General features: G+C 42.8%; 2 protein-coding genes across 4 annotated transcripts; one reads left to right on the forward strand and one right to left on the reverse strand.

Annotated features, from left to right (window-relative positions):
- The first annotated feature begins 29,856 nt into the window (after positions 1-29,856).
- On the forward strand, positions 29,857-411,145 carry DNAH9 (dynein axonemal heavy chain 9). 2 transcript variants are annotated; one of them, XM_003912358.5, is made up of 69 exons: positions 29,857-30,330; positions 39,425-39,621; positions 41,737-41,895; positions 42,979-43,109; positions 47,356-47,567; positions 49,511-49,744; positions 60,006-60,173; positions 63,256-63,372; positions 67,623-67,773; positions 71,235-71,349; positions 75,733-75,801; positions 78,278-78,404; positions 81,967-82,222; positions 83,360-83,601; positions 95,044-95,179; positions 99,267-99,463; positions 99,573-99,997; positions 116,732-116,954; positions 117,699-117,865; positions 126,902-127,772; positions 131,186-131,316; positions 131,640-131,766; positions 137,428-137,580; positions 139,104-139,229; positions 142,161-142,400; positions 142,996-143,156; positions 158,400-158,556; positions 166,300-166,404; positions 177,161-177,318; positions 180,819-180,957; positions 183,471-183,758; positions 189,685-189,895; positions 195,951-196,078; positions 199,376-199,484; positions 201,600-201,747; positions 207,830-208,004; positions 213,110-213,283; positions 213,770-213,977; positions 227,316-227,481; positions 230,273-230,375; positions 230,928-231,167; positions 241,679-241,840; positions 245,215-245,411; positions 255,249-255,411; positions 257,627-257,750; positions 271,657-271,799; positions 272,175-272,336; positions 272,532-272,765; positions 283,940-284,200; positions 301,402-301,827; positions 310,810-310,929; positions 313,273-313,461; positions 316,341-316,576; positions 322,019-322,141; positions 323,156-323,360; positions 325,575-325,739; positions 329,406-329,546; positions 334,051-334,221; positions 336,586-336,708; positions 345,203-345,396; positions 348,165-348,313; positions 365,073-365,200; positions 371,404-371,631; positions 373,592-373,783; positions 375,476-375,667; positions 378,317-378,487; positions 383,355-383,537; positions 403,096-403,485; positions 410,664-411,145. In XM_003912358.5, exons 1-69 carry the CDS (start codon positions 29,914-29,916, stop codon positions 410,889-410,891), a joined length of 13,461 nt encoding a protein of 4,486 aa, XP_003912407.4. In that variant the 5' UTR covers positions 29,857-29,913; the 3' UTR covers positions 410,892-411,145. The 2 variants fall into 2 exon arrangements, with proteins under 2 accessions (XP_003912407.4, XP_021783868.2); XM_021928176.2 differs by lacking the exons at positions 29,857-30,330; positions 39,425-39,621; positions 41,737-41,895; ... (44 more) ...; positions 272,532-272,765; positions 283,940-284,200 and adding an exon at positions 300,358-300,878.
- A 2,428-nt stretch (positions 411,146-413,573) lies between these two features.
- Positions 413,574-429,262, reverse strand: ZNF18 (zinc finger protein 18). Of its 2 annotated transcripts, XM_031656984.1 has the most exons (6): positions 429,130-429,262; positions 427,655-427,844; positions 427,154-427,242; positions 420,991-421,075; positions 420,176-420,286; positions 413,574-414,882 (listed from the first exon to the last, which is right to left on the reverse strand). In XM_031656984.1, exons 2-6 carry the CDS (start codon positions 427,800-427,802, stop codon positions 414,095-414,097), a joined length of 1,221 nt encoding a protein of 406 aa, XP_031512844.1. In that variant the 5' UTR covers positions 427,803-427,844; positions 429,130-429,262; the 3' UTR covers positions 413,574-414,094. The 2 variants fall into 2 exon arrangements, with proteins under 2 accessions (XP_031512844.1, XP_031512845.1); XM_031656985.1 differs by lacking the exon at positions 420,176-420,286.
- Positions 429,263-464,200: the final 34,938 nt, after the last annotated feature.

Here is a 464,200-nt window from a genome sequence, read left to right on the forward strand (position 1 = left end):
AAGGATGATTTTTCACTCCCCCTCTGTTGTAGATCAGCAAGGACCTCTGTGGTACTTCCTCATCCTTACTCAAAAGCCCAGAAATAGGGGAGCAGCCTCTATCAGCAGTGTTACCAACACCATGGCAGAGAAAAAAGAGAACTCTAGGGGGGTCCCACGAGGACAATTAAATGGCAGCACAGAGTGGCACATACCACTTCTACTCACATTTTCTTGTATGAATCTGGCCACATGGACCTATCCCACCAAAGGGGAACCAAGCAGTGTGATTCTACCATATTGCAGGATAATGGAAAATATCCAGTGAGCAGCACCAGTGACTACCAGAGTCACCATGTTGAGTTTAGAGCAAAAGATTGGGAATTTATGTAGACAAAGGTCCCCTTCCCTATCACCATGGTAAAACCATCAAAGTGTTCTTTTTTAAGGCAGGTGAAACTTTTCTGCAGCTGGCTTATCATATATGAAGCCAGTGGTCTGGGAGCATGTACACTGAGCAACCTCTTTATGATAAGACATCTACGAAGTGTTGAGAAAGTATCCCATAAACAGATCATCTTATTCTTCAGTTCCAACCTCAGGGCTCCAGAGAGGACAGTGGATATGAAATGCTAACAGTAGATTCTGTGGAATTGCATCAAGATATTCTCCTACAACACGTAATGATTTTAAGTTGTGGTGGTTTCCACCCACCCCTCTTTCCTTTTGCCATAGTCTTTTCCTCACTACTCCATCTACTCTACCCTCAGGGAAAAGGTAGATAGATACCAGAGGAAGAAGTCTTTGTTCAACCTTGACTTTCAAAATAGACTTTTTTTCAAGGCCACAGGGCATAAATTGTTAAGTAATTGCAAGAGACTGATAGTAGAAAGAGAAAGTGTTTTCTCTGACAATGAAAGCTGACCTTTTAGTATCAATGAGCCAAGCTTGGAAAGCTTGAGTTTTTACAATAAGCCACAGAGTAGACAGCATATAGGATGTGGTGGAAAAGCATGTCTTGCTGCACAAGGCAAAGAGAAATATCCTCCTGCACTGGGGAAGAACCTCAGGTAGAATCAAAGAAGGGAGAAAGAAAGCAAGATATAGATATGTGAATCCCTGAGATGTCCTGACCCTGATCACCCACTATGGGGTGGGCTGGTAGGGAAAGAGGGAGTGGGGAAAGTGGACAACCGAATCCTCCAGATAGATTGGAGAATCTGAGGGTAGAACATATTTCTGCCTGGCTTCCTGCCTAGATCTTAGGGAGGTAAATTCCTAATGAATGTTCCATGCCATCAAGACAGTGATGGAAGCATGGAAACAGCCGTGAGACAGGACTACTGTCTGTCAGGACAGAGAGACAGTCCTTCACTCAACCCCAGACTTCCAGAGCTCCTAAGTGATACCCAGAAGACAAGTACCCTGGCTAGGAATTTAAAGGCTCTCTCCAAAGACTGCCTATCTCAGAGCTCACAACAGCAGAAGACCACTATTACAGAGAAATGAAGTCAAGTACAAATCTACACATTTGAGTTACAGCCACAAAGTGTAAAATAGGCACATCAATATCCTAAGACCCAAAGTCTTTCAAGAGTGGTTCTCAAATCTCTTTGTCTCAGGACTTCTTTACACCCTTAAAAGTTATTGAGGACCACAAAGAGCTTCAATTTGTGTGGGACTTCACAAAATACAATTATCATACTGAAAATTAAAATAGAGAACATTTAAAATTTATGTATTAATTTATTTTACATTAAGAATGATAAATCTATGATGTGCTAACATAAATAACATATGATTATGGAAAATAACTACATTTTCCAAAAAAGAGAATTAGTAAAAAGAGTGGAATTGTTGTACATTTTTTGCAAAGTTCTTTAATGTTGTGCTTACTGGAAGATAACCAGATTCTGATGTCTGCTTCTGCAGTTACTCTCCTGCAGTATAACATCTCGTACAGCCCCCAAAGGCAGCCTGGTGAACACAGGGGGAGGAAGGGAAGCTCCAACAGAGGAAAGAGAGAGAAGCCCATTTCCCTCCCCCCGCCCCCACCCCGTCACTGGTCAGCCCAAAGTAAAGCTGAGTTGAGGGCTGGAAAAAGCTTTAGTTTTACAGTCATTTGGAAGCCGTTAATATTACAGTGGTCTTGGACTACTTATTATTAGGCTGGGAAATTACCATAATGACTTTCTATTTTCTAACAATAACCTGAAAAGTAGGGAATGGGAAAAAGGAATGAAATTTCTTACTGGCGACACACTTGGGTTTACTTGCTTGGCATAATGGTTATATAAGCAAACACACCTGGCAAAGGACCTGTGCAAAATACCCCAGATTGAGGAAGACGGAATGTTGTGCTAAAGACTTGAAGGAGGGGCATACAATTATAGGATTAAGGAACTGTATGAGATCCTTGATAGACTACAAGAAGAGAAGAGAAGTCTTTTACGAACAAGGAACTGTCTTCACGAGAGAACAAGATAGGATAGAAAGGACACGAGATTCATGGACATCTGGGTCTTTGCCTTCCATCAGTCATCCTAGCCACCATCCTATGTCCCCCACTCCTCTTGATAACAGACTCCAACCTACTTTAGTCACCAGTGTAGGCACATGGCTCAAGCCAGACCAACTGCAGTCTTTTTCTTTAATTTCCAAACAGAAACTTAAATAGAGAAAATTTCTTCCTTCTCAGGGACTGGACCTTAATGATACAAATCTAGGGTTACCGTAGCCTTGTCCTACAACTATATGGAGAAAGAATGAAGGTGATGAAAGAGCGGAATAATTATAGCTAACTGTGTTCACTCAATGCTAACTGTGCACTCGACACTATCAAAGCACTTTGCAGGCATTATTAACCCATTGAATCCTCATACCATCTCTTACGAGGTTAGAACTACCATGTGTCCCATTGCTAAGGAATTTGCCCACATCCTAAGGACAAGGAGAAGCCATTGAGGGGCCATGGGATGTATAGGAGCAAGATGAAGGTTACCCTTCAGAGAATGACTAGAGCTCTCCTGTAGAACATGGATTTGATGAAGTTCATGTTGAAAGGCAGAGAGACCAGTGAGGAGCAGGGTGGTATCATGCTGAGAGATCCACCAAATCAGAGCTTTAGGCGTGGCCTTCAAATTTCAATTGCAGAGAGCAACATAGTGGTCATTTAAGGATTCTGAGTCATTTTCTGGTTATTTAAAAATTACACTAACTGGGCGCGATGGCTCACGCCTGTAATCCCAGCACCTTGGGAGGCTGAGGCGGGCGAATCACCTGAGGTCAGAAATTCAAGACCAGCCTGGCCAACAAGGTGAAACCCTGTCTCTACTAAAAATACAAAAATTAGCCAGGGGTGGGGGCGCACACCTGTAATCCCAGCTACTGGAGAGGCTGAGGCAGAAGAATTGCTTGAACCCAGCGGGTGGAGGTTGCAGTGAGACGAGATCATGCCACTGCACTCCAGCTCGAGCAAAAGAGTGAGATTCCATCTCAAAAAAAAAAAAAACAAATTATACTGAATGATCTGAATCATTGATTTTTAAAAATGTAGACTAATAAACTACTTAGCAGTAGCTTGCATTTATCACAAATCCCTCTTCCATTTATTTTCCATCTAGGACTGTGATTATTCTGGTGTATACTATGCTTAAAAGTCAGGATTGTGTGTGTGTAAAATGTGTAGCTAAAAGTATAAGTAAATATATCAATAAGTATGTTACACTAGGTGGTGGGACTCTATCTGATTTATAGTGATTTATTTATATTTCTTTATATTTTCTATCACTTTTAAGCATATATTATGCCTATGTTCAGGAAAAAAATCAGTATTTGTCAAGTTACCAATATCATAGGATCATTATATATAAATCTATAATAAATGCATATATGTATCAAATGTGTGTACATAGATCGTCCCTGACTTATGGTGGTTTGATTTATGACTCTTTGACTTTACAAGGGTATGAAAGTAATACATGTTCAGTAGAAAGTGTACTTTGAATTTTGACTCTTTCCCGGGCTAGCCTTACGTGGTACAATACTGTCTCATGATGCTGGGCAGCGGCCAGGAGCCACAGGTCCCAGTCAGGACCACCATCACAAGCGCAAACAACCAATTCAAAGGCAAACAACCAATTCTGTTCTCTACAGTGTACTGTTTTCAATAAATCACATAAGACATTCAACACTTTATTAGAAAATATGGCTTTGCGATAGGTAATTTTGCCCAACTGTAGGCTAATGTAAGTGTTCTGAGCATGTTTAAGGTAGGCTGGGCTAAGCTGTGATGCTCAGACGTTTAGGTGTATTCAGTGCATTTTCAACTTACAATATTTTCAACATATTTAATGAGCTTATCATGAGGAATACCCATCAAAAGTGGAGAGCATCTGTGCATGCATGCGTGCGTTCGTGTATATGTGTATGTGTAACTAAATGACTGGAAGAAAACTACCCAAATTGCTAACAGTGTTAGTGAATCTTGGTAATTTTTAAATTTCTTTTTACTTTAATGTAGTTCCCAGTTTTCCATAATAAGCATGCATTACTTTTTTAATGGAAAAAACAAAATTCATTCTTTTAACATTGAAAAGAAGTGAGGTTGGAGGGCTCACTTTGAACAAAGATGCCACACCTTTCTAAAAATGGAGCAGCAAATGTTTTGGCCATTCTCCAGCAGGGCCTTCTACATAAAGAAGCCACAATACTCATATGGAGGTTGGCTTAAGTTAGGAAAACTCAGGGGAACTGGGAGCAACTCTGCTGAGCATCCACCTTAAGGTGGATCTTTGCCCCCCTTTTCTTTGTTTTCCAGGGCAGGGCTTTTATCACTGGATAATTAGCTCTGCCTTTTATATGAAGTACTTCTAGCTGTGACTGGGGAATTGGCAGATTAGGGGTTGCAACAGGGCCAGGTGGGCTGGGTGAATGTCATGCCCTCTCTAGTCTGTCTAGACCCCATCACTCCCTACTGGATTCCTTACAAGTCAATTACTACTGCCTTTAAAAAGAATTCCTGGCTGGGTGCGGTGGCTCACACCTGTAATCCCAGCACTTTGAGAGGTCGAGGCAGGTGGATCACCTGAGGTCGGGAATTCGAGACCAGCCTGCCCAACAGGGTGAACCATGTTTCTGTGAAAAATACAAGATTAGCCGGGCATGATGGTGCACGCCTGTAATCCCAGCTACTGGGGAGGCTAAGGTAGGAGAATTGCTTGAACCCGGGCGGCGGAGGTTGCAGAGAGCCAAGATTACGCCACTGCACTCCAGCCTGGGCAACAAGAGCGAAACTTCATCTCAAAAAAAAAAAAAAAAAAAAAAGAATTTTTATGCTATATCTAATCTTAGCCTAATATCATATTTGTTAGAGCCTTTAGGAGGTAGTGAGTAACTACGTCAAATTAGAGAACATAAGTCCCATCTAGATAGAAAGAGCTGTATTTCTCAGCTGCAGCCAATCATTATAATACAGAACTGCCAGCCCAGAGTAGCCTCTATTTTATATTTTTAAAGGATTAAAAGACACTGATTTTTAAGTTATGTTAATACATTTGAAAAGAAAACACTTTCTGGGCCAATGAGTTCTGGCTAAATACAATAGCTTTGTGAGCCATGATTTGACTAGTCAACTAAAAAAAAAATACATGACCTCCAAGTCAAATAGTCAGTACTAGGATTCCTTGTTTTCCCATATCTGTAGCAGCTCTTACCCACTGATACTGAGTACTATGCATAGCACCTATAATTCTGAAAAATAGGTCTGGCAGCACACATAAATGAGTAACATCTTGACGCAAAAAGAATGGTCAGGACATTTCAAGAACACACAAGATCACAGACCAGAATTGTTAGAGATAAACATCCCCTTTGGATATTGAAAATTGTGGATGTAATCACACTTCCCGGTAGGTCATGAGATTTAGGTTTTTACAGTATAAAGTGCTGGCTACATAAAGGGTCATTATACAATACTGAACAGAGCATAATCTATATGAGCCTTTGATAGAGTTTTGAGCTGGCCTTGAGACATTTTGCTTACTTCCAGGATGCCCTTTTAACAGACCAGTAAAGCTTTGGAAGATTCTGAGCCGGACCAGTCTTTGTTTTCACTGTGTAGCTGTGAGACTCCTGGGAAGCTATGTCACCAAGAAAAAGTCATTGTAGCAGTAAATTGAAATCATGTCAAAATATAGCAGAAAGGGAAAGATGAAATACCAAATCCCAAACATCTAAATCTCTCCTCAAACTGCCACATCTAACTGCAATATCTTAGAGGGAGATATATGCAACCAGAAGAGAACAAAGTAAAGAAGCATTTATGATTATCTAGGGCAATGTAGAATTTTAGTGAACTAAATTTAATCAGAACACTCGGGCCTTAATAGATCTAGGCAATTCCATTTCAAGGCATGTTCCAGGTGAGCTTATGCTAACCATGGGGGACAAAGCTCTCAAAGGAAGAAAGGCCAAATAGAAAAAAAAAAAGAAAAGGCAAAAAGGTTGGCCTTTCTTCTAGAAAAGAATAGCTCCATCCCAGTCTCATTTATCCAATTCTAGCCAGCAAGCATGTTCAACAAGTATTTGTGTTGGGGTAGTGGGATTGGAGGGAAGATGGCAGAGTGCACTGTGGAGAGCCAAAGTGAAATTATCAGAGGTGTTTGAACCACAGTAACTCCATCTTGAGTAGGGGCTGGGGAAAATGAAGCTGAAACCTTCTGGGCTGCATTCCCAGGAGGTTAAGGCATTCTAAGTCACAGGATGAGACAGGAGGTCAACACGAGATACAGATCATAAACACCTCGCTGATAAAATAGGTTGCAGTAAAGAAGCCAGCCAAAACCCATTTAAACCAAGATGGCAACAAGAGTGACCTCCGGTCCTCGTTGCTACACTCCCACCAGTGCCATGGCAGTTTACAAATACCATGACAATGTCAGGAAGTTACCCTATATGGTCTAAAAATGGAAGGCATGAATAATCCACCCCTTGTTTAGCATAAAATGAAAAAATAACCATTAAAATGGACAACCAGCAGCCCTTGGGGCTGCTCTGCCAATGGGGTAGCCATTCTTTCAGTCCTTTACTTTCTTAATACACTTTTTTTCATTTTACTCTATGGACTTGCCTTGAATTTTTTCTTGCACAAAATCTAAGAAATGCTCCCTTGGGATCTGGATCAGGACCCCTTTCCAGTAACAAAATGGAGTTGGTTGGCCCTTCTTTCCCCGGAGAGTAATCCTTACCCTCTCTTCTCCTCTGGACAAGTGAAGGAAGAGTGTCTCTTGTGGTTCACTCAAAGTTCAATCTCTTTAAAAGTTCCAGCCCCCTAGGACTGGGACTGTGTCCAGGAACTTGTCCAATCCAGATCAGAGGTTCTCCTGTTTTCCATGGGGCACAAGAGGAAGAGAGACTATTTAGAGAGGAGCTGTGTGCTTCCCCTCTCTTGGAGGCCCCACATTCTCATATTTTCCTGTTAACTTATCAGCTCAACTCGAGCTTAGGGTCAACTACTGGGTGCTGCTGTGCTTTTGTTGGAAAATCAGTGAAGTCTAGAGAAATCCCACAGTTTTGGCAATACCTTCATGGACTGCCTTCTCAGCTGTGCAGATCTCCTCTGACCCCACGAGGATCAATAAAGAGAGCAACTCACCCCTCACTGCTACTGTGATTGTCTCTTTGATTTTGCTCTCAGAATCTGATGAAAAACGTAAACCTAAGACTGTGAAAATTAGGTTTGCCTCCAGGCCACATTAAGCCAAGCATCACTGTCTCTTCTGTTTCTCCACAGAAATTACAATCAGCTCCAACTCCAAATAAGCTCACCAGACAAGTGTGTACAATATGCACCGGAAAACAATCTGACAATCTAGCCCAGAGAGAGCAGCATCTTCCATTTTAAATGTACAAATTTGCTGCCATCCTATGAGGTTTCATTCACATGCTGGGCCTTGTCGCTCCCACTGAAAAAGACAAAATCTTCCTGTCTTTGTATTTGCCAGGGTGCTGGTCAACACATGTGGGTTGTCTGTGTCATCTATGACTTGTGAACATAAAACTCACTTGGAAGAAATCTCACAAAGGGCAGGAGGTAGCACCAGAGAGTGGTAAGGGCTTTGGCTCCAGAACCAGGCCATTTACTATCTAGAGACCATATATGTAAACTTTTCATGCTTCAGTCAACCCCATCTGTAAAAGGGGATTAGAACTGTCCTCAGTCATAGGGTTTTGTGAGGATGAAATAAGTTACTATGTGTAGAGCACATAGCATAAAGTAACTCAGTAAATCTTAGAAGAAATTATGACTTACTTCCCATATAATGGTTGTATATGGCGGGGAGTGGGGGCAGGGGGGGTGGCGGTAAGCTATATAAATTTCCTCCTGTCTCAAAGAGTGGCCATTCTAAACAATCCTACATTCTTGAAAAACCTAGACATTTGCAATGGTTATACCTCCTGTCAATCAGAAGAACTTTCTAGAGGCTCCCTCATATATTTAAAACATATATGCATATTAGTTACTTTAAGTGGGAGGGTACATCCAGTTCAAGTTAATCCATCTTGGATGGAAACCTGAAAGCAACACATTTCAAGTTTTAAATACATGAGGGAGCCTCTAGAAAGACCTAGAAAAAGTTTCATATATACATATATATGTGTGTGTGTGTGTGTGTGTATACACAAATATGAAACAATAGGCTTGAAGAAATTGAGTATGAGGCAACAAAGGACAATAATCCCTGCAGTACAAGAAACAGAAGAGATGACCCATATGATTGTCCCAGCTCATTGCCTAGAAAGAGTTTAAAAATGAAAAGACAACCCACAACCTTGGGAACAAAATATTTGTAAATCATATATCTGAGAGAGGACTTGTATTCAGAATATGTAAACAATTCTCAAAAGTAAATAAATTGGCTAGGCACAGTGGTGCATGCCAGTAACCCCAGCACTTTGGGAGGTGGAGGTGGGAGGATTGCTTGAGCCAGGAGTTCAAGCACTCCTTGTTCATGGCACTGCACTCCAGCCTGGCCAACAAAGTAAGACCCTATCTCAAAAAAATAAAAGAAAACAAAAAGGAAATAAACCAAACACCACAACAAAAACACCAAAAAAGGAGGCCAAATACTTGCAAAGACTCTGCAGAAGAAGATATATAGATGTCAAAAAACATGAAAATATGCTCAACATCATTTAGTTGTTCAGGAAATGCAAATTAAAAGCACAATGTTAGATACTACTCCAAACCATTAAAATGAACAAAATTTAAAAGACTAATCATACAAGAGTTGGCAAGGATGTAGAAGTAGAAGAACTCTCATTCACTGCTGGATGGAATGCAAATGGCATAACCGCTTTGGAATATCGTTTGACAGACTTTTTAAAAAAGTGAAACACACATCGATCATATAATCTGGCCAGTCTATTTCTTAGTATTTATGCAAGAGAAATGAAAGTATATGGCCATACAAAAACATGTAATGGGCAACAACTAGAAACAACCCAAATGTTCAACAGATTAATGTATAAATAAGTTATGGTAAATCCATACAATGGCCTAGTATGTAGCAAAAAAAAAAAAAAAAAGAAGAAGAAGAAGAAAGAAATGGACTTTTGATACATGCAGTAACATGTACACATCTCAAAATAATTAGGCTAAGTGACAGAAGCCAGTACTCAGTACATAGTCTGTGATCCCATTTACAGAAAATGTAAACAATCTAGAGAGACAGATAATAGGTTAGTGTTTCCCAGGGGGTTGGGAGATGGGCAAGGAGAGGAGAAAGGGAGAGATTCGCAAATGGAAACTTTGCTGGTGATGAACTTTTGACAGTGATGTTCATCATCTTGACCGTGTTGATAGTTTCACGGGTGTACAAATATGTCAAAAAATTATCAAATTGTATACATTAAACATGGGCTGTTGGTTCTACGTTAATGACACCTTAATAAAGCAGTTAAAAATACATTTGCCTTTTAATTCCTCTTTGGTGAGGTCTAAGGACATAAATACACTATATCCTGTGGAGCAAGAATTCCCATATATAATATATGAGTTACATATATTCCCTTATATATACATATATATATATATATGGGAACCTATGATGACAAACACATATATATATATACACACACATATGTTTGTCATCATAGGTCACAAAGGGGAATAGTGTAATAAATACACTATATCCTATGGAGCAAGAATTCCCATATATATAACAGGCACCTCTCCAAGCACATCTGCAACCCCTGATCATCCATGTGGAATTCCCATCTCCTGCAGTTCCAGCTGCCTTCCTCAGGCTTTCTCAGTCTTGTGCTGTATTTACATGACAGTGGCCAGGCAGGCCCTTCCTCCTGAGGCCTACGAATCTGCCTTACACCCATATTTCTTCCCAAAGGCAGACATTATAATGAAGTGTTTAAAAAGTAGACTTGGGAATCGGCCTGCCTGTGGCATCATTCACCAGCTGAATTATATTGAGCAGTAACTTAACCTCTGGGCTTTTCTTCATCTGTAAATTGGGTATACCAATAATATGCCTCTTATAAGGTCATTGAAGAGGAAATAGTTTTAATAAGTGCTAAGAACCGTGCCAAGCACAGAGTAAGAATTCAGTAAGTTCTGCCCACAGAGAAACTACAGAAATGATATGGCTGCTCATATTTTGAAATATAGGGCATGGAAATATTCTTATTCTTTTTCTGCTTATTTTCCCAGGAAAAAAAAAAAATCATCTCTATGTTGTCTTCAGAACTGTCTACAAAAGTGTTGATTGTTTCAACAAAGCCCATTGATCCCACCTACTTCCCCGAGGAGGGTTATTTCACCCCAGGGAAATCCAAGGCCTACCTACCCATTCCACCCACACACAACCCAGTGCTGCCCTTGGTATATCTCATCTGCCACCAGCTTTTGCCCAAAAAGTCAACACCATCTATCTTTGAGGCACATTCTCTCAGAGCATGGGGTTCAATGTTTCCACTCACACCTCTGTCAATGCTGCAACTCATATTGATATTCCGTCTACTGATATTCCTGGACTTCTTTCTCAAATCTCTACAGATTTCCCTCTACTTGCATTGTCATCACAGCTTACAGAGGGGAATCGAGGAGACAGAATTCCCCATATAATCTTATCTTCCTGTAGAAGTCCCATGATCCACCCTCTGCAAACTGAAGATCTAGAAAAGCTGATTGTGTTACCCGAAGGCCTGAGAGCTGCAGAGTCCATGACGTCAATTCCCGTCTGGATCTGAAGCCCTTAACACCAGGAGTGCTGAGGACAGGAAAAGGTGAATGTTCCAGCTCAAGCAGTCAGGCAGAGTTAATTCAACTTTCCTCCTCCTCCTTTTGGTTCTGTTCAGGCCCTCAGTTTATTGGATGGTTCTCACCCGCAGTGGGGAGGGTCATCTTTAAGGAATCAGTCCACCAATCTGAATGTTAATGTCTTCCACAAATACCCTCAAGCCATACCCGGAGTTAGTGTTTAATTGGCTATCTGGGAATTTCATGGCCCAGTTAAGCGGACGTACAAAACCAATCATAACACTTCCTATAAGTTTAGAAGAACACCTTATTTGGTTTCTTAGATTCAGGATTTCTCTGGAGGAAGGGGGTGAATCTGCCCTCTGAGGGAAATGACTTTCCTCTTCTATTTGGTTTTTCTGGTACCACCATCCTCCATAACCAAAGAACAACTAAGATATCCCTGGTCTTTCCAGTCCAGTGATTTTAATTGCAGGCACTATTTAATGGAATTTTTAGACCCTAACTTTTTATAATAGTTTCATTTGGTTTTCTCCATCTCAGATTAAGAAAGAATTGTATTCCCCATCTAGCAAGTGCCCCTGTTTTTCACTTATCTTTCCACTGATCAACTCCTCCCACTGGGGCTCTGAAAACCACAAACATGATTAGGAATTATCTAGTATCTATCCATGACACCTAATCAAGAAAGAAAGTGGTAGGGGACCCCCACTGGCATCTTCCAGCCAAACCACATAGATCACACAAGGATGATCCCTTTGCTTATCAGTGCCACTACTCTCCCAGGCCCCCTAACTCCCTGAGATTGTGTCTTACGTGACACACAATGGAGCCACCCCAAGAGCACATGGTGGGGAATGTGTGGGCAACTGCAGTCAAGGTCCTTCAATCCTACTGACACTGAAATAAGGCATTCAGAACAAAGTGGAAAACCTGGGGACGCTAATTCAAGATAGCTCATCCAGTCTGAGATCAAAGGTCTGAAAGTTCCAAGTGAGAAGCCAAATATGCAAGCAGACAATGGCTAGACCATATTTAAAAACAGAACTTGCAACCCATAGTCTCTGCAGCCACAAGCCCAGGAAACCAAATTACAACCCCTGCAGCAATAGGCCTCAAATAGTCAGGACTTGCTCAATGTTATATCTAATTGTGTAAGTCAATTTGACTGGGTTAAGAGATACCCAGGTAGCTGGTCAAACATTTTTTCTGGGTGTGTCTATGAGAGTGTTTCCAGGAGAGATGAGCATTTGAATCAGCAGACTAAGAAAGAAGATCTGTATTCACCAATGTGGGCTGGCATTGTCTAATCCACTGAGGTCCTGATGAGAACAGAAGAGCAGAGGCAAGTTCACGTTCTCTTCTTGAGCTGGGACATCCATCTCCTCCTGCCTTTGGACTGCAGAACTCCTGGTTTTCAGGCTTTCTGACTCTTAAACTTACACCAGAGGCTCCCTGGTCCTTTGTTACATCATGAACAGCAATGAGTTATTTCTCACCGTTCTAGGGACTGGGAAGTCCAAGACTGAGGTGCCAGGAGATTCAGTGTCTGGTGAGGAGCCATTTCCTGGTTCATAAAATAGTGAAATGGATCTTTGAAGACTCAGTTACAGCCTCAGCTAGGTGGTGATACCTTGCAGGGCTGGCTCAGGGTTCCCCAGAAGGCTGTATATACTCTGAATCAGTATCCAATGTATGGTACTATTTCTCCAATAGCCAGAATTCATGGGTCTAGGAATTAAGGAGCAGAAACTGGAGTGGCACCACTCACCATTACCACTAGTGACCCATTAATAAAAATTTTGCTTCCCATTCCTGTGACTTCATGCTGTGCTGGCCCAAAGGTCAGAGGAAGGAGTGGTGTAACTCTCAGTCCAATGTTGAAGACCTGAGAACTGGCAGGGCTACTGGTATAAGTTCCAGAGTCCAAAGGCCTGAGAACCAGGAGCTTTAATGTCCAAGGGCAAGAGAAGATGGAGGTCCCAGTGTTACAGGACCTTTGCGGGTGTTGCTTTTCTGGCTGGAAACCTGTGCCTGATGGCACCTTTGCCAAAGTTTTGCTCAGGCCCACTAGGCTCATTCTGTCCACTTGGCCTGGCAGGCTGCACTTGTTTCATGCTACAGGCCTGGATCCCATGCCTCCAAGGGAGACTACAAGTCAGGCATGGAGTAGTGAGGGGTGTGTGAGTGAGCGTGGGGTCTGCACCCTCAGACATGCCAGCTGCTGCTACAGGGTGGGCAACTCCAGATGCTGGCACAGGTGCCAGCTCTCTGCGAGGCTATGGCTGGACCAGGCATACTGCAAGCAGCTTCCCCTGGCTGGCACCAAGGAATGTGGTGGTATCTGGAATCTTGGAGATGCCAGGCACTGCAGGGCCCCAAAGAGGGAGTCACAGCTCCCTCTTTGAAACTCCTCAGGGAGTTTCAAGGTCTGGAGTCCCCAAGGGACCACAACTCTTCTCTCCTCCTTGTCCACAACGTAGAGAGAAAGGGGCATGTTTCAGCCCTGTTTGTGTTACAGCTCTTTTAGCCTCACCATTTGGTGGGTTCTGAGTTGTCCCGTGACCAGGAAGAATGGGTTACGCAGACAAGTGAAGGGTAAACAAGATGAAGCAGAGCTTTGTTGAGCAATACAACAGCTCAGTCTCTCAGCTCCTTTCTACAGCCAGGGTGTCCTGTTGGAGTGTTCAGCTCCTAGTAGAGAGGGTAGCTCCTATCTGTAAGCAGGTCACCCCAACAAGTGTTCAACTCCCAGCAGAGGGTAGCCCCTCTCTGTAGCTGGTCATCCCGATGAGTGTTCCACTCTTAGCAAAGAGGGTATCTCCTCTCTGCAGCTGGTCGTCCCCTCATCTGTTCTGCTCTGGCTGAGCCTGGGCTTGTATGGGCCTCAGAGGGAAGGAAGTGTGTGCCAATTAGTCCATGCGGTGATGGGCACGCCCGGAAAAGGCACTACAAATTCCCACTCCAGTCCACAGGACTGGGAGCCCAGCCCTCAGCCTTCAGGCCCTTCCTGGCCTGAAGGTGGGGCCTCACCAGGAATCCACCCCTTTCCACCCAAGAGCCTGTCTGCCTCCTGCTGCCGTCCATGGCGTCCAGGCTGCTCATGCCAAGGGGCACCTGCAGGTCAGTGCCAAGCTGTCCTCAGCACTCCCTCAGTCTCCCTTCTGTGCTTGTTGGCACCCAAAATCCTTCCCAGGCCCCCAAGAGTACAGAGAGGCCCAGGTCCACAGCTACGGCTGCATCCCAGTGGGTCAGGGCTGCTGCCTGCTCCCAGCTCCTGCCGGCTCCATGGAATGTGCAGCCCTGGAATCTGTCCCCTCGCACCTTGGGATGGGGGCTCCAGGTCCTTGCTGGGCCCACGCTGGTGTCCAGAGATGAGGCAACGTTGCCACAAGCTCCCCGCATGGCCCAAGTGCTCAGAGGCAGCCCAGGGCTCCCCCTCGCCTGGCTCATGGCCCTGCCCAGTGGGGCACCTCCGGGAAAAGATCACAGGCAGCAGGCCGCAGGCCCAGCTGTCTGGAGTGTCAGGTCTGGTGGTCACCCCAATGCAGGGCAAACCCTGGGGACATGACCCTGGGGAGCCCTGCACAGAGCCTCCTCCCAAGGTCCAGGAACCCGGTGCCCTAAAGTGGGGTGAGTGTGGTGGGTGCACCACTGGCCAGGTCCCTGAAGCAGGTACCACTCCCACTTCTCACCCTGGAACCCCAAAGCATGGCCCCCGCTCCGCACCCCAGGCCTGGCCCCCGCGCCCCATGTGCAAGCATGCGACTCTCCTGGGCCCAGGTCCACCTCAGAGCCCTTCTCTGCCCAACCATGCTGTTCTGCCACTGGCAGGTGACCCAGCCCAGCCCCATCATGGCAGACCCCAAAGCAGCAGGCTGGGGGGCAGGGGGACTGTCCGCCTCCTCCCCACACCCTCCCTGCAGCAGCAGCTGCTGGCAGCAGCCCCTCCAGATGGCCCATCACTGCCATCACCTTCTTGGCCCACCAGCTCAAGAAAAGAGAGAGAAAATCAGCTCGCTCTCTGCATTCTTGTTCTATCCAAGCCCTCAGTGGATTGAATGATGCCCAGATGCATTGATGAGGGCAACATTCATTACTCAGTATTCTGATTCAAATGCTAATCTGTCCCCAAAACACTCTCACAAACACACTCAGCAATAATGTTTTACCAGCAATACAGGTATCCCTTAACCCAATGATATTGACATATAAAATTAGCCATCACAGTCAATAACTGCAGCTTCCCTAATTTTTGCCCCCACTTCTAACTCAGGACCAGCCAGAGAAAGCCAAATATACTTTCAAACCAATCACATAAGATGTCGGACTTCTAATTAGCCCGTCTTTAGCTTCCCCATACCTGCTGATTCAGCAGCCTCCAATCAGGGGACACCTGAAGCTCTCCCTTTTCACCCCACTGTAAATCTTTCCCACTCTGCCTGCCTTTGAGGCACTGCCAAACACAAATGATTGTAGGTGACTCTTTGGTTACAGCAAGCTCTGAATATATAGTCTCTGTTTCCCATTTGGGCGTTCTTCATTCATTTCCACACAAGTCACTGAGATTTGAGGTCGTTTCTTTCATCAGATTGCATTATTTCCTTGGATAAATATAGGTCCCAGGCCCATTATGAGCTCAGAGGCTTGGAGGACATCCTTCATCCAAAGTAGAGGTCCATGAAGAATAAGTCAGAGAGCATTTCTCCCATGGAGACTGGTCCTCAAACTTTGGCATGCATCAGAATTTCTTCAAGGTCTTCTGAAAACACATTGGATGACACCCACTCCCAATTTTCCCTTTAGCAGAGCTGAGTTGGGGACTAAGCATTTGGGTTTCTAAAAAGTTCAAAGGTTGCTGATGCTGCCTGCCTGGGACCACACTTTGAGAACCGCTGGCTCAACCCCTGAGCAAAACAAAAACCAACCAAACAAAAATATCCTACCCCTGGGCTATTTAGTGCTGGGATCAGTTTCTCACTAAAGAACTGCTGTAAGTCACTGTACTCGTAAATCACAGCCTCTGTATCTGAAGGGATCCCAAAGGAACAAGAGAGAGTGGTGGCTCAGTCTTTTCTTAGAGGTGTCTAAGGTGACATCTCTAGAGGTCTAGAGGTATTTAGAGGTGATGTCTTTGTCAATTCTCCAGACTCACGTAAATAAAAATGTCTGAAGGAACAAAGGGAGAGAGAGAGAGGCAGGGACAGAGAACAGACAAAGATACATCATGTCAAAGAGAAAGGAGGACAGTAGAAAGAGAAACAGAGTTAGGCATAGAAAGAAGTAGAATTAAAAGAGGATGACTCAGATCCCCCATTACCTTGGCCCTGTAGAAGGAAGGGCTTCCTGGTAGAAGGGTAGCTGTCCACCCTGGCAATACATTGGAATCCCCTGAAGGTCTCCTAACACGTACCAAGGCTTGGCCCCTATCACCAGGCACTGCTTCAGTTGCTCTGGAATGGGGCCTTGCCTATTGGTACTTTAAAAATATCCCCAGATGATTTTAGTGTGTGGCTGCACTTGAGAACCAACAGAATATAGGGCAGCACACCCAAAGGGCATTCATCTGTTACCCTTGGAAAACTCCTCTCAGTGAGTGGGCTATGGTCTATTGCGTCCTGGAAATACTTGTGCCCACCCACCTGGCCAGCTCAGACGTGAACATAATTTTTCATGCTTTTGATAATGCGTCTACTAATTCATTTACTCATATACTTACAAATGAATATGTCATATATTTCACAAATTTATAATCCCAGTATCACCAGAAGAGTTGACTCCCTTGACCTATAAGATGTGTGACGTCCTCCCAAATCAAGGGGATTACATCTAAGAAGGAAAGTTCACATCAACCCCCTAAGAATTCCTGCAGTCGCAATAAGGCCAAGAAGGTGTGTTTTCTGCAGTGTTTCTTGTTCTGCCCACCCGTATCCTAGGGTGGGAAATGTACAGTTACACTCTATAGATTATTATAATTAAGTAGTGTGTGGAATTCATTTTAAAAATAGCTTCATCAACTCTTCATAGCATATTTCTGTAAGACAAGTACATGGGAAAAGCAAGCGAGGACTGTTATTGTTTAGCACATTTAATTAAGTAAGTATTTCCTTCATCCTTCTGGGAATTAAACGTTGAACAGTGAATAAACGCAGGGAAATCTGCCCATATTAATTTCTGGCTTACTGCCTTAATTCAAAAGCAGGGTGAAAATCAAGAGCTAAGTCTGTGATCTGGGGTCGTTATGTGCTAAGCAAAGCAACTGAAGGTTTACCCTTTACATCTCCGATATAAATTATTTCAGGAAATATCTTCTTTTATGTTCTCGCTCTCAACCACCTCCTTGATGGCCTCCTTCTCCTTTATAGATAAACATCATCTCTCCTCTTTCTTGAATAAATTTTCTTTACGTGTCACCTGCATCAGTTGTAATTTTAGTTTAACAGGGACAGAAACTTGTTAAACTGGCTGAATGGAGAGAGAATGTCTTGGTTTATGCAAATGAAAAGTCCAGTCTTGTGGGCCACATGTAGAGCTCAAAAATGTCAACAGGGGCCAGGCTCAGTGGCTCATGCCTGTAATCCCAGCACTTTGGGAGGCCGAGGTGAGCAGATCATGAGGTCAGGAGATTGAGACCATTCTGGCTAACATTGTCTCTACTAAAAATACAAAACATTAGCTGGGCATGGTGGCATGCACCTGTAGTTCCAGCTACTCAGGAGGCTGAGGCAGGAGAATCGTTTGAACCTGGGAAGCGGAGGTTTTCAGTGAGCCGAGATTGTGCCACTGCTCTCTAGCCTGGGCAACAGAGTAGGACTCCGTCTCAAAAAAAAAAAAAAAAAAATGTCATCAGGAATGCTTCCTCCTTCTCCATCTCTTGCCTCTACTTCCCTTGCCTTGGCTCCATTTTCAGATAGCCCTTCCCCTCATGGAGTCAAGGGGCCACACTGACTGTCCTACATCCTCCTAGGTTCAAGTCCAGTGGAAAAGAGAAAACACTCGTTTATTCCAACATTCAAACCAAAACCTGGGTCTGACTCTAATGTCCTGATAGGATCACATGGCCATCACCACATTGATGACTGTGACCAGGAGAAAGAATGATCCAAGTTTAGGCCAAGTCACATGCTTCAGCCATAGTCCTGGGGGTTGAATCCTACCAGAAGTATCTGGACTAGGATGGGGAAGAAGGCTGTCAAGAAGGTGGATATAGTATCCACAACAAAAAGTGGTGAGTAATTAGTAGAAGAAGAGTGTATGGATTTGTTACAGCAAAGCACATTCTGAGTTTTAGTTAATGAAACTGAGGCTGCTTTATATCCTTCCCATCTTGAGTCTTTCTCAACTGTGAGATTTGGTAGTTGTTAATCCAAACTAGAGGTTGGCAAACGTTTTCTGTAGAGTCAGATAATTAACTTTTTAGGCCTTGTGGGCCTATATTCTCTGCATAATTACAACTATTCAACTCTGTACTTTCGGTGTGAAAAAAGTCATAGATAATGTAAAAATGAATAGCCATGGCTGTGTTCCAGTAAAACTGTATTTTCAGTATTGGCTGGTGGGCTGAATTTGGTCCATGGGCTACAGTTTGCTAACCCCTGATTGTTAATCATGGGTCCTAAGTATGAGAAGGAGTCAAAATAATATTTTACCCCTCCTCTCCTCCAGCTTAACCATACCCCACATTCTCCATTCTCATCACCTTTCTACAATCAGAAACGGAAACTCCCATAAAACACCAGGACTCAACATTGATCAAATTATGGGAACTACATACCACAAGGCAGTAGACAGCCATATTAATATTGTATAAAGGTATATTTTCCACGGTCACAAAACTCAGATTTAAAAAAAAAGGATTGAGAGATGAAATAGACAAATGAACAATGTCTAAGCCATATATAAAAGGTAGAACTCAAGACTCACAATCTGCAGTAGCCAGTCCAGGAAGTCAGAAAAGAACCCCTGTACTTGTTAATCCAAATGGTCAGGATTTGATTAATAATTGATAGCTTCTGGAAGAGGTGGGGTTGTGGGGGTACAAGTAAAAAATATTATATTCAAAACTGATATCTTCTCTAATTTTTGTCCCCAAACTTAGGGACAACTGACGAAAGCCAAACAAGTTCCCCTAACCAATCACATAGGATATTCTGCTTCTATGGAAGCACCTCCAGCTTCCACAGGCCAAAGGCCTCCAATCAGGGCACACATGAAGCCTTCCCTTCTTTCTGCTACAAATCTTTCCCACTGCTCTGTTTGCCTTTGAATCTATATCAAAAGGTAAGTGATGGCAGCTGACTCTTTTGACACAGCCTTTGCTTGTTCTCATTTGGGAGGCCTTTGTTTGCATAGTATGTTGTTATTACCCTGCATCTAAACTAAAGTTGCTTCAAGATGATCTCTCTCAAGGGATGAATTCTGTCCCTACAAAATTCATACATTAAAACCCTAGTGAGACAGAGCAGGGACCTCTTCTTAGGGACTTCTCTTAGGGTTCCCCCAAAACATAGAAATAGAGGAAAATTGTGAGGAAAATTGTGAGCAATGGAAATTCCAGGCACCTAGCTAGCCTTAAAAAGCAAGAAGGTGGCCGGGCACAGTGACTCATGCCTGTAATCCCAGCACTTTGGGAGGCCAAGGCAGGCGGATCACAAGGTCAAGAGATCGAGACCACCCTGGCTAATACGGTGAAACCCCGTCTCTACTAAAAATACGAAAAAATTAGCCAGGCATGGTGGCACGTACTTGTAGTCTGAGCTACTCGGGAGGCTGAGGCAGGAGAATGACGTGAACATGGGAGGTGGCGCTTGCAGTGAGCTGAGATCATGCCATTGCACTCCAGCCTGGGTGACACAGCGAGACTCTGTCTCAAAAAAAAAAAAAAAAAAAAGCAAGAGGGTAACAGTAGTGTGAAACAACAGTCAAGGAAGTTAGAGCCACAAGATATTTGATTCTCTAGAGAAAGTAAAGATAACATCTTCATGCATGTTCCTGAGTTGTTTTTCAAAACCCAAATGCTCATCAGATGAAAAATGCTGTCCATCCATGGCACATAGACCTCAAATAAGAAGGAACTGAAGACTGAATTCTAACCACTGTTCTTTGTTCTAAATTTCTTCCTGAGGGCCCTAAAGAAAGTCATGCTCACAGGCAAAGCCTAAACATTCCTTTCTGCTGACCCCAAGTTTTTAGACAGTCTTACTTCCTTAACCAATTGCAAATAAAAGAACCTCTGAATTCACCTTGACCCATAAGGCCCCACTTCAAAATACCTGCCGCCTATTTGGACTAAGCCAATATATAGTCCCCATGCATTGATTTATGACTTTGTCTGTAACCTCTGCCTCCCCGACTTTAAAAACTCTTACGTGTAAGCCATCTACGAGTTTGGGTCTTAAGCATAAGCTGCCTGGTTCTGCTTGCTTGGCACTCTGCAATAAATGCCTCACTCTTCTCACATTGTAAATCTTGATGTCAGAGTTTGACTTTGCTGCTTCAGGCATGCAAATCTGAGTTCAGTTTGGTAGCACTAACTCCTAGTACATCAAATTATGATTATATTACAGAGACTGTTGTGGGAATCAGGAGACCAGAGAGACTAGATGGTTGGAACAGGAGGATTTTATTTAGGTGGCCACTGGCTCAGCAGATTAATATCCAAAGGCTGAGCCACGAACGAAGACAGGGCTTGACTTTTATCCATGCAGCCGACATGGGGTGGCTTGCCAGTGGCACGAAACTTGTGGGGTAGGGAAAGTGAGCTTACAGAAGCAGAACAAAGGCAGTTACTCAAACTGAGACAGGTTCCTAACTCAGGCTTACATGTGACTCTTGCTATGCAGGCCAGGTGGCTATTATCTAGGTTTGCTCAAGATGCCTGCACAGCCTTATCTCGTGTCCTTCGCTGGCACCCAGATGGCTGCAATCTAAGCTTGCTCAAACATGTCTCATGACCTCCATGGTGCTACAGAGATTTACAGACAGTAGGTTACAGAAAACAGGAAACCATAAACTCATAAAAACTTGCAGAGCAGGGTACAATAGCACAGAACAGGGAGGGATTCGAGGTGGAAGCTGCTCATACCAAAGGAAAGAGGAAAAATTTGTTTTTCCTCTCACATCTCCTGTTTCAAGACAGAGCCTTTAAAGAGGTGATTAAGTTAAAATGAAGCCTTTTGAGTGCACCCTAATCAAATCTGACTGTTGTCTTTATAAAAGGAAGAAATTTGGACACATAGAGAGACACCAGTGGTGCAGGGCACATAAGAAAAGCCATGTGAGGACACAGCAAGAAAGTAGTCAGCTGCAAACCAAGGAGACAAGCCTCAGAAGAAACTAAGTCCCATGATAACTCAATCATGAAACTTCTAGGCTCCAGAACGTGAGAATATAAATTTCTGTTGTCTAAGCCACCCATCTGTGATATTTTGTCGTGGCAGCCCTAGCAAAATAATATAATCTCCTATTCTAAATTGTCTGTTACCAATTCAGCACCACCATCCCTCCCTTCTAAGGCAAGGAACTACATTCAGGGTCTCCCTTAATACAAGGCTCCCTTCTTTCACTAGAGCTCGCCACAGAGTAGAATTCACATGAGATTTTAAAGGGGGAGATAAAAAAGATGCTGTTATTCATGGGTAGGACTACAATACTTCACAAATAAAAATACAGGATACCCAGTTAAACTTGAATTTCAGACTAGTATAAGGATGTCCCATTTTGCCATGCATTTTTATATGCAATATTTGGACATACACTAAATATTTATTCATTACTTATCTAAAATTCAAATTTAAGGGATATACTGGAATTTATCCTAGAGGATATGGTGGCCAGTCTCGGTGCCTTTGCAGACCACCTCCAAGAACTTCCCCTCTGTGCTTCTGGCAGGCTTATGCTTTTGAAGATCTGTCCAGGGTCTCAGGCTTTGTGGTTCTGACACATGGATGCTTTGGCTTCTCACACTTTTCCATGAACTTGGACTGTTCCACTCACTTCACTGTGGCAAAGCTGATGCTCAGTTATAGCCTTCCTGACCTTCACTTCCCAGTTCTTGACATAGTCGTGTAAGCTCTCATTTCTATATTAAGCCTCTTATTGGTATAACACTTGGAAGGGCTCTAACCCAACCCAGACGGATCCACCCCTTTATCCACAGTCTTGCCAATTCAAGGTAATTCAATCACTTCTGCTGTCTCTGTATTAGTCCGTTTTCACGCTGCTGATAAAGACACACCTGAGACTGGGTAATCTATAAAGAAAAAACACTTTAAGGGACTCACAGTTCCACGTGGCTGGGGAGGCCTCACAGTCATGGTGGAAGGCAAAAGGCACATCTTACATGGTGGCAGGCAAGAGAGAATGAGAACCAAGTGAAAGGGGTTTCCCCTTATAAAACCATCAGATCTTGTGAGACTTATTCACTATTGGGGAAAATGCCCCCATGATTCAATTATCTCCCACTGGGTCCCTCCCACAACACACGGGAATTATGAGAACTACAATTCATGATGAGGTTGGGGTGGGGACAAAGCCAAACCAATCAGTCTCCATAATCTATTTAGGATTCTTTCCTTTTACTCTCTCCTCTGGAAGATTGTGAGTACCTGGAGGGCTTATATATCTTCCACTAATCAGTGTAACCACCACAGGGGTTCTTCCTGCCTACTGCACAAATAAAGACCACAGCATTGCAGTAAAGAAAAGAGTTTAATAGACACAAGGCCAGCCACACTATATGGGAGATGGAATTAGTACTCAAATCATTCTCATCCAAAGCTGGTAGGTTAGGGGTTTTCAAAAGCAGTTTGGGGGAAGGGGTGGAGATGGCTAGGCTTACTGCTGATTGGTTGGGGCAGAGATGAAATCTTAGGGCCTTGGAACTGTCCTTTTGTGTATTCAGTCACTTCTGGGTGTGGACCACTGGAGGAGTAGGGTTGGCAGGTCCAGGTGGAGTCATAGATGTCAGACATGCAGCATACATGAAAAGGTATCTCAAAAGGCCAATCTGCTATGGCAGTGTTATCTGCAGGAATGGCTGGCAATCTATGTCTGCACCTTAGCAGAATCAGGCTCCTCTCTTCCTCTAGCCTGATGTTCTTTCATTAGCTTTACAAAAGCTGTTGAGTTTTGGGGAAGTCCTATTATAATTTAAAACATAGCCTAAATGTCTTCCAACGTTAGCTGGGCCTAAAAGCCCAAGGGAAAGGCAAGATGAGGGGTGGGTTAACTCACCTCACTGTTACAACTTTCTCACTGATATAATTTTTGCAAAGATGGTTTCATCAGGAGAGGGGCACTCAGTCTACATCTGTCTGTGTCGTTACTGTGATATAAACCATCTTGTATCGTCCTTGTAACCAGGCATCGTCACCCATTAAGGCCTCTAGGTAATACCTGTACCATGTTCTTCCCAGCCTGACCCCCAGCTAGCCCTCTAAGCATTTTGGGTTTTCTCCTCCTAATCATCCCACACATGTGGAAACTGTCAGCTCCTGTACCTGGACCATGGAGGGGAGCACTGAAACGCTGCCTCCTGGTCCCTGTTGTCAAATCCTGCCCTCTGCTACACTAACACCATGGGCCGGGCTGGATAAAGGCATCTCTGCTTGTACACTGTTTCCTACAGCTTACCAGGAAGCAAGGCTCAAGCGTTCCCTTCTCTTGGATACTCAGGATTTCTGTAGTAGCTGTCATCTTGTCTCCTTCCCTGGACTTACCTGAAAGGGTCAAGAATTCTGCAGCTATATAAATAGTGTCTTCTGCTCCTCTACTCTGCTTCCCTAGCCTCTCTCCCCAGTCCCAGAAAGAGTCCTTATCTCTTTTTGGTAAGGAAATCTGCTTATCATATTGCTATGCATTCTTATCCATCCATGGTTTAGCAAATACGCTCTAACACGTCAGTCTTTCAGATTATGCCTTATATATTCAAAGCCAAGCTCTTAGAATTACAACAAATAATACAATACAAATCTGTTCTCCCTGTAAACTCGCCTATTACAATATGAGAAAAGAAACAGCATAGCTTTCATAGCTATTGTCTCTGCTATGTGTTTAAAAACTATTCAGAATCAATGAGCTGTTTTAGGCTGTATTCGCACTCCCCTGAGGCATTAAATGTTGTTAACTCACTCGGTGAAGAGCCGCAGGACAGCATCAGAACATAGGAACGAAAAACCTCAATTAATATCTCAAATTGTATCCCCTACTTGGAATTGTTAGCACACTTTATCAGTTTACCTCTCCAGAAAATCAGACAAGAGTGCATATGGAATATAATTCATAATCCAAGATTCCATAGAACAATCTTTCCCGCTGTGAAGAAACAGTTCGTTATGAGAACTGAATGGACTTTTATAATTTCAGGCAAAGATCAATTACACGGGGCTTTAGTTTTATCCTAAAACATTTTTCTGAATCATAAAAATTAAAAGGGAGACATTAAAAATCCCCTGTATGATGATGTAGTTTCGACACGTTACCTACAAAAGAATAAAATGAAGCTGGCTTCAGACTTCTCTTCAACAGTAAATTCCTGGCTGGGCACAATGGCTCATGCCTGTAATCCCAGCACTTTGAGAGACTGAGGCAGTTGGATCATTTGAGCAAGGAGTTCAAGACCAGGCTGGCCAAAATGGTGAAAACCCGTCCCTACAAAAAAATACAAAAATAAGCCAGGCATGATGGTGTGTGCCTATAATCCCAGCTACTCGGGAGGCTGAGGCACAAGAAGAGAATCGCTTGAGTCCGGGAGGTGGAGGTTGCTTCCACACATTGAATCAGGTATCAACAGAGTTTAACAGAACCAATAAGTAACATAAAGACTGAACAGTGCCAATTGGATTTTATGAAAAAGAAGTCACCAGTAATAGACTTAATCAATTTTTAGGACATCTGATATGTAATTTTGTAAAACTAATGGGTTATTAGCATTTAAATGAATATCTATACATTGATTCTCAGTAACTGGAATGAATTTCCCCACAGCATTCAGAGTACATGAAACGGCACATTCGTTTATTTTATTTTATTCTGAGTTATATTATATATTCACATGACGCAAGAGTTACGAAGAAATTACTTAGGCAGATAGTAAGGGTATGGGAGTCCTCAGTAAGGCTTTTCTTTTTAATGAAAAGCGGCCCAAGTCATTTTCTAACAAACAGCAGCCTGTAAAGTTGAGCTACAGACATACACAAGCAAGCCAGCAGCTTGCAAGGGTGAATGCCGGCAGGAAATAGGGACTAGACATGTTCAAGATGGCGGCTCCATCTTCCCTTCTCTGCCAGCCACGTGTACAGTAAGGAACAGACAAGATGGCACCAATCAACTAAAAAGTCCATTTGCATAGTAAGATTAGGGTAGGGCAACCAGCCTTCTGCTTGCACTATGTAAACATCGCACCTGATCCAACCAATCTGTGAGCCCTATGTAAATCAGACACCACCTCCTCAAACCTGACTATAAAATCTGGGGCATTGGCCACCAGCTGGTCCTTTCTGCTTGGAGACCCCCCCTCTCTACAGAGAGAGCTGTTTTGCTTTCTCTTCTCTTCTGCCTACTAAACCTCTGCTCCTAACTCCTCCTGTGTGTCCATCTCCTAAATTTTCCTGGCGTATAATGACAAACCCCAGGGCATATACCCCAGACAACATAGCCGCTTCATAAGTACAATATATATGTACAGTTTAAGAGGAATGACAAAATGAAAACTCACAAACCAAATGAAGAAATAAAACATTATCAAGAACTTAAAAGGGCCCTGTGTTTCCTTTACTCATCCCATGCCTCTTTAGTCCCCCAAGGAGTGATCAAAATCTGAATTTTGTGACAATCATTCCTTTACTTTTCATTAGATTACTACATATGTGTGTTACTCTTACAACATATTGTCTAGTTTCAAACTTCTAACAAATGTAACACTAAATTAATCTGTAACTTTCCTATTTCTATTCAACATTATGCTTTTAGGATTTATCTATATTGATGCATATGACTATCATCTATTCGTTTTTACTGCTGTGGAGTATTATACGTCATGAGTAGTATATAACACAATTTACTCATCCATGCTACTATTGATGGACACTTGGTTTGCTTCCCATTATTTTGCAGTTGCTACAATTCAACCATTGATATTCTTATGCATGTCTCCTGGATTTAGTCATAGGCAGCATACACTGTCCTTCTAGTCACAGATCCCATAGATATCCCTATTTGTGTCTGATGTTCACATTAATAGTATCCAAGGTAGCTGCAAGGAGGTTATTCTAATAATTCATGCACATTATTTGAATTAGAACTTCATCATTATTTTGAAATATTTGATATGAAAAGGTTAGGTTAGATTCAGTATCTATTAGCAGCATAAAAGAATTTCAATGTAACATTTGTCAAGGAAGAAAAGAAAGAGCTGTTAGATTCTGTAAATATAATGTCAGCTGCTAATTTATGAATGGTTGTGAAAGGCTTTAACTTTTATATTACTTGCTTGTGGGAACAAATTTCTCATCACGAGCGACTATCCGGAATTTAAAGAGATCATGACCAAAAGTCTTGAACAGGAATTCTGCATAGTCATTTAAAACAAAAAACATGATTACTACAAATATTATACTCATGGGACTGAGTTCCAGTTTCCAGTTTTAAAAATGGAAATTATTTTAGCTGAACATCTTACGCAAATTTATTGCTTCCCTTACTTTTTGTGGTAGCCTGCCTCCAAGATGGTACCCAGTGATTCTTCTCTCCTGGTATTCACATCCTCATGTAATTCCCTCTCATATTGAATAGGGAAGACTTCTGTAATTAATAAGATAATTGCAGAAATGACGGTGTATGATTTCCAAGGCTAGTCATAAGAGACACCGTAGGCTTTTGCTTTGCTCTCTCTTAAATCACTTCTTCCGGGGGAAGACAGTCACAGCATTATAAAGACACTCAAATGCTCAATGGGGGCTCCACATGCTAAGAAGCTGAAGTCTACTGCCAAGAGCCAGCACCAACCCACTAGCCAAGTGAGTAAGCCATCTTGGAAGTGTCTCCTCTAGCCCCAGTCAAACCTTCAGATGATGTAGCCCCTGATGACATCTTGCCTGCAACATCATGAGAAACCTTGAGCAATAACTATGAGCTAAGCTGCTCCTAAATTCTTGACCCCCATAAATTGTGTGAGATAAATGTTTATTGCTATTTTAAGCTGATAAGTTTGGGGGTGATTTGTTATACAGTGATAGATAACTAATATATTTTGGGGATATTTTTGTCATAATTATACAATATTTTAAAATGTCAGTCGTTTTCAATAATCCCATATCAATGTCTCCCACCAATTACCTTCTGAAATGCAGATAAGGTATCTTTTTGGAGAGAAAATTAAAAACTGGGATTGCTAGTGTTCAGGAGCCTTCACCTTAGACAGAAATCTTTAAGTCATCTTCACAGGCTCCTTTGTTTCTATTTTTATGTATGTTGGGGCAAGGGGACATAGGAGATTAAGGGCATAATAGAGCTGCAGTGGGGTGGCAGAAATTTTATTTCAAGGGTTTACTGAAAGTTAATGGTTCTGAAGTCACTCTGTATATGAAACACGAGCATAGTTGACATATTTGAAGTCCCTAAGCACTAAAACAATAACGATGCCTTCCTATGTGCAAAGACAAACAAAAAACGGTATGTGTAAGAAGCCCCTGACATTACTACTATTTTTCCCTGATGCTTTTCCTTGAAATGGCAATTACCAAATTCATCCTAAAAATTGTTTTAGCTTCCCACTTTTTCCCTTTCCTCATAGTTGGTTGATTATTGTTTAATCCAGCAATGATAAAACACCCTTTACAAACATAAAGATTCATTTCTAACATGAACATTTTTTTATGACACCAACTCCTGTGCTCCAGTTATTATGAAATCAATCATTTTACCTCCCAACCACCGGTGTTTTCCTGAGGGGCTCTTGTTAGCCAAGCTGCCATTGACAAGTGCTTATTCTGTTAATATTCCTTTGAACCCCATTATAAACATTCCTTTTACCCAGAAACTCAGCAGTCCCTGGGAGGTGACTAAAGTGAGGATGGTAGGGCAGAGGGGAGCTCATTCAGTCCTGTTGACCTCATGCTGCCCAAGTTGTTTGCCCATTTTTTCAGCACCCATGTATTGTCAATTTACATGCATGCAAAGGGCCAAGCTGCTTATCTTGACCATGGAGAATGACTAGGCGGGTAACAAATGCTAATCTGAGGTCAGGCAAGGCACTTTATATTATCCCTTTTTGAAGCCAATATCCAGGTATAGGGCAGGATGGGGAGGCTCTGAGCATCCTGCATATTTACAAGTCCTTTGCTACATTTAGTAAGAACTGATTAGTGGTCATATCCATGAAAGTCAAAAACTCTAGCATGGTGGCTCATCCATGTAATCCCAGCACTTTGGGAGGCTGAGGCAGAAGGATGAATTGAGGCCAGGACTTCAAGACCAGTTTGGACAACATAGCGAGACCTCATCTCTACAAAAAAATTTTTTAAATTAGCTGGATGTGGTGGCACCTGTATTCCCAGCTCCTAGGGAAGCTGAGACCAGAGGATCACTTGAGCCCAGGGATTTGAGGCTGCAGTGAACTATGATCCGGCCACTGCACTCCAGCCTGGACAATAGTGTAAGACCCTGTCTCAAAAACAACAGAAACAAAAACAAGCCTCTCACAGTTTGGTTACAGTTTTGGCAGATTAAGCACATGCCTTAAAAAAACATGTTTATTCTATTTTAAGCTGATAAGTTTGGAGGTAATTTGTTATACAGTGATAGATAACTAATATATTTTGGGGATATTTTTGTCATAATTATGCAATATTTTAAAATGTCAGTCGTTGTCAATAATCCCATATCAATGCCTCCCACCAGTCACCTTCTAAAATGCAGATAAGGTATCTTTTTGGAGAGAAAATTAAAAACTGGGATTGCACGGGAAAAAACTTTTAAAAAATTGATACTAAAATTTTGAAGCTGAGCAGTTCAGTATAACTACAGTTACATGTGACTATTTAAGTGAAAATTAAGTAAAATTAAAAATTCAGTTCCTCAGTGAGACGAGCACATTTCACCTCCTTTATAGGCCATGCGTGGCTAGAACAGATGGAAAACATTTCCCTCATCGCAGAAAGTTCTATTGGACAGCACTGTTCTGAAGCATTTAATTTGCCATCATGGAAAAGAAATAAAACACTCACTAAATGTCCTTAAATCTGTTTTATGATTTGGCATTGTGTTTAAGTTTGGATTGCGCATTTAGGATAGAGGTGAGAGGACCATACTATTTTCAGTGTCCGGAGACCTCTAAAGACTCTAATTTGACCTTGGCCAGAACGATCCTTAACAACATTTATATGCTTGATCTCCTCTCCACGCAGCCCATCAGTAAGCCACTGCGCTCCACGGTCACACTTCAGCGCTCCCAATACACCAGGCACACACTAAGTACGAGTGTCGGCTGGTGTCCTAGCAACAGCGACGCGACCCCGCCCCTTCCCGCTGTACCCCTCCTACCTTATTAGCCTGGAAGGGGCGGGACCAGGGGCCAGTGCCCAATAGGAAGGGAGCAGAGGAGGGAATCCTGGCCGCGTCCTCGTCGCTAGGGAAACCGATGCAGCTGGAGGCCGCGCGCCATGCTGGGCGCGGAGGAGCGGGCCGCGCTCGCTGAGGAGAACGCTGACGGGGAACCCGGCGCCGACCGACGACTGCGACTCCTGGGGACCTACGTGGCCCTGAGCCTGCGGCCGCCTGCGGGCGCCTGGGAGCGTTGTGCGGGGACTGCCGAGGCGGAGCAGCTGCTCCAGGCCTTCCTGGACCGCGATGCTGCCGAGGGGCCGCGGCCGCTGCTGGTGGTGCGGCCCTGGCCCGGGGGCCTGGCGGTACGACCCGGGCTGGAGGTGAGACCTGAGTCGGGCCCGGCTGGCGCTAAGGGCCTTTTTTTCTTGCGCACCGGGCCCGAGCCTCCAGGGCCCGACAGCTTCCGCGGCGCAGTGGTCTTCGGGGACCTGCCCGCGGCACCTCTGGAGCACCTGGCCGCGCTGTTCTCTGAGGTGAGGCTGGGTTAGTGTCCCGGCGCGGCTAAAGCTGGGTGTGGGGGAGGGGAGGAGGAGCCTTAAGGGACGGAGGCGGGGCCAGAGGGGGAGGGGCGAAGCTGCAGGGGAGGTTCAAGGGGCGGAGTGATAGGCAGAGGGGCGAGGCTATGGAGGGAGCACAACCGGGAGGCAAGTTCTTGAAGTCAGGAAGAAAATGGGATGGGGCTAGGGACGGAGTTGGGGGGTTCCGGAGGGAGGGATCTGGGTGGAGGCCAGGCTAGAATGAGAATGGGAAGGGGCTTAGGCTTGGGTCAGTCTGGGTCTGGGTTCCAGCCAAAGTCAGGGGAAGTGCCTGGAGAGTGCCTAGGTCCTGACTACTTTCAAAATCAGCATCTCTTAATCTGTCCTGTAAATTGGAAAGGTCTGAGGAAGATGGGAAGTGGAGAACAAGGAGGCATTTCTGATGGATCAGTGGGGTGGAAGGAGGTGAATGGCTATAAACAGTGCCTACTTCTGGAGAGCAGTTAAATGGGGTGGCGGGGGGTAGTGATTTGCTTTTGATTTTCATCTCATTCATTCATTACCAACCGTTTAGCAAAGGTCAGCCCTGTGCCAGCATAAGAAGTTGGGCGCCCATTTGGAAATGCCCAGCAGGCCTTTGGAGGAGCCTGCCTGGAGCTCAGGGAGGAAGGTGGAGATGTGGGTCATGAGTGCTTTAGTGGCACCATAGCAGAAGCTTAGAGAATGTAGAAGATTTCAGGAGGGTGCTCTGGAGAGATTTCTGGGACCCTTAGACCTTTCTGGAATGGGAGTAAATTGCCCTGCAAGTCACGCCTGTGTGCTTCTGGAGACTTGATGCCCTGGACCCTGCAGGTTGTGAAATAAGGATGGGCGGAATACTGGCTGTATGATGTTTCAGGTGATAGGTGCTATAGGGAATATCAAAGAACTATTCCCACCCATGAAATGCTTACTCCAAGGAGCTGAAACATATGTAATAAATCATATATTCAAAATTTTTCAAACTTTTAAGACTGGGGTGAGGGTAAGGCTTACCTAAAAGTTGGCCCCACTGCTGGATCCAAGTGCTGGAGTCTCCCTGCTGTGTCAGGTGTAAGCCCTTTAGATGGTGTATCAGGAGGCTGTGGGGAGGTGAAAATTCCAGAGAAGGTGTTGGATAGGTAGAGGAGGACACAGAGGGCCCAGGGAAGCTAGATCTGTCAATAGATATGGAGGTATTTCAATATTTTAACAAACAGAGCCGTCTTGCCACTGTGCATTGTCTGAAAGCCATCCCGCTGAAGCCTGAACTTAGATCAACTTCTCTAATGAATGTTGATGATGGAAAGTACTTTTGGCTTCAGAGGAGAAAGACAGCCCATGCTGTCTCCTGAACAATTAGAAGAATTCAGATAAGTAGAGAGCAAGGTAACTAACTTTCAAGATACTGAGAGCAGACTGAACAAAGGTTCAGAGACAGGATTTAACCTAGTGTATGTGGGAGACAGAAGGCCCGTCTCAGAGTTGTGTCATGGCTAAGCAAAGTAGTCCAGCAAGCAAACATAATTTTGAAATAATGAAAATTCTCAGATGTCTAAGAATTTTCATTGGTGCATTGAAAGAGATTGGAGACAATGTTCATCAACAGGGGACTGGGTGACTGAATTATGGGCCATCTATACAGTGAAATACTTTGCAACTATTAAAAGGAATGACTGATATGGAATATTCCTTTTTTTGAGGCAGGGTCTTGCTATGTTGACCAGACTGGTTTCAAACTCCTAGACTCAAGTGATCCTCCTGCCTTGGCCTCCCAAAGTGCTGGGGTTACAGGTGTGCGCTACCATGTCCAACTGGAGTATTCCTTAGGGTAATTTTTTCCTTGTGGCAAAAAAGCACGTGACATAAAATTCACCCAACAATTTCCAAGTTAGAGTACAATATTGTCAACCACATATGCATTTTTGTGCAACAGATCCTCAGAACTGCCCCATCCAGCATCACTGAAACTCCACACACACCCAACAACCCACACACCGCTCCCCTGAGCTTGTGGCAAGCACCATTCTACTTTCTGTTCCTATGAACCTGAGTCATCATATCAGTGAAATCATGCAGTATTTGTTCCTTGTGACTAGCTTATGTCACTTAGAATAATGTCCTCGAGGTTCATCCATATTGTCGCTGCCTATCATATGCGGGATTTCTTTCTTTTTTAACAATATTCTATTGTATGTATATACCACATTTCTAAAAAATGTATCCATCATAGATACTTAGGTTGTTTCTGTCTCTTGGTTTTTGTGAATAATGCTGCAATTTAAGATAATTTTTTAAAGAAGTGCAGAATTGCATGGATTTTATGCTACTGTTTATGTTTAAAAAAGAAAGAAGGGGAAGAAGAGAGAAAGGAAGGAGGAAAGGGAGGGAAGGAGGAAGAGAAGACATTCTTTAACAGTAATCCACAAGAAGGAGAAACAGTAATTGAAGTACGGGGTAGGTGGAAGATTTACTTTCCACTGTGAACGCTTTTGTACTTTTAAAATTTTGCACTATTTTAAAACCTAAATAATTTATTTTTAAAATACCTCAAGTCCTTTCCTTGCATTTCTCAAAGCTCGTACCAGTAACTTTATTCCACTTTCTGTCCATCCATCTACTCTTATTCCATACCCTGAAGTTGATCCAGTGTCTCTTTCAAGGCTTGCTGGCCTCCCATCTGCTAAGCCCTCTCCTTCCGGCCCGGACCTCCTGTCCACCCCCTCTCCTCTCTCTCAGCACCTTGTAATCAGCTTAGTAGTCTCTGATTACCTGCTCCCCTTTTCCTTCCACCTCCCCAGGCAGCATCCTACCTGACTGAGAGACGTCTTCCTGCCTTGTGTGTAGGGGGTAGGATTGAGGGTGTTGGCTGAGAGAAAGCTATAATTTTCATATTATTTTTATTCCATTCTACTAGTACAAGGTAAAAAAGGAAAATGTGCCTAAGAAATGCTTGAAGGGAAGAATTAACAGAATTTAGTAACTTGTTCTCCTACTTCCTTACTTCCTCCTCCAACCACATCATTCACTACTGCCAACTTATTTCTCCTAGCTCTGAAACTTGGATTTTTTTTTTTTTTTTTTTTTGACTTTTTGCATTTTGGAGTGTGAGCATAAGATTTGGAATCTCACAGACCTAAGTCAAATTCTGGTTAAATTCAGCAGTGTGATGTGAGCAGATGTGCTCACTCTGCCAGGTCCAAAACTGTCTTGCAGGGTTGCTATGAAATTTAGACATCGTATATTAGAACACCTGGAATAGAGTGTCACATTGCAGGTGTTCCATAAAGGATGAGAATTCTTATCACTCTCCATCCCGTTTAAAATCCTCCTCACCCATCTGATGGATCCTTGTCACTTTGCTGTAACCCATCCTGGCTCCTCCTGGAGGACGCAGCTGCATTTCCCCCACAGCCTTTCTCCTTCTGAGCATGGAGCTGGAGCAGGTGGCCTCCTTGTTCCTCCTTGCCGCTATAGATCCACATCAAAAAGCCTCCAATTTCAATCTCCTGTCATCAAAGGACATGACTCACTCGCACTGCTGCATCCTGTAGAGATGGTGCTACCGTTGCGTGTGTATGATTTTGCCTCTCAACTCACTGTGACTCTCCCCAACATTACTTCTAATACGTGGTTATTTCCAAAGACATATGAGTGATCCAATCACTTGGCCTCTGGGTTCTCTCTATCTTTGTCCTCCAGTGATCTTGTCCTCCTCCTGATCATAAGCAGCACCTCCCATGGCCATTTCCAGACCTTGCATTCCCAACAACCACCAACCTCATTATCCAATTTTATGCACCTCCTTCTCTGACCATTACTCCCATCTTTCCAGCTCACTCCCTCTCATACCCTGACTACAACAGTCCTTTGATCCTGCTGGGAGCTCCAATCTCTTGGCCTTGGCTCCTTCCCATTGGCCCTGGCCCATGCCCACAGCCTCTTCTCTTACCCAATTTGAGTACCGTGCTCCTTCATGATCTTCATACCCTTGCATCAGCTCCTGATGTACTGGCCTCTACCTCACCGCGTCATACTCAATTGGTGCAACCACAATCCTGGTAAAACCCAGCTCTACATACTTCATACCTGCACCCATTAAATTAAAACAGACCAGAGAAAAAACCAATGGGCTCCTCTTTAAATGCACGACCTCGAACCCCTAAGTAGACCTTTTATGTTTCCCAGCAGACATTCTATATTTTTGTTTCTATTCCAACTATATTTTCTTGCTCTTTTAGATCACTATTTCCCAACCTGAGGAACAATTTGAAAAGAAAAATCTTTCTTCTCTCAAATGTCCAAAACCTCCTCTCAACCTCACTCTGAGATGCTCTTGCTTCTTTCTTGGTTTTTTAAGAAACGGAAATGAGAATACCATGTCCACGAACCCTTATGTCTATGTTGACTGCAGCATCTTTCCTTGTATCTTCTGCCATCCTGTCCATTGCTAGAGGTGAACTGTTTGTGCTGCCCTCTGATGCCAACCCTAAGGCTGAAACTGCTGCCTGTGCTCTGAATCCCACACATTCCTGAGGAGATCGTTCTAGCAATTTCTTCTTCTCTCCTGCATTCCTATTTTTTTCTCCTCTCTGCTAGATTATTCTCATCAAGCAAAATGCTCCTTTCATCCCACCAGCTGTCATCCCATGTTTATGACCCCCTTCATAGCAAAATTCCTGGAATGTGTGTCTCCTCTTGGTGTCTCATTATTTTCCTGTTTTATCTCATCCTCACTCATCAGACTTTGGTTTTCACACTTCACAGAAGAGGAATAAAATAACGTGTCAATGTTTCCGATGATCTCCACTTGACAAAATTGAATGACCCTGAATCAGTCCTCATTCGGCTTAACCTGAGAGCCGCGTTTCTCATAGCTCACGATCATCCTTTCTTCCTGGAAGCACTTTCTTCTTTGGGCTCCAGGACACTAGTCTTCTGGTTTCCTCCTATCACCATGGCTATCACCAGTGATGGTGCCTCCTCTTCTTCCCCACTTCTTCTTTTTTTCTTTTTTTGAGATGGAGTCTCACACTGTCACCCAGGCTGGAGTGCAGTGGTGTGATCTCTGCTCGCTGCCTCCTGGGTTCAAGCGATTCTCCTGCCTCAGCCTCCCGAGTAGCTAGGATTACAGGCACCCGTTACCAGGCCCAACTAATTTTTGTATTTTTAGTAGAGACAGGGTTTCACTCTGTTGGCCAGGCTGGTCTCAAACTCCTGACCTCATGATCCACCCATCTTGGCCTCACAAAGTGTTGGGATTACAGGCGTGAGCAACTGCGCCCGTCCTCTTCCCAGCTTCTTAACACCAGAAGGCCCTACAGCTCATTCCCTGGACGTCTTCTCTTCTGTCTCTATACACCCATTTTCTTGGGGGCTGTCATTCAATTTCAAAGTTCCATAAGCCATTTGTATCTTATACCTCCCAAATTTGTTATCTCCAGCCCTCTCTTCTCCTCTGAACTCTCAACTAGCATATCCAGCTGCCTACTCAACATCTCTGTCTTAAAGTCCAGTCGAGATACTACATTTTAACATGTGCAAACACAAGCTCCTGATCTTCTCTCAAGATCTTACTCCACCTTTACTCCTCCCCACATCAGTTGACAGCAACTCCATTCTCCCCATTGTTCAAGCCACAAATCTTAGAGTCATCCAGATCCTTTTTTTTTTCTCTCGCGACTCCTAAAGCAATTTGTTAAGACATCCTACTGACTACACCTTCAAAATTTGTATGAAATCAGGTCATTTCTTACCATCTCTACCACTACCCCCAGTGCCACGCCACTGTCTTCTGTATTATAGCACCAACTTGCTAGGTGGCCTCATTTTCCACCTTTGCCCCTTACAGCCTATTATCACAGCAGCTTGGTTGATCCTACTCAAAGCAATCTCAGCCTATGGCACTCCTTTGCTCAAAACTTTCAATGATGTCCATTTCTCTGAGAGTAAAAATCAAAATCTCACAGGCAAGGCTGCATGTGAATTGACTCCCTTTACTCACCCCTATTCGTCTTTGGGATCACTCTGTCCCCATTTCCCTTGCTTCCACACTGCTCCTTGATCACACCAAGCATGCTTCCATCTCGGGGACTTTGCACTGGCTGTTCCTTCTCCCTGCAATATACTTCCCCCAAGGATATGCAAAGCAGTACCCCTATCCTTCCAAGCCTTTGTTCAAATCTTATCTTCTCAGTGAGGCCAACCTCAACATTTATAATTGCAGCCCCTCCACCCCACACTCCTGATTTCCTTCACATGCTTTATCTTTATTCACAGAACTTACTGTTTCTTGACTGTCTCTCCCTTAGAATATAAGCTTCATGAGGTCAGAAATGTTTGACTGTTTTGTTCACGAGTGTATCCTCCTAGCACCTGGAAAAGTACCAGCACATAACAGATGCTCAGTAAATACTCATTGAATAAATGAATGAGTAGTTTTTTGGGTTGTTGTTGTTGTTGTTGTTTTGAGACAGAGTCTCACTCTGTTGCCCAGGCTGGAGTACAGTGGCGTGATTTCAGCTCACTGCAGCCTCAACCTCCCTGGCCTCAAGCAATCCTCTCACCTCAGCCTCCTTAGTAACTGAGACTACAGACATACACCACTACAACCAGGCAATTGTTCTATTTTTTGTAGAGATGAGGTCTTGCTATGTTGCCCAGGCTGGTTTCCGACTCCTGGGCTCAAACAATCTGCCCTCCTCAGCCTCTCAAAGTGCTGGGATACAGGCGTGAGCCACCGCGCCTGGCTATGAGTTGCTTTTCACTTCATAGAGAGTTCACATTCATTATTTTTCTGTCACTCAAAGCCCTTAAAAATCCCACCCACAACTATTCCTTTTTCTTCAGATAGTATACATTCAGTTATTTGATAAACATCTTGAGTGCTTTCGATATGCCAGATCCTAGAGAGAACTGTGACTATATAAAAATTAAATAAGATAGAGTCCCTGCCTTTGAGATCCTAGGAAAATTCCAGTTCATCCTGTTTCCCAGTTAGGACTTCTGCCGTAGGTCCAAATGGTTCTTTCTTAATACGAATGTGATGAAGCTTTATTTGTAAACTTTCCTTCCTTTTTGAGCTCCCTTTACTGATTGTCGTAAGTTCCCAGTTCAGTGAATGTTTCCAGACAGACCAGGCAAAGACCATCCTCTAGAATCTAACATGCTGGGTCCAGGTATTCTATTTCACAGCCACTGGGGCTTATTGATCATGAGTCATATGAGTTCATATTTCCTTTTGATTATTTATGTATTGGTAGCTTTCTCAACACATTATATGAGCATCTGTTTGTCTTTCTGGTATTCTCCTTCCATCAGTTGTGAAATTTTGACAGTCAAAGATTCCTGATGAGTTGTACTGACAACTTTCTCTTTTTTTTTTTCTTTTCTTTTCTTTTCTTTTTTTTTTTTTTGAGACAGAGTCTTGCTCTGTCTCCAGGCTGGAGTGCAATGCTGTGATCTCGGCTCGCTGCAACCTCTGCCTCCCGGGTTCAAGCTATTCCCCTGCCTTAGCCTCCTGAGTAGCTGGGACTACAGGCGCATGCCACCACACCCGACTAATTTTTTGTATTTTAGTGGAGACAAGGTTTCACCATGTTGGCCAGGATGGTCTCGATGTCCTGACCTCGTGATCCGCCCGCCTTGGTGTACTGACAACATTCTAAGTTACTGGTAATAGAAACTTAATTTAAACTATCTTGGAAAGTTCAAGAGCAGCTTGATTTAGGAGCTCAAACAAAGTTACCGGGACTTAGTCTTTCTCCATCTGTAAGCACTCTCTTCTCCATATTAACTTTATTCTAAGGCTGTATTGGTTGGGAAGGTGACCAACAAAAGCTCCACACTAGCAGAAAAGAGAAGGTATCTCTTCTGTGAAAAGTCACATAAGACACTTTGGCCTGACTCTCACTGGCTCAGATTTGGTTCCATTTGGTTCCTATGGATTTGGGGATGAATACTGGAAAAAGGAACTGTGTTGGGTGGCCAGAACCACCTAACGTTCACCCTGAAGATGGATTCAAGATCGTCAACTTTGCTTGCCTTTTCAAGCTGCCCCTCCTACCACCTGCAGACAGAAGGTCATATTTATCTGTATGTGTCCTACTTTTTTGCCTCTGGCCTTTGTGACTATTTTAATCACCTCCTATTTACCCCATTGATGAGGGAGGGATTCCTGCCCAAGAGTAATGGAGGTGGCTAACCATACAACACCCGACATAGGACAGACACCATTGACAGCAGTTTATCAGTCAATATACTCACAGCTCAGCCGAGGACACGGAGCCATGCAGAGCCACACCGGGATTGCTCTTGGGAACAGGCTGAACGACAAGGGGTGGTGGAAAGCACACTTTGTATTAATAGGATCAAGAGGGTGTAGTGGTCCCTGGATCTCATTGGGGGATGCAATTGGCTGGTTTAAATCCCTCCACCAGCTGGCAGGGAACTGAAGTCTGCTTTTCAGGGATAAGCAGTAACTGTGCCTGGTCCTCTGGATAAAGAGTTTTTTGTTTTTTCTTTTTAATTTTTTTCTGAGATGGAGTCTCACTCTGTCACCCAGGCTGGAGTGCAGTGGTGTGATCTCGACGCACTGCAACCACCGCCTCCTGGGTTGAAGCGATTCTCCTGCCCCAACCTCCTGAGTAGCTGTGATTACAGGTGCCCGCTACCATGCCTGGCTAATTTTTGTACTTTCAGTAGAAATGGGTTTTCGTCATGTTGGCCAGGCTGGTCTTGAACTTCCAACCTCAGGTGATCCACCCGCCTCAGCCTCCCAAAGTGCTAGGATTACAGGCATTAGCCACCGTGCCTAGCCGATAAAGAGTTTTTTGGCTAGAGGACTTTATCCCCAGGAGAATGGGAGGAAAATTTGTAAGCAGACTATTCAAGGGCCTCCCCAATTTATCAGATGTCAAGGTCATATATAATGTTCGACCCTACTATTAGGCCATCCAGCACAGTGACCTGCAAAAGGTTGTATATAGCTTTATAAGCCTTTTCCAGATGAGGCTTGCTTTAAGTTCTCAGAAGTGGAACGCCTGCCTTTCTTTCCTGTGCACCTCTGTTCCAGGTTGTTCTACCCGTCCTGGCCAATGAGAAGAATCGCCTCAACTGGCCCCACATGGTATGTGAGGATGTCAGGCGGCACGCCCACAGCCTCCAGTGTGACCTCTCGGTTATACTTGAGCAAGTGAAGGGAAGAACTTTGCTGCCTCTTCCAGCAGGCTCAGAAAAAATGGAGTTTGTGGATTCCAAAAGTGAATCAGTGTAAGTACTGCCAGTCTGGCCATATGGGCCTCTGAGATACGGGAGATGCTGGTTATCAGAATGTTTTCCTTACAACTTGTCTGTTCCTGACTCTGCACATCTCCTCGTTCTGCACACAAGCCTACTGCCTGCTCTGTTTGCCGACACCCTCAGACTGTGGACTGTGTGTTTACCCTGGTTACTCCCTGGCCCAGCCACCGCATGAAGTCTTCCAAGGCTATTACAGCAACATGGCCTTTTTTTCCGTTCAGAATCATTTCAGGGCTGAGCGCAACCACGCTAACTTTCGGCATTTTGCTTATCAAGATAGTGTCTCATCATTGGCAAAGACCCAGGTCCAGTCTGGGAGGCAGGCACACACAGAATCTTTCAGCAAAGCTGAAGCTTTCCAGCATTTACTCTTCCCAGTGTTTACTCAGTGCATAATGTCACAGAACTAACGCTGCTGACTCTTGTTACAGTTCCAGACCCTCCTCCCCCAGCAGCTGAAGACTTTACACGTCCTGAGGAATTTTTTTTTGTCTTTTTTCAAGTAGTAACAAATCTGGCTTTGTTGGGACCTGGCTTTGTTGGGAATTCATGCCTCCTGCCCCTGAGTGGGCGTTAAAACCCCAGCTTCGTCTCCTTTTAGAAGTTAAATCCACCATCAGCTTCTGTTTACCATGCTGACTTTCGAGTTCTCTTCGTTTCTATCTCTTGGGAATTCTCTTCCCTTTTCAAGCCGGGCTGCATATATAAATATTAATAGTATATTTTGTTATATTTTATTCAGCATCTCTATGTACTTGTGGCAACAGATAGCCTTCCTACATGAGCTCGGTCTACCACACTGTCAGGAGTTTCCCAATGTATTACTGTCAACATTGTGTACTCAGGATCCATTATTTGATCCAAAGAATAAGTAATGCATGCAACAGTAATGCATGCAATGCATTATAAAATACAACAATGTACTTTATAATGAGTTTTTTCTATCGGAAGTAATTTCCTACATATGCAATTTGAAGTAATTTCCCGGTTAACTGGAAAACTTATTGTGGTTTAATAAAGACATCCAATCTTCAAAATAAATAAATTCCAACTACCCCTTTTCTAGTCCCTTTATATTTTAACTTACTAACATTCAGTGTGTGTTTATAATCATTGCTGAATTTATCTCGGTTTGTTCAAGTTTGATAATTTCCCAAAAGGCTGGATCATTTTAGGGGAAGTGGGTGTCTTTTTCCTTTAATACCTTCCACAATCACTTGTGCCATATCATTTCTCAGCTAATATAAATTTAATTTAATTAAGTGGAAGTGGGTTTCTGACATAAAAATGTGAACTGTATGTCCTCTTTCTTTGTCATTGTGTCCTTGGTTCTTTGCACGTTATCATTTTCAGTTAAGACTGTGAAAATAATGACCAAAATGTATTTTTAAAAAGTTAACCACTTCCAAATATAGCTAAGTTACTTTCTTTAGAAGTTGTATAAGGGGGAAAGTTTGGGAATTCTATTCTTCACTGGAAAAATGACGACCAAGTGAAATCATGATGGTGGTATTCAGGTGGCTGATTGTCAGCCTTGTGAAGGAGGAAATAACCTATTTCCTCTTGCTGCAGAGGTCAGAACTAAGACCAAGATGAGGAAATCACAGGGAGGTACATATGGTTCAGTATAGAGACAAACGTTCTCTTTGGTAGAGCCAACCTACTGAGAAATGTGCTGCTTTGTGAAGTTGAGAGCTTGCTGTCACTGGTAGGATTCAAGCAAGCATTGGGTGGTCATCTGAATGTTTTCTGTCCAAGGTGTTCCTGCATTCGCAGGACAACGTACTGGCATTCAAAGTTCTTAAGCTGGTCTTCAGAATACTGATGAGCCCTGAATCTGTGTGAAAACATGTATATACACACACACAAGCTTTTTTTTTTTTTCTGGAGAGAGGGTCTGTACTTTTCATTGACTAGTCAACAGAGACTATTATCCATAAAAGTTAAGAATGCATGGGCTAGATGAAATTTCTCACCTTTTTTTTTTTTCACATTTGGGATTCTGTTTTGGGGTACACCCAGGGTTATTTTCACGTTTCAGGGTTTTTGTTGTTATTGTTGTTGTTGTTGTTTTGTCTTTCACAGCTTGGATTCTATAGATAAGTCGGTCATCTATGCCATTGAGTCTGCAGTGATCAAATGGAGCTACCAAGTCCAGGTGGTACTGAAGAGAGAATCTTCCCAGCCACTCTTACAAGGGGAGAATCCCACCCCTAAGGTGGAGTTGGAATTCTGGAAGAGCAGGTAGGCAGGAAGGCACATGCTGGAACTCTGGGGTGAAGATGTCTTACAGAGACTAAAGCTAGAGCTTGCCTGGGTTAAGCCACCATTGAGCCTGTTCTTCCCTGTAGGTATTTCACGTCATCACTGAGGGAGACAGCTCTGTGTCATTGGATCAACAGAGTTTTTTGATAGACTGGGAGATGCACACTTTCCCCCAGATTCAACAGTCATTTTCCCTTTCCTGGGCTAACATCAGTATGTCTTCTCACATTTTTTCAAAGGCTCTTTGGACTACATGTAAAATTAATCAACTCTCTTTAACATTTTTCTTCTAAGTTGTCTGCTCCCTTCTCCTTGAACAGTTGAGGCCACATGCACACACCTTTTGTAAAGTTCTGAAGACGGAGGGGTTTGGGGGAGTTGGCTGCAGTTGCCTTTCCTGTGCCCCGGCTCATCACTCATAGGGCTGGAAAGTTCATCATCCAGGATGTTTGTCCAGAAAGGCTTCATTATTGCTCCTGCTCTTGCTTATTCCGCCTCGTCCTCCCTATGTCTTCACTCCTATTTATTATTGTGCTGATAAATCCTTTACTCAAAAGGAGACAGACAGATGTTAGAGGCAGATGTGTCTGTCCTCACATGGAATGAAGATTATCGGTGTCACATGACCAGACATGCCTGTAGGGCTCCAGCCTTTTGTCTGTACCACCCTGCTGAGATGCTCCATGCTCTTGCCTGGCTTCTGATCATTCTGCTGACCTACTGCAAGGCCCTTCTCTTAGCACCCTTGCTCCAATAATGCCTCTCTCACCCTGACTCAACCTTACTGCCAGAGCTAATGACCTCCAGCTGCCAAGCTTTTTGAGCCACCAGATGGTCACAGCAGTGTTTCCTGGAGCTGCCCCTTTTAACCCATGTTCCCAGCTCAGGCTTTTGCCCTCACTGTGCTGGGAACAGATGTCCAGGCTGTTTGGGCTGGAGCACAGCCTCTGTAGAAGCACCCTGAGGCAGGGCTCCTCTCTTTCTGTGTGACGATGGGCCGTTACAGTGTGACTGGCATTTCCTGATGCTTACCTGGATTCACCCTTCTTCCTGATATTGCAGGTATGAAGATCTGCAATACATTTATAATCAACTGAGAACAATAAAGGTGAGGGGCATGGCCAAGCTCCTGGACAAGCTTCAGAGTAGCTACTTTCCAGCTTTCAAAGCCATGTACAGAGATGTTGTTGCAGGTGAGGACCAGCAAGTGTTTTCACAAATGTGTTTGACTCAAATTTACTGTTGAATGATGCATTCACCTCTCTCTGTCTGAATTCAGCAACTTCAAGTCCTTATAAACTTCCAACCCGACACAAACTAGCATGGTGACAAGAACACCACATCTAGATACAGGAGAGCAGCTAAACAGAGCTATGCTGTTTGCAGTTCCACTGCTGTAGGGCCTTGGGCAAATTCACCTAGCTCCTCTGAGCTTTAGTACGTGTGATGGTTATAGAGCATACACTTCTACCCACTTTTCGAGGTCCATCCATGTGAGATTATACAGGTGGAAGAACTTATTGACTGAACACGGCAGTGTTCCTGGAGCTGCCCCTTTGTGTCTTTCAAACACTGGGACCACAGGACATACAGTTCTGGGGTGGCCATTATGGAGCCTGTGTGATCAACTCCAGTGTGGTCATGGAAGTCCATCTGTCCTAATCAAGGACTACCCTTGCAAGACAGCCTGACCATGCCTTCCAGGACCTGGGATTATTGGCTGGAACCCCTCATTAACTAAGTGCTTGTACCTGCGTGGCACACTGGGAACTCCTGGGTCTGGTCAATGGTCTCTCTGGGCACTGTCTTCAGGGTCTGGAAACTACTAGAAGAAAGTTCTTCCATCAGACCTACCTACAGCTGCTGCTTTGCACTGTAAAAATGCGTGTTGTTATCTCTCACCTCTGGAATTCAGGTCCCTCCACCTTCGGCTCCTTGAGAAATCTGTATTCCATTTCTGGCTCCATTCTGCATTTTCTGTTCCTACCGTCAGATGGGACTGCAATTTTTCTGGCCATTTGAGCACCAGGCAAGATCCACTCTTATCAAAATTGCCAAGCCAGCAAAGTCTATGATTAGAAGTAGGTAAATTTTTTCAGGACTCTCTCTCCCTTCCTTTGGGGCACTGTGCATCTTCTCCCTTTTTCCTATGAAATCTCCTCTTTGCTCTTCAGTGTCACAGGTCAAAATGTGCTTTTAAAGGTCTTTGTCATTTCACATAGTCAATTTTTAGGCATTCACGTAGCTCCTTTATATGTGCTGTACATATGTACAATCTGTAGCACTGTATTGCTTAATATTTTTCTCTACATTGACTCCCAATTTAACCTAACTAGACAACATGAAAACTTTAAATCACTGCCATAAATGGAAAGCTGGTATCATTTGCCAAAACCAGGGCTATTACCATTTAACTTTTTTTTTTTTAGACAGAGTCTTGCTCTGTTGTCAAGCTGGAGTGCAGTGGTACGATCTCAGCTCACTGCAAACTCTGCCTCCCGGGTTCACGCCATTCTCCTGCCTCAGCCTCCTGTGTAGCTGGGACCACAGGCGCCCACCACCAGGCCCGGCTAATTTCTTGTATTTTTAGTAGAGACGGGGTTTCACCGTGTTAGCCAGGAAGGTCTTGATCTCCTGACCTCGTGATCCACCCGCTTTGGCCTCCCAAAGTGTTGGGTTTACAGGCGTGAGCCACTGCGCCCAGCCTGGTTGCCAAGTTTCTATGTCCATCTGTGCTGCTCTAACAGAATACTACAGCCTGGGTAATTTATAAAGAGCAGAAATTTATTTCTCACAGTTCTTGAGGCTCAGAAGTTCGAGATCAAGGCGCTGGCAGGTTAGGTGTCCGGTGAGGGCCTGGTCTCTGCTTCCAAGATGGCGCCTTGGTGCCACATCCTCCAGAGGAGAGGAACTCTGTGTCCTCACCTGACAGATGGTGGAAGGGCAAGCCAGCCCAACTCTATGTGAAGCCTCTTTGATAAGGGCCTTAATCCCATTCATGAGGGAGAAGCTCTCATGGCCTAATGGCCTCTTAAAGGTACCAACTCTTAACACCATCACATTGGCCATGAAATTTCAACACCTGAATTTTGGAGGGGTCCCATTCACACAGCAGCAATTAAGGATGTGTGTAGGTGGATATGTGTGCAAAGGAAGGCACACAAAGAAGGGCTGGCTGGAGCCAGTGCGCACTGGTTTGCTGTGGCTCATGAAGGGCTGCTGTATGCATTGTTTTAACCCTTGCACCCCCATTCTCCCAAGCAGCACTCAGCGAAGTCAAATCGGTAACCTAGAAATGGACATGGTAGGAATACTGGGAATATTTACACCATAGAAATTGGCATATGCTACAAATAAACATGTTTGTCCTCAAAGAGTCTGTTGTTAAAGACTTTACAGCCAACCACTGGAGATCACTATGCACTTTGCTATTTATATTTACATTCTTTAAAAAGATATGAGCCCAGCTGGGCACAGTGACTCATGCCTGCAATCCCAGCACTTTGGGAGGCTGAGGCAGGCAGATCACTTGAGGTCAGGAGTTCGAGACCAGCCTGGCCAACACGGTGAAACCCCGTCTCTACTAAAAATACAAAATTAGCTGGGCGTGGTGGTGCATGCCTGTAATCCCAGCTACTGGGGAGGCTGAAGCAGGAGAATAGACTAAACCCAGGAGGTGGAGCTTGCAGTGAGCCAAGATTGTGCCACTGCACTCCAGCCTGGGTGACAGAGTGAGACTCCATCTCAAAAAAAAAAAAAAAAAAAAAAGGTATGAGCCCAGCTCGCTCTCTCACTCTTCACACGCCTTGTTATCCAAGGATATTGCATCCTGGGTAGGATGGTCAACCCTTTTCTCAAGTATTGTGCTCTTAAAAATCAAGGCAGTGCTAATTGGTATAATTAAAAGAGACTGTGATTTTTGAAAAGATTTCAAAACAGGGTATCATAAAGAGAAAGCTCCTATAGCATGACAGTCTCAGCCTCTTTTCTCTCAGCACTTACAGAAGCAAGAGCAGGCGCTCATTAGAATGACTGTTGGATTCTGAAATCCCCCACCCTAATACAGCGGTTCTAATATTCACCATCAGCTCCTCCTCTTGAAAATCCCTGCCCTAATCAATTTACTGTGACATTTGACTTTGCAAAAATTTGATTCACATACTGCTTTCCACAGCCTCATTGGGGTTGTAAAGTACAAACATACACATCAACATATTTTTGTGTATGGTGAGCCTCCATGAAGCCGAGGGTTCAATGTAATAAACTGTGAGTCGTCTTCCTTTTCCTCAGCTGGATGGGATTGTTTGTTTCATGGGAGGGCCCTGGGAAAGTTATTTAGACCTTAATTTCTTCACTTATAAAGTACTAAAGTACCAAAACTGGCTTGCAGGGCTTTCTGTGAGATGGTAAATATCTCATAGACAGGAAGTGGAACAATTCCCGGCATATTGAAACTGCTTGCTAAATAGTGTATATTTCGAGTTCCCTTTAGGATGAATGCAGAGCTTCATCCACATACTATCACCTAAGACCACCTACTCTCATATGATACCACCTGATTATCTGCCCAGGACAGAACTAGCCTTTATAAACTCGCCCTTCCAGCTTAGTTTGTCCAGTGACCTTTTGCATTCCCTCTAAGTTGCTATGCAGATATTAGCTGCTGGATTTCCTAGTTTCCCCTGTCAATCACCACAAGACGACTGGTTAGATGCCCCTTTCTTTCCTTGGTTGTATTCAGAGGAGATGGTAAGAGATTTTCCTGGCTTTGAAAACCAGCAGAACCTTGCCATAACCCATTTATGTTATGTCTCTATGCTCTCTGACTTTTTATTATTATTAATAATAATAAGACTCTTTATTAGTGAATATTCATCAGAGCCACCACCATTTATCAAAACACCTGCATTGGTCCAAGCACTGTGCTAGTTGTTTATAAAGATTCCTGTTGAACTGCCTTCAGCCTTCACAAGGACTCTTTAAACTGATTACAGCTCGGCCTATTTTTGAGGCTCAGGGAGGTTAAAACGTGCCCAAAGTCATACCATTGCCAAGTGTCTAGGCCAGCATTTGAAGGAAAGTCTTTCTGATTCTAAAACTTGTATCGTCTCAAAGATAGCAGCAAAGTAATTGGCAAATATGTACTACCTACCAAGCACCAGATGGAGGCTGGGAGGGCCAGGGAGAAGTCCATTTAGAGGAATGTTACAAGAGAGAACTCTTCGGATCATTATCCTAGTTGTTCAGGGCTCTCCAGTTTCCATATTTCCTCATAAGAGCTAGGAAGTTTTCTGGAACCAGGCTTCTCTCTGCTTTCTCAGTTCAGGGAGAAATTGTACTCGTTGCTTTGCAGATCTTTTACTTCCCAGGGACTAGGGCTCCACCAGGTGGGTATTAGGCTCCAGATGGGAAGGGTTGACCATCTCCAATTCCTTCCAGCTTTAGCAGAGGCACAGGACATCCATGTGCACCTGATACCGCTCCAGCACCACCTGGAAACTCTAGAGAATGCAGAATTTCCGGAGGTGAAGCCCCGGCTGCGGCCCCTGCTCCACGTGGTCTGTCTGATTTGGGCCACCTGCAAGTGCTACCGCTCCCCGGGGAGGTTGACTGTGCTGCTCCAGGAGATTTGCAACCTTCTTATCCAGCAGGTGGGCTGCCCGGGGATGCCCAGCAACTGCTCCCTGGGGGGTGGTTGGCATCTAGTCACAGGAGAGAGACAAGTGTCCTTTTCTCTGGGCGGGGAAATAATTATGTTCCAAAGAGTTCTTACACTTGAATTACAGTATTTTACTCTCAGAAGCCAATAATTTACAAAGACATTTCAGTAATATTAGAACACTTGAGCCATCCTGTCTTCCCTTCCCCTCTGCCTAAGAGGAGATAAGTGGGGGTGGTGAATTTGAACCTCCTTAGTGAACTATGAAGAAGGACTGGTAATGGAGTCAGCAGCAAAGCCTAAGCAGTAAAGCGTGCAGCCTCTGATGTCAGGTGACGTCAGGTGATGCTGTAACAATCCCTGGCTTTGCCACTTGGCAGCCAGTATACCCCTTGTGTGCCAGGACAAGTCACTTCCTGTTCTGTGCCTCACTCCCCTCCTCTGTACAATGGTGAAAACAAAACACCTTATCTCTTTTTGGGTTGCTGGGTGATTTGTGGCTTCAATGTGACAATGCATTTGCCCTGCACATGGTAAGATCCTGGTACCCATAAGCTATTGAGAAGCAGCTTCTTAGATTATGCACTTCATGCTCCTTCTTCTTAGGGACCCTTGTAGCACCAACCAGGGCAGTGTAAACCTTGAGGAGTATAACTTCAAAAAGAACTAGAGAGCCAGGCGCGTTGGCTTATGCCTGTAATCCCAGCATTTTGGGAGGCCGAGGCGGGCAGATCATGAGTTCAAGAGATCGAGACCATCCTGGCCAACACGGTGAAACCCCATCTCTACTAAAAATACAAAAATTAGCTGGGTGTGGTGGCACGCACCTGTAGTCCCAGCTACTCGGGAGGCTGAAGCAGGAGAATCGCTTGAACCTGGGAGGCGGAGGTTGCATTGAGCCGAGATCGTGCCACTGCACTCCAGCTTATTGACAGAGCGAGACTCCATCTCAGAAAAAAGAAAAAAAAAAAAAGAACCAGAGAGCTTAAGGAGGTTTGGGTGATCTCTCCAAACCAGTTTCTTTTTCTTCTAAGGGGCTGTGTCTCTGAGAAAATAACGAACAAGCTTAATAAGTAACTAAGAATAACTAACGTCTGTGGGGTACATTGCAGGCTGCAAAATCCTGTTACCTTCATGATTTCCATCAATCATCAGATAAACCCTGCAAGATGGGCAGGGAAGGTCTTATTATTTATTATATTCTTTAAAGATGTGGGCTGCAGTTCAGGGAGGTTAACTGACTTGCCCAAAGACACCCAAACCAGGACCCCAGCCCAGGCTGTTTGACTGCTTCTAGGCTAGTGCCTTTCCATTACTCCATGTTTATCAGCCAGAACTCTTTTCGTTGAAAGTGTAAGAAAACCCAAACCAAAAGTAAGAGCAAAAGAAGAAAACATATTGGCTCATGTGCCTTGAAAGTCTAAGGTAAGCCTGGCTTCAGCCCTGACTTGCAATGTGGCCTTAGATGATGTCAGCCAGACACAGGGACCCACCCTGTAGTGGTGAAGGTGGCTGTCCCTATAGCTCCAGCTTTTCAGTTTTCCAGGTGTAAGCCTCTTCAAGACAGAAAAAGAATTATGGTCCAAATAATTCTTGCACTCGAATTACTTTACTATTGAAAGCCAATAAGTCACAAAAGAACACCTGGGAAAGGGCACCTGCTCCAGCCCCAGCCAGCCCAACAAAGTCTTATTGTGTTTCCTTGTCTCTGGCTACTTGCCCATTCCTGAGCCCATCACTGTAGCTTCAGTCACTAAGACTATTTGGCCAAAACCCAGGTCTCAGTCCACATGTGGAATGGAGAGCGAGGTCAGATGATTCCTCTCTTATCCCCATGAAAAATGTTACTTGGGCAATGATTCAGTTCAGAGTTGGTGTTGCAAAGTTACAGGATGTCTGCACCTGCTCATTGATACTAATCTGTTTGTATACCAGGCCTCTCATTATCTCAGCCCAGAAGACCTGCTGAGAAGTGAGATAGAAGAAAGTCAGAGAAAACTGCAAGTGGTCTCAGACACTTTGAGCTTCTTCAAGCAAGAGTTTCAGGACAGAAGGGAGAATCTCCACACTTACTTCAAAGAGAACCAGGAAGTCAAGGAATGGGATTTCCAGTCTTCTTTGGTCTTTGTGCAATTGGATGGCTTCCTGGGACGACTGCACGTGGTGGAGGTGAGTGTGCTCCTCACGTCAGACTCCCAGCCCCAGACAGAAAGAAGCGGTCCAGGGGTCCAAAAAGTGGAATAGGAAAATGCACAACACAACCAGATAGCCAACCCTCCATCAGCTGGAATAATCCGTAATAAAGGTTCAATTGGCCAGCACAGTGGCTTACGCCTGTAATCCCACCAGCACTTTGGGAGGCTGAGACAGGTGGATTGCTTGAGCTCAGGAGTTTAAAACCAGCCAGGCCAACATGGCAAAACGCCTTCTCTACAAAAAATACACACACACACACACACACACACACACAAATAGCAAGGTGTGTTTGGGAGGCCGAGGCGGGCAGATCACGAGGTCAGGAGACCGAGACCATCCTGGCTAACACGGTGAAACCCTGTCACTACTAAAAATACAAAAAATTAGCCGGGCATCGTGGCGGATGCCTGTAGTCCCAGCTACTAGGGAGGCTGAGGCAGGAGAATGGCCTGAACCCCAGAGGCGGAGCTTGCAGTGAGCCAAGATCACACCACTGCACTCCAGCCTGGGTGACAGAGTGAGACTCCGTCTCAAAAAAAATAGCCAGGTGTGGTGGTGTGCACCTGTAGTCCCAGCTACTTGGGAGCCTGAGGCAGAGAATTGCTTGAACTCGGAAGGCAGAGGTTTCAGTGAGCCAAGATTGCACCATTGCACTCCAGCCTGGGCAACAGAACGAGACTCTGTCTCAAAAAAAAAAAAAAAAAAAAGAGGAGGAAGAAGAAGGAGAGGGAGAAGGAGAAGAAGAAGAAATTGTTTTAATAAATAGTTGTTATTGGGATAGATCATCACATCACATAATAGTGGTTCTAGTAGAAGTTTAGGAAATCCTGATCATAGACTCGCTTAGGAAGAAGGCCCAAGGAATCAATGAACTAATTCAATTGGTTTGCAAATTGCCCATAGCTTTTGAACTTGGTTTCAAATAAACTCTGCCTAGAAAGACTGACACTGAGCAAATCTTGGTCAGGCTGACCATTCCCACAAAGCTGGCTGCTTTGAACTTCTCCTCCTCCACTCCCCAATCTCCAAGGCGGCTCCCCAAAGTCCAAAACGAATGAGTCCCTGTGCAAAAGAAACATGACTTTTGCTCAAAGTTATGTCTTTCCCTCCATTATTTAAAAATAAATATGAGTTTTAGTTGAAGTACTAGGGTGAGAAGACATGATTTTTCTTTGGATTGTTTCAATTCTCAAAACCTAATATGTTTAACAGGTCTCTCAACATTTTACAGCTATGTGTTTGCTGATTGGACTTGGAAGGGAGGGTAATGGGCCTCATAAAATGAAATACAGACTTAAACTAAAATGGATTTGAGAAATTCAGGATTGAGTTTAAGATTAAGACAAGAGGCCGGGCGTGGTGGTTCACCCCTGTAATCCCAGCACTTTGGGAGGCTGAGGCAGAGCGATCACTTGAGGTCAGGAGTTCGTGATCAGCCTGGCCAACATGATGAAACCCTGTCTCAACTGAAAATCCAAAAATTAGCTGGGCGTGGTGGCATGTACCTGTAATCCCAGCTACTCGGGAGGCTGAGACAGGAGAATTGTTTGAACTCAGGAGGCGGAGGTTGCAGTGAGCCGAGATCGTGCCATTGCACTCCAGCCTGGGTGACAGGGCAACATTCCATCTCAAAAGAAAAAAAAAAAAAAGACAAGAGCCAAAGGGACAGAGAAAGATCGAGAATCATATGTCCAGCTCTCTTGAGCAGGTTTGGAGGGAAGAGAGATATGCTGGGAAGAAGCTGTGATGAACAGAGCAAACCATGGGAGGACAAGGACAGGAGAACATAAGATTGGATCTGTTATCCGTTCAAAAAGAATTGGTTCAGCATAACCATGTGCCAGGCACGGAGCTAGGAACTGAGATACAAAGATGACTGAAATGTGGCTTTCCTGTAAGAGGCTGGTGGACCTGCAGCCACCATAGGAGAAGGAAGACAGACTAAAAGAGGAGATCCGGGAGGAAAGACACAGAATCAGGAAAGTGGGATATATTGAATGCCATCATAAAAGTGAGATTGGGCTGGGTGCAGTGGCTCATGCCTGTAATCCCAGCACTTTGGGAGGCCGAGGCAGGTGGATCACGAGGTCAGGAGTTCGAGACCAGCCTGACCAATATGGTGAAACTCTGTCTCTACTGAAAAAAAAAAAAAAAATTAGCCCGGCATGGTGATGCACACCTGTAGTCTCAGCTACTTGGGAGGCTGAGGCAGGAGAAGTGCTTGAACCCGGGAGGCAGAGGTTGCAGTGAGCCAAGATTGCACCACTGCACTCCAGCCTGGGAACAGAGCGAGACTCCAGTCTAAAAAAAAAAAAAAAAAAAAAAAGTGAGATTGATGTGTTACTGGGAGCAAGAAAGAGGGGTCTCAAAGCCCAGCAGGACTTTGACAAAAAGTGGGGAACACAAGAGAAAATCAGTTGTGAAACTGGAGTGGGAATTTGCCAGGGAAAACGAAGATGGGAAGGGCATAAAGATAGAGAAAATGTGTGAGAGAGAAAGCCAGAAGCTAGATCTTATGAAAGGTGCACCTTAAACCCTTCATCAGGATCACAGAGACTATAAATAATAGATTATCTAGCTTTATCCTAAATGCCTCTTTTTCCCTCAGCCGTTTCCATCACGATTGCTGTACAGCCCTTCACTCCTCCTGCACTCTGTATTCCTCTCACATCCACCACCAATTCCTTTGCTGCTGTTTAGTGAGAGGTGAGGGACACTCCAGCCCCAACCCATGCCTGGCCCGGGCTGACCACGAAGAACAAATTTCCATCACTGCCTTACAGCAGCCACGTGTGCAGGTGTTCCAGCCCTGCAGATGGCCCTGGGAATGGTAGCAGAGCATGGCTCTGAAGTGACTGCCTGGACAGGGCCCCCAGGCCCTGTGCACACATGCTAACGATTTGACTTTGCATATAGACAGGTATTCTAACACCAGGGCACCTAATCTGCAGGGTATATTCGGTAAATGTAAGCAGTGATGGCCACCAGCCTCCTGAGAGTCACCACCCTCACAATAAGTCCTTTCTCAGGCTGCTGCTGTTTTCTGATTCAAGGGCACAGGTGCATAAAAGGCAGTTGCCCCCATTTAATTAGAGGATGACGTGAATGTCACCAAGCTCCCTGCCTTACTGCTGCTGCTTCTCTTGCATGTCGTTCTGTCCTTGGCTCTGGTTAGCTTGGCTCCTGTGCCCAGCTACTCCTTTTCTTTTCTTTTCTTTTCTTTTTTTTGAGATGGAGTTTTGCTCTTGTTGCCCAGGCTGGAGTGCAATGGCACAATCTCGGCTCACCACAACCTCCACCTCCCGGGTTCAAGCAATTCTCCTGCCTCAGCCTCCTGAGTAGCTGTGATTACAGGCACGCACCTCCATGCCTGGCTAATTTTTGTATTTTTAGTAGAGACGGGGTTTCTCCATATTGGTCAGGCTGGTCTTGAACTCCCGACCTCAGGTGATCCGCCTGCCTCAGCCTCCCAAAGTGCTGGGATCACAGGCATGAGCCACCACGCCCAGTCAGCTTTTTTTTTTTTTTTTTTTTTTTTGTTTATGGTTCAGGCAGATACTTTCTTTAGTTTTTTCTTTTATTATTATTATTATACTTTAAGTTCTAGGGTACATGTGCATAACGTGCAGGTTTGTTACATATGTATACTTGTGCCATGTTGGTGTGCTGCACCCATCAACTCGTCAGCACCCATCAACTCGTCATTTACATCAGATATAACTCCCAATGCAATCCCTCTCCCCTCCCCCCTCCCCATAATAGGCCCTGGTGTGTGATGTTCCCCTTCCCAAGTCCAAGTGATCTCATTGTTCAGTTCCCACCTATGAGTGAGAACATGCAGTGTTTGGTTTTCTGTTCTTGCGATAGTTTGCTAAGAATGACGGTTTCCAGCTGCATCCATGTCCCTACAAAGGACACAAACTCATCCTTTTTATGGCTGCATAGTATTCCATGGTGTATATGTGCCACATTTTCTTAATCCAGTCTGTCACTGATGGACATTTGGGTTGATTCCAAGTCTTTGCTATTGTGAATAGTGCCGCAATGAACATACGTGTGCATATGTCTTTATAGCAGCATGATTTATAATCCTTTGGGTATATACCCAGTAATGGGATGGCTGGATCATATGGTACTTCTAGTTCTAGATCCTTGAGGAATTGCCATACTGTTTTCCATAATGGTTGAACTAGTTTACAATCCCACCAACAGTGTAAAAGTGTTCCTATTTCTCCACATCCTCTCCAGCACCTGTTGTTTCCTGACTCTTTAATGATTGCCATTCTAACTGGTGTGAGATGGTATCTCATTGTGGTTTTGATTTGCATTTCTCTGATGGGCAGTGATGACGAGCATTTTTTCATGTATCTGTTGGCTGTATGCATGTTTTCTTTTGAGAAATGTCTGTTCATATCTTTTCTTGACTGTGTTTCCCTCTCCTTCCCTTTCTCTAATTCTTCCTCCTCCTTTTACTTGGTCCCCCTTTCACTTTGTTCTCTTTCTCTATTTTCTCACTTCCTTGATCTCTTTTTTTTGCCCTGAATTTCCATGTTTTTTCATCTTCCTGCGGCTACTCCTTGCCCCCTTTCCTCATATTCCTCCCCTCTTTTATTTTTAATCTCCCAAATGCCTGCTTAGACGCATCACCCTTGCCCTTTGCCATCTTCCTCCTCCCCGAGCTCTTGCCTCCTGAGTCAGTGCAGTGGAACACAGAACTGTCAGCTGTCCTCTGGCATATTTCATGTAGCCCTTTAGTTAACATTCTGTGTATCTCTGTGATCGATGCCTGTTTGAAATGGGATTAATCTGATCCTCTCCAGTAAGGATTATCATGAACTTAGCCTTATTCATCTTCTGTTCTAATACAATCTATGGCCACTGAGATGATGGTAGCTACAATTAATAAATACATGAAACACCAATGTGTTTATCTCTCTGCATGCTCTCGTCAAGGGTTAGAGTGTGAAGAGCTGGTTTTTAATCCCTGCAATTCTCCCAGATTTCATTTCTCTGATGTGAGTTGCTTTTTTATTCTGTCACTCTTTTTGCACAAGAGAATTTTGTTGTACAGATCCACTCTTCCTCTCTGGGTGCCTGCTAAATGCCAGAGGTGGGGGTGGCTTGAAAGCAGGGGTACACATTGCCCAGTATTTTTTGGTGTCTGCAGTAAGCAGAGTAATTGCATTTTCAGGATACCACTATTCTCCTCTGCCTTCTTATCACAACCATGATACAGCTAATCTCTTGTGTATCTCTTGTAGAGGGAAGAACGAGGAATAAAAAACTAAAAAATTAACATGTTTCAAGAACCTATCCCATGCCAGAGCCTGTATCCTTGCAAATCATCTTAAGAACTGGGGCCTGGTGCAGTGGCTCACGCCTGTAATCCCAGCCCTTTGGGAGGCCAAGGGTGGGGGGGATCACCTGAGGTCAGGAGTTTGAGACAAGCCTGGTCAACATAGTGAAACGCCATCTCTACTAAAAATACAAAAATAGCCGGGCATGATGGCATACCCCTGTAATCCCAGACATCCAGGAGGCTGAGGCAGGAGAATCGCTGGAACCTGGGAGGCAGAGGATGTAGTGAACTGAGATCGTGCCACTGCACTCCAGCCTGGGTGACAGAGCAAGACTCTCTCAAAAAAAAAAAAAAAGAAAGAAAAGAAAAAGAAAAAAACGAAATGGCTATCAGAATCTTTTCTTTAACAAATGAGCATAACCAGGTTGACACATAAATGAACTCACCCATAGTTACACAGGTTGGAGAGGTGTAGCTGAGATTTATACCCAGGGGGACAGCTAGTTGCAAGTACTGTCTTTGCACCAAACTTTGATATCGTACAGGGAGTTGTAGAGGTCTGTTTCCCTCCTTCCATCCTTTTCTCTCTTCCTTCCTTCTTTCTTTCCTCCCACTGTCCTGGTTTGAGGATCTCAAACTGGTTTTATGGTTTTCTGCCCTTATACACTCTGTTCTACTTTTGTACACTCAATGTTTACCATACGATTTCTAGGTCTTTATATCAAAGTAAGTTACTCAGGTAAAATTGTAATTCCCATTTCATGAAAGGATCTTATCTGACTTTACGACTTACTAAGAAAATTCCAGAAGTCTGAAATCTTTGCAATTTGAATGCACCATCAAAATTCAAAGAGAAAAAGAGTTGTTGGGTTGCCTCTTGATTCCTTCTTTCATCCTGCCTTCCTGCTTGATGCATCAGTGCACACACACACACTCACTGAGTTCATTTTTGTGTCATAGAGTTGTAGATTCTGCAGAACCCCTGTTTGAGTTTCTGCCTGCAGCCTCTTCCCTCCAAACAATGCAGCTTGGAGAGAATTCTCATTTCCTTTATTATAAAACTGCTGTAAAGCTGTGATTCATTTGGAGACAAAATGATTTCCTGCTGAGGCTTTATGCGAAGTGATTAGCAGGTAGATAGGTAATAAGCTGACCTAATATCCACGCCGCGTTTCCTTTTGCTTTTTCTACCATCTCCAGCCACTCTGCAGCCTCCTTTCATTCTGAGCCTAATTGGGTGACTTCCCTTTTAGCCCTGCTTGAATATGTGGTCACATAGGAGACCATTAGCCACATAAGGTCGGTGGCAGTCGAAAGGTAAAGAAAACAGTCTTTTTCCAAATGACCTTTTGAGATTTTCATCTATGAACATCTGCTTTGTGCTCTCCCTTAATGAATTCCCAAGGTTCTTCTTTTAAGATGGGCAGCGCGGCCTCTCCTTTGAGCAGGGGGTTGCTGTCGGCAGGTCTTGCCATTACCCCTGATTTTGATTCTTCATCTCAGGGGCCAGAGCACATATTGAATCCTCCCCACATCCCCCCACCTGCCACCACCATTAAGTGCTGCACGGTTTTTCATAAGAATAGAACCTGATCAGTCCAGTAAGCAGCCTGGGACCCCAGTGCTCCTTGTTCTGTCTTGAAACAAACACCCAAATGTCCCCATATACACCATTACACATATAATATCCATTAACCCGGTCTAGTGACATCAGAGTGATCACAGTTAATTATAGTGGTTGCCTTTTATTGAAGTCCTACAGGGAACTCTCCATAAACTTGGTAACTCCACAGCAACTTAAGTGTTATCATTCCCATCTACAGGTTAGGAAAGTGAAGCTTAGAAAAGTTAGGTGTCTTGCTTTAAGCCACATAGCTAGTAAATGATGGAACCAGGGTTGTGTAAACTCTGGGTTTTTTGTTTTGTTTTGTTTTGTTTTGTTTTTTGCCCTAGATCCTAGGCTCTTTCCACAATGCCATATGTTGTGTCTCTGAAGTGGATATTTCAGCCTGTATGCAACATGATGAATTTCGTGTTTAGTACTGTGATGAATAAAAACAGATATTTAAAAACTATCATTTAAACCTCTTATTGATTTAAATTGCCTCTTATCTGTTTTGTGAGAACTTTGAAATAAACAATGAAAAGAGCTTCCATTTACGTAATTTAAGAATCGAAATATTTTGATTCTTAAATCAAAGATTTAAGGCTAATCAAAGATATAACCATGGTCAATGCCATAAATCTGGTGTCTATAGTTGTAAGACAGTTTCCCAGCTGCTTCAGAAACCTTTTCTACAACGCCTCCAACATCAAACTTACCAAAACTCGTTCAGTGATGGAGAGCTCACTCCCTCTCTTCATAGCCCATTCTACAGCATTAGATGATTGTGTTTTATTAAATGAAACCACAGGAAATGGGCATTTTTTAGGTTGAAATGATCCCATATCAGCAATGTAATAAGTTCAACCTGTACAGTGAGGTCACATCTGCTTCTTTGTCCCATTCACTCATTTGCCTTCATTCTGTCCTCAATGTAGCACCAGGGAGGGTTCCCCCTTGCACTGGACCGTGGTCCTGTGGACATTGAAATGTCCTTCTTTATAATTCTCTTCTCTTGTCTATTTTTTTTTCACCAACTGCTCTTCAGAGGTTAGGGTGCCTAGCTCCTCTATCACCTTGTTGCTTTTTTTTTTTTTGGAAGTATTATAGCCAAGTCAAAGAACAAAGAGCGTATATTACTTCACTCAACAAATATGCGTTCGGGGTCAGGGCCTCTTCCAGGCACTGGAAATGCCGAGGTACCTTTGGGGCATTTACAACTTACTGGACAGAAAATAAGCAAATAGTATAATATAATGCCAAATAATATAATTCCAGGGTGTGATAAGCACTCTGAATAAGCAGAAGAAGGGGATAGAGAGTTTGGGAAAAAGCTGGATGGGTGGATCTCTTTCCATGGAAGGGTGAGGAAAGGCCTAAGACCTTGAGTTGAGCACCAGATAAAAGTGTTGTCCACCGTGTGTGTTAAGTTACATAAAACAATGTAAGTATCCCTCTTTTTAAGTGACCAGACTTTCTCCAAAAGTAGGATGGTTCAATAAATATTTCACTAATACCTAGGAAAAACTGAAGATGAAACACCTTCCTGTCACCTCCCTAGACCGTGCTTTAAGTATTCTTGAGAAATAAAATAGTCTAACAAAATTATCGTCTGGGTTTCTGATGTAATCAAACATATCAAAATGCATCTCCCTTTTAAAATGGTTAGGAAGTATTTCCTAGAAATTGAAATTGACATCCACAGAATTATGAAGAATGAGTACCAAGGTTGCATTTCACAGCACAAGTATGACTCTCCCTATAAAACCAATTACAACTAAGCACTTTCCGAGAGACTTGAATTACTACTGAAGTCAATTTCATTTCCATAAAGTTCATTTCGGTTTTCTTCCCAGTATATCAAGTTGAACCTATTTTTAAAGAAAGACTGCCACTTTTCCCACCATTAGTGGCAAAAGTCCCTCCCTGGTTTTGGCATCTGTCTTCCCTGCCTTGGCTGGTGTCTTCCGTCTTCTCTCCCCTCCCACTTCAGCTGCTTGCCACCAGCCATGCCCAAACACAGCTGAACAAAAACAGGCTTGTTAGATGGCTGCCCAAATCTGCATGGGGACCCTTCTGGCCAAACGGGGAAAGTCAGCCATTGTCCCCACTTCCCAGTGCCTCTGTCACTGCTGCTGGAGTTGGTGTCCCAGCAGGAGAAAGGAGACAGGCAGCCTGTGCTAGCCTGATGGGTTACCCACAGCAGCAGCCATGGGCAGTGAGATTTCCTGCGGTGATACCAGGACCTGCTGGATTTTACAGCATCGGTGTCGTAGTGCACCCCTTAAACCTCCAGAGTAGAGGGTCCCTCCCACAGTCCACACCAAATGTTGGCCAAAATGACACAAAGGGAACTTTTGCCGTCCTCTTTCCTGCCTAAGGGGCATGCACATGGATTGGAAGTCATGACAAGAACCGTATCTTGTTTTGGAGGTTTTGTGATGTTTAGGTACTCACAAGAGATAAATTCAATCTGTCCTGCTAGACGTGTTCAAGAGGAAGCTCCCATCCTATCGGAGGTGAAGTAGCTTCCATGGACTCAGGAGGGGCTCCTCCCCAAGGCTTCTGGGTTGTACTGTCCACCTGTCATTGGACCTCAAGCACACCTGGGACACTGCCACATCAATAACAGCGGTGATACTGTGTGTGCAGACCTGGCCTAAATCCCAGGCTTGAGTTAACTGACTTAACACTCAGCATCATGCTACAAGGTGTTGTTATTATTCTGCAGCAGATGAAGAAGCGCAGCACAGAGCTGGTAAATAACTACTTGCCGCCACCCGGCTGGCAGCAGGGCATAACATCCCATGCACACCCAGCAAGGGCACCCTGCAGATGTCTTTGCTTGGCAGAGAAGTTGCAAAGAAGGCCAGTGTCACCCTCTGGGCATGTCTTCAGGACTATTTTGCGACTCTGCTTTCCTGTCAACATCCCCTAGGATTGCTGTCATTCTAGAACTGGATAACATGATCCATTTGAAATGAGCTATTTTAGAGAAATCAGCGATAAAGCTACCAGTTATACAAATAGTTTTATTATTATTTGTTAAAGACCGCAAAGACATAGAGAGGTGGAAGCGTACATTTCACTTATTTATGTATGTATATATTTATTTTGGTTCGCATGAATTTTATTTGACTGTACTTTCTCTTTGCTTTGTTATCGAGTTTAAACAAGAGTTATTTTTACCAATCCAATCTAATAACAAGGTTACGAAACTAATCAGGCTCCACAATTTCCTAAGCAACCACCGCCCCCAGGTTTCCAACTTTTCTCATCCACTGTTGTGATGATGATGGTGATTTTAACTCTTTTGTGAATTGTCCCCATAGGGTCTTCTGAAGACGGCCCTGGATTTCCACAAACTGGGAAAGGTGGAGTTCAGCGGCGTCAGAGGGAATGCCCTGAGTCAGCAGGTCCAGCAAATGCATGAGGAGTTTCACGAGATGTACAGGCTTTTCTCAGGGTCCTCCTCCGACTGCCTGTACCTCCAAAGCACGGTAGGGTTGGGAAGGGCTGAATCACCAGCTCTGCCTGTGTCCCAGATGCCTCTCACCTGTAGGGTCTAGGCATTTACTTGTATTTTCCCTGTGTATTTCCTTCGGCTCTGTGGTCCCAGTGGGTTTGCTAATTACCCTTTGTGTTAGGAGAAATTATTATTCCTTGTGCCAAGAGAAAGATTCTAATTATTCTTTGTGTTGGGAGAAAGATCAAGGAGGCCTCTTCCAACTGTTAACTGCTCCAGACTAATGACACCAGGGTTTCAGAGATGCTGAGGTGGGTATGACCTGACAGTGGAGGTTGTGGCCACCCTGTGGCTTCAGAAGTTTTAAGCTCAGTGAAAGAAGCCAGATCCAGAAAGACAAATGTTGCACGGTCTCACCTATACGAGGCGTCCAAAATAGTCAAAGCCATAGATGCAGAGTGGAATGGTGGCTGCCAGGGGCTGGGGAAGAGACAAATGGGAAGGTGGTGGTCAAAGAGTATAAAGCTTCAGTTATGCATGATAAATAATTGCTGGAGCTCTAACGTACAACATGGTGAAGACAGTTAACAACACTGTATTGTGGGCTGGGCGTGGTGACGCATGCCTGTAATCCCAGCACTGTGGGAGGAAAAGGCGGGCAGATCACGAGGTCAAGAGATTGAGACCATCCTGGCTAACATGGTGAAACCCCGTCTCTACTAAAAATACAAAAATTAGCCGGGCGTGATGGCAGCCGCCTGTAGTCCCAGCTACTCAGGAGGCCGAGGCAGGAGAATTGCTTGAACCTGGGAGGCGGAGGTTGCAGTGAGCCGAGATCGCGCCACTGCGCTCCAGCCTGGCGATAGAGGGAGACTCCGTCTCAAAAAAAAAAAAAAAATTGTATTGCTTTGCTCTCTCACTCATAAGTGGGAGTTGAACAATGAGAACACATGGACACAGGGAGGGAAGCAACATACACTGGGACCTGTCAGGGGTTGGGGGACAAAGGGAGGAAGAGCATTAGGACAAATGATGCATGCAGGGCTTAAAACCTAGATGAGGGGTTGATAGGTGCAGCAAACCACCATGGCATATGTATACCTATGTAACAAACCTGCACATTCTGCACATGTATCCCAAAACTAACAGTAAAATAATTTTAAAAAAAGAAAAACTGTTTTGCGTACTTGAAATTCACTAAAAGGGTAGATCCTAAGTGTTCTCACCACCCACACAAAAAGCAAATGGTAACTGTGTGACGTGATGAATATGTTAATTAGGTTGATAGTGGTGATCATTTCACAGTATATACAATTTTTATTTGTCAATTTAACTTAATAAAACTGAGTGGGAAAGAAGTTTTAAGCTTTGGGCAAAAATTGCTAAGGGAAGAACAGGCACACCTGGGCAGAATTTTTTTAGTGACTTGGGGAGGTGTAAGTGAAGCCACAGCCTGGGTTTTCTGATCTGAACCTGGTTCCCAGCAGAACACATAGGATAAGGAAAGGGCCAGTGAAGCATTTTCCAGGACAGGAACAAAGAGCCCGCATCTCACCTGTAGCCCCAAGAAAGCCTCAACCTGTGAGTCCACACCCATGGGAGAAAAAAAGAAGGAAAAGGGCCAGTATGAAAACAGAGAATGGAATTCCCAGAAAAAGGAATGGCAGAATTACTGGAGAAGGAGTTTTAAGAGTGTGTGCGGGAAAAGGAGAAAGAAATTAGGGCAGGAATCTGCCCCGAGCACCTTCAGACATCCAGGGGAATCTTATTTGGCCAGACCCAGGAAGGTACTGCCTTCTAAGAATTCTATGAGTCAAAAGTAGACCCAAAAAAGGTGGACCATAGACCATCGTGGCTAGCACAGTGAAACCCCATCTCTATTAAAAATACAAAAAATTGGCTGGGAGTGGTGGTGTGGGCCTGTAATCCAGCTACTTGGGAGGCTGAGGCAGGAGAATTGCTTGAACCCGGGAGGCAGAGGTTGCAGTGAGCCGAGATCGCGCCACTGCACTCCAGCCTGGGCGACAGAGCGAGACTCCGTCTCAAAAAAAAAAGAAAAAAAAGGTGGACCACAGAGCAGGCTATATACAATGTATTTGCTACCCTATGATACAATAAAACAAAGCGTAATCCCAGGGATTTTGCCCAGGGTAAAAACTAAAAACTAAAAAGAAACATACCACAATGTCATCATGTTTGGGAAGTAGGACTAGACTATTTCTTCATACCCTTTTTTTTTTTTCTCTCTCTCTCTCTCTCTCACACACACACACACACACACACACACACACACACACGCATTACTGTTACAAAGCAGTAATAACAAATAATTCCACAAATTAGAGATTGGCGTTAACAGTGTTTCTCCGAAAATTGCTACATCCTAAGAGAAATACATTAGGGTTGCCAGATAAACTACACTAATTTGGACATATTAAAAAAAAAAAAATCTTGTTTATCTGAAATTCCAATTTAACTGAGTGCCTTGTAGTTTTATTTGCTAAATTTGGCAATCTTAAGAACAAGGCTAGTTGCTGTCTTCACCAATTAAGAAGGATTTAGAAGAAATAGTTTGTATTAGTTTAATTAGCTTTCTTTCCTCCTAATGGCTAGATTAGTTTGCTGACAATGGAAAAATGGAATTCTGACTTGGGGAAGGGAAGAAAGTGGGTGGTAATGTTGAAATAGCCCCGTTGCTAGGGCTGTTGCTGCTATAATGGTTTTCAGGGTAACAAGAGCTGGTGTTATAAGAGCTGGTGTTATAAGAGCTGGTGTTATGAGTGAGAGAGAAGGGGCTTCAGGAAGCAGAACGGAGGAGCATGGAAAGGGTGGAAGAACACCAAACTCACATCTAATTCACTCCACCATTTTGCTGGGACCCTCTAGGTAAAAATGCTGCAACCACAGGGTAACTCTACATGGCTAAAAGTTAAGTCATGCCATGGTGAATTTCAGAAAATTAAAATAATTCTTTGGTATAACCAGTTCAAACACAAAAGTTAGCTGTGAGGAGCGTAGTGGGGTTGGCTTTCAGAAAATTATGTTTTACATATATATGTATATATATGTGTGTGTGTGTGTGTATATATATATGTATATATATGGTGTCTCTTCAGGATTTTGAAAATGACGTCGCTGAATTTAACCAGAAAGTAGAAGATCTCGACCGAAGACTGGGGACTATCTTTATTCAAGCTTTTGATGATGCACCTGGCTTGGAGCATGCCTTTAAGGTTTGTGTAAATGGGGCAAGAACTACTCTGTCCTGGATACTCCCCTAGCCCTCATGAGAGGATGATATGGATACCTTTCCAACTGTTCTGTTCCTGCAACTATTAATTATTCTTATTAATCTATTAGAGAAGGATGTGGGAATCCTTCTCAAGAAAGTGTGCAGAACTGGGATTCTCAGGCTGAGTACTTATGCTTTCCTGAAAATGTAACAATGTAAAAATACTTTTAAGAGGAATTTCGGCAGTGATCTCTTCAGGTGCCACACCATTATCAGTAGGGAAAGCGTGACCGTGCAGTACCATGGCTATTTAACCATGGTTGCTAGGTTGATTCAATCTAGAGCAAACCACCTCCCAGGTAATGAGTAATAGGTTTCAGGCATCGACCACTGGAAAAAGAAGATTTTTGCTCTTACCATACCAGGTAGTACAAAGTGTATGGAGGAGAAGTTTTAGGACAAGGCATAGATGATGAGTAGGTAAATGACTGCACAGCTGAAAGCGCTGCATCGTGAAACATGAAGACTCGGTGGAGCATGATATGTCTTCCACCAATCAACCAAGAGGCTTATTCTGGGCCGGGCGCGGTGGCTCACGCCTGTAATCCCAGCACTTTGGGAGGCAGAGGCGGGCGGATCACGAGGTCAGGAGATCGAGACCATCATGGCTGACAGGTGAAACCCTGTCTCTACTAAAAATACAAAAAAAAAAATTAGCCAGGCATGGTGGCGGACGTCTGTAGTCCTAGCTACTCGGGAGGCTGAGGCAGGAGAATGGCCTGAACCCGGGAGGTGGAGCTTGCAGTGAGCCGAGATCACGCTACTGCACTCCAGCCTGGGGGACAGTGAGGCTCTGTCTTGGGGAAAGAAAAAAAAAAAAAAACAAACTTATTCTATAAAATTTTAAGGGTTCCACTAGTTGGTGGAAGAAGTTACAAGAAGTCACAGTGTGGTTCAGTAGAGGAAAGAGATTTCTGTCAAAGCTGTTTAAGATTGAATGGACTTCTTCAGCTAGTAGTTCAGTTTCTGGGCACTGAAAATATTCCAACACAGGATCTGTGATGGGTGGGACAATTGTAGAAGAGGCTTCAACCCTGGATGGATGGATCTGTGCTATTCTAGAATATTTGGTAACCCAAATGCGGCACATTAGCCATTGAGTATATATGTACATGTAACCTTTAATAAATACCGTAATTCACATTGGAAGGCTTTTGAGATTCCCCTCTCCAAGCGTTTGATCCAATTCCAGTGAAAGGGCTTGTCTGTGTCCACAGAATGGTCATGCATGCCATTATCTGTCAGGGCTCATTGAAACTCTGCTGCTCAGGTCACTTGTGGGGCTGAAACTCCATCCGTGCACTAAGGATGCCCAGCCCTACCCATCATATAGGTCCCTCTCCACCAGAGATGTTCAGAAGTCTTCAAGGGATGCCTCACAAGCATTCTCAAGTCACTTTGAAGTCTTTGAAATCACGGCATCTGCTACATGTCTACAGACCCCCTTTCAATTTTATCTGCCAAGAACGGTGCTTGAAGGAGTCTTGCCATTGCTTTTCTTCTGATGGTCCCACCATGAAAACATCTCTGTGTGGGCCAAGGGCATGCCTCTTTGGGTTCAAAAATTCCAATCCTTGAAATTTGATGGTAGAGTAGGGTTCTGGGCAGAAGTAGAGGGAGACCTTCCCTCCACTGACGCAGCACTGCTTGTACCCAGAGTTTCAGAGGGCTCATAAAAGCAGATGATTTATCTTCTGACCTTGACTCCTCTTCTCAGCAGAGTTTCCAGCCCAGCCCATGGAAACTAGTAGGAAAACCATGACCCTCCGATCCCTTCTGCCTATTTTGTTTCTCTCTTTTTGGTGATCTCACCAACAAGAAACTAAAACCCTTCCTTTATCCCCAAGCAAAAGCAAAATCTCCAATGGACATAAGCTCATGCAGAGAAGAACTTTTTCAAGCCTGGGGAGCAGGGACCAGAGAGAGTACCTGACTCTGGATCCCCTGCTGCTGCTGTAAGATCATCCAACTACTAGGTGGCCCCTCAGTGGACATGAATCCATTAGTACATCCAGGCCAAGGACTGTGAATAGAGGGTGCAGGCTGGCCATGGTGGTCCCTCAGTGCGCATACCTGTACTTCCCCAACAGAAGATGGGAGCCACAGAACTGGGTGGAGTCCGGCTCTCTTATGCTTCCATTGAGGCAGAGCTACTTTTTACCATCTCCAGAGATCTGGGTGATTGTTTTGTGGAAGAAAGTGAGACCCTAGATCCTCCCCAATGGAAGGCTTTTTAGCACCTTTAGAGAGTCCTTAGAGTGCCTTGGAATCAATTAGGAAATCCAGTCAAGCTATCAGGTCTGGAAAACAGCTGGCCAAGGACCCCATATTTGGCCTTTCTCCATATGTGGTCATTCTGCATAACATGGCCTGGACACCTCGGACTTCTAGGAGCCATCTAAGATTATGAGCTGATGCCAACCAGCTCCTAGAGCTTGCACTCCCTCCAGGCTTTGGATGCCAGTGAAGCAAAAAATATGGCCCAACCTGCCATAAGGAGGTAGGATAAAGAGCATAGGGTCTTAGACAAATGCAGACTGTTCAGCTTCCAGTTTTAAGACATGTGGATGTAATTTTACATCGTGTTTCTCATGTTCTTTGACTTAAAGCAAGGGTTCCAATTTTTTTTTTTACAAAAGGTCAGAGAATAAATATTTTAGACTATGGGTACATGTGTTTTCTGTCACATCTTCTTTTTCATTTTATTATTTATTATTTTTATTTATTTATTTTTAAGAAAGTCTTGCTCTGTCGCCTCAGCTGGAGTGCAGTGGTGCGATCTCAACTCACTGCAACCTCTGCCTCTCGGGTTCAAGCGATTCTCATGCCTCAACCTCCCAAGTAGCTGGGGTTACAGGCAGATGCCACCATGCCTGGCTAATTTTTTTTTTTTTTTTTTTTGTATTTTTAGTAGAGACGGGGGTTTTGCCATGTTTGCCAGGCTGGTCTTGAACTCCTGGCCTCAAGTGATCTGCCTGCCTTGTTCTCCCAAAGTGCTGGGATTATAGGCATGAGCCACAGTGCCCAGCCCTCTTTTTAACTTTTTTTTGATTCTTTTTTTAAATGCAAAAACCATGCACTGACGCCACGGGCCAGACTTGGGCGGGTTTGGCTGCCTGCTGCTGTACTTTGTCACCCCCTGGCTTCAAGCACTAGGTGGAGATGAGAGGTTATCATGGAAGGCACACTTAGAAGCAGAGTATTGGTATATCCTAAATATAACTGAAGTCCCACATGGCCTCATCTCAGAAAAGCATCACAATAGAAGAAACACAGTCCAGGAGCCAGAAAGTAATTACAAGCATTTCACATCTTGATTTTGCTGCTCCAGGAAACACTGAGGGATTAGGGCAGTCTGAATGCACCGGAACACGTCTTCAGAGCAAGCTTAGCATCACCGCCATTCTCAGGGCACCTGCTCTCAGAAACTATTTCCTTGTTCCCATTCTCAAATTTTAGCCCTTCGAATTCTCCCCAACATCCAGCTTACTTAGCAACTTTTTCTGTTCCATCATCACCTTCTTTCTGTTCTAGGTCTTTTTTTTTTTTTTTTTTTTTTTTTTTTTTTTTTTTTTTTTGAGACAGCGTCTCGCTCTGTTGCCCAGGCTGGAGTGCAATGGCACGATCTTGGCATCTTGGCTCACTGCAACCTCTGCCTCCCAGATTCAGGCAATTCCCTGCCTCAGCCTCCTGAGTAGCTGGGATTACAGGCACCCGCCACCACGCCCAGCTAATTTTTGTATTTTTAGTAGAGACGGGGTTTCACCATCTTGGCCAGGCTGGTCTTGAACTCCTGACCTCGTGATTCACCCACCTTGGCCTTCCAAAGTCCTGGGATTACAGCCACTGCGCCCGGCCTGTTCTAGGTCTTAATTATGTAGCTCAACTTAACCTTTCTGGGATCTTTAGTTGTCCCTTTGTTTATTGGTTTATCCAGATTCTTGTGCCAAGTAGAGCTGGGGGTAGGTAACTCAGCAGACAGGAATTCTCTGTCAGAAGCAAAGGAGAGGAGAAAGACTATGAATATCATCCACATATGAATAATTACTGGTCCAGTTCCACAATAACACTGTTCACTCTTCTTACGTTTGTAGGCATATGAAGGAAAAACCAGAGCACTGGATATGTATGACCACGGAAAGGTTTAATCTGTGATTTATTTTTCCTCTTTTTCCTCCACCTTCCCTACAGCTGCTAGACATAGCAGGAAACCTCCTTGAAAGACCACTGGTAGCGAGGGATACATCTGATAAATACCTGGTCCTCATCCAAATGTTCAACAAAGATCTGGATGCAGTGAGGATGATCTACAGTCAGCATGTCCAGGAGGAAGCAGAACTTGGTAGGCTTGTTGAAGGGGATTTGGATGAGGACATTCTGTTACTGGGAAGAAGCAATGCATTCCTCTTGTATTTGTTAAATGTCCATGTATGGATCCATACATTCTCAAAAAAGAGCAAGCACAACCTTCTTGCTTGAAATTCCAGACCACCTTGGGTGACCGGGGAGCTCTCTGAACTGTGGCTTTCCCTGGTTCTGGGGCTGAGATTGGCAGGCTGACCCAGCGTGGCGCAGTCTTGACCACCTCTGTTCAACTGAGACCTTGGCATCATGTATAAGTTGATCCTTGATCAGTGTTGCTACACTGACTAATCTTCAACACACCTCCATTCCAAAATAAATGTTTACATGCCTGAGAAAAGTTTCTTATGCCTTCTAATGCCATAGCAACCATGCTTCTGGTGGGAGGAACCAGCAGGAGCCCTCCAAAGGGCAGTACCATGCCAAGGCGTGATGTCTCCATTTTTATTATGATGCTTAGAGTCAAAACAAATGCATTTCAGTTTTGCATACATTTATTGAATCCTTAGTACATGCCAAACATGCCTGTGGGTATTGTATACTGTGGCAGGTCAAGGTAAGGGATAAAATAATTAATATGAAAAGATGGTTCTTTATAGAATGTTGAGTATCACTCGACTTGAGCTATAAAGAATGGTAACAAGCTGGGAGCGATGGGGTGAACCTCTAGTCCTAGTGACTCAGGAGGCTGAGGTGGGAGGATCACTTGAGTTCAGGAGCACGAGGCTGCAGAAGCTATGAGCCTGCCACTGCACTCCAGCCTGGGTGACAGAGCCAGACCCTGTCTCTCAAAATAAAATAAGAAACAAATAAAATACATTCCTATAGTCAATCGCACAGTGCGCTGCATATAGTGGGTGCTCAATAAGTGGTTATTGGACTGAATGGCCTCTGGCATCTGAAAAATGATGCCATTTGGAAGAAATAAATTATTGACTTCTTATGATGAAAAGAAAAGAAAGAGCAAGAGACTAAAACCCTTCCTTCCTCCCCAAGCAAAGATGCATTGTGGATGGGAGATTCGAGGGCAGGCTTAACAAGACAAGATGCCTTGTGACTGGGAGGTTCGAGGGCAGGTTTATGTAAAAGGTAGTCTTGAGCTGAGCCCTAGAAGTTGGGAGATCAACAGTAAAGGAGAGGAGGCAAAGGCCTTCGGAGAAGACATGAGAGGATACGGAAGGTGATCAGCTGGGCCTGCCTGTAGCCAAACAAGGTGTGCGGAAGACACCCAGTCAGCCACGGCATTTGGGGTCAGCTTGGGAAGTGCTCAGAGTGCTGGGTTAAGGAACTTGGAATCATGATCGAGGGTATGAGAAATTATCAAAGGCTTTTAAGTAGCTGAGCAACAGGATCACTCTGCTTGCTAGTAGGTTTCATGGTGAGGTCATCAAGCATCGCCTCCACTTGGAAGTCATTCCAAGAAAATCCATTGACCAAGCTTTATGTGGGATCATCCCCATGACTTCTTATGGTCAGATACAGAGTTTGAAAACTCAAATGTCTTCAGAAGCTATAGTGGTAACAAATGACCACGACCTTAGTATCTTAAAACACCACCACCCATCTTTCAGCTAACAATTCTTTTTTTTTTTTAGATGGAGTCTGGCTCTATTGCCCAGGCTGGAGTGCAGTGGCACGCACGATCTCAGCTCATTGCAACGTCCACCTCCCCAGTTCAAGCGATTCTCCTGCCACAGCCTCCAGAGTAGCTGGGATTATAGGCACCTGCCACCACACCCGGCTAATTTTTTGTATTTTTAGTAGAGTCAGGGTTTCACCATGTTGGTCAGGCTGGTCTCGAGCTCCCGACCTCATGATCTGCCTGCTTCAGATCCCAAAGTGCTGGGATTACAGGCGTGAGCCACCATGCCCGGCCATCAGCTCACACTTCTGTAGGTCAGGAGTCCAGCATGGTGCATCTGGGTTCTCTACTCAGAGAGTATCCCAAAGCTGAAATCAAGGTGTCAGCCAGGCTGAGTTTGCATCTGGAGGCTCTGGAGGAAAAATCCACTGCCATCCTCCTTGCTGTTGGTAGAATCCAGTCCCTCATGACTATAGGAGTGAGGTCTCCATTTCCCGTTGGCTGTCAGTCAAGGGCCACTCTTAGCAACTAGAAGCCATCTGCATTCATTACCATATAGCCACCTCCATCTTCAAGCCAGCAACAGGACGTTAAATCCTCTCATGTATCAAATCTCTGCCTTCCTCTCCTGCCACCAGCCAGAGAAACCATTCTGCATTTAAGGCCTCACCTGATTAGGTCAGGCCTAGCCAGGGTCTTCTTCCTCCTGCCATATGACATACCATGACCACAGGAGTGAGGTCTCATCATAGCCACAGTTTCAACCCATGCTTAAAGGCTAGAGGATTATGCGAGGGTGAGGGTCATTGGGGGTCATCTTAGAGTTTTGCCTATCATGGAGGACAAGCCGGAAATGAAAATCATGGATCTGGACTGAGCATGGTGACACCAGGGAAGGGTGGTACGCGTGGTGAAATAAAGGAAGTGGCCACTTCTCTAGTCGCTAGTTAGAAATGCCAGCGGATTCTTGCTAATCTTGTCATTTTCCCCAAGAAGCTGGGAAGTGAGATTCTTTAAAAAGTGAAACCTCACATTTGTTAAATCTTGACAACTAAATATAAGCAGACAAACCCAATGCCTGGGCTAACATAAGCATATCTAATCTGTGTTGACTCGAGTCCAGGGCTTCATAATCCATATGGCCTGCCTCATTCATCATCTTACGGAATTCTTGCAGGAACCCTGGAAGTTAAGCAGGGAAGATATTATTCCCATTTTATGGATGTGAAAATTGAGACCCAGAGTGATTGAGTTGTCTGTTTAAGGGAGTGTTTTAACCCTGACTGTCCAATTAGAGTCATCCTGAGAGCTTTTAAAAAACACTCAGTGATGGCCGGGTGCAGCGGCTCACACCTGTAATCCCAGCACTTTTGGGGGGTCGAGGTGGGTAAATCACCTGACATCAGGAGTTGGAGACCAGCCTGATCAATATGGTGAAACCCCATCTCGACTACAAATACAAAAATTAGCCAGGTGTGGTGGTGGGCACCTGTAATCCCAGTGACTTGGGAGGCTGAGACAGGAGAATCACCTGAACCTGGGAGGCAGAGGTTGCAGTGAGCCAAGATTGCACCACTGCACTCCAGCCTGGGCAACAAGAGTGAGACTCCTTGAAACACTCATGGCTGGGCCCCTCCCAGAGCAATGATATCAGAATAGCTTAGGCAGAGGACCCAGGTCCCCTGAGGCTGAGAGTGTTCATCTCAGGGTCATTCTTTCTTCCTGTTTATGTGCTCCCAGGGTGACTTTAGTCTGGAGATAATGAGGCAAAAGTGGAGGACCTGGCTGGAGGCGTTTGCCGGGTGGAGAGGGCTGAGGTGCTCTAGACTCATTTCGGTCTCTCTGTGCCATGTCCCCAGGGTTCTCACCGGTGCACAAGAACATGCCCACCGTGGCCGGCGGCCTCCGCCGGGCACAGGAGCTGAGGCAGCGCATCCAGGGTCCTTTTAGCAACTTTGGACGCATCACACACCCGTGAGTATTGTGTTCCTAAAAGACAGGTTTGTCTTGGGCTGCTGTTCCTGCTCTGGAATCCGAGTGTTGTAGAAATGCAGCCCGCTTAACGAAGGCGAGAAAATCACCTTCCTTTCTTTCCATTTCCAGCAAGGGATTAGACAGCTATTGGCCAAGCAGTCATGATATTGATGCATTTGGACTTACGGGCAGGGCCCTTGGTGTGAAGTGAGGTGTAACTGGCTGACTCCTTTTGCTCCGGGGGATTCATTTCTGGAGCCAGGGATTTTAAGCTCTGTGGAGTTCTTCCACACGTCTCCCTTTGATACCATGTCTCCTTGCTGCTGAGACCACTGGAAAATAATGAAGTATGAGGTCTCTGTCCATATTGGGACAACCCTGGGAAACCTGTTAAAGATGCAGGTTCCAGGGCCTCACCTGTCACTGGCTGAATCTGAATCTGGCGTGGGCTGGGAATCTGCCCCTTCAGCAAGCTCCTCCTCTGATTCTGATGGTGACCAGGTTTGGAAACCATCAGCTTGCTTCATAGCTGAGGTTAGAAGCTGAGATAGAAGCATCTCAGCTGCTAATTGTGATATTGTGTTTAAGACGCTGCCTGAGGAAAGGCAGTCTTCCTCTGATCCCTCTTTCTAGAAGACTTAATCTTGCTGAGAGCACACAGGTTTTGGAAAACACAACAGAAGGAAAGGAATCAAACTCTGGCCGTTGGACTCACAGGCGTTTTGGAGTTAGGAAGAGCCTTAGAGACCCTCTGGTCTGGCCCAAGTGGGAAGACTCAACACTGGCAGAGGCCAGACGAAAGGATGGCCAGGGTGGGGTCTGCAGGGGGCCACCAACACCCCACTCCAGCATTGCCAAGCAGAAAAGCAGACCCAATGTGAGCAATCTCCTGACTGGTGGAGATAAGCTGGAGACTGGATTTTAGAGTTGGACATCCAATTTTCCAATGATCAAGGATTCCATTTTTTCTCAAACTGCGCAGATCTAACAAAGCATGCCTGTGAGGCCGGTCTGCCCTGCAGGTGACCCATCTGCAACATCTGCTTGGGTCTGGGTGAGATCTTTGTTTTCAGATGAAGAAATGGAGGAAATGAAGAGAGAAGTGAGGTGACTTGCCCAAGGTCCTAGAGACAGCCAAAGAAAGAACTGGAAGAAATGCCTGGTTCTCCAGGCTCCTAATCCAGAACGCTTCTTGGGGACCCCCAGCCCTGGAAGTTTGGTGGGGAGTAGCTCTGAGCCCTCATGCATCTCAATCAAGCAGCAGAAGGCAGAAGGGAGAAGATAGGTGAATGGGGTGGGGAGGGATGCCAGGGCTGCCCCTAGAACGTGGACTGCCGCAGCTGTCACAGGTCCGGTTCCCAGGAAGGAGACCTATGATGTGTGCAGGAATTTATAGAGAGCCTTTCAGGAATCGCACCCATGAGGGAGGGAGGGGGAACAGATTGGGCAGAGAGAGGTTGAGCTGCTGAGCTGTAAGAAAGTCGCAATGGGTGTCTCAGCCGGTCCTCCTCGGAGCTTGGGCCCTTCAGAGCTGTTCTGCCTCTGTACCCCCACATCAGCTGGTTGGATGTGGGCTTTCCTGGGGAGGGGCATGACCTGTGGGCCAGGCAGCTCTCTTTGGCCAAGCCTGTTCCCAAAGAGGAAGGCAGTGGTGCTTCCGCGGCAGCCAACACTCCTGGCTGGAGGGGACAGGGCGAGGCAGGGGTTGAAGCAGGGAGGTTTGGAGGGGTACGAGGGCTTGGTCCCAAGAGGGAATCTGGAAGGTACACAACAGAGACCTCTATAATTCCCGTGAAAACTCCCCCTTGTTTTAAAAATGAATTCAAATATTTATTACAGGCCAGGTGCAGTGGCTCACGCCTGGAATCCCAGCACTTTGGGAGGCCGAGGCGGGTGGATCACCTGAGGTCAGGAGTTTTCGACCATCCTGGCCAACGTGGTGAAACTCCATCTCTACTAAAAATACAAAAAATTAGCCAGGCATGGTGACAGATGCCTGTAATCCCAGCTACTCGGGAGGCTGAGGCAGGAGAATCGCTTGAATCCCGGAGGCAGAGGTTGCAGTGAGCCGAGATTGCACCATTGCACTCTGGCCTGAGAAACAAGAGTGAAACTCTGTCTCAAAAAAAAAAAAAAAAAAGAAAGAGTGTATTCTGCTCTATAATAGGTGTTGATTGGTTATTGAAAATGTTTTAGATTCCTCACCATGAAGTGACATGGAAACTGCAGGAATTTCACTGTTCTTATTCCTGTGACTTCCCACTCGGCCACACACCCATGGGAGAAGCCTCACTCTGCTCTGGCCTCATTCTTTTCTAGATACAAAACTGAGACCTGGGGTTGGGGCCTGTGGGGCTTGTGGAAATCACACAGCTTGGGAGGAGAAAGCACCCATTCGGGCTGAAGCACATTCCACCTCTCCTTGCTGCCTGGCAGATGCATCTGTCCTTTCATCACGGAAGTGAACTGAGTAATTGAGAGGGGAAAAATGCCAGCAAATTCATTGCTTTCTCTGCAGGCACTAGGGCTTCTGTGGAAAGCTCGAGGGATCTGGTGAAGAAATCCTATGTTGGGCCGGGAGCAGTGGCTCACGCCTGTAATCCCAGCACTTTGGGAGGCTGAGGCGGGCAGATCACGAGGTCAGGAGATCCAGACCGTCCTGGCTAACACGGTGAAACCCCGTCTCTACTAAAAATACACAAAAATTAGCCAGGCGTGGTGGGGGATGCCTGTAGTCCCAGCTATTCAGGAGGCTGAGGCAGCAGAATGGTGTGAACCCAGGAGGCGAAGCTTGCAGTGAGCCGAGATTGCACCACTGCACTCCAGCCTGGGCGACAGAGCGAGACCCTGTCTCAAAAAAAAAAGAAAGAAATCATATGTTGGTTTAAAGAGCAAATGGATTAGTAAGCTGCCTCTTTGCCAGCAGGACAAACAGAAACAAACCTCCGCATAGTTAGTGTGAAGGTTTTGAAGAATTAAAGATACTTCACCAATTTTTTCCAGGAGCTGGACTTTCATTAGTGTTGCAGCAAGTGTCAAAACCAGTGGGTAACGGTACCTCGAGCCACACTCTCGTCTGTGGTCCTTAGCATTCCTGCAGAAGCCTCCGTGTGTGTGTGTGTGTCTGTGTGCACTTGTGTTTACGCATGTTATATGTACATGCATGTGCACTGTCACATATGTGCATTACATGTGCACATGTTTCAGGGGTAAGAGCTGGGAGGGACCCTCATGTAAAAACGCAAAGAAGTGGTAGTGTTTCGGATCACGTGTTCTAGATGGATTTCAGAAAAGGAGAAACACATATATTTAAATATATAAAAATCATTTTAATATACATGTACCTACATAGATATTTTCCTGGCATATAGTGTTATAGACAATCATGTATCACTTACACAATGGGGTTATGTTCTGAGAAATATATCCTTAGGCAATTTCATCATTATGTGAATATCATAGAGTGTATTTTCACAAACCTATGTCTATGGTCTAGCGTATTGCTCCTAGGGTACAAATGAGCTATGGTCTAGCGTATCCTAGGAACAATACGTGCTATGATCAATATGCTGTATGGTCTAATGTATCACTCCCAGGCTACAAACCTGTGCAGCGTGTGACTGTCCTGAGTATTACAGGCAATTGTAGCACTATGGTAAGTGTTCGTGTATCTAAACATATCTGAACATAGAAAAAGTACAGCAAAAAATAAAGTATAAAAGATAAAAAATGGTACACTTATGTAGGACACTTACCATGAATGGAGCTCACAGGACTGGAAGTTGCTTTGGGTGAGTGAATGCGAAGGCCTAGGACATTACTGTACACTCTTATACGATTGGCGGCACAGTAGGTTTGTTTACACCAGCATCACCACCGGCATGGGAGTAATGCCTCGCACCATGTCAATAGGCAATAGGAATTTTTCAGCATCATTAAAGTCTTACGGGACCGCTGTCATACACACATATATATATTGACCAGAATGTCATTATGTGGTGCATGACTGTATATAACATTGATGGTCTTAAATACAGACAATTATGGCACCTAGAATTTTTTCATATCTCAATTTCCCTTTTATTCAGGTTTTTGAAGGACCTCACATACCTGGTGCGTGACTGGCCCAGCTAGGTGAGGGTGCTGGCGGAGCTGCGGGCAGGAAACTCTTGACACTTGCAGAGCTGCCTGCATTTCAGGAAGTGCAGATGCCCTCTAGTGGCCAGAGTAAGATGTTTGGGAAGAAGAAGGGCTCTTTCAGGGCTGTTTGGAAACCAGCCAAGGAGCTATTCACGCTCTTCCTTGGAGGCTGCAGTTTGTTCCTCGAATAATTATTTTAACTTCTTCTAATTCTGTGTCACTTTTTCTCTTTTGTACGAGTAGTTGCATGGAATCTGCAGAAGGAAAGCGAATGAAACAAAAATATGAAGATACGCTCTCACTGCTAGAAAAGTAAGCAACTTCTGGGATTGTGTGGGTCTGCAAATTGCACAACCTCCACGCTGCCTTCTGCAGCTCTGAGTAGTATCGCTCTCTGTTTTATGTTATAACCGCGATATTTGTGAGTACAGTATTTCCGGGTTGCACACACATAGGTCTCTGGGGAATTCAGCTCTATTCTGGAAATAAATACTTTTCCAGTGCAGTTTTGCTGGGCGTGTGAACTAGAGCTAGGAGTAGGGTGCTACTCACGGAACTCCAAGATGGGAGTCACGGAAAACTGCAACAGCTGCTTACTCAGCAGAAGCAACAGTGCATCCTGCACAAAGAGACAATAAGTTTTAAAAAGTACTTCCTGCATCGTTTTATGGAGAAAGCGTAAGAGTGAAAATTTTATATGACTTCAAAGTTGTTCCCGCTTTAAAGCTGAATAAGTCTTTCGGGGGCTCAGGGTCTAGAAACAGCCACTGTTTTGCCTTCTCCTTCTGCCATTTGTTCTTTCTCCCGGTTCAGGAGGGAAGAATGGTGGCTCTTGCGATTATGATGTGCCTATACTTAGCATTGTTCCAGACAGATTAATTAACAGCACCTCTACCTGCCAAGTAACACACATTCCACCCCTTTTACCTCCAAAATAACTTCAAGTCCATCCACTCCTCTGTCTCCACCAGCAGCATCTTCACAATAGACTAGAACTTCTCCAGGCCAAACTGCTGCAGTGGCTTCCTAACAGTCATTGCTGCCTCCAGATCTGTCCCCCTGAGTACCCACATTGTTACCAAATCCAATAATGTCACCACAGCCACCACCAGCTGGGAGGCCTTGCAGTGGTTCTCACAGCCTCCTTAACATGACATGAAGAGTCTTCCCTAAGGTGGTCCTTGCCTCCTCACCACCACCTCCAGCCTCTGCCATGCTCTGTAATCCTTGTTTCAAGCATACAGTTTCAAGGGTGCTGTTTCTCACCTCTACCGTTTGGCCATGCCAGGAATGCTCACTCTCCCTTTGCCACCCAACCTCTGGCTATCCTGAGACTCAGGCAAGCGTCCGTTCATCACTTCTCCTATGAAACTTTCCCTGACATTCTCCTTATCATCCCCAGCCCTCCGCCGCTGCCATTAGGTGTCTGATTTCCTGTACATTTCTTTCTTTCTTTCTCTCTCTCTCTTTCTTTCCCCTTCCTTCCTTTCCCTTCCTTCCTTCCTTCTTTCTTTTCCTTCCTCTTTCTCCCTCCCTCCCTCCCTCCCTCCCTCCCTCTCTCTCTCTCTTTCTTTCTTTCTTTTCTTTCGAGTTTCACTCTTGTTGCCCAGGCTGGAGTGCAATGGCATGATCTCTGCTCACTACAACCTGCCTCCCAAGTTCAAGTGATTCTCCTGCCTCAGCCTCCCAAGTAGCTGACATTACAGGCATGAGCCACCACACCCAGCTAATTTTTTTTTTTTTTTTTTTTTTTTTTGAGTAGAGACGGGGTTTCTCCATGTTGGTCAGGCTGGTCTCGAACTCCTGACCTTAGGTGATCCACCTGCCTCGGCCTCCCAAAGTGCTGGGATTACAGCTGTACATTTGTTTAGGATTGCACTTGCTACACTGTGTCAGGGTGATCTGCTCACCTGCAATCCCCACCATTAACTGCCTTCACTGTCAGGTACTCATCCATCATTTTTATCCCCCAAGCCCAGCACATGGTAGGTGTTGTCAGTGTGTAATTACTAAATGATGAACGTCCATGAGCTACATAAAGATTAGTGTGAGAGCAAATCTTCCCCAGTAACTTCTTCCAACATTTACTGAGACTAATCACAACTTCCTTATCCCCCCAAAAGATCTCATGGGGTCTTTCTTCTCTTTTGTGATTTAAGCGATGCTACCTTTAGAAATCTGTGGTTACGGCCGGGCATGGTGGCTCAAGCGTTTAATCCCAGCACTTTGGAAGGCCGAGGCAGGCAGATCACCTGAGGTCGGGAGTTCGAGACCAGCCTGAACAACATGGAGAAACCCCATTTCTATTAAAAATACAAAATTAGCCAGATGTGATGGCACATGCCTGTAATCCCAGCTACTCAGGGGGCTGAGGCAGGAGAATCGCTTGAACCTGGGAGGCGGAGGTTGCAGTGAGCCGAGATCACACCGTTGCACTCCAGCCTGGGTGGCAAGAGTGAAACTCTGTCTTGAAAAGAAAGAAAGAGAAAGAGAGAGGAAGGGAGGAAGGGAGGGAGGGAAGGAGGGAGGAAGGGAGAGAGGGAGAGAGAAAGAAAGAAAGGAAGAGAGAGAGAGAAAAAAAGAGAAAGAAAAAAAAGAAAGAAAGAAGAAAGGAAAGAAAGGAAGAAAGAAAGAAAGAAATTTGTGGTTACTCACAGAAGCTGACCCAGTCTGGCTGGGTCAATGACTAGTAGTATCTTCAATTCATGTTAAACACAGATTATGACCAGGCACTGGGGAGCTGGGAGGAGGGGGCTTATGAGGTGGCTGTTGTCTCTGACCCTCGCAGGTATGAGACAAGACTTTATGAGGACTGGTGCCGGACAGTATCAGAGAAGTCACAGTACAATCTTTCCCAACCACTTCTGAAACGTGACCCAGAGACGAAGGAGATCACTGTCAACTTTAACCCACAGGTTAGTCGGCTGACAGTAGCTCTCTTTTGGGTGCCTGAAGAGTTTCTTTGAATTCTGCTGATTTTGAAGGCATAAAGACTTTTTCTTTTGAGACGGAGTTTCACTCTTGTTGCCCAGGCTGGAGTGCAGTGGCACGATCTCAGCTCACTACAACCCCGCCTCCCGGGTTCGAGTGATTCTCCTGCCTCAGCCTCCCAGCATAAAGACTTTTTATAAGACCATGCAAAAGATGCTCAAAATACTTTGTACCCTGGATTTCTTTTCTGGGACGAATCCTGGAGTGTAGTGTTTTATTAAGTGGCCCATGTTCACATTTTTCACTAGGGTTGCTCAATATATTTGCTTTGATTTTGCACAACAGGAAACACTACAAAAGATCACCAATCATGTAGTAACAAACATAGCCCACTGGGCCTACCCTGAATATTTACCATGCCTGAAGGCCATTGACTAGATGCTGGAGGGCCAACCAAGGGCATATAAGACTTGGCTCCTGCCCTCAAGGAACCCACGGTCTAGTTGGGGGTCACAACCTTAACATTCAAAATTGTATCTTCACTAGATGGCATATGGTAAATCCCAGAGGAGTGGCTTTGGAAATAAGACTCTAGATTAGTGGTTCTCAACTGGTGGTGATTTTGTCCTCGTGGAAACATTTTTGTTTGTCAAACTAGGTGGAATTGCCAATGGCATTTAGTGGATAGATACCAGGGACACTGCTAAATATCCTGCAATACACAGGAAAGTGTACCATAACAGTCCAAAAATGTCGATAGTGCTGAGGTTGAGAAACTGTTTTAGATGATCAGAAGGGTAGAAGACCAGTGGGGACCACAGCAGCCACAGAAAGTTTAATGCTGAAGAAAAATGATAACTAAAGGTTAGTTTGTATCAAAAATAATATTACTCAGGTTGGAAAAAAACGGTATTGGTCACACTAAACTAAAAGAAGTCACCTACATCTGCCTTGATGGCATGTGCTCCAGAAATGCACTATAGATTGAGCTGAAAACCAAGCTGATGGCATATTGGCATCTTTCAAGAAAATTGCAGTTTAAGTGAAACATCGCTTCCTCCTCTGCAATCAAAGTCAACAAGGAATATAGAAAATTCATTTCTTCACTTTGGCAAGACATGAGTCTGTTTAACTTACTGAACCCCTTGAATCAATTTCATTGGCATTCACTGTGAGCAATATTGAATATTAAATGCCTAAAGAGATGAATATCTGGATTACCAAGTAGGCCCACAGTCTCCATGTTGTAATATAGTAATTAAGCCCTTGAGATAAATCCTTGGTATAAGATATATTACTATATCATAATTAAGTCCTTGGTATATAACCATACTTAGTCCTGCATTGAAGATGGACCAGCCTCTATATACTCCAAGGACAAGGACCTTATCTGCCTTAATGTGTAACACATAGGGCGCACTTTATAGATGTTTGCAGGCCATAGAAGGGAAAGGAGGGAAGCAAGAGGAAAAAGGTAGGGGAGGAATAAATATTAATACCTAAACTATAATGTGAGTTGATGGAGGACAGTTACAAGCTTAACAAGTCAAAGAAGCACACAGTCACCCCTTGACATACAACTTCAAGCAATGTGGCCAAAGCTGGGCTATTAAGAATGAACAGTGACACACTTCTCGGTCTAGAGGGACATGATCAGAAATTTGCCCTTCTGGGGACAAGATAAGAATCGTATAGGTTAATTTTTTCAAACTTATGTGAATCATTTAAATTATTTTAAATGTCTTATTGTTGGACATTTACATTATTTTACTGTTTCATCAGTCTGTATTTCTTGGATTCTAGGAAGCCTCTTTTTACATATTTATATCTCTGAAATTGGCATGTTTGTAGTTTAATAGACTGCATGTTTTTCTTTTTTCTTTTGTTGCATATAAAATAATAGTGAATCTTACAATGGATGACATCTTAAATTGGATAAAGCATGGTATAAATAATGCTACAACAAATATCCCTAGTTTTTATTGTATGCATTCTTGATTATTTCTTCAGGATAACAGTCCAGAAATGCAAATTCTGGGCTAAAGGGCATTCACATTTTGAGACTTTTCATGTATACTATCAACTTGTTCTTTAGAAAGATGGAACTCAGTCATTTTCCTGCCAACAAGATATTGTTCATTTCTTCAAATAGTTTCCAGACTGTTCAACGAAAAAAAAAAAAACCTCAATGTTGTTCCATTTGTGTTTATTTAATTACTAGTAAATTTGAATTTTTATCATGTGTTCATTACTCATGTATATTTATTCTTCTTTGAATTGCTTGTTCATGTCCTTTGCCCATTTGCTAGCAGAAGTGCACTCTCTTCCTGTGAATTTGTTAGGATACTCAGGAAATATGTGACAGATACTAAGAAATCTGATCCAAAAATTTTGCCAGTTTAAATGGCCAAATATGTTGGCCATTTTACGTTGATATTTTATGCCCAAAAATTTTTATGTTTTATTTTGTGGTTTTATGTTTGGAACGACTTTCCCTACTTCCCTATTATATTAATAGCCCCAGATATTTCCTTTTAGTTATTTTCCTTTCACTTTTTATAGTTAAATTTTTAGTATCTGTCTTGAGCTTACTTCTAAGAAAACTAGAAGACTGAGCCCATTTCCCCACAAAATGGTTAGCATTTGTCTGATTGCTGACTAGGGTTTGCCCACTCGCAATAAAGAATTGGCCCAGAGCACTGGAAGGAGCGGGTGTCTTTATATGAGGGGGAGATAGAGAGAACCTGGGGCCATCTGTTTCATCACCTGTACCTATGCCCGTCAGTCCTCATGGGTTCAGATAGGAACATCAATAAATAAGGAAGGATGAAGAAGAGGGTGCGTGGAAACCCTGTTGTTTCATTGGACTCTATCTACTTGGTTTCTCACTTCTTCAGTTGCTGCTAAATTTGGGACCCCACAGAAGTTCGGAGCAGCCTGGATGAGTTCCATTTCCTGAACCCCTAGCATGTTAAGACACAAGGAAATGCCAGCAGAGGGTTACGGAAGTTGTGGGGTATTCCAAATGATTACATTGAATAACTAAAGTTTCATTATGGGCACCTCCTCTCAATCCTGCCAGCGTCTCACTATGACTGTTTCATTGGAGAGAATGCCAGAAGTCTGAACTTGAGGCTTCTCATGAATGTTGGTAGCCCAGGCCAGATGATTCTCCTCCTTTAGACCACCACCACCCTTGATCGGGAACTGGCTGGGCCAGCATAAGCCCATCATTTCCGCAGCCACGTTGCCCAAAGCACAGAAGGCAGAGCCCTCCCCTGCTATCACTCTTGCCTCTGTTCTCAGGTTTTCCTCTTCTTTATGATCTACAGATTTAGGAGCCTTGTGTCTGTCGGAGACATCTTCCTTCTGCCTGATACTTGATTTTCCTTTTCTGAGACTAGATTTAAGAAACTGATAGGAGCAGAACTTAAGAAGAGACCCAGAAGATCTTTGGGCCTCCTGGGATTGTCCAGTCCTTGACCAATGCTGCAGATTATTCATTGTCACTGAACGACAGACACTTGTGTTGCTTCTTTTCTCCAGCTGCTTTCAGTGCTGAAAGAAATGAGCTATCTTGAAGCCAGAGAGATGACACACATCCCTGAGACAGCAGCAGCCATGTTCTCCTCCAGGGATTTCTATCGGCAGCTTGTGGCTAATTTGGAGTTGATGGCAAATTGGTACAATAAGGTTATGAAAACTCTGCTGGAGGTGGAATTTCCATTAGTGGAGGAAGAGCTGCAAAATATTGATCTCTGCCTCAGAGCAGCAGAGGAGACTTTGAACTGGAAAACAGAAGGTAACAGGGCACCATCTGAAGTCTGACAAAAACATGGAGATCCGAGGATCTAATAAAGTTCGTAGAACCTCCAATTATTCTCTGGCAATCTTATTTGGGTTTGAAACATAAGTCTGTCTTCTCCTTTGACACATATCCAAGCAGAGAAGGCAAAAAGAGTTGGTATTCCTTTTCTTTCTTCTCTATGGATATAGTTGGTAAATTTAGAAAACCTTGCTGCCGTGCACATTGGGAGGCTCAGAGGTTGCATAAGATCTCCTACAGTCTCCAGCATACATTGGGTGCTCCATGAGTGAGAGCTCTTACTATATTATCTTTGTTATTTAATTTTCTTAACTAGATTGTAAACATCTTAAAGCAGTATGCATTGACTTCTCTGGTATCTCTCAATTCAATATACTTTCATTGGCTGATTAATACGTGCAGGATACTGTGTGACAAACTAGAGAGATTTGAGGTGTATGGGACATGGTCTCTACCCTCAAAAAGCTCACATTTAGTGGGGACAACAGACAGATATACAACCTAAGTTATACGGAGCCACATGATGACTTTCATTAAAAGCCATCATAGAGTTAAAGTGTGACCAATCACAGGAGAGGGATTCACAGGACAGAATCACAGGAGGGAATCACAGGGGAGGGAGATTAATTCGAATTAGGGTCCTCAGAAGGGTTAAAGTTTGAAAAAAAAAAAAGATTACAGTTGATTCATGAAAGTCTTAGAATGCCATATTAAACAAGTTAGAACTTTAGTTCATGTGCAAGAGGAAAAGACATTTTCAAAATTTAACATGATGCAAGTGCTTAAAACATGAAAAGAAAGATTAACCCAAATAAGGTCATCAAGTCTCACTGGTATTTGGGTATAAAATTGTATTCCCTAGCAGCTGTGCCAACTTTTGTGTGCTTGGTAAGTAAGCATTACCCCTTTCTCTTCCTCCATAATCAGGATCATGGTAAAGGTTGTCTTTTTAATACAACTAGGAGGGAGAATATTCTGATGATAATGAAGTTACCTGTATAGAAAAGTCTTATAACACTCTCAAGTATTAAATCCCTACATTTCATAGCAACTAGCCCTTTAGCTTTGCCACTGCAGCCTATTTCAATTAATTCTATTTCTTTTGAGGAGCAGGCGTTTGCGATTATGTCACTCAAATCACCAGTAGTATTCATGATCTTGAACAAAGAATTCAGAAAACTAAAGACAATGTGGAAGAGATCCAAAACATCATGAAAACATGGGTGGCTCCAATATTTAAGAGAAAAGATGGAAAAAGAGAATCCCTTCTTTCTCTGGATGATCAGCATGATCGAATGGAAAAATATTACAATCTCATCAAGGAATCTGGCCTTAAGATCCACACCCTTGTTCAGGTAATAACCCAGCCACTCAGGCGCACGTACAGTAAGTTTAGGGAAAGCATCGAAAAGTGTGTTTGTGTGCAATAAGTGATTTGGAAAATGAGGACAATCAATAAATGCAGTGTCTTCTGAAGTCAAGGATAGAAGTTTAAGCTGATAGCAAAAGACTAAAGCTAATAGATAAGGCAAATGAAAAGTTGCATTTTGGTATCCATGTGTTGAAATGATTACTATCTTCACGATGACAACACTTAATTGTCACATGACTTCGGTCTCACACCTGCCCCTAAGGGAAGAGAAGAAGATGACAAGGGTAGAATCCTAAATTATCCACTGCACTAACCACCCCCATCCCAGCTTGCCCACACAACCTAGTGTGGTCCTCCAGCATCATCCTTATAACCCAGCTCCGTAGAACCTAAAGAAATGAAAGGCTACCACAGTGTCCCTAACTGTGTGTGATAAGAGGAAAAAATGCAGAGTGCTGCACTTCAGGCAGTAAAGCTCTGCCCTGCATTAGTGGTCATGGAAACTTGATGTCCCATCATCAAAGACCAAAGCTGCTTTGTGAACAATGGGAAAGGATTATAATATGGCCACCAGCTCCAGCCCTATGCAAGTAGCCACAGGGCAGTGTCTGACAAGTTGACTTCTGTGGAAAGTCACAAGTGAATCACAGTTGTTATCTGTGGATTATCTGTGGTTTGAAGCACAATAAAAGTGTTGAGCCTTAAGCACTAATGATTGCTAGAATTAAGAGAAGATAATTACCCCAATTTTGTCTTTGAGAGAGAAAGAGTCCCTCAATTTGATGGAATTTTTAACCCCTTCTGTCCCCACATCCAGTAAATCAGTAGCTGTTGTAGAACCCAGGCATCCACTTTTCATTCATCGTTCTTTCATCCGACTGTTCATTCATCCATTCATTCACCCATCCATCCATCAACTGTATTTCCATAGCTGTCCTGGGCACTATATCGAATACCAAGAAAATGTAAGATATAGTCCCCGCTTTGAAGTAGAAGAAAACCATCAGGCAAAAACAAAAACTACTTAAGATTTTAAAAGTTTAAAATCTGGCCGGGCGCGATGGCTCATGCCTGTAATCCCAGCACTTTGGGAGGCCTAGGCGGGCGGATCACGAGGTCAGGAGATGGAGACCATCCTGGCTAACATGGTGAAGCCCTGTCTTCACTAAAAATACAAAAAATTAGCCGGGTGCGGTGGCAGGCGCCTGTAGTCCCAGCTACTCGGGAGGCTGAGGCAGGAGAATGGCATGAACCCGGGAGGCAGAGGTTGCAGTGAGCCGAGATCGAGCGACTGCACTCCAGCCTGGGTGACGAACGAGACTCCATCTCAGGAAAAAAAAAAAAAAAAAACTTTAAAATCTATCTATCATCAATCTATCATTTATGTATCTGTCTATTATTGTGATTATGTCACTCAAATCACCAGTAGTATTCATGATCTTGAACAAAGAATTCAGATCTGTCTATCACCTATCTATGTGATGACAAATGCTCAAATCCATGCTCTTGAAAGTCAGAATGAGAAAAAATTTAGACAATTAAATTGCCAAATCAGTGAGACAAGCACAGTGACCTAGAAAAAAACCACATATTGTAACATTTTAATTATCCAGGGGTCAACCAGAAAATAACCAAAAATACTTACCGTAAAAGTCTCTAAAAGTTCAGACACTTTAATAATAATTCTTATTATAACACAATAATAGTAGTCAATATTTATCTAGTATCTACCATACACTACCGCACAGTGCCAGGCACTGTCCTGAGCACTGTCCATTTCATTTAATTCTCATGAAAATCAGATACCTTCATTATTATTGATGAGAAAGCAAAGGCACAAAGAGGTTAAATTAATTGTCTATAGCTGCCCAGCTAACAGGAGGCAGAACTGTCTGACTGTAGCTCTGCATGTATCCGATATATTACACAACCTCCAGGGTAGTCATAGACATCCCTGAGGTCAAATACAAAGCTTAGTAATTAGGCCTTAAATAATGTTTGCCTTTTGATAATTTAAATATTTTTAGACAAAAACCACTGAACACAAACTCCACGAACAGAAGAAATTTTTATCTTTTTCTGCTAATTGGTACATAGGCACCCATCACCCAAGCAGTGTACACTGCACCCAGTGTGTAGTCTTTCACCCTCACCCCCTCCCACCCTTTCCCCTGAGTCCCCACAGTCCATTGTATCATTCTTACACCTTTGCCTTCTCATAGTTTAGCTCCCGCTTTTGAGTGAGAACATACAATGTTTGGTTTTCCATTCCTGAGTTACTTCACTTAGAATAATGGTCTCCAATTCCATCCAGGTTGCTGCAAATGCCATTATTTCATTCCTTTTCATGGCTGAGTAGCATTCCATGGTGTGTGCATGTGTTGATTGATTGATTGATAGATAGATAGAGAGAGAGAGAGAGAGAGAGATAGATAGATAGATAGATAGATGATAAAAATTTAGAGAAAAGAAATACAATAATTTCTTCTGTTCGTGGAGCTTCTGTTCAGTGGTTTTTGTCTAAAAATATTTAAATTATCAAACCTTATTTAACATATATACACACACCATATACACACACATGCGCGCACACGTGCACGCACCGTGGAATGCTACTCAGTCATGAAAAGGAATGAAATAATAGCATTTGCAGCAACCTGGATGGAATTGGAGACTATTATTCTAAGTGAAGTAACTCAAGAATGGAAAACCAAACATTGTATGTTCTCACTCATAAGTGGGAGCTAAACTATGAGGAAGCAGAGGCATAAGAATGATTCAATGGACTTTGGGGACTCGGGGGAAAGGGTGGGAGGTGTGTGTGTGTGTGTATATATACACACACACATATATATGTGTATATATACATATACACACACACGCGTATATATCACAATTTATCCACTCGTTGATTGATGGGCATTTGGGCTGGTTCTATATTTTTGCAATTGCAAATTGTAATGCTATAAACATGCCTGTGCCATCTCTTTCATATAATGACTTCTTTTCCTTTGGGTAGATACCCAGTAGTGGGATTGCTGGGTCAAATGGTAGTTCTACTTTTAGTTCTTTCATGAATCTCCACACTGTTTTTCATAGTGTTGTGCTAGTTTACATTCCCATCAGCAGTGTAAAAGTGTTCCCTTTTCATCACATCCACACCAACATCTATTAGTTTTTTATTTGTTTGATTATGGCCATTCATGCAGGAGTAAGGTGGTGTTGCATTGTGGTTTTGATTTGCATTTCCCTGATCATTAGTGATGTTGAGGATTTTTTCATATATTTGTTGGCCATTTGTTTATCGTCTTTTGAGAATTGTCTATTCACATCTTTAGCCCACTTTTTGATGGGATTGTTTGTTCTTTTCTTGCTGATTTGCTATAACTTGATTTTTAAAACAGTGTACCCAGTAACTGTCTATGTCACTAATCCTTCTTCTATGATATCATGTGTAATGTTTAATTGTGTGGATGCACCAGGATTTGACTAACTCATCCCACTGTTGGATATTCGGGTACAGCTGGTTATTCATTTATTAAAGTTGTAGTATAATATATATGCAGTACAATGTACAGACAAAAAGTATACATAGAGCTCGGTGAGTTTTACAAATGTATACACTCAGGTAACTACCACAATACAGAACATTTGCCGTCACCCTAGAAAGTTCACCTGTCCCTCTTTCCAGTCAATACATCTCCATTCTCCTGCCAGCCTCAATCCCTGATCAGCTTTTTGTCAATATAGAGCAGATTTGTCTTTTCCTATAAATGGAATTATGTAGCATGTTCTCTTTTGTGTCTGCCCTTTTTAAATCTTAGCCTAGTGTTATTGAGATTTATCCATATTGTTGCATTTATTTCAAGTCTAATTCTTTTTATTGCTAGAATTCCATTGTACGAATATAACAGAATTTGTTCATCCAGTCCCCTAATGATGGTTTTTGAGTTATTTCTGGTTTCTGACTATTATAAATAAAGCTTGTGTGTACAGTCTGATATAAGTTATTCTATGGACATATGTTTTCATTTCTCTTGAGAACTGTAGGTTCATCAGTAGGCATATGTTTAATGTTTGTAAGTAATAGCCCAGCAGTTTTCAAAAGTGATTGTGTAATTTATACTCCCAGTGGCAATATAATAAAGTTCAGTTGCTCTACCACTTCACCAAATTGTGGGTTTGTGTTGTGGGTCTTTTAAATTTTCACTATTTTAGTCAGTGTGTGCTGGTATCTCACTGAAATTTTAATTTGTCTTTCTCTGAAGATTTATACTTTTGAATATTTTCTCATATGCTGATTGGCCAATTATATGAATTCTATAAAGTGTCTAAGTCTTTTTCTCATTTTAAATGGATTGTTTGTAGTTCTAGGAATCCTTTATAGCTTCTGGTTACACATCTTTTGACAGATATGTGTATTGTGAATATCTTCTCCAAATTGGTGGTTTACCTATTTTCTTATTGATATCTTTTGATGAGAAACAGTTTTAAATTTTCATGTGATTTAAATGCGATTTCCCTTTTTTCCTCTTGTGGTTAGTACTTTTGAGTCCTAAGGAAACTAACAATCCCAAAGATTGCAAAGATATTGTTTTGTTTTTTCTTTCAGAAGCTTTACAGTTTTCACATTTTTATTCAGGAGTATCACCTGTGTTGAATTAATTTTTTTTAGGAGGTTGTAGGAGTTGAACTCATTATTTTCCATATTAACATCTGATTGCTCCCATACCGTTAAAAATAACTTTCCCTTTTGAATTTTTTGGCATCTTTGTTGAAAATTGATTAATTGTATAAAATATTAATATAAAATATATATGTTAGAAAATACCAATGCCACTTGTTCTTGATTATTGATCAAGAGAAAATCGATTATTAATAAGTCTGAAATCAGGTACTACATGTCCTGCAAACTTAGTTTTTCCTTTTCAACATCATTTTGACTAGTATAAGTTTTTTACATATCCACATAAATTTTAGATTCAGCCTGCCAGTTTCTAGGGGGAAAAAAGCTAGATGTGATTTTGATTGAGATTACATTAAATCTGTAGATTAATTTGAGGAGAATAAAGACCTTAACAATATTGAATATAGCAATTCATGAACATGGCATGTCTCTTCACTTAGTTAAGTCTCTAATTTTTCTCTGCAATGCTTTGTAGTTTTTAGTGTTGAAGTCTCACATATTTCCCATTAAATCTAGCTCTAAGTTTTTTATGTTTGTGGTTCTACAATAAATGGAATTGTTTTATTAATTTTATTTTCCAATTACTATCAGGTAGTGTATAAAAGTGTCATTGAGTTTTACATTTTGATATTATATTCTGTGATCTTCCTAAGTTTATTAGATGTAGTAATTGCTTTGTAAATTTAGGATGATGATCTATATAAATAAGTCATTTGCAAATAGAGATATTACTTCTTTATTTCCAATTTTTTATGTCTTTTTTTTTCTCTGTAACCTTATTACTCTGGCTAGAACCTTCAGTATAACGTTGAAGTGGTCAGAGTAGAAATGCTCGCCTCATTTCCAATTATGTGGAGACACATTTGGTAATTCACCATTAAAATTTTAGCTGTAGGGTTTTGTGGATGTTCCTTATCAGACACAGGAAGACCCCTTTTATTCCTACTTGGCTAAAAGAGTTTCATCATGATTACACATTGAATTTTATCACATGATTTCTCTGCATCTCCTGAGGTGGTTATATAATTTTTGCTCTTTTTTTCTGTTAATGGGCGCATTGGATTTTTTTTTTTTTTAAGTGTTGAACCCAACTTTGCATTTCTGAAATAAATGCACTCGGTCATGTCATATTAATCTTTTTATGTATTATCAAATTAGATTTGATAATTTTAAAATATTTTTGTTCATGTGTTTAAGAATGACATTTATCTTCCACTTTTATTTTCTTTTGATGTTTTTGTTTTGGTGTTAAGATTATGCTAACCTTATAAAATGAGTTGGGAAGCATTTCCTCTTTTATTTTCTGAAAACGTTTGTGGAAGGTTGGTCTTAACCTTAAATGTGTGATAGAATTCACCAGGGAATACTTCTGGATGTGGATGTTTCTTTTGGGGAAAGTGTTTGATAATTATTTCTTTGGTAGATGAAAGACTGTTTAGATTTTTTGCCTAATACCTTTATTAGTTTTTGCAAGTTGTTTTTTCCAACAAATGTTTTCATTTTATCTAAGTTATAAAGCTTACCAGCAAAAAAAAATGGTTCATAATTATTTTTTATTATGATTATGTGTTGGCAGAAGAGCTGAGGCAGGGCTTGCTTGTCTGTAAAACAGTCTTGGAACATGTCTTGGTTCCAGGGTCTAAAACCCCTCGTAGCCTATGGAACACCAAGCTCTGTACCAAAGGGTGGAAGGCTGCCCTGCCACACTACAATCTAAGCCCGGGCATAAACCCCTTGTGGCTTGGAGAGAACCCAGGACTCAGGGCATAAAAACCCTTGTAGCCTCTGGAATGTGTCCAGACTCGCTGGCCCCTTGCTCCTTGCTCTCCCAAGATCATAAATTGATTGTATCTCAAGTTAGAAGAACCTGTTCTCCCTTATCTCAAGTAGTGGAGCATATGCTAAACCATCACAGCTACACTTAATGCACCGCTACCTTTCTATCCTCACGTCCTCACCTGTCCACCCTCACATCCGCATGTCCTCACCATCTGCTTCTTTGTTTGATTACCAACAAATAGTGTTGGCTTCTAGAGCTCGGGGCCTTTGCAGCCTCCAAACTGGCGTTGGCCCCCTGGACCCACCTTATGTACTCTTAACTTTTCTTGTCTCATTCCTTTGACTCCGCTGGATTTCGTAGCCCCCACGACCTGGTGTTGGGTCTGATCACCCCAACATTATGTGCCTGTGGGAGCTGTAGTGCTGCATCCTTTTTCATTCCTAATATTGGCAATTTGCGACTTGTTTTTCTTGGTCAGTTTTGCTAGAGTTTTTTTCTTTTTCTTTTATAAATCTTTTCAAAGAACCAGATTTTGACTTTGCCAGTTTTCTCTATTCATCTATTTTCTAGTTTATTAATTTCTGTTTTTTATTATTCCATTCAAGTTATTTTAGGGCTAGTTGCCTATCTGTTTTTAGCTCCTTGGGGCATAAACTTAGGGTCTTGATTTTAAGCCTTTCTTTCACATATGGGCATCTGATGATACTACCTCATTTGTATTATTATTCAGTTTTAAATGTGTCTTTCTTTTTTTTTTTGAGACAGAGTCTTGCTCTGTCCCCTAGGCTGGAGTGCAGTGGTGCTGTCTCAGCTCACTGCAAACTCTGCCTCCCAGGTTCAAGAGATTCTTGTGCCTCAGCCTCCCAAATAGCTGGGATTACAGGGATGCGCCACCACACCCAGCCAATTTTTGTATTTTTAGTAGAGATGAGGTTTTGCCCTGTTGGCCAGGCTGATCTTGAACTCCTGGCCTCAAATGATTCACCCACCTTGGCCTCCCAAAGTTCTGGGATTACAGATGTGAGCCACCATGCCCAGCTCTTGTTATAACTTCTTTTACTCAATGGTCACTTTGAAGTTTGTGTTTAATTTCCATATATTCAGAGCTTCTCTGGATATCTTTAAAAATTGGTATCTAATTTAATTCTATTGTGCTCAGAGAAGATACACTGTAAGCTTTCAATCTTTGGGAATTTGCTGAGACTTGTTTCATGACCCAGAATATGGTCAGTCTTACTGAGTGTTCCTTGAAGACTTGACAATAATGTTTATTCTTCTTTTGTTGGGGGTAGTGTTCTATAAATATGAATTAGTTCAAAGCAATTGATAGCATTGTTGTGAGCTTTTGCAGGCTATTTGTTCTATCAATTATTGAAGGTAGAGGGTTAAAATCTCCACTTACAATTTTGGATTTGTCTATTTCAATTTTAGTTCTGTCAAATTATTTTGTCATGTGTTTGAAGTTCTGTTAAGTTCTGTTATAATAACTATAAATTTCACATTTATAATTATTATAAATGTGTAACATTTTATCACATTTATAATTGTTACAACTTCCTGATTAATTGACCACTTTATCATTATGAAATTCCCTTTTTACTTCTAACAATACCCTCTTGTTTTGAAGTCTATTTTTGCTGACAGTAATATAGCCTTTCCTTTCTGAGTCATTATTCTTAAATTTTGCATTTTGCATCTTTCCCTACCATTTTACCTCCAATGTATTTGTTTCTTGGATTGAAATTTCTTGTCTTTATAGTTGGCATATAATACAAATTTACTTTTCTAAGTCTGACAACTCTGCCTATTAATTGGAATGCATAGACTGTTTACATTTACTGTAAGTGTTTGTATGGTTGAATTTACCTCTACTAAATTTTGCTTTTTGTTTTCTATTTGCTTCATTGCTTTTTCCTTCCTCTCCTCTTCCATGCTCACCTGCTTGTTGGGTAATGGTATATTTTTTAGTATGCTATTTTAATTTCTCAATTGGCATTTCAGCTTTACCTTGTTGCATTACAATTCTAGTTGTTGTTCTAGGTTTCAGTATGCATCTTCAGCTTATCACAATCTACTTAGACTTTTCCTACAGAAACATTGCAAAAGTGTGGTGTAATTTAACCTCTCACCTATTTTTTGTACTGTTGTTGTATGAGATATTTATATATATGCACACACACATAATATGTATTAATAGTAAAATATATGGTATCTATTAATATGCATATTGAGCCCCACAATGCAGTGTTATAGTTTTTACTTTTAAAATTTAAGAAAAAATATTTACAGTGTTTTATATTTACCCACATACTCATCATCTTCAGGCTTGTTATTCCCTTTTACAGATATAAATTACCATCTGGGATTATTTCTCTTCAGCCTGAAGAAATTTATTTAGTATTTCTTCAAGTTCAGGTCTGCTTATGACATATTCTCTCAGTCTTTGTTTATCTAAAAATGTCCTTATTTCATCTTTGTTTTTAAAGGACAGTTTCACTGGGTACACAATTGTGTTTATAGTTTTGCTTTCTTTTGGAAGTTATTTCATTATCTCCTACTCTCCAATGTTTCTTATAAGAAGCCAGTCATCATTTGAATCTTTGTTTCTCTATATGTAATGTGTTATTTATCTCAGGCTGATTTTACTAGATTCTTTTTTAATCTTTGATATTTTTTCAGCACAGCAATAATATTCCTAAGTTGGTTTTCATTGTGTTCTTCATGCTTGGAGTTTGTAAGTTTCTTGAAACTCTTTTTCACTAAATTTTGTGAAATTATGATGTTCTTATCTGCTAATTTCAATATCTATGTTATTTTCTGAGTCTATTTCCTTTCTCTTTTTTAATGGGACAGAAGTTTAATTTTCTCTCACATAAAATAGGTTTAATGAGTAGGCTTTCTAGGGTTAGTATGACAACTATGAAGTCAGAGACCTACCCAGATAATTTTCTGAATCTGATTTTAGTGACTGTTTACTCTCCTGGTTAAATGGCACATTTTTCTTCTTCTTTATATGTCTAGTAATTTTTTATTATGTGCTAGACATGTTAGAGGCCACTTAAATGCCACTTGAGAATCCGGATTTTTTTTCTTTAAAGAGTTTGATTTTTGTTTTGGCAGGCCACTAATTTACTGGTAGATCACTTTGATCCTGTTGAGGCTCACTTTTTAAGGGTCTAAAGAGGACTTACTCTGGGATCAAGCAGTTCTAACTTATGGTGTTTCCAGGGTCTCAACTGAATTCCTGGGTTATCTGCAAGGTTGCTTCATTATTTCTGATAAAACCCTAACATCTTCCAACACTATATGGCCTACATAATTTCCATTCAGCTTAGAGCTCCTCTGCAACTATTCTTACCAGGTCTTACAGAGCCTTGCTCTAAACATATGTAGCTGATCCCTCAGTCAGACTCAAGAGGACCCAGCCACTACAGCAGCACCAAACTCCAAATTCTGTCGTCTCTGCCTATCAGCAGGGATGCTGTAACTAAGCTCCACTAACCTATGCCATAGTTTGAAAAGGGCTTTTGGGTAGAAAGCCAGGTGGTGGTGCGGCTCACTTTGAGTAAGTCCCTTCTTTCAAAGATCACATTGTTCTTTCTGTTATCCTGTTACCTGTTCTGTCTGTTATCCAGTTACCCAAACAAATTAATTCTTTTATTATAATCAGTTCTATGTTTGTTTGAAGAAGAAGAGCAAGTACAATCTCACTCTCTTCTATTGTGGTTAAAATCAGAAACCTGAACTATTTCTTCCTACTTCATAGAATATTCCAACACGTTTGTTGCTTAGACTGCAATAGATTTGAGGCAGTAAACAAAGGTGAAAGATATAGACATTATATTGATAGCTTGACAGTCAGAAAAGATAGAACAATTATACAAAGCAGTCATAAACACTAGCCGTGATTTAACGTGGAAGCAAACAAGCATACGCATCTTAACACCTGATAGCAACTCTGTCTTGTCATGGTGTTGTGATTTGCATGATGATGGACTTTAAGTCATGAAGAACATCTTAAGTCTACTTAGGAAAGAAAGGTGTAGGTATTGCATCTTAGAAATGGTAGAGTTATGTTACCTAAAAGCAGGATCATGAGACTGTTTAAATCTGGGGGGATTTATAACATGGCAGTACATCCTGAAGGGATAAATATGAGTCATCTAGAAGAGTTGCTTCTGCAAGTTAGTTCCTGCTTTCTCTGAAGATATTAGATAACTGGAAAGTTACTGTAAAAAGTGTTAATACTGCAAATGACAAAGAGTAAATGGGATGTCTGTACTTGGCATTGCTGAGCATTTAGGCTTCCTTTCCTTGAAGCCCAAACCTTGTTACCATGGGATGTTTGGGTGCCAATAGGTCAAGAGTATATCATGTAAAAGAGCAGGCAGGGAGGAATGAGGGGGGAGAGAGAGAGCGAGAGAGAGAGAGAGCACAACATTTTTTATTTATTTGTATGCATTTTCTAAATCATTCAGTAGTATTGAATGCCACCTGCAAAACACTTCAGCTCATTTCTAAGAATTAACCAGAAAATGCTTTGCTTCTTTGAACCTGAAATTTTTATTAAACCTTGAATCTTAATACTGTCTACCCTTAGAATTCCTTCCTCTGCCTACCCTGACTTCTGCCCTGATGCAGCTTCCTCTACAGTATATCAACCAGCACTTAGGAAGCACACACACTGCATCCATCAGCATTGCTTCTGAGAAGCTGGGCCAACCCCATCCTCCTTCCTCAGGGACAGGTTGACCCCTATATTCCCGTCATGGACTAACTTTGCCTTCCTTTCAATCAATGGTAATACTCGTTAGGCAGAGTGGATTTGATACACATGTAACAGCAAATCCTCCACAAGAGAATTTTTTTCTCCATGTGTTGTTTTTATTTTGACTGTTGATTACCAGTTCTTTCATGCTATTAAACAAGGTTTACATCCTTTCTTCTTCCTTTTATAGGAAAACCTGGGTCTATTTTCCGCAGACCCAACCTCCAATAGCTGGAAGACATATGTTAACTCTATTGACAACATGTTGCTGAATGGATTCTTTCTTGCCATTGAGTGCTCCCTCAAGTATCTCCTGGAAAATACTGGTACTTACTGGCTTATGGATGTGGGTTATTATTGGAAAGATAATGACAGTAACATTTGTTGAATTATATTGAAGAGCAGCTGAGTGCTCTGTGACTTTTCCCAAAACGTTGTAGACTTTTTGTGAATGATGCACAGGAAAATAGAAAAGGTACCGAACTTCTAAATTGTTCAAAGACAAAGACTTCTGATGCTTAAAATTAGATAATAAACCAGGCTGTAAGATAGTGACGCACATAGCAAAAGCATAAAAGCGAATTCACTCGAAATCAAGCTTCAGTAAAGAGGAGTGACCAAGTTAAGAAGCAGGAAGCACTGTTAGTAATGAAGGCAGAAGGCTTCATCCAAGCTTGACTTATGGCAATGGGTGGGGGACATTCTGTGCCTTCAAGCTTCATGTGCTTTATCTCTGTAGCCTTTTGAGAACACAAGGAGATTGTGTCCACCAGGTTAAATGGAAGAAACAGAAGTTTTTCTGAGTAAAAGAGTCACACAAGAAGTAGGGGAGGAGGTAATTTTCAGAAGAAAAAGAAATGTGTAGAACAGAATGGGCATTCTTTGAAGCTTTTAAAAAATAGTTAAAGGCTTTGAATTTGTAGTGGATAAACTGGGATAAGGTACACAGAGTGAAAGATACAGAAAGGGCTAACCTTGACTAGTAAATGATGAGATCGACAGGGCAGAAGAGTTCAGGACTAAAAGTTGAATTAAACCTTCACATTCTGGCAGATTCTGAGTTGCTTAGCAAAGAGCCTATAGAAGGATTTGTCAAGATGGAAAGGCAGAGGTAAATATTTTGAAGCTAGAGGATGGAAGTCAGATGAGAGTTTTTAAAACTCAAGGATCGAAATGAAATACTGATGTAAAATAAATAGTCCAAGGCCAGTGTCCAGATATCCAGCCCATAAAAAAGACTACCTGTAGACACCTAGGTTGAGAATCCAGAGAGAAGCAAGGCCCAACGCTGAGTGTAGCCCCAGTGGCCATCCCCATGGTCTTGATAGGTAGAATGGGTGAGGTGTGAGGCATGGTCTTTGCTTGCAGGATACAGGGGTGCTCCAAACTAAGGAAATCAACAATAGGACTCAGGAAACCCAGCATAGTTAGCAACGTAGGAGATCATCTTCTGGAGCCTGGGAGCAACAAGCCAATGGGGCATGGAATACGGGCACCAAGTCTGCACAACTGGCTCCTATGGACCAGCACTGGTGGTCTTCTCCTTAGTGAACTGACCAAGTCTCCTCTAATGCTGGAGGTTCGGGGGCTTCATCACTAAGCTCTCCGTAGAGAATCTGGGAAGACACCCCAGCCATACTTGGGTGCAGGCAATGCATTGGAAATGGTGCCTAGATGACTCCATCCTTGACCAATGGCTCTCTGGTTCTCCTGATCTGGACTATCTCATGTGCCATGTGCCCACCTGTGGGAAGGACAGAGTGGGACCAGGGGATGGAGAAAAGAGATGGCAGTCTTTCTCCAAGATTATCAAAGTTTCCTTCCCTTTGTGGAAATAGGAGGACAGAGGAACACATTTTCTTCACAACATAGAGGCCCTTCAAATTCTCCTTTGAAAGGGCAGGAGCTGAATTTATCAGCTGCCTGATCTGAAGCACTATAGATAAAATTTAAAAGACACTGGTTATCTAAGGGGAAGTAAAGGAGCCTAAAGGGGCCTCTGAGAAGAAAATCATGGTGACCCCTTGCAGTGGCTCAGTTAAGTGGCTTTTTCATCCTAGGTCCACCTTACCATTTTGTCTACTTGTGTCAATAAATGAGGATAAGGCCCTGGAAAATGGTAGCGTCACAGGATGGAAGGAACCTATCCACCAAACTGGAACATTCACCTTGGACTGTTAACCTGCAGGAGAGTAGACTTCTTTGACCTTTGGAGTCCAGAGCAGAGCAGGGGTTTCTATGACATTGTTGAGGGCATTCCTAAGGTTTGGGTTGGTCTCCCTGTCATCTCTCAACCCAAACCCTGCATAGGTTATATGCTTCCCACTCAATGGAGAAATGTCCCTCCTCCTCTTACCTAGTAAAATGATTTACATGCACCAAGATTGTGGAACCAGGACAATCTGCTTTGGATGATAATTACATTGGTGTTACATCCAGTGTAGAGATTACAGTCCCATGTCAACATATGGGGCAAAAAATCTCATATAGTTAAAACATTCTTTCAAGTCTTTTGAATTCTGTAAACCATATGCAACCTTATCTATTAATTTATAAGTACATAATATGTATATTAATGCAGAATATGTCATGAGTACATATAGCAAATTATAGGTGATTTTATAAGCTATACTATTTTATAAACTTATAGTAGTTTTTATAAACTATACCATTTTATAAACTTACAGTAGTATAATTACTTTGTTATTGGTAAACTTATGTTCCCTTAAGTTAAATATTGGGAGTCTGCTGAGTCCAATCTTGTGTTCCCTTAAGTTAAATATTGGGACTCTCCCGAGTCCAGTAATGTGAATTTGTCATCCCTCCAGTTCTGAAGGCAAGCCCTATTCTTACATATTTTGAGTATACTGCAGTATTTTACTTAGGGTGAATGGCTAAGCTGTAGTAACAAAAACACCATCAACAATATGGTTTCAAGGACAGAGAAGTCTACCCCTGAAAGAAAGAGTCGAAGGTGAGTGTCCCAGTTTGGTGGGTAGGTTCCTTCTGTCCTGTGGCTCCACCATTCTTCAGGGCCTTGTCCTCATTTCTGTGGTTGAGCTGACTCACTGCCATGTCCAGGCTATAGTCTGGTAGAGGAGAAAGAGACTGAGTACAGAGAAGGGTCACCTGCAGTCTCAAGAGTCCCAGCCCACGAGTGGCACCATCATGTTGTCCTACATCCACTGGTGAGGAAATTTCATTGCCACACCTGTCTGCAAGCAGGGCTGGGAAATCTGGTCAAATCCCAGTTATTACTCTATTTCAAGGGAAGAAGACAACAATGGATTTCAGTGAACAGTCTCTGCCACCCACAGTATTCAGCCCATAACAGGCTCCTAAATTTAACTACAATTGAAAAGTCATATAAAAATAAGTGGTTATCGATAAAAATTTCAAGCATATATCTTGTACCTGGAACATCTTGCTCTGCGTTGTATTTTGATTTAAATTTAGCAAGGCAAGTTGACCTAGTAAGTAATCAGGGATTTGTTAATTATTCATACTGTTTTTAAAATTTTTATCACTACAGGACCACAGCAATAAATTAAGTTATTTCTTAGAAAAGGATAAGGAGCAAAATAGGCAGAATTGTAATTTCTCTTTGTGGTTCGTGTCTGTATATCATTGACAAGCCTGCCCCCGTTCACCTAGAGTGATCAGTGGAATGACATGGCTTGTGCCTAGGAAGAAATCAGCTGCTTCCAAGAAATGGGCTTTGAAAAATCAACCTCTTCTCGGCTGGGCACAGTGGCTCATGCCTGTAATCCCAGCACTTTGGGAGGCTGAGGTGGGTGAATCACGAAGTCAGGAGTTTGAGACCAGCCTGGCCAACATGGTGAAACCCCATTTCTACTAAAAATACAAAAATTAGCCAGGTGCAGTGGCACGTGCCTGTAGTCCCGGGTACTCAGGAGGCTGTGGCAGAAGAATCGCTTGAACCCGGGGGGTGGAGGTTGCAGTGAGCTGAGATTGTGCCACTGCACTCCAGCCTGGGTGACAGAGCCAGACTGCATCTCAAAAAAAAAAAAAAAAAAAAAAAAAATCAATCTCTTTTCAACCAGAGGCTGGACTGTCGCCCAAGAGGCATTTGAGAATGTGGAAGGGGAGAGGCTTGGGCTGATCTGTCACTAGGATGTGCTCCGTGAAGACAAGCAAAGTAAATATCCTGGAGTACCCAGGAGAGCCCTGCACCAGAATTGGCCTATTCAAATGTCAGTGGTTCCCCCATTGCACTGCAAGACTATCACCCTCACATTGTATGGGATGTAAACAAATTTTACATTTCCGTTTTCCTACAGTCTAGCAACTTATCTAAAGGAAAGCATTGGTCTGGATGCTTTTAAAACAGTCCTCTACTTTGTCCATTTTATCCATTCTTTGTTTTGTTTGCTTGTTTTCCGTGTTTTTCAGAGTGTAAGGCAGGACTTACCCCAATATTTGAAGCACAACTGAGTCTAGCCATCCCAGACCTAGTTTTCTATCCGTCTCTGGAGTCTGGCGTGAAGGGGGGTTTCTATGACATTGTCGAGGGTCTCATCACCAGCATTTTTAGGATATCATCTCTGGTGCCACGGCTTTCCCCACAAAACGGCTCTCCTCACTATCAGGTACTGGAGCTGCAGCCATCCTGCCCTCCAACTGTGTCCTCTCCAGCTGAATCTCAAACTTCCTGCCACGCACTGGTATAACCTGCCTACCATTGTCTCGCTTCCGCAGGTCGACCTGGACGGTATGCCAGATTTGGCAAACCTGCGGCACACGCTCATGGAGAGAGTCCAGAGAATGATGGGCCTCTGCTGTGGCTATCGGAGCACCTTCAGCCAGTATTCACACCTCTATGTGGAGGACCAGAAGGAGGTTCTGGGTCAGTTTCTGCTGTACGGGCACATCCTCACTCTGGAGGAAATTGAAGACCATGTGGAAGACGGTATCCCAGAGAACCCTCCCCTCCTTTCTCAGTTTAAAGTGCAAATCGACTCCTACGAAACGCTCTATGAAGAGGTGTGCAGGCTGGAGCCCATCAAGGTGTTTGACAGCTGGATGAAAATTGATATTCGACCCTTTAAGGCATCCCTGCTGAATATTATTAAGAGGTGGAGCCTCCTGTTCAAACAGCATCTTGTGGACCACGTCACTCAGAGGTACGACAGTTGTTTTCACTTTCTTCCAGCATGCTAGGCTGCGAGGAACACCGTGTTTTTAACCTTTTTTATATTTTTTCCCCTATGGATATGTTGGTTAAATTAAAAATTAAGACAGCTGGTTAGAGGTTCTAGACTTGCAGACATCATGGTAACTTAAGTCCTGCCCTTTTCTTTGTTCACCAGAGAAGCCCTCTTTGTTTTGTTTTCCGTTTGACATCCAGTGTGTGAAAGGCAAGTGGTTAAGTGGTAAGGAATATTAGAGACAATAATAGGAGGTCCAAGCTCCCTTCACCGCTCCATGCCATCTCTTTAAACTTGGGAAGCAGAGGGTATCTGATGGGCCTCTTTGTTTTACTTCTACCTCTTACTCCTTGTCTCAGATTATCCAGCTGGGCAATGTGGACATCACTAAAACCCTGTGCTCCTCACTGCCTGTCTGTGCCATTCTCACCATGCAACAGGCTGGATATGAAATTCTGTCTGTCCTACTGTGACCTAGACCACCCAGCCCAGCACTAGGCTCTCTAAGCCAGAGCATCATCCTCTGAATGAACAATCCATGTGGTCAACAGTCCCCTGGTCACTTTACCTTGAACTGGTCCCCAGAGACACACCACAATTAGAATCTTGACCCCCCATCTCAGAATCCCACTGGGGACCACCAGTCCCTCCGCACAGTGCTCACCCTTTGGAGTGCTGGACGACACTGCAGGGAGGTCAGCCTGACCCCTCCTCAGTTTAGTGCTGGTTTTACTTAATGCTGCCAAGGCCTTGCTCCATGATCTGGAGCCATAGACAGAAAGAAAATGGCAACATCAAGAATTTTATCTATCTACAAATAAACTTTAAGAGACTTTCCAAGGATAATGTTTGACTACCCTAGGAAACCCCAAGAACGCTCTGTGGGAATTTTTTTTTTTTTTTTTTTGAGACGGAGTTTTGCTCTCGTTGCCAAGGCTGGAGTGCAATGGTGTGATCTTGGCTCACCGCAACCTCTGCCTCCCGGGTTCAAGCGATTCTCCTACCTCAGCGTCCTGAGTAGCTGGGTTTACAGGCATGTGCCACCATGCCTGGCTAATTTTGTACTTTTAGTAGAGAAGAGGTTTCTCTGTTGATCAGGCTGCTATCGAACTCCTGACCTCGGGTGATGCGGCTGCCTTGGCCTCCAAAAGTGCTGGGATTACAGGTGTGAGCCACCATGCCCAGCAGGGGATGTTTTAAATAGGGCTTTCTGGGTATTATTCCACATTCATGAAAGCTTTTCTGCCCTGAGGAACTCAGAGGCAAGAAGAGGAAATGCTGGTGGGTGGTAGGACTGTGACAGATGCCCCAGGATGGAGCACTGTTGGAGGGGACAGCTGCTTTGTGGTCCCTCTCCATTGCTAGGTCTGGTAATCCAAGGATAACCAGCATGTTTCAAAATGCAGATTTTATCATTCAGGCACAGCAAGGCCATAGAGCAGCAGATGACTCCCATAAAAAGATAGATTATTACTCATAGTTCCCAGGAGGACAGTGTACAGCAGATAGATTATTACTCACAGTTCCCAGGAGAACGGTGTATGGCATGCCACACAGGGCCACACAGGGGAGCTCCAGGGTCCATCAGGAGGCAGAAGGGGGCAGAGAATACAGGCAGGAGCCTTTTTTGTGATTTCTGTGGAAAGGAATAGATGAGTCATGGCAAGCAGGCTCAGGATTGGTGAGTTTGAACATTTCAGCACCTCTGGGGCATAGAGACTATTCCAAATTGTCTGGGACCTGGCCTTGGGCTGATTAGGGCAGGGGGATAATGACCCAGATTGTGAAAGCCCCACAGAGGAGGTGGTTGGACTCTGGAATGGTTGGTTTGCATATGAAAGATGCGCTCACGGGCCAGCCACTGCTGTCTCAAGGAATTGCTCAGCCCTGCATGAGGAAGTCCCTCCAGAGTTTCTAAGACCCCAGATGTGAAAAGATCAAAAACACATGGTTGATACAGGACGTGGTAACAGCAGCTGCCACGGGCATCAACCAGTTAGGCTTCAAAGGATCTAATGGGGTTGGTTTAACAGGATAAGCACACAGTAGAGAAATTAGGAGGCTTGACTTTGTGTCCTTGAAACCCTGTTTCCTCACCTCTGAAAGAAGACAGCCCAACTGAATTATTCTAAGGTGCCTTCCGTCTTCCAGCTTTAACAGTTGGTGATTCTAAAAACTGGCTATTGTGCTACACTTTAGGAGAAGGTTTTATTGCATTCTGGAGGATTAGATAAAATAGAAATAATTAAAAATTATTATTGTCTCCTCTGTGCCATGTAATTATGTGATTTCCACCTTTCCTTAATAGGTCAGGATGAATCCCAACTTGCACTGCATTTTAGATACTTCATTCACTGCCAGAAGTCCAACCCCCTTTTGTTACATAAACTCTCATCTCGTTCAGCTCTTCCTGCCCTGATCTTACTCAACCCCTACCTGCACTTGCAAAGCTTTTCTATGCCCTTGCAGCAGACCTCAGGATCTTACAGCAGCAAATGTCCACTGTCCCCTTCATCTTGTCTCATCACCGTTTTGCTCCAACTGAAACCTGGCTCTCTTCTGAGGACACTGCTTCCCTTCCAGCCCTCCCAAGTGGAGGCTGACTTTTCTCCTATATCCCTCTTACCAATGGGCCTGCAGGTGGGTGAGGTGTGGTTGCTCTTCAGTGCTGCTTCCAGACCATTTCACCACCATCCTCCCTCAAAATCACCAGCTCCCCTGACGTGAATTCTCAGACAACACCAACTGCACTCTGCCTTGCTGCCATCACCCACCAAGCCATTAGTCCCTCTTCCTCACCAGTGTAGATCTTAGCGTCTGGCTCAAAGATTTCCCTTCCCACTTTCTGCTGATAGTCACCGGCCATGACCCATCCTCCACAGAATCTCCATCAGACTGGCTCTTATGTTGTTGATCTTCTCCCTCCGATGCCCTTCCCTCTGCCATACCTCTGCTACCCACATCTCTTCCGTATTCTCAGTGGGGCTCAGAGAATGATGGGGAAGTAATTGCTCTGCCTTCAGAAGCTCAGGTGGAAGCATTCCACTGCCTGACCTCCACCTGTTATCTTTCCGCCTCACTTACTTAGCAACACTGCCACACAGAATTCTTCAACCCATCAGGATTTCCAATTCATTGACTCCCCTGCTTTCTCAGAGTCTCTCATCCTTGGTCCCTATTCCCTCCCGTTCCCACCTTGTAAAACCCTGACTGTTTAAACTCAGTGCTCCACACCTGCTCCTGAGCAATTCATCCCTGACGAAGCAAAATCAAACCAGTCTAATGACTAGTCCTACATTTCATTTGTGAACATAAAATTCAGTAGGCCCTTCACATTTTCCTAAATACTTCCCAGTTCTCTCAGACTTCTGTTTCCTTCAAATATCTTCTCTACTTTTATGACTTGGCTTCTCATTTCACTGAGAAATTAGTATCAATCATGAGATAACTAATTCACGTTTTCACTGACAAATCTACCAACATGCCTGCATTTGAAGCTGGATGTTCAACCACCTCACCTGTGACTGTGGATAAGCTGTCCTTGCTTTTCTAAGTTCAAACTCTTTCCTCTCACCTTAGGACTTACCTTCTTAAATATTTCCTATCTCCAACATTATCAATTATTTCCGTTACATGTTCTTAATACCATGTAAGCATATTGTGATATTTGACACACTGGAAAAGAGAAAGGAGCGTGATCCCACAAGTCCTTCCAGCTACAACACATTTTTTTGTATGCACTCCTTTACAGCAAAATTTCTCAAAAGATGTGTTTTTATATATATATATATATATATATTTATTTTTTTTTTGGTTCTTCACCTCCCATTCTCTCTCTACAAAAAGTTTTATGATGAAATATAACATACATACAATTTAGAGAACAATATTAAAGAGAATATGTGAATTTGTGAATTTGCATCATCCAGCTAAGAAACAGAACATTGGCTATATTTTAAAGTTTAAATCCTTCTCCCTCCTTGTAAGATGTTGCTAGTGCCCTAAATGTGACATAATCCTTTCCATGCTTTTCTTCATTGCTTTGTGTGTGTGTGTGTGTGTGTGTGTGTATGGATATATACACATGTGTATGCATATGGATGTATACATATATGTATGCATACACACATACCTATATGGAGACTTGCATTAAAACTTTATAAAAATGAAATATTATTGTATGCCATATATTCTTCTGTGTTCTATTTCTTTCACTCAGCATTATGTTTGAGATTTATCCAGGTTGAGAGTATAGCAGTAGTTTATTTTCACTGTGTACAGTATTCCCTTAGATTAATGTACCACAATGTATCTGTCCATTCCATAGTTGATGAACATTTGGGTTGTTTCCAGTGGTTTTGCTCTCTTCTAAGGACACTGCTTCCCTTTTAACAATGTGGCTATAAGTACTCTTATACGTAATCATGGAGTGGGCAAGCATTCCTCTAGGGTGTATACTTAAGAGCAGAATTGCTAAGTCAAAGAGTATGCACATAATACCAAGCTCCCTCCAAGGTAGAGACAGCCATGGGTGAAAGCTCTTACAGCCTAGCATCCTTCCCACCTCTTAGTATTGATAAATTGTTTAATCCTGGCCACTCTGGTGGGAGTGTAATAGTATCTCACTGTGGTAAATATTTTGCAGTACTCTGAGTATAAAAAGGTCCTCATCTTTTTATGTTTTTGGTGAGTCATTATGTTTCCTTTTCTCTGCCTATTCATATCTGTTCCTCATTTTTCTACTGGATTTTGTTTTTTCCTTTTTGAAATTATGATTAGGAATTACTTACATATTCTATATCTAGTCCTTTGCTATTGTATGTCTTACAAATGGAGTCTACCATTTTGTGACCTGTCTTTTCACTCCACTTATGGTATATTCTGATAAACGAATTCTTAATTTGTGTGGCCAAATGTGTCCAACTTTTCCCTTATGTTGTTCTTCTTTTGTCTTGTTAAATAAATCCTTTTTTTGCCTGGATATCCTAATGATACCCTACTGTATTCTCTTCTAAACATGTTAAAATTTTTTCTTTCAGATTAAATAGTCCCTTATCTAGCACTCATGAATATGAAGAAATCCTAATTACTGTAGCTTAGTAACAAATCTCAATATCTGGCAGGGCAGGTCTCCACCTGGATCATTTTCATCAAGAATATTCTGACAGTTCTTGGTTCTTACTATTTCATATAAATTTTAATCATCAGTTTGTAGAAGAAAAAAATCTGTTGCGATTTTAATTATATTTGTAGTGACTATAGATCAATTTGAGTAGAACTGATGATATTGAGTATTCTTGTCCAAGAACATATTATCTCTTTACTTATTTACATCCTTTTTATGTCTTTCAGTGAAATTTTGTAATCATTATCTTTAAAATTTTACATATTTTTATTCAAATATATTCCTCAGTATTTTGTTTTTTAGTTCCTAGTATAAATGATATTTTAAAATCGTATTTTCTGTAGAAAAGGAATTGATTTTGTACATTGATTTTGTATCTAGCCACCCTGCTAAATTAATTTAATAATTTTGACAATTCATCTGTACATTCTTTGGTGTTTGCTATGTACATAGTCATCATCTACAAATTTATGATACTTGTATTTCTTCTTCCTTCTCGGTCTTTATGCTTTATATCTCTATCTCTCATCTTACCACTCTAGCTAGGACTTCCAGTAGAATGTTGAATGAAAGTGGGGATAACACACATCTTAGTGTTGTCTCCGATCTTAAAAGGAGTGCTTTTTTTTTTTTTTTATTATTATTATACTTTAAGTTGTAGGGTATATGTGCATAACGCAGGTTTGTTACATATGTATACTTGTGCCATGTTGGTCTGCTGCACCCATCAACTCTCGCTATTTTACATCAGGTATAACTCCCAATGCAATCCCTCCCCCTCCCCCTCCCCCATGATAGGCCCCCGTGTGATGTTCCCTTCCTGGAGTCCAAGTGATTCTCATTGAACCAGTTCCCACCTATGAGTGAGAGAACATGCGGTGTTTGGTTTTCTGTTCTTGTGATAGTTTGCTGAGAATGATGGTTTCCCATTGCATCCATGTCCCTACAAGCGACGAAACTCATCCTTTTTTATGGCTGCATAGTTCCATGGTGTATAAAAGCTACATTTTCTTAATCCAATCTGTCACTGATGGACATTTGGGTTGATTCCAAGTCTTGTTATTAGAATAGTGCTGCAATAAACATACGGTGCATGTGTCTTTATAGCATAATTCTATAATCCTTTTGGGTATATCCCCAGTAATGGGATGGTTGGGTCATATGGTACATCTAGTTCTAGATCCTTGAGGAATCGCCCATAATTGCTTTCCTCCATAATGGTTGAACTAGTTTACATTCCCACCAACAGTAAAAGTGTTCCTATTTCTCCACATCCCTTCCAGCAGCACCTGTTGTTTCCTTGACTTTTAATGATCGCCATTCTAACTGGTGTGAGATGGTATCTCATTGTGGTTTTGATTTGCATTTCTCTGATGCACAGTGATGATGAGCATTTTTCATATGTCTGTTGGCTGTATGAATGTCTCTTTGAGAAATGTCTGTTCATATCCTTTGGCCCACTTTTTGGATGGGGTTATGGTTTTTTTCTTTGTAAATTTGTTTGAGTTCTTTGTATGGTTCTTGGATATTAGCCCTTTGTCAGATGAGTAGATTGCAAAAAATTTTCTCCCATTCTGTAGGTTGCCTGTTCACCTGGATGGTAGTTTCTTTTGCTGTGCAGAAGCTCTTAGTTTAATTAGATCCCATTTGTCAATTTTTAGCTTTGCTGCCGCTATTGGTGTTTTAGTGACATGAAGTCTTGCCCATGCCTATGTCCTGAATGGTACTACCTAGGTTTTCCTCTAGGATTTTATGGTATTAGGTCTAACATTTAAGTTCTAATCCATCTTGAATTAATTTTCGTGATAAGGAGTAAGGAAAGGATCCAGTTTCAGCTTTCTACTTATGGCTAGCCAATTTTCCAGCACCATTTATTAAATAGGGAATCCTTTCCCCATTTCTTGTTTTTCTCTAGGTTTGTCAAAGATCGATGGCTGTAGATGTGTGGTATTATTTCTGAGGATTCCCCATTCTGTTCCATTGGTCTATATCTCTGTTTTGGGTACCAGTACCATGCTGTTTTTGGTTACTGTAGCTTGTAGTATAGTTTGAAGTCAGGTATTTGATGCTTCCAGCTTTGTTCTTTTGACTTAGGATTGTCTTGAGATGCGGGTTTCTTTTGGTTCCATATGAACTTTTAAAGCAGTTTTTCCAATTCCCAGAAGAAACCTACTGGTAGCTTGATGGGGATGGCCACTGAATCTATGGGACTACCTTGGGCAGTATGGCCATTTTCACGATATTGATTCTTCCTATCCATGAGCATGGTATGTTCTTCCATTTGTTTGTGTCCCTTTTATTTCACTGAGCAGTGGTTTGTAGTTCCTTGAAGAGGTCCACATCCCTTGTAAGTTGGATTCCTAGGTATTTTATTCTCTTTTGAAGCAATTAGAATGGAAGTTCATTCATGATTTGGCTCTGTGTTTGTCTGTTATTGGTGTATAAGAATGCGTTTCTTGTGATTTTTGCACATTAATTTTGTATCCTGAGATTTTGCTGAAGTTGCTTATCAGCTTAAGGGAGATTTTGGGCTGAGACAATGGGTTAAATATACAATCATGTCATCTGCAAACAGGGACAATTTGACTTCTTCTTTCCTAACTTCGAATTCTGATTTCTCTTTGCCTAATTGCCCTAGCCAGAACTTCCAACAACACTATGTTGAATAGGAGCAGGAGAGGCATCCCTGTCTTGTGCCAGCTTTTCAAAGGAATTTTTCCAGTTTTGCCCATTCAGTATGATTGGCTGTGGTTTGTCATAAATAGCTCTTATTATTTTGAGGTAATGCTCCATCAATACCTTCAAATTCTATTGAGCATTTTTAGCATGAAGGGTTGCTTGAATTTTGTCAAAAGCCTTTTCTTGCATCTATTGAGATAATCATGGTTCTGTCTTGGTTCTGTTTATATGCTGGATTATGTTTATTGATTTTATGTATCGTTGAACTGTAGCCTTGCATCCCAGGGATGAAGCCCACTTGATCATGGTGATAAGCTTTGATGTGTTGTTGAATCCGGGGTTTGCCAGTATTTTATTGAGGATTTTGCATCGCATGTTCATCAGGGATATTGGTCTAAAATTCTCTTTTTGTTGTGTCTCTGCCAGGGCTTTGGTATCAGGATGATGTTGGCCCCCTAAATGAGTTAGGAGGACTTCTTTCTATTGGATTGGAACAGTTTCAGAAGGAAATGGTACCAACTCCTCCTTATACCTCTGGTAGAATTCAGCTGTGAATCCATCTGGTCCTGGACTTTTTGGTTGGTGGCTATTAATTATTGCCTCAATTTCAGAGCCTACTATTGGTCTATATTCAGGGATTCAACTTCTTCCTGGTTTAGTCTTGAAGAGTGTAAGTGTCCAGGAAATTATCCATTTCTTCTAGGTTTTCCAGTTTATTTTAAGGTAGAGGTGTTTATAGTATTCTCTGATGGTAGTTTGTATTTCTGTGGGGTCGGTGGTGATATCCCTTTATCAAGCTTTTAATTATACATTTGATTCTCTTCTTTCTCTCTTTCTTCTTTATTAGTCTTGCTAGTGGTCTGTCAATTTTGTTGATCTTTTCAAAACCAACTCCTGGATTCATTGATTTTTGGAGGGTTTTTTGTGTCTCTCATTCCTTCAGTTCTGCCTGATCTTAGTTATTTCTTTTGCCTTCTGCTAGCTTTCAATGTGTTTGTTTTGTTTAGTTCTTTAATTGCTATGTTAGAGTGTCAATTTTGATCTTTCCTGCTTTCTCTTGTGGGCATTTAGTGCTATAAATTTCCTCTACACACTGCTTTAAATGTGTCCCAGAGATTCTGGTATGTTGTATCTTTGTTCTCATTGGTTTCAAAGTTGAATATCTTTATTTCTGCCTTCATTTCAAGTATACCCAGTAGCCGGTTCAGGAGCAGGTTGTTCAGTTTCCATGTAGTTGAGCCGGTTTTGATTTTCGAGTTTCTTAGTCCTGGAGTTCTAGTTTGATTGCACTGTGGTCTGAGAGACAGTTTGTTATAATTTCCCTGTTCTTATACATTTGCTGAGGAGTGCTTTCATCTAATTATATGGTCAATTTTGGAGTAAGTACGATGTGGTGCTGAGAAGAATGTATATTCTGTTGATTTGGGGTGAGTTCTATAGATGTTTATTAGGTCTAAGCTATGCAGAGATGAGTTCAATTCTGGATATCCTTTAACTTTCTGTCTTGTTGATCTGTCTAATGTTGACAGTGGAGTGTTGAAGTTCCCATGATTATTGTATGAGTCTAAGTCTCTTTTGTAAGTCTCTAAGGACTTGCTTTATGAATCTGGGTGCTCCTGTATTGGGTGCATATACACTAGCATAGTTAGCTCTTCCTGTTGAATTGATCCCTACTCATTATGTAATGGCCTCTTTGTCTCTTTTTGATCTTTGATGGTTTAAAGTCTGTTTTATCAGAGACTAGGATTGCAACCCCTGCTTTTGTTCCCTCCATTTGCTTGGTAAATCTTCCTCCATCCCTTTTATTTTGAGCCTATGTATGTTCTCGCGCAGGATGGGTCTCCTGAATACAGTAGACTGATGGGTCTTGACTTTTATCCAGTTTGCTAGTTCAGGTCTTTTTTCACTGGCATTTAGTCCATTTACATTTAAGGTTATGATTGTTATGTGTGAACTTGATCCTGCCATTATGATATTAACTGGTTATTTTGCTCGTTAGTTGATGCAGTTTCTTCCCTAGCCTCATGGTCTTTACATTTTGGCATGTTTTAAATGGCTGGTACCGGCTGTCTTTCCATGTTGAGTTTCCTTCCAGGGTCTCTTGTAAGGCAGGCTCCGTGGTGACAAAAATCTCTAAGCATTTGCTTATCTGTAAAGGATTTTATTTCTCCTTCACTTATGAAACTTAGTTTGGCTGGATATGAAATTCTGGGTTTAAAATTTTTCTTTAAGAATGTTGAATATTGGCCCCTCAATTCTCTTTCTGGTTGTAGAGTTTCTGCCGAGATCTGCCGTGAGTCTGATGGGCTTCCCTTTGTGGGTAACCTGACCTTTTCTCTGGCTGCCCTAAGATTTTTCCTTCATTTCAACTTTGTGAATCTGGCAATTATGTGTCTTGAGCGTTCTCTCGAGTGAGTATCTTTTGTGGCTCTCTGTATTTCCTGATTGAATGTTAGCCTGCCCTACTTAGGTTGGGGAAGTTCTCCTGATGATATCCTGAAGAGTGCTTTCCAACTTGTTCCATTTTCCCCTCACTTTCAGCACCCTAATCAGATCGAGATTTGGTCTTTACATAATCCCATACTCTTGCAGGCTTTGTTCATTTCTTTTTCTCTTTTTTTCTTTTGGTTTCTCTTCTCGCCTCATTTCATTCATTTGATCCTCAATCGCTGATACTCTTCCAGCTGACTTGTCGCTTACTGGAAGCTTGTACACGGTTTCACGATTTCTGGCGTCATGGTTTTCATCTCTTTCATTTCGCTTATGACCTTCTCTGCATTAATTAATTTAGCCATCAATTCTTCCACTTTTTCGCATTTTAGTTTTATGTTTGGCACGTAATTCTCCTTTTTTGTTTGAGAAATTTGATGGACTGAAGCCTTCTTCTCTCATCTCACAAAGTCATTCTCCTCATTCAGCTTTGATCCGCCATGCATGAGCTGCGCTTCAGCCAGGGGAGATGTGCTCTTATTTTTGAATTTCCAGCTGCCCTGCTTTTTCCCCATCTTTGTGGTTTTATCTGCCTCTTGGTCTTTGATGATGGTGATGTACTGATGGGGTTTATGCAGTGCCCCTTCCTGTTTGATAGTTTTCCTTCTAACAGTCATCAGGACCTCAGCTGTAGGTCTGTTGGAGATTGCTTGAGGTCCACTCCAGACCCTGTTTGCCTGGGTATCAGCAGCAGAGGCTGCAGAAGATAGAATATTTCGAACAGCTTAGTGTACCTGTCTGATTCTTTGCTTTGAAGCTTCCTCTCAGGGTGTACTCCACCTCGTGAGGTGGGGTGTCAGACTGCCCCCAGTGGGGATGTCTCCACAGTTTCCAGGGGTCAGGGACCCACTGAGCAGGCAGTCTGTCCTTCTCAGATCTCAACTCCTGTTGGGAGATCCACTGCCTCTTCAAAGCTGTCACAGAGTTGTTTCATGCCTTCGCAGAGGTTTCTGCTGCTTTGTTGTTGTTGTTGTTGTTGTTGTTGTTGTGTAGCTGTGCCCTGTCCCCAGAGGTGGGAGCCTACAGAGACAGGTAGGAGTTTCCTGAATGCCGTGAGCCCACCCAGTTAGCTGGAGAGCCTCCAGCAGCTTCTTTGTTTACCTACTTAAGCCTCAGCAATGGCGGGCGCCTCCCCCAGCCTGGCTGCTGCCTCACGGGTAGATCACAGACTGCTGTGCTAGCAATGAGGAGGCTCCTGGGCTGCGGGACCCTCCGGCCAGGTGTGGATATGATCTCCTGGTGTGCCTGTTTGCTTAAAGCCACATTGGGGTGGGAGCACCCGATTTTCCATAGGTGTTGTGCGTGTCTCAGTTCCCCCGGCTAGGGAAAAAGGGATTCCTTCCCCTTGGCGCCTCCCCCAGGTGAGGGCGATGCCTCAGCCTGTTTCTTGGTAGCCTCGGTCGGGCTGCAGCAGCTGACCAGCACCGATCGGGCCCCGCACTCCCCAGTGAGATGAACCCAGCCTCAGCTGAAAAATGCAGAAATCATCAATCGGTCTTCTGTGTCGCTCACGCTGGGAGTTGGAGACTGGAGCTGTTCCTATTCGGCCATCTTGCTCCCGACTTCAAAAGGAGTGCTTTTAACATTTCACTGCTGAGTATAATATTTGCTCTGAGCTTTCTGTGAATTTGCTTTATCTGATTTTAGAACTTCCCTTCTATTTCTAATTTGTTAGGAGTATTTAGCATAAATGGATGTAAAATTGTATCAAGTGTTTTATCTATGTCCATTAAGATAATTCCGATTTTTCCCTCAAGCTGCTAAGTGGTGAACATATTATTTGGCTTCTAATGTTAAAACAACCTAGCATCTGAGATATACCCAACATAAAGTATTATCTTTTTCAATATACTCTCTGGCTTATTGTGTTTGCAAATCTTTTGTTTAGCTTTACCGCACCTGTTTGTGATTGAATTTGGCCTTCAATTTTCTTTTTTTTTTTCCTGTCTGTATCTGATTTTTGGTTTTGTAATTTTGGTAGCTTCATAAAACAAGAAGTAATCCTTCTTACTTATTCTCCAGAAGAGTTGGTGTAATCTTGAAATTTTTTGATCTGTGAGAGTTTGATTTAAATTTCTTATTGAGTTTGATTTAAATTTCTTATTGGGATTGGGATTTTCTTTGTAAGAAGATTTTAGCCTATAATTTTTTTTTTGGCACGGAGTCTCGCGGCTGTGTCACCTTAGGTTGGAGGCAGTGGCGCCGATCTCGGCTCACTGCAAGCTCCGGGCCCCAGGTTCAGGCTATTCTCCTGCTCCCAGCCTCCGGAGGCTGGGACTACAGGCTCACCACCACGCCTCGGCTAGTTTTTGTGGCTTTAGTAGAGACGGGTTTCACCATGTTAGCCAGGATGGTCCCCGATCTCCTGACCTCGTGCGGATCCCACTCGGGCCTCGCCTCCCCAAAGTGCTGGGATTACAGGCTTGAGCCACCGCCAGCCTGCCTAGCCTATAATTTCTTTAATGATTATGAAGATATTAAAGTTTGCTATTCCTTAGTAAGTCACTTTTAGTAAGTCATATTTTCTAGGAATGTATCCATCTCATGTAAATCTTCAAATTATTGTTATAAAATGGATAAGATCCTCTCAACTGTTTAGTCTCTGCAAAGCCTATGGTATCTCCCTCTTTTCATTTCTATTCTTTTTTTTTTTTTTTTTTTTTGAGATGGAGTTTCACTCTTGTTGCCCAGGCTGGAGTGTAATGGCGCGATCTCGGCTCACCGCAACCTCCACCTCCCGGGTTCGAGTGATTGATTCTCCTGCCTTAGCCTCCCAAGTAGCTGGGATTACAGGCATGCACCACCAAGCCTGGCTAATTTTGTATTTTTTAGTAGAGACAGGGTTTCTCCATGTTGGTCAGGCTAGTCCGAACTCCCGACCTCAGGTGATTCACCCACCTTGGCCTCCCAAAGTGCTGGGATTACAGGCGTGAGCCACCATGCCAGGCCTTCTATTCACTTTTATTTGTGCTGTCTGGTTTCCTTTCTTAGTTTTGCCAGACACAAAAAAAACTATCTAATAAACTCATTGATCTTATTTATTGTAGTTTTATTTTTATTTCAATAGTTTGTTCTTTTATTTTATTATTTCCTTTATTACTTTGGATTTATTTTCTGTTCTTTGGCTAACATTTGCTTGTTAATTTTGAGTTGTTTGTCTGTTTGAATGCTAACATTGAAAGTTATAAATTCTCTTCTAAATACAGTTTTACCTCCATCTTGCATTTTAGTATGTAATCTCATTACAATTTAGTTCTAAATACTTTTAATATTCATTATAATGGGTTTCGATTTTTTAATTTTTCAAATGTGGGACTTTTCTAGTTATAGTTCTTTCTTCATTTCCAACATAATTGTGCTGTGGTTTAAAAATGATATCTCTAATAACAAGCTTCTGAAATTTGTTGATGTTGGCCGCCTTATAGCATATTCTGTTCTCATAAATTTCTGGGCATATTTGAAAATAATATATATTCTATAAGTACTGAGTGGAATGTTCTATGTATGCCTATTGGTTCAAGTTTGTTAATTATTCTGTTCAAATCTACTGTATCCTCACTGCCTTTTTCTAATCTACTTAATCTATCATTACTTACTAAGATAATTGTATTAAAAATCTTCCATTTCCATTTTGGTGGTGTATTGTCAATTTCTCCTTGTAATTCTGTAAATTTTTGCTTCATATATTTTAAGGTTATGTTATAGGCATACAGATTTTGACTTTTTATATCTTCTTGGAACATTGAGCCTTTTAACCAAACATTAAACATGTTCTTTATCACTAGCAATATTTCTTGTACTAAAGTATGTTTTGTCTTCTATTAATGTAGCTAAAACAGTTTTTCTTTGGTGATATTTGCTTGGTGCATCTCTTTTTATCCTTTGGCTTTCAACCTTGCTGTGCCCTTACATTAGAAGACATTTTTATAATCAGCATAGAACTGATTTTTTAAATCCACTTTAGCAATATGTATTTTTTAGCTGGAGGGTTTTGTTCATTAACATTAATTGTGGTACATTTTAATTTAAATCTGCCATTTTATTATGTTCTTGTAGTTTGCTATTTTTTTTCTTTTCAATTGACTTCCTTTTTTGTCTGCTTTGGGGTATAATTTACATGTTTTCTTTTATTTTCCTTATTCCATTTTTTCCTTTGCTACTTTGAATGTCATGCCATGTAGTTCTACTGTTCTAATGGTTATCACTGCTATTCTAATAAACATCCTTAAATAAATAAATTTATTACTATTTTTAGTCTCTTCACAATGATTAAAAGACTTTAGGATAGTTTGACGTCTCCTGTTCATCCATCAAATTATATTCTATCATTCCTAGTAATTTAGATTGTTCTCTATTATTTATTTAAGCCCCAGGAACTATACCTATATACCGAATGTTTATTTATTTGTTTATTATTATTATTATTTTTCGAGACTGAGTCTCGCTCTGTCACCCAGACTAGAGTGCGGTGGCATGATCTCCGCTCACTGCAACCTCTGCCTCCTGGATTCAAGCGATTCTTCTGCCTCAGCATCCCAAGTAACTGGGACTACAGGCACACGCCACCATGCCTGGCTAGTTTTTGTATTTTTAGTAGAGACAGGGTTTCATCATGTTGACCAGGCTGGTCTCAAACTCCTGACCTTGTGATCTCCCTGCCTCGGCCTCCTATTTAGATTAACCAACATACTTACCATTATTGCTCTATAGTCCAGACATCCGACTGAGGTATATTCCATTAGGAATTGCTTTAGTAAAGGTCTATTGATGAAGTGCTCTCATTCTTTCTTTGTCTGAAATGTATTTATTTTGCCTTTGTTCTTTAAAAATAGTTTTGTGGAGGAGAGAATTCAAGAATAACATAAATTCTCTTTGATTATTGAAATTATTATTCTATTGTGTCCTGGCTTCCATTTTTGTTGCCAAGTAGTCAGTTATCAGTCTAATTTTGTTTTTTTGTGTGTGTGCTGTTGTTGTTTTAAGAAACTTGTCGTTGCTCTGAAGCTAATTTTAAGATTTTTTTTTCTTTTGGTAATCTGTAGTTTCATAGTGAAGTATTTATATGAGGGTTCCTTTATATTTATTCTGCTTGGGATTTGTTGGGCTTTCTTGGTCTTACATTGAGTGTCTTTCAGCAATTCTAGAAACTATTTAGCCGGACTCTTCTCAAATGTTGCTTCTTGCTTGTTCTATTTTGTTTTTCTGGCACTTTTGTTATACTTACGTGTGATGCTTTCATTATCTCCTGTCTTTTTGAGATCTGAGTCTCTGCCTGCCGCCCAGGCTGGAGATGGTACGGATCCCGGCTCACTGCAAGCTCCGCCTCCCAGGTTCATGCTTATTCTTCCCTGCCCTTCAGCCCCTCCCCGAGTAGCTGGGACTACAGGCACCACCTCGCCTGGCTAGTTTTGTATTTTCAGAGACTGCCCACCGTGTCAGCCAGGATGGTCTCTGATCTCCTGATCTCGATCCGGCTCAGCTCCCCGGCTCCCAGTGCTGGGATTACAGGCTTGAGCCACATCACCGGGCCTCCATCTCCCTCCTGTCTTTAGCCACCCCAGAGCATTTTTCCTTTTTCTTCTAATCTCTGCAGTTTAGAAACTTCTCCATGTATATCCTATAGCAGTCGAATCCCCTTTCAGCTTTGTTGATATTTAAATTATAATTGTATTTTCCATTTTTAGATCTTCTACTCAGTTATTTTATAATTTTGCTTGCTTGCTTTATTCTTTGTTATTTTTCACATTTTAAGCCTTCTCTTTTATTTATTATTTAAGTTTTAGAATATGTTTATTAGAGTATAATCTTAAGACAGTTTTTGATTTGTCAACTTACAAATATTTGTTTCTTCCTGCCATATAGTAAAGTGATACAAAGGCCTACTGAAAATTATTAGCTTCTTTCTCCTGGAATTCTCCATCAACATATGATCATTTTTGCATTGCCAGCAAACACCTCTTAGAAGCTTTTTCTATGCTTCTTTTCACAAAGCAATGCTATCACAAGCCATAATTCTCATGTTAGCCACTTCATAAATTTTGCCACTTCTCTGAATCCAGCATTCAATACCAAGGTCTACACACTATCACAGATTTTGAGTGTGCTCAGAGAACCTCTGAAATGGACTCCATTCTTGATTCTATCCAAATCACACATTACATTTAGATGTCATGTCTCCTCCTGAGTCTCCTCCATTGCAGGACAGGCCTCAGTCTTTGCCATTCATAACCTTGACACCTTGTGCAAGGGGCCATATTCTTAACATCAGAGCATAGTCTATGCAGAGTGCTTAGCAAAGTATTGGGCATGTGGTAGGATTTTTATAATGATAGATATTTTTGTTGGGGAAATCAATACATCTTCCTTTCGAGGAGTAGAATGAGAATGGCTCCTCATGTTCTCTTTGTGTTGATTAGCTTGGCCAACCTTGAAGCGTTTATAAAGAATAGTGAGAGCGGCTTACTCAAGAAAGTTGAAAAAGGAGATTTCGAAGGCTTAGTTGAGATCATGGGACACCTTATGGCTATGAAAGAACGGCAGAGTAACACTGATGAGATGTTTGAGCCCTTAAAGCAGACTGTTGAATTGCTGAAGACCTATGAACAAGAATTGCCAGAAACAGTGTTTAAGCAGCTGGAGGTCAGTGCATTTATGTCTTCCTTATAAAAGAAATAGACAGAACATTTTAGGATTTCAGAATGGGGTAAAGTGGGGTACAGCAAATGAAAAACAGGGCTTGGAGCTGACTCAAGATCTATGTTTTGGAACTATAATGTGTAGCATGTTTGTAATGTCTAGAAAATTCTGAAAACTCAATACATATGGGAGAAGGCAATGCTGGAGATATATGGGAGAATTAAGATGGATAATTTTTTTCTGTAGAAATGAACCAGTGTTTTGGTTGAGAAAAAAAAAGCAGATCTGAAATTTGTTAAGATGGTCCAAGAGGAAATGTGGGACATAAAGGAAAATAACCAAGCAATCCTGAAGAATATAGAAAAGGGAAGGGGTTAATGTAGTTTCAGTAGAAATACAGTAGAAGCAATAGAAACCCAAGATTGTAGAAACTTCTTCCTTTAAGAAAAATCTAAAAGTCTCTTTAGCATTGCAAGTTTTCACAAATTTAGAGGGCTTAGAGGGCCAGAGGTTGAGAGTAAGAAGGTTAGTGTTGAGTGAACAGTAGGTAATAGTTGAGAGCAGCTGCGGAAGGAAGGCGAGGAAGAGTGGGTGGAGGGCAGATTGTAGGGAATGGGAAGATGACACCACCACATCATCGTACCATCTTGTAATACAGATGGAAGCATCTGGGCTCCGTCCAGCTCAGGACTATGGGAAAGGCAAGAGTGCCTTGGGAATCTGACCACACTGAGGTTTCCTTTGCAGGAGCTGCCTGAGAAATGGAACAACATAAAAAAGGTGGCCATTACTGTAAAGCAGCAGGTGGCCCCACTGCAGGCAAATGAAGTGACACTTCTCCGCCAGAGGTGCACAGCCTTCGATGCAGAACAGCAGCAATTCTGGGAGCGATTCCACAAAGAAGCCCCGTTCAGGTATGGGCCAAACACTGCTGCCTCTCTTTCTCTGAACGCTGCAGTCTTTGAGTCATGGATAATCTTTTTGTTGAACGTGTGTATTCTTCTAGCAGCTGCAGACCAGTTAGTAATCTTCCTTCCCATTTAGGACCTTTGGTTGAAACGTGGTGCTAATGTGGACTGAATCCTATCATGACCTGTACGGACCAAGGATTGTAGAAATATCTTGCCTTAAAAAGATGCATATATATCTAGAAGCATCTTTGTGCCTCCAAGTTTATAAAGGGATGATAGGTGGTATGATTATGAGGATTTTACTAAACCTTTAGCATTCTAAGTTCTCACAGACTGTTCTTTTGGTTTTCAAAAGTGGCTGATGGAATTTTTAAAATTTTACAGCACATTTCATTTTGGCAGCATAAAGGAAGGATTTAGGTGAAGGTTTTCTTCAGGGGTTTTCTCTCCGCTTGGTTCAGACACCTCCCTGCTTGTTATGACAGGTCTTTACATAAACAAAGCAACCCTAGGATGGGTAACACCATTCACCCGTGCCCACACTGCACACACTTGGGCTCCTTTCTCAGGGGTTTCCTCCCGTGGTGAAGTGGTCTGCTTCTGGTCCACTTCTCAGCATCAAGGGCTCCAACCAGGAGGCCAAGCTGGCGCGGAATGGTCCTACATCTGCTGATGCACCAGCTAGATTGGGTACCCTTTGCCCCAACGCTTCAGCTCTGTGATTTGTTTCCTGCTTCCTTGAGCTTCATTTCTTGCTGGATCTCCTCTATAGTGTTGGGTAGACAGACTTCGACATCTCCAAACTGGAAAATTCTCGATGCTCACAGTGAGGAATGTTTTCATTTTCAAAGGTTACTTGCCCACAGAAATATTAAAGCAACAAACCAAACAAACAAAAAAGAATACAACTTCATTGGAACAAAGTCCAATAAAAATTAAGTGCACAGATGCTAGATTCAGGTGGCCTGGGGTCTAATTTCAGGTCTTCTACTTACTTCTTATGTTATGATAAAGTTACTTAATACCTTTGTGCTCCAGATTCCTCATCTGTAAAATGTAGATAATAATAATGTCCACCGCATATAGTTGTGGCTTGAATTAAAGAGATCATTCTTGAAAGTGTCTAGCATTGTGCCTGGTACTATGGTGAAAAACCATACTGGTTTGCCCAGGACTGTTCTGGTTGTTGTTTGGGAGTTTTAAAATCTCTCCAGGTGATTCTAAATGTGCAGCCCAAATGGCAGCACATTGCTTTAGAGTTGTATGTTTTATATATTTATATCTTATGTCTGTTTTACACACATGTCCTTCCCTGCCTCTTAACATACTCATCTTATTCTCTGTAACTCCAAGCATAACGCTTGGGAGATAGCAGCATTTTCAAGATAGCGTCTTGCTCTGTCACCCAGGCTGGAGTGCAGCATCATGATCATAGCCTACTGCCTTGAACTCCTTGGGTTCAAGCAATCCTCTCACCTCAGCCTCCTGAGTAGCTGAAAGTACAAGCGTGCTCATGTCTTAGGAAGCACCTCTGTTCTGGGCAAACTGGATGGTTGCTCACCCAACCTGTCAATCCTATTTTTATCATTCATTCTTCAAACATTTATTAAGCAGTTGCTATCTCTCAAGCATTATACCTGGGGTAACAGAGAATAAGATGAATAGGTTAAGAGGCAGGGAAGGACAAGTGTGTAAAACAGACATAAGATATAAATATACAAAACATATGACTCTAAAGCAATGTGCTGCCTTTTGGGCTGCACATTAGAATCACCTGGAGAGATTTTAAAACGCCCAATGCCCAGTCTGCCCTGTATACCAACGAAGTTAGACTTTCTGGAGGCGAGACCTGTGAATCAGTATTTTGGAAGCTCCAGGAATTCCAATGTGCACCCAAGTTTGGAAACCACCACCCTAAAGGGAAGTAATTGGTTTCCTTTCAAGCAATCATGTGGAGGAATATAACTCCTAATATAACTCCTAAGTCTGTATCCCTTTAGAATAGTTGCCTTAGGAGCCACACCCTTGTTCCAAAGAATCATCTGTTGCTCAAAACCCTTGTAGACTCCTTTGGGGACTGTCTTTCGGAGTCTGAGGCTTATTCCTTTGACTCTTTTTGGGGCATGCAATTGAGTTTTTGAAATTGAGCACCATTTCAGAGCCAAAACTGCTGAGGGAGGTAAGTTCTCCAGCTAGGTAATACTACTTAGTGTTAACAACAACCATACCAAAGACAACAGCCATAAAAATAAAGACACTAATATTTTTGCACCAACAGTCTCTTTTTTTTTTTTTTTTGAGACAGAGTCTCACTCTGTCTCCCAGGCTGGAGTGCAACGGCACGATCTCAGCTCACTGCAACCTCTGCCTCCCGGGTTCAAGCGATTCTCCTGCCTCAGCCTCCTGAGTATCTGGGATTACAGGTGCCCACGACCACACCCAGCTATTTTTTGTATTTTTAGTAGAGGCGGAGTTTCACCATGTTGGTCAGGCTGGTCCCGAACTCCTGACCTCGTGATCTGCCCACCTTGGCCTCCCAAAGTGCTGGGATTACAGGCGTGAGCCACCACGCCCAACAGTCTCTTAAAATAATTTCAAAAAAGAAAAATATTCAAAGATGTTGTGGGAAATATCTTCCCAAAGAGACTTCTAAGACTGCTGGAAAGGGAAGCAACATTGGTGTGCTTTTGTGTCTATTCGAAATTCAGTATTCCGCCTTCATGGGTATATTTTGTGTATTGATCAGCTCCTGTTTGTTTTTTCATTTTATTTTTATTTGATAGTTGTGTTCGTTTTTCTTTCTTCGCACTTGTATCTGCTGGCTGTGAGGATACTGCTACTCTAAGCTGGGTGTTCCAAATTCACATCTGCTAATTTGACATGCAGATGAATCCCTGGAAGAGGATGCTTTGAAAAGAACTGCTGGGAAACCAAACAGTTCTGCAATTTTGATGTATTTCTCTTTTTGTCAAGAAAAACATCAGAGCTAAAATGGAATCGTAGATTTATTGCTAAAGCGAATCTCAGTGGATGTCAACTTATGTGTTTTGTTTTCTTTCTTAGTTTGGTGTGTGCGAGTGTTCAAAATTTGTAGGTATTGTGTGTGGCATGTGAGTTTAAATCTGGTTTCTCCACTGTTAAGTTATTTATGAATTTCTAAGTTGCAGACCCTGGTACATTTTTCTGTGAATTCGAGTTTGAGTTTAATTCTGGTTTCTTCACTTTTAGATCATTTCTGAATTTCTAAAGTGGCAGACCCTGGTACGTTTCTCTGTGGATGCAAGTTTCTGCTCCTGATTAGGTTACACAGGTTAAGCTCAGTTTTGAATGTTCTCGTCTTTGAGGAGAGAGAAAAAAAAAACCTGAGTGTCTTCTTAAGCCCTTGCAGTCTGACAGGTGCTGTGTGAAGTTAGGTTGCATAGGTTGAGGTTCTTCATGTCCAGGTCAAATTTCAGCTCCTCCTTTAGTTCTTAACTCTAAATTATAACACCACATTTCTAGCTGAGCTCTCACCACAGTCATTGGCTAAATCATCCTACTCAGATTCAAGGGCTTTGTGCAACTCTTAAAGCTGGTGACCAGTTCTCCCTCTTGAATGAAAGGAATGCCCTCATGCTCTAGTGGAGTTTCACCTTTTGATCTTCCTGACCTTGAGCACAGTCCTCCTGACCTTAAGAAATGGCACGGTAACATACAATCTTCTTACCCACATCAAGACCAAGGTAATCGAGGGATTACTGAGTCAAAATAACCTATCTCTGTGAGCTCCAGCTCAACGAAGACCATTTGTGTTTTCAGCAGGCAACCAGATTCTATGAATGGCTGGAAGGGCTTTCTTGAAGATACCTTCCATGGGGTGCTGTCCTACATGACAACTAGAGAAAACAGCTTTCCACATAGCCCAAGGCAGCAGTCATGAGGAAAGAAAGGCTTTTGTCCTTCTTGCACAGTGTCTATTGTCTTTTCCATAACTGCAGAAAAGGGCAGTATTCGTCATTAAACCTCCCAGGGACATATCGGTATCCTAAGATATGTCATTCATTCAGCTTGATCCTGTTCTTCCAGTTAATCTGACTCATTCCCATGATTTAAGCTTTCATGGAGTAGATGAGGTTGTGGTCTAAACAGTGGAATCAGCAAAAAATGGTGTAGCTGTTAGGGTTTTTGAGATGATACATCTTTCCTGACCTCAAGGACTTATAACCTCAGGGACCATTTCAAAAATGAGCAATAAGGCATGCGCACTGGGAACCAGCTTTAATCCTGCCGGGGGAGGCAGTTCACACCTCCTGAAGAACATGGTGCTTGTCATGGTGAGCCATAGCCAGTGGTAAGTAAGAGCTGTTTCAGGGGGGAAAAAAAGAGTTAGAAAATGAGGATATTCTGGGCAAAGGAAATAGCACATAGGAAGATGCAGAAGGATGAAAATGTAAGAAACAGCTGGAAAACTGCATATGTGTATGACTGGGATGCAGGAAGTAGGAGAGGAGAATGGAGGAGGGCCATGTTTTGACCATAATCTCAGCCACTGAGGAGTCTAAGTATGACAAAAACATAATATAAAGACCGCCTTCTCATGGCCATGGAGAACACAGTGGGGCAAGGTAGGCTCAAGACCAGGTGCTCAATGGGAGAGTGGTTCCAACAGCCCAGATGAGAAGTGGTGAGGCCTGATCCGAAGCAGTGGCAGAGATGAGGGAGAGGGAAAATGGATTGCAGAGAGATTTAGGAGAATATCTGCAGGATTGACTGAATGTGGGAGATGGGGAAGAAGGAGAGTGCAAGGGGATTTTTCACCTTCTAGCTTGGACAAGTGGTGGGAAGAGCTTTTGTCCCACTGTTCACTGAGGTGGTCACAGAATTAGAAGAACTGAGCCTTGCAAAGTCCAGGTTGGACACATTAATTTTTTTTTTTTTTTTTTTTTTGAGACAGAGTCTCGTTCTGTCACCCAGACTGGAGTGCAGTGGCGGGATCTTGGCTCACTGCAACCTCCACCTCCCAGGTTCAAGTGATACTGATACTCCTGCCTCAGCCTCCTGAGCAGCTGGGACTACAGGCACCCACCACCGCGCCTGGCTACTTTTTTGTATTTTTTAGTAGAGACGGGGTTTCACCGTCTTAGCCAGGATGGTCTCGATTTCCTGACCTCGTGATCCACCCTCCTCGGCTTCCGAAAGTGCTGGGATTACAGGCATGAGACACATTGAGTTTTATGCTACCAGGTGGGTATCAAGGAGAGGTGTGACACCGTTCATGGTATACATAGATACGGACGGTGCTGAGGTTCACATTTACCAACAGCCAATTTCCCAGGAATCAATTTAACTCATTTATTCCTCTCTCTCCAGGCTCACATCTGGGTCAGGCCAGAATGAGTCATTTTTCCACAATCAAATGCATGAGTACCATATTTTCATTTCTTTTAATTATTGTTTTATTCATCCAAGCTTTCCAGGCATTTCTCCTTTAGAGTAAAATACATTTTGCCTTATTATTTCAACTTCAAAGACTCAACCCACCCTTTTCCCTCCTATTACTTTCTTGTTCTTTTTCTTTTCTTTTTTTTTTTTTTTTGAGACAGAGTCTCATTCTGTCATCCAGGCTGGAGTACAGTGGCGCGATCTTGGCCCCCTGCAACCTCCGCCTCCCAGGTTCACGCCATTCTCCTGCCTCAGCCTCCCAAGTAGCTGGGACTACAGGCGCCCGCCACCAAGCCCAGCTAATTTTTTGTATTTTTAGTAGAGACGGGGTTTCACCGTGTTAACCAGGATGGTCTTGATCTCCTGACCTCATCATCCTCAAAGTGGGACGCCTCGGCCTCCCAAAGTGCTAGGATTACAGGTGTGAGCCCAGCCACTTTCTTGTTCTTATACTGTATCATTTCCCCAGGGTTTAGAGGATGGCTTCCAGTTTATTAGGCACATGAACCAGGTCTATGAATATCCTGACAATGTGCTCTAAAGTTTTGAAATCGTAAGAGGGCTGCCTGCCCTCACATCTATGGGTTCCCTTGACAACTTAGGCCAAGTTGGTTTTTATGTGTGCTTAGCTACAGAAAATGATCACCCACAAATCTAAACCATAAACAAAAATTATGCCGCAGGTTGGATGAAGTTGGGAACAGGTTTGATAAACGTTCACCTCTTATAAATACTTGAGAAACCAGCATTGATTTAAGAATGCTTGTGGATGCCAAAGGAATAATGGTTAGCAAGATAATTTCTAATCTTCTATATGCACCCCAAATAGCTCCTATCTTACCTAAAAAGTTATTCCTGAATGGTGTTCCACTAACAAATTAAACAGAACATGGGCTTTTAGAATTTGCTTGAATTTTTTAACTAACGTCAAGAGGTTCAGTTCACATTCTAAGTTCTCTCTAGTCAAGATGAAAAGTGGAACCCACACACACCAACAATTAGGCTTTGGAAATGAAGAATAAGCACAAGAACTCCTCACCCTTGGTGATCTTTTTTGCTGGGCCCCTTGCCGTGAGCACATTCCATTTCTTTCCTCCTAGTTCTTTCCTCCTCATAAGGGAGAAAGCTCCTCTATATATATATATGTAGAGAGCAGGGCCCTTTTCAACTCTGAGCACTCCAACCTTCTGTTCTGAAATATGTGGAAGTTAAATAATAGAGAAGGCATGTGAGTGATAGTCAGTCCCATCCTCTTAAGATGTAAATCTACAACCATCGCACCTGAGCCAAAAATGATTTAGATGGAACAGGCAGGATTCAAACATAACGAGCGTGGAAGTTAATCTGACACTAATTTAATGGTATGCATAACTGTTATTCTGTTGCTTGGCAATTAGGCTTAAGTGGTAAGCATTCAGGTAAATGACTTCAATTAGGATTACTTTCCATCTGTCAAGTCAAATATTTCTAAAGTCAACAGAGAAAGGGCAGTTGAAAAACAGGATTTTGTGAGTCATTTTCTTCCTTTTTCCCTCCTTTCGTATTCTACCTGCCAATACACAAACACATGCATGCACACACAGAAACACACACACACACAGTTGATGGGAGGAAACGGCCAATTCTCTAGTCACTCATTTCCTTGCAATCTTCCCTTTGATGGTGAACCCCATGATGCCCTGTTTTGATTTTAGCAGAACATACCATTGTCCCTTAAGCCGTGGTGTGTCTAGTATGTAGCCCTCCAAGCACACAGAAGCAAGAATACCTGAGCTTGAGGATGAGAGTGAGTAGAAAGTGGGGTTAGAGGAGAAAAATGAGAGGATCCTTGAACACTAGGGCTATGAGTGCCCTTGACCATAAAAAAGCCATCCGCAGCCGGGCGTGGTGGCTCATGCCTGTGGTCCTGGCACTTTGGGAGGCTGAGGCAGGTGGATCATGAGGTCAGGAGATGGAGACCATCCTGTCCAACATGGTGAAATCCCGTCTCCACTAAAATACAAAAAATTAGCCGGTCATGGTGGTGCGTGCCTGTAGTCCTAGCTACTCAGGAGACTGAGGCAGGGAAATCACTTGAACCTGGGAGGCGGAGATTGCAATAAGCCAAGATCGCACCACTGCACTCCAGCCTGGTGACAGAGCGAGACTCTGTCTCAAAAAAAAAAAAAAAAAAAAAAAAAAAGCCATCTGCCTACATGGGTTCCTTTGCATGTAGGGTCTTATGTTGGGGAAAACACTATGCAGGAACGCATGCTTTGTGGGGTGGCAGCATAAAGTCTGTCCACACTTACAAGGATTAGAAGCAGTTTCGGGTGCATGCATGCCATAAACACTGGAGAGAAGAGGATGAGGAAATGTGAAAGAAAAAGCTAGAAATAGTGCTCATAGGTGTCGAGTGCAGACCCAGAGGCTGCCCCAGGATGCAGAAGAGAGTGGGCCAGGGAAGGGTAAAGACAGAAAAGTTAGATCAGGGACCGCTTGGAGGAGAGCTCACAAAGATGAGGAGCCAGACTCGAGGCACACAGTGAAGGAAAGTGACCACGATTATCTATCACGGGCTTTGCAGCCAGTCTTCGTGGCCGCTCACAATGGTTCTCCAGTGTGGAGTGCTGTTGCCTGAAGCTGATGCAGGCACCAGTGTGAGCTTCACCTTGAATGATGACATGACCCTGACAAATGGAAATCACCTGTGGAGTGTGCCTGGGTCCCACTCCCAGTGATTCTGATTTAGTTGGTCCATAGAGCAGTCTGGACATGGGGATCTTTCAAAGCTTTCAGAAGATCCTGACATGCAGCTGAGGCTGATAGCCACTGCCCCAGAGTGATCAATGGAGGGAGGGTCAAGGTCGGGCTCCTGAGTCCCAGCTCTCCCACTTAAAGATTGCCTACCAAGCTGGGCTTGGTGGCTTGCGCCTGTAATCCCAGCACTTTGGGAGGCCAAGGCGGGTGGATCACGAGGTCAGAAGTTCAAGATCAGCCTGGCCGACATGGTGAAACCCCGTCTCTACTAAAAATACAAAAATTAGCCGGGCATGGTGGTGGGTGCCTGTAATCCCAGCTGTTTGGGAGACTGAGGCAGATAATTGCTTGAACCCGGGAGGCAGAGGTTGCAGTGAGCCAAGATCACACCATTGTACTCTAGCCTGGGCAACAGAGTGAGACTCTGTCTCAAAAGAAAAAAAACAAAATCACCTACCACTAAGTTCCCGGCAGGGCCCTTGGCTTTCCAACTTCTGCTGTAATATGACAGTGCTCTTTTGTGTCAAGTGGTCTTCAGAACCAACAGCTAGATGAAGGGCAGAGTCTAAAGGGGCTTGGATAAGGGGGTGTTCCCTTCTAGACCTGGGTGGAGAACATCCAAGCATAATGTTCTTGAATTGCCCTTCCTCCAATGCCCACTCCACCGCAGTCCATCCTGAATGTCTTTTTTATCCCAAAAGAAAATCCTGGGAAGAAAGGACATTCTTTGCTTTGGTGAAAATGATGTTTTTAGTGAAAGCCACTGCTCTTTCCTAAAACACCAAGCATTTAAATATTTCAGCTGGTTGCTACCTTAGAGATGCTAGGAGATGGGCCCCTGCATGCCGTACTTACAAAGGAACACACTGTGTTTTGTAGGTTTGATAGCATCCACCCTCATCAAATGCTGGATGCCAAGCACATCGAGATCCAGCAGATGGAATCCACTATGGCCTCCATTTCTGAGTCCGCCAGCTTATTCGAAGTCAATGTCCCTGACTATAAGCAGCTGAGGGAGTGCAGGAAGGAGGTCTGCCAACTGAAAGAGCTCTGGGACACCATTGGAATGGTGACCTCCAGTATCCATGCCTGGGAGACCACACCCTGGAGGGATATCAAGGTGGAAGCCATGGAGTTGGAGTGCAAACAGTTTGTCCGGCATATCCGAAACCTGGACAAGGAGGTCAGGTCCTGGGATGCATTCACAGGCCTGGAAAGCACTGTGTGGAACATGCTGAGCTCCCTGAGGGCGGTAGCTGAGCTGCAGAATCCAGCCATCCGGGAGCGGCACTGGAGGCAGCTGATGCAGGCCACTGGTGTGAGCTTCGCTATGGACCAGGACACCACCCTAGCGCACCTGCTGCAGCTCCAGCTGCACCACTATGAGGACGAGGTCCGGGGCATTGTGGACAAAGCTGCAAAAGAGATGGGTATGGAGAAAACCTTAAAGGAGCTGCAGACCACCTGGGCTGGCATGGAATTCCAGTATGAGGCCCACCCCCGGACCAATGTCCCCCTCCTGCGCTCGGATGAGGACCTCATAGAGGTTCTGGAGGATAATCAAGTTCAACTTCAGAACCTGGTGATGTCCAAGTATGTTGCTTTCTTCCTGGAGGAGGTGTCGGGCTGGCAGAAGAAGCTGTCCACAGCGGATGCTGTCATCTCTATCTGGTTTGAAGTGCAGCGAACCTGGACTCACCTGGAAAGCATATTCATTGGATCTGAAGATATTCGGGCACAGCTACCCCAGGTACCTGCTAAGGAAATCTAGAATCTCTCCGTTCTCCGATCCAGGGTGAAGGGAAGGTCTCCCAGTTTCTGCATTGTCTAGGCTCTTTCCTTTTCTGCCTCCTTGCTTTGACTTTACTTAAAGACACCTCCCACAGATGCTCACCTTACCTGCCACTAAAAGTTAGGCAGAGGAAAAGAGGGACAGCGAAATGCACACCAATCAGTTTGTCCTTAGATGGGTAGGAAAAATAAAGGAGAATCTCGTTCAGAAAAAAAATAAAAATAAAAATGTGTATATAAGAAAGATTAAAAAAAATACTGGCTGCTGCAGTTTAGGATGAGGTCCTCACGGGTTACTTCTTGGATCATTAAAATTCAAGTGTCCACTGAAAGTGAGTCTCGTTTCCAGGCAAATTCAAGTTCCTTCTCAGCAGCACGCCATTCTATCAACCGCTGGCCTGTGCCAGCACTCCACCTACCAGCTGTCAGCTAAACTCCAAACAACGGATATCCCTAAAATACGTGTTCTTCTCATTATTACCTTCCCTGTGTTTGATTGCCCCTTCTAATTAGTCCTAATTAATGTGCCATTAATTTACCTCTCTCTCAATGGACTCTGATTCATTTTTAATTTTTTTCTTCGGGCTTCCTCTGTATTCTTTCAGTACAGCAAGTTCTTTGCTTACAAATTAGCTTGATTCCAAAATGTCACGCGCTGTCCAGGCTTTGGTTAGAAATTAAGGCACGTTCTGCCCACGGTTTTGCTGCTTATCCCAAAAAGCATATTTAGTGTAATATTGTAGATTAAAGGTTGTATATTTGCAGTGAAAAACAATAGAAAACAATTCTGTGTGGCAGTTGTCATTAAGTAAAATTGAATAAGCCAGATTTTATTTATCTCAAACGCCAGCGATTGAAACAGGCCAGGCTTAATTAGAAGGGGGCAGGGACAGAGGCGGAGATTCTTGCAGAAACTTTAAGGGAGATGATTGAGAATTTTTAATTAAAAATACTGAAGAATTAGTATCATTAACCTGTATACAGTGCCACAGGTTTGTGTACAAAATATGTAAACACATTTACTTTCTCTGTAATAACAATGAAACAGAAACAGTTTCAAAACAATAAAATCAACCAGGCTCTAATACCCTAACTGGTAACTATTTTCATTCATTATGAATTTTTCCCAACTTTTGTTCATGTACATACATAGTTTTACATAATTGCTCTCAGTGTAATTATAATTTTCTATTTAATTTTTTCCATTTGAACATTTATGCCAGATATTTCAGATACTTCTACAACCTTGATACTGTTTTATTTTTAATTAGAGCAAAACATCTCATTGAGGAATCATATTTTACTTTACAGTCTTGAGTTTTGTTTGTTTGTTTGTTTTGAGACAGCACCTTGCTCTGTCGCCTAGGCTGGAGTGTAGTGGCGCGATCACGGCTCACTGCAACCTCCGCCTCCATTCAAGTGATCCTCCTACCTCAGCCTCCTGAGTAGCTAGGATTACAGGCGAGTGCCACCATGTCAAGCTAATTTTTGTATTTTTAGTAGAGACGAGGTTTCACCATGTTGGCCAGGTTGGTCTTGAACTCCTGACCTCGTGATCCGCCCGCCTCAGCCTCCCAAAGTGCTGGAATTATAGGCTTGAGCCACCACACCTGGCCTACCCTCTTGTTTTTAAGGGCAGGATCACAGAGAGAAGGAATGGCAGGCCTGGACTTGAATCCTCATTCTCTCACTTGGGTAGGGTACTTAACCTCTCAATGCCTTGGTTTCCCTGTGTGTAAAGTGGGACTAATACTAGTATCTATTCCAGAGTCTTCATTAAAACAATGCACATAGCACATACCATTATGATTGTTGTTATGTAACAATAATACTACAAGCTCTACCACCTCACCAGGTGCTGTGTGTTTGGCTGAAGCACGTGGCATATATTAGTCTGTCCATCATTTCAATGATACTGTGAGTGTGTATGTCTGGGAAAAATGATAACAACCGATTAATTTTGACATCAAAGGAGTATATTTGCTGAGGGAAAATTCATTTTGGTTATATACTTTTGCATGGGTCCAGAAAGAACGTTCCAGAAAGATCCACTATCTACTTAGGAATCAAGTGTTGTATGCCTGGGGATTAGGGGTGGTCTCTGAGACCTTTTCAGAGAGTCCTCAAGGTCAAAATTATCTTAATAATCATATTAAGATGTTATCTGCCTTTTTTCTTGCTCTCATTCTTCCATGAGTGTACAGTGGGGTTCTCCAGAGTTCAGATGACATGTGGTATCATAATAAATTGATACAGAAGCAGTTTTCTATTAAATCGGATATTGCAGAGATTTGATGAAGGTGAAATCATGACCCCTTTTCAACTGTTATTTATTTTGTTTTGGAAAACATATTTAAGTATTTTATGTATGCTAACATAATGGGTTTATTATTGTTACTTTTTTTTTTTTTTTTTTTTTTTTGAGATGGAGTCTTGCTCTGTCACCCAGGCATGATCTTGGCTCACTACAACCTCTGCCTCCTGGGTTCAAGCAATTCTCCTGCCTCAGCCTCCTGAGTAGCTGAGATTACAGGTGCATGCCACCATGACTGGCTTTTTGTGTGTGTGTGTGTGTGTGTGTGTATTTTTAGTAGAGAGGAGGTTTCACCATGTTGGTCAGGCTGGTCTCAAACTCCTGACCTTGTGATCCCCCCACCTCGGCCTCCCAAAGTTCTGGGATTACAGGTGTGAGCCACCACGCCCGGCTTATTATTGTTACTTTTTAAATGCTTTTTTGTTTTGTTTTGTTTTGTTTGAGACAAAGTCTCCCTCTGTTGCCCAGGCTGGAGCGCAGTGGCACGATCTTGGCTCTCTGCAACTGCAAACTCCATCCTCTGGGTTCAAGCAATTGTCATGCCTCAGCCTCCCGAGTAGTAGCTGAGATTATAGGCATGCACCACCAAGCCCAGCTAATTTTTGTGTTTTTAGTTGAGACAGGGTTTCACCATGTTGGTCAGGCTGGTCTCGAACTCCTGGCCTCAAACCATCCCCCTGCGTCAGCCTCCGAAAGTGCTGGGATTACAGGTGTGAGCCACTGCACCCGGCCTAAATGCATTAATGAATATTTTTAGAAATTTCTTTAAAAAAAAAAACCTTTAGCCTCTGGTGCAGAAAATATGGAAAGATATGATAGATAGGACCTACATAAACAAAAGCTCTTTGGACTCCTAAATAATTTTTGAAAATGTAAATGGATTCTAAGCTGAAAATGTTGGAGAACTGCAGCTTAAACTAAGGGTGTTTCCTCCCTTGAGTCTCTTCTCTATATTTGACAACCCAGGAACAAGTTTCTGCTTCTAACTGGCTCCATGGAAGGAGCGTCTAGGAACTGAGCGGAGTGGTGGTTAATTGCTTCCACATTTTTATTTGCAGGATTCTAAAAGGTTTGAAAGCATCGACATTGACTTTAAAGAGCTAGCTTATGATGGCCAGAAAACTCCAAATGTGGTGGAAGCCACCAACAAACCAGGCCTGTATGAAAAGCTGGAGGATATTCAGGGCAGGTGAGGGTCCACCCGTTACCCCTTTAATAAGAAGGCATCATTTCGTTTTCCCCATCGTCTCTGAGACCAGTGGGTGGGAGTGAGTATGTGTGACTTGCATGTCTCTCACTTTGCCTGTGTGTTTGAGTAACACAGGGCATTATTAGAGATGTTGACGCCAATGTAGACACATCTGTGTATATCTTTGCAAATATCTCTAAGTGTTTCTTGTGCTAATTTTTGCATATATTCCATCTATTGCATATATGTACATTTAGGTAATATATGTGTATCCATGGGTCTAGGCATTCTTAATTGGGAAATTCTATGTTCTGTACCCTCAGATTGTGCCTGTGTGAGAAGGCCCTGGCAGAGTACCTCGACACCAAGAGGCTTGCCTTCCCTCGGTTTTACTTTCTCTCCTCCTCTGATCTGTTAGACATCCTTTCCAACGGCACGGCTCCACAACAGGTAAGCTGGAGGAGCATCTGCAGAAAGGTCTAGGAGGACTGAGGAGTGCCCAGGAGGAGGCAGTTTCCGGCTCCGCATCATCATCATGCCTCTTCTCTCTGGCAGGTTGTGTACTTCAGACCCGTGTTGCCCCCAGCATCATCATATACCTCGGAGCTTCCCTCTCTTCCTCCCTCCCTCCCTCCCTTCCTTCCTTTCTTCCTTCCTTCCTTCCTTCCTGGCAAATTCAAGTTCCTTCTCAGCAGCATGCCATTCTATAAGCCACTGGCCTCTGCCAGCACTCCAACTACCAGCTGTCAGCTAAACTCCAAACAATGGATATCCCTAAAATATGTGTTCTTCTCATTATTACCTTCCCTGTGTTTGATTGCCCTTTCTAATTAGTCCTAATTAATGTGCCTTTAACTTACCTCTCTCTCTCTTTCCTTCCTTCATTCCTTCCTTCCTCCCTTCCTTCCTTCCTTCCTCCCTTCCTTCCTTCCTTCCCTTCCTTCCCTTCCTTCCTTCCCTTCCCTCCCTCCCTCCCCCTCTTCTTTCTTTCCTTTCTCTCTCTTTCTTTCTCTTTCTTTCTTTCTTTCCTTCTTTCTTTCTTTCTTTCTTTTTCTTTCTTTCTTTCTTTCTTTCTTTCTTTCTTTCTTTCTTTCTTTGTCTCTCTCTCTCTCTCTTTCTTTCTTTCTTCTCCTTTTTTTTTTTTTTTTTTTGATAGAGTCTTGCTTTATTGCCCAGGCTGGAGTCAGTAGCGATCTCGGCTCACTGCAATCTCCACCTCCTGGGTTCAAGCAATTCCCCTGCCTCAGCCTCCCAAGTAGCTGGTACTACAGGCATCTGCCACCACGCCAGCTGATTTTTTTGTCTTTTAGTAGAGACGGGGTTTCACCATGTTAGCCAGGATGGTCTTGATCTCCTGACCTCGTGATCCACCCGCCTCAGCCTCCCAAAGTGCTGGGATTACAACTGTGAGCCTCTGTGCCTGGCCACCTCGGAGCTTTCTTAATCCCCATCAGTATTGCTGCTCAGCATGCCCTCTGGCCCATCAGAGGCTAATCCCTAACAAAGAACTGAGAAACTTTGAGTATGGCAAAGGTGGACGTGGTTAAGGCTTGGCAGAGAATGCCTTCAATCTGGTTCTGAAGAGTGATCTAGGAAATACTGGCCAAATTCAATAGCTAAAATTTCTATAGGGAGGTGAGATTGGAAGTTATGTTAACTGAATATGGAGGTAAGGCTTATTGGCAAAAGCATATATGAGAAGCCCAAAATTTGGGGTTCTGGCTTCTGGTTCTAGACAGTTACTACCATAGAGTCTTGGACATGTGACTTCTTAGCAACAAACTTTCCTCGTCTGTAAAACAGAAGAAACCTGCTGTGTTCGAAGGTTTTGTGAGTATTAAAGTAACTAATTGAAGCAGTGTTGGTCATTTGGAGCTACAGACATTGGTTCTGAAATTTGGGAGTGCACCAGAATGCCTTGGAAGGCTTGTCAAAGTACAGATTCCTTGGTCCCACTCCCACTGTTCCTGATTCACTACATCTGGGTGGAGCTGGAGAATTGCATTTCTAAGAATTTTCCCAGTATGGTGCTGGTCTAGGGACTACACTGTGAGAACTTCTGCTCTCAACATTGTCTGGGTCTCAAAATGCTTGGATTAGTTCTTTCTCCTGATGTGATTTTGTTATTCATTTAAAGTATAGTTGGGCTCATTTGCTTCTTTTTGCTTTCAGTGTTAGGGTTTTTCCCATACTTGTTTGTTTGATTGTTTGAATATGTATGACGCTGATAGGATTCCAAAAGTCAAACGATGCAAAAAGATATGTATATATTCAGATACATAATTTTCCCTCCTCTATTCCTTTCATGCCATCACCGCCTCTGCTCCACCCCCATAGGTAACCAATTTCATTAATTTCTGGGTTATCTTTCCTATGTCTATCTTTACAAAAATAAGCAAATGCATATTTACATTCATGCATGTACATTTTCTAATTTCGCGTTCTTTCATACACAAAAGGTAGCATGCTACGCCTACCTGTTGGCCCTTTGCTTTTTTCTACTTAGCTATATAGCTTGGAAATCACTCCATATCAAGTCAAAGATATCTCCCTCATTTTGTAATATTTGCATCATACTCCGTGGATATACCATAGTTTGGCCATAGGTTATTTATAACATTTTGTAATTATGAATAATGTGGCATTGAATAACCTTGGACTTTGTATTGTTGGCGTATGTCTTCCAGGTAAACTCCTAATAGTGAGATTGCTGGTTCAAAGGGTAGATACAGATGTAGTCTTGTTAGATATTGCCAAGTTTCCCCCCTTTTGCTTCACCACAAACAGACGAGAGCTTCTCAAACAGAGCCAAAGGATGGAACCACGCATAAGTTTTTTTGTCTTTGACCTACCCTTTCTAACAGTGAAATTAGGTTTTGATTTGTTTATAAGAAGCAAGTATTAAAGAGAGATTATCCCTGATAGTTACAGCACTTCTTTTTTTCCTATAGATGGAAATATTTCCAAAGTAGCCCAGGTGTGGTGGTGTTAAAATATTTATTGTTAATGCATTAGTGTTCTGTATTATAACTGTATTTCTATTCATTCTGTGTATAGAAGGGGTCAGATCACTGCCAGATTTTTTTATACCTCACTCTTTTTAAAAATTAATTTTTTTTTTTTTTTTTTTTGGAGGTGGGATCTTGCTCTGTTACCCAGACTGGAGTGCAGTGGCATGATCATCGCTCACTGCAACTTCAAACTCTTGGGCTTAAGTGATCCTTTCACCTCAGTCTCCAGAGTAGCTGGGACTACAGGCGTGAGCCACCTCACCCAGCTAATTTTTTAAAATTCTTTGTAGAAACGAGGTCTTGCTTTGTTGCCTGGGCTGATTTTGAACTCCTGGCTTCAAGCAATCCTCCTGCCTCGGCCTGCCACAGTGTTGGGATTACAGGCATGAGCCACCAGAATAGGCCTCATTCTTACTTACGTTGATTGATTTCTTATTTGATTTGAGTACATTTTTGAGTAGTCCCCATACCCTAAGAGGTGAAGCATGGTGGAATACATCCTAATACCTTCTATATCTGTGACTCTGTCATTTCACATGTGAGCAAGTGAATGGTTAGGGTTAGAATTCGTGAGTCACAGTGACTACCTCTCAATCCATGCAGATATCACTCTGCTGTTTGTTGTTACAAAGAAGTCATCTGAGGCCTGCCTGCTTTACAGAAAATTTCTAGATAGCCTAATTTCTGTCTAGGTCCCTATACAGAATAAAATTTAAATTAATTTATCAAAATTTGTATGCTTATACACTTGCTTTATTTTGTTCATTTATCCCTAAAACATGATAAGGTTTTGTCCTATCTGAAAACTAGAGCTTTTATGATCTGGAAAAAGTTTTATTCTAGCATGTGTTTAAATATTATATCTATTCTATTTATCTGTATATTTTTTCATTCAGGTTTATCATACTTCCATAAGCTGAGATTCCACTTTATACATGCTATATACATTACCTTCTCTTTAATCGTATTTTTATCTCTTAGTCTTCTTCCTTGGCATTTATCAGTAAATTTCTCAAGCTCTTCCAACATATTTAATTTTTTGTGTCAATTCAGCACTTTAGTGTTGTTAATACTGCTATAAAGTGTACTCTGCCATTGTTAGTCTCTTTACTTTATTTCTCTCCCTCTGCCAAGTCATCTTTCACCACATATTTTATAGACTTCATGTTTCTTTAATTTAATTGAAGGTAAAACAAGGTGATGGTTTCCAAATTGATTTGTTTCCATTATTAAAGGTTTAAAAAATTTTATATATAATTTTATGTAAAGTTATATGAAATTATATATAAGGTTAAAAATTTATATATATAATATATATATAATTTATATTTTTATATATAATTTATATATTTTATATATATAGTTTATATATATTTATATATTTTGTATATAAAATTTGTATATATGTATATTTTTATATATAAAATTGTATATATAAAAAGGTTAAAAATTTATATATATTTTATACACAAAAATCTTATCTATAAATTATATAGATAAAAATTATATATAAAAATTTTATATATAATTTATATATATAATTTTATACATATAAAAATTTTGTTACTTTATAACATATAGTATATATACCTACATAAAATTTAGATATTATATAATATATAATTATATATTAATAATATATTGATACATATTATCTTAATATATTATATTATTAATATAATAGCAATATATTATATAATATATCTATATTATTAATAATTATATATTAATACATTATACATACTAATTATAGATATAAAATAACATATATACATTGTATATTTTTTATACATATGCTCTTATTTGCCCTCTTGAGTCCTGTTTTCTCCTTTTAAATTTTGGGATATTTTCATAAGTCCTATATTGTTGTTGTTTTTAATTTGCTATTTTTTTTTCAATAAAGAAAGGTCTGTCTTGGTATTTGTCCCAAATCAGTGTGGGTAGTGTCTCCATGGGTACCTTCACAGTTTACCTAAATACTCTTAGATTTGTCCTCTCATCTCATAAGCTGGAGAGCTGGTTGTTCTAAATTTAGCATTAAAAGTCAGGATACCAGCAACTGGAGGGTTCTTTGTAATTATTCAAGAAGCTCTACCGGGGGCAGGTTCTGTTTATTCTTTTTCCTTCAGTCTGCTATTTTCTTCACCTCAGGACCACAACATAGCTCTATCCAGCATCCCTCCTAGCACTACTGCCCCAGGCAATCACTATAGAGGACCTCTACACCTGAAATACCATGCCTGGGCGCAGCCCGACACAGCCAGACTTTATGCTTGCCATGAGCATGCCTGCCCTGCTTGGAAACCTTCTGATGTATGTTTGTTGAACTGAAGAGGTTTCAAGAATGCGGTGACTATGGCTGGGCATAGTGGCTCACTCCTGTAATCCCAACACTTTGGGAGGCCAAGGCGGGCAGATCAGGAGTTCGAGACCAGCCTGACTAACGTGGTGAAACCTCGTCCCTACTAAAACTACAACAATTAGCTGGGCGTGGTGGCACTCGCCTGTAATCTCAGCTACTCAGGAGGCTGAGGCAGGAGAATCGCTTGAACTTGGGAGGTGGAGGTTTCAGTGAGCCAAGATTGCACCGCTGTACTCCAGCCTGGGTGACAGAGCAAGACTCCATCTCAAGAAAAAAGAATAGGGTGGCTTCTTCCACAGGCCACTGTCACCACCACTGTTGACTCTCCAGAATCAATGCGTGTTAGCATTTTTCTACCAGATGGTCCTCTGCTCATTTCCTGTACCATGATAGTGTTTTCTTAGGAAGAAGGTTTACAACTTCCCCATCGTGGTTTTCTCCAATCTAGTCCTATCTCTAGTAGACCAAGCAGAATTTAGTCAAACCATTGTGACTTAGTTGGTTTGTAGCTAGTGCACCACTCTTACTAGTTTTATTCAGTCTTTCTTTGGCCACTTCTACAGATTCATTTTATTCCTGTCCTCACATCAGCGTTGTTCCCACAAACTTCCTTCTAAATGCTTGGTATCCACCACTCTGTCTTTCACAATGATTGTCACATGGCAGGCCTCTAAACAATTGTAATAAGCGACTTCCCAAACACGTTCTATGATCCTTTGGCCTGGTTTCCCTTTATAGGTTCAACGTCACCTTTCCAAACTCTTTGACAACATGGCCAAGATGCGATTCCAGCTAGATGCCGGTGGGAAACCAACCAAGACAAGCCTTGGCATGTACAGCAAAGAAGAAGAGTATGTGGCTTTCAGTGAGCCCTGTGACTGCAGCGGGCAGGTAACACGATAGCCCTTTTCCCTCCTTCTGCTTTTCTCTCTCAAATACCTTCATTCAAATATGATCAGCATCAACTCTAGGAGGGCCTTTCTGGCCTTGGTCCAGAGCTGCTATCGGTGCCCTCCAAGAGCCAGCTTCTTTGACTTGAACTGACGTTGGAGCAGCAGCTGGTGCCCTACTTTCCTCTTTCGGGGAAGGACACATGTCAACATTCATATCTTTTCCTTAACCAAAGACCTGTGCAGAGGGAAATGAAATGCACATAAACAACTACCCAAGTCAATGAGAAAAGGATTTTAAAATGATTAGCGGCACCAGGAGACATCAACATGGCAACCCCTAGAGCATCCTGTGGGGGAATCTGGGACACTGACACCCTTCCTGGGAGAAAAATGTCCTTTATTGAAACCAACTGCTTTCCTGAGATGTCCCCTCTCTGCACAAATGTGCCTCAGTGTCACTTCCTCCCACAGCCTTCCCCTTGGAGAACCAACTACCACCCTGCTCCAGAAATTGCTTCCTCCAGATCTCCGTGTCCAATGCAAGGGACACAAGCCATGGGACCATTTTCCCCTTAAGTCTCCTTCCCATCCATTAGCACCACTGCTAAAGTATAAGCTTCTGAAATAATCCAGCAAAGCATTGCCCCTGGGGATTCTCATCTAGTGCCAAATAACACCTGGAGTAAGGATATTTTACAGAGTTCCACCCTTATCACCTGTATCTAAGAAAGCAATTCTAGTGCCAGAAAATAATCGCTTCTCAGTTATATGAGGGTGGCCCTGGGGTTTCATTCACAATGTGTTCTTTCTGTAGACCCAGAAAGCATTTAGTTGGGGAATACAATCCTGGTTTGTACTTCATACTCAGGGGGGACAAGGTCATAAGAAGCCACTGACTTATTTACACCCAGCTCAACCCAGATTTCTGTTTCCTTGTATGAGCTCTGGGTGACAGCCTCCACCCCCTTAACCTGCTACTCTGTCCTGCATATTCCAAATGCACACATCAGCCTGCTGTTAATTATGTCTGGGTCTCACTTATCACCATCCCGGATTACGTAAACAGCACATCCCTCTGCACCTTCTGGCAGCCACTTGGGACTGTATACAATGTCTGGACTCCCCTTCCTTCACTCCCTCAGACTGAGTGGAAGAAAATATGTAGGACTAATCAAAACTTCTTCTTTTTTTTTGAGATAGAGTCTTGCACTGTTGCCCAGGCTGGAGTGCAGTGGCGTGATCTCGGCTCACTGCAAGCTCTGCCTCCCGGGTTCACGCCATTCTCTTGCCTCAGCCTCCCAAGTAGCTGGGACTACAGGCACCCGCCACCACACCCAGCTAATTTTTTGTGTTTTTAGTAGAGACGGGGTTTCACCATGTTAGCCAGGCTGGTCTCAATCTCCTGATCTCATGATCCTCCCGCCTCGGCCTCCCAAAGTGCTGGGATTACAGGCGTGAGCCACCACGCCCAGCCTCAAAACTTCTTAGGCATCCAGTTTCTAACCCGAGTTGTTCTTTCAGGTGGAAATATGGCTGAACCATGTCCTCGGTCACATGAAGGCCACTGTGAGGCATGAGATGACAGAAGGTGTAACTGCCTATGAAGAAAAGCCAAGGGAGCAGTGGCTCTTTGACTACCCAGCTCAGGTATTCTCCTAACGGGACCCCCGTCCTCCACAGGACTGTCTTCCTCCACAGCCTCCTCCAGCCTTCAGCAGCTGGTAGACATCAGGCTGGCTGCGTGCTTCACAGCCAAGGGGGCTTGAATCCCAGACCACTGTGAGGGGTCAACAGGTGGGAGCAGGGGGATTGACAACCATGGCCTAAGTCAACCCTGACCTTGGGAAATCAAGGGTGATCTCTTTTTGCCTTCATTGGCTATAGAAGGGAGAAAATGTCAACAGTTCAACTCTTTGAGCCAGCCTACTTTCTGTGCGCCAAGCTCTGTGCTAAGCACAGGACACACCAGCAGGGAACAAGACAATGAAACCTGTCTTGCTGGAGTTTACAGGCTCGTGTGGAACTGAATTACTGACACATATGACTGGTGGTTTGTTTGTTTGTTTGTTTGTTTGTTTGTTTTAGACGGAGTCTTGCTCTGTCGCACAGGCTGGAGTGCAGTGGCATGATGTCAGCTCACTGCAACCTCCGCCTCCCAAGTTCAAGCACTCTCCTGCCTCAGCCTCCCAGGTAGCTGGGACTACAGGCATGCACCACCACGCCCGGCTAATTTTTTTTTGTATTTTTGGTAGAGATGGGGTTTCACCATGCTGGCCAGGCTGGTCTCAAACTCCTGTCCTCAAGTAATCCACTGGCCTCGGCCTCCCAAAGTGCTGGGATTGTAGACGTGAGCCTCTGCACCCGGCGATGACTGGTGTTTTAATAGCGGGGGCTCAGGGTACTCTGGGAGCATACAGCTAGTTCATGAGGTCTGGGGACATGCCCTAAGCGTATGGTATGAAAGCTGAGATGTGAAGCAGGAGTTAGCAAGCTAAAAATGGGAGCAAAGAGTAACCAAGTAGGAGGAAGAGCCCTGGCTCAGACGCCAGGGTGAGCATGCTGTGTCTGAGCCAGAGTAAGTGGAGGAGGAGCAAAGGCTGCAGGTAGATTCTGGAATCCAGTTCCTATAGACCATGTGAGAGAGTCTGACTTGATTCTGAGATAGATCCGAATTCTTTATAGGTTTCTCAGGAGCATAATAAGAGAGAATAACAGACCTAACAAGAAATGTTTAAAGTAACTCTGGCTACAGTATGCTGCTCCTCCTTCCCTCAGTTAACGGTATAGTAGTAGTGTTGCTCTGTTTGGGGGTTGCAGACATTTAGTAGTCATCAAAGTCTTAGAGTAGATAACATTGCCCTTGGAAAGTATGTAGAATGAGAAGAGGGCAGAACAAATTCTTGAGCATCATTCAGAGCCGGAGGAGGAGGAAGGAAGAAACAGCAAAGCAGAATGAGAAATGGTCTTTTGGGAACAGAAGAAAAACCGGGAAACAGTAATCATGGAAACAAAGCAAGAAATTGTTGGTAGCAGGTAAGAGGTCGGAAATATCAAACACTTCTAAGAGATCAAGCAAAATAAAGAGGATGAAGAAGGTTCATGGATAAATTTGGTGAGGCCATTTCACGGGAGTGGTAGGGAAGAGGCCACACTGCAGGGGCTGAGGAGTGGGAAAAGGTAGAAAGTATTCACAGTGGCTGGGCGCAGTGGCTCATGCCTGTAATCCCAGCACTTTGGGAGGCCGAGGCAGGTGGATCACGGGGTCGGGAGATCGAGACCATCCTGGCTGACATGGTGAAACCCCATCTCTACTAAAAAATACAAAAAATTAGCCGGATGTGGTGGCGGGCACCTGTAGTCCCAGCTACTCGTGAGGCTGAGGCAGGAGAATGGCTTGAACCCGGGAGGCGGAGCTTGCAGTGAGCCGAGATCACACCACTGCACTCCAGCCTGGGCAACAGAGTGAGACTCCGTCTCAAAAAAAAAGAAAAGATAAAAAAGAAAGTGTTCACAGTGAACGTGGATAGCAGGGAGAAACTTAGCTGTGAAGAAAGGAGAAAGGAGTCCACACTGCAGAGAAGAAGAGGTGTTTATTAACAGTAGGGTTGGATCATCCTCTCGATTTGTCCCAGTAAGGCTGCCAATGAGGAGGAGCTTCTTTAACAAAATCTAATGGGACATAAACTCAAAGGGAAAAAATGGATGAACAGAAATGGTGCTGTTTACTACAACAAGATTCTCCATTGCACAAAGGGAATGGTTCCCATCAGGCTTCCTTGTTTACCTGTATCAGAATTTTGAGACAAGAGAATGTGTCGCCTCCCCCTATTGCAGTAAATGTCATCTAGCGTGGTGTCCCCCAAACCAAATGATACTGCAGATGAGCAATGGATCTAAATTCGCCACCATGAATAATCGAAGTTATGCACGTTCTATACAAAGCTTTGCAGCAAATGGAAGAAATATGTATTTCAATTGCGTTTTCTATTTATTTATTTTTAATCTCCGAAAATGCAAATCGTATCAACCACATTGAATTTCAGTATCTTTCATCTTGGCATTTAAAAATAGGCACTTTGACGTTTTAAAATATCTTTAAAATGTAGTGAAAGTATGGTAGAAGAGCAAACGTGTGCCATAGATGATCAGCAGTGACTCACTAAATTCGATTGTCAGACCACAGAAGAGCAGAGCAGAGTGTGTGACATTGGGATGCCTGGGCAACATATTGTTGCCTTCCCAAGCTTGGGAAAGTTGCTACTCTGGGAAGTAAAAGACTGTATCATCCATGTCACAATTTTTAGAAGCCACCGGCCTTGATCAGAGTCAATCTTGGGTTATTCTCAACCAAATGATACATTTTTCAAGAGCGGAAAGTGCTTTCCCACCTGTGCTGTAACAACTTCACACCTTCAAGGGTTTAGAGCATATGGTTCACTTAGTCAGTGCTGGTGGAAGAGAGAGGGATAGGGCTCATGTCACCCACACAATTACATCCTGAGCCCTTGCTGTGTGATGAGTGGGTTGGTTGGAAACAGGCATGGTAACAGCTTTACTAAGCAACTCTTGCTGCCACAGGTGGCCCTGACCTGTACTCAGATCTGGTGGACAACAGAAGTGGGCATGGCATTTGCCAGGCTGGAAGAAGGCTATGAGAGTGCCATGAAGGACTATTACAAGAAGCAAGTGGCTCAGCTCAAAACCCTCATCACCATGCTGATTGGCCAGCTCTCCAAGGGAGACCGGCAGAAGATTATGACCATCTGCACCATCGATGTGCATGCCCGGGATGTGGTAGCCAAGATGATTGCTCAGAAGGTGGGTCCCAAACATCCAGGGGTGCCCACTTTTGTGTCCAGCTACACTGAGAACAGCTCGCATACAACCAAAATATGGGGGCCCCAGGGTCTGTACAGCACTGACCGGACAGCTGGGAGAGAATCACAGTGGCTGCTCCTACTTTTTTTTTTTTTTCTTTTTTTTTTTTTTGAGATGGAGTTTCACTCTGGTTGCCCAGGCTGGAGTGCAATGGCTCAATCTCGGCTCACTGCAACCTCCGCCTCTTGGGTTCAAGTGATTCTCCTGCCTCAGTCTCCCAAGTAGCTAGGATTATAGGCTTGTGCCACCACGCCCAGTTAACTTTGTATTTTTAGTAGAGACGGGGCTTCTCCATGTTGGTCAGGTTGGTCTCAAACTCCTGACCTCAGGTGATCCACCTCCCTTGGTCTCCCAAAGGGCTGGGATAGAACCCTGTAATCACAGCAACTTGTGCTTTCTCTGCTGTGGTGGCCATAGCATGATGCACACTTTAGCGGCAGTCAACAGCCAAGGCATCAGACCTCTATGTGTCCTGTGGCCAAGGGATCCCCTGCTTCCTATGATTTACGCACCTACTCTACCACTCTCTCTTTAGGTAGACAATGCCCAGGCTTTCCTGTGGCTGTCTCAGCTGCGCCATCATTGGGATGACGAGGTCCAACACTGCTTTGCCAACATCTGTGATGCCCAGTTTCTGTATTCCTATGAGTACCTGGGAAACACACCTCGCCTGGTGATCACACCTTTGACTGACAGGTGAGCACTGGTGTCAACCACTGACAGTCTTACTGCTGTCTGGTTCAGGCCAGCCAGTAGACATCTAGGGTCAAAGTCCTAGTTACTTGCTATTTGTCCATAGAGCTACAGGGAAAGGGCCTGACTCAACACAGCTGGTTTAAAGTGAAACTGAAAGGATGTAGGGCAGGGCCTTTCTTGGAACAAATCCCAGAGCAAATCAATGAGTCATGACTTTTTGAGGAATTACTAAGCGGTCATATATACCCGAGTTCTAACACCAGCCCTAACATATACCAGCTGTTTGATTATGAAAAAAATTGACGTAAGTTTTGGTTTCCTCATTGTGAAATGGAAGAGGTAACTCACAAATTCCATGATTATTGTAAGGATTAAAGACAGTAATGTTGGGAGGGAGAGTAGGAGGGAGATGAAGAAAGGTAGGTTAACAGATACAAACATACAATTGGATCAAAGTATAAGTTCTGTCATCCAAAAGCAGAATAGCATGACCATAGCTAGCAACAGTGTATTGTATATTTGGAAGTAGCTAGAAGAGAGAACTTCAGTTATTCCCAATACATAAAAATGATAAATACTCAAGATGATGGATAACTCAAATACCCTGACTTGATCATTACATTCTATGCATGTAACAAAATATCACATATACCCCATAAATATGTAAAATATATATCAATTTAAAAAGCATACTGGTAACCCCCTCACCTCCATTTACAAAACACAAAGAGGTATTTCTGTCTATATTCATTGAAGTTAAAAAATATACCTTAGAATGTTAAACTGCACAAAGATTATAATAACTCTCTAAAACTATTCTCTTGACAATGTCATAATGCAATTTAATTAAGAACTCTTAAGTGAATAATGTATTTTGCTTTCCAGTCATATTTATAAAAATAAATATGGTTCATTAAAACAAGCACATAAAAAGATAGTAATACTCCTAAGGAGGTTAGTTTATAAGTGCTCAGTAATCAATCCCTATTATTATTTTCTTGTCAGTCAGTTGATCAATTAACTGGCACATTTATTCAGTACCTCTTACTCTGGGAATGCAAAGAAATAAGCAAGGTAGTTCCAACCATTCAGGAGCTCGCATTTTTTTTTTTTTTTTTTTAGAAAGACATCATTTCCATCACTTACATTAATTCACACATGAATGAATTCACGCCAGACACCGAACAAGTCACTGGGAATACTAAGATGACTAAAACATTTTCTGCCCTTAAACTCCAGTTCTAATGAGGGAAATAAGACATATGTAGATAAAAATTTAAATATCACCAAGGGGAAAAGTACAAGGCCATAGTATAAAATAAGGTACAAGGCCATATGCAACAAATTTCCAAGCAGGTGACTCAGCAGAAAGCCCCTTGAGCACAGAGGCCTCCACTCACAGTAGGAGGAAAAGAACTGGAAAGGCTTCACGGAAGAGATAGTATTTGACCTGGAGCTTGAAGGATGTATTGGATTCCAGTAGGATTTCAATAGGTTATGAGATTACTGTTGGAGTGTCCATGAAATTGTATAAAAATCTGTTCACGAATCACTTTTTCTATTAAGAGGATTTACAGCATTCATTAATTATTAAAATGCTATGCGTCCCCCAAAGTTAAGGAGCTACTGATAAACATTGCTGGAAAATGGCATATTGTGGGCAAAGTCATGAACCTGGGAAAACTCAAGATATGTTCCTGGAAGAGGGAGTTCAGACTTTGGGGGAGGTAGTCAGCCATAAAGGAGTCAGAATATAGAGCATGAAGAATATATTCTTTATCCAGTAAGTAGTGATAAACTATTGAGAAATTTCATCAGAGTGTGAAATCTGTACTTTATGAACACTCATCTGACAGCACAACACAGGTAAAGGAGAGCGAGGGCAGAACAATAAGTCATGGTGCATGGGAGAAATGATATTTTAATTCCGCTGAGATTTCTGTAAATTCCACTGGGAGTTCATACCCTTTCCTTCTAATTCCATTGAACATTAAATCTCCTCTTCTCCAAAAGGCGTTGTATGTCTGAATAACTGGTTCACTGAGATGAATGACTTGTAGGTAATGAAGAGATTGTCAGAAATTGTGAGTTACAGTTAAAATGGCCAGATAGAATCTGCCATTTTTTAACTTCTCTCTTTTCCTCTTCTCAGTGATATCACTTGTATTTTAGTCAAATCTTCAGATATATTTCCAAGTATTTGATAAGTATTTCCAATTCAGTTAAATTTCAGTCACTGGGTTCATGGAATGAATGGGACATGGAAAATCCAAAGCAAGTACTTGAAAATCCCAACGTGATTCATAGCTCAGCACCTCATAGCTGAAGCATCGTTGTCAAGATGTTTCCTCTGCTCCTCTGTCTTTCATTTCTTTAATTCATTGTTCTCCCCAGTCTGGAAGGGGAGAGGAGAGTCCCACTCAAACTGCTTCCCTCTTACTCTGTAGCTCTCTTTTTTGTAGTGTCCCCTAGAGGGCACATCACTGTCTCCAGTGGGTCCCGACTGTGCATGGACTAAAATGTGAACTCTGCATGGGACTTGGTAGTTCCCATGAGCCACCCTGATGGCTCGCTCCCTACACTCCAACTACATGGCCTCCTTTCTGTTCCTTGATCACCTGGAGTTCATTCCACCTCAGCACCTGCACACACATGCTTCCCTTCGCCTGGAATGCCATTCTCAAGGCCATCTGTTCCACTGGTAGCTTCTCATGCTTTTGTTCTGCTCTCTGTTCTCAGAGGCCTTCCCTGACCACTGTTTCTAAAAGGCAACCTCTCTCTCTCACAGACACACACACACACAGAAAGATATATATGTGTGTATATAAAGAGAGAGAGAGAGAGATGTGTGTATATCTAAAGAGAGAGAGAGAGAGAAAGATATATATGTGTATATAAGGAGAGAGATATATATATGTGTGTGTGTATATATAAAGAGAGAGAGAAAGATATATACATATATATGTGTGTGTGTATATGAAGAGAGAGAGAGTGCAAGCGCAGGTAACCCTGACAGAGCCTCTGTTGATCTTGACGTTTCCCCCTTTCTGAAATGACCTGGCTTGCCTCCTTGTTGTTGGCATTCCCCTTTGGAAAGTAAACCTCTAGCAATGAAGAACCTTTGTCTATCGTGTTTGCTGTTATGTCCCCAGCCCCTAGTAGGTGTTGAATTAACAATCGTCAAATGAATGAATGACATTTAAATATTGAGGATCACAAGAATAGACAGAATCAAGCAAGGGAAGTTAACTTAGGGGCAAGGTCTGTCCAGGACTTTGTCTGTGTCTTGGCTCCCAAAGAAGAAGAAACAGCTACTCTGTGTTTTGCTCTTAGCTGGGAATCCATCTTCCTCCCTACCTCAGCTTAAGACAAATGCAAATAGCATCTTTCCAGAGGGAGATGTCTATCTCTCAGTAGCTAGATGGTAAAGGAAGCAGCAACTGGGGTTGGGGGTCGGGGGGTGGAGTCTTACAGGTGTTACTTGGGCCGATTAGTTGGAGGAGCTCATCCTGTCTGGGTTAAAGGAAAAGTGGTTCCCACCTTTTCATTCAGACTGGACCCCTCTAGTATCTGTCTTCAGGGCCATTCTCAGTCATTAGCAGGAAGGAGGTCCTGTACAGCCGTCTTCCCTACTGCAATGAATTTTTCTTCCTGTCTTGGAATATGAGCTAATAGTTTGGGAGTTTACACCACTTGGGACAGAATAATGAAGGCATATGTATTTGGGCAATTTGATAAATCTATCCCCCACTGTAGACTATATGTTCCAAGATAACATTGACCTTCAATTTTTCTGTACTCCCAGGACCTAGCACTGTGTCTGGCACACAAAGGGCATTCAAGAAATACTCCTTGAGTGAATGCAATGAAATGATTCCTGAGCCTCTAGATATGTGCCAGGCCTTCAGAATATTTCCATCCTTTCCACCGACATATCAGACATTATCATTCCAAGTGATAAAAAGTACAAGATTTTTCTTTTCCCTGGGCTTTCACTCTTGCCCAGGAATTGAAGATAATTACCACTTTTGGATTTAGACGTCTCTAGTACACTAGTGCTGAATACCTTATAGAGGGAAAGGGTAAAGTTTCGACGATGCATTATTTCTGAAATAGGGATTTATGGCCTCTACTGTGAAACGATGCAAATAAGAACTTGAAAGGAAGGTTAGCTAAAATAAGGGTGAATACTATACAGACCTTCACCTTGTTTGCGCATTCGTTGCTTTTCTGACAAAGTAGTATGTAGCTGAATATGTATATGGCAAATTCCATTTTCTCATTGACTTCCATTATTATCTCAAGAAATGTTTTTTGCACAGAAAAAAATTGGCCTCAACATAGAAAATCACATTTTAAAAAGCATTCAGCTTTTACTGGTGTGTAGCCTAAGTACATTTAATTCTCTCCTGCCAGAAGAATTAATCAAATGGACAATTGATCCATACAACCTTTGCACATTCATTAAAAGCACACCCGTTTTACAGTACATCCAAATGATTATGCCTGTTTCTTTGGAATTTCTCATTGCCTGGATGGGACTTGAATATATAAATGGGTGCAATGGTTCAGCCCTTGTCACAGGACTTCGGCACCACACTAAGTTGAAGAACTAAATGGAAATGTTTTTTCAGGCTGAACAAAAGCAATTCTCATAAGTCGTTTCTCGACCTTTGGATGATCTCCTCCTGCTTTGCTCCCCTTCCTTCACCTTCACACACAAATGCCCCTTTCTGCCCTGTGCTGTGTTAAGTACTGTTTTAATCAACTGCTTATCAATGTTGAGTACCCCTTAATTTCTCAGGAACTCCTGCAAGTAGGTGAAATATAATTGATGCAAGAGTCTTTCAAGGTGATTTTCTGGGCAAGGACACAGCCAGCAAAAGTCGTACGCTTTCTCTTTAAGTTTTTCTCTGATGGTTTTACTGGAGAAAATTGGGAAAGTTTAGTATTCTGTACAAAAGAAAATAAAAGTCACCCAGAAATAGCCATTGTTAATATGTAGTTTGTTTCATTCTACATGTAGAATGTTGAAAAATGAAACTGAAATCATATGCTATATATTAAACATCATAGATTGTCTTATTTAACATCATACTATGCATATTCTCTATTTTTCTAAAACACTTTAATGGCTGAATTATAGTCTATTTATAAGTATCCCATAATTTATGTAACATAACCATATTATGGGTTATTTAGGTTACATCTAAGCTTTCACTATTAAAAATAAAGCTGTACGAACTCACTTATATGTAAAATTTTAAGCAAAAATCTCTTATTATTTCCTTATGATAGATTCCAAGAAGCAGAATAATTAGATGACACACACTTTCAAATCGTTCATGAAAAAAATGTTATTCCTACTCTCACTAATAGTTTATTAAAGTATTAATTGCACAACACCCTGACCAGCATTAAGTGTTACTGTTACTTTTTTTAAATTACTTTTATTATTCAAAATTGTATCAAGTTTGGATTTGGATGTCATTAATTACTCATAGGTTGAACATTTTTATGTGTTTATTAGCTGTTAGATTTTCTTCTCCTGTTAATTATTTATTACTGTCATTGCCCATTTTTCTCTGGGATATTCTTTTATCACTCTTATGGTTAGAAAATCCATGTTTGTTTCAAGATCAATTTAATATTCCCCTATATTTCATTCTAGTCTAGCTTATTTTAATTTTTCCTTTAACCTATTTTAATTATTTAGGAAATCTTTTGATTACCAAGTAAAGTGAGTCAAAACATTTTTGTGAAAACATTTTCAGTTACCAGTGATAGAAGTGACCGAAAAAAGACTTATCTCATACATCTGGAAAATGAGTCCAGCTTGCTGCAGTATAACCAGCTCTGGGACCTAAACTAGGAGATATCAGGGTTTAAACTCTCTCATATGTTATGACTTTATGTCTTCTGAATGTTGACTTCTTTCTTGCATAGACTGGAAGGATGGTCTCTATGCCTATGCCTTTATCACTTCTGACTCAGGAGGAAGAGAGACCCTCTCTTGCCCAGCATGTATAGCAAATTCCTTGAGGGAGGTCTCCGATTGGTCCTATTTGGGTCTTGTGCCCATCTCTGAGCCAGTCACTGCAGCCAGTGAGATTGAGTATTTTGCCCATCCTGAGCCTTGTCCCCCAGCCCCAAGGATAGGAAAGGTATGATTGACAGCCCATCAGAATACAAGCTGTGGAGGAGAGATGGCTCTCCAAAGGGTGATATTCTGGGCAAAGAAATCCCACAGGAATGACAGTGGGGAGTATATAATGTTATTTCTTTTGTTTTCAAAGTGACTAGTGGGCTTAATGTTTTTTGGTGAGTAACCAGTTCTTCTTAATGATTTATGATGTTTGCTCTACCATGTTTGAAGTTCTAAGCTCATCAATCTACCTCAAAACTCTGTATTCTGTTCCATCAGTCTATCAGTCCCTCTCTGTGCCACAGTATTTAAGGATGTTTGCTTTATCCTGAGTTGTAATATTTGTAGGGTAAAGCTCTGCATCATCTACCTTCATTTCCACTTTCTTTTTTTTTTTTTAGCACTTCTGTTTCTTCTTTCAAATGACAAATTCCAAAATATAAACCACTGGGGTTTTTGATTGGTGTGCCTCAGTACTTTCAACTTCATTTGGAAGAAACAGCCATCTTTATAATGTGTGGTATATTTCTGTTTATTCATATGTGCAGTCATGTTTTTTGGAAAAGTTTGTCTTTATATTTTGGTTATTTCTTAATGTGATCTCTGGGTCTTTTTAAAGTTGTTGTTGCTATAGAAGATTTTGTTTCATTATTATTATATTTAAAACAACTTTATTTCCCTGTTCTTTTAAAATATATATAATAAAAACAAAATCTCCTATCCACAATGCAATACCACCGTACTCCTGCAAGAATGGCCATAATCAAAAAATCAAAAAACAGTAGATGTTGGCTACAGATGGATACAGTGAACAGGGAACACTGCTAGTGGGAATGTAAACTTGTATGGCTGCTATGCAAAACAGTGTGGAGATTCCTTAAAGAACTAAGAGTAGAACTACCATGCGATCCAGCAGTCCTGCTACTGGGTATCTACCCAGAGGAGTAGAAGTCATTATTCGAAAAAGATACTTGCAGATGTATGTGTATAGCAGCACAATTCACAATTGAAAAATCGTGGAACCAACCCAAATGCCCATCAATCAATGAGTGGATAAAGAAACTGTAGTATATACATACGATGGAATACTACTCGGCCATAAAAAGGAATGAATTAACTGCATTTGCAATGACCTGGATGAGACTGGAGACTATTATTCTAAGTGAAGTAACTCAGGAATGGAAAACCAAACATCGCATGTTCTCACTGATATGTGGGAACTAAGCTATGAGGACACAATGGCATAAGAATGATACAATGGACTTTGGGGGAAGGGTGGGAGGGGGATGAGGGATAAAAGATAACATCTATGGTGCAATGTATACTGCTCGGGTGATGGGTGCACCAGGATCTCACAAATAACTATGAAAGAACTTACTCATGTAACCAAATACCACATGTACCCCAATAACTTATGGAAAAATTTTAAAAAAAAACAACTCTATTAAGGTATATTTTACCTATCAAAAACTTATTCATCTTAAGTGTACAATTCAATGATTTTTAGTGACTTTATTCAGTGCACCCATTACTGTAAGTCAGCTTTAGAACATGTCAATCCCCTCACAATAAAATCCTTCTTGATCATTTACAGTTAATTATCATCCACCAGGAAACCATCCCTAGCCCTAGAAGCTACTCATCTACTTTCTGTCTCTTTAACATTGCTTATTCTGGGCATTTCATATAAACAGAATCTTACAATAGATAGTTGCTTATGCTAGGCTTTTTTCACTGCATATAATTTTTTTTTATTATTATACTTTAAGTTTCGGGGTACATGTGCAGAACTTGCAGGTTTGTTACATAGGTATACACATGCCATGGTGGTTTGCGGCACCCATCAGTCCATCATCAACATTAGGTATTTATCTTAATGCTATCCCTCTGCTAGCTCCCCACCCTCGGACAGGCCCCGGTATGTGATGTTCCCCTCCCTGTGTCCATGTGTTCTCATTGTTCAACTCAACACAGGGCATGTGTCTGTAGTTGGTTGTTTTGTAATTCCTGAATAATATTCCATTTTATAGATATACCACAGGCATGTATCCATTCAGCTGATGGATACTTAGATGATTTTCAGTTGAGGCTGTTATGAATAATACCACTCTGAACGTTTGTGTACAAGTCTTTGTGTGGACATGTTTTCATTGCTCTTAGGTGAATACTAGGAGGAAAATTCTTTATGGTACTTTTATGTTTAACTTTTTGAGAAACTGATAAGCTGTTTTCTAAAGTGGCTGCACCATTTTACATTTACCGCAACAACATATGAGGATTCCCATTTCTCCACATCCTTGACAATATTTGTTATTGTCTGTTTTGTTTCTTTATAGCCATTCTGGTGACTGTTAAGTAATATGACATTTGGATTTTAATTTGCATGTTTCTAATGAATAATGATGTTGAGCAACTTTTCACATGCTTATTAGCCATTCATACATCTTCTTGGGTGTAATAATTGCCCATATCTTTTCTCTGTTGTTTGGTCTGTCTTTGAGTTTGAGAATTCTTTGTATATTCTGGATATATTGCATATGTGTTTGCAGATACTTTATCCTAGTCTGTTGCTCATCATTTTCTTGCTGTTGTTGTTAAAAAGCTTCAAGAAAAAAATAGGTTATTTTTTTAAAAAAACTTTTATTTTAGGTTTTGGGGTACATATGAAGATTTGTTACATCAGTACACTCATGTCATGGGGGTTTGTGGTACAGATTATTTCAACACCCAGGTATTAAGCCCGGTGCCCAATAGTTATCTTTTCTGCTGCTCTCCCTCCCTCACCCTCCCCGCCAAGTAGACCCTAGTATCTGTTGTTTCCTTCTTTGTGTTCATAAGTTCTTATCATTTAACTCCCACTTATAAGTGCGAACATGTGGTATTTGGTTTTCTGTTCCTGCAATAGTTTGCTAAGGATGATAGACTCCAGCTCCATCCATGTTCCTGCAAAAGATATGATCTCTTTCTTTTTTATGGCTGCATAATATTCTGTGGTATATATGTACCGTATTTTCTTTATCATATCTGTCATTAATGGGCATTTAGGTTGATTCCATGTCTTTGCTATTATGAGTAGTGCTGCAATGAACATACACGTATGCATGTGTCTTTCCGGTAGAATGATTTATGTTGCTCTGGGTATATACCCAGTAATGGGATGGCTGGGTCAAATGGTAGTCCTGCTTTTAGCTCTTTGAGGAATCGCCATACTGCTTTCCACAATGATGAGCTAATTTACACTGCCACCAAGAGTGTATAAGTGTTCCCTTTTCTCCACAACCTCGCCAGCTTAATGGTGTCTTTTGAAGTGCAAAAGTTTTTAATTTTGATGAGGTTCAACTTATGAATTTTTATTTTATGGACCATGCACTTGGTGTTTTATTTAAGAAATCTTTGCCTAACTTCATTTTATCTTTAACTTTCTTTTCACTTGTGTACAGGGAAAAAAAATGACTTACAATATATTTATCTTCCATTCTACTCATTTACTACCCTGTATTACAGATTCTAAAAGTTTTACTCTTGATTTTCTTGGGTTTTCTAAATCACTCCTAGAATTTCTAATCATATCTGAGACAGACAAATAATGAGAAGTGTAATTATAACTACTCAAGTTTAGTTACTAGGCATGCTATAATTTTTGCTGGAGAGATGATATGGGTAGCATTGCTCTCAGTTCTGTCACATTTTGAGAAAGACATTTACCAATTAGCATAGGCAAAGAAAAAGATGAGCATTGGATGATGAAGAATCTCATAACCAGTTGGTATAAGGAATAGATCCTAGAATTGGGGGCATTTATGCCAAGAACAAAAAATTTTCAAAGTTTTAATATTAAAGTGTTGTAAAAGGAACCGATTTGTTTTAGGTTAGTGCAAAGGAAATTTCTATTAATGCAATTTCTCACGTTGAGCTTGAAACCTATTGAAAGCTCTGGGTTTTTTTCACATGGATTTTCATCTATCCGTATCTCCCCCAGTCTGCATGTATCCACGTGGTTGGAAGATTACTTTACATTTGTCCCTCTTAAATTGGATTTTGTTGGGTCTGTCCCATCATTTTTCATCATTAACATTATTTAGAAATTTGTTCTATCGTCTATCTAGTAATTATTTCTTAATTCAAGTTATGAGTAAAGACATTAAACATCAGTGAGCTGAGTATGCCTCGGGGCCTCCCTGAAGGTAGATACTGTTGCATTCGTGGTCATTCCTCAGTTATGGTTACTGAACCATGTGGTAGACAGAATTCTAAAAATGATCTATAAGGACCCTCACCCTTCCATAATCCCTTCCTTTTTGAGTGTGAGTAAAAACTGTGACTGTGATGATATTATTCCCATGGTTGTGTTTTGTTATATGGCAAAGGGAAATTATTTTGGTAGACCTAATATAATTATACAAGCCCTTAAAAACAGAGCTTTTCTCCTGGCTCCTCAGTCAGCAGAAGGGAAAGTCAGATTTGAGGCATGAGAAGAATTTGACACGCCATAGCTGGTTTTGAAGGTGACAGGGGCCGTGTGCAAGGTGGTAGAACAGCCTCTAGGAACGGAGAGATCCCCTGGCCAACAGGGACGTCAGAAGTGAATTCTGCCAAGAACCTGAATGAGCTTGGAAGCAGACTCTTCCCCAAAGCCACCACATAATAGTCCAGCCCAGCAGACACCTTGAGTCTGGCCTTGTGAGACCTCGGCAGAGAACCCACCTGGACTTCTGGCCCACAGAACTGTGAGATAACAAGGGGAGGTTGTTTTAAGGCACTGAATACGTGGTAATTTGTTACACAGCAATAGAAAATTAATACAAGCCAAGTATGACTCCACCTACTCTACTCTAAGATTATCTGGACCACTTTTCTGTGATAAGCACAGGCTATTCATAGCTGAAATCAAGATATAGCAGCTTTGATATTTTCTTTATCTTCCAGTTGAATATCTGTATCAAAAAAAGAATTTATTGCCTCAAAAATAATACCTTCAAAGTTGATCGGTTTCCTACTTTTCAAGGCACTTCCAAATATCTTGCCTAATCGTATCCTCAGAAGACCCTGGTGGGGCAGATAAGAAGAAAGCCTGTAGAAGTTCTTTTCCCAAAGAAAACAAGATTAATTTTAGTTCGATGTTAAGAAGACCTTTCAAACAATTAGAACCAGCCCACTGTGGAATGGGCTGACTTCTAGAATAATAAACTGTGCCTCTCACTGAAAGAAAAGGCTATATGATCATATTTGAAGGATTTAAAGGGGGAGCACTTAGCATGGTGAAAGAGTCCAACAGCCTCACCTTTAAAATCCCTTCCAACGCTAACATTCCCATGTTCCCACTGGAACCAAACTAAATCAATCCATATCCAAGTTGGGACTCGTCAGCCAGGATCTCTCTTCCTTAAGGATCTTCTGCCATTGTCACAATTGCCACTGCTTTTGAAGCAGCAAATTTATCTAAGTTTCCTTGTACAAAGAAAAGGCGATGTCATAGATCTTAAGGATGCTTTTGTTTTTAAGGTGCAAAGAGGTTTAAATAACTTGGCTGAGTCTCACGGACGCTTCATAGTGAGGCAAGGTTTGAACTCATTCTGTCTCACTCCAGAGTCCGTGCCTGAAACAGCTCTAGCATGGTCTGCTGGCCCACATTTGCAAGCAGGAGCGCACCAAAGGAGCTGGCTTGGGTGTTTAAAGAGATGAGCACTCTAACAAGACCTCAGAGAGAATCCTAGAGCAGGGATATGTCCCAAAGGACTTGCTGCTGGCTCAGTGGCCCAGGCGTCATGGCAGCCTCCCTTGTGACAAACAGAAATACTGCCTCTTTCTTTCTTTTCTCTTTCTTTTTTTTTTTTTTTTTTTTCTTTTAGACGGAGTCTCACCTTGTCACCCAGGTTGGAGTGCAGTGGCACCATCTCAGCTCACTGTAACCTCTGCCTCCCAGGTTTAAGCAATTCTCTGGCCTCAGCCTCCTGAGTACCTGGGATTACAGGTGCGTGCCACCACGCCCAGCTAATTTTGTAATTTTAGTAGAGACAGGATTTCACCATGTTGGCCAGTCTGGTCTTGAACTGCTGACCTCAGGTGATCCACCTGCCTCGGCCCCAAAGTGCTAGGATTACAGGCATGAGCCACCATGCCCGGTCCTGTCTTTCTTTTTTATGTGTTTTTTCTCATGGCCTGAGTGAAAGCCCCAATGACCCTGCCTTCAAACTCACTAGACAGCCCACTGTCCCTCCCTGAACCCCAGTCTCCCCATATGTAAAATAGGAGATTGGAAATCCCTTCCATTTCTGGAGTTCTGTTCTATGAGGGGAAGATAATGATATTTTGACATTTCCCCCAAAAGCTCAGTAGATGCTCAAAAAGAGATGGACCCAGTCCCATGTATTTATTTTCAGGAATTCTTAACTTTTTCTATGCAACTTATATTTTTGTGAAACCTGGTGTTTCTGGACTCCCAAACTCTCTGAGAGCCCTGCAGCTCCAGAGTAAAGAGGCCTGTGATGTGCCCTCAGCTGGCAGAGGGGACAGCTGTGGGACAGAAAGGCAATGAGAGGGAAGGAAGGTGAGGAGGTGAGTTGTCGGGGCTTGAAGACTCTGCTAGTTCAGGCAGCTTGTCCTCCTGGGAGGTAGGGGGCTGTGGCAGGCCCTGAGCAGTTGTAGAGGAAGCCCGAGGCTGGGAGAGGTAGCAGGCATGGGATCCACCTGGAGGCAGAAACTCAAGAACACCGGAGGGCAGGTGCAGGTAAGGCCGCGCATAGGGCTCCGTGAATATCTAGCTGGGAATGCTTGAGAGAGACAAGAAAGAGAAGTGTTACCAAATGGTAACAACGGCCAAGAAGGACAAGACCAGACCCAACTTTTCACCCTAAGCCTGACTCACCTCATCGTGCCTTGTGGCAGGTCTGAAGGGCAACATTCAGCCTTTCAAAGGCTGAAACAGATAAGGGAATTTTGCACTTAATTAAAGGAGAAAAAGGGAACTTAAAGACTTTCAAAACCATCTGGGGGCTGAACACAATGGCTCACACCTATAATCTCAGCACTTTGGGAGGCTGAGAGGGGTGGATCACTTGAGCCCAGGAGTTTGAGATTAGCCTGAGCAACATAGCGAGACCCTGTCTCTGTTTTTTAAAAGGAAAAGGAAAAAAAAAAACCATTTCGGTCCAAGGTTTAGTCAAGACAGTAGAAACCCAGCCACCATCTGACATAAAGGTGGCATCTTCAGAGTCTCAGAGTCTCTGGTCATCTCACAACATCAGATTCAGAAACAGAGAGAATTAATTTTGGACACCCTCTCACACAGCCACGACTGTAAGTTGAGAGTCTATGTATTGATTTGCTAGATATTAAAAAGTTAGAACAGCGGCACAATTTTATCAGCTTTATTGAGGTATTGAGGCATAAATTACATACCTTAAAGTTCACCCATTGCAGGTGTACAATGTACAATTGGATGATTTTTAGTAAATAGAGTTGTGTAACCCTCACCATCATCCGATTGTAGAACATTTCCTTCACCCTATTTGCAATAATTTCCTTCTCTCACTCCAAACCTCAGGCAGCCACTGATCTGCTGGCTATCTTAATTTGTCTTTTCTGGACATTTCATATCAATGGAATGACAACATATAATCTCTTTTTTGAGACAGGATTTCACTGTATCACCCAGGCTGGAGTGCAATGACATGATCTCAGCTGACTGCAACCTCCTCCTCCCAGGCTCAAACAATCATTCCACCTCAGCCCACTAAGTAGCTGGAATTACAGGCGCACTCCACCACACTCATCTAATTGGTTTTTTGGGGGTTTTTTGTTTTGTTTTTTTGTTGTTGTTGTTGAGATGGGGTTTTGCTGTGTTGCCCAGCCTGATCTCAAACTCCTGGGCTCAAGCTATCCATCTGCCTTGGCCTCCCAAAGTGCTGGGATTACAGGCGCGAGCCACTGCACCCCGCCTGACAACATACAATCTCCCATATCTGGCTTCTTTCACTTACAGTAATGTTTTTGAGGTTCGTCCATTCTGTAGCATGTTCAATACTTCATTCCTTTATATTGCTGAAGAGTATTACACTCTATGAATTACCACATTTTGCTTATCCATTCACTGTTGATAGACATTTGGGTTGTTTCTAGTTTTTTGCTGTTATGAACACTGCTGCTATGAACAAGGACTGTGAACAGGTAGATATTGTGCTACACACAAGTCTTTGTGTAAACATATATTCTTATTTATCCTGTGTAAATTCCTAAGAGTGGAGTTGCTGAATCATATGGTTTTTTTTATTACTTTTTAAGAAATATAAGTCCTTTTTAATAGTACCAGAAGTAAGCTTAAAGCTGAGTTTATTTTATAGTTACTGGTAAAAAGAGTCCCAAAAGGATTAAATGGATTGAATGCGATCCATTCATTCACAGATTCATTTATGGTTTATAAATAGTTTTTGAGGGCCTGTATGTGCCTAGAGTGTGCTAAGTTCTGGAGATGAAACAATGAATAAGATATTGCCCTGCCTTCGTGTACCCTATGAAGATATATACTGAAGATATATACAATATATGTCACAGGAAGTTCAAGTGGAGTCTAGCTCAGCTGAGGGAGCCTCTGCTCACTCACCCCGGTGTTGGGGGAGCCAGGAACACTTAGTGGGTGAAGCCAAATGTGAGTCCCAAGGAATTAGTGGCCATTAGCCAGGCAAAGATTAAAGAGGAACATCATCCAGGTCGACTCAAAGAGTTGGGGGATGGGTTGGGGGAGGAGCAGGGACAAGCTCAGTCCTAGTGTGTCTGGCAGAGGAACGGTGCTCTGTGTGACTGGACTGCAGAGGTCTGTGTCTCAGAGGAGGGAAACAGTGAGAAATGGAGCTGCAGGAGCAAGCAGACCCAGAAGAAGAAGAACCTGACAGGGAGCCTCTGATGCCCTGTACGGAGGGTGCACTGTAATGAGCTTGCCCTCTAGAGTGTCCTCCCCACAGTGCTGTGGGGAGCAGGCAAGAGGGGCAGGGCTCTTGGCTTTCCTTTTCAGAAGCTATGCCAGATCTCACATGGCATTGGGCCTTAGTCTTATCTCACTGGGCCCCCAAGGATGATGACCTATGCCCTCCCGTGTTTGGCAGGTGCTACATCACCCTCACCCAGTCCCTGCACCTGACCATGAGTGGGGCTCCTGCAGGACCTGCAGGCACAGGCAAGACCGAGACCACCAAGGACCTGGGCCGTGCACTGGGCATCCTGGTCTATGTGTTCAACTGCTCAGAGCAGATGGATTACAAGGTACAGTTCCACCCAGCTTCCTGGGTTGTGGGGGTGGGGGATAGGAACTCAGGGCAGCCAAACCAGGGCTGAGACGCATCCGTGCCACCCTGATCCAGCTTCCCCAGGTCTCAAAGCCCAGATCAGGAGGTCTCTGCTTGCTCCTTCGTGGTAAAGTTGGACCTTTGAACCCTGGAGTTTGTTGGCCTCCCTCTAAGGCTTTCATGTGATAAGAAAGCACAGCCCTTTGTATTCTAATTCCACCAATGAGCTCTGACCATGGATGGCTGACTTCATCTTTTTGGCTCTTCCTTTTATTATCTGTAAAATGAAGAAAATGAACATATATCCAAAGTCCTAATTTCCCTATTTGACCTAGAAACACAGAAAGGCTCACGAGTAGCCAATATGAAGGCAGTTGTCTTCACATAAAAGCTCGACGTATTTGTGCTCTTCTGTAGAAGTGGACATTCCCCAGAATATCAGCAGGGGCAGAATATACTGCAAGGGCAGGCGTGATTTCTGAAAGCAAGCTAATCAACCCTGACTCAGAGCACAGAGGCCCACAGAAGACAAGCACAAAGCTAACATTCATTCAGGCACTTACCATTTTTTAAGAACCACTGTGTTCCAGGTTCTGAGTCACCGAGAAAAGCCAGAGAAACAAAAGGCCCATGAGGTCACTTCTTTAGCCAGAAATATTCTGCTCACAACCGAACCTTACATAGCTTCTTTTTTTAAAACACAAATGTAATAACAGATTATCTCCCTCTCTCATTATTTTTGTTATATTGTATGTGTTTTTGTAAACTGCCGTAAGTCCCTTTTGTCAACAGGATGACATGCAGATAAATCTGGAGTGAAAAAAAAAAAAAAGTTGCATTAAATAGATTAAACATTTATATATAAAAGTCATGTGATATATTGACTGTAAAATAAAGTTAATGTAGTTATAATTTTAGAAATAATGCTTGCCATTACCACGTATAGCACTCTGTAAATGAGATTCATCCTCTATCATTTAATCATTTCTGTAGCATAATTTTGTTGTGTAGAGTTGCAGCATCCTGTGGCACCATGTTTTTTCATGGTAAGTAAACAAAAAGGATCTAGACCCAAAAAGCTAGTCTTCCACATGGTCTCCATCCCCTAAATTTTAGCACAGTTGCTTTTATTGATGAACACATTGAGATAATGTTTCTCTTTAAGTCGGGCTGGAACAGAAAGGTGGAGTTTTTTCCCCCTTTATAGAAATGACCTCAGCCTTAGGGATTCTTTTATGTTTCTAGATTCTTCTATAGTTGAGCAATGGCAGCAGCACTGCTGAAGTAAGTAGTCTCCCAAAGGGAACATTCTGAAAGATACACTCATTTGGATGTAGAAGATGTGTTGTATTGATTGAAGAACATCAGCCAGATTTCTTCAAAGTCACACCTAGAATACCAAGCAGGAAATGATAAGTTGGTTCCATGGGCAGGGGTCACGATAGTCATTTTACTCAATTCTATCAAAACCAATCACTGAACCCTAACCCCACCAGTTCCTTTAAAAGTACAGGGTGAATGGGGGAGTCTATCCTTGTTTTTTTTTGTTTGTTTGTTTGTTTGTTTGTTTTTTCAACGATAGGCTAAGCTTTCATGGAGTAGAAGCTTGACACAGGGTAGAACATCATAACTAAGCATAGCCACAGTGAAACACACCAGAAGGAAGGTGTTCCCTTCCTGGACACCAAATATCCCAGGTAACCAAACAGCCACACTAAGCTGTTTGCAAACTTCCTCTCCCTTTGTTTTCTGGCTGTTCAGAATTATTTTTTATGGTAAAACACTCGCAATCCAATTAATTTATTGAGTATTGCCATTGCTCAGCATGTGCTGGGCATTGTAGAAGGATGCCAAAAACAGATCATATGGAGAGAGAGAGAGAGAGAGAGAGAGAGAGAGAGAGGGTAGATGGTAGATGGATTTCAGATAGATAAATGATGGATGGATGATTGATAGAGAGAGAGAGAGAGAGAGATAGATTGAGATTAGATAGATAGATTGAGATTAGATAGATAGATAGATAGATAGATAGATAGATAGATAGATAGGTAAGATAGATAGACAGAGTATAACCCAGTTTTATTTGGAGGGACAAGGGATATATGTTATCTTCAGGGGAGCTAGTTAACGCCCAGATAGCATAATCCTGGGTGCTCATGTGCCCTACAAACTTTAGACCGTGGAATATTCCAGAATAGGGGGAGAGCCACAGAGTGGGCTGGTCAGGAAAGACATGTGGAGGATGTGAAAACCAAGACTCAGTTTTGGGGTTGGTGACAGAGAGAGCATGCGGTATTTTCACACGTTCTAACCCATTAGAATGTCAGCTTTAAAGCCATGACCAAATTCTATGTGTGGCCAGTATCTGTCCCCAGTCCTCATTCTGACTTCACCCCGTGAGCCCACCTCACAGGACCTGGCTGGGAGAAGGAGAAAAAGGGTGAGAGGTCGGGAAGAGCTGCTGTGCACTTCTCCAGGGGAGGTTTTGATGTGTCATTTATGACACTCACAGCAATATATTCTGTTCAGGTCTGTCCATAGTTAAAGCTGGAAATAAATATGGAACAAGGGCTAAGCTGCCTTAGAGAGGATCAAAAACAGGAGATAAGGAGGGGAAGGACTGAAAGCCACTGAAAGCATCTCACTTTGAAGTGGGGGCTGCAGAAAGAATCTGCAGGCTTCAGAACTGCAGCAAAAGCATAAAGATTGGCAGTCCCATGAAGTGAGAAAGGAAGAGACTGGAAGCAGGATAAGGTTTTGGTGAGAGCATCTCAGTCATTCAAACCAGAGGGAATGAGGAACCAGCTGATGCGGTAGTAGACATGGAAAAGCATAAGAGGCTTAAAATGTAACCAGGTAAGTGATACCTCAGGAACATGGGGAGGGAGTCTGCAGTGAAGCAAAGGGAGAGATTGAAGAGGAGAGTCTAGGCTGTGGTCAAGGACCCTCGCAATCTCCTCTGCCTTAGAAATCCTATAAGCAGCATCACCTCACTTAACTCATGAGGACTGGGCGTGCAGTGAGCTGGGGAGAACAGGAGAACAGGAGAACGGTGCAAAGACGTGAAGCAAAGGGAAAGTTATTGCTTTACTCTGTTATCCTGGATGGAAAACCTATAAAAACAGCCATTTTCTCTGAAAATGACTGCAGTTTTAGTGCCGAAACATCCTTTATATTATAGCCGCAATACTTTCCCCTCTTGACCTCAATTTGGAGATGCTACTGCAGGGACATCAAATGGTTCCAAACCTGAAAGTGTTTGGAATTATTTCCAGCCCTCTCTGCAGCGGCCGTATTGTGGATACTACACTTTTTCTTAAGACCCTACTCCCTTCACTTCGGAAATGCTATACTTACACAATCCTCCTCCTGAGTCTCTGGTCTCCTGGCTTCTCGGTCTCATTTGCTGATCCTCTTTTATAATTTCCAGTGTGATATGTATACCTATGGCTCCTTTATGGAGGCATGTCTATTCTCCAGCTTCACCCGAGTCCTAGTCCCATCTCTCTCTAATGGAGCAGTGGATGTCTCTCGAATGCCCTTCTCTTGCATTGTGGTTAGCACCCTTCCTTTCTCCCTGCCAGATTCCCCATCATCAGGAAGGACCATCTCATTGTCCCTGAGATCCTGGTAGAAAGCTTCAGGCACCCTGGTTACTTCATGTCCTTCCTTCCCCACCTCTAATTGGTCACCAATGTCGATTCTGCCTTCAGCACCCTTCTCACTTCCAGGCCTTTGCCCTATTCTTTCCATTCTCCTAGTCCCAAAGCTCACCATCCCACAGCAAGATAATGCCCCAGTCTCGCCGATAGGACCAGGAGATACGTGGTGAACTAAACCCAAGGGTTACTTTAGGGTCCTGGGGTTCAGCCGCAGGCCCTGGGGTGGGGGAGAATTGTGGGGGTGACAAGCATCCACCTGTGGAAACTCCACTTCGTTTATTTTATATTTTGGGTTTTCATTTTATAAAAAGGGTCTTCAGTTTGAAAAGCTTTCAAAATCACTGTTAAAAATTGAATTTTTAAAACATCTTTTTATACATCATAATTGTACATATTAATGGGGTACATGTTATATTTTGATACACGTATACAATGTATAATGATCGAATCAGGGTAATTAGGATAACCATCATCCCAAAGATTTATTGTTTCTTTGTGTTGGGAATATTCCAAATCTCCTCTTCTAGCTATTACGAAATATAAAATAAATTATTAGTAACCATAGTCCCCTATTGTGCTGTTGAACATGATGACTTATTTCTTATGTCTAGCTGTATGTTTGTACCGATTAACCAACTTCTCTTCATCTTCTCCTTCCCCCTACCCTTCCCAGTCTCTGGTAACCATCATTCTACTCTCTACCTCCATGAGATCAACTTTTTTAGCTCTCACATATGAGTGAGAGCATGTGGTATTTGTCTTTCTGTGCCTGGCTTCTTTCACTTAAGATAACATCCTCCAGTTCCATCCCTGTTGCTGTAAATGACAGGATTTCATTCTTTTCAATGGCTGAACAGTATTGCAATGTGTGTATACACTACATTTTCTTTATGAGTTCATCCATTGATGGACACATAGGTTGATTCCATATCTTAAATATTGTGAATAGTTAAACATGGATGTCGATTTCTGAATTTCCACTTAGTATTTGTGACACTTGGATTGTTTTGCAAATGAAATGGAATAATGTAAGGCAGTGGTCCCCAACCATTTTGGCACGAGGGACCAGTTTCATGGAAGCCTATTTTTCCATAGACTGCAGTAGTGTGGGATGGTCTCGGGATGATTCAAGCACATTACATTTGTTGTGCACTTTATTTCTATTATTATTACATTGTAATATACAATGAAATAATTATACAACTCACCATCATGTAGAATCAGTGGGGGCCCTGGTCGTCTCTTCCTGCAACTAGATGATTCCATCTGGGGGTGATGGGAGACAGTGACAGATCATCAGGCATTAGATTCTCATAAGGAGCACCCAGCCTAGATCCCTCACATGTGCAATTCACGATAGGGCTCATGCTCTCTTGAGAATCCAATGCTGCCACTGATCCGACAGGAGACGGAGCTCAGGCAATAATGCAGGTGATGGGAAGCAGCTGTCAATACAGATGAAGCTTTGCTCACTCACCTGCCGCTCACCTCCTGCTGTGCGGCCTGGTTCCTTAACAGACCACGGACAGTGGCCCAGAGGCTGGGGACCCCTGATTTAAGGCACAGAAACACAAGGCCTGGAACTTCCATCACCACCTCAGACAGAATGTCCCTGATAGCTCAATCTGAAGTCTCCATGTGACCCCCATTTTAAGACTCCCGTGGGGCTTTATCACTGCCTGATTTGTTGTTATTGCTTATTGTCTATTTTCCTCATGGGAATGTGAGACCCATGAGAATAGAGGCATTGTCTATCTTGTTCTTCTGATTCTTCATGACCCATAACCATCTCCAGCACATAGTACATGCTCAATAAATATTTGTTGCAATGAATGAAAAAAGAAATCTCTTAATTCCAGAAGCTCAATGAAAGGTGGGTTTTATTTTTCTCTTCCTCTTTAAAGTCTGCCCTACAGCCAGGCGCAGTGACTCACGCCTGTAATCCAAACACTTTGGTAGGCCAAGACAGGTGGATCACTTGAGGCCAGGAGTTCGAGACCAGCCTGGCCAACATGGTGAAACCCCGTCTCCACTAAACATACAAAAATTAGCTGTGCATGGTGGTGCATGCCTGTAATCTCAGCCACTTAGGAGGCTGAGGTAGGAGAATTGCTTGTACCCGGGAAGCAGAGGTTGCAGTGAACTGAGATTGCGCCACTTCTCTCCAGCCTGGGTGACAGAGCAAGACTCCATCTCAAAATAAATAAATAAATAAATAAAGTCTGCCCTACATCCTACCTAGCCTATGTGGCAGTTAGACCAATCCTCTCATACCATTGCTCTGCTCATGTTCTCTGCTGCAAACCTCCAAAGATCCCTCATAGTAATTCAAGACTTTTTACAACCATGACTTCCTTTAGTAATTCAGCTTTCCAATCAAAATGGCTCTGTCATTTTTCTCTGCACACACCATTATTCTGCTTGTATTTCTTCCATAATCTTCCTCCTCCTGGAAAGCCTCACCCCTTCCATTCTGTCTACACAGACACCCCTGTCCTATAAAGCCATCATTTCTCATGTGTGTCCTAAAGCATGTCGTTTTCTGTGAGATCCCCGTATCTTCTGACTCTAATCCTAGCCATGTAATGCAGTGAAACTAATGTTTTTGTTACAGGACTTCTCAGAGCCCTTAAATGCTAATACAAATTGTAACTGGGCCAAAATGGGTTGAAGAATGTGTTTCCCAAATTTGCTTGACCAAAAAGCCCTTTCTTCGAAGAGCATCTTTCAGGCCTATGGTTCCGCGGAATAAACTTTGGGAGGTGCTATTGTGCTGCCATCTGACTTTCACCTCTTTGGCAAAACTGATCACTCGGGAGCATGCTGACGCACTCTTCTGTGAACTTCATGACATTTGTGGTTTATATTATTCAATGAAACCACTACTGATGCAGTAATTTTCCTGTTTTTATGTATATACCTTATCTCCTCAACCTGACCAAAAGTTCTTAGACTGAGCTCCCCAGTGTTCAGCACATGACCTGTGCACAGAGCTGATTGTCAAAAAATGCCCACTGAAGGCTGGGCATGGTGGCTCACGCCTGTCATCCCAGCACTTTGGGAGGCCGAGGCCGGCAGATCTCGAGGTCAGGAGTTTGAGACCAGCCCTGACCAACATGGTGAAACCCCGTCTCTACTAAAAGTACAAAAATTAGCTAGGCATGGTGGTGCATGCCTGTAACCCCAGCTACTCGGGAGGCTGAGGCAGGACAATCACTTGAACCTGGAAGGTGGAGGTTGCAGTGAGCCAAGATCTCACCACTGCACTCCAGCCTGGGCAACAGAGTAAGACTCCGTCTCAAAAAAAAAAAAAAAAAAAAAAAAGAGAAAAGAAAATGTCCACTGAATAAATGAATGGTACTTTTCCATTATTTGCATTTCCCTGGTATTTTAATGATGTCTCCTTGCCAATGACCTTGTGAGTGTCTTCCAGAAACCTATCCCTTTATGTTGCCCCATCACTTACCAGTTCATATTGAATGCCCAGGATGGCTTTTACTTTTAGGACAGAAATGCATTATTCCCTTGTAAATTCATTCCTTACTCTCATTTGAAAAGATTTACCTTTAGTGTTTTTCGGTTTGTTTGTTTTTTTTAACAGATGTTATCACCTCCTGTCTTTGTCTCCAGCTACCTCACCACTCTGGAAAACCTGGGTGGTTGGGCACAGATTTAAAGATACAGACATAAATTTTTCCATCAGTGCACGACAAAGGCTGGGTGGAAGGCTTTTTGTCTGTATAGCATAAGAAAAATCATCTTTTATTCATTTCCTGGGATTTTGAAAGCTACAGAATCAACAATAATGCAACCCTGATGACATTTTAAAGGGATTTTCACCCAAGTGTCTTGAAAAGGTTCTATTTAATCCTGTGACTTCTGTTGACACCCCATAACCATCAAACATTTAATTGTTCTTGAAATTTTAATACAAATTTCTGACCAGTGGTCTTTAGGGGGACTAGAAGTATCTATAATAAAGGGGATGGAGAATGACTTCAACACGTATTGATAAGCCTGGCCTGCCGGTAATTTAATCTTTGTACATTTTCTTGCAGTCTTGTGGCAACATCTACAAAGGCCTCGCTCAGACGGGCGCCTGGGGCTGCTTTGATGAGTTTAATCGAATCTCCGTGGAGGTCTTGTCAGTGGTGGCGGTGCAGGTAGGGGCCGGAAGTTGGTGGGAGCCTTGCGGTCTTTATGTTGATCACTGCAGAAGTCTATGTCCTCTTGTTTTCGACCTCTCCTTAGCATCTGCGTCCCTTTTTCCCTGTCATTTCATGCCCCTTTCTCCACCCTCTAAAATCAGGCTCCAGAGAGGCTGTCCTTCAAAATGGGTATCCTTCAGTTACCCACCAAAGTAGATCCATTTACTTGGCTTTGGGACTCTGTTTTGTTTCTGTAAAATGGGCAGAAAGAAGATCTCTCCTACCTGCTTCCTCTGGGTGCAGAAACATGAAGATGGCAGAGCTCAGCTCCTTGGAAAGGCCATGTTCTTTGGTTATAAACCAAGGCTTAAATTTCAGTTATTTTATTTCCTTTTGGAATCTTTGGGCAAGTTGTTCCACCACGCTCAGCTTAATAAAATGAGGAATACAGCATGAATGTTTTTTGAATGAAGTCACTTTTGGGGTGAGATTTTATGTAAGCATGCCACTTGTCTTTCAAGTCACCCAGAAAGCATTTATTAAACACCTACAATGTAGTAAGTGTTACGCAAAAGACAGGTGAAGTTTCCCAGTTGAATAGAATGTGATCTCTAACAAAAAAAAAAAAATTGAGCTCTCGAGATAGACACGAGTACTTTCAATGTTCTAGAGGTGACTTCAATTCTGACTGAGCATGAGACTTCCAAATGCGTTACCTTGAAAAGATGGAGAAGATTCTGGATTTGAGTCAGGATCCCATGAACAATAGGAGCAGGAGAAGGGGGAAGGGGAACGTGAATAAGCTTTTGTTGAAATTCTGTACCAGGCACTTTTCATACATCATCTTTCACATCATGAAAGATCTTTCACGTCTTTCCACCATGGCCCTGCAAGCCACTATTCTCCCCATTATGTATGTGGAAAAACCGAACATCAGAGGGGAACTGTACCTTGTCCATGGGTAGACTTTTGGAAAGTGGGAGGGTTGGTAGGTGTACCCTGTGCCCTCACTGACGCTGTCCGGGTGCAGATGTGGGCACTGATCTGGTTTCTAGTGGGTAAAATGCCAAAGGAGAAAATAAGGCTGGAGAGGCAAGTTCGAACCCAATAGTACCAGGCTGAAATGCCTTCCTCAGCAGGCAGCAGGGAACCCCCAGAGACATCCGGGAGGGAGATTGCCCCTCTATTTGGCAGCAATGTGAAGGAGGGGCTGAGCAATAGGAAAACTGGTGGCTGAGGGCAAGTCAGGGGTCTCTCCCAGGGATTCTTACTGCAGCTGCGCAGGCTCCATTCCCCCAGGAACCCCATCTCCAAGATAAAGCACATCGTTTGCCAGCATCTATTCCATACCCCTCCCTGTAGGCTGAACGCCCCCATCTCCTGCTAGGGGCGGCTGGTTTCAGAACCCACATCCTGCCCTTATCTCAACAGAGCAAAGCAATCACAAGGCCATCATGTGATGATCAAAGCTGTGGCGAGGTGCTTGGGACAATGATGTGCCTGGTGCTCCCAATGTGTGCCGCACACCATACAATCAAAAATGGTTTAATGTTGCTTGTGTTTGCTTTCATTTCCAAAACAGTATGCGCACAGTACAGAAAAAGAAAAACGTAGCTATGAGAGACTCTTTGGTCCCTACAGGTTTCTGTAATCTTTTCAGGTCCAGACAAAGGAATAAGGAAAGCGTTTAGCTTGACTGACATTTTTCTAAGGCAAGAGAGCGGGATTGAGGGGAGGGTGGCAGAAGAGGGGTTGGAGGAAACATCAGGCAAAAGGTCGCCCCTGGTAGGGAAAGATGACTGAGCCAGCATCATCCCTGTCCCCCTTTGCCCTGGCAGGAGCCAGCATCCATCCACATAGCTTCCACATGTTGTCACCTCTCATCCTACAGACTGTCCTTTTCACAGGTAGGCTTGGACATAGGGCTGTGGGTGGGGCACTGAAGCAACCGCAAAGCTGAACAGAGGTAGGGCTCACACCATCCGCAAATCCATGCCACCTTCATCTCCAGCTGCACCGAAAGCCACAGGCAGTCAAAGGGCTCTGCCAGGTCCCTTCACTCACCGAGGTGGTCTGTCTTTCCATCTCTCATGTTTGACAGCCACTGACTCTTGTCCACACTCTTCCTTGGTGAAGATCAGAAAGTTGCTGGAACGTGAGGCTCTTCCCTGGTTTCCAGTGGTGAAATATGGTTTTTCTCCTTCTTTGGGTTTGCTCTGTTCAGCAGCAGTTAGTAGAGGAAGGAAGACAAATGGCTAGCCTGGACACTCTTGGACTGAAACCCTTGACCAGCTTGGCTCGAAAGAGCTGGTTGTGTGCATCTCAGTAGCATCACATGAGTGTAGCTTGAAATGGGCTATGGTGAGAGTCCTTCCATCATGAAAACTGCCAAATTTTATGAATCAAGGGCATTTTTGCTCCCCTGGAGAGCTGGTTGTTAAAAATTTACCAGCGCACCTCTGCATTGTAAGGATGTAAGCTGAATGTTGCCAGATCTTTTACGTTTTAAAGAGAGACCAGACATCCAGATTTTTATAAGAAATCAAACATGTTTCCTGGATGCTTTCACCTTTGGCTGGTCACTTCACAACCTGGAATAAGGAATAATGCCAGTGTTCGATGCTGGCTCAGCCACTTCCTAGCTGTGTGACCTTGAGCATATCCATGTCTCAAGATCCACATCTGTAAAGGGAGTTAATAATAGCACCTCCTTGAGGCAGTTGTAATAATTTTTAAATGAGTTAATATCTCTAAAGCACTTTTTTTTAAAGCCCTACAGAGAATAGTCACTCAACAAATGCTTTGATGATGATGAGTAGTGGTGGTGGTGATGTTAGTGATGATGATGATGTTAATGGTGGTGATGGTAGCGGTGATGGTGATCATTATGCTAATGGTGGTGATGCTGATGATGATGATAGCGGTGGTAATGGTGTGGATGATTATTCTAATGATGATGGTGATGATGGAGATCATGGTGATGGTGGTAATGATGATGGTGGTGGTGGTGGTGGTGATGATGGTGATGATGGTGGCGGCGGAGTGATGATGATGGTGATGATAGTGATGATGCGGGTGATGGTATGATGATGGTGGTGGCAGTGATGATGATGAACGATGATTCATCGCAAAGTAAATAAATCGTAAATGAAATAAATAGAGATAATAAATGTCGTCATAAAAATAAAACCGTCATCATCGTCATCGTAAATATTAATGTCATCATAACAATAATAATGTCGTAATGTCGAGAGTAATCATTAATGTCGAGGTAATAAAGTAATAATAATAGTAAATTAATAAATAATCATGCAAATAATATCGTAATCGTCGTAAATGTCGTAAATAATGTCGTAATGTCCGAATAAATATCGTCGTAAATAAATGAAAATAATGTATAACAATAATGTCGTAATAATAAATAATGTCCGTGTCGTAATGTGTCATGCAATGTGTCATGTAATAATGTCGTAAATGTAATGTCATACAATTCTCATGTCGTAAATGTAAATGGTAAATGTCGTGTATAATGTAATGTCGAGAATAATGTCATGCTTAACAATGTGTCGTAATAATAAATAATAATGTCGGAAATGTCATTAATAATAATATAGTAAATAACAATAATAATAAATAATAGCAATAATAGTAAGTAATGCCAGTAATAATAAAATATAATAATAAGTAATAAAGTAAATGTAAGTAATGTCGTATAATAATAAAACAGTAAAATGCTTATCCGAGAATCATGTAATGATAGTGATAACGATGGTGGTGGTAGTGATGAGGATGATTACTATCTTAACACTGCAGGAAATGGGTTGAAGAGTAGAGGCTGGGATACACAGGGCAGGGAAAAATGGTTCACATCTTGGTCTCACAGGTCTTCTCTATGCCCTTCACTCCTTCTCAACTGGAACAACCTCAAGCTATCTTATCAAGCTTAACAATGTACTAATCAAGGAGGCAGTGCCCAACAGCCATTGTTCCCCCTGGATAGTAGATAGACACTGCTATCTACTATTTTTTGCTTTATTGCTATCTAATATTTTGCTTTATTTTAAAGCTGCTCAACACAAGGTCAGCAATGCATTCTCTAAGATCACTTAGTTCCTGTTTGTTCCTGGAATCAAATGAAATAAGTTCAACTTGGGAGTCCCTGATGCTGTCGTACTCTGATCTAGGAACATACCCATCAGAGATATTTCTCAAGAAAGTGGCCTGACAACAGCCCAGGCAAAATCTGAGCTGGTAACTTTTGAAATTGAATACCCATCCAAGGAGAAAATTGCACTTAATTATTCACACGGCAATCCAGGCTGGCATATTGGTTCAGAAGCCACACCAGCTGCTGACAGTTCTCTGCCACCCTCCCCTCTCCTCCTCTCCACTCCTTGTCCGTCTGTGCTCTTCTTCCCAGTAACTCCTACAAAAGTGATTATGCTGCTGGTCCACAGCGTCTTTGTCAGTGGACATTCTCATGTCTCCATCAGACTGGTCAAGCAAAGTCACATAGCCACTTGGGAAAAACTTCAGTGTGGCAATTCCAAAAAAAATTACTCTGCTATTTTAAAAATGTCTAAGATATTACTTAATTTTTTCTGGAATCTCTTCTTTACTATTGCAATCAGCTGTCTATGCTTTGGGTTATCTGTGCCTGGGGACATGTGCCACAAGGACACACCCCATTGCCCTGTCCCCCTCCATGCCCTCTGGCCAGGCATCCCTGGCACTTTCTTCTCTTCCCTACAGTACAAGCCCCAATAATGGGTTGGGCAGAGGCAGGAAGCAGGTAGAAGCAGAAGATCATTCAGCAAAGACTTGGGAGCCCACCAGAGCAGGGCTCTAAGTACTCCAAGCACCAAACAAATGTTCCAGTCTCATAGCCCAGGGAGCTTCCCATGTGACACCCTTTAGAGAGAAGCTTAAAGTCTAATGGGGGAAAAAAAAAAAAACACCAGAAATGTTAAAATGTTTAAAAAGTGGTGAGTGGGTTGCACTTCCTAAAGGCAACAGACTTCAATCTGCCATTGCAGTGGGAAGCGTGGAGCAGGCCAGAGAGGATGTTAAATAGCACATGGCATTTGGGGCAAAGACTTGAAAAGAGAATGACCATGGGGGACCACAAAATGCGCCACTCTCCTAGAATAGAAGGGCCAAGGTAGAGGGGTGAGGAGAAAAAGCCAAGATCCCCATAGCATAGGGCTAGCCCATGACCTCCTTAAAGTATGTCATCTGCACAGAGACTGCACGGCCTTAATACTTCACTGAGTGAGTCAGACACAAGTCCCTAGCCTGAGTGGGAAGATACAGGGACAGAAGCCTCTGTGATCAGCAGCTTCCAGTCATGAGAGGAAAGGTGTCATCCTCATGCAAGTAATGCAGCGCTTATGGTCAGACGGGCACGCAACGCTTGTGCAGATAACAAGGTTGATCACTGGACATCAGGGCTGGCTTGCAATATATAGAAGTAAAACCTAGCCGGGTGCGGTGGCTCACGCCTGTCATCCCAGCACTTTGGGAGGCCGAGGTGGGCGGATCACGAGGTCAGGAGATCGAGACCATCCTGGCTAACACGGTGAAACCCCGTCTCTACTAAAAAATACAAAAACTTAGCCGGGCGTGGTGGCGGGTGCCCGTAGTCCCAGCTACTCGGGAGGCTGAGGCAGGAGAATGGTGTGAACCCAGGAGATGGAGCTTGCAGTGAGCCAAGATCGCGCCACTGCACTCCAGCCTAGGTGACAGTGCAAGACTCCATCTCAAAAAAAAAAAAAAGAAGAAAACCTAGGCAAAGTATCCAAATGATAAGGCAGAAAATACGTTCCATGAAAGATGTGCAATTTTAAGGGCCATAGAGACTGGAAAGAGACAGTAAAACCATCTGGCTGAGGGGCAACTGTGGACCGTGAAACTGGGATGGGGCAGCATAGCCCAGTGGCAAGAACAGTTCATTGACTTTCAGGTAGGTGTCCTGAGAGTGACAGCAGAGGGTGCCGGGCATGGCTGGTGTCATCTAGCCCCACACTACTCAAACTGTGAACCAACAGCACCAGCACTCCCTGGGAGCTTGTTAGAAATGCGGAGTCTCAGGCCCGACCCCAGACCTGCTGAAACAGAATCTTCATGTTAACACGTCCTCCAGTGATTTCTATGCACAATAAAATCGGGGACTGTGCCACTGTGGCACAGTCATCTCAACCCTGGCTGCACATTAGAATGGCCTGGGTAATTCTACAAAATAGTAATGCACAGTCTGCACCCCAAAAAGTCGTTGATTTAGTTCCTGTGGAATAGGACCAGTGGGTACTTTCTAAAAACTTTCCACATGGTTCACACGTTCAGCAAATTTTGAGAACCAGAGCTGAGAGAGAGACTGAAAAATGAGGAAAACACCACTGAGGACTGTAGAGTTTGGGTTCACATCAAGACCCCCAAGACTGAGCCCAGTTTGTCCCAGCCAGTGCTCTGCAGGGGCAAAGCCTCTCCAGGCCAAGCGGGGCAGAAGGAAGTGGGAGGCCCAGGCTGATCTGAGAGAAGGAGAGAGGGGAACCTCTGGCCTTTTCCAGGATCCGGACCTGGAAAGCCTTTTCCAGGCTTTCTGGACCCTGATCATTGTTATGTTCCAGTGATTTGCTCTGCAGACCTCAGTTGCTGCTAAATCCTGTCCTGTACAAACCAGGCTAACCAAAATTGCTATGAGCACCGATGCTCCAACATTAACTGCATCTTTGAGTCTGTTCAACACCCTCCCATCTGAGAGAGGGAAGTCAGTATGCAGCTATGAATGAGGCCACCTGGGCAGAGGTAGGGATGAGTAGAAATGTAAGAATTGACTGGACTGCAGTGGTTCTCAAATTTCAGCATCCATCAGAATCACCTGGAGGGCCTGTTCCCACGTGATTTGCTCAACCCCATTCCCAGAATTTCTGATTTGATTTATCTTGGAGGTGGAGCTAAGAATTTGCATGGGAGTTGGTTTGGACCCAAGGACACATGGTGTGGGATGGAGGTTAAGTATATCTTCTCAGCCTCAGGGTCCTCACTGGTAAAATGTTTGGTCTAGATCAGGGCTTGTCAGCCTCAGCACTATTGATGCTTTCGGCCGATCATTCTATTTTGTGAAGATCTATCCTCTGCATTGTGGATGTTGAGCAGCATCCCTGGCCTCTACCCACTGAATGCCGGCAGCAACAAAAGTGTCTCCAGACATTGCCACATGACCCCTGGGAGAGAGGAATTGCCAGCTCATCCCCAATTGAGAACACTGGTTCCTACATAGCTTTCCATTTTTATTCATTTGTGTTCTTTTTTTGTTTGTTTTCTTGTTTTGTTTTTTGATTTTTGTTTTCGAGACGGAGTCTCACTCTGTTGCCCAGGCTGGAGTACACTGGCGTGATCTCAGCCCACTTCAACCGCCGCCTCCCGGGTTCAAGCGATTCTCCTGCCTCAGCCTCCCAAGTAGCTGGATTACAGGCACGTGCCATCACGCCCAGCTAATTTTTTTGTATTTTTAGTAGAGACGGGATTTCACCGTGTTAGCCAGGATGGTCTCGATCTCCTGACCTCATGATCCGCCCGCCTCGGCTTCCCAAAGTGTTGGGATTACAGGCGTGATTATTTGTCTTTTTAATGTGTGGCAAAACCATATTTTCTTATTTTGTGGGAAGTATGCCTCTAAATTATAACAAACATGATGGTTTTCAGAGTAAAACAAATTGCTCTGAAAACGTATGTGTTTGGTGAGAAACTGGTCTGTGGCTAGCACAGTGCTTCTTCTGGTACAAGAGCGTTTGGGGGAAGTAGCTAAAAGCATGTGCTTCGGCACCAGATTGCCTGGCTTTTAAACTTGAGCTGCTCCACTTACCAACTGTGGGGTTTCAGGCAAGTTTCTTTTTTTTTTTCTTTTAACTTTTTATTTTGAACCAATTTTAGATTTATAGAAAAGTTGTAAAAATAGCATCGAATTTCTACATATCTCACTTTTAGCCTCCCCTGAATGCTAACATCTTACATAAACATAGCACAGTTTCTTAACTGCCTTCTGCCTCAGTTTCTTCATCGGTAAAATGAAGATCTAAGACTACCTATCTTAAACAACTGTTAAAAGCTTTGGATGGAATAATTCACAGAAAGTACTCAGAATCATCCCCGGTACATACTGAATGCTCAAAAATGTCAGTTATTATTTTTTGTTATTCACTGTGGCTTTAAGATCTTCAGAAAACAGTGCATTTTCAATAGAGAAACAGATCCCAGTGGGTGAGATGTGCCTGGCAGCCTTAGCTATCAGTTGCCAAACTACCTGTGTTGTACTTCCATCTGGCTGGGCTTGCATTTAATCCATACATCCCTAGTCCACCTGCTTCTCCACTCCCCCGTCCCTGCTTCCAAGCATCCCGAAAGACCCTCTGGCCTTTCCCAGGACCTGGACGTTATCAAGGTCTCTCAGACCCTGATCATTGTTATGTTCTAATGATTTCCTCTGCGGGCCTCAGTTGCTGCTAACGCCTGTCCTGTACAAGCCAGCCTAACCAAAATTTCTATGAGCACCGATGCTCCAACATTAACTGCATCTTTGAGTCTGTTCAACACTCTCCCTCAAGAGCCCCTCTACAGAATTTTACACAAAAGCACAGATGCCTCCAATCCGAAAGTGCATCATAAATTCTTGCTGAGCGTGAGGTTTCTGGGCTTCGGTGTTTCGAGACAGAATGCTGAGTCAGAATGAGCAGCAGAAAAGGTCCTAGGCTCGTGCCTTAGTCTTCGCCCAAAGGTAGCAGAGCAACTTATAAGCGCTAATTAAACTTGCTTTCCCACTCCCTAATAAGGCAAGTGCTTTGTATATTTTATGGACGGGAAGACTGGGAACAAAGGAGAGAACCAGGCTTTGCCAGTCACGTAACTCGCAGGATGATGAAGGCTGCAAGAGGCTCCACGGCAGAGCTGGGCTGGGCTGTGAGCCCCACGCAAACCAGCAGAGCTTGATCTGTTTGGCCAGCGTCCTGGCTGCTGAAGCCTGCTTCTGCCAGGATGGCATTGATATTCTGCACGTAGAAAAGAAGTCTCAGTTTCAAACTAATTGCTGTGAGCTCAAACGCATACAGTCATTAGCGCTTCACTCTGGGAAGAGAGCTGAATCCTAATTGTAGAACTGTCATGCATCCAGGCAAACTGTGTACTCTGGAGACAGCCGTGCCCAGTGGTAGATGGTCCAGCTGCCCCCCCCCAACCCCTCCCACTGTTTCACACACACAACCCTACAGCCCTATCTCTACAGAACTAGGCTACCCTTTGCTCTTCTAGCACCCTGGACTTAGCCGACCTGCTGAGGCTCATTCAAAACCTCGCACCCGCCCCAGCTTTTGGGTTTTGCTTCTGAGAACATAAGAGGCTGGAAATTCCCAAAGACCTTCTGGGGCCGGGCTGGACAAGGCTGTGGGCTAGCCTGAAACTGTGTCCCTTTCATCTTTGCTCTGTTGCTGATCATTTTTGCTTAACCCTTTTCCAAGCACCAGGTGTGACAATAAATGGTTGAATTTCACTTCTGCCTCTCCTCCGACTGCTAGAGAGTAATCTAGAACATAGATCTGAGTGGGTCAAGCTTCAGGGTAAATCCTCCTCTGACTCCAGACTAAGTTTAAGAAAAAGTCTGATCTTCTAAAGAGAAAAGCACTAACAGCCCTCTGGGTCTGGCCCAGCCTAGCCTTGCTCCATCTGTAAAGGGTGACCTGTTCTGGAGGTGTAGTCTGGGGGGTGGCTATGAGGAGTTAAACCAAGACAGGGACCACAGTTGCGATGAGAATGGTCACATGGATATCCCTCATGTTAGCTGGTATTTCTAAGCATTTTCTGTAGGCTACGCACTTCACAGACTTTATTTCATTTACTTAGAACAAGCTCAGCAGGTAGCTATGGCATCCTCACCATCACACAATACCTGAAAGCACAGGCTCCAGGATCCATTTGCCTGGATTCAAATCCTGATGCCCCAATTAGTAGCTGTGTGACTCTGGGCAAATGTTTCCATCTCACCATGCTTCTGTTTTATCTGAGATGGTGATGATGTAATTGAAGCGCCCCCCTCCGAGTATGGTGAAGCTCAAATGAGTTAATACATAAGTAGTGGCCAGAACTGTGTCCGGCCAGTGGTCAGCCCTAATACACTTCAGCCATTACTACAGAGAGAACCCACATTCAGGGAGTTGAACACCTGTTTGCTGTTCCCTCCCATGCTGTTAACCACAGTGTGATAAATATGGACGTGGGCAGCCAGATTCATTGTTTTGTTTTGAGATGTAGCCTCGCTCTGTCAACCAGGCTGGAGTGCAGTAGCATGATCTCGGTTCACTGTAACCTCCACCTCCCTGGTTCAAATGATTCTCCTGCCTCAGTCTCCCAAGTAACTGGGATTACAGATGTGCACCACCACACCTGGCTAATTTTTGTATTTTTAGTAGAGACAGGGTTTCACCGTGTTGGCCAGGCTGGTCTTGAACTCTTGACATCCAGTGATCTGCCCGCCTTGGCCTCCCAAAGCGCTGGGATTATAGGCATGAGCCACTGTGCCTAGCAGTGGCCAGATTTCTTTTAGACATGCACCCAGGGCCTGTAAGTAAGGGGTCTGGGGTGTGGTCATCATGCCTGTCTTTCAGTGAAAGGGGCCACAGGACAATTCTCTGTGCTGTGTGTGACTACAGGCTCCCAGCTTTAGTTATGACCCTTCCACTGAAATGCAATTGAGGAATTTCTTGCTGATTGATTGGTTCACCAGGTAAAAAGCATTCAAGATGCGATTAGAGATAAGAAGCAGTGCTTCAACTTCCTTGGGGAGGAGATCAGCCTGAATCCTTCTGTCGGAATCTTCATCACCATGAACCCGGGCTATGCCGGCCGCACGGAGCTGCCAGAGAACCTCAAGGCTCTCTTCAGGTGAGTGTCAGCTCTGCCCCATGCAAAAGCCCCAAAAGAGAAGTTTCTTTCATTTTTCCACTTCAAATGTGTGATGTATATTTTAAAGAAAATTTGGAACATTTGGAAAAGTAGATTTTTAACAGCCATCTTTAATGTCTTTAATGCAGTAAAATTGCTTTCTGCTTAATTGTGTTCTGTTCTCCTTTGTATACACATTTTAAATCCACACGTCAGTACCCTACATTTGCGGTCTACATAGTTTTGTGTTGTTTTGTTTTTTTGTTTCATAGTCTCTTATATCATAACTATTTCCTTCTATTAGATATTCTTGATAAATCTCATTTCATGGCTGCAGGTTTTTTTTTATCAAGTGCATAGTTTACAATGTAATTAACTACTCCCGCATGGTTAAATATTAAGACGTTCTAACATTTAAAGTAAATTTATGCATAATGCTGTAATGTACATCTTTGTACATAAATCTTTTTTTCTGTATGCATGATTATTTTCTTTGGCTAGCTTCCCAGAAGTGGAATTACTGTGTTAATGGGTAGAAACATTTTTAAGGCTCTTGATACACATTGCCAAATTGCTTTCTAAAAAGAGTAGTACCAAATTGCACTCCTCGTAGAGATGCATGAGAGCACCTCTTTTACTTCACCCTTGCTACGGGTGGACATTGCCATATTTTAAAACCTTCTTTACTTTGATAAGAAAACACAAATACATTTCTTCACAGGAGCTGGAGGCTGCATTCTTTTTCCAGAAAGGAAAAGTTGGCCCAACAAAGAGAAAACTGAAGAACGCTTTGTGCCTTCTGATTTTCTGGTTACTGAACTTTTACCTAAGGGAGATAGACTGTGGGGAGCTCTGACAAAACTAATTTTTTTTTTTTTTTTGAGACGGAGTCTCGCTCTGTCGCCCAGGCTGGAGTTCAGTGGCCAGATCTCAGCTCACTGCAAGCTCTGCCTCCCGGGTTTACACCATTCTCCTGCCTCAACCTCCCTAGTAGCTGGGACTACAGGTGCCTGCCACCTCGCCAGCTAGTTTTTTGTATTTTTTAGTAGAGACGGAGTTTCACCGCATTAGCCAGGATGGTCTCAATCTCCTGACCTCGTCATCCGCCCGCCTCGGCCTCCCAAAGTGCTGGGATTACAGGCTTGAGCCACCGCGCCTGGCCGACAGAACTATTTTGTCTCATTTTTGGACTGAGAAACATAGTGCTGTCTGTCCAGAGAGGTTGTCAACACTTTATTGGATTTCCAGAGGCGTAGGAGGTCACTGGGCAGCTCCCTGCGTACTTCACTCTCTCAGTCGTGGCAAATTCATGTGTCGCTGGAGTAATGGCAGCTTATCCTTCTTCAGCCAGGTCCCTGTGTTAACCAAGAGCTCTTGGAATGCCAGCAAGCTATCTAAACGGGTGCTACAGAATACTGCATTGTTGGCAATTTTTTTCTACAAAGTATTTATTAAATAAGCGTTGTATTACAAATGATTATAGAAGTAGGTTATCACCCAGATAAGAATTCTTTCTTACCTTTTTTTCTTGCTGAATCGTTTTTGCTGAATGGAATTGTCTTTGCCAGTTCAGGGTGCCATAATAAACATACCGCAGACTAGGTGGCCTAAACAGCAGACATTTATTTCTCACAGTTCTAGAGCCTGAAAGTTCAAGAGCAGGGTGCCAGCATGGTCAGGCTCTGGTGAGGGCTCTCCTCCAGGTTGCAAGCGGCCACCTTCTTGCTGTATCCTCACATGGAGGAAAGAGGATGAGCTAGCTCTCTGGCCTCTTCTTATAAGGGTATTAATCCCATTCATGAGCGCTCCACCCTCATGACCTAATGACCTCCCAAAGACCCCATCTCCAAATACCATCACATTGCATTTTGGGGGCACACAACATTCAGTCCATAACACATACCCATAGAAGGAAATTTGGAAATAAACAAATGTATTTTTCAAAAATAGTAAGTACAAACATCTACTTTTACATTTAATTCTCTCAAAGGCCCTATGAGGTGGATAGTACTAGTTTCTCCAGTGTATAGTGAAAAAACAGATGCATTCAGCAAATTGCTCAGGATAGTAACCCTAGTTACTAGGGTTAGCTAGTGAACCAACTAGTAAGCGGCAGAATGCTAGAGTTTGAAACCAGAGTCCCTGCTCCTCCCCCCGCCCCAGTCCTGTCATCCAGGAACAATCAGTGTAACCGTTTGGCATTTTTTTTCCAATACTGCATCCGTAGCACATTTCTTTTTCAAAATTGGGATCAGACTCTATATAGTTTAGTATCCTACTTTCATTAACTAATGTTTTTTTGTGTCATTATGTAATTTTCCTTTCACACCACTATTTTTCATGGCTGCATAGTATTCTGTTGTACCAATGTATATTTACTCTTATGTGCAAGTTGCAAAATAATTTTGAGAATTTAAGCATTTGGTTGCTCCTTTGAATTTGAATACAATGTAAAATATTTCAAGAAAAAAATGTGCTCGAATGAAATGTTTATGAAAATTTCATATCAGTATAGGGAAAATGCAATTAAAGAAATGTAACAACCTTAGGTTCCTATTACATACCTAACAAATTAATAAAATGTAAGTAATTTTAAAATCAAATGTTTTTAGTGCCAGAGGAAAAAGAAAATCGCAACAAAGCGTTCTAGAAAACCCTTTCTATATTATTGTATATGCCATTCTGTGTCAAGATAGCGTTAATAAATATTGAGCTGGTGCAAATGTAATTGCAGTTTTTGCCATTGAAAGTAATAGCAAAAACCGCAATTATTTTTGCACCAACTTAATACACACTTCAGACCTTATCATTAGAAATTCACATTTGTATTCAAACAAATTTACATTTGTATTCAAACAAGTACAGGATACGCCCTGGGTGTCTAGGCTTACAGGAGACACACATTTTGAGCAGGAAGAATAGGGGAACTCTCAGTTTCTTGAAAGTAATGGCAAAAACCACAATTACTTTTGGACCCACTTAATACATGCTTTAGGCCTCATCATGAGAAATTTACATTTGTATTCAAATAAGTACAGGATAAGCTCTGCGTGTTTAGGATTAGAGAAGACACATATTTTGAGGATGAAGAATAGGGGAACTCTCAGTTTCTTGTAGATACCCAGAGAAATTCAATTCCTTATTCTAAGCCTCGAATCTGTTCTAGACAATTTGCTTTACTAATCCATGCCTTGTGTAAGACACAGTAGCTCCAAGTCTGCCCCTGCCTGCTAACATTATCCGGCCCCTTAGGAAGGCGACTTCATTTCCTTTATCCTTAGCTAACTCATCTCTAAGTTGAAAGTCTTCATGCTAACTGCAGCAACACATAGAATACATTGAAAGTCTTAGATGAAATAATGGCTGAGGTCTTTCCATGAGTTTTTGCACTCGCAGTTGCCTCCATGTGTGATCTCGGCCAATGCCTATTTTCTTGCAGGTCTCCTCTTCAACACTGTTACTTGGGAAACTGACTGGGCCTTCTGTCTTCCTATACTCAGGCCTTGTGCAATGGTGGTTCCAGACTTTGAGTTGATCTGTGAAATCATGCTGGTGGCAGAAGGATTCATTGAAGCCCGGTCATTAGCCAGAAAGTTCATCACTCTTTACCAGTTGTGCAAAGAGCTTCTCTCCAAACAGGTAGGATCTCTAAGGAGGCTACACAACCCAGCACTGTGCAACAGCCCCAGCTCTGGAAACGTTCTGGAACAAATGTATTAGGAAAACATGCTCGAGCTTTCTCATAGAGAGTCACTGTGCCCGTAAGCATATCGAAAGCTCGGAACACTTCTGCAATAAAGATTTATGTTCATTTCTTTAGCTCTGCATTTTTCAAAATTAACCTCAAAACTCCATTTTTTAATAGAATACTTAGCAACACGTCACAGACACCAGTGTCCCATGAGAGACATTACAGTGGTCAATAAAAAACCCCTGGAGGAAATGGTCTGTACCTGAAGGGACATAGATGAGGAGAGTCAGGGAAGAAGGTTAGTTGTTAACCAGCTTTGAGCTTCTCATAGTTGCTTGGCCTTACCTGTAGCTTCCGCCTAAGGCAGGCGGAAATTCACAGAAAAATTGCACCTTAGCAAAACATTACCTGCAAGGTTTCTGCCTTGAACAGAGAATTTCTTTTTGTCAAGGATAGATGACCAAGCTTCCCTGGGCTGTCCCCAGTGAGCTTTGGGAATATCTTGTTTTGATCACCTTTACTGCCATAACACAGGCTGTCTCAGCCCTGTGGAGTCTGTCCAAGATGCAGAAAATCCTGTTTTCCTCATACTTCTTTTCTCATTGTACCCCCTCTCTCGGTTCTTTCCCAACGTTGACTTCCAGGCCAGTGACTCCCTCTTTTAAGGCTTTATCCCAAACCTCTCTTTTGAGCTCTAAACCTGTACATTCAATGGTCTGTACCACAGCTCCCCCGAGTGTTTAAAAAGCTCCTCCAGCTCAGCACTCTAAAGCTGATCTCCATCAGCTCTAAGCCCAAGCTTCCTTCTCCTGTGTTCCCAGCCTCAGTATGCTGACCCCTCATTCACTCATTTGCTAACTCTAGGACCCTGGGAGTTACCCTGGACCATTTTCTCTTCCTTGGCCCTGTATATAATTTTTAATGAACCCTTAATGATTCTATGTTCTGGATATTTCTCAAATAAGTCTCATTTCCTTTCCCTATTCATTGCTACCACTTGAGTTCCAAGCACCCATATCTTTTGTTTAAACTATTGCAACTGCCTTTCTACTAGTTTTTCCACCTCTATTCTAATTCCTCAGATCTGTTCTTTAGCCACTTGCTAGAGTGATGATTTAAAAACGCTCCTCACTTGTCCTAAGATAGAGACCAATGTCCTTATCACTCTCTGCTAAAGACTTCAGGGTGTTCTGTCTCCTCCTACCTCCACAGCAGCGGCTCACAGCTCTCTCCCTGTCGTGTGGTGCTGCATCTCCATTGATCTTTTTTGAGTTCCTTGAAACTGATTGTCTTCTCACCTGAGCTTGTGGACATCCTGTTCTCACTTGCCTTGACTGCACTTCTTTTTCATCTGTGCCTGACTGAATTCCACTCCTTTAAGGTCTTCTTTAATGCCATTTCCTTAGGGTAGTCTGATCCATATCCTGGGTACAGCCACTGCATTCTTAGTCATCATTGTACACTGCATTTTTCTTTGGTAGCATTTTAATTTTTTAATTTTTTAATTTTTTTCTTTGAGACAGAGTCTCCCTCTGTTGCCCAGGGTAGAGTGTAGTGGTGTGATCTCAGCTCGCTGCAACCTCCGTCTCCCATGTTCAAGCAATTCTCCTGCCTCAGCCTCCTGAGTAGCTGGGATTACAGGCACCCACCACCACGCCCAGCTAATTTTTGTATTTTTAGTAGAGACGAGGTTTCACCATATTGGCCAGGCTGGTCTCAAACTCCTGACCTTGTGATCCACCCGCCTCGGCCTCCCAAAGTGCTGGGATTACAGGTATGAGTCACCGCACCCAGCCTCCTTGGTAGCATTTCTCATGGCTCTAATTAAATAGCAATCTGCTACAAGTCAAGTAGAGGAGCTGGGACTTGAACAGAAGTCTGAGTTCAGACTCCATGCTCTGTTCTGCCCACTACAGCTCCTTCCCACTCCATGCTGCCGCCGGAAGCCTGCTATCAGCAGTGTGGTCTGCTCTCCCACAGACCCTACTGGCAGCACCGTGACCAGGGGGTTCATCTTTGACAGAACCCACTTTAAGGAGCTATTCTTGAAACCTCTTTTCCCATAGAATGTGAAGGTCTCCAAGGCAGCGCATGTAAGCTCAGCATCTGCCATCTCTAAGAGTTAACATGGCTCCCTCCTTGACAGCCCTTCCAATTCTACCTGCTGAGTGTGCAAGGAGTAGCCAGATAGGTTTGAAAATGGTTCTGTTTGATCTCTCTGACCCCTACATCATTTGTATGTTCTATGTCTGCCCTGCTGTTGTCACAACTGGAAAAGTAGCTAGCGTTCGACCAGGAACTAGAATTCTGGAATCATAATTTTCTAAGTCATTCCTTCCCATGTCTCTGCCCAAGCTTCAGAGGTGACCTAACGGTGATAGGATATTTATGATTCTGCAGACACTCACCCTAGCACATGGTGTTCTGTCTCTCTGCCACTTTGGTCTAACACTGCCCACAGGATCATTACGACTGGGGCCTGCGGGCCATCAAGTCCGTGCTGGTGGTGGCGGGATCCCTGAAGCGAGGAGACCCTGACCGGCCTGAGGACCAGGTCCTGATGCGCTCCTTGCGGGACTTCAACATCCCCAAGATTGTGACTGATGACATGCCCATCTTCATGGGCCTGATCGGGGACCTCTTTCCCGCCCTGGATGTCCCCCGGAGGAGAGACCCCAACTTCGAGGCTTTGGTTAGGAAGGCAATAGTGGATCTGAAGCTCCAGGCTGAGGACAACTTTGTGCTCAAGGTACACATGGTTTTTCCTCCCAGGATTTCTCTATCTCTTACTTATTGTCCTGGACAATGGGTTATCCTTCATCCGTAATCCAAAGTGTTGTTTTAGATGTACAAATATGTTTTAGATGTAAAAATCCCTAGTTAGTGATAATTCATTTCAACCGCTCTTCACTGGGGACCCATAATGTGGAATGAATGGTAGGGAATACAAGGGAAAGTTGGAGGATCCTTACTTTATAGCCCTTCCATTCTGTTTGGTGTACCTCAGCCTGAATGCCAACTATCTGCTCACTCACCCACAAATGAAAGGACAGAGGCCAAGATCTGGCCACATCTACAGAGCCTCCACTCAATCCTACTATCCTGGGTGGAGACCAGCAAAAGAGAGCACCTGGGACCAGCAGAGGAGAATACACCTCCCAGCCTCCTAGAAAACACAGCACAGCTCCTTATTTAACCTTGAGGCTTACCAGATATTGAAGAAACCCAACAACACGCGAGATAAAGACAAATGGACAGACACAGACAGACAGACACACACACACAACAAAAACAGCCAGTGAAAATAACAAAGAGAACATTTTTAAAGTTCAAATTAGCATCTTTGAAGGAAATTTTAAAAATGATATCTAACAAACAAGAATTAGATGCCGTTGTACAAAATAAAAAGCACTATTGGAGAATTATAAAGACCTGTTTTAAATATAAAATTGTATGATTGATGGCATTCGAAATTCAGTGAGAGGATGGGAAAATAAAGCGAAAGGCAACATCCCAGGATAAAGCTATAAACAGTATTATGTATTATGTGTGTGTGTATGGTAAAATATTCACACATGCACACACACACAGAGACAAAGTGTGAGAGGTGAGATGATGTACAGAGGATCAATTTAGGTTATCCAACATGTTACTAGAAAGAATTCTAGAAAAAGAACAGGAAACTAACTAGAGCTGGAAAGACATGTATCTACATTGGAAAGACAGTACTGAACAGAATGACTTTAAATGAGTCTGTGCAGGGACACACCATAATGCAATTTCAGAGGTCAAGAATCAAGAGAAAACAATAAGTCTCCTAGTTGAGTGAGGAGGTAGTACTAGTGTATTAATACCTGAGACAGGGTAGTTAGGAAAGAGGTTTAATTGACTCACAGTTCTGCATGGCTGCGGAGGCCTCAGGAAACTTACAATCATGGCAGAAGGTGAAGGAGAAGCAAGTCCTTCCTCACAAGGCAGCAGGAAGGAGACAGAAAGAGTGCAGGGGAAATAAAGAGCTGTGGACACCCTTTGTCTTCCTTGCACAGTGCATTTTTCCTTCGTAGCATTTATCACAGCTCTAGTTCAATAACAATCTGCTACAAATCAAGTAGAGGAGCGGGTGCTTGAAATGAAGTCTAAGTTCAGACTCCATGCTCTGTTCTACATGCTACACCTCCTTTCCGCACCATCCTGGTTATAAAACCATCGGATCTCGTGAGAACTCACTCACTAGCACAAGAATAGCATGGGGGAAACTGCCGCCATGATCCAATCACTTCCCACCAGGTCCCTCCCTCGACACATGGGGATTTGAGATGAGATTTGGGTGGGGACATAAAGCCAAACCATATCAACAAGTGATCCAGGAAAGGAATTCAAGAGGAACTCAGAATCTCTTGTCAGCTAAATTGGATACTAGAGAACAAGAAAACCATTCCTTCAAATTTTTTGAGGGAAATGATTTCAAGACTAGAATTCTATATAACCAAATTATCATCCATGATATTCTCAGAATCATAAATGTTACTTCTTATGCACCCTTTTTGAGTAAGTTACTTGAGGACATACTACAGCAAAACAAGAATGAAAAACAAGAAAAATACTGTGAGATTCAAAAAAATCAAGAATCAAGAAAAAAAAAAATCCTGAAATGACAGCCGTTAGCAGGCCTAGAAAGCAATCAATTCAAGTTAGAGCAGGAAGTCAGTAGTCTCCCAGAAAAGAGAACCTTAAGAAAAGTGAACTTATTCAAAGCAAGAATGGAGTAATAAGCTGCAAGTTCTTGTGTGTTTTATTGAACTTCTAAGTTATGGGGACTGTGACGGTTCATTTTATATGTAAATTCGTCTGGGCCACAGAGTGCCCAGATGTTTGGTCAAACATCATTTTGGGTGTGTCTGTAAGGGTGGTATAAAGTTCCAATTAGACAAGATGAATAAGTTCTGGAGATCCATTGTACAGCTTGATGACTATAATCAAAAAGATTATTGCATACTTGAAAATTTCAATGAGAGTAGACCTTAAATGTTCTTAGCACAAGAAAGTGATACGTATGTGAGGTGAGATATATGTTAATTACTTTGATCTAATCATGTCACAATGTATACATATATCAAAACGTATTATACACCATAAATATATACAATTGTTATTTTTCAATTGTACCTTAATAAAGCTAGGGAAAGAAGAGGAAAACAGTGTTTATACATTCTACAACATGACTGAAAACATCTTTCTAAGTCAAAAAAGAACCAGTCACAAAATACCACATATTGTATGATTCTATTTATATAAAACATACAGAACAGACAAGTCTTAGAGGCAGAAAGTAGACCAGAGGTTGCATAGGACAGAGGTGGGGGCGGGGAGTGGGGATTGACTGTTAATGGGTGTGGGGTTTTCTGTTGGGTTTTCTATGTTCTAAGATTCGATAGTAGTGATGGTTCTACAATTATGTGAAGATACTAAAAGTCATTGAGTTGTACACTTTAAAGGGTGAATTTTATGGTACATGAAGTATGTCTCACTAAAGTTGTTGACGTGAAAAAAGAAAAGGTGATGGATCTAGAAAGCAATTTTAAATCTTCCCAGCATCTCTGTTAAATCCCTTGTTTATGCAAAGGAACAAACAAAAGTCTAGGAATATAATACAATCTCCATTCAGGAGCCAGAGTACCATCTCCCCCTCCCTCTCCTCTCCCTCTTCCTCCTCCTTCCTCCCCCTCCCCTTCCTTCCTTCCTTCCATCCTTCCTCCCTCCCTCTTTCTTTTTCTTTTCTTTCTTTCTTTCTTTCTTTCTGTCTTTCTTTTTCTTTCTTTATTTCTTTCTTTGTCTCTCTCTCTCTCTCTTTCTCTCTTTCTTTCTTTCCTTCTTTTTCTTTCTCTCTCTCTTTTCTTTTCTTTCTCTTTCTTCTTTCTTTTCTTTCTGCAATGACCTCAGGTCAATTTCATGCTTAAAACCTCCAAATGCGTCCTATTATACTTAGGATGAAATTCCAGCTACCAATTTCTGCATCTCTTTCTGGCCCCTGCTTGCCTCTTTTGTCTCACCTTGCGCCGCTCTCCCATTTTTGCCCCTGGTCTTTCAGCCCTCTAAGCTTGATGCTGAACTTAAGGTTTTTGCACTCACTGTTGCTGTACCCGGAATGGCTCTTCCTGCTGGCCTTCACATGGCGGACTCTCTTTCACTCATATCTGAGCTTAAGCCTCCTTGGAGGTTCTTCCCAACTCTCTCCTCATTCCTATCTGAGATGATCCTGCATAAAGTCATTGAAGGAAGAGACTCTTTTCTGGGTGCTTTTGGGCCCTGAATCATAGGAACAGCAACGCCCTGGGACAGAGTAAAAAAGACACTGATGCTGTGGACAACAAGACGCAAAGTAATATCTCAGGAAATGATCCTGCCACAACTGACACTGATCTTCTTGCCCCCAAACAGCCATTTTAATCTACTACCTTCACACTGAGCTTAGCACTGCTGCTCTCCTCCTAAATTCCCTGGTCATAGAATTCTAGAATTCTAACACCTGTATCATTTAAATTTCGAAAATATAGGAGTCCTGGCCAGGCGCAGTGGCGCACGCCTGTAATCCTAGCACATTAGGGGGCCAAGGTGGGTGGATCACCTGAGGTCAGGAGTTTGAAACCAGCCTGGCCAACATGGCAAAATCCCGTCTCTATTAAAAAATACAAAAATTAGCTGGGCGCAGTGGCAGGTGCCTGTAATCCTAGCTTACTTGGGAAGCTGAGGCAGGAGAATCACTTGAACCCAGGAGGTGGAGGTTGCAGTGAGCTGAGATTGTGCCATTGCACTCCAGCCTGGGAGACAGAGTGAGACTCCATCTCAAAAAAGAAAAAACAAAATATATATATATATATATATACACACACACACACACACACACACACACACACACAGAGAGAGAGAGAGAGAAGGTCCTTACTTATTTTTTCAAACTATAGAAAAAATAAAACATACAGGAAAAAGCTTATTCTCTCACTGCCCTGTCAACATTTTGGTGCATTTTCTGTTCGGTTCACCTTTCCTCTGCTAAGGATCTTATAGGGCGAAATCTGAACTACAGTAAAGTTCAAATTTTTTTCTCATGATATGTAAGACCTTTCACAATCAGGCCCATCCAGCCTTTCCGGTCATCCTTCACATTTTCGACAAGTATTCGTTCATCATTTGGCACGTGCCAGCTTCTCTGCTAGACTTTGTAAGGAGAGAGAAAAAAGCTCAGTCCTGCCTACCTTCAAGGAGCGGATAATAGAATATGGGGACAAAAAAAAGTAACCACTGCAGTATGTTGGATACTAGGATGTAGGCTAGTATGGGACATCTGTACTAGGCATGGGTCAGACTGAAGGCTTCCTGAGGAACGTGCAAAGGTTTAGACAGAAGACGGCAGGAGAAGTCACTTTTGTTTTTTGTTTGTCTCTGTTTGTTTGTTTGTTTGTTTTTGAGATGGAGTCTCGCTGTTGTCGCCTAGGCTGGAGTGCAATGGCACGACCTCGGCTCACTGCAACCTCTACCTCCCAGGTTCAAGCGATTCTCCTACCTCAGCCTCCCAAATAGCTGGGATTACAGTCGCCCGCCATCATGCCCAGCTAATTTTTTGTATTTTTAGTATTTTTGTATTTTTTAACCATGTTGGCCAGGCTGGTCTTGAACTCCTGAACTCAGGTGATCCACCTGCCTCGGCCTCCCAAAGTTCTGGGATTACAGGGGTGAGCTGCCGCGTCCAGCTGAAAGTCACTCTGAGCAGAAGGAACGGATACAGGAAAGAGCACCATTTAAGAGCTCCAAGTAGTTCTCTGGCTGGACTGTGTGTGTTGCAGGATAAGAGATAAGACTGGAGTCTGATTTGGGCCAGACTGCAAAAAGACCTTGTAAACCAATCTAAGGATTTGTATTTCATCGCCAGAACCATGGAGGCCAATGAAGGGGACAGAGTGAAGGCAGTGGCTGGTCTGATTTTTATTCCAGTAAACGTGCTGCAACAGTGTGGAAAGCTGTGCCTGGAGGCAAACCAGCCCAAGAGTGATGAGACCTTCAGTGCCACCATGGTCCCCACAGGACTTCTGACTCCAGCCTCCCCAAACCATCTGGCCAACCAGTCACATCATACTCTGTCACACTGCAAGCCTTTCTTCGTGCTGTTACCTCTGCCTGGAATTTCCTTCCTCTTCTGGGCAACCTCCTACTCATCCCTGGAGCCCTTGTTCAAATGTCCCCTCCTTTATGAAGCCTTTCTCATTCCCTTTATGTGTACAAAATCAATGGTTCCCTCCTCTCTTGTTTCCACAGCACCTTATAAATACCTCTGAGATAGTACTTATCCTCTTACCTTAGAATAATTTGTCCACATGACTTTCTTCTCCATCACACTCTAAGATCACAGAGGGCAGGAGAATCACATCTGAATTCCCCTCAACTGGCACACTCTGTAGCACTTCATTGGTGACTAATAATTATATACCTGAATGATGAATACAGGAACAAATGAATTGTTTTGCCCCTATATTTCAGACCTCCTCACGTCTTGGTGTAGATAACTCTTCCTCTGTTCACTTCAGGTCTCACTTCACACACCAGCTGGGGTCACAGGAGAGCGGCTGGGATGCAGGTGAGTCGCAGACTGGTCCCTCTGGCTGAATTTCCTGCCTCCCCAGGTGGTCCAGCTGGAGGAGCTCCTGGCTGTGCGGCACTCTGTATTCGTGGTTGGTGGCGCTGGTACCGGCAAGTCACAGGTGCTGAGATCCTTGCACAAGACCTATCAGATCATGAAACGGCGCCCCGTCTGGACTGACCTCAATCCCAAAGCAGTCACAAATGATGAGCTCTTTGGCATCATCAATCCAGCCACGCGAGAATGGAAGGATGGTAAGTGTGGGATTCTCCCAGGAGAAAGTCTCTGCTAGCCTCAGAGCCCCTGTGGCGGGCTTGGATGCAGTTGGGTGAATTGCAGAAGTAAACATTGGACTGATCTGCTTGGGACCGCAGAAGAAGATGAAAAAACCAGTAGAAAAGGAGAAGGGGGAAACTAGTTTTGGCTTGGAGGGGAACTTCCGTTTTTCAGATGTTCTCCCTCCTTGGGGACTTCTTCCAGCTGCCTTTTAGAGAGTGCATTTAAAGAGGAGAAAGCAGGCCGGGCGCGGTGACTCACACCTGTAATCCCAACACTTTGGGAGGCGGAGACGGTGGATCACGAGGTCAGGAGTTCGAGACCAGCCTGGCCAATATGGTGAAACCCCGTCTCTACTAAAAATAAAATAAAAATAAAAATAAATTAACTGGGCGTGGTGGCGCACACCTGTAGTCCCAGCTGCTCAGGTGACTGAGGCAGGAGAATCGCTTGAACCCAGGAGGTGGAGGTTGCAGTGAGCCAAGATCGTGCCACTGCACTCCAGCCTGGGTGACAAAGCAAGACTCTGTCATAAATAAATAAATAAATAAATAAATAAATAAATAAATAAATAGCAATGCAGGCACTCAGCTGTAGTTCACTGACTCTGGAGCACGAGCCGTGGTGTAGGATTAACACTGCCTGGCAGTAGACTTCCAGTATGTGTTGGGTAGGGAAGCCCACGGCTCCTTCCCAAAGAAGTGGTGCAGTCTGGCATCCTACAAAGGGCACTATTCCCCTATTTGGTGTCGCCCCAGCAGTGATGGGGAAGCTGCATGCTACAGAACCTTGTGCCCATGCCAGGACGCTGATGTTTATCCATTCAATCCCAGGAAGGCCCCTAGAGCCATATTCCCTTCTACAGCGATTCAGAGGCCCTCAACCCTGTGTTTGCTGGGTGCTGATCTCAGCCTTACCTTCAAAGAACTAAACATCACCAATAGACATTGTAAAGGGTCGTCTGGCACTGGAAGAGAGCAGAAAAGAAAGTTGAGGGAAAAAAAAAAAGAGGTCCATGAGCTGATAAGGAGGACCTCTTTCTAAAACAGATGTGGCTTCTGGAACGAGGAAATCTCAACTCCTTCCTGACGTTTCAATGTCTGACCACATCTGGGTCAATCTCTCTGGATTTCTCTAATTTAGGAGCTTTCATCTGAGGTCTAGAACACAGGGATTTAACAACCAGAGTCTCATTTTTATTTTGCTGTTAACAAGACTTAGCATCTTCTTATTGATCTTAGTAACTTGCTCTTTTGTGATTTTATTTCCTGTTTTTCTTATCAGTTTTTAAGAGTTTTTTAATATATCAAAGATATTAACCCTTTATCTGTCACATGCATTGCTAATGTTTCCCCAACCTATTCTTTGTCTATAGACACTTTATTTTCCCATGCTCTTTTTAACAAAGGAAATTATGCCTGTCTAGTCTTTTTAGCATCTGGGATTTCTATTAGTTTATAATTCTTCAGCTGTTGATATAGTATCATAAATTTGATCAAAAAAGATTCTTTTTACATTAACATTTTTTATCCATCTGGAATTTATTTTGGGGCTTAGTATGAGGTAGGGTACAGAATCAACTTTATTTCCTTCCAGATGGATAATTGATTGTAACCACACCATTTATTACGTAAACTATGCTTTCCCTCTGAATTTAAATACCAGTTTGTCATTTATTAAATTGCATATGTATATTGAGATCTGATTCTGGGCTTTCTATTCTGTTTGACTCACTGCTTTGTCTAATCCTATACTAATGTCATTTTATTTTAGTTACAGTCGTTTTATAACATATTTTAATACCCAATGAGGTAAGTCCCTCCTCAGTAATCTTTTGTAATTTTATTGTCTTGTCTCAAGCACTTCTTTTTTCATATTAAATATAGGCTCAATAATATAATTCAAAAATTTTAACTCTGAATTCTAGGTAAAATTTTATTAGATTATACATTAAATTTGGGGAAATTGACAAGGAAGATATAATAATCACAAGTCTGTATTCACTAAACAAGTAAATGGAATATAGCCTTTAAAATATGTTTAGGGGGCCGGGCGCGGTGGCTCAAGCCTGTAATCCCAGCACTTTGGGAGGCCGAGACGGGCGGATCACGAGGTCAGGAGATCGAGACCATCCTGGCGAACACGGTGAAACCCCGTCTCTACTAAAAAATACAAAAAACTAGCCGGGCGAGGTGGCGGGCGCCTGTAGTCCCAGCTACTCGGGAGGCTGAGGCAGGAGAATGGCGTGAACCCGGGAGGCGGAGCTTGCAGTGAGCTGAGATCCCGCCACTGCACTCCAGCCTGGGCGACAGAGCGAGACTCCATCTCAAAAAAAAAAAAAAAAATATGTTTAGGGGCCAGGCACAGTAGCTCATTCCTATAATCCTAGTGCTTTGGGAGGCCAAGATTGGAAGATCACTTGAGGCCAGGAATTTGAGACCAGCCTAGGCAACATAGTGAGACCCCACGTATACAAAAAAAAAAAAAAAAAAAAAAAAGAATTTAGGATAACTTCAAAAGAATACAAATTAACAGGTTATTTTAATTTTTTTATGTATTTGTTTTTTATTTTCAAAATTAATTCCAGTAAACAGAAAAATAAGTACATAAAGGAATTGGCAATTATATCACTAAACTCAATATAATACAAAGTTATAGAATGTTTATCCCATAAATAGAAAGTATTCCTTTCTTGGTGGGGTTCATGTAACATTTCCAAAAATTAAAAATGTAATTGGCTACGGAGAAAGCTATAATGAATTCAACAATATCAATTTACAGGTCACATTCTCTGATAACAATGGAATAGAATTAAAAACAAATAGCAAGAAAGTCACCAAAAATGATTTTACTACTTGCAAATCAAGAAATGCTCTCTTGATTCCTGTATCAAAAAGAAAATTTAATTGCAACCTCTCTAGGATGCAATAAAAAAATACTCCATACAAGAAAACCTATGGGCTCCATCTAAAACCTCTAAGGGAAAACCTTTTAAACTCACTTTATTATAAAAGGTGGGCTGGAAGTAAAGGAAGTTAGTATTTGTCATAAGAAATTATTCAAGCTAAACACAAAGAAAATGAAGGAAAAGGAACTGATAAAGATAAAAGCTGAAATTAGTCACCAGGAGGAACACAAAAAGATTATATAAAGATAAATAAAAGAAATAGAAGAACTAGATAAACCCAGCCGGGCGTGGTAGCTCACGCCTGTAATCCCAGCACTTTGGGAGTCCGAGGTGGGCGGATCACGAGGTCAGGAGATGGAGACCATTCTGGCTAACATGGTGCAACCCTGTCTCTACTAAAAAATACAAAAAATTAGCCAGGCATGGTGGCGGGCGCCTGTAGTCCCAGATACTCGGGAGGCTGAGGCAGGAGAATGCCTTGAACCCGGGAGGCGGAGCTTGCAGTGAGCCAAGATCGCGCCACTGCACTCCAGCCTAGACAACAGAGAGAGACTCTGTCTCAAAAAAATAAAAAGAAGAAGTAAAACCTAGGCAAATTATCCAAGTGATAAGGCAGAAAATAAGTTCCATGAAAGATGTGCAATTTTAAGGGCCATAGAGGCTGGAAAGAGACAGTAAAACCATCTGGCCGATCATGAGGTCAGGAAATAGAGACGATCCTGGCTAACATGGTGAAACTCCATCTCCACTAAAAATACAAAAAATTAGCCAGGCGTGGTGGCGGGCGCCTGTAGTCCCAGCTACTCCGGAGGCTGAGGCAGGAGAATGGCGTGAACCTGGGAGGCGGAGCTTGCAGTGAGCCGAGATGGCGCCACTGCACTCCAGCCTGGGCGACAGAGCAAGACTCTGTCAAAAAAAAAAGATTAATAAATGTAAATATTGGTTCGCTGTAAAGACCAATAAGATAAGTCTGTTGTGAGAGTGATTAATGGGAAAAAAGAGTAAATATACATATAATTTGGAATGAACAGACAAGACCAAAGTAGAAGAAAATATTTGATGACACATACTTGAAAAACTAAAATAGATGAACCCCTAGCAAAATATAAATTAATAAAATATCTTCATTAAGAAGTAGAAAAATTGAGTAAACTAGTGTAAAGGAAAAGTTAAAAAAGAGTAGAGCAAAAAATAGATAATTTCGAAATTATGAAGAGATAACTCTCAAATTATTTTACAGAACAAGAATAATATTGATATCAATTTTTATGTGGAGCCAAAAAAACCCAATGTTACTCATTTATATCGACACAAAAATCCTAAATAAAATATCAGTAAGTAGGCCGGGCGCGGTGGCTCAAGCCTGTAATCCCAGCACTTTGGGAGGCCGAGACGGGCGGATCACGAGGTCAGGAGATCGAGACCATCCTGGCTAACACGGTGAAACCCCGTCTCTATTAAGAAATACAAAAAAACTAGCCGGGCGAGGTGGCGGGCGCCTGTAGTCCCAGCTACTCGGGAGGCTGAGGCCGGAGAATGGCGTGAACCCGGGAGGCGGAGCTTGCAGTGAGCTGAGATCCGGCCACTGCACTCCAGCCTGGGTGACAGAGCGAGACTCCGTCTCAAAAAAAAAAAAAAAAAAAAAAAATATATATATATATATATCAGTAAGTAGAATCAAATAGTATCTCAAAAATAATACATTTTGACCAAATAAAATCCATTCCAGGAATGTAGGGATAGAGCAATTATTTTTAACAGTATTAACATAAAACATTGACAAATTAAAGGGGAAAATTATTTGATCACTAAATAGATACTTAAAATACAATTCGTTCCTAATAGAAAATTCTAAGTAAAGTAGGAATAGAAGGAAGCCCCTAAAATATACTAAATGCTCTGTACCTGAAGCTGAAATGAACATAAAGTCATTCTGAATAATGATACCGTAAATTTCCCTGAAAAATAAGGAACAAGTCAGGGATGCTTATTGTCACCATTATTGCTTATTGGGGTTCTAGAAAATGCAATAGGACAAGAAAATGAAATAGATGGAATAAATCGTAGGAAAGAAAAAATAAGAGGAAAGGAGAGAAATTATTGTTTTATTATGCAACTTTATACCTAGAAAATTTATGAGACATTACTGAAAAATTACTAGAATTAATAAGAAAGTTCATTAAAGGCAATTGAACATAAAGTAAATACACAAAATTTGGTAACTTTTCTCAATACTGGTAAGAGTCAACTAAAAATAGAAGTGCAGGAGGAGAAAATTCATTTCACAGTAGCAATAAAAATCATGACATATTTAGGAACACATTTAACCAAAGACATGTATTTTAAAAGCTGTAAAAATGTACTAGGGACATAAAACCATATGTGAATAAATGAACAGACATGCCATACTATTAACTGGGGAAGTTTAATGTCATAAAAATCAATTTTGCCCAAATTAATATATAAATTTCAGGTAATGGCAATTAGAATCAGATGAGCCTCTTTCCAAAGCCTGGGTTTGGCAAGATTTGCCAAGACTGCAATTACAAAGCATGAAAATGCTACCTTAAAAAGTTTAATGTAGTTTCATCATGTCATAGTTACTTGCTGAAATGACTCACTTTGTCACTTGAAAAGCTAGTGCTATGAGGCGTTGTTCTTGTTCTTGTTGATGTTATGAAAAGTTAGACTAAAGCACAGGGAAAATGCACCTTGGGCACTGCCAGGTTTTTGCAAAGCGAGATATAAAACCAGGTCTGCATCTGGGTCAGCATGGTAAAACCGCATCACTACTAAAAATACAAAAAAATTAGCTGGGCATGGTGGCACGTGCCTGTAGTCCCAGCTACTCAGGAGGCTGAGGCAGGAGAATCACTTGAACCCAGGAGGCAGAGGTTGCAGTGAGCTGAAATCACACCACTATACTCCAGCCTGGCAACAGAGCAAGACTCCATCTAAAAAAAAATAAAGTAAAATAAAAAAATAAATGAAACCAGGTCTGATCTGCCTTTGCATGTTCTACGTACGCCTCCTTCTGTGTGTTGTAGCTAAAAGAGGAAAGCTATGTTTAAGTAAAAGAGGATTAATGATGAAATGGAAAATAAGGTATCAGCGGTTCCTTTTAGGATTGTTCTCTTCCATCATGCGGGAGCTTGCCAGCATCACCCATGATGGGCCCAAGTGGATTTTACTGGATGGCGACATAGATCCAATGTGGATTGAGTCCCTGAATACTGTCATGGATGATAACAAGGTATGAAATTGGGGGAGATCCCTAGATCATTTCTAATCATCTGTGAAACCAGTCACCCAGTGTGGCAGGCGTATTTGCAAATCTAGATTCCACATGATGGCTGGCTCAGAATAAGGAACTCCCAGCACCCTGGGAGGCCAAGGTGGGCAGATCACCTGAGGTCAGGAGTTCAAGACCAACCTGGCCAACATGGTGAAACCCCATCTCTACGAAAAATACAAAAAAATAGGGCATTGTGGTAGATGCCTGTAATCCCAGCTACTCAGGAGGCTGAGGCAGGAGAATTACTTGAACCCGGTAGGCAGAGATTGCAGTGAGCCAAGATCACGCCATTGCACTCCAGCCTGGGCAACAAGAGTGAAACTCCATCTCAAAAAACTAACTGGTGACTGTTAAGCTGGTGGCTGTTCCTAAACTTGTTCAGAGAGCATGTCCAGATTACAAGTTTTAAAATGCCTTCAACATTTACAGGATTGTTAGAATAAAAGTATGCTCTCCTGGAGAGACTACTTGATTTTTTTTTAACTTTTAGGTTTGAGGATACATGTGCAGGTTTGTTACATAGGCAAACTCATGTCACAGGGGTTTGTTGTACACATTGTTTCATCACCCAGGTACTAAGTTCAGTACCCAATAGTTACATTTTCTGCACCTCTCCCTCCCCCTACCTTGTGCCCTCAAGGGGGCTCCAGTGTCCTGTCTGTTGTTCGCTTCTTTGTGTTCATGAGTTCTCATCATTTAGCTCCCACTTATAAATGAGAACATGTAGCATTTGGTCTTCTGTTCCTGCATTAGTTTGCTAAGGTAATGGCCTCCTGCTCCATCCATGTTCCCACAAAAAAGAACATGATCTCATTCTTTTTATGGCTGCATAATATTCCATAGTGTGTATGTACCACATTTTCTTTATCTAATCTGTCATTGATGGGCATTTAGGTTGGTTCAATGTCTTTGCCATTGTGAAGAGTGTGGCAATAAACATTTGCGTGCATGTGTCTTTATAGTAGAATGATTTATATTCCTCTGGATATATGTCCAGTAATGAAATAGCTGGGTCGAACAGTAGTTCTGTTTTTAGCTCTTGAGGAGTCACCAAACCGGTTTCCACAATGGTTAAACTAATTTACACTCCCACCAACAGTGTATAAGTGTTCCCTTTTCTCCACAACCTCACCAGCATCTGTTCTTTTTTGATATTTTAGTAATAGCAATTCTGACTGGTGTGAGATGGAATCTCATTGTGGCTTTGATTTGCATTTCTCTCATAATTAGTGATGTTGAGATTTTTTTCATACGCTTTTTGGCCACATGTATGTCTTCTTTAGAGAAGTTTCTGTTCATGTTCTTTGTCCACTTTTTCATAGTGTTGTTTGTTTGTTTGTCATAAGTTTGCTTAAGTTCTTTATAGATGCTGGATATTAGACCTTTGTCAGATGCATGGTTTGCAAATATTTTTTCCCATTCTTTAGGTTGTCTGTTCACTCTGTTGATCATTTCCTTTGCTGTGAAGAAGCTCTTTAGTTTAATTAGATCCCATTTGTCAATTTTGCATTTGTTGCAATGACTTTTGGCATCTTTGTCATTAAATCTTCGCTCCTTCTTATGGCCAAGATGGTATTGCCTAGGTTGTCTTCCAGGGCTTTTATAGTTTTGGATTTACATTTAAGTTTTTAATCCTCTTGAGTTAATCTTTATATATCATGTAAAAAAGGGGGCCAGTTTCAGTCTTCTGCATATGGCTAGCCAGTTATCCCAGCACCGTGTATTAAATAGGCATTCCTTCCCCCATTGCTTGTTTTTGTCAGCTTTGTTGAAGATTAGATGGTCACAGGTGTGCGGCCTTATTTCTGGGCTTTCTATTCTATTCCATTGATCTATGTGTCTGTTTTTGTACCAGTACCACACTGTTTTGGTTACTGTTGCCCTGTAGTGTAGTTTGAAGTCAGGTAACATGATGCCTCCAGCTTTGTAGTTTTTTGGTTTGTTTTTTTTTGTTTTGTTTTGTTTTTGTTTTTTGTTTTGCTTATAATTGCCTTAGTTATTCTGGCTCTTTTTTGGTTCCATATGAATTTTAAAATAGATTTTCTAGTTCTATGAAGAATGTCATTGGTAGTTTAGTAGGAATAGCATTGAATCTATAAATTGCTTTGGGCAGTATGGTCATTTTAATGATTTTGATTCTTCCTATCCATGAACATGGGATATTTTTCCATTTGTTTGTGTAATCTCTGATTTTTTTAAGCAGAGTTCTGTAATTATTTTTGTAGGGATCATTCATGAAGTACTATTATAAAAGGAACAGTATTAATATGAAATGTAAGTTATTTTCTTTTAAGAGTTCCATTGTTCCAGTATGGTCTAGTTCATTCAAATCATTGACATCACTTTAAACTGTTTAAATAACTTTTTTTTGTGATTCAACACACATACACACATATACACACAGGGGTGGTGGTGGAGAGTGTATAGGAAGAAAGAGAGGATTTTTGTAGAAAATTTAGAAAATACTAATTATCACAAAGAAGGAATATATTTGTTCATTTTCACACTACTGATAAAGACATACCGGAAACTGGGTAATTTATAAAGAAAAGGAGGTTTAATGAACTCACAGTTCCACATAAAAGAGGAGGCCTCACAATCATGGCAGAAGGCAAAAGGCACATCTTACATGGCAGCAGACAAGAGAGAATGAGAGCCAAGTGAAAGGGGTTTCCACTTATAAAACCACCAGATCGACTGGGTGACTCATGCCTGTGAGCACTCTGGGGAGCCGAGGTGGGCAGATCACGAGGTCAGGAGATCGAGACCATCCTGGCTAACACAGTGAAATCCCATCTCTACTAAAAATACAAAAAATTAGCCTGGCATGGTGGCGGGCACCTGTAGTTTCAGCTACTCAGGAGGCTGAGGCAGGAGAATGGCGTGAACCGAGGAGGCAGAGCTTGCAGTGAGCCGAGATCATGCCACTGCACTCCAGCCTGGGTGACAGAGTGAGACTCCGTCAAAAAAAAAAAAAAAAATCAGATTTTGTGAGACTCACTCACAACCATGAGAACAGTATAGGGGAAACCACTCCCATGATTCAATTATCTCCCACTGGGTCCCTCCCACAACACATGGGAATTATGGGAGCTACAATTCAAGATGAGATTTGGGTGGGGACATGGTCAAACCATATCAAGGAAATAATTATCCATAATCCCAACCAAACCAATAACAATCAGCCAAATCCCCACAGGCTGGCAAGGCACTTACCTCCTTCCTCACTGGCATGCCCTTCCCTGTTGTTTCCAGGTGCTGACATTGGCCAGCAATGAGAGGATTCCTCTGAACCCCACCATGAAGCTCCTCTTTGAGATCAGCCACCTGCGCACAGCCACTCCAGCAACTGTCTCTAGAGCAGGTACGGCCCAAGAAGGGAAGAACCACAAAGCTACTCCACTTAGGCAGGTGCCTCTCGCTTCACACGTAGTTCTGCTGACTCAGAAGGAATCTCCACATGGGAGCCAGAAGCCTGATGTGCAGTTTTGTGAATTTGGAAATGTTGTGGTAATAAGAAGGGAAAGAGCTTTTGAGCTGCACAATTATCCTCTGCACAGAAGTGTCCAACTTAGGCTACTTTTAGGCCAGTTCTAGCCTCCCCGTCAATGGAGATGACCAAATATCACTGTTTCTCACTAACTCCTGGTGCAGAATTGCAGCTCTATACCTTAACTTTCCTCTGTCTCCACTGAACAAATTTATTAACAGAGACTGGAAGAGTTTTTTAAAAAATGTTTGGCAAAATCAAACTTAAAGAAGCAGGAGTAGAATGTCAGTTGCCAAAGGTGAGGGTTGGGGGGACAGGGCAGATGTTGGTCAATGGGTACAAAATTCCAGTTCTGCAGGATGAGTAAGTCCTAGAGATATGCTGTATAACACAGTGCCTATAGTTAACAATACTGTAGTGTGCACTTAAAAAAATTGTTGGGCCAGGCTTGGTGGCTCACACCTATCATCCCAGCAATTTATGAGGCTGGGGTGGGCAGAGAGCTTGAGCCTGGGAGATTGAGACCAGCCTAGGCAACATACCAAAGCCCAATTACTACAAAAAAAAAATACAAAAAAGTGTTAAAGAGGCTAGATCTCATGTTTAAGTGTTCTTAACACACACACACACACACACACACACACACGCACACTTTTGGAAGTGATGGATGTTTATTACCTTGATTGCGATAATAGTTTCACTGGTGTATGCATATGTCCAATTTCAAATAGTATACCTTAAATATGTACAGCTTTTTATATATCAATTATACTCCAATAAAGCTGTTAAAAAAATAATATTAATGATAAAATAAAAGGAAATAAATAGTAAAATAAAATAATTTAAAAAGAGATCTTGTTTGGCCTCTACCGTAATATTACGTTCCCTTTCAAGAACCTCTGCTAAAATTGGTGGACACAGGCCAGGAGAGTTGTCTCTCCTGTCCTAGGGATACTCTAACAAGAGTAACGAATTTCCACAAACTTGGGGCTTTTAAATCAACAGAAATGTATTTTCTCACATTTCTGGAAGTTGGACATCCAAAATCAAGGTCAGCAGGGCTGTGCTTCCTCTAAAGGCTTTAGGGGAGAATCTTTCCTTGCATCTCCCAGCTTGGATGTTCCTTGGCTTGTGGCCCCATAATGCCAGTCTCTGGCTTCTTCCCATGGCCTTCTCTTCTGTGTGTGTCTCTCCCCTCTGTCTCTTATTAGGACACTTAGAAATGTTCCACCCAGATAACTCAGGATAGTCTCATCTCAACATCTTTAACTTAATTACATCTGCAAAGACTCTTTTTCCTTTTTCTTTTCTTTTTTTTAAGACAGAGTCTTACTCTGTTGCCCAGGCTGGAGTGCAGTGGCACGATCTCGGCTCACTGCAAGCTCTGCCTCCCGGGTTCAAGCCGTTCTTCTGCCTCAGCCTCCCAAGTAGCTGGGATGACAGACATGTGCCACCATGCGCAGTTAATTTTTTGTATTTTTAGTAGAGACGGGGTTTCACCATATTGGCCAGACTGGTCTTGAAGTCCTGACTTCAGGTGATCCACCTGCCTCAGCCTCCCAAAGTGCTGGGATTATAGGCGTGAGCCACTGTGCCCAGCCTGCAAAGACCCTTTCTCTAAATAAGATCACACTGGCAGGTTCCAGGGGTCAGGACATGGCCTTGACTTTCGGGGGACCACCATTCAACCCACTACATACCCCCCACATTCCCATGACAAGTATCGCTGATCTGTCACAGCCTTCTTTCCTCCTGAGCCTGGACTTGGCCTTGGGATTCTCAAAGCTGCTCCCCATCCATCTATCACCAGTCCGTTGGAGTTGGTCCTCAATAGCAGACCCATTTACCCTCTCACATCTCAGCCAAATCTCCTTTTCTTTTCAGTTCAGTCTTCTGTACATTTTCCAAACAGAGAAAATAACTCCCTGGGGTGAAAAATATACTGATGTATACGGAATATTCACTTAACTATATTCTCTGTGCTCACAGGGATCTTGTACATCAACCCGGCAGACTTGGGATGGAACCCTCCAGTGAGCAGCTGGATTGACAAGAGGGAAATCCAGACAGAGAGAGCCAACCTAACCATTCTGTTTGACAAGTACATTCCAACCTGCTTAGACACACTCAGAACCAGGTAGGCCAAGAAATAAGGAAGATAGAGAGTCAAAGCAGCAATTAAAAGCCCATCGGTTCATACTTGGTGTCCTGCTGATGTTCTGTCCTGCCCCAAAGTCAGATGTTCCCAGAGCAATGCCTCCAGGCATGGCAGAAGGCAGAGGGAACACACATTAGGATGGCTATGGGATGCCTGTTGTCAGCTCAGGCATGAAGTGAGGTGAGTGAAGAGAAGGAAGATTGAAAGTTCCTTTCGTGAGTGCCACGTGGGTATATCTGAGGGAGGCTGTGGGTTGTATTATCAGATTATAATCCAGAGACTCAGATCCTTCTGTGTACAGGGCAAGCAGCTCTGCATTTGTAATAAATAATCCACAGGCCAGATCAACAGACCTAGGGGTGAAAATGGCACATATTGGTGACCTGTGGGGCCCACTCCCTGTGCCTGGCTGTGTGCGTTCACAGCCCAGATAATGTGGAATTGGGTATAATGTACCATCTGACGGTCCTGCCCTGTTGGATATTGTGAGTTTACCTTTCCTCTTATAGGTTTGTAAAAGTAAGAGCAACAAGCCCTGATCACTTATCACTTACCACTAAGCAAGAACTTAATCACTCTTGACCAAGAGGATACTTATTATAGCGAGAATACTATCTGTGTCAGCACAGGGAGCTGCCCGTGGTTGGAACCTGCTTTTGTTTTACGCTATTTTTTGTTGTTGTCGTTGTTACCATTTGACACATCATTCTGTGAAGCTGACACCCATCCCCATAGCGGAGGCAAGAATAGGCCCCTGAGGCTGGCGCTGTGAAGGCAGTGTGACTCAGAGCCCCATGAAGACACCACAGTTTAGGGTCAGGGTTATGTTTCCCGGAAACTAAAGTCTATCATTGCAGTTGATCCCTGCCTCTTTCTTCCTTGGCTTGTCAAGCATGGGATATGATTGTGCCTCCAGTGATTTGCAAGCACGGAGGCCAAGGGGAAGGGAGCACTTCATACTGCAGGAAACGATACTGCAAGAGGGTGCCAGGCACTCGCATTCCATATGCCCTGCCCATACCCCAAAAAATCCACTCCCATTCAAAGTGAATTTTGTATACTTAAAAATTGAGTTGCAGTCATGTAGGCGACATTGTGGTCTATCTTCGTTGTTTAATGAAACATTACTTTTGATTTCATAGTTTTTCTATTTCAGGGTCAATAATTATTCTTCCAACTCAACATATGTATAAGCCTTTGAAAAGCTTTTAGTCCCTGGGTGGCCCATGGGCTCTGTGGCCTTGGGATGTATTGGGCTAAAGCAGCCCGTGGAGCTAACAGAGTCTGGAAGTGGAAAACAGTAGTTAATATCACAGATGGACTCGGGCAGCCAAGAGTTAGAAAACCAGAGAAGGGTAAGGTTTTAGGAAAATAGTCTATCCCTGGTTTTTTTTGTTTGTTTGTTTTTTGGTTTTTGAGTTTTAAAATGCTTTTTAAAGTTTTATTTGTATAGATTTAGGGATAGAAGTGCAGTTGTGTTACAGGGATATACGGCGTAGTGGTGAAATCTGGCCCTTTAGTGCACCCACCACCTGAATAGCATACATTGTATCCAATGGGGGTATTTTATCCTCACCCCCCTGCCACCTTCCCACCTTTTGGAGTCTCTGGTGTTTATTATTTCACTCTGTATTTCCATATATACCCACTGTTTAGATCCCACTTACAAGTGAGAACATGCAGTTTTTGACTATCCGTTTCGCAGTCATTTCGCTAAGGATAATGGAGTCCAGTTCCATGCATGTTGCTGCAAAAGACATGATTTCATTCTTTTTTATGACTAAGTAGTATTCCATGTGGTATACGTAGATATATATACACACCCCCTTTTTTTTTTTTTTTTTTTTTTTTTTTTTGGGTCATTGTCTTGCTCTGTCACCCAGGCTGGAGTGCAGTGGTGCGATCTTGGCTCACTGCAGCCTCCACCTCCTGGGTTCAAGCGATTCTCCTGCCTCAGCCTTCTGAGTAGCTGGGATTACAAGTGAGCATTACCATATCCAGCTAATTTTTGTTTGTTTTTGTTTTTTTTTTTTTGTCAGAGTCTCGCTCTGTAGCCCAGGCTGGAGTGCAGTGGCGCAACCACAACTCACTGCAACCTCCGCCTCCTGGGTTCAAGCGATTCTCCTGCCTCACCTTGCCAAGTAGCTGGGACTATAGGCATGTGCCACCACGCCCAGCTAATTTTTTGTATTTTTAGTAGGGACGGGGTTTCACCATATTGGCCAGGATGGTCTCGGTCTCTTGACCTCGTGATCCGCCCGCCTTGGCCTCCCAAAGTGCTGGGATTACAGGCGTGAGCCACTGCACCCGGCCTAATTTTTATATTTTTAGTAGAGATGGGGTTTTGCCATGTTGGCCAGGCTGGTCTCAAACCCCTGACCTCAGGTGATCCGCCTGCCTTAGCATCCCAAAGTCCTGAGATTATAGGTGTAAACCACTGCGTCCTGCCTACACCACCTTTTAAATTCAATTGTCTGTTGATGGAAACTCAGGTTGATTCCATGACTTCGCTATTGTGAATAGTGCTGCAATAAACAAGAGTGCAAGTATCTTTTTGATAAAATAATTTCTTTTCCTTTGCATTCCCATTCTTTAGGATTTTCCTGAGACGCTGGTCCCATATACCTTTAACTAAAAGTCTGCTATTTCTCACTGTGGACATTTAGAACAAGAGATGGCAAACTCATGTGTCTTTGTGTGTGCATGTGTGCCGGTGCATGCACAAGCCTTTAAAACAGCTTTGAATATTCAGAGTGTATTAAGTCTATCCAGAGGCAACTCTCCCCTGAACTCTCTGCCCATTCTAGGTGTAATGTATTTTCTTTTCTTTTTTGAGACAGAATCTCGCTCTGTCACCTAGGCTGGAGTGCAGTGGTGCAATCTCGGCTCACTGCAACCTCTGCCTCCCGGGTTCAAGAGATTCTCCTGCCTCAGCCTCCGAGTAGCTGGGACTGTAGGCGCCCACCACCACACCCAGCTAATTTTTGTATTTTTAGTAGAGACAGAGTTTCACCATGTTGGCCAGGATGGTCTCAATCTCTTGACCTTGTGATCTGCCCTCCTGGGCCTCCCAAAGTGCTGGGATTACAGGCATAAACCACCATGCCCGGCCGATGTCTTTTCATTCTCACAGCCATCCTGCCGATGAGGGAGCTGTGGCTCCGCGATGCTCCCCTGGCATCATAGCCAGTTAGTAACAGACACTTGCTTTAAAGCCTTCCTTCTATTTTATGCAGTCACAGTGTTGTAATGCTCGCTTCATGTGGCCCTGTCACTACAAAGCCGTGTCATGTCAACAGATAATAACTTCTTATTAAATAAGCAGGCCCATAAGGGGCAATTATAAAACAGCTTTATTTTATTTCCTACTGTTCCTTTAAAACCATTATATGTGACTAGTTCTTCTCCTGCCCCTGTGTGAGATCTAGGTCAAGGTCTATGACTTTTCTGTATGACTTTTCAGATAAAAAGGCATCTGATCACTTCTAGTCACACAGTCATACATACACGTGTGTGTTAGTCCAGTGAAAATATAAAGAAACAAATTCCATTCATAATGTAGGCTTCTGCCCCACCCACCTCAGCTCAGGACTGTAATGGGAAAGGGGCGTGTTTTTTACTTCTCTCCTTTCTCTGCCAGTGACCTACTCCCTGGCTATAACTTCTGACCCCTCGGCATAAAAGAGGGGTGGAGAGAAGAGGGGAAGGGGCAGGAGAAGTCTTACCTGACCGCAACTGGTGCGGCCTTAGTTGGTTGCCCCAACTGTGACAGATCTTGAAATCCGACTTCTTCTCTTTGGTAATTTTTGGGAGCTCCTTGGCTCCTCCCCATCACTGGAAATCTTTCATCTGTTATTCTGGAAGAAAGTAACTGCTTCTCTAACCAGTCAGGTCCCGCTCCTACACAAACCCCATCTGACTCACCTTATCCCTTAGCCAGCACTCAGACAACCCCTGCTGCACACAGTCCACACCTGGATTCCAGGAGATGCTTACCCCTTCTCTGCTTTGACAAACTGGAGCACAGGCTGCACCCGCAAGGGACCTCCCCACTCTCCACTGGGAGATCAGCAACTCTCAGGGGTTTTCCAGGCAAGGGTCCTTCACCAACTCGGAGTAATCCTACTGAAGCCCCTTTCCCTGGCTGTTAGGGGAAAGCAGCTACCTTCGCTGTGCAGGAGGGAACACTTGTTGCCTACCCAGAGCTCTCTCTAGTATTCTGAATGCTAGTTTCCAGGCCTTCCAGCATCTCCCCCTTTGTCCTCTGTGCTCTTGAGAGGGTGAGAAGCCAGGGTTGCAAAACCCTCTGCGAGTCCCACCTAAGTTGTCTGGAATCTCTGTTTGGAATAGAAGGGCAGTTGGCACCTATCCTCTTTGTTATCCTCTCAGGCTTATCCAGCACTGAGCCTGAGAGAGTTGTGTTGTATCACAAATACACATCAAACAAATGAGGGGAACACCCGTCGAGGAGTCACTCTTCTCATCACTCGTGGAAGTAATACCTAGACTGTTACACTCTAAAACCATCATAGCGTTTGTTGTAAGAATTGCAACTAGATTCAAAACCAGCACAAATGTTAGAAAGTGAAGATAATTAGGCCCGGTAGCGGTGGCTCAAGCCTGTAATGCTTTGGGAGGCGAGGCAGACGGATCACGAGGTCAGGAGATCAGACCATCCTGGCTAACACGGTGAAACCCGTCTCTATTAAGAGAAATACCAAAACCAGCGGTGGCGGGCGCCTGTAGTCCCAGCTACTCGGGGAGGCTGAGGCAGAGAATGGCGTGAACCGGGAGGCGGAGCTTACGGTGAGCTGAGATCCCGCCACTGCATCAGCCTGAAGCGACAGGCGAAATTCCGTCTCAAAAGTAGATGGTGTGCCCGTGCAGCTCTGAGGTTGGTGTGGGGAAATGACTGTTAAGGTGTCCGGTAATGATCCGTATATGTTATGAAAACGGACTCTGCCTCCAGGCTGCCTGTGAACACGTCATCCTGTGGGAGGTGGCGATGTGGGCTGAGTGTGGGGGTACGCTGTGTACTCTGCAGATACATGTGGTATGATGAGGGTACCCATGGAAAGGAAAGTATGTGTGTGTGAGCTTGTGTATGCTCCTGCTGCACGGGGCATAGGATGTCTTTTGCGCATCTCTTGATATCTGCCTTTCAATTGAGGCCTCTAAAGCCAAGATTAAAAGTGCAAACACCAGGCCAGGGCAGGGTTACAGAGGTGTACTTTCAGTTGAAGAACTCCATTCAGTTCATCATGATTGTACAAAATAACCATCTGTCCTGGTCCACTCTACTTCCCAGATAAGATCCCGGCCCCAGAAAAAGTCTTTTTGGTGTTTTCAATGGAAGGAAACTTCTGAGGTGAAGAGGTAAAAGGGCAAGCCTCAGAATTGCACCCAAAGTGCCTCTTTAGGTCTTTTTTACGGAGTCTCACTCTGTCACCCAGGCTGGAATGAAGTGGTATGATCTTGGCTCACTGCAAGCTCTGCCTCCCGGGTTCACGCCATTTTCCTGCCTCAGCCTCCTGAGTAGCTGGGACTACAGGCACCCACCACCGCGCCTGGCTAATTTTTTGTATTTTTAGTAGAGACAGTGTTTCACCGTGTTAGCCAGGATGGTCTCAATCTCCTGACCTCATGATCCTCCGGCCTCGGCCTCCCAAAGTGCTGGGATTACAGTTTAGGTGCTTTTTGACAGTTGCAGAAATTGTGAAACGAGCGAAAAAGTGGTTTTTCCTTGTTGCAAACACCTGGGTTTCCCAGGGACTGAGAGGGGATCATCAACAGAAGGAGAAGTGCGCAGGGAGAGGGTGTCAAAGGAAAGGAGATGAGAAAGTCCTCAGGAGAACTCTGGGCCCTTACTTCCTTACAAAGGAAGCTGGCATGAGAACAGCTGATGAGAATAAAGGCCAAGTGGCGCTCTGGTCGTCTGTAATCCCAAAGAACTTGACAGGCCATGAGTCCGCTGAAACTGAGTGGTTCCATAGCTGTCCAACAGCACCACCAGAATGGAATATCCACTGTGTTTCAGATCCCCTCGGGTCTCTCTTTGCAGGTTTAAGAAAATCATTCCCATCCCAGAGCAGAGCATGGTTCAGATGGTGTGTCACCTTCTGGAATGTCTCCTGACCACGGAGGACATCCCTGCAGACTGCCCTAAGGAAATTTATGAGCATTATTTTGTGTTTGCTGCCATCTGGGCTTTCGGCGGAGCAATGGTCCAGGATCAGGTAAGGAGATATATTGAGTTCAACATCCATGTTGAAGTCTGTAGCAGCAAAACAATGATCCTTTAGCAAAGATTTGGAAGATAGGACAGCTAAATGTCAGAATGGACTTGAAAGCAGCAAACTATTTAGTCACCTACCTATTACTCTGCTAAAGACATCAGTCCCCCTAGCAAGCCCTCATAGGGTGAGATACATGAGGTCGTGGTGTGTTCAGAGCTTTTCCTTTTTGAGCTACTGAACATACCTTTGATTTCTTGGGAACTTATACAGTGTTTGAGTTTGAGCAACTGCTGGTATATATGCACTACTTTGCCATGTGGTGTGTTTGTGGAGAAAGGGGTGGAAGGAGGCTGTGCTCTGGAAGCTTGAGTGGAAGGAAACCCTTCAGTTTTCTTAAAAACCTCTAGAACAAGGATGTACCACTCCCTACCAGGCCAGAGTTAACCATCATATCTCCATACCCACGAAACTCAAAGCTGTCCAGAGAAGGTTGGACCAAAGTCTAATTAGCATCTAGGATTGGAAAACCAAAGTGGAATTTATCTCATACTGTTGACTGCTATAGTCTCATGTTGATTGGAAGAAGGGATATGTGGTTTGGAATATCTTTGCATCCTATCCCCTCACCCTTCTGGTATTTCTAGCCTTTTTCTTTACTTATTTTTCTCCAAATAAAAGATATTTTATCTAGAAAGAAAAACATTCAATATTATGCAAACCAGTCTTTTATAAACTGATGCTAGCTGTTATGCAATATTGCATGGCAATTAAGAATATGGACTGTGTTAGCAAATTTTAAGTATACAATAGAGTATTGTTACTATAGGAACTTTCCTGTACAGAAGATTTATTCATCTTGGACTTAATCATTTTTATAACCAAAACTTTGTACCCTTTGACCTATACCTTCCATTGCTCCCTCCCCCAGCCACTGGCAACCTCAATTCCTCTCTTCACTTCTGTGAATTGACTATTTTAGCTGCATCTTGTAAGTGGAATCATGTCAGATTTGTTCTTCCGTGCCTGGCTTATTTCACCTAGCATGACAATCTCCAGGTTCATCATGTTGTTGCAAATGGAAAGATTTCCTTTTTCTTAAAAAAAAGAAAAAAGAAAAAAGAAAGATTTCTAAGAGGGAAGATAAATCTTACATCAAATGTTCTTAGCACAAAACAACAATAACAATAATAGTAACGATGATAAATAAGAGCATGGAAGGGAACTTTGAAGGTGATATGGAGGTTTATGCATAGACTGTGGTGATGGTTTCACAAGTATATTCTAAACTCATCACATCGTATGGGTTAAATATGTACAGGTTTTGTATATCAGTCATTCTACCATAAAGTGATTTTTAAAAATCAATGAGAAAAGCAAAAAATAAAAATAAAAAAGAACATGAACTATGGATTTGAACTGTAACTCTGCCCCTATTATCTGGGGAACCTTAGTCAAGTAACTTAACCTCTACCTTACTCTCGCCATGTTCACAAAGGATAATGATGGGGTACCCAGCTCCTAGGAGGGTAGGAGGGTGGCGAGGATTAAGTTGAATGCATACTGTTCTAATCACTCAGCATGAATCTATGCAAGGTACTTAGCACAACCCATGGGTGTTTATTATTAATATTCTTCTAGTAAAAATATTCGGTTCCATAGCAAGTATCTGCTGCCTCTCTTGCAACAGGGGATCAGACCAAGCTGTAATTGTTAGAAAGTTATGATTTACCCTTTTCAGTCTGGATTGATTGTGAGCCTCTTTCAAAGAAAAGTAGAAAGTTTCAGCCTCCTCAGGCAAAATCATGTTCTAGAAATCCAAAATGAAAGTGAACTTGGACACAAAAGAATTAGCAATTAACTTCTTTTTCATTTTCAAGGGCCCTGGCTGTTAACATCCGTCCTACCACCCATCACTCCCTGATGTGTTCTTTGGTGCTCAAAATTCAGAAAGCAGCTCTCACAGGCTCTCAGGAAGTGCACCTTTCTCTACCGCCCTCCCCAGAGCCGGATGCCCTGGAGGCAGAAAGGGAAATCTCCAAGGACAGGAGGATACATGAACCAGGAGTTCGACATCTGAGAATTTTCTGCTGTCTGTTCTGTAGTCTTTGGAGCTTCTCTGTGGACTACTTCTTTGACAGCTTTATGTTTCCCCTTTGAGGCAAGGAGGCAGAGATTTCAGCAGGATGGATGAGACCTGGCTGAACTGCACAGATATCCCAAATGCATAGGTTATTGCTCCCCATCAAATGCAGTCTCTGACCTGGGGCTGGCAAAATGTCAGACAGCGACCGCTGGGCTTCTCTCTCGTATTGATGCTGAGCAGGCAGTGGGGTAACAGGATGAAAATATGTGATCAATTTTTCTAACTCTGGGTATAAAAATTTAAATCCCCTCAAGCCTTTTAAAAGCCCCGGAGAAAGCATCCCTCCAGGCGTCCTGGGCACTGGAGCACTTGAAGTAATCGACAGCCCTGCCGGCAACCTGGGGAGAGGACAAGGGAGAAAGCTTTTAGCAGCAGGGCACATCCCAGACCCCTACACAGCCTGCATTAAATCTAAACACCAAAAGTAGTGCTGTAAATAGGAAGGTAGGAATTTCGCCAGCATATTCACATCAGGAACACCAATGGTGCTTACATTGAAAAAACTTTCATAAAAGCAGAACAGAACTACAAAAAAAAACTCTCAGAAACATGAGGTGGAGAAAACACCAGATTGTGAGACTGACAACCTGAGTTCAACTCCCAATTCTGTCTTTTCATAAAACCCCCACTTTATAAAATAGGAATAATTTTAAGTAACCAGGATAACCCATAGCATTGTGAAAATGAAGCGAAGTAACACTGGGTTCCCAACTCTACCACAGTATGCCAGTAAAGTCCTCATGTCCTCCAGGTTAAAGGGCAGAGAGAAAACAGTGAACTGTCAGAGCCCAAGGGAGATGGGGATTTCAGAAGGGACCATGCTGAAGAGATACCATGGAGTGGAATTAAGATAGGATCATTGGGCCGGGCGCAGGGGCTCAGGCCTGTAATCCCGGCACTTTGGGAGACCAAGGCAGGTGGATCACGAGGTCCATATTTCAAGACCAGCCTAGACAATATGGTGAAACCCCATCTCTACTAAAAATATAAAAAGTTAGCCAGGCTTGGGCATGCTGGTGGGCGCCTGTAGTCCCAGCTGCTCGGGAGGCTGAGGCAGAGAACTGCTTGAACCCGGGAGGCGGAGGTTGCTGTGAGCCAAGATCACGCCACTGCACTCCAGCCTAGGCGACAGAGTGAGACTCCATCTCAAAAAAAAAAAGAAAAAAGAAAAAAGAAAAAGTAAAAGAAAGGACCACTGGACTGGCCCAGCGGAGGTCACCTTGATTTTACAGTGTCCAATTATAGTACAAGGTGCAGTCAAGTACTAGCTTACAGGAAGGTGAGACAATGTCGGTATGGCCCAGCCAAGGGCTTAGCTGAGAAATTGCCGGGCATCTCAAGGAAGCATGGGGGGTGAGGAAAGGAGAAGACCCACACTTCCTTCCTTCTAGAGGTGGCCTTCATTTCAGAGTTTCCATAGAAACCTAAAATCTGGTTTTTGTAGAAAGTTGAAGGTCTTGAAGCATATTATCTAGGAGTTAAGAATGGGGGTTTCCTCTAGGCTTCTGGTTCCAGAGAACAATATTGAGAAGTTATAACGTCCCCTTGATCTAAATTCAAATCAGAATCAGAACATCAAACAAATCTTTTCTTATCTTACCACCCATCTCCACTGTCATTTTAAAGCAAAAGACTTCAATCCTGTTTACTTAACAGACAGCAAAATGAGGAATGCCCTTTTTTTGGAGTTCATAGTTGTTGCAGCCTTTGAACTCTGTCTTTGTCCTGCCCTCCATGAGTATTTTCTCTCTCTCTCTCTCTCTTTTTTTTTTTCTTTCTTTTTTTTTTTTTTTTTTTTTTGAGACGGAGTCTCGCTCTGTCGCCCAGGCTGGAGTGCAGTGGCACGGTCTCAGCTCACTGCAAGCTCCGCCTCCCGGGTTCACACCATTCTCCTGCCTCAGCCTCCCGAGTAGCTGGGACTACAGGCGCCCACCACAACACCTGGCTAACTTTTTAGTATTTTTAGTAGAGACAGGGTTTCACCATGTTAGCCAGAAGGGTTTCCATCTCCCGACCTCCTGATCCTCCTGCCTCAGCCTCCCAAAGTCCTGCGATTACAGACGTGAGTGACCCGCCCGGCCGAATGTTTTCTAAAATGTCCAATTTTTTTTTCTTTTAAGATGTTCCTTAGTTCGGTATGTTTAAAGAGTGGGTTTGCCCTCCCAGAGAGTTGCCAGTAGCAATGGGTATGTTTTGGGTCTGAGTGTGTGTGTGTGTATGTGTTTGCTTGGACACAATAAGATGGTTTGAGTACACTGGGTGTACAGCCCATGCATAAGAGGCTCATTATGTAATAGGCATGCATGCAAATTATATGCCTCTACTTATTCCTTTTGTCAGAAAGACCAGTACAGCTCTGTCTCCCCTGCTGCTCCTAGATTCTAGGATTTTAGCTCTTGCAAGAACCTTGGAAATCTTTCTAGAAACCTCATTTTACAGATGAGGAGATCGAGGCATAGAAAGAAGGACTTGCCTGTGGTTACCTACCTGACACCCATACCCTTCTGAGGCTCTTCTCACTCCAGTGCTCTGTGCCCCAGGTGTCAAGAGTCACCATTCCACTCCAACCTCAGGCTGCCACCCTGGGAACTGCAGAGAATCTCAGGCATCAAAGAATGGGGCCAATCTATCTCTCCAGGAGTTCTTGATTCTCCCCCATGTTCTTCCACCTCCCTCCCTCAACCCTCTCCACCCTTCAATGGCTGCAAGACATGGCAGGACCAGGCTGGCTCAGCTGCATGGTCAAGCAAGGATGCCTGTGCGTGCCCCCTGCATAGTTGGGCCTGGTCAGGGTTGACCCTCAGGGCAGCGCTGCCTTCCTGGAGAAGCTGGTCTATCTGGCAGGCCCGCACAGGGAGGAGCACATTATCCTGCCCTGACCCTCTATCTTATGCTGTGGCCTCCTGTGTGGGCTTCTTGAGTTCTGGAGGACCTTGTCCCCTGACTGTGTTTGTTTTTACAGCTTGTGGACTACCGGTCAGAGTTCAGCAAATGGTGGCTGACTGAGTTCAAAACAGTCAAGTTTCCTGCCCAAGGAACCATCTTTGACTATTACATCGACCCAGAAACCAAGAAATTCGAGCCTTGGTCCAAGCTCATCCCCCAGTTTGAATTTGACCCCGAGATGCCCTTGCAGGTGAGTGCGGCTGAGCGGCCCAGGACGTGCATGCAGCTACCCTCAAGGATCTGCAGTGGCTCCAGTAGCAGCCGCGCATGGGCATCTAAGCATTTGTCCTTGCTGGGAACTAGTCATCCCCAGCTCCATGATTTTGCAGAGGAGATGATAGGCATAATGAAGTCACAGATTCTCCTAAGGGCCAGGACATTTCCTCAAGAGAGGAGGAAATGGCAGGGGCTGAAGATTTTAAAATGCATTAGAGAGGCCACAGAGAAAGAGGCCCGGGTGGTAGAGGAGAGTGGGGAAGCTCTCTGCCCAACTGCAGGGAGCCCAGAGAGCGAGTCTGTGGGATGGTCCCACTGTGAATATCAGGGAAGATACTCCTGACCTGTGTTGATTTGGGGAGCTCCATATCCGCTCTTCTGAAATGCTTTGGAACATCGGTGGTACATCTGTTTCTCCCTGGAACCCACCCTTGGCAGGTTTATTGTGCTCCTGTTCCAGGCATGTTTGGTGCACACGAGTGAGACCATCCGTGTGTGCTACTTCATGGAGCGGCTGATGGCGCGGCGGTGGCCTGTCATGCTGGTGGGCACAGCTGGCACTGGCAAGTCGGTGCTGGTGAGAGCTAAGCTGGCCAGCCTCGACCCCGAGGCGTACCTGGTGAAAAACGTGCCATTCAACTACTACACCACGTCGGCAATGCTGCAGGGTAAGCAGCCCAGGGCACCTGGGGTGGGGGGTGTGTGGGTGGCCGTGTCACCTGACACAGAGCTGAAGCCAAGCGTCAGGTGCCTGCCTGGCTGGACTTCTGCGTACCCCAGCACTGTGCACTTCCTCCCACATACCCCTTCTCACCTCTCCCCACATGCCTCTTTCTGGCTCCTCCAGGACCCCTTAGCTCCGCTTCTGGTCTTTCTTTCTACATTCCTCCCTGGCCTGTTAAATTCCTCAAGAGCAAGGTGTTCAACAGAGCAATTCAGCACCTTGATGACAAAGACAGCTACAAGCCATGGAGAGATTTGCAAGAACTTGCAGGCTTCTGGCACTGAAAGTGTCTCTAGAGATCATTTAATTCCTCTCTCATATTATGGATGGGGAAACTGAGGCTCTGGTAAAAGGATGTGATTGCCCAAAGTCACCGCCAAGTGGCGAGGCAGGCGTGACACATCCAGTCTTCTGACTCCACCTGGGGCTTGCTTTTCCCCGGTGTTGACACACAGAGCTCCCAAATAGACATGGGCCACTGGTGATGTTTTCCTCTTGCCAGAGTCTCTCTCCGCTTAACTCATTTACAACACAGTCTTCTTTTTCATGGAAACAACACATTGACTAAAAACAGCTTTGTTTTGGAGAAGCTTCCAAGTCATTCTTTCAGCAAAATGAGGGGAGAGGCAGGGCTGGGGAGAAACCCTGTTGTTACTTCCCAAACAGCGACAGCCTTGTCCCACTCTGTTACTTGGTCTGAATTTCCCAGGTGACACTGCAGTGCCTCCCCACACCTAGATGTGAGCTGTTTGCAGATGGATAAGTTAGGAGCCATAGCTTATAACGTGAAAAGTGAACCTGGCACTCTCATTATCTGCTACATCACCCGGGCCTTAGGTCAGCAGACTTGCAAAGCAGGCTTTGTGTGCACCACCATTTACTCTGCCTTGACCATTTTACCCAGTCCTTCTGCCATCCCTGCCTGGTGTAAACCCCGGAGTCGGCCTGCGGTGTTGCCCCTGCTAACAGTCTACTTTGCCCCTGGGGGGATTCTTTCTGCACAGTTTTGCCAGCTCTTGTAGGATTCAGGTCCAGCCAACTCAAAATGCTGATGGGGGGAGCACCGCCTCTGCTTTCTGCTCCTCAGAGCAGCTAGGTGCCTCGAGCATGTGGACAGAGGTGCAGGCTTCCCCCCACCCACCCTTCAGTGGCAGAGACTTCACCTATTTAAAACTCACCTCTGGACTACATCTGCTGCTGAACCAATCCCAATCCAGCAACTGACTGTAGTTCAGACATGAACATTAACAAGTAAGACAAAATGAAACAACAAAGATTTACATCAGAACTTTACTAGTTTGTCAAAGATGTAAACATCTTCTATTCAAATACTGAAAGAATTGTTCGTCCACTTTTTGTGCTCTTCACAATGTTGCAGCAACAAGCATGACACACTTTTAAGTATAATCTGAATTGTTAACATTTTCCTTATTATTTTCACAAGTCTACAAAACAAATCAAGTCCTAGATTGTAGCGTTTGCCAGTTTCCGTGTTGTAAATACTCCCACCTCAGCCAATTGTAAGCTACCAATGCAATGTCAGTGAACAAGGAGTCAGGAAGAGATACACAGTAGCACACCATTATAAGCATTTCCACTTTACAGATACAATGGATGAAAATAACCTCCAGTATACACATGAGAGTAAATGTCATAAAATAATTAAGATGTGATGAGTTTTGAATATTTATTACCATGATTTTCAATATAATTTACTTAATTATAAGTTTGTCTATATTTATTTATTTATTTGTTTTTTTTTTTGAGATGGAGTTTCACTCTTTCTCACCCAGGCTGGAGTGCAGTGGCGTGATCCTGGCTCACTGCAACCTCTGCCTCCCGGGTTCAAGCAATTCTCTTGTCTCAGCCTCCCAAGTAGCTGGGGTTTCAGGTGCCTGCCAAGACACAGGGCTAATTTTTGGATTTTTAGAAGAGACGGGGTTTCACCATGTTGGCCAGGCTGGTCTCAAACTCCTGAGCTCAGGTGATCCGCCTGCCTCGGCCTCCCAAAGTCTTGGGATTACAGGCTTGAGCCACTGCGATCGGCCTAATTTATTTTTTAATAATGGTCATGTTTAACAACCGGCTTGCACAATTCCCTTGGTTTCAATAATCAGCTCCAGTAAACCACTGGCTTAGTCTTTACTCCATGAGGCCTCAGCACCATCACAACATAACCTTCCATCAGGGCCGAAGACATCGCATCAGCACCTGGCCGTGACCTTAAGCAGACTTCACCTGTCTGGCTAATTTAAATCTTAGCACTTCGCCATCTGCCTCATAGAATTCCTCTTTCTTGTTCAAATATCTACCCTTATTTGCAAGCCTCGAGTCCAACAACTGATCGGATTACCAGGTCTGCCCATTTACCTCAATTCTTATTACTGTGACAAGTACATTACTAATATTAATACTACTACTACTAATAATAGCAACAACAACAACTGACATTTATCAAAGACTTATTAGGAGTGTGAATCTGACTTAGACTTTTACACTTTTCTTTTTGTTTTTTTTTTTACTTCTTTAATCTTGTACAGCTCTGTGAATAAGAATTTGTATTACCTTCATTTTATACATGAGAAAACTAAGGCACAGAGAAGTTAAACAAGCTACCCTATGACACACAGTAAGTGGGGGCGCCAGGGTTCCAGAGAGTCTGACTTCAGAGCCTGTGCTCTTAACCACTAGGCTATACTGCTTCCCTGCTAAGAAAATACTTTGAAAACTGCAATAAATATTCAACATTATTACTATTATCATTAGTAGTACTATTCAGGTATTCCAGAGGAATGATGTTCTATTTAATTGTATTAAATAGAATACATTCAATAATTTATTCTAAAATTATTACAATTAATGATTTAATAAAATTAAACAGAAAAAGTGATTTAATTCTATTAAAGAGGTTTTATGATATTTTTAAAATATCCTTTAAATAGAAGGTAAACATTTGGAATCAAGGAAGAGAAGATGAGTTTCTCACACTGCCCTGACCTGTCATTCTCACTCTGGATCTCTCACCTAGAGGGCTTTCTCCTTCCCTCCTGTTAGAACACAGAGAATTCCTTTTTTCTTTCTGGAGACAGTCTCGCTCTGTCGCCCAGGCTGGAGTGCAGTGGTGCAATCTTGGTTCATTGTATCCTCTGCCTCCTAGGTTCAAGCAATTCTCCTGCCTCAGCCTCCCCAGTAGCTGTGACTACAAATAAATCTCAAAATGCTGTTACATAGAACCAGGATGAAAACTGGCTCTCACTGTAGCTGAGCATTCACCAAAACCCAGCACTTTCTGTTTCTTGTTAATTCCCTAATGGCCTGTTGGTAACGTTAGACCTTGAAGCCATCCCTCCTCGCACCCTAAGGGATGGAGAAAGCTACTGTTCTCTAACCTCTCCTGTCCAGAGGCAACCAGGAACTGGGGAGTCAGCCGAAGCCCAGAGTAGCAGCATATATGTAACAACATTCATGCAATAAAGCTCAGACCCTTAACTCTGAAAAATGCTGTATTCCCTTTTATTCCCTTATGGGAACTTCCTTCCTCTTGCCTTATGCACAGTGCAAACAATCTTGATTATTTGGGCTTCTCAGCCTAAAACATTTTAAGAGCAACAACATGGCAGGAGAAAGGGTGTTACCAATGATTTAAAAAGTTACAGCTAGAAACCAGGTATCAAACAGGGATTTGGAGAATCAGCTGAATGTAAGAGAGATGCGTACACTCAAAAGACAGCTGCTCTAGTATCATTCAATGAAGAGGCAAACTGTTGCACCTCCTTTGTGAACCCGTTACTCATTTTGCAGCCCAGTGTCTTAATCGTTATTTGCACTTGAGACTCTGTGTATTTAAGAAAAAGTTGGATGTGAAGTGGCATAGTCTGCTTGAAAGGACAGTTAGCACACGCAGACAGATGTGCAAATTTATGTTTATAATGTGTCTGTAATGGTAAAAGGGGAGCAACAGCCTAATTGTCTGTATGATAGAATATTAAGCAATGTTCGAAAGAATGAGAAAATTCTGTAAGTACTGAATTGGAACTATTTCCAAAATGTTGTTGACTGAGAAAAGAAAGATATAGAACAGTATATATAGCATGCTCCAAACTATATCTGTTTAAAAAGAAATACATAAAAATTTACTCACTTATATGATTTTTAAAAATATGTATAATATATACACACACATAATTTATGCTTATATAAAAACTTAGACAATCTACAGAAGGACACAAAAGAAACATAGATGGCACTTGTCGCTGGCAAGGGAAACTGACTGGGTGCTGATGGTGGGATAGAGAATTATTTAAACCTTTTATGTTTAACTATAAAATATTTCAAACATGTACAAAAGTACAGAAAATAATATAACAGATGCCAGTGTAACACTATCCAGATTTAACAGATGCTAAAGTGTTAGCGTTATGCGAAATGGAACTTAGCATTATGAGTACAGCTAATAGGCGGGGTGTGGAGGCTTCTGCCTGTAATCCCAGCACTTTGGGAGGCTGAGGCGGGTGGATCACCTGAGGTCAGGAGTTTGAGACCAGCCTGGCCAACATGGTGAAACCCTGTCTCTACCAAAAATACACAAAAAAATTAGCCGGGCATGGTGGTGCGTGCCTGTAGTCCCAGCTGCTCAGGAAGCAGAGGCAGGAGAATTGCTTAAACCTGGGAAGTTGAGCCAAGATCGCACCACTGTATGATCTGGGCGACAGATGGACACCACTGTCCAGCCTGGGCGACAGAGGGAGACCCCTACCACAAAGTAAAATAAAATAGAATAAAAACAAGTACAGCTAATACATCACCCCTGTCACTCCTTTCTCCTTCCTGCCTCTTATTAACTAGAGTACTAAACTCAACGTGTCTCATTCCAAGTTTACACTTTTGAAACAAATATGTAGCCATAAAATACATAATGTTGCATATTTAAACTTTAAATATGCCATACTATACCTGTCTTTGGCGACTTACCTGTATTAGTCCATTCTCACACTGCTATAAAGACATACCTGAGACTGGGTAATTTATAAAGGAAAGAGATTTAATGGACTCACAGTTCCATATGACTGGGGAAGCCTCACAATCATGGTGGAAGGCAAAGGAGGAGCAAAGGCACATCCCACATGGTGGCAGGCAAGAACGCGTGTGCAGGGGAACTGCCCTTTAGAAAGCCATCAAATCTCATGAGACATATTCACTATCATGAGAACAGCACAGGAAAACCTGCCCCCATGATTCAGTTACCTCCCAGCAGGTAGGACACGTAGGGATTATGGGAGCTACAATTCAACATGAGATTAGGGTGGGCACACAGGCAACCTATATGATTACTTTTGTAATCATTGTCTTAATACATGCAGATCTATTTCATTTATTTTCACTGCTGCATAGAATTCCATTGTGTGAATAAATCACAGCTCATTTATCCTTTTTCCTACTGAAAGGCAGCATAATCTTTTTACATTTTTTTCTTTTCTAAAAAAAAGCTATATTGAGTTATAATTGACATAATAAACTGTACATATTTAAGGTGTACAATTTGATACATTTCAAAATATTTATACATCATGAAATCATCATAATTGAAATAATGAACATAACCATCACCTCCAAACTTTTCCTCACATTCCTTTGTAATCCCTTCCTCCCAACCCCCGCCCACCTGCCCTGTTTCAACCACTGATCTGCTTTCTATCACTATAAATTAGTTTGCATTTTCTAGAAATTTGTATAATGGAGTCATGAAATGTGCACTCTCTTTTTTTCCTGGCTTCTTTCACTCAGCATGATTTTGAGATGTATCCATGTTGTTGAGTGAATCAACGGTTCATTCTTTTCATTCTTGAATAGTAAGATAAAGTATGTGAAACACTCAAAATGATTCCCAGCATACGATAAGTGCTTTGTAAATGGAAGCTGTTATTATAATAATATTAACAACCTACTTCTCAAATTTAAGAATCTATATCGAACAATAATTTCTAAGCCCCAACTGCCAAAAAACAAAAAGCAACAAAAGCAAACCTTTTCTTCTTGAAAAATAAGTTGAACACAAGCTACGCTAAAACAGAAATAATGTTTTGGGGAGAAATATTCCAGCTTTCAAATAGACAGTAACTCCACCCAGCAAGTCAATTCCTAGAGGTCTCCAGGGGGACTTTTTGCAGCTCAATCATCCTGCCAGCCCATCAGATGCTATTTTTCTCAAAATCAGATGTTCTTTTTTAGAGGAGGCAGCTGGTTGATAATACCTGCATCTCTCCTCTCTTTCACTGCATCCAGTTCTGGAGTCTCCATTGTACTTCTCTAAACACGGATTCAGAACTCCTTGATACCAGTGGGGGCTGTACTGCGGGCTCACAGTGTGGGTGGCACACACTTTAATGTTTACAGTGGGTCAACCTTTGTGCAAAGGGCTTTCCTCACCTACTTCATTTAATCCTCTCCAGCCTATGAGACTATTTCGATATGGCTTTTGACTGCAAGTAGTGGAAAATCTGACATTAGTGGCATAAATAGAGATTCTGTTTTTCACATGACAGGAATTCTGCAGGCAGGCAATTGTTAATCAGGTTAGTAACAGTGATACCAATGCTAAGATATTCGCTCTTCTCTTGGCTCCTCCTTCAAGGTGGCAGAATGGCTGCTGCATCAGCCATCACATCCGCATCCAAAAAAAAAAAAAAAAAAAAAGTGGTAGGGGGAGATAGTGCCCATGTCCTGACATGGTAGCTCTCCAGGAACTTTATACATTTATGCCTATGTCTTAATGTTCAAAACTGTGCCACATGACACCCCAGCTGAAGATTGGCTAAAGAGAAGGAGGTTGGAATGGTGTCCAACACAGATCTGATGATAGTCCCCAGTTTTACAAGTTAATCAAATGAAGCTTAGAGGTGTTAAGGACTTACCTCAAAGTCACCCTATGAGTTAACAGCAAAGCAGTCTTATTTCATGAAGCTATGAAGACCTTCTACTTTGATAAGACTTTTAAGTCATACATCTTAATTTTTCATAATAGAATGCCAACTCTGCTTCCGCTCATCTGATATCTAGAGCATATGGATATCTTTTTCTATGATAGTCAACAGAATAGGCCCTTCCGTCAGTCACTGAAAAATGTTTATTACTGGGTAACACATGCACAAACCACAGGTTCGTAACACTGACACCTCAAGCCGAGAGAGACAGAGATCTGTGTTCATTCTCCATTCCAGCAATTTCTCTGAACTCCACAAACCTAGCTGTACTGCTTTCATTCCCTTCATTAAATTACAATATAATCGTCTACCCTTGGGTTTTGTTGAGGGTTACTATAATAAAAAATAACTGTAAGTTATTTTTTATGCCTGCTGCAAAACCTCAGTTGAAGACCATTCTGTAGCCTGATACCTGTTTTATAAGTATCTGTGATATATGCCTCCTGGAATTTGGTGCCTGCAAAATTTTTAGAGGAAAGAGGAGATGACTCTGTACCAGTAACCTGAGATGACATGGTTATTGTAATTAAACACAGATTTAGTTCTGAGCTTTCAGGCAAGCAGTTCATAAAGGAAAATGTGAGATAAATTTTTATGTGTTTACAGTAACTATGTCATCCTACATTACTAGTGTAGTTAAGTTTCTTCTCATTCTGTATTGTTTAGCAATCCCTATTTAGTCTTTATTTTAATTGGTCTGTTTAATGTCTCTTTAAAGATTTTAAGTCTCTTCTTGTTCTTTTTGAAAATATAAATAATTTTAAAACAAAAGAATTCATAGAGACCCACAAGACAGGATAGTTTAGAAGCAGGATAGTTTAGAAAAGTAGGAACAAAGAGCTTAGTTAAGGCTTCAATGGGCTTATAGTTTTAGCGTACAGGGAGAAGGCCAAAGATCAAGCTTATCACAGTTCTGAATTCTCTTGCCATCCAGCTGTGATTTGCATTATTAGCTCAACAAATATTTGAGTGCTTAATTACACTAATTATATAGGAGCTCAGATGTCTGAAATTTTGTATAAAATAGATCTCTGGGCCGGGTGCAGTGGCTCACGCCTGTAATCCCAGCACTTTGGGAGGCTGAGGCGGGCGGATCACAAGGTAAGGAGATCGAGACCATCCTGGCTAACATGGTGAAACCCCGTCTCTACTAAAAATACAAAAAATTAGCCGGGCGCGGTGGCGGGCGCCTGTGGTCCCAGCTACTCGGGAGGCTGAGGCAGGAGAATGGTGTGGGCCCGGGAGGTGGAGCTTGCAGTGAGCCAAGATCGTGCCACTGCACTCCAGCCTGGGTGACAGAGCAAGACTCCGTCTCAAAAAAAAAAAAAGGATCTCTGTAACCTGTTTATAACCTGTTTATTATAAACCTCAAGGTTGGACAGGACCTTAAAAGATCTAATCAAATGTCCAATCTCAAAGGAGCATTGTGCTTACAATTATTACAAACAGACAGCTCTCTTCCACCTAATACGTTTTACTTCATGACAGAAATCAAAGTGAAATCATCAAAGATGTGTCATCTAGTGAGCAAGACATTCTACTTGGAATCATGGAAAGTTCAAATATAATGAAATTGAAAGCAACACATATTTTAGGCAATAGAAAAATAATTCCATAAATTTTGGTACATCCAAATTATGGAACACAACGCAGCAATTAAAATCATGTTTTAGGAGTATGTTTATTACCATATAAAGAGGTTTACAATACATTAAATTAAAAAATACAAGCAGTATAATTTTGATTGTGTAGAAAAAAAATCTAAGAAAAAAAAAAAAACCAGACTAGAGTAAAATACACCAAAATATTGAAAGAGAGTACTTACAGCTAGTTGATAGAACTATGGGTGACTTTCACTTCCATTATTATAATTTTCTATGCTTTTTAGTCTTTCTAAAATGAATATGTATTATGTTTATAATCATGCAAAGTATGTTATTTTTTGAAAGAATAAATGCAAAGCCCTTACAAGATAACTGAAAAGTCTTAATACATGAAAAATTAAATAATATGAAAGGAAAAGGGTTCAAACAGGTATGCAAATCATATCCATGCAAAATAAGACATGATTAATTACTAATGATCTCTGTCAAAAATATGGTGCGGGCAATGAGTTGACTAAACCGATAATTTTCAAGGGCAGAAGCCATGTCTTTATAATGTTTAAGAAGTAAGGAAGGCCAGGTGCAGTGGCTCATTCCTGTAATCCCAACACTTTGGGAGGCCAAGGCAGGCAGATCACCTGAGGCTGGGAGTTCGAGACCAGCCTAACCAACATGGAGAAATCCTGTCTCTATTAAAAATACAAAATTAGCCAGGCGTGGTGGCGCATGCCTGTAATCCCAGCTACTCAGGAGGGCTGAGGCAAGAGAATTGCTTGAACCTGGGAGGCAGAGGTTGCACTGAGCCAAGATCGCGCTATTGCATTCCAACTAGGCAACAAGAGTGAAACTCCATCTCAAAAAAAAGACAACAACAACAAAAGAAGAAGTAAATATTGCAGTAGTGGTTATGTGAGGTTTCATTGCCAGGTGGACCTGGGTTAAAATCCTGGCTTTGACACTTAGTAGCTGTTTGACTTTGGATAAAATCACTAAATTTCTCTAAGCCTCAGTCTTACCATGTATTCAAAGACTTTTAAGAGGCAATGATAATACATGATAGGGCTCTGTGAGGATCAGTGCTATAATCCATGTCAAGCACTCACTCACTGGTAATGCTTCGTGGTGAATGAAAGAACTGCTCTAAAGTTCAGGGCCTGGAGGAATCACTGGGACTAGAATTGTCCAGGAGGGTGGGAGCGAAGGCTTACAAGGGCTCTCTTGCTGGGTAACATGGAGAAGCTTTGGAATTACTATCTAAAAACCTGGATTCTCATTCCAGCAAGGTATTTAATCTGCCTTAGCCTCTTTGTCCTTAATTTCAAATGAGGAATAGTAAGACTTTCTTTACCTATATCATGGGGTTTGTAATAATAATAAGATACATTCATTCATTCATTTATTTAATAAGTGATTTTCGAGCACTATACTATGTGCTAGATAATACCCTAGGTCCAGAGGTTATGACAGTGAGACAAACAGTAAAATCCCTGTCCTCATGGGGTTTAGATTCTAGTGTTCAAGGGGATGGATGGGGCAATACACAAGATAATAAGTAAAGATATAGGATATTAGGTGGTAACAAGTGATGTAAAGAGACATGAAGCTGGGGCAGAGAATAGCAGGTGGGGCTTTGAATTTTAGGGTGCATACCAGGGAAGACCTAACTGGAAAAATAGCACCTGGGTAAATAAACTCCTGATGGGTGTGAGGGAGCAAACTGTGCTGGCATGTGGAAGAAGAGGATTCAAGGCAAGGGGTACAACCAGAGCAAAGCCTTGGGGCAGTGAGTGACTCATGAATCAGAAACAACTACTCGGGAGGCTGAGGCAGGAGACTTACTTGAACCCAGGAGACGGAGGTTGCAGTGAGCCAAAACTGCACTCCAGCCTGGGCAACAGAGTGAGACTCCGTCTCAAAAAGAAAGAAAGAAAGAGAGACAGAGAAAGAAAGAGAAAGGAAAGAAAGAAAGAAAGAGAGAGAGAGAAGGAAGGAAGGAAGGAAGGAAGGAAGGAAGGAAGGAAGGAAGGAAAAAAGAAACAGGGCGGCTGGGGCAGAGTGTGAGGAGGAGAACAGGAGAGAAAAACAAAGATACAAGTTTAGTGAAAGTCAACAAACTGGCTTTTGCTCCAAGTGAGACAGGATGCCACTGGAGGGCATAAAACAGGGGATGGGCACGATCCAATTTGCATTTTACAAGGGTATTCTTGTCTGCTGTTTTGAGAATATAGTGTAGGGAGTCTAGGGCAAAAGCTGGGAGACCATTTGGGAAGATTCGTAGTTACCAGGTGAGAGCAGATGGACAAGGAGGGCAGCAGTGGAGATGGCGAAAAGAGATAACAAATGGGAAGCCCCTTTGAAAATTAACTTACAGGCCGGGCACAGTGACTCACGCCTGTAATCCCAGCACTTTGGGAGGCTGAAGTGGGTGGATCACCTGAGGTCAGGAGTTCAAGACCAGCCTGACTAACATGGAGAAACCCCGTCTACTAAAAACACAAAATTAGCCAGGTGGTGTTCCATGCCTGTAATCCCAGCTACTCGGGAGGCTGAGGCAGGAGAATCGCTTGAACCCGGGAGGCAGAGATTGCAGTAAGCCAAGGTCATGCCACTGCACTCCAGCCTGGGCAACAAAAGCGGAACTCCAGCTCAAAAAAAAAGAAGAAGAAGAAGAAAATTAAATCGCCCTTCAAGTATAAGATGGCAGTGCAATAGTATCCAGAGAACAGCACGAATAAAACCATTCACCCTGGTGCAGCAGCTGACACGGTCTGTGTGGCCAAAGACTGAACCCCAAGCTGTTCCATGCGGGTCTCAAGGAGAAATCAGTCAGAATGCACAAATGACCCTGGGCCCGGGCTCCAGGTGTGGGCTTGAGTTTCCAGGCTTGCTGAGAACAGTCAGAACCCAGAAGTGTGGCAAGAGGGTCACATTTCTTTACATGTCTTGTTCATTCAGCTCCTTCAACATCAGCACTTTTCCTGAAACTCAGACCCTCTTCTGCTCCTCCAGTTCTGCCTGGAAACAGAGTAGATCGCTGTAATTCCATCCTAGGTGTGACATGGAGCAGAGCATGGCCAAGAAGGGGTCAGCAATGTGCCTGTCTTTCCTGGCGGACCCTTTCTTTCTCGGGAGAACTTAGTACCATCCGCCACGAGATAATTCCGTGCGCTCCATGGCCACTTCTTGCTAACTGACATGGTTCTTGCTAACTGACATGGTTCTTGCTAACTGACATGGTTTTCTCCTCAACGATCCTTTAAAAGCATAAAGAGCTTAATCAACCCAAATTACAGGGTCTGCTTAATTCCAGGGGTTGATTTGAATATCATTGCCTTGGGAGGAGGAGAAACAAGTCTTTCTTTCTAAGGAGAGAATTTCCTATTAGAAGAACTGTTCTCAAAAGCATGTCCTTGTCAACCCATTAATTATATTTCATGTTGACAGATCTCACATATAGTTGTTATGTCTTTAGGGGGGAAGAAGGTGTTGTGTGATTAATTGGTTGATAGTGTATGTTAATTGGATGCTAATTAAATTTAAATTTAATTCATATTTGAAACATTTAATTTAACTCAGGACCAGAAAATTAGAATATTCGAGCTTCTTGAAGGAACTTGTCTTTCTCTCTGTCACCTTCATATGTCTATTGACACTTTCTCCTTGTTTACAAACTTGTTTTTCAAGAGAAGAAATCAGATGATTCTTAGCGCTTCCAGCTGTAACAGGAAGTGTTGGTTCTTGCAATTCATAAATATTTCATTGCTTTACTGGAAAAAGTACATATATCTCCACCCTATTACTTAAGTTTGTTCTAAGCAAGTCCTGTCATGCTGGAAAACTGCTGTTAGATTCCTTTCTTTGGCTTGATAATTGAAGAAACCACTCCAGAGGAGAGTCAAGGCACCAAGGTGCTCAGATAGACAGCCAGGAAACCTGAGAGCAGGGGAGGGCACTGTTGACACTGGAAGCATCTGGAAAATTCTCTGAGGCTGTTTTTACTACATCCTGCCAAGGAAAATCCCATGAGATGAACTCTCTGGGAACACAGTTGGCAAAACATACATTGACGCCTTTCTTACAGCCTCGGAGAGGAAAGGGCATCTACCCAGCCCTGAAAGGGGAACTGCAGCCTTTATGCATTTTTGCTGCCTTCAGTAGAGAGGGCAACTGTACCTAGGAATTCAACTATTCGTAAGCTTCTTTGGAGTAGAGTACCTGGCCTTGGGACTGTAAAGATATTTTCCATTTTTAGTATATAAACCAAGAAAACTGGGGACCACAAGTATGACAGAAGAAGCATAGTCTTTGAGGTTTAACCACTGTGATTTGTATCCAGCCTTAGTAAAGTCGCTGAGTTCTTTTGAGCCTCAGTTTCCTCATCTGTAAAACGGGATAATACTAATCTCACAGTTATGTTATAAGGATTAAATGAGATAATTAAGATGGGTAAAAACTTAGCACAGCCCATGTGGTGAGGTATTCAGTCCCCATTACTGCCTAGTAATTTCAGTTTTCACTTTCCGGTCCTGTAGAATGCCTGTTGGGAGCAGCAGTGGTTGTTGTTATTGTTGTCTTTTGCGTTGCTGTTTTTTGCACACATGCAGGCAGCACAATTGCTTGTCCTTGACATCTTTGCTGTCTCATTACTGGCATCTGAGATTTGAGCCACCTTCCCTCACTGACTCGCTGTCTCCCCAGCTGTCCTGGAGAAGCCTCTGGAAAAGAAGGCTGGTAGAAACTACGGCCCTCCAGGCAACAAGAAGCTCATCTATTTCATTGATGACATGAACATGCCTGAGGTGGATGCCTACGGGACGGTGCAGCCCCACACCATCATCCGGCAGCATCTGGACTATGGCCACTGGTAAGAGTGCCCAAGTAAAGGGACTGGCCCAAGGGGGCAGAGCCTAAGGCAGGGCTGAAGGCCAGTCTCTATTCTGCCTGAATGGCAAACCTCAGCATAGCTCTGGTGCCAGATGGGAGTCTTTGTGGTAAACCACATTTCTCATGCAGTTCTCTATTTCCCAGAGTGGTTCCTTCAAACAGGGGCACTAATATTCACATGAAAAGTTTAACCAGAGAAGACACTGAGCTCTCATCTAAGGAAAAAAAGCCTACTTTTTGCTTCAAGACTCATGTCTGAAGTTGCCTTCTTCAAGTGCCGGAAGCAGAATTAACCACTTCCCCTGCACCATGGCCCCAAAGCACTGGGCATGTGCTTCAGTGATAACACCTAACACAGGCCAGGTACGGTGGCTCATGCCTGTAATCCCAGCACTTTGGGAGGCCGAGGCAGGCAGATCACAAGGTCAGGAGTTCGAGATCAGCCTGGCCAATATAGTGAAGCCCTGTCTCTACTAAAAATACAAAAATTAGCCGGGCGTGGTGGCGGGAGCCTGTGGTCCCAGCTGCTCAGGAGGCTGAGGCAGGAAACTTGCATGAACCTGGGAGGCGGAGGTTGCAATGAGCCAAGATCGTGCCACTGCACTCCAGCCTGGGTGACAAAGCGAGACTCTTCTCAAAAAAAAAAAAAAAAGGCTGGGCACAATGGCTCCATGCCTATAATCCCATCACTTTGGGAGGCCGAGGCAGGTGGATCACAAGGTCAGGAGTTCGAGACCAGCTTGGCCAATATGGTGAAACCCCATCTCTACTAAAAAAAAAAAAAAATACAAAAATTAGCCAGGCATGTTGGTGCGCGCCTGTAGTCCCAGCTACTTGGGAGGCTGAGGCAGAAGAATGGCGTGAACCCGGGAGGCAGAGGTTGCAATGAGCCAAGTTTGGACCACTGCACTCCAGCCTGGGTGACAGTGCAAGACTCCATCTCACAAACAAACAAACGAAACACAACACCTAACACCCGGTACCATGTACGGTGTCTGCAGACCTTCCAGCCTCAGTGCCTTCAGAGCAGCTCAGAGGCCTGGATAGTATCTCTTGCAACAGCATAATTTTTAATGGCAAAAGGTCTGAACTTACTAAAAAAAAAAAAAAAAAAAAGTCACTGATTTGAGACAACTTTGACTCACCTTTCTACCACACACTGAATCTACTGCTGAGAAAGAGTGAGAAGAGAGAATTCAGAGAGAAGAATGATAGTTAAGACGGCAACTTGAGTTGCCTTCCCTTCCTTCCCAAAATCTTTACTGGATGCCTGACATATGCAACTGTTCACAATCTCCACACTGACATTTGAGCAGCTTAATTTCATGGGCAATAATTAAGAGTCAAGCTAACTAGTTTTACTTTAGATTCATGGTCACAAACCTTAAATGGAAAGTAGAAGCTTCCTGGAAATTCTACCATATGGTTTTAGTATGTCTACTCTCAGAAATGTCTATTTCATTCCATCTTCCCTGTCTTTGATCTCCCCACCACCCTCCGCTGATGGCCTTGCCTTCTCAGATAACACAGATGCCGCCTCCATTTCTTGCTTCCACATCCATACAACTCACCCGTGTCCCCATGCATCCCTCCTCCACCCTCCTGTTACATCTTACCTAAGGCCGAACCATCCACCAGCCTCTTCATTCTACTGTCTCCCACTCCTGAAGTGCTCACTTCATCAGTCGGTCCCCATCTCCTCATTAGCTGCTTCACATCATTTAAACTTGCATAAACGGGCTGGGTGCGGTGGCTCATGCCTGTAATCCCACCACTTTGGGAGGCCGAGGTGGGTGGATCACTTGAGCCCAGGAGTCCGAGATCAGCCCGGTCAACATGGTAAAACCCCATCTCTACTAAAAATATAAAAATTATCCAGGTGTGGTGACACATACCTGTAATCCCAGCTACTTCTGAGGCCGAGGCAGGAGAATCGCTTGAACCTGGAGACAGAGGTTGCAGTGAGCCGAGATCATGCCATTGCACTCTAGCCTGGGCAACAGAGTGAGACTCTGTCTCAAATAAATAAATAAATAAACAAACAAACTTGCATACATTTCTTCAACTGAGTTAAAAAATCACTTTCTAATTACTGTTCTGTCCCCACTCCCTTATCTCCCACTCACTCCTCAATCTACTGTTGTTTGATTTCTGTTCCCTCCACTGTTCTTGCTAACCTACTATCTGCATCATTATTGTAAAATCCAAGAAATCCTTTGCAAGCGTGTCCAGCCACCTTATTTTGTCATTGTTGTTGTTCTGTTTGGTTTTGTTTTTGGCTTTCAGCAGCCTGAAGCCATGGTTTTTAGTTTCTGTCTCTAGTGATAAGTGGAAAAGAGGGATGAGGAAGGGGCATTACTGGCTCAACCAGAAACAGAAACTAAGAACCCATGAAGGATTCTCTCCCTTAGACACCCCTGCTGGAGTCACTACCTTTCTTGTTCTCTCTGCAGCCCTTGATGTGGTTGACCACGCTCTTCTTTTGGGAATACTGGCTTCCTTTGCCTTTTGGTATGGCATATACCCCCTGATTTTTCTCCTACCTTTTTGTCCATCCTGTGGGCTCATCTTTCTATGCTATTTCTTTAGATACTGAGGACCCTTGGGAATCTGTCCTAGGCTCGTATCTCTTCTCAATCCCTGCCAGTGGATCTAGACTTTTTTATCACCCAAGCACATGAACAGTAGGGCACATCCTACCTCACCTTGACAAAGCACTCACCTGCCTCGGTCCTCAGACACCTTTTACCTAGAACTTCTGACTGTTCCAGGTATGATCGGAGCAAGCTGTCCCTAAAGGAGATCACAAATGTACAGTATGTTTCCTGTATGAACCCCACGGCAGGCAGCTTCACCATCAACCCCCGGCTTCAGGTACAGGAGGAGCCACGGGACCCAGGTTCTAATCATACCTTACTAGAGCAGATGCCCCTTGATTATAAGTAATAATTGGCTTTTTTCCCCACGCAGCCTATCCGAACGGTAAATCAGATAGAATGCCAAATTTCATCTCTAGGGGAAAAGAGAAACTCCTAGACTTACAATGTCAAGATTGGAAAGGATCATAGATTTCATCTGATTTGATCCCTCTTTCTTCAGATGAGGGAACTTCAGAGAGACGAATGACTTTCCCAGGGTCATACGGATTCTCAGTATCAAATTCAGATTTGGACTCAGCTTCTCTGAGTCCACGTTTAGTTCTCTTCCTACTGTCCCAGGCTGCCATCTTTGACTAAAGGTGCTTTGCCTGTTATTCCCCTAGTCATTTTAAGTTCAACCTAAATGTGGGCATAGTGTAAGCGATGGGACCAAAATACAGATTTAAAGGCTATAGAAGAATGTTCTGTTATTATCTCCAAATTCAGAAGAGGTGATTTCTACTCTGTGGTAAAGGATGTTGAGCTCATGCCTTTGTTTTCTGTGCAGCGTCACTTCAGCCTGTTTGTCCTCTCCTTCCCGGGGGCAGATGCCCTGTCCTCCATCTACAGCATCATCCTTACTCAACATCTGAAGCTTGGAAACTTCCCGGCGTCCCTGCAGAAATCCATCCCCCCACTGATCAATCTGGCCCTCACCTTCCACCAGAAAGTTGCTACCACATTCTTACCCACAGCAGTCAAATTCCACTACATCTTCAACCTCAGAGATTTTGCCAACATTTTCCAGGTGAGTTCATCGACTCTGAGACACCCTAGGGGCTTAGATGCTCCTATTCTTAATAATAATAAGTAGCTAATGCCCAGCTCTTAGGCACAGGCAAAGCCACTGTTCATATGTAATCATGAACATAAGGAGACACACACAGTGCCATGGGCTCCACAAGGAAGGCCCTCAATAAAAGAGAGTTTCCTTTGCCAATCACATTATTTCTCAGTAAGCAGCATGCATCTCTGAGTTGGTTCCTTGGGGGCTGCAGAAGGCTCAACATCTTGGAGATAGTGTTATATAATGAGTCCAGTATGCCTGGGAAGAAAAATGGCCTGAAAGAAAGAGAACTATTTTGGATCTCCCATTGGTATATCTATTGATCTCGAGATGAAAAAGAATGTTCCCCAAACCGTGCAAGATAGCTCTGCTTCCTCAAAAAGCCACATTGTCATACTCCTAAGATGCCATCTGCCAGCCCCTGCGAGGGCCTCAGTCCTAAAATTCCCAGGTTCATTTCTAGGCCAAAGCTGTTTCAGATCTTTCCAGCTGCTTATCTGAATAGTGATGGCATATCTCTGCCCATTGCTTCCAATTGCTTAACTCATCACCGTCCAAGTCTCCAGAGCGCCATCTAGCAAACCCAGACCCTTTCTTCCATCTGGTCAGATATAGCATCCTCATGTAGCCAAGTCCACAACTCTCCCATTCTGGATAAGAATCTACAGAAACTCATTTACAGAGAGACCTTCCCCCAAGATAACACTGGGTTATTATTGAGGGAAGGATGCCTTTTACACCAAGCAGAGGCCACACCCATAAAGGAGTGTCAAAGTGAATTAATCAGGGAGTGACACCACCTTCCAATGAAAGCACATGTAATTGGAATTAATTTCCCAGAGCAATTGTGCAGGTAGGACTTTGAGCCAAACCAACAAAACTCCGGACCCTGACGACATAGGGCCAGGTTGTTCCAGCCAGAACTCCTGAATGTAAGGAGCGGAAACCTACTAAACCCCGGTTCAGAGACTCAAGAGCTATGGACCAGGAAGGCTTCACCTGAAGGTGGAATCAATGAGCCCCTCAGAATAAGTCTCTGAGAACACATCTAGGCTAGTTCAGGATACCACTCCTGAATCAGATGTAGCTCCCAAACATTAACTCATTTTAAAAATTAAAAACAAACAGAGACCCACATAGATCATATATATTTGCCCAGGAGCACAAGGAAGCCAGTAAAGGAACTGGAATCTAGGCCTTTAGGTTCCTGGCCTGGACGGCTTTCCACCACACCTTTCTGTCCTCATCTGAATTTCCAATGAGGAAAATAAGCATGTGATGGTTAAGGCAGCAAGAGAGACTCAGCTCTGAGCCTATAAAGCCTGCATCTCTGCAGCCCTCAGGACTGGATAGCAGCAAAGTTTGTGCTTACCTACAGCTGGCTCCCATTTTTTGAGCATTCATTGAGAAAGACTTTCTCACCACACAATCTGTCTCTCAAATATTACTGCAGCTATATGAAGTGGGGGTGTTACTAGGTGGATTTTTCAAAAAAAAAAGAAGTTAACGTCGTTTGATCAAATCTACACTGCTCATAAGTGACAGAACTGAAGGGGAAAGCATCAATTATGCTCCATTTACCAGAAGCAACCCAGAACCTTAGCTTCTGCCTGGAACAGCGGTCTTGTCACCTGTACCACCTGAAATTTAATACTCATGACAACCCTTTGGGACAGAGATTGTTATCCCAATTTAACAGAGGCTCAGAGAAGTTACTGGCTAGTCAATGACAGCACAAATGGTCAGGGAGGTTAAAAAAAAAAAAAAAAAAGGTCTCGTGGAATATCGTAGAGTCTAGCCCAGTGGGAACGTTGAGTTTTATGGAAAGGAGAGATGAGGTTGGAAAGGTGACTTGAGACTAGAGTGGGCCCTACTTAAGACTTAAGAGTTAGACTTTAGTCTGTAATAATAGCTAACATTTACTGAGCAGTACTAAGCCTTTTACATCTATGAATGCACTTAATCCTCACAACAACCCTAGAAGATAAAATACTGATTATTTTCAATTCAGAGATGACAAAACCAAGCCACAGACAAATCAGTCTCTTGAGCGTGACTGCGTGATTGCATAATGGTAAGCAGCAGCATTGATAGAACAGCTAGAATGTTCAGCCCTGCTGTGGAGATAATTCAGGGTGACAAAAGGCTTCCGGAGGAAAGAGTGCACCTTGTGGTAGTGGTCACTGATGCAATATCAAGGAGGAACCTGCCGGGTGCGGTGGCTCAAGCCTGTAATCCCAGCACTTTGGGAAGCCGAGACGGGCGGATCACGAGGTCAGGAGATCGAGACCATCCTGGCTAACACGGTGAAACCCCGTCTCTACTAAAAAATACAAAAAAAAACTAGCCGAGCGAAGTGGCGGGCGCCTGTAGTCCCAGCTACTCCGGAGGCTGAGGCAGGAGAATGGCGTGAACCCGGGAGGCGGAGCTTGCAGGGAGCTGAGATCCGGCCACTGCACTCCAGTCTGGGCGACAGAGCGAGACTCCGTCTCAAAAAAAAAAAAAAAAGGAGGAACCAGAGAGCAGAGAGATGGGAGTGGAGATTGTTCCCCTGGCCTGTTTCTCTGCCTGATTCAGTTAGCCTGAGTGGAAACCCCCTGAGGTCTGCATCCCAGCCAGGCCTCTTTGCAGCCTGCCAGCTGTCAGCTGCTCCAAGTATGGAGAATGCCTCCCTTCGGCTACATGGTCCCCTCACTCTCCTACTCTAATGAGAGTTTCAGGCTCATAGCTTGACCACAGTCTCCTCCTATCGGCTGTGAAAAGAAAAGCCTTAGCCAAATTAGATTTGGCAGAGTCTAACTGATCAAAGAACAATTCACAAATCCGAATCGGGCAGCCTACTGGGCCAGAGTAGGCTCAGAGAGACTCCAGCATAGCCACATAGTGGAAGAAGATTTCTGGACAGAAAAGCAAAAGTGATGTAAAGAAAACTGAAGTGAGGCACAGAAATGGCTGGATTGGTTACAGCTTGGTGTTTGCCTTATTTAAACAGAGTTTTAACAGCTGGCCACCTGCGACTGGGCGAAACTCAGTGATTGGCACAAGAGTAGGTTACAGTCAATTTACACCTCCTTTTAATTTATAGTTCACAACTTTTAGGCCAAACTTAAAGTACATCAGGAGACAGCTTTCGGCTAAACTTGATTTAACACTCCCTTCCTCCCTGAGTGTCTAACCAAAGGCCTGATTGAGCACATCACACACCAACTCTGCAACATCTTAGATAGTTATGTGTTGCACTGAGATGGGGTGGTTTAATGTCTACAGCTTGGTGTTTGCCTTATTTGAACACCAGTTTTAACAGCTGGCCACCTGGGATTGGGCGAAACTTGGTGATCGGCACAAGGGTAGGTTACAGTCAATTTACATCTCCATTTCGATTACAGGTCACGATATACAGAGCAACTTTTAGGCCAAACTTAAAATACATCAGGAGGCAGCTTTAAGCTAAACTTGATTTAACACTCCCTTCCTCCCTGAGTCTGACCAAAGGCCTGATGGAAGAGTATAGAGGGTGGTTTAATGTCTGCTAGGAGACAGGCACTGCCCAGAGTATGGTGTTGTTTTCCTTTATCCGACGTGATCCCAGCCTCAGTAATTCAGACCTTCTCTGTACTCCCCTTGTTCTGTTCAGATCAGAACAGAATTTGATAGTGTTCTCATATGGTTTGACTCTGTGTCCCCACCCAGATCTCATCTTGAATTGTACTCCCATAATTCCCACATGTTGCAGGAGGGGCTGGTGGGAGATAATTGGAATCATGGGGGCAGTTTTTCCCATACCATTCTTGTGGTAGTGAATAAGTCTCACAAGATCTGATGGTTTTATCAAGGGTTTCCACTTTTGCATCTTTCTCATTTTCTCTTGCCACCGCCATGTAAGAAGTGCCTTTTGCCTCCCGCCATGATTCTGAGGCCTCCCCAGTCATGTAGAACTGTAAGTCCAATTAAACCCCTTTTCCTCCCAGTCTCAGGCAGATCTTTATCAGCAGCATGAAAATGAACCAACACATGCTCTGAGTTGCAGAAATCACTAACCATTCCCATCTCAGTGCAACACATAACTATCTAAGATGGTGCAGAGTTGGCATATGACATGCTCACATTTACTCAGCCTTAATTGTCAACCACCCTGACTATTTGGCTATAACAAGATTTATAAACTTCAACTGATGGCTTGCCTCACTGTAAAACACAAAATTCTAGAGGTCAGACTCCTGGTTGGTGCTTTCTCTTGTCCTCTGCATCTCGTATATTGCAGGTACCTAGCAGAGCTGAGGAGATAGAAGCTGAGATAAACATCTGGGTGGAGCCAAGGACACCTAATGGAATTTCTTTTCACTTTTAATAAACTTTATCAAAGTGTAACGTACAAGTAGAAAAGCACAAAAGCCACAAGCATACACCTTGGTTAATTATCACAAAGGGATGCCACCTATGTAATCACAACTCAGATCAAGAAAGAAAACATTCTCAGTACATCCCTGATGTTCTCCTTTGCACTGTTCATTCATGCTTTCCTGCTTTCCTCCTCTTGCCAGCCCTAAACATTGTCTAAACGTCTAACATCATAAATTATTTTGGCCTATTTTTGAACTTTATATAAATAGAATATATAGTCAATATCACTTTGCATCTTTGTTCAGTATTATATGTGTACCTCTATTAATAATTGTTACTTTTAACTCAAACAAATTTACAAGAAAAAAACAAACAACCCCATCAAAAAGTGGGCAAAGGATATGAACAGACATTTCTCAAAAGAAGACATGCATACAGCCAACAGACACATGAAAAAATGCTCGTCATCACTGGCCATCAGAGAAATGCAAATCAAAACCACAATGAGATACCATCTCACACCAGTTAGAATGGCAATCATTAAAAAGTCAGGAAACAACAGGTGCTGGTGAGGATGTGGAGAAATAGGAACACTTTTACACTGTTGGTGGGATTGTAAACTAGTTCAACCATTATGGAAAACAGTATGGCGATTCCTCAAGGATCTAGAACTAGAAGTACCATATGATCCAGCCATCCCATTACTGGGGATATACCCAAAGGATTATAAATCATGCTGCTATAAAGACATGTGCACACATATGTTGATTGCGGCACTATTCACAATAGCAAAGACTTGGAATCAACCCAAATGTCCATCAGTGACAGACTGGATTAAGAAAATGTGGCATATATACACCATGGAATACTATGCAGCCATTAAAAAGGATGAATTTGTGTCCTTTGTAGGGACACGGATGCAGCTGGAAACCATCATTCTCAGCAAACTATCGCAAGAACAGAAAACCAAACACCGCATGTTCTCACTCGTAGGTGGGAACTGAACAATGAGATCACTTGGACTGGGAAGGGGAACATCACACACCGGGGCATATTATGGGGAGGGGAGAAGGGGGAGGGATTGCACTGGGAGTTACACCTGATGTAAATGACGAGTTGATGGGTGCTGACGAGTTGATGGGTGCAGCACGCCAACATGGCACAAGTATACATATGTAACAAACCTGCACGTTATGCACATGTACCCTAGAACTTAAAGTATAATAATAAAAAAAAGAAAAAATAATAATAATAATTGTTACTTTTTGCCTTAAAGAGTAACAGTTATGTTTCTTTCTTTTCAATCCTTAAATTGTTTAATTTCTTTTTCTTGTCTTATTGTGCTGGCTACAACTCAAGTACAATGTTGAGAAGCAGTGAGAGTAGCATTTTGTCACATTCCTAATTTTACAGGGAAACACTTTTAATAGTTTGCCATTAAATATGATGTTCTCTACTGGTTTTTCTGGGTACCTTTTACCTGGGTACCTTTTAAGGAAATGTTTTTCTGTCTATAGTTTACTAAGAGTTTTAATTATGAATATGTGTTGAAACTTAACAAATGATTTTTCTGCATCTGTTTAATTATATAAATTTTTTCTCTTTTAGTCTGGTAATATGGTAAATTACATTGATTATTTTCAAACATTAAATCAACCATTCCTGGAATCAACTCATCTTGGTTGTTTCATGTCTTTGTTTTAATATTTTCCTAGATGTCATTTGATAATTTTTAATATAATTTTGCATCTATATTCATAAGATTGTCTTGTAATCTTTCTCTAATATAAGGTTATAAAGTCCTCATAAAATACTTTGAGAAATGTTCTCTCTTTTTCTGTTCTCTAAAAGATTTAGTAAAACATTGTGTTGTACCTTCCTTAAATGTTGGAAGAATTTACTGGTGAAACCACCTGGAGGTTTGTTTGGTAGAGGTTTTAAATTATAAATTCAAATTCTTTAATACATATAAGACTATTCAGATTTTCTGTTTCTTCATGCGTCAGTCATGTTAAGATATCCATGTTATCAATAGTTGCTAATTTACTGGCATAAAATTATTTGCAATATTTTCAGATTATCTTCTAAATATCTGCTGTATCTGACATTATGTCCTCTTCCTTATGTTGGGTATTATGTGTGTCTTTTCTCTTTTTTTCTCTTCATCATCCTTGCTAGGGAGTTAGCAATTGTGCTAGTCAAAAAACCTGAAGGGTATACCTGCATTATGCATTTGACTTTCTTACTGTCTTAATTTGATATCCATTTTGTATATTATTAATACTCACTCTTTGCTTTATAATTTTTATTCCTACTTACCCTGGGTTTGGGGTTAGTTTATTCTAACTTCTTGGCATGGCTACTTATATCATTAATTGTCGTCTTTTGTCTCATCTAAAATACTCATTTTAAGGCTATATAAATTTATCTCTAATCATACCATTAGCTACATCATGCAAGCTTTTATATGCTGTATTTTATTATCATTCAGTTGATAATATTTAATCTCCACTATGATTTCTTCTTTGACTCATGGAATATTTAGAAGTGTATTGCTTTTTTTCAAACATGTAGAGATTTTCTAGTTATCTTTCTCTTATTGATGCCTACTGTTGTCAGAAAACACTCTATATGGTTTTATTCCTTTGAAATTTGTTGAGACTGCTCTATGTCCCAAGATATAATCGATGTGCAGGTTTTTAAAAATGCATTCTGCAGATATTGGGCACGGTTTTATCAATATTCCAGTTAAAGCAACCTTGTAAATCATGTTGTTTAAAAAAATCCTATAATTTCTAGATTTTTTTGTCTGCTTGTTCTTTGAGTCCCTGAGAGAGATGTTAAGATATTTCACTGTGATTGTGGGTATGTTTATTTTTCCTTTTATTTGTCATATTCACTTTATACATTTTGAAACTATGCTATTTATTAGGTGCATACAAATTTAGAATTAGTATATCTTCCTAGCAGACTGATCTTTTTCTTATTTATTAAGTGCACTTCTTTATCTCTAAAAACGATGTTTGCTTTAAAGTCAATTTTGTATGACATATGACTATTCCATATTCTTTAGTCAATATTTTTATGACATTTTCACTTTCTTGCACTCAGCTTTTCCATATTCTTATATTTAAGGTGTATCTCCCATAAGCAGCATACAGTTGGGCTCTTTAAACTCCAGCCTGACAACATAGCCTTTTAATTACAATGTTTAGTTCATCTATGTTGTTTTATATAATAATATATTTATGATTAAATCTACTTACACTCTTTGTTTTTAATATATTCTACCTATTCTATTTCCTTTCTTCTCACTTCTTGTATTCTGTCAAACTAATTATGTTTTTATAATTGTTCTCCCTCTTTTAGCATAGTATATATCCTTTTGCTATTCATCTAATGGTTATCAAAGGCATCATTTTATCCTTTTGTCTTTTATAAATTAGCATATTTATTAATTGCCATACAATGCAAGGATCTTGGGACAATTTACCTCCCATTGACTTTTGTGCTGTCATTTATTTTAATCCTCTGTATTTTGAAAACCCACTGATATCTGTGTTTTAGTAATTCAACATTCCTTTAGAATTACTCATACGTTACCTTTTCCATTGCTCTTTATTCCTGTAAATTTCTGTTCTTTCACCTAGGATCATTTTTATTTCACTTGAAGAACTTCTTTTAGTATTTACTTTAGTTCATATCTGTTGGAGAAATATCTCGCAATTTTAATTTGACCAAAAATATATTTCTTATTTTTAAAAAATTTTAGGGGTGACTTGGATTTCTAGGTTGGTAGCTATTTTCTTTCAGCAATTTGAAGCCTTCTTTTATTGTTTCCGTTGAGAAATTAGCTTCAGACTTATCACTTACTAAATACTAATAATACAATTCTAAAAATAAACCACAACCTAAATAAAGTCTGTCAAATTCCCTACCTTTGAGACATTTGCCATCACCTGGAAGAAGCAAACCTGTACAAAGACAAAGTAATAATTTGACAACGGGTGAGGTGGCTCATGCCTGTAATCCAGCACTTTGGGAGGCCAAGGCAGGCGGACCACTTGAGGCCAGGAGTTCAAGACCAGCCTGACCAATATGGTGAAACCTTGTCTCTATTAAAAATACAAAAATTAGTTGGGTGTGGTGGTGCATGCCTGTAATCCCAGCTGTTCAGGAGGCTGAGGCACGAGAACTGCTTGAACCCAGGAGGTGGAGGCTGCTGCGAGCCAAGATCGCGCCACTGCACTCCAGTCTGGGTGACAAAAAGTGAGACTCTGTCACAAAAATACTATTAAAAATAATTTGAGAAACTAATAATTCTTCTGTAATTGAGATATATACATAAAGGCTCTGTGAGACACATGGGAGGGAACGCCACTGGGCAGGAGAGGTGTCTTGGGCGACTTCAACAAGAGGCTTCAATTGAGCTAGATCTTGAAATATGAGCATGGCAAGCAAAACAAAAGGCATGAAGGCACAGAAAAGGGTACAGGATCAGAACATAATGGGAATTTTCTGAAACTGGAATCTAGGTTTTTTGGGAAGTAGTGATAAGAGTGGTCATGAGGGGCCGAACACAGTGGCTCACGCCTGTAATCCCAGCACTTTGGGGGGCCGAGGCAGGTGGATCACCTGAGGTCGGAAGTTCGAGACCAGACTGACCAACACGGAGAAACCCTGTCTCTTCTAAAAATACAAAATTAGTTGGGCATGTTGGCACATGCCTGCAATCCCAGCTACTCAGGAGGCTGAGGCAGGAGAATTGCTTGAACCCGGGAAGCGGAGGTTGCGGTGAGCCGAGATTGAGCCATTGTACTCCAGCCTGGGCAACAAGAGTGAAACTCCATCTCAAAAAAAAAAAAAAAAAAAAAAGAGCGATCATGAGGAAGCAGATTGTAGTAACATTGTCACCAGACCTATATTCTATGCTAATGGATGTGCACATTATTCTCTGAATTTAAGTAAAGACCCATTAAATGATCCCTTTCCCTCTAAGACAAGAAAGTAAGCAATGAGAACAGGCACAGACATAGATGAGCTTGAACTTAGAGAATTTGTTGAGGTTATTGAGGGGCTCTAACATTGGGTCTCCACTTTTCAGTAAAAGAAAAGAAGGTTAGGACTTTGGCTAATAGTAACAGAAAAAGATGACAGAGAAATTTGAAAAGAATAATAAATATTTGAAACCAATCCTGTAGCACATAGGAAGGGGAACTGACTAGAGAGATAAATAAATAGATTGCTGACCTGCCAAGGTTAGCTATATCCATTCTAGCCCTTTGTTATAGTTCTGATTTTACATAGTCAATTGTTATCTGAATCAGTTTTCAAAATGGCACTTGTGGAATTGAAATATAGCAGAGAAACCACTTTTTCCCTCATTGTGGTTGATTCAAAATGTAGTGGCTAGAATTCCAGGCATTATAGTCAGGAAGACCTGGTTTCAAAAATTTGTGGTTTGAAGGAAGGCAACTTACTCTATGAAATGGGGCATGTTTTCTTTCTGAATTCCAATCTTCACATTATACAAAATGGATTTAGTAATAATTATTTCAGGGGATCATCATGAGTATTAAAAGAGCTTCATCTGGCAAAGCATCTAGTCCAATGCTGGCTTCAATAGCATCTAATCCACATAACTTGCTTCAATAAATTATAGCTGTTGCAGTTGTTATTTTTATGATGAGCACAAAAGAATAATTCCAATGTATTGAGTATGTAAAATGAGCAATACTTGTTTCCTTAGGCATATTAATTTGAATTATTTAGACCACTTTAGAAAGTCAGTATTTTTATTCTACTTTGAAAAGTGAGAAAACTAAGACTCAGAGATGTCACATGCCTTGCCCGAAGTCACACAGTTGCCTAGTGGTTGCCCACAGTCACAAGTCACATAGTGGTTGTGCAAGTATTTGAAGTCAGGTCTGTCTAACTGCAACCCTTGGGTCTTTCTTTACAAGCTCCCTTTCAACTTTCCAAGTATTCCCGCCACTAGAATGATCTACTATTTAGCAAGACAAGCCCTGGGCATCATCCCAGGTTAGATAAAATGCTCCAGAAAGTTTTCCTAGCTATTGTACCTCTGGATGGTTACTAATGTTATTTTGTGTGTGTCTGTTCCCTTGAAGGGCATTCTCTTCTCCTCAGTGGAATGTGTGAAATCCACACGGGATCTCATAAGGCTCTATCTGCATGAATCAAATCGAGTTTATCGGGATAAGATGGTAGAAGAAAAGGACTTTGATCTTTTTGATAAAATCCAGAGAGAAGTGCTCAAGAAAACTTTTGATGTGAGTATTGCCCTATGGATTTTTTTGTATTTGAAAAAAAAAAAAAAGATAATTATACAGATGATCACCCAAATGATAAAATCTAGCTGTTTAATGGAGAAAGGCCAGAGTCTAGGTGAGGAAGGAAATTCTGTCATGATTTTGCCCAGGTAAAAAGTGCTGAGGCAAGAATAGATGCAAATTAATCCCAGAATCTCTGTGTTGAGAAGTCCATAGAGATCATCTGACCCAAGTCTCTACATGGTACTTAGTCCCCTCGTAGCATTTCTCAGATTTGTCACCCCAGTGATGCTCTAGCATCCTTGAAAATGCATGATCCCATTGTTCCCAAGGCTGCCATTTTGGGGCCGCTAATAACTGGAAATTTTGAGCAATTTTGGAACTTGGAACATTTGAAATAATTTTAGAGACTGAACATTTGGTCTAATAATAATCTAGAAGTTATTTCTCTGTCCACTACTCAGGTCTACATGACAAACCCTCAAATATTTTAATGCCATTTATCTCACTCTCCCTGAGTCTTCTCTTCTCCAGGCCAAATAGCCTCAATGCTTTTAACCATTTCTGACATGGATTGGTTTCAAACCTAAAGAACTCTGACATCCTCCTGATTGCTCTCTCACCAGTCCTCCCCTCTGAAATTGTGGTGCCTGACTTTTCGTCGCACAGCCCAGCTGGGGTCTGACCAAAAGCAAGATCATCATTCTCCCTTTTCTTAAAGACTGTAGTTTTGTTACTGTGTTTCCCAAAATATGTCCTGCTAAACAGTTTTACTACAAGATACTTCTTGAGAAAGTGTCTGTCATGAAATAAGTTGAGAAAATGCTGTATTGTATATGACTCTCTTAGAAATTCATGGTGGATTTAAGACATTAAAGTCCTGAAATCTTGAATAACTCTAATTTACATATCAGTCTGCAAATGTAGTGGACCCTAAAACTCTTTCCTCTCATTAAACTTACTAATAATTTACATAAAAATGGCCCATAGATTATGCCTTGGGAGGCATTGATATAGTAGCACAGCCTGAGATCGTATTGTATTTCTTAGTGTCGAAATTACTCCACAGTGAACACTGAGCCTTCTATTAACCAAAGCCCCATCTTTTCCACACATCCTGCTTGTCTGTCCCCTCTGGAAATTAGAAATATTCAAATTTTGTATTTAGGTATGCTATGTTGTCCTTATACTCACCTTGTTTGGTTTACCTCCGTATTTTTTTCCTGATAACACCTTGACTCTACCTCTGAAAATATTTACCAGTCCATCCCAACCTATGTGACAGCCTTTTGAATGTTTAGACAGCATTTTAAGTCACTTATTTTAGTCTGCTTTTGACTAAGCCAGCCGTCCTAAATTCTTCCACTTCTCTCAGCATTGTTATTGGAGCCTGATGTTTGAGACCCTCATGTTAGATGCCTTTCTCTGAGCATTGTAGAGTTACCCAATTCAGGTACTCATTGCTGGCCCTGCAGATTAGTCTTCATTGTCTTTATAAGTTGATCTGAGCTAGCACTTCAGAGTCATAACACTTGAACTTTCAAATAGAGTTGCCACGTGTGAGTCTATGTACTAAGAGCACTGCCTTTTGATCACAGACCCAGATATATGAATATTGCCATTATCCTTCCCCAACAACATTTGAAATGCCAGCCTGAAGCACCCTTGGTCACACCAAATCTTGGTATTGGTATCAAGGAAGAGTTGCCAGATTTCCACCAACGAAGCGATACAATTCTGTTTCCACTATTCAAAGCTTAAGCTTCTCTGATTCATGGCCCTGTGTGATTTGGCATCACTATTAAGGAATCTTTGATTCACTGAGTTGGTTGATTTTCTCTCTGCCTTCTACACAGCATGGCTCTGATCATAAAATCGAAGACTTGTTTTGTTCATCAAAGAGTCTTTGTAAACCAGGCTTTCCAAAACTGTACTTTAGTTCCTCCTCCGCTAGATGGTTGGTGTCAATTGACTGCTATAAGAACAGATTCCCAGGACGTTAGCCCATTCTCGAACAGGGTAAATGCCTTCCCACATTATTTCCTCCGTCCTCATGTGTTTTCCTAATAGCAAGAATAGCCCTCCTGCACTGCATTTACATCTTATCCAAATGTCTGAGCATTTTTGTTACTGGTTGGCAAAGCCAGAATAGTTTAAAAGTTTTCTACAGTTTTTGAAACCACCTTCAAAATCTAATAACTTGTTTATTTCTAACTGTTTCCAGTCCTTTCTTCCTACACTCAGGCAGCAGCCCTGGTTTCTCTATAGATGTTACTGTCTTCCTCACTTGCCCTATATTAGGTTTGGTGAATCTTGTCCCATAGGTTTACATGGCTAACCCTACAGTGACTTATGCCCTGGGACGTGTGCCTGCTGATAAATAACATACTGGTTACCTCTTTCCCAGGTAGGTCTTCCAGTGTGAACTTTAGGAGGAAAAAACGACAGGTGGGGACAACTGCTCATGCTGGCATAACTTCCTGTTTGTGTCTTAGAAAACCTATTCTTTCTCGGACTTTTCTCCTCGATAACCTTTTCTCCCATCTGAAGTCTCAGGTATTTGGGTTTTGACAGGCAAGTAATTACTTTTTGTCTCCACTAACATGAAAGTTAAAAAATTGGTTTTCTCTTCAGTATTTAGAGGATACACTGGTGAAGAGACATATACTCCTTATCCTTCAAATTAATTGAGTTATACTATACTATAACCAGCCCATATTTATTCAACATGGTAACATTTCTCCTATGGGTGAGATTTGACACACAGCCCAAAATTGTTGTAAGTAAGGAGTTCTACCATAAATGCGTTAAGATTACCATAAATGCACCAGTCACCTGACGGTGGCTAGTAGCGCATTCTTCAGAAACCAAGTCCCTGGACCGAACCTATGAAGTCAGGGCTGGCAACATACTTGTGTAATCTCACAGGAAAAGATGTTGGATGGCTTTGCTGTGGATTGAGGACCTAGATCTGTTGAAATGTACATGCAGAAAGTGAGGCGACTGGGCCACGATCCTCTTCATTCGATACTGGCGAAAGAGCCCCCACTTAAAGAAAGCCACCCATCCATCCCTATCTACTCTTCTTCTCACAGAGGCACTCTCTTACTGTGCTTGTGAGGAGGCTCCATCCCACCTCCCACTTCCCATCCTCAGGCCATAAGGAATAACAAACATGACCTGAGGCGTCATGGAGCTGGTAGATGGATGTCAAACATCCACTTAAAAGGACTTCTCAAGAGAAGGACATGTTGGAAGTAGCACTGATGCTTAATTTCCAGGGAATGTGCAGAGCAAATCAGGTGTCTCTGCTCTGTGGAACCAAGCCCTAGGAGTCAATAATGAGGGCCCTTATTCCTGTGTCTCATCACCAGGATATTGAAGACCCTGTGGAGCAGACCCAAAGCCCGAACCTGTATTGTCACTTTGCAAATGGTATTGGGGAGCCCAAATACATGCCTGTACAGTCTTGGGAACTTTTGACCCAGACTCTGGTGGAGGCCCTGGAGAACCACAATGAAGTCAACACAGTGATGGACCTAGTTCTCTTTGAGGATGCCATGCGCCATGTGTAAGTGTGCTTCTCATCTTCCTTTTCCTCAGTTGCTTCCTCTTCCCAGTGACAGGGGGTTTCATTCGGCTATTTGAGGTCACTTCTGTAAAACCAGGAAAGGAGCTCCTGCTTCTGCCTTAAAGGTCAAGATGGCTGCTAGCAGAGCAGCTGCAGCTCCTGCCACCGGCCCTAGGGGGCAGCACAGTGCCGAGCTCAGGCAGGAATGGGTTCATTTCCAGGTCCGCCATTTGTTATCCTGGGCATGATCACAGTGACACCGAGGACAGACTTGAGGTCATAAAATGAGACCCAGAACAGCTCAGGAACTCCATCGCCACCTGGCTGTTAGTCCAAGGGTCATTTAAAAAAATGAGATAGGCCGGGCGGGATGGCTCACGCCTATAATCCCAACACTTTGGGAGGTGGAAGAGGGTGGATCATGAGGTCAGGAGATCGAGACCACCCTGGCTAACACGGTGATACCCCGTCTCTACTAAAAATACAAAAAAATTAGCTGGGCGTGGTGGCAGGCGCCTGTAGTCCCAGCTACTCGGGAGGCTGAGGCAAGAGAATTGCTGGAACCCGGGAGGCCCAGGTTGCAGTGAGCCAAGATCGCGTCACTGCACTCCAGCATGGGCGACAGAGGCTAGACTCCATCTCAAAAAAAAAAAAAAAGAGAGAGATAGGATTTGTGTTCAAGTGCATACATATTTCAAAAATAAATGTCCTTTGATGTTTTTGCCATCTAGTGAATCACTGAAAGTAATAACCAAGCCTCCAAGACTGTCTAGCCTCACACCAACACCATCCCGACCCTGCTTCTTACATTTCCCAATCTGAGACCTATTACCAGCGCTCACTGCCCTCCAAAATCCTTCCACCTTCCCCCAGGGTACTCACGGTCTTAGCAGCAACATCCACTTCATTTCAACTTCTCTGAACTTTCCCTTTACTGCCAAATTCTAACTGATACCTGACTGACCCCTGAGTGGAGGAAAGCTGTTTTTTCTTCCCCATTCTATGTGCCCCAGGACCTAGAGAGGAGTAAGTAACCTCCTTACCCCCAGTCCCCCAACCCAATGGCACATTTAAGTCCTTTCTTCTCTTATCCTTCACAAACCCCAGTTCTTTTGAGCACAAGTCACCTGCATTTCGTACTCATTCTTTCTCCTTGTCACTGTTACCTGCTGACAGCCAATTACTCCCCATCATCGGCTAATGGCCTTAGTCCCTGCCCGCCCTTCCTCCTCACCCATGTCTCACTCCTGGCATCTAGCTAATAATTCTTTCTGTTCCTTGGCCTGCTTGGCTCCCATGGTCTTTTCTTCTAGCCCACCTCCGCCCTCACTCTCATGTTCCTATCATAGGAACCCACCTCAAAATCCCAATTTCAAACATCCCACTTTCTGACCTGTACCTGCCACCCTCCCACTCATCTGCTCTAGTCTTTCATTCAATTTCATCACGACTTCATTCATTGGACCAACTACTTCCCCAGACTCCGTTGTCTCTCCCCCTACCATGTCTTTACTTTCCCTTTTTAAAAATTTAATTTAACTTAATTTAATTCAATTTAATTTAATTGTTTTTTCAGACAGAGTTTCTCTGTGTCTCCCAGGCTGGAGTGCAGTGGCGTGATCTCAGCTCATTGCAAACTCTGCCTCCTGGATTCAAGAGATTCTCCTTACTTTCCTTTTTAACCACCATAGACCCCATCATCCCAGTGCCAGCTCCCCTAACTTTCTTGTCATTGTATCCACAAAATCACTCAGGCTAAACCTCACTATCTTTTTTTTGTTTTTTGAGAGGGAGTCTCACTCTGTCACCCAGGCTGAAGTGCAGTGGTGCAATCTCAGCTCACTGCAGCTTCCGCCTCCTGGGTTCAAGCAGTTCTCCTGCCTCCGCCTCTGAAGTAGCTGGGATTACAGGCGCCCACCACCACACCCGGCCAGTTTTTGTATTTTTAGTAGAGACAGGGTTTCACCACATTGGTCAGGCTGGTCTCGAACTCCTGACCTCGGGTGATCCACCCACCTCAGCCTCCCAAAGTTCTGGGATTACAGATGTGAGCCACTGTGCCCAGCCGCAACTATCTTCTCATTTCACCCTGCCCCTAAGCAGCTAGACAACTGTTGAAGAAAAATCTCCCACCATGTTGATTGTTTTTGCTCCAGATCTGCAGCCATAAATATCAAACAGGCCTCAACATTGCTAGAAATTGCCCTCCTCTACCCTAGGCATGTTGCTCCTTTCACCATTCCATGATAACTGCATTACACATTTTCCTTCTCTTTTCAAACTCCCAGTGCCTTATTCCCAGTTAATGAGCACCTCTCTTTTTTCACTGGGATAATGAAAGTGACCAGAAGAGAATCTCACATCTTCCCGTCATCAAATCTAACAGCCTATGTGTATCCCTGCATCCCTCCCACAAGTCCTGCCTTCCCTACAACTTCGATTCATGAACACCCCTGTCCCTACCTAAGTCTAGTCCCTCCACCTGTGCCCTGGATCCCATCTCCTCTCACCTTCTCGGTGACTTCACCTCTCACTGTAATTATCTCCTCTCTCTCTCTCTGTCTCCTTCTCCCTCTCCTATTTTCTCTCTCCCCTCTTTTGTCTTACCCCATCATTAATTTCTGGATTATATGCATCAGCATACAAACATGCTATGTTATCACTTACCAAATAATAATAAACTATTCCTTGCCTCTTACATTCCTTTCCATCTACTACCCCCATTTCTGTGCTCCTGATTGCAATGATGCTCATCCAAAACGTTGCCCTTCTTTGTCTTACTTTCTCACTTCTGATTTCCTTCTCTGCCCACTTCTTAGCCCTTGAACAAAGCAATGCTTGTCATCGTCACCTCTGTAGTGAGATGACCCACGTCTTGCTGAAGTCAGTTATCACTGCTAAATCCTCGCCTATATTACATGATGCCCCTGTGACACTGGTCAATGATTAACCTCTCTTTTTACATCATCCGCTCATCCAACATGTATTTATTGATTAGACAATCTTAGGATGAGTGCCAGGATCCTAACCCCTAGGACAGTGTGTGGAACCTAGCAGGCACTCAGTAAAACTGCTTAGCATGTTATATGAGAATAAATCATGCAGAGGAAAACACAGAGGGAAGGGGAGTAGAGAGGACTGAGGGTGATCCTAATTATAAATAGGGTCATCAGGAAAGCCTCCCTGAGAGGATAGCATTTAATACGACTTGTAACTCAACATAGAACTCTGTATGTGCCAGGTGCATAGTGCGTTGCATGTATCATTACATTTAGTTTTCACAAAAACCCTGAAGAAGTCAAGTTTTGTTGCTGTCTCTATATTATCAATGAGGAACTGAGACTGAGAGGAGAGAAGTTGCCTAAAGTCACACTCCTCATAAATAGGTAAAACTTGCAATAGCACGATCTGGCTCTAGAGTCTGTGCTCTCTACTATCATCCTATGAAGCTTCTTCAAATATTTTCTTGTATCCCCCTAATCTGATGTGAACTCCATGAGCACACAGAGTGTCTTGCTCACTGCTGAAACCTTAGTACCTTAGACAATGCCTAGTGCATGGTAGGGTTCAGGAAATGAGGGATTAAAAGTTCAACCTGCCAGGCACAGTGGCTCATGCCTGTAATCCCAGTACTTTGGGAGGCCGAGGCGGGCGGATCACCTGAGGTCAGGAGTTTGAGGCCAGCCTGACCAATATGGTGAAACCCCATCTCTACTGAAAATACAAATTAGCTGGATGTGGTGGCGGTGTGCACCTGTAATCTCAGCTACTCAGGAAGCTGAGTCAAGGGAATCACTTGAACCCAGGAGGCGGAGGTTGCCGTGAGCCAAGATTGTGTCATTGCACTCCAGCCTGGGCAACAAGAGCAAAATCCATCTCAAAAACAACCACACAAAAAAGTTCAACCTTGTGAAGCTCCAGTGAGTATTTATTTTTCTCCTTAAGAGCCATCAGTATGTCTGTCATGTCTGTCATAGTCTTGGAATCGAGGCAAGTCTCTGTCCTTTAAGGGCGAATTTAATTTGAAAGAATTGTAAGTGATTCCATCAATGTGGCTTCCAACATGGGTGATCAAACTAATATTGTTTTTAGAAAAAAAAAAAAAAACAAGTACTGACTACAAACACTGGCTTTCTTCCATAGGCTTATAAACAAACTCTGAAGTTAATATCCAAAGAGAAGCCTGAGCCTCATTTAGCAATGGCAAAATAACTGGGAAAATGAACTGCCTGGAGGGGGAGAACTCTGAAGAATAAAGTGTATTTAGATGTATAATTTCCCATACGTTTGTTTAAAGACATCAACTACCCGTTACTTTATTCTCACTCTGCCCTTCCCTCCCTTCCCTGGGGCTCATGGACCTCTCGTTGCTGCCTCTACCAACCAAAAAAGCAGAAGGATTCCCCTTCTTAGATCAGAAAAAGGATACCAGGCAGTACAGGGAGAAACACAGATAACCTAAGAGTGTGGGAAGACTCCATGGCCTCGCACCACTGCACACACAGCGCTCCAGGAAGCTCCCACCTTCTGAGACCCAAAGTGGAGCAGGCTGGGCATGGTGGCTCACACCTGTAATCCCAGCTCTTTGGGAGGCCAAGGTGGATGGATCACCTGAGGTCAGCAGTTGGAGAACAGCCTGGCCAACATGGTGAAATCCCATCTCTACTCAAAATACCAAAACACTTAGCCAGGCGTGGTGGCGGGCACCCGTAATCCCAGCTACTCAGGAGGCTGAAGCAGGAGAATCACTTGAACCCGGGAGGTGGAAGTTGCAGTGAGCCAAGATTGTACCACTGCACCCCAGCCTGAGCAACAAGAGTGAAACTCTGTCTCAAGAAAACACACAGACAAAAAAAAAAAAAAAAATTGGGAGTAGGACAGAGCAGAGGAGGAAGGAGGCTGTGTGTGCCTTCCCGGCAACTCACAGGTCCAGGGAGCCAAGTTGAGAACGGATTTTTATAATAACTCCATCCAGCTGTTTGTTTTTACCACTCAAGCTCTCATCATCTTTTTTGTTAGAGCCCCTTACACCCTTCCCCAGCTTTGCTGCTCTCCCTTTCTGCAGCTTTGAGCTGAACTCAGTAACGGAGCACTGTGTAGTGGTTATAGACACAGGTTCCGGAGATAAAACCAAACCAAAGTTCAAATCCTTGTTCTGCCACAAATTGGTTGGGATGCTTTGGGAAGGATGCTTAACCCCGAAGCCTAAATATCCTCAGCTGGGGAATTAGGCTATTAAGAATGCCTGCATCGTAGGGTTGTTGCTATCTATGCGAAGTGCTTTGCAGTCAGTACATATTAAAGTGTTTTTTGTTTGTGCTATTGCCTTATTTCCTTAGTAGTACCACTTTTCTACTGACTTTCGTCACCACTTCAGCAGATTCTTGTTCTGCTTTGTCTTCAAGCTTTAAACCAGATCTTTTCCCCCGCTTTTGGCATAATCTCCATTCATCTTTTTCTGTCTGTTTTTTCACTCCCACATATATTTTCTTCTCTTAGAATCACTTAGCAATCATTAACAACAACAACAACGACAAACCCTCAGATGTACTTCTTTTGTGCCCTGAGAATCTTACCCATTCTCTAGGGGGTGTGTGTGTGCGCGTGTGTGTGCGCGTGTGTGTGCTTGCGCACATGCACATGTGTGTCTAGTCCAATAAATCAGCTTCCTCCAGCTGTGCGGTGGTGCATCTTCAGCTTTTGTTTTTAATCTCTCAGAAATTCAGTAATGGACTTAACTTAGACTGCCTTGGTTTTCTGGCCCAGGAGCCCTTTAGAATATTGATCTTCTTTTTAAATTTTGTAATTTAAATGCAGGGTTCTTTGCCCTCATCAGAGGTTGGTAATGAATCGCCAGCTGGAGTCCGGTGCTGACGGTTGCAGACTTAACCACACTTCTCTGGAAACTTCATCACTAACGATGCATTTCCCGTTGAGATATTGAATGGCATGGGCCACGCTAAGCTGAGTTCAGGCCTTCAGAATAGGGCTGGGGGGTTGGGTGACCCAGAGAACCCAGCTGGACTCCAACTCCTCCAACTCCTCGTCCATGCCTGCCTCTCTCTTTCCTCCACTAATCCTTTCCTGCCCCACCTTTCCTGAATCAGGAGAGAGGGCCTGGGTGTCTTAGCACCATGGTTTCTCCCGTCATCAGGCACCATCTCATTCTGACACAAAGCAGATAACCCGTTGCACCCAGCATAATGAATCATTGTGTGCATCACCCCAAATGTGGAGCTAGTATAAGGCGTGGGTTTTTCTGTTTAAATTTAACAAAAATGTATTAGATACCTTCAAGGTGCTATCACTGCAGAGAATACAAAATGAGTATATGCACTCTTCAGACATCTAGAAATTACGGTTTCATAGGAAAGCAAGAGAAGTATAAATCTGTCTGTTATAAGACAGAGTGTAAGTATCACAGTAAAATAATTAAAGTGGAAAAGTAAAATCATAAAATTACTGAATGTAGGTCAATAAATAACTCCTGAATATTTAAGTCAAAACATTTTAACTACATAAAATTTAGTAGTTAACTACGTCCAACTATAAGACCTAAAAATATTTATATATCTGAAACACCTTAAAAAAAAACAGAAGATAAAAGTGAGAAACTGGAGGGTAACTGAAAACATACATAAAGGGGTTTCACAAATTGAGAGAAACACTTCAACTGAAAAGCAGGCAATAGGCGTGAACAGAAAGTTTACAAAACAAAAATACTAAAATGCTTCATAAACATTTAAAAATGTTCGATTCCCTAGAAACCAAATAAATAAAAATAAAAACAGTAATTTTTCCACCATTAAATTGGCAAAGATTAAAAATTAGAGGTAAGGCTGGGCACGGTGCTCACACCTGTAATCCCAGCACTTTGCGAGGCCGAGGCGGATGGATTACCTGAGGTCAGGAGTTGGAGACTAGCCCGGCCAACATGGTGAAACCCCATCTGGAGAGGGTTCAATATTTCAGTCTGGATGTCTGAAACATTTGTAGCAATAAAAAGTTCTTTGGGGGCCAGGCGTGGTGGCAGGTAACTGTAATCTCCGCTGCTACTCGGGAGGCTGAAGCAGGAGAATTGCTTGAACCTGGGAGGCAGAGGTTGCAGCGAACTGAGATCGCACCATTACACTACAGCTTGGGCGAGAAAGCAAGGCTCTGTCTCAAAAAAAATTAAAATTAAAATTAAATGTAAGATGCAGTGGCAACAAGGGTTGGGGGCCAGACTCCCACACACTGCTAGCGAGATTTCAGAGCAGCAAGCACACCCTACAGGAGACATGGAGCAATGAGTACCCACAAACATTTAGCTTATTTATGTTCATTGTGAGCAAGTCATCAGTACATGCAAGAAATTTGCAGAAATAGGAAACTTCAAACCACAGAGGCTCAACACAAGCTCTGTAACTTTATATACACTCACATGTTGTTCATGTGTCGAACCCCACCCACCAAAACCCATACCCAGAGTTTCTTCCAAACTGGAGCTAGCTAGACCTTATGTTGCTCCACCAGTACTTAATTTGAATATGGCATTTCTAGTTATAACATCATTAACACAGACAGGAGCAGAGGATTGTAGCCCGTGCAATTCAATCTCAAACGTATCCCTTACTCTATTCGGCCAAACTTTACCTGAGGTTTTTTTTTTTTTTTTTTTTTTTTTTTGAGATACAGTCTCTCTCTATCACCCAGGCTGGAGTGCAGTGGAGCAATCTTGGCTCACTACAACCTGTAACCTCCGCCTCTGTCAATCAAGAGATACTCCTGCCTCAGCTTCCCTAGTAGGTGGGATTACAAGCATGCACCACCACACCTGCTAATTTTTGTATTTTTAGTAGACACAGGGTTTCACCATGTTGGCCAGGCTGGTCTCGAACTCCTGACCTCAGGTGATCCACCCACCTTGGCTTCCCAGAGTGTTGGGATTACAGGCATGAACCATCGCACCTGGCCCCCAGAGAACTTTTTATTGCTACAAATGTTTTAGGCATCCAGACTGAAATCTTGAACCCTCTCCAGACGGGGTTTCACCATGTTGGCCAGGCTGGTCTCGAACACCTGACCTCAGGTGATCCTCCCACCTCGGCCTCCCAAAGTGCTGGGATTACAGACGTGAGCCACCGCTCCCGGCCCAACTTCCTGTTCTCACACTCTTTTGGTCCCCAAATCACTAATACCTGCTGTCTCTTCTTCCATATCCATTTCTCTAAAGCAGCTGATCACTGTGTTACGTAGCCCTGCATTCACTGACTTAACACATTCTAATTCAACTAACATATCCAGTATATTCAAATCCTCCAATATAGCAGATCCACCTTTTGGTCAGTTCTACCTAGGAAAAGTACATATTGGTGCCGTCATTCTGTGTAGCAATCTCTAAAGAGTGTCTTACTGGCTCGACAGTTTTACTTCTAGAACTTATCCTGAGGTATAATTAGAAATATAAACTTAAAAAATATATACAGCATTGCTTATAACTGGAAAATGTTGGAAGCAACATACATATCCAACAGCAGGCTGTTACAGACAGGCAATTTATTCTATCCTTATTACCAACACAATGTTGGTATTCTACACGATACCATTCCACCATCAAAAGTCTGGTTTAGCTGAAATTTTAATGGTTTAGGGAAACAATCACAGTATATTGCTAAATGAAAAAAAAAAGTTTTCAAAACACTATGTTCAGTATACAAGATGAACTCAATTTTTAAAATACACATAACAGAAATGTATTGAGTTTTCAGGTATAAGCAATGTATATACAAACATATGTATTTATAAAAATGCAGACAGACACTAGAAAAAAGTCTAGAAGGACCTATAATTTATGTCAGTAGTGTTTATTGCTAAATAGTAGAATTGTGGATTTTCTTCTGTATTGTATGCATTTTGTACAATGCAGAGCCATTGTTTCTAAGATGAGAAAAGAAGAGGAAATCAGGGTTATTTTTATAAAGGGTGTAGCACCTTGCGTAAGGTATATGCATACTGCTGAGAGGGGTTAGACAAACAATTGGAAGTGGATCCTGGAGGAGAGGCTGTTGAAGGGTGGCCTTTGAGGAAGGGCTGGAGGGCAGGAAGAGTGGTTTCTTCTGAAGGGGATGAGGCCTGGAATAGTCTTCCATTGCAAGGAAGGCAGCAAGGAGAGAGGAACATGGGCACTGAGAGCAGTGAGCAGTAAGGCTACGAAAGGAGGAATCCAGAAGCCAGGGATGCATGTGTCTTACCTGTTGATAATAAGAACCCAAAAACCTTCATTACAAGGGCATCGACGCCCAGGAAGGATTGAAGGAGAGAGACAGATGAGCTCTGTCCGAGCTCCCTGTTCCTCACCTGCTGACTTTGGTTTGGCTTCTCTTCTTTCCTAAGAGGAGCCAACTTCTGCTCCTGCTTTGTCCTCCAGCCTTTCCTGAATTTTTTAAATTGTATGTTTTCCACTGTTTCGCTTTTTCCGTCCCCTCTTCTTGCCCAAAAGAATTGAAGTGGGAGGTGTGGCAGGGTCAGGTATGGTGGGGGAGAAGAGCAGGAGCAAACCTGAGTCCCCTCCCAATCACATCACTCATGCCCCTGCAATCCTGCTCCCTTCCATGGGCTCCGCCAAGCTGTCCCTGGTTCACTAGAGGCTGTGGCTTAAGGCAAAGCAATGGCAGCTTCCGTTGACTCAGGCAAGAAGGTGAGGCCAGGTTTGGGGACAATCTCATTAACGTTTCCCACAGCTCAGCCTGTGACATGCCTCCAAGGAAGGCCCCTGCTCCCACTCAAGCCTTTATACATGCTTCTGACTGCAGAAAGTCTGATCAAAGCAACATGTGCCTGCTTCCTTCTCTTTAGCTGCCATATCAATCGCATCTTGGAGTCCCCGCGGGGAAATGCTCTGCTGGTTGGTGTAGGTGGGAGTGGCAAGCAGAGTCTGACAAGGCTGGCAGCTTTCATCAGCTCCATGGATGTCTTCCAGATCACACTGCGGAAAGGCTACCAGATCCAGGACTTCAAGGTAAAAGGTCAGGCGGCTGCAGGGAGGAGGCTCAGCTTCCCTCCAACCAGCCACAGCTCCGTCATCCTTCACTCGTTCTCCGGTTCCCCTGTCCGGAGCCTCCCCTTCAATATCTGTCCATTTCTGTCTTAGATTCGGGGCTGCTGATGTGAATGACTTTTCTCATTAGACTCAGCCTGAGAACAGTGGCCTTTCCAAAGTCTGCCTTTGGGAGACCTCAGGTGTCCTAGTTACGTCTGTGGGGCCTCCACTCGTGCTCAAATCAGAAGCACATCTAAACCAAATTCAGCACACAGCTCACCTACAGTGGGAGCAGATAGATGGAATTCTGAAGGTCTGCTTGAGTTCCCTAAGAAATTCAGATTTTTAAAAGACGGGTCAGTAACCACTGGCCCCTGGGACCTTCAGTGACATATCCTGGTTTCAGACAGCCAGCACTTGGAGGCACGATGAGTGCTCTGGAAAGTAGAGAAAGACACTATATACAACATTCAAAGGTCATTGTGTCCAGTCCCCTTCCTTGTATCCATGGCCACAACAGTCTTGGTAGGAAGTCACGGTGTAACTTCCATCAGGAGGCTGCTCTTGCTATTCCTGGAAGAACTCCAGCCAGCACCGAGCCAGTCCCACCCACTTGTCCTCATAATCTCTCAGCCAGTGACAGAAGAGGGAGGTGCTCACTTCTGCCCTCAAACCACAGCTCAGCCTCTCGACGACTGGCTGAATCTAAGGTCATACATCATGTTCACATTAGGTCTTTCTTTAGTGTTTCCAAAAGAGACATGATAGTGTGATAGGAATTACACATTTACAGAATGAGCTGAGACTGTGGGTCTCAACTTTTGCTCTATATGGGAATCGCTGGGCATCTAGAAAGAATACGGATGCCTGTGTCCCACCCGCCAATATTCTGGTTTAACTAGTCTGGGGAATGGCCTTGGGCATCATGATTTTTCAAAGCATCCCCAAGATGATTCCCGTTAGGACTGAGAAACACTGTCTTAGATCACTTAGAGCATGAGGTGAGAACCATTGACCTAAAACGAAAATCAGTATCTTTAAAGGGGAGCTATTTGGACACTAAGGTAGCTCTGTGGTAAAGAAATGTGTGGAGTTGTTAGAAATAGCTGTGAGTAGTGTGAGAGAAAGAAAGGCAACAACAGGAACTGATGGCTGAGCCTGCGGAGGGTGATACAGCAAAGGAACTGAGATTGATCAAGCTGGATAAGTTCAGAACTTGGCATCCTAGCCCAAAATGTCATCCATCTGCAGTTTTCAATGGATATAATTTCCTACAGGTGATTGCATTTGTGTGTGTGTGTGTGTGTGCTTGTGTGCATGTGTTGCCCCAGTGTATTTTTTTCAACAAAAGTGTTTTGCTGGAGCTAGTCATAAGAACACAAGAGGCCGGGCATGGTGGCTCATGCCTGTACTCCCAGCACTTTGGGAGGCTGAGGGGAGTGGATCACAAGGTCAAGAGATCGAGACCATCCTGGTTAACATAGTGAAACCCCGTCTCTACAACAAAAATATGAAAAGTTAGCCGGGCATGGTGGCACGCACCTGTAGAACAGCTACTTGGAGGCTGAGGCAGGAGAATACCCTGAACCTGGGAGGCAGAGGTTGCAATGAGCCGAGATCACACCACTGAACTCCAGCCTGGGTGACAGAGCGAGAATCCATCTCAAAAAAAAAAAAAGAACACAAGATCCTGCTAGCATAAGATATATTCATCCCCCATGCTGGTAGCCCCAAGTACATCACTCTCAGTCAAGACCAAGAGCAATGGCTTGCCTTCAGGAGCAGGTCGTTCACTTGTATGAGGATGTAAGTAAGAGAGATAAATAGAGGATCACCTGTGGGCTTTGGAAAGCTGTAACCTCTTTGCACAGAGCAGGAGCTCCAGAAGCTTTACCTTAAAGCCTAATTTCTAAATCAACCTAAGAGAGGTACAGGAGCTACCACAGTTGTATGAATTAGAGGCCATCAATATGTAGTTTCTCTTGCCCACCTTTATTGGCACCGAAGCCTGCGAATGAGGCATAGTTTCCTGCCCACCAGTGCAAGATAGCACTCCCTCAGCTTCCCGTTGTCACCTTGCTTTAATTCCCATTCAAGCAGAGAAGAAAATGGTTCTATTTCTAAAGAATGGGTAGAAGTTCTCTTTCAAGGAGGCCTTCTTTTCGGAGATTTCTGATATTGACTGTTTCTACAGATGGACCTGGCCAGCCTGTGTCTGAAAGCCGGAGTGAAGAATCTCAACACAGTGTTCCTCATGACTGATGCCCAAGTGGCTGATGAGAGGTTCCTTGTGCTCATCAATGATCTTCTGGCATCTGGTAAGAGATTCCTTGCACTTGGTGTCACTGATAAATTCCCCCTGGAATCAGAGTTACACAAAGGTGAAGATTTGGTCCAGGGTCGGAAGAGCAAGGTCATAGGAATGAGGAAGAAAACTGATACAGCCAAGGACTGGTTCATCGAGTCCCTTCTCAGCCTTGATGCTGGGCCTGCTGTCCTGTCTCTTTCATTCTTATTTCATTGCAAAACAGGCAGTAATCATGGGGCTCTCTTAGTGGGACTAGATCTGATTATGGCAAGAAGAGAGGGTGAAGAGCTTGGTGATGTGCTGAGTGCAGAGAGAAGGTGCTGTTCCCTCTCGGTATCCAAATCAAAGACAAACTAGAATGTGTGTAGTACTTGAGGAAGCTCAGGCTTTGGAAGGAAGATACACAAGAAGAGAGCATGCACACATAAAACTTACATGGTAGGGCAAGATGAGGTTACCAATGTAATTAACTAGTGATTTACAATCTCATTCGAGCAAAGTGGAAGCTCCACATAGTTTTCCTTGGTCCCCAAAAAACTTGACAGGGGGTGTGAAGTGCCCTGTGACGCTGTCTGTGCAAGACAGGACTTCAGTGGAAAGCTCAATGCTTGCTATTTTGTTGTCCTTCTTTAATTAGGAATTCAGTACTTACGCCAACAATCCCCTACAAAGAAAACTCACGCCTGTAATCCCAGCACTTTGAGAGGCCAAGGTGGACAGATCACCTGGTCAAGAGATTGAGACCATCCTGGCCAACATGGCGAAACCCTGTCTCTACTAAAAATACAAAAATTAGCTGTGCATGGTGGTGGGCACCTGTAGTCCCAGCTACTTGGGAGGCTGAGGCAGGAGAATTGCTTGAACCCGGAAGGTGAAGGTTGCAGTGAGCTGAGATTATGCCACTGCACTCCAGCCTGGGCAACAGAGTGAGACTCCATCTCAATTAAAAAAAAGAAAAAAGAAAAAGATTTTAAAAATAAGAGATGAAGAGGCAGGGAGAAGAGATCAGTATGGTGGATACCATCCTCTGACCTACTCCCTCTATGTAAATTGGGTCTGTCTCCCCTTCTCTCTTATCCAGGGCAGTGACAGGTCTACCATAATTACTTTACAAACTCTCATGCCCCCAACCAGAGATACAGAGGACACAGATAACTGGTAGTGGAACCTGTTGGTCACATCCCTGCTGTTGATCCAACATTCGTCTGGCTATTCCTCCTTTCAATCTCATCACTCCAACCTCAGCTGTCCATCATCCCAGAGTGGGTATGACCTGGTTTATCTGTCTTACCCATCATTGCTTTTCGTATTTCCTATCTTGTCTCTACCTAGAACGAAGTCTTTCATATTTGGAGAAATCCCACTAATCTGGCAATAAGCATCTTCCCTCAAAGGTATATTGTTCCTGGACACTGTTACAGATATGCTCTGTCCTGCTCAGAGGCAATATCTCCAATGTTCTTCAGATCCAAGTGCAGGACTGAGACTGCAAAAGGCCTGTAATCCTAGCTACTTGGGAGGCTGAGGCAGGAGAATTGCTTGAACCGGGGAGGTGGAGGTTGCAGTGAGTTGAGATTGGGCCACTGCACTCTAGTCTGGGTGACTGAGCGAGATTCTGTCTCAAAAAAAAACCAAAAAATTATATATACATCCAAGAATATGAGACAATGTAATGCATAAATTATGCATTTATATAAATATGTTTGTGTTTATATTAAAGAAAGAATATGTTTTCCTGGCTGTTAAAACAAATGCAGCATCTACAAAAACCACCTCTTCATCTCAATTGAGAAAACAGTCAGTGTACAAATGTTCCTGAACAAAATTTCTGCCTTCAGACTTCCAGCATCTTAACAGCCTGTCTTTCTCTCCACACTCCCTTCCCTGGCTCTGATTAAATACTCTTTAGTTTATAAAGTCCAAGGACCACAGTCACAAGTACCTTTCTCCGTAGTCTATCTAGTATATATAGATATAGTAGTATATAGTCTACTATATATTGTAAGTAATATATTTTAGGATAGTTCCTGACAACCTCCAGGAAGTTCCTGGCTTTGGAATCATTGTCTGCTTCATATTTTGTGGCATTGCACCCCATGCCATCTTGCTGTCATTTTCATGAAGAGCCACTGGTCCCTAGTCCAGAGCATGTACTAGCAGGCATTGTGAGCAACCTTTGGCTTCTTTCAGGTGAGATGGGTGTCCCAGGTTTCCTTACTGTGCTGGCTGCTAGCATTGCACTAATACCACCCTCATTCTCTTCCCTCCCTGCCCTGTTCAAGTTAGCTTTATATCAGAGAGTTTGCCTACCAGCTCTTACACCTTTTCTCCTCCAATGCCACCATTTTTTCCTTTCTTAAATGCAATCTTTAACATCTCATCACCTTCTACAATAGTATTTAATCTACAACATAGCCTCATCTTTTATTATTCTACTAAATAATGAGAGAGGGATCCAACTTCCCTCCTACCCCGAAGCTACCCTGAAGCCTAATTTCTAAATCAGCCTGAGAGAATACAGCTTTAGAGATGTCGGGCGTGTTGCCAGCCTCACACCATTGTATTTCAATTGGCTGTAATCCAGCCAGGTCACCTTTTCCTAAAATAATATCTGAGACACAGAGTTGTTACATTTTTACCAATTGAAATTTTATTCCTCAATTAAGTATTGATAATTTTCATTTAGAAGTGAAATTTTTTTCAAGTGCAAATGAATTTCTAAAGCCCTCTCAGTAAAAATGCAATCAGCCAGCTCCAAAGTCATGGAATTTTAGGCGCCATTTTAAGGCTTCTATATATTCTTTAAGAAAAAAAAAAAAAAAAAGGTAAGATTTGTATATACATATTCAAGTGGAGATACAGTTAAGATGAACACTTTTGTCTTCTAACCCACCCCCTTTTTTTCTTAACCTTTTCAACAGGGAGAATTAGAGTATATCTTGGTTCTAACATTCCCTATCAAATAAGTAATTACTAGCCAGAAAGTAACCGTTTGCCGGTTCTGCCAAAGCTGCGGGGATGACTCAGAACCTCATTATCTCCCAACTTTTTCAATTTTGTGGGATTATGCAATGACTCCACCCTTGGATAACACAGTAGGGACTAGGAAACCATAACTTAGACTACCTTGCAATTAACTCATCCCTCTGTAGCTATGTACAAGTCCTACAAGGTTGGATATAAAGGTATAGTGAATGCAATTCTCTCCCAAAAACATCTCCCTCAGAAAACCAATGATCTTGTGCCCTGGGCTGAGTTTCCTCTCACACTTCTTTACCTCACCATTTCATTTCTTGTTTTCCTGGCACCATTTCTAAAATCAAACCATGATAGTAATTTGGCTTATGAATCCCACTTCTGACACCAACTATAGCATTTCAGAACCCATCTTTATGCCAGTTGTATCTCAGATGAGTTATAGATGGACATGAAGAAATCTTACACACAAAGCAAAAATATTAAATTAGGTTCCTGGCTTGATTAGCAAAAGATATATAACTGTATAAGAAGCAGAGTGGCTTCCCAGGGTAAGAGCAGATGAAACACATATTTGAGTCACTTCCCTTGGCTGCTGGGGTCCTTGATAGGGGTCATGCAACTGCTGGTGACACTGTGCAAGAAATGTGAGTCCTTGCTGGATCTGAAAGGTTCATTACTTGCTATGTTCTTATTGACCTCTTATAATAATTCCTGAGGAAGTTGCACTGATCATCAAACCCAGGCCTTTAAGGAATTCTTACAAAACTTGTTCTCTTCAACCTTGACTCAAACTCAGCATCAGCAAGACCCCACTCTAAATTTAGAGGGAAAAAAATCAGAATTATCCCATGGCTTTCCAGGAAAACACCTCTTCCTCCAGCTTTCCAGCCTTCCAGAAGGCCCATTTTACTCTGGTGCCCCTGCCAGTTCGCACTAGCCAGCTAAGAAAACCTAGTCAGCTCCAAGTGTGATGTTTCTTCCACCCCTAGCTATGACAGATTTTATATTTTATTTTACTTTGGAATCCTATGTTATGTTAGGATTTTCCTTTTGCTTTCCAAAAGGCTGAATTGTTTTATTCAAAATTATAATTCATTTTCCTGTCCCAGGCTAGATGACTTTCTATGTATTCATATATTCAATAATCATTTACTAAGAGCGCATGCTCAGTCACTAGGTACTGTGCTCAAAGATAGATAACATGTAGCCTCTGTGCAGTCTCGTAGAAGAGTTTATAACCAATGGGGTCCCTCTCTTCTAAAGTCATATTCTTCTTTATCTCTAAACCAAACTGTTCTTTTTATATATCTGTGGGCCAAATCTCCTCTTAGGATCTAGAACATAAAAAGATCCACCTCATGTTCCAGGTGCTTTAAGATTAGAGCCAGGGTTGATATGTTATGTTCAACACACATCCTATGAGAATGCAGAGCCCAGAAATGTTTATAACAGACTTGGCATTGGATTGTTCTCCTCTGGTGGCATCTGGAACTGGACTTCCTGAGGAGCCATCTATGCTGTTAAATAAATTGAATGGTGGCCCAGTTTCCCTAGAAAGAAAAAAAAACAACAATAAAGTTGGGGCAACAGAGCAGCCATCAAGCGTGCACTGATCCTCTAAGACATACTTAGTAGACTCATTAGATCTGCTCACCGCATGTGCCCTCAAACTACAGACAGTGGAACTTTAAACCAGGACCAGTTTGGTTCTCCAGCTGCAAAACAGAAACTCCCAAAGAGCAATGCAAAAAGAAGCGTGAGCAATCAGACTTTTCTTTTCCTTTTGTGGTAATAAACTGGTTTTTTGTTCTTGTGGAACCAAAGTCCTATACAAGTTACTCAAGAGACTTTGGTTCTGTGGATTCCCTACATCGCTAACCTCTTCCTTACCACCTATATCCAAGAGATAATCTATTGCCACCAATTTTCCCCTTATCTATTTCTGAATCCGTATCTTCTCTATCCTCACTACCACTGGTTTTGCCTTCTTTTGCCTTGACAAATGCCAACAATCCTTAACTTATCTCTCTACTTCCCATGCTATCTTCACTCCAATCCATTCTCCTCACTGCTTTCAAAAGGGTCTACCTCAACTATAATTCCTGGCCAGGAGCAGTGGTTTACGCCTGTAATCCCAGCACTTTGGGAGGCCAAGACAGGTGGGTCACTTGAGCCCCAGAGTTCAAGGCCAGCCTGGGCAACACAGCAAAACCCTACCTCCATGAAAAGTACAAAGAGTATCGGGGCTTAATGGAGAGCACCTCAGGTCCCAGCAACTCAGGAGGCTAAGGTGGGAAGATCGCTTGTGCCCAGGAGGTCGAGGCTGCAATGAGTTGCGACTGTGCCATTGAACTCTAGCCCGGGTGACAGAGCAAGACCATGTCTCAAAACAAAGAAAAAAAAAAAAAAAAAGAAAAAAACCACTGTAATTTTTTTTTTATTAGTTCCCAACTGGTTGCAGAATGAATTCCAAGCTTCTTTGTCTGGTTTCCTTCCTTCTTTGCTAGTCTCACTTCCCACATTGTGATCTAGTGATTCCTAATTCCTTAAGGTAACACATTGCGCTACTTCCTGACATCGTTAATTACTTAGGTTGTTCCTTTTGAACCTCAAGTCCTTCTTTGTCTGGATTAACTTCCACCCACAGTAGAATACTTACCTTGGGTGTTCCCTCTCTAGAAAATCTAGAGACAGATCCACTGTCAGTCTTAGGAATGAGTTTCCCCATGTTTCTACAGCACTCAATAGCTGCACGTACCACCACTGCATTGAAACAAGATTGTAAATTTATGAAAGGCAGAGATCATTGTGTTTGTCATTGATTAATTTACATCATTAAACAATCCAGAAATACAAAAAAAAAAAAAAAAAGAAGAAGGATTAAACACCTACTTCCCAGTTTAGGAAATAAAATAACACTGATGTAACTATTGTTTCATGTATCCACGTGAAGAGATCACCAAACAGGCTTTGTGTGAGCAACATGGCTGTTTATTTCACCTGGGTGCAGGTGGGCTGAGTCCGAAAAAGGAGTCAGCAAAGGGTGGTGGGATTATCATTAGTTCTTATAGGTTTGGGAATAGGTGGTGGAGTTTTGGGGGCAGGGGGTAGATCTCACAAAGTACGTTCTCAAGGGTGGGGAGAATTACAAAACACCTTCTTAAGGGTAGGGGAGATTACAAAGTACATTGATCAGTTAGGGTGGAGCAGAAACAAATCACAATGGTGGATTGTCATCAGTTTAGGCTATTTTCACTTCTGTGGATCTTCAGTTACTTCAGGCCATCTGGAAGTATACGTGCAGGTCACTGAGGATATGATGGCTTAGCTTGGGCTCAGAGGCCTGACAGCTATTACCCTGTGCAGAGTCCGGTTTTTCATCATTTGTATTGTCAGTTCTTGATACATCTCCCGGCCCATAATTGACATTCAGGAGGTACTTCTTTAAGTAAGGCCAGTAACAGCATGAGAATGATGTGCCATCTCATATGTTAAATATTACGATTGGACAGTTGCTTTGGAAAGTTTTCCAGCAGTGAAGAGAGAGGGACAGGGTACTGAAATAGCCTCCACACTCCCTTGCTTTTTCTCCTTTAAGAATAGGGAAATGTTTTTTTAAACTATCATGTCTAGATAGGGTCGAAGTCCTTACACCAGTGTGAAGTGGGGAATCTAACCCTTAGCTTCACCCTTTTTATTGCCAACTAACTAATCCATGTTAAATGATCAGGATCTCTTTCCTGAAAAGCAGTTGGGGTCTTTAAGGAGTTCTGTACTAACATACAGAAGATGGTGATTAGTCTGGCTTCCAAAATATTAGAATATTTCAATACTATTTCTAATTCCAAGTACTGCATGAAGCCTGAAACTACTTGGAGTTAGAAATAGCGTTTCCCAACTTTAGGTCTCAGGAGGAAACTTCTCAAATATTTAAATAGCCTCTGCCCCGTTCACATCACAGAATCCCCTCTGGCAGTTCAGTTTCCTGCTTTCAGCATGACTACCTACATCACAAAACAAGTGATGAGAATATTGTCAAGAGGCATTATAGGAACAAATGTGAAAATGCAAATTTTTGTTCCTAATTCAGAGATGTTTATCCCCAGATACTCCATCCGATGGTCTTCTTCTTAAAGGTTCTAGGGATCTTGTGACAAATACCACCATCATATGGCATGGAAAATGTCTCTAAGTGGCCCAGGTGCTTTCAACATCTTGGAATTAAGAGTATTAATAAACCAGGGTCAGCAAATTTCTTCTATAAAGTGTCAGGAAGTAAATGTTTTAGGCTTTGCAGATCACAGTCTGTCACAAGTGCTCAGCTCTGTCTTTGTAGGGCAAAAACAGCCATAGATAATGTCAGGCCTCTGAGCCCAAGCTAAGCCATCATATCCCCTGTGACCTGCATGTATACATCCAGATGGCCCGAAGCAACTGAAGATCCACCAAAGAAGTGAAAATAGTCTTAACTGATGACAATCCACCATTGTGATTTGTTTCTGCCCCACCCTTACAAAGATCAATGTACTTTGTAATCTCTCCCACCCTTAAGAAGGTTTTTTATAATCTCCCCCACCCTTAAGAAGATTCTTTGTAATTCTCCCCACCCTTGAGAATGTACTTTGAGAGATCTACCCCCTGCCCCTAAAACGTTGCTCTTAATTCCACCGCCTATCCCAAAACCTATAAGAACTAATGATAATCCCGTCACCCTTTGCTGACTCTCTTTTCCGACTCAGCCCGCCTGCACCCAGGTGAAATAAACAGCCTTGTTGCTCACACAAAGCCTGTTTGGTGGGCTCTTCACACGGACGTGCGTGAGACAGATAATACCTAATGACCCTGGCTATGGTCAATTAAAGCTTATTTATGAACAGTAAAAATTGAACTTCACATAATTTCCACATTCCATTAAATATTATTATTTAAACTTTCAACACATGCTAAATATCATTTTATTTTTTTTACTGGTTTTCTTTCACTCCTATTTTTATCAGAAGAGGCTGAAATGAGTCATTCGATTAGTAAGATCTTGATTTTGACAAATTGTAGTATGGGAATTTTATATGCATGCCATTAACTATCTCAAAGAATAGAAATTAAATAAGTTGGTACAATTAAGGGAAAACAGTAAATGATCACTTTCATGGTAATTTATTTTTTTATTTCGACCTTTTAAATGATTAAAGCTAATTAGTGTGAAACTCTTAGTAGACTCCTAATTGGTTTAGTGCTGTCAAACCATGAAGGCCATAATTTGTTGGAAAGTTGGCGTGAGTTGCCTCCAGATACAGTCGTTCAAGAAAGTGCAGCAGCTTCAATGACTGATACAATCACAATTACTCACACTCTGATTATTACTGATCATCTGCCAGACCACTTACTTTGAGCACCTCACCAAAGTCCGTAAGAAAGTGGGATGGGCGGGGAACGGTGGCTCACGCCTATAATCCCAGCACTTTGGGAGGCCGAGGCAGGCAGATCACAAGGTCAGGAGATCAAGACCATCCTGGCCAACATGGTGAAACCCCATCTCTACTAAAAATACAAAAGTTAGCTGGGCATGGTGGCGTGCGCCTGTAGTAGCTGGGACTCCAGCTACTTGGGAGGCTGAGGCAGAATTGCTTGAACCTGGGAGGCGGAGGTTGCAGTGAGCCAAGATCACACCACTGCACTCCAGCCTGGTGACAGAACAAGAGTCTGTCTTAAAAAAAAAAGACGGCCGGGCGCGGTGGCTCACACCTGTAATCCCAGCACTTTGGGAGGCCGAGACGGGTGGATCACGAGGTCAAGAGATCGAGGCCATCCCGGCTAACACGGTGAAACCTCATCTCTACTAAAAATATTAAAATAAAATAAAATAAAATAAAAATAAATTTAAAAAAAAGAAAAAAGAAAGTGGGATGTAACATGGTCCCAATGACTTCTTTCGTCGCTAACACTCCTGTGATGCTAACATTTCTGTCAGTTACAGAAGAAGGAAAAAGCATGTGTGAACAGCTTTAAAAAAAATTTTTACAAAAGCATCATGTTGGTGAAAAATAGACCACATTAAAGAAGAACTTGTATATGATTCCAGTCCCAGATAACTTCAACAGCTACCTAAAGACTTGTTCTAGAAATGGGAACATTTTGCTTTTCTGATACCCATTGCTTTTCTGGAGTGAACCACATTCACCTTGACATCATATCCAGTGCAACTTTTTAGCTATAGTATTTCCTTCGTTCTTACCTCCCTCAATCTCATCTTTTTCATTGAGAAAACTGATGTCATTTAGTTTGGACCTCACAGCTACTTTATACCTCACAGTCTGTCTCCATTATTATTATTATTATTTTGCAGTTTTCTCTTTTCCTCCAGTATTACCATTCCTCCTTTCCAAGGCCAACTTTTTGTCTGAGCTAGGAGCCCACCCCTAGTTCCTAATTCAGAATTTTTCTCTATTCCATCTTTTCTTTCAATTTCTGACTCTCCCTCTTCTCCACTTTCAAACATAGCCCATTATCTCCATCCTGAACGTTTTTAAATTAATTTTCTTTGACTTGAAGTGACAGCCAAACAACAATCCTAGAACCTTCCCCAGACAAAATTCTCAAAAGAATAAAATTTACGGTTTTCACATTTTCCCGTTGTGTTTTTTTGTATTTCCTATTTCCTTACAAAATAATTTGGACATTCTAAACACAATAAAACAAACACTTGTGTAATTATGAATAATGATGCAAAATAGAAAATTTTATTGTGCATCTGCAAGGGTTTCTTTCCAAAAGGTGTCCAATACCTAGATTACTAGTTTGTCTGATGTGTACATTTCAACTTTACCCAAAAGTGCCAAATTGTTCTCCATAGTAGTCATACACTTGTCTCTGGCCAGTAGTGCATGAACACCTGTTTCTGTCTAACCTCATTAATATTTGGCTTAGCTGACATATTAATTTTTGCCAGTAAGCATGAAATTAAATCCTATTATTTTCCTTTCCCTTTTCACTGGTGACACTGAGCATCATTTCAAGCGTTTATTGGCTCTTACTGCTTCTCTTCTTCTTCTTTTTTTTTTTTTTGGTTTTTTTTTTTGATACGGAGTTTCTCTCTTGTTGCCCAGGCTGGAGTGTGCAATGGCGCGATCTTGGCTCACTGCAACCTCTGCCTCCCAGGTTCAAGTGATTCTCCTGCTTCAGCCTCCTGAGTAGCTGGGATTACAGGCATGCACCACCTTGCTTGGCTAATTTTTTGTATTTTTAGTAGAGACGGGATTTCTCCATGTTGGTCAGGCTGGTCTCGAACTCCCGACCTCAGATGATCCACCTGCCTCGGCCTCCCAAAGTGTTGGGATTATAGGCGTGAGCCACAGCGCCTGGCCTTACTGCTTCTCTTCTATGTGTTGCCTATTTATACAGTTTGCACTTTGGATCTTTTGCTTTTTGTCTTTTTCTTATGAAGTTCAGACATTCTTTACATGTTTTTGATATTTAGATTTTTTTGTTCATTATATGGACTGTAAATATCTTTTGGAAGTCTATATCTGACTTTTGTTGTGCCAATTAAGTTTTAATATTATAATCGTCTTTTTTCTGTGCTTTTTGTGCTCTGTTTCACAAATGTTGTTTTATCCCAATGCCATAAAAATAATTGCCTGTGGTTTTTCAATTATCACTGTTTTACTTTTCATATGTATGTCTTTATTCACCTGGAAATTACTTTTACATAGTAATCTAATTATATTTTTATATCAATATTGAATTATCTTAACATAACTTATTAATTAGTCCAGCCCTTGTCTGCCTCGTGATTTATTTATTTTTTTTGAGACAGAGTCTCTCTCTATAGCCCAGCCTGGAGTGCAGTGGCGTAATCTCAGCTCACTGCAACCTCCGCCTTCCAGGTTCAAGCGATTCTCCTGCCTCAGCCTCCTGAGTAGCTGAGACTACAGGCGCCTACCACCACGACCAGTTAATTTTTGCGTTTTTAGTAGAGACAGGGTTTCACTATATTGGCCAAGCTGGTCTTGAACTCCTGACCTCCTGATCTGCCTGCCTTGGCCTCCCAAAGTCCCTGCCTCCTGATTTTTCATATCAATTTCCTGTTTATATCTGGATCCATTTCTAGGTGTTTTACTCATTGTTCTATTTATTCACCCCAGTGTCAATTTCACATTTTTTTTTTTTTTTTTTTTTGAGACAGAGTCTCGCTCTGTCGCCCAGGCTGGAGTGCAGTGGCGCCATCTCGGCTCACTGCAAGCTCCGCCTCCCGGGTTCACGCCATTCTCCTGCCTCAGCCTCCCGAGTAGCTGGGACTACAGGCGCCCACAACCGCGCCCGGCTAATTTTTTGTATTTTTAGTAGAGACGGGGTTTCACCGTGGTCTCGATCTCCTGACCTTGAATTTCACATTGTTTTAACTAAGATAGCTTCATAAGGAGACTTGATTTCTGGTGGAACAAATCACTCTTTCTGGTTCTTTCTCAACAATGCCATTTTTCATCCTTTGCTTTTCTGTATCAATTTTAGGAAATATTTGTCAGAATTAAGAAAGAAACCCATTTGATTTCTTATTGAAATTGCATTTTTGGGAAAGCGGTGATACCTCATCATCCCTCCATGAACTCAGTATTTCTCTCCATTTATTTCTGGTTTCATTTATTCCCTTCAATAGTATGCTGTAGCTTTCACATGAAGATCTGGCTCGTCCCTTTGTATATTTATTACTTACCTGCTCCGTGAGGGGTTTTTTTGGTGTTTTAATTGATAACTTTTCAATTAACAATTTGTTTTTGCTGAGGTACAAAATGTGATTTACTTTCCAGTATTAATTTTCTATCCAACAAGCTTGTTGTTAAATGCTCTTATGAGTTCCGGTTGTTTACGTGAATATTCTCTTAGATTTTCTAAGTAGAAAATTAGATTTTGAACAGTAATAGTTTTATTACATCCTTAACTATCCTTACACATTTTATTTTTTTCTTCACTTTTTGCACAATTTGGAGCCTCCTATATAATGATGACTAGAAAACACCATAGCAGACATATTTGTCATATTCTTGATTTGAAAGAGAATATTTTATTTTACTATTAGGTATGTTTGCTGTAGGTTTGGGGGTGATATCTATTATTAAAGAGAAAACTCATTTATTGCTAGTTTGCTAGCAGTTTTTAGAAACCTTACGCATCCATTTCAATGTCATATTGTTTTACTTTGTTAATCAATTAATGTAGTAAATTATTTTCATATTTTTTTTCTAGTATTTCTCCTTGCATTTCCAGGACAGGGTTTACACTTGGTCATCATATACTAATTTATACATATTTAGTTGGGATTTTAAAAATTGTTATTCATCAGGGAGATTAAGCATATAATTTTACTTTCACATACTGCATCATTAATACAGTGTTTTCATTTAACTTTCAGATTTTTTGCCAATCTGGTAAAAAATAATAATAATAATAATAAGGTGTAGTTTTAATATACATTTTCATTACGAGTGAGATTGACTGTCCTTATTCATTAACCTCATTTGTACAAACAAAAAGTAACTAAGTGTAGTTTTGATGTATATTTCTGTTATTATGAGCGAGGTGAAGCATCTATTAGTGTTCAACAGAAATTTTTATTTCCTTCACCATGAACTTTCTTTTCATATCCTTCACCTCATCTATCTATTGAATTATTGATTTTTTCTTTATTTGTAGAGAATTTCTTTACATATTAAGATTAACCATTTTACTATAACATATTTTCTTAGTTTATTCTTTGTGTTTTGCTCTTATTGCTATACTTTGCCTGTGATATTTTTGTCATGAAATATTTTTATTTTTCTGCAGTCAGATTGGTCAATTTTTATACATTCATGAAATTTATTTTTCTTTTAACATAGGTTGATTCAGATACAGTTAGAAAATCCTTCCCCACTCAGAGATTATTTCCCCCATTTTTTCTCTTATTTTCCTGCCTTTTTTTAGTTAAATCATTGATCCAGTTGGCATTTACTCTAGTGTGCTGTATAAGATCAAGATCTGGCCAGGCGCGGTAGCTCATGCCTGTAATCCCAGCACTTTGGGAGGCCGAGGCGGGTGGATCACCTGAGGTCGGGAGTTCGAGACCAGCCTGGCCAAACATGGTGAAATCCTGTCTCTACAAAAATACAAAAAAATTAGCCAGGCGTGGTGGTGGGTGCCTGTAATCCCAGCTACTCGGGAGGCTGAGGCAGGAGAATCACTTGAACCTGTGAGGCGGAGGTTGCAGTGAGCTGAGATTGAACCACTGCACTCCAGCCTGGGCAACAAGAGCAAAACTCTATCTCAAAAAAAAAAAAAAGAATAAAAATAAAGATCAAGATCTAACCATAATCTTTTCAGATCCCAGTTTTCCCAATGTAGTACCATATATTGAATAGTTCATCTTTTCCCCGTCGATTTAAGGCGTGCTGCCTATCGTGTACTAAATACCATGAAGCCATTCTACTTTCTCCCCATTTTCTCTCATAAACAGTGATAGCTTGCTCTTGTTAAATATATGGACCTATCTGTATGTTTGTTATGGCCCTTTTTACTGGGGGTCTTATAGCTATTTTTGATCCTATTAGCCATGTTTCCTGCTAAATATTAAACTCCTGGAGGGCACAATACAAAAAGGGCAAAACAGTAGTTAGGAAATAAATGCTTTGAGCAAAAGAAGAGAAGACAGTTGAAGGCTCTTGTGCTACCAACTGTCTACCCCAGGACAAGAGGGTACCCTACCCTCTGTTCCAATCATTAACATACTCATTCTCCTGCCCTGGGTTTGGAGTAGACATGGTGTCTGTCCAGCTTCACCAGCAAAAGAGTTGGTACGTGGCCTAAAAACCACTGACCTGTGTCCCAAGGTGGGATAACTTCCCATGTCTGATTGCATCATTTAGTGAGATGCCAAGGCTGCCTATCTGTGCTCCATTTTTTCCCAGGGGAGATACCAGATCTCTACTCTGATGATGAAGTCGAAAACATCATAAGCAATGTGAGGAATGAAGTCAAGAGCCAGGGTCTGGTTGACAACAGAGAGAACTGTTGGAAGTTCTTTATAGATCGGGTCCAGCGACAGCTGAAGGTAAAGAGCCTTTACTGACAGGGGCAGGCAGAGACCCGAGATGATTCATGGGAGCTTCCATTGATATTTCGGGCACAACTGTTCTTACTGATTGTCTAGAGTGGGTGGTGAGTGTGCGGCACCCTTCTCAGCCTGAGCACAGTTGCCAGGACACCCTTCTCATCTGCTTTAAGGGCAGCAGCATCCCGTGTGGATCATGCAGTCTCAGCATTTTTGATCTCTTGGCTGGTGAGGCTGGCTAGCATTTACAGATATTGTCTCTGTTGGATGTGCTTCCCAGTCTTCCGGGAGCTAGAGAACCCAAAGCCATATCTGCCTCTCTGTGAGTATTTCTCTGATGCCTTCCTGGTTCTCCCCACCCTTCTGACTTCTCAGGTGACTCTCTGTTTCTCCCCTGTGGGGAACAAGCTAAGAGTCCGCAGCAGGAAGTTCCCAGCCATTGTGAACTGCACAGCCATCCACTGGTTCCACGAGTGGCCTCAGCAAGCATTGGAGTCTGTCAGCCTCCGCTTCTTGCAGAACACAGAGGGCATTGAGGTGAGAAGGAAAAGGAGACACTCCTAAAGGTCCTTCCCAGATGAGGGTACAACGAACTCCATGTCCAAAATGTCAGGGTTAAAGATCAAGCTTGGAGCATAGGTTTCCACATGGTGGAGGAATGGGTGGGGTGAGGGGTGAGCCTCTAATCTTCAACAGGAGATAATCTTTTCATTTCTTGCTCTTTGGTTTTAGCCCACAGTAAAACAGTCAATTAGCAAGTTCATGGCCTTTGTCCACACAAGTGTCAACCAAACATCCCAGTCTTATCTGAGCAATGAACAGCGCTACAACTACACAACTCCCAAGTCCTTTCTGGAGTTCATCAGACTCTACCAGAGCTTGTTGCACAGGCACAGAAAAGAGCTCAAGTGCAAGACAGAGCGGCTGGAGAATGGGCTGCTGAAGCTGCACAGCACCTCCGCCCAGGTGAGCAATGTCCCACTCCCTCCACCTGCAGGGGAGTTGGAGCCGAAGCAGCCTTTTCCAGTGAACTGGAGGGATCACAATCAAGATCTGAAAAATATTTATGGTTTTCCAGGGACTCCCATGTCATCAGTGTCTATTATGTTCTCATGTATTGCTTTCATCCTTTTTTTCTCTACATTGTAGGAGAGCTTTTCAAGTTTATTCTTATCCATAGTAACAGTATCCTTACCACCAGAAACAGTACCAAAAGTTCAGACTGAGTTCCCCAGCAGAAGTGCATATCCCCCACTCAGGTGTGATCCACCCTCTCTCATTGCTGCTGGAATCCCCTGAAGCACGTCTTCCCTCTTCCTCTTTGCAATTTCTTCCTTTTCCTCTCCAATTCACTTCCCTTCCGTCCTCAAAACCAAAAGAAATGAATGGTGAAAGGAAATGGGAAATGGCTGCAGGGTTATACCATTTTTGTTTGTTTTGGCTTACTCCGTTATTTGTCAAAGAGCCATTGGAACCTCAGTTTTTCAAAAAGTCCTGTCTCATTTCATGCATCTCTAAGTGGTTATCTATCTCTGTCTGACTAGTTGGCCGTTGAAAGAAGGTGCCTTTCGGCCGGGTGCGGTGGCTCACACCTGTAATCCCAACTTTGTGGGAGGCCAAGGCAGGCGGATCCTGAGGTCAGAAGATTGAGACCATCCTGGCCAACATGATGAAACCCCATCTCTACTAAAAATACAAAAATTTTCTGGGCATGGTGGCGGGCGCCCGTAGTTCCAGCTACTCAGGAGGCTGAGACAGGAGAATCACTTGAACCCGGGAGGTAGAGATTGCAGTAAGCCAAGATCACGCCACTGCACTCTAGCCTGGATGACAGAGTGAGACTCCGTCTCAAAAAAAAAAAAAAAAGAAAGAAAAAAAGAGAAAGAAGGCCCCTGTCATCCTGTCCTTGTTATGTTTTTCTGTTTACTCCTCCAAATGGAACAGGTTTATTTCAGTCAATTTGCTCATCTTCCCTTGGGAGTTGGGGCCAACTCTTGCAGCTGCTTCGCCTCTGCTCACGCCCATCAAATACTGCCTCCTTGATGACCCCTTTCTATTTTCTCTTCTCCAGCAGCAGAGCCAGCCTCTCATTAAGGTGGTGAAATTTCATGAATTTGCACAATTAAACTGAAATCGTGATCCACCTAATTCTTGGACATCATGTGTTCCTGTAGTTATCTGAGCCTTTCATTTTGCCTGTGGAATTGTTCTATTGAACTTTCTCCTTTTGGCTTGTCCTTTTGCCCCTCTTCAGTTTCTTGATTCAGAAGTATTAAATGTACCTAAAAGATTTAAGTTCATTTAGTGGGGTGCAGTGAGCCCTCGCAATCTATACACGTAGTCTTTCTTCTGCTCAGGAAATGGTCCTTCTGTGATATGGTTTTGCTCGTCAGATCTGGTCTCTCCTCTGGGAGCAATAGTCAGTTGGATGGGGTCCCCGTGCCCCGTATCTATTACGTTCTCACGTGTTGTTTTCATCCCGTTGGCTTTTTTTCTCTACATTGTAGGAGAGCTTTTCAAGTTCACCCTCACCAATACTAATTTAATAGTGTGTAATATTGCTTCTGCTTCTTAGGCTTGCAATGAAGACTTTAATTATGCCATTGAATTTTTAATTTCCTAACAACCATTTCTCATTTTATCCTTTCTTTTTTCAATGCATCCTATTGCTTTTTTATTTCGGCCTGTTTTTCTGCTACAGTTTCACAGAAACTATCCTATTGATAATGCCAAACAGGTTCCTCCATGTTTTTCCTAGGTCTGGTAATGGATCATTTTCAGTTTTTTCTTATTCTATTTCCCCTTCCCCTTCCCTTTCCCCTTCCCCTTCCCCTTCTCCTTCTCCTTCTTTTTCCATGCTATTCCATTCTTTGCTCTGTAGTTTTATATAGACCTTTTTTTCTTCTTTATTTACCTTCAGGCAACATGGGATCAGTTCAAACTCAATGTTTGCCAACAAATGGCATGTGCAAATTATCTGTGATACCCCTGTCTTTCCCTTTGTATGATGATGAAAACCCCTTCTTAGGATTCCAGTTCAGGGCAGGGTAAGCTACACAGATCCCAGTCTAGGTCCTAGGAGTTTACTTTTGCTATAGAAAGGTAACATCTTTTCTCCTGATCACTTTCTGTTTGTTTCAATCTCTGAATCTGTAGCAAACGGCATAGAATACAATCTCAGAATGCAGTACTACCTGATTTTTAAAAACATCTTCCACCTCCCCATTGTCCTTCCTCTCTTCACCACCTATCATGCCCTCACAACATTCTCCACCAGCCCTGTTCTCCCTCCTGTCTATTTATCCTCTGGGAATTGCTGGCCCCTCTGTGTGAAGAATGGTTGCCAGGAAGTAAGGGATAGTAAGAATACTTTGATCATGGGGCAGAACCCAGTATTCTATTTTGTACAGAGCCTGGGTCTTTGAGCAGAGACTGTAGAAAGCACAGTTTCTGTGTTACTGTTTTAGGTGATCTCTATTGAACAAGGGGATGCCTGGCTGTACCATTAAGTGACTCCAGCTCTAGCTGCACACAGTGGAGAATCCTCCCAAGTCCTGGTCTTGCCAGGACTTGTACAGGTTCTTGTCTTTGCCACATGAAAGAATTTGAAAGCAAGACCAAAGTGATAGTATGTAAGCTTTATGCACACACTCAAGAGAGGAATGCCGGGATGCTAAAAAGAACAAGCCATGCCCAACATGGAGGGCTCACATACTATATGGAAAAGCATAATGAAGGCACAAAATATTCTATTATAAGGGAAGAGTTTTCTGGGAAATAGGCATGCAATTCCCTGAATCAGGACTTTTCTTGACTAAATATGGTTCATCTGAAACTATCATAGTGTCAGGTGCATGATGGGAGTGGGAGGTTTCCCCATGGAAATTTTATGGTAATAGGGACATAATGAAGCCAAGGGTTGACAGCTGGTCAGGTTTTTGGCCATCTTGGATTTAACCAGTTTCAGCTGGTTTCTTCTTTGTTACATTCTTTTCTGTGCCTAAAGCAGGATGTGTGCAATCTGTCTTTATTGTTAAGCCTGTTAGAGCAGTTCCTTTCTACTAGGGGGTGGGTCTTTGTGCTAACCTGTTTGGCCTCGTTTGCATTGCTTTTAGTTGCCTGCAAGTAATCATGCCGATTACCTGCTAACTGCCTGCCTCATTGGCATCAGATTCAGCATCTGAAACCATCAACAATGACCTTCTTATGTTATATTCTCTACTTCAATGAATGATACTTCTATCTATCCAGTTCCCTAGGCCGGAAGCTGGGGGGTAATTTAGACTCTTCCCTTTCCTCAGTTCCCACCTTTAAAAATTAATAAATTCTCTATGTTTTCTAAATATCTCTCAATTCTGTCCTCTTGAGTCTTTCCTTCCTTCCTTCCTTCCCTCCTTTCTTCTTTCTCTCTTTCTCTTTCTCTCTCTCTCTCTCTTTCTCTCTTTCTCTCTTTCTTTCCTCACTGTACCACCCAGGCTGGAGTACAGTGGCGTGATCTTGGCTCACTGCAACCTCCGCCTCCTGGGTTCAAGCGGTTCTCCTGCGTCAGCCTCCCCAGTAGCTGGGACTACAGGTACCTGCCACCATGCCCAGCTAATTTTTGTATTTTTAGTAGAGATGGGGTTTCCCCATGTTGGCCAGGATGGTCTCGATCTCTTGACCTCAAGTGATCCACCCGCCTCAGCTTCCCAAAGTGCTGGGATTACAGGTGTGAGTCACCATCCCCAGCCAAGTCCCTACTTTCAACGTCTTGATTTACACCTTCTTACCTGGATGATTTCAACAAACTGAACTCTCAATCCAGCAGCACCCACTACCTCTTGCATCACCCACTATGTGAGGCCGTTCTTGCATTGCTATAAAATACCTGAGGCTGGGTTATTTATAAAGAAAAGAAGTTTAATTGACTCACAGTTCTGCTGGCTGTACAGGAAGCATTACACTGGCATCTGCATGGCTTCTGTGAAAGCCTCAGGGAGCTTTTACTGATAGAGGAAAGTGAAGGAGGACTAAGCATCTTACATGGTAAGAATGAGAGTAAGACCAAGAGTTGGAGAGGAGGTGCCACACACTTTTAAATGACCACATCTCACAAGAACTCACTCTCACAAGGACAGTACCAAGGGAATGGTGCTAAACCATTCATGAGACCTATACCCCATGTTCCAGTCACCTCCTGCCAGGCCCCACCTCCAACATTTGACAATTTGACATGAAATTTCTCAGGGACGTATATTCAAACTCTATTACCCACACAGGCGAAAGTTCTTGGGATCATCCTTGGTTCTTCTTTTTTTTTTTTTTTTTTTTTTGAGACGGAGCTTCACTCTATCACCCAGGCTGTAGTGCAATGGCACAATCTCGGCTCACCGCAACCTCTGCCTTCCAGGTTCAAGTGATTCTCCTGCCTCAGCCTCCCAAGTAGCTGGGATTACAGGCATGCGCTACCATGCCTAGCTAATTTTTGTATTTTTAGTAGACACGGGGTTTCATCATATTGGTCAGGCTGGTCTTGAACTCCTGACCTCAGGTGATCCACATCCTTGGTTCTTCTTCCTCTCCTCTTACTCTCACACCCATACCCAAACCATGAGAAGATCACTATTGACTCTGACTTCAAAATATGGCCAGAATCCCACCATGTCTCACCCTCTTCAAAGCACTGCTGCTGAGTCATGGATATCTTTTACCTTCATAGCCACAAGACCCTTCTAACTAGTTTATTTGCTTCTACTCTTGCCCCCTCTGTAGTCTATTCTCAGCTGAGCAGCCAGAGTGGTCAATTTAGAACATAAATCAGAGGCTGGGCGTGGTGGCTCACACCTGTAATCCCAGCACTTTGGGAGTCCAAGGCGGGTGGATCACCTGAGGTCAGGAGTTCAACACCAGCCTGACCAACACAGTGAAATCTTGTCTCTACAAAAATATAAAAATTAGCCAGGCACAGTGGCATGTGCCTGTAATCCCAGCTACTCGGGAGGCTGAAGCAGGAGAATCACTCGAACCTGGGAGGCAGAGGTTGCAGTGAGCTGAGATTGTGCCATTGCACTCCAGCCTGGGCAACAACAGTGAAACTCTGTCTCAAAAAAAAAAAAGATAGTGCCCGAACAAAGTGGGCACTCATTAAATATTTGTTGAATGAATAAATTACTGAATGAATAGCATTCTGTTTAGTTCCCCAGACCGTGTGCTAGTGGCATCCTAGACCAGCACTACCCTTGCATATTTCTGCATCCTTTTCTTCCTCAGTTCTACCACACTGTACCCTAGAGTCCAACAGTACTCTTGCAGTGCCCCCAAAACTCTACAACTGGTTCACATCTCTGTATCTTTACATGTGCCCCCACCTTGTCATCACTTCCAAGACCTGAACAATTTGTTCCCCGCTGCTCCAGAAGCCCTTTCTAAACTCTGAGCAGTTATGCATTCCCTTCTCTCTGGTTCCATCCTTGAATTACGTCTCCTCTCCTGCATCTATCAAGCTCTGCTGCTATTAGTCCTTCAAGGGCAGAGACCAGGATTCATTTATCTTTTAGCATCAGGAACTGACACATGGCAAGCACCCCACAAATGGGAGAATAAATGGATAGGTGAATAGATGATGGGTGGAGAGGCAAATTAACATTGATCAGTCCCAACATCACCTGCGAGCTCAGAGTGGGGGTGGGGGATAATTCTCGTCAATATTGTGCGCATGGTATTCATTCCATAAACACTTAGCAATGGTTATAGTAATGATTCTTCTAGTAAAAATGGTATCTATGGTTCCTATCTCTGTAATAAACTCTTAATCTGCAGTTGTTCCTTTGGTATAAAAAGACCGAAGTATACCATGAAAATAGTGGTATAAGGCTAAGGACTTGAGTTATTTTGTGTTGGTATCCTACTGCTTGATTATGAGAGGTTTTGATGCTAGTAATCTGGTGGGAGGAGACAAAATGAATGTTATGGCCTTAGCTCAGATAAAAGACAAATCTATTTAGCAATGATAATTGTGTTAGAAGTAGTAATGATAATTGTAATAGTGACAAAAATTAACAATTATATTGTTAACTTCAGGAACTTAATTACTTATTTATTTATTTATTCATTCATTTTTGAGACTGAGTCTCGCTCTGTCACCCAGGCTGGAGTGTAGTGGCCTAATCTCGGCTCACTGCAACCTCTGCCTCCCAGGTTCAAACGATTCTCATGCCTCAGCCTCTGAAGTAGCTGGGACTACAGGCACGTGCCACCACTCCCAGCTAATTTTTGTATTTTTAGTAGGTCTCGCCATGTTAGCCAGGCTGGTCTCAAACTCTTGGCCTCAGGTGATCCTCCTGCCTGGGCCTTCCAAAGTGCTGGGATTACAGGCATGAGCCACCATACCTGGTCAAAGTTCATAAACTTTAGTCTTATAATTTCGTTCTTAGAGCTGATCGTAAATGTAACTTTATTTTTCTGTAGCTGAATTCAACATGGCTCTGGATCCATCTTATTCATTTAAGAGTAGAAAGCTCTTAATATTAATCTTGCATTGCATTGTGACGTAGTCACATCAAGTTAAAAACTTAGTCATTGGGGAGCAGTCAGTTCAGAGTTAAAACTCTCCCACAGGCCTGTTTCCCTCTGGAGGGTCTTTTCCTCCTTCTTCTCTCTGTGGTGGGCTTGGGTTTCCAAAGGTGTGAAGAAACATCCTGGCAGACCCCTCCAGTTCTCACTGGCTCTGGTGACAAATGCTGGTCCAACCAGATCTGGAGGTGGCATCTTCTGTTTTTGCATCAGTGTCAGCTGAAGTCTCACAGCTGGTGTCATTGCATCCTTTCTCTTGACATTGCCAGGTCCCCCTTTCCTGACTTGCGTTTCACTTGTCCCTCATTGGCATTGCTCAGAGACCACAGTCCTCCCAGCACCTACATCTAACTCAGGTGTAGTCATGAGGAAGAGAGGGTTGTTGGATTGAAGAAATGTTTATAAAAGACCTGAAGGTCATTGCCAATTGCCTACATATAGGACTTCATCTACACATCTGTCAATCTGGAAATTTAAATTCAGTTTATCTTGGGGTTTTCAAAGAGTCTCAGGTCATCAAACTTACCTGAAGTTGAAAGTTTCATAATTCATGATGACGTATTAGGATTCTTTTGGTTGTAACTGAAAATTCTAACTCAAATTCATTTAGTGAGAAAAAACTAAAAATGAAGGGAAGATGGGAAGGGATGGGAGGGAAAGTAAAGAGAGGAAAGAGAAAATCTTGAGATTACATGATGTAGTTATCAAGACCTTTTTGATGGCAACCAGTGAAAATCCAACTAAAGTTGGTTTAGGCAAAACGACAAAATAAAATGAATGAATTGGTTCGTATAACTGAAAAGTCAGAGATAGAGCTTAATTTGAACAGGGCTGGAGCTAGAGACTTGCATGATATTCTGTACATCTTGGTTTTCCCATAGCTAAAGAATCTCTGTGACTTGGATACTCTCAATGGGCAAGGCAGGATCAAATGACAGCTGGAATACCCCAGTGAAACTATAAGGATTTGGAAGTGGGAGTTCTCCAAAGGAAACTTAAACTAAGTAACCAGAATAAAAGTGAACATTTATTAGGCAGGCAAATATTACAGGCCTAGGTAGGACATCTGTATCTAAAAGGAAAGCTTCCTTGAAATGCAAATTCGTATCAGAAAGTGTTGGATGACTATATGGACACAGAGTAAGCAGGAAAATATCTCTAAGTTTCTGTTTTAGTCCAGTTTATGTTGTGCTAAAGGAATACCTAAGGCTGGGCAATTTATAAAGAAAAGAGGTTTATTTGGCTCATGGTTCTGCAGGCTGTACACAGCACTGCACCAACGTCTGCATCTGATGAAGGCCTTAAGCTGCTTCTTTCCATGGTGGAAGGGAAAGTGGAGCTAATGTGTGCAGATATCACATGGCAAGAGAGGAGGCAAGAGAGAGAGGGGAGGGAGGTGCCAGGCTTTTTTAAAATAATCAGCTCTCAAGGGAACTAATAAAGTGAGAACTCACTCACCCACCCCCACAGGAAGGGCATTCATCTCTTCATGATGGTCCCACCTCCATGACACAAATATCTTCCACTTGTCCCCACCTCCAACATAGGAGATCAAATTTCAACATGAGGTTTGGAGGGTCAAATATCCAAACTGTAACAGTCTCCAGCCCTCAGTGGAGTATTTATTGCTGCTGACTGCCCTGGGCTGCTTCTCTTTCTCTGGCACCAGTGATGCTATCCCATCTTTCCCCAAATCCTAGAGCTGCCTGAAGAAAGAGAGTTCTCCCCCATAGGCAATGCAGGGAAAACACTCCTTTTCAATTCTTCTAGTCCCTTCTCAGTTTGATGCCCCAGCTGACTGGAGCACTGCAGAAACATCGTGGGAAGCCTGACTGCTCTCTTTAGCGTCACGTGCCTGGTTCCTTGAAGAAGGGAGGGTCACCCACCACCACTGCATTGTCACCGCACTCACTCAGCACCATTTACTATGGTCCCGATTCAGGGCACCAGCAGGGCTGAGGAAAAGGGTCTCTTCTGTGTTTATGGCATGCTCCCTCTCAACCTTCCCATCCAAGTGTGGGTGTGTCTAAATAAAGAGACCTCCAAAGTATAGCTGGGATGTTTTAAATAAGGGAGAAGAGAAAGATGTAAAGTGACCATTTCAACTTCTCATTCTATTGCAGAAGAACCATAAAATGAACCTGAGTTATGCGTCCTCTGAAGCTTGGTTGGGGGAGCCCTAATTCTGACTGATGGGACCCTCCTGTCACTCCACGTCATGGTTTAAGAGCTGTGAAGCTCCTATTCACAGTGCTGGTGGCTATTTACCTTGGGCTTGAGGTCATAAGCCATATCTGCAATCAACAAAACAAAACAACCAAAAAAAAAAAAGCCACTTCAATTTTCTCAGATCTCCCAAGATTTAAAAAGGAACAAAAAGTTACTGGTGTGTTTGCTGACTGAAGTGATTATGCCGCTCAATCATTTTGATTTACAATTGCATCTTTGTCCCTGTAGAAATAACTCTCTGCAGCTGAACAACGGGAGATGGAAACGGATTAACCTTTCAACTCGTGAATATAAGACGAGTTGTAGGGAGCAGGCCTCCATTTGAGGTTAACACAATGTCTCCTGTTTCTGTGAATACACAAAATTAAAGAGCATTCTCTTTTTTCCCTTTTCTTTCCTTTTCTTTTGATCTGCCATGAAAAGGGAGTTATCAGCAGCGTCTAAGCCTCAGTTTTATTTTTCCCCTTGTGCATTTTGCATCACAAAGCATTTGAATGTGTTTGATGTGTTCCAGGAGCTCTGAAGTAACCTTTGGTTGTTGCATGAAATAGACTGCAGAAAAATGAGAGGCAAGAGGCCGTTCTGGAATGTAAAGTTTATGGACCATATTGCAAATACAAATAGCTTCTTTACTTTCTAGAAATAAATAGGTCTGTGTCTTTCCTTTGCATCTGAAAAGGCCATTACACTAGGCCAATGACACTCAAACCTAGATGGGCATCAGAGTCACCGCTAAAACAGATTGCCACCCCCAGAATTTCTGATTCAGTACATCTGGATTAAGACTTGAGTGTCTGCATTTCTAACAAGTTCCCAGGTGATGCTGATGCTGCTGGTCCAGGGATCACATCACTCAGCTGATCTGAATGTAGATAGAAAACCGTCCTTGCCTCCCAGCTCATGAGCAGAATAGATGTTTTCTCAGGTGCTGATATTCCCATCACTTTATTACTGCCTCCAGGTGACATATGACTTCAGAGGCTGGGCTGGATGGGAAACTCAGCTGGCCTTGGCCACTGGGACTCTTACTGTTCCACTTTAATCTGGCCATCTATTTCTAGTAAGGATTGTGTAAACAAATGAAGACCAATCACATGAGAACAATCAAAGGCTGTTTATTCAGAGCTGGCTCTAGCAAGAAAGTCAGCCACCATCACTTGTGCTTAGCCACTCAAAGGCAGGCAGAAAAGTAGAAAAACTTTATAGTAAAAACAGGGAAGGCTTCCAGTATGCCCTGTGGTAGGCGGGCTCACTGGAAGTCCAGTGTTCTATGTGATTGGTTAGGGGAGCATGTTTGGCTTTCTCTGGTTGGTCCACGGTTGGAAGCGGGGATAAAAACTAAGGAAGTTGTTTATCATTAATCAAGTCCTGGCCATTTGGAGCCAATTGCTATAGGAGTTTTTGTTTGTCTTCCTGGAATATTACTAGAGATAGAAGTCCGACTTCCTACAAGTCTGACTTAGCAAGCTGGCTTCCTGGGCTGGTTATTGTAGAAAAGGGGTTGGTTCCTGGGCAGGTTGCTTCAGATTGTGGATCAGAGGTCAGTTTTTATATATGGTCTGTCATTGTCCATGTGGACGTTCAGTCTCTCAGGATTCACAGTAGACATTCCCTTTTTGTGTCTTGTTTAAATCTTTGGCACACTCCACATTCGCCACTTTTAATTAAATTAGGGCCTACTCTGTGAAAAGTATTATCTTAAGTACATGAAGCTTTATACGCTATAGCTACCAATGTCAATGAGAAGCAGCCTAAGCCATTTTGGCATCAAGGAGAAAGGTCAGGGCCAGGTGTGGTGGCTCACGCCTGTAATTTCAACACTTTGGGAGGCTGAGGCTGACAGATCACCTGAGATCAGGAGTTCGAGACCAGCCTGACCAACATGGTGAAACCGCCGTCTCTACTAAAAATACAAAAATTAGCTTGGCTTGGTGGTGCATGCCTGTAGTCCCAGTTACCTGGGCGGCTGAGACAGGAGAATCTCTTGAACCCAGGAGGCGGAGGTTGCAGTGAGCCGAGATCACGCCACTGCACTCCAGCCTGGGTGACAGAGTGAGACTCCGTCTCAAAAAAAGAAAGAAGAAATAAAAAAGAAAGGTCAGGGCACATGTAATTTAGAATGTTCCAGCACATTTACTGTGGTGGAGAGAGGACATCCAGAGTTCCTGGGAAAGAAACCCAGGTCGGGGAGCCTGGTCCCATCTGAGAGCACAGCTTTGTACCTTTGTATCAGGAGCTATCATCTGTTCTGCTCTGCAGAGTTGGGTCCTCAGGTCATGCCCAACAGGCCAGTGACTAGTCCAGTGCCCACAGTCCCTCTGATCATGATTCCTGATAAGTCCCATGCCTCTCCAATACAGGTGGATGATCTGAAAACCAAGTTGGCTGCCCAGGAAGTGGAGCTGAAGCAGAAAAATGAAGATGCAGACAAACTGATTCAGGTGGTGGGTGTGGAGACTGACAAAGTGAGCAGAGAGAAAGCCATGGCAGATGAGGAGGAGCAGAAGGTGGCCCTCATCATGCTAGAGGTAAAGCAGAAGCAGAAAGACTGTGAGGAGGACCTGGCAAAGGCAGAGCCAGCACTCATGGCAGCGCAGGCAGCCCTAAACACCCTCAACAAGGTAAGAGGACTGTCTGCCATACCTCTCATCTTTCAGGGGCTGGTAGACCCAGAGACCACCTTGGCATTCCCAAGAGATGCAAGGACAGTGTTGGGAGGGTTTAGGGTGGGCTCCAGCTGTTGCTGATTTACTCATTAAGCAAGCAAACATTTCTTAGGACTGTCTGTTCGGTTCCATGAGCTACCAATGAAACCCGGAGATGGGAATCTTAGAACCATCTAGAACGTGAAAAGTCAGCTGATCCAAACTCCTCACTTCACATATAAGGAAACCAAAGCCCAGGGAGGAGGACAGACTAGGCCAGAGCCATAAACTTAGATATTAGAGCAGAGACTTGAATTTACATCTTCAAAATCCAGTCCCAGAGATCTTCCTTCTCCAGTAACCCAGGACCATCTTGCCCGTTAGGTTCTGTGGGACACACGAGCCCTTTAAGGTTCTTTTGTTAAATGTTTAAGAAAAGACAATAAAATAAGATGTTAGCCTCAAAATATACTTTTTAATCTATAAAATCAAAATTGGTAAGTATTTAATTAAGTGGCAACCACATAACTATATGTCAACTAAATTAAACTCATAAATTTACTCTGGAAGGAAGGTGGGGAGGGCACAAGGCTTAGCCACTTTTTTCTTTCCTCATTTTTCATTTTAACTTTTTTTTCCCACTTGGATGACCATGGCTGAGAGGCAAAGGTGGAAGGAAAAAAGGGGGCAGTCAGACTCAAGTCATTATGAGTTGGCACCTGAGATGGACGGAAAGCTGCCCCCTTATCTGTTGAAATGCTCACATATGTTTTTTGGAGATCCTCTACCAGTCACTGGGGACCTCACCCCTACAGATTGCTTTCTCTGCCTTCTCCCGAGAGTCTGGCAATTCCCTTTCTTCCTTCAAACGAAACACTTAGGCAAGTTCTAAAACAACCTATGGCGGCTCAGCCATGCAAGTGGCTCACATCTGGTCCACTGGAGATTCCCACACCACCTTTCCCGGAACAAGCTTAAGAGGCCTCCCATGCCGAATACTCTGCCCACATGTCTCGGGGCTAGCCCGCTATTTGTATGCACTCTAGATTTCTGGGATATAAGTTAGGGCACCCAGTCCCCTGTGCCAGTCAAACTGCAGGAGAAACATGTTGAGCTCACTGAGTAGTCTTTCTGAAGTCCCTCCTTCCATATTTTCTGCGAAAAGAGGTGGCTGCCCCACATCCTCCCTTGAAGGCATGGTGGGTGGGACACACGAGTAATCCTCATGAAAATTTCCTCTTAATCTCTAACTTCCTGACTCTCTTATATCCTCAGTTAGAGTAAAGGGTTGGAGTCAAAAAAAGCTCATCTTCTGAAGCCTTCTTGAATTCTGCATAGTCCCCTCATACCTCACTTTGGAATGTAGCATCTATTGGCTCAGGGCCTCAACTAGGCACATTGTAAAATCCTATTATGTATGGTTATAAAAACAATTATATTTGATGTGAGCTGTGAGTGCATTTTTGTATTTTTTGTGATGTGGTATAGGGAAGCCCTAAAAGTAAGGGTGTCCAAGTCCAATCAAGTTCTTAAATGAGCCTCTACTGCAATGAAAAACACAAAATTTCTCCAACAGGAATTTGCTATATCATTGGGTAGGCCAGGATCAGAGTGTTACCTGGCTGTGCCACTGTTTCTGAGCCTGAAGCTTTCCTCCAGCCAGACGGGCTTCTCTCTGGCCCCTCACAGCAACACTCTGCTCATCTGTAGGCCTTTGATTAGACTGTACCCTCCCTCTTCCTCATTTAGGGCCCCTCTCCTTTCATTCCGTCTAAATCTTACCCAAATTTCAAAATCAACCTTACATTCCAGATCCTTGTCTTCTGTTTCTGATTTCCAGAACACAAAAGATAGAACCACTTTATTTACGCACCTTCATGTCTTGTTCACTGATCATTCCTTGCCAAGAAGACAAATGTCTTTCATAAGCTCTTTTGACACAGGTTTTATATTTCCTAAGATGACCATAGTTCAAATACTGGCTGCACTGCTTACTAACTTTGTGGCTCTGGGAATAATTTTTTTTTTTTTTTTTTTTTTTTTTTTTTTTTTTTGAGGCCCAGGTCACAAGCTGTATTGCCAGGTTGGAGTGCAGTGCGTGTGATCTCGGCTCACTACAAGCTCCGCCTCCTGGAGTTGCATTCTCCTGCCTCAAGCTCCCAGAGTAGCTGGGATTACAGGCCTGCCACAGCATACAAGCTGAATTTTTTTTTGTATTTTTAGTAGAGACAGGGTTTCACCGTGTTAGCCAGGGTGGTCTGCATCTCCTGACCTCATTGTGATCTGTCCGCCTCGGGCTCCCAAAGTGCTGAGATTACAGGCATGAGCCACCGCACCCGGCCAACTCTGGGAATAATTTTATCTTCTCAGAGCTTCCGTTTTCTCGTCTGTGAAATGGAAGTAATGGTAATACCGTCCCCATTACATCGTTTCAAGGATTAAATGAGATTAGTGTGTGAAAAGTAGCTAACAGATGATAGCCACTCAGTAAATATTTGTTGTTGGTGGTGGTGATGGTGGTGATGGTGTCATAACCAGAGTTATCACTTCTGTTTCCACAAAACTGCAAACAAAATGAACATTAATAAATACTGTTTGGTTAATTTGATTAATTGATAGATTGAAATAAATAATAGGTGCGTAACTTGAGAAGTGATGGAATAGAATACTGATGATCACACTGGATTTGAAGTCTAGACAACAGAAGTAAAATTCATTTTTAATAAGTGCCTACTATGTGCCAGGTAATATGATAGATGCTGTCTTCGAAATAGTGTATAGCTTGGTACAAGTCACTGAAGTCCTTGATTCCTCAGTTTCTTTTCCCTATAATTAGAGAGGGACAAACAGGAATTAACAGGTTCTTCATGTCACTTTACACTCCCATCCAATCTACAAATTACTTTCAAGGTATATCCAAAATTCAAATGCTTTGGATTTTTTTTATATGCTGCTAACACTTAGGTCCGAGCCACCATCATCTCTGCCTTGAACTATGGCAATAGCCTCTAGGTTGCTCTCTCTGCTCCCACCCATACTCCAACACGGTCTTTGCCTGTTACAGCAGTCTGAGTAATCTTTTTGTAAGAACAGGTGTTTGACCATGTCATCTCTGTGTTCAGAATATTCCATGGTTTCCCATCACATTCAGAATAAAACCCAAAGATGTCACCATAGCCTAAAAGGCCATCTATTATTTTGCCTGTGCCACCTCTCCTGCATCAGTTACCACTCTTCCTTTTGCCGTTCAACTCCACCCACGCCAGCCTTCTTGCTGGTCTTAAACGCTGCAAGCACAGTCCCACCCCAGGACCTTTGAACTAGTGCTTGCCTCTGCGGAAGGTTCATCTTCCAAGTATCTCCATGGTTCCCTGCTGTTCTTTCAGGTGTTGGCCCAAAGTCACCTCATCAGGAAGCAAATAATAAAGGCATTCATTAATTTCAGAAAAAAATTAAGATATACAAGAAAGAAAATTAATCCAAAGTGAACAATAGTTATATTCATGGGCATACTGAGTGTTAATTTAACTAAAAGTTTGATATATCCATAATGGGGAGAGGGAAAGGAAGTCAGTAACGATAACTATGAATACTCAACATTCTACAGTAGCAAGTCCCTTGATAATGTCTTAAATGAAAAAGCAGCAGCATAAGCATGTTCTTTATCAATAAGGAGTAAAATCTAGAAAGTAATGGTGGGCGGCCGGGCATGGTGGCTCACGCCTGTAATCCCAGCACTTTGGGAAGCCGAGGTGGGCGGATCATGAGGTCAGGATATCGAGACCATCCTGGCTAACTTGGTGAAACCCCATCTCTACTAAAAATACAAAAAATTAGCCGTTGTGGTGGCGGGCGCCTGTAGTCCCAGCTACTCGGGAGGCTGAGGCAGGAGAATGGCCTAAACCTGGGGGGCGGAGCTTGCGGTGAGCCCAGATCGCACCACTGCACTCCAGCCTGGGCACTCCAGCCTGGGCGACAGAGCGAGACTCCATCTCAAAAAAAAAAAGAGAAAGTAATGGTGGAGGAAATTGAAAGTGGTGACTTCTGGAGAGACAGAACTGGCGTGAAATGGGCATGTGTTTTGTTCCCAGCCTTGTAGCGGTATTACAGCTTGTAAACTACGTGCGTGTGTTACATTAGCAGAAATAAAAATTAAAAAATTTCAGTGACTTGAGATTACAGAAGAAGGCACAGCCAACTGCCCAGCCTGGTAGGAAATAGGGAAGAGAAACCCCATGAAGCAGAGAGTATAAAGATGAGTATTTTACTAGATGGAGAAGGTGGTAGAAAAGAACATCCCAGGAAGGAACAACCTTTGCAAAGACCCAGATGAATGAAGGGTGCGGTATATCTGAGCTGTGGGTAGAGAAGTGGGTGCCTTAGAAGGTGATGTGGCAGGGGAGGCTCGACAGGTGAGCTGAACAAGACAATTAACAGTCCATCCATCACTAAGAAGTTTAACTGTAGACCCGTTCACAATCTACAGGTGGCAATTCATTACTGGGTTGCAACAGCGCTTTTTTTATGAAATAGAATGGTCCATAGTACACCATCTGTAGTAAGGACAAATATTGCTTCATGAACCCAAGGACTCCTGGACTATCCTTAAACCCTTCTGCACTCACAGGACTCTGGTATTTAAGGACCTTTTCTCTGTTTTCTCATTATTTGCAAAGTTAACAATAAATCTTTAGCTAATACATAAAGAATACCTATAAATCAGAGGTGGGTAGTAACTCTCTGCACACTTTAACTCTCCATTTTGGCAGTTTTATTTTGTTTTTATAGCTGAACTAAAATAAATCCAGTATAACTTTTTCTGCCTTCATTTAGGAATGGTTTATCTTGCAATTTCATGGTCTTTCTCCCACCCCCTCAAAGTTATTTGGAATGTTCTATTTACTTCCCATGTATTTTTTTTTACAGTGAACTTATTTCTTCTTATACAAATAATAGTTAACAGCATTTTTGTTGTTGAAAATGACTCAAATAGTATAGAATATATAGGGTCAACATGAAGTCACCCTTACTTTCCACTTCAGCCCCTGACCTCTCCTAATGATAGCTCCTATAATAATTTGGGGTGTGTCTATTTCAGTAGTTTTTCTACACATTTATATTTGTATTTATGCACATACAAAACAAATCTCAAATACAAATGGATATTACCAAATTACTTGCCCTCCTGTTTATTGTATGTATTTAAGGTATTATGCTTTTGATATGTATATACATAGTAAAATGATTGCCACAGTCGAGCAAACTAACATATTCATCACCTCACATAGTTATGTTTATGTATGTATGGTAAGAGCACCTAAAATCTGCTTTCTTAGCAAATTTCCCATATACAGTAATATGTGTTGGTGAAAGTGTGAAGACATGGGAATGCTTGTGCACTGTTGGTGAGGATGCAGATTGGTACAGCTGCTATGGAAAACAGTACACAGAGGCTTCTCAAAACTTTAAAAATAGAAACAGCATATGACCCAGCAATCCCTCTTTTGGGTATATACCCAAGGGAAATGAAATCAACACCTCATAGAGATGTCTGCACTCCTTTATTCATTGCAGCCTCATTCCCAAAAGCCACAATATGGAGAAAGCATAAATGTCCCTCGACATTATACAAGACATCCTGCATTTGCAACAACACTGATGAGCCTAGAAGACATTATGCTAAGTGAAATGAGTCAGACATAAACAGAAATACGCTGTATGGTCTCACATATGGAATCTCACTTTCCCTCTTGATACAAGATTTTATTTCATGTCAGTACATGTATTGAAACCCCATTTATTTAATGCTTCGTAATACTCTGTCTTCTAATAGTACTGCATTCTGTTTAATTATTCTTCTATTTTTGAGCATTTAGTTTATTTTTTCCAATACAATTTTCCTTGTACATATATCTTTTTTTTTTTTTTTTTTTTTTTTTTTTTTTCAGAGTCTCGCTCTGTCTCCCAGGCTGGAGTGCAGTGGTGCGATCTCGGCTCACTGCAAGCTCCGCCTCCCGGGTTCACGCTGTTCTCCTGCCTCAGCCTCCCACATATATCTTTATTGTTTGTGTGTAAGAATTTCTCTGGGCAAACAAGAAGTACAATTGCTTGACAGAACAACATGGTAGGCTAAATAATGCCTCTCCCCCAACGAGTTCCACATCCCAATCTCTGAAGCATGTGAATCTTGCCTCATATAACAAAAGTGACTTTGCAGATATCATTAAGTTAAGGATCTTGAGACAGGGGGATTATCTGGGATTATCCAGATGGGCCCTAAGTAATCACAAGGGTTCAGAGAAGAGAGAGAAAAAAGGTCGGAATAAGGAAGTGACGTGATGACAGACACAGAGGGAAAAAAATATTGTGTGATATGGGGCCATGAGCCAAGGAATCGGACAACCTCTGGAAGCTGAAAAGGGTGTGCAACGGATTCTCCACGAAAACTTCTGGAAGGAATCAGCCCTCCCAACCACTTGATTTTAGGACGTGTGACCTCCAGGATGGCAAGATAGTACATCCATGTTGTTTTGAGTCAGGAAGTTTGTTGTAACTTGTTATGGAAACAATAGAAACCTCTTAAAATAATATGCTCTTTTTTAAAAATACATTCTGCCAAATTTCTATCCAAAATAGCTGTTCTTACAGTTCTGAACACTGCTTCTCCCACATCCTGGCCAACCTTAGATATTTTTAGTCACTTCAGTTTTACTCAATGAAATGACTTTTCAAATTCTCACTTTTATTTTAACTTTAAGTGGTTTCATTCTAATGAGACCAGGTGTTGATCAAAGAAAATGACCAAGGCAAGTCTCAATCATTTTAGGAGGTTTATTTGCCAAGGTTAAGGACATGCCCAGGAAAGAACATAGAGCCACGAGAAAAATGTGGTCCATGCTTTTTCCAAAGAGGCTCTGGGAACCTCAATGTTTAAAAGGAAAGGAGCAGGTATGAGGAAAGAGAAAAAACATTTTTTAAAGGGTGTGGGTAAGTTAAGAGGCAAATGGTTGCATCCTTTTGAGTCTTTATTCAGCCGTTCACAAGTGAGAGGAGGGTAGGGGAATAGTCAGTTATGCGTCCATCTAGCTCAGTGAATCTGCATTTTTACGGAAGATAACATAAACATAGGGCGGAGGAAGCAATCAGACATGTATTTGTCTCAGGTGAACAGAAGGATGATTTTCAGTTCTGTCCTTTGTCCCGTCCCTGTGAAGATAAGCTGTCAATTTACATCGTCAGGGTGAAATTCAACAGAACTGTTTTAGGATAAAGATCTTGGGGTCCACAAGGAATTTCCTTTTGGGCAAATTGTGAGGGAAGTATGTAGCTTTTTTATCTTTGCAGCTATTTTATTTAGGAACCAAATGAGAGGCAGGTTTGTGTGACCCAGTTCACAGCTCAACTTTTCCCTTTGGCTTAGTGAGTTCGGGGTCCTGAGATTTATTCTCCTTTCACATGGGCATCTTTTAAAATCTTTAGATTTCTTTTTCTGTTCATTACCTATTCAGATCCTATGCCCATTTTCTCACAAGGTAGTTTTCCTTCTTTTTATTTCCTTCCTTTCTTTTTATACAGTTTCTCATTATAAACTTTTGCTATGAGTCCCTTGGTATATATATGTTGTAATATTGTTGCCAGTTTGTTATTTGTCCTCTAACTTAATATTAACAAGTAATAAAAAAGGATTTTATAACTAATAATTTGGGGAATTCTAGGAGAAGTCAGGGTCTTCATTATAAGCTTAATACTAAAAGTGATAGATATAGCACATGAAAATAAAACCTCAGATTAATCTAACTTATTAATGGTGGTGTAAGATATCAACATGAAATACTACTAAGTTGACTTTAGCAATTTATTGAAACAATATGCCACCAACTGGTAAAGTTTTTAATTTAGTATATAATGCTATTTATGTATGCATACCCAAGCATACATTAAAAAGAAAAGCTTTGTAATCACTGTGTTAGTCAGGGTTCTCTAGAGGGATAGAACTAATAGGATAGATGGACATATGAAGTGGAGTTTATTAAGGAGTACTGACTCCTACCATCGCAAGATGAAGCTCCACAATAGGCTATCTGCAAGCTGAGGATCAAGGAAGCCAGTCCGTGTCCCAGCACCTCAAAAGTAGGGAAGCTGACAGTGCAGCCTTCAGTCTGTGGCCAAAGGCCTGAGAGCCCCTGGAAAACAACTGGTGTAAGTCCAAGAGTCCAAAAGCTGAAGAACTTGGAGTCTGATGTTAGAGGGCAGAAAGCATCCAGCACAGGACAAAGATGAAGACCAGTAGACTCAGCAAAAGTGGCTTCTCCCACCTTCTCCTGCCTGCTTTATTCTAGCTATTCTAGCGGTGCTGGCAGCTGATTAGATGGTGCCTACCCAGATTGAGGCTGGGTCTGCCTCTCCCAGTCCACTGACTCAAGTGTTAATCTCCTTTGGCAACACCCTCACAGACACACCCAGGAACAATACTCTGCATCCTTCAATCCAATCAAGCTGACACTTCATGTTAATCATCACAGTCACCCTGAGAAATGTCAAAATGATATTTAACACAATTCAACATCTATTCCTTGTTAAAACTCTCAGTCAAGTAGGAATAAAGTAATATTTGAATACTTCGCTAGCAGATGGAAATCAATCCAATCCAGGAGCAAAACCTTCCATCTAATGATAGAACCCAAGAGGCACTGCCATTAACATAGAGAAAGTGCTATGGCAACCCCCTTCAATACTATAATTTAAAAATGTGTCCTAGATTTCTAGACAATGAAATAATGAATTAAAAAATCTTAATCATATAAATGTTGTGAAATATCAAACATAATATTATTCATGGATGATACAAAAAATAAAACAAATAAAAGGGAAAGTTAAGGATTCATTGCAAAATAAATTTTAACATGCAATAGCTTTCCTACTATCCACAATAGCCAGTTAGAAAATATATCTTCAAAATAACAACCAAAACATATGGTAGAAATAAGTGTAAAGAAATTTGTTGAAACTGTGAAGAAAACTACATATCCTTATTGAAGGATGTTTTAAAAGATGCGAATAAACAGATGTACTTTGTGTACTGGGACATCCAATTTTATAAGGACACTATTTCTCCAATTTACTTAAAAGTAAAATACTACTCTAACTGAACTCCAATTTTATTTTTGGCATATTTGTCTCTACTGTTATTAAAAGTTCTTATCATTTAACCATTATTAAAGATCCAATAACCTACGTGTTCAACAATATAAAGTTAGCCAAATAAATTATGTATATCCAGATGGAAGAAAAGTATGCATTGGTTATTTTAAATCATATTTCCAAAAGTAATTGATAAGAAAAACTTTAAGATTTTATTTTCAGTAAAAAAGTAGGTTCGAAATTAGTATAGTGATTGATATGTATATTTGTATACATACGTGTATGTGTGTCTGTGTATGTGTGTATATATATATACACACACAGAGAGAGAGAGAGAGAGAATAATAGAGACACATAAAAAAGAAAGCTACTGAATGAATCACACCAGGATGTAATATTTTATCTCTGGTTAATAAAATTATGAATCTTATTTTTATCTTTACCTTTGCTTAATATTCCACAATAAGTATATACTCTTAATAAATGGACGAAACAGTATTATCTTGTATAACAGTTAAGAATAATAAAGAAATAAAACTGTAAAAGAACCAGAAAACTTCTCATAAGTTTTCAGATCAGTTTTTATGTGTGTGAAATGTCTTTCTAAATGCAGAAACAAAGAACCATATTTAGAAAAGGACTGTTAAATGTGACTTCATAAAAGCTTTAAATTTCTGTAGATCACAAAATACCATAAACAAACTTTTTTGCATTAAATAGAAGTATAATAATTTATTATAATCTTGAAGGGAAAAGTCCAGATTGTATTTTTGATAATCTTAACATTAATATATTATTACAATGTGAAGAAAGTTTTTTTGAAATTTTGTTTTAGTCATTTCCTTTGAAGTCACATCATGGTAACATCTTTTTTTTTTTTTTTTTTTTTTTTTTTTGAGACAGAGTCTCGCTCTGTCTCCCAGGCTGGAGTGCAGTGGTACGATCTTGGCTCACTGCAACTTCCACCTCCTGAATTCAAGTGATTCTCCTGCCTCAGCCTCCAGAGTAGCTGAGATTACAGGTGCACACCACCATGCCCGACTAATTTTTTGTATTTTTAGTAGAGACGGGGTTTCACCATGCTGGCCAGGCTGGTGTCGAAATCCTGACTTTGTGATTCACCTGCCTGGGCCTCCCAAAGTGCTCGGATTACAGGTGTCAGCCACTGTGCCCGGCCAGTAACATCTTTTTTAATTATTTAACTTTTATTTTAAGTTCAGGGTACATGTGCAAGTTTCTCATAGAGATAAACTTGTGTCATGAAGGTTTGTTGTACAGATTATTTCATCACCCAAGTACTAAGCCTAGAACCCAACACTGGCACGAGATTGTATTTCATTGTGGTTTTGATTTGCATTTCTCTAATGATTAGCTATGTTGAGCTTTCTTTCATATGTTTGTTGGCCACATGAATGTCTTCTTTTAAGAAGTGTCTGTTCATGTCCTTTATCCACTTTTTAATGAGGTTGTTTTTTTCTTGTAAATTTAAGTTCCTTATAATTGCTGGATATTAGACTTTTGTCAGATCCAAGCTTGCAAAAATTTTCTCCTATTCTGTAGGTTCTCTGTTCACCCTGTTGATAGTTTTCTTTGCTGTGCAGAAGCTCTTTAGTTTAATTAGATCTCATTTGTCCGTTTTTGCTTTAGTTGCGATTGCTTTTGGTATCTTTGGCATGAAATCCTTGCTCATTCCTATGTCCAGAATGGTATTGCCTAGGTTGTCTTCTTGGGTTTTTATAATTTTGGGTTTTACGTTTAAGTCTTTAATCCATCTTGAGTTAATTTTTGTATATGTTGTAAGGAAGGGGTCCAGTTTAAATCTTCTGCATATGGCTAGCCAGTTACCTCAGCACTGTTTATCGAATAGAGTCATTTCCCCATTACTTGTTTTTGTCAGGTTTGTTGAAGATCAAACGGTTGTGGGTGTGTGGTCTTATATTTCTGAGTTCTCTATTCTGTTCCATTGGTCTGGTCTATGTGTCTGTTTTTGTACCAGTGCCATAAACAAAATTTTAAAAGAGATTTGCAACACATATGCAAAAACAGTAAATATTCTCTATGTATGAAAAGCTCTCGTGAGGTGTACTGGGAATCTCTCATTCGTTCTACTCCCCTCCTCTTATTGCCGCCAACCCAGTTACACTTTGCCCTTCCCAACTCTGTTCTTTCCCTAACCTGGGAGACTTGATTTGCGTGAATTGTTTCAATGGACTGCCTTTGCCCTCTAGCTTTTTGTGACCTTTGAACGCTGAGTACCAGAAGATCATAGGAAGGAGAAAGAGAGTGAGATCCTGGTAGTCATTTCTTCGGCCTCCACCTGCCCTCCGTTAACAGTTACAGATCCTGTAGCCCTCCTTCACCAGAGGGCTCGCTCTCTCTCTCTCCAGGTTCTGCTAACCCCTCCTCTCCCTTGTCTCCTCAAGCCCAGAGTGGAAATGGAACCACCCCAGCTCCACTCACCCTAACATTACTAGCCCAGAGTAATGTACTATCGCGTAGGTCTCTTCAATCTACACTTTCATAAATAGTTCCTTTAGTTAACTTTCCTCAAAAGAGCTGGTATGTTGTATCATCATTTTGCCTGCAGAAACCCTAACAATTATAGTAATCAAAAAGAAAAATAGCCCAGTAGAAATGTAGGCAAAGGACAAGAACAAACAACTCACAAAATAAAAACTCCAAATAGTTTATCAACATGGAAGAAAGTTTAGCATCACTAGTAAATACACATATGTAGGCATAACATGCATATGTTAATTAAACCAGTGTTGTGATCTTATTTTTAATCTATTTTTTTATTTAAATAATATTTGCCAGTGCTGAAAGGATGGGAGTTTATATATGTGCTCTCAAATACTGATGATTGGGATTGAAATTTCTGAGAAATAATAATTATTTTTACTAATAATTTTAAAAATTGAATAATTATTGAATAAATCAAATAATCATTAAATAATTTAATAATTATTAATGATAATTTGTACAAAGGATATTAAAAATGTTTTTACCCTTTGACCCGGCAAATCCACTTCCGAGAAGATTGTCATAAGTAACTAAAATGTTCACAAAGATTTATATAGAATAATGTTCAGCAAAGCATTATCTGTGAGGTAAACTCCGGGAAATGACTTACGTTTTCAAAATTAGATAAATTGTAGATAAAGTGTGGATTGTCCATATACAGACTTTCAAAAACTCCTGCTCTAGAAGAACTAGTGACCTTCTCTCACACCTCTTTTTAAAACTACTCCTAAGTTCTGCCTACACTAGCTACAAAATATATCCCAAATCCAATCACTTCTCACCATCTCGCCTGCAAAAAGCCTGGACCAAGCCACCTTCAGTTCCTCACCTAGACGACTAAGCAGCCTCCTGAATCTCTTGTTCCTCATCCACCCTCCCCTGCCACAGTGTGTCCACACTGCAACAGGCACATCTGAGAGCATAAGCCACATCATTCCATTCCCTGCCGAAAACACTCCAGTGGCTTCCCAGTGAAATTGGAGTAAAATCCATACTTCTCATACTCCTCCCCATGGCCTCCGGAGCCTCTGGCGGTCTGGTCCTGACTGCCTCTCAGCCATCCTCTTCACCATTCTCTGGACCGTCCGCCCCACTGTACGTCACAGCCAAGCTTGCTTCTGCCACAGGCCTTTACACTCGTTTGCTTAGCAGTCTGGAACAGTCTTCCTGCAGTCTGTAGAGCTGGCCATTTCCCATCATTGAGATCCCAGTGAAATGTAGCTTCTTGAAGAGGCCTTCCCAGAGGAAGAGACCTTCCTGGCTAACGTGGCATCATCACATTCCAAGAATTCTCTGTCATGAGCCGTCATGTTTGTTTTTCTCCGTATTCAGAATATCAAAGATATATCTCTTTGTTGCCTGTCTCCCCCACCTGAATGAGCAAAAGGACTTTGCCTTTCTTGTATCCCCGTCACTCAAACTGAATGCCTAACGCATACTAAATAATATTTGTCCAATGATGACTGCACACATGTTGATTCATTCATTTAATCACTCAGCAAAGACTTTTTGAGTGCCCTTCCCAGGCCAGGCACCGCTCTGGGTACATGTGATACATCCATGAAGGAAGATCCTTGCCTCTCTGAAGCTTATACTCTAGCAGAAGTAAGGGGCGAGAGACAATAAATACAACTTCAAAGTGACTTATATAATGTAGTAGAGCATGACAGATGCTGTGGGGAACAAAGAAAACTGTGGAGTAGAGTAGGAGAAGCACCGAGGCTGGGCATCTGGAGAGGATGGGTGGGAGGAGGCAGAGGTGGTAGGCCATCTTAGGAAGGAGGCATTTGAGAAAAACTTGGAGAAGAACAAATGCATCAGGCAGCTATTTGGGGAAGAGCAGCCACACGGCTAGAACAATAGTCCTAAGACAGAAGTGGAGTGGAGCCCAGAGCGCCTGTGCCTAATAATTTCTGCCTTCTGAGAAATGTTTCTCCCAGGCTGGGAACTGGCTCACTCCTGTAATCCCAGCACTGTGGGAGGCCCACGTGGGTGGATCAGTTGAGCTCAGGAGTTCAAGATCAGCCTGACCAACATAGTGAAACCCTGTCTCTACTACTGGACAAAAACTAGCCAGGTGTGGTGGCAGGTGCCTGTAATCCCAACTACTCAGGAGGCTGAGGCAGGAGAATCGCCTGAACCTGGGGGGTGGAGGTTGCAGTGAGCCGAGATCACGCCACTGCACTCCAGCCTGGGGGACAGTGTGAGACTCCATCTCAAAAATTAAAAAATAAAAATAAAAAAAGTTTCTTCCAGTCTTGTGTTTCCATTAGCGCCACGCTGCTGTATCTGCCTGCTCCATGCGAATCGGCTTGAGGGCCCATGCTTAACCAAGCAAGATCTTTACCCAGGGCTTCTTAAAATTTTGACTTGCATTGGAGAAAAAGTCTCTTTCCTTTGTCTTTCCATCCAATCACTCCACACATATTTTGACAAGCATTTACTACATAATTTCTTATGTTCTAGGCACTGGGGCTTCCATGGTTAACAGGATAAATGGGGGTCCCTGCTCTCATGAAGAGGAGGGATATAGTAAGTCAACAAGGAAAAACTGAAAATCGTTTCAGGTTCTCTGAAGGAAATAATCATGGCTCTAGGATGGGAAATGATTAAGAAGGGGAGGTTGGTAGGTAGAGTCTTACAGGGTGGGGGTCATTTGAATTGAGGTGTTGTTGTTGTTGTTGTTGTTGTTGTTGTTGTTTGAGATGGAGTTTCATTCTTGTCACCCAGGCTGGAGTGCAATGGCATGATCTTGGCTCACTGCAACCTCCGCCTCCCGAGTTCAAATGATTCTCCTGCCTCAGCCTCCTGCCTCAGAGTAGCTGGGGTTACAGGCGCCTACCGTCACACCCAGCTAATCTTTGTATTTTTAGTACAGATGGGGTTTTCACCATATTGGCCAGGCTGATCTCGAACTCCTGACCTCAGGTGATCCCCCCGCCTCAGTCTCCCGAAGTACTGGGACTGCAGGCATGAGCCACCAGGCCCGGCCAGAATTGAGATCTGGATGGATGCAGAGGTGTCAGCCACACAAATGGCTTAGGAGGAAGTGTTCCAGGCAGGGACCTGAGGTAGCAATGAGCTTGGCAAGTCAATACACTGAAAGAAGGTGATCACGGCTACAGCCTAGTGAGAAAAGGAGAAAATGGGCCACGGCCAGAGAGTTAGAACATGTGCCTTCCAACATGAAGAAACTAGGGTGTAAAAAAGCAACCCACACACAGGGAGACAGGGAAGAAAGAGAAAGTCCACGGAGCCCTGCCGACAACGTTCAGAATGGGATTCCACTCCTCATACTGCCAGCTCCGCGCCTGCCCTCACCAGATACTTGAGTGAGAAAATCCCCCTCTGTACTTCATCTAGGGTTTCTGTCACTAAAACCAAAAGCGTCATGATTAATTTATAGATATATATGAATATGAAAAAGACTGGAAGGAGTTACTGTACATGGAAACATTGACAGTGATGTATCTGGGTTATAAAATTCATTTTCGTCTCTGTACATTGCTTAACTCAGGCTGTTTTAAAATCGTGGCTTTCTTTGGTTACATTTGTATTTTCTCACTTTGCCCTCTGTCACCTCAGGGGGCCGTGATGACAGATGTGCTGATATCCCTCTCACACCTGTGCTGCCCTCCTCCCTGCCCTCACAGGTGTGTTGTAACCAAATGTGACAGCCATTGCAGGAGTGAATGAAGCATCTGCCACAGTACTTCCATTCAGAGCTAGAAATAATTCCCTTTGTTTGTGGATCAAGAGCACCTCAAATTAATTTGGCACAAGGATCTAATTTTTGACATCAAGATTTCCCCCCACTGACAAAGTCAGCACCATAAGCAAATGGTTTCACAGCATTTTAGGAGCCTCCAGCTACACTGGGGCTCCACTGCCCTCATGGGAAGTGATAGGGAGCGGGACGTGGGAGTCTGCAGTGCGTCTTTCACCGATATTTCTTTCACCTGGCAGACAGCCTAATGCTTAGCCGTCTGACCCATGGCCAGGGGTCCCTCACATGGCAAAGTTGTTTATGTGGGCAGATCCCCTTGTGGCTCTTGTCCAATCCATGTCCAGTTTATGCCTGCCTGACCATCACTCTGAGCTGGAAGCTCGGTCTAGCACCCGGAGAAAACCCAGCCTAGAGCAGCCCCCTCACTCTTCAGATGGAAGGCGCAAATGCAGTACACCACCACAATGGGAAACACATTCAAAGATTTTTACTTACAGATCCTGGGCAGGGAGAACGCAGTGCGTTGGGAGGGTAGTGCTCTGACCCTGGGTCACGAGAGGTAGGAATGAAGAGTGAGGCAGAGAGAAAGAGAAGCGCATGGCAGCCGGCGGTATATATAAGAAATATGTATAAGAAAGTGTATATATATTATATATATATGAAAGTGTGTGTATACATATAAAAGAAAGGATGTATATATATAAAAAAGTATATATAAGAAATATATTTTTCATATTTAATATAAGATATATCTTATGTTAATGTATAAGTATATATAAGAAAGTAGGATGTGGGTCACTTTGGGTTTTCAGCAAATGCCTGAATGGTGGCAGGAAAGCAGGGAGCCCCGTCTGCTAGGCAGGAGAGATCCAAATACTCTGGCTACTGGCTTGAGCCATTTGGGTGTGGTGTAGAACTGGAAACTGTGTCCAGGGTAACTGAGCCCTGCTTCTGGTATGAGAAAGTTAAACCTATATTCAAAATGGATGCGCAAGCAACAGAAAATTAGAATTCCCTACACCTGGTTGTAGGCTTCTCATTGAATGTCATAGCAGGCCTGAAATCAACTTCATATGCATTTATGACACCATTTTATGTACAGAGTAGTGAGTTCTCCTGCCCCCAATTTACAGATGAAGGTGGCAAGGTCTGGAAGGTTTAAGTGATTTGCCACGATCAACTCTTTCAGTCACATCTTTCTGGAACAAGCGAAATTCTGGGCGAAGGACAAACCCAGGACCAGGCAGAGCAGCTGACTCACAGGTTGTGCCTTGCTTTCTGTCTGAATTATTTCTTGGCAGAAAATGCTGTTTTGCTATCAGGACAGTCAAGTGTAGTTAGAACAAGCTCATGGAACAAAGCAGTTTAATTAAGGAAAAAAAAAATTACTTGGGTTACAGTTCTATTCTCTTCAATCCGAGATGGAAATTAATTTATAATAACCTTATCTTTTATTCATAGCATGCTGCATATTTCAGAGTATGTCGGCATCCTTATATTTCTCAGTTGAATGTGAAATAATTGTGTGTTTCTAATGGGCTGCGAGTCAGTTAAAGTGCTGAAAGAACATAGCTGAGTCTTGGCTAACCATTCAGAGAAGTCTAAAGCCACTGGGGAGTAGCTTTGGCTTCCTTTTGATGAGTCATGATATTTAAAATTCAGAGGGTTGCTGCAGGCTTCAAAGCAGCCCTTTCAAACTGATCACTCCACAAGCTAACTCCATCAGTGGCAGAGGACAAAGAAAGCCCATTCATGTTCCCCTAACGACCTCCTTCTCTTTTCCCAGACCAATCTGACAGAGTTGAAGTCATTTGGCTCTCCGCCTCTGGCCGTCAGCAATGTCAGCTCCGCGGTGATGGTGCTGATGGCCCCCGGGGGTAGGGTGCCCAAGGACCGGAGCTGGAAGGCTGCTAAGGTCACCATGGCCAAAGTGGATGGCTTCCTGGACTCGCTAATAAACTTCAACAAAGAGAACATTCACGAGAACTGCCTCAAAGCCATCAGGCCGTACCTGCAAGACCCCGAGTTCAATCCCGAGTTTGTGGCCACCAAATCCTATGCGGCTGCAGGCCTCTGCTCTTGGATTATCAATATTGTGAGGTTTTATGAGGTGTTCTGTGACGTGGAACCCAAGCGCCAGGCGCTGAGCAAAGCCACCGCGGACCTCACAGCTGCCCAGGAGAAGCTGGCCGCCATCAAAGCCAAGATCGCTGTGAGTGACCCCAGAGCCCCTCACCCTACTAGTCCGCCTCCAATGCAAACAACACCCTTCGGTCACCACCTAACACCTAACATTCTGGTTTTTAAAGAGAAGTGGGAACACCACATTTTCATGCAAAAATCTCATTTTTCAGTCGAGGCAACTTTTTACATTTCTTTCTCAAACACTGTATAGGCCACACAAGACAGTTCCACCGGACCCCTGGCTCACAAGCTGTGGGCCTAAAAGGTTTTCTCCTTTTCTGCTGAGGAAAGAAAAGATGACAGATGGATGTGTATAGTAGAGGAATCATATTCATGGAGCCCACTGTCAATTTATTGACCCCCAATGAATTTAATATTTTTTACACATTCGACGGTAAAGAACAAAAGGTTAAAATTTTGAGACCTTCTGTATTTCTCCTTGGAAATGTAGGTTTTAGCCACCTTACTTCACCTTTTTAACCTATTCCTTTCAGTTCTAGCCAACTATCTACCTGTCTCACTCTTAGTAGCACGGATGTGTGGAAATGTGTCAGCGATCTGCATTGTTTTGTGGAAGTTCTTTAAAGCAAGTTATATACTGTGACTTAGTGGGTGGCCCTTTGTCCATAAATATAAAACTGTGAGGTCATTAGCTTTTATAAACTCATGTAGATATTATTATTATGTCTGCTTCCCCCAGGATTTGGAGATGGGGATGGCGATCTTGGAATCACACCTATTTGGGGAGATTTTCCTAGTAAACATGAAATAATTGAAAGGATCAGAATCCATTTTTTTTTTTTTTTTTTAATCTATAGAGGCAGGGTCTCCCAATGTTGCCCAGGTTGGTCTTGAACTCCTGGGCTCAGGTGATCCTCCCGCCTCAGCCTCCCAAAGTGCTGGGATTACAGATATGAGCCACTGAGCCCAGCCCCAGAATCCAGCTTTAAAGAGTTGATTTAAGTGAAAAACTGGGAATGGCCATTCGGAAAACATGAACTCCAAAGAGAGAGAGTGAGTGCTCCAAAGTAAAAAGTTAAGGTGTTCCTTATATAGGCAGAAAACAAAGCAATTTAGTAGGATTATAACATTTTCTATAATAGGCTGGTTTATGAGTTACAACAATTTAATTAATTACAGTTTTCTGTACAGCTTGTTTTATTTCCTTTTCGATTTACAAGAGTGTATTTAACCTTCCATCTTAGGGGAGTCTTTGTGTGAGAAAGGTAAGAGGGAGGTTAATCTACAACAAAGATTAGCAATGAAGCTGGAAGGAGTCTTCCCTTTAGTCATTCAGAATGTTTTACAAAACAATGTAGGTAAGGAAAAAGGCCAATCTATAATCACAGAAACAAAGGTTACAACTGCCTCTGTTATAGCTGCCTGTGCTATGACTCCAGACCTCTAATCACGTTACCTTAAGGCTCAAAATATTTTAAAGTTCCATCAGCTTAGACCTTGAATTACTTACTTTCATACCCTTGAACTTCACCTTTCCCATAAAAATTTGTACTAATAAAGTAACAAGTAGAAATCAGAATCCTGGAGGATAGTATAGCAGCTAAAAATCCATCCTTCCACATACCTTAGTTCCAATCCAAGCTGTGATATTGACTGATCGTGTGATCTTTAGAAAGGTTTCCAAAATGCCCAAAGCTTAAGAATGGACACAGTAATAGTACCTGCTTCATTGACTATTGTGAGGATTAAAGGATGTGATGTGTATAAATCATGAGACTAGAGCCCAGCCCGTGATGAAGGGAGCAGCAGGAGCCGCCACCACTACTGAGAGCGTGACTTTAACTGTTCAACCACTACTGCTCCATTCGACAGCATATGCCGTCTACCACATGCACATCCAACCTCATGCATGGACTCAACCACGGCTGTGATCAAGTTCAATCCAAAAAATGTTCTGGATCTTTAATTTCTATGTGTGCATTCTAGGCACATAAGATTCTTGCTACAAATTTGTCATGAGGGTAAGGAGGATTTTACAAGTTGTGAAAGGTAGGATTGTAGACATGCCATATGCCTCATGCGACATGGGTTTATTGACCGTTAGATTAAAATCTCTAGGAAAAAGCTCTAGATCAAAGATCCTTGAGACCAATCTCTCTATTTAAAAAGATACTTTGGGCCGGGCGCGGTGGCTCACGCCTGTAATCTCAGCACTTTGGGAGGCTGAGGCAGGCGGATCACAAGGTCAGGAGATCGAGACCATCCTGGCTAACATGGTGAAACCCTGTCTCTACTGAAAATACAAAAATACAAAAAAAAAAAAATTAGCCAGGCGTGGTGGCGGCCGCCTGTAGTCCCAGCTTTTACGGAGGCTGAGGCAGGAGAACAGCATGAACCCGGGAGGCAGAGCTTGCAGTGGGCTGAGATCAGGCCACTGCACTCCAGCCTGGGTGACAGAGCGAGATCCCGTCTCAAACAAACAAACAAAAAAAGATACTTTGGCAAAGCAACTCACCTCCTCTCAATATGCTTGTTTCATAATTCACATGTTCATGGACTAGTTTACTTAAAACAGATGATAATCACCATAACAATGGCTCCCTTCAAAGAATATCACATGCAAGACACCGTCACATCCCCACTCCTGAATTTTTTTTTTTTTTTAAAGAAGGGGTCTTGCTATGTTGCCCAGGCTGGTCTTGAACTCCTGGCCTCAAGTGAACTTCTTGCCATGGCCTCCCAAAGAGCTAGGATTACAGGCAGATTACAGGTATGAGCCACCATGTCCAGCCCATATTCCTGCCTGTTGGGAGGAAAAGATTTCCCAATAATTTTTATATTTTTCAGTGTCTTCCAGAAAAGCATAACAAGAACCGCATTTTCAAAGACTCTTGACTCAAGTTATTTTAACCAAAGGAACAGTTGGTGCAAAGAGAATGTTTTCAAAATGTTTATACCTTTTCAGTAGCCAACATTCACATGATGGGCCCACTCAACCTGCGGAAGCAATAAGAATATTTTAAAAATCCTTGGCTACCTTTGGAAGGCACTTCTTTTCTGCCAAAATATTTTCTGAAAAAAAAAAATGTATTCTTGCTTTTAACAACATCCTCTCCATCCTCCACTTAGACACATTCCCGTCAACATCCCAGGAATGTGAGCACTTCCTGCTAATAGCACAGGAGATGGGTTAACACCCATCCCTAACCTGGAGACCCATCTAGGGCAAGAAGATTCTTTCCTATATGCTGTGAGGCCATTCCCAGCCTAGTCCAATCTCACATACACACACCCAAGTCTTACTTTTCGGATTTTAGGATAATTCCAAGTAAAGAATTTTATATTCATAATACAGAAAGTGGGGGGGAAAGCATATTTCAAGACAGATTTCAGTTTGATTACTGTATGTAGGACATGATATAGTTTGGATATTTGTTCCTGCCCAAATCTCGCATTGTATTGTAATCCCCAGTGCCAGAGATGAGGCCTGGTGGGAGGCCTTTGTGTCGTCAGGAGTTTCCTTCATAGCTTGGTACTGTCTTTATGACAGTGAGTGAGTTCTTGTGATATCTGGTCATTTAAAAGTACGTGGCACCTGCCCCACCAACTCCCTCTTGCTCCTACTCTGGCCATGTGATGTGCCTGCTCCTGCTTTGCCTTCCACCATGAGTAAAAGCTCCCTGAGGCCTCCCCAGAGGAGGATGCCAGCACTATGCCTCCTATACAGCCTGCAGAATCATAAGCCCATGAAACCTCTTTTTTCATAAATTACCCAGTCTCAGGTATTTCTTTATAGCAATGCAAGAACAGCCTAATACAGAACGGAAATACGTAAAAATGTTAACGGTGGTGGTTATCCCTGGGTGATGAATTTTGGATGGTTGTTTTGTCTCATCTATATTTTCTTTTGTTCTATAGTGAAGATATATTAATGTTATGATTTATAAAAATAATAGTAAGAACAAGGAGGGCCCTTTCCTTGAGCATATAATCACACACAGAGTGAAATATCAAATAGTAGAGAAAGGCTTCTGATGAGAAACAAGAATCCCCTTATATCTCTTTCTGGTGCTTGAGATCACATGACAGCCTGCTACCTAGCAGCTCAACTGTGTTCCAGTTGGCCCACGCAGTCTATTTGCAGATGATCTAATTAATTGCCAATATTTAAAACAGCAGGTACTTTTACGTAAAAATCTTATTTTAGGCCAGTTTAAAAATAATCAAAAGATTCTCATACGTCATTAATTGACCCTGGAATTAAGTAATGGCTTCCCATTCACACGATTTTGCTCATTTTGTCATAATCCCCACCAACTCCTATTTTTTTCAACACTAGACTCATCTGACAAGTTTCCATTATCTTCCCACTTCCTGATCCCTTGAATTTCTGACTTCTGTCCATGTGTTATGCTGGTATCTATTGCTTGATGAATCTTATTGAGACAGTTGACTTTCTGCCAGCTAGCTGGGGCTAGAAGTTGTTCATTTCCATGTCTTCTCAATGTACTTATGAGAACCAGTTTTATTAGGTTAGCACAAAAGTAATTGTGGTTTTTGCCATTACTTTTAATGGCACAAGTAATGCCATTACTTTAATGGCCGGCGCGGTGCCTCACGCCTGTAATCCCAGCACTTTGGGAGGCTGAGGTGGGTGGATCACTTGAGGTCAGGAGTTCCAGACCAGCCTGACCAACATGATGAAACCCAGTCTCCATTAAAAATACAAAATTAGTCAGGCATGGTGTTGCACGCCTGTATTCCCAGCTATTTGGGAGGCTGAGGCAGGAAAATCACTTGAACCCAGGAGGCGGAGGTTGCAGTGAACCAAGGTCGTAACATTGCACCCCAGCCTGGGCAGCAACAGCGAAACCCTATCTCAAAAAACAAACAAACAAACAAACAAAAAAGCAATGGCAAAAACTGCAGTTATAGCCGGGCATGGTGGCGCATGCCTGTAATCCCAGCACTTTGGGAGGCCGAGGCAGGTGGATCACCTGAGGTCAGGAGTTTGAGACCACCCTGGTCAACATGGTGAAACCTCGTCTCTACTAAAAATACAAAATTAGCCAGGCATGGTGGTGGGCTCCTGTAATCCCAGCTACTTGGGAGGCTGAGTCAGGAGAATTGTTTAAACCCAGGAGGCAGAGGTTGCAGTGAGCTGAGATCACACCATTGCACTCCAGCCTGAACAACAAGAGCAAGACTCCATCTCAAAAAAAAAAAAAAAAATGCAGTTCTTTTTGTGCCAGCCTGATAGTTGATGTAACCTTCATTTCCTGTTCTATCACATAGAGGCAGCTCCCTTGGAGCTCTCAGCTTTCAAGATGTGTTAGTCTATTCTTGCATTACCATGAAAAAATACCTGAGGCTGAGTTGGGCGGATCACCTGAGGTTGGAAGTTCAAGACCAGCCTGACCAACACAGAGAAACCCCGTCTCTACTAAAAATACAAAATTAACCGGGCGTGGTGGCACATGCCTGTAATCGCAGTTACTCAGGAGACTGAGGCAGGAGAATCGCTTGGGAGGAAGGCTGCAGTGAGCCGAGATAGCGCCACGGCACTCCAGCCTGGGCAACGAGAGTGAAACTCCATCTCAAAAAAAAAAAAAAGAAATACTTGAGGCTGGGTAATTCATAAAGAAAAGAAGTTTAATCGGCTCACAGTTCTGCAGGCTTTACAAGAAGCATGGTGCCGGCTTCTGGCGAGGCCTCGTGAAGCTTATAATCATGGTGGAAGGCAATGGGGAGTCAGCATGTCATATGGCAAGAACCGGAGCAAGAGAGGGAAGAGGGAGGTCCCAGACTCTTTTAAACAACCAGATCTCCTCTGAACTAACTGAGCAAGAACTCATTTACCAGCAAGGGAATGATGCTCAACCATTCATGAAAGACCTGCGCCCATGATCCAATCACCTCCCACCAGGCCCCACCTCCAACACTGGGAATCACATTTCAACCTGAGATTTGGAGGGGAGGACAGAGACCCAAACCATATCACAAGATGACGCTCTTACCCTGCCTTCAGCTCCCTTCCTTCTACTTCCCAACTTTTGTTATTACTGCTTATCATTACTTTTGTTTTGTAATCACCAAAACTGAAAATACATTCTCTTCTGTAACCAAAATTAAGTGACCCATGCTCTGTCCATAGACTGATCTGCAAAGTTAAAAAAGCAACAATTCCATTTCTATTCTGTGAACGTGTCTATATTGTTCATAACAGACCTAGAATTACATTTTCTTTTTTTTACACAATCTCTTCACCCCCACTCCCCAGAGTGTCTACTTTTCTTTATTCTCTCTTTCTCTTGCATTAGATCCTTTTGCATAGCATCCATTATTTTTTAACTCTCCATTCAATTAAGTATTCTTTGTTTGTCCTTCTTTGCTGCCACAACCTTTCTGTCTCTTATTCTGCTACAGCTCATTCTCAAAGAACATTCTCAGAAATGTTAACGAAGAGGCAAATTTTCTGCATTGTTATAGTCTAGAAATGTCTTCGTTTTATTCATAAACTGAACAGTTTTGCAAAGTATTGAATTCTGAGTTGCTAATTTTTTGTGCATAGAACACTGAATTTTGTTGTTGTTGGTTTGTGTGGTTTTTTTTCGAGACAGAGTTTCATTCTTGTTGCCCAGGCTGGAGTGCAATGGCACACTCTCTGCTCACTGCAACCTCCGCCTCCCAGGTTCAAGCAATTCTCCTACCTCAGTCTCCCAAGTAACTGGGATTACAGGCGTGTACCCCCGTAACTGGCTAATTTTGTATTTTTAGTAGAGACGAGGTTTTTCCTTGTTAGTCAGCCTGGTCTCGAACTCCCGACCTCAGGTGATCTGCCCACCTCGGCCTCCCAAAGTGCTGGGATTACAGGCGTGAGCCACCACACCCTGCCAGAACACTGAATGTTTTATGCTTTTGTCTGGTGAGAAGTCTCATGGGCAGTCAAGGTCCTGTTCTTTTGTGGATGCACTGTTTTCCCCCTTTCCTTGAAGTCTTCTAATCTTTTCTTTTTGGTTCTTGGTGTGTGAAACTTTACACTGATGTGCTTAGCTGTCATTCTTTTTTTATATTGTGTTTGGCATGTAAAGATTTCTTTTCTTCAGCTCTAGAAAATTATTTTGTATTATTTATTTGGTAAATTCCCTTCTGTTTACTGTTTACTTTTATTTTCTGAAATGCATCTCTGTCAGACGTTGGACCTCCTACATCGGTCCTCTGTGTTCTCCCATCTTTTTGTTGCTGTTTGTTTTCTTGTACTTTTTAGGAAATTTCCTCAAATTCATCTTTTAACCTTTACCTTGATTTTGTTATTTTTTATGTTCACAACAATAGTGATTTCCACAAGAGTTTTTTTGTTGTTGTTGTTATTCTCTCTTCCTTTTAATAACGTCCTGTTCTTGTTTTGTGGATGAGTCATCTTGAATCTCTCCGAGAAACTGTGAAAGTTTTAACTTTGTTGTTGTAGTTGCTGTTTTTATTGTTACCAAAATTCTGCCTCTTTTTCCTAGGTCATTTTTTTCATCTTGTTTAACTTAATCTAAGCCTGCATTAAATTTCTTCTTGTCCTTTCATGTTTACAAGAGTAGTGATCAAAAGCTAATTCTAGGTCTGCAGGCAAGGGCAGAGCTGGTTGACTGGTAGAGTTTGTTTTCAAGATCTGATGAGTTATGCCAGGATGTGGCACCCTTATTTTCTGCCTCTATTGACTTTCTTACGCAGTGACATAGGTGACTGGTGGCATTGTAGACTGTGCATGTGGATGGAGATTTGAGGGCAAGAGTCAATAGGCTTCCAATTAATCCTCCTATTTTCGTCTTCCCCTTTAGTCACACCTGACATTTCTGAGATCTCCAGTTTGTATAGGGCTCTGTGGGCTGATCAGTTTCCACTTTGGTGAGCAACAGCTAACTCTAAGTTGTTGTGTCCTCTGCCCTGCTCCAGCGGTCTCCACTTCTTCATCAGTGTGGTCCTCCATAAATCTGTTGGACTCCCTCACCCTCCAAATGGCCCTCACCCTCCAAATGGCCCTCACCCATTTGCTTGGTGTAATGGGCTTATGACTGTTTTAATTGCTTCATAATCATTTTAGAGAAGTCTTGGGAAGTATAGGAGGTAAATGAGCATGGCCAGTCTGCCATCCTTAATTGGATGGCTCACCACCTGCTTTTTAAACTGCTTGGATGTTTAAACTTGGCCCTACATTGATTTCTCTTGTGTCTTAGTAATGACCAACAAAGCAGCTGAACCCCAGTTATTGCACAGACCTGAGATGTATTTGGAGGTATCTGCTGTGTGTCCCTGTATCCTTGTGCATAAAAATATGTACTCAGAGGGCAATAAAAGCTACATGCTTCAATTTTAAATTCTTAACACATTTTTTAAAACTTGAAATTGTGTCTTTTTTATATTCTCATACATTGTGTTAATGGAAGAGACTAGATGAGATTAAGTAAAAATTACCTTGTACTCTAGGACCTTAGAGCCAGTGGAGGACTTAGATTCCAGACAACCCAGCCCCAGACTAGCTGCAGCAGGTACTGGCAGTGGTCCTCCCTGGCCCACATGGGTTGCTGTTGACCTTTTTCATGCTAACCCCAGTTTTGATGTGTTCTTGCTTCTAATAGCAGCACCTGCACCATTTTGTCAGGCTGCTGGAACCCATTTTTCTCCAACTCAAGCAGAGGCAGAATTTATGCACCCTTCCCCCTATCCACATCCCTCACACCTCGTAGCTTTCAATACCTCGATCGATGACCGCAGTGGTGGGGTATGAAGCTCAGCTCTCTCATCTTGGGGCAGGACATCTCTGGATGTCCACTCCACCCTCCCACTGCAGGATCAAGATGAAGTCCACGCTAGGACCCTGCCTGAGATCTTCCCCGAATGTGCCTTCATTTCCCTCTCTGCCCTGCTTTCTCTGGTCCCTTAGGAATGCCCCCACAGAGTGCTTCCTTCAGAACCAACTCCATGTGAGCCCTCATCTAAGGAGCACTGGCAGTGACATGGGCTAAAATGACTGATGGTCCTTGTGTTCCTTCCTAAACAGCACCTTAACGAAAACCTGGCAAAGCTCACAGCCAGGTTTGAGAAAGCAACAGCAGACAAACTCAAATGTCAGCAAGAAGCCGAAGTGACCGCAAGCACCATCTCCCTCGCCAACCGCCTGGTGAGTGTAAGGCACAGCAGCCCGAGCTGTAATTATATGAGCAGGCTTGTCAAGTGCCGCAGAGGTGCAAGATAGATGAGCACAGCACAGCAGTGCTTTGACTTGGAGGGAAGTATTAAAATGTGCTGAAATGCAGGAATTGAGTCCTGAGGAAAATGTGAATGCATAAACCCTGATCTGGTCAAAGGAGTTTTCTTATAGACATGGTTGGGAGGATGGGAGCACTGGATCTGTCAGGCAGCTCATGCAAAATGTGAAGACGCTTATATTCATGTGTATTGACCAGAGGAAACATTACAAAACAAAGCTAGCATTTTATAGGCAAACTGTGATGTTCCTTTCTATGTAACATTTCATTATAAGGGTGTGGCCAAGATTAGGAACTAAGATAGAAACAGAAAAGAATGAGACCTGTTGACCCTGAGTATTTCAGAAAACACACACACACATATACACACATGCTCCAGCCTTCCTGGGAAATCAAATCTGCAGGTCAGGGCAGCGGTGCTTGTGTTATGAGTGTTTGTTTCTGCATAATAAATTACTCCAAAACTTAGTGGTTTTGCACAATAACCATTTCACAATATCTCACAAGTTTGTTGAGGGCAGGGCTCAGCTGGCCAGGTTTTCTGCTGCATATGGTCATGACTGGGGTCACTCGGTCCATTCAGCTAGTGGCTGGGCTAGAGGCCCCAAGACAACTTCCTTCACATGCTGAGCATCTTGGCAGGGATGGTTGGAAGGGAGGATGCAGCTGGGCCTCTCTCCCTTCCTATGGAGCCTCAGGGCCTCTCCACACACTCTCTCTAGCAGGGTAGTCAGACGTCTTGCATAGTAACTCAGGACATCAAGGGCAAGTGTCCCAAGAGGCAGGAAGTGGAAAGTCCCAATATCTGAAGACTTGGGAGTGAAAACTGGCACAATAGCACTTCCACTGTACTCTATAGGTCAAAGCAGTCACAGATTAAAGGGCAGAGAGCACAGACAGCAACTCTTAATGACAAGAATGTCAAAGAATTTGCGGCCTTTTTAAATCCCCCAAGGCTTGTATTTCTCATCCCGTATATCAGCTAAGACTCTGAAAAGCAGAGTCAAATGGATGTGATTTCTTTTCAAGCTAGAGACTTTACAGCACCCTCCTCACCAGTGGAGGGAAGTACAGTCCACACCTCTTTACATTTATTCCAGCCACCATTGAATTACACAGCAGAACCAGATGTTTTAATCTGGGGAGCAGTGAGTCATAGCCATCACTGAACAGAGCTGTGATGTAATGAAGACCAGCCATACCCAAATGTGTGTCTGTGCAGTTGTCACTGGACCAGCTTCTGCGTGGCTTTGAGATGGTCAGTTTAGCTGAACAGTTCAGTGTAGAGACAGCAACTCTTGCCAGTGTGCAAGAAGTCCTCCAGATCTCCTAGCTGGCCTGCCTTCCATTCAGCTCCCTGCTGGGTTTCCGAACTTGGCGCAGCCTTCTCTGCCTGGCTAGTGCACTTTCTGAGTCAGTGCTCCTGGGAGGCAGTGTGGCACTCTGCTCTAGAAGTCAGGATGTTCAGGCTCTGAAGTCACCCCTGTCTCTACCAACCTAGAGATTCTGGTCAGCTACTTGGACTTTCTGGCCTTTGTGGAATCTGAAAACATGCATGGGAATGACTGGGTTGGCAAATCTCTAAGATCTGTCCAGGCTCTGATGTTCTATGATGTTATCATTCAAAGAAAAAATAAAGGGTGAGTCCTAACACAGAAGCAAAGCTCCGCCATACCACTAACAGTCGTCTGTAGAAAGGATGACTCTTCTCGCAGGGAGACTATACCAACCCAAAGAGAGCTAGGGGGTCAGGACTTTGTACACACCTATGACCTTACCATGCTTCTCTGTGTCTCAGTTAGCACATCTGTCTCCTCGCCCACTGTGAATTATTTATGATGCATGGACTTGATTTTGTTTATGTTCATTTCTCCATCATTTGGAAAGGAGAAAGAAGTGGCTAATTTTCTAACATGTTCCACAGACCAGGTATTGTGCTAAATAATAATCATACATGATTATATTTCATCCTCTCAACAACCCTTTGATTGAGTGGTATCAGTCTCCACACATAAAGCAGAGTCAAACCTGTCATCTTTCTATGGCTCATACGATGCATGACACAGAATGGGGCTTGTGTACTGAAAGCTTTGCTGCAGGCAGCACAAATCCCCATTGATGGAAAGGGCCATATAAGTGATGTTCTGCCTCTTCCCGCTATGAAGCGTGCAGTGGGTGCTCTCCATGATGGAATCATGACTCTATGACCTGCTGTGTAACACGCCTCCTCTCCTCTCTGGCTTTTGAAATGGTAGGTTGGAGGACTCGCTTCTGAAAATGTGAGGTGGGCAGAAGCCGTGCAGAACTTCAAACAGCAGGAAAGGATGTTATGTGGAGACATTTTACTGATAACGGCTTTCATTTCCTACCTTGGCTTCTTCACAAAGAAATATCGGCAGAGCCTCCTGGATGGGACTTGGAGGCCCTACCTGAGCCAGCTGAAAGTACGTATGGCCTGAATTTCTCCCGACCACATCAGCCTCTGGGCACTAATGGGAAGACGTCACGGTCATAATTCACATCCTCTGGTGTTCTCCTGCACACTCACCCCCACCACCCTCTGAGCACCAGGTGTGAAACCTCCATACCCGTGTCCTTCCACACTGCCTTGCATTGCTGCCCACTGCCCTCCAGACCACCCGGGGGCAGCACGTCTCCTCTGAATGCAGTCCTCCATGGGAACACTAGTCCTCTTCCCTGCAGGCTGTCTCCTAGCAATCCTTAAAGCTGTGAAACCTGGGAGATAGAAAAAAAAAAAAATTTCGTCTCTGATCTCCCCACTCCAGGGTCAAACTTCATAGGAGCAGTCAGGGAAGGTTCCCTTTCCCAGATCCTACCTTGCACCTTGTTACTGGGCCCCAAAGCTACACAGCTTGTGCCAATGACTCACGGATATCTTTTGTTCTGCTTCCATCCTGCATGATCCCTTGAACAGCTGCTCGCATGCTTCTTATGTGGGCTGTGCAGCTTGTCCTTTTCGTGTGGCTAGGTGGATGTTACTCCCAACCCATCCCTTTACATCACCCGCCCCCCACTCCCTGAAACGTAACGAAGTGGAGAAATACTGGTTTCCTATTAAAGGGGATTCAAAGTTGTACCTGGACCCGAGCATCAGAAGAAGTCCTAATACTTTCTTGGCACTTTCACATCACTCATAGCAAGCCACAAATACTCCCTATGTATTTAGCATGTCCTAGCACTCCACTATACAGGGGGCACACAAAACGTTCAGGACCGGGATACTTTTGGCAAGTTCACAGTCCACTTGAGGAGATTAGAATCATAAAAGTCAGCTAGGGTGAAAGTCAGCCCCAAATTTCACAATATAAGGTAAAAGCTGCATTCCAAATCTATTTGTAAGTAGAACCTTCGAACAAAAACTCTTTCTATCTTGATGATTGTTTTCTCAGATCAGCTCATAAAACCCTGCTCACCTGACAATTAGTGGAACAGTCGTTTTAAAAATGTTACAGTGCTAGCAAATAAACAAAAAATAAAGCAGTTATTTTACTCATCCTAAACACTTTTGGAAAAAGGAAATTGTTGAGGGAACCATTATTAACTGAGTGAATGAAGATGAAGAGCTTAGTAGCAGCTTAGTGAGGATTTTTCTGGCTTTGTTTGGGTTCTTAAGCTTTCTTGTGTCATGGACGTCTTTGGCAGTCTGGTGAGGCCTACGGATTCCTTCTCGGAATAATGTTTTTGAGCACGTCAAATAGAATGCATGAGATTACAAAGGGAAAAAATATATTGGAACACATTTCTGGTCCCAGATAAGATTCCCCAAGGGGCAGATCTCCCTTCAGAGGTTTGCTGGATACTGTAGTACCGGCCATTTGTGCCCTTGATAGATACAATTAAGAGGATGGGAGATGGTTTGGAGAGGTTTCCTTGGGATAACTGGGCAAAACAAACTTCAGAGAGGAGTGAGGTGAAGGGGTTAAAAGGGTATTTGTCTAAAGCTCGAAAGCATTATGCTAAGTGAAAGTAGCCAGACACAAAAGGTCACACACTGTAGGATTCATTTATAGTAAAATATCCAGAAGAAGAAAATCCAAGGGGATAGAAAACATATTCGTAGTTTCCACGAGCTAGGGGTAGAGGGAAATCAGGGACGCTGTTGAATGAGTATGGGATACGGGGGAGATGAAATGTTTTGGAAGTAGAGCTGATGGCTGCATAATGTTATGAATAGACTAAATGCCACTGAATTGTGCACTTTAAAATGGTTAATTTATTTTGTATGAATGTTACCTTAATTTAAAAATATATACAGGGGTCATCAATGAAAAAGATTGCCTGTAAAAAAATTAAGTGAGCCCGGCACAGTGGGGTCACGCCTGTAATCCCAATACTTTGGGAGGCCAAGGCGGGGTGGATCGCCTGAGGTCAGGAGTTCGAGACCAGCCTGTCCAACACGGTGAAACCTCGTCTCTACTAAAAACACAAAAATTAGCTTGGTGCGGTGCCGGGCACCTGTAATCCCAGCTACCTGGGAGGCTGAGGCAGGAGAATCGCTTGAACCCGGGAGACGGAGTTTTCAGGGAGCTGAGATCACGCCACTGCACTCCAGCCTGTGTGACGGAGCGAAACTCCAAACTCCATCTCAAAAAAAAAAAAAAAAAAGAATTCAGAGAGCAGAAAAGGGCTAATAGAGAAGAAAAGGAAGTGTCTAGGGCACATACAGGAGCCCTGAAGGGGCATAAGAGAGGCCACAGGCAAGTTCTCAGACTGAAAATACTCACCAGCTTTCCACAGGCACCAGCAGGCAGGTTTGCAAGAAAGAGTCCTGCAGGTGAATGGGGTGTTTGGGGAAGAGGAAAAGAAAACCCACCCAGCCTCTTGCAAGCTGGTGAAACAGATGAGCAGAAAGAGTGGTTTGTGCCGGCTGGTACAGACAGGAGCAAACCCACTAGGCATGGGACCTGGTTGGTTCATGGAACATGCACAAGAAACACAGACATATAGCAGAGAAATAACATTGTTAACATGGGTGAGAGTGTGTAGGACGTCATAGATTAAAATACAGATAATCTAGTAGAAACTTGATCTGGGTAAAGATACCAAAAAACAAAGAATCATTCACACGAGCTGAATTTCTGCAGTTGTTCATCTGTGGAGAGAAAAAAAAAACAAAAAAGTCATCAGGACTTTAATAGAACCTGCTTCCAGAAATAATCACACAGCCAGAAAAGCATTCTTCAGTGGGATGTTGATCTTGCTTTTAAAGGAGTTGTGTCATTTGGTGAGTAACCATGTATTCAACCCAACTGAGAATGTCTGCTTCTGTTCTGAGTGTGGGTTGGCGTTTCTTCTTCACCAGACTCCCGTTCCTGTCACCCCAACCCTGGATCCCCTGAGGATGCTGATGGACGATGCTGACGTGGCTGCCTGGCAGAACGAGGGCCTCCCAGCCGACCGCATGTCCGTGGAGAACGCCACCATCCTCCTCAACTGTGAGCGCTGGCCACTCATGGTTGACCCTCAGCTACAAGGCATCAAATGGATCAAGAATAAATACGGTGAAGATCTCCAGGTCACACAGATTGGCCAGAAAGGGTAAGTGGTTGAGCACAAAAGTTCCCACTTCAGCCATTTGTGCAGGAAAATGTATAGATCATGGGCAGATTTTAAGCCACAGTGAATGGTTTGTACACACCTGGTCTCTCCATCAGGCTTCTCATGTTTCTCCTCCCATTTTAGCAATCATCTCAATGAAGGATGCCTGGGTACTAAGTCTTTGCTTTTCATCCACATGAGAAATTATGTACCACAACCTCTTGACCCATTCTGGGGTCCTTTCTTCACCATCTCTGGAGCTCATCCTCTCATTGTCCCTTAAACATTTCCTCCCCAAACTTCACATCCCATTGTCACGTAGCTCTGTGCTTTATAGTCTTCCTCACCTAGCCAAAAGTTGCCTCCCTTATCTCTCCTCTACCCATTATTTCTACCTCTGCCCTAGAACCACATAGAACGAACAAAACTGTCCTCCTGAGGCACAACTTGACATTTCAGTAGGTCGCGTGGAGCAGTTGAGTTAGTTATAAAACCTTGAGAGCCCTTGGTACCTGCCATGTGGCTTTGTACTTACCTGTGGGAAAGTTACCACGTGAAGGGACTTGAACGGCACAGAGAATGTCTGGCCAGCACCCACCAGGCTTCAGTGGCTTGGGACTCGGCATCCCTCATGCCTCCCCTCATTTTAGCCTTGCGGTTTCAGTACTCATCCTGTTCTGTGTCATCAGGACACCTGGGGTAACAGGATGGGGCAATGGGGAAGAGGCAGTGAGGCAGACATCATTCGTTAGGAGGTTGATATGCGTTAGTCTTCGTGTTAGGGGTTTTATCTCAAATGCTGTCCTTAATCCACATAGTTAATAAGGTAAGTAACCAATTGGTTAATAACCAGTAAGGTTATTGGTTCCATTTCACATCCGAGGAAGCAGAGGTTCACAGAAGTTAAGTAATTTCCCCGGGGAGTATGCCATTTTAAAAGTGATGGAAATTTTGCACTTGTGTTTATAGCAGCGTTATTCATAATAGACAAAAGGTGAAGGGAACCCAGGTGTTCACTGACAGAAAAATGGATAAACAAAATGTGATGTACACATGCAACGGAATATTATTGCCTTAAAAGGAAAACAGTTCTTAAAAGAGTATAATTAGATTGTGATACAAAGGAGAAATGCTAGAGGACATGGAGACCCCGTTTTCCATAACGTGATTATCATGCATCCCTGTATCAAAATAGCTTATGTACCCCATAAATATATGCACCCATGTACCCACAAAAATTAAAAGTAAAAAAGTTTTCAAAGAAAAAAATTTAAATAAAATTGAAGTTAAAAAAAAGAAAGGGAAAACAATTCTGACACATGCCACAACATGGATGAATCTTTAAAGTGTTATGCAGAGTAAAATAAGCCGGTGACAAAAAAACAAATGTGGTATGATTCCTCTCATCCAAGGTAAACAGGGTAGTCAAATTCATTGAGACAGAAAGTAGAATGGCGTTTGCTAGGAAGTGGGAGGGAGAGGGGAACAGAGAATTAGTGTTTCACAGGTACAGAGTTTCAGGTTTTGTTTCGTTTTTGTTTGTTTGTTTGTTTTTGAGACGGAGTCTCACTCTGTCACCCAGGCTGGTGTGCAGTGGTGCGATCTCAGCTCACTGCAACCTCAGCCTCCCAGGTTCAAGCAAGTGATTCTCCTGGTTCAGCTTCCTGAGTAGCTGGGACTGTAGGCGCCCACCACCACAGCCGGCTAATTTTTTTTTTTTTTTTTGTATTTTTGGTAGAAACGGGGTTTCACTATGTTGGCCAGGCTGGTCTCGAACTTCTGATCTTGTGATCTGCCCGCCTCAGCCTCCCAAAGAGCTGGGATTACAGGCGTGTGCCACCACGCCCAGCCAGTTTCGGTTTCGCAAGAACAGTTCTGTGAATGGATGATGGTGATGGATGCACAACAGTGTACTTAAAGCCATGGAACTGTACACATGAAGATGACGCACATTATACGTTATGTATATTTTACCACAATTTAAATATATTAATTAATAAATTTGTTTAAAAAGTAATGGAGGCGGCCGGGCGCGGTGGCTCACGCCTGTAATCCCAGCACTTCGGGAGGCCGAGGCGGGCGGATCACGAGGTCAGAAGATCGAGACCATCCTGGTGAACACGGTGAAACCCCGTCTCTACTAAAAATGCAAAAAAATTAGCCATGCGTGGCGGCGGGCGCCTGTAGTCCCAGCTGCTCGGGAGGCTGAGGCAGGAGAATGGCGTGAACCGGGAGGCGGAGCTTGCAGTGAGCCGAGATCGCGCCACTGCACTCCAGCCTGGGCGACAGAGTGAGACTCCGTCTCAAAAAAAAAGTAATAGAGGCAGCTGGGCACAGTGGCTCAAGCCTGTAATCCTAGCACTTTGGGAGGCCGAGGCGGGCAGATCCCTTGAGGTCAGGAATTCAAGACCAGCCTGACTAACATGGTGAAACCCTGTCTCTACTAAAAATACAAGAATTAGCTGGGCGTGGTGGCAGGTGCTTGCAGTCCCAGCTACTCGGGAAGCTGAGGCAGGAGAATCGCTTGAACCCAGGAGGCGGAGGTTGCAGTGAGCCAAGATCCTGCCATTGTACTCTAGCCTGGTGGACAAGAGTGGAAACTGCGTCTCAAAAAAAAAAAAAAAAAAAAAAAAAGTAATGGAGGCACTATTTGAAGGCAAGTCATCCTCACTTAGAAACCTAAGATTTACCCACTCCAGCAAACAGCCACATGCTTGCACTGAGGTCCAGATCACTCGGGGTTGTTCAAATTTAACATATGATGTTAAAAATAATAGTTAACCAAACCAAATATTAAATATTATAATGCATCCATGTTATAGAGCAAACTTTGTTGAGAAGTGAATGCCAAGGCATAATGTGATATATATAGATATAGTGGCCCTATCTCGGCTCACTGCAACCTCCACCTCCTGGATTGAAGCAATTCTCCTGCCTCAGCCTCCCGAGTAGCTGGGATCACAGGCGTGTACCACTATGCCTGGCTAAATTTTGTATTTTTAGTAGAGACAGGGTTTCACCATATTGCCCAGTGGTCTCGAACTCCTGACCTCAGGTGATCCGCCTGCCTCAGCCTTCCAAAGTGCTGGGATTACAGCTGTGAACCACCGCTCCTGGCCAATATAATATATTTTTATTTGCATCTTCAGTCACATAGTAATCCAGCCCTGGCCTTCTCCCAAAACTTTAATTAAAATATTCTTTTCCAGCTGACTAACAGTGCATTTTAGACAGGTGTATGTTCTTTTTGCTCATTGATGTGTCCCTAGTGTCTAAAACACTGCCTAATGCATTGCAGGCCCTTAATAAATATGTTCAATTAATTCTTAGTTCATGTCCATTAACTACTTTCCTGTTGAATGGTTTTCTAGATTTGTTGTATGTTATTTGAATACAAATGTTGCATTATATGTAATATGTATAGTCTTCTTTCTTCATATGAATGAAAATGTGTTCATCTCATTTGTCTTTTAATTTACTTTTGTGAGGTTTTACATACTACAGTTCATTTTATTTTAGTTTTTTTATTTGATCAGATTTGTCAGCCATTTATTCTATAAATGATGACTAGAGGAGTCTTTCCTCTCCAAGAATTTTTAAAATGTTCACCTACATTTTTAGTCTTTAGTTTGTTGTTGTTGTTGTTGTTGTTGTTTGTTTGTTTGTTTGAGACAGAGTCTGGCTCTGTCGCCCGGGCTGGAGTGCAGTGGCCGGATCTCAGCTCACTGCAAGCTCTGCCTCCCGGGTTCACGCCATTCTCCTGCCTCAGCCTCCCGAGTAGCTGGGACTATAGGCGCCCGCCACCTCGCCCGGCTAGTTTTTTGTATTTTTTTAGTAGAGACGGGGTTTCACCGTGTTAGCCAGGATGGTCTCGATCTCCTGACCTCGTGATCCGCCCGTCTCGGCCTCCCAAAGTGCTGGGATTACAGGCTTGAGCCACCGCACCCGGCCCGTTGTTGTTTTTTAAGACAGGGTCTTACTCTGTCACCCAGGCTGGAGTACAGTGGTGAAATCATGGTTCCCTGCAGCCTCGACCTCCGGGGTTCAAGCAGTCCTTCCGCCTTAGCCTCCCAAGTAGCTGGAATTACAGGCGTGCAACACCATGCCCTGCTAATTTTTGTATTTTTGTAGAGAGGGTGTCTCACTCTATTACCCAGGCTGGTCTCAAACTCCTGGCCTCAAGCAATCATCCCACCTTGGCTTCCCAAAGTTCTGGGATTACAGGCATGAGCCACCAGGCCTGGCCCATTTTTAAGTTTTTTGAGTTTTCCTTTTTACATGGAAATGCAATCAATTTAAATATAGTTTAAGCTACTATATGTGGTACAGACTAATTTTCCAAGTGGGTAGCTATTTTTCAATACCATCTATGAAATTGTCTATTCTTTCCTCAATTAATTAGAGATGTCATTTTACTATATATTAAATTATTTTATTAAATAGGGTCATTATTCTTTTCTATTTATCTAATACTACACCAGCTCTTATTTACTTTTATATTTAGTAACATTTATTCTGGTATTTCTCATTAAAAAGTAATATATCATCACTGTAAAGAAAAATGAGAGGGTGGGGTAGGAGTTACCATAAAAAACAAATAAAGAAATAGAAACTTCTATAATTCATCTTTCAAAAACACTGCTAACTTGTTGGTATATGCTGTCCTTTAAGCCTTCTTTCTACATATCTATATTGTTGAAATATGCAAAATATTTAGTATTAGATAATGAGTACTTCCTCTTCTTCATTACTGGTTTTCTCCTTGCCAGCCTCACTGTATTCTTTTAGGTTAACTTTAAGATCTTTGGTTGAGTTTCATAAAGTTTTATTGTTATTCTTCGTTTGAATTGTATTATGTCCCTGCAGCCTCAACTTATAATTGACTATAATTGACTTATAAATTGACTTTAAGAAAGTCAACCTATTTACATATTTATTAAACTCTACATAACACTGAAAAGTTAAAAGTAACCTAGATCTTTGTTAATTGATTGATAAATTAAGGTGTATCAATATGGCCTAATACCGAGTCATTTAAAATTACCTGGAAGGCTATTTAATGACATGGTGAAATGATTACAATATATTTCATGTAAAAAAACAGGTTATAAAACAAAACCACCATATGAATGTAATACTATCAAAGCTAAACTTGACAATATAATATATTCAGATATACACAGTATACACCAAAATGTTAAAGACAGATTATGGTTTTCATTATCTTTTTTGTATTTTATAATTTCTCCCTATTTCTGAAAGTGTGTATAATCACATAAACCTCACTTTACATAGGGAAAAACTATGGTCGTTGAAAACATTCCAAATAGCTGTGCCTCCAACTGTATCACCATGTCTTAGAGGTCACACTTGTCTCATTAAATTGTTGACTCCATAGCTTGCCACAGGCTCATACTCCCGGACTCATACTTGCTTCCCCAGCTACCTTCAAGTCATAGAGCAGGCCCTGGAAGCTGGAGCTGTGGTGCTGATTGAAAACCTAGAGGAGTCCATTGATCCTGTTCTGGGACCTCTGCTTGGGAGAGAAGTCATTAAAAAAGGACGGTAAGACTCAGCTGTGTCGCTGACCCTTCGTGGGGAGCTGGTTCTTGGCCCCAGTTAGAATCATGAAGAGGTCTGCTCTTCCTGGAATTTCCTCTCTTCAGTTCACGTCGAGTAGCTCCCTGCAGTACATCCACCTTTCTTTCTTCCAGCAGAGGTCTATTTAGTGACCTTTGTCTCCTAGAGAAAGTTTCCTGGAAAAACTTTGCTTCCATCAGCCAACGTCCCAACTGACTTCGTTCTAAATGGCCACAGTGCACAATTTTGGAGAAACTTGAGAAGGAAATTGGTCAAAAAGCAGACTGACTTTTAAGTATGAGCATCTTATACAAGCCAGTCATCTGAATTCTGACAACTCGGTTCCTTGTCAATTTAATGAGTCTCTGCTAGTTTGAGTGCTGGCTCGGGATAAGGGCTTAGCAAGCATAAGGCAAAGTAGGGGGTGGTGTTGAGAGGAAAAGAGAGGAAGAAGACATGCAATGGGTTCGTATGAGGGGCAGAGTAATTACCACGAAGGAGTGCTTGACTCAGGAACCTCACCCACTGCCGGGGCCATCGTTGCCTTTGCTGTCCTCAAGTTGTGCTCATTTACTTGCTTAATCATTTTCACCCATAGATGTCATTCCCTTGTCAGCCATGAGGAAAAGTAAGCCCTATTGCTGGCCTATAAAGCACCTTTGTGGAAACTGCAAGGTGGCTCACCTTCCTCCAGACACTTCACTGCCATCTGCTGGAAATTGTTCATAATGTACTAATCTACATTGACACGACAGGCATGGCTCTTCCTAGAGGTACACAGTGCAGAACCAAACATGGCGGCCATGGGAAACCATGTATCCCCCTCGGCACCTGTTCCCCAGATTAGTGCAAAAAACAATCCCAGGGCTCATCCTAGACATACTCAGGAGGAATCCATCTGAATATGGCAATATTGTTTGAAAAAAAAATCTGAAATTCTGATCCCAACCAAATTTTGCAGGAAGGCACCTCACCTTCACGTGAGCCTTTATGTTCCAGATTCATTAAAATTGGAGACAAAGAATGTGAATACAATCCCAAGTTCCGGCTCATCCTCCACACCAAGCTGGCTAATCCTCACTACCAGCCCGAGCTGCAGGCTCAGGCCACCCTGATCAACTTCACCGTGACCAGGGATGGCCTGGAGGACCAGTTGCTGGCGGCTGTGGTCAGCATGGAGAGGCCAGACCTGGAGCAGCTGAAGGTGAGGACAGGAGGGAGAAAACACTCTGCCACTAGAGCCTTCAGTGTACTCCACTCTGGGAGAGGTTGCGGAGGGGGGCTGTTTTTCCTGGATTGAATCAGGTGGGTTCTACTAGACCCTGGAAGAGTGCCGACCCCATGTAGCAACCTGGGAACACCATACTGGGAAAAGAAGGATGGGTAAGCTGAGGAGCAGAAGCAAAAACAGTTTGAAGGACGGGCATGGTGGCTCACGCCTGTAATCCCAGCACTTTGGGAGGCCAAGGTGGACGGATCATGACGTCAGGAGTTCAAGACCAGCCTGGCTGACATGGTGAAACCCCATCTCTACTAAAAAAACAAAAACAAAAATTAGCTGGGCATAGTGGCACTAGCCTGTAGTCCCAGCTACTCAGGAAGCTGAGGCAGAAGAATCTCTTGAACCCTGGAGGCGGAGGTTGCAGTGAGCCAAGATCATGCCACTGCACTCCAGCCTGACAACAGAGCGAGATTCCTTCTCAAAAAAAAAGAAAAAAAAAAATGGCTTGGAGACTGGACAGTCCTATGACCACGAGCAGAGCCTGGCATGAACATGAGTGCCACTGATCACACAGGTCCATGTGCCAGAACTAAATGGAGTGAAATTCTACAAGGGTAACAGAAATAGGTCCAACCATTTTAGGGTCATGTCTTAGTCAGCTTGGGCTGCCTTAACAAAATACCATAGATGGGGTGGCTTAAATAACAGAGGTTTGTTCTCCTATAATTCTGGAAGTTGAAAGTCTGCGATCACGTTGGTTTCTGGTGAGGCCTCTTTTCCTGCCTTGGAGGCAGTGGCCTTCTCACTGTGACCTCACGTGACCTCTTCTTTGCACATAAAGAAATAGAGAGACCTCCCTGGTATCTCTTCTTATAAGGGCACTAATCCCATCAAGCCATGGCTCCACCCTAATGACCTCATTTAACCTTAGTTGCCTCCTTAAAGGCCACATCTCCAATATAGTCACGTGGGGAGTTAAGGCTGCAACATAGGACTTTTAGGACAACACAATTCAATCCATAGCAGATAACATGCTTTTTGTCCTCTCTTTAAATGTGATTAGATTATATAATATGTGGGGTTGGGGGGTGGAATTCCAATGCATGAGAGCTTGAGTTCAGGGCTCCCTGGGACTCCGCTTCCTGCAACCATTCATTCATTGAACAGATACCTTGGGAGCACCAACCCTGTAACAGGCAGGATTTGAGGTATGGAGGATTCAGCAGTGAACAAAGAAAACCATGTCCCAGCCTTCATGGAATCTACACTCTAGTGAGGAACACAGAAAACAGCAATGTAAACAAATGAACAATGCCATTCAGATAGCGACAAGAATTTTTAAGAGAGTAAAACAGGGTAATACTGGAAAGCCAGAGGGCAAATTTGAACAGTGGTGGTCAGAAAAAGATTCTGTGAGGAGTTGGCATCTGAGCTAATTCCTAAATAATTGTAAAGCCTCTGGGCACAGAACATTCCCAGCACAGAGAACAGCAAATCCTGGTCTTAAGGCAGGATCAAGATATATGGTTTTAAGAAACAGAAGAAAGGTCAGGGTGGCTGTGGCTGGAACCTCCAACAGGAAGGTTGTTCTTCCCACGGATCCAAAGGCTGTACAAGGGCAAAGACACTACAGCTGCCTGAAGTTAGTGCTTTAGGATATGGAGCAGAAAGGGAGGATGGGATGAGATCCGCTTGGATACCAGCACCCCACTCCAGCCTCGAGGAAGGTTTTACACAGTCTAAACTGGAAGACGGATTCTGCTGATTTTTTTTCAAAGTAAGCCATAGGAGAGTTGTTCCTTAAAGTAAATTGGTGATAGAGAGAACTCTCCAGAGAACTAAAACTGGACCCTAACCCTCTAGTCACAGAAATAAACTCCATTTAGTGAACGCTGATAATGCAGTGTGTTGCCCATTGTGCATTAAGCACAGCACAGAAATCCTACAACTGGGGACTGGGATTACAGAGGAGTAAAGAGGGTAAACTGGCTCAAGGCCATGTGCCCAGAATATTGTACCGTTGGGCACCAATTTTGACTCCTCTGCTTGTCTCCTGCTCATGGTCTGAAGCTCTTTGCCATTCTGCCTCCAGTTTACCATCTTTAAGGCAAGGGACTTTGGCCCTATTCAGGCATACCCTTAGAGCAGGATGCCCTGGGCATCTGCACCTGACTGTCTCTGGCTTGATATTTGCAGTCCGATCTCACAAAGCAGCAGAATGGATTCAAAATTACCCTGAAAACGTTGGAAGACAGTCTCCTCTCTCGCCTCTCCTCTGCCTCTGGGAACTTCCTGGGAGAAACAGCGCTGGTGGAAAACCTAGAGGTCACCAAGCAGACTGCTGCCGAAGTTGAGAAAAAGGTAAAACTCCTCTGGCTAGTCGGGGAAGGCAGCCTCGGCTGGAGTCCTCCTCCAATTTTCTCTCCTCTTAGACAATGAGTCTGACTTTTAGAAAAAAAAGAAGTCAAAGTCACACGTGGCTTTTCTGTCTTAGCAAAGTTCTTCTAGAAAGTCTACCTAGGCAGGATTCCTGAAGGGACTACCCCATACATCTTGTATTATGTAGTTCCCACCTTCTGGAAAATACTTTTGATGTCTCAGCTCCATCCACATTTGATGAACACTTAAGCCTTTGCAGGGCCTGGTATTCTGTGCAGGGAATGGTCACTCAAAATGGATACCTCAGATAGTGTGTGGAATTGCCCTGAAGCTAAGGAATTGCATTGCTGTAAAAGCTGACTGGTTTGGGCATGATGGCATCCTGACAAAACCCACCAGACCGCAGACTCTCACAAGTCTGATCTTAATGAGAAAACCTCAGTGACTTCCTAGGAAACTCAGCTCTCAAAAACTGTATCATCCTGGGAAGCAATGACGCAGTGCCCTGTTGTGTGTCGCTTCCTTTATTTTACAATGTTTGGAAGGCCCTTGGTCCCCGCTGTGAGGACTAGAAGACGGGATGTGATGGGAAAGGGGCCCACCCCATGCTCTGTCCCAGCATACCACCAAACCTCCAACAAGGTCTTTTGCCGTCTCAGTCCTGCGCTTCGATCCGAAGAGCATTGGAGATATTGGCTCTGAGCAGGACAGAGCATATCTGTAACAGTGTCCAGGAACAATATACCTTTGAGGGAAGATGCTTATTGCCAGATTAGTGGGATTTCTCCAAATATGAAAGACTTCATTCTAGGTAGAGACAAGGTAGGAAATATGAGAAGCAATGATGGGTAAGACAGATAAACCAGGTCACTCCACTCTGGACGATGGACAGCTGAGGCTGGAGTGATGAGATTGAAAGGAGGAAGAGTCAACCGAATGTTGGGTCAACAGCATTCGGCTTGGTGCTTGTTTACTTTGTAGTTTTTCTTCAGACAGGCTTAAAGTCAGATTATGGCAAATTTCATGGTATCTCCGCTATCATGGGATCTTAGACAGGATTGGCAGTGGTTTCATGAGGCAATAATGAGAAAGAGAGAAGACAAAGAAAGGAATAATTAAAGAAAGAAAGCTGATATGTTGGGCCTGATAATAGCAGGTACTACCGCGTTCACGGATCTTAAAGAAAAATATATATATAAAAAGAGAGATGAAGAGGCGGGGAGAAGAGATCAGCATGCTGGATCCCATCCTGTGACCTACTCTTTCTGTGTAAGTTGGGTCTGTCTCCCCATCTCTCTTATCCAGGGCAGTGGCAGGTCTACCATAATTGCTTTACAAACTCTCATTCCCCCAACCAGAGACCAGCAGTCTGCTTGGTGATCTCTAGGTTTTCCACCAGCTCTGTTTCTCCCAGGAAGGAGAGACAGGGAAACAGACCCAACTTACACAGAGAGAGTAGGTCAGAGGATGGGATCCAACATACTGATCTCTTCTCCCCGCCTCTTCATCTCTTATTTTTTTTATCTTTTTCTTTAAAATCAATGAACACTTACTGAGTACCTGCTGTGTGCCAAGGGTTGTATGAAGCTTTCTTTTTCCTTTTGTTGTTCCTTTTCTTTTTGTCTTCTTTCTCTTTCTCATTTATTCGCCTCATGAATACTTACTTGAAGGCCACTGTATTCTAAGATCCATGGTCAAAGTTGGAGATACGCAAGAAATTTGCCATAATCCTAGGCTTTTAGGGCCTGGCCCTCTGAGGAAGAAATACAAGTAAACAGGCAGTTATGAAACAGGGCTGAAGGCTGAGGTCAAGAAAGCACAGGGATCAGTGAACACACAAAGGAGGAACACTCAAACTACGTTGGGTGAGAGGGAGGAGGTGCTTCCCTTGAGTGTAACTGGACCATAGAAGAGGTGGGAACTGGAAGTGGTCACTGGCAATGAGGCACGAAAGGTGGCCTGAGTTTCCATTGTATAGGGCTGTGTAAACCATGCTGGGAAAATTGGGCTATGTCCTGATGGGCATCAAATATCATGAACCTCTTTCACATATTTTCCATCTCTGTTTCTTTCTGAGTGGCTTTTGTAACAATTTCCTGAGATTTCTCTTTTAGTTTGCTGATTTTCTTTTCAGCTCCAGTCTATTATTTAAACCAAACACTTTTTAAATTTAAATAACTATACTCTTATTTTTAGAAGTTCTAGCTAGTTCTTTTCCAGATATGCCTGTTCTTTTTCATAATGCCCATGTTTTATGCTTCCTTTTGTGTCCACTGCTCTAAAACATACGTCATTAATGGTGAGTTTTAGGTTGTTCCGTCAATCCTTCTGGGGTGTTGTTGGTTTTGTTTTTGTTTTAGAAAAGAGTCTTCTAATTGTTTCCTTTTGTAATACGCCTGCAGTTTGTAATTGTTTATTATGAGAACATCTTCAGTAAGGATCATTGCCTTTTCCTGTGGTGCTCCCACAAATTATCAGTAACTTTCCTCTATTTTGGAGCATAAGGGCAGAGCATATTGAGGTTTGCATTTAGAGGCATAGTCTACCAGAAATCCCTCTTCCTGATCCTGAAGTCTTGTTTCTTATTTTTACCTGTCATAAGAATTTTCTGGCCGGGCGCCGTGGCTCACGCCTGTAATCCCAGCACTTTGGGAAGCCAAGGCGGGTGGATCACCTGAGGTCGGGAGTTTCAGACCAGTCTGGCCGACAATGGTGAAACCTCTTCTCTACTAAAAATACAAAAATTAGTCAGGTGTGGTGGCAGGCGCCTGTAATCCCAGCTACTGGGCAGGTTGAGGCAGGAGAATCGCTTGAACCCCGGAGGCGGAGATTGCAGTGAACCAAGATTATGCCATTGGACTCCAGCCTGGGGGACAAGAGCGAGACTTCGTCTCAAACAAACAAAAAAAAGTAATTTTCTGAAAATAGAATATTCCATTGAAAGATGTCTTTGTGAAATTACATATGAACTATTTCATAAAAATTAAGGAAAAAGAAGACTGTACTGGATTTCTACTGCTTGGTGTTCTAGTTCATTTTTGAGTCATACTTTTTTTTTTTTTGCATTTCCATGAAATCTTTCTTATTAGAGATGGAGTGTGGCAGCTTTCATGGCTCACACTTCCCAACTGAAAGAGCTGACACCTCACCCTCGGAAAGCACTAGAAGTTTACCATCTCCTTTCTCATCCCAGTTCTAGGAAGAAATACCATAGTAGCTTTTCTTTTTTTTTTTCTTTTTTTTTTTTTTTTTTTGAGGCCAGGTCTGGCTCTGTCCTAAGCTGGGTGATGTGGGCTCGCACAGAAAGCTCTGCCTCCTGGTCGTGTCTCCTGCCTCCCAGTCTTCTAGACAGGCGCCCGCCACCGCGCCCGGCTCATTTTTTGTATTTTTAGTAGAGACGGGGTTTCACCATGGTCTCGATCTCCTGACCTTGTGATCCGCCCGCCTCGGCCTCCCAAAGCGCTGGGATTACAGGCGTGAGCCACCGCGCCCGGCCATAGTAGCTTTTCAACTTTCTACCCATCATCCCCATCCCTGTTCCCTGCATCCCCTAAGCAGACACATGTCTACTCACACAGAGGGGCCATGCTGATTCTCAGGAAGCCCTGGTTGGTTGGAACAGTGTGTGGTTGTTTATTTTTCTAACAGGTCCAGGAGGCCAAGGTGACCGAAGTGAAAATCAACGAGGCCCGAGAGCACTACCGGCCAGCAGCTGCCAGGGCCTCACTGCTCTACTTCATCATGAACGACCTCAGCAAGATCCATCCAATGTACCAGTTTTCTCTCAAGGTGACTTATACCTGGAGTTTCTTGCCTGGTTATAATAAAGCAGTGTCATATTGCCAATGCAGCTCTCTGTGAGAGCTTATCCATGTCAAATCATTAGCTATGGCAGGTCTGTAAGATCAAAGCCAGGAGAGCAGCTATGTTACCTTCAAACATCTCTTACCATCCTCATCTCTTTAATTGGGTCTTACATGACTCATGGGTAATTTTGACTAGAACAGAACAGGACACCACAGCAAGTCTTGGCTCATTCTTTCAGTAGGCACACATGATATGGTGGGTACTATGCTTACTGAATGTGTGGAAGATGATACCGAAGAAATATGAGAAGTGATCCCTGTCCCCAAATAACTTAAAATATAATAGACAATCAAATGTGTCACTTGTATTGATTAAAGTCCAAAGCAGGCAATAATAATACACCAACTTTAAATTAGTTTTCTTATGACCCTAATATCCCCAAAGCTCCTGCCTTATGATTGTTGAAATATTCCTAAAACCAAAGATGTTAGCAAATTGTAAAAGCTGACTAAACTTATCTTACTCATGAAAAAATAAAGACCTATAAATTTTTAGTGCATCTCTGAAAGTACATCTTTCTCCCCTAGGGCATTCACCAAAAGACCACAGTTGAAGAGGCATTAGGAGGTAGTGAAGCATTTCTAAACCTCTTTGGTTTGACCCAAGAAAGAAGACAAGCATACATATATACACAGAGAAAGAGGAGAGACCATATGTATATAGACACATGGAGATTTCACATACACGCAGTCACACACACACACACACACACAGAGAGAGAGAGAGAGAGAGAGGGAGAGAGAGAGCACACCCTTCAGATCCGTGAAGTGTTTTCAGCTAAACCACCATGTGGAGACCAAGATGGCGGGGATGGTGACGAGCAGATGAGAAATCAGAGGGCCTCCAGTTCCCGGGGCTCATTTGGTTGAAGATGGCATTTAATCATTTCCCAATCTTTTTCTTTTAACTCAGAGTCTCTGCAGATCGGATGAACTGTGTTTATAATATTTTATGTTTTTAAAAGAAACCCAATACTTGGCCTCATATTTTGTTTAAGGCGACACAGGAAAGAATTATAAAATCTTTTAAAACAGCATAAAAGTTGGCATGATAAGCCTAATAACCGTAAGATCACCTCCCTAGTTCCAAGAGTAGTTGAAATTGACTATAGGTATCCATCAGAAGCCTACCACAGTGACTCTTTCTGAAAATAAGAAATTAGATGAGGCCCACAACAATCTGTGTTCAAAACCATGTTGTAAGATATTTGGCAGCAACAGTGTCCTGATATAGGAAGTTCTGAAGCTCCATTTTTGAAGTTGGGGAGCTGGAGTTTGGGTCACCATACCGATATTAAGGATTGCAAAAACAGCTGTTCATTGACCAACCTGATCATTAAAAACAGGTTTAACTGCTTTATGATAAGTAGCTGAAGTAAGGGTATTCAAAACTATCGAAACCACAGTGCATTTAGAAGCCTTCTCTGATTTGAAGGAAAACGGACCACTGTAGTTTCCACGGTCTTGGCTTTTGTCTGGGGTTAGATTTTGCAGTTCCCCTTCCTGGCAAAGAAAGAAGAGGTGCTCTCAGAATATGGAAACCCCAGATAGGCCAACGTGGCAGAAACTGTTCATCCCAGCTTTCAAAAGTCTTTTGAGCAGGAATATATTAAAATGTGTATGTGTGTGTGTGTGTCTGTGTGTGTGTTTACACAAGCGAAAACTCTTCAAGAGCCAGGTTTTGAACTTGGAAGTTTATAATATGGTTAAGATGGAACTTAAGTGGCAGTAAAGTAATTTTTCTTCAGGATTTAGCCAAAGGCAAGGCAAAGGTTAAAAAGACACATTCACAGGGTGCCTCAGAGTGAAAGACACCTCACTGGGATCTCCTGCAGATTGATGGGAGGCCCAGCTCTCTGTATTGTGTGCATTCTGCAGAGAGACATGGCTGGGGGAATAACACTTCTCAAAATAGAAGAAGCTTGCATCAGATAGGCGGAGGCGAAAATAACACAGCATTGGTCTCAAATCGGAAGCCCAACAGCCTATTGTCCTGTTTTCTTTGGTCCTTGGAGGACTTTTCAAGTACTTTAATTGGTTGCCAGCATTGAAAAATGAGGAGAAGTTATGTAAGTTCCAAATTATGGCTTCTCGTGAAGGTTTGGAAGATTGACAACGCTGAGCTCACATCCCACGTGGCATGATTTTGCTGGAGCCAAGGGATGCTGTCCCCCCTAGACTGGCATGTGCCTCCAGTGTTGCCACAGTCCTTGTGCCTCCCTGTTTGGTATTAGACACCTGGCCCCTGAAGGCACTGAGTTTGATACCCTCGGTCTAGAGCATTGCTCATACTTTGCCTAAGTTCTTTTAGGCATTGGCAGGACACAGTCATCCATCCAACAAATATTATTTTAGTGCTCACTATATGTGAAGAGATGGGCTAGATTTGGGGAAATGGAAGAGAGTGAGTAAGGCCCAGGTTCCACTATATGTGCTCATAACCTGGTAAAAAGATGAAAAATACCAAAGATACGAGACAATGGATAAAGGCCCTACAAAAAATTACAAAAGCTGATGAATATATGTGAAGGTAGTTTGAGTCAATGATAAGACCCCGTTGGCAGGAGAAGGAACCTTCTGGAGAATGCTGTGGAAGTGGGATCAGGCCCAGCACCAGAGCTGTTCTGACACCAGAAGTAAGAAGAAGAAGCTTTTGGGTTTTGTTTCTTGTTTTAGGACAGAAAAGAAAAAGAGAGCCGAAGTTAGTTTAATGTAAGGAAAATGCTAAATGTACCTAAGTTTTAAATTTTTTTTTACATCTTTTCCTGAATTGTGAATCACTTTGTTTTAACTTAAATAACTAGAGCTTCTTTACTGATTACTGCTATTTTGATAAAGAGAGAGCTTTAGGGAACAGCCATAGTAACTGCCAGGAGAACGCTCTCCACTCTGTCTCTATGAAACTGTTCTGGAATCTTCCCAAATTGCTGTCTGTGGTGCTGGGGGGACATTATCAGCCTCTAATGAGCTATTCTTCCTATCTAAAATCTGTCAAGCGAAGGTAACCATCACAATGGATTGGGTTGAACATGGGCAGAAGATTTTGCAAAGATCATTAAAACTAAATAAAGAAGAAAGGCTGCAAAGGCTTTGTTAACGAGAAACACCCTGAGAGAAATTCACATTTTCCTACTTTGCAAATGAAGAGATATTGAGACTCAAATCTTATCTGGTTTCCATGAATGTTCAAATACTTGGTGGTGTTAGAAAGACTTAAGATTTTTTTTTCTTATTGAAGCCACAAAAGGAAAATAGAGAAAAGGCTGGACATTTGCATAACCCCAAATTGAAAGTTCCAATTATATCTTGGCTTGTATTTTCTTTTGTTCTGTTTTTGTTGTTGTTTTGTTTTGTTTTGTTTTGTTTCTTAGGTTATTTTGAGACAGGGTCTCACTCTGTTGCCCAGGCTGGAGTGCAGTGGCACCAGCCTAGCTCACTGCAGCCTCAAACTCCCGCTTCAGCTTCCCAAGTAGCTAGAACTACAGGTGTGTGCCACCGTGCGCGGACAATTTAATTTTTTATAGAGACACGGCCTCGCCACCTTGCACAGGCTGGTTTTGAACTCCTGGCCTCAAGTGATCCTCTCAGCTCTACCTCCCAAAGTGCTGAGATTACAAGAATGAACCACTGCACCTGGCCTTGGCTTTTATTTTCTTTGTTTGTTCTATTCACATCACATTTAAAATGTAACATTCCAAATATTTACTTTTTTAAATAGTCAATATCTAAGTTTAAAACAATGGAAAACTGATTAACATGATTTTTATATTAGATTATGCACATAATGTATGGTTCAGAAGATGTAACCAAAGCAGGCTACGCGCCCCACATTGCAGGAAGGGTCCATGAAAAAGGAGACTGCCTGCAAGGACTCACTCGTCTTATCACTGCAGAGGCATATATGCTTATAGCTATGTGATAATTCACATGAGCAAACTAAGAAAAGATAATAGCATGTTTTCTAGTTACCATTGTCCTTCTTGGCAGGATATTTTGGGAAGACATTTCTTTGTTTTTTTGTTTTGTTTTTCTTTTTGAGACAGAGTCACTCTGTCGCCCAGCCTGGAGTGCAGTGGCACCACCTGGGCTCGCTGCAAACTCCACCTCCCAGGTTCAAGCGATTCTCCCACCTCAGCCTCCCAAGTAGCTAGAATTACAGGCATGCACCACCATACCTGCTAATTTTTGTACTTTTAGTAGAAACAGCGTTTCACCGTGTTGGCCAGGCTGGTCTCAAACTCCTGACCTCAGGTGATCCACCCACCTTGGCCTCCCAAAGCACTGTGATTACAGGCATGAGCCACCATGCCTGGCCTTGGGAAAAAATTTCCATGGGCTGGAAAACGATCACATTCTTCTCAGGTAAGACCACCAATATATAGTAAGAGGGCTGTGTACCTTACCAGTTTCCTGCCTTCTGTCCCCAGGCCTTCAGTATCGTCTTCCAGAAGGCTGTGGAGAGGGCTGCTCCTGACGAGAACCTCAGGGAGCGGGTGGCCAGCCTAATAGACAGCATAACCTTCTCTGTGTACCAGTACACCACTCGCGGGCTCTTCGAGTGTGATAAGCTGACCTACCTTGCCCAGCTAACCTTTCAGGTAAAAATGGATTGAAGAAGTTTCCAGAAAACGGGTTATTTTTAGTGCCCAGACAGCAGGTGTTAAGAAACTTTCTTCTTTGAACATCGTTTCCCACAGCATGTCCAGACTATCTGTCTTTGGATAGAGGCATCACACAAGAAGGTCCAATATGGTGTATGCATCTGCCCCCACCATTTCCCACTTGTGGCAGACATACTTAATCCATCATTGTACTTTTTCTTGCTGATCCTGGATGATCTAAGATCTTCCTCAGCACAGCCCTCCAGCAGCCACTACCAATCAATCAAAACGGGTGCTGAAGATGGAACTAGATGAAACCATACCAATAACTAGATGCTTTTTGAAATGCTGTAAGAAATTTGGTAGAGTATCCATCATTGTTTATTTACCTTTAGATTGCAAGTTTACTGATGCAGCCATCCCCTGCGATAAGAAATTGCGCAGGTCTTTCCACAACTGTAGCAGCCTTGGCCTTAGAAAGTTTTTAGTAACGTTGATTCTCAGGGGTTTGGGAAGCAGGGATTTCCGATGTTGCTGCATCTTTAAGAAGAAACCTTTGTCTTCTAGTTATTCTCAACATCAAAAAACCGTGAAAATTTACTTCCTCCTTCTTCTTTTTTTTTTTTTTTTTTTTGAGATGGAGTCTCATTCTGTTGTCTAGGCCGGAATGCAGTGGTGTGATCCTGGCTCACTGCAACCTCCACCTCCCCAGTTCAAGTGATTCTCCTGCCTCAGGCTCCCAAGTAGCTGGGATTACAGATGTGCACCACCATGCCAAGCTAATTATTATTATTATTATTATTATTATTATTTTCCTGTATTTTGAGTAGAGACGGAATTTCACCATGTTGGCCAGGCTCGTCTTGAACTCCTGACCTCAGGTGATCCACCCACCTTGGCCTCCCAAAGGGCTGGGATTACAGGTGTGAGCCATTGCATCCAGCCTCATTTACTTCCTTTTACATGTCCCTCTAATCATTTAGAATTTGAATTTTTTCCAATATGTAGCACAGACTAATTATCTCAAAGGTCCTTTCCAATTCCAAAAGTCAGATATCCCATCATCACTTGTGTGCTGACTCTGTTTGCACCTTTCAAGGCCTGCCTGAGTTCATGGGTAAGTGTTGCTGTGCCTCATCCCTCACCCCCCTGTATTCCCCACTCCAGCCCAGCTGACAGCTTGGCCTTTGCAAAAAAAGAAATGTGGGCCCCACCTCTCAGTGTGAACCATGAGCTCAAACCAAGCCAAATCCTTTTCTCTCCCCTGTACACAGCTCACTAATTCCCATTTCAAGCCTCTGCTTTTTCCGTCTCCTACTCCATGGAACGTCTCCTATTCTGTGAAAACACCCCATCTCTTAGCTTCTCCAAGACCCAATCCAAAACTACTTATAGGAAAGACACATGCACACATATGTTTATTGCAGCACTATTTACAATAGCAAAGGCTTGGAACCAACCCAAATGCCCATCAATGATAGACTGGATAAAGAAAAGGTGGCACATATACACCATGGACTACTATGCAGCCATGGAAAAGAATGAGTTCATGTCCTTTGCAGGGACATGGATGAAGCTGGAAACCATCATTCTCAGCAAACTAACACAGGAACAGAAAACCAAACACCACACGTTCTCACTCATAAGTGGGAGTTGAACAATGAGAACACATAGACACAGGGAGGGGGACAACACACACCGGGGCCTGCTGGGGGGCGGGAGGGAGAGCATTAGGACAAATACCTACTGCACACTGGGCTTAAAACCTAGATGATGGGTTGACAGGTGCAGCAAACCACCATGGCACATGTATATCTATGTAACAAACCTGCACGTTCTGCACATGTATCCCAGAACTTAAAGTAAAAGAAAATAAACTACTTATAGAAAGTGGAGTCAAATTAGTTTCTTCCTGCCCTTCACTTGCTGATAACTCCTCTCTTCTGTAACTCCTTTAGCATTATGGATTCCTATCTGCATTTCTAGCTGCCATATATTCATACGTCACTTTGACATTCTCCTCAGATCATGTCATTTGTATGCGTCATCTGCTCAATTAGATTGCAGAAACATACTCCACGGCATTTATGATTGATATGTCATAAATGCTTATTAACCAAGATATAGTCACTCACCGCCTGCAGTTAAGTCACTCCGATGTTTGGGGTGAAAATAGATAGACACGGAAGTAATGTGTGTGAATATGCACTTCCTTCCACTCTACCCTCACTGAACAACCAAAATTGATGGGCAAACTCTAGTATTAGAGGCGGTAATAATTATACTGAGTAACAACCCCTAAGGTTTCTAGGACTCTGGCTACAAGCTAAAGAAATGCAGTGTCATTTCCCCACGTTACAGATTCTCCTCATGAACCGAGAAGTCAATCCAGCGGAGTTGGATTTCCTGCTTCGATCTCCAGTGCAGACAGGCACCGCCAGCCCCGTGGAGTTCCTCTCACATCAGGCGTGGGGAGCTGTCAAGGTGAGTATTGACCCCTAGAAAAAAAGTCGAGCTGTCATCTCTCAGAGTTTACCTCTGACACTGGTCCCCATGAAGTCAGCGGGGCTCTCTTTTGGAGTTCAAGCACGGAGCTGTGTTAAACATGGGCACATCCCGTTCCTTGCGTCCCCACAGCAAGCTCATCTTTCCTGGGCCTGCAGAGAAGCAGCAGGTGTATGCTGGTGTATGAGGGCTCTGCCTCCAGGGTGTGAGGAAACAGGAAGTTCCCGTGAGCTCCCCTGAGTCAGCTGAGCTGCTTTTCACCTACCAGGGCATAAGGCTGGAACATGGGCTCCTCGGTGAGTCCCTGGGGTTGATGTGGAGAGGCTGCCACAGCATTTCCATAAAACAGCAGGTGCCAGGGCTGTATTCAGGCATCTGAATCCTAACTCAGACTCAAAGCGGGAAAGCATTTCAGCCTGGGATGCTCAGCAATTAATAACAGCTCTTATACATTGAGTGCCTTGGAAATGCGTTACCTTATTTAATTCTCATATCCACCTGGGCAATAGGTATTATTTGTTCCCGTTTAACACAGGAGGAAACAGGTCCCACGCTTACCAGAAGCCCAGGACACAAATTTTGGTCTGCCTGATGGCGGAGCCTATTTTCATTCCATGTCATGCAGCTTAGTTTAGCTGCGATTCTATGAGTGCTGACAAGATCACAAACTCTAAGGTTCTTTCAGTGGGTACTATGCCTGCAATTCACAGATCCTGACACCATGCCTGGCAGGGAATGCTGGGTGAGGCAACGCCAGCTCGCTCCGGAGTCCAAGTCTGCACTCCCTGCGGGCAGTTGAATGAGCACCCATGACAGGTGTCAGCGCCATGTGAGGAATAACATCTGCATAAGACGAATCTTGTTTATGATCTCCCGTGTTTATTGCATTTCACAAAGAAGTAGAAGAGTAAAGTCATATGATTGGCTTTCTTTCTCTTTTTTTTAATTAACATGGTTTATTTTGAGACAATGATTCATATGCAATTTTAAGAAATAATACAGAGATATCCCTTGTACCCAGTTTTCCACAATGGTAACATCTTGCAGTACTATAGTACAAGAACACATCTGGGAAATTGTCATTGATACAATCCAGAAAGTTCCGTCATTACAAGGACCTCTCATGTTGGCCTTCTATAACCACAACAACATCTTCCCTTACCCAGTTCCCAATAGCTACCAACCATGAATCTGTTCTCCATTTGTATAATTTTCTGTCATCTCAAGGGTGTTACATAAATGGAATTATACAGCATATAACCATGTGGGATTGGTGTGCTCATTTAGCATGATTCCCTCGATATCCATCCAAGTAGTTTTACTTTATAACTAAAACCTAGAACTTAATTATTTATATACCTGCTGTCCCCTTCAAGGGAGTCATCTCAGGAAACTCTAGGCTCATTCCATTAATGCAACCGTTGCTCAAAGATGGTTTTCTAACTTCTTTTTCAGAGCCTGTATTGTTTTAACCAACTTTAGGACTGTATCTAAATCAAGAGTTGCCTCGCTTTTTCTGCAAAAGGCCACTTAGTAAATGTCACCATCTTCCCATCGTCACATGGCTGTCTTCCCTCGCGAGTCTCTGTCTCTCTGCTTCTTATAAGGGCACCAGTTATATTGGATTAGGGCCCACACTAGTGACTCCATCTTAACTTGATTACATCTACAAAGACCCTATTTCCAAATAAGTTCACATTCACAAGTCTGGGAGGTTAGTTCTTCAGTATATATTTTACTTTGGAGGGACACAGTTCACTCCGTAGCAATTATGAGGGCCACTTAGACTTCGCAGGCCAGACTCTGTAGCAGCTACTCAACTCTGCCAAAGCCATACACAGTATGTAAATGAGTGGACATGGCTGAGTTCCAATAAAACTTTATTGACAAAAACAGGTGGTGGGCCAGATTGGGCCTGCAAGCTGTAGTTTGCCAATCTCTGATCTAAATAATAAAGTTGTAATTTGATTTTTATTTACTTTTATTTGTCATTCTGGGCCCAATCTGGCGAATGGGAAGGGAAATAATATCCTGGAGAAAAAATAAGGGGGAACTCCATTTGCAACAGAAACCCAAATTACAAAGTTACGAAATGCTGGAGAATGATTACAATAAATGCCGAGAAGTGGAAACCATCCATTTTCCTGGGCTGCATAAGATACAAATGAATACACACACTTTACAGTACCACTGTCCAAAAGAAATATAATGCAAACCACTTAAGTATTTTAAATTTTCTATAGCTGCATTAAAAAATGCTTTTAAAAATGGATAAAATTGACCAGGCATGATGGCTCACATCTGTAGTCCCAGCACTTTGGGAGGCCAAGGTGGGCAGATCACCTGAGGTCAGGAGTTTAAGACCAGCCTGGCCAACATGGTGAAACCCCGTCTCTACTAAAAGTACAAAATTAGCCAGGTGTGGTGGCACATGCTGTAATCCCAGCTACTTGGGAGGCTGAGGCTGGAGAATTGATTGAACCTGGGAGGCGGAGGTTGAAGTGAGCTGAGATTGCGCCATTGCGCTCCAGCATGGGTGACAAAAGCGTAACTCAGTCTCAAAAAAAAAAAAAAAAAATGGATAAAATCAATTTTAGCAAGATATTTTCTTTAAGTCAATACTGCCAAAATATTATCTCAATATGCAGTTGTTATAAAATTATTACTGAGATATTTTGTATTTTTATACGAAGGCTTTGAAATCTGCTGAATATTTTTTAAACTTACAGCTCATCTCAATTCAGATGCCAAATTTTCATCCAAAACATTTCTATTGAGATTTCATAAAATTTAGAGTTAAAATGGTTGATTCATATACCCAAGTTGTTCCAACAATCTTTAGAAGTTTCCAATTAATAAAACAAGTCCTATTTTCTACACTTGAATTGTAAGACCATTAAAATTAAATGCAATTAAAACTTCAGTCTCTCAGTCCCACCAGCCACATTTCAAGTACTTGGGAGTCACTCGTGGTCAGTGGCTACCTTGTAGGACACTATGGCCCAGAGCTAGAGAACAATTTCTCGTGGTTTGATGCTTTTATGGAAAATAAGTTAGTTCTCTAAAGCAGTTCTGAATGAACCCCTTTGCAGAACTGGAGCAATGATGGAGATGAACTAATTAACACAGGCTCTGGAGTCAGACATCCCTGGATTCAAATTCAGGTTTGTTCCTCTGAGCCTTGGTTTCCTCATCTGCAAAATGGTCATCGTAATACCTTCCTCACAAGGCTACGTAAGATACAGAGTAAATGCCAAACCAATGGAAGCTGATTGGTTATGGTTGCTATATTTGTTTCCTAGAGGTGTTCTAACAAAGTACTACAAATGGTGTGGCTTAAAACAACAGAACTCTGTTCTCTCACAGTCGTGGAGGCTGAAAGCTGAAATTAAGGTGTCGGTGGGGCCACGCTCCCTCCAGAGGCTCTGGGGAAGGATGTTTCCTCGCCTCTTCCAGCTTCTGGTAGCCCCCGGTATCTTTTGCTTTGTGGCAGCATAACTCCAGGGTCTGCCTCCATGTTCACATCTTCACGTGGCCGTCTTCCCTCTGTGAGTCTCTGCCTTTCCACCTCTTTTTTTTTTTTTTTTTTTTGAGACAGAGTCTTGCTCTGTCACCAGGCTGGAGTGCAGTGGTGAGATCTCGGCTCACTGCAACCTCCGCCTCCCGGGTTCAAGCGATTCTCCTGCCTCAGCCTCCCAAGTAGCTGGGATTACAGGTGTGCGCCAGCACGCCCAGCTAATTTTTATATTTTTAAGAGAAATGGAGTTTCACCATGTTGGTCTTGATCTCTTGACATCATGATCCGCCTGCCTCAGCCTCCCAAAGTGCTGGGATTACAGGCATGAGCCACTGCGCCTGGTCCTTTCCATTTCTTATAAGGCCACCAGTCCTATTTGATTAGGGTCCACACTAGTGACTTCACTGTGACTTGATTACATCTCCAAAGACCCTATTTCCAAATTTCTTCAATATATATTTTAGGGGGACACAATTCACCCCACAACGATTATGATGCTTAATCGCCCAGCTAGCTGGTGTCTACGTGTTGTCGTTGATATGGATTGTACCACGTCACCCAGCTAGCTGGTGTCTACGTGTTGTCGTTGATATGGATTGTACCACGTAGAATTTGTCCAAAGAAGGAAGAACTTTCAGGACCTGTGAGTTGTGCAATTAGACCAAGTCCAGTTGCCGCTCTTTTTTTTTTTTTTTTTTTGAGACACAGTCTCGCTCTGTCGCCCAGGCTGGAGTGCAGTGGCCAGATCTCGGCTCACTGCAAGCTCCACCTCCCAGGTTCCCGCCATTCTCCTGCCTTAGGCTCCCGAGTAGCTGGGACTACAGGCGCCTGCCACCTCGCCCGGCTAGTTTTTTGTATTTTTTAGTAGAGACGGGGTTTCACTGTGTTAGCCAGTATGGTCTCGATCTCCTGACCTCGTGATCCCCCCGCCTCGGCCTCCCAAAGTGCTGAGATTACAGGCTTGAGCCACCGCGCAGTTGCCGCTCTTTATATTACCCCACAAAGCCCTCTGCTGCAAAAGTTACAAGGAATAAATGATTCACAAGCACTCTTCAGTGCTTTCATTTTACAAAGCTCCACCCAAAACCTACGTACAGTGTCGTTTCGTTCCTCTTTTAACAAAATGGATTGTTTGGTTCGCCTTGCCTTGCTTCACTTTGCTTTTTTGTTTTGTTTTGTGGGCGAAGCTCATCTGGCTGTTCAAAGGCTTTTGCCAACTAGAGGAGCTTTATCTCTTGATATGAATTTGTTAGGAAGAGCAGCAAAGTCCAGACCCATCCAACTCAAGCACAGCACAGGATGTGAGCAGGTGAAACACAGTGCATTATGTAGAACTCATTGCCGAAGCCTTTGATGAAGGCTCTTTTTAAGTGTTTGGCTGGGTTTTAGCCTAAAGAAACAAAAAAAGGATAATTGAATAGGACATGATTTTAAAAAAAAAATTTAAGCATTCTGTTTCATGAGGAAGACTAATTGCCTTGTTTCCCCAGAAGAACTAATAAGCAGGTAATGAATGAAATCTTTGTGATAAAATACTGCTTTTATTAATGTCCTTTGTAAGGGTTTTTTAGGTCCTATCAAATGCAGAACTTTCAGGTAATGGGCATGTTCTGTTGTTCATTAGAAAATCTCATCTGCGATGAAGGCCTTTGTTAGCCTTTGAAAAGGCCCCTCACTACCACTCTGGTTGCCAATTTAGCTCAGTTGTATTTTGCTACACAGTCCAAAGTAATTAGGTTAATTAGTCATTCCCATTTAGCTTATTAGAAGGCTAGAAATCCCTTTTCCTCATTTGGAAGATTAAATGTTGCAATTGTATTCAATCTAGAGCTTCAAGAAAGTATGTTTCAGATCCAGCCCTGGCAGCTGGGAGCACTGATCACAGTGTAATTTGCCCAGTTTTGTGGAGACGCCAGAGGGGGTTGCAGGACTGCAGAAGGGTTAATAATGATGCAAACTGGGAAGAGGGGGTGAGTGGCTGCCTGGAAGAAGATGAAAGTCAGCTCTTTAGCACAGAGAGAAATAATTACAGCAGCTGCAGCTTTCTCAGCCTGTCAGGAGCCCTCCTGCTGGCCAGGCAGATGTCAAATCTTATTAACTGAGCATTTCCTAAGTGCCAGGCAGCACCCTGCTAGGTCTAAGGCGACAAAGAGGCCTACAAAAGTTCTTGCCCTCAGGGAGCTCGCAGTCTTGTGGGAGTAACAGACAAGTAAACCAGCAGTTGCAATTCAATAGCCACATGAGCCCCCAAGGAAGGCAAAGGGAGAGCTTTGTAGCCTTCAAAGCACTTGTATCTACATTACAGTGTGAGATGTGGCAGACCGCATGACTTGGCCTCATTTTCCAAATGAAAAAAAACACTCACAAGGGTTTTAAAACAGGTTCCAAGTCCATTGGCTCAAAAGTGGTGGTGCTGGGGCCAGAACTCCAGTCCCCCGGTGCCTCCTGCTCCACTCCCTCCACACACCGCTCCACGTGACTTACCCGTACCAATGAAGGATCACTCCCTGCTGTAAGCGATCAGGATGAAACTGGGAAGCCACAGAGCCCATGTAAAGGAATATGTAAAGCTAGGACGTGTATTCATTGCCACGGGACAAAAGCCTCCGCAAGCCCCGGTCACATGCCTCTGTCCTTCTCCAGCTGTTCCTATCAGTGGTAAGGCAAAAGACTCCTCTGCAGCAAACATGCTGCTTGCTATCAGGCCCTACACTCTCCCTCCTCCATGCTTTAGCTCTTCTTGATCCTTCCCCCCGCCAGAAAAATCCCTTTCCTTCTCTCTACCTCTATCTCTGCCCAGCAGAATTCTACATACCTACCAAGGCCTCCCTCATCTCCTTTCTCCCTAAGCTAGGACTGCAGGCTCCGTGAAAGGCTTGTGTTTTTTTGTTGCTATTGTTTTTTCCTATTGTCTTCCCCAGTATCTGGCAGGTAGTAGGAACTGAATGAATGTCAAAAGAATGAATGAATGAATGAATTCGTCCAAATAAAAAGATGATATTGGGTTCCTAAAAACTCAAGGCACTGTGGTAGGTGCCTTAGACACAAAGTCTCGTCTAGCTTTTCACGTCATTGGGGAAACCAGGCATTCAGGCACAGTTGAGTAATGAAGGCAGGACTGCAGGTAATTAAGTATCTAAGTGAGTGATGTTGATGTAGGCACTCTAAAGAAATAGAACAGACCTCCTACACACACACGCCCAAAATATGGTTTCAACATCAAGACTGATGATGCTACATACATACTAAGAGGGTATGAGAAAGTTTATTACTCAGATAACGTGGTTTTCTAGGAAGAGCAGAGGAGTTCCCAAGCAGACTGCAAATGGCTTGAGAGTGCCAGAAAAGGAGACTGCCTTGAGTATTATGATGCTTCTGGGGTGGGGCCAGGGCAAGGGTGTCTGTGCATGGGCAGGGGCTTGCCTGGTACAACTTCCCTCCAGCATCAAAAGAGGCAGTGCCCAGGGCAGAAGGGGAAGAGGAAAGGATGAGATTTAAAAGCTATCAGCAGTCAAACATCTAAAAATGAAGTCAAACTCTTTATTAAAGATGTCAACTCTGCAAGTAGCTCTAAGTCAGGGGAGTCCAATCTTTTGGCTTCTCTAGGCTACATTGGAAGAAGAATTGTCTTGGACCACACATAAAACACACTAACACTGGGGCCGGGCATGGTGGCTGATACCTGTAATCCTAGCACTTTGGGAGGTCGAGGCGGGTGGATCACCTGAGGTCAGGAGTTCAAGACCAGCCTGACCAATATGGTGAAACCCGTCTCTTCTAAAAATACAAAAATTAGCCAGCCGTGGTGGTGTGCACCTGTAGTCCCAGCTACTCGGGAGGCTGAGGCAGGAGAATTGCTTGAATCTGGGAGGCAGAGGTTGCAGTGAGCCAAGATGGTGCCACTGTACTCCAGCCTAGGCGACAGAACGAGACTCCGTCTCAAAACAAAACAAAAACACTAACACTAATGACAGTTGATGAGCTAAAAGTATATATATATCACAAAAAAACTCATAGTGTTTCATGAAAGTTTATGAATTTGTGTTGGGCCGCCTTCAAAGCTATCCTAGGCCGCATACGGCCCAAGGGCAGTGGGTTGGACAAACCTGCTCTGAGTGGTTTACAAAAGGATGGGAGGTCTACATGTTCTGCATTAGGAAAGATGGCGCGAGGGAGGTTGCAGGTTTTGAACTGCTCTTTCACAGCTTGTAGAGCCTTAACATGTAACAATCGTGACCAGCACAAGAAAAGGAAGAAGTAGAATGTGGCAGAAAAGAAAACAGGACTTTACATACGGTGGAAGTAGTATGAACAAGGAAATGAGTTGGGAATGAGTCAGGCACATTTCCAAGGTTGGGGGCAGATATGCTCAGAGTGGGACCGAGTAGGAGGACACACAGCTTACTGGACAGATTGAAGAGAGGCACCAAATGAAGAGATCTGGCTACCAAGTTATGCATTTGGACAGAATCCTTATAGAAATAGACAACCCATGAACGTTTTAAGAGTTGGCGTTAACACAGAGTACATGAATAATTCTAGAAACATTTTGAGAGGTGAATTGACAGGGTTTGGTGGCATAGTGAGTTTAAGGAGGAAAGGGAGAAGTCATTAACTTTAGGTATCCAAGCTTAAGACCAGAATAACCATAATGCCCCTTCTTGTCCCTCTTTTCCATGTACACGCTTACAGGCAGGTGTGGCTCAGTCTCTGCTGCTAATAATATTCCAAACATTTTATATGCTAAATCTTGTGTATTATTGGGGCACTTCGCTCAGCTGCCCAAAATTCTTCCTCTTTCTTGATTTTTCCTGGGGGACGATCCAAAGTTCTAGACAAGAGGATAAATGAGACAGAATTGTGTAGATAAGACCATCTTGCCCCTCAATGCCCCAACACAACGCAAATGGCAGCTTTCTGAAGAAACTGCCTTTCAGATTCTCTGAAATTTCCCAGGTACTTTCCTCAATGGAAGAATTCTGTAATCTGGATCGGGACATAGAGGGATCTGCTAAAAGCTGGAAAAAGTTTGTGGAGTCCGAATGTCCTGAGAAGGAGAAGCTTCCACAGGAGTGGAAGAACAAGACAGCCCTGCAGCGCCTCTGCGTGATGAGAGCCATGCGGCCCGACCGGATGACCTACGCCATGCGGTAGGAAACAGGGTGGTGGAAGGCCCAGCACAGGCACGGGGCAAGGGCAACCTCAGGACAGCCGGACCAGCAGGGCTGATCTCCAAAACCATGTGTATATAGTAGTTTCCTGGAGCTAGAGGGTGGGAATAGAAATTAACTAAATAGGCCAGGCGTGGTGGCTCACGCCTGTCATCCCAGCACTTTGGGAGGCCGAGGCGGGTGGATCACAAGGTCAGGAGTTCAAGACCAGCCTGGCCAAGATGGTAAAACCCCGTCTCTAGTGAAAATACAAAAATTAGCTGGGCATGGTGGTGGGCACCTGTAATCCCAGCTACTCAGGAGGCTGAGGCAGTGAATTGCTTGAACCCGGGAGGCAGAGGTTGCAGTGAGCTGAGATCGCGCCACTACACTCCAGCCTGTTTGATAGAGTGAGACTCCATCTCAAAAAAAACAAAAACAAACAAACAAAAAAAAACGGGAAATTAAATAGCCATAGCCATGAGGAATCTCATTGGTGTGATGTAAATGTTCTAAAACTGGGTTATGGTAAAGACTGTACAAGTTGGTAAATGTATTAAAAGTTATTGAATAGTATACTTAAAATGGGAAAATCCAATGGTATGTCAATTATACCTCTTAATAAAGTTATTTTTAAAAGAAAAAAGAAGTTGTAGGCCATAGACTCTATACTGGATAGGAAAGGAGTGACTAGAGTAAGGTCATGAGAGCAGAATACCAGGAAGGGCCTGGGCACGGTGGCTCATGCCTGTAATCCCAGCACTTTGGGAGGTCAAGGCAGCAGATCACTTAAGGTCAGGAGTTTGAGACCAGCCTGGCCAACATGGTGAAACCCCGTCTCTACTAAAAATACAAAAAAATTAGCTGGGCGTTGTGACACATTCCTGTACTCCCAGCTACTCAGGAGGCTGAAATAGGAGAATTGCTTGAACCTGGGAGGCAGAGGTTGCAGTGAGCCGAGATTGCACCACCGCACTCCAGCCTGGGCAACAGAGGGAGACTCCGTCTCAAGAAAAAAAAAAAAGAAAAAAAAAAGAAAGAAGGAAAAATACCAGGGAGGCCAAGATACTGAAATTCCTCCATTCATAGTGGCCCCAGTACGGGCAAAGAATAGGTGAAGTCAGGTTAGATTGCTAAGGATAAAAGACTTTGGTCAAAGAGTGGGATGTTCCCATTTATGTTTCCTGACATTTAACAAGTTCCCAAATAGTGGCAGCGATGAGCGTGTAGCCATAGAATTAGGTTACTAAAGGAGGAAGAAACAAAAATCACTTGAGCTGAGGTCACTAAGAATCTCCAGGATTGTCCACATGGATGTTGATGTCACCCAGGCTGAAAGAGAAAAAGTCAGTGCAAGAGGAGAGTGACTGAAGGGGAACAGATGACACTGATGTACAGAGGCAGTGGTGACACAACCAGGGGAAATGAGCCTCTGAGGAGCCACAAGAGTGGGGAGGGGCCAGGCACAGTGGCTCACGCCTGTCATCCCAGCACTTTGTCAGGCTGAGGCGGGAGGATCACGAGGTCAGGGGTTCGAGACCAGCCTGGCCAACATGGTGAAACCCCGTTTCTACTAATAATATGAAAATTAGCTGGGCATAGTGGCATGCGCCTGTAGTGCCAGCTGCTCAGGAGGCTGAGGCAGGAGAATCACTTGAACCTGGGAGGCGGAGGTTGCAGTGAGCCAAGATCACGCTGCTGCACTCCAGCCTGGGCGACAGAGCAAGACTCCGTCTCAGAAATAAATAAATAAATGAGTCAGGAGGGAATGGCTTGAAAACAGTAGCGGGCAGTGAGCTGGACCCTGAGTCCGCGTGCCAATTCTAAGGCAGGTGTAGGAGAATGAGCCCAGTCAAGAAGGCTACAGGGAAAATAGTATTCCTGGGGGAGAGTGCAAATCTGTTAAGACCAGGAACTGGGTCAGACGTTCAATAAGTGGTTATAGCTATGAAGATTAGTTCAGCATAAAATGTGACACTTTGGACAGGAACACTGGTAAGTGGAGTAAGACGAAAGGAGAGAGAATAATAAAACATGAGAGAATAGTCCGGGTGCGTTGGCTCACGCCTGTAATCCCAACACTTTGGGAGGCTGAGGCAGGTGGATCATGAGGTCAGGATATCAAGACCATCCTGGCCAACATGGTGAAACCCCATCTCTACTAAAATACAAAAAAAAAAAAAAAAAATTAGCTGGGTGTGGTGGCGGGTGCCTATAGTCCCAGCTACTAGGGAGGCTGAGGCAGGGGAATCGCTTGAACCTGGGAGACAGAGGTTGCAGTGAGCCAAGATTGTGCCACTGCACTCCAGCCTGGGGACAGAGCGAGAATCTATCTCAAAAAAAAAAAGAGAGAGAGAGAGAATAGTGTACCGTAGGGCTTTAAATCTTGGGCAAGGGTGGGAGATAGCAGGGAGAGAACATATGGAGGATTTAGCTTACCAGCTTTCTGAAGGCACTGCCGCTAACAGTGTCCTCATGGGTGGGGTGATGTGAGAAGCCACCAGGCTCCCCAGAGGGAGTCAGCAATGGCCTGCCTGGATGGGGCTTCAGAGGGAGCCCAGATCCAGGTGAGCAGCTCGGCAACTAGCAGCCCAAGGTTGTGTGTTGACTTAATAAGCAGTGAACTTGGAACCAGTCCCAGCTCTATAACTACCTAGCCCATGACCTTGAGCATGTTCTTTCATTTCTATAGGCCTCCATTTCTCAAATGTTACCATTTTGTGGCTGCTATATATGTATAAATATATGTGTGTGTTTTTTTCTGGCAGAGATTTCATTGAAGAGAAGTTAGGAAGCAAATACGTGGTGGGAAGAGCGCTAGATTTTGCAGCTTCGTTGGAAGAATCGGGACCAGCCACTCCCATGTTTTTTATCCTGTCTCCAGGGGTGGACCCACTGAAGGATGTAGAAAGTCAAGGTGAGAAAGGCTTCCTCTTGGAGCCAGGGCTGCAGTTGCCCCGTGCACTTTCATTTTTGGGGTCTACTGATTTATCTCTTCTGGATTCAAGCTTCAAATACGCAACACTGCAAAACATACAGAAGTCAGGGTCTGCTGAAATAAAATCAGAAGATCACCCACCAGGGAGAGAAAGAGCCACTCTGGGCTGTAAAAGGCAGAACTCACAGTCTCAGTTTCATGAGGAGGCCTCATCCCCTCCACTCCGCCTCACCCATTCCCTTATCTTAGCCAGAGGAATCTTTCTGGAATACTAGTATGATCCTTCCACAGGGCCCCACAGTGTGGCGATTCCTCAAAGACCTAGAGGGAGAAATGCCATTCGACACAGCAATCCCATTACTGGTTATACACCCAAAGGAATAGAAATTATTCTATTAACATTATAAGGATACCCGTATGTATGTGTTCGCTGTAGCACTATTCACAATAGCAAAGACATGGAATCAACCTAAATTCCCATTAATGATAGACTGGATAAAGAAAATGTGGTATGGCCAGGCATGGTGGCTGACACCTGTAATCCCAGCACTTTGGGAGGCCGAGGTGGGTGAATCACCTGAGGTCAAGAGTTCGAGACCAGCCTGGCCAACATGGTGAAACCCATCTCTACCAAAATCACAAAAATTAGCTGGGCATGGTGGCAGGCGCCTGGAATCTCAGCTACTCGGGAAGCTGAGGCAGGAGAATTGCTTGAACCTGGGAGGCAGAGGTTGCAGGGAACCAAGACCACACTGCTGCACTCCAGCCTGGGTGACAAGAGCAAGACTCTGTCTCAAAAAAAAAAAAAAAGAAAGAAAGAAAATGTGGCACATATATACCATGGAATACTATGCAGCCATAAAAAGGAATGAGATCATGTCCTTTTCAGGGACATGAATGGAGTTGGAAGCCATTATCCTCCACTAACTAATGCAGGAACAGAAAACCAAACACCGAATGTTCTCACTTAAAGTGGGAGCCGAGTGATGAAAACACATGAGTACAAGGAGGGGAAAAACACACACTGGGGCCTGCAGAGGGGGTGGGGGAGGAAGAGCATCAGGAGAAATAGCTTAATGGATGCTGGGCTTAATACCGAGGTGCTGGGATGATCTGTACAGCAAACCACCATGGCACATGTTTACCTATGTAACAAACCTGCACATCCTGCCCACCTACCACTGAACTTAAAATAGAGTTAAAGAAACAAAAAAAAAAAAGAATATTCAGCATGTCCAACTTCAAAACCAAAAAAAAAAGAAAAGATAAGGGGTGGTGGAGACCAAGGTTTTATCAGGCAGGTGAAGCCTCCAAGTAGCAGGCTTCAGAGAGAATAGATTGTAAGCCTTTCTTATCAGACTTAAAGAGTCTGTCCTGGCCGTGCACGGTGGCTCACGCCTGTAATCCCAAAACTTTGGCAGGCCGAGGCAGGTGGATCACCTGAGGTTAGGAGTTCGAGACCAGCCTGACCAACGTGGAGAAACCCCGTCTCTACTAAAAATACAAAATTAGCCGGACATGGTGGTGCATGCCTGTAATCCCAGCTACTCGGGAGGCTGAGGCAGGAGAATCACTTGTACCCATGAGACAGAGGTTGCAGTGAGCCAAGACTGTACTCCAGCCTGGACGATAAGAGCAAAACTCTGTCTCGAAAAAAAAAAAAAAAAAAGAGTCTGTCTTCAGTAAATCCAAAAGAAAGGAGGGTATAATGAGGCATATCTGATCCCCCCTTCCCATCATGGCCTGAACTAGTTTTGCAGGTTAATTTTGGAATGTCCTTTGCTGAGAGAAGGGTCCATTCAGAATGGCTGGGAGGCTTAGGATTTTATTTTTGGTTTTAATGTCTAGTATTGATTATGGAATGAAAAGAACTAACAGCATATGCTTTGTGCCTCGGGGGAGGAGAGATAAAGCTAACTAGGCCCTAAAAAATGAATAAAATGTGCATAATAAAACCAGTAATAGAAAAGAATTAAAAATGAAAAGTAACAGCCCCCAGCTGCAGCCCTCCCGATATCCAGTCCCCCTTCCCAGGCCCTATGCTTGTGTCCATTTCTGAATTTAGTTCTTTTGAGAATTACTTTTCATTTCCTGGTAATAATCTTATATCACCATTTTTGTATTTAGCAGTTTTAAAGTATCTATTCCTGATATGAAAAACAAGGATTTAGCATCCACTGTGTTCTCTCTGTGTCGTCTTAGATTCTGTATGTGTCTGTTTGGCACTGAGGCATCACAGGGCCAAATGCATTAGCTATACAGTCTTCCCTCCACATATATGCCGCGGGGACTGGGAAGTATTGGTTCCAGTCCTTGCATATCCAAGTCCTGTCATCGGCCCTGCCATTCGTATATGCAGGCTTCACATCTCTCAAATACTGCTGTATTTTCATCTGAGTTTGGTTGAAAAAAATCCATGTATAAGTGGACCCACACAATTCAAGCCTGTGTTGTTCAAGGGTCGACTGTACTCTCTTTTTATGTATTCTTCTAAAACAAATTTTTTAATTGACAAATAATAATTGTACATACCAATGAGACACATAGTGAAGTTTCCATTCACATAATACATAGTTGTCAAATCAGGGTGATCAGTATCGTGAGCAGTACAAAGTCAGACATAACCAGGTCCATGGACATTTGTGTCTTTCTACAGTATCAGTCTTTTACTGATGCTATTCCAATCATAAAAGCCACAGCTTTATGGAGTTCCCAAGGAAGTAATTCTTCTTAGTATTTCCCATTTACTCGGTAGTCAGAGCTGTAGGGACACAGGCTCAAGCCATTCCAGAAGTCAGTCGATATTGCAAACCCTACCTAATGGTATACTAAATCAATATAAATCTTACAGATTAAACATTCCACATCAAACGAAGTAACATCTAGCATCCAGAGAAAGGGGGTAGGAAAATGGGTTCATGAAACAGTCCAAGGAGAGCAACGTGGACAAAAAGAATCTCCTGTCCTGGTCTGGGCAGTCCTTTAACGAACCACAAGGAAGAGTCTTTGATGTGGGCAGAGCCTTCGAGAATGCCGGGTGTTTATCACAATTAACAGCAAGACCAGTGTCTGTCAACATGGCTGTTTTGAGCTGGTGAAGTCCTCTGGTGAGGACTGATAGTAGCAAAGTGTGCCTGGTTATGTCCTTATCTGGTTGGATGCAGTCTCTACTGATTAGGCAAACATCTGGTCCCTGTTGGTACGATGCCTTTTAAAATGTAAGATGGAGTCATTTGCTAAGATGGAATTACTTATGCTCCATACATTAGCGTATCCACCAACTCAAACATTTAATCATTTCCTTGTGTTGGGAACATTCCGTATCCACCTTCTAGCTACTTGAAACTGTATAATATGTTATTGTTAACTATAGTCTTGATGCTCTGGCATTTGTGGCCTCACTGACTGGAGAGGGACTGCTGCTCCCAAAGCTAGCCAGTTCTTAGCGACCACAAAAGGCTCACCTGGGAATATGCCTTTTGTAAGCAAAATAACCATCCAGAGCCCACACTCCCAATCATCCCCTTTATCTAACTCACACACCAAGCCAACATCCCCACTGGTCTAAATCAACCCAGAGCCAGATACCAGACTAGTAAGGACAGTCCCTGTGACCCCAAACCACGAGAATTACTCAAATTAGCCAGTCTTGAACTGTCTCCCCTGCCTTGCCTTGTGTTTCTCAGGGAAAACCCCAATAAAGAACCTGGCCTACGATTTCCCCTTGCTCCTTCCTGCCTCTTGACCAACCTGGTGCTCCCCCATGTGGCTTTGCATATATGGTGCATCCCCTGCTCTCAGGAAATGTAAGGAATAAAAATCTTTCAGTGGCATTTGCCCCTCCATGACATCATCCAAATTCCTCCATCAACAAACATCCCACAGGTACAAATGAGACACGCTGCTGCCCACCAAGACTCTCCTCGTGCTCCCAAATTTTTCAACAGCTGCACTGAGATATAATTCACAAAGCATACAATTCACCCATTTAAAGTGTGTAATTCAAAGCATTTTAGGATATTCATAAGGCTGTGTGGCCATCACCATATGCTAATTTTTGAAACTCTTTTTTCGAAACTCTACGTCCACTAGCAATCACTTTCCATGGCATCTCACCACCTCCCCAGGCTGAGTCAGCCATCAGTTTACTTTCTGTCTCTAAATATGTGCCTATTCTGGATATTTCATATAAATGAAATCATATACAATGTGCTTTCTTGTGATGAACTTTTTTCATTTAGCATAATATTTTCAAGGTTCAACCATGTAGCATCATGTATCAGAATTACATTCTTTCTTATGGATGGGTAATATTCCATTGTATAGCTGAACCACATTTTACCTCTCTATTCATCTGTTGATGGACATTTGGGATATTTCATCTTTTGGCTGCTATAAATGATGCTTCTATGAACATTCATGTACAAGTTTTTGTGTGAACATGAGTTTCAGTTCTCTTGAGTATATACCTGGGAGTAGAATTGCTGGGTCAGGTGGTAACTTTATGTTTAACTCTGAGGAACTGCCAGACTGTTTTCCAAAACAGATGCACCATTTCACAATCCCAACAGCAATATTCAAATTCCAGTTTCCCCAGGTCTTCACCAACACTTATTATCCATCTTATGATTAGAGCCACCATAGTGGTATGCAGTGGTAGCTCACTGTGGTTTGGATTTGCATTTCCCAAATGATGGTAAGTTTCCTTTTTATGTACCTATTGGGCATTTCTCCATCTTATTTGGAGAAATGTCTATTCTAATCCCGTTTTTAAAATTAGGTTACTTGTCTTTTTATTGTTGAGTTATAAGAGTTTTTCATAAATTCTATATACAAGTTTCTTATTAGATATATGATTTCCAAATATTTTCTCCCATTCTTTGGGTTTTCTGTTTGATTTTTTAATGGTATTCTTTGAAGCAGAAAAGTTTTTATGTTTAAATGCAATTTATCTATTTTTTCCTTTGGCCACTTGCGTTTTAATATTATATCTGAAAAACCATTGCTAACCTAAGGTCACAAAGATTTACTCTCCTTTGTTTTCTTCTAAGATTTTTATTTTTTGTTATTATGTTTAGGTCTATAATCCACTTTGAGTTAATGTTTATATAAGGAAAGGTTCCAGCTTTGTCACTTGACATGTAGATATCCAATTGTCCCTGCTTCATTTGTTGAAAAGACTGTTCTTTCCTGGTTAAATGATGTTGGAACCCTCATCAAAAATAGACCATCAATGTAAGAGCTTATTTCTGGACTATTATTTCTATTCCATTGATCTATATATCTATCTGTATGCCAGATAACAGTCTCAATGACTATAGCTTTGTAGTATGTTTTGAAATCAGGAAGTATGAGTTCTTCAGCTTTGTTCTTTTCATGATTGTTTTTGCTACTCTGAGTCTCTTACATTTTCTTTTTTGTTGTTGTTTTTGTTTGTTTCCCTCATTCTTGCTGTCATCTTACATTTTCATATAAATTTTAGGATTAGCTTATAAATGTCTGCCAAAATAATAAATGCAGCTTGAATTTCAGTAAGGACTGCACTGAATATGCAGGTACATTTAGAGAGTATTGCCATCTTAACAATGTAAGTCTGATCAGTGAACATGGATTGTCTTGCCATTTATTTAGCTTTCTTTAAGCTCTTTTAACTATGTTTTGTTGTTTTTAGTGTACAAGTCTTGCTTTTCTTTTATTAAATGTATCTCCAAGACTTTTTTCTTTTAGAATCTGTTGTAAATGAGATTGTTTCCTTAATTTCAGCTTCTCTTTACACACTGATCTTCTTTAAACTTGCTGAACTTTCTTGTTAGTTCTAATAATTCTTTTTAGTGAATTTCTTAGGATTTTCCAGATACAAAACCATGTTATCTGCAAATTCAGATATTTGTGTTTCTTCCTGTTTTATCCGCACATGTTCTTTTTTTTTTTTTTTTTTTTTGAGATGGAGTCTCACTCTGTCACCAGGCTGGAGTGCAGTGGTGCAATCTCGGCTCACTGCAACCTCCACCTCCCAGGTTCAAGTGATTCTCCTGCCTCAGCCTCCCGAGTAGCTGGGACTACCGGCACATGCCACCACGCCCAGCTAATTTTTGTATTTTTTTAGTACAGATGGTGTTTCACCATGTTGGCAGGATGGTCTTGATCTCTTGACTTCGTGACCTGCCCACCTCGGCCTCCTAAAGTGCTATCCTCATATGTTCTTATTTCTTTTTACCTAATTACCCTGGCTAGAATTTTCAGTACACTGTTAGGTAGAAGTAGCAAGTTCAGACATCCTTGTCTTGTTTCTGATCTAAGGGGAAAAAAATTCAGTCTTTACCATTAAGCATGATATTAGCAGTGGATTTTTTGTAGATGTCCTTTATTGGATTGAGCAAGTTGCCTTCTATTCCTAGTTTGTTGAGTTCTGCTTTGTTGTGAAAAGTTGTTGGGTTTTGTCAAATGCTTTTTCTGCATTTTTTGTAGTAATAAGATAGTTTTTTCTTTATTCTATTAATATTGCATATTATGTTTTTGATTTTTAGAAGTTAAACCAACCTTGCATTCCTAGGATCTCAATCAGTACTAGTATATAATTCTTTTTATGTATTACTAGATTCAATTTGCTAACATTTTGTTGAGAATATTTACATGTATATTCACAAGGTATATTAACCTGTTGTTTTCTTTCTTTGCAATGTCCTTGTCTGTTTTTGGTATCAGAATAATGCTAATAATCTATACATCAGAATTAGTTGGGAAGTATTCCCTGTGCTTTTATTTTTTATTTTTTGAAAGATTTTGTAGGCTGGGTGCGGCGGTTCACACCTGTAATCCTGGCATTTTGGGGAGGCCGAGGCGGGCAGACCACCTGAGGTCAGGAGTTCAAGACCAGCCTGGTCAACATGGTGAAACCCTGTCTCTACTAAAAACACAAAAATTAGCCAGGTGTGGTGGCACATGCCTGTAATTCCAGCTACTTAGGAGGCTGAGGCAGGAGAATTGCTTGAACCAGGTGGGCAGAGGTTGCAGTGAGCCAAGATCACACCACTGGACTCCAGCCTGGGCAACAGAGCAAGACTGTCTCAAAAAAAAAAAAAAAAAGAAAGAAAATAAAAAAGAAAGATTTTGTAAAGTATTGGTATTAATTCTCATGAATGTTTGGTAGAATTCAGTGATGAAGCCATCTGGACCTGAGTTTTTTTGAGTAGCAAGTTTTTAAATTATTAGTTCAATTTATCTTTACTAGTTATATATTTACTCAAAGTTTTTATTTCTCTTTGAGTTAGTTACAGTAATTTATTTCTTCCTAGGACTTTCTCCATTTCATCAAAGTTATATAACTTGTTGATAAACACCTCCTAAATTTTGGTATCTATTTTACAGTGTTTAGATCATCTATTGGATATGTTATAACTAAATGCTGTTAGAAAAACAATTTCTTATTCCATAAATTTTAGATAATTCTTTTGACTTTCTAGGTAAGCTAAAGCTTGTGTCAGCTATGTCTTTATTTTTGCATAGTCAAGAATGAATGCATATTCATTGTACTCTGTTACATCATTAATTTCATGCATGCCTAGTTTATGAGTTAATTTTTAAAGCTGAAAGCCAATAAACAGCATGTATATCCTAAAATCTCTAGGAGGTCTCTAAAAGAAGAATGTTCTTAGCATAGAGGTTCAAAACATGTCAAATTTCAGTTTGCTTTATAAATGATGATAATTTTTGTAGCTTTTAGTTTTCTTTGGAGTTGCAAGTTGCCTTTTATTTATCTTGGGAGAAGAATTAAATGCCTCACTTATCATTGTGAGTACCTTTTTATTCATTCTATATATTGAAAGACTGCACTTTATTCTTGAAGGCACTCTTCCTGGAGCTCACTGACATCTTCTTCTAATATAGAAAAATTGTATTTCAGCCTTCTAGGAAGCTATCATCCTGGGACCTATTTTCTTTATATTCAAAATTAGTTCTACTGTCTTTATATCCCCTGTCTTTTATTTTCAATTTTTCATCCTTATTTTGCTGGCATAAATTATCAGGAAAGACTCATGAGAAGTAAAAATTCGGAATCCTTGGGTGTCTAAAAATGCTTTAATTTTGCTCATATAGTTGTCTGATGGTTTTTCAAGATCCAAAATAGTTTTTATCAGAACTTTGGATACATGATTCTGTTATCTTCTGGAAGCCAGTTTTGTTCATGAGATATCATATGCCAGTGAAATTATATTCTTTCTTTGTTTCTTTGTTGGTGGCCTATTTCTATTCCCTGAAAACTTTAGAATAATCTCTCTACCTTGTGTTCTGAAATTTCATAAGCTGTGCCCAGTTGTGGGTCCTTTTTATTTATCTGTTGAGCAGTCAGCCTGTCATTTCAAGTGGAAGAGTCACTAAAACCTTTGAGCTCTAAACATGTTTCTGTTATATTTAGTAAATGCCACCACCATTTACCAAGTTTCTCATGCCAGAAACCTGGGTGTCAGTCATCCTAGACACCTCTTCCACCACCTACACCACATTTAATTCTATTGATTCCACCTCCTAAATATGCTTCAAATCCATCTAATTGTCTCTATTTTCATGATTACCATCCTAGTCTGAATCACTATAGTTTTTCATCTGGCCTATTACACTAGCCTCCTAGCTCATCTCTACTCTTCTCACTCTGCAAACCCTTGCCATTCTGCAGCCAGAGTCATGTTGCTGAATCTCAAATGTGATTGTATCACTCTTCTACTTACAACTTTCTAGTGACTTCCCGGCCAGGCGTGGTGGCTCACACCTGTAATCCCAGCACTTTGGGAGGCCGAGGCAGGCAGATCATAAGGTCAAGAGATCGATACCAACCTGTCCAACATGCTGAAACCCCATCTCTACTAAAACTACAAAAATTAGCTGGACATGGTGGTGTGCCCCTGTAGGCCCAGCTACTCAGGAGGCTGAGGCAGGAGACTCGCCTGAACCTGGGAGACGGAGGTTGCAGTGAGCCGAGATCACGCCTCTGCTCTTCAACCTGGCGACATAGCGAGACTCTGTCTCAAAAACAAACAAACACACACACACACACAAACAAACAAAAAAAACAAAAAAAAACTTTCTAGTGACTTCACATTGGTATAGTCCAATATTAACATGATCTGTGTGGCCTGCATGGCATGGCTTTTCTGTCCAGCTTTTAGATCCTGTCATACCATGAGCCTTCCTAACCTAGGACATTGGCACAAATTGTTCCTTCTATCTGAAATATTTTCAACCATCCAATGCCTACTCATCCTGCAAATTACCAGCCATTTCTGGCCTCCCTGGAAGACCATTTGATTCCCAACTAGAGATTCTTACAGCACTCTATATATTTGCTTTGAGAGCATTTAATACAATTTTAATGTATTCATTTTATTATAATTGTAATTTATGTTTTGCTTACCTGCTTGTCACTAACATCCTTGATGATCATGTTATCTTGTTCATTTTTTTTTTTACCACTGCCTAATAGCGTAACTAGCACAGAGAAGTATTGTTGAATGAACTAACAAATGAATGAATTAATGTTAGCAGAACTGTTATCAGAGCTAAGTTATTCCTGACTTTCACACTTTATAATCTGTGTTCCTTCTGTCCCCTGGAGGCTTTGTTCCTTTTATACAGATAAATTTAGTTTCCTCATTTTTATTCAGTATTTTCCCTTTTGGAAGCTTTCATATCCCCTGTTTATGAGCAATTTCCTATTGTTCTTAGCCAACTGACCTCCAACTACTCCATCATGTAGTTTGCAGCTTCCTGTCATCTCAGGCAAACTGACCCTTCCCTGATTTCTATGCGTTGTTTGTCTCAGAATACGTTATCTCAGCCCTGCCCTTGGCTTAATCTTAATGGATATTTTCTTACCAGAAGCAATATTGCTGTTCATCAACTAGAGATTACTTAGGCACCTGTGCCTCTCTCTCTGTCTCTTCCTTCCTCCCTGCCTTCTTGGTACTTTGATTTATGTTCTAATTCACCTATTTAGGACATATATTCTGGTGACATCCACATTTCCCACATCTTGAATCTAATCAGCTTGCCTGATGGGCTCCTAGTCTCAAGTCTGGAATCCACATGGCTGATCTAAACACTTTCCCCATGTCCCCAAGCCCCAGTTTATTAAGTAAACTTACTGTTTTATTGCTTGTGCAGAGTCTGTGTATCACACAGTTCACTGTCTTCCTCCATTTAGACTCTTAAAAAGCTTGGAATCATTTCCCCTCTTTGCATATTTGATTTAAGTTCTTTACTCCATTTAAGTATTCTTTTGCTTCAGCAAGGCCGTTCTTAATATTGGGTAGAGTTTTAAAACCCCTAGACTCAGATTCAAGATTTGCTCCTTTGTCCTTCCTCCACTCCTGAAAAAAGTGCACATACCCACAGACACACAACATTCTGTATACAATTTTGAGCATTTCTTCAGCCCCTGAAGTTTATCCATTGGCCAATTAATAATTCCCTTGATTAGGAATCTATAATTTGTAGGCACTTTTGTGGCACTCAGTCTCCTCCAGGATTCTTCTTCTTCAACAATTGTGAGGGAGGAGGAGGGGAAGGAAAGGAAAGTGGAGAAAGAAGAGCGGAGGAGAAGCAAGGATGGAGTGAGGAAGGGGGAAATTCCATCCACTCTTCTTGGCCTCTGTTTTCTTTTTTCTTTTTTTTTTTTTTGTTTGTTTGTTTGTTTGAGACGGAGTTTTGCTCCTGTCGCCCAGGCTGGAGTGCAATGGCACGATCTCAGCTCTCTGCAACCTCCACCTCCGGGGTTCAAGTGATTCTCCTGCCTCAGCCTCCCGAGTAGCTGGGATTACAGGCGCCCACCACCATGCCTGGCTAATTTGTGTATTTTTAGTAGAGACGGGATTTCACCATGTTGGCCAGGCTGGTTTGGGACTTCTGACCTCAGGTGATCCACCTGCCTCAGCCTCCCAAAGTGCTGGGATTATAGGCATGAGCCACCACGCATGGCTGGCCTCTATTTTAACACGAAAGCTGCCACTATCCACCCTCACTGCTTTCCTTCTTGCCATCTCTGATTAAGCCTTTAACAGAGCTTTCACTGTACTCGCCTCTCTTTTCTCATCATCTTTTTCCCTAAAGGAGTCACACTTCCTTATTTGCTTGTTTATTTCTGCTTTTGCTTCATCTACTTCCCCCTTGTTCTCAGTCACTCATGATACCTGCCTCCTTGGGTTACTGGGAAGATAAAAACAAAATCTCAGATATGCAAAGGCTTTGAAAAGCCGAGAGTACAGTAGCATTGCACGGCGTTACGATGTTGATGATGGTGCATCTGTTCTTTGGGGCAGCTCAGTTTGCCCTTCCTTCACATCTTTTTGTCACATCCTTTCAAAGAACAGTCTCCTCCTCGGCCCTCCCCTTCCTACCCTGACGCCAGCGTCCTCTCTGGTCTTTCTTTCACTTGTCTGCAGCATGATCTCGCTTGGTCTCCGTCCTTCTTTGCCCAGTTACCTGACTTTAACAAAATGAGTTCTGTCTTTCCATTTTCTGATCAGAAAGAAGCTGTGTATCCTGCCTTTGCCTTCTACTGTCTCCTTTACTCTCCAACGTTCTGAGATTTTTGTAGGCCTGCTACCAGATATGTTCAAAGAAACGGTTTTCCATTCAGTGTCTTTGCAGCCGATTATCGAAATTTTGCTTTAGGCCTCATTTTCATTGTTCCTGGCCCCATTCTGTTTTCTTGTATTTGGTTGGGTTTTTTGTTTGTTTGTTTGTTTGAGACAGGATCTCACTGTGTTGCCCAGGCTGGAGTGCAGTGGCACAATCTTGGCTCATTGCAACCTCTGCCTCCCAGGATCAAGTGATCCTCCCACCTCAGCCTCCTGAGCAGCTGAACTATAGGCATATGCCACTATGCCTGGCTAATTTTTTGTATTTTTTGTAGAGATGGGGTCTCACTATGTTGCCCAGGCTGGTCTTGAACTCCTGAGCTCAAGCAACCTGCCCACCTCAACCTCCCAAAGTGCTGGGATTCTAGGCATGAGCCACCACACCCAACCCTCTTTTCTTTAAAAGGCAAGTAAAAGATAGATAAGCTGAGGCAAGTACAGTCTTTAGAGAGAGGATTCAGGATTCATGGAGTACTGTGTTTTTGTGATGAGTGAAACTGATTTGTGGATGTGCTGGGGAGCAGAAGAGTGAATAGAGATAAAGATTAAAGATACAAAAAGAGGGCCGGGCGCAGTGGCTCATGCCTGTAATCCCAGCACTTTGGGAGGCCGAGGCAGGCGGATCACTGGAGGTCGGGAGTCTGAGACCAGCCTGGCCAACATGGTGAAACCTCATCTCTACTAAAAATACAAAAATTAGCCGGGAGTGGTGGCACGTGCCTGTAATCTCAGCTACTTGGGAGGCTGACACACAGGAGAATCACTTGAACCCAGGAGGAGGAGGTTGCAGTGAGCCGAGATCTTGCCACTGCACTCCAACCCGGGTGACAAGAGAAAAACTCCGTCTTAAAAAATAAAATGATAATAGTAATAAAGATACAAAAAGAGGTGGAATTTAAATGACAGATAAAGTGACAGGCAGGAAGGGAGGAGGACATCTTTTCCATTGAGAGGGCGGTGTACAGAGAGGCAGACAAAATGGCAGTAAATGGAGGAGTGTCCACCAGAGGGCGTACGTTTTTTCAGGGAATTAGTAGAGCAAACTGCTGAGCATAAGAAGAGAGGTCCATCAGGAGACATAATGACAGAGAGAAATGGGTAACACAGCCGGCTTCTGGACACATTGAAAGAGTACCAAATCGCTTCGAAATTGAGAATCACAAGCTTGTGATGGTGCCAATTCACCAAACATGTGAATTACCCCTTTCATTAATACTTAAACCCAGAGTTGGGGTCTTAGAAAGTTGAGTAGTCAGTGCGGAAGTAGAAGGAGGCAATGAAGTTGAGGATTTTGGCTCAAATTAAGGATTATTGGGTCCATATTAAAATAAGAGGAGGTAAAGGTGAAATTAGAAAAAAAATAAAGGGACCAAAGGACTCAACATTTCACTGAAGTAGAAAAATAGATGGGGAAGAAATAAGAAGGTAAAAATCTGGGAAGTAGGAAGTAAAAGTCATGAGTGGACTTGGAAGAATCACGTTTCAGACACAGGACAGATTCTCATGATGGGAGAGCCCTGGGTGTGGCTGGGAGTCGGCAGCAGAAATGAAATGGAGTTAAGTTCTTTCTTTCTTTCTTTTTGAGGTCTGGAACATCTTGTGGCCCAGGCTGGAGTGCAATGGCACGATCTTGGCTCACCACAACCTCCGCCTCCCGGGTTCAAGCAATTCTCCTGCCTCAGCCTCCTCAGTAGCTGGGATTACAGGCATGCGCCACCATGCCTGGCTACTTTTGTATTTTTAGTAGAAATGGGGTTTCTCCATGTTGGTCAGGCTGGCCTTGAACTCCCGACCTCAGGTGATCCGCCCGCCTCGGCCTCCCAAAGTGCTGGGATTATGGCCAGAGTTAAGTTCTTTCAAGATAAGGAAGATGAGGATGGGGACGGTGGCTCATGCCTGTAATCACAGCACTTTGGGAGGCCGAGGCAGGGGAATCACAAGGTCAGGAGTTTGAGACCAGCCTGGCCAACATGGTGAAACCCTGTCTCTACTAAAAATACACAAATTTACCAGGCATGGTGGTGGGCGCCTGTAATCCCAGCTACTCAGGAGGCTGAGGCAAGAGAATTGCTTGAACCTGGGAGGCAGAGTTTGCAGTGAGCAGAGATCACGCCATTGCACTCCAGCCTGGGTGACAAAGCGAGACTCTATCTCAAAAAAAAGAAAAGAAAAGAAAAAAAGAAAGATGAGGAAGCATGAGTCTGGCTGTTGTCTGAGTCATCCATAGTGCCATTAGAGTTTACCAACATGATAATGAAACAGGAACCAAGTTCCAAAGCCCCTAATACAAATGAGACTCACTGAAAAGTTGGTAGAAGGCAGAGAACATAAAAGTCAGTAAATTATAAAACCAGATGACATGCGCTTTCAGTGAGAAAGGGACTTTTGGTCGAGCGCAGTGACTCACGCCTATAATCCCAGCACTTTGGGAGGCCGAGGTGGGTGGATCACTTGAGGTCAGGAACTTGAGACCAGCCTGGCCAACATGGTGAAACCTCGTCTCTACTAAAAATACAAAAATTAATCAGGTGTGGTGGCGGGCACCTGTAATCCCAGCTACTCAGGAGGCTGAGGCAGGAGGATCGCTTGAATCTGGGAGGTGGAGAGTGCAGTGAGGTGAGATTGTGCCACTGCACTCCAGCCTGGGTGTTATCCCAGCTACTTGAGAGGCTAAGGCAGGAGGATCGCTTGAATCTGGGAGGTGGAGGTTGCAGTGACATGAGATCGTGCCATTGCACTCCAGCCTGGGTGAAAAAAAAGAAAAGAAAAGAAAAGTGTTTTTGTTGTTGTTTCATTTTGTTTTGTTTTGTTTTTATGAGGGCAGAGAAGAAATAGCCTCCAGGTAGCAAGAAAACACTAGAAAAAATGTTCCCCTTCCAACGCCAGCACCATACGGGTATGGAACTAGGGAGAGGACTGTTGAAGTTGCACTGTCCTCAGAGAGACTAGAGGTCGGTGACACACACTGTAAAGATGTTAAAAGAGGTTGACAGTGGGGCACAGTTCCAGGTGACACCACCATATGTAGAGCTGGAAGGAAAGTCAGAAATGGAGAGATGAGTCACAAGCAGTAGGGGTGGAGGCATGGAAGCACCAACATAGAACAATCTGAAGGTGAAATCCTGAGAAACTGGAGGGACTTGCTCAAGGCCCAACAAGCCATCTAAGAGCCTCACAGTTGCAAAGGGAAAGACCTCACAAGGTTACCTCCACACCCATGAGGGTCACATGGGATGCGGCCACCTTTGGCTGAGTGTTCAGTCTGTGAGAATCCCATCCATTTTTCCCCTTCTCAATGTTTCCAAGATCCATTTCTTTCTTTTCCGCCTCATTGTCATGCCTCAAGCCCAAATTAATGCAGACTGATCCCAGCCGGGCTCTGCAGTGCTAAGCTTTGCCCAGGATGATCCCTCCAGTCTGGAGTTTTCAAACTAATCTTTATTAAATAACCTCTTTGCCCATATCCTTCTGTTGCTAATAAACAAAATAAACAGGCCCTTTTGTGAGCAGAAATGTCACAGAAGACATCTAAAAATCCCCACACTTTTTATCCTGGTATTTTCTCTGGAATGAATTGTTTATCTCCCCACTTCCAAAGCTGACATCAAATGTTTTGCCAACTAAGATTTATAATTTAATAACGGTGTTTCTTGGGTTCATCTCAGTTAAGTCTCCAATATCTACTTCTTACTACAAAAAAGCCATCATCTTGCATTGTCCTGTACATTTCAATGACAGTCTATACACTTTTTATATTTAAAAGAAATATTTAATATTAACCCTTATTTCCAAAAATTTTCTTGCACACGTATCAAACTACATGTTCAGTTTTAGTTCCTCAGAAACTAAATTTTTTTAAAGTATGGATTTTTATTGTTCCTCTTTTTCCATTTCTCCCCTTTTGTCTACTTCACCTTGCTAGAAACGTTGCTTAGTGATTCCTTCACGGCATTATACATTTTTATGATTCTTTCATCTAAAGAATATTATGTAATTTCTCTACACTTTATTGGATTGTGCCAAGAGCTAATATTCTCTGTATTAGGATCATTTCTTTGGGTTGTTTCCCTTGGGCTTGGAGAGCAGCTGAAGCCCATTGGCCTTGCTCCAATGGTATGGCTGCCACGTTTGTGCGTATGGTCATTCCTCAATCCATCTGCAACACCAGCAACCCTGATATACATCCAACAGAAAATTCACACCTACACAACTAAACAGCTTTGTGTCTTGCCCCTCTTCACTCTAATTCGTGCAAAATGATGAGATAACACTTTTCTATGTGTTAGGAATGATAGGAGAGGAAGTTAATAGGGCAAAAAGTACAGGAAGCCAGAACTACCTGAATCCTGCCCCTACTGGCCACACCTCCCAGTAAAGATCCAGAGAAGACACAACATTTATTCAGAGGACAAGGCAAGCCACAAAGGACCACACCCACATGCTTGCTACTCTTCCACCCTTCTCTCATCAGCACTCCCTAGAATCGTGGATCAATGTCTGGTCTGCAGATAAGACACGTAAAGAATAGCATCAGCAATCCTACCCCTCTTTGGGGATTAAGTGCAGAGGGAAGAGTGAAGTGATTTTGGTCTGAACAAGTGCTTCCTCTTTTTTTTTTGAGACAGAGTTTCACTCTTGTTGCCCAAGCTGGAGTGCAATGGCATGATCTCGGCTTACTGCAACCTCCGCCTCCTGGGTTCAAGTGATTCTCCTGCCTCAGCCTCCCAAGTAGCTGGGATTACAAGCGCCTCCCACCATGCCCAGCTAATTTTTTGTAGTTTTAGTAGAGATGGGGTTTCACTGTGTTGGCCAGGCTGGTCTCGATCTCCTGACCTCAGGTCATCCACCCGCCTCAGCCTCCCAAAGTGCTAGAATTACAGGCATGAGCCACCACACCCGGCTCAAGTGCTTCCTTTTATATGAGAACCAAAAGCTAGAAGAAGTAGCCTCCTGTGAAGGAAAAGGGTCAGTATATGAGGCTTGGGTTATAGATTCGGGCATGCCTGTGTTTGAGAGGTGATCTGAGCGTGTGCATTTCTTTATGAATGTCAAACATCCATCATTAGACCCAAGAAATAATAACGACGACTCCATCCCCCTTGCAGGAAGAAAACTTGGATACACCTTCAACAATCAGAACTTTCACAACGTGTCTTTGGGGCAAGGACAGGAAGTGGTGGCTGAGGCTGCGCTGGACCTCGCTGCCAAGAAAGGTCACTGGGTTATTTTGCAGGTATGTTCCTCTACCCTGTGGTTATCTCGACCCATACTTGCCTCATCCCATGCTCACTGGGCATCATCCACTCTTAGCTTCTCCCCACCTGTCCTTTCACACTCTTGTCTCCTTCATTTCTTCATCTTCTCTCTTGCCAGTTCTCCTCACTCATATGTTCTCTTCCCCAGACCACATCCGGGAACAATCCTTCTCCCCTCACCTGCTCTGCCACTCTCTCTAGTTTAAATAGCTCTGCTTATAAAAGGAACAGATTCCCACTCTGATAGGCATTCAGGAAGTTAGCATTTACGTTGAAGGCCCTGGCAGCTGGATGCTTTCAACAGCTGGTTTCTTCCTGTGAATTTCATGGCACGTTCCTCTGCTGTGCTTTCTGTTGGGCTGTGTGTCATATGCTCTTTGTCACGGGCATGACTAGGATATGGGAGCAACCTTAGCCTCTTCACTGAGAGCTCATGTTGGTGTTTGGAAATCTGGAACCCCTACTATGGATAATTTCACCAAACAGTTACAAGGAAAAAAAGCCTACCTCTCTTCTATCAGAAGAGAGGGTTAAAGAATTTAGCCCTCTCTATTAACCCCTATTACATTTTATTTAACCCCCTTTAAATTATTTCATTTAACCAATTTTCATTTCAGCAATTACTACTAACTCTTTTTTTTTTTTTTGAGATGGAGTCTTGCTGTGTTGCCAGGCTGGAGTGCAATGGCGCAATCTCGGCTCACTGCAACCTCCGCCTCCCGGGTTCAAGCTATTCTCCTGCCTCAGCCTCCTGAGGAGCTGGGATTACAGGAGCACACCATCACGCCCAGCTAATTTTTGTCTTTTTAGTAGAGACAGGGTTTCACCATGTTGGCCAGGCTTGTCTCGAACTCCAGACCTCAAGTGATCTACCTGTGTCAGCCTCCCAAAGTGCTGGGATTACAGGCGTGAGCCACTGCACCCAACCTAACTACTACTAACTCTTACATAGCATTTTACAGTACACAAAACCTTTTCAGATCCATCTATGAGGGCCTGCCTGCCTATTCCTCTTTTATGCCACTTGTATAGATGCTGGAGTTGTGGCAGAATGCACAGCTTGCTCCTCTTTTCTCCTAGAACATTTTGGAATCTTCTATTAGAGCTCCATTGCTATGTTGACATGATTTATTTTATGATTGTATTCTCCACTAAACTTTTTAGGTAAAGAGATGTTCCTTCTTTACCTTTTATCACCGAGCCTACTGCCTTGAACATAGCAGACACTGAAACAAAAGGCTGGTGGGTCAAGGAATCCATGAGGAAATTTAAAAAAGAATAAATGCAAAAGCCAGTCACTCCCATTCTTCCTGGCTTTCACTGCCATGAACCTCCCCCATCTCCTGATTACTGGTGACATCACATCTTGCTGCTGGGTCTTTGTCCTTAATTATTCTATTATTTATTTGGAGCCTAGCAACTGAGAGATCTGCCCCTCCAGGGCCTCCTTTTCCAGAAACATCAGGAAGTTCAGGAGAAAAGATAATAACAGCTGAGTTTCCTCCTTCCTCCCTCATGGGTCAGCACAGTGCTTGAAGATATGACCTCCCCACCCTCTCAGGCACATTTGCCAAGAGACCTCTCCGGACACCAGTGCTGGGAACCCAGGCACTTGTCATGGACATCAGAGTCAGTTTCTGAGACTGTGGTGCTGCCTCTGCTGCACCCATTGCCCCCCAGCACCTACTGGCCTTGCAGGGCACCAAAATCTTGTACTGATGTGGTTGCTCGGAGCTCTCCAACACTGAACTCAGTATTCCCTCTTTATTTCCTGGTGATTGGACATTTCCAAAGGAAAATTGTGCCAAACAGTCTGGAGGCCTGCCTTTCCCCCTGAATAAAGCATTGGAGTATTGAATAGACATCATCTGTCCAAACTGTAAAGTGCTATCAGAAACGAAAGATCCTCACTGGTTTGTGAAATCTCTTGTAGGAATCACAGCTACCTGGTTCTAAGAATTTCCTGACATACTGAACCAGACTGGACTGGAATCCTACCCAGCAATGTTTCCCGACCTGTAAACCTGAGAGATTATCTGAAAAAAAAAGAGTGGGGGAGGAATACACTTAAATTCCTATTTCAAACATTGGAAAATACTACATACAAATTCCTTTTAAGGATTTTTTTTTTTTTTTTTTTTTGAGACAGAGTCTCGCCCTGTGGCCCAGGCTGGATGGAGTGCAGTGGCGCCACCTCGGCTTCCTGCAAGCTCCGCCTCCCAGGTTCACGCCATTCTCCTGCCTCAGCCTACCAAGTAGCTGGGACTACAGGCACCCGCCACCATGCCTGGCTAATTTTTTGTATTTTTAGTAGAGACGGAGTTTCACCGTGTTAGCCAGGATGGTCTCGATCTCTTGACCCCGTGATCTGTCTGCCTCGGCCTCCCAAAGTGCTGGGAGTGCTCGGCCTCCCAAAGTGCTGGTGTGAGCCACTGCACCCGGCAAGGATATTTTCAATGATATCAATAGGATAATGGTTCTGAGAATCCTTTGGTATAGAAGTCTTATTCCATCCAGTATCTCCCAAATTCCATTGAACACAGACCTTCTTTTTTTTCTTCCTCAACTTTTGTTTTGAGTTCTGTGGTACATGTGCAGGATGTGCAGGTTTGTTCCATAGGTAAACGTGTGCCATGGTGGTTTGCTGCACAGATCAACCCATCACCTCGGTATTAAGCCCAGCATCCATTAGCCGTTCTTCCTGATGCTCTCCCTCTCCCCACATCCCGCAACAGGCCTCAGTGTGTTTGTTCGCTACCCCATGTGTCCATGTGTTCTCATTGTTCAGCTCCCCCTTATAAGTGAGAACATGCAGTGTTTGGTTTTCTGTTCTCCCATTAGTTTGCTGAGGGTAACGCCTTCCAGCTCCATTCATTTCCCTGCAAAGGACATGATCTTGTTCCTTTTTATGGCTGCATAGTATTCCATGGTATATATGTACTACATTTGCTTTATCTAGTCTATCATTGATGAGCATTTGGGTTGATTCCAAGTCTTTGCTACTGTGAATAGTGCTGCCATGAACATACGTATGCATGTATCTTTATAATAAAATGATTTATATTCCTTTGGGCTTATACCCAGTAATGGGATTGGTGGGTCAAATGGTATTTCTGCTTCTATATCTTCCACAATGGTTGAACTAATTTACAGTCCCACCAACAGCATAAAAGGGCTCCTTTTTCTCTGAAACTTCACCAACATTTGTTGTTTCTTGACTTTTTAATAATCCGTGTTCTGACTGGCACGAGATGGTATCTCATTGTGGTTCTGATTTGCATTTCTCTAATGATCAGCAATGTTGAGCTTCTTTTCATATGTTTGTTGACCGCAATGAATATCTTCTTTTGAGAAGTGTCAGTTCATGTTCTTTGCCTATTTTTTAATGAGGTTGTTTGTTTTTTGCTTGTAAATTTAAGTTTCTCGTAGACTCTGGACATTGGACCTGTGTCAGATGGATAGATTGCAAACATTTTCTCCCATTCCGTAGGTTGTCTTTTCACTCTGATGGTAGTTTATTTTCCTGGGAAGAAGCTCTTTAGTTTTAGATCCCATTTGCTAATTTTTGCTTTTGTTGTAATTGCTTTTAGCATTGTTGTCATAAAATCTTTGCCCATGCCTATGTCTTGAATGATATTACCTAGATTTTATTCTAGGGTTTTTCTAGTTTTGGGTTTTACATTTAAGTCTTTAATCCGTTTTGAGTTAATTTTTCTATAACATATAAAGAAGGACTCTAGTTTCAATTGTTTGCATATGGATAGCTAGTTCTCCCAGCACCATTTATTAAATAGGGAATCCTTTCGCCATTGCTTGTTTTCATCAGGTTTGTCGACGATCAGATGGTTGTAGGTGTGCAGGAACACAGACGTTCTTTATGGATCTAACATCTTTTAACATCCCATGGCGCACTTTTGGGAAATGCTGCCCGAGGACCCTGACCCAGATGAGCTAGGGGTTCTATTTTGGGAGAGTTGGCTTCTCTGGTCCTCGGTGAGAGAGCAAGGCTCACAGTCTTCCCGCTCTTCCTTCCTGGCTGTAGGAGCTGTTAGGTGGTTTTCCCAACCCAAGCCCATCAACCCAGTGGGGCAGCCTCGAGGATCTCTGAATCCACCCCAGGGTTCTATACACAAACAGCAGACATTCTTTCTGCCAGACCTGCCCAGTAGCAGAACTTGGAGTTTCGAAAGGAGGAGCCAAATTACCCACATGTGGGTTGCTGGTGATGCTGGCCACGAGGAACCCTGGATCTCAAGTAGCCCACTAAACACTCTGCTCCAATTGATTTGATTATAAGTAAATTCTTTAATTTAACCAATTTTCATCTCAACAACTACTACTATCCTTTACAATGCATTTTACGGTATACAAAACCCTTTCTTTTTATTTTTATTTTATTTTATTTATTTATTTATTTATTTATTTATTTATTTATTTATTTAGTAGAGACAGGGTTTCACTGTGTTGGCCAGTCTGGTATCGAACTCCTGGCCTCAAGTAATCCACCCACCTTGGCCTCCCAAAGTGCTGGGATTACAGATGTGAGCCACTGCACCCAGTCCTACAAAACCCTTTCAAATCCATTTCTTTGGTTATCTGCAGCCACTCTGTGAAATAAGTATGGCAGATGTTATTGTTATTTCTCTTCTTATAGAAGAGAAGGCAGAACTCAAAAGACCAAATTACTGTGGACCAAGTGCTGGGCTCAGCTCTGATCTGTGTATTTAAGGCTTTGCATGCTTACTTCCTCAAATATTTATCAAGGAGCTTTTATCTATCCATTATAATGAAACACATTGCAATGAAGCCAGGTGACTCTCCTAACTACAGTGAAAGGTGCATTCTGCAAAGCAGTGGTAAGAAACAAATGTAGGTTTTGACAGATAGACAGATAGCAATCAAATGTCAGGGGAGGAGACAAGCTCAAAGACCAGACGGAGGAGCTTGGGATTAGAGTAGAGAGCCTGGTTCGGTCTTTGAGCAGCAGTGCCTCAGTGTGTTTTAGGAACATAAGTTTGGCAACAATTAACAGACTGGTTTGGAGAGTGGAGACAGAAGACTAAGGAAAGCTAGCTGGAAAGAGTTTAAATCAGTGCCTTTCAAATGTTAACGTGCGTACGAATTACCAGAGAATCTCATTAAAATGCGCTAATTCAGTAAGTTTGGGCAGAACCTAAGCTTCTGCATTTCTCACTAGCTCCCAGGTACTGCCAGCAATGTAGATCCATGAGCTCCAATTTGTACCATCAAGGTTTCAAGTAATCTAGCTGTCGGTAATGGGGAGTTAGACTTGGAACATTATCATGTGTTACATTCTTTTTTATTATTATTTTTATTTTTTATTTACTTATTTATCTATCTATTTTTGAGATGGAGTCTCGCTCTGTCGCCCAGGCTGGAGTGCGGTGGCGCCATCTCGGCTCACTGCAAGCTCTGCCTCCCGGGATCCCGCCATTCTCCTGCCTCGGCCTCCCGGGTAGCTGGGACTACAAGCGCCCGCCACCACACCCGGCTAATAATGTTTTGTATTTTTAGTGGAGACGGGGTTTCACCGTGTTAGCCAGGATGGTCTCGATCTCTTGACCTCGTGATCCCCCCGCCTTGGCCTCCCAAAGTGCTGGGATTGCAGGCGTGAGCCACCGCGCCCGGCCGTGTTACACTCTTAGTTTGTGGTCTCCGGACCAGCAGCATCTGCATCACCAGGGAGCTTGTTAGAAATGCACATTCTCAGGCCCCATCCTGGACCTGCTGAATCTGAAACTCTGGGCTGGGGCACAAGAATCTGTATTTTAAGAAGCCCTTCAGGTTATTCCCATGCACAGGCAAGTTTACAAACATGATGCTGGAAAGCCTTAGGCTAGCGAGGGATAGAGTTTAATTGCAGAATACTAGGAGATCCCAGAACTAGGGCATCCCAGAACTCTTTTCTATGATGTGGTTTAAGACACTTCTGCCTTTAAAAGTCATTGAGTTGCACAACATGTGAGTGCATGTAACGCCATTAACTGTACACTTAAAAAGGGTTTGAGGTGGTAAATTTTATGTTATGGCTTACCACAATTTTTAAAAATTATTTGATGCTAAGACCAGTCCCCATTCTGGCTACCTTCCTGACAACTGTTTACTGCTAACAGAACTAAGCAGATGCCTGTATTGGCGGGGCCTCCTTCCTTCCCACTAGAACATTCACCTGGTGGCCAAGTGGCTCAGCACCCTGGAGAAGAAGCTGGAGGAGCACAGTGAGAACAGCCACCCAGAGTTCAGGGTCTTCATGAGTGCAGAGCCGGCACCCTCCCCTGAGAGCCACATCATCCCCCAGGGCATCCTGGAGAACTCCATTAAGATCACCAGTGAGCCCCCCACGGGCATGCATGCCAACCTACACAAGGCCCTGGACAACTTCACTCAGGTACTGCCCCGGGAGGGAGGCAAAAATAACAGCCCACCTCGCAATCAGCTGATGCAACCTGGTGGGGGGAGAGCATGCAACTCAGAAGGGAGTGGGGTGCTGGTTGGGCTACGGAGCAATGCTGATGTGGGTAAAATGTTCCCACCTGATACCCACTCAGGGCAACCCCACTCTCCGTTGCCAGATAACCCCAGGGGAGTAGAGGTCAGGACATTTCTTTGGCAAGAGATGTGGGGAAGCCTTCTGCAAGTTTACTGTTACCTAATATTCCAAGATGAAAAAGGGCGCGTTGCTATAAATGTAATTGATAAGATACACTGGGTCACACACTGGCGGGCTGTCTTCAGGTAAGGGGATGACACCGTCAATCAGATGATATCACTTGACATCTCCATGAATCTTGAGTATCAAGCGTTCAAAGAATCCAGGTGTCAAGTGGTGGGGATATGGATTTGAAATGTAACTGCATGTGAGACCCCTTCAAATATGGCCCCTGGACCAGCAGCAGCAGCAGCACCTGGAAACTTGTTAGAAATGCAGATTTTTTTTTTTTTTTTGAGACAGAATCTCGCTCTGTAGCCCAGGCTGGAGTACAGTGGCGCAATCTCGGCTCACTGCAAGCCTAAAGTAAGATGAAGACCGCGTTAGCCAGGATGGTCTCCGTCTCCTGACCTCGTGATCCGCCCACCTCAGCCTCCCAAAGTGCTGGGATTATAGGCATGAGCCATCGTGCCCGGCCAGAAATGCAGATTTTTAGGCCCCGATCTGAAACTCTGGGCTGGGGCCCAGGAATCTGTTTTAATGAACCCTCCAGGAGATTCTTATACACAGTCAAGTTTGAGAACACTGCTCCAGGGAGACCCAGAATACGAAGGCACGGTGTTCAAATGCAGACCGCTACATTTCCATGACTGGGAATTCCAAGGCTTATGTTGTAGCATATTTATTTAAAGCCAGGTCCAAGCCCATGGTGGCCAACTTTGTATATGAAGTTGCACTGTCAAAGTATGCGGCTCAGGCTTCTTTCATCTTCTCAAGAAGGCACTATTTCTTGTTGGTTCTCTTTTGGGAGTTCCACCTCCCTGGGCAGGGGAGTACCCAAAGGCATGAATCGTAGCAGGGTGGGGGCCATGGGATCACCTTAAAAGTCCATCTGCCACACCACGCTTTGGGGGAATCCAAGGAGAAGGTTCCAGCAGCTGCTGCGGAGGTTTTCTTCTTGGTTGTCGTCTTGTAATAGTACCAGTGCGTCTCAGGTTTCCCAGAAGCCCTGCCAGCTCACATGTGTCAGATGGGCCATTCAACAGGATGACTGTGCCAGCTAAACCAGCATAAACCTTTGGGGCCTGGTTGAAGCCTAAAGGAAGATGAAGACCACGTGGCAGTCAGAGTCTCAGAAGATTTTACTGACTGCGTGACACTCTCATAGTGCAGGAGTCCAGCAGCCCAACTCTGGGCCGGGGATGTTTCCACAAAGATTCGAGAAGCAAAACGCATTCAGTCCCCTCTGTGCTCTTTTTCCAAGCTTAACTCCAAGGCAGTGATTACACCTGCTAAGGTTCCGCAACAGGCAAGAAAAGCGTGGTAGGAAGGGAAGATATTGGAGATGCCGCCATGGGATGTGCACCCACACCCCACACCCCGGTACACAACATTCTCGTTGCATGTCGCCCTGATCCCCATCAGCTACAGGAGTCCACCTTATTAGCACGTTCATATGCACAAACTTGAACCCTAAACCAAAGCCCATTATAACCTGAATCTAAACCTTAATTCAATGCTCAACTAAAGCCTGACCCCTCCACACGTTCCCCCCAGGCTGTCGTCTCACTGTAACTCAAACCCAAACCAGAATATATGGTAACGTTTTCCAACACGAACCCTGATTGTAACCCCGCCCTAGCCAGCCCCGTATAAGAGAAGCTATGTGTGAACATTCAGAGCGATGCTGTCATTTCAGGACACTCTGGAGATGTGTTCTCGGGAGACGGAGTTTAAGAGCATCCTCTTTGCTCTTTGTTACTTTCATGCGGTGGTGGCAGAAAGACGGAAATTTGGGCCCCAGGGATGGAATCGCTCGTACCCCTTTAACACCGGAGACCTCACTATCTCTGTGAACGTCCTCTACAACTTCCTGGAGGCCAACGCAAAGGTAAAGGCCGTGGACGTTCAGGAACTAGCCAGGTTGGGAGAGGGTTAAAATTATTTGATTTTGAGGGGTGAATCAGAGGGGTCTGGGATGGGGCTTGAGAATGCACATTTCTAACAAGCTCCCCGGTGATGCAGATGCTGCTGCTTCGGGGACCACAATTTAAGAGTGTAACCCATGGTCAGGTTCCAACTCTCACTCCCCATTACCTGACAGCTAGATTATTTGAAGCCTTGATAGTACAAATCAGAGCCCATGGATCAACATCATTGGCAGTACCTGGGAGCTAGTTAGAAATGCAGAATCTTCGGTTCCGCCCAAACGTACTGAATCAGCGCATTTTAATGAGATGCTCTGGTAATTCGTATGCACGTTAAGGAGGGCCACCTCTCCCGAGGGTGATGCAGTGCCATCCCACAGAAGGGGCATGTGCACGCTGAAGGGCTGCGCGCCTCACAGCTGGGATGAGGCAGTGCCAACCCCAGGACTAGCCCAAAGGCTGAGGATAGTAGAACTGTGAGGTGAGAGCCATGGATGCTCAGGACGTCTAACTAGAGACTCACACAGTGAGTCAGTCCCATGAGAGAGTGTCCCGGGCCCCAGCAGACCACACCTGTGTCCTCACAGCGTGGCAGGTAGGCTGTGGATCGGCAGGAAGAGACTTCACATTCGCCTAACGTAGGTTCCCAAACTGATGCTAACAGTCACTGCTCTTCCAGTTAAGGGACTATTCACCTCATCAAGGTTATTCTAGTTCAGGAAGCAAACACTGAGTCAGCAGGGCCACCACCTCTTCCTTGTGTGGAAAATGAACCAGGCCCAGATGCCCTGAGAAATCCTTCTGTCTCCAGCCCGTGGGCCTGGGAAGCCCACGCCTCTCAACAGTATTCTTTCATTGCTGGCTTTCCTCCAGTGACCTCCCTCCCTAAGTTTCACACCAATGAACTTGTGGGCTTTGTTTATTCACTTTGAACTTCCAAAGGGGACAATTAATCTTGCCATTAAATGCAGAAAATTGGAAAAGTACTCTGGTCCTCACTTCTCCTTTTGACATTCACCTATTTAAATTGCTTCTAGGTGGAGCCTGACTTCATTTTCACAGTTAATGATCATGAAAGAGGGAAGGCGTATCTATATGTGGGGCGCGAGGCTGGCATCTTTCCTCTCTTCACTCTTTGATGTAATGATTCAAGCTTTTTTTTCTCTCTCTTTTTTTTTGAGAAGGGGTTTCGCTCTTGTTGCCCAGGCTGCAGTGCAATGGCGTGACCTCAGCTAACCACTCTGCTTCCCGGGTTCAAGCGATTCTCCTGCCTCAGCCTCCCGAGTATCTGAGATTACAGGCATGCGCCACCACGCCCGGCTAATTTTGTATTTTTAGTAAAGACAGGGTTTCTCCATGTTGGTCAGGCTGGTCTTGAACTCCCAACCTCAGGTGATCCGCCCGCCTCGGCCTCCCAAAGTGCTGGGATGACAGGCGTGAGCCACTGCACCCAGCCTTCTTCAAGCTTTTAATGAACTCCCCAAACACCCCTAACCCTGCTGGGCACTGGGGGTATGAAGATAGATAAGACATCACTCCCAATTTCAAGAAGCATCCCCTCTTGTGACTTTCTGTGCTGCCCAGATGGCAGGCCAGCCCCAACGCCTATGTGGAGATCTTCCTTCCTTCCTGTCTTTCTTTCCCCCGTCACTCAGGTCCCCTATGATGATTTACGCTACCTGTTTGGAGAGATCATGTATGGAGGCCACATCACAGATGACTGGGACAGAAGACTCTGCAGAACCTACCTGGAGGAATTCATTCGACCGGAAATGTTAGAAGGAGAACTGCCTTTGGCCCCAGGGTTCCCACTCCCAGGCAACATGGACTACAATGGTTATCATCAGGTGAGGCTCTGCTCTGTGCTTCTGATGGCGTGAGGGTGCTCACAGGGACCTGGGTGTTCCTCCCACGCGGACCTGAACCACCAGGGAAGCTTCTGCCGGGCCACCACCATGGCTGCCAGCAGGGGCTGGGACAGAGGGGCTTAGACAGCTGAGCTCATGCCAAATCTGGTCCTATGCCCCAAGCCTGCCCTGTTTAAGTTGAGAGATACAGGATTTCTAGCCTCAAATTAATAATCAAATGGAGCCTTTGGAGAGCTTTCCATTCTTGATGTTTGCTTCAGTCGTTCTCTGTGTTGCTATTTTCTACAAATAACATCTGGGACAGTTATTTGGTGGTTTTCACTTGGAATGTTCACAAAGCCATTTGTCATGGAGCACAATTTCAGGCAAGACCTTAGCCAACTTTTGGTAAAGTTTCTGTCGGTGATTCTAAATATCCCTGGAGGAGAATGATCTTGTGCCAAGATCACTCAGATCACTCACCCCTCCCACTCCCTGTTGGTGGCTGTGGGCACAGGCACATACCACATGCGTATGCCACAGTCAGCATTCTCATGAAGGTTTTCTTTTTTTTTCTTTTTTGGGACCGAGTCTTGCTCTGTCACCCAGGCTGGAGTGCAGTGGCGCGATCTTAGCTCACTGCAACCTCCACCTCCCGGGTTCAAGCTATTCTCCCTGCCTCAGCCTCCTGAGTAGCTGGGATTACAGGCGCCCACCACCACACCCGGCTAATTTTTGTGTTTTTTAGTGGAGATGGGGTTTCGTCATGTTGGCCAGCCTGGTCTTGAACTCCTGACCTCAGGTGATCCACCTGCCTCGGCCTCCCAAAACGCTGAGATTACAGGCGTGAACCACCGCGCCCAGCCTCTTGGAGGTTTTCTTACTATTACTTCGGTCTTTTATGTTACTGTTACCACAGCTGTGTTTAAAGTATTCATCTTTGCCTATTTCACCTACCATGGAAAACATTCCGAAAGATATTTTTTAACAGTTTTTATTGGTAGGCTTTTGAACATGCCTAGAAAAACTCTTGAATATAAAACATAAGGGAAATATTGATCATAGGAATATTAACTGTAAGTTAAAAAAATTTTTTTTAATTCATAAAACTTAAGGGTAAATTGTAAAAGTCATTTGATCCAGAAAAATTGGACCTATAAGAAGAGATTTAAAACAATAAAGCTCTTTAAGGAAAATAAGAGGAAATGGTTTTTAACTACTTCACCAAAGGCAAGAAGGCTTTACCCAGGAAAATTGTGCAACAGCGTCCCCTAGTGTCCGTGGGATAATTCGACAGGCGGCTGGAGCAAGTAACAGGCAAAGTCTGGTTCTCTTTATTCAGCAAGAGTGCAATTGATTTGCACATTTCCAAATGACGGAGGTACACTCTCTTTCTTTATACTTCTCTTTAATGTGTCAGTTAATAGATGGTTCTAGGGCATCCACATAGATTCCAGACCTGCACAGAACGCTGGAGAAAATACAAAAATGAACATACAAATCGGCCTTTGAGGAATACATGAGCAATGTATTACACTAGGTGTTAACAACACCAAGGAATCATCAAAATCATATCAGGGACAGAACTTGAGCGATATTTTCCCACCATCATGAAAAGAGTCATGAAGAGGCACTCAACGCATTCAGAGCCAGGCACGGTGGCGCCCGCCTGTAATCCCAGAACTTTGGTAGGTCAAGGCTGGAGAATCATTTGAGCTGACAAGTTAGAGACCAGTGGGCAACATAGTGAGACCTCGTCTCTACAAAAAATAGAAATAAAAAAATCAGCTGAGCATGGCGGCATGTACCTGTAGTGCCAGCTGCTTGGGAGACTGAGGTGGAAAGCACTTGGGCCTGGGAGGTGGAGGCTTCAGTGATCTGTGATAGTGCTGCTGTACTCTAGTTTTTTCAACAGAGTGAGAGCCTGGCTCCAAAACAAACAAACGAACAAATAAATAAAAAAACTGAGCCTTAGCCGCTGGGGAGGATTTTTAGGCATTAGGCATGGCAGACTCTGACCAGTAGCACTGACCACAGAAAGGAGTTGCTTGGGTGACGCACAGTTTGAAAATTTGTTTTATTTGAATACCTTTCACCAGGGGCGCAAACTCTCCGGTTCGCAGCCAATCTCACCTCCCTCGTCCTAAGCCCAATTCACTAGCTTATTTTGCATGTGCCATCCCATGTATGTGTTCAGGTTTGTCATGTCTGATTTAGATGGAGGGGAGAGAAAAAGAAGAAGGAAAGGTCTGGAATCCTAGAAGAGCTTAAGTAAAATCACTAGGGAGAGAGGGATGTGTATTTTTGAAAGACTAGGAGAAGTCCTCCTCTGGTCTGCAGGAACAAGAGTCATCAGGGAGTAGTGGGAGGCAGCGGGACTGGAGATAGATAAAGTCATCTAAGCATCCCAGAAAAGAAAGAACGATAGAATGAATGTGGAAGTTCTGGGAAACAGGTCCAGCCGACAAAAACAGATGATGTCAAGGTGCACTAATAGGTGGAGAGGGTGCTGAAGTCAACCAGGGATGGCGAGCAGTGTCCCTGGAGGGAGGACACCAGCCCATGGACTCCCTGCAGCGGACAAGCCGGTGTGGGAGATGGGAGGTATGTGTTGGTTGCTTTTTAATCGAGCTTGCCCTTGATTTTCAGTACATCGATGCTGAGCTGCCCCCAGAATCCCCCTACCTCTATGGCCTCCACCCAAACGCAGAGATTGGCTTCCTGACCCAAACCTCAGAAAAGCTCTTCCGCACTGTGCTGGAGCTGCAGCCTCGGGACAGCCAGGCCGGAGAAGGAGTGGGGGCCACAAGAGAAGAAAAGGTGTGTGTGGTGGGGGCTGCCTGAGGTCGTTCTGGGGGAGCCTGAGGATCAGAGATGCACATCTTTCCCCTGCTGGTCATTTTGGCAGTACACAGCATAGACAACACACAAGGCAGCAACCACCTGCAGCCTGGAGATGCTTGCCTGACACCACCAAGAGCCTCTCCCCTCCCCCGTCATCACCGTGCTGGCCATCAGTTAAATCATAGGAAGTTCCTGCCATTGGGTTCGGCAGTTTGCTTTGCCAGTCCACCCAAAGTCCACTTTTATTCAGCTTCTCTGCCAAAGTGAAGAAAGGGCAGGGCTGAACAGTGGTGGCTTGGGAAATTTGAATGCGACTTCCTGATTCCCTGGCAAACCAAGCAAGGATGGGGAAGGGGCTGCCCCTAAGCACCCCTACCTCAGTTCACCAAGCAGATGCTGGTGGGGAAGAACACGCTCCTTCACAATGCAAATGCCTTCTCTTTGTGTGAATGGCTTGTAGTCAGAGAGTCTCTTAACACACAGTTACCTGCTACTAAGCACAGGACCTCCTAAAATTTTAGGAAGGTGGAAGGGAATTATGGAGTAGAAAGGCAGACCAGGGTGAGGTGTGGGTTTCAGGACAACCCAAGGCAACATGGGGGCTCTGATCCTGGTATGGGGGTAGCTGAGGATAAAGAATGGTCCTCACGCCTGTAATCCCAGCACTTTGGGAGGCCGAGGCGGGAAGATTATGAGGTCACGAGTTCAAGACCAGCCTGGCCAACATGGTGAAACCCCATCTCTACTAAAAATACAAAAATTAACTGGGCATGGTGGTGGGCACATGTAATCCCAGCTACTTGGGAGGAGGCTGAGGCAGGAGAATCACTTGAACCTGGGAGGCGGAGGTTGCAGTGAGCCAAGACCGCGCCACTGCACTCCAGCCTGGCGACAGAGCAAAACTCCATCTCAAAAAAAAAAAAAAAGGACACCAAAGGGAGATTTCTCCATGAAATTTTTTCTGAGACAAGCTAACCAACTTCCTAAAGACGTATTTGTACCAGCTCACATCCACCTCATGGCACTGCCTGGATTTTTTTTTTTTTTTTTAAATTTAAATTTTTCTGAGTAAGATTTCACTCCATCACCCAGGCTGGAGAGTTCAGTGGCATAATCACAGCTCACTACAGCCTCCAACTCCTAACCTCAGGCAATCCTTCCATCTCAGCCTCCTGAGTAGCTAGGACTGCAGGTGTGTACCACCACGCCCTGCTAATTTTTTAACTTTTTGTAGAGACAGGGTCTCACTGTGTTGCCTAGGCTGGTCTTGAACTCCTGGGCTCAAGAAATCCTCTCACCTTGACCTCCCAAAGTGCTAGGATTATAGGCGCGAGCCACTGCACCCGGTCCTACTTAGGTTCTTTAATTTAGAGATACCATTAGGTTTACAAGTAAACATCCTTGGGAAGATTATCCAACTTTTAGGCTCTAGAGACCGATTTTAGGAAAGCAAACTGATACTAAAAGAGTTGGACTTTTATATAAAGATACGGAGTCATGTCATCAAAATAGTATATCTCAAATTTTAATATGCTTAAGAAGGTGTCAGAGAGATTGAAATTCTGACTCCGAGGCCTGGGGTTAGGTTGCACTGGCAACCTAGTGATTTTGATGAGGTGAGCATACTTTGAGAAGCTGCCCCATATGACCCTCCTCAGTCCATTCCACTATTTGATGTTTAATTTGAAAATAAAGAGTGAATGAATCATGTTGCTAGATCTAAAACTGAAAAAGGCTGAGACTGTATAAGTAATAGACTTAGTACTCTTCAGTCAAGGTTCAAAGAAGGTTCTAATGCTTATCATTTCCTTATCCCCTCCCCAAGCTAACCCAAGAAATGGGGTGTGTGTATGTGCTCGTGTGTGTATTTCGAAATGATATAAACTGTGATTCCTTGCCATGCACAGTGCTGCATGGGACAAGTGGGCAAGTTACTGGGTGCACATCTGATTGTGCAGTATCCCAGTATTTGGCCATGGTGGTATTTCTCACATAGCTCACATGTTCCTATGAGCTATGTTGCTTCCTGTCCACAGAGCAGTCCAGCTCAAGATGAGGGACAAAGAGTCAAAGCCCAGAGAGTATTTTGTTGTTAAGAAGTAAATGACCAAGAGGTTGCACACTCCCATACACTCATGAACTCTTGACTTAATTCTGCTCCCATGTTTACATCTATATGAAGGGAAGCTGGGGATTTTTAGTATATAGCTAAAGAGAAGGAGAGAGAAGAGAGGCTGGCATGATAGACACATGGATGGATGGATGAATAGATGGGTGGATGGATGGGTGGATGGGTGATGGACAGATGGGTGATGATGGATAGATAATTGATGGATGGATGAATGGATGGATGATGGATAGATGGGTGATGATGGATAGATAATTGATGGATGGATGAATGGATGGATGATGGATAGATGGGTGATGATGGATAGATAATTGATAGATGGATGAATGGATGGATGGGTGATGGGTAGATGGCTGATGGATAGGTAGTTGATGGATGGATGGATGGATGATAGAGGAATAGAGTTATGTACTCTCAAGGGCATCTGCAGGAATATACACCAAAAAACTAATAGTCGAACAGTGTTTTTCTCCCACTGGGGGAAGAGTTAAGACTGTGGGAGGACTATGCTTCTCATATCATGTGTATCAGAAATGTTTAGATTTTTCTGATAAGCATTTATTACTTTTCCGAAAAGGAAGAAAGCAGAAGTGTTGGTCTGTGGAAATAAAGTGGACCCCATCCCTTGGAACCCACTCTTCCTATCTGAGAGTCTCTGGGTTCCTTGAGCAAAAGAGGGCCCTGCATACATCTGCGGACCTGGGCCCTTCCCTATCAGCCCTCTCCCTCCTGAGGCCCCCACACGCTTGACAGTCTGATCAGAGATGAAAAGAACTCTGTGTCCCCACATCCTGTGTATTTTGGAACAATACCTCCAGATGATCTTTTCATCTTTTTGTGAAGCATGTCCAAATGGAAGCTCACTGATATAGAGCCGTTTTTTCAAACTCTGCTCCAGAGAAAAAATATATATATATAATTTTAGCCGTTTGTCTTCTACCCCAGCAGCCGCTCTCAGGTACTATTAAAATCCGATTCCAGTTTTTGCTATGACAGCACCAAAGACCCATTCGTGACAGAGTGATTGGTTTTTACTTTCTTTTTTTTTCCTGGAGATGGCATTGTATGTTAACAATACAAGGCAAGGTGAATATTTATCATCCTTTACACTTACACAGTTCTTTATAGCTTTCGGAGATGGCCACACTCATCAGCTCATTTGATTTGATCTTCACATCAACTCTGGGAGTTGGGAAAGGGGACAAGTAGAAAAAAAGGCACTCTTGGAAGTGTTTATTTACAGTTGGAGAAAATTGAGGCCTAAGCAACTTGCTTACGTTCACATGGGTAATGCATGGCAGAACTATTAACTCTGTCAGGCCTCCTTGGTTGCAAGCAATAGACACCAACATTGCTTAACTAGGCAAGAAATAGCTCATTCTATCAAGGGAGTCAAGCTAAGAACAGATAAAAATCACGATGGCTCTAAGAGTCCCAGGTAAAAGAAGGGTAGACCGTCCTTTCCAGGCACCTCCATCCTGCCAGTGGTTCCTTGGATTCCAGGCTTGAGATTCAATTTGTTGTGCTCCTGGGAAACATAATCTGATTGGCCTAACTTGGTTCAGGGGGAACTGGGCCCAGTGACTAAACATAAACATCAAACAATGAGGAAGACGTAGTTTCACAAAGGAGATAGGGAATTGTTCCTAGAAGGGAAGAGAGATAATGAACAGACAAAAACAACAGATATCCTCCACAGGCACCTAGAGCTCAGCTCTCAGGACTCCAGAAAGGGGCTGGTGCTCGCTCGCTCACTCTCTCCCTCCCCTCTTTCCCTCTGTCCCAACCTGCTGGCTGTGTGGTCTATTATGTCTGCAATGGTTTCATCTTTCTTTCTCTGCTGACAGACCTCCTGGGCTTACTCATTTATTCCACAATGGCAGACTCAACCTCCAAGTGCCCCAAATTAACTCAGAATCTCTGAGCCTCAGTTCCAATTTTCCAGAGAGACCCTAGTTGTCCCAGCTCCCCTCATCTAATTAGCTGACAGTTTGTGTGGGGAAAAGAATTGTGGGGTACAACAGGAGGTTTACATGATAGATGAGGGTGTTTCTTCCAGAACTCGAGGATAGAAACTGCAGTGTTGCCTCATAGAAACTCAGAACTGAGTGGATGGCCAGATAGATAGATACGTAGGTAGGTAGATAGATAGATAGATAGATAGAATAGATAGATAGATAGATAGATAGATAGATAGATACATAGATACATAGATGATTGACAGATTAGATAGATGGATAGATGATTGATAGATAGATGATAGATATTATTTATAACTGTATATGGATATACCGTATCTGGATATAGATAGATTTGTCATTGCAGCTCATCACTTCAGCTTCACATGGCCCACGGGGGCCAGCTTTTGGCCCAAGTCTGTCTTATGGCTTTCTAGTTCAATTCCCACAGCCAACTGGGTTAGCCTCTGAGTTTTTCAACTCCAAATTCTTAGAGAGGTATCTGTGTTCATCTTATTACGCCAGCCATGCAAGTCCCAGCAACTTGGCCAGCCTATGAAGAGGTCCTGCTGTGATCAGTCAGTCCTCAGCCCTGAACTAGTTGACCTGGACAAGCAGGCAAGCGTTTGGCCAGGTCGTGGGGGGAGGGGCAGCAGATGATGGATGATTGGCATCTCTGGTCCCACACTGCAGGAAAATGAATTCCTTCTGGAGAATAGAGCCCCTTCTTAACGCTGTGTTTCCTTCTGTGGGGCAGGTCAAGGCACTTCTGGAAGAAATATTGGAGCGGGTGACAGACGAGTTTAACATCCCAGAACTGATGGCCAAAGTGGAGGAGCGCACCCCTTACATTGTAGTTGCCTTCCAGGAGTGTGGCCGGATGAATATCCTCACCAGAGAGATGCAGCGCTCGCTGAGGGAGCTGGAGCTCGGCTTAAAGGTGAGTGCAGTCTTGTAAGGCATGGAGGTGACGTAGCTAGAGGACACAGCTGGAAACCTATGGGGAAGAAGGAGCACTGGGGGACCTGGAAGCTGGAGAGCAGTTGTCCTGCAGCATCCTAGGTGCCCAAAAGGTCTTACTCCCCAGAAACTGAAGTCTGGCCATGAGGTTGTCTGCAAGAACCGGGCGCGGTGGCTCAAGCCTGTAATCCCAGCACTTTGGGAGGCCGAGATGGGCGGATCATGAGGTCAGGAGATCGAGACCATCCTGGCTAACACGGTGAAACCCCGTCTCTACTAAAAAATACAAAAAACTAGCCGGGCGAGGTGGCGGGCGCCTGTAGTCCCAGCTACTCGGGAGGCTGAGGCAGGAGAATGGCGTGAACCCGGGAGGCGGAGCTTGCAGTGAGCTGAGATCCGACCACTGCACTCCAGCCTGGGCCACAGAGCGAGACTCCGCCTCAAAAAAAAAAAATAAAATAAAAAAATAAAAAAATACAAAAAACTAGCCGGGCGAGGTGGCAGGCGCCTGTAGTCCCAGCTACTCGGGAGGCTGAGGCAGGAGAATGGTGTAAACCTGGGAGGCGGAGCTTGCAGTGAGCTGAGATCTGGCCACTGTACTCCAGCCTGGGCGACAGAGTGAGACTCCGTCTCAAAAAAAAAAAAAAAAAAAAAAAAAGAACCAAGATGTTATACAATCTTTGACATTTCTCGTCAACAAGGAAAGAGTCTACTATTTCTACTACCAGTTTTACTTTCCTCATCATGAGATGATGTAAAATGCCTAGCACAGAGCCTGTTAATTACTGTTCACCCAGATGACAGGTAGATGGGAGCTCTTTCTGCCTTTGAGGAGCTGAGAGGGTGACTGCTGTCGGTTTACATTGCCTTGTTTATTAAAAGAATTGTAAATGAACACTCAGACAAGCCCTGGAAGTCCAGGTGTGGAACACGCGGGCACCTTCATCATGTCTGGCTCTTGGGGTTAAACAGCCAGGGTCACATGTGGATAGGAAAAACATGTATGAGTTTTTTCACACAGAGTCACATAGATGATGAAACAGACTGCAAAATCTAGCTTAGGGCCGGGCGCGGTGGCTCATGCCTGTAATCCCAGCACTGTGGGAGGTTGAAGCGGGCGGATCACAAGGTCAGGAGATTGAGACCATCCTGGCTAACACGGTGAAACCCCGCCTCTACTAAAAATGCAGAAATTAGCCAGGCATGGCGGTGGGCGCCTGTAGTCCCAGCTGCTGGGGAGGCTGAGGCAGTAGAATGGTGTGAACCTGGAAGACGGAGTTTGCAGTGAGCCGAGATCGCGCCACTGCACTCCAGCCTGGGCGACAGAGCGAGACTCCGTCTCAAAAAAAAAAAAAAAAAAACTAGGCTAGGTTTTTTGTTTGTTTGTTTGTTTAATCTCTTAATGTTCTTTCTCCTTCCTCCACCCCACCTCCACATGTGTAGAAGGAAATAAGGAAGGAGAGACAGGAAGGGAATGTTGAAGATGGACAATGTTTGGTAACGTTTCCAAATTCTGTGCCAGCTTGTAATCAAATGAAGGACAAAATTCCACAGAGTAAATAAGAACTCTGTCTGTCGTATAACACAGTTCCATTACTTAGGTACGCAGCTCTATATCAGTAATTATCTTGAGCAGGTGTGCTGCCATTTTAAAGGCTTATGGAACTTGTGTGATGTGGTGCAGCCTGTTTACCCATTCGATTTTCAATTCATTCACTCATTTTTCTTCCGAGAGCCTTTGCTGCATTTGGAGTCATGAATCTCAGAGCTTGCCTGGGCAAAGATGAAGGGTGCGGGAGGCAGCTGTCTTGTCTTTCAGTCTGAGTCAAGCAATGTTGATTGATGAGCCTCTCGGGCAAGTCTCAGCACTGCCTGCTGGAGGGTGCAAAGGAGATTGGAAAGGGAGCCTTCCCTTGAAGGACAGTCTTGTGGGGAGACACACACACACTGATATAAAGCAGGGTGGAATTAACTAAGAGCCACATAGAGAGACGTGGGAGAAGAAAGAAGAAAGAAGTATTGTATGTGGGGTAAGGAAAGCCCCAGGGAAGAAGTGGCATTCACGGGGTTCCGGAGGAAGGGGAGGATTGTGACAGGTGATCATAAAAGGCAGGGGCTCCTAGAGGCACAGAGCAGAGCAGCCCACGGTCTGTGCTCAGAGTTAACACGGTTTGGCCGCAGCTACAGGCCCACTCAGGTGAGCAACAGTGATAGGGTGAACTTCCAAAAGGTGACAACACAATGACAGCAAAACAGCCGGGACCTTTGTCTACTGGTCCCACTGTGAAAGGAAGACAGACAGAGCAATCTGCATTCAAACTTGCTGTCATGAATCCCAGGCTCTCCTTAGGACCGTCCCCCAAGCTGGCCTGGTCCTCAGACTCTCCAGAAGTTCTATCACATGTTCCCATCTCCACGCTCCAGTCCTACCAACCTCTGGGGGTGGGGCCTAGAAATCCGTAATGTTTCATCACCGGCCAGGAAATTCTTTTGATGACTCAAGTTTGGGAAGCACAGCATGAAGGTAAGAGGCAGAAGAAAAAGTTAGGACAGTGGTATTGGTGGCAAAATGAAGGTGCAAAGGGGATGGCAGCAGAGTTCAGAGAAGAGAGTTTTAAGTCTAGGGAAGGGATAAAGCTGAGCTGGCCAGAAAGGAGAACAGCAGGGAAAACAGGCAAAGCAGGTGACTTGGCAGGAGGAGTTCACAGGATGGTCTGGCCTGTGAGTGAGAGGTGGAGCGCCCGAGTGGGGCAAGTCCCTCAGATGGCGCAGTGAGGAACGTCAGCTCCGCGTTCTTCCCGGAACACTGGTGGAAGGCGTGCTTGGCTTTGCTGACCAGCTTACCTGGCAGGGGGGAGGGGGAAGAGGAAATTCTGATTGAGGTTTTCCTTCTTCACTTTCTTTGTTTAACAATCACTTTATGCTGGGTGCAGTGGCTCACGCCTGTCATCCCAGCACTTTGGGAGGCCGAAGTGGGTGGATCACGAGGTCAGGAGATCGAGACCAGCCTGGCCAACATGGTGAAACCTCATCTCTACTAAAAAATACAAAAATTAGCCAGGCATGGTGGTGGGCACCTGTAGTTCCAGCTACTTGGGAGGCTGAGGCAGGAGAATAGCTTGAACCCAGGAGGCGGAGGTTGCAGTGAGCCGAGATCGCGCCACTGCACTCCAGCCTGGGCGAAAGAGTAACAGTCCATCTCCAAAAAAAAAAAAAAAAAAAGAGCCAGATTAGATCCCCGGTCAGCAAGCCAGACTTTAAACCTGAACAGCTTCACATCTTTAGAAACAGATTTTATCAATCAGGAGGGGCAATCAACCACCGAAGCTTAGAAAAAAAAGCCTGATGTCATCACACGTTTGAATGATAAAAATTAGTTCCTGGCCAGGCGCGGTGGCTCACACCTGTAATCCCAGCACTTTGGGAGACCAAGGTGGGTGGATCTCAAGGTCAGGAGTTTGAAACCAGCCTGGCCAATATGGTGAAACCCCGTCTCTACTAAAAATACAAAAAAATTAGCCGGGCGTGGTGGCGGGCCTCTGTAGTCCCAGCTACTCGGGAGGCTGAGGCAGGAGAATGGCGTGAACCCAGGAGGCAGAGGTTGCAGTGATCCAAGATCACGCCACTGCACTCCAGCCTGGGCAACAGAGCAAGACTCTGTCTCCCAAAAAAAAAAAAAATTAGTTCCCAGCCCCTCCCAGATTCTGGGCTGGCCATGGCTCCATCTAAGATATGCAGTACCTAAATGAAATAGAATGCAAACCACATATGACAGCCACATAGGTAATTAAGATTTTTCTGGAATTCACATTTTGAAAGTAAAAAACCAAACAGGTGAATTTAACTTTTATTTAACTCAGTATATCTAATTCTTGAATTTTTTTTAGTAGAGACGGGGTTTCACCATATTGGCCAGGTCTCAAACCCCTGACCTTGTGATCCACTCACCTCGGCCTCCCAAAGTTCTGGGATTACAGGTGTGAGCCACCACACCTGGCCAGGAACTGATTTTTATCATTCAAACGTGTGATGACATCAGGCTTTTTTTCCTATGCTTCGGTGGTTGATTGCTCCTCCTGATTCACAAAATCTGTTTCTAAAGATGTGAAGTTGTTCAAGTTTAAAGTCTGGCTTGCTGACTGGGGATCTAATCTGGCTTTTTTTGTGTGTGTGTGTGAGATTGACTGTTGCTCTTTTGCCCAGGCTGGAGTGCAGTGGTACAATCTCAGCTGACTGCAACCTCCACCTCCTGGGTTCAAGCTGTTCTCCTGCTTCAGCATCCTCCCAAGTAGCTGGGATTACAGGCGCCTGCCACCATGCCCAGCTAATTTTTGAGACGGAGTCTCGCTTTGTCACCCAGGCTGGAGTCTGCAAGCTCCGCCTCCTGGATTCACGCCATTCTCCTGCCTCAGCCTCCAAGTAGCTGGGACTACAGGCGCCTGCCACCACGCCCGGCTAATTTTTTGTATTTTTAGTAGAGACGGGGTTTCACCGTGTTAGCCAAGATGGTCTCGATCTCCTGACCTCGTGATCCACCCGCCTCGGCCTCCCAAAGTGCTGGGATTACAGGCGTGAGCCACCGCGCCCGGCATTTTTGTATTTTTTAGTAGAGATGAGGTTTCACCATGTTGGCCAGGCTGGTCTCGAACTCCTGACCTCAAGTGATTCGCCTGCCTCAGCCTCCCAAAGTGCTGGGATTACAGGAGTGAGCCACCGCAGCCGGCCTACTCTGGCTCTTTATTCTGATGCACTGTGTGTTGACTTAATAGTACAGATCTGGACGGGTGGCCCGTGCTATGGCCCTTTAATCCCCACCCACTGGGCAGCTATCCTGGCCCATATGCCTTTGGCTTTCCAGTGCTCTACCAGAATACCTGAATAGAAAGGCTGCTGCCAACCCAGCCTGGAAGCCAGCCTGGAAGGAGTAGGACCCTTATCACTTTCACTTCTTCCCATACTCTCAGCTCCCAGTGTCTTAAACAAATGAAAGCTCCTTGCAAAGAACATCTTCATAGAGAAGAAAAAGCAGAGAGGAGCTAAGCTTCAGGACAGGTTACAGCATGGAGCCCCTCCAGGAGGGAGGCCCTGGGTGCTGCTGCCCTGGCCCCTGGCCCTCTGTGGACTGAACGCCCGCTGCACAACCGTGAGCCCAGGGCAACAGCCGCTTCAGACACACCAGAGGTGCCCTTTTCATCCGGAGGTTCCTGGCCTCACTCCCAGAGGTATGAGTCCTTAGTTTGGACTACAGCCTATGAATCCAAGCTTTTAACAAGCTCCCTGACTTAAAAAGAATGAAGACCTACAGGAAAAATGAGGTTTCAACTCTGTATTATGCCAAAGAAAGATTATGAAAGCATTTATTGATAGGGATGAATGAAAGGGTTAAGGTCACAGCCAGATAGCCCTTCTATCCTGAAAAGGGGTCACCCAGCCTGTAGTTCTCCCTGCAATGCCAAAACCAAGGAAGCACCCTGTAGACCCTGAAATGCAGCATTTTCTTGAGCAAAGGGTCCAGTGTTTTAAGTTTTCTTTTCGTTGACTCTTGACCTATGAACAAGTAAGTGTGACTATCAATCGCTGTTAAACAGGATTCAGGCCAGAGGAGTTTAGGAAACTGGTTGAATGAACATAAGTAGGTGTCTTTGCTTAGTATAGCTTGAGACTTTTTTTTTTTTTTTTTTTTTTTGAGACAGAGTTTTGCTCTTGTTGTCCGGGCTGGAGTGCGATGGCACGATCTCAGCTCACTGCAACTTCTACCTCCCAGGTTCAAGCAATTCTCCTGCCTCAGACTCCCGAGTAGCTGGGATTACAGGCGCCTCCCACCACACCCAGCTAATTTTTTGTATTTCGTAGAGATGGGGTTTCACCATGTTGGCCAGTCTGGTCTTGAACTCCTGACCTCGTGATCCACCCGCCTTGGCCTCCCAAAGTGCTGGGATTACAGGCCTGAGCCACTGTGCCCAGCCAATGATTTTTATTTTCTTCTTTTCCTAAATGACTCCTGGTTCTCTTCTCCAGGGCTGTCCCTGCTTCATTGACAAGCTGAGAGACAGAACATTCTTTAGAGTTCCATCACTTGCACATTCAATTAGTATGTGTAAAATTATTGTCAGAATACATTATAATCTTATTATAAGCAGATGTGAGAAATTTTTAAGAAAGCCAAGTTACACGTATTATGTCCTCTGCTTTCAAAATGATTTTAGATTTCTGCAGGGTGTTAAAAATTAAGTACTGCATATATTTCTAAATTTATTAGATCTTATTTTCAGAGTCATTTTAAGTTCACAGCAAAATTGCACAGAAGGTGTGGAGATTTCCCATATACCTGCTGTCCTCAAAGACAAATTATCCCCCCTCGACTCTCAAATTCAACACCAGAGTGGTACATTTCTTATAACTGATGAATCTATACTCATACATCATTATCACCCTGAGTTCATAGTTTACCTTGGGGTTCATTCTTAGTGTTAGACTTTCTATGGATTTGGACAAATAAATAATAACTTGTGTCCACCATTAGAGTATCATACAAAGTAGTTCCACTGCCCTAAAACCCCTTTGTGTTGCATATATTTTAAACTGTTTTTTGTTTTCAAAGATGGAGTCTTTCTCCATTGCCCAGATTGGAGTGTGGTGCTGTCCTCATGGTTCCAGAGATCTTCCCACCTCAGCCACATGTGTAGCTAGAACTGTGGGTGCACACAACCACACCCGACTAACTTTTTGTTTTTATTTTTGTAGAGATGGGGTCTCACTATGTTGCCAGGCTGGTCTCCAACTACTGGCCTCAAACGATCCTCCCCACTCGACCCAAAGTGTTGGAATTACAGGCATGAGCCACTGTGCCTGGCTATTTGAAACTTTTTTCAAGCACGTTATCTCTTCCTATAACAAAACTTATAGAAACAGTTTGCATGGCTTCACTGTTTTCAGAAATGGCACATCTCTGTATGAGGGATAGTAACAGAGAGTGCGCTGTTGACTTAGCCCACGGAAATGACCAGAAACAAAGGACTTCTGAGTCCAGGGCTCCATCTGAGTTCATCTGTATCTGCCTCGGTCTGGCCCAGTCCTCAAAGCACATCCCAAACGACCAGGACATTTCCGTCACGCTTAGTCCGGTGTACCGCCAGCAGTCCACAACCTGACACCTTAGGAGTTCTGTTGAGTCATGTTACGAGGCGACTCCAGAATGGGGCCTTTATTCCCCTATCAACTCACAGGACAGACGACATTCACAGTATGTTTCCACAGATGCACCCAAATTTCATACAACCCCAACCAATTTTGTATAGAAGCAAATTTAGTAGAACTATATTTTGCTGTATTGTTTGTAAAGGCATTTTATAACCATGGAAGTTAATTGGCCATTGAAACTTCTTGAAGTTTTTATTCTAAAGGGAAAAATGAATACAGCATGGCCTGTATTTTTTTAAAAATGTCCATTGGACTCATTTCACTTTTGAAGTGAGTCATGACTTTTCAATGCATCTTCTTAACCAAAGGTTGGCAAGCAAGTAGTGGATTGTATGCACATAAAAATTTGTATTAAAACTGTCATTTGTAGTTTTTAACGTAAGCCAGGCACGGTGGCTCACACTTGTAATCCTAGCACTTTGGGAGGCCTAGGCAGGTGGATCACTTGAGGCCAGGAGTTTGAGATCAGCCTGGCCAGCATGGCAAAATCCCATCTCTACTGGAAATACAAAAATTAGCCAGGCATGGTGGCTCATGCCTGTAATCCCAGCTACTTGGATGGCTGAGGCACAAGAATTGCTTGAACCTGGAAGGTAGAGGTTGCAGTGAGCAAAGATCATGCCACTGCACTCCAGCCTGGGCAACAGAGCAAGACTCTGTTTAAAAAAAAAAAAAAAAAAAATTAACGTAGCTTTGGCAAAAACATGCATAATAGTTTACATTACCAAACAGAAGACTTAGCCTTTCTGCCCAAAATACCATCATCCCCCAGAGCTTCCCGGGATGGTAAAGACATTCTATATCTGTGCTAATAAGATCACATGTGGCTATTGAGCACATGAAATGTAACTGATGTGACAAAGAAACTGAATTTTTAATTTTTTTTTTTTTGAGATGGAGTTTTGCTCTGTTGCCCAGGCTGGAGTGCAGTGGCGTGATCGTGACCCACCCACCCACCCACCTCAGCCTCCCAAACTGCTGGGATTACAGGCATGAGCCACCGTGCCCAGCCGAATTTTTAATTTTTTTTTTTCTTCAAGATAGGGTCTCACTATGTTGCCGAGACTGGTCTACAAACTCCTGGCCTCAAGCAATCCTCCTGTCCCAGTCACCTGAGGAGCTGGGATTACAGGCGTGCACCAATACACCCAGCTAATTCTTTATTTTTTTGTAGATACCAGGCTTCACTGTGTTTCCCAGGCTGGTTTCATACTCCTGGGCTCAAGTGATCCTCCTGACCTGGCTTCCCAAAGGGCCGAGATTATAGGCATGAGCCACTGTGCCCAGCTCTCAATTTTTAATTTTATAATTTTAATTCACTTGCACTTAAATAGCCACATGTGGTTAGTGGCTACTGTATGAGACACTGTAGACCTAAAGTATATGTATTTGAGTCCTGTAATGTAAGGCCAGGGACAATGGGTAAGCACTTGCCTTGTAGCTGTGTTTGCTAAAGAGAGTATCAGGTAGTTTCCCTGTAAAGCACAATACTTCATCCTCCCCCTAAAGGTGAATTTCAGCCCCTCTCTCCTAAAATGGCTTGTAGCCCTTAAAGGCCTTTTTTTTTTTTTCTATTCACGGCAATTACTTTTCCCACTGACCTCTCTCCTGGTTCTCTTCTCCAGGGCTGTATTAGTCAGGTATGGCTGCTGTAACAAAATACCACAGATGGTGTGGCTTAAATAACAGACATTTATTTCTCACAGTTCTGGAGGCTGAAAGTCTAAGGTCAAGCACTGGCAAATTTGGTTTCTGGTGAGGGCTCTCTTCTGGGCTTATAGAGAGGTGTCTCCTCTCTGTGTCCTCAAATGGCAGGGAGGCGGTGCAAGAAAAGGGGAAAGTAGGAGACAGACTGAGAGATTTCTTCCTCTTCTTATAAGGTGAAAGTCCTATCAGATTAGCCCTTCATCTGTATGATGTCACTTAACCTTAATTACCTCTTTAAAGACTCTGTTTCCAATATAGTCACATGGAGGGTTGGGGCTTCAACATATGAATTTGCCAGGGACACAGCCCAATCCATAGAAAGGGGTTTTCTCAGCTGTCCACCCTGCAGCTTCTCCCCTAAGAGAAGTTGCTGCATTAGTCTGACTTACCGTTGGAGCCTCCTGTACCCAGACTCAGTGGTTCTACCAGCCACCAACCCACAGCCCTCACCAACCCTGAGCCTACTGCTCAGGCCTCAAGGGGCATCAACCTATGGCATCAGTGGCTTTACCTTGCTTTTGCCCCTTCTTATCACTCTCACTTACCTGATTCCAATTCTCGTTCATAAATGGGAGAAGTGAAGTGGTATCAGAGCTACTGGACATTGGGAGTATGTCCCGTTAATGGACATAATCCATCATGTTTTTTAGAAAAGAAGTGCCGACAACCACTGATCTGGGATGCCTCCCGCCTCCCTAGAAGGCAACGCGCTTCAGCCACCACCGCCTCTGCCGCAGTGCGGGCTCCAAGGCTGTCTTGGCACGTGTCTGCAATAGCCATCCCCTAGCGTCTTTCCCTGGCTAAGGCTGTTTCTTTCTTAAAAACACACCTGCATTCCCAGTTCCCACTGAATGCAGGTGCATTCTTAAGAAAGAAAGAGCCTTAGCCAGGAATGTTTTTAGCCGGTGGTAGAAGGCTGCCTACACTGGGCACTGTTTTAGGTTCTCCTATAATTTAAATAGCAAGGAGGTTCAGGGAAGAATAACCGTAACGTTGGGTAATCCACTAGGGCTTTTGCGAGTGGGAGAGCTGATACCTCACATTCTTAGCAGGTGAAAACTTGCCATGATGGAAATAGATAGTAAAGAGTTACTGACGTATCCCAGATTATTCGCTGTGATATGAATTCCCAGCATGCCCAGCCCTGATTTCTGAGTTCATAAGTAATTCTAGTGAACCTTAGTAGGAATTCTGGGTAAGAAAATGAGGTTGCCATTGGTCTTGTTTGCATCACCAAGCCCAGGCATCCAGAAGAGCCCCTCACCTTGAAAAGCAGACAGATTTTAAATTAACCCCCGCCTTCCCACTTACCTTCATCTCCCTAAGAGTTTTGGCCATTTAGTTCCACATTTTGAAAGGAATACATGGGTGCAATTTGGGGAGAGAATCTGTGCTATGCAATGTTTCATTAAAATCTTCAGTTTTTCAAGTCTCTCTAAAAAAATAAAATAAAATAAAATAAAAACACACCTGCAAATGTGTCATATGTAAGCCTTTCCATGACTGATCCAACTTGACTGCGTTTATGTACCTCTTCTATACCTCTGCAGTACATAGATCCAGCATTATTCCTGGGTTAATATGTACTTATGCCTTCATTTCTTTATGATTGCTATTAAGTTATCTCCCAAGCCTTCTCCATGAATACAAACCCTCCTTCCCCAGCTAAACTGTAAACTCCTCAAGCAAAGACTCTCTCTTCTAATTGCTATAGATTTCCGGAGGAAAAAAGGCTGGTATAGCTCTCTCTCTGTTTACCATGGGTCTGAGCAAAGGGAGGGAGGTCAGCTACATCTGTTCACTCCTCGGGATGCGTCTTTCTGTTTAAAATAATTTGTTTGCTCACCAATGCAAATACTCTGTAGCTTGAAAAGGATTCAATGGGCTTCCCTTTTATAAATCAGGGATTTGAAAAGTTACACACACATACATTATAATCAGTCCACTAAAAGTTAGTGCAATGGATTCATGGTGAGTTTTAAGTTTTTGAATAATTCCATTTACATACTTAGATTTTTTTTTTTTGGCCTAAACAGAGAAAGGAGCAAACTTTAAAAGGAAAATTTATAATTGTGGTAGTAACTCTGAAAAGTATTATTGAAGCAGTGCTTAAAAGTAACTCGTGGCCTTCTGCTTATGACCAACAAGCCAGATTTACCTTTCTACCTTAAACTGCTAGAAAATTAGACAAGCTATGAAAAATATCAGTTTTCAGATATGAAACAACAGGCAGAATAAGACTATGATACTTGAGAGAAAAGAAATAAGAGATGGGAGGCCTTCATTCTACAAGTTATAGGTTATAGTTCAGGAACCCAAAAGAGTCCCACAGTCTTGCTGAACTGGGAAGATGTAGAATTTGGAGAGTAAAGTACTAAGGTGGGGAGCTGCACAGAGAAAGAGCTCAAGAGATCCACAGAAGGAATCCTCTTGAGACTGTGGCTCTGCACATGAGTGAGAGAAAACTAACCAAGGCTGAGAAGGAACGACCAGAAAAAAAAGTACAGAGAGCAATTCTCAGAGTTCACAAAGTGCTGAGAATAGTTTGTGTTCCCACTAACCACAGCAGAAATAACTCAAAAAATAGGAGGTGTCAGGGAGCATTCTCCGAAGTGTATCAGCTTAGTAATGGGGCTACATTGAACCTAGACTAAAAACTGGTCTGACCCCACCCTAACAAACTTAAATGCAAGCCACCAACAGATCCATTGATTTCAAGTCAATTAACTGCAGGCCAAAAATAAATTCCACCACTGTTTAAAGGAGTATAACAAAATTCAGCATGCAATAATGTACAACTCACAGTGCCTGGCACAGAGTAAACAAATTACAGCCACGTAAAAAAGTAGGAATACATGACTCACAGCCAGGAGAAAGTGTGATCAGTTGAAATGGAGCCAGAAATAACAGAGACAATGGAAGACAAAGATGTTAAAACAACTATTTTAAGTTTGCACCATATATTCAAGAAGCTAGAAGAAAACAAGAGTATGATAATGTAAAACATGTAAGATATTTATTAAAAGACCCAAATGGAATTTGTAGAGATGAAAAATACAATATTGATATGAAAAATGAACTTCAGAGAATTCACAGTTGAGTAGGCACTGCAGGAGAAAATATCAATAACCATGAATACACAACAATAAAAATATCTAAAATGATGAAAAAATTGAAAAAAGTAAACAAATCACTAGGTCCTGTAGGATAGTATCAAGTGATCTAACATACATGTAATTGGTGTCCCAAAAGGATGGGGTTGGTGATAGGGAAGGGGGGCCAAAAAAACTATTTGAAGAAATAAGGGCCACAGTTTTGCAAATTTGATGAAAACCAAACCTATAGGTACAAGAAGCTCAACAAGCCCCATGCAGAATAAGCCTAATGAAAACATTGTAAATACACCTTGTAATAAAACTGCTGAAACCCAAGGATAAAGAAAAATTTTAAAAGCAGCAAGAGGAGAAAAATTAAAATTATATTTAAAGGATCAAAGAAAAGAATGATGGCAGACTTCTTGTCAGAAGCTGTGCAAGTCAGAAGAAAGTGGAGAACTATCATTAAAGTACTAAAAGAAAAAGAAAAAAACTGTAAACTTAGAATTCTTTGCCCAGGAAAAAATAGCTTTCAAAAAAGAAAACGAAGTAAAGATGTTTTCAGACAACTGAGATAATTCATAGCCAGCACGCCTGTGGTACAAGAAATGTTAAAGAAATTTCTTAGAACCCGGGAGGCGGAGGTTGTGGTGAGCCAAGATCATGCCAGTGCACTCCAGCCTGGGCAACAGTGCAAGACTCTGTCTAAAAAAAAAAAAAAAAAAAAAGAAAGAAATTTCTTAGAAAGAAAGAAAATGATATCATATGGAAATTTGGATCTGAACAAAGAAATAATCATCTCCACAGATGGTAAATATATGAGTAACATGAAAGACAGTTTTACTCATCCAAAATCTTTTTTTAAAAATAATAGACTGTTTAAAACAAAAATAATAAAAATTTACTGTGGGCTTTAAGCATATGTAAAACCAAAATGTATGCCAACAACAGCATGAAAAATGAGAGGAGAGAAATAGAAGCATATTGTATATGATTCTTACACCATATGTGGAGTGGTATAATTTTGAAGTTAGGGTGTGATGAGTTAGAGATATGTATTGTAAATCCTAGAGTAGCATTCAGCAAACTATTGGCCAACAGGCCAAATCTAGCTCACAACCTGTTTTGGCAAGTAAACATTGGAACACAGCCACAATCATTCATTTATACAATGTCTATGGCTATTTTGTGCTACAATAGCAGAATGAGTAGTGTCAGTAGAGACCAGGTGGCCCACAAAGCCTGTAATATTTATTTACTATTTGACACTTTACAGGAAAAAAAAAGTTTATCATAAAAGCAGCCATAAAATAAATTATCTACAATTATTATAGTTACTGTATTGGTAACTACATTAAATATAAATGGCTTAAGTGCCCAGGGTACTGATTAGAACTGCCAGATCCAATTTTAAAAAGCAAGAACTAGCTATATGCTGTTATGTCAGGAGTCCTGTCTCCAGACCACTCCTACATTTGGAGATTTGCTAGAAGGACTCATGAGTTTCAGCATATGATTGTATTAATACATATGGCTAAAATTTGTTATGGTGCTTTAGTAAGAATACACACATAGCCAGATCATAAAGGAAAAAGACATAGGTGGAGTCAGGAGAAATCCATGTACAGGTCTCCATATGCTGCCTCCCTCTCATGAAGGATCACATAGAGTGCATCCTCTCTCCAGCACTGGAAATGGAGTAACATTTGTGTAACATTTCTGCCCAGGGAATTCCATTAGAGACCCCAGCACCCAAGGATTTTATAAGGAGCTGGTCACATAGGCACCCTCTGTCTAGCACATTCCAAAATCCCATGCTTCCAAATAGGAAGTAGGTATTCAGTGTAAACCAAATTGTTTGCACAGTCTGCATATAGTCAACCACCCTTTTCTATTAACTGTTAACGAGGCGCTAAGTTTCTAGATGCCAGCCACAGGCCAACCTTGCTAGCAGGCATTTCTAAGGATAGCAGTCTCAAGCTTGCCTCTTAACTCTTTCAGCACAGATGACCACCAAAGCAAAGAACAAAAAAACTTCACATATCAAGCTAAACACAGGTGAGAAGAAAAAGATGAGAAAAAAATATAATATAAAAACTAATCGAAAGGAAGTTGTAGAGACTATATAAAAATCAAACTATAGTTTTAAATAAGCAATATTACCATGGATGAAGAGGAGTATTATGTAATAAGTCAATTTGTGAAGAGCACATAACAATCCTTAGTGTATAGGCACCTCATAACAAAGCATCAAAATACATAAAGCAAAAAAAAAGATGATAGAATCAAAAGGAGAAATAAATCCACAATTATAGTTGGTTTCAAAACTCCTCTCTCAATAATTAGTAGAACAAGTAGACAGAAAACCAGTTAGGACAAAAAATGATCAACCAACTTCCCAATTTTACAGACACTCCAACAATGGCAGAATACGCATACTTTTCAAGAGCACATGGAACATTCACCAATATCAACGATATTTTATGCCATAAAACAATATGAGAGGATTAAAATCATACACAGTATATCAACTGACCATAGCATAATTGAACTAAAAATAAATAACAGAAAGATAATCAGAAAATCTACAAGTATTTGGAAATTAAATATCATATTTCTAAATAATTCTAACATATCAAATAAAATAAAAATAAAAATATATAAAATTGGTAACATGTAGCTAAAGCAGAACTTAGAGGGAGATGTATAGCATGAGATGCAAATATCAGCAATGAAAAAAGTTCCCAAATCAATTATCTAAGCTGCACCTTAAGAAACTAGGAAAAACACAGCAAAACAAATCCAAAGTAAACAAAAGGAAGGAAACGATAAAGAGCAGAATTAATGAAAGTGAAAACAAAAAATTATAAAACTTTATGAAACCAAAAGCTAGTTCTTTTTAAAAATGAATAAAATTAATAAACATTTGCCTGAATTTATAAGAAAAAAGAGAAAAAACAAAAACTTGAAAAAATCAGGATGGAAGGGGAGGTATCATCATAAATCCTATAGACATTAAAAGCATTTTAAGAGAATATGAATAATTTTCTGCGATTAAATTCAACCACTTAAATGAAGTGAACCAATTCCCTATGAGACTCCATCAAAGCTCACCCCAGTAAAATGTATAACCTAAATAGCCCATATCTATTTTAAAAATTGAATTCATAATTTAAAATTTCCCACAAAGAAAACCCCTGATCCGCAAAGTATCCTTGGTAAATTTTACAAACATTTAAGGATGAAATAATAGCAATTTTACATAAACTCTTCTACGTCCAGGAAGATGGAGTAGACATATGTTTCCGTATTCCTCCCGCTAAGTATAAATAAAAACCATGGCCAATTTATATAGAAGAAACATAAGACTCTGAAACATGTAGAGAGGAATGAAGACTATCTAGGAACCTCAGGACCCAAGAAAGGACATGATAGTGAGTTTCTTGGATTTTCTTTATGCCTCATAGACCTCAGAATGGGAGAAAAAAAAAAAAAGCCAGCAAACCAGAAATGCCAGTGGATGCTGACAAAACGGCAACAACAACAAAACTGTTCTCTTCATCAGAGAGAGAGAGATGAACCAGCGAAGAGACAGCCTAGCAAGACAGAAAACTTTTAGACAATAAACATGCTGCTTCAGCCATACACCACAGAAAAAACAGGAATCCTTATCGTGATTGAAATGTTTTGTGTCTTGACTGTATCAGTGTCAATATCTTGCTTGTGATACTGGACTATAGTTTTGCAAGCTGTTACCATTAGGGGAAACCAGGTAAAGGGTACACAAGATCTGTCTGTATTATTTCTTACAACTATAAATGTACCTATAATTATCTCAAAATTGTAAGTTTAATTTAATGTTTTAAATCACCATACAAAACCTGCAGATGTTTATAACAGCATTATTCATAACTGCCAAAACTTGGAAGCAACCAAGATGTAGCTCAGTAGGTAAATGGAAAAACTGCAGTACATCCAGACAGTGGATTGTTATTCAATGCTTTAAAAAAAAAAAAAATCAGCTTTCAAGCCATGAAAAGAAACCGAGGGAACTTAAACGCATATTACTAAGTGAAAGATGCCGATATGGAAAGGCTACATACTGTATTATTCTAACTATGTGACATTCTGAAAAAGGTGAAATAATGGAGGCAGTAAAAACTCTGGTTGCCCAGAGTTAAGAGTGACGATGGCACGAGTAGGTCAAGCACAGAAAAATTTTAGGACACTGAAACAATAATGATGAATATGATACTATAATGTTGGACACTTGTCATATACTATAATGACACAACATGATACTATATTTGTACGATACTGTAACGGTGGATACATACAATTATACTGCAATAACATATAATACTATAATGGTGGATACTTGTTATTACACTATAATAATACAATATGATACTATAAGGGTAGATACATGTCATTATAAATTTGTCCAAACACATAGAATGTACAACACAAAGGGCAAACTGGGGTAAACTAGGGACTCTGGGTGATAATGAGGTGAATGCAGGTTCATTACATGTAACAAATGTACCGCTCTAGTGGGGAATGCCGATCATGGCGGAGGCTGTGCATGTGTCCAGGGAAATCGCTGTACTTTCTGCTCAATTTGCTGTGAAACTAAAACTGCCCTAAAAAAAATAAAGCATATTTTTTTTAAAAAAAGCATAGAGAAAACTTCTCAACAAATTTTATGAAAACAGAATTAACGTGACACCAAATACCTTATGAGCAAATGACAGATGAGCTTTCCTCATAAACACAAATGCAAAACTCCTTAGCAAAATGTTAACAAATCAAATCACACAATATAAGAAAAAGATGATATGTCATGGCTAAATGAGGTAATCCTAGGAATACAAGATTACTAATCACACAATATAAGAAAAGGATAATATATCATGGCTAAATGCAGTAAGCCTAGGAATACAAGATTACTTTTAAGATTCAAAAATCAGTCAGTGAAGTTTACCATATTAATGTGCTAAATTTAAACATTGTGTGATCATCTTCATAAATGCAGAAAAGGCGTTTGATGAAATTGAACACCAAATCCTCATTTTAAAGTATAAAAAAAAAAAAACAGAAATCAAAGGAAATGTCAACTTAAAGGATAGCCAAAGAAAACAGATTTAATGATGAGGGACGGCCTGCTTTCTCTCTAAGTTTGGGAACAAGGCCAGGTTTTCCACCGTCATCACTTTTGTTCACCATGACCGTGAACGTCCTTGATAATGCAGTAAGGGAAGACATGGCTACACAGAGGGTCTTCTAAGACAAGGGAATGATCTTTTTTGACCATTGATTTTGTCCTTTGCACTAAATTTAATCTTTACACTTAATGTTATTTTATTAACTAACCAGTTAAAGGGAAACAATTACTACGTAAGCTATACAATGCATGTAGCAATGAATTATCACATAACTACAGATATGAGGAAGACCATATTGTCTGAGAAGCTTGATTTGGGCTCAGAGACATAAGCAGCATTTGAAACCCTTTTCTCAGAAGCCTGTGTACACTAAAGCAGAGATTCCAAAGAAAGGAAACAGTTTTTTTCTATTTTAACCTAATAAGGATATTCATTTCAGCAAATCCTTAAGGAAATCTACCGGAACAAACTTGCTTATCAAATTCGGGTTTGTTTGAAACTTTGGTGGCACATACAGGGCTCTTTTACATCCCATTGAGCCTTGATGTGGCCTCAGATTCATCACAATGCCCTGCTCTGGTCATCCACCTCAAAACATCTGGATAGATACATGGAATGAAATCTATTTTCTATCCCTGTATAAAGTCCTGTTACTTGGGGGGAAACATTTGTAATTCACACTGTACTCATTCAGGCTGGTCCATCTGTCGCCGGTCTGATGAGGGATATTTGTCTTTTCTTTAAAATATTAAAGTTTTTATGTCTTAAAATAGTACGGCCACCAGACACTACAGTCTAGAAAGTGAATTCGTAATAATTACACTCCATGTGGGAAGTTCATAAAAAAGTTACCAGTGTAGTGTATTTCTTATAAATCAGGAGACTCTGGCTGTCACTCAGGAGACTGAAATATGTTCATCTTAAGGTAGGTATGCTTAACTGCTTTTAAGAATTCCAAAAGTGGGCCAGGCACGGTGGTTCACACCTGTAATCCCAGCACTTTGGGAGGCCAAGGCGGGCAGATCACAAGGTCAGAAGTTCGAGACCAGCCTGGCCAACATGGTAAAACCCCATCTCTACTAAAAATACAAAAAAAATTAGCTGGGCATGGTGGCACGCGCCTGTAATCCCAGCTACTTGGGAGGCTGAGGCAGGAGAATTGCTTGAGCGCAGGAGGCGGAGGTTGCAATGAGCAGAGATTGTGTCCCTGCACTCCAGCCTGGGTGACAGAGCAAGATGCCATCTCGAGAAAAAAAAAAAAAAAAAAAAAAGCATTCCAAAAGTTAAGAGGAAGAGTTAGACCTAGAATTCTATGTGCCAGTCTCCTTTCCCACAGGCCAGGAGACTCCAGGCCCTATGGAGGTGAGAACATCTTACATTTTAGCAGTCTGCCCTTGATGAAACAGCCAAATGCTGTCAGGTGTCCTAACACCTGTTACAGAAACCACAACCATAGAAATGGGGTCTTCAAGAAATTGCCACAGATAACTGGCAGAGCCAAAGTTACAAAGTTTGCTTTTAAAGATGGTGTTCAGGCCGGGTACGGTGGCTCACGCCTATAATCCCAGCACTTTCGGAGGGTGAGGCAGGCTGATCCCTTGAGGTCAGGAGTTCAAGACCAGCCTGGCCAACATGGTGAAACCCTGTCTCTACTAAAAATACAAAAATGAGCCGGGCGTGGTGGCAGGTGCCTGTAATCCCAGCTACTCAAAAGGCTGAGGCAGGAGAATCACATGAACCCGGGAGGTGGACGTTGCAGTGAGCAGAGATTGCACCACTGCACTCCAGCCTGGGCAACAGAGTGAGACTCTGTCTCTGAAAAAAAAAAAAAAAAAAAAAAAAAGATGGTGTTCAGTGTAAACCTTTCTTTACAAATCCTATCTAGCTGTTGAAAGAGTGTCCCTTAAAGTTGATTACATATCCAATAGCTCGATTTCTGAAGGAAATCCCTGATTTGGGGTAATATAGATCTTTGCAGGCGTTGGCTTCTTGGATTTCTAAGCTGCATGCAGGAGAGTCATGGAATTTGAGCTTTAGGGTAGGGTCATGTGGCACTGAACCCACAAATGGTTTAAAGCCTGCGATGGGAAGGAATTGTGTTTTTTGAAACACTGTCAGTAGACAGTTGAGACTCCGACATCAGAGCAGGGAGGATTTTCAAGGACCAGCTTCTGTGAGACAAACTTTCCAAATCAAGTACTAAACAGGACAGTCATTATGTCACCCAACCCGGAGTCACATTCAAATGACATGAACAAGGATGGATAACTCTTGTCCGCCTGGGTGCCATGAGCCAAGGGTCTCTGGGCCCAGTTGTTTGGAGGGACTTCCCGCCTTCTCACTCGTTCCCCCTCCCATTCTTTATCTTCAGGGGGAGCTGACTATGACCAGCCACATGGAGAACTTACAGAATGCCCTGTACTTCGACCTGGTGCCAGAGTCCTGGGCTAGACGGGCCTACCCTTCCACAGCAGGCCTGGCAACCTGGTTTCTAGACCTCCTCAACAGAATCAAGGAGCTAGAGGCTTGGACGGGCGACTTTACAATGCCCTCCACTGTGTGGCTGACAGGCTTCTTCAACCCCCAGTCGTTCCTGACTGCCATCATGCAATCCACGGCTCGCAAGAATGAGTGGCCGCTGGACCAGATGGCCCTGCAATGTGACGTGACGAAGAAGAACAGAGAAGAGTTTAGGAGTCCTCCTCGGGAAGGGGCCTACATCCATGGCCTCTTCATGGAAGGTGCCTGCTGGGACACACAGGTAAAGCTTGGGATGAACCAAAGGGTATCTTTCTGGAGGCTGATTAAATACACATTGCTTCCTATGAAGTGTGACTACTAAAAGAGATGTTCCTGAATCTTTTTCTCTAGATAACCTTTCTTTGCTTGAGGCCATCAAGCCATTTTTATTTAGCCAGGGATGGTGCAAAGAGCATAGCCTTTGCAGAGGCAGTAGAGTGGAGAGGTTAATAGCAAGGTCTTTGGAACCAGACTGGCTGGATCTGAATCCCAGCACCACCATTTATTAACTCTGTAGCCTTAGATATAGTTTCACCTTTCCAGACCTCACCTGTTAGATGGGAGAATAGCGTCATTGTAAAAATTAAACAAGCCAATATGTAAGACAGTTGAACAGGGCCTGGCACATAGGCAGTGCTCAAAATGTGTTGGAGTCAGCTATCTCTGCTGCTGCTGCTGCTGTGTGTCTGTCATCCAGGCTGGAGTGCAGTGGCACGATCTCGGCTCACTGCAACCTCCGCCTCCTGAGTTCAAGCAATTCTCCTGCCTCACCTCCTTGGTCCGCTTTCCTCATTCATGAGTTCTCAAAGGGCAGGAATCTTCTGCCTTTTATGTTGTCCTATGTCGGCGAAGAGGAGCCAGTAGATATCCCTTAAAGTGGCCTTTTGAAAGGATTCCTCATCAAAGGCTAATAAAAACGTGAGTCACATGAGATTGGAGATGTTTTGTCACCGGTAAGAAACTAGCAAACAAGCACAGATGGCTGGGATAAATGTAATGAACAAGAATGGATAATTCTAGAAGTGTACACTTGTACGCATAATCTGGAAAGAGTCCCTAGTCAAATATCCCACTTGACAGGTGACACTAAACTATTCTTAGCAGTCAACATAAAGCTAATGGGGCAAAACTGTTAGAAGATCCAGAACATCCCAGGAGGCCATGTGAATATGCAAATAGAAATTTACTTGGTTAAGTAGTACCCCCAAAAATTCATGTCCAGGCATAACCCCAGAATGAGTATTTAGAAATAAGGTCTTTGCAGATGTCATTAGTTAAGATGAGGTCATACTGGATTATCATGAACCCTAAATCCAATGACCAGTACCCTTACAAGAAGACCACACAGGTTGGGCACAGTGGCTCACACCTGTAATCCCAGCACCTTGGGAGGCCGAGGCGGGCAGATCACCTGAGGTCAGGAGTTTGAGACCAGCCTGACCAACAGGGCGAAACCCTGTCTCTACTAAAAGTACAAAATTAGCCAGGCGTGGTGGTGCATGCCTGTTATCCCAGCTACTCGGGAGGCTGAAGCAGGAGAATCGCTTGAATCCAGGAGGCAGAGGTTGCAGTGAGCCGAGATTGCACCATTGCATTCCAGCCTGAGCAACAAGAGCAAAACTCCATCTCAAAAAAAAAAAAAGACGACGACGACCACCTAGATGGACACAGATATGGGAACAATAGACACTGTGGATTATTAGAGGGTGGAGGGAAGAGTAGGGGTTAATAAAAACTACCTATCTGGTACTATGCTCACTAACTAGATGAGGGGATCCATACTCCAAACCTCAGCATCATACAATATTCCCATATAACAAATCTGCACATGTACCCCCTGTATCTAAGAGCTGAAATTTTTTTAAAAAGAAACTAAAAGGCAAAGGAGATGGAAAATTTTGTTGAGACATGTTTTATAATGCTTACCATTTTGTTGGATATAGCAAGTAACAGTCTCCTGGAGTACTATTAGCAGTAGGAAATGTATTCATTCCATATAGGCTTTCAGTTAAACAAATAAAAAACAAAACAAAGAAGACCATGTAGAGACACAGAAGAGAATTCCCTATGAAGAGAGAGGCAGAGATTGGAGTGATGCATCTACAAGCCGAGGAATTCCAGGGATTGCCAGTAACCATCAGAAGCTAGGAAAGGTATGGGATGGTTTCTGCTTCAGAACCTCCAGGAGGACCAACTCTGCCCACACTTTGACTTAGGACTTCTGGCCTCCAGAACTATGAGATAATATGTTGTTTCAAGCCATCCAGTTTGTGGCATTTTATTATGCCAGAACTAGGAAAGCAATTCAAGAGCCAACAGAAAGGAGAGTAAAGTAGAATAATGTTTAGATATCCTAAATCTTGAAAAGGAAGTTGACTTCCCTCTCTCCACTTGAACATTTGCACAAGATTGTGTCAGTGGAGATCATATATGGATTGCATTAGGTATAAGGTGGCCTAGAGCAAGCCACAGCTATTAGTAGAATCCTCCAAACCACCAAAATGAGAGAAGTACCAAAAGGAAGGTAGGCAAGAAGCTCAGAAGGAAAGTCAGTGACACTGGAGGTGGGGGAAGGATATCAGTTTAAACTGTCAACCTCCCATTTTTCATACCTCATTGTAAGTAATAATAAAAACTTCCCCCGAATCAATACTTGTTCACCATAAGCTGTTGTTCTCAAAGGTTTTATCCCAGAAAGATGTCAGCAAAAATGGAAGAGTCAGGACCTCCTAAAATCCTCTCCTCCATGAAACAATGAGAACATTCACAAAAACTGAGTCAGAATCAACTTTCTTAGAATTCTGGAAATTAACCAAAGGCTTTCAGCAATCCAAGAAGTGTTTATTCAAGCAAAACAGCTGAATCTCAGTAGGAAGAACAGTCTATGGCCTTTTAACTTGTCTATTCTCATCTCTACCCAACCCCTAGCTTGGAGGTTGCCTATAAAACCAACAGACCGCAATCACAGTGAAAACCAGTAACCTAGAAACCACTGAAAGGGGCAAAATGGGGTTGGAGCACCTTCAAAGCCCTGTTAACCCCACAAAAAACTGTCATTATTTTGCCTGTCCATGGATTCCCTGGACTCACAAGTCTTTCTTATTTCACCTGAGTTGGAACTCACCCAGAGCAACAGCCTTTCTCCCCAGGGCATTTGTTGAAGACAATCAAAGACAACTGTTTAACACTGCAGTTTGTCTGAAGCGGTAGATAATAGCAAAGCAAACAATAGGCTAACCAAAAAGCTTACAAGGGTAAGCTGGAGAATGAGATGGCTACAGGGGGCTTTGAAAACCGCTGACATGTTCCTGGAAATCTAGGCCATGCCTATGTGCAGATCTGTGCACACACCCACAGCTGTGGACATGCTCAAGAGAGTTGAGAAGGCTGTACACTGTAGCTAACCTTGAGGTTCTAGGAAAACAGGGGAGTTAAATCTAAGTTAAATTGCCTGGCTAAGCATTGAAGGTGTGCTCCAACACTTGCACACAGCCACTCAGCCAAGACTTTGTGACTTACTGGTTCCGGGCATTTAAGAAAATCTGTCCAATTATTTGGTGACCTCTAAGCTAATAGGGCAGGCCACTTCAGTTGCCATACTTGACAAAGAATATAGACTTTACAGAATCAGTTCAGAAAAGTCACTAAACAAACTCTGAAGAGAGAGAGAATATGATTTGCAGAGTGGCCTCATTATTTAAAATGTCCAAGTTTTCAACAAAAAAAAGTATGACATACAAAGAAACAAAAATGAACGGGCCATACACAAGGAAGAAAGCAATCAACACAAAGTATTCCTGAGGGGGATCAAATACTGGACTTGCTAGACAAAGACTTTAAATTGGCTATTTTAAATGTGTTCCAATAACCAAAAGAAACCATGTCTAAATAACTGAAGAAAATTGTGTCAACAATGTATTACTGAATAGAGAATACAGAGAGGAAAATTATATATTTTTAAAAGAATAAAGTAGAAACTCTGGAGTTGAAAAATATAATACCCAAAATGAAAACTCAATAGAGGAATTCAACAGCAGAATTGAATAGGCAGAAAAATCAGCAAATTTAAAATCAGGTGGATTGAAATTATCATTAGAATAAAAAAAAATGAGAAAATGAAGTGTCTCAGAGATGTGTGGGACACCATCAAGCATACTAACATATGCACAATGACAGTTTAGAAAAGAAAAGAGAGATAAAGGGCCAGGATAATGACCCAAAACTGTCCAAATTGGAAGAAAAACATTAATTTACATGTCCAAGAAGCTCAATGAAATTCAAGTAGAACAAACTCTGAGATCCATACCGAGACATATTATAGTCAAATTGGTAAAAGATAAAGACAAGGAGAAAATCTTAAAAGCAACAAAAGTGGCTCATCACTTACAAGGGGTTCTCAGTGAGAGTAATAGCTGACTGCTCATCAGAAACCATGAAAGAGAAGGCAGTAGGATGGCATAGTCAAAATGCTGAAAGAAAAAGACTATCTGCCAAGAATCCTACCTGCAGCAAAACTCTCTTTCAAAAGTGAAGAAAGTTAGATATTCTCAGATTTTTTAAGAAGAGAGAGAGAGAAAGAATTCATCACTAGTAAACCAACCTTATAGGAAATACTAAAGGGAGTCCTTCAGGCAGAAAGGAGAGGACACTAGACAGAAACTCAAGTCCACACAAAGATATAGAATATGGATAAAGGCAATTACATATGTAAGTATAAAAGATAGTATAAATGCATAATTTGTAATTTTTATTTCTCTTCTATCTAATTTAAAGGACAACTGCATAAGGAAATAATTATAAATCTGTGTTGATGGATAGAAATGTATAAAGATGTAATGTAAATGATGAAAACAGCCCAAAGGAGGGAGAGGAGACGAAGCTATACAAGATTAGTTTTTGTATACCATTGAAAGCAAGCTGGAATTAGGCCAGGCACAGTGGCTCAGGCGTGTAATCCAAGCACTTTGGGAGGATGAGTTGGTTGGATCACTTGAGGTCAGGAGTTCGAGACCAGCCTGACCAACATGGCAAAGTTAGCCAAGCATGGTGGCACCCACCTGTAGTCTCAGCTACTGGGGAGGCTGAGGCAGAATTGCTTGAACTCAGGAGGCAGAGGTTGCAGTGAGCCGAGATCATGCCATTGCACTCCAGCCTGAGCAACAGAGTGAGACTCCATCTCAAAAAAAAGAAAAGTAAGCTGGAATTAATCTGAAATAGATTGTTATGTACATTAGAATTTTTTGTTTTTTTTTTAAGACTGGGTGATTTGCTTTGCCACCCAGGCTGGAGTGCAGTGGCATGAACAGGGCTCACTGCACCTCAACTTCCTGGGCTCAAGCAATCCTCTTGCCTCAGCTCCCAAGTAGCTGTGCCACCATGCCTGGCTAACTTATTTGAATTTTAGTAGAGATGAGTTTTCCCTATGTTGCCCAGGCTGGTCTCCAACTCCTGAGCTCAAGAGATCTTCCTGCCTTGGCCTCCCAGGGTGCTGAGATTACAGGTGTAAGGCACCATGCCCAGCCTTGGAATGGTAATTGTAATCCCCAAGGCAATTACTAATAATTTAAAAAATAGTAAACAAGGGAAATTAAAATGATACACTAGCGTATGTCTATTAATACAAGAGAAGACAATAATGGAGAACTAGAGAAATAAAAAAGACATAGACATATGGAAAACAAATACCAGATTCTACTTAATCAGTGATTACATTAAATGTGAATGGATTAAGCACTACCATTTTAAAAAGGCAGAGATTAGCTAAATGAATTTTAAAAAATAAACCACGAAACCCATCATGATCCAATTATATCATTTCCACAAAAGACACGTTTTGGATTAGAAGATACCAATAGGTTAAAAGTAAACAGATGGAAACAGATATGCCATGAAAACAGTAACCAAAAGGCAGCTGAGAGGCTATACTATATCAGACAAAATGGCCTTTATAAGATACAAATTGTTACCGAAAAATAAATAGGATAGAAATTATAGAGAAAAAAAGGACATTTTATGAGAATAAAAAGATCAACCCATCAAGAAGATACAATTGTAAATATGGAGGCACCTAACAAAAGAGCCCCCAAAAAATACAAAACAGAAACTGGCAGAATTAAAGGAAGAAATAAACAATTCAACCATAATAATTGGAGCTGTCAATACCTCCTGCTAATGTGACTGCTAATGATTATAGAGTTTCTTTTTGGGGAGATGAAAATGTTTTAGAATTAGACAGTGATCATGATTGTACAACTTTGTCAACATACCGAAAACCAATAAATTATGCACTTTAAAAGGATTGGTTTTACAGTATGTGGGAAAAAGAAGAGGTTCTACCTCTGTTCCTTATCCTTGCCATAAACATTCATCTCTGTGGGGCAAGGAGGTCCCCATTGTTTACCTTAATTCTGTTACTCACCATCCCTTACCTCATCAGCCTCTAAAAGAAGTGAAGAGGTACATCCTTCCCTTTAAATAAATTTAACACAAATAAACCAGATTTTGTCCATGGCATAAAGGCCTCAGAGTCACATGGACACAAAGAATCTGTGAAACACTCTGAATCAGCATTTCCCAGAGTATGTTCCATACAGCACTAGTGCCATGGGAAATGAACAGGTTGCAAAGAGAAAGGTTCTGTGGTCAAATAAGTTTGGGAAACATCAGGTTAAATAAACCGTTTTCTTTATTCCTAGGACTTCTTGTCTTCAGTGTGGTAGTGTATGTTGTAAAATGTCAAGTCCAGAGTATGGTAAGAACCACTTCCCAAATTTATTTGACCAAGGGAGACTTTGGCTCTGCAGAACATTTCTCGGGACTAGTAGGAAAAATTTCTCTGTACAGCTGTATTGAAATAGCTCAGAAAATCATACGGAGGCCTCATCTGGAAAGCTACAGAACAGTCAGGTCCACATTACACGAGTAAAGATAGAATGTAGCTCTCTCTACTCTAGAGGATGGAGGAGGTTGCATATGAAACAGAAAAGAAACAGAAACAGGGCATAACAAAAGCCTTAAAAGCTAAAGCATTTGCTGGCAGAAACTGTGTCTTAGTCATCTTTAAATCCCCAGCACCTAGCCTGACATCTGACAAATATACACATTCGATATGCTTGTGAAATGAATTAATGGAAAAACAAACTAGGGGAGAATCAAGCTCCAAAGGGATTCATTTGTATATGATAAATAATAGCTTTTGGAACTCTGCTTCACCTGATTTAGGCTGAGAAAAATAGAAACGTGTTTCTACATATCAGATGCATTCTATCACAGGCTGCTGAGAAAACCTGGAAGGGGGCAGGCATAAAGGCAGCCATGCCAGCCCGGTCTTTCCTCCCTTGGATCTGCTGACAAGAGCAAGGCTGGTTGGCTGGGCTCTGGGTCTGATCTCAGGTGCCTCTTCTCATGTTTTATCCTCAGGCTGGGATCATTACAGAGGCAAAGCTGAAGGATCTGACACCCCCTATGCCTGTGATGTTCATCAAGGCCATTCCTGCAGATAAGCAGGACTGCCGCAGTGTCTATTCCTGTCCTGTGTACAAGACTAGTCAGCGGGGACCCACCTACGTGTGGACTTTCAACCTGAAGACTAAGGAAAACCCATCCAAGTGGGTTCTGGCTGGAGTCGCCTTGCTTCTCCAGATTTAGCTTCCTGCAGAGCCACCGAGAAAATAAAAAGGCTGGGCTTGGAGGCTGCCCAGAGGGACAGGTGGGTGAAGGGTGACCACAGACACTTAGAAAGATAAGAAACCATGAGCACTCACAATTCTGTAGAATTCCTCTAGGGAACTTGGAGAGGTGTGCCCAAAGTGAGGTTGAGCTGGAGGAATATGGGCCCAGGAACCAAAGGAAGATAATTTCATGATGCTAAACCTTTCTTAATAAAATGATTTACTCTTCAACTGTGTCTAGCCTAGGATTTGAGAGCTGCTGAGTCATAAATGATCATGTAGCAACCGAGAGAAATAAGCCACAAACACCTGGGCCCTGACCTTATTACACAACACTCTCCTAGCTCTTTTTCCAGGCCACCCCACGCAGTCCTTGGACCAGTGGTACTGGCATCACCCATGAACCAGAATCTCCATTTTAACCATCTCTCTGGAAAATCTGTACGCACACTATAGTTTGAGAATCACTACCCTGGGGCAGGGGTCACCAAAAGTTTTCCATAAAGAACCAGTTCGTGAATACTTTACGATTTACCATGCCTCTGTTTGAACTTTGCAACTTTGCCATGGTAGCCCAACAGCAACCATAAACGATGAGTAAATGAAGGGGTGTGATTGCATTCTAACAAACTTTATTTACAAAAACAAGCAATGGGCCATATTTTGCTGATCCCTGCTGTAGAGGATAAGGGATGTGTATACTGATATTTATCCTTCATTAATTCATGCATCCACTCAATACATTTTAATCTAACACCTACTATTTGTTGTGGATACAGTGTGAACAAGCAAACAGGAAGTATCTCCATCATCCTTTAGATCATTTAAGAGGAAGCCAAGAAGAAACATTTACTCTAAAGCTTTTTTTTTTTTTCCAGATGGAGTCTCGCTCTGTCACCCAGGCTGGAGTGGCACTGGCGCGATCTCAGCTCACTGCAACCTCTGCCTCCCGGGTTCAAGCGAGTCTCCTGCCTCAGCCTCCTGACTAGCTGGGATTACAGGCGCCTGCCACCACGCCTGGCTAATTTTTATATTTTTAGTAGAAATGGGGTTCCACCATGTTAGTCAGGCTGATCTCGAACTCCTGACCTCAGGTGATCCGCCCACCTCAGCCTCCCAAAGTGCTGGGATTACAGGCGTGAGCCACCGCGCCTGGCCATTCTAAAGCTTTACCTCTGTGGAACAAATTTTCACTGGAAGTCCAATGGGTTCCACAGTTTTGATGAGTTTTAAAAAGCTCTATGAGGCAGCTTGTTTGGTAAGAAAAGTATGGGAGGACCCAGTACTCCTTCTGTGACGATTCCCCCTAACCTTGCAGAAACTTAATGTTTTGATTACTGTTTTGAACAGTGGTTCTTAAACTTCAACAGGCATCAGAATCCCCTGGAGGGCTTGTTAAAACAGAGATTGCTGGAACCCACCCTTCAGTATTTCTGATTCAGTAAGTTTAAACAAACTGCCAATGCTGCGGGTCTGGAGGCCAGTTTGAGAACTCAGGATTTAAAACCTCAAATCCCACCATGCTATAAATCTCTGCTATACAGAATATGGACTCTAATGCTAATTCCTCTATGATTTTCCTGCTTGCTTCCTTGAGGTTCCTGCACCCCCTAAGTGGGGCCTTCTCATCTTCATGATACAAGGGAGTTAATAAATTTTACTCCTGGAAGCCCGGAACTCCAGCTTGGGTGTTGTCCCTCCTCTCCCATCAACGAGTAATGCACTTGCAGTTTCCTGACTATAGGCTGATCTGTTTTCAGAGAGATAACTCTGTCCACATTAGCATCATCCTTCCTGAGCCTCACTCATAGTAGTATAGTAAGATCAGATAGGCCGGACATGGTGGCTCACGTCTGTAATCCCAGCACTTTGGGAGGCCGAGATGGGCAGATCGCGAGGTCAGGAGATCGAGACCATCCTGGCCAACATGGTAAAACCCCGTCTCTACTAATACAAAAATTAGCTGGGTTTGGTGGTGCGTGCCTGTAATCCCAGCTACTCGGGAGGCTGAAGCAGGAGAATTGCTTGAACCAGGGAGTCGGAGGTTGCAGTGAGCCGAGATCACACCACTGTACCACTGCCCTCCAGCCTGGCGACAGAGCAAGACTCTGTCTTCAAAAAAAAAAAAATTCAGGCAAAAAGAAGGAAGTGGAAGACGGTGGGAGGGGGAAGTCTCATTATACAAGCAGGACACTTTGAGGCATGTAACTTGTGGCGACAAGGACAATTGGACAGTTTAGATACATGTGTTAATAAACCGCTAGACAGTATTATAAACTAGATCAATACTATTGATTTCTTCCTAACACTCACAGACAAAATGAGATTAAAACAAAGGTAATTTTAAAGCATAGAACACACTTTGGCAAAAATGATAGCCACATGTGAGATGCCAGGAGGAAGAGGGGCGGCTTGAGGCAAGAGATCAAGTGGAAGGTTGGCTCAGAAAGAGGACACCAAAAACAAACTTAGCTGAGACAAGCCCTGGCCAAGCTCTCATCATCTGAACATCAGCCTAGGACTTTCCTATTACTGTTCTGCTACATCATGAACTGGATAGGTTTATAGGGGCTGACTTTGGAGCTCAACTGCCTAGGGTCTTCTATGAAATCATGTGCTTTGAAATACAGTCAAACACACAGTGAACACTTCAAACAAGTAAGATAGAAAGTGACTCTAAGTTTATTTCAAACAAGGGACGCTTGAAGTGAGTTTTTCGCCCCGATGACAAAGAACGCACGTGAGCTCACTGGCCCTCTATGCTTCTCTTCTCCCCTTCTGGAACAGAAGACCTGCTCTAGAACCCATTTTAAGGGGCTCATCTGAGGTTCTTCCCATAAGCAGTGACTACAGCTAATCCCATTAAATGCTTCCCAGAAAGCACTTCTAAAACTGGATCTCCAGTTTAGACTTTTTCCCCAGTGGGTCCAAAGGAAGGATGAGTGGAAACATGAAGACTATTCTTTCTCCTGAGGCAGAATCAAGAATTTAAGCCATTGTGAAATCCAATCCAAGATATCCTCCAAGTCCAAAGCCATGTCCAGATTCTCGCCTCTCCAATCCATGAAAAGAGGAGATGAACAGGGGTATCCTCTCAGAGACACAGTTCCTCTTGATGGAGCTGAGTATATTTTTAACGGGCTGGGAGACAGAAATGGGGAAAGAGGGTTTGGTTACTGGCTACTTAAAGGGCTTCTTTCCTAAGTGGGATCTTTGATGTTTGTCAAAGCTCGATCTCCAGCTGAAACTCTTCCCACAGTGCGAACATTTATAAGGCTTCTCTCCTGTGTGAACCCTCTGATGTCTATTGAAGTTTGATCTCTGAATGAAACTTTTCTCACAGATGGGACATTTATAGGGTTTCTCGCCCGTGTGGATTTTCTCATGGTGGCGCAATCCTGAGAAGTCACTAAAGCCTTTCCCACAGTAATCACATTTACAGGGCTTCTCTCCTGTGTGAGTTCTCTGATGCTTCACAAAGTCTGAACTCCGCAGAAAGGCTTTTTTGCAGATGGTGCACTGAAAGTATGTCTCTCCGTTGTGAGTTCTTTGGTGAAAAACAAGCTGAGAATTCCTATAAAAGGTCTTCCCACACTCCCTGCAGGTGGGGAGCTTCTGGGCCATGGGGGCCCTTGGCTGCCCCTTCTGGGAGGTCTCTCTCTTCTCCTCAAGCCACAGAGTGGACACTTCTCCTGAATGAGGATTAGGCAAATGCTGACCTAGTTGTTTCTCAGAAATCCTTTCCGGAGGAGAGAGCTGTTCCCCTGTTCCCTCATCCTGAATGTTTTGCACAGCCTCAGGGAGATTCTCTCCTTCTCCAAAGCATCCTGGCTCATCCTCACTGAAGAAGCCCCTCAAGGAAGCCTGAGAAGGAACCTCGCCTGAGGCTTGACAGGAAGCATGCAGGAGCTCCTGGTCCCTGTGATTCTCCAAGTTTAGGTTCTCCTTGTCATTCTCTTGTCTGTCTCCTAAAAGAAGAAAGAAGATTTGAAATGGTTCAAGTGCTGTGCCCTGTTTACTAACTCAATGTCAAAGAGAAGGTCATCATAAAACATTCATTTTTTTTTTTTTTTTGAGATGGAGTCTCGCTCTGTCACCCAGGCTGGAGTGCAGTGGTGCGATCTCGGCTCACTGCAAACTTCGTCTCCTGGGTTCACGCCATTCTCCTGCCTCAGCCTCCCGAGTAGCTGGGACTACAGGCGCCCACCACCACGCCCGGCTAATTTTTTGTATTTTTAGTAGAGACGGGGTTTCACCGTGTTAGCCAGGATGGTGTTGATCTCCTGACCTCATGATCCACATGCCTCAGCCTCCCAAAGTGCTGGGATTACAGGTGTGAGCCACCGCGCTCGGCCTCTTTTTTTTTTTTTTAAGGGCATTAGTAAGTGAGGAAGAAAACTACCATATGCCTGAATGCTCAAACTCACTTCCCCTGTCCTGGGTTCAAGGCTAAATGGTTCGGCTCTGGAGCTGAGGATTTTTAAACAACACAGGAGCGCTCATAAAGTGATCACTCCATAAATAAAGCCACATGTATTTCTTAAGGTCCAGGAAAGGTCCAGTATTATAGGCAACTACTGCTTTTAAAATGATTTTTATCTGATTATGTATAAAAGATAAATATGGTAACTTAAAAAAAAAACTCGAGAGAGAAATATATACAGAAGAAAACCAAATCCGCCTCAATCTTACCACCCAGAGATAACAACTATGAGTATACATTTCCTTTCAGTCTTTTTAATTTAATCTATATGTGTGTAGGTATATGCTATTTTCTGACATAATTTGTGTCATATTGTACATATCGTTCCATATCCAGCTATGTAGTATTTAATTGTGAATGGTGGCATTAATCAATGTAATATGGAGTCTCCCTCTCCCATTCATAAGACGCCCAGAATTTGTGAAATGCACGTGTCATTTTACCACAGTTGCAGTGCAGCAAGGTTGTACTATAAAAGTGAATCCCTTGATCTGTGCTTGAATCTAGTATTTACATGTGCTTTATTAAATCACACTAGCAACTGGAAGTTTGTTTTTCTCACCATAACTTGGGTTTTTGGCTATACTACTTAATGATGCATATAGAAAATTTTTATTTTGATGGTAGGATTTTCAACTTTTATACATGATTTTAACTATATAGATCTAAAGATGCAATTTACCTTTCTCTTTCTAAAGATCTCTAACTAAAGATCTTTCTAAAGATCTCTTTCTCTTTCTAAAGATCTCTAACTAAAGATCTAAACATGCCATTTACCTTTCTCTTTCATACATTAGTGTCTTTTCAATTGTCTGCCAGGGATCTAGGCATCTTCTAGAGAGCTAGATCTGAACTTGTGAAGTCAAAAAGCCTTAGAATGTCCCTGAATCTAAAAATAAAATAAAATAAAATAAAAGCCTTAGAATATATTCCTCTCCAATGGCAAAGGTACTTTCTCTTGTCTTTAAAAAAGCCTTTATAAATATCATTTTATTTTTTATTTTTTATTTTTTTTTGAGACGGAGTCTCGCTCTGTCGCCCAGACTGGAGTGCAGTGGCCGGATCTCAGCTCACTGCAAGCTCCGCCTTCTGGGTTCACGCCATTCTCCTGCCTCGGCCTCCAGAGTAGCTGGGACTACAGGCGCCCGCCACCTCGCCCGGCTAGTTTTTTGTATTTTTTTTAGTAGAGACGGGGTTTCATCGTGTTAGCCAGGATGGTCTCGATCTCCTGACCTCGTGATCCGCCCGTCTCGGCCTCCCAAAGTGCTGGGATTACAGGCTTGAGTATAAATATCATTTTAAAGAGGTGAGTAATGGCCCATCAAGAAGATGCCATAATAAACACATAATTTGTTCCCCTACCATGAAAATCTAATTTGCTTATTGTGTTTTTGCTACAATAAATAATGCTGTGATCAGCATTTTTCTTCATAAGTTTTTGCCCACATTTCTCATCAATACCTCAAAGGAATTTCTCAAAGTGGAATTACTGTGTCAACAGGCATAAATATTAAGGCTCTTGACACCTACTGGTAACCCAGCTTCCAGAACAACTCTGCCATCCTCTCATATGTGAAATTGGGCAGAGGGGGAAGCAGGTATTCAATACTTAAATATTGAATATTTTTAAACATGCCATTTAGATGGATGAAAAATGGTTTTTCATTGTTTTAAATTTTAATTCTTAAGTTATGAAAGGATGAATCTTTATCACATTCATGAGCTATTTTTCATACTCGAGGACTACTGCTCATATTTTACTGGGAAAGTACATTTTTCGTATCAACTTTCTTTAACTCTTTCTATATTAACAAAAATAATCATTTATCTGTCATGTTCATGAAAACTGTTTCTTGTTGTTGTTGTTTTTTTTGAGATGGAGTTTTGCTTTGTCACCCAGGCTGGAGTGCAGTGGCGTGATCTCGGCTCACTGCAACCTCTGCCTCCCAGGCTCCAGCAATTCTCTTGCCTCAGCCTCCTAAGTAGCTGGGATTACAGGTGCCCACCACCATGCCTGGCTAATTTTTGTAGTGTAGTTAGATGGGGTTTCACCATGTCGGCGAGGCTGGTCTCAAACTCCTGACCTCAAATGATCCGCCTGCCTCAGCCTCCCAAAGTGCTGGGATTACAGGCATGAGCCACCGCGCTGGCCTGATCATGCTAAATTCTTATACAGACCAGCATCTCTTTCTATGCTCCCTTTTCTGTTCCATTGATCTGTGCATCTACTTTTATATCAGCATCACACTATTTTAATGATTTTTACCTTTATAATACAAGACTTAATATTTTCAGATCTAGCATTCATGAAACATTCTTCTTTCAAAACTTTTTTAAAAAAACTATTCTTGCATGTTATATTTTTCCAGAAAACTACTTTAAAAACTTTAATCCTTTGGATTTTGATTAGAAGGGGAAGTAGATGACTTTTTGAGACTGCCCCCTGCTGGCCTGTTTTAACTAGGAGCTGTTCTTCCATACGGTCAACTATAACAGCATATTCACTCTCGACATTGATTTTTGCCCCTGATCTGAGTCCAGATCTGGTAAACTAGCACACTGTTGTAGTTTTCAAACCAGGCCTTTCCCATCTGGTTACTGTGACTTCCACAATTATTCCACGTCTCTTCCCCAGACAGCCGGACTCCCGCACTGACTTCCTGCAGACTTCTTTCCTCCAAGTGTTCCCTTCCTATCTGTCCTACACGTTGCTGCCAGATTCATCGTCCTAAACCTCTTTCCACATATCCTTCGTTTTTTTTTTTTTTTTTTTTTTGAGACGAAGTTTCATTCTTGTTGCCCAGGCTGGAGTGCAATGGTGTGGTCTCGGCTCACTGCAACCTCCGCCTCTCAGGTTCAAGCGAATTCTCCTGCCTCAGCCTCCCAAGTAGCTGGTATTACAGGTGCCCACCACTATGCCCAGCTATAAATATATATATACACACACACACACATATACACACACACACACACACGTATATATATATTGCATTTTTAGTAGAGACAGGAACGTATAATAGTTTTTTTGTTTTGTTTTGTTTTGTTTTGCCTATCAAGGCGGGATGACCCTTGTAGACTCCTCACATCTGGTTACAGGCAGTATCTAATGGGACCATGTCAGCAGAGGTGGGATGAGGGAAAAACAAACAAACAAACAAAATGAGTAGGAATATAGTAGCTATAAATCACAAATAAGATCAGACTACTAGGAGCTATATGAGAAGTCTCTGTAGCTTCCATTCCATTCTACTATGAACTCAAAACTGCCCTAAAAAATAGTCTATAAAAAAAATCCTACTGCAACGACCTCCAAAGCAATATTTTCAACCTTCTCTGACTACAACCCACAATAAGTTCTACGGACTAAACTGTGATCCCCCCAAAATTCTTATGTTGAAGCCCTAGCCCCTAATAAAAATGTATTTGGAGGTGGGGCCTGGGGCCTTTGGGAGGGATTAGGTCTAGATGAGGTTCTAAGGGTGGAGTCCTCATGATGGGATTAGTTTCCTGTCTCCCCTTCTCCCTCTCTCTCACCTCCCCCCTCCCAGTCTCTCCCTGCCTCTCCCTGTCTCCTCTCCCCAACCCCCCTCTCTGCTCTGTGATGACACAGCAAGAAAAGCGAGGTCAGCAAACCATGCTAGCACCCTGATCTTGGACTTCCCAGCCTCCAGAAATGTGAGAAATAAATGTTCGTTGTTTAAGCAACTTTATCTATGGTATCTTGTTACAGCAGCCCAAGCTAAGGCAGTAATCAATATATTTATATTGAAACACAGTACACACACACATATTTTAAACAAGTATTTCCTGAAATATTACCCACCCCTACATCTGATATTTCCTCTTCAATCTTATTGTTTGGTTTTTTTGTTTGTTTTTTTTAACGCTGGTTGTAACTCTACCATATGATTTCACAACTCACTAACTGGTTATGCAATGCAGTTTGAAAAATACTGTTCCAGAAGAAATCCTTGTGAAATAGCGTGATAAATATGTTGCATAAAATTAAAATCAAATATCTCAGCTAATGATCGCTCTCTCTGTGGTATACTAGCAAAAGAAAATAATTACTCAGATGCCACTGGGGAGAAAGAATGGCTTGCCCTACCATTCCCATCCTTGGTCCTCTTCTTCCTCTAAGGTGCTGGGATTTACTGTGTACGTAAGTGTGTGTATGTGTGGGGGCGGGGCGGGGAGGTTTCACAGTTAGGTTTTACATCACTTCAGTGTTTTAGAAAAAGTGTAGAAAGCAAAGAATGACTGCTATTTTACAAGAGAACAAGTTCAGATTTCTTCTTCCCTAGTCTTAAATAAATTATTTATATGAAGTATTTGTTGATGTTGCTGTTTTAAAAATGTGAGGTGCACAGGGATTAGATAAAACTTTTTCCTGTTTGTTTTATGTCTAGATACTCTAACTTCTTGCTAGGCTGCTACATAGTCCTTTTCAATGAAATTCTACTCTATTTGTATTGGTCTCAATTTGTGTGAATCTTAATTCTTTCTGAGAAAGAAAGCTAAAACAACAGAAAAGATTAAAGGCAACAGGTCTGATGTGTGGTCTTCCTTCCATGGTTAAATGTGTGTCAGCAGCCCTATAGCCAGAGATAAATAGACTCAATCTCAATAGTCGAATCAAACCAATCAGATCATGGCTACTTACAACCAACGTAATAGAATATTCCATCTCCCTCGACCTCCTTCACCACCTCCCCAGTCACCTCCAATTTCATGAGAGGCAGTCAGAAATGATTCCAGACCAATGAACGATTACTCACCTATGCAGGTGGGTCTTGGGACCTTCTCATTGACATGAAGGTACAGTCCTGCCAGCTCTTCCCCATATTCTATTGAATTAGTCAGGTCAGGTTTGGAATGGGAAATGCCTGCTATAGAGAGAAAGATGTATGGTGGGCCTGGATGAATGGGGAAGACTGGGAGCTGAAGCTGTGTCTTTCAAAGGAGTACCCTACGCATTAGAGACAATATGAAGGCTCTGGACGCTTGCAGAAATTCACCTTAGAACAGCGTGTGGAGCTTGTAAGACACCAGTACTCACAGGATGACCTTGACTGATGGTAAAGGCCACGAAAACAAGAGTCTAAGGAGGTGGACAGAAAGGTCTGTAGACTACCTGGCAGGCTGGTGTGAGCATCACGACTGGGATCCCACCAATGGTTGGCTGACAAGTGTGGCTTAGTAGAAAAAAGCGTGGACTCAGAGTCAGCCACAACTAAGTTCCGTCATGACTCAGCCCACTTATGAGTTACGTGGCAGTTGGTAAGTATTTGATCTGACATTCACTTTCATCAGGTTTAAAATGAGAATACCATCATCAATTTCATAGATTAAAGAAGTTACTCCGTGCAATGTACCCACAAACAGTTCCTGGCACACTGAATACTTTCAATACAAGGAAGTTCTTACTGTGATTCTGCTATCTCCAACTTGCCCCAGTTCCCAACTGTGTCCCTAATGATTTCCTTCACCTGGCAATTTTACGTTCAGCAGACGTCTCTATGAGTGCATGGAAAATGCCTCACAGTTTTCCAGTCCTTCCACCTCCTTCCATCAGGCTAACCCACGCCCTCACCTCCTGAGACCATTTTCCCATAGGTCTCCAGCATGAGATCCCAGTATTGCTCCTTTTGAGTGGAATCCAGGTGTCTCCACTGTTCCTGGGGGAAAAAAAAATACAATACCATGACTCCAATGAAGGTGTTTGAACCTGCCTTCCCGGCCTAAAGGAAAGCTGAGAAGAAAGGAACGTGCCACAGGATCATGGCCATCCCAAGGCCTGAGAAATCCCAGCAGAGTGGTTCAAGGGACAAAGAGGCCAAAGGGAAAACAACAGTCCCTGTATCAGTGTTTCTTTCCTTGGTGAGAAAACATCTAGGCTTTACATTCTGCACTTTTTCAGCTGAATTATTTAAAAGTGGAGAATATAGAGGGCAGGAGCCTTTTCCATACTATTTTTTTTTTTTTTTAGATGGAGTCTTGTTCTGTCGCCCAGGCTGGAGCGCAGTGGAGCAATCTCTGCTCACTGCAACCTCCGCCTCCCAGGTTTAAGTGATTCTCCTGCCTCAGCTTCCCGAGTAAGCTGGGACTACAGGCACACGCCACCACGCCTGGCTAATTTTTGTATTTTTAGTACAGAGGGGGTTTCACTGTCAGGATGGATGGTCTCAATCTCCTGACCTCGTGATCCGCCTGCCTCGGCCTCCTAAAGTGCTAGGATTACAGGTGTGAGCCACCTCGCCCGGCTGGTACTATTTGTTTTTTTGTTTGTTTGTTTTTTAACTCAAGTGCTTGTACTAGAGGTCTTTGAAGAGAAATAGCCTGATAGTCCCACTATTTAATTAAAATCAGGAAATTCAAAAAGCAAAAGAAAGAAGTTAAAAAGGAATCTGTTGGAAAAGCAAGTGCAAATCAGTAAAATGTAGTTAGAGTCAACTGCATTGTAAGCTTTACCCTGAAACAAAGATTGGTATATTCAGAGAAGAGAGAGAGGTTATAACCATACTTGAAATCTCTTATAGTTCTGCATTTAGAGTCTAACATTAAATCAGTTTTCTTGCCAGATAGTGGAAAACTGGTGGGTTCTCTGGAGCAAGCTGTCCCTCCACAATCTCCAAAAGAAGCCCTGCTTTTCCTATGAAACGACAGACTGGAGACTCAAAACTGGGAATACCATACAGTTAGGGTCTGCTTTCGTGAATTCAAATTTCAGTCTTCCACCAAGAAGCTGACTATTACAAACTCAGACTGTATAGCAGAGGGATTAGCAACCCATTTTTTTTGGAGTCAGACATACTGAGTTTTAAGTCCCAACCTTGCCACTTTCTAGCTGTGTGACCTTGAGCAAGTTACTTAACCTTCCAGAGTTTCAGGCCTCACCTAATGATGGCACTGAACTCACAAAAGTGTTGGGAGGTTTGAGATAAATAATGCAAGTGTCACCTAATTTCATAGCACACTGTACTTTTTTTTATTCACAGCATTTATGTTTATTAAATATTTATGTGTTTGTACATATGTATATGCACACATGTAAGTATTTGATTAACTGCTGCCTCTACTAGCAACGTAAGCTCCATGAGGAAAGGACTCTGTCCTACTCTTCATTGTGTAATACCTTCCCAGGTCCCAAGAGCCTGCCCAGAACAGAAGAGCCACTCGATATATGTTGCTGAGGTGAAATAGAGCCCTTAGCAAATAGGTCCTCAGTAGATCATATATATTCTTACTATGACATGCAGTCTCCCAGAATCACCCAAAGGGTCTGCAGAGAGAATTAACGGATTCTGCACACTTTCAGAAACCCCAAAGTTGATAGACATGAATAGCCAGGCTTCAGGGAACAGAAATGAGGAGAGGAATTACAAAGTCATCCTCCTACTGTATACAATATACTATTCGGGGAAGGCACTCTCTGATATGGTTTGGCTCTGTGTCCCCACCCAAATCTCATCTTGTAGCTCCCATAATTCCCATGTATTGTGAGAGGGACCTGGTGGGAGATAACTGAACCAAGTGGGCGGTTCTTTCCTGTGCCGTTCTCGTGATAGTGAATAACATAACATCTGATGGCTTTAAAAACCGGAGTTTGCCCGCACGCGCTCTCTCTTTGCCTGCCACCATCCTCGAAAGATGTGACTTGCTCCTCCTTGCCTTCCACCATGATTGTAAGGCCTCCCCAGCCATATGGAACTGTAAGTCCAATTAAACCTCTTTCTTTTGTAAATTGCCCAGTCTCAGGTATGTCTTTATCAGCAGTGTGAAAACATTCTCAGTCCTAAGTCAAGTCTGCCCCCAGCACATCAAAGAGAAGTGGAAATGGCTCAAGGAGAAAGGAGATACCAAAAAGTGTTTAATTAGCAGGTGCTAACCCAAACAAACAAACGAAAGAGGGTTTGGACTTTTTTGGGTGGGAAGGATAGGAAGCTGAAAAGTGACCTCAATATACCTAATTACATAGTCAACTATTAACTATCACCACATTTTTCATGTGAATTTAAATTTAAATTTTTTTAATGTTTAAAGTATAAACAGCTAGCAGCTTATTCTGTTAATCTCCTGTGAATGCAGCTATTTTAACAACCTCCTGAAAATAATCACTTGAGCAAACACTTGAGCTGAATACAGGAATTCTCAGTCTTTGTGGTCGGAACACAGGGACCCTGGCTTCAGTGCCAGCAGAGGAAAGGATGTACAAGCACAGTAGTATCTGCCTGGCTGCCTGGCTTGCTGACACAGGATCTACTCCATGAACACAGTAACTACCAAGAAGAGGACAAGGCAGAAAAGGATACAGCCACCAAAACCCCCAGGGGTCAAAGTCAGCTCATTCAAAAACCAGAGAAGTTGCTTCAGGAGCACTGACAGGGTACCTCCAGCTTAAAGACACAGATTTACTCAAGGAACTGCCAAGAAGCTGGGTGCATTCGAATAAAACCTCCTACTGAAGAGGCAAGACACCAATGGCAGCCAGCTTGCCTTTTTCTCATATTTAGAAGAGACGGAAAAACCTAACTTTCTCTCCTGAAAGACAGAAGCATGGGATTTGATGAGAAAATTCTATTTTTGTGTGGAACTGGCACCATCTTGTGGGTTTATAAAATATTACAACTGACTTGCACTGAGTTACTTACACGCTGTTCCTTTCCTTTAAGTTTGAAAACAGAGGAAGGTGAGTAAATGCATTGCTGGAGTACTATGTAAGGTTCCAACTGAGTCATGGTTTCTACTAATGAAATAACTACTGTGTACTGGGAGTAATACCATATCATCATTCTGGCATTATTTATGAAGTTCCTCACTTTCTTGAGATTAGAGGGAGTGATTAATTTAAAAATTCCTTTTACTTCCAAAGGATTCCATTAAATATCAAAGTCTTCCTGATGCAAATAACTGCTGTTAGTTTGGAGGGGATATTCAGATTGGGTAGGGATGAGTTTTGTTCGTTTAACTTAAATGGTTGCTACCTAGTTATCTTCTGAAGGTAGGGAAATACAGAGACATGTATATGTAAATACAGTTGTAAAACACAAATTGGTGCTGATGAGCATTTTAAATCTTCTGACTTTAAGTTATCCAGAACAGGTGAGAATACTCTGTACATACTGCAGAAACAATAATCCTCCAAGCCTGGTTGACGTATTCCACAGAACACCCACAAATCTTTCTCACCAAGCAATGTCTTGCTTCACAATTTGGTTTCTGGACACCTTGAAAGCAGGCAGGAGGGTGCATTTGGTTCACTAAAAAGATATGTCTCTCCCCTGCCACCTCCCCATCCACGTTCCCCCAGAGTAAACTATGAAACGGATATTCTCCGGTTTTTGTATCTCTGAGCCTGGAGAGCCGAAGCTCAGACCCCGGTCTGAAACACAGCATTAAGCACCACCTCCTGCCGTCTCTATTTTCATCTTCGCTCTACAGTAGACTGCAAGGCAAGTCCCCGGAGGAGTTCCCTCGACGTTGTAAATGATGTTTTAATGAAGGTATATAGGCTCGTGAAAAAAAAATATTTTTACAAAATTCAACTTTTCAAAATTGTTAACTACATATCAACATAAATCTGTCCCAGAGACTTCTATGTACAGCAAAAATGAAGTATTAGGAATTGCTGAATGTACCTCCTGCCTGAAACAACTAAAAATGGGACAAAATGTGTGAAACAATTGTTTTCAGACACTGCACATTACCCAAGCAGAGCAGAACAAGATCCCTGGAAGTGGGAAAACAAACTCAGTGAGCGCTAGTTATCCAAACGTACTGCCTAGACAGAGGATCCAGGCAGCAGCACAGGAAGGGAAAACCCAGGCTGAGCCAGGCAGCCTCCCTGAGTTGAGCAGAAGGAGCTCAGAGTCTGGAAATGCCAAGGTGCTTAAGAGTTGACAGGGCAGAGAAATCAGAGGAGGAAGCTGCACAAAGAGAAAGCTCCAGAGATCTACAGAGCGTACCCCCAAAGTCTGAGAAATAACCACCCAAAAGAATCAGAGGGAACAATCCCCTGAGTTCACACAGTGCTGGAAACAGTTTGTACTTCCACCAGGCAGAGTGGAAAACCTGGTATATGAAGGGGCATCAGATTACTCAGAATACTCAGAAGGGAAGTGCCTTAGCATGGAAAAAATAATACTAGACTAAATGTTTCTCTGGTGCCATATAACCAACCAACCGTGTTCAAATAACTGCATCCCATAGCAAAGTTCAAGAACATTTACAGTAATACAAAAATATACAGCACCCCACCAATGTCTGATACCCAATCAAAGATTACCAGGCATGGGCAACATAGTAAGACACAAAAAATTTAAAAATTAGCCAAGCATTGTGGCACATGCCTGTAGTTCTAGCTACTCAAGAGGCTGAGGCAGGAGGATGGCTTGAGACCAGGACGTCAAGGCTGCAGTGAGCTATGACCGCACCACTGCACTCCAACATGGGTGAAAAAGTAAAACCCTGTCTCAAAACAAACAAACAAACAAACAAAAAAGACAAAGATTACCAGGCACACACAGAAGCAGGAAAACACATCTCATAATGAGAATAATCATTTGATCAAAACTGGCCCAGACCCAATACAGGTAGTAATCAGTAGGTAAGGATATGAATACAAATACAACTATATTCCACATGTTCAAGAAGCTAGAGAAAAAAGTGAACACATTAAGTATAGACATGAAAGATATAATAAAGCCCAAAATCAAACTTCTAGACGTGAAACATTCATCCAAAATGAAAAATATACTGGACGAGATTAACAGCAAATTAGATGCTGTAAGAAGAAAAGACTAATGAACTTGAAGACATAAAAATAGAAACTGTCCTAAATGAAACACCAAGACTTCAAAAACAGAATGAAAAATATACTGGATGAGATTAACAGCAGATCAGATACTATAAAAGAAAAGATTAATGAACTTGAAGACATACAGAAATTGTCCAAAATAAAACACCAAGACTTCAAAAACAGAAAAAAAAATCAGTAAGCTTGGGACAACCTGAAGAGCTCTGATACATGTATATACATTATCATTATACACATTTCACAGGTATTATTTCCCAAGTTCTTAAAGGAGAGGAGAAATAAGTGAGACAGAAAAAAAAAATGCTTTAGAAATAATGGCCAAAAATTTTCCAAGTTTAGTGAAAACCATACACCCACAGATCTAAGAAGCTCAATGAATCCCAATTATAAGAAATGTGAAAATGACTCTAAGGCACATCAAAATCAAATTGTTTCAAAAAATGAGAATACATAGGCAGATCATGAGGTCAGGAGATCGAGACCATCCTGGCTAACACGGTGAAACCCCAGCTCTACTAAAAATACAAAAAAAAAAAAAAAATTAGCCGGGCGCAGTGGCGGGCGCCTGTAGTCCCAACTACTCGGGAGGCTGAGGCAGGAGAACGGCGTGAACCTGGGAGGCGGAACTTGCAGTGAGCCGTGATGGCGCTACTGCACTCCAGCCTGGGTGACAGAGCAAGACTCTGTGTCAAAAAAAAAAAAAAAAGAGAGAATATACGGAAATAAGCAAATATATATACACTATATGCATAAGAACAAAGATAAGAGTACATTTGGCATGATTCTATTTTTATAAAACTCTAGGAAAAGTAAACTAACGTATGGTGACAGAGGGCACATCAGAGGTTTCCTCAGGATGGGGAATGGGGTGAAGAGGCAGGAGGAAGAGATTATAGAAGGTAAAAAGTTTCCTTTTCACCGTTTTTGTACCTCAGCTCACCTGCGGTGCTGCTGGGAGCAGTGAGGCTCCGAGGTCCTGGTCTCTGATCAGTCTTTCCTCTGGTCGGGCAGGCTGGGAGGCAGCCAGGGCTGAAGTGAGGAGAGGAAGTTTTCAGAATCTGGATGTCTGCCTTAACCACTCCCCAGAGGGCGCAGATAACAATCTTCACAAATCAGAACAATACCTGTACTGTCATCTATATTACAAGACTTCTGTTTATCTCTCTGACAAACTCCAACTCCCTCCAACCTTCCAGTCTCACCCGTATTTTCTCCCACCTCCTTCCTCAGAGCCAAAATCCAAACGGTCTGGCCCAGTCATAAAGCAGTTTAAAACACAGACGTTGACTCTCCAGGCAAGAGCGGTTTATTTAGGTCTAACCTGTTGGCAAACCTCTCAGGGATACCCCAATCTGAGCAGCGTACCATTTCAACTCACTTAGGCCTACTAATCCCAATCCCAAAATCTCTCCAAGAGACCACCACACAGCACCATCCTCACCTAGTTCTGCTTCTGTGTCAGATTCCTCTTTCACGATGTGGCTCAGAAGCTCCCCAGGCCCTACCGAAGAATTCTCAAGTCCCAGTTCCTGAGGCACCACTTCAAGATGGGGCTCCACTTCCCCCACTTGGCAGCTTGGAGATTCCATCTTCTCTGATAAGATGTCCTGTCCTAGAACCTGGATACTGATCTAGAGACCATATATTAGTAATTACTGAAGAATCCAGAGTAAGGATCTCTAAAAGATACAAAGCTTACCCTCTGCAATAGATCATAAGACAATTTCTAAGGATGTGGAGAAAGAGAAAACCAGCTTTTATTTCTAGTCCAGCAGGAACCAGGGTAAGAAATGTCCCAAAAAGACACCAAAAGCTGAGGCCTGCACCAGGCATGGGAGACCTTGGAGACACGCCACTAAGGTGCCTCTACGGGATATGCCCCACCAATGAAAACTCCGGCAACTTTTGAATAACTTCTCAAACGTTCTAAAGGTGGAATATGCTGGGAGACTTCACCCTCAATCCTCGACAGCTAAAAAGTGTTGAGAGTCAGGGTGTTAGAATTAGGTGAGGTTGAGGGAACCTAGCTGTGGTATAACAAGAAATACACAGTTAGTCTTTGTCCCCGAAAGCCCTGGTAATTTCCTGAGTGACAGAGGTGAAGGAAGAGGCTTTGTCATTCATAACGAGCCCTTCTCAACCACACCAGAGTTTATGCTAGGCTTCTGGGCTGGCTGGGCTTGGTTTGGGAACAGCTTGAGATTAAGGTTAGGAACTTTCGATCTCTCCCCACCCCCCCACTTCCCCACCCCCCCCGCCCCCCCACCCCCACCCACCCCCACCCCCCCACCCCCCGCTTCTGGGAGGGAGGGCAGCTAGGCCTGTCCACCAATGCAAATGACTACGTCAAATTATTGCCAAAGCAGTGAAGCCTCCCATAAAAATCCCTAAACCATGGGGTTCAGGGAGCTTCCAGGTTGGTGACCTCAGGGGGAGGAGTACTGGTAACTAACGTGGCATGCCAGGAGAGGCAATGGAAGCTCCATGCCCTTTTCCCCCACACCTTGCTCTCACGCTGACTCTCTGGCTGTTGGTGAGTTGTATCCTTTATGGTAAATTCGGTAACAGAGTAAAATCCTTCCCTGAGTTCTGTAAGTCATTCCTAACTAAGTGTCGAACTTGAAGAGAGAAGATTGTGGGAATCTCGAATTTATAGCCAATTTGTCCAGAAGTTCAAGGTGGCCCCTGGGACTGGCTGGCATCTGAGAACAGGAACAGTCTTAGTTAGACCCTGAACCTCAAGTCCAACTTCAGAGCAGAACTGGGACACACTACTGGTGTTAGAGAATCAGAGAACTGGCCGTTGGTGTGAAAAGTTCCACCCACTTGGTGGCAATACAGAAAAAGACCACACACACCTGGCCGGGGACCAGAGAGAGACCCTGTTTCACTGTAATCATATTACCCTCTGCTTACCCATTGCCACAGTCTCTACTTGGGTCCCCCCTTCAAGCTCTCCCACAAAGGGTCACTGCCTCTTCTCCACTTCCTGGACACTGTTCAGCACCCACATCTGGATCTCCCAGACTTGGGATGGTCAGAAACTTCTTTCTTTAACATGAGGATCTCAGGATCTGCTCTTTAGTGTGAACCTCTGGCTGCAGCCACTGGAAACAAGAGCTTCGAAGCTGCTTCAGGTCTCATGAGGGCCCAGACATCACCTAGTACTTTGGAACTGCCTGGCTGGTGGTCTCAGGGCTGGAAGTTCCTGCTTGAAGAGCAGCATCTGATTCCGAGAACGCTAGAGACCCTCAGCTATGCAGCCAGTGATGGCAGCAGGCCTAGGGCCTGCCAAATCAGGCATTGTCCAGCCTGGCAAAGTCCTGTAAGTAAAAGTGCTTCTGAGCGGGAATTGTCTCCGGAAGAACAGGTCTTCTGGGACACTAAAAAGGGAATGAGAATGAGTGCTATGCAGGGAGAGGACACATTTTCCAGAAAGAACAAATTCATATGCCCACACAGAAGCCTTGGGGCCAACTATGGAGGTTTTAAGAAATTGTTCAATGGATATCTGATTCTATTATGAAAAGACTATAAACTTGAAGCCACAAAACAAACTACTGATACGTGTCTTAAGCTTGTACCTTTCCATTTCCTGCCATTTTATAATGTTCTTTCTTGGTCTTCAAATGTCAGACAAAATGAAAGAATAAAATGCACCATATGAAGCATTTTCTATAGGTTTCAGATGTGGTCTTCTACAAAAGAGCTACTTCGTCTCATCTCCTACTCTGCATACTAAAAGTAGCTGGAAGGCGGTGGCAGTGGCTCAAACCTGTAATCCCAGCACTTTGGGAGAGCCCGAGGCAGGCGGATCAAGGAGTCAGGAGGTCGAGACCATCCTGGCGAACACGGGTAAACCGTCTCTATAAAAAAATAAAAAAAACCTTGAGGCCGAGGTGGCGGGCGCCTGTAGTCCCAGCTACTCCGGAGGCTGAGGCAGGAGAATGGCGGGAACCCGGGAGGCGGAGCTTGCAGTGAGCTGAGATCCGGCCACTGCACTCCAGCCTGGGTGACAGAGCAAGACTCCGTCTCAAAAAAAAAAAAAAATAAAGCTGGAAAAATATATTAATGCCCTAGGAATAAAAGCTAATGCCTAGATGCTTCTGTAATAAATAGGAGGTTAAAGAAAACAAATTAAGTCTTCCCAAAAAGGTGTAATGAAATTTCCAAGACACGTCTTTTGAGTGCCATATTGAAATAGGTCTATTTGAGAATTTATGGAAAAAACCAGTGTCATAACTGACACTTCCAATCTTGGGGTTAAAGAGGGTTAAGAAGGCCGGGTGTGGTGGCTCACGCCTATGCTCCCAGCACTTTGGGAGGCCGAGGTGGGCAGATCATGAGGTCAGGAGATTGAGACCATCCTGGTCAACATGGTGAAACCCAGTCTCTACTAAAAAAAAAATACAAAAAATTAGCTGGGCATGGTGGTCGGTGCCTGTAGTCTCAGCCACGCAGGAGGCTGAGACAGAAGAATGGCGTGAACCCGGGAGGTGGAGCTTGCAGTGAGCCAAGATTGCACCACTACACTCCAGCCTGGGTGACACAGAGAGACTCTGTCTCAAAAAAAAAAAAAAAAAAAAAAAAAAAGAGGGTTGAGAAGACTACCTTGAGAATACTCCTATGGTGTTGACATAAATAACCACTATTTTATGTGAATGGTATTGAAATTTAGAAGATCACAACTAAGACAGTAGAAAGAGAAATATTAAATGGCAAATAATATTAAGTTATTTTAAAAAGGATCATCCACTATTTCTAGTTAACCTTCTTGCAAGTAATCATCATATGGGATTCTTGGGTAAATCTTTAAATGTTATGAAGAATTTGGTGGTCATCATTTCTCCCTAAGACTAATTACAGCAATTTAAAAAAAAAATACCCCATCACTTGAGGATCTGGCTTAATCAGAGATCAGTACAATACTCTAGCTTTTTGTAGCTGCTTATCTCTTAAGGTGTGGGAAAAAATGTCTTCATCCTTACCGTTTCACCAAAATAATTTATTCGACATTGGAAAATCATTTAAAAACTAAAAAAGAAAAACCAATCTTTTCAAAGGCCCAAGAAAGGAAAGAGCGAGGTCCAAAGAACTGCAGTTGACCTTTGAATAATGCAGGAGATAGGGGTGCCAACCCCCACACAGCAGAAAATCTATATCATTTCTGATTCCCCAAAAGCTGGGCCGCCTATTGACTGATGCCTTAAATAGTGGATTAACATACATTTTGCATGTTACTGTATTTTTGTGAAAAAGTAAGTTAGAGAAAATATTATTAAGAAAATTATAACGAAGAGGCCGGGTGTGGTGGCTTACCCCTGTAATCCCAGCACTTTGGGAGGCTGAGGCGGGTGGATCACGAGGTCAGGAGATCGAGACCATCCTGGTCAACACGGTGAAACCCCATCTCTACTTAAAAAAATACAAAAAATTAGCCGGGCGTGGTGGCGGGTGCCTGTAGTCCCAGCTACTCGGGAGGCTGAGGCAGGAGAATGGCGTGAACCCAGGAGGCAGAGCTTGCAGTGAGCTGAGATCGCACCACTGCACTCCAGCCTGGGTGACAGAGTGAGACTCTGTCTCAACAAAAAAAAAAAAAGAAAGAAAATTATAAGGAAGAGAAACTACATTTCCTATTCACTAAGTGGAAGTGAATCACCATAAAGGTCGTCACCTTCATCAGCTTCACACTGAGTAGCCTGAAGAAGACAAGGAACAGGAGGAGGAGAAGGAAGGTTGGTCTTGTGGTCTCAGGAGTCACAGAGGCCGACGAAAATCCTTGTATAAATGAACCCTTGCAGTTCAACCCTGTGTTGTTTAATTAAGAGTCAACCGTAATCCAATACCAAATGTTTTTTATGTGGTCCTCATTAAATTTATTTTTCACTTAAAAGGAAACCCAGGACCGGGCACAGTGGCTCACGCCTGTAATCCCAGCGCTTTGGGAGTCCAAGGTGGGTGGATCACTTGAGGTCAGGAGTTCGAGACCAGCCTGGCCAACATGGTGAAACCCCGTCTCTATGAAAAATACAAAAATTAGCTGGGCATGGTCGTGCACACCTGTAATCCCTGCTACGAGGGAGGCTGACTGAGGCAGGAGAATTGCTTAAACCCAGGGATGGATGTTGCAGTGAGCCAAGATCACACCACTGCACTCCAGCCTGGGCCATATAGCGAGACTCCGTCTCAAAAAAAAAAAAAAAATGAAACCCAGGCCAGGCACGGTGGCTCACGCCTGCAATCCCAGGACTCTGGAAGGCCGAGGCAGAGGATCACCTGCGGTCAGAGTTCGAGACCAGCCTGGCCAACATGGTAAAACCCCATCTCTACTAAAAATACAAAAATTAGCCGGGCATGGTGGTGTGCACCTGTAATCCCAGCTACTCAGGAGGCTAAGGCAGGAGAACAGCCTGAACCTGGGAGGCGGAAATTGCAGTAAGTCAAGATCGTACCACTGCACTCCAGCCTGGGCTACAGAATGAGACTCCGTCTCAAAAAAAAAAGTCAGTAAAGACAAAAAATCTGAACACTATCAACCGACTTGCTCTAATTGACATTTTCAAAACACTAGACCCAAGAACTGCAGAGTATACATTCATTACAAGTGCAAAAAGAGTATTCATCCAGACTATATGCATAATTTTCAAATGACTGGTATCTTAAAGTTAGCTCTAAAAATATTACACAAAGCGGTATTGCTAAAAAGCCATTAAAGCAATACCAAAAAACACTCAAAAACCCCATATCTGATAGAAAAGGAACACAAGAGAAACAAAAACCAGAAAGGTCAATGGAAAACTTTTTTATAGAGTTTCCTGGGTTCGAATATATTCTCTGATCATAGTGCAATTCAATGAGATATCAATAACTAGAAAATCCCAATTTACGTAAATTATTAAACAAAGCTCTTAACCCATAGTCAAAGAAAAAAATCACAAAGGAAATTAAAATGTTTTCATACTGAGTGACAATGAAAACTGCCTATCAAACCACCTGGAAAGCAGCTAAAGGATTGCTCAGAGGTAAACCTACACTTTCAAGTAAAAGCTTAAAAAATGAATAAATATATTTTTTAAAATCCCTTGCTTTGTAAATCCAACCTATTTGGCTCAAGTGTTTCAAATAACAAGTGGCAAGATTTTACACAGCAAGACACCGACCTGTAAACTTACTCCAATTTATCTGTTTCCTAAATTAAGATAGCAGTTTAGATAATATTTAAGAGAAATGACATTTTGGAAAAACTTTAAGTACTTAAATCTTGTGTTAGTAATATTATACTCCCAGGTAGTGTTGTAAGAAAAATGTCTCGATTATTCAAAATTAAATTACTTTTATAGAGTATTAAAATACTTTAATAGAGAGTTTATATTCCAATGACCTCATGAGGAACTGACCCCATTAGTTATGAAAAAATTACGGTTATCTGTCATACCTGTTATTAAACCTTTAACAAACAGAATGAATTTTTAAATGTGCATTCTAGGCACAATATACACACGTAGTTACATACATGGTTACATATACAAGTAACCATTTGTTAAGCACCTACTACGCATCGGCTCATTATCAGGCTCGGCTCATGTATTTCTAATTCTCACAATTACCCTGGTGTATAGATCAGGAACCTCTGAGGCTCACAAGTGGCAGCCAGATTAAAACCCAGGAAGCCCTAAAGCCTTTGCTTTGGGGAGAACTGCCAACGCCTGGTGATTTGTGGGGGCGTTTTCTGGTTGTCACAAGCAGCTAGGGGAACTGGTATTTAGTGTTCGAGGCCAGGTCAGCGCTGCTCATCGGATACGTATTCTCCACCATACGCCCCCCCAAAGAGAGGGAGAGACTCCAGGCATCATCCCATCGGGTTTCCTCTTCCCGAGACTCATTTTCAGCCCTTAGGGGAAGACTGCGGGGAGGAGCCCGTTTTCGGTCCCAGTGCAGAGACCCTCCGGTCCCGCGGGGCGCACAGGCACAGGAACGCATAGCCGGGACGGGGTTCACACATCCCCCCGCACCCAGGGTCCACTCCCAGCCATGGCTGCCCCGGCCCCGCACTCGCCACGTCCCCCGCGCGCTCCCAGACGCATGGGCGCGGGAGCCCGCTGGCCCCTCCGAAGCTCCGGGGGGCCCAGCTGAGTCAAGTGCGGACGCAGATACCGCCAGGCCTGACCCCGAGCGGCCGGAGGCCGGGACCGCCCCGCACGCGCGCTCACCTCGGCCCGCGGCGCCGGCTCCGGGCGCACTTCCGGGAGCTGGACGGCTGCGCGCGCCTCAGGCGGTAGGCGAGCGACGTGCGGCACCGGGCGAAGCTAGGGGCGGGGCGGGGCTGATACCGAAGTTTCTATTGGCCGTCGGGGACGCCCCGCCCCTCTCTGGCGCCGCGGCCCAGGAGCCTCCGCCGACACTGCAGTGCGCTTCCCGAGTCAACGCCACCCTCGGTTCCTTTCGTCACTCACTAGTCACTGTTCGTGAGTTCCTTCACTTCTCACCCGTCATTTATCGTGCGCCTATTCTGTGCCAGGCACTCGGCCAAGCACTGCGAGGCCTTCAAAGATCATTTCTTTGTCCTGCCAGTCCCCACACCCAAAGCTGCAACGCTCTGCCAGTATCCCTGATTCTTAACCGGCGCCTTTCTCCTTTCCGTTCTTGCCTCACTTGGCCTCCCTGAGACATTTGATTTGCCCTGACCTTCCTCCTCTGTCTTGATTCTCCCACTCTCACCAGCTCTGCATCCCCTGGGTCCTCTCCCAGTTCTCCCCATTCAGTTGGGGCTAGTCCAATGTAGTGCCATCCTCTTTCCACCTACATCTCTCTCTCAACAAATGTCATCCCTGACTCTTCCCTTCTCCTTCCCTTTCCCACACGCCGGCAATGGCTGAATCCTCTGATTTTACCTCATTGTCTCTCAGACACCTCACCCTCTCTTCTCACTACCCCTCCCTCGGCTCAGTTCCACACCATTTGTAATGGCCAAAGCTTTCTTACCCTTTCCCCAGCGTCCAGTGTTGCTGGTTTCCAGGCCATCCTGTGCTGGGCCACGACAGTCATCTTGTGATACTAAGTTGCATTAATAGAAGTATCATGTCAAAGTTTGGGTGTTCCATCTTGGGCAACTGGCAAAGAGGAGAGTATTCAAAAAAAAAAGAGCTGCCATGTTCCCCAATAATCTATGGAAACAAAATTAATAATAAATAAATAAAAATTTTAAAAGGAGCTGTCATTATCATAACGTGTCCTATACTTGTCCCATGTTTACAAGAATTAAAGATATCTCCTCTGGAGGAATAAAGCTTGATGCGGGGAAGGGATTACATCTTCATGTGCCTGAAAAACTGACCAGTGGAAAAGGGATTCGACATGTTCTCTTAAGTCCCAGGGTCTGAACAAGTTCCTGTGTGTGAGACTGTTTCAGCCTGACATAGGTGGAAGTTTCTAGTCTTTTTTTTTTTTTTGGTACAGACGGGGTTTCACCATGTTGACCAGGCTGATCTCGAAATCCTGACCTCAGGTGATCCACCCACCTCGGCCTCCCAAAGTGCTGCGATGACAGGCATGAGCCATGGCACCTAGCTGGAAGTTTCTAACATTCATGTGATTGATGGTGCTGCTTTGAGTTCCTGAGGACAGCATGGCTAACAATTTACCAGGCACATTTAGAGGGACACCTTCATTGGGTGTGGCTTCCAACATCAATGTGCTCTGCTTCTAAGAAAGTCAAGAGACAAGGTGGTTTGGAGGGGAAGATTATATGAGTTTTATCTTCAATGTGTTCGCTTTTAGCTGATCAACACCCAAGGAAGATAACAAGAATTCAAAACCATTAATTGAGTCCTGACGACTCCTTTGTGAAACTGATGGAAGCTAAAACTTTTCCCAAGAAAAATGCACATACACATCTACATACAACACTTTGCCCTCAAATTCAGGGAGCTAACACAGCCTTGAAACCCATCCTTGGAACCCACAAACCTCAGGTTGAGAACTCTAATCCTGGTAGATGGTTCCTGATATGAAAATGACACTTTGAAGTTTAATAATTTCTTTATAAACTGGCACGTTAGGAAAAGGCATAAACACTTCTTTCGAAACAGGCTGAACCACCAAAAGGTTTTTTAAAATAGGGAGATATCTACCTCAGCTTAGGAAATAATGAAACAGTGTCATCTATTTCTATTATTCACTCACTCATTCAATAAATATTTACCAGATGATGTGCCCAGCACTCTTCCAATAGCTATCTAGGCAAGAATGAACTAAACACACAAAGTCCCAGCCCTCCCAGGACTTATATTTTGTAGGGTGAGCTGGACAACAAATAAATACACAAGTAGTAATTATAGGTGTTGTGAAGAAAATTACATTGGGGTAAGGAGGAGAGGTAGTATTAGACATGGAGTGCAAGTTATATAGGATGGTCAGGGAAGGACTAACAGATAAAACAGCCTTGAATCCAGACCTGAAGTTAATTAAGAAGGAAGTCTTGTGTGTATCTGTGGGAACCTCCAGGCAGAGGAAATTGCAAACGTTTTTATTGTTGTTGTTTGAGACAGAATCTCGCTCTGTTGCCCAATGCAGTGCCAGAATCTCGGCTCACTGCAACCTCCACCTCCAGATTTAAGTGATTCTCCTGCCTCAGCCTCCTGAGTAGCTGGGATTGCAGGTGTATGCCACCATGCCCGGCTACTTTTTGCATTTTTAGTAGAGACAAGGTTTCATCACGTTGGCCAGGCTGGTCTCAAATTCCTGACCTCAGGTGATCCGCCTGCCTCAGTCTCCTAAAGTGCTGAGATTACAGGTGTGAACCACCACGCCCACCCATAAATGTTTAAGCCCTGAGACAATGAGTGACAATAAAGAGAAGAGGTATAAAGACCAAGCCCTGGACCACACCAACATAGAGGGTCAGGGTAATAAGAAAAATCTATCAAAGGAGAAAGAGACTGAGGAGCCACTGAGGTAGAAGGAAAACAGAGAGTGGTATCCGGGAAACCAACTACATAAAGTGTTCAAAGAAAGAGAGAATCGCCGGGCGCAGTGGCTCATGCCTGTAATCCCAGCACTTTGGGAGGCCGAGGCAGGCGGATCACCTGAGGTCTGGAGTTCGAGACCAGCCTGACCAACATGGAGAAACCCCATCTCTACTGAAAATACAAAATTAGCTGGGCGTGGAGGTGCACGGCTATGATATATAAACTGGCACCTTAGGAAAAGGCATAGACACATAATCGCTTGAGCCTGGGAGGGAGAGGTTGCAGTGAGCCTAGATCACACCATTGCACTGTAAGCCTGGGCAACAAGAGGGAAACTCTGTCAGGAAGGAAGGAAGGAAGGAAGGAAGAAAGAAAGAATCATCAACTAATCAAATGCCATGATCAAATGTAAGACGAGTATTAAGAATTGACTATTTGTTGGAGCAACAGAATAAAATCACTGGTGACCTTGACTAAGAGTGGTTGGAAGTAGAGAAATCCTGAATGGAACAAGTTCAATAAGGAACAGGAAGAGAAGAATTAGAGCAGCAAATATAGACAAGTCATTCAAGAAGTTTTGCTATAAAAAGAAATAGCAAAATGAGACAAATTAGGAGATCTTACAGCATGCTTACACACTGATTAGAATGATCCAGTAGGGAGGAAAAATTTGTATGGAAGGGAAGAAAAAGTGACAATTACTGAAAAATGTTCTTGAGTAGAAATTGATTTTTTAATTACAAGGCTTCTGGGCACTCGCATCATCTAGGCCACATGGAACACCCACAGAAAACAATCTCCACTGAAGAGGAGCTTAAAGTCAAAAGTTACAAGCCACACCAAAAGCAATTCCTCATACAGAGAAAATGGGGAATGGAGAGGGGTTGATCAAAGGGTACAAAAGTTCCAGTTAAACAAGAGGAGTAAGTTTAGCAATGTATTGCACAGTGTGGTAAACGTAGTTAATAATAATGTATACTTCAGGCTGGGCGTGGTGGTTCACGCCTGTAATCCCAACACTTTGGGAGGCCGAGGCGGGCGGATCACAAGGTCAGGAGATCAAGACCATCCTGGCGAACATGGTGAAACCCCGTCTCTACTAAAAATACAAAAAAAATTAGCCAGGCGTGGTAGTGGGCGCCTGTAGTCCCAGCTACTCCGGAGGCTGAACCAGGAGAATGGCATGAACCCGAGAGGTGGAGCTTGCAGTGAGCTGAGATTGCGCCATCGCACTCCAGCCTGGGGGACAGAGAGAGACTCTGTCTCACAACAAACAAACAAAAAAACAAACAATCAAAAAAAAAATAACGTATATTTCAAAATCACGAAAAGAATAGATTTTAAATGTTCTCACCATAAAAAATAAGTAGGTGAGGTGATGAATACGTTAATTAACTTGATTTAAACTTTTACAATGTATACCTACATCAAAACATCACATTATACCCCATAAATATATACAATTATTATTCATCAATTAAAACTAAAAATAAATTTTTAAAACTCTATTATAAATGACAATCACTAGTTACTAAAACAATGAAAGCACGTGCACTCCAAAATTCAGAGATAATAGAGCAATCTGAAAGATATTTTAAAATAAAAATTCTGAGTTGTTCAAAGAGGTTAAAAAAAAGTAAAAGCTGTAGACCGAAAGAACCATGTGGGGAAAAAAAGAAGAAAGAAAGAAAGGATGAAGGATGGAAGGGAGAAAACAAAATAAAACTGCAGGATCAAGTCTATTTCTTACAGACTAAAAGACACTAACTTTTTGGCTGGGCACGGTGGCTCACACCTGTAATCCCAGCACTTTGGGAGGCCGAGGTGGGTGGATCATGAGGTCAAGAGATCGAGACCATCCTGGCCAACATGGTGAAACCCCGTCTCCACTGAAAACACAAAAATTACCTGGGCGTGGTGGCATGTGCCTGTAGTCCCAGCTACTCAGGAGGCTGAGGCAGGAGAATTGCTTGAACCCGGGAGGCGGAGGTTGTAGTGAGCTGAGATCGCGCCAGTGCCACTCCAGCCTGGCAACAGCAAGACTCTGTCTCAAAAAAAAAAAAAAAAAGATATTAACTTTTTTAATTAGGGGAAAAAATAGTCTAACATTGATGAGAGTCAGACATGGCAAATATCTTTGTTCCCATTGTAGAGATAAAAAAACATTCGAGATCCAGAGTGTGTAAATGCCTAATTGAAAGCTGCAGACATTGTTACTGAGGCTGAATTTAAACTCTGCTTTTTCTGACTGCAGATCCCATGCTCTGCCCTCTCTCTGCTGCATTTGTCCCAGGATAAAGTAGGGCTCACAGGACAAGCTGTTCAAAGAAATTGTATAAGGTTTGGGCAAACTATCATGGGAGATATTGTGAGAACTTGAAATGAATATATGGTTGAAGTTAAATTGTGTGAGATTGTTGTGAGCCGGATCAGCTATTTCAACAAACATTCTCTGGAACCGAGGAGCAGAAAGATTTGGATTGACTCAAGGTGAAAGGAAGCTGGGCATCAGTGGAGCGTATCAGTGTAAGCCGTGTGGAAATGGCTGACCACATGGACAAGGAAGGGAAGGGAGACCAGAACAGAAACCACTCCCAACACCCTCCCTTTGCCATCAAGATGTAATTTGTATCCTGTTGACTTCAATATAGCAAAGAGTGATTTAATTCATGGCAGAAGGAACCTGAACTGTCTTTTAAGGACTATTGAGAGAACAGAGAATTAAACAAGATGGTAATTGCTTTTCTCTGGTTAGGAGAAATACTAACATATGTCACGTTTTATGTGGGATGTCCTGGAGGAGATCTTTAAGATGTTCAAGAGGCCGGGTGCAGTGGCTCACGCCTATAATCCCAGCACTTTGGGAGGCCGAGACGGGTGGATCACAAGGTCAGGTGTTCAAGACCAGCCTGGCCAACATAGTGAAACTCCATCTCTACTAAAAATACAAAAAATGAGCCAGGCATGGTGGCGGGTGCCTGTAATCCCAGCTACTCAGGAGGCTGAGGCAGGAGAATCACTTGAACCTGGGAAGGCAGAGGTTGCAGTGAGCCAAGATTGTGCCACTCCACCCCAGCCCGGGTGACAGCATGAGACTCCGTCTCCAAAAAAAAAAAAAAATAATAATAATAATAATAAAACTATTCAAGAAGGTTCAGGTGGGGCTGGCAAATTACTTCCTATAGTGCCTACAAGTGACACACAGGGCCACAAACCTGGATTGAGTCCTGGGGTGTATACCTTAAAAAAAATATGGTAGATAAATCCTGATGCGTCTCTCACCAAATGAAATCTTTTCCTGAAGCCATAAAATGTCTTTAAACAAGGTATTCTCTATCTGAGACTTCAGGATTTCAATGACTAACTCCCCTGTATGCAAGTGTTTGCAGGTATGAGCATTTTTTAAATTTAAAAAGTCATTGCATACTTAGGCAGACCCCTTTGAACTTTTAAATCCATGGGCCTGGAGACGTGTCAAAAAAAAAAAAAAAAAAAAAAAGAAGTTAAGCTTCACTGGTATTGAATACAATGGACTGGCCAGCTCCTTGGATTGCTCGTATGTTGAACAGGCTTCAGTCAGGATATAGAAGGTGCCATAAGGGAACGTGAGGAGGCCCACGCCATGCAGCAGTTAAAAGTGAGGTCCTAGGCCGAGTGCGGTGACTCACACCTGTAATCCCAGCACTTTGGGAGGTGGAGGCCGGCGGAGCACGAGGTCAAGAGATCAAGACCATTCTGGCCAACATGGTGAAAACCCATCTCTCCTAAAAGTACAAAAAAAATTAGCTGGGCGTGGTGGCGCTCACCTGTAGTCCCAGCTACTCAGGAGGCTGAGGCAGGAGAATTGCTTGAACCTGGGAGGCGGAGGTTGCAGTGAGCCGAGATCGCACCACTGCACTCCAGGCTGGCAACATAGCAAGACTCAGTCTCAAAACAATCTCTACTACAAATGGAAAAATTAGCTGGGTGCAGTGGCACACGCCTGTAATCCCAGCTACCTGGGAGGCTGAGGCAGGAGAATCGCTTGAACCCAGGAGATGGAGGTTGCAGTGAGCCGAGATTGCACCACTGCACTCCAGCCTGGGCGACAGAGCGAGACTCTGTCTCAAAAAAGAAAAAAGTGAGGTCCTTACATTGTCACTTATTCAACATATTGAGACATATTCAAGTTAATATGTGCAGGAATCAGTGGATTTATGGATTATATTACCTAGTTTTAACTAAATTAACCCTAGCAAAAGGAATCCTAGTTTTAAGTTTCTTGCAAAATAATCTCAATTTGAAGAGAACAGTAATAATGCAGGCACATGTAAACAGCAATAAAACAGCATAGCTACACTTCTAACTTGAGTCTTTTTGCAGATACGTTGGAAAGTAATGATAATGTCAATGAATCAGATCTAACCAAAGTCAGGCAAAATAATTTCAAATATTAAGAAATCTATTAGAAATGTGCATTTATGGCTGGGCACGGTGACTCAAGCCTGTAATCCCAGCACTTTGGGAGGCTGAGGCGGGCAGATCACCTGAGGTTGGGAGTTTGAGACCAGCCTGACCAACATGGAGAAACCCCGTCTCTACTACAAATACAAAAATTAGCCGGGTGTGGTGGCACATGCCTATAATCCCAGCTACTTGGGAGGCTGAGGCAGGAGAATCGCTTGAACCCGGGAGATGGAGGTTGCAGTGAGCCGAGATCGTGCCATTACACTGTAGCCTGGGCAACAAGAGCAAAACTCCGTCTCAAAAAAAAAAAAAAAAGTGCTTTATATCTGTATCACTATACTGAATGGCACCTTAACAAGATGTATATTTATGTGTATGTATTTACACTGAGTGTGTAAATTAGATTTGAAATGTTTAAATATATATTTATACTCACACTAAGTATAAATATGTGTGTCTATATATTTGTACCCATATATAAGTACATATAAATATATATGCATGTATGTGTGATGTATGTATATTTATGCAGGTTATGGATACAGAATTTATATATATACAGATTATATATACAGATAATAAGTATACACAGGTACTAATATATGCATATATATTACACATATAGAACATGAAGAAAATTTAACAAAGCTTAAAGTCATATTCTATCAAGTACTTTATGAAACTTCATCAAATCAAATGAAAACTGGTGGCCTCTTTGGAGGTTCTGATATATGAAAATCAATACACAAAATATTCCATATAAAAAGTTTTGTGCGGCCTGACGTGGTGGCTCATGCCTGTAATCCCAGCACTTTGGGAGGCCAAGGCGGGCAGATCACAAGGTCAGGAGATCGAGACCATCCTGGCTAACACGGTGAAACCCGTCTCTACTAAAAATACAAAAAATTAGCCGGTCGCGGTGGCGGGCGCCTGTAGTCCAGCTACTTCGGAGGCTGAGGTAGGAGAATGGTGTGAACCTGGGAGGCGGAGCTTTCAGTGAGCCGAGATTGCGCCACTGCACTCCAGCCTGGGGCACAGAGCGAGACTCCGTCTCAAAAAAAAAAAAAAAAAAAAGTTTTGTGCTTTTCACTTTAAGCCCTGTGGTAAAAATTATGAAAATGCAATGTCTCTTCCAATTAGTTTGTAAGAGCTACCGACTCACATCAGAGACTACGGAAATTAGTAGCCACATTTCATCAAAATTTTTTGCTTAATTAGCAGATGGCATCGAAAAACAAATATCATTTTTAGTATCTGCTGCCAATGATGTACTTTATCCATTTGCAGGTTTGAGAGGTTTCTTTTTTCACTTTTGACAACCATTATAACTAAGTGTCAAAAACAAACTGAATTTAGAACCCAACTTTAAAACTCTCTGTATCACAGAGTATTAAAGATTTGCTCAGATAATGAGGTGTATTATATTTTTGGTGAGAACTTTACTGAATAAATAAGATGTATATTTTAAAATATTATTTTTCCATTTTTACCATAGCCTTTCTAACTTTCAGTTTTGAATATGTTCTATAATGTACAACATGTAGGCAAAATAATACATGTATATATTATTTATGAATAAATTCATACACAAACAGGGGATACATAGTCTCAAAATACTTTTACTAGAAAACAATGATTGATCAAAAAAGTGTAGATCTCCCGGTTCTAGATCTGGGAGCTTCTTAAACTGGGCTACAGATCAGACTCACCTGGAGGGCATGTTAATTCCACATTATTTTGACTTCTTTCCTGAATCAGATTATCTGAGAGGCAGAGTCTGGAAATATGATTTTTTAACAACTTCCAAAGTGCTGTTTTTGGCACTGATTGTGAGTGGCATTCAAATCCGTGTTCATAAATAATTGTCTATTAAATCAAACTTCAGGACACAAACAGATGTTAGTTGCCAAAACTTATGTGGGCAGGAAGGATGATAATACAGGGAGTAATACAATTAACTGGCAATCAAGATGGCTTTGGAAGAAGTTAAAATAGAACAAGGTTTCCGGGCTGATTTTTATCCAGGAACTCCTAACATAGATATCCCCAATATAATAATATATCATAGCCATCTTTATGCATCTCAATCCTCTCATTAGTAAAATGAGACATAACAATGCCACTCAATGCTCAGGACTGTTAAGAGAATTAAATGAGACAATATATGTAAAATACCTAGAACAGTGCCTTGGCACACAGCAAAATCTAGCTGTTATTGAGATATCGTAATTTGTATGTATCATCTGTTTTAGGATAGGTGATTCCTAGAAAGAATAGTAATAAAAAAATTATTAGAAGTGAGCATAAATTAACTGGGCACGGTGGTGCATACCTGTGGACCCTGCTACTTGGGAGGCTGAGGTGGGAGGGTCACTTAAACCTCAGAGGTTGAGGCCACAGTGAGCCATGATCTCACCACCACACTCCAGCCTAGGGGCCAAAGCTCAAAAAAAAAAAGAACTGAGCAAAAATATTACCACACCGGTTTTTTTTTTTTTTTTTTTGCCACAGTGTTTCAACAGCATCCAGATATCCCAGAAGAAAGAAAGAAGCTGTAATTATCAAACATAAAAGTCTCAACTAAATGAACTTAATTATGTAAATTGTAAGACATTCTGTAATAACGTAATAAATATCATATTTTTATCTCAAAATTAAAACCCAAAGGAATTACGTAACTGTGGCCTCATAGAGATACCTAACGACCACATGAATGTGGTTTTCTCTGTTAGGTCGATGTTTACTGTTTTATTTTATTTTGTTTTGTTTTGTTTCTGTCCTTTTAGAGTCCTGTCTGTACCTCTGAGCTTAATCTCTGTTCTGGTAAGATGTCAAGATTCTGGCCTCCTCCACCAAGAAGTGGGCCAGGGTTTCAGCCACAGAGCTTCACCACCAAATGTTGAGACATCATCTCCCAGTGAAGACTCTCTCTATGTTGATTTCCATTTTGAGCTTCAGTTCCTGCCAGAAAAAGAGCGGCAGCCTTCAGATGCAGATTTGGGAAGGTTCTGAAGTCTTTAGGCTTCTTTATCTCATTAGCCAGGGATCCTTTAAAACTTAGGGCGTTCTATACAGGTAACAACCTTAGAGGGATTGTGGAAGAGGCCTCGTGTCCCCTTAAACCTTCCACCCACCCAGAATTCTTCAGTCCTCCGAAATGTCTCACTTTGACCCCTTGTTAGCTGAATTCTGATTTTTGTACAGTCACTTGATGCTACCCGTGGCCTCCTTCACTTTCAAATGCCTGACTCGTTGCTGGACTGATGGCCCTGCTGACTTTGGACAGTCAGACTTTGCCCTTGCTGGGTCTGTGACATCTATCTCACCTTGAAAGCCAGGACTCCTGAAAATCCCATCCCATCAGTACTGAGCTGTGGGAAGCCTCATCTGTCCCTGCCGCCTACTGCTGGGGATGGCTAGACGCCTGCCCACGTTGAGATTTTCTCTGCACTCGGTTTTTCAGACTGAACCTTTCTTCCTCTGACAGAAGCTTCCAGGAGCATGTGGTGGCTCCTGAAGGTCTCACGGATCAATTTTTAAAAAGCAAGCTTTTTCTTCCCCTGGAGAAACAGCAAGATTGGTGACTCGTCTGTCACTGCTAATTAGCACAAAGGGTCTGAACACTGGGGAACGCAGAGAGAGAAGATGATTGGAATTAACCAGACACCAGGGTTGAAAAAAAAAATCCTGAATGTAGTGGTGCTCAGAGAACAGAAAGAATAAAGTTAATCAGCAGCAGTGCTCTGCTCTAGAAAGTCTTGAGGAGAGCCACTGCAGAGTGCCTCCGGTTGCCCGTGGAGATATGAAGAAGCAGCAGCATGTAGCCAAAGGCACCAAACAGAAACCCCATCTTGGAAGGGGCTGGTTACCAGGAATTAAGCAAGGAATGCATTCATTTAAGCTGACAGAGTTCTATCCAAGGTCAGTTCTCTTCTCTGAGGCTGATATGGACACTTCCAACCAGGAATTGGAAACTAGCAGCATGTATTTTCTTTTTCTTTTTCTTTTTCTTTTTTTGAGACGGAGCCTCGCTCTGTGGGAGTTCAGGGACCTGATCTCAGCTCACTGCAAGCTCTGCTTCCTGGGTTTACGCCATTCTCCTGCCTCAGCCTCCCGAGTAGCTGAGACTACAGGCGCCCGCCACCTCACCCGGCTAGTTTTTTGTATTTTTCAGTAGAGACGGGGTTTCACCGTGTTAGCCAGGATGGTCTCGAGCTCCTGACCTCGCGATCTGCCCGTCTCGGCCTCCCAAAGTGCTGGGATTACAGGCTTGAGCCACTGTACTCCGCCAAAGCATGTATTTTCTTTGGCAAGCACAATTTAAAAAATTTACTTGAACTGGAATGCCTTTTAGTCATGCATACAATTTGCAGTGGGTCATAAGTCTGACCATCCATTATTATTACTATTATTATTATTCAGAGATGGAAGGGTCTAGCTATGTTGCCCGGGCTGGGCTTGAATTCCTGGGCTCAAGGGATCCTCATGCCTCATCCTGCCAAGTAGCTAGGACTACACGCTCAAGCCACCATGGCCAACTTTGACCATCCCTTTAGATCATATGTCTTTAACATACTTACAGTACCATCTGGACCCTGAAGGCATTTGAGCAAGACTGCACTCAAATATTCTCCAGAAGGCAGAGGAGTTAAGGTTAATGATGCTCACCTCGGAGTCTGAGTTGTAGAGTCTACTGGGGATGCCCGAAGCCTTTGCTGGTCAGAGGGCCTAGGAGCTGACTATTGCAGATTGGGCGGGGTGCTGCCCTTGCTAAATCCCTTATCCCACAGTTCACTTGATACTTATTACCAGTCTGTGGCCTCCACCAGCTGGTAGGCATCTAGGAACTGTTGTTCCCCTCAAGATCCTTATTATTCAGGGAACTCCCAAAAGAGAAATACGAAGGAATTTGGTCAAGGTCAACAGATAAGAATTTAGTCTAAGGCCGGGCACGGTGGCTCACACTTGTAATCCCAGCACTTTGGGAGGCCAAGGCGGGTGGATCTCGAGGTCAGGAGATTGAGACCATCCTGGCTAACATGGTGAAAACCCGTCTCTACTAAAAAATACAAACAATTAGCCGGGTGTGGTGGCGGGTGCCTGTAGTCCCAGTTACTCAGGAGGCTGAGGCAGGAGAATGGTGTGAACCCAGGAACCAGAGCTTGCAGTGAGCCGAGATTATGCCACAGCACTCTGGCCTGGGCGACAGAGCAAGACTCTGTCTCAAAAGATTAAAAAAAAAAAAAAAAAATTTAGTCTAGGTCGTAACTATATCCCAAGAACCAAAATTTAGATACCACGGTCCAAAATTCAGAGCATAGCATTTACAATTGTGACACCCCTGGCCAATTCCTGTCTTATGGGCACAAGCTATACAGATATCAGCCAGTGTTCACTGGAGGAAATGAAGGGAAGAAAGGAACTCAAATCTCAAGGCTGTCTGGGAGAAGGAGGCAAGTTTTCAGGGTTATACTCACTTATAAACTGGGATCTCGCCTTTTTTCCAGTGAAGAATCCACTGAATTATCTTAACTTTCCTTCACATACCTGAAAACAGATATATTCGAGGAGACATGGGTTGGTGTAGACAATGTTTTTGTGTTTTTGTTTTTTTTCCCCCCATCTTTTATCCCTACATGGCTACTTCTAAAACTGCCTGCTTCACTCGGGGTTCCAGGAGGACAGCCTTGGGTTCAGGGCAGCCACGTTCTTTTTCTTCCAAATTGTATCATTTGGACCCCTAGAAAACAGGGTCCTCTGGTCCTCCATGATCAATTTCCACCCATCTCTGTGCCATTCATTCCCGAGCTTTTATTTCTTTTTCTTTTTTTTTTTTTCTTTTTCTTCTTTTGAGACAGAGTCTTGCTCTGTCACCCAGGCTGGAGTGCAGTGGCATGATCTTGGCTCATTGTAACCTCTGCCTCCCAGATACAAGCAATTTTCTTGCCTCAGCCTCTCGAGTAGCTGGGATTACAGGCTACGCTCGGCTAATTTTTGTATTCTTAGTGGAGACAAGGTTTCACCATGTTGGCCAGGCTGGTGTTGAACTCCTGACCTTAGGTGATCCACCCGCCTTGGCCTCCCAAAGTGCTGGGAGTACAGGCATGAGCCACTGCGCCCGGCCATTCCTGAGCTTTTCTTTCTTTCTTTCTTTTTTTTTTTTTTTGAGACGGAGTCTCGCTCTGTCGCCCAGTCTGGAGTGCAGTGGCACGATCTCTGCTCACTGCAAGCTCCGCGGCCTCCTGAGTTCATGCCATTCTCCTGCCTCAGCCTCCCGAGAAGCTGGGACTACAGGCACCTGCCACCGTGCTCAGCTAATTTTTTTTTGTATTTAAGTAGAGACAGGGTTTCACCGTGTTTGCCAGGATGGTCTGGATCTCCTGACCTCGTGATCCACCTGCCTCGGCCTCCCAAAGTGCTGGGATTACAGGCGTGAGCCACCGCGCCCGGCCTCCTGAGCTTTTAAATCATGCCTCCTTGCTCCTGCCTGCCTAAGATGTAAAAGAAACAACAAATACCCTAACTTCGCTTCTTGAAAAACCACTTAAAATACACCAAATGATCTATTAACATATATTCCTAGAAATCCAATATACAGATTTGCGAGATGGTAGAAAAAGTGCCTAAAATATGGCTTATCTATGTAGTATTAGGAGACGGTAGTTTAGAAAAGATTACAGGAACATCACCTTTTCCTTGACTGCACATGTGGCTTGGATTTAACAGACCAAAACAGGGGTGAAAGCTTTATTGTGGTGCCTGTCGAGAATAGACAGTCGGAATAGATAGTCAGAACATCAATAGATAGTCAGAATAGACAGTAATGGAAAGGATACTTTCTTTCCAAAGGAACAAGACTTTATTCTCAGGCTTAATTACAACCAATAAAAACTTATAAGTTAAAAAAAAAAGGTACTATCAATGAATTTCACTGTATAAATATAGTATGAAATGTTTACTAAATGAACAGGATTTTTCATTTATGTATCTTGTAATTCTTCGCTCTTCTAATTGAATCTGAGCCAAGAATAGAAACTCAGTACATTTATTTTCTGGTGCCTTAAAGAGAAAAAAGGAAAAGTTTTGTGTAAGTAAAACAGAATGTATTTATAAGAACAGACTGCTTTTCTTTAAAACAGCTTCCAAAAAATTTGTTTCTGAATCTTTTTTTTTTTTTCTTTACTTTTTTTTTTAGATGCAGTCTTGCTTTGTTGCCAGGTTGGAGTACAGTGGCACAATCTTGGCTCACTGAAACCTCCGTCTCTCGGATTCAAGCAATTCTCCTGCCTCAGCCTCCCAAGTAGCTGAGACTACAGGCGCCCGCCACCACGCCCAGCTAGTTTTTTTGTATTTTTAGTAGAGATGGGGTTTTAGCATGTTGGCCAGGATGGTCTCGATCTCTTGATCTCATGATCCACCCGCCTCAACCTCCCAAAGTGCTGGGATTACAGGCGTGAGCCACTGCGCCTGGCCAGTCTTTGATTTTTTAAACACTTATTATGCCATGAATTCATAGGGAATAGGTTCCAGTAGCCCAGGCTTCTTCCCATTGGTTCTCACAGTGTGCTTCTCTGGGTAGATAGAGCAGGCTGGCACTTCAGTTGAACCCAGGTACTTTTCTCTTTGTCTTCTTTATTTTTCTGATAATTTTCCTTCACTCGTTTCAGGAAGCTATCTTGGCTCTTCATGTGCTTCATGTGCTCAATAGGCACATTAATTCTCTTGGCAAGAATCTTGCCCTTAACTTGTTTGTTTACAACAATGCCAACAGCGTGCTGGGGGACACTGTAGACTCTTCCAGTTTCACCATGGTACACTTATGGGGCATTCCTTGTTGAACCGTACCCATTCCCTTGATGTCTACAATATCGCCTTTCTTTTAGATTCGCATGTCCATGGCCAAAGGAACAACTCCACATTTTCTAAAAGGCCTGGAGAACACACATCGGGTGCTTCTCCTCTTTCCCTTTGTGTTCATCATTTTGGTGAATTACTGGAAGATGGCGGTTCCCCTGAATCATATTTTTAATGAAACTTTAAAAGAATATAAATGTATGGTAATAAATATTTTCTGTTTCATGTTTATTTAACAACAAAAGAAAGGACATTCATCATTCCTGATTTAGTTACTTTTTTTTTTTTTTTTTTGAGACGGAGTCTCATTCTGTCACCCAGGCTGGAGTGCAATGGTGTGATCTCAGCTCATCGCAAGCTCTGACTCCTGGGTTCAAGCAATTCTCCTGCCTCAGCCTCCCAAGTAGCTGGGACTACAGACGTCCACCACCATGCCCAGGTAATTTTTGTGTTTTTAGTAGAGACGGAGTTTCACCATGTTGGCCAGGATGGTCTCGATCTCCTGACCTCATGATCCGCCTGCCTCGGCCTCCCAAAGTGCTGGGATTACAGGTGTGAGCCACCATGCCCAGCCAAATGTTCTTAATTATTTTATTTTGTTGAGACAGAGGCTAGTTCTGTCGCCCAGGCTGGAGTGCAGTGGCGCGATCTCGGCTCACTGCCACCTCTGCCTCCCGGGTTCAAGTGATTCTCCTGCCTCAGCCTCCCGAGTAGCTGCAATTACCAGCATGCACCACCACATCCAGCTAATTTTTGTATTTTTAGTAGAGACAGGATTTCACCACATTGGCCAGGGTGGTCTCGAACTCCTGACCTTGTGATCTGCCCACCTAGGCCTCCCAAAGTGCTGGGATTACAAGCATGAGCCACCGCACCTGGCAGTTACATCTTAATTCATTAATTTTCTTTAGGAATTATGTTCATGACATTTACAGTCCATAAGCTACCAAGGAATATATAACGTAAAGTGTCTCTCTCAATCCTGTCCACCAATCACCCAGTTTCTCTCTCTTGAGACAACCAACATTTTCATTGTTTTAAGTATCTTTCCAAATACATTTCAAGTAACTAAATATTACATATACATTTCTCCTTCTTTAATACAAATAGTAGCAAACCATGGTGTTCTTCATCTGGCTTTTAAAAAATGTAACAATATATATTGACAGTCATCCCATACCACTACAGGAAGAGCTTCCTCTTCTTACAGCTGCGTAGTATTCTCTCCATGTTTATTTAATTGCCCACTAAAGGACATTTAAGTTGATTCTAATATTTTGCTATAAAAATACTATATTCAATAACCTTGGACATATATCATTTTGCAAACATGTGGGAAGATCTGTAGGAATACATGTCTAGAAGAATAATTTCTGGGTTAAAGGGTATGTACATTTTAAATTTTGATAGCCATTGTTAACTTGCCCCCCATTGAGCTGTGCCAATGTTCATTCCCACCAGCTATGTAGAAGAATGCCAGTTGCCCACACTTTCATCAACATATTGTGTTATTAAACTTTATCTGCTAGATAACTGGGCAATTATATCTCAATGTGGTTTTAATTTACATCTTTTTTTTTTCTTGAGACGGAGTCTCGCTTTGTCGCCCGGGCTGGAGTGCAGTGGCCGGATCTCAGCTCACTGCAAGCTCGGCCTCCGGGGTTTACGCCATTCTCCTGCCTCAGCCTCCCGAGTAGCTGGGACTACAGGCGCCCGCCACCTCGCCCGGCTAGTTTTTTGTATTTTTTAGTAGAGACGGGATTTCACTCTGTTAGCCAGGATGGTCTCGATCTCCCGACCTCGTGATCCGCCCGTCTCGGCCTCCCAAAGTGCTGGGATTACAGGCTTGAGCCACCGCGCCTGGCCTCTTCTTTTTTTTTTTTTTTTTAGATAAATCTTCTTCTGTGGCCCAGATTGGAGTGCAATGGCATGATCGCAGCTCTTTGCAGCCTTGACGTCTTGGGCTTAAGTGATCCTCCTGCCTTGGTCTCCCAAAGTGTTAGGATTATAGGTGTGAGTTACCGTGCCTGCCCGCATCTTTGCATTTTTAAAGAGACATTTATATTCCTTTTCTGTGATCCACTTGTTAATTTTCTCGGCCCAATTTTCTATTAGGTTGTTGTACTTTTTCATGTTGATTTGTAGGAATTTTTTTTTTTTTTTTGAAACAGAGTCTCGCTCTGTCACCAGGTTGGTGTGCAGTGGCGCGATCTCCTGGGTTCAAGTGATTCTCCTGCCTCAGTCTCCCGAGTAGCTGGGACTACAAGCACGTGCCACCGTGCCTGGCTAATTTTTGTGTTTTTAGTAGAGACGGAGTTTCACCGTGTTAGCTGGGATGGTCTCATCTCCTTACATCGTGATCTGCCCACCTCGGCCTCCCAAAGTGCTAGGATTACAGGCGTGAGCCACTGTGCCTGGCCAATTTATAGGAAATTTTTATTAGTGAAGTTAATCCTTTATCCATGTTATAAATTGAAACATATTTTCCCAGTTAGCAGTTTGTCTTTTGACTTTGCTTATTGTGTTTTTTGCCAAGAGAAATTTTTTAGAAATTTCATCTTTTGACTTGTGTCATTCTTAGAAATGATGGACTCATCTCATATCTTAATGATTTCTTATTTTTTTCTTTAATACTAAGATTTTTGATCCATTTTGAACTCCTCTAGATTTAAAGTTTGAGCTATGGATTCAAGTTCACTTTTTAGCAAATGTCTACCTTTATTTGAGATCTCACCTTTAATTGTGCTATATTCTCAAAACTATTTGAATCTATTTCTAGTCTTCCTAATTAGTTTTGTCACTCTGTCCATTCATGTGCCAGTTCCACAATTCCACAAAGTTTTAATCATTGTAGATTTAAAATATTTTACTATCCGGCAGAGCTAGATCCCCTTCTCTTCTTTCAGATTTCTTTCTTTTTTTTTTTTTTTTTTTTATCATTTTGTCTTATTATTCCCTCTGAAATTTATAATCAGCTAGTCCATATTTTTTTCAAACTAAGAATGGGAAATCTTTATCCTATAGATTGTGACTAATCCATAAAACAAGTAATTGTAAGTCATATAAAAAGCAAAAAGCAACTTTGTTTAGGTTTTATAGATAATAACAACATGTTCAAATTCATTCTCTTGAATTAAAGAAGTGACTTGATAAAATTTTACTTAGTAAATATAACAAATTTAGAAAATATATTTCAGATCCATTTTAAGGGTCAACACGTTGAAATTGGGCAATCTTGTCCCAGGAGACATTTGCCAAACTCTGAAGACATTTTTGACGGTCTTGGGTAGGGAGGAGATATTGGTGTTCTTGGCATCTACTGAGTAGGAGCCTAGAATCCTGCTAAGTACCCTCCAATGCATAAGACCCACCTCCCCAGACAATTGATCTGGTACGAAAACGTTAACAGTGCGGATGTTGAGAAACCACGATTTAGAGAGAGCAGCAGCAGGATAGTGTTGGTTTGTTGTTTTTGTTTTAACTACAAAGGAGACAAAGATGGAGATGATCTATGAGAAAGAAAAGGTGAGCAAAGGATATAGGAGTGGTAAAGTTCTAGTTCTTTATTGGTGGTATGGTTTGGTTTTGTGTCCCCACCTAAATCTCAGGTCAAATTGTAATCCCCACATGTGGAGGGAGGGACCTGGGGGAGGTCACTGGATCATGGGAGTGGTTTCCCCGTGCTGTTCTTATGATAGTGAGTGAGTTCTCACCAGATCTGATGGTTTTATAAATGGTAGTTTTTTTCTGCGCTGACACACACTCGCTCTTGCCTGCCACCATGTAAAACATGCCTTTGCTTCTCCTTCGCCTTCTGCCCTGATTGTAAGTTTCCTGAGGCCTTCCCAGCCATGTAGAACTGTGAGTTAATTAAACCTCTTTCCTTTCTACATCACCCAGTCTGGGGCAGTTCTCTATAGCAGCGTGAGAATGGACTAAAACAATGGTATTAGAATGTACCTACGTTTTGTGAGCTACAGGAAGCAGCCTGCCCATTTTTGGCTAAGAAGCAAAACGGAGTCAGGGAGACAATGATTTTGAATGAATGAGTTGAGTTTAGTTAAAGATGATCTTTCTTTGCCCTACTAGGAGCTTGTATCTGAGATACTCATATGTTAGAAAAGTCAGCAGAAAAAAGGTATTTTAAACATTTTATATTTGTCTTTTTTTTTTTTTTTTTTGAGGCGGAGTTTCACTCTTGTTGCCCAGGCTGGAGTGCAATGGCACGATCTCGGCTCACTGCAACCTCTGCCTCCCAGGTTCAAGCAATTCTCCTGCCTCAGCCTCCCTAGTAGCTGGGATTATAGGCATGTGCCATCAGGCCCAGCTAATTTTGTATTTTTAGTAGAGATGGGGTTTCTCCATGTTGGTCAGGCTGGTCTCGAACTCCCGACCTTAGGTGATCCACCCGCCTTGGCCTCCCAAAGTGCTGGGATTACAGGCGTGAGCCACTGCGCCCGGCTTGTCGTTTTTATAAGTAAAATATTATATATATATATCATTATTGCTTCAATGTGTAATACTGGAATTATGTATGAGACTTGCAATCGTAGATTTATAAGACATTTGTATTTATCCTTTATTCTTTTTTAAATATTGCATTGTGAATACTGCTTATTAGTATTGTATTACAGGTTTGCATATCCTTTAGATATCAAAATAGTTAAAAGTTTTTCTGTCATTAATATATTACAAACAAAAGTAAAGTGTTCCTGTAGTATTAATGGGGTATAATTTTCACAGCTATATTCAGAGTTAACAAAGCTCTTAGCATCTTAACATAAAGTAAGTTACATTTTTCCTGTGTCTCTACTTTGTCTTTTTGTAAAATGTAATTTAGGTTTTTTCATTCTTATGAGATTTCTCTCCTGCTCAATTACATTTCTGTGCTGGGTATTCTTTATTTTGCTATTAATTCAAATGTCAGGTAACTTGATTCTTTTCAACATTCTAAAAATGGAGAATTTCCTACGTGCCTAACAGTAATTTTTCAGTTATTCTATATTGCTGATAAAGTGCTTCATCAACTACGGACAGAATTTAGTCGCAGATATCTGATGGTTAGAGTAAGCCCACGAACCTGTATGGAACAATTTGAAAAAGAGTAAGGCTTTCTTGAGCTTTGATTGGTTGAATTTGATGTACTGGGACCAAAAGTGACTGACAGATGGTCACAAGAGTTCATGCTGTGGTAACTCCTCTTGAAATGAACATACGTTTCATTTTTAGTTTATAAAAAATACAATGTCTGCCAATGTCCTATTCATTGGATATCATAGATGAAATGCCTCAAAACATAACGTTGTTCACTAGGGTGGCTTTAATAGAAAAGCCAGAGAATAACAAGTGTTGGTGAAATTGTAGAGAAATTGAAACCCTCATACTCTTAGTGGGAATCTAAAATGATGCAGCAACTTTAAAAAGTCTAGCAGTTCCTCAAATGGTTAAACATAGAGGTACTATAAGACTCATCAGTTCCACTCCTACATGGATTGGAAGATACACAAGAGATCTGAAAATACACATCCACGGGAAAACTTGTACAAATGCTCATTGCAGCATTATTCATAATAGCCAAAAAGTGGAAGTGACCCAAAATGTCCATCAATAGACAAATGGATAAACAAAATGTGATATATCCATACAATATAATATTATCCAGTCATAAAAAGGAACGAAACACTGATACATGGTACAACCTGGATGAACGTTAAAAGCATTATGGTAAGTGAAAGAAGTTAGATACGTATTGTGTGACCACACACTGTATGATTCCATTTCTATGAAATGTCCATAATTAGCAAATATATAGAGACAGAAAGTAGATTCGTGGTTGCTTAAAGCTAGGGGTAGGGCCAGTTGGAGTCCAATGGGGAGCAACTGCAAAGGGTATAAAGTTTCCTTTGGGGATGATAAAAGTGTCCTAAATTTGATTGTTGTGATGGTTGCATAAGTGTGAATGTACAAAAACCACTGAATTATACACTATAAGTAGGTGAATTATATGGTATATGAATTATAGCTCAATAAAACCTAAAAAAACACAGTGAAACAAAACAGTATTATTAAATTCAAACCCGATATTGTTACCTACTCTCGAAAGCAAAACCAAACCCACAATGCCCTCCCCCAAGTAATCATTAAATTCTACAGTCTTGGGTTAGCCAGAGATGCCTGTTGTGGTCTCACATTAGACCACATTTGACACATGCCTTTGCACGTGAGGCCTTTCCCTGGCTACGCCCTAGGTGATTCCTTTCTTTTAGATACATTTAAGTCATTATTTTTATCAGAACCTAACCAGTAAGATTGTATTAGTTGGAAAAATTCAGACTCAGTTGTTAGAAGTTATAGTAGTTGGTTTGTTATTTTGTTCTAGGGAGTAATACAATTTAGCAAAATGTTTAACTTCTGTGTGACATTTTTAGTTTTGTCATGCTTTTTTCTTTTTGGAGACGGAGTCTCACTCTGTCGCCCAGGCTGCAGTGCGGTGGCCGGATCTCAGCTCACTGCAAGCTCCGCCTCGCAGGTTTATGCCATTCTCTTGCCTCAGCCTCGCGAGTAGCTGGGACTACAAGTGCCTGCCACCTCGCCCGGCTAGTTTTTTGTATTTTTTAGTAGAGACGGGGTTTCACCGTGTTAGGAAGGGTGGTCTCGAGCTCCTGACCTCGTGATCCGCCCGTCTTGGCCTCCCAAAGTGCTAGGATTACAGGCTTGAGCCACTGCCCCCGGCCTGTCGTGCTTTTTATATTCCCTAATATTTTATTATAAAAAAATTCAGACATATAGTGGAAAAAATTGTAGTTAATAGCAGTCTATCCACTACCTAGATGTCACCATTAACATTTTATTACGCTTGTTTTAGCATATCTCTATGCATCTTTCTATCCCTCTATCCTAACATTCAACCATTTTTTCAAAGTAAATTGCAGATATCAGCATTATATCCTCTTAAATACTGCAGGACTCCTGTAATTAGCTAGAGTTTTATATTTGTATTTTTTTTTTTTTTTTGAGACAGAGTCTTGCTCTGTCACTCAGGCTGGAGTCCAGCGGTGCGATCTCAGCTCACTGCAACCGCTGGCTCCCAGGCTCAAGCAATTCTCTTGATACTCAGCCTCCTTAGTAGCCGTGACTACAGGCATGCGCCACCATGCCCGGCTAATTTTTGTATCTTTAGTAGAGACAGGTTTTCGCCATGTTGGCCAGGCTGGTCTGAAACACCTGGCCTCAAGTAATCTGGCCACCGTGGCCTCCCAAAGTGCTGGGATTATAGGCGTGAACCACCACACCCAGCCTGATATTTGGTTACAGGTTTTTCTTTTGATGTAAAATTTACATACAATGAAATGCACAAATCTTTAGCATATATTTGCTGCATTTCGACAGGTGCTTACCCTTGTGTGACCCAAACTCTTATCAAGGTGTGGAATATGGCCATTACCTCAGAAAGTTCCGTTTTCCCCTTCCCAGTTAATCTCCAAGCTTTCTTCCCTCTATTTTAGTTTGTTTCTTTTTATTTTTTTAAATTATTTATTATTAGTTAATTAATTTATTTATATATTTATTTTTGAGATAGAATCTCCCTTTGTCTCCCAGGCTGGAGTGCAGTGGCACGATCTTGGCTCACTGCAACCTCTGACTCCTGGGTTCAAGTGATTCTCCTGCCTCAGCCTCTTGAGTCACTGGGATTACAGGCATGCACCACCATGCCTGGCTAATTTTTGTCTTTTTAGTAGAGATGGGGTTTTGCCATGTTGCCCAGCTTGGTTTCGAACTCCTGACCTCAGGTGATCTGCCCGCCTTGACCTCCCAAAGTGCTAGAATCACAGGCGTGAGCCACCGTGCCCAGTCCTTTTTTTTCCCCCCCGCAGTGAGGTTATAGCAATGGAATACAGAATACGTGGACAGGTTGTGGGTGTAGTTCTTGCAGAATAGAATCCCATACTTTCGTAATATGTTCGTATTTGGTGAGACCACGGTATTCACTAGCATAAATGGTAGCATAGTATTCACTTTTGGTAATGCCTTAGAGTGAGATATTTACATTCTTTCACTCATATAAATAATATTGTCATGAACATTTGCTCATAAATCTTTATACATCTGCATGATTATTAATAGTCAAAATTAGTAATATTGGCCGGGTGCGGTGGCTCACGCCCGTAATTCTGGCACTTTGGGAGACCAAGGTGGGTGGATCACTAGAGGCCAGGAGTTCAAGACAAGCCTGGGCAACATGGTGAAACTCCGTCTCTACTAAAATTACAAAAAATTAGCTGGGCATGGTGATGTGTGCCTGTAGTGCCATCTGCTTGGGAGGCTAAGCCATGAGAATAACTTGAACCCGGAGGTGGAGGGTGTAGTGAGCTGAGATCATGCCACTGTACTCCAGCCTGGCTAACAGAGCGAGACTCTGTCTCAAAAAAAAAAAAAAAAAAAAAAAGTAATATATTCTTTTATCTGAACCAGATGAAACTTTGGTTCTTTAATGGTGTGAACTGGTTAAAGTTTCTCACAGGCCCTGTATTTCCAATTAAATGCAATGCTCGAATGACATCCAGAAACCTGCACAGCTTGCAGCTCTCTGCCTGAAGAGGCAACATCCATCACTGGGTGGCCTGGTCCTGAGCCCTTGGCAATTTGAGGGTGGGCGTTTTGCTCAAAGACAATTGCTGAGGCTATATGGAATATCTGGTGACTGCTCCATCCAAATAGAGGTGTCTGACCTTGTTTCTTTCCCAGAGGCTGAAATTGGGGTCCTAAGGTGAAATCCAGTTGTAAATTATTTTTTCTTTATTTGGAATGTGAAGTGTCAAATGTATTCTTGAGGCAGGTGTGGTGGCTCACCCCTGTAATCCCAGCACTTTGGGAGGCTGAGGCAGGCGGATCACCTAAAGTCGGGAGTTTGAGACCAACCTGACCAATATGGTGAAACCCCATCTCTACTAAAAATACAAAATTAACCAGGCGTGGTGGTGCATGCCTGTAATCCCAGCTACTTGGGAAGCTGAGGTAGGGGAATCACTTGCGCCCAGGAGGCGGAGGTTGCAGTGAGCGGAGATCACGTCATTGTACTCCAGCCTGGGCAACAAGAGCGAAACTCCATCTCATTTTTTTTTTTTTTTTTTAGAGACGGGGTTTCGCCGTGTTAGCCAGGATGGTCTCGATCTCCTGACCTCGTGATCCGCCCATCTCAGCCTCCCAAAGTGCTGGGATTACAGGCTTGAGCCATCTAACCATTGACATATGTATCAAAAAGAACAAGCAAGCTAGATTTCTCAACAAAGGTTCTCTAAGCAAGGAATACACAGACATTACTCTTTCTCTGCAGCCTCTTTCAGGATGGGGCACTTCGATATTGCCATACATCCTCTTAACAATCATCTTAATTTGTTATTTTCATCTACTCTAGTGGGAAGATAAAATCACTACATGGCAGAGCCAGGAGTTGCAGGCACATTTGGGGATTCCTTTAAGGATAACTTATAAATGTAAACTTGCTGTTTATTCATATGTGTTGCTTAAATGCCTTCTTGTCTCCCCAATGATTATGCCAGCTACCACTATAATTACTAAAAAGGTTAACTTTTTTAAGCAATTTATTTTTCTGAACTGTGTATTAGTTTGCTAGGGATGTCATAGCAAAGTACCAAGAGAACCAATAAACAACAGAAATGTATTTTCTCACAGTTATGGAGGCTGGAAGTACAAGGTGTAGGCAGAGTTGGTGTCTTTTGAGGACGCTCTCTGTGGCTTGTAGACAATCATCTTCTCCTCGCTCTGTGTGTCTGCATCCTAATCTCTTTATAAAGACACCAGTCATATTGGATTAGGTTCCACTCATATAACCTCATTTTACTTTGAGGACCCTATTTCCAAATATAGTCACATTCTGAGATGCTGGGGGTTAGGATACTCCAACATGTACATTTGGAGAGGGAGCAGAATACAATTTAGTCCATAAGAAATCATAAAACACAAATATGTAAGAGAAATGTGAGCATAAGAAAAAGTTAAAAAGCTCATACATAGCTTCCTCAGTTGGAACAAATCAAAGTGCATTCTTGTTTTTGTCATATGCAAAACATATTGGCTACTTATTGGCTCTTACCTTACTGGTTAACAATACCAACAGCAATGCAAGTATATGTCAGTTTTATCACAAACTCAGAATTAGGTATTATTAGACAAAAAATAGGATTAGTTATATATTTATTGTATTTCTTTTTAAATTCAATTTCCCAATTTCCCTTAATGAATTTGCTAGGTTGAATGTTTTCTCATATATATACATATATATATTTATTATTTTTCCCTATTTCTTAATCCATCTTTTCTAATCATTGGCAACCTGTGTTGATATTCTGAAAGAAGTATTTTATCATTTATTATACATATGTGTATATAGATATACATTTTATTTTATTTTATTTTATTTTATTTTATTTTACTTTATTTTATTTTTTTAGAGACAGAGTCTTGCTCTGTCACCCAGGCTAGAGTACAGTGGCACAATCTCGGTTCACTGCAACCTCTGCCTCCCAGGTTCAAGTGATTCTCCTGCCTCAGCCTCCTCCAGTAGCTGGGATTATAGGTACCCGCCACCACGTCTGGGTAATATTTTTTTTTCCTGTATTTTTAGTAGAGACAGGGTTTCACTGTGTTGGCCAGGCTGGTCTTGAACTCCTGACCTCAAGTGATCCACCCGCCTTGGCCTCCCAAAGTGCTGGGATTACAGGCTTGAGCCAACACCTCCAGCCTTCTTTTATATTTGTTATTTACAATATTGGATGTGTGTGTGTGTGTGTGTGTGTTTAAATTAATTTTCTAGTAGTTGCCTAATCTGCAGTGTCGCTTCTAGGATTTCTATTAAAAGAATATATATTAAATTCTTATTAAAGGCCAGTCACAGTGGCTCACACCTGCAATCCTAGCACTTCAGGAGGCTGAGGTGGGTAGATCCCTTGAGGCCAGGAGTTTGAGCCCAGTTTGAGTAGCATGGTGAGATCCCGTCTCTATAAAAATTACAAAAATTAGCTGGGCATGGTGCATGCCTGTAGTTTCAGCTTTTCAGGAGGTTGAGGTGGAAGAATCGCTTGAGTCCTGGAGATCTCAGCTGTAGTGAGCTGTGACAGTGCCACTGCACTCTAGCCTGTGTGACAGAGTAAGACTCTGTCTGAAACATAATAAATAAATAAATAAATAAATAAATAAATAAATATGTATAATTAGAAAAGAGGGCTTATAGCACATTATACGAGACTGTAAATATATCAACGGTGCACATTGAAGACTGGAAGTAAGATTTTCATGGTGTGCTTTTTTTTTTTTTTTTTTTTTGAGACAGAGTCTTCCTCTGTTGCCCAGGCTGGAGTGCAGTGGCACGATCTTGGCTCACTGCGGCCTCCACTTCCTGGGTTCAAGCAATTCTCCTGCCTCATCCTCCTGGGTAGTTGGGACTATAGGCATGCGCCACCACGCCGAGCTAATTTTTGTATTTTTTAGTAGAGCCGGGGTTTCACCATGTTGGCCAGGATGGTCTTGATCTCCTGACCTCGTGATCTGCCCACCTTGGCCTCCCAAAGTCATAATGCTTATGGGAATGGTAAGACTAAAGTCCCCCAAGCCATTTCTTGGCACCATTCCAGTCCCCAAGGAAGCTGAAAACAGAACTGAGATGTACACACAGGTGACATGTAGATAAGGGAAATTGGAACCCTACTGGCAAGTACTGCAATAAAGGATGAGAAAATTGCTCCAGTAGAACTGGTTGGTATTTGATCATCCTGAATCTAGAGACTGGTGATGACAGGATACTACATTTGAGACATTTGCCAGATGACTATGGGGCTGTTGAAGTCTTCTCCCTGTATGCCAAAGTGGCCAAGCCAAAGGAAATATAAAACTGTTTTCCTGCTGGGGGTATGGAGGAGGCTCCCTATTTTCCTTCATGCATCTTTTCTAATCATTGGCAAGTTGTGTTGATGTTTTGAAAGAAGTATTTTATTTGATTTTTTATACTTATGTCTGCAGGTACTAAAATATAAACTCTAAAGAAAATAAACTTCCTGGATCCCTTCCTTACACCTTATACAAAAATTAACTCAAGATGGATTAAAGACTTAAATGTAAGACCTAAAACCATAAAAACCCTAGAAGAAAATCGAGGCAATACCATTGAGGACATAGGCATGGGCAAAGACTTCATGACTAAAACACCAAAAGCAATGGCAACAAAACCAAAATAGACAAATGGGACCTAATTAAACTGAAGATCTTCTGCACAGCAAAAGAAACTATCATCAGAGTGAACAGGCAACCTATAGAATGGGAGAAAAATTTTGCAATTTGTCCATCTGACAAAGGGCTAATATCCAGAATCTACAAGGAACTTAAACAAATTTACAAGACACAAACAACCCCATCAAAAAGTGGGCTAAGGATATGAACAGACACTTCTCAAAAGAAGACAGTTATGCAGCCAACAGACATATGAAAAAATGCTCATCATTACTGGCCATCAGAGAAATGCAAATCAAAACCACAGTGAGATACCATCTCATGCCAGTTAGAATGGTGATCATTAAGAAGTCAAGAAACAACAGATGCTGGCGAGGATGTGGAGAAATAGGAACACTTTTACACTGTTGGTAGGGGGTGTAAATTAGTTCAACCATTGTGGAAGACAGTGTGGCAATTCCTCAAGGATCTAGAACTAGAAATACCATTTGACCCAGCGATCCCATTACTGGGTATATACCCAAAGGATTATAAATCATTCTACTATAAAGACACATGCACATGTATGTTTATTGTGGCACTGTTCACAATAGCAAAGAGTTGGAACCAACCCAAATGCCCATCAATGGTAGACTGGATAAAGAAAATGTGGCACATATACACCATGGAATACTATGCAGCCATAAAAAAGGATGAGTTCATGTCCTTTGCAGGGGCATGGATGAAGCTGGAAACCATCATTCTCAGCAAACTAACACAAGAACAGAAAACCAAACAATGCACCTCCTCACTGATAAGTGGGAGCTGAACAATGAGAACACATGGACACAGGGAAGGGAACATCACACACTGGGGTCTGTCAGGGGGTGGGGGGCTAGGGGAGGGATAGCATTAGGAGAAATACCTAATGTAGATGATGGGTTGATGGGTGCAGCAAACCACCATGGCACGTGTATACCTATGTAACAAACCTGCACATTCTGCACATGTACCCCAGAACTTAAAGTATAATTAAAAAAAAAAAAGAATAAAGCTACTTTTCAACCTGTGCCTTAAAAAAAGAGAATGCTAGGGAGCCCCTTACAGCTTCTCAATTTCTTTGTCATTTATTGTTTCTCTTCCCATCTGCACCATGCAGAAGATGTAGACAGAATATTTAGCCTGCAATCAGCAATATATATATATATATTTTTTGAGACAGGATCTTACTCTGTGACCCAAGCTGGAGTGCGGTGGTGCTATCACAGCTCACACAGCTCACTGCAACCTTGACCTCCACAGGCTCAGGTGGTCCACCTCTGCCTCCTGAGTAGCTGTTGGCCAAGCTGGTGTTGAATTATTAGGCTCTATTGGTCTGCCCGACTCTACCTCCCAAAGTGTTACAGGTGTGAGCCACCATGCGTGGCCTGAGCTGAACAACTGGATGGGAATTTTTCTTTTTGGGTTCTTATAAGATTTCCTCTTCAAGGGCCTCACAATTAAGATGCCCCAGGAGCAACAAGAGCTGGGTGGGCTACTGATTTCCACATGAGGATCTGACCATATTTATAAGATCTAGACTTGAAGATACTGGGTAGTCAGCGAGGCCCATGGAGGAGAATTCTGGCATGCTCTCCACTTAAGTACACCTACCTGCTCTCACCTTCAATTTGTCTTTAATGCCTCTCCACTTGACATTTACGACTAGTCACTTTTAGGAGCTGAGCATTCAAGATGATGGATGAAGTTGGGTTTAGAACACGAAGGCAGGGCTATTTTGACCCAGGACACATTTCTAACATGCTGTGAGAAACTCCCAGCATCAAATAAGGTCTGGGTGGAAGAAGTTTTGGGAAAGAAGTCTAGGTGTAGATCACACGATGCTTCTAAATGGGAGAAAATGTCCAGCTCCATGGCTTACATTCTTTGGGATGTAGGATAACTGGCTATTCCATTTTAGGCAAGGCTGCCTGGCTAGAAACCCATGTCTTACCATTTCAAGTACATTGTGGTGGGCTCACAAATCCTAACCCCATAGAGAACTTTCTCTTCTTTTAGCTACTGTCTTCCTAAAAATAAAAGTCTCTGTGCAAAGCAATGGAAGAAACCTCATATTGTTTTTTGGGGTTGTCATTTTATGTATGGCTAGTCTTAAACAAGATGTAAAGGATTTGGGGGAGGGAATCCAGTGTGCATTTAGAAGAAGATGGTGATGTAGACAGCATATTTCAGGAGGCTGGGGAGCGTTGAGTACTTAAAGATATGCTTTTCAAGTTTAACGGGCGGTATTATTAAAATGTAGCCTCTAGTTCAGTAGTTTTGGGATGGGTCCATGGATAGCACTTTGGCTAGTTCCCCTTAGGACTCCCCTTTTCCCTCAGAGAAGTGTAGAGGGTTGGGGTATTGGGCTTAAGAGGAGCTCCAGACTGTAACCATAGCTATAGGTAACTCCTCTCTGGAAGTGATGTGTTAGCGACTGGAGAAGAAAGGGATCCCTG

Source organism: Papio anubis, chromosome 17, assembly GCF_008728515.1.
Source record: "Papio anubis isolate 15944 chromosome 17, Panubis1.0, whole genome shotgun sequence".
Taxonomy (NCBI): domain Eukaryota; kingdom Metazoa; phylum Chordata; class Mammalia; order Primates; family Cercopithecidae; genus Papio; species Papio anubis.

Bases quoted from the DNA above. Each gene is read 5' to 3' on its own strand.
- DNAH9 (XM_003912358.5), top strand. From the start codon at position 29,914: ATGCTGGGCGCGGAGGAGCGGGCCGCGCTCGCTGAGGAGAACGCTGAC. The intron at 199,485-201,599 runs GTACGGCCCAAG...CTGTGCTCACAG, and splicing joins AGCAACTGTCTCTAGAGCAG to GGATCTTGTACATCAACCCG. The intron at 383,538-403,095 runs GTGAGTGCAGTC...CTTTATCTTCAG, and splicing joins AGCTGGAGCTCGGCTTAAAG to GGGGAGCTGACTATGACCAG.
- ZNF18 (XM_031656984.1), bottom strand. From the start codon at position 427,802: ATGGAATCTCCAAGCTGCCAAGTGGGGGAAGTGGAGCCCCATCTTGAA. The intron at 420,287-420,990 runs GTGAGGGCGTGG...TTCTCTCTATAG, and splicing joins TGGGAAAATGGTCTCAGGAG to CAGGCATTTCCCATTCCAAA. The intron at 414,883-420,175 runs GTGAGTAATCGT...TTCTTCTTTTAG, and splicing joins CCCAAGACCCACCTGCATAG to GAGACAGACAAGAGAATGAC.